General features: G+C 39.9%; 1 protein-coding gene and 1 pseudogene across 1 annotated transcript; both read right to left on the minus strand.

The window, feature by feature from the left end:
- Positions 1 to 91001: 91001 nt before the first annotated feature.
- On the minus strand, positions 91002 to 427737 carry Gpc3 (glypican 3). The gene is made up of 8 exons (XM_034485703.1): positions 427116 to 427737; positions 396897 to 397058; positions 241317 to 242011; positions 209229 to 209362; positions 202574 to 202699; positions 180382 to 180502; positions 137281 to 137440; positions 91002 to 91522 (listed from the first exon to the last, which is right to left on the minus strand). The coding sequence occupies exons 1-8, from the start codon at positions 427285 to 427287 to the stop codon at positions 91353 to 91355; spliced, it is 1740 nt and encodes a 579-aa protein (XP_034341594.1). The 5' UTR covers positions 427288 to 427737; the 3' UTR covers positions 91002 to 91352.
- On the minus strand, positions 288525 to 288853 carry LOC117694227 (peptidyl-prolyl cis-trans isomerase A pseudogene; annotated as a pseudogene).
- Positions 427738 to 576716: the final 148979 nt, after the last annotated feature.

The raw sequence follows: 576716 nt of genomic DNA on the forward strand, positions 1-576716 counted from the left end.
ATCCCCAGGGAGCTATTCTGAGTACCATAATAAAACCTCTCACTATCTGGCTCCATCACAGCCTGGAAATGAATCAGCTCTTTGTCCTGTATCCATGGTGTACTGGTGACTTACCCATTAGACTCTTGGTAGACATCTCAGTGATCAGATCAACTACTGTGATATTGCAATGCTTGTTCTCGTTTCCCTTAGAACAAACTGTGAGATTTCAAAACTGTACATTGTTTATTTCTACAGTTTTCTATTTAACAATTTTGACTATGATTGCTACAGGAACTTGAAAACATGGAAAGAAAAATTGTGGACAAGAAGGGACTACTGTATTTGCATTGCAATGAGATTTTGTTTGGCTTAGTCATTCAGCCATCAGTGGGTAACACTGAACACTTCAGCTATTACAAATAATGCTGCTATGAATACGTGTACACATGCATTTGTATAAGTACCAATTTTCAGTTCTTTTGGGGTTTGACATACATTATCATGGGATGGTTCTAGGCCATTCCCCTCTAAAGCAGAAGTTTGAGTAGTCTCTCTAGAGCATGGTGAGCAGTCATGGACTCTGAATACAGAGTCTTCTGATGAAATTCTAATTTTGCCACATACCAGTTTTTTGTCCCAAATCTCCAGATCGTCTTTCAGTTTTGCACAGTCATGGCCTTCAAAAAACCTCATTTTATTAGGCAGAGAAAACATGCCTTCCCCCAAGACACAATTGACAACCTATAGCAGCCATTATGTGTTTAACAATAGACTTTTTTTTCTCTTGAGCCGAGTCTCATGTATTTCTGACTGGCCTTTAATTTGCTATGTAGTTGAGGGTGACTTTGTTTCTGATCTGCCTGTCTCCATCACCTGAGTTCTATGATTACACATATGTGCCACCACTACCAGTTTAGATAGTGCTGATGAGGATGGATCCCAGAAACCTGTGTAATACTAAGTAAACATTCTACCACCTGGGCCACATCTGTAGCCAACTTGTCAGCTGCATGCATGTTTTTTTCTGACTTACTTTCCCCCGTGCAACACAACAAAAGTCATTTTGATGATTTTTAAATTTCTGTTAGGGCATCAATAATTTCAACATCATAACCATCAGCGAATTGGTGAGAACTGAAGACAGTAGTGAAAACACAGATGTCTTATAAGTGAAAATGGCCCAGATGTTGAGGCCTTGAGTTCAGTTCCCAGCACTGCAAAGGGTAGATAAAATAAGGTTAGATTGCTGAGTTGTCAGCACTGTTCAGTTCCAGCTCGCAAAGCTCGCTCTTTCCTAAGAAGTGAAGAGTAGTTGCTTTCTGTTCTTTCCATCCCTTAGCTACTTCCCTAAACTCCAAGCGCCAGTACCAACCTTGACCTTAGCCTGTACCCAGGAAGAAACAGTCCTCTCTTTTGCCTGGCGGCCCTGTTCATCTGGTACCCGCAGTCATGCTGCACCAAGATGAACTGTGACACAGCCTCCCTTTGCATCACCATGTCCCCTCTTTGAATTCCATTGAAACATCACTTGACAATTAGGAGAACTCGCTGGACAACATGCAGCAGGGACCCATTAAAACCTCGCTTTGGTGGATATAAAAATATACTCATTTTCACAGATTTAAATACATCTCGGTTCTCTGCAAAGGGCTGTATGACAGATGGCTTCAAAGCAAGTCACATTTACAAACAGCACACAAAAATATTGTTTAGCAGATTCTCAAAGAGTTCTTCAGATCCCTCCAGAGCTAGGCTTTTTTACCAACTCTTTTGCTTGTAATTTGCGGAGGACTTCCTAACAACGTCTCTGTGTCTTTCCTGGGATTCTAGAATAGGAAAGTTCTGGAGCCATGGAGGTAGTTCAAGTGTTATTTTAGAAAATGTTCTCTAGACATGAAAATTAGCAATTCTTAACCTAACATAATCTCTAAACCAAAACTTAGGGCGTGGGAAAGAATACAGAGACTGTCATAGGCATTATGAATCAAGTGTATAGCTATTTGATTTACTTCAAGTCCTCAAGCTGGAACCCTAGCTCATGTCTGTAATCCCAGCATTTGAAAGGCAGGGTGAGAGGGCAAGAGAATTACAAGTTAAAGGCCAGTCAGAGTCATATAGTTCCAGGCTGCCCTGGGATATACAGTAAGAACCTGTCTCAAAAGCAATAGCAGGTGATGGGCTGTAGGTCAGTTAATACAGTGTTTGCCTAGCATAGATGAAGTCTTGGGTGCCTATAATCCTAACACTCTAGTAGTGGAAGCAAAAGGAATAAAATTTCAGGGTCAACCTATAGTAAGTTGTAGTCCAGCCTGGGTTACATGAGACATTATTTCCAAAAGGAAAATATAGTTCCACACAACACCACCCACAGAGAACAATAAATGATAAAAGTCATAAGTTTCTGCACAACTCCCCTAAAATTGAAATTTACAATAAAGTCACACATTGAGCATAAATCCTGAGGGAAAAAAAAAAAAAAAAAAAGTCACAGTATGGGCCTTGTCCTTCAAGAGTGTTCAGCCTTGCAAAAGACCTAAACATTAACTCACAAGGCAGGCACTGTGTGTTAAATCTAGATAGGCAGTGTGTGGTGGGGGTCACTGTGGGTAGGTCCAGACCAGAGGAGATATTTATAACACAGGGGCCTCAAAGCGGCAGATGGAGGAGTGAAGTCATACCCGAAATATAAAATGTCTTGAACCTTGCAGGTGTATCTAGTTGGAGGCACACAAGCCACGTCTGGCCATGGATGGCTATGAATACAACCAGACACAAAATAATAAACTTATAGAAAACATTATGAGCCGGGCGGTGGTGGCGCACGCCTTTAATCCCAGCACTTGGGAGGCAGAGGTAGGTGGATTTCTGAGTTCGAGGCCAGCCTGGTCTACAGAGTGAGTTCCAGGACAGCCAGGACTACACAGAGAAACCCTGTCTCGAAAAACAAACAAACAAACAAACAAAAAGAAAGAAAAAAAACCATTATGAGATGATGTTTTTTGTAATGTCAAAGGGTTGGATTCCCCTGAGAAAGAATGAGGAAAGTAGAAGCTAGGCAGAGGGAGAAGAGCAGAAGACATTACAGTTTGGAGGGAAAGTAGGAAGGAAGGAACTGGCAAATGAACCATGAGTGAACCGTTGGGTCAATAGCATAGCCCTGTGTGGTTGGAAGGAAGGATGCTTGGCACAGTGGCCAAGCCATCAGCACCCACCAGGTTCCAGAGACTGCCCTCCTTCTCTTACTGTCAGGATTCGTGGCATAGTTAACACATGGATTGACAAGGAGAGGAGAGAGCCTGGGCAGAGCCCCCTTTCTGATTCATAGCACAACTGTGGCTTGTCAGCACTCCACAAGGAGTTGGTGCATTTTCAACTCTTCCACTGAAATTTTTCTGTTTTTTCCTCCCACTCATGTTCTAGAATTTTATTTATAACACTTTTTGGCCAGCTCTTTAAAGCGTGTGTGCCTCTGTGTGTGAGAGACTGAGAAACTAAAGTACTCTATTAAGCTTGGAGCTTCTGGAAAGCAGGCCCCACATACATTCCAAGTATTATAATTACGATCCATTATGCATAAGGAGCAGCAATATAGACGCCACCCCACCCCCACCCCCGGTTCTGGTAGCACCATCTTGCATCTGCCTCCTAAGCAGAATGTGAGTCTAGCCGCAGCTTCTTGTCTGGTCCCAGGGAAGCTGCCTGATTCCAGGGCCCTGAGGCTGTCTGGACCATTAATTTAGACACTGGAAGGGACTTCAGAGTCCCCAGGCTCAGTTCTTTGCTGGCAGATAAGTCTAGCAAAAGGCACCCCATATGTCAAAGGAGAAAGAGGTCACCAGTATCTCCAAGCTGTAGAGGAATAACGGAAAGACAATTTTTTTTTTTTTTTTTGGCCACAATGAGGCCATGTTTCCTTGGGCAAGGGCTGTATTTTGGGTAGCTACCTATACCTGGACAATCACATGCCTTTTCATGGGGTGAGACTCATGGGAGGACTAGTGGTCCTTCCTGGTACAGTGCAGGACTACTACCCAGCCACAGGCTCTTCCTCTGGTCCACAGAGAGGTAAAGAGTTTAGACTGTCCTGAGGAGTAGCCTCCTGCTCAGAGATTCATTGCTACAGTGAAATTCGATGGAATTGTCCAACAAACCTGTCCTTGAGCCACTGCTCTCCCCTTTGTTCATAAGCGACCTTGGGGAAGTTACTCTTCCTAAGCATCATTTTACTTGTGTAGAAAATGGGAATAAAAATAGCTCCTTTCAGGCCAGTGAGATGGTTCAGCACTTGCCGCCAAACAAAATATACAAGAAGGAGCCGGCTGCACCCCTGTGATCCCAGCACTCAGGAGGCTGAAGCAAGAAAGATGATAAAGGGTTCAAGGCCAGCCTGAGCTGTGTACGGCCAATTAAACCAAGTCTGAGCTATAGAGCAAGACTGTCTCATAACAAACAAAGACCCACAATGAGTCTGTCTAAAGATCTAGTAATTCAAAATGGTTTAAATTCATGTCCCAACTGGGTGAACACTCTGCTCTAGGAAGATGGGGTGGAAGTGCAAAGCTTACAAGATCTGACATGTACGTGTTCTTGTTTGTTCTGAGTCCCCTTCAGATTTATTTTCATCAACCTGCACAAGAGCTCCAAGTTGGACAGAGAAGTCTAGCAGTTTTCACTACTGCCTGCTTAAATGGAAAAATGCCTTTTAGTTGGGACGATGGATGTTGCTAAACTAAAACCATAGAGTCTTAATTGTTGTCATTTGCTTTGAAAGACATCTTTTCTGCTGGAAGAGCTTATCTCAAATAGTAAAGCGAACCTTCAAGGAAAAATGGCAGACATAGAGCCCTATGGAACCACTGTGATAAGTATTGCTTCTGTTGCAATTACAGAGCAGGAGGCAAAAGGAAGCTTTGGGGCCTGGCCATGTGACTCAATTGGCTGAGTAGTTGCCTATCATGCTTATAAAGCCTGGGTTCAGTCCTTAGCTCCATACAAAACAAGCTTACGGGTGTCTGCTTATATTTTCAGCTTGGAAGCAGGAGGAAATTCAAGACAAGTGCAAGGGTTGGGGAGGGAGAGAGGGAGAGAGAGGAGAGAAGAGAAGGGAAGGAAGGGAAGGGAAGGAAGGGAAGGGGAGGAGAAGAGAGGAGAGGAGGGGGAGGGGAAGGGAGGGGAGGGAAGGGGAAGGAACAGAAAGGAAAGGAAAGGAAAGGAAAGGAAAGGAAAGGAAAGGAAAGGAAAGGAAAAAGAGATTAAGAAAGAGGAGGCTTTACCATTTTTTTTATCCTGGTTCACATAGCTGTACTAGTCTAAGAGGAGAGATACTTTGCCTCCAAAGCCTATTCATTCAGCTCAGGAGCGTGTGGAAATTTCTCCCATTGGAAGCCACTCCAATGCTGGTGTTTGTCAACCTGATCCTTGAGCCTGAGGCCCTCTAGGGAAAGAACAGGAGGCCAGGGACTCTAAAGTCTGTTGTAATTCCTCCAAGCCAAAAGTTAATGAGGCAGCAGAGAGGCCCTTCCTCCAGACACACAAAAGCAGGATTCTCCCCTCTAGGAACTTAGAATCTTTGCCTGACTCTCATCCCCTCCCTATCACACCCACTCATATGTTTTTTTGTTTTGTTTTGTTTTGTTTTGTTTTGTTTTGTTTTGTTTTGTTTTTGAGTATCCTTGAGTCTTTTCTTAAGAGAATTGCCTGGCTGTCTCTAATTAGGCCTGTAAACTTACTGGAGACAAGGGCCCCTGGCCCTTTATTCCTTTTGTTTCCCTCTCCCTCTCGGCTGCCACAAGAGCCAAGAGCCAAGAGCCTACTTAGCCAAGGCAAGGTCTCTATAGAAGTTACTGACTATCTGACCTTGGGGACTTGGTCAACATCTGAATTTGTGTTAAGTGGCATTCACTGATGGCTGTTCCTGGCTGGCTGGCTGGCTGGCTCACAGAGTAAAAGAGACCACAATGTCTAAGTATGCCAAGGGCAGTTTGAGTAGGGAGAGGCAAGCTGTGAGCAGATGGGGGTGGGGGAGGTGCACGGGAGGGGGGGGGTGTTCTGTCACCGCCCTCCATAGATTGGATGTAATTACCTCTCCAGCATGTGCCCAGATTACCTTCTGTGAAATTGAGTCTTTGACAGCAAACTGCCTGTTCAAAGTGACAGGAGCCAAAGGAGTAGGGGGGTGAGGCGGATAAGGCTATATTTTGAAAAGCCTGACCTTTTCAGATACAATTTAATATGGAAAACATCTTTTGGATGCTCCACCGCCACCACAGCAAAGACACGAACTCTATGGGGGGTTTTAGATCACACTTCTGCAAGCTTAGGGATTGCTTTCCCACATTAGCTAAAGCACAGCATCCTGGCAATCCAGGGTAGGCTTTAAAAATATAGATTACATTTATTTGTGTGTGCGTGGGGAACAGGGCTTCTTGTATGCCACAGCACTTGTCTGGAAGCCAGAGAAAAACTAGTGGGAGTCTGGTTTTCTCCTTCCATCTTGTGGGTCCCAGGAATCAAACTGGGGTCATAGGCCTGCCACCAAGCATCTTTAATGGACAAGCTATATCACCAGTCCCAAGGCGAGCTTTTTTGATCTGCCGGAAGCAGAGGAAAGCACACTTGGAGTCTGAGGCCACCCTAGTGGAACTTCTGCAAGCCTTAGGGGTTGTCCTATCCCTAGGCAGCATCAATATCCTCCACACATAGAACCATAGGAAGGAAAGGCACATAAATCACATGATAGCAAGAATGCTTCTAAATCCGACTTGGAAGATAATATTCCTCAGGCCTGCTGGGCAAGAGGGAGCAGATTTGTTCCACTTGGTTCTTTTTAAAATCTCTTTATTATATTTATTTCTTTTGCATGTGGGCAGGAACTGTGTATGTATATACCCTGGTGCACAGGTGGAGGTCAGAGGACAATTCATGGGAATCCCCCCCCATGTGTGTTCATGTGTGTCTCAGGGCTAAAACTCAGGTTCTCAGTCTTGGTGACAAGTGTATTTACTTACAGAGCCATCTTGCTGTTCTCCACCCCCATTCCCACCCCACCCCCACAATTGGTGCTTAAAAGTGTCACTGAGAGAAGTTACAAGAACACAGATTTTAACTCTGGCTAAGGAAGAGCTCTTTGACCTGCTGGAGAAGCTGCTGTTAAAATGTAAATAGGCTGCCTGCTAAGGGAATCAGTTCAGCCAGCAGAAAAGTGCTTACATCTCGGGAGCAGTCCTCTTAGCCACACATCCTGCTTCCTTGCTCAAATCTGCAAAATCCAAAGCTCTAAATGCCCATGATTCAACGTGACTGCCTGTGAGATCCTGTTGGAATAAAGGGGGAGGAGGCTGTCAGCTTGCTTGGTTTTGACTACGTCTCATTATATAGCCCTGGCTGGCCTGGAACTCCTTAGGTAGTAGACCTGGCTAAATGCTGGGATTACAGATGTGAGTCACCACCTCAAGCTGGATTTCTCGTTTCCCCTTGAAAGCAATGTGAAGGCCTCAGAGTTGGGTCTCCGGAGTAAGAGAGTGAGTAAGAGTGTCAGCACTTTCTGCAGTGCCTTGGGATGCTCTTGCTTTGACCCTGGAGGAGTCATTCCAGGTGTCAACCTTCCCTTCTCCTGTAGGGCTGTTTTGTGTCAGGCAGGTCCAGCAACCCACCTGTTTTGCTACTCTGCAGAAGAAGTCCATTCCTCTGCCCCAAGGGAGAACAGCCACTGAGCAAGCTTGGCAAGGAAATACAAAATGTATGAACCCCTAAACCATTTTTCACTCATTTACCAGTCCCCTAAAGGTACTCTATGAGTAAAAGACATGAAATTAGCATTCTTGACCTTTGCCCCCCACAAATCACCATTCCCCTGAAAGAGTGACTAGTCACAAGGCAGATTTTAGCCATTCCTGCCTCATAGAAATAGAGACAGATTTAGAGGCATCTTGCATTCCACCCCAGCTTGAAATGTGTTTGGCCTTCTAATGTGCGTTTCTCACAGAGAAAACATTCAATCCAGTACCCTGCTTTCAATAATGCTTCATGTTGTCTGGGAGGGGTGACCTGTTGACAATCACCAAAGCAAAATTTCACAAACCTGTGTGCTTAAAGCGGTGACTCAGGAGATACTTGTCAAGATTGGGATGGGAGAGGTAACTCAGTTGTTAGAGTGCTTGTGCAGTATGCACAAAGCTCTACACCACGACCAAAGCATCTCTTATAAGCACAACATTTAATTGAGGCTGGCTTACAAGTTCAGAGGTTCATTGTCATCAAGGTGGGAGCATGGCAGCATCCAGGCAGGCATGGTGCAGGAGGAATTGAGAGTTCTACATCTTCATCTGAAGGCTGCTAGCAGAATACTGACTTCCAGGCAGCTAGGATGAAGGTCTTAAAGCCCACACCCACAGTGACACACCTACTCCAACAGGGCCACACCTTCTAATAGTGCCACTTCCTGGGCCGAGCATATACAAACCATCACAATGCCCAACACTATATTAACTGGCCTTGGGAGCACATGCCAGCCATCACAGCCATCTTAGCACTGGGGAGGTGGGAGATGGAGGCAAGAGGATGAGGGGTTCAAATTCATCCTTAGCTACCTCGAGTTCAAGGCCAGCCTAGGCTACAGGAGATTCTGTCTCAAAAAAAAAAAAAAAAAAAAAAAAAAAAAAAAAAAAAAAGATGTCAGGATTCCAACAGAAATCTCAGATCCAGTGTCTAGTAAACTGTGTGGCAAGTGCCCAAAGCCCTGGGTTCTGTACACAGTACTGGAAAAATAAAACTGTTCACTCAGGTGCTATAACTTCACTGGGTAGAACAGGTATTTATAGGCGAAGAAAATGAACCCTACAGTCTCCATCTGACCATCATGAACCAGAGTGTACCAAAGTCATGAAACAGCCTCTTGGGCTGTTGTAAGGCATACCATGTTAGGTCAAGAAAGGCTTCACTCCAAAACCTCCTTTGGCTCCCTTGCTGCCTGGTCACTAAGGTGCAGACATTTGGCTGTCCAGGAAGCTTGGGGGCTGAGATGCCTTCCTCTTCTACCTCTAGATCTTCCTATGGAGCTATAGAAACAGATGATTTCTTTGGTAAATCAATAATTCTGATCGTCCTGAGTGTTGCCTATGTTCAATTGCAGAAACATATTGTGATCCTAAGATTCATTTGCTTGTTGTTTTAATTTTTGTTGTTTGGAGACAGGATTTTGCCATGCATCCCAGGCTGGTCTTGAACTCACTGTGCACACTCAAATCAATCCTCGTGCCCTAGTCTCCCAAGTGCTAAAATTTCAGGCTGGACCGGACCTAGTTTCAAAGATTTCTCAGGTTTCCTTCTTTTAAGGTCCCTCTTCCTCTTCTCTCTCTACTCTTCTCCTTTAAAATTAGAGTACCTGTTGTTGGCAAGATGAATCCATGGGTAAAGGATGTTTACTGCCAAGCTTGATGGTCAGAATTCAAGCCACAAGACCCACATGGTAGAAAGAGACAATTCATACCCGAAAGTTGTCTTCTGATCTCTCTTCTGACTGTGGTGCTTCCACCAAAAAAAAAAAAAAAAAAAAAAAAGAATGCAATTTTTTAAAAATTCAGGAGGAAACACTTGACAGATGTGTGCTTTCATTTGTACCCCAATATTTGGGAGACTGAGGAAGGACGAATTTATTCAAGGCTACTTTGGACTATAGTGTAAGAGTCTATGTCAGAGAGATGGAGATGGAGCGGTAGAGACGGAGGACAGGAGAGACAGAAACAAAGACAGAGAGATACATGGAGAGAGGGAAAGAGAAATAAAGACGGATGGACTCAGGAAATTATAACAAAAGAGAAAAAACACAGGAATATTCTAATACTGGTCATAACCTACCTTTTCTCTCTCTTTTTAAAACTAAACTTGTCACCTGGGTCCCATGCTTCTTCTCTTGCTGGCTCAGGACTCATGCCCTTAGATAGCAGCAGAATTCAACTCATCACTGAGCTTACTGAAAGCCATGTTCCAGGGCTGAGCCCTTTGAAGGAAAGCTGTGGGACAGCTATAGCAATATACCTACTCTGCTCTTTGTCCTATAATATAGATAAGCTCAAAATGACTAGTCAAAAATGACACTGAGATGCTGAAGATATATGTCACAGGCAGAGTGCTACTAGTCTAGCATGCACAAGGCCTGGGCTCTATTCCCAACGTAGGAAAACAAAACAAAAAGATGAGATCCGGTGTAGAATTGACCATCTTGTGAATGTGAAGCACAGAGGGAATGTCTGAGGGCGATAACATCACCATTTGTTGATGGGCTTGCTAGGTGTTGCTTATTTGTGTAGGGGTCTTCCTTTATGTTATCTCACGTGCTCCTAACAGCCTCCAGAGATAAATGGTGTGTATGGTAATGTTCAAACAGAGGCAGACCAAAAAGAGATGCGTAGGCATCTGTCCAGGCATGTTCTCCATGGCTCCTGTGCCCATCACTTCAGCACCAGTGCCCTCTGGGCTTCACCATAGAATGCACACTGCCTAACACCTAACACTACCCCATAGGGAAAAAGAAGATGCCAGTAGATGCTTCAGGCTTCTGTGCTCTGGTCTGTTGCCATGGGAAGGGCTTGAGCTGCTATACACATCTGATTGGTGTTTTATCTGACTCTTCCTGTGTTTTCCCCCTCCCCCAACACACACACATTCCCAGGAACACACAAAGTCTATAGAGGGCATGGCTGCCCCTTTGACTTACCCCTCCCATCCAGGCTGGAACTATTTTCCTAGGATCCAACCCTCCCCGGAAGCAAGAATCTATGTGCTAATGTGTTAATCCTCCTATTCAAAAGGTCGTTACTTCCCTACTGTGGGGACCAGCAGTAGTCTATAACCCGCCCCTTACAGTATTTCTGTCCTGGGGTGAGCCTTGTTCCAGCCTAATTATAGCACAAAGAGGAGTTTAGACCCACTCAGGCAGTTGTTTAAATTTACCGGGAGCAATGGGGGCTGGGGATTTCGAAGGTAGAATGTAGGTTCCAACTTCCAAATGACTGAAGACCCTGTGGTGGCCTGGGATTTTAGAGAAGCCAGGAAGACATACAGCTGAGTCCTGCACACATGCTTTAGCCAAAAGGATCACCCAGTGAACAGCGGGGGTGGGAGGAGGCTCAAGAATTTGTCCCTCCTGCTGGGCCAGGGTTCCTTTGTTGTGGGAGCCTTTCCTAATGGTGTCAGACAGGCTGGGTTCAGGATTTCCACTGGAGCGTTCTGAAAGCAAAGAAAGAAAGGCATGGGGACACAACCATGACAATGGTTGCAGGTAGAGAGGACAGGTCTGAACTCCAGGTGTTCTCTTAGCTAAGGGATGGGATTCTGGCTCCCACTTAGCTGAGCCATTAAAACAGGGAGACAGTAAGGCTTCACACCCTGTCCCTTTTGCCTTACCATCTTGGGAATTGTGGCATGGCAGCAGCCAGGGGAGAACTGTGCCCTGGCCCATGGATTCTGTGGAGGAACAAAAGGAACTTGGCCTGGGGACCAAGAGTCACGTTCTCATGTAACTCAGGCTGGCTTTGAAGTCATTATTGCTTTGAAACTACTGATCCTGCTGCCTCAAACTCCATGCCACCACAACAAGTTTCTGTAAAGCTGAGACTGAGCACAGAGCTTCTGTGCTTGCTAGGTAAGCACTCAATCAACTCATTTCAGTCTCCAGCCTGGCCTTGTATTTTATGGGTGCTCTGAATATGTTGCACAAACTCATCTCTAGTGAACCTTCAAGTATCTGTATTCCAGAATTTACCTCTCGAGAAGTTTCTGAAGGGAAAGAAAGGGTGGGGTATGACAGGAAACACAAAGAGGACCATTGCTCAGCCATTCTGAAGCAGTCTGTGAAACCACAGATAACCAGCTCCAAGGGGGCCTGAGCTTGTCTACTGTTCCCTTGTGAAAATGTTCTGACTGCTAAAAGACTCAAGAGCCTACTGGGGAAACAGAAAAGACTAGGGAAAACACAGAATAACCAACCAGTGTTTACAGCCTTGAGATTTGGGATGTTCCCTGGTTCTATAGCTCAGAAATGAGCAGGACCTAGTCCCCGTGATCAAGGAATTCACATCATAGACATGGCATGTCTTTTTATATAGACAACTGATTTCTGTAGTTTTTCACTGCTGAGAATGAAACCCAGGACCTCAAACATGGCTGTAATTCCAGAACCTGGGAGGCAGAGGCAGGAAGATCACTGTAAATTTAAGGCTCGTCTGTAACACATGATGATCTCCAAGTCAGCATGAGCTTCTTAAGACTGAGAACTCCACAGAGAAACCCTGTCTTGAAAAACAAAAAAAAAAAAAAAAAAAAAAAAAAAAAGACTGAGAACTCAGCTCAAGACAAAGCAAAAGAGGATGGCTGTGGTTACTCACCTTGTAATAGCAGCACTCTGAGAAAGCTAAGACAGGATCATTGTGCCTATGAAACCATCCTGGAGTGCTGAATAAGTTCAGATCAGCCTGAGCTAGCCTAAGAACTTACCTTAAAAGCACTACCTCCAAAGAAAAAAAAAGAAAGAGAGAGAGAGGGAAAAAAAAGATGAACAGACATTGAGAAGCAGAGAAGGAATGAGAGAAGAACAGATTGATCCAAGAAGAGTCACAGAGCCATACCGTAGTGGTCCATGATGTTCAGTGGGAGTAGCGTGGAATGTGGGGTTCCAAGTCCAGTTTCAATAAACTGCATTCTAGCATTTCGAAGGTGGAGGCAAGGAGGACTAGAGATGTAATGTCATCCTTGGCTACATAGCAAGTTCGAGTCTGCCTTGGGTTACATAAGGCTCTAGCAGTGCCCATGTACCAACAGATGTCCCCATACTCATGCACATACAGTGTTAATGGAACTCAGTAGTTAGTAAAGAAAAAAAAGAGGACATACATAAAGTTTGGAGGAGGTGTGTTGGAGAAGGGAGCCAGGAATAAGAGGGAAAAGTATAGGATTGTTCTCATCAAAATATATCGTATAGATATAAAAAGTAAAAACAAATGGCACAAAAAGAATTAAAGGTCTTTAAAACTCAAAAGAAAGAAAGAAGAAAGAAAGAAGGAAAGAAAGAAAGAAACAAAGAAAGAAAGAAAGAAAGGAAAAAAGTTTGATTCTAGAATATTGGCTGTGTGTGTGACTATAAGTTAGACATTACCTAATATAATGAGTGTTACTGAAGATACGAAATAAATGCTTAAACATATAATGGTTTCTAATGACAACTAATTTGCATACCTCCCTGGGAAATGATATGAATTTAGGCAGAAATTGGTTCTAACAAGATTAAAGTGTGGTATATATTTATTATCACCCTGGGTATAAAACTGGACCCTGCAAACATTAGGCAAGTTACTCTCCAATTGAGTTACACTCCTCAGAACTGACATGGTATTTAGATTTAGCTGGATCCTGAGACAAGGCAAGAAGGCAACTTGAGCCAGTTTCTCCTATAGCCTTAGGCACATACCTTATCTTATGACAGAAAAGAAAACTGGAGAAGAGGAGGAGGAGGAAGAGGAGGAAGAGGAAGGAGAAAAGACAAATGAAAACAGAACAAACAAAAACAGTGTTTCCAAAGCTGACAAGAGAATAAGGCTGTGCTGGAAATGTTACTATGAAGCCCTACTGTTTCAATGGTTTTGAAGTATACTTTTTTTTCTGTCTTTACATTTTTCCCTGGTCTGTTTTCAGGGGAATTTACTTCTCTTCTCCCTTATGATTTCTAGAACATTTCAAAAGTCTTCACATGAAAATATAAGAGTTATGACTTTTGGGTAGCACATTAGGAGTTGGGACAGCAGAAGGTTTCAGACTTTCAACATATTGAGTCTGGTCTGTCTTGGAGTTGCCTACAGTAGACAGATTCCTTTGTGCTGGGAAACATTCGGAAGGTCAATATTCTTTTCTGATTTTTTTTTCCTCTTAAGAAAAGAGTTCATTCTCACACTCAAAAGTGGGGATATTAGATATCATCCAGATAATACGTTCAATGGTCGGGCAGACTTCAGTTTCAAACATAAAGCTCCGGGGCAAACAGCTTTTATGTATTCAGTTACATGGTCTTTATTTCACAGATAATGTTTTTCAACAAATGCTTCTCAGCCTTGGAGGAAATACAGAAGTGAACACTCAATTGAACTAAAAATCATAATCAAGCTAATAACAAGAAATCCCCAAGTGCAAACAATCCCACGAGGCATCGCTCTGGGCTTGCCAATCAACCAGAATGCTCTCAGAAAGGCAAACTCTAGAATAGGTTAAGGAAAGGCCTCCTGCCAAAGATAGGAGGTTGGTGGCCAGGCAAAGTCGGAAAAGCAGCCAGCTGGGCAATCAGAGGACTTCCCTTCAAGGTCTGCCCTCTCTCTGATGAGCTCTACAACGAGGTGTAATCACTTCCTGTCTCTGGTTTTCAGCTTCCTCAAATTCAAAAGAAAGGTCTAGGCCTTGACCTAGAGGAAAGGGCACAGGAACGGATGGCTGAGTTGAGCAAAGATGCAGCTCTGCCTTTTGCTTCTCTCACTGACCAGCTTCTAAGGGTGGCTAGTTGTTTTCTGAGCCTCAGTTTTTTCCTCTGTAATGGTAATAGTACTCTGTCAACGGTAATAATACTTTTCTGTTTGAGCCACCTGAAGATGAAAAGGGAGACTGCTTTTAAAGTGTCTGGCACATACTAGGTAACACTCAGGAACCTTGCTTTTCTTCCCAGCTTCTTTACCAGTCCTATAGCACAAGGGACCCAATCCAGTTCTTTCTGTTGGAAATCCAGTCCACACTTTAGAAGAAGCCCCCAGTCCCCAATCACTGCAACACACACACACACACACACACACACACACACACACACACACACACACACACCTGAATCACCTCTTTGAGTTTTCTAAATTGCCACTAAAATCTGAGAAGTATTTGGCCAATTCACCATCTTAGAAAAAGCCTATCCACTGCGTCTTTCTTCCCTGATACTGTTTAATCTTCTCTTCCCCCCAAAGCAGCGCTGAAGCAAAGGGGAAAGGAATGCCATTTCTTTTGCTTGCAGACATTAACAGGACACTACCCTGGAGGCAGAGCTCCCTTTAACCTCCCATTTCCTTCCCTCCAGGTGTTCCATAGCAGGCCTGAGATGTCACTAGGGCCTCCTGTGGCCAAGGTCCAAGAAGAGCACAGACTGCATCCATCTTCCAGTCTCTGGCTTGAGGGACTAGTCTATTCAATAACAGACCCTGAAAAACAGAACAACAGCAAAGACTCTCCTTGGGGGAATCTGGATGGTTTGACTAACACAACAGTTGAGGGCCACTGCTTTATGGCCCAAAGGAAAGGAATTCCTTATTTAGAACACCTTGCTTCCCCGATGGGTGTTTCTAAAAGAAACATACATAAAACACACACACAGACACACAATCTGTAAGATATATATTCCATATATCTGTAACATTTATTCCATATATAAGACTATAAATCAAGACTATAGCCACATTACAGAAACTTTGAAAAGCAGGGGGGAAAAAAAGAAAAAACCCTATTCACTCATAATTACAGCTCTCTGACAGTAGTGGTAATTTGCTGTTTTTAGACATTTCCCAATATATAGGGGTGTGGGCACGTGCACTCACCCAAACCCATACCTTGCTTTCCACAATTATAAGCTTTTCTATGTGTAGACTTCATAGTAATTATTCTAGTAGCTGCACATCGTACCTAGTGAACTCAGCATCACTGGTTTAACTAAAAATATCCTCATTTTTAGTGGTCAATGATTCTCTGTTAAAAACTAAAACCACAATGATTATGCACAAGTATAAAGTCTTCTCACTAATATTCCTTGCTATTTCTTTGAAGTAATTTCCTAGACATTGACCAATAAGTCTAAATGGTAGTACAGATGTTTATGGTCCAAGAAATGCAGACTACATTTTGAAAAACAAGCAGATCCTACTAGAAGAGGAAAGGGAGTAGAAGACGATCCTACTTAAGAGTTTGGGGGAGAAACAAGGTCTTACACGAACCCCAGTTTGGTGAAAATATCTTTCTACACAGGTTAATATCTTCTTATAAATAGCCATGTATGTTTTGTATGTTTTTAGAATTTAACGTGTGTATCATCTTTTCTTATGGTATCACAGGATGAGACTGAGGGTCTCACATATGCCAAACACACACTTTGCCACTGATCTATACCCTCAGCCCAATTTTGTTTTGAGATGAGAGTCTGGCTATGTTGTTTAGGCTAGCCTTGGGTTCTTGGATTCTCCAGATCCTGCCATTTCAGCTTCCTAAAAAGCTAAAGTTACAACTGTGTTCAATCACGGTGTTCATTGGTTTACAGAATAAGTAGCAGCCATCCCACCTTACCCCTCATCCATGATCTGGATCACTATATTTTTCTTGTTATTGTTGTCTTATTAATTTATTTACTTACTTACCTACTTATTTTTTGAGACAGGGTCTCATTATGTAGCCCTGGAAATCACTCTGCAGACCAGGATCACATCCAACTCAGAGATCCACCTGCCTCTGCCTCCAGAATGCTGAGATTAACCTGTTATTTTCTTAAGCCTCTTGAATTGGTGGGATTTGAAGAAAGAAATTAAGCTTGGTGAATGTAGCTGGGCGTTCTGGTCCCAGAAGGACATTAAAGGAGGAATGGCAACAGACAGGAAGCAAAGGCAAAGAGAAAGGTCAGAATAAGCTATGACATGGGAGAAAGGCTAAATGGTTGATAATGTGTGTTAGTATTCTGTCTAAACTCCATCCCACAGTTTCCTGGCAACAGCCAGGTAGGGGCCCACTATAAAAGGGGCTGCTTGCCCCCTCCTCCCTCTCTTGATCTCTTAATCTCTTGCCTTCTTGCTCCTGCTTGGTCCTCTTGCCCCTTTCCCATTCCCTCCCCCCACCCATCTCCTCGTGGTCATGGCCGGCCTCTACTTCTCTATTCTCTTCCTCTCTCTGCCTTTCTCTGCCTCTGCTACCCTCTTAACTCCCCTCCCCATGCCCCGAATAAACTCTATTCTGCATTATACTGTCTTGTGGCTGGTCCCTCAAGGGGAGGGGATTCCTTGGCATGGGCCTGCAAAACATCCCCTTCCCCCATACTTCACCTCACATCCATAGAACATATCTCTTATCTCTCTCTCTTTTTTTTTTTATAAACACATCAATGTGGTCCAAGTTTCAGATGTGAGAGATATGTAGAAGTAGCTATTTGGACAAACTGAAAGCAAAGAAACTGGGATTTACACATGAAGTTAGCATCAAGGATTTGGTTAAGATATTAAAGAATAGTTTTGATTTGTTAAAGAAATAATCCGAGGCAGTTGTGATGCAAACTCCTGTAATGGCAGAGAGCTGCTGGAGAATTGTAAGTTTGGGCCTATCCTGGGTAACATAATAATATCTTGTTTGAAAACAAAGTAAACAAAGAACAAGTTGGTTTCAGGTACTAGAGTGTGGAGTGAGGAGCAGGCTGCTGCCTCTCTCCTGTACATGCTGAAGATGGCAACAGGACCTTTTGCATACTAAACACATGCTCCAGCCACTGCTCAGTTACTGCCTTTCATTTATTGAATACCTACCTTGCTTGTGCCCCACACTTCTTGGAAACCATCCAATGATTTCCCACAATAATCCATGATGAGAAAAAAATTGTTTCATTATACCCATTTTACAGACTTGGAAAACAAAGATAGGAGATGTTTCATGTGGTACCCTGGGTCTCTTTGTATTACAAATGGTAGAAGTGAGGATTTGTAACCCAGCTTTCATACTTCAAACCTAGGACCATCCAGATCAAGAATAGAATTTGGGTGAAGAAAGAGAAGTAATGTTTAATCAGACCATGCCATTCTAGATTCAGGCCTGGGAAGAGAAAGACCAGAGAGACCAGGAGTGAACATGTCTACATAGGACTGGGTGCCAGGTGTCTACTAGGACCTCAGCTTCAGCCTGAATGGGATGTCCTTGAGGGTTGCTGAGCAAGGCAATAAAGATTATGATTTAATTTACATATATCCTCTTCCCCATATACATGGTATTAAACTTTAGGCTTGCTGGTAAGCCTTCTACTCCTGAATTATAGTACCGATTTATAGACTTTATATATGTAAAGTACACACTTTGTAGTCTAGACTGGATTTAATCTTTTGAGTTCTGGGATTACAGGTGTATGCCACTATGCCCACCAATATTCTGATTTCAAGATCTTCAGCAATGTCTTAAAGCTTTGCTATTGCCTCATTCTATATGATAACTTGTGTGTGTGTGAGTGTGTTGGAGATGAATCCCAGGGTCCTCCACATGCCAAGCATGTGTTCTACCACTGAGCTACCCGTGAGCCTCCCGCTCCTCCCAGGACCAACATATTGATTGGAGGTTGTGAGGATTTTGTTTAGTTAAACAAGCTGTACTCTGCCTTAGGTCTATGGGAAGATATCATTTGTGCTCAATTTCAAACGCCTCCCGTCTCTCAATTAGAGAGGATTTCAGAGTGCTGAGAGATGGCTTATCTATTAAGAGCATTGATTGTTCTTGATGGAGGACCCAGGTTCAGTTCCTAGTATCCACATGGTAGCTCACAACTGTCTGGAGCCTCAGTTTCAGGAGATCTGTTAGGCTTTTCTGGTCACCCCATGCACCAGGCATACATGTAGTACACATGCATACATGACGAGAAATTAATATGATAAATATTTTTAAAAGGTTTTTTTTTTTAAGTGTGAAATTCAAGCCATTCCTGGTACAGCTGCAATCTCAGCACTTGGGAAAGTAGAAACAGGAGAATGAGGAGTTCAAGACTATCCTCTGCTCTGTGGGACTTAGAGGGTTTACAAGACACAAAACTAGAATGCCTCGTTGTTTCTCTTTTTAAAATGGCTTGAGTTTTAAATATAGACAGTATTCAACTGGTGACCAGTTCAAATGTGGCCCAATATTCTGCATACAGTTGTTGGAGTTCCAAAAAAAAATCCAATATGAAGGGCTCTGAAGCAGCCTAAGTTTCTCTCTGATCTTCTTCTGGTCTGACTCCCCCTGCTCCTCTTCTTCTGCTCCCAAGGCAGGCCATATAAACTAGAATTCCTCTTCCCCAAGGCAGAACATAGCAACAGGACCTCTTTCCCCTAAAGCCAGCCATAAAACTTGAAAATATGACTCTGGACTTCCCCTGTCTTTTTGTTTTCAACGGAGCTAGTCATAAAGAACTACCCTAAGTTATCTTGTCTGATAGTAGATCAGAAGACCCACCCGCCCCCCACCCCATTACCGGAAGGAGCTATTCCCAGAAGGAATGCTGCAGAGAGAACAACAACAAAAAAAAATATCTGGAAAGGCTGTGCTGGGTCTCTCCCTCCCTTTACTCTATTAGCATTTGGTTCTAAGCTTTTTGTCCAATCCCATTTCTATAAGACTGTTGATGGTTCATAAAACCCAAGTATAAAAGTGGATAGTTCACATAAAACTATGATCAAATCAATCTGCTATGCTTTTTCCTTGTTAATCTGTCTTTTGTTATTAGGGATGTCTGCTTTATGATAGGCAGGAAGAGGGATTACTCCCTTTTCCTCTCCTACATAGTCTTTGAAAGCACTGTTCTACAATTGTATCATTGGCATCACGGAGGGCTGGTCATGGGATCAGGAAAATGTCTCAGTTTGGCTGTTTTGAGACCTGATGTCTAGAACCTTCACACTCAGCACCCAGAAAGCAAGCGATTATTTTGAGTAAATCAACAGTATTGTTATCTAGCTAATTATTATGTATGTACACATACTTAAGCACTTGTAATAGCTAATTATGTGTATGTGTGTACATATGCACACACACAAATATCTAAGGAACTAACTATTCCAAAACATTACCATGGATATGTTATGTCCATAGGCAGTTGCATTAGAACAACAACAAAAAGAACCACAAAATTAAGACAAGGTCTCATTATGTCATCCAAACTGGCCTTAAATCTTCAACCATCCTAACTCGACCTTTAACCACTGTCACTATACACTTATGCCACCATGCCTGGCTCTTGTGCCTTTAGGATATTTCACTGTACCTTCCTGGGCTTTCCAAAATGTTTACATTAACAAGAAAGATTCTTTCAATATTTAGAAAAAATAGTCACTTATTAAAATGCATTGTATCTAGTACGTTCATTTGACCAATCACCTAATATGAAGTCAATGAGTTCCTAAGAAAAAAAATGTGCTAGGCTGGAGGTAGGCACTGGATGCGGAGGTAGTTTGAAAGGGAAGGGGGCTCTGGTTTAGTGAGTAATTAGTATTTTCTAGGCATATTTTGGATGTTAGCTTGTTTATCTTCAACAATTCTGGAGGTGTGTTTTATTACTATGGTAACACAGATGAGGAAACCGAGGTTCATAGAGCTCACATGACCCGGCTAAGCCCAGTTATTTAGTCGAAACAATGGGCCTAGAAGGCAAGATTGTCTACTTACTCAAGAGTCTGTGCTCATTAATCACATGCCATTTTTCTCTCCTTATATGTACAGTTTGAGTCCTGGCCTTTTAACCCTATGGTCTCCCAGGGAAGATAGCAGGAATGCAAACACAGACAGTCTAGAGTTTATGGATGCTTATCACAGACATAGGTCCTTCTGGCATCCCAGCTGGGAACTCCACCCTTTGAGAGTTTTTAGAAGGCAGGGCTGCAAGAAACCTGCTTTTAGCCCCACTAGACAGGCTCAGAGGTAAGCCTGCAATTACCATTGCTGTTTCAACTCCTTGGATTGCAAATGGAGGATTCATTCCCTTTTGCCTTTCACAAATGCTTCTCAGACTTTAATTCCTATACTAATCACCTGGGGAGCTTATTAAAATGCAGATTCTCAAAAGTGTGCTGTGGAGGAGGGGCTGAGTTACTGCTTTCCAACAAGTTCCCAAGTGATGCAGAAGTTGCCGGTTGGAGAACTGAGAACCAGGCACTAAGGAGCTAATGGCGTTATCCTACATCCAAATCTCAGCAGACTTCTCTCCAGCCCCAAGCTTGTGCAGAGCTGCCTTTGACTTCCCTGAGGGCTCAAGGAAGAGCCCTGTACTGCACAAGTTAGGAAAGCCAGTCACCCCATGAAAGGGCATGGGATTGTCTAAACCCCATCCCCAGGAATCTGCTCTGGATCATTCTAGCCTCTGCGTGGGCGAGGGGCACTTTTCCTGTGGTTATCCATGCAGCCTTCACCATGGGAATTGGGAAAGCTCTTCTTGGGAGGTTGGGTATTTCAGATGTGGTACCTAGATGCTGCTGGGCCAGCCTGCTGTTATGTGACAAATGGGTGGGAAGGATGCCCAGAGAATATTTTAAACTGTTCTTTATATGTACAATAAGTTGAGGTTTGTTTCACATAAAGCCAGATACAGGTTTCATTTTTCAATTCCTTTTTTTTTTTCACGCTGAGGGAGAGAGAACTCAGGGCCTAACAGATGAGTATCACTCTCGTCTTGTTCCTCATTTTTTTGTAATTATATAAACACTTAAGGATTTTGTTGTTGTCTCTTATTTGGGGGCAAGGCATCATGTAGACATGGTTGGTCTGAAACTAGCTATGTAGCTGAGGATGACCTTGAACTTCTTCTTCTTCTTCTTTTTTTTTTTTTTTTTGTTTGTTTTTTGTTTTTTTTTTTGTTTTTTTTTTTTTGAGACAGGGTTTCTCTGTGTAGCCCTGGCTGTCCTGAAACTCACTCTGTAGACCAGGCTGGCCTCGAACTCAGAAATCCACCTGCCTCTGCCTCCCAAATGCTGGGACTAAAGGCGTGCGGACCGCCCGGCGACCTTGAACTTTTGATCCTCTGGTCTTCTCTTCCAGAATGTTGAGATTAGGTGTCTATCATAGCACTTTGATTATAGTTTATGCTGTACTGGGACTAATGTTTCCTGCAAGTCAGGCAACCAATCTACCAATTGAGCTATATTCCCAGCCCCTTATGAGAGAAACATGTAACATAAGAAATGACTAAAAGGAAGGAGGAGGGGTCCGAAGGGAATGATATGAGGAAGGGGAGATAGGTTCAAAAGTACATTAGATTCTTGCATGAAAATGGCCTTATGGGACCCAATTTAGTCATAAAAATTGCAAAAAGCATAAAAATAACATCTTAGTACCCTGGTGTTTTAGGGTTTTCATTGTTATGAAGGATGGCATGACTAAGGCAATTCTTATAAAGAAGAACATTTATTGGGGCTGGTTTACAGTTTCAGAGATTCAGTCCATTATCATCATGGTGGGAATCATCTATGGTTCTGAGAGTTCTGCATCTTGATCAAACTGCAGACTGCAGTCAGGAGAGACTGTCTCATGGGCCGCTAGGAGGAGGGTTTTAAAGCCCAACACCACAGTGATACACTTTCTCCAACAAGGCCACACCTCTTAATAGTGCTACTCCCTGGGCCAATCATACTCAAACCACCATACATGGTACAAGTAATTTTTCATCTTCACATTCTTCTTCTTTACTGCCCACACATGTCTTCCTTCTTCTGTTAGGTTTTCATTAACTTCTTGAGCAGACAAATGTTCTCTCTGTCCTCCCAAAACATGGGCTTGCAAGACTGTCTTCCACATAGTCTTACTTCTTGAGTGGGTGGGGCCACAGCTTCACCTCTGTAACTCCTTTAACCAGCACATCTGCTACCTAGGAAATCCTCAAAATGTTTTCTCAAATCAATTAGTATGTGTATGTTCACAGTCATACCATGAGAAACATGTAAGATTGTAATTTGTTTCTGCTACTGAGCAGCAGAGAGAACATGTCTCTTATTTTTCATATAATATTTTTTCAATGGCTTTCTAATGTTCTGTTTCATTCATGGAAACTGATTTTCATAATTGTTTCCCTCTTTTCTCCAATGGTTGTTTTCAACCTCAAAGTTCTCAGAGTAACTAACACTGAATGGAATGCCTCAGTACAGAGAGCTTCCAATTATTTTTTCAGTGAATAAAATTTACAAGAGTAGTTTATTTCTTCATGAAGTGCTGCTTTTCAAGAAGGCTAAAGCATGGCTGGTCAGGGTAGCAATGCATCTTTAATCCCAGCGCTTGGGAGGCAGAAACAGGTGGATCTACTTGAGTCTGAAGACAGCCTGGTCTACATAGAAAGTTCCAGGACAGCGATGGCTACTAGTGACTCACTCTGTTGCAATAAAACAAAGAGGAGGAGGAAGAGGAAGAAGAGGGGGAGGAGAAATGAGAAGGAAGAAGAGGAGGAGGAAGAAGAGGAGAAAGAGGAGGAAGAAAGCCTTTTACTGTGATATGTGCCTATAATCTGATCAGGACGAATATTAGTTCAAAGCTGGCTTGAACTATAGAGCAAGACACTATGTCAAAAAGAAAATAAACTAATTTATACCAATACTGTACAAACTCAGCATTGTGGCTTCAATTCATTTTTGTAAGTAGCTGAAAGTTTGCTAAGTGGTAACATGTTGGAGGCTGAAGGCTCAAGCCTTAGTAACACAGAAGAGATTATTCTTGTGGCTAGTGAGCTGGCTCAGCCAGTGAAGGTAAGGTACTTCCCTTATGACCTGAGTTCACTCCTAGAATCTACTTCTCCTAGCAGTCCTACAGAGAAGTGGGAGGCAGAGACAGAAGAATTGCCTAGAATCTGTCAAACTAGCTAGTCTGGAGTACACACTGTGGCAGAAACAACAAGATAGACCCTTTCTCACAAACAGGTGGAAGGAGAAAGCATTCATATTTTTAAAACTTTTTATTCATTTTCTTATGACTTTCATGTCACGCACCCCAATCCCACTTATCTCCCTATACCTTTGTCCCTTCATATCTGTCCTCCATCCTCACAAGCTCCCCCACAAAATAAAATAAAATAAAATAAAATAAAATAATATTTAGACAAACAAACAAAAACATATCTAGAAGCTGCAGTGTGTCACAATGTGTCACACAGTATACCCTTTTTTCCACCCTGCACCTCGCCTGGGCAGCACCATAGAACTGACCCTGATACCATGAATATGGGAGAGCCTGCCCTGCCTCTCATCTGTTGTGAAGTGACATGATTGCAGGAGAGATGCCCCTCTACCATACCCCTTGCCACCTGCTGGCAAGAGAGCTACCCTCCTGCCCTGCCCTGGATAACATTTATATTTTTAAGAAAGGGCTTCATTCCATAGACTATGCTGGCCTGCAAATCTTGAAACCACAGAGATCTGTCTGCTTTTGCCCTAAGAGTTCTGGGATTAAATATGGACGCCACCACATCTGGCATTTATTTGTTTGTTTGTTTGTTTTGTTTTTTGGAGACATGGTTTCTCTGTATAGCCCTGGCTGTCCTGGAACTCACTCTGCAGACCAGGCTGGCCTCGGACTCAGAAATCCACCTGTCTCTGCCTCCCAAGTGCTGGGATTAAAGGCGTGTGCCACCACTGTCCAGCTCACATCTGTTTTTTAAATTTTTCTTTCTTTTCTTTTTTTTTTTTTTCTTGCTATTGCTGCCACTGTTGTTGTTTTAAAAACAGTCTTTCTCTATGTAGCCTTGGCTGTCCTGGAACTTCCTCTGTAGACCAGGCTGGCTTCAAATTCAGAGATCCACCAGCCTCTTCCTCCTGAGTGCTGGGATTAAATGTGTGTCAACCACTCCCCTGCTAAAGGTTTTTTAAAAAGAAAATTATTCTTCTATCAACTTTCAATAATTATTTTATCATCCTTCTATTTCTTTCATTCAGAATGTAATGAAATGTAATAACCATATTGAGATCTATTTTAATCCACACTTTAAAACCTTGGTGTAGTTGAGGCTTCTTTAAAACCTTGGTGTAGTTGAGTGTCAGGGGACGCCTTGGTGTAGTTGAGGCTTCTTTAAAACCTTGGTGTAGTTGAGTGTCAGGGGATGCTTGTGTACTCATTCCATATGGACAAATGCAAGAACATTTGGTATTTAGTAGGAACTGGCCTCAGGAGAAAAGCAGACATCCCAACTCAGATAAGACATCTTGAGGTATGGCCTCCCTCAGGTGCGTATGAAAGGATCAATCTGTGCAAGCTCAAAGACTGTACTGGTTAAAGCCCCCATTTATTTACAGAGACGAAGGGGAGACTTTAGCCTTGTCTTCTATAATAGGAATTTGTTCATGGCTTTACTGACACTGGGTGATTTCTGAATAGTAATACATCGTTTTGTTCTCTAAGTCCTTGAAGCCAACATTTTATATCTAGATAGCTGATTTAAAAAATCCTTTCTGATCACTGATTTTATATTTGGAAGTTCTCAGAGGAACTAGTTATGAGTAGGAACCCATTTCCATTCTCTCTTCCTCTATCATTTTCTCTTCCCCCCCCCTCTCTCTCTCTCTCTCTCTCTCTCTCTCTATATATATATATATATATATATATATATATATATATATATATGTTATATATATATAACGTATGTATGTATGTATGTATGTATAGAAGTTGAACCTAGGTCCTTTTACATACAACACTCTTCAAGGATAATTTTACTGATTACAAAATTCTGGGTTAGCGATATCTCTTTCCTCATCCACTCCTCCTCTTATTTTTCCTTATTTTCTTTTCAGTTTCTCCTTTTTCCTCTTCCTCCTTGTCTTAATAAGGCTTGTATTGCTGTGATAAACACCACGACCAAAGTAATTTGAGGAAGGAAGAGTTTATTTGGCTTACATTTGTTGTCCCCCATGAAGGGAAAGCAGGAACTCAAGGCAAGAAACTGAAGCAGAAGCCGTGAAAGAACACTACTTAAGTGACTTGCTTAGCCTGCATTCTCATACCAGCTAGGACTACTTGTCCAGGGGTGGTACTACTCTCAGTGGACTACGCCCTCCCACATTAATCATTAATCAAGAAAATAACTTCCAAGACTTGACTACAGGCAATCTGATGGAGGCATTTTCTCAACTGAGGTTCCTTCTTCACAGATAACTCTAGAATGTATTGATTGACAAAAACAAACAAAGAAACCAACCAACCAACAACAACACATAAGCATACTCTCTTCTCTCTTCTCTAATACCACTTTCTTCTTTGGGGAATGGGGCAGTGTTCCATGCATCCCAGGCTATGGTGGTTTGAATATGCCTGACTCGGGGAGTGGCACTATTAGGTGTGGTGGCCCTGTTAAAGTAGGTGAGCTACTGTGGGCTTTAAAACCCTAGTCCTAGCTGCCTGGAAGCCAGTATTCTGCTAGCAGCCTTCAGATGAAAATGTTGAACTCTCAGCTCCCCCTATACCATGCCTGCCTGGATGCTGCCATGTTCCCGACATGATGATAATGGACTGAACTTCTGAACCTGTAAGCCAGCCCCAGCTAAATGTTGTTCCTTTAAGAGGTACCTTGGTCATGGTGTCTGTTCACAGCAGTAAAACCATAACTAAGACACAGACTGATTTATTGCTAGGTATGTAGCTGAAAGTGACCTTTCTCTTTCTGATCCTCCTGCCTCCACCTCCCAAGTGCTAGTTCACCCTTTAATGCTAGCACTTGGGAGGCAGAGGCAGCCAGATCTCTATGTTCAAGGCCAGCCAGGTCTACAAAGCAAGTTCGAGGACAGCCAGGTCTATACAGAAACACCCTGTTTCTAAAAACAAAAGAAAGCAAAAACAAGTGTTGAGGTTACAGGTGTGTATCACCATACCTGGTTTATATGGTTTATATGAAGTGCTGGGGCGGGAACCCAGGACTTTGTGCATGCTAGGCTGGCACTCTGCCCACTGAGCTGCATTCCTAGATCCCTGAATCTTTTTGCTTCAGTACTTTAAAACTGCTGTTCTTTAGAGGTTTTTTTTTTTTGCCTCGGTGGTTTCTGATTTTAAATATTATTTCCCTACACGTAATATTTTGTTTATCTGACACAATCAATTCATTCATTCTTTCTTCCTCTCTCTCTCTTTCTCTCTCTCTCTCTCTCTTCCCCCCCCCCACTGCTGATTATAGAATCTATGGCATCCCACATGCTAGATAGTGCTCTACTACTGAGTTATATTCTCAGAACAAAACTGTTTTCTTTTTAAAATTTATCTTTTACTTATTCACTTTACATCCCACTCACTGCTCACCTCTCAGTCACCCTCTCCCACAATTCTTCCCCTTTCCTCCCTCCCCTTCTCCTCTGAGCAGATGGGGGGGCCCCCTGGGTATCCACCTGCCCTCTGGTACTTTAAGCAAGATTAACTTTTTTACATTTGCTTTTCATCTGCATGACTAAAATGTATCTTTGTATTTGTTGTGTTTGTGGTTCCTAAAATTTTAAAAGTTTGGATATTGCATAATATTTTCTTAGCATTTTTGCATCTTTTAGGACAATTACCTATTTATTGGATCTTTTAATATTGCCTACAGAAACTTGAAGGCCCACTCATTTTGGTTTTGAAACTCTTCTCTTTTGAATCCAAAATTTTTTTTTCAGTTCTAATTGGCATATGTAACTTGTAGTATAAAGATGAGCAACTCTATGGGCACTGGGAGCTAAATCCAGCCGAAGGTAATTTTTAACAGTTTTCAACCCCTGCTTCCATTTTCTTGAAAACAAGAATATATATAAGACTATATATATGTAGCACTTTTTCTTTATTCATTAATCTGTTGAGGGACACCTAGGCCAATTTTTTATAACTTGCCTATTATGAATAGAGCTACAAGAAATAGAGATGTGCAAGTATCTCTGTAGTCTGTTGGTATAGAGACCTTTGGGTATACGTCCAGGATGATACAGCCGAATCCTATGGCAATTCTGGTTTTAGCTTTTTGGAAAACCTCTATATTGATTTCTATGGTGTCTGAGATAATTCACCTTACCAGTAATAGTATGTAAGGGTATCCATTTCTCCACATCCTGTCCAGGATTTGTTGTTACTTGTTATCTTAAGGACAGTCATTAGTCATTCTGACTGAGTGAGATAGAATCTCAATTTTGTTTGAATTGTATTTACCTGGTGGCTAAAGATGTTAAAAGACTAAAAAGTTTTCATTTTTCTGTCTTTATATTTACCAATTGCTTTAATTTTTTGCATTCTGCCAAGTCTTCTCAGTGTCCCTTTCATGTTTTCTCTCTCCATAAATATATGATGTATGTAATATAATATATATAATTAATAATATATTATATTATTATATATTATAATATATATAATAATATAATATGTAATATAATATATATAATTAAGTCTGTTTGTTTGATATTTTATAGTTCTGACTTTTCTTTTTACCATTCATTAAAAGCATATTTTTCTTTTTAAATTAATTTTATTGGATATTTTATTTACATATCAGTATTATCCCCTTTCCCCATTCTCCTTACCCAGAAACCCCCATCCCATTCCCCCATCCTCCTATGATGGGGATGTGTCTATGATCCTATGAGGATGTGCCTCCATTCACACACCCTCCCACTCCCACATCCCCGCCTTCAAATTCCCCCACACTGGGACATCCAGCCTTCAAGGGACCAAGGACTTTAACCAACCAGAGCTTCCAGGGTTTAAACCACCAGGCTGGGAGCAGGGAGAAACCCATGGCTCCAGCTGTATCTGTAGGGGAGGATGGCCTTGTGGGGGAGCATATTCTTTTTTATCTTACTGATCATAGCTTTATTAATGCCTTTAAGTATCTTATTTGTCTTTTTTGGCAATTCTTTTATCTGGGCTATGTCAAGGTTCAAGTGGATTGCTATCTTTTCGCTTTAAAGGGGTAGGTCACATGCCCTTACCTCCTTAAAAAGTTACATAACTTTGTATTAAAGGTTTGCCATATAAATTGGTGGCTTGTGGAGACTCTGGATTATGCTATTATTCCTCCAAAAGTGTTGGTTGTTGTTATTTTTTAAGTAAGCTTAATCTTAGACTAGAGATTTTGCTTCACTTATGGAGGTCATAAACTAAAGTATCAGTTCGTATCTTCAAGCTTTAAGGTAACTGGAACGTACTGTGGGCACACATGATGTGTCATTCATGATTCATGACACAGATTAGGGACAGGGTATGTGGCTTCCTTGATCTGCCTTTCTCTTTTCTAGATTCCCTCAGTATTGTTTCAATACCTGCAATTCTGACATCTTTTTCTTCAGGATAGAAGAATGGCAGGCTTCCTATTAGAATTTTAGGTTTCTTCTTGTAGTTGGCTTTACTTATATTAAAAAGGGGGCTGGGGAAAACTGACTCCTCACTTTCTAGTTTCAAACTTGACTTGTTCCTTTCCTTTCATGTTCTGGAAGCTCCGGTTTCTTTCATTTATTTCTGCCTTTGTGTAGTTTTCCTAGAATTTCTAGTTGTTATCTTAATGGAAGGGAATCTATAAACAATTTCTTATTCCATACTGAAAATGGAAACTCATTTCTATGTAATATTATTTATTTATTAATTAATTAATTAATTAATTACTGTGTGCAGTGTATACGTGCCACATTTCGAGAATAGGGGTCAAAGGACAAATTTGGGAGCTCTGCTCTCTCCTTATACCTTTACTTGAGTTCCAGGAATTGAATTCAGACTTTTATCTGTTGAAGTTTTGTGAGGGCATGTCAAGGTTTTTAATAAAAAAGAGATTCAAGGGATTTACTTCCTATATACTCATATACAAGTTTATGTAATAAAGAACACAAATCTACCTATAATTGTATTTCATTTTTCTTTTCCTTCCTTTTTTTTTTCTTTTCAAGACGGGATCTCTGTATCCTAACCTAGCCTGGAACTTTCTATGTGACTAAGGACCTTACACTTGTAGTCTCCTCCCTTTATCTCTATGCTGGAATTACAGGCATGAATTCCTTTGCTTGGTTTATGAGTTGCTAGGAATAAACCCAGAGCTTCCAATACGATAGGCAAGCACTACCACTGAGCTACAGCCCTAGCCCTGAGAAATACATTTAGCACAGATTTTCCAAACTAGAAGAAGTCTTTGGTTTGTGTTTGTTTGTAACCAGAGCTTGATTACCCAGGACCCACACAAAAAGCCAAGTATGTTAGTGCATGGCTACAACCCCAGTACTGGGGGAGCCGGAAAGGCTAGATCTGGATTCTTTGTTGGGCATCCAGTCTAGCTGAAGTGATGCATCCCAGGGTCTGGGAGAGACTCTGTCTCAAAAAACAAGGCAGAGAAGTGACTGAGAAAAGACAAGACATTTTGATGCCGGCACAGATAAACAACTCCATGATCACTGTTCAATACAGAGTAAACCAAGCTAGCTTCCAATCCACTAGTTCAGAGTAACCTTGAACTTAACATCCTCCTACCTCAGCCTCTAAAATGCTGGCGTTAAAGGCACAAGCCACTACATCCATCACGGGAGACTTTAAATATATATTTATTGTTATCACCATCATCATCACCACCACCATCATCATCATCTTGTGTTTATGAGGTATTTCTGCCAGAATGCATGTGTGTGCTATAGGCATGCATTGCTCTTGGTGACCAGAAGAGGACATCGTATTCACTGGAACTGGCGTTACACTTTGTGAGTTGTCATGTGGGTGCCAGGGATGGCACTCTGCTCCTCTGGAAGAAGTCAGTGGTCTTAACTGCCGAGTCATTGCTCTAGCCTCCCCCACCCCCAACAGAAGGAATCTCAAAAGTTGAAAGGATGATTGATATTGTTCCAAGTACAGGTTTTATAGGACTTTAACGAGGTATAATAAGACAGTGATGGATTCTCACATCTGAACACACCAATGCAACTATTATTCAGATCAAGAAACAGAACATAACAGGCTCAGGCTGTATCTCAATTGACAGAGCATTTATTATTGACAGAGCATCATTTGCCTAGTGTGTTCTATCCTGGGTTCTATCTCTAGCACTAAAAACTGGATGTGGCAGCACACATCTATAATCCCAGCATCTAAATAGGAAGTGGAAGCAGAAGGATCAGAAGTTCAAGGTCATCCTTGCTGCATTAAGGACTAGGACTTGCATGAAATGCACGAGACCATCTCTTAAAATCTACAGAATCAACTAACCTGGACCTCTAACTCTCACAATGGTAGCTTACTTCCAATAGCATGTTTGAAGCCCTGAGTTCCATCCCCAGCACTACTGAGTAAATAAATACATCAACGGATACACAATGGCAAGTGAAAGAACAAGACATCCCTAAATTGACACATTGTAGTGATGTCTCAGAAGAGGGGAAAACTTGACAAAGTTCACATGTTGTTTTTTTGTTTGTTTGTTTGTTTGTTTGTTTTTTGTTGTTGTTTTTTTTTTTTTGGTAAGGACACTAGGAAAGCAACCTTTTAGGTTGAGGGCAAGCATATGTGCAGCTAGCTGTCGATTTTCAAACTGGTAGGCCTTGTGTTAGTTATGGTGTCCAACGTGAAGTACAGATGACTAGAGAGAACCAAACAACCACAAAGCAGTACGACTGTGACTGTGGTTAGCTCTGAGTAACCCAGAACTCCTAATGGGAGGGAGAACCAGGCTGAAACAACCAACAGCTGAAGCAGCCTAACCAAGAGCTCACCTGGGACTCCACACCTTAAGGCACCTACTGCAAGTTGAGCTCCCTGAACTTTGCCATTTTGATAAAAGGGAAAGCACCTTTCAGCAGAGGATAAGAGGACATTTCCATGTGTTAGAACATGAAATGAGAGGAAGAGGAAATGAGGTCACTTCCTGTATGATGTTCTCCAGCAAAGATGTTTTTATGTATCTTTCTAGAGTTATCTTTTATTTTGGATTCTCCTAGTTGACTTCTCTTATCTTGCTTTAAGCTCCAGGGATCTGCCTACATCCCATTTGCCTAGGCTGGTGGCAAGCATGCTATGGGACATCCATGAACATCTTGATTAGTGTCTGGGGACTGTTTGAACTTTTGAAATGAATTCTGTTACTTTTTGTCCCCACTTTCAGCTTTCAGTGTTTGCTAGCTGTGGGCTTCCTCTAGCTGTCCCTCTCAGCACAGCATGACGGTCTCACATTTTATATATTTAATTTTACATAAACTTTCATTTTAAATTCTTGAGTTTTTGAGACAAGGTCTCTCTATGTAGCCCTAGCTATCTTATAACTCCCCCTGTAGACCCGGCTGGCCCCGAACTTGTAGAGATCCACCTGCCTCTGTCTCCTGAGTTAGGATTAAAAATATGCCACTGTGATTAGCTTAAATTTAAATTTTGTTTATTATTATTGTGTATATGTGAGCATCAACATGTGCACAAGCCTCTCAGGAGTGTCAGGAGATCTTAATTATGGCGCCAGGCTTACTCAACAAGGATGTCTATTTGCTTAACCATGTTGACAGTCCTATTTATTTATTTTTGAGACAATGTCTCAAGTAGCCTGGGTAGAGTTCAAATTTCACATGTAGCTGTGATGACCTTGAATGATCTTGCTGCTCTACCTCCCAAGTACAGGGATTGCCTGCATGCCCAACCATGTTCAGTTTTCTTTTCTTTTCTTTTTTTTTCTTTTGGTTTTTCGAGACAGGGTTTCTCTGAATAGCCCTGGCTGTCCTGGAACTCACTCTGTAGACCAGGCTGGCCTCGAACTCAGAAATCCGCCTGCCTCTGCCTTTCAAGTGCTGGGATTAAAGGCATGTGCCACCACTGCCAAGCCCATGTTCAGTTTTCATGGTGCTGGACATCCAGTGTGTAAGGGCATTGTGCATGCTAGGCATGCACTATAGAAACTATGTCCCCAGCCCTTAGTTTTTATTTTATTTTATTTTGGGGGTGGGGCAATCTGTCATGTAACTCCAGGTGGATTCCCACTTGCAATGTAGCCACAGATGACCTTGTACTCCCGAACCCCACCTCCTGAGTGCTGGGATTACAGACATGTATGTCATCATGCACAGCCAGTGGCAAAGTGAATGTGCTTTATAAATCATAGCCTGCGCTTGAGAAATATGCCGATGTGCATCACCTTTCCAATTAGATGGGAAAGCAGGGGAGGTTGGGAGCCAATGGAGCCTCCAGTGAAGATCTCATTACAGTGTAAAATCTTGGATGTTAACCAAAAACTGTCCATCAATGTTCAACTCCAGCAATTACAGCTTCCGCATGGGAACGTTACTCTATCTAGGCCTACATTTCATCTGGGGAGAGCAAGCTGACGGCTGTGAGTCAGGATGCAGGTGCGTTGGAGACGTTAAGTAGTTAATTTTTGATCAAATGTCTGGGGCCCTTGCCGTGAAAGCTGTTTTCAGAAGAGCCCGTTGTTGTCGGCTATTGTCTTCTTTAGACATTCCTTCTGCTCACCCGCTTGCTCTCACACAAGTTGCAGGGAAGAAAGATATGCGACCTAGCATGGTAATCCACTCCTGCAAATGCCCAGGGAACCAGTGAGAATTGGGAAAGCAACTTTCAAAGGAACCCTGCTGAAGGATCCAGGACCTCCCAGCACCAATTATTTGAAGAAATTCGAAGCAAATTAGCACTCTGACTAATTAAAAAAATAAAGGGGAGAGGTAAGTCAGTGAAAATGACCCATCAACTTGATAAATAGTTCACATGTTTGCAGAATGCCTCCAGTGTTAATTGAGGACTGGATGACTCAATACTCCAGAAGCCAAAAAATCCAGGTCTATGAAACAGCAAAGAGAAGGTGCCCTGAAGCCTATGGTTTTTCACATCTGCAAGCCGTCTCTAGGCCAGCCCCTTCCAACACCAGATGTTTATGCTCCACTTCCTGACCTCCCTTCCAAATGGCAGTTCTTGGAGTCCCACGGAAGGCCTTCACAGGGTGTTTGTTATTTGTGTGGAATACTGTGGATTTGATTGTGTGTGTGTGTGTGTGTGTGTGTGTGTGCCTGAAATGACTTCCTGACAGAATTGTTTCCCCAAATGACAATATTTCGCTAAGAAACAGTTTGAAAACAAGGACCAGAATGTGAACATGGCCTTCAGTGTTTTGCACAGATGAGACCCCAGCAGGAATAGTCAGGGGTAAAGGTAAGTTCTTAGGGACCATAGATGATTTGCACTTGAAGATAAGGCAGATTTTAGAGGCCCTGGGGAGAAGCAAGCCCCAGAGCATTCATCCTTCCCTAGGGTGGAAACCACACCAAGGGTAATGAGAGAAACAGACGACAGTGTTGAGCCTAGCAGCTCAAAAGATTGAGCAAACCCAGAATTCGGTCATTTGCAAAGTGGCTGGAGGAATGGCATTTTTGCGGGCAGAGCAGTCCCCTGTAGGCGATGACATGTCAGTAATAAAGTGCCTGTCACTCTCATTTGCTCCAGGCTTTTTTGGTTCAGGATGCCACAAAGAAGAAACTTCTTGACTTAAGGGGATAAGCAGAAAAAATGAGTAGACTGAAAGGCATGATGGAAGGTTTTCAGCCCCCCCTGACGGAACAGCAGCTCTGTCTGCTGCGGAAGTGCTGTGAGCAGAGGAGGTGCTATCACACACCTCACATCCTGTCCCATGAGGCCTTCTCTTCTAGGATCCTGGTGGCTTAGCCCTCTAGTCCTAGCTCCTCAAGAAGCTGAGGCAGGAGGATTAGAAACTTAGGCGGCCCTGCCTGAGTAACAGAGTGAATTCAAGACCCACCCAGACAATTTAAGACCCTAGCTCAGAAGAAAAAGCTAAAAACGGTTGGGAATGTAACTTAGAGATAAAGCCAGTGTGTGAAAAGCTGTAGGCTCAATACTGGGTACTGCAAATAAATGAAAAATGTGAAAAGTCCTCCTGCAGACAGAGGAGGTGATTTAGTGGGTGGGTAGAGTGCTTGCTAAGCAAACATTAGGTCTGGAGTTCGGATCCCCAGTGTACATATAAAGGGGCTTTGGCAGATGGGAGAATTCCTGGAGATTAATGAATTGATTTGGCAAAACTAGTTGGCCACTGAGCTCCAGGTTCAGTGAGATATCATGTCAAAAAGAAAGAGGGGAAAGAGGGGAAAGAGGGGAAAGAGGGGAAAGAAGAGAGAGAGAGAGAGAGAGAGAGAGAGAGAGAGAGAGAGAGAGAGAGAGAGAGAGAGATTCGGGCCAGTGCAGTGAAAACTGAAATAGCTCAGCAGATAAAATCACTTGTTGAATGAGCCTGATGTCCTGAGTTTAATCCCCAGAGCCCTTGATGGAAGGAGAAAACTGACTCCTGAACAACTGTGCTCTGATCAGCACATGGGACTGTGACACATGTGTGGCTGCATTCACACACACCATTCATAAGCAATAACAGTAATAATACTTTTTAAACTAAAGAGGAAGTGATAGAGGAAGACATCTTAGACTCACCTCTTAGCTTCCACATGTATATTTGAGTGCATGCATGAATGTATACACAAACATATATTACACACCACACACACACACACACACACACACACACACACACACACACACACGGGAAGAGCTCTCCTCTTAGGTCTCCTCTATTACTAAGGTGCTATATTTTGTATGTGTATTTGTTTATTTGCTTGCTTATTTATTTGAGGCAGGGTTTCAAATTTAATAAGTAGCTGAGGATTAAATTATTCCTGATGCTACTGCCTTCACCTCTCTTCTGAGTGCCAAGACTTTAGGTATGTGTCCCCTTGCCCAATTTTATGTGACGCTAAGAATTAAGCCCAGGGCTCATGCATGCTAGGCAAACACTCTACCAACTGATTGGCATCCCCAGTCCTACCAAAGAACTCTGTGTCGTTAAGTAAAGAAACCGTTGGAAGCAAGATGATAGTGGTGCATTTTAATCCCAACAGAGGCAAGAGGATCTCTTAGAGTTCAAGGCCAGCATGGTCTACACAGCAAGTTCCAGGATAGCCAAGGCTACACAGGCTACCCTGTGTTGAAAAACCAAAACCAAATCCAAAACAAAACAAAAAAAGTTCCCCCTTGGAGCTATTGTAAATTTTGACTGCTCCTCTTGGGTTCTTCCTGGGAAAGTGGTTTGGTGGTGGTGGTGGTGGTGGGTGAAAGGCAGCATGACCAAAGCCTATAGGAACCCTCACAGCATGGTTGCTTCTTCTATTTGTACTCAGAGAGGCTTCTGGAAAAAGAAGCAACAGAGCTTAGCACTGAGTAGAAGTAGAATTGTGGGAGATGAGTGTGTTGTGGGTGATTTCCAAGGTTCATGCTGGGAAGAACAGCAGCCTGACTGCTGGAGCCTGGGGGACAAGCTGGGCCTGGGTGGGGCTGGTGACAAGCCAAGTTCTATTTCAGATAGTGTTTTCTATGGATATTCATCTTTGCTGGGCTGAGGCTCCAAAGAGGGTCTTGTTTAGAGAAGTGGGCAGCAGTACAGGAGAAGGTATATTTTATAGTGACATGGCTAAAAATACTGCCTTCTCTCTTTGCTTTTTCACAGCTGCAGATTCCCAGCCCCCGATCCTCACTGGGAGAAATAATAAAATACATGTGTTTATAATAAAATTCATATTTCCCTCTTCCTGTGATGTCTCCCAGTTGTAGGTTCCCATCCGCTTGCTGTTTTACCTATCATTTAACAAATGTATTTTAAGAAAAGTAATCTTTTCCACTGACATGTCCTATAAACGTCACATCCTCAGCTTTGGTTCTCATTGAGAAGCAGAGATGCATGTTTTGAATATTTCTGAAAATGCCTTTCACTCCATTCCCAGGCAAAGATTTTCAAATGCTTCATCTGTGACAATATATACAGACCAGGCAGGATACAGTGCCATGAGTCACTTAAGACTGACTGTTGAAGACAAGAGGAGAGTTTGGGTTCTGGGAAAATAAGCTACAGTAGGTGGCTGAATCCTAGTCTCACTTCTATGAATCATCACTCAGGTGTTCTCAGTGCAAAGCATTCTGGGAAGTCAAAGCTTGGGCCTGGACCAGCCAGATAGCTCAGTGGGTTAAAGCATTAGCTGCATAAACCTGACAACCTGTGTTTGATTTCAAGAACACACCGATTCTACAATATTGCTTTCTAACCTCTATAGGTATGTGCCCACACATATCACACACACTCATGCAGGTATGCATGCACACACATGTACACAAGCATGCACATTTTAAAAAGCATGCACATTAGTTATAATAAAATAAATATAAAAAAGTCTTGGATCCTCCACTGAAGGAGCCTCTCATTGAAGGCAATGAGTGGGGCTGTGAAAGGCAAGGACCTTTGGCACATTTTCTGTGCTAAGGGCAGAGAAAAGTATTCCATCTTCTAGGGACATATCCACTAGCATTTAGACGATAGCATCTTCTCTTTGTTCTCCTATGGGATGTAGTAAAGTGTCTATAGTACACTTGGTATGGCATCTGGCTAATAGTAGAGCAAGAAATGTTCTACTCTTAGAGCAAGAAGAAATATGTCAAGGCCCCTGCCAACTCAGCTGGATGTCCATGAGGGATCTGAGTTGGTGACTAGGAAAGAAAAACAGAAGTGGTGTGGTATGAGTCTGAAGAGTACTGAGGGAGCCAACGCTGAGAGAGCAAACCAAACTCAAGAGAATTTTGACATGGGTAATTATAAAAAAAATCAAAGACCCCAATTTTTTTAAACAAATATAATCATTCAAGTTTTTTTTTAAAATGTAATCAAGTTTCAGTTGATATTTTGTTATTAATTATTGTAAACAGTTATTAAGATGTCTCCAGAACAAAAATGTTTACTCCTCATTTTAGTTTTAGGATATTCTTGAAAAAAAAAACTGCTTAATTAAACAAATTATAGCTATCTTTTTCATTTATTTATTTTGAGGTTCATATCTGACATCGATGGGGACAAATGTACTAGTGTAATGAGCGTAACCAAGTACCCAGGCTGAGGCAGCTGTGCGGCAGCAGGTCCTGAGAGTTTATAGGCCTATTCTCTTTCAAACCTGTCCCTTGGCCCATCTGTGGACTTAATTCTTAATGGACAGAGCTAGGCTTCCTCCTCTGGTTGCTCTCTCCCAGGCTAGACTTCCTCAGATCCTAGCTCCCTGTGCAACTTGGGCCAACTTTGGGTCCCTTTCCTTTTCCCTGTAGGAATCCCTAAGCAATTAGCAGCAGAGACGAGAAGCAGGCTGGGTGCCTCTGCTGGGTGGAGGGTGGTCACCCCAGAGCTTTCAGGGTCACTGTCTATTGGCATCAGCTTCAGAAACAATTTACAGGAATAAAGTGCTAGGGACATGGTGATTAGAGTGTTCTTTGAACCAACATGTACAATTAACATTATCTTTGGAGGTCACATTTCTCATGTTTGCAGAAAGGATTTTTTCCCTGTGATGCTGTAGCAACATGTAGAAGTCAAGTCAAATAGTGTGTGTAAATACTGGAGGCTTTCTTGGACGTTTGCCTGATTCTTCCTTTCTGATCCTCTGTTTTCTATCACGGTGCTTTGAGGTCCCAGATGGCACCGCCTGTTTTTAGTTCTTCCTGATGCCGAGTCCCTTGGTTTTTCCACACCCAGAAATATCCAAACAGCATAGGCTCATAATTTTCCAGCAGCCCAGTTTGGTGCCTATGGGTTGAAGAAAGGTCTGCTGTTTTCTAGATAGCCTCACAAACACCCTTGCCATGTACCCAGCAACCCATCAGAGACAAAGTCAAAGTTGAGTATCCTGGTGCACGTGGAGATGCTCTAGCTGTTGACCAGGATGACTTTTCTTTTGTCCTTGCCAACTAATACTATTCCTGGTGTTTGGTCTTCAAGAACAGGCATTCATATACATGGACACACTTGTAGGAAGCATTGACTTATTTATTTTCTCATCAACTTCTTCTGACATAATTGCATAGAAACATTATGGAGCTTTGGAAATCTTTTTATGAGTCACAGAAGTTAACTTTCTCTTTATTAAAAAAAAAAAAAAAAAAAAAACTAAGCCAAATGCCTGTTCTTTGAACTTGAGTTGCTTTTCTGTGACTCTCAAAAACCTGAACCTGGGTGTCTTTAGTTACATTGTTTAGCCTCTGAACCAAGGAGAAGCACATATCTCAGCCTGGACCTCTCCCACTGCAAAACCCAACCTCTTTCTTCGATGTCCACATTGTCTAGGTAGACCCAAAGGGGTGCTCCAGGCATCCATAAGCCCCTGCAACAAATTGGCCACTTGGGGTTTTATAAAACCAGTAGGAACAGTGTGGTGGCTCATTTCTGTAATGTCAGAGCTCAGGTGGCTGAGGATGAGCGGTTCAAGGTCAGCTTTGGCTACATAGTGAAACCCTGATTCAAAAACAAAACCAAGCAAAGCCAAAACAGAGATCCTGGGTAGGGAGGAGGTGATGATGTTTTCTAACATTCTAAAAATAAGATTAGGCCCAGAACAAGTAAAACAGCATTAAACTGAAGATACATGTAAGGAAGCCCAGCCAAGTTTCAGGTTTCCTGCAATCGCTGCTTCTTCTATAGAATACTAATACTAATAAACGTATTTAAGGCAGGACGAGTGTAGCAGGAGGAGTGTAGTGTAGGTGGTAGATATGCATGTGTATGAGCGTATGTGTGTGTGAGTGTACACGAGAGGGAGGGGAGAGTGTTCATGAGTGGAGAGGCCAGGTGAATGCTCTGGGTTTCTGGAAGCTGAGTTTCTGGTAGATGTGAGTGTCTGATATGGGTGTTAGAAACCAAACCCAGAGCCTCTGCTAGAGCGGTGTAAATGCTCTTAAGCTCTGAGCCATCTTTCCAGTCCCTTAGTTGTATTTTCAAAAAAAAAAAACCTAAATTATAGATGCTTTCAGCTACTTTTTGGGGTGACTTCTCTTTACAGAAGTCCTATGCATGGACTGAATCTGTCAATTAGGCAATCCATTATCCAGTGAATGTTTTGTGATTATGTTTATCTTGAAAAGTAACTGGAAGTAAGGAATATTTTTGAGGGTATTTGTCATCATTTTAATAATCTTCATCTCTTTGGAACAATGGTCAAGAGTTCTCTTAACAAGCTTGCATTTGATTTCATTGCTGCTAAAAATAAGAAGAGCTCTGTTACCAAAGCTGGGATACAGAAAACTGTTAATCAAGGGACATGTTTGAGGAGATGAAACTTTACGGTACATTGAGTTGGGATGCTGAGATATAGTGGGGGAAGAGGGAAAACACAAGACAACGTGTGTACATAAGGCACTGACTAGAGTGAAGCCCAGTGAACCTTCCTCAGGGTCCCAGCCAATCATGGTAGGAGGACGAGCTTGAGATTGCGTAGAAATCATTTCCCAGATGTGAAAAGGATGAGACCACAGTGTGGAATAAGGTCAAGGATGCAGAGGTACTCATGTACCTCAGCAAACACAAGTATCCAACCCAGATGACCTAGAGAGCTTAGATCAAGTAGCAGGTATATCTCTGAGTTTGCTAGACTTCTTGACACGACAGAGACCATATACAGAAAGGGAAGCGACGAGTACACGTGGATGTGAGTATCTATGTGTTGGGATAGGAATGAATGTGAGTGAACAAAGCTGGGACAGGAACAGAGAGCAGCTGGTTTACTGGGAGTCCTGAGCCAAATGTTAGGATACATGTTTCCTCAAAACAAAAACAAACAAAACAACAACAACAACAACAACACACACACACACACAAAAGCATAAACTGAAAGCATGTAACTAATTGTAATTAACTCTAACTCTTTTTGTCCAGAGCACTAGATGGTCTAGAACTTGAGTGAAAAACAGGTTACAAAATACCTCCTAGCTATAGGGAATGGTGCTGACTTATCTAATCCATTCTTAGGGCATATGACTCCTAGGTTCACACATTTGTTTTGTTTTGTTTTGTTTTGAAGTCTAAGTCTCACGAAGACAAGGCTGGTCTGATTCACTATATACTCGAGGATGACTGAACTTCTTCTGATCCTCTTACCTCCATCCCCCAACTCCCTCCCTGAGTGCTGGGATATCATAAATGTTTTATTTTTTAATTAAAAAAACTTTTTGAGACAGAGAGACAGAGACAGGAAGGGAGGGAGGGAGGGAGGGAGGGAGGGAGGGAGAGAGAAAACCATATTTGTAGGTCAGAGGACAACTTGTGGAAGTCAGCTCTCATTTGATGACACTTTTGCAGATAATTCTGTGTTGTGTAACAGATTCCTCTGAGAGTGAAACATTCCATTCTGCAGAGAACCTCCTGAAACAGGAAGCTGAACAATACAAAACAGCCTCAGGAATTCCCTGAAACTGATCAGATTCCCCACATCTGCAGGCCAGACTAAAGAAGCCTCACAACCTAAGTTTCAAAGAAGACTGCGATCAGACCAGCTCAGCTGGATGAGTTCATTTTGCCATTAGCAGCACAGTGTGAGGGACACATTTTCTTCCTTGTTTTGCCATTAACTCTCATCTTTGCTAGTGTAGATGCTATGGCATCTCCCAGTTTGGGTTTCTATTTCCCTAATGACTCATTGTCTTAGTCAGGATTTTTATTCCTGCACAAAACATCATGACCAAGAAGCAAGTTGGGAAGGAAAGGGTTTATTCAGTTTACACTTCCACACTGCTGTTCATCACCAAAGGAAGTCAGGACCGGAACTCAAGCAGGTCAGGAAGCAGGAGCTGTTGCAGAGGCCATGGAGGGGTGCTGCTTACTGGCTTGCTTCCCCTGGCTTGCTCAGCTTGCTTTCTTATAGGACCCAAGACCACTAGCCCACGGATGGCACCAAGGGCACAATGGGCTGGGCCCTCCACCCTTGATCACTAATTAAGGAAATGCCTTACAGCTGGATCTCATGGAGGCATTTCCTCCATGAGAGGGAGGCTCCTCTCTCTGTGATAACTCCAGCTTGTGTCAAGTTGTCACACAAAGCCAGCCAGTACACTCACGGTGTTGAGCATCTTTTCATGTAGTTGTTCCGGTCTTCTGCAAGACCAGCAAGCATTCTTAAGTGCTGAGCCATTGCTCCAGCCTCCACTTTGACTCTTTTTTTTTTTTTTTTTTTTTAAAAAAAAGGATCACAAACCCTGCCTGTTTTAGTTGGGCAGTTTATCTTCTTGCTGAACTTCAGAAGCTCTTTGTCTATACTGGATATTGAATTCTCATTAGATATGTAACTGTGTTGTTTTCTGCAGTCTCCAGGGCTGAACTCAGAGCTTTGGTAGGCTTGACAAGTACTATAACATTGAACTATACTTCAGTTCTCAAATATAGGACCTAGAAATATTTTCTCTCATCTGTTGAGTTTTCTTTCATTCTCTAAGAAACGTATTTTACTTTCTGTGGATGGGTGTTTTGCCTGCATGTGTGCCTGGTGCCTGCAGAAGCCAGAGATGGAGTTAGATCCTTTGGAATGGGAATTATGGATGTTTATGAACCCTGATGTGGATGGTTCCAATTCAACTCTGATCCTCTGGAGGGGTGACCAGTGTGTCTAACCACTGAGCAATCTCTCCAACCACTTCTTTCATTCTCTTGACAGTAATCTACTGATACAGAAACATTTGCAAATTGTAATATATCTATCCTTTTTTTTTGCTGCCTCTGTTTTTGGCTTAAAATTTTAAAGAAACTATTGCCAAATTCAAGGTTATGCAAGCTTCCTCTAAGAGCAAAAATACCCTACTAGTGTTTGCTTTTTGTTTTGCTTTGTTTTTGTTCTTTGAAACAAGGTTTCTCTGTGTAGCCCTGGCTGTCCTGAAACTTGCTCTGTAGACCAGGCTGTGCTCGAACTCAGAGATCCATCTGCCTCTGCTTCCTGAGTGCTGGGATTAAAGGTGTGCACCATCACTGCCCCTCTCTAAGTGTTTACGTTTCATTTTTACTTACATTTTTTTTTTTAAACACATGGTCTAGCAGGAGCTAGTCTCAGACTTACAGTTTAACCAAAGGTGACCTTGAACTCTGATCCTCCCACTTCTACTTCTGAAATCCTGGAATTACAGGTGTGCACTACCATGCTTACTTTATGCATTGCTCTGAATGGAACCCAGGGCTCTGTGTGTGCTAGGAAAGCACTGTACCAACTATGCTATCTAATAGTTTCACATATGGCATTTGGAGTTTGTATCCACTTGAGTTCTTTTTTGTATTTGATATGTAAGATTGATGCAACAACAAGAACAACAACAGATATTTGTGTGTATACATATATATACATATATACAGGTATTTTCAATACATACATATATGTATGTATATATGTATATACACACACATACATACATATATATGTATGTGTGTATACATATATACATATATACAAGTATTTTCAATATATATATATGTGAATGACATAGGAGTAACTAGGAAAGCTAGACTGCTGTTCTCTTTCTCATTAAGTCTCAGAGAGAACAGAAACTAAGTGGCTGCTGGAATCTTCAGCATGGGGACCCTCAGACAGGCTTATCGGCTGGTTCCGCATCCATGAGTCAGTGCTGATTGCCTTTTCGTCTTCTGTCACTTGGAGTTTGTTAGGCATTTTCTTCTCTGTCTCACCTTAGCTCAATTGTTCACTTCTGATTTAGAGAAAGACAAGAAGTCTACATGGATAGTCCCATCAAAACAGCATAAAATGGAGCAAAGATGACCCCTGCCACACAAATACAGATTTTCCTACCAGAAGGAGTTCCTGGGAAGTTTAAAACAAAGAGATTGATTAAAGCCACCAATTTTCCTTTCAACCTAAATTCAGCAAACTATGCCCGGTAAGTCAAAACTATCTAGTGACCGGTTTTTGAGCACCTGGGAGCTAAGAATGCTTTCCCACACTTTTAAAGGATTTCTTCTTCTATTTTGAGATGATATACTGATAAGCTGTTCAGGCTGCTTTCAAATTCCTAGCTCAAGGGATCCTCTGGAGCAGTTGCAGCTACAGGGAGGTGCCACTATGCCTGGCTTCTAAAGGATTTGAAAATAAAATGGTACAACCTATCTATAAAAGCATATGTTTGATAAGAAGTTTTATCAAGTATTTGAAAAACACAATTCAACAACAAAATACCCGACTTGAGCCAGAGAGCTATCGATTGGTTGAGTGCTTGCCTGATATGCTCCAAGCCCCAGGTTTGATCCTCAGTGCAACATAAAAACTAGGTTTGGTGGTGCACACCTATAATTCCAAGAAGATCAGAAGTTCAAGGTCATCCTCATTTGTATGATGAGCTGACACCAATCTGGGATACATGAGACCTTGTTTCAAACCAACCAATCAACAAACAAACAAAAAGAAAATCAAATAAAAACATTTTATGATTTTATCTATATGAAATGAACACAATTAGCAAACATAAGGCGGGAGATGATAAGAAATGTTTGATAATTGCCAATGTCTACAGGTTTATTTGGTGTGTGTGGTGACATAAGAATAGCTGTACAGCAAAGTAAATACACAAACCAGTGAAATATACACTTTGAATGGGTGGATTGTATGATATGCAAATTATAGCATAATGAGATTTTTTTTTTTAATGAGAAGAAGTTTGTTTGGGCCAATGAGATGGCTCAGTGGATAAAAGTGCCTGCCACCAAGCCTGACTACTTGAGTTCAGTCTCCAGGACCTGCATGGTAGAGAGAACTGAGTCTCTCTGGTTGTCCTGTGACCTCCACATGAGGACCAAGCACTGTGTCACACATTCATGCACATACACTAAATAAATAAATAATGTAGTATAATTATTTTGAAAGATAAGAAGAAAAGTAAATATGCTGGAGAGAGCATTTGTGCTCTGATTACCCATATTATTTCATATCTGGCCACTTATAACTCTGTTTCCAAGACCAATGGGAAGGGTCAGAGGCCAAGTGTGGAGTCCTGTGTCTATGCCCTCGGTTCCCCAAGTCATTCTTTAACCACAGCCTAAGCAGAAATGGGGAACCATTTTGTTCCCTAGAGGGTTTGGAGATGACCAAAGGTTTCTGATTCCAAGAGACAAACTTTTTGGGACATTGGAAGATTTGAGCAACTTTCTCTTCCTAGAAGATATTTCCAGTGGTTGCTAACTGCCTGCTACTTGGAATGTAACAGCACAATTTATTTTCTTCACTAAAGCCAGTTCTTCTAACACCCGGCAACATTTACAAATTGCTTTGGGAGGAGAAATCCTTAGAAAGTGCACTAAGTAAGACTCTGTATCCCTCATCATAAAACATTTAAAGTAAATTTAAAGCACGGATTTGGACAGAAACTGAAGGCTGTTTCATCTTGCTCCTTCAGGATTAAAGGTGCAGCATGAGCCTCTCAGAAAAATGACCTTCACTTGCTCTAGGGAATGTTAGTGAGTGGGCCTTTTCTTGTCTGGGGCTCTATTCTTTATCCTGTGTTAGATGCTTCTGGAGCCCTGCCTTTTCCCAGGCCAAACTAATCTGTAGTCTCTTCTGGCACTTGTGGGTGTGGGATGTTGACTGGAGATGTAACTTAGGGTTCACATGTGCTAGGCAAGGACTCTACCACTGACCTACACCCCCAGCCTTTCTAATTTTTTATTTTCAGACAGAGAATTGCCAGTTTGCTCAGACTTGCAATCCTCCTGCCCCAAACTCTAAAGTTGCCGGAGTTAAAGTATGGGGCTACCACCCCAACCTTGTATAACATTCTTCTATCAGTGGATAGGGTAGGACCCTGAAAGCAGAGTCTGAAGTGTCCCTACCAGGGCTTCTTCAGCTTGACTTCTCTCATGTAATTGCTCTCTACTGGGACTTACAGTGGGAACCCGGATCTACTATCCACATTTGGCCATTTTTTTTTTCTAGTTCCTGCCCCTCCCCTTTTTTGTACCAGCTCCAACCTATTCTACATCCTCATTTTGGCTTTGCCTGAAAGGTCTAGATCCTGGGTCAGTCCCCTATTATGTTTACTGGAGAACCCCACACCATTCTCACTTCTATTTCCCCTGCTAATTTCTCACCCTGGGGCCACTCTAGGTTGGTAATGGTAAACAAGGATCCAACAAGGCTTTAATCAAAGCTTGGCAGAGCTTTGGGTCAACTTCTTTTTTTAAAAAAGGTTTATCCCATTACAGATGGTTGTGAGTCACCATGTGGTTGCTGGGAATTGAACTCAGGACCTCTGGAAGAGCAGTCAGTGCTCTTAACCACTGAGCCATCTCTCCAGCTCCCACTTTGGGTCAACTTCAATGTAATGAGACCACAACTGTGTGAGTCTCTTTTCTTTCTTACCTTCTCCTCTTTATCTTGTAAAGGTACTGCAGAAAAACCAGTCAATTCCTACTTTGAATATTTTGATAGGTCTAAAATGGTTTTTGTAATATACATAATAAATGGGTTTCATCACATTTTCCTACATTGAACTTGGCTCATAACACCTTTCCCCATTACCCATTTATCCTTCCTCTCAGTGACTCCCTTTGCTCACCAAACGGTCCTCCTGCTTTTATATACATGTATGTACACATATTTAAATTCTGATTCTGCATATCACAGAAAACATGAGGTTTTTTTTTCTTTCCTGTTGCCCTGATATTTCTCTGTCTACACTATCTTAGTTTGTTTTTCTATTGCTGTAATGAAACACTGGCCAAAAGCAAGTTTGGAAGGGAAGGGCTTGTTTGGTTTACATGTCCACATCAAGTCCATTACTAAGAGAATTCAGGGCAGAAACTCAAGGCAGGAACCTGGAGACAAGAACTGAAGCAGAGACCCTGGTGGATTTCTGTTTATTAGCTTGCTACCCCTGTCCACAGGGGACACTGTGGACACTCAATCCTACCACATCAATCATTAATCAAGAAAATGCCTACAGGTCAGACTTTATTGTGTAGAGTTTAATCTCAGTATTCGAGCACACAGAGGCAGAGGAAGGTGGATCTTAGTGAGTTTCAAGTCAGTCATGGTGACCTTGTCTCAAGAGTTGGAGATGGGGAGAGGCTGGACAGATTGCTAAGTAGTTAACAAGTACATGTTGCTTTTGCAAGTGACACAGTGTCAGTCCCCAGTACTTACATGATGGCTCATATCCATGCATAACTTCAATTACAGGTTGTCGGACTCCTTCTTCTGACCTCTGAGGACACCAGGCATTCATGTATCACACATACATACAAGCAGGAAAAGCTCCCATACACATAAAATTAAATGAATGCATCTACTTTTGTTTTAAAGAAACAAAATGTATGTATTCATTTAATTTTTTCCTTCTATGGGGAAACAAGAAGGAAAGAAAAGAGACAAGTGCCATCATAGTTCTGTTAGTCTGAAGTCATCCAAAACTTGACAAGTGCAGGGACTTGAGTCCTTGTTTCTCATCATTAAGAAAGCCAGTGTTCAGGTGGGGCTCTAGGGTGAGAATTTAGTAGGAGATATAAATGAAGACAGTGTGGGAATTCTCCAGTAAATAGACCAGGGGACTGACCCAGGATCTAGACCTTCTAAGCCATAGTCCCATCTGATGGAGGCAAGTTCTCAAGTGAAGTTTCCTCTTCTCAGGTGGCCCTAATTTGTCTCAAGGGCACAAAAGCTAACTAGTACACCACTCTTTAGACTTCTTCCTCCTGCCTCTTCTTCACATAGTTCAACTTCTACTTTCATGTCTACATACATATTTTAAAAAATCTAGATTCTATATATGAGAGAAAACAGGGTACTTGTCTGAGTCTATCTTATTGTGCTCTACCTGATAGTATCCAGTTGCATTTATTTTCCTGCAAGTGTGATTTCATTTTTCTTTATGGATGAATAAAATCCCATCATACATATGTACCATGTTTTCATTAGTTATCACCAGTTGATGGAAATCTAGACTGAGTATAGATAGAGTCTTTTTAGGTATACAGCAAGGAGTAGTACAGCTGGATCATATAGGAGTTTTATTTTTTTTTATTTAAAAATTTTCCATTTTATTTTTTTAGATTTATTTATTTTGGTACTTTATATGTATGAGTGTTTTGTTGCATATATGGATGCATACCACCCTAGTATCTGGTGCCCTCAGAAGTCAGAAGAGGGCATCAGATTCAGATGCCCTGGGTTTAGCGTTACAGAAGGTTGTGAATTACCATGTGAGTACTGGGAATTGAACCTAGCTCAATGCTCTTAACCACTGAGCCACTCTCTAGCCTTCTGTTTTCATTTTTCTTTTTGTTTTATGTTTATGGAGTGTTGTGCTGTATGTGTTTCTATCCCTGATATGCATTCAGTGTCTACAGATGCCAGAAGAGAGAATCAGATCCCAAGGGACTGGAGATGGTTATGAGCCACCAAATGGATACTGGAACTTTAGTCTGGGTCACCTGGAAATATAGCCAGTGTTTTAAACTACTGTGGCATCTCTTTAGTCACTGTTTTTAGTTTTTAAAGAAAGCTCCACACTTAAACTGTACAAGTGTAACACTCCCACCCACAGAGAATAAAGGTTCCCCTTTCTCATCCTCACCAGCATTCCTTGATAACCATTTTGACTGGGATGAGATGGAATCTCAATGTAGATTTTCCATGTCCCTAGTGAATACAGATGTTATACATTTACATATATTTATTGGCTAGTTGTATTTCTTCTTTTGAGGACTGCACAGCTCAGTTGCCTAATCATTGAAAGCTTGGTGGGGCATCTATTTATGCTTTGCAGTTCTTTATATATTGTAGATATTGGTTGGCCCTTTGTCCAATGTACAGTTGACACAGACTTCCATTCTGTAGACTGTATCTTCACCATGTTAATTTCTTGCTTTACTGTATAATTTTTTTAAATTTTATGATGACTCATTTGTCAACTTTTGCTGGTATATCCAAAGCTATTGTATTTTTCAGAAAGCCCTTGCTTATGCCTGTTTTTTCAAAAAAATATTTTTTTTATTTTGACATTATGTGTATAGAGATGTACCCACAGAGGACAGAGAAGAGAATCTGATCCCCTGGAACTGGAATTAGAGGTGATTGTGAGCCTGCCATGTGGGTGCTGGGAATCAAACCCAGGTACTCAGGAAGAGCCGCCAGTGCTCTTAACCTCTTTCCATCTCTCCAGCCTCAGTTATGTCTGAATCTTGACATGATATTTGTATGTTTTTTCTGCAGTAATTTAAATTGTGCAAGCCTTACAGTTAAAGTGTTTGACCTATTTTGAATTGATTTTTGAGCATGATGAAAGATACTGATCTAGTTTCATTTTTCTGTATCTGAATATCCAGTATTCCCAGCAACATTTGTTGAAGAGGCTGCAACTTTAATTATGTTTATTTTTGACACCTTTTTTTGTGAGTTTCTTTATTTTACTCGATTGGTATGCGCATACATGTTTGTGTAGGTACCATACTAATTTAAAAATTACAGTGTGTGTGTGTGTGTGTGTGTGTGTGTGTGTGTGTGTGTGTGTCTGTGTGTATGTAAGTCAGAGTACAATTTGTGGGAGCTCATTCCATTCTCTCTATTCACCACATTGTTCCTGGGGACCAAACTAAGGTGGCCATGCTTGGCAGTAGGTATCTTTACCTGCTGAGCCATCTTACTAGCCCTGTGCTATTTTTTTCTTTTTGAGACAAAGGATAGGGTCTCATTACTTAGCCCTAGCTACCCTCTAACTCAGGGATTTACCTGCTTCATTATTCTGAGTGCTTTGGGATTCAAAGTATATGCCACCAAACCTTGCTTTTCTTCTCTCTCTCTCTCTCTCTCTCTCTCTCTCTCTCTCTCTCTCTCTCTGTATAATTTTGAGATCAGGTACTATAACATGTCTAGCTTTCTTCTTTCTCCTTGAGATTGCTTTAGTTATCCAGGATCTTTCATAATTCCATATGAGTTGTACTTTTTCTCTAGCTCTCTAAGAATATTAGAATTTTGATAGGTGTGGTTATTTATTCATTTAAATTAAACCACAGTGAGGTTTCCTTTACTTACTGTTGTGTGTAGGCTAGGGGGGTATTTACCATGGCAAGTGTGAAGTTTGGACAGCTCTGTAGAATTCCTTTTTTCTGATACCCTTGCATGGGCTCTGGGGTTTAATCCGAGGTTGAGTCAAAATGTCTTTACAAACCTGGACACCTTGTTAGTCTCTTACCATTTTTTAAAGTTATGTGCGTGTGTGTATGTCTGTTTGTGGGTATGTGCCAGAAGAAGCCAAAAGTCTTGGATTCTTCTGGAGCTGGAGTTACAGGTGGGTGTAAATGCTAAGAATCAAACTTGCATTCTCTGCAAGAGCAGTATAGGTTGTTAAACATGGAATAATCTCTAGTCCCCTGTTTTTCTTTATCTATCTATCTATCTATCTATCTATCTATCTATCTATCTATCTATTCATTTATCTAATTTTGTGTGTGTGTGTGTGTGTGCCAGTGTGTATGTGTTTTGTAGACCTGACTGTAGACCAGATTAGTCTCAAGCTCAGAGATCTGCCTGCCTCTGTCACCTCCCAAAGTGGAGTGCTAAGATCAAAGGCCTGCACCACCATGCCTGATTCCTGTTTTATTTTTTTTAACGTGATAATACTTGAACCCATTCCTAGGAGACTATGTAAGAATGCAGGTCCATGTTGAGGTGAGGACAGCTGCCTTCCTCAGATAACAAATCCCTGGTACTCTTGGAAATGTGGCGATTCAGGCAAACTGTGCCTGAAACACCCCAAACCACATTAGAAAGCCACAGACATCAGACTGGAAATCTTCATGCTGTAACTCGCTGTCACATTTTCCAGCCCAGTTTTGAGGCTGGGAAACACGGAGACAGTTGAACTATTTGTTTGGAGATTCTTCAGTGAAGTTGACGAGCGTCTCTCTTTCCAGGAGTACTTAGAGATGCCAAGAAACTTCATGGATCATTTTTGCTGCTCTTGATTTGCTCTCGGGTCATTGTTGGCCTGCATCCCAGTCCTCTGGTAGCCAATTTGCTCATTCCAGCAATCATTTCTTTGCAGGAGTTTGCTTCTAACCTTTCAACGTGTGTCCCAAATATTTAGTGATGGACTCAATCCAGTAGAATGCTTTTTTTTCCCCTGAAACTCATTTAAATCACTTAGGATAAATGAAAACTATAAGCTGAATAAACATCACATTTGCCTCAGGCCCAGTTCTTCCTGGCTAGAGATTCCTTGATCTAGCAGTTCCTAAGGCCCCCTTCCATTCTGCCTCTCACCTTCCTGACTCATCCAAGGGTACTTGGGCTTTAATGATCCATCTGGTCCCATGGAGCATGCCAGTCAACAGAGCTCCTTGATCAGTGAAAGTAAGCTTTCTCTATGTTCTTGTTTCCTTAAGGTTTATTATGAGGGTGATGGCTGCCATTGATGACCTGGTCCTGTAGTCTGACTTAGAAGTGAGGTTGTGGAAAACTCAGTTTCCCTCTGGAGGGAAGTAGAGCTGAACACTGGCACAGGGCAGAGCTGCATCAGGCACCATCCCTCTGTTTATTGCTTGCTATTTTGAGAGTGTCTTCCCATGGAAATGTCGCATGGCTTCAGTGCTAGAAGGAGCAGGAGATGAGTGCCACATGGAAATGTTTATTTTGATTATGTTCATAAAGTATGCTGTTCTTCCAAGACTCTTAGGTGTTGTCTGCTCATGAAAGCTGTAGTCTATGGAGACTAGATTATCTGACTCACTCAAGGCCCAACAAAGAGGAGGAAGGAAACTGTTTGGTCTCATATTTTGTCCATGCTCTAGGGGAGCATGTATGTAATTGATGCGTTGAAATGTCCCTAGTAAAACCCTATTGACTTAATGGTTAGTAATGTTGAGGCTTGGAGAAAGCTAACAGAAGAGTCTTTTTGACAGAGACAAAATATATGGTTTCTAAGTGCTATACTTATCCACTGCTTCTAAGAGGGGATGCGTACATCTAGGATTTGCAGATGAATGAATGTGCAGCAGCCTTAGAGGAAGGACTGGGAATCGTGGGTAATAAGCAAAGTGTTCAGAATGTCCCCCCTGCTCCCCTGTGCGCCCCCCGCCCCCCCCCCCCCCCGCTGCCTCTAGGAAAAATAGAAAGCATATTAAGAACAGGAAGAAACCATTTAGCCTAACTTTTCCATCTTTGCGGGATTTACTTTAATCACATCTTTCAGCTCTTTCGCCATCCCCAACACTTCCTGACTTCTCCTTGAATGGATCTAGGTGTCTCTGTCCAGAGCCTGTGCAGTTCTCACGCCGGGACTGGCTCCGAGGCCCAGTCTCCAATAAGCTATTCCATATGGTTGGGGCTCTTTGTTCTCGCAGTACTAGGTTTTTACAACTTCCCATTGACTTGAAGTTACTGATTTTCTTCCCCCCCACCCCCCCCCCCCGGCCCCATCGGGCTCTTTAGAGATTTGCACCTCCTGCTAAGACACAAATTATTTTCTCAGTTGTATCATGTCTTTTCCTAATTTTTCAAATCTTTAATAAGGAGCTTTCTCATGTAAGGAGGACCAGCTGGACAAATACAGAAATGAATAACCTATGTGGAATCTCAACTCTCCAGGCAAATTCTCAGAGACTGTCTTATGCAGCGTGCTCAGAATGAACAAAATCTCATGGCTTTTACTATAATGATTCAAAGGAGCACGGGTCTGAATATTTCCAGCCTTCTTTTTATCTCTTCACCCAGTGTAGACTTCAGACCTATCCTTCTAACTGAAGCTACCAGAGGAAAGGACATGGTTCAGGGATGTGACCTGTGGAAGCTTTCCTGGGGTGGTAATTGGAATGAAGTAGAGATGGCTTCCCTCCCTCCTTCATCAGAACAGGTAGCAGCATGTGGAAGCTGCCCCATCTCCATTTGTTGGATGTTAGTGCTTTAAATAACTTGAGTGTTGCTTTTGAAAGCAACCAGTGCTAAAAATATAGAAAACCTAATAGTTGCATTCACATTTGCACCAGACTAATGCACCTAGAAAATGGCCTGGGATACAACAGTGGTTTTATGGCCACATATTAGAATCGCCTGGGGGAGCTTTTAAAACCTCCTAGTTCCCAGTCTTTATCCCTAGGGAATCTGCTTTCACTGCCCTAGGAGATTTTAACAGCTCCCCAGGCGACTCTAATGTGTAGCCAAGGTTAAGAGCACTGGCGAGGACTGAAGAACACGACCCTTGGGTTACTCAAACCTAGGTTCAAATCTTTGCTTGGTCTCTTAATAACCGTGGAATTTCTTGAGCCTTGGTTTCATTGTTCATAAACCATGGCTAGCCATACTAACTCTAATGGAGGAATGAGCTAATGTATATAAAATTTAATGCCTGGCATACAAGCCGTTCAACATATGCATGCTATCTTAAATTATAAAGCCCCAGCAGTTTATAGAAACAATCCTCACTTAAATTTTTGTCCAGCTCAGAATACATAAGCTGGAAAGAGAAAAATAAATTTTCTTGGGTTTTCAAGAAAGGGTTTCTCCATGTATCCCTGGCTATCCTAGAACTGACTCTATAAACCAGGCTGGCCTTGAACTCATAGAAACCCACCTGCCTCTGCTTCCCCAAATGGTGGGATCAAAGGTATATGCCACCGCCCCCTTGCTGAGGAAATTTCATCTTAAAAGCTCCCAAGGAAGATCATTTAACTCAAAGTTCAACATGTATAAGTAGGCAGTTTGGGTCTGAAAGAGTTTGAAGAAGTTTGAGTTTGGTCATTAGAACACATATTGAGTTATAAACAAAGCAGTCTGCCTAATTTACAAATGCTCAGATGAGGAAGACAGGGTTTGATTGCAGTTCCCTTCAGAGAAACCTCAGGGAGCTTGAGCTAACCACAAATTCAATGAGGGTGACAGCACTCTGCAACTGCTAAAACATTCCAAGGAAGGAAAAGGAACTCTTGATGCCCTGGTGCTGCTGGGAGCAGACCCTTCCTGAGGCTCTCAGTTATCTCTGGGCATCTGCCAGAGAGGCTTTGATGAATGCAAAGGAGGGAGACAGCAAAGACAACTAGAGAGTATTCCACACAGAGATCTGAGGAGCAAAAAATTGGGTTTTGGAGTATTGTATGTGTGTATGTATGTATGTATGTATGTATGCATGTGTGTATGCATTTATTTATTTATTTATTTATTTATTTATTTATTATCTACTTGTTTAATGTAGAGACAGTCTCTCACTGTTTTACCCAAGCTGACTTTAAACTCCTGGGAGCCATTTGCCTGTTTAGGGCTTGTATTAGTTACTTCAAGGTCACGGTGACCAAATACTTGACAGAAACAAGGAAGACCTTGTTTCAGTTCATAGTTTCTGAGGATTCAGTCCATGATTACTTGAATGTCCCATCAAAGCAGTGGGAGTGGGGAGGCTAGAGGACATCTGTTCATGACCAGTCCTACGGGAAGCAGAAAGCAACAGGAAGTAACCAAGGATATGATATTGTACCCTTCAAAGACCTACCTGAAGTGTTCTACTTTCTACAGCTAGCCCCCATGTTCCCAAGTTTCCAGAACCTCCTAAAATAGCTTCACCAGCTAGAGACCAAGCATCTAAACCACACGTCTGTTAGAGGTATTTCAGAATCAAACCATAACAGCTTCTGAGTAGCTGGCGTGCAGGTAGACAGTGCACCTGGAAAGGTAACTATGGCAATTCTAACAAACCGAGTCTGAAAGGAACTGGCTCCATTTCTTAATGTGATGTAATGTTCACGAAGGTGTATGTACTTGCATGCATATTTTTCAGGTCAGAGGTCAATATCAGGCGTTTTCCTGTGTTGCTCTCTATCTTAATTTAAAAAAAAAAAAAGAAAAAAGTTTTGTTCTAAAACTGAAAGCTCATGGCAAATCTGCCGCTGACTGCCTCTGGCATCGCTGAGACCAATAAAAACTATGCCACAGCTATGTGGAAGGACCCTCTTACTCTTAAATGGAATGGCCAGGACCCAGTTCTCATATGGGGCCGAGGATTGATATGCCTGTTTGATACCACAGAAGGCACAGCTAAATGGATGCCAAAAAGATAAATGAACTAAATAGATACCCCCACAAAACCAGGCCCAATTATAAATAAGATGAATAACAATTGACATCCAAGGAAGAGAAATCTCCCTGAGAATTGCCTTCTTTTTCTTTTCCAGGTAAAAATGAATCACCTGTGATGTCTGCTGTTAGGAGTTCTAATCCTGATGCTGGCCTCCGGACTTATACTACACAGACCTTCCATGGGCCTTTGACAAGGACATCAAACAGCTAGAGACTGACATCACTAATCTGAAGAAATCCCTCATTTCGCTGTCTGGAGTGATGTCCAAAAATTCCAAAGGACTTTATTTGACTTGATTTACTCTTTTACAATAGAAAAGACTGTGTACAGCTCTAGACTGTGTACAGCCCTTAAAGAAGAATGTTGTTTTTACATAGACAAAACAAGGATGATTAAAGAGAGCATAAAAAAGGTCAGAGAAGGTCTTGAGAAAAGACAGACAGAAAAAGAGAAAGATGAGAGCTGGTACAAGAATTGGTTTTCAACTCTCCATGGTTGTCAACCCTACTTCCTTCCATCTTGGAACCATTAATTGGGTTATTTTTGCTTATTTATTTTGGTCCCTGGGCCTTAAATAGGCTGACTAACTTTGTGAAACAACAGATAGATAATCTGATAGCAAAATCTATTCAGATACATTGTCATAAGTTAGCTATGAAGGACCACGAGACTCAAGGGGAGGTTGTTACTCTATCCAGGGTGTTCCCAAGTCCCATCTCCATCCAACCTAAAAGAGAGGACTTCAGCGCCTAGACCAAGCAGAGAGGGGCCATCCAGAACCCCCTCTGACTGGCGACCTGAATTCTTGCTTAAGCTGCTAGGGAATATAAATAAAAATTAAAAATATGTTTCTGGGTTCCCTGAGGGACAAGCCTGACTGCATAGGGGTTGATGTCAAAAGTATCCCCTCTCCAGAAAAAAGACATCGGGATGGGTATGGCCCTCATGCCTCAATGGACAACAACAGGAGGACTAGCACCATTACAAGGTCCCCTTCTATTTTTGGAGGTCAGGCCTCTATCCCCGCCTTGGCAAGATTAGAATCACCACAACCCTTCTATAATTAGAGAAGGGAGGAGATGTCAGGGGCAGCCCTGCTTATACACTGAAGACCTAAAATCAGCCATAAGCCTAAAATCAGCAATAGGCCTGACATACATGCCTGCTAACACAAAGTCTTGGGTCTTGGTGGAAAAACATTGAAATGGATGGCTATAAGCTATTGTAAACAGGCAGCTTTGGTGGAAATCTACCAGCCTGAGTAGTCATAGATCTTATAAATAGGCAGCCTTGGCAGATAGTACCAACTTAGATAAGGACAAGTGAATCATAGGCAGAGTCATACTGACCTGACCCCTGAACCTTCACCCAGCTGATACCCTGTTCTGGAAGGTATCTGTACTCCCCCTGAACACCTATGCTCCTGTGTCATCCCCTTCCCCACATCCTGCATTTTTGTGTTCATAACCCCTGTGTGAGAAAGTAAAAATTATGACTTGATAATTTAAAAAAACAAAACAAAACAAAAAAGTTTTAAAATTTCTAGGAGACACATACATGATTCAGCATTTATTGCTCTTGCTGAGGACCTGGCTTCAGTTCCCAGCACCCACATGCTGATTGACAGCTATCTGTAATTGCAGTTCCAGAGAATCTAAGAGCCTTTTCTGGATTCCTTGACAATGCAACACATGGCATACATACCTATATGCAGGCAAAGCACATGAAAATAAGTAAATCTTGAAAAAGCATTTTTAGGGTGTGTGTGTGTGTGTGTGTGTGTGTGTGTATGTCTATGCATGTGGGGGCATTGTTCCCTGGTGTTCATGTAGAGATCAGATGAAAACTTGGTGGAGTTGTTTTTCTCCTTCCATCATGGGGGTCCCAGGGATTGATTTCAGGTTGTCAGGCATGACAGCAGGTACCTTTAGTCACTCAGTCATTTCATCAGCCCCTCCTCCTTAAATTTTGAGACAGAGTCCCTAACTGAACCTCATCAATTTAGTAAGACTAGCAAATGAACTTCAGGAATTTAGGGATCCACATGTACCCATGTCCCTTGTAACAGTGGGGTTACAGATGTGCCCCACTGTGCTGGATATTTTTTACATGGGTGTTTGGGCTGAGTGCTCCCATCCTCATGATTGCCCCCATGATTATCCCATGATTGCTTTACCAACTATGCCATTTTCCTGGTCTGACCTTGTTCTTCTCTCCTTGTTTATATGAGTAATCCTTGACCTCAGAAAGCCTCAGCCCTTGACCAGCTGTACGATCATAGACAAGTCACTTGTTCTCTCTGGGCTTAAAGCAAAATACCATTGGGCTAATCTGTATCTAAGAGGTCTGAGGGCTTACTAAGCAAATACTGCAGATTTATTATGTATTAGTCTCTATGCTAGACTTAAAATTGGGTAGTTCTGACAGTTATTTCAGTCCTTTCTAAGGGCACTTTCTTTTTTTCAGGTGACCTTTTGGATCACTGGTCTTGAAGTTCAGGTATAGGAACAGAACTACAAGAAGCCCCAAGGGTTCTTAGGCTAGGACAATGGAGATGAAGGAAACTTTCATATATGGTTTGATGAGGCTGAGTGAGAATTAAATCCAGATTTATCACTGAAGAACATACATTTTCTTAGAAGAGGGGTTTTAAAGAAATTTCCCTTTAAGTAGCTTTTTTTTTTTTTTTGTATCAGCTTGGTGGATCAAAAGTATTTTCTCCATGTGTGTTTGGATATATGTAGAGGCAGACTTCTGGAACCTCAGGATGGTGTCTAATTATATCCAGCCTTGGCCAAGTTAAGTCAGAGGGTTTTCAGTCAGCAGGAGGGGACAGATTAGGCTGGGACATTCAGTAAGTTGTTAAGTATTTTGAGAACAAACACTTTTATAGCCATCAAGTTGGGCAGCCCTGACAAAAAGGCAAATCTGAGGTTGGTCTATATTTCTTGCTCAGTCTGGGGTTGGCATAGTGAGCCATATGGCAACTTATGGTGAAGGAAACATATCCCATGTCACCTCTCTTTCTCCAGGACCTCTGTAATATTCTGGTATCTTCCTTGATTCTTGAGTCTGGGGTGAGCATGGTCATTTGCTTTCAGGAGCTATACTGTACAATTCAAGGCTGTAGTTCCTTCTTTAGCTTAGAGATACTTTTATATGACTTCATGGTCTTGCCCATTTACCTGAACATGGGACTGAAGGCCCTGGTTCTCATTATCCTCTGACCCTCAACTACCTAGACTGACTCAGGGATAGTCACTGAAGAATAATATCTGGGGCTTTCTTCTTACCTCCCCAACTCCAAACACATCCTATAACTTGAGGTCCAAGTGAATGTTGACTGGATGTGGCAGAGAGTCTGGAATGTGGGCTACTTGTGATAGGACATTGTTATATAACATCTTTCTCCAAGATTGAAGCATCTCATCCTTCAGGAAGCTCCTTAAGTAGGAAATTAAACAACTCGAAAAGATCTTCAGGAAGTCCCTGAAACTGACCACATTCACTAGGCCCCTCCCTGCCAGAGTAAACAATAAAAGCTGAGAGTCCCTTTCAGACAGTTGGAGTTGAGCTACAAAGGAAGACTCTCAGACAAGCTAAGCTGAAAAAAAAAAATCCAAGATGCAAAGAAGACTCTGTGAGACCAGACCAGCTGCCTGGAAGAAGCAGAAACCAACTTAGCATATTGGAAGAGGTTTAGATCAATTGATACAAGTGGAAAGGACTCTGTCCAACCTGTTGAGCTGCCTGCAGGCTGTGCAATGTGTTCCAGTCCTAGGTAGGCTTTGGTGACGCAGCTGTCTTTGAGTCAGTTCTGCTCCTGTATGTAACCCCTCACCCACATTCCTAAAAGCACCAATAAAACTCAGTGGTTCACCAAGTTGGACTTCAGTGGTGTCTGTACTATGTACTGTCCTGGACTCCCTATCTGGGGTGAGTAGACAGGTGTGTTGTGTCTCCATTTTGTATTTATTTATTTATTTATTTATTTATTTATTTATTTTGCTTTCTCCTATTCTCCCTTTGCTGGCTAATTCTTGTCTCTCTCCCCCTTCCATTTCTCAGTCATCTTCCATTTTTACTTTTCTATTGAAGCTGTGCTAGTCTCTGAACCTTTAATCCTAGGTTCTTCCATGTTCTTCCTCTCTTACACAATGATCAGAAGGAATGAAGCATATTGATTGCTTCAAGTGTTAAAGTGTGTTTTTAAATGCTCTGGTGTGGTTTTCAATCTGGACCCAAGCAGAGTTCTGTCACTTTTCCTTTCTTAAGCAGCAGTTACTGCTAATAGAATCCACTTCTTATCGTTGTGCATGACCTACACAGGGCACTTGTTTTGTGGGTCAGTGACCCCATAGGGGAGGTTCCCTGCCCTTGACTGTGGCATCTGACCCACTTGGTTAGCACAGTCTACAAGCAAGGCTTTGCTAAAAATAGAGAGCCTGGGTGAGGGCATCTAAGTCTTTCTTAGGGCTTGCTTGATGAGTCTGAAGAGAGAAGGGAGTGGTTCACTTTCTATATAAAGCACTGACCTTACATTTCTGCCTAGAGTTTTTATCTAAGAGAGAAACTCTTGTGTAACATTGTAGCAATCTGACCCTGGCTAAATTCATGAGACCTGTTGGGAAGAATATTTGGACTTGGTGAAAAACTCACATGGGTCTCACTAGGATCTTCTCACACTGGCTGAACTTGGAGCAGTGAATGTGCCCCAGGGCAAGCAATGGTGGCAAGCTGGATTGCAAGGACTTACTACACAGTTTTGAGTGTCCACAGGCTGGAGACCTGCATCCTCCAGGACCTGCCCCATCTAATCCATCCCTGCTTTACTGACAGAGACTTCAAAGCTCAGCATATTTTCAGTGGAATTTCAATTCTAGATTTGTAAATGTCTGCTACATTTACAAATATTACCTTAGCATCTACAGGGAATCCATTAGCTCACCAGTCAGATGACTGAACACTACTGTAGCAGATGAAGACTCTAAAGGGAGGAGGAGGAGTGTGGGTTTTCTACCATACCAAGAGTTTGTGTTCTACAGGATCTGCTCAAGTGATCAGATCCTCAAATGATACAGTTAAGAACATTGGATTGGAGAGATGGATGGTTCAGTGGTTAAGGTTAAGAGCATTTGTCTCTGTTGCACAGGATCTGGGTTCAGTACCCTGCATCCACAAGTTGGCTCACAGCCATCTATTCCTCCAGTTCCAGGGATCAGGTATCCTGTAATGGCCTCTGTGGGCAACAGGCATGAACATGGTGCACATATGTACACACAGGCAAAATATTTATATACATAAAAATAAGAATAATATCTTCAAAAAATGTGCATGTGTGCCTTGGGGGGCTCACAAACCTCCACTCCTAGCTGAAGAGTTATTGAGTGTTGTTAGCTTCTTCTGGAAGAAGAGTCAGGTCTTTTAAGGGTGTGGCTACTGGTAGGTTGACCAAACTCCAACAGGTGACCACATATCCATGAATGTTTGGGCAAAACACTGAATTTTAAAAAGACAGAGAGAGAGAGAGAGAGAGACAGAGACAGACAGACAGAGACACAGAGGGAGACAGAGAGACAGACACACAACAGAGAGAGAGAGGACAGACAGAGAGAGACAGGAGAGAGAAAGAACACACAGAAGTTGGTAGCGATGTGGTATGGATGGATCTGGGAGAAATAAGGGGATGAAATTAGCATGGATTTGATCAAATACATTGTGTAAAAAGATTAATAAAAACATATTAAAGATTAATAAAAACATATTAAAATTTAAGGTCTGACTCCATGAGATGGAACTCATTCTTGACACTGCTCAGGTAGCCAAGAACTTGATACGTCATGGGCCAAAAGGAAAACCAAATACTATTGTTCTGCTAAAGGATGGTGGTGATAAAATGACTCCTATTTACATTCTGCTAAATTCAGATCTTTTCCTCAGCCATCACCAGAGAAGCTCCCTCCTGCAGTACATGAGGAGAAATACAGAGACCCACAGCCAGACAATATTAAGAGTGAGAGATTTTGGGGGCACTCAGCCCTAAATTGGAAGTCTTCATCAGATCCTTCCCCTCAGGGTTAGCAGCCATGTAGAAGAGAAGTTAAGAGTGTAAAGCCAGAGGGGAGGGAGGACACCAAGAAAACAGTGTTTTCAGGATAAAACTGAACTGAAGCATGTATGACCTCAGAATCTGTGTTAGCCAGATGGGGTACCCAGTACAGAGATGGGGAAGAAGACACTGGCTCACATTCCTAACCAAGAAGCTATCTCCAATTGACAACTGCTCACAAAGGAAAAAATTAGTTCTCTCCAAAAGAGTCTCACTGGGTATACAAACCACATTTCAGAGCAGGCCCCATGCCCAGCAGTAGATAGTCAACACAAAATGGACTCAATGCTATTTTTGTAGACTTTTTGTCTCATGTTGCTTTGTTTGGGCAACTTTTTTCTTTTACTGCCCTTATGCTTGTTTATTATGGTTTCTGATTTTGTATTTTTATGGGCTTTTGTTTTTTGCACGTGTCGTCTCTCTGTGTGTGCTTTTTATGTTTTTTTTCTTTTCTTTTTTATTATGGTTTGTTTGCCAGTTTGTTTACTTTTTAAAGATAGAAAGAGAGGGCATAGAGCCGGGGAGGAACTAGAGGACGGAACCGTGAGCTAAACATACTGTATGAATTATGTTTTCCTAAAAATTGTGCATGTCAGGCTAGGACTATTGGCTAACATGCACAAAACTCTGGGTTCCATGCCCAACACTAAACATCTTTAAATCTAGCACTGGGGATATGGAAGGAGGAGGACCAGAAGTTCAAGGTCATACTTGGCTACACAAGGAGTTTGAGGTACACATGACATTGTCTCTCAAAATAGAAAAGATTTATGTATGTCTACCATGTACATTTGACATCAAAGAATAATTAATCATCAAATATACTGTGTTATAGTTAACAATATGACATGTGCTGGGCAGTGGTGGTGCTCGCCTTTAATCCCAGCACTTGGGAGGCAGAGGCAGGCAGATCTCTGAGTTCGAGGCCAGCCTGGTCTACAGAGTGAGTTCCAGGACAGCCAGGGCTATACAGAGAAACCCTGTCTTGAAAAACCAAAAAACAAACAAGTAAAAACAATATGACATGTAAAGTATTTGGGAAGTAAAGTGAACTTGTAGGTTATTGTGCAATAACATTTAAAAAATCAGATAGATGGGGTTGAAGAAATGGCTTAGTGGTTAAGAGCACTGACTGTTCTTCCAGAGCTCCTGAGTTCAATCCTCAGAAACCACATGGTGGCTCACAACCTTCTATAATAAGAGTTGGTGCCCTCTTCTAGTGTGTCTGAAGAGAGCAACAGTCTACTCATATACATAAAATATATAAATATATCTTTTAAAAATTTGTTTTAAAAAAAGAGTCAACATTATTTTAAATAATTTTAAATGATGGTGGGACTGAGGGATGGACAAGCAGATACAAATGTAAAAGTAAGCAAATATTACCTGGAAAAACTCAGCTGCCTCTGGGTGTGTCAGACCACATAAAAAGAGCTCAGTACAAATGATTTAAAGAGAGAAAGAAAGGAAAGAAAGAAAAAGAAAGAAAGAAAGAGAGAAAGAAAGGAAGGAAGGAGGTGGGAAGAATAAATATGGCCTAGATCATGAGCTGTCTTCATCCAAGACTTTAGTATGTAGCCTATTGATACAGTCAGCAAGGACTCACTATAAGTTTGTGTGTGTGTATATGTGTGTGTGAGCACACATGTTCATATGTCTATGCATACACATATCTTTCTCTATCACTTTCCACCTTTTTTTCTTTTTCTTTTTCTTTTTTCTTTTTTTCTTTTTTTTGGCTAGGCTGGTACCTGGCAAGCCTCAGCAACCCTCCTGTCTATTTCCCTACCGGCTCCCATCCAGCACAGGGGTTACAGGCACATGTGACTATGTCCAGCTTTTTACATGGCTGCTTGGCATTCTAACTCAAGTCCTTCTGCTTGGGCAACAAATATTCTTACTCATGGAGTCATCTTAGTGTTGAGTGGATTTTAAAGATAGGTACAACATAGTGAGCTGTGCTTCTGGAAGATGTCCCTATTGTCAAAAGAAAGATTTCAGAATTAGGGGGAAGGTGGAGACAGGGACACTCTCTTAGTTTGGGTTTTACTGTGCTTAGTTTGGGATGAACAAACACTATGACCAAGGCAACTCTATAAAGGACAACGTTTAATTGGGGCTGGCTTACAGGTTCAGAGTTTCAGTCCATTATCATCAAGGTAGGAAGCAGAACAGCATCCAGGCAGGCATAGTGCTGGAAGAGCTGAGAACTCTACATCTTCATCTGAAAGAAGCCAGAGCACATAGTGTCTTCAGGCACCTAGGAGAGTCTCAAAGCCCTCTTTCTTAGTGACACACTTCCTCCTGGCAAGACCACACCTACTTCAACAAGGCCACACCTACTTCAACAAGATCACATCTCCTAATAGTGTCAGTCCCTGGCCAAGCATATTCAATCCACCACAGAGACCAATAAGGAGATTTTTGTTATAGTTTAGATGAAGGGTGGTGAGGGCATGAAACAGAGAAGACATAGCAGGCATGAATAACAGTAAAACTGAACACAGAGCCAGAGTCTCTACCTTCTCTATGTAGGTACAAGATTTCAGGTGGGTTATAGTTAGAGAAATTGAAAATATTTTATAAGTGTGCTGCACTTGATGATTCTAATACCTACAGTACTGGGCCAGAGAACAATTCAATGCTTTAAACCCTTGTAGTAAGCTTGTGGTCTCTTGGACAACATCCAAAACAGAATCCATGAGCTGTTGTGATTATTTAGAAAATTCAGAATGAGGAGTCAAAGGAGACTTGAGGGTTTGGGGCCTTCGTGACTGATTAGGTCTGGACAGGTGAAGCAGGATGAGTAGTGTCTGGGCATGTTGAGTGTGTGAGGTGCTGGGAGACACCCAAGTGGAGCCATCTGCAAGGCAAGTGGGTATATGGGCCTGGAGCCCAGGACAGATGTGGGCTGAAGATGGTGAAGATCTGGGAGTTGCCAGCTCGGAGACTGAGACGGAGCTATCAGGCAGATGAGATCACCAGTGACAGTGTACAACGAAGAACAAAAAATCCACTGAGGACAGAACTCCAAGGAAGAGCCCATCAGAGCAGTAGGCCCAGTGGAAAGAACCCACAAAGAGACTAAGGAAAAGAGGGATGGGAAGTGAGGCAAAGGAACCATAGGAGACCAAGGAAGAGAGGGTCTATTCCAAAGAAGTATAAATAGCCAACAAGCACACAAAAAGATGCTCACCATCATTAGTCATTAAAGAAATGCAAATCAAACCCACAATGAGGTATTACTTCACACCCACTAGGACGACTATAATTAAAAAGATGGGAAACAACAAGTGTTGGCTGAGATGAGGAGAAACTGGAACCTTCACACAGTTGCTTGCGGGAATGTAAAAAATGGTGTTGTCACCTTAACGAACAGCTTGGTGCTTCCTCAGTAAGTTACAGTGGATTACCAAATGACCTTGCAAGTTCTTTCTGGCATATACCCTAGAGAACTTAAACATGTCCAAACAAAAACACGTATATAGGTGGATCACTGTTCATAACAGTCAAAAGGTGGAAACAATCCAATGCCCATCCATGGATGAACAGGTAAACAACATTTTATTTGCACAATAAAATATTATTCAGTCATAAAAAGGAATGCATTGTTTACTCATGTTATGACATGGTGAGCTTTAGAGATATTACAGCTCAGTATGGCTAACTCACAAGAGCCGGAGGAAAGAGAGGCTGTGTGCTGGATTACTCTGTTTTTATGGAATATTTGGAAACATTCAAATTAATAGAGATATAAATAAGATTAGTGCTTGTCAGGTATGCATGAAGCCCTAGATTCTATGTCCAGTACCACATAACCTAGGTGTAGGGATGCATGTGTCTAATTCTAGTACTTGGGAAGCTGAGACAGGAGGATCAGGAGTTCAAGGCCACCTTTGGCTTCGCAGCAACCGCCCTATCTAAAAATAACAAAAATAAAGAAAAGAGGTAGAGAGAGGAGAGAGGTAGGGAAAGGACAGACACACACATGAAGGGGAAGAAGTAGAAAACAGAAGAGAGAGGAGAGAGAGAGAGAGAGAGAGAGAGAGAGAGAGAGAGAGAGAGAGAGAGAGAGAGGAGAGAAAATAAAAATGAGGGGTGAAAGAAATAGGAGAAGGGAGAGGAGAGAAGGGAGCATGAGGTGGGTGGGAGGATATTGAGATTGATTCAGAGGCCTGGACTTCAGAATGAAACTGTCTCAAAAACAAAACAAAAACAAAATAAAACAAAACCAAAAGAAAACAAACAAACATTAAAACCCCTCACATTAAACCAAACTATGGACCAGAGAGTTCTTACAGTAGCAGACCTTTGGTCAGAAGTTCTTCCAGTACCAGAACAACGACATGAACTCAGAATTTCCACCTATTGAGGAAGCCTTTCCACCTTGCCCATGCAATTATGATCCTTCCATTCCCCCAGATACGCCTCCTGGAGTTTTATATATGATAGGAAATTCCCATTTATCGAGTAATTACTTCCTGCCCATGCATAGCATGCTTCTTGTATTTTATCTTGTTGAATCCTCGAAACATTACGAACTATTGTATATCATGATTTGGTTTCATTGAAGAAGTGAGAAATTGAACTTTAGAAGGGCTGTAACTGTGGTGCCTCTGGCTTCCAGGACCCTGCTTCTTCTTTCCAGGACCCTGCTTCTTCCTTCCATCTTGTTTCATGCTGTACTTCCCAGGTGAGCTCTGTAAATAACCAGAAGCAATAGGCTGTCTACTGCCTTTGTGCTGCTTGCCTACTGTTGGCTGGCCTTACTAGGATAGAGGCTGCCTTAGAACTAAAAGCAATGGTCTCAGTAGAGAAATGATAAAGCTGGAGTCACTGATCATAACTGGCAACAAAGCTGTAGCATGCTGACTCTTGCTCTGTGGTCTAAGCCAAGCTTTTTTTTTTTTTCTTGGACTCCACAAAGAGAGAGAAAAACAGCACCACAGAAAGGAGAGAGAGAGAAATCCCCAACACAGTTCCAACTCTCCATAGTCTACATTCATTCTCTCCCTGTCATCTGATGCTAACATCTCCCCATTACCCAATGGGAAAATAAACAGTGTATGGCCACACCAGTTAAACTGTTTAATTACGTACATTGGGAAGAATGACATTTGTGTACATTCCCAGAAGACATGGATTAAAGTACTGCCCTTTCTCTTGGTGTGAAACTAATTTGTTTTGTATTGGAATTCTGATGGCTTCAGTTGAGCCAGGCATTTTGTTGCCCTGATGTTTATGTCTGAGACTAAAAATCAGGCTGAATGAAGTTCCATCTTAGCTTGGATTGGTTTGTATATTAGTCTTTGCTAAAACATTATCAAATGAAATACACATCTAAAAAAGTATCTCTTCCTGTTTTCGATTGTGTGTAAATTTATTTAAATGTGTATGCATGTAAAAATATCCAAAGAATAATAAAAGTGACCTTAAAGTAAGGAGATGTTTCATCAGGTAAAAGCGAAGAGACCTGAGTTTGATTCCTGGGAGCTACTGTAAAAAGCTATAGTTTCAGTATTCCTATACTGAAATGAGAAGTAGACACAGAAACTCAAAGGCCAGAGTGCCCACTGGCCTGCTGTACACTGCACAGAAGCAGAAACAAGAGAGACACTGCCTCAAAAACACAGTGGAAGAAGAGAACTGCAGTCTGACATCTACACATGTGCTCACACACATACATATATAAAATGAATAAATAAACAAATAGAAAAAGGTGACCTTTGTTGTCATAGAACAGGAAAAATCCAAACAGTGGTGGCACATGCCTTTAATCTTAGCACTTTGGAGGCAGAGGATTGCTTTGATTTGAAGGTTAGCCTGGTCTACATTGCAAGTTTCAAGCCAGCCAGGGCTACATAGAGAGATCTTGTTTCAAAAAAAAACTTAAGCAAAGGGAAAGTGAGAAAAATATCCAGAGATCAACGATGACAGTTCCCAAGACATTTCACTCATTGTTGGGTTTGGTGTTCTTTTTATAATTAAAATAAATATGGGACCAGACAAAAAGTCATGAAAGTAAATGTCAAGTAGCTCATGGTAAAAGCTTTATTAATTTATTAATCAATAAACGTCATTAATTTTTAATTAACTTCACTCTGATGTTCTTCTGGAGAAGTATGGCATCTCTCCTCTTCACAGGTATTCCCACTATGAAAGTGTATGTAATACTGTCTAGCCCTTGCCTAGTATGCATAAGCCTCTGGACTCAACCTTAGGACTGAAAAATAAAACTGGAATTCTTGACTTTCTCTCTCTCTCTCTCTCTCTCTCTCTCTCTCTCTCTCTCTCTCTCTCTTCCTCCGTGTGTGTGTGTCTCTCTTTCTATGTGTGTCTGTCTGTCCATCTGTTTATCTGTGTGTCCTTTCTCCTTTTGTCCTTATCTTCATTAGATCTGGAGTATCCTAGGCTAACCTTGAACTTGCTATGTAGCTGTGGATAACCTCGATCTTTTGATCATCCTTCCTCTCCCTTCTGAGTACTGGAATTCACGGCATTTCCCACTACACCTGGGTTTATGCAATGTTAAGAACTGAACCTGGGGCTTCATGTATGCTAGACAAGTACTCTACCAACGGAGCTGGAGCTACCTACTGCTACTGTGCATACTGCTCAATTACAAGTTTCCCAGCCCCCTGTTTCAGGAGAAGAAATGGTGACAGTCAAACATTAAGTGTCTTTGCAGTCCCAGTGAGACCTGGCCACCAAAGACAGTAATAGGTTTGGGGCTGTGGTTTTATTATATAAGAAAATCTATAAGAAGTGGAATTTAATAGACTCCCCATGGGCTGTGACATTATATCAGATATTTATTTTCAAAAGGCTCAAACTCTCAATAAAATATATTGATTTGACAAACAGAAACTTTCCTAGACAACAACATCACTAGCTGTATAAACATGCCTGGAGCTACTCATCTGCTTCTAACAGGAAGGAGGCATCTTACCTCAGCAGAGGGGAATGCGGTGAAGCTGTAACTCAACCCTCAACACTTCCTGGGCTCACTTTCTTGCCTGCTTGCTTTCCCCAGCCCCTTCAAGCTTGCAACACCCCCACTTCCCCTCCCTCCTCCCCACCCCTGCCCAAGGACACAGTGCTGGCCTAAGGTGGCTCAACATACCCACTACCTAGGCAACTGCTTTCTTCATCCACAGAGTTCTGTTGTCCCCTCTCCGACAGTGGGTCGGAGCCAAACTAGGGCCCTGTGGCCTGACTTCAGCTTCCTAGAAGAGTCTAGAAGCAGAGTGGGTTTGTGTTCTCCTATATTCCCAGCCATATCAAACCCCATTCTTTGTTTTGGCCCTGTTGTTCTTGGCTAGCCACAGCCGATTCAAGTCCACGTTCTTATTATACTGGCTCCCAGCTCTCCTGTAGTTACATTTTCTGCTACCAGACCTGTGAATCAGGGAGCTGTGAAACACGGGAGGAGCAAATGTGGTGGCATCTTGTTCAAGAAGGTGTATTTGAAAGTCTCAGGGTTCTCTTTTCCGAAGCTTCACTGACAGGTTTCAAGGTCATACATTTCCCCGGAGCAGACGTCTGCTTTAAGTGTCTGATATTGCTCAACAGACAACAGTTGTCACTCCAGGGAGCCAAGAAGTAGGAACTACGTTCCTGATGCTATTCCAGCTCTTGAGGCCTATGATGATACTTGGACGAAGCCATGAACTACGAAATAGTTTAATGTTGGACTCAAACTTCACAACATAGTTCATCAGATTTATTTGCACACACTGGCTCTACCTTGCATGATAACCAAGCATAAATGATGGGCAGTTATGGGAATGACGGCTGTTAATTAGAACTCTAAAGGCTAATGGTGAGCAAAGTTATTTTAGGGACATTTCTGTGAAGCAGGAGAGGAAGGAGATTTTTGTTAACTTACATTGTTTACTTCCAAAGGTCAGTTATTACTCAGATAATATGCCACACTCATTTTCTATCAGGATAAATTAAGCCATGGCTGCCTCTCTCTGATCTATAGTCCATGAAACCTTAAAGACCAAGCAATTCCAGTAGCCCAGGGTCCTGTCCGTCTATGGGTACCATTGATCCTAGCTGTAGATTTTCCTAGCATGTCTGCCAGAAAGTGAAGCTGCTTTTGCCTTTATTGAGGGCATTCAGAGTGGCCTCATAAGAGCTCATTTTGTTTGTCTTTATCCCATTTTTTAACTCCTTCTGGGCAGGGGTGTCCAACCTTTTGACACTGCAATATGATATTGTCACAAACAAATATATTGGGATACATTCATAGCCATTCCAGGATGCACATGGCCCTTGGGTTGAAGGTTAGATATGCCTGGGAAGAAAGAATTGAAATACAAGTATGGCTTCAGAAAATCCATCTGTGTCTTCATGCAGACCTCCCAGGGTCCTGAATTAGGCCAAGCACTGAGACTTAAGCAACCATTTCTCCAATTTGGCTGCATATAAGAATAATTTGAGTAGGAGGGTTTTTTAAAAAAACACTATTATCTGGGTTTCATCTCTAAAGATTGGTCTAATTGATTCAGCTTGCCACTTGTGTACCAGGAATTTTAAAAGCTTCTTCAAGTAAAAACAGTCAAGGTCGAGAGGGAGGGAGGCAGCGAGCGAGGGAGGGAGGAGATGAGGGAAGGAGGGAGGAAGGGAGTTTGTAGATAGTAATTTTGAGCTGAGGATGTAGCTCAGTAGCACAGTACTTCTGCCTTGCGTGAGGTCCTGGGTTCCAGCCCTAGCACTGCAGGAAACACTGAACGTTTATGCAAAGCACTTTTAGGTTAGAACTCTCTGGACCACCTGCCAAGAACGTTTCAAAGGCTTCAGTGCCGAGATTCATGTGGTTCTCTCTTGCCAGTGAGTCTTCTGGGAGGTAGCAAGCCTGTCACAAAGCTTTTCAAAATTCCTATGACTTGACATCAAGTAGCCAACTTCTTCCCTGGGCTCCACAGGCTTCTTGGGCTCTAAAGTCTCACTCTAATGAAACGGAGCTATGTGCTGGCCCTGCCATTCTTCCATTTTTGGTATGTCATAATGGAAATATACTTCACCTTAGGAGCCAGCTGCTGTCCTCTACCGGCTAAGGTTCTTGCCTGAACTTGAGAAAAATGTCTCATGTATTTGATTCTTATGACTGCTGTTAAAACAGCAGCAGCAGCAGCAGCAGCAGCAGCAGCAGCAGCAGCAGCAGCAGCAACAGCAACAGCATAAGTCTAGTGAATTAAAAAACACAGAAATTTAAACTCAGGTTTGGTGATATGTAATTCTGACGTTTGGAAAGTAGAAGCAGGTAGATCATGAGTTCAAGGATACCCTTGGCCACCTAGTGAGTTAGAGACCAGTTTGTGCTACAAGAAACCATGTCTTAAAGACAAACAAACACTCTTAGAAAGCAAACAAAGTAGAAAACAAATAATTTTATTTCCTTTCCAGTCTAGAGGCAAGAAGTCCAGAATCCACTATTACTATCCCCAAATACAGGGGTGAGCACAACTGTGTTGTCATCCGTCCTTGACTTGTGGCCACATCAGTCTTATCCCCAAAGTCACAAAGCTGTCTCTTCTATCTGTGTAACTTCTCTTTATCTATCAAAAGTCACAATGCCTCCTTTTCTATCTGTGTAACACTTCCCTTTATCTCTCTGTTATAAGGACACTTAGGATCTATCCAGATAATCCAGGATCATCTTTGTATCTCAAGACCCAAAGGTTGATCACCCCTTCAAAGATACTATTTCCATATATGGTAACAGACATCCTAGGCTCTTGGGATTACTATGTGACCATTATTCTAGGAGTCTGATGTGGAGGAATTTTAATACAGCAACATGGCTGCTCTGATCACATCCAAAGACCTAAGTCAGTGTGATCTGGCTGGAATGCAGACCGACCTTTAATCCCAAACAATGAAGGTAAAGTTTACTTTGTAGAAGAAAGCACCCATGTTTGAAAGTGATGTCTAATTAAGAGGCAGACAAAGTGGCAAATCAGAGAAAGATTTGACAGAATAGGATATGCCCAATTCTTATGAGAACAGAGAGGAAGCTACTTGTGGGGGCAGTGCAGAGACTGCAAGTAGTTTTACTGGGCCCATTATAGGCAGAAAGGTTGCAGAGAGAGCAAGCTAGACATGGGTGAAGACAGAACAAGCCAGAAGATTAGAACATATTGCCAAAGTTAATATGAGGCCAAGCAGAACATTCATAGAGGGCACGAGAGAGGCCAGATCAAATCAGTCAGCTTGGAGAGGAGTTTGAACCAGAACAGCTGACTTGAACCAATCAGCCTGAGATCAGAAAGAACTAAGAAGCATGAGCTACCTCAGCAGTAGTCTCACAGGCTGAAAACGTTCTAGGCCTAGATAAGATTGTATGGAGGCTAGAAGCTTCCAGGACTAGGCCTAGGTTACCAGACTGAGGCAGTAAACTTTGGAGACAACAATTACAACAGAAGAATAAAAGTTACTTTTACAGTCTGACTTCCACCTGCTGGGTCACAGCTATCTTTTGAGTTTGTACCTTCTGTGAATGCCTACTCAATCCCTTCCCTATCTGAGACTCACAGCCCAGAGACAGCATCTCCATAGATGCTGAGATCTGGCCTCAGCACAAGAGAAGAGACAGCAGGAACTTGGAGGTGGGTAATTAAACCGGCTTCCACCACTCAGCTGCTCATGTGAATTGCCTTCCTGGGTAAAACAAACAGGACCAGAATCGAGGCTGAATGAAGATGAGGCATAATATCTGGCACTGGTATCTGGCACTGGTACTCACTGACTTCAATGGCCCTCCTGTCCCTTTCTTCATGTCTGCCTTTCTCCACATCAGTAGATGCCTCACCAGCCACTAGAGCCTTTGCTTTTAAAAATTAATTACTTCATGTGTGTTTGTCATGGGTGCAGGTGCCTGCAGAGCTCAGAGAGGACATTGGATCCGCTAGAGCTGGAAGTACAGGAGCTTGTGAGCCTTCTATGAGCACGGGGAATTAACCTCAGGTTTTTCTTTTTACAGTTTTATTGGGATATCTTCTCTGGTTTTTTTTTTTTTTTTTTCTTTTACTTTTGTAGTTCTGGTGATAGAAACAAAGGCCATTAATTCACTAGGCAAGTACAACACCCACATCTTCACTTTAGCCATTAAAAATGCCTAACTACTACTGAGGAGGTAGCTCAGTGGGTAAGAAAGTTTGCTCTGCAGGCATGAGGCCTTGAGTGTGAACTGCCAGCAATTATGCCAAAATGAACACAACAGGCTTGGTTGCATGCCTGTAAGCCTGGCAGAGATAGACGGATTTGGAGAGTTCACTGGCCTGCCAGCCTAGCCAAAATGATGAGCTTCCCATCCAATGAGAGAGCCCGTCTCAGTGCAATAAGGTAGAGAGGAACAGAAGATGCCTGATGTCTGGCCCTTGTCTCTGTGTCACAATCATACACCATACACACATGTACACACACACCCACAGAAAACTGTTTCAGTGGTTTGGAGTACACTGCATTGTTAACATTTTTAAGTGACAGCACAATATATAGAACATAAAACTTGCTATCTTATCCATTTTTACATAGAAAATTCAGTGTCATTAATTAGAGAATGTTATAAAACCACTGTCACTACCTGTTTCTAAAGCTGTTGGGATGAAGTAATAATTCCCCATTCTCCCTCCCCACCACCTCTGGTTAACCCTTAATCTACTTTCTGGTTTTTTTAAATTAATTTGCTTATTCTTGATATTTCATAAAGTTAGAATTATACAGTATGTGTGCCTGGCTTCTTTCAACTAGTGTCTGATATCCACTATCTCCATGTGGACGACAAAGTTTTTTTTCTTTATGAATAAATGAATGTAGATTGTATGTAGATTTTGTTTATCCATTCATTTATTGGGACACGAGTTATTTCCACTTTTTGATGTGTGTGTATGTGTGTGTGTGAGAATACTAGTGCAAATGTGCCAGTGTGTGTGTGTGTGTGTGTGTGTGTGTGTCTGTATAGACCAAGTTTGATGTTAAAGTCTTCTTCAATCATTCCCCACCTTTTTGCTTTTTTCTGAGACAGGGTTTCTCTGTGTAGCCCCGGCTGTCCTCTAACTCACTCAGTAGACTAGGCTGGCCTCGAACTCAGAAATCCACCTGCCTCCGCCTCCCTAGCACTGGGACTAAAGGAGTGAATGTGCTATTATACCTGGATCCCCACCTTAGTTTGTGAGAAAGTGTTCTCATTGAAACTAGATCTCACTAATTGCCTGGCCAGCAAGTCCCCTAAATCCACCTGTCTCTGTCTTCTCAGCTCTGAGATTGTATGCATGCTTTGTCTTATCTTGCTTTTTAGCATGGGTACTAGGGATCTGAACCCAGGTAGGTCCTCTTGCATATAAAGATAGCATTTTCACCCTCTGAGCCACCTCTTCAGCACACGGTTATTGTGTTATAGTCCTATAATTATCATTGGTGTGCAAATACAACAGCATCTGAGTCCCTGTTTTCAGTTCTTTGGGGATATGTAGCCAGAGTTGAATTGACAGGTCATATGATACCTCTGTATTTACCATTCAAAAAAAAAAAAAAAAAGGCTAGGCTATTTTCCAAGCAGCTGTGCAGTTTCACACGCTCACCAGCAATGGAAAAGAATTATGATTTCTCTACTCTCTTACAATCACGTAGTATTTTCTGGTATTTTTGTTACAGCTGTCTGCGTGGGTGTGAAATGGCACTTCATTGTGGTTTTGATTTACATCTCCCAAATGATGATAGAGAACAACTTTGCACATGTATTTTATTTTCATTTTTTGAGACAAATTTGTACTCTGTAGCTCAAGTGATTGATTCCTGAGTCTCTGACCCTCCTACCTTAGTTTCATGAATAACTGGGATTGACTGTATGCACTGCCATACTTGGGTTCTTATTCCCTGTTTGTTTGTTTGTTTGTTTGTTAAGTGGGGCTTGAACCCAGGACCTCTTTTTGCATTAGGCAATTTCTCTACCTTGAAGACACGTCCTTAGCTCCTTCTTTTCCCATTTTAATTGGTTGACTATTTTGTTATTGAATTGTAAAGATTTTTAATGATAGATTCAAGTCTCTTATATGATTTTAAATGTATTTTTCCCCACCCACTGAGTCATCTTTTCCTTAATACCACTTTAAAACATTATTTTTAAGAAATTTAAATGTATGCATACATGTTTATCTTTTGGGACTATATGCCATGCGTGTGAAGGAGCTCAAAGACGGCAGAAGTGGGTGTTGGAATCCCTGTAGCTTGTGAATTGCCTGACAAGGGTTAGGAGGACAAAATTCAGATCCTCTGGTAGAGCAATAAGCACTTTTAATCACTGAGCCATCTCTCCACCCCTAATGCTTGCTACTTTTTGAAGCACAAATATCTACTTGTATCTTGTTGCTTGTGGGTTTGATGTTATGTCTAAGTAAACATGGTCAAAAATAATGCCATAAAATTTTTATGGCATTTAAGAATTTTTATATGTGTGGCTCTCACATTTTAGTGTTTGATCTACTGAGTTAATTTTTGTGTAGTATGGGAGATGGGGAGGGGTTGGGTCCAAAGTCTTTTTATGTCAATACCCACTTGTCTCTGCATCCTTTGCAAGAGACTACTTTTCTCCCCTTGAATCATTTGGGTCTTTCATCAAAAACCAATTGGCTATTGATACACAGGCTCAGCTTTAGGCTCTCTATTTCATTTCATTGATCTGTTTCTCAATTTGATCCCATTGTCCTCCTATCTTGAATCTGCTGCTGTTTTGGTGTATGTTTTGAAACAGATCCTGGTGATTTCTCACAGCTGGCTCTTCTTCTTCAGTATTGTTTGAGTGATTGTGTATTCTTTGTGTCAGGCAATTGCTAGTTCCCATAAATTGTAGAGTCATGATAGCAATTTCTGCAAAAACCAAACCAAACATCATCAAAAGCCGAGATTTTGATGGACATTTGCGAAGTTTGATATCCTTCCCGTCTTGGGATTTTTCAATGGCTGTAGGCTGGGTTGGCTTTTACATGACTACCAGGAATGTAAGGGTGGCCAAATCATTCAATTACTTGTGTGTGTTTTGTATTAGTCCTGGACTACACTGTCTACTTCAATGCCACTGTCCATGTGTGGTAAATGAATACTTCAAGTATGGCTGGTCCAAATATGACATGATCAATTCATTAACTGACAGGCCTGATTCAAGTATTTAGTACAAAAATTCTACCTAGAAAATGTTCAATTAATGTTACTATTCATTACAAATTAACAAACAAACAAACAAACAAACAAACAGGGAGTAAGAACCCAAGTATGGCAGTGCCTCTAATCAATCCCAGTTACTCATTGAAATAACATTTTAGATATGTTTATATTAAATATGTTTTTCAAATGTATTTTCACTTCTCCCTCTTTGTTCTCTTCCTCCTCCCCTTTCTCCTTTTCCTATTATTTTTTGAGACAGGATTATACTATACAGTCCAGCCTGGCCTTAAAATTATTGCAATCTTCCTGCCAATGCCTCCCAAGTGCTGTGAATAAAGGCGTGCTCAACCATACCTGGCACTGTTTTTTTTTTTTTTAAGTGGTTACTAGAACATTTAAAACACTCTCTGACACGTACCATATTTCTATTGGCCAATACTAGCCTAGGGACATTTTTTTTTTGAGGGGATAAGAGAGATACTTTATTTTGGATCTAAATTTGAGTGGCCATACATTTAGATTATACCAGGTTCAATTGTTCCAACATGGAAGCAGTTTTATGGAGACTTTATGGTAACAGAACAAAGAAGTCACAAGTCAAGGTATTAATATAGAGGTAGGTTACAGTCAAGTGGAGGAATCTCAACTACAGGCCACTGATGGTAGCTAGTAATATTTTCAGCCCTTTGATAGTTGGAGAATCAGTTTTTGTTAATACATTCCAAAAATGTTTGCCTGTTTATGGGATGGTAGGTCTGACACAGAGGCAGACAAAGGATGGGGACCAACCCTTAGGGGTCAGGGTTGCCCAGGATACATAGCAATTAGCCTCTGGGTCTGTGGTATGCCAAACTCTCTACAGTTGTAATCAGCATCCCCAGACTTAGCTTCTTTGTAGGAATTCTTGTTCACAGGTGCCTTTTGATATCATCCCTTTGGCTTTTTTTCCAGTAATTAATTAATTTACATCCCAATCACAGTGTACCCTCCCTCTTCTCCTCCTAGTGCCACCCTCTCACTTAACCTCCCCCACCCCTCCCTTTCTCCTGAGAAATGGGGAGACTTTCTATGGATATCACCCTGCCTTGGCATATAAAGTTGCAGTAGGACTAGGGGCATCTTCTTCTATTGTGGCTAGACTAGGCAACCCAAGTAGAGGAAAGGCGTACAAAGTCAGGAGGCAGAGTTAAAGACAGCCCCTGCTCCTGCTGTAGGGGTCCCTCAAGAAGAATAAGCTACACGTCTGTTACATTTGTGTACAGGGCCTAGGTGCATTCCATGGATGCTCTTTGGTTGGTGGTTCAATCTTTTCGAGCCCCTATGAGTCCAGTTAGCTGATTCTGTAGGTTTTCTTGTGGTGTCCTTGACCTCTCTGGCTCCTTCAAGCCTTCCTCCCCCAACTCTTCCACAAGATTCCCCTGAGTTCCACCACCTACTGTTTGGCTGTGGTTCCCTGCATCTGTTTCCATCAGCTGCCTCTTAGATGACAGTTATGCTAGGCTCCTGTCTGCAAGTATAGCAGAGTATTATGAATAGGGCCAGGGTGTGCTTTCTCATGGCAAAGATGTTAAGATGGACCAGTCATTGGTTGGTCATTCTTTCAATTTCTGTTCCATCTTTATCCCTGCAACATCTTGTAGGCAGGACACATTTTGAGTTGAAGGTTTTGTGGCTGGGTTGATGTCTCCATCCCTCCATTGGAAGTCTTGCCTCATTATAGGAGGTGGCAGTTTTCAGGTTCTATTCCGAATAGTCTTAGCTAGGATCACCCTCATAGATTCCTGGGAGTTTCCATTGTTCTAGGTTTCTAGCTCATCTAAGAGATCCCTTCCACAGATAGTTTAGGGGATTTTAAGATAGAATTAACCTAGAAACAATATGACATGAGATTTAGGATGTTCACAGAGTTCCCTGAACATCTAGAAAATCTTGTATACATGTTATCTCTTGCAGCATAACAAATTACTGCCACATATAGCAGCCTTTGAAACTATTTATTATCACGTGCTTCCTTTAGGGAGTAATCTGGGTGTGGCTTAACTAGTGCCTCAGGTTTCAGGTCTTTTCAGGGCTATAATTAAATATTGACAAAGTCTGTATTTATATCTTGGTTTGACTGAAGACGAATCTGTTCTAGTATTCACTCATTATCTGTTGACAAACCTCATTCCTTGATAGCTAACGAACAAAGGCATTACTATTTTGCCATACAGATCTTTGTACAGAGTGGTACACAATATGGCATCTCAGAGATGTGAAAGCAAAAGACAGCAAAGAAGATGAAAGAATGTCTTTCTAAAAATTATGTGTAAATATATGTATGAAAGCCACATGTATACATTTCAGCTAATTTCAGCACATGTGATGCAAAACACTTTATAAAAGCAAGCCATCAGATCTATACTACATTCAAGGGGAATGGATTATGCAAAAGGAGAAATACCAAAATACCATTACGAGTAGTCAAAGATGCTTCATCTTACAGAGTATTTGTGATTGTTTTGTTTGAAACAGAGCTTAGACTTGTAGCCCAGGAAGGCTTGGGACTTGCTATGTAGCTGAGGCTGGCCTTGAACCCACAATGATCCTTTTCTTAGTGGCATTAGTGCTGATTATTAGTGGCTACACTTTGTTTCTACAGAGTGCTAAGCTCTCATCTGAGTTTCAAAGATTTCTATGCACAGTTCTGAGAGAGAGAGAGAGAGAGTCATTTGGAGGGGCTGGAGAGATGGCTTAGTACTCAGCCGACTGCTCTGCTCTGCTCTCGCATAAGACTCCTGGGTTCAACTCCCAGCACCCACAGAGAAGTTCTAAAACATCTGTAACTCCAATTTTAAGGGATCCAAAATTCTCTTCTGACCTCCAAGAGCAACAGGCACAGGAATAGTACACATGTGTACATACAAGCCGAAATGTATACACATAAAATAAATAAATCTTTTTTAAAAAAAAAAACTGACTTGGAAGGAATTAAAATAGAAGTTTTGCCTAGGGAAGATATTTTCATGCAAAATCTCAATGCTAAGCACAATATATAGCCATTTGTAGTGAGTTTAAAAGGTAAGGAACTCTGAGTTCGAGGCCAGCCTGGTCTACAGAGTGAGTTCCAAGACAGCCAAGGCTATACAGAAAAACCTTGTCTCGAAAAACAAACAAACAAACAAACAAACAAAAAAACCTAAAAAAAAAGGTAGGGAATGTGTTTTATAGAGAATAAAATGTCAAATATATACATAAGTGAGATACATAATTTTTATTACAATTTGTATAGTTTTCTACCAGGTCCATTTCTTTTACCACCACAAATAACCTGTTAGAGAGGATTTTTTTTTTGGTGACTAGATTTGAGATGGAGATAAGATTGCTCCAATTCATATGGTCTTACAGGTTCTGGGGCCTCCTCTGCAGGATCTCAGTGTTGTTCTAAAATCCATGTACACCGAGGCCCCAGGTTTGGTCAAGATTCCTAAAAATCTTTTTTGAATTTTTTCCATTCCATATATTTTGATCCTCTTTCTCCCCTTCCCCAATTCTTCCCACTTCTTCCCAATTAAACTTTGTCTTCTTTTTCTATCTTGCTCTCAAAAAAAAAAAAAAAAAAAAAACGAAAGAAACAAAAACACCAGGAACACACACACACACACACACACACACACACACACACACACTGCCTCCCAAAGCCAAAAAACAAAAGTCAAAACAAACAAACAAACAAACAAACAAACAAACTAGATCAAGGTTTTGTGTCCCAATCATACAACACTACTGAAGCTACAGTCTGAAACGAATTAATTCCTACTATAGGGAGTGAGTTAGTTTCTCCTCACTTGTACTAACTAGATCCTACTTGTGTCAACCTTTTTTCTGCCGGGAGCCACGCCCAGGAAATTACCTGCTGTTTTAGAAAGTCTAGTCAGTACAAGGTTAAGAAAGGACATTCACAGGTCACAGGTCTCAGGTCCCAGGAACCTAAAGAACGTCTGGCATTTCCTTGGAGCAGATTATGACAGTGGGATGGTCTAGGGTGATAAGATTATGACAGTGGGAAGGTCTTAGACAGTAAGGATTCCATAGTAAGATAGCCCTAAACAATGACCCTCACCCAAACTTCCCGGTTTGCTGTATCTTTATAACCTGCCCCCAAAATTAAAGTTTCAGAGCTTGATCAGAACCCAGACTTGCTCTCATTCTTTGTGTCTCTTGTCCTTTCATTCGTTCGCCCCCTTCCCTAAGGTCTCGTCGAATCCCCGCAGGCCGGGGCATTTTTCCTGTTTCTGAGAACTAAGTGTGAACCTTTCCTAGAGGGAAGGGATTCTTTTTTCCCTCTCAGAGAAGGCTTTTGTCCAGGACTCAGCTGATGGGGATAGATAACACTGTTTTATTCTACTATGAAAGCAGAAGGGAAAAGCACACTATGTTGTGCCAAACATGCTGCTGTTCTTGGAAAATGGTCCGTGAAGTTAGCAGCTCAGCTCTGCTTCCTTATAATTACGGGCTAAGCAGACATGTCAGAGGCAGGGCTCCAGATAAGTGCAGGGCTACGTTAGCTTCCGGGGGAAGGGACAGTAAGCCGTGCATGAATGACTGCAGAAGTTCACATAAACTGAGCAAATGTGTTTCCTCCTCCTTATGGCCCTTTAAATGAATCTCATTTCTCTCCAGAAAACACATGTGGTGTTTTTTTTTGTTTTTTGTTTTTTTTTTGACTTATTAGAAATGCCTGCCCAATGGACTCACCATTAAGTTCACTAGAATCTATCTTCCTATCATCTTCCAGGCAATTTAAAGATTCTCACAAAGGAATTTATTGACAAAATACTTGTCAGAAGGACTGGCGATAAGAGGACTTAGCGATAAGAACCCAGGGATTCTGAATGGGAAAAGATCTAAATTCTGGCCTTTCAGATGTCTATCTTGTTTCTGAGTCCTCCTATGAACTGGAAGCCAAGGGCGTTCTAGCCGGAGGCTTCTGGATCATTCCAACACTCCTCATTTGCCCTGAGGTCTTTCCTACCCTGTCATCTGAAGAGTCGGAGGTCGGAGCTACTTGACCTCAAGGGCCTACCTGCTCTGACTCTGCATAATTTTTTTTTTTTTTTTTTTTTTTTTTTTTTTTTTTTGGATGCAGCTTGCAGAGTAGGACATGCCAAGAGGGAAAGCCAACATCCTGGCCTTGGACTGACTGCTGCAGGAAGCTCTGGTCAGTCTCCCACTGGATCCTAAGCATTAACTTTGGGCACCTTCCCCGTCCCTGACATTGCTAACCCTAAATCTTACAACTGTCCCACTCAAGGCCGACACCTTGATTAATAATAGTGGGCCAGGGTTAGGCTGGAATCAGCACAGGTCAAGAGGCTACACCCGGCCATTAATCTCATTTCCCTTGGAAACTCAGCTCCCAGGAGCCAGCATGCTCTTTCATCAGTGAGCTGGTCCTTTTTTCCACTTTCTTTCCCAAATCTCAGTTGTAAGAATGTCGAGTGGTTTTGGAATGATTACAGATAAAAACCTGCCAGAAGATCTGTGGAGAAGCCCTAAGCATGGCAGCTTCTGCAGAACTCTCATGGCAGAAGCATGTGGAAGGCACGTGAAACTGCTGGTGGCTGCTTGCCGAATTCTGAAGCCCACCGTTTCATGTGGACTCATAGGAACCTTTATGCAGCCATGAGTGGCACTGACTCTAACTCTGAAACTAGGGAAGGTGGGGCAGCTGCTCTCATCAGCCCTTTTTGAGTTGTAGGCTGAGGGAGGAGCTTGCCCAGCCTACACCACGACCTGGGTTCAATCCCCAGCACTGGCCGAGATGGTGCTCACCTGTAATCCTAGGACTCGGGAATTGGAAGCAGGAGGGTCCAGAGATCATGGTCAACCTATTGGATAAAATCAAGCGTAGAAATTCAACATTATTCTCAGCGACATAGTGCAGGCACACAACAGTGTGTCTGACAAAACAACAGATACAACACAAATGAATTGAAGGCCTTGAGCAAAATGGGAGCCTCGGAAGGCTGCTAGGTCTAACTGAGTCTCCTTGTTGGGTCATTTCCCCTAGGATACTTGAAAGGGCTTGAGCCAAATCTTGGTAATAGTCCCTATGCAGGTTACTCACACTGTCAGCACACAGCAGGCCTCTGGAGGCCCTCAATCCTTCCCCCAACTCCTCCATAAAAGTCCCCAAGCCCTATCCACTGTTTGGCTGTCAGGTGTCTGTGTCTGAGTCAGCTGCCAGGTGGAGCCTTCTCAGAGGACAGTTATGCTAGGCTCCTGTCTGCAAACATAACAGAGTATCAGTAATAGTGTCAGGGATTAGTGCTTACCGATGGGATGGATCTCTACTTAGGCTGGGTTTTGGTTGGCTATTCCGTCAGTCTCTCCCCCACCCCCTGTCCCTGCATTTCGTGTAAACAGGAAAAATTTGGGGTCCAAAGTTTTGTGGGTGGGTTGATGTCCTTATCCCTTTATTGGGGTTTCCGCCTGGCTACAGAAGGTGGCCTCTTCGGGTTCCATGTGCCCACTACTGTGAGTCTCAGCTAAGATCACACCCATAGACTCCTGGGAGTTTCTCCATTCCAGGTCTCTGGAACGTCCTAGAGATGCCCCAGCATCCACCCCTGCAAGATGCAGATTTCCATTCATTCACCTTGCCCCCTGGCTCTCTCTCTTGTCTCTCAATCTAGAAGATGTGCAGCTTGGTCTTCCTGTGGTCTTCCAAACAACTGGAACAGGGGCTATCCCAAAAGGTGTTGCCTGTATATGGGATATGGTCTTCAAGCTGGGGTGCCTTGTCTGGCCTCAGTGAAAGAGGATGTGCCTAACACCACAGAGACTTGATGTTGATGTGTCAGGGTCCTGTGATTTCCAAGGGGGCCTCCACCCTCTCAGAGGAGAAGGGGGAAGAGACTGTGTGAGGGGGGACCAGACAACAATAGGGATGTAAAGTGAATAAATAGATAGATAGATAGATAGATAGATAGATAGATAGATAAATAAATAAATAGCAAGTCTCCGCAAACTAAAGATTTCACGAGGATTAATTGAGTGGAGGGGCCTGGCTCACTCTTGGAGAACATGAGTCTCCTTTTCCTTAGATCTTTGTCTGGCTCAGGCTTTGGTTGTTGTGGTCAACACTTGGGAATCCTAAACTTTCTTCACATTTTGGCCGCATATAACATGACTTCTTATTAGACACTGTTCATTCTGCTCCTGGTGTCCTGCTGGACTGTAACTGATACTCAGCCCTGAATTGTTGATGACATTGTGATGAGCACATGGACTCTGAAAAGCCTAGATTCTGACTAGATTATAAAGTCAGTTGACAGCTGATTTCAATTGGTTTTGAATCTCTCTCTCTTCTCTCTCCTCTCTCTTCTCTCTCCTCTCTCTCTCTCTCTCTCTCTCTCTCTCTCTCTCTCTCTCTCTCTCGGTTTTTCGAGACAGGGTTTCTCTGTGTAGCCCTGGCTGTCCTGGAACTCACTCTGTAGACCAGGCTGTCCTCAAACTCAGAAATCTGCCTGCCTCTGCCTCCCGAGTGCTGGGGTTAAAGGCGTGCACCACCACCGCCCGGTTTTGAATATCTCTATGGATGACTGTAACGGATGGCCCTCTTACTAGCCTTGCCTCATGCACTAGACAAAGGATGGAACAAAAGTGCTTACTAAAGGAGATGTTGGAAGGAATCCAAGATAACTGCTTGAGCCCCAAATACAGAAGATGGGACACTGAGTTCCTATTGTCGTAGAATCAGATCACTTGTGAGGCTTTCTAAAGGCCACTTCAGGAAAGATGAATCAAGAGCTGAGGGAAGACAGTCTCAAAACAAGTTTCTGCATGGGTCAGGTAGACTCTTGGCCTTGGCCACTTGTGAGTTTTCTGTAATGTTCCCTTCAAAAGAAACACTGATTCTTAGCACCAAATGTAACTAGAGTGCTCACTTTTCAGCACCTGCTTTAGTATCATCCTTTTGAAGATGACTTCCTGTCCTCTGATGCTTTTTCCTGTGACTGTGATTGTATTTGCATTGGGCTGCACTGGCCGTCTTGGTGTATAGATGCAAAAGTCTATGATACTGCTTGCTGGAGACAATTTGAGCACTTCCCACTTATCTGACATAACTCTGGACATGCATATCATATCGGTACTCCCTTCATAAACATCTTATTTGTGATGCGGGCTGTAAGAGTGCTAAGGACTGTGAATGGTCCCAGGTCAAATGACCTCACTGACGATTAGCCTAAAGAATATTTTCTAATTTGAAATTCTTGACACTCCCGAAGCATCTCTGATCACTGAAGTGGTCTTGTGAAGGCTCGAGAGCAGAACCCACCTACTGAAGCCTTCCTGTAAGGGACAAAACTTGACTTGTATTCATCATACATCTTCAGAGTAAAAGCAAAAGGCATCATCAATCATGTAAAGTGTGAAACCCAAGTCACACTTCTACTCATATGATGGGAGCATAAAACTGAAGTAACCGGGCTGGCAAGATGGCTCACTGGGTGAAAGCCCTTGCTGTGCAAATCTAACCATCTAAATTTGTTCTTTGAGACCCACAGTGAAGGGAGAGCACCAAGTCCTTATAGTTGCTCCCTGACTTCTGTATGAATTCCATGTCACAAGTGTGTGCGCACACACACACTCACACAACAAAGAAACAAAACTAATTTGTATCAAGAGATCAGATGACACTGTAACTAAATTCAAGTAGCCCCTCTCTCTCTCTCTCTCTCTCCCCTCTCCCCCCTCTCTCCCCCCTCTCCTTCTCTTCCCCCCTCTCTCCCCCTCTCTCTCCCTCTCTCTCTCTCTCACACACACTTTCATTTTGTCTTGCTATACCTTTATTGTATAGGCTAAAGAAAAGTCTACTGCCCCTCAATTGTGGAATCAAGAAGTACCAATCAGTTTCAACGATACATGCAAAAAAAAAAAAATAAATAAACCTTTTCATTTAATATCCTGGCTAAGACAAAAAGTGTGGGCAACAACTTCATCTCAAGTGCCAAGCCAAGACGATGAGATGACAATGGGCCTGGAAGAATTTTCAGAAACAAAACATGTCCTGCCTTCTGCATGAAGTGATCCATCCACCAAGGACAGTTTGCCTCGGGGACCAGATGCAGGCTAGTGGTCTCTAAGCCTTCCCTGATAGGTTACCTCATTCCACAGTGGGAGCTTGCACTGCCTCCTGGAAGGTTCAGGGTAGGTCCATGTCTAGACTGATTACAAAAGCACCAACAAAACAAAACAAATACCTAACATCTTACCGAAGAGGCAGGAAAGCAAACAGTGCAGGGGTGGAGAACAATGCTTCTGTTGTGACAAGGCGTCTTTGGGAGGAGGATAAAATTCCCTCACCCCAGGTTCTAATTTGGAAGGGCAACATTAAATGTCTTTAAGCAGGCCCTGGCTTGAATGCATTCATTTGGAAAGGCAATGTGTTTTGTTAGATAAGGGATTTTTTTTTTTCTAAAACTGCCACTAGGATCAAAATGAAGATCAGCATTAGCAACTCTGTCTGCCTGGGTGCAGGTTTCAAGGAAGCCGGCCTTTACCCTAGCTGGAGCATGGAGCCCTTTGTTATTTCTGCTAGTACGAAGTGATGGGATGTGTACTGTGACTACCAAGGCTCTGACTTAGTCAGCCCTGACTTTGCACTCACCTTGCTGTGTGACCTTAAGCAAGTCTCTCAACCTCTCTTAGCTTCACTTTCCACATCTGGGAAAGGAGAGCATAGGCATTGGAAACCCGTCTTTCTGAGTCAAGACTGCTAAACAACTAGAACAAACATGACATCTGACTTCTTGTGGTACTGAAAACTGGGGATTCTCACCCCAAAGGAAAGCAGCAACCATCCTGCCTGAAGTAGTTCTTAAACAATGTTGTTATAGAGGCTACACAGGTTGCTCAATGGCTAAGAGCACTTGCTATTCTTGCAGAAGATACAGGTTCAATCCTCAGCACACACATGGTGGCTCACAACCATCTGTAACTCCAGTTCCAGGGTATTTGACACTTTTCTGGTCTCTGAGGACATCACACACGCACATGGTGAACATACGTACATACAGGCAAAGCATTTATACAAATAAAGTAAAAATCATTAATAAAAATATGGTTATAGGGGCTGACAACATAGCTCAGTTGATAGAGCACATGCCCAGTATACACAGAGCCCTGGGGTTCGTCCCCAGCACCATATTAGCTGGGTGTTGTGGTGCAGGCCTGTAATCCCATCACTTGGGAGGTGGAGGCAGGAGAATGGAGAACTGAAGGTCACCCTCAACTATACATAGAGTTCAAGGCCAGCCTGAGTTATGTGACACCTGTCTCACAAAGAAAAGGTAACAAAAGAAAACAAACCACCAAAAAAACAAAACAACAGCAAAATAATAATAATAATAATAATAATAATAATAATAATAATAATAATAATAATAATTTTCCCTCAACCAAACATTTGTTACAAAATAAAGCTGCCACTAAAATTCTGACTCAGTGGATACCTAGGTGGGAAGAAGGTCAGGCAGCAGGAAGTGTTCACTTTCGCATCAGCTCACGAGTTTCTTGAGGACCTTCTATGTCACAAGCCCTGGAGATGAAATGTTTTCTCCTGAAACCTTCTTTTCTGTCTCATCCTCTCTCTCTTCATCCCTTTTCCTTTTGATTATTTTTTAAACTATATTTTCCAATTTACTTATTCTGTGTGAGGAGGAAGGGGAGGAGCTTATGTCCCAGAATGCATCCTTCCCAATCATGCTCCCTGGGCTCGCCAACAACACCCTTTTGAATGAGGAAGGCCTCCAGCTGCTTCTGCTGTTGCTAGGTGACTTGTAGTTCCTTGAGCTTCTGAAGGGCCATCCAGTACAATTTTCTTTCCAGCTTCTCTTTCTGTGAAAGTCTCTATCCTAGGCAGTGTCAAGGTAAATGGTGAGTGTAGATGCATTGGTTACCTCTGGATAGGCAATGTGAGCTGCACTAAGCTGGTGGTGATGATATTTGTAGACAGGTACCACAGGATAGGGCTGGTAATGGGTTGTACTTTCTCATGGCCAGACCTGTGGCTATGGTAAGTCTGAAGAGTCTGTACCACTGATGCCTGAGTAGAACTGTTGCTGACACAAGAGCCTGGAACCACAACATTTTTTTTTTGTTCTGTTTTGGAGTGACAGGGTTTGAACCCAGAGCCTTAATGCATGTTAGCTAAGTACTCTCCCTCTAAATACCCTATATCTCTCAGGAAATTGACTTTGTTTTATGGCTTTTTGAGGCAGGGTCTTATGATGTTATGTGGGTAGGCCTCCATGTCCTGATCCCTCAGCCTTTCCACTTAGATTGCTGAGATTATAGGCGCATGCTGTCATTCCTGGTCATATTATGGTTTTACAATTTTTTCTTACATTTTATTTTATGTACAGAGAGAGAGAGAGAGAGAGAGAGAGAGAGAGAGAGAGAGAGAGAAGAGGACAACCTTCTTTCCATCTTTCCATAATGTGCATCCTGTAGATTAAACTCAGATCAGATCATCAGGCTTGGCAAGCAGCACTTTTCAGCATCACATATTGTTTTAAACATCTCTTTATGCTTTAGGGTCTACACAAGGCTCACTGTTTCTCATTGCTGCATAATACTTCAGTGCACACTCTAACTGTGCCTTATCCTAGGAAGGCACCTGGGGACTGGCTTTGCCTCATCCTAACCAGGAATGCAGCCATGAACTACCTTGTGTATAGTTTTCTACAAACTTGTGATATACTGTTTTGTCTAACTTCCCCCCCTCTACAAAGGGCATTTTCTCCACTTTCTTCACATTCCTTTACTTTGCAATCTGTACAACTTCTGTGCTTTCTTTGACATTTTCTTTGGGGATTTCTCATTGCATGTACTGCAGTCTTTTCTCCTTTGCATATCACAGTCCTATGACATAAGGTGTTTGTTTAGATTTTGTTGCAATTCCCTATTTGAATCAGACAGTGGAGGGGAAATCTGAAGAAGGCGAGGATTAGATCTGTCATGATCTCACATAGTATGTGATATGACATATGCACAAAGCATTACTCAAAGTATGTGAATACTGGCTGGATCCATCAGACACTTATTTGGTAGCAACTTCATGCCAACCTTTTGCTCTATTAAAAAATAAAATTACATTTATTTCTTTATTGTATGAAGGGCATGCATGCCATCATGTGCAAATAGAGAGCACATGGTGACTGTCAGGAGTCGTTCCTGGAGCTGGAATTCACTGTCAGGCTTGGCGGCAGGCCCCTTTACGCACTAAGCCACCTGGATGACCTCTGCTCTATTTTCAATGTATATCTTTCAAAGTTTCCATATACATGTGAATAAAAAGTAGTAAGACTATTTTATTGGCCCTTTGGCAAACCAAGCAGATTAGCTCCATTCTAACTGCTTTTAGAGAGCAGCGCCCCCCCCCCCCACCAAGGGACTCATTATGCCAAGGAGAGTGTCCTCACATTTTTTGGAACTTTTCTTTGAGGGGAAAAAAAAAACCCTTTCCTAATCCACATAATATTCTTTGAGTCTTCTGGGCGGGGGAAGGGGTTGTTTCTTGAAGGCAGTTTGATTTTTGGAAACAGCTAAAAGCCACTTGGCAGCAAAGCTAGTGAATGAGGTGTGTGATCAAGCTCAAAACTATGACTGTTGGCTCCAAGCAAGGTGTGAGCTTCAAGAAACAAGACTGATTTGCTTGTGTGGCACAGAAAGCATCTCAGCAGGGCTTCCAAAGGAAGACTTCCAAACATGTTGAGGCCTTGGCAAGAAAAGAATTTCTCTACTACTACTAATTACCAACATCACTATTAACTCTACCCCGCCCCAACCCCCCCCCCCATGCACGGCAAGGTGGGGGGGGGACAGGGATACTGTCTGATATTGATATATCATGTAGAGAAAATAAAATATTTAAACTTTCGTTTTTGAAAACCAGTGGTGGTTCTGAAACAGTGGTGCATACCTCCTCTCAGCACTGGGGAGGCAGAAGCAGGTGGATCTCTGTGAGTTCAAGTCTAGCCTTGTCTGCACAGAGACCAATTCTCTCTCAAAAAACAAGTAAGCAAGCAAGGAAACAAACAAGAAAAAGAGACAAGTCTGAGATCGAAAGACTTCGTTGGTAGCCATTTCTCAAAGCTATCTTGGTAGTTTAGGTAGTTTAGTTAATCACAAGATAATTTGTCCAGCATTGTATGAGGGACTAGGGAAATAGTTCAGTTGCTATAATGCCTGCCTAGTATGTATGAGGTCCAGCATCACACAAAATAGGCTTGCACATGCCTGTAACTCCCAGAACTCTGAGGTGGGGTGGCAGGAGAATTAGAAGTTTAAGATCATCCTCTACTATACACTGAGTTCTTGGATAAAATCATCCTCCATCCTCTATTACATAGTGAGTTCTAGGCTAGCTACCTAAAGGTGATCCTGTCTTAAAACCAAAGTTCATGGTTGCAAAGGAAGCCTCTGCATTCTTAGGTCCTGAGCCTCTGTGGAAGCATAATGTTGTCTTCTACACTGCTTAGTCTGTACCTGCACCACAGGTACAGCAATGCACCTAACAGTCCAATAGAACTACTGGTTTTTAAAAAGACATGCTTAGAAAAGCAAAGAACAGAAATGAAGTGTAGCAATTATTGTTGAAGGACGATTGTGAAAAGCCATTACATTATCCTTAATTTTGTGTTGTTCTTTATGGAAGAGCCAGATCAATGGGCTGACCTAATATGAAGGAAGATTTAGACTCCACTAGTAAGGACTGGGTCACATTATGAGTTGTATGTAAATATAATCTCGTGTTTGAATATACATCTGTAGAGAAAAAAGGGAAAGTGATTGAACAATCAGTTAACAATAGGGGCTGGGGTGGTCCTCGGTGGTAGAACACTTACATTTGTGCAAGGTACCGGGTTCATCTCCAGACCGCTCCTCCCTAATTAATGGTGTACACCAATGGCTGTGTCACTCAGCTTTCCATTATTATAGCAAAATATCTCAGGTAATTAATGTTCATAGTGCCTTGTTATGGAAATGGAAAATTTAATTTGCCTGACTCTCAAGGTGGAGACATTAAAACCACCTTTTTCTGCTTGCAGGAACAAAATGTTCTCTCACAGCTACCGATTTATTATTGTTACTACTACTGCTGCTGCTGCTATTTCTATTACAAGAACTACTTTGCCAGATTAAGTAAAGCTTTATTTTTTTTTCAGTGACAGGGACAGTTTTTCCATGCTAACTGGGTTTAAGCTCTTCTTCTGATCTGTTGTTCCTAGTGAATCAGGCTGCAAATCTAAGGAGTGAACATTCTCAGTCTTTGGTTTTCGAAAATCCAGGACCAAAGGTTCTCACAAACCTCATGCAAATTTAGAAGCAAGAACAGCTACATTTTCCAACGATCTTCAAAACAAAGTTAGTTTCTTGTTGTTTGTATCTCACCAGCCATTGTGAATCATGCAAGTTATGTCAGAAAATAAGACTAGCAACAACAAGAAGACAAAAAAAACAAAAAAAAAAACAAAAAAACAAACAAACAAAAAAAAAAACCTAGAACTTGTTTAGAAAAAGACAAGCCCCCGCATTTCCAACTTGCATTTGCAGGCATTTCTGAAAGGGACAAAGACAAGTGGATATTGGAAAGTTATGCTCTGCAGGAGTCCAACAGAAGAGTGTTGGGGACAACAGGAGTGAGGACTTAGATGGGATGCTAAACTGTGATAAATTGTACCTTCTGCTTCCCCTGGTGACCTTCTACTATGGGACTGAAGCTGGAGCTCCTGCAGGGAACTATTTCCCAGAATCAGAGAACTGCCCATCCTCTTCCCTGCACCTCACCCTGGCTCTCTGTATTGACATTACCTGGCAGGACAGCCGCGTACAGAGCATTACATACACGATAAAAAGAAATGGCAAATTGGTTATTCCCGGAGCTCTCTGGCAGCAGGAAGGCAATCAAAGTAAAATAGTAAGTGCCATGAGTGCTTGAGATGTTGTCTGTGGACAAAAATGGAGTGGCGTCAGAGTGCTGGGCCTACGATTCATGGAAGGACACTGGTAGAGCTGGAACTAGTGCTGGTACCTCAGCTTTGTGAAGGGCTCTTGCCCATGCCACCGTCTCTAGTATCTGGTGCCTTATGAGTTACTCAGTAGGTTCACAAAATCAAGCTTTATGTAAGTGCCTGTTGAACAAGCCAACTGAGGCTGAGACTTAGAGATGTTTCTGGTAAATCATAAGCTTACTGATGACAACTTTTACAACCCAATGCAGGGCATCTGTCAGCCCTGTCGTGCTATGGTCTTCGAAGAGAGACATGTCAGAGAATAAGCCTAAGACAGCAGGAGAGAGCTGACAGAGTTCTTTCTTTGTTTTCCTTCGGCCCAACTCTCTAGCTTATAAAAAAGGAGACTATTGATTTTATGACTTGTAAATAACCTTGACGGAATCTTTTCTACTTGAAATGTGTGTGTATGTACACATCTATATGTATACTGATGGACATACGTGTGCTGGTGCATGTGAAGGCCAGAGGTAAACTTTGGGCTCCTTTAGTTTTCTACCTTGCTTTTTGGAGACAATATCTCTCACTGGTCTGGAGCTCATTGAATACGTTAGGCTGGCTGGCTAGCAAACCCAGGGTTTCTCCTGTCTCTGCTTCTACAAAGCTGGGATTAGAGACACATGCCACCAGGCTTTGCTCTCTTCATGTGGGCTCTGGGGTTTGAGCTCAAGTCCTCATGCTTTTAAGGCAAGCATGTTAGCAATGGAGGCATCTCTTCAGTTCAAAAGGGAAATTTGTAAAGAGAGGTCACTGTGGAACTCCTTTGTGCCACCTTTGGTCTCATACACAAGACAATCCAACCTGAGGATTCTCAGTGAAAGAGACTGGGCGTGTGCTATACCTTGAGAATAGGCAGTTTAATCAGGATGTGAAGCCAGTGTTGGTACTTTTCAGAAGGTATAGGTAAAGAATTACTTGTGCAGTCTTTTTGGATCATAATGGGATTATACTGAATAGAAAGCCAGATGAGGGGGCAAAATTTGGATGAAAGGAGAAGTATATGACATACACACACACACACACACACACACACACACACAAAAGGACCAACACCATTTATTTGAATGTTTATTTATTTTTTTTGTCAAAGAAATCCATGCAGAGAAAGAGAAAAGAGGGAAACATGACAACCATGTTCCGGCAGTCAAATGTAAGAAAATAATTTGGCACAACTTGAAGGCTTTTTTTTTCCTTTGCAAAAAGACAATCTATCCTACCACTAAAATTTACCATCCTCATAAAGATACCATTTGATTTTCGAAAACATAACACACGGTTAGTCTCCTACTTAATGGCGGTGGGAGGAGGCATAAAAGATAAAAAAAAAAAAAAAAAAAGGTGGCTTCCTTTATGTAGGAGGACCACGAGGTGCTGCAGAGCAACACAGGCACTGGGACACTGGCAAGTCAGTGCACCAGGAAAAAAAAGCATGCCACATAGATGGCCACACTGATGAGGATTTTCAGTGGGGACGGCATGTTCCCCACGCTGTGAGAGGTGGTGATCTCGTTGTCCTTCTGATTTCCATGCTGCTTGTTGCCTGGAGCATCATCCACATCCAGATCATATGCCAGTTCTGTCAAAAGAGAAAGAGGATTTGAGTTGCAGGATTTCTCTACCCCATGAGGTCTATACCATTCACAGCTTCTGGCCTGTCTGGACTGGTGAGGAGCTCCCGGTTTGATTTTTCTTTTGTTTGGGAAGCCAGGGGTCCCGGAAGTGGGAAGGAGAGGATGTGTTTGGGGAGAATGTGGGCTGGTAGGAGATGACCAGAAGTACTACTTTGTGGAGCACAGCAACTGGGAGTGAGTCAGTCAGCACTTCCCTCTCTGCTCCGCCAACACAACAGGATGTTTGCTGGCCCCTTGCAACATCTCCCGGGCAGATATGTGCCCTTGAATTGAAGGTCAGTTTCATCAGAACTTACATCAAAATGTGCTATTTGGTGAACTAATCCGTCCTTGTGTGTTGGGGAAGGGAGGGAGGGAGACTGGTGAGTATGAATTGTACTTTTCCTTAACCCCTTACAGTGGACTGGATAGTCTTATCCCCGGGACGTTGTTTAGTTAATGTTGAAGGACAGGGTAATTTGCTGTTGAAAGCTGTTTTAATTTTTCCAAGTACTTCCTCTTTTATACAGTTTCCTCTCCCACAAAAATCAATAAAACCACACCAAAAAGTCACATCTATCAGTGAAAGTGTGTCCAACCTTTTGGCACCGTGATACAGCACTGTCACCTACGATGTTCACATTTGAGAATTACTGAATCAAGTTATTCTCCTCCTCCAGAAAAAGCTACCCCAAACTCTCCTAACGTTTTAAGTACGTTTATGAATTTGTGTTGGGGAACATTCTTAGCTATCTTTGGGTGTATGAGGCTTCTGGTCGGACATGCCTGAAATCATAGGATAGACTCTGATGCCAAGTGAGTTAAGGCTAAGGAGAGGCTAATGGGTAAAATCTTGCATTCTTTGCCTGTTATGTATGAGATGTGTACATGATTCTGAAACAAAACCAAACAAAAAAAAAATACCAAACAAAAAAATCCACAAAAAAAAAAAAAAACCACTAACAAAATGTCCTTGATTTGCTCTGAAACAAAAGTCCCCTAGAAAGCAAATCTAAGCAGATTGAGGTTTCTATGTGAAATTCAAGATCACCAGTCCAGGGGTCAGTTTCTTGCAAATTTGCATTTTCAGATCCAATCCACCCTTCACCCCTTTTCACGACTCCATGGCTACTGTTTCTATTTCAGTATCTTGTGAAGGTGATGTAAGTGACTCACAACCAACCAACTGTCCCATTGCCAGGGAGCTAGGAGGAAATGGCTGGGATTTTACCCAATGAAGGCAAGGAGAGGAAGGAAGAGTTCCTATTACAGGTCATGAAAATACTCAGTAAGTCTCAGGAAGCAAGTGTGGGAACTCAACTGGTCCAGAATACACTCGGAGCAGGGTCCAAGACCAGGCAGCTCCGAGGCTGGCATGGGTTAGTACAGGAAGCAAAGTCAAGGAGATTAAAGTCAGGGGGTCTGATTTCATAGGCTGTGATCCCACCTTCCAAAATAGATATTGTATTCTATACAGCTACCAGGGATAATGTGCCTCACCTGAAGAAACAAGACATTTTACCACAAGGCTTCCTTAATTTGCATACATTTGGTCACCAGTGTAGATCAAGTTTTTTTTTCTGTGCTTTGGCTTACTAATTGTATTTCTCAATGGGCAACAATTCCACATCATCTGCCTTTTAGTGTGATGGGTATTGATATTTTTTTCTATTAATTTGAATAGTATATATTGGACCATCTGCTTATATTAACTAAAACCAAGTATTTTTTGATCTCGCAATTTATTATAATTCTCTATCACTGTGTCCCAAAGAGATGCTGATGGAGCTTTTAATATATATAAATCTGATTCTATTTTACTCATCTAAAATTGAAGCAAGTTGCTTTTGCCTGAGTTCTGATAGTAATTCAAATCTTGTTTTCCAGGGAACTCTGTTACTTAGGAAAAGTAATTTAGCAGGCTGTAATCCAGATCCCCTCAGTACATACAGACAGACAAAATAAAAGGGGAAAAGAACAAAGAGCAACACTCTACTTGGAGATCAGACCTCTTTCTCTGAAAAGTGAACTATGTGCGGTGCACAAGAAGGCCAGGGTCAGCTGTCAGTCGGCAAGGATAGCACAGGCTTAAGGCGTGATCAGATTTCACTAAAGCAGAGAGCACACATGGCAGATCTGTTGAAAGCCAAGCCGTGGGTCCCACGGCAGCTTCTCCACTTAAGCAAAGAGGGGGTATTTTTAGGGTTGACCCGAATGAGAAGGCTCTCCGCATTGCTTTCACATTCCTTTTCTGGATGATACTCTTGCCGAACATCAAGATGAAACAATATCTATTAACGTTCCCACTTCATTCCGGGTCTATTAACTCTGCTCTTCAAATAATCCGCTAACACTAGACAGTCTTGATGACTGTAGCAGCTACAGCAGGTGTAGCTTCTGCTCAACCCAGGAGCTTCTAATCCTTTTAAATACAAGTCGTACTTTACATTTATTTATTTATTTATTTATTTATTTATTTATTTATTTATTGTGTGTATGTGTTTGTGTGTGCGCTGTGCAAGGGTAGATGTATAGAAAAATATCAGAAAGCAACTCTCAGGAGTAGCTTCTTTTCTTCCACGTGGATTCTGAGGGCCTGAACTCAGGCTTGTGCAGCAAGTGTGTCCTCAGCCCTCCGAACGTTTTATTTGGATCTTATATATGGACATGGTAATAGGGACCTCTAAGTAAGCTACTGAACGCCCATATATACCAGGCAATGTGTTGTTTGCCCCATTTACTTCAATGTTTCCCACCACCTTATGAAGTAGGTATTGCAATTCCTATTTTAGGAATGAGGAAGCTCGAGTTCGGGGTAATGATTTTGGTCTGTATTTCCATGGCAACCAATAGCTGTACTATCTGAATCCAGCATCTGACTGTACACCTCTTAGGAAGCCATGCTGCTTCTTTTTTTATTTTTTTTTTAAAGTTTTTATTAGATGTATTCATTTTGTTTTATGTTTTAGGTATGAATGTTTTGTCTGTGTGTATACATGTGTACCACACGAATGCTTGGTGCCTACGGAGGTTAGATGAGGCGATTAGATCTCCTGAAACTGAAGATATGGATGGTTGTGAACTGCTATGTGGGTGTTGGAAAATGAATCAAAGTTCTCTACAAGAGCAAGAGCTTCAGACCCACCATACTGCTTCTTGAAAAATTCTGTATCCCAAATATGTTGCAGGACTAAGGAATAATACATTCTCATTCAAAAACAAAAACCTCACTTGTTGACTATATATCATCACAAAAGGGAACTTCCAAAGCATGACAAAAAGGCATTGTTTCTACATCAAGCTCACCATGTGTTCAATTAAGAAACCTTGTTAAATTTTATCGAATAGTGCAGGGAGTTCTTGATTTGGGGAGCTGACGTGGAAATTAACACTTCTGTTCCCAAGAAATGAGTAATAATGGCTATGGCCATTAGATCCCAGGCACACAACTAAGGCCATCAAATGGCCTCTAGGAACATCCTTATCTAAATTATGGCTAGAGATTGTGTGAGGCTCTCCAGTCAGCAGGAAAAGATGCCTATCATCACTCAGTTCCTCAGTGCCATGCCTGAGGTGTAAACTGACAGGAAGCCCAGCAAAGGCACACTCTGTCCTAGGGCCACCACCACAAGGATTAGAGCTGAAAGAGGGATCTGAGAACAGTAAGAAAGTATTATGGGAGACAGAGAAAATAGGATCTTGGTCAAAGATAAATAGGGACATTCCTGGATACGGGAAACAGAATTCAATTTCATTTAACAGACAATGCTATCTTATGTACGGTGTCTGCAGGAGTAAGCAGAAGAATGAGGGATGATTTAGCTACTTCTTCAAGGAATCCCATACTGCAGCAAGGGCACCACACCCATAGATAAACCAGATAGACATTCCTCAGATCATGAAGAGGGTTCTTACGAAGACAGTAGCAAATTACCAAGGAGAGCGATAAAAAGCCTAAAGGGAAGAATCTAGGGAGATTTCTTAAAACAACTTGGCTATCTCCTTTAGGAGATGTGTGATGACCACAGCAGGGTTTAAGAACTGAGATTGGAGGCAGTGGATTTTCAGTAAGAGCAAGGAACCTCTAAGAGTGCACACTCTCCAGAAGTGTGTTTGGGTGTTTGTTTGTGTGTGTGTGGGGGGGGGGGGGCACGCGCACATACGTGCACACTCTCGCATCTGATGGGAGGTTGTAGTGGTGAAAGGTAAGGCAAGAAGGACAAATTGGGGCCAAACCATGTGGCCTAGGAATGCTACAACACTTGTGAAGGTAGCAGGAGTTTCTAAGGCGGAACCTGTACAATCTGATCTCTGTGCTTAAAAATATCCCAGTTATCAGTGTAACGCACAGCCCTAATCCAGAAGGACTCAGATATCTTGTCCAGAAGAAACAAGAAGCCTGTGGGAACAGGAGCTGGGCATCAGTTGAGTAGCACGTATTTTTTTTTAAAGCCTACAAAAAGCTCAATCTATACCAATTGAAACAGTTTGGTTTTACTATAAACCAGACATATTATGAGAAACACCACAAACTATTTTATTTGAAATCACTCATATTTTTCAGTGACTTTTTTCAGCCTATATTTTCAACATGTTAGGTCTATGTTTTAAAAGGGTCATAAACTGTTTTTTTTTTTTTTTTATCGTGGAGTGGTTTCTTCTCTGAGAACCTTCTGGGCCAGCAAGGAGATTTTTTTCCCCCCAGCTTCATCTAAAAATCTGTTTCTATTTGTAATCAGTTTAACTATGCCCAGGGGGTAGACCCAACTATCTGTACTAATTACACACTCAGCCTGGACTTTCATTTTGCCTCTGTGCCCTTTGTGTTGTAGATTAGATGATCCATTTAAATAACAGTCAGTCATTAGGGGCTGCCTATTGTTTTTGTTGGAAGCCTTTCTACACTGGGCAAAGCTCTGAAAGGAAAGTCCCATTCCTGGTTATTGAAAAATCTCCTCCTGGAATCCCCAAGGAATCTTTACTATCCCCTGGAGTCTGGAACTTCAGATTCAAGGCCTTCCCATTTCACCTCTGACAAGTCATTTCCTACTTAAAGCTTCAGTTGCCCTATATGTCAAATCACGGTGCTGAACTGATGACCTGTACATTTCCTTCCAGTTTTTTTTTTCTTGTTTCAAGGCTCTTGGGACCTGGAAAAGGAGAATAGTCTGCTGCAGGCTGGAATCATTCCTTTACTTGTAAGAGTGAAGGCGGCCTCTTAACAGAGCCTCCCCATAGCAACAGGGTCAATCAGTTGTTTGTTTCACAGCGGATATTTCTTTAGCAATTATCAGCCACGGAAGCTCTTACCTCTTGCACTTCCTAGTCTTGGATGAGAGACCCTGGCAATAAACAAATCTATGATGCACTGTTCTGGTTTTGTTTAACAACCATGGTATAACAACCCCCACTAAAGCCACTGCCCACAAAGCTTTGGGGGAAAAGATACTGGATCTGAGGAAGGGTTCCTCAAGCAGGCCTGCACTGGCAGTGGAGGGGAAGGATTTGGTGGCCAAGAAGATCAGTCTTGGGACTCTTTCAACAAGGAAATGCTCATCCTCTGAGGAAATGGGCATTAAGAAGTTGCTATGGGAACGTCACTTACACTGACAGTACAGGGCAGGTCTGGTTGCCCTCAAAATGGCACGGGAGGGAGTAGGGATGGAAAGATGTATCAGTGATAATGAGCACTAGTTGTTTGTCCAAAAGACCCAGGTTCAATTCGCAGCACCCACATGGCAGCTCACAACTGTCTGTAACTCCATTTCCAGGGGATCTGACACCTTCACACCAATGCACATAAAATAAAATAAATTATTTTTAGAAATGGAAAGGGAGGAGGCTAGGGAGGAGGCCGTGTTAAAATGCTGGTCTCAAACATACAAGGCCTTGGGTTCAACCTCTAGCCCAGTGTAAACTGGGTGTGGTGGCCAATGCACGGAATCTCAGCATTTGGGAGGTGGAAGCAGAAAGATCAGAAGTTCAAGGTCGTCTTTGGCTGAAGACCCTGTCTTAAAGATAAAAATGGCAGGGAAGAGGATGCTACTGCTAAGCCAAGCATGGGGGTTTCTTCCTTGCCAAGCCTGTTCCAGCAGATGGCTTCAATCTGGCCCTAATATAGCAACAGAACAACACTGCCATCCATCCCTGTGTTTTCCATTTGCTGTGTACAGTTAAGACATGAGTATGTGAAACCTCAGGACATTGCCTGGCATACCCCAGAGGATAAAACTGGGGGCAATCTCCAAGGAAACGGCACTCATTGCAACACTGCTCACTTTTCTGCCCATTCACATGGGCATCCTGGGGCTCTGCCATTGGTTTCTGATTCCCAAACAGATCTTGGTTTCCTTGTCTTCTGAACCACAACAAAAGCCCCCTTCCTGCCACAGTAACTCCACCTCCTTTATGAACTTTCAGGAGTGAAATGAGTACTTGGGACTTGAAAGCAGAAGCAAGTGGCTCTGGAAGTGAAGCCAGGCTCTCTGGAGGTCTGCATTTTCTTCTTCAGATGTGGGTAAACAGGCATACTTCAGGCCTTTGGTTTGTAATTCTTCTAACGGGACCTTGTTGAGAACAGGCACATTTCATAGGGTATCTTATTGACAAATAACTAAGCTGTCTATTTTGCCTACTTGATAACTGATGATAAAACCTGGCAGTGATCTCATGGCCTCCCTGGGAATAGGGTTAGGCAGTTAAGTCTCCACGTCATGTTCTATTGCTAATCCCAGTCTGCAAACATCCTCAGCTACAACAATGGGGTATTGAGAGAATACAGTAGATTGTCCCCATTCAAGGAGGCATCTCATCATAGGCCTGGTTTTCAAGCTGGAGTATGATACTTTCAGGTTACACTGAATAGAGCTATGGGCATAAAAGCCATGGCTTACTTCCCGAGAATGTAGTAGACTAAAAGTACACTGCTTCATAGTAAAACATTCAAGGTGGGGGTTGGAGAGATGGCTCAGTGGTTAAGAACACTTGTTGCTCTTGCAGAGGACCTGGGTTTGGTTCCCAGTACCTAAATGACAGCTAACGACACACTCTAACACTGGTTCCAGGGTGAATCTGATACCCTCTTAAGGCTTCTTTGGGCTTTTATATGTACATTATAAACCTACATACATTGAGACAGGAATACAAGGTGGAAAGGTCTTAAAGGCACTGTTAGGTGACCCAGATCACTTGCTACCATATGACATTCTGACTCTCATTCCAAAGGTGAATCAATACATTCTCTTCTATGACTTCCTTGTCAGGAGACAACACCATTGGCTCTCAACTATGGCTCAGGCTATTTTGGTTCCTAATATAAAATTATTGCCAGGAATTTGAAACACCAACTGTGCTTTATTATTGTTTGGCAATTAAAAAAATCACTTAATCTTTTAGAAAAGAGCAAATGGTTTTGTTATATAACCTGTTATAACATGGGCCATTATTGTACTTCTTTGCGTGTGTCGTGAATCAAGTCATATCCCAAAAGGAGAATAGCTCGATCCTGGATACCTGGAGAGTAAAGGCAGATGCTGACCATCCCCAGCAGTCTCAGAAGCACTGTCACCACCTTCCTTCCTCAGGAGTAGTATTACTACACTCTTGTCAATGGGTGTTCCTTCCCCAAGACTGCCTAAAGCCCCAGAAGAGTCAGTTCATCAAAGCCTTTACTTCGACAGGACAACTTACTTTATTTTCAAGGAAGTGATGGGACCAAGAGACAGGGGAAGATGAGAGGCCTTTACAGTTATTGTTTCTATTACTGTTATCACCATTTATTATTATCACCGTCTCAGAAGAAAATGTTTGTAACGATCCTTTTAGTTCTTTTTGTTGTGTGTGTGTGTGCGCGCGTGTGCATGTGTGTGCCTGCTTGTCTCTCTGTGCACCATGTGCAACAAAATAAAGCTAGAGAGATGACTCAGTGGTTAAGAGCACATGCCCCTCTTCCAGGGACTCCGGTTCAGTTCCTAGCACCAGTATCAAGTAGCTTGCAAGCACTAGTGACTGCAGCTCCATGGGGATTTGACTCCTATGATCTCCACAGTCAAGTGCACACCCCCCAATAGTTCAAAATAAAAAAAAGTAACAGTTATATGTATGAGAATATAACTTTATCTTTATAAGATGTCTAGTACAGATAGCTGTATGGAGACAGGAAATAAATGATGACTGAAGACTGGGAATTCAGAGGAGAAGAGGTTATGTGTAGAAATAATGCTGACTACTGGGCAGCAATGGGAATATAGGGAATGCTTTTTGTATTGTGCCTTTAAATGGTTAAAATGGCAAGTCTGAGTTGCCTATATTTGTTACAATTTTGAAAAACATATATTAGTCAGGAGGCTCAGCTGGCAGAGTACTTGCCTAGCAGGCAACAATACCTAGCCGCTAATACCCAGTACCACATAACTAGGTAGGTGCATGCCTGTAATCTCAGCATTTGGATGAAGGCAGGAAGATGGAAGATCAGGAGTTCAAGTACATTCTTAACTATAATTTGAGTTCAAGGAGCTGGCTACGTGAGGCCCTATCTACAACCAAATAATAAGTGACCTTATACTAGAAAGCAAAGAGATAATGGTATTTGGGATACAGACTCTCTAATCCCCAGTGCAACGGTGTGTTGCTAGTCTAGTATCTTACCATGTGCAGGGCTGTAAATGAACCCAACTTCAAGTCACCCACACTAAATAGCCCTTCTGCAGTGTTTTAAAACTCAGGCCAAGTTTTGCACAACAATAAAAATGACAGGGTCTTTAGCAGTATCATAAAACTCCTCAACAGGGAATAGGGAAGAGGGCTTTAAAGGGGGGAAGGGCTTACACATTTTAATTGGAAGCTAATTTTAATGAGCAAGTTTATACAATCTCAAGAAACTTGCACTTGCTGTTTTTTGAAACTCACACAAATGATGCTAAGCTTAAATTATATTTTGAAAAAAAAACAATAAACACAAGGAGACTCTCCTCATAAATTTAAAAATTAATGGTTCAGATCCACGAAGCTCTGATTGTAACATCAGTTGTGGACATGACACAGCCACAGAGGCATGCATCTCTGGGCTTGAAGAATGTAGAAAACACAAAATGTCACTTATTGCAGCCAAATCCAATGAGGACTCATGGGAATAAAGAAGTGTGCATGTACTTCCTTAGAGTCAACTATATTAGAAGTCTATCAAATACACGAGGGCTTTGTTTTGATGGGAAAGCTCTTGTCAGCTTCCCCTTTTCCCTTTTTGAGTACTGGAGGATCTGTGGGGTAGGGTTGGGGAGGGAGTACCCAAGGATCGATATGCTTGCCCAACAGTAAGAGAAAAGCCTTGCACTTCAGCCAGGGAGGCAAAAGAAAGTCTCTAAAAACACTCAGAGATGGTTGTGGGAGCATCAGACTGGAAATCCACAGCAGGCAGGTGTCCTCAAAAAGGAAAGCTGAAAACCTTCTCTAGGTTGTTCCATCTGAGTTTTGTTTATTAAATGCTCAGCAATTGTAAAATCCCTCCCTTATCATCCATAGGTTGTGGGGAACTGAGTCTATCTTTTCTCTCAGTTTACTTGAATGCACACACTGGCATCTTGGCTCACCCTCTTTGCATTCCACATATAGATCTGGACTTTCAGACAGTCCTCATTCCTACTCACACAGGCACCTCTCCCCTGTAAGTCTGGATGCTGACTGCTTCTCCTCTGCTTCAGCCCAGACTCTTGACCTTGTCCTTGATGGCTCAGTAGTATAAGATACCTGTTTCTCTCCAATGCCCTTCCCCTTTTTTTCTTTTTGGTCCAGGAAAGAATGTTATATTTTGTGACAGCTAGAAATAAGACAGCATTCTATTCCTAAAAACACATGTGGGAACACATTTCTCCCTGCCTAACAATTCTTTGATGGCTCACTACTGCATATGGGAGAGTCCTAAGTCCTTAGCAGCTTCTCTGGCTCATGTTTCCTTGCTTTGTAACTGGAAAACTGCCTATGTATTTTTTCCAGGCATTATATACTGTAGTCCCTAGCAATGTTGAAAATGCCAAGGACTTGAAGCCTTTTCAAGTTGTTTCCTTAGATTAGGATGATGTCTGTCTGTTCTCCCTCCCCTTTCTTCCCAGCTCTTGGGAGCTGCATCTTTTTTCCCTGCCCCCATTCCATCTCTTCTACCCACAATTATATCTTCCAAGCTTTAACATACACATAACATGACAAATCTTCTAGGAAGTCTACTCTTCTCGCTTCGGCCCAAATCAATAGCTTCTCTGTAGTAAGAACTGAATTGGACTTCTATTATAGCACAAACTTCCATTTGTGTCATAGTAAACTTAGTCATTTCCAGGGTCTCCTTCTCAACTAAGTTGACTTTGGTAAAGTAAGAAATGATTTTTATTGTGCTCATAGCTTCCACACAGGATTTGATTCATATAGAACTTAAACACATGTTTGTTGCCTGGATGAGGAAATGCCCAAATGGATAGCCATCTCAAGCCTATTGGGAGTATTAGTCAAGGAGCAACCCTCCTTGCAAGGTATCCATCCTCCAGGGACTGATGTTTCTAATTTCCTCAAGGGAAAGAGTCACCACTGACCCATGCTGAAGACAAGACAAATGCAGAGCCAATGGAGGAAAGCTCAGGAAGCAAATGGCAGAATTCAAAGCATGGCCCTTAGATTCCTAGGCATCACTAAGCAGTAGCCAGTTTATATGACCCAGAGCATCAGTTTACTGTGCTCAGTGTGGGTGGAATCCACAAAGATTATTTTTGTATTTGCTTTTGTTGCCTGGAACTTGATGCCATGCTATTCGAGCAGCTGACACATGCCAGCATTGTGTGTGACATGCCGAGCCGGAAACAGGTTTTCTAGTGAGTAGGTTCCATTCATGTCTCATTTGCAACCTTGATGACTGTGTTCCCATACCTCTGGCTTCTGTCCCTGCCTCTCAATCTACCCACCCCTGGGCCACACTCCACCCTTCTCCCTACCATTGATTGATTCCCAAGTGTAGAAGCTGCTGTGACTAAAATCTCAATGCCTGTCTCTGGAACATCAAAGCATAGCCTTGCTAATGAAGTCCTCTGCTTAGCTGTGATCAAACAAAGCAACAGGACTTCAATCCTCTCAATACCACCTGCCAGCATCCCTTTCTCTTTGCAGAGGTCCATGGGATGAGTGCCAGTAAAATACGATTGCATGCTGGCACAAGAAGGAGTGCAATACCTTAACCTGGAAGTTCTGTATTTTCATCCCCCCTTTTCATTTCTCAATTCACTTCTTTTTCTCTTTCCATTGCTCTCTAAACAACTTTCTGTAATCCAATTGCTTTTATCTATTTGGTCCATCATAGCTTTCTCTACCAAACATCTCTTTCTCTCTCTCTCTCTCTCTCTCTCTCTCTCTCTCTCTCTCTCTCTCTCTCTCTCTCTCTCTCTCCTCCACAGGGTTCTTTTAACATATCCTTGGGCAAAAGCAAGGTTGGAATTATGGGATAGATTTTGATTTCTAAAAATTTTTGAGACAGAATCCCAGTCTGTAGCTCAGGACCATCTCTGAACTTGCTTTGATTCACCTGCCTCATTTCCTGACTGCTGGGGCTATCGTACCCAGGTATGGCTTTCAGAGAAACAGAAGTTATCTTTTGTTTGTGTTCCCTCACCCCCTTGAGTACCGAGGATTGAACCTAGGACCTGAAGAATGCTATGTTAGAGTTCTACCACTAAGCTACACCCCCGGTTCTTGGATCCGAATAATAAACATGCTTTTTGTGTTCTTCCCCACTTGATGCAAATGTCTAAGCCAGGTTTTGTTTCTTCTGGAAGAGGTTCCAATATTTCCTTCCTTCCTCTTCCATCAGCATTTCCACTGTATTATTGTTTACTCCTCAAACACAATTTGTGCCTCTTACTTTGATTTTCCTCTTTTGCCTCCCTAGGTCCACAGACCTATGTCTGTGACATCACTTCACCCAAACCACCTACCTCTCTCCTCTCTGGATTAGATTCTTCTTACCCTATTCCCATTCCCTTTTAGTTACTGCTGGTTTATGATCTTGTCTTTCTCTGAAGAAAGAGGAAAACAATTTGGACTTAAAAGAGATTAAGACCTTTCTAATCATTATTGCAGTCTGAAAACTGGGCCATAAAGGAACTGAGAACTTTTTGACAACTAGAACAATCTGAAAGGTATGTAGGTTTCCCCTAGGTGGTCAGATCTCAGGAGATAGAACAATCTACTCAAGACTTGTTTACACTGAATCTCCCAGAAAAACAACTTGTATTTCCCAGGTGGTAGACAGCTCAACTTGTGGGAAGTTATCCATCCCTCTGGAGAAAAAGAAGAGGTATTAGATGGAGAAAAGCCCTTTTGAGGACCATGCTTAAGACCTAAGCTTCAAGGACCCAATGGAAAGGCAGACAAACTGAGGAGGAAAAAGGCAGATGATATGCGTATCAATAGTGCCGTGGGCATTTAGAACAAAGGTGATTGCAAAGTGAGGTTGGAAAGGGAAAAGGGTACCCAGTGGCCTGGACCCACAGCTTTCACAAGAGAGAAAGGAGAATTCTCTAGAGTGACAGCTCACTGAGGAGAAGTATTAAAAAACAGCAGGAAGATAGTACAGCAATATTAAAAGAAAATGCAGTTGGCAAGAAATGAACACGGATTAAATATGACCATTGAAAGCCCTGTTTCTTTATAAGCCAAAAGGAAGACATATTTTCCATTATAATTTTACCTAGTACAGAACACATCAAAGTGTCCATCAACAAGACAAATACATCCCGTGATTGGTTAATTAGAATTAAGAAGGAGAATGGCTGCGGGCAAAGCACCATGCTATAAGTACCATAAAATGGGTGATGATGGTGATGATGATGGTGGTGGTGGTCATCTGAGTGACAATCTCAGTTGTTGCAGGGCCAATAAAGAATCCGTGTTAAAGCACATTAAAACAGGATGTAAAGAGGACATGCATTTGAAAGGAAGTAAGAGGGAGTGTATGGAAGGGTTTGGAGAGAGGACAGCAGCAAGGGGCAAAACGTTGTAATTGCAATAAAAAAATACAGTCACCAACAACCAAACCAGCTAAAAGTTGGGGCTTTGTAGCCGTGCCCCTCTAAAATTCTAGAAGTATATGGTGAAAAATAAATAAAGATAAACACAGCAGTCAATGTGCAAGTATCCATAGGAGGATGTGCTATAGGGTGGTTATATTCACCACTTGGGGAAAAAGCAATTCAAATGCACCAGCTTCATCTTGACATTGCAATGGTAGGTAATCAAAGTATGGCACCAGGAACCTCATATACTCCCATGACTCTCATTCATAACGTTTTCCCCACACTAAGAAGAGATCATACTAGAAAGTACTCCTTAGAAACATGAGTTTTCTCAAACTAAAGTTCAATGTATTCTCTTTTTTTTTCTGGGTTACATTATGCACACTTTTAAAGTAAAAATTTCATACCATAAAACTCATCCATTTGAAATAAATCTCAAATGTTCCATGGGTTTCAGTGGGTCCACTGAGGTGTGCAATTGTAGAACACCTTCATCTGCCCAGGAAATCCCTCATACCAGTTACACTTAATCCTTCCATGGATTCTCTTTAATTTTTCATCTTGAGCCCTTTGCAGCATTCAATACTGTTGGCCACTGCCTGCTTTGAAACTTGCCGTGGCCCCTGTTTCCTGACACTGCTTCTGCCCTGTTCCTCTCCTGTGTCTCTGATCATTCTACAGGACTCCCTTCTCTCTTCTGCTCTGTTCTGAGGGGGAGAAGTCTATCTTCTACTACCTTTGCCCATCTTCCTGGATATGCTCGCCGGTTATATCTCTAACAGAGGATTTCCACATCTGGGTTTAGCTCAGACATCTTTCTGGAATTTTTTAAGGTCACTGTCTGTTCCCGGCTCAATGTTTGTCAGGCAGTTCAACCCTGACATATCTCAAGTGGAAGGAGGAGTTGCCCCTCCCCTAAGTGCTCCCCTTTCAGTGAATGTCTTTAGTCATCACCAGGTAGCCCGAGCCAGACATCTACCTCTCTCCCTTTTCCTCTTCCACATTGAATTAATCACAGCACACCCTCTAAGTGCTGTTTGTTCTTGATATGTGGGAAATCCTTCCCTTTCAATTGCTATTGTTTGTTACTATAGCAGTCTATCATTTTCTCTATCTCCAAACCACTGGAGTCCTGTTTTGATTGTTACCTACCCACTACTCACTCATCATGTAGATTCTCTCTCTCTCTCTCTCTCTCTCTCTCTCTCTCTCTCTCTCTCTCTCTCTCTCTCTCTCTCTCACAGGGTTTTATGGAGTCCACACTGGTCTTGAATTATCTGTGTAGCCCCGAGGATGATCTTAACCTTTAGAATTTGTATTTTAACTTTATGTATGTTGGTGTTTTATCTGCCTGTATGTCCATGGACCACGTGTATGTTCCTGGTACCCTTAGCGCCTAGAATAGATTTGATTCTCTGTAAAGGCGGTTATGACTCGCCTTCTGAGGACTGGGAATTAAACCTGGGTCCTCTGCAAGAGCAGCAAGTGTTCTTAATCATTGACCCATCTCTCTATCCCCAACCTTGAGGTCTTGATTCTCTTTCCTCCACGTAGTAAGCACTGGGATTATAATTGTCTTCCACCATGCCCAAGTTTGCTACAGATGGAACCTAGGGCTTTGCTACTGTTAAGCAAGTACTCTATCAACTAAGCTATACCATTAGCCCATGGATAGATATTATTTTATTATGCTGGGTTGCATAAGGCAATTCTTATGCAAATACATAATGTACTTTGATTCTGTCCCACATATCCCACTACCTTCCCCTTTCCTGACCCTTCTTACCCTTTTAGTATCTTGTGTTCCTATAGATAGTTTCACTTCTAATTCTATGAAAACACACTTTTCTAAAAAAAAAAAAAAAAAAAGAAATAGAATACAAATGAATGGGTGTCTTTATGATATGTTCATGTATGTTTTGATTGATTGTTCCATGTCACCCCACCCCATTTTCTGCACTCCCTTCCTGCTCATACCTTCCATCTCCAGTCTTCCCCTTTCAGGCCACAAGTATTCTATTCCTCTCCCCAGTTTCCCTCTCCTCAACCTTTTGCTAGTATTATGACTTACACTCACTCGCACAGACCTCACACATACTGAAGTTATAGGTTAGGGTCCATGTATGAGAGAAACTGAGAGATTTATCTTTCTGAGCCTGGGTTTCCTCACTTAACACAACGCTTTCCAGTCCTAAATATCTTCCTGAAGTTTTCATAATTCACTCTTTTTCATGACTGAATGCATGTACCACATTTTTACCCATTCATCTATCCATAGCATCTGTGTTTGTTCTCTTTGCTGTTGTGAACCCAGCACCAGTAAACATGGATGTGCAATATCTATGGTAGGCTATTGATCCCTTAGGGCACATGTCTAGAAAGACTATAGCTGGGTCATAGGGTAGTTCTCTCTTTAGCTCTTCATTTTTATTTTAATTTTTCTATGTGTGTGATGGATGTGTCTCTGTGTGTGTATATGCATTTATGTTCATATGTGAGAATTCAGGCTTACACATGCTATGATGCAAATATGATAGCGAAACAACAATCTTGAAATCAGATTTTGCTTCCTATTTTTTTTTTTTTTTTTTTTTTTTTTTTTTTGCTACTGTACATGTCAGGCTAGCTGGCCTGCCAGGTTCTTGGGACTCTCCTATCTCCATCTCCCATCTCTTCAGAGGAACACTGGGATTGCAGATACACACTACCTAGTCTGACTTTACATGGGTTCTGGGGACTCCCATTCTCGAGTTTGTGTAGCAAGGGCTTTACCCACAGACTCAACTTCTCAGTCTTATTTTTAAAATTTTCTTTCTGTTTTTTTTTGGGGGGGGGCTCAACATGGTATTTTCATGAATATATTCTTGAGATTAAAGATTCAAACAATACCAACATACATGTTATCTAAACACACAAATGCATATGCACACACATACTTTCCATCTCACTATTTCCTCCGACAACTTCTCAGTGACGATTGCTGGTGAATGAGTTTTATGTGCAAGCATGGACACAGATTCTAACATCTTATAAATCTTTGTTATTAATATTTTCAGAATGACCTCATTCTTTTGAACCACTGCAAGAAATTCCATACAGTGAACATAATAATGAGACATTCCCACGGCTAGGCATTTGGGTTGTTTCTGATTTCTCCTTTATAAAAATTGCTTCAGTGAATATCCTTTGATATATGCCTTTGCCATGTGATTTATGTCCACGAAGTCTATTTCATTGTAGCATGTAGGAATAACAGCCAAATATGGTCAAGTTGCAGGACAACAGAGCAGAAGGCAGTACAGACTGATTGAAGAAAGGAATTTTGAAAGGAGGGTTAATGTCTTTTTTATTCCTAAAAAAGATAACGTAGAGTATGATATCAAGGGAATATTACAATGTTAAGGAATTGTGGTGGAATTCACCTTATAATAAGATTACCATAATGTAGGAGACATTTTAAAAGTATCTGGAGTCAGACATAGTGGTGTACATCTATAATTTCGTCTTCTTGGTAGGTTAGACATGAATGAAAGTTTTCACTTTGAGTGTAGCCTAGGCAATACAGTAAGATCTTTTTCCCTCTCAAAGAACCAAATAAAAACAAACAAACAAACAAAAATACTCCTGTAACCATTCATTTAAAAACATGCAATTTCTAGAAATGAAAAATTTGGCTGTACAGAATTGTTGTGGAAGACAAACTGGGAGTCATGGTCACCCATTACTGAATATGGCTGGACTACAGAGTGCTTTCATTAAGCATGCCAGCATGTCTCTAGGCTAATTATATTCGTTAGTAAATCAAATCCTAGCATGCAAACTATCTGTATGGCCATTGGTTGGATCCACATACAATATCTTTTTTATCTTCACAATTTTAAGATGTTGAAAATACTTGGTAGAGAAGAGCATTTAATTCATTAACATAGTAGAAAATGTGTCTTCTGAGGAAGTGCTAAAGAAAATATATTTGTCTAGTGACCTCTGATTTTCTTTCCAAGTGGTGACATTGTGGTCCTGAGACCTTTAGGGAATTTTTGGTGATGAGGATTTAAGACTGGTATTCATTTTGTTGCTCAGCCTGAAAACCCACAACTGCACAAACAGCAAGCAATGTGTAAGGGGAAAACTGAAATGAGCACGCTGTAATTAGGTATGCGACGCCACCAGAAAAAGCAATTTGCCAAAGGGATTACCATGATTAAAGATGCAGGCCCCTTAAATAAAGATTGTTCTCTTCAATTGATTTGTCCCAATCGGCTCTCTCTAGGTCATGGAGAATTCCAGTCTTAGTGCAATGTCTGGTTGTCTTTTTTAATTTCTCCACCAAGAGATTAGAGGAAGTAAATGGAGCCTCTCTAGTCGCTATAATTTCCTCACAAATGCAAGAAGTATTAACAGAGGGCTACAGAGACAGATTACAGTTTAGGTCACCCAGGGGAGAAATCTGAAGCTCCCATTTGACTAACAACAAGGTAAGTAATCCTCAAGTTTTTTTCCTTACTATTAAGACTATTAAGACTATTTCTATTTAGCCTTTTTTTGGTTTTGTTTTGTTTTATCTTTCTCGTGCCCCAGGCAGGCAGGCAGGCAACAAGAAGGTACAGAGCCCTCAAAACACACAGGTAGAATTCTTCACCTACCAATCTTTCTCAGCTTGCTTCTTTACCTTACTGCTTTTTCTCCCTCCCTGCACAATTTCTCCCCCTAAACCCATTTCCAACTCTTGCTTCTTCTTTTTCTCAGAGAGAATAGTGACAGGAAGAGATGGAGTGCAGATGAAATTCCTGATACCATTAGCTGAGTCCATACAAACATGTTTACATGTGTGATCATTAACCATGTCTTGAAATGAATAAACAGGGGAGTATAGCAGCCATAGATGAACAGAAGGGTGTATTTTAAGTATTTTTAATTAATTCATTAAACATTTCCTGAGAGGTGGGAACACTTATCGATGTACTAGGAACCAGACAGACAGGCCTTGAGGACACTGGATAAGTTATGGAGTCTATTCAAGGAGTTCTCTTTGTAACAGGAGGCAGAGATGCATACAGTTGATTATTATTATTATTATTATTATTATTATTAGTAGTAGTAGTAGTAGTAGTAGTAGTAGTACCTTGAGCCAGAATCTCTGGCTATGTAGCCCAGGCTGCCCCTGAGCAGGTGTGAGATGAGGCAGCAGTGAGCAGGAACACTTTTCATTTGCTGGGCATAGTGCCAGGTGCCATGGCAGAAGAAAATTCAGTCTTGGCCTCCTGGAATTCTCTCTTATGAGGCAGATGATTTGAGTCCCAAAATAACTTGTCCTCTGAGTTAGAATGTGCTAAGTGCCACAAGGGAGGCTTTAGCAAAGAGCCCTGGGGATCTGAGTGGGAGCAGAGCATGCAGAGGGTCTAAGAAGACACCCTGGGGAGACTAGCCAGTTATCCTTACTGCTCTGCTTGTAAGAATTCATCTCACTTCTCAAGTAACAATGGCACAGGATTTGGAAATATTTGTAAACCTTAACAAGCATATGGTTCATTTTTTTTGGTACTAGTGTTTTGAGACACTGTCTCTGGATATGTGCTCCAGGCTGTACTGATCCTCCTGCCTCAACTTCCCCAGCATTGGGACTAGCAAGTATTCACCACCATACCCAGCAAGATGTTACTTATATGGTCTAACTGAGTATTTCCTGCGAAACATTCTTGTCCCTGAGGCCATTCATATTCTCACATGCTCCTCTCCCGTCTTTGACATCCACCTTCTTTTCCCATTTCCCTCTGTTTTTATACTTTTGGGTTAATAAAGCATTCAGACAAAGCTCTTGTGCTTTGGTCTTCATCACTGCCTGACTAAAAACAAAGCTAAGTCACCAACCTTGGGCTGGATGTGCAGAAGGCCTGGGTTGCCAGGGTGCCGTGGCATCCAAGGCTTTTGCTATCACTGCACTTGGGACTACTTCCAAGGTCTGCTTGGCTTGTGTCTGGTGTTTGGTATATCCGACTACAAGCACAGTAGGGTACAGCTGTTCTTCAGATGAAACCTTAAACCCTTTCAAACACTCGGCCACCATCCTGCTTTCTTCGCCTAAGAATCTCTGAAGATTACCCTTTGTACATTTGGCCAGCACGCACAAAGATGGTTAGCTGAGAGATTTTGCTGTTAGTTTTCTATCCGTTTCCTTGAATACTTTATAAAATGAAGATCAAATATGCTCCCATTATTAAAAATATCCAATCACTCTACATTATGAGCATACAGGAAAACATCACAATGTATCCTGTAAACACATGCATTATCTGTTAATTAAAGATAAAATGAAAAGAAAACCTTGGAAGGTTTTCTTTGCCTTTCCCAATTGTTGAAAGGAACACAATTAAGAAGCCAGACAGAAATCATCAAAGGGGTCAGAAGCAAAGAGCTGACGGAGTGACAAATCTTGCTTGTCTTATAGTCTCATTCCTGGTTAGAGAAAGAAAAGTGAAGACTGACTGCTTGGATTGCTTTCTAAAGGGTTTCTGACTAAGATGTCCTTGTGCTGGTTACCAGGCCCCTTGATCACGTGTCTTTAAACACCAGCTCACCTTATCAGAGAGATGGTGCAGCAGAGGTGATGGGCTGTTTTCAAGGACGAGCCCCCCATCCCCTCCCCATTAAAGAGAGACTATCAGCTTGAATTACTGAAATTAGCAATGTCACTATTCAAAACCTTGCCAATTTAGAATTTCTTAATGGCTTCAGGAGAGGGAGTCTTTATACATCTTACATTCTCTCTTCATTCTTACCTAAATTCCTTCTCCTGGATGTTGTGAATGGCCTGTTTTGTAGCCAACACAAACTTTGTCCTGGTAAAATAATGTAAGGAACTCAGAGTGAAAAGAGATTAGCTGTTCCTGGCTCCTGTTATTTTAAAGCAGAAATAACTTTGGCTTCTACTGATTGATAGACAAAGCTTGAAATGCAAAGCATGCTCAAGTCTAGATTCAGCATGAAAAGGACCTTAAAGTATGCCCAAGTGCAAGTAATGGACTTATTAAAGGGAAGAAAAGAGGCACTTTTCACACACTGCCAAGCTCTTCAGTCCTGTCATATCAGTAATCTTGCTTAAGAATTTCATCCTATTTACTTTGCATCTCCCTTTAAATATCCTCAGGACTCATAGGGCTTCCAATATTGAGGCTCTTAAGACATTAATTTCTTTATGTTAATTATGAGTGATAAAACTTGGAGCACTTGCGGTGATTTCAATAGGAATTAAAAACCAGCTCTGTAGTTTTCATTGAACCTCTGCTAACTTATCAGGGCAGATATGTTAGAGTCCAAGGTTCCAGTATCGTCTTTGGGCCATTGTTGGCACAGTGCCAAAACAATTGCATTCCCCCCCTCCCCCTGAGGACATTAGTTTATATTTGATGACAAAAGCATGAACTGTACCATTTGGATGATTATGAAAATATTTATTAAATCAAAATGACATGGAAGGATTTCAAGTCACAGCACATGAAGCACACAGTTCTAAAACATGTGGATGCATACACATAGAGGCTTTCTGTTTCAACTTTAAGAGGAATAAAAAGATGAAAACAGTGCCTTCAAAATGTTTGAGGATCTTGGAATATTTATGTGGAATATAAAAGGCGAAGGAGTCACGAGTATTTTTCCAAGCAATGTTAAAATAAGGAGGCAGACTGGCCTCATTCTCCTTAGAGTTACTAAGTTCTCCTACGTTTCCTGATGAGTTTTGCTAAGATTAAGAATGAAAACCTGGGGCGGTATATGCCTGTAACCCCAGTATGAAGTAAATGTACTTAACAATATCAGGAGTTCAAGGCCAACCTCAGCTACACAAGGAATTTTGAGGACAGCCTGGGCCTCATTAGATATGCATTATAATAATATTATTATAAGATAAATAAAGCAAAACATCATTATCCTTGCATACATGAAGCCCTTGTTTCATTCCCAGGGCCTAAAGAAAAAGGAACAAAAAAACAAAGAATGAATTAATAAATATTCATGTCTCACTCTCCAATCTTTGTTGTACTTTTACTCTGGCACAGTGAGGCAGGTAGAATTAGACATGGGCAGGTCCATGGTGACAAAATGCTAATCTGTTTGTATGGGGTTACTTAGAACTAGGATTTCACAGAACTACCAATAGGAATCTGAGAGAACAGAGACAACTAGAAAGATTGCATCTCCCATGTCATCTACTACCTATGTGACCACAGCCTTTCAAATTCCATCCAAGGATTATAGAGGGGATGGATTGAGATACTATCTGTATCCCAGTTCATGGACCAAACAGAAGGAAATGTTCATGAATAAGAAGAAAGTTAAAGTCTAATTGAAATATGCTGCTGTTTCAGGAGAGGGTTTAGGGGAGAATTATGCGGAGTTCAGTTCAGGTATATTTAAAATTTGTGTAATAATTGAAACTGGGTCATAACTCTACTTTTGGGACAAAGAAGCAAGCTAAGTAATGTTATGTCTACTACAAGACAGAAAGGAGGGTGTCCTGTTGAATTCAACTTTCCTCTGTGTGTGTGTGTGCGCGCGCACATACTAGATAGAGGTCAATGCTAACTAAGTATCTTCTTTTACTATCTTCTCTCTTTCATTTTTTTCGCTTGAGATAAGGTTCCATGATCTAGCTCTGACTATGCTGGAACCAGCTATGCAGAATAGGCTGACCTTGAACTCTGATAGATCTGCCTGCCTCTGTCTCCTTAGTGCTGGGATTAAAGCTATATGTTACCATCCATACCAAGGATCCACCTTATTTTGACACAATCTGTTACTGAATTGCACTAGCACTGCTATTTCTAGCCTGACTGGCTGAGCAAAAATCTTTGTCTCCAAGTACACATCTGGTCTCCATGCACATACAACTCATTGAGCTATCTCTTCAGACTCTCCCCTTTGTTTTTTAAAAAAAGAAAACCAATCCAACTGTCTTGCATCTAGACAGTTATATTGAGTTAGAATTCAGCATAGCTATGTTAGCATTTAAAAATGTTAAAGTAATCAGAAGCGCAATTCTGCTCAAAATAGCCAATAAAAGAGCTGGTTATAGGTACTAGCTAAATCTGATGTCATGGAATACTTGTTAAGTTACAACAACTATGTTAAAATGCCAAATCCTAGATTTTTAAGATGGAAATCAAATTATTATAACCCTGTTACTGATGTACATAATGAAATTTTGAAATAAGAAAGTTCAAGTACTGGCTTTTTTCTTTTGAGACAGGTCAGGCTACTTGGTTATTTTCTGACAAGATTGTTCCAGCTTTTAATCAGCTCTCCATATGAAGGACCACACTCCCATGGATTAAGGACTTAATCCAGCACAATGCTACTTTGCATTTTTAGTCCTGGAAGTGGTTGGGCTCTAACCAGGGCCTCCTTTCCTACCCCAAAGCTTAATGCAGGGAGAGAATATGCTAGAGAGGTTAGGACCACTCCAACTTACAAAGTTACATTTCAAATTGTTATAAAGTTGAAAGGGGTCCAATTCTCAAATCTGTGATTCAGGCTAGCTCAGGAGTGAATTGCCACTGTCAGTTTGGGCTGGGTCTATTTAGTACCTAGAACTCCGACATCAACCAAAAAACGTTAAAAAGGAAAAGTAGATCCACAGGGGTGACAGGAATCTGACTCCACAAAGAAATGTGATGGTCTTTTTTGTATTTATTTTTTAATTTTTATCTTCTTATTTTGATTATATGAATATGGTGTGTATCTGTGTAGGTATATGCCCATGGAGACTGGAGGTATCACATCTCCCTGAAACTGGAATTAATTATAGGCAGTTGTGAGGCACCTTACATGATTGCTGGACATCAAACTCAGATCCTCTGCAAGAGCAATATGTGTTTTCAACCTCTGAGTCACATTTCTAGCCTTCTCTTGTTACATTCATAGGGAGTACATTGTAAAGTAGGGGACTGAGGATAGAGATGTTGACTGAGCTTGCCTACCATACAAAAGCCATTGGGTATGCACACCTATAATCCTAGTACTAAAGTAGGTAGAGGCAAGAGAGTCAAGAAGTTAAGGTCATTCTTGGCTACATAGTAAGTCAAAGGCCAGCCTGGGGTTTATTAAATCCTATTTTTATAAACCAATTTTGAAGAAGGACAAGGTAGCTTTTATTCACTGTTATTGTCATTTCTATTGTAGTTTCTCGTTGCCTTCTAAAGAGAGATTTGATGGCTTTGTGATGCTTTATAGCTGACTAAGATAATTGTACTGGTTTAGCACTACTAAGTACCTGATTCTCTCAATATGTTGCTTTCCCATATCAAATGCAGGCTGAGCCTCATTTCTGCAGGGCCAAGTGTTTGGTTTAAGAGCCAGTTGGTGCTTATGAGCAAGTCAGAGACTCTGGTTCCTTCCTGGTGAGTCAGTATACACCTTAGGAGTATGAGACACACCAGAGTGGGTGGTATTGTGGTAGAATCCTAGACTTGGAGCCAAATAAATGTAGCTGCAAGTACTACACACTCAGTATTGACTTGGATATTCATGTCGTTTTTATGGACCATAGTTTCTTTACCTATGAGTTGAGATTGCTGTGAGGACATGTGAACGTCTTTAGTATGGTTTGGGACATAATAGGAGAGATAAATGTAAAATGAAAAATGAATAGGGATGGGAGAACCACAAGGATGGCCTTCAAGGTGGATAGAACACTATGTGCTCTAATTGTGCATCCCAGGAGCTTTAATTCCCTTATAGATTGTAATCTCCCTAAAGTAACAATTTGCAAGTTCCTTTTGAGAGGATTCTGGTGGAACCAATATAAATATGCTAGTAACAGAAACCATAAGAAGAATGGAAGATGAACAATTAATAGAACCACTATAAGAATATCAGGCAGATGCTCTTCTTTCAACTGGTTCAAAGTTGCTAAGTCTTCATGCTGGTGTTTCCTTTTTAAACAAATATGTTGCTGCAGATGGTTGATTTATATTCTTTTCATTAAACTGTGGGAGTTCACATTTACAGAAGGTGCTAGGCAGAGATGCAGACACTGTCATGGCTTTAATATCCCTGTGTAACATAGTAAAGATTTTCAGTAATCACTGTCTCATGCTCCTCCTGCTGTCTCTTGACCCCCTCACCTAGTAATGATGTGAAAATAAATAAAGGCATATTGGGAGCAGTTACCATAACCATGCTCATAGGCAACACATGCCTCATCATTAGATACACAGAATGAAGCCCAATCACTTTGACCCTCTTGGGTTTACCTTCCTTTTACAGAGCAAGAACAGTCATATTCTAATATTGTACCTAACACAATTAGGCACAAACAAGATGCTCTGTAAATATCTACAAGTTGAGCTTAATTGACTGACTGAACTGAATCAGTTCTCTTTGATAATTTCTTCCTTCCTTGTGGCCTCCCAACTCAACAGTGATCCCTGTGTCATTAATAAGGTCACTTTCACTATGCATGCCATTTACTAGTGTGGATCTTGGGAAAGGTTGACTGTCTTCCTTTAAAAATAAACACATTGTTTATTTTTATAAACATGTTTATATATGTTTATATTTATAAACATTTCCCAAAGGATGTTTATAACCAAGAAGCCCTAGCATATTTATGTTTGTCAGTAAATGTGAACCATGAAATAATTCTAATAAGGAAACAAGAATCACTATAGTTGATTTTTGATTATAATTCATTTTTTAAGAGACAGGTTCTCATGTGACTAAAGCCTCAAACTTCTTATGTATGCAATGATGACTTTGAACTCCTGATCCTCCTGCCTCAACCTCCTGAGTTCTGGAATTATTAGTAGCACAACATCTGATTTATACAGTGGTGCTATGAAGCTCATGGCCTCATGCATGCTAGACAAGAACTCTACTAAGTACATACATATCCCATTTTTGTATGTGTACAGGTAATTTTTTACAAGAAGTCAGTCCCAGAGCTTGATTGGCCATATAGTTTTGTTTTAGTTATAGTGGAACTTTCCACAGAGACATTTTCAAATTCTGCCGGACACCCTTCCCACCACCGATATGCAATGCTGGACCATGTGTTTCTCCAGAGACTGCCATTTGTTTGGATGATGCTTTGTCTTCTAGCAAGATGGATAGACCATTTTTATGAGATGCAGGAGCCATGGGGAGATAGTGAAGGATTTAGAAATACAGATCAGGAAATACCATTGAGGGTTCTGGAGTACGTGATAAAGCAGGAATGAAGCCCTGGGTTTCATACCCAGCACTTCATAAACCAGCCATGGTGTCTCATACTTGTAATTCCAGAATTCAGGAGGTGGATAAAAGGATCAGAGAGAGAATACATCAGACCCAATTGATATGTTAGTACTCTATAATGGACTCGGCACTAAGGGCTTATTTTGGCTTTTTATATTTCATTTTGTGTTATGTTTCCTAGGAATGTTAGGAGCTATACCCATAAGGTCTGACTAACATGACTGCCTAAACATGAGATGAACAAGGACAATAATAAATATGCTAAAGTAGATGGCATGGGGGAAGGACCACAAGGCTTCAATCTTACACAGAAAACTACAGGCAACTAAGGAATGCTGAAAGTAGGAGAAATAGTCTTTCTCAGGGAAGATCACAGTAACTGGTTAGCCAATACCAAATTGTTGGTCATAAAAACATATGAACAAATAACATTATCTAGACTGAGCCAAGTATACATGCATTTTACACACACACACACACACACACACACACACACACACACACTTTCCTCTAGTGAAGGTTTGCTCATTAGTAATGCACTCTAATTTATTCAAATATTTATTGTACTAGGCATCATTATAGTGCTAAATTTCCCAGGTGAATCCTACCTTGTCCCAATCCTAGTGTAATTGTAGATGAGAAAGATGTATATTTAAGTATATCACATTGCCACACACAGAGAGATTGTCTCATCTCTCTAGTCACCTATTATAGTGTTTACAAAAAACAGAAGCAGCAGTGCATATTAACTATCCCAAGCAATTAACAATTATGGCTAACTTTCCAAGGATAACCAATCTTATTCCAATGAATAACAACTTCCAAATCATGATAGTACAGCAGAATTGGTTGTTTTGTCTGCAAAGGACCATATAGTTAATCATATAATTCTTGGCAGATAAGACAATGGTCTAAGGCACACCTCTTGTTACTTTTCTTTTTAAATTTGTGTTCTTTGTTTTGTGAGTTTATCCTTATCTCCTGAAAATGTGGCTGAATTCTTTTTGACAATGTCTTCACCACTGAATGGCCTTTACCTCTCTCCCTCTACTTTCTCTTACGCATCGTGTCAATTTTGATTTCCTTTAAAACCAGAAATATTATAAGAATGTTTTCATTTTAGTCCCAGGTGTGGGGTATGGGGCTGCTTTGGATTGTCTACAACATCTGATTATGATTTGCCTCATGCTCTGGCAGGGGTGTGATTTTACCAGTGGCAGATAGTTTCTGCAATTGTGTGACTTGGAATTCTGGAGACTTTTCAGAAGGTATATAAATGTTAGGGCTCTAAAAGGTGGGGTTGATTGGTAGTTGGTTGTTGTTCGCAGTCTGTTAAGTAGTTGTGCACCAAGAAGAAACCAGAAGAAGAACTTAGACATGCTGATATAGAAGATCAAACTTGCCTCAAGGAACTTGGTATCCCTAATCATTAGGAAGTAATCTAACCATAATGTCACCCCCTCACTGAGCCCTGACTTTATTCAGCTATATCTTACCTTCCCTCTCTATCATTTTTCTCTCTTTTATCTAGTGTTTAGGGTTGAAAGGGTAGAAGAAAGGGGGTGGAGAAAGGTGGAACAAAGAAACCTACAAAGTAGCCAAAGACCAGCTTACACCTAGGATTTAAAAAAAAAAAAACAAATACAAAAATGTTGTTTAATTTAAAGTCAATGTAGATCTGGAATTGCAGGTGGGCTGCCATGCCCACTTGTCATTTTATGTGTGCTCTGGGGATCTTAACTCTGGTCCAGGCTTCTGTGGCCAGTGCTTTAATCAGTGAGCCATCTTTCCAACCCTAAATCCACTTTGTTCTCATTACCTTCTACAGGAATTTGAACTGAAGTAAAGATACAACTTGACTTAAAATTGCCTTAAAGCACCACTCCATGGCTTTTTGTTTTCTTCTAACCAGAAAGGCCATCTATTTTTGTGAGCAAAACTAACAGTTGGCAATTAAATGTTGCATTTTAAATCTCTCCGTGCTGAATGGATGTTGGTATCTATTTTATGGTTAAATGTGAGACACATGTGGTAATAAACACCTATCCATGTAGTGTCCCTGTAGATATAAACAGCAAGCTCTTAAGAGCAATTTCCATATTGCATAATGAGTATCAGCAGATGGAATTCATTTCTAGATTATACAAATTTTGGTTACGCTAGAAACATCAGCCTTAACACATTTGTATTGGAAAAGAACATTTTAAAACAGAGGTATTAACAAATCGGAGATGAAATGGGCACATCTGGAGATGACTCATTCTGAGTTGAAAAAAAATTTCCTTAAAAGCATCCATTCTCCAAACTCCCAGCAGAATCAGGGGCCTCTGACTTGGACCTTCCTCTTTTCTCAGCACGAGATTCACTGCCTTCACTACCTTGATTTACTAAGTAGAATTAGATACACAGTGTAGGTCTGAGAGCCCAGTGTTTAGTCCCATGACCAATTACTTAAAGTGATTTACCATTTCTTGCTCATTCTTGGTCATTTTTCTATTGCTATAGCCAGTATACCCAATTTTATTACTTAGAGGCAGGGTATATTTTTGTTGGATTTTAAGAGTTCTTATATAAGAACTAAAAAATATTATAGAAAATATAGTTCTCCTGTGTCTGAATCTTAAACCTACCTACTGTGAAAGTCTGTGATTTTATTGTATAGCTTTATAAACTTACACATATGTGTATGGCATAAGTATCATGAGAATTTTGAAGCACAAAAAAGGATCAGATATTTCTTTCTTTTTGTCTTTAAACCAATATCTTGGTTGACCATAATATTTTTATTTCTTTGATGTGTATTTGCATTACCTTATAAATCTACAAGTGAGAATGCTTTCTCTGACAAAAGGGAATACCGAATGCCATTTAAAATAGGAAATTAATACCAGAACTTATTTTTGAGGCACAGCTGGGTTTTTTTTAAATGCCATGAATGATACCAATAGAGAATTTAAGCTTTATAGTTGACTTTAGCAAGCTGCTCACACTCAACCACAGTGCTTTGTACATTTGAGCTTAGCTACTTTGCTCAGTGTTCTGTTATTTTATAGAAGTAGTATGTCACCGAGAAGCCTAGCAACACTAGCTTTTTAGAACAAAACAAAACAACAAAAACAGTGTATTGAGTCCCTATGATTTCAGTGGCAAGCTAACAAACTGCCATGCTCTGATATTTAAACATTCCTATCTTTTGTGCTAGCTTATACCAGTGATCTGTACTAAGGCACGTGGCAGTAGGTTTGAGAATGGTAGGCTATTTCTGTTAAGATAGAAAATGAGACATCATGCAGATAGTTAAGTGCTTCCTATGTGGTTCTAAAAGGCTGGGGGCATTGTAATGGCGAGGAGAGGACGTTCTGTAGGTCTACCGTCAATTCACATGCTCTTTCCCAAAAGCCACAGAAAAGGATTATGGAAGAAAGTTTGTTTTTAAATATGAAGTTGATATTAGAAAAAAATCACTTTAAACTTTTATATTAATCTTGCCAAAAGATGGGTTAGTATAAAGTAATTCATACATTCTTGTTAAATTCGTGTAGAATTTTCTCTAGAACAGACTGGATGGCTATAAAACAGCCACAATAAATGTAAAAACATAATCATCACACAAAGTGTATTGTCTACGGAGCTTGGTAGCAACACACAGCTACAATTTTAGTTACTTGGGGAAGTTGAGGCTAATGGACCCTAAATTAGGGTCCAGACCAGAAAACTTAGTGAGATTCTATTTCAAGATAAAGTTTAGAAAGGGTTAGGGATGTAGCTTCGTGGTAGTATGTTTGCCTAGCATGCTCAAGGCCCTGGGTTTAATCCTCAGTACTGAAAAGTAAAGAACAGCAACAACCAACACAAGGGATTCCACCAATCACCATGGGAGAAAGAAATTAGGAATCCGTAACAGAAGGCTGTTTGGATTCTTCGTCAAATTCACCAACATCTGAGAATTACCCAGCACAATCCCAAGTCAAAGAAGAATCCAGAGAGAGGATAATGGGAAATATTTTGAGAGAATTATTTTGAGAGAAACTAAAATGAAGGTACAACATAGGGAAAGCGGTGCTTTGAGGGAAGCTTAAGAGTTATAGTCAGCTACTTCGATCATGAAGATTTCACAGCCGTAAATTAATCTTCCACCTGGCTTAAAGGTGGGAAAACCCAGGTAGGTCAGCCCTTACCACAACCTCCAGGCTCAAGCAATAGAGCATAAAAGTTTGCTCTCTCCTGACTGTGGCATCTCACTCTTGCAAGGGCTTGCCACTGCAATCCCAACATAGCCCAGCTAGTTAAAAAGACCAGATGTGAAGCTAAAATGAAAATACAGCATTTCAACTAGCTACTGGAACATCCAGGTCCTTAAAGCAATTGGTCTCCTGTAATATTCAAATGACCAAGAGAAAGTGTTTTGGAAAATATGAAGTTGTTTTACAAATGGAACAAGCATAAATATTTATATACACAGACGCACATAGCACAGTTATTGAAATGAGAAAAGATTAATCGTTGGAAAAAACAACAGATCTTCATGTGATGTATTTTTTAAATTCAATACCCTTCCTAACCTTGCCCTTTTCATTTGTTTCTCGGGGCAGACTTGTTTTCATTATAACTTTGGTAACACGGGCTGTTGGGAAGCTAGCCAGGCCTCAACCTCTATTCCTTTTTCTTTTCAGAATAGGACATGTATTTTATATCTGAAGCTTCATTTGGAAGCCATTTAGGTCATCATTTGCATAGGCTTGTTTTAATTCTAGTCCTACTGGTGTTTGTCTTTGGAAGTAGAACAGATGTTGATGGTAGGGTGGATTCATGCACATTGAAACAGCCCTTTTCCAAGAACTGTAAATCCTCTGGTTTCTAAAACATTAGAGATGAACTGATAAACTCTTTCATGGGTACCTGGTGACCTAGTTGGCTCCATCCATATTAATTTAAATGATGCAATGATGGCTTTTAGTTTCTTGTTCTTTAAAATGTTCCCATTTGTGTCCTTGATTGTGTTTGTTTTTCAATATGCTACACTTCTTTGCATAGTTTCAGCTGTGAAACAGAAATAATAATAGCATCTACTCTATAGCCATGTTGAGAGAGTAAAATGATCTGATTTACATAAAGTGCTTAAAATCATGCAGTAAGTATTCCGAGATGGGAGCTACTGGGCTGTCAAGATGGCTCATTGTGTAAAAGTGCTTGCCACCAAGCCTGATGACTTTAGTTCAATCCCCTAGAAAAGCAGTTCTCAACCTCTGGGTTGCCACCCTTTTTAAACTTCTATCTCTGAAAATATTTACATTACAACTTACAACAGTAGCAAAATTACAGTAGTGAAGTAGCAACAAAACAATGTTATGGTTGGGGTCACCACGAGGAACTATATTATAGGGTCCCAGCATTAGGAAAGGTGAGAACCACTGGGCTAGACCTAGATAGAGGAAGGAGAGAGAATTGACTTCTGCAAATTGTCTTCTGAACTCTACATGTCTACATTCTCTCTCTCATACACACACATACTCTGCCTCTTTCTGTCTCTCTCTCACACACATACACAATGAATGAATGAATGTATTAAAAATTCTAAAATACTGTGGCCTATTATTGTTATGCTTAACCCAGCATCATCTTCTTCATGTTCTGTTTGCTGACTAGCTTTGACATCTGCTCATCTTCCAAAGTAGGACCACAGATTTTTTCCTTGCCTATTCTTTCTTCACTATTTTGTCACATCTGAATAAGGAGGCCCTGTTGGTACTTCCTACTTCTGCATCTTCATCTCCTCCCCCAGAGTAGGCTTTCCAATGTGGAATCCTGGTTGCTGTTCTTTTCTTATCACTTGTATTCTCTCACCACCTTTTCATCATCCAGGCACAGACACAGACGAGTGTGTGCGCACACGCGCACGCACGCACGCGCGCGCACACACACACACACACACACACACAACTTTTTCACCAGCAAACCACAGTAGCACATCCAGTCTCTTGATGCTCTTCCCCTGCAATGTTATATTGTTCCTCTGTAGTGTTATATTACAAAGGATTAGAAGACCCCATTTGATCTCAGTGGGTGCTATGACTTGTTATCAGTGTCTTCCATGGACAGGGATAGGAAGGAGCTAATAGGTAGATAACATACCCACTGCAAGTGTATAGGGTCTGCCAATGGATCAAGGCCAAATTCACTGACAGACCCAGCATGGCCCTTATGATACACTCTCTTACAACTCTTTCAGCCTTATTCCTAGCTTCCTCTGCTCCAGCTATACCACAGAAAAAACCCAAACTCTTGCTTATCTCCATGCCTTTACTTATACTTGCCTGCCAGCTTTCTCCCCATTTCACCTAATTCCATATGTTGTTTCAAACTCATCTTAGTTTCTGACCGTTACAGTATGGGTTTGTAGACTTTCCTTTGTGTTTATATAACACCCTGTGCATGCTACAATAAGTATTTGAACAGCAGTTCAGTCTAAATTTCTGGCTAGGTGTATATGCCCTTTCTGTTGCCTTCTTTTCTTCCCTCAGTCCCAACCATATGAAACCAGCAGGTATTGTGCCCATTCATTTTTTTTGCATGGTCAGGGCCATATAACGGACGCTAATTGAGCACTAATTATGAGCTAGGCCCTGGGAGTTACTTGACCTCAAGCTGTCAGGAAGAATATTAACAAAGCACTCTGCCTAGGGTGAAGCTTCCCAGGAGGGAGAGGTGCCTCTGAAGTGAATTTAAAAGACGCAGAAGGGGAAATAATTATGGTCTAAGAGATCAGCCTGTGCAGAATATTAACAGTCACTTCTTATTGAAACCTATCAAAGAAAAGGCACTGGACTAAGTGCTTTATGTGTGTTACAGAGGACTTTACAAAGTCCCAGACAGGCTTGAATGACTAAAATGACATTTTGTGAGAACTGAACTATAGGGAAGAGTAGGAGTTTTTGTGAATAGCTGGACTATAGGGCGGGGTAGGGGTTAATGGGCGCCTGGGCTGGAGACAGTTGGAACCAGATGAGGAAGGATAGGTTAATGTTTTTTGGCTTCACTATTACTCATTCCTTCCTGGAATCTAGGGACAGCAAGGACCATCTTTTCCACTCTTAGCTGGATACTGAGAAGATTCTAGCCTCTCTTTGAGGGAAGGCATACCAACTTTCACTCCTTAACTAAACCTGATTTCAAACTCCCTTTTTAGCAATTTGAGGCTAAATTATGGCTTCTGTAATTAGGCTTAGAAAGGGCTAGAATACAATCTGCATGACTCCATAGATACTGCCTAAATCATCTTCATTGTCTGTTTTCCCACAGTCTATCTTTCTTGCTCCAGCTGTCATTCCAGATGAAGTGATGTGTGGGGGAGAAGTAAAGACAGAACAGAAAGAAAATAATAGAGATAAAATCATGTCTCTATAGTCTAAAAATCTCTGACTCAGAAAGTAGTGTCTCAGATGTAGACTAAGAATGATCCCGAACTTGTAAGTCACAAAATCCCTGTGCTTCTTTTTATTATGGATTTAATCTTGCAGCGGTGTGTCTCAGACAGGTTCAGAAATAGGCAGAAACAGGGCATGGCCATTTTTAACATGCAGCTGCATGCATGTGTGGGAAACAGCCAGTTATCTGACCACATTGGGAAGAATCTCATTTCTTAGTTTTCTTAGTTGGTGGGGTACGTGAGTGTAAGTATTGGTGGGGTACGTGAGTGTGAGCAATGCATCGCCTCCCTGCACAAACAAGTAAGAAATGTTGAACAGAAGAGTGGGAGTGTATTCCAAATTTAACTTTCTTTCCAACCTCTACCCATATGGTTGATGGTTTTAAAAAAAAATGATCACCAAGCCAACAAAGTGTAATCTGATATTAGGAGTTCCAGTCTCTGTGAAACCAGAGCTACTAGCAGCACACAGGATTCATTTGTCCTAATGCCCTCTGATAGAGAGGCTAAACTCTCCAAGTGGTCCTTGCCTCTATGCCTCTGTGAGCTGACCTATCAAGACTCTAGTCCAGATTGGGGATGGAACTGATGAGATTTCTATTGGTTAAGTGAGACTTCAGAAGGAGCCTGTCAAACTCAATAAGGAACAAAGAGCTTTGGGAAAGAAGAAGTTTATGGATCTGGTTAGCAGTCTCAGAGCTAAGGAAGTTTCCAAGCCTAGGATTCCTAATAGTCAAAGTGACTAAAAATGAGAAGCTCTTTCATTTATTAGCATAATTTTGAAAGACAGGAACTTCTCTCCATGGTGGAAAGAGCTACTGCTGTAAGCTAAGAGGCCTGAAGGATGAAAGAAGGATGAAGCAGAGAAAATAAATCTTTCCAATGCACCTCCTCACTGCAGTGGTATGCTAGTAAATATTTAACAACTGGCTCTCAAAACAAGAAGTATGCATGTCCTTTTAATTTTAGGTTTTATTGGAATAAAGGATGTGCAGCACATGATTTATAGATAAAATATATGATACTATATGATAATAAATTTCATATAAGGAATGGTTTTTTACAGAATGCTTTCATTGATCTCTCCTTCCTCCAGAAGTTTGCATCTATAAAGTACATTGCAACTGATTAACAAATACAATTTCTACAGGAATATGAGCTGCTATACTGGTTTACATTAAGGAAACTCTCAGAAGTGAAGAAACAAAGTATCAGTGGGACCTTAGTACATCAGTGACCAGAGTGAGATATTTACTGTTAGATAATAGTTTTCAAATTTTAGGAGAACAGTCCCTCAGATAGTGTGCATGTGATGGCTACACCTAGAACACAATTAGAAGTTACACCATTCACATGTCCCCTGTCACTCTCTTAAGTCTAAATTCTAGGTATCAACACAACAATAACTCAAGCCCTGAATTACTGTGTTTGCTGACTTCTAAAGGTGTGACTACTTCCATCATGGGTACCATCAAGCTACAAATGTGCTGGCACTTGATGCAGACTGGAGAAAGCATACAGTATTTCTGCCTCACAGATTCAATGAACACAGTTAGACAATGGGACAGTGTAATTAAGCATAGGATGATTTTGGAGAATCGCCCTTCTTTGAATAGAATTTATTTTATTACAAATTTATAATGTTTGCTCTCTATTAATAATAGTTAATATCTAATAACTGGCTCACAGAAATTCTGAAAATGTAACAATTGGCTTTTATGATACATGCCACGCAACTCAAGTAGACCCCTGCCCTCATCTGATTCAGACTGGTTTTGAGTAGAACCCACCAAGGTAAGGAGAGATGCCAATCGGACATACACACAGGACGAGCTACTTTTCCCTGCTCAAAGTGCACTCTGCTACTCTGCTCTTTATTGCTGATCTGGAAGAAGATAACAGAAACTGAAAGTCAGCACTTAAAACTTTTATAGCATCTCGACAGATACTTTGGTCTGCTGAATCTCTTAATTAAAAATTGTGGTTTATCTTTGGTGGGCCTCTTTGTTATTTCCTTTTTCTAGTAATGTATCTTTATTATATTCTACAAAAGTATTGGTCCATGATTGCTTGGGTAGAGGAAGTTCTGGATCATGGATTACTTGAGACACACTACTGTATTCTCTGTGAACAAAAGCAGATTGGAGAGGGCAGCGTAGGAAATGAGCGTCAACCAGATAACCTAGATCTTAATAATTTAGCCATTTAGGCTAATTGCTTGATGCTGGGGCAGACGGGGGCTCTATTCCAAGTCTGTCTTCTAACACAATGGCAGGAAGGCCACAAGAGTGCAGATAATCAGGAAGAAATAAGACCTATTGTCTAATAGAAGAAAGACAACTCCAAAGGCTGTGAGTGACAGAGGATGATGAAAGGATTCTCTGGTAAAATCTGTGCCATTCTTAAGGAGCCATTTGCTTAGAAAAATAGTTACAGAAAATTGTAATTGGTGACATGTGCTCCAATACAAATAACCAGAGATTCTGCTCTCTATTCTTCCTTCCTTCTTCTAGGCTGAAAAGCTATTTTGTTCTACCGTCATTTTCTTTTGCTCTACTTACATACAACCATGCCACATCAGAGCTTTTCAATGTCTTGGAAATGGAGGTTTGCTAGAAGTATGAATCCACACTTACTTTATGCCCATTAGACTAGTCTTTCAAATATATTTTGTTTAAATGAATACTACCCACACGCCCTTATAGTAAGGAGCTGATTGTTTCCTACTGCAAGTCATTCATTCCACTGAGGAATTGCCAAAAGGGTAGGAAAGTTCATCCTTTCATCAGTCAAAGTATGACTCCTTATAAATCCCATGCAATGGCTTCCAGTTCTACTCTCATCTTCTATGTGTCTGACCACTAGACCAGAGACGATGTCCACATTTCCCCAACCCTCATCTTGTGTAGACCGAACACTGATCCTTAATTCTAATATCTCCCCATTGACACTGATTAAATTCTTCCTTGTACTTCCCTCCCTTCTCTTGATGCTTTTTGGTCACAGATGCTCACTTAGTGCCTGTCCTGACTTGCCTACTTGACTGAATCCCTACACCTTTCGAGAGTAGAGCAGGGATCTCTTATCCCAGTCCTTACAGGTCCAGCTATGGGAAGCTAGAGGAGCCCTGGAAGGAGGAAGTTCATAAGACAGTGAGAGTGGGGATACTTTGATACCCTGCAAAATATGGGTTGAAAGCAAGCAGGTGTGAAAACTAAATATTGCACACAGGATTTGGGATGTGGCTCAGTGGCAAGGTGCTTACTTAGCAAGCATGAAGTCCTCAGGACTGTAAAAAAAAATCATACTAGCACTGCACATGAATAATTAAAATATCTATCTATTTACTTTGTGATACTGGGGATAAAACCCAGGGCTTCCCACATGGTAGGTAAGCATTCTAACAGCGAGCTTTCTGCCTCTATCCTGAAATGTTTATTGAACACTTATTAAATAACATCTACTAAACAGGTATGTATGTGTATGTGGGCGTGGGGGTGGTGAGCTCGGTGACTGACAGCTGAGTCCTTAGGGTAAAAATGGGGGCAGAGGACCCCGCATAAACAGACTTTCCTAATTTGTAGCTCATTGATGGACCTGATCAGCAATATAATTACTAAGTAAATAAAAGTAGAGTAGACGCTTGCCTCCAAATTCTGGTGTCTGGGAAAGTCTGTGAGCAAAAGAAAAATCTCATTAGCACCTTCAGGATAAAAAATGTAGATATAGGATGAAAAAGACATGCTTGAAACTCTCCCAGGAGCTCATGGGTACTTGGGCAAATCACTTTACTCGGAAAGGCATCCTGAAGGTGCTAATGAGATTTCCCCCTGCTCTCACACACAGGCTGCCTGCAGATACTCGTATTTGTAGGGCAACCTCCACTCTGTTTTTATGTACTTGGTAATTATATCACTGCTTAAGTCCACCCACAAGTTACAAATGAAGAGAGTCTATGCTAGCACTCCCGTTCTTACCTTAAAGGCTTAAAATCATCCATGTACATTAGGATTTTTTAAAAATAAAAATCAGTATGTTTAGAAATTATCAGAACTATGAATTAAAAAAAAAAAAAAAACTGAACATGGTGTAAGCCCAGCCCTTGAGAGGCTGAGACATGGAGGACTATCATAGGTTTGAGGTGAGTCTAGGCTACAGTATATAACTGTGTCTCAAAACAAAACAAGACAACAATGACCACGACAACAACAAATCAACCAAAAATCTCCATAAAATTAGAAAAAAATCTAAATTGAGAAAAATTCAAAGATCATGTTGTCAGATCTCTATAATTTTTCAGGGAAATTTCCAACAGCAGCATTAATTTAAGTAGAAACCCGCATCTTTCTCTGATATCTTCTCCAGCAGGCAAGAGCATCCCATTTGATGGCACTCCAACTCATTGTCCCAGACCCCTTGAGGATATTAGCACATAGGAATCTCTTCCCTTCTGCTTGCCAGCACAGATAGAAGCTTTGACATTGCCACTTTCTGCCTCGTTCTTCCTCTATTTATCTACAAGCTGAGGACTGTCCCTGGCTGTCCCCTTCCTTTCTATCTATATTTACAAAGTTTAGTTGAGGCTGGCACTGAATTGGTCAGCATTGTTCGCCCCCTCCCCCAAGAGGAAACTGATTGCACCCTAGGTAGCCAGATTCATAATTAATATTTTAGTTGAAATATGATTACAAAATGTAATAATCTTAAGTTGTTCATATTAACCATAATATTATTAAATAATTATCCTTGATGCTGGGATGTAGTGGCACACATCTTTAATCTTAGCACCCAGGAGGCAGAGGCAGGCAGATTTCTGAGTTCAAGGCCAGCCTGGTCTACAGAGTTCCAAGACAGCCAGGGCTACACAGAGAAACCCTGTTTCAAAAACCCAAACCAACCAACCAACCAAACCAAACCAAAACCACAAAAAGCAACCAACCAACCAAACAAAATCCCCACAATTTCCCTGGATATTAAGGTATCATACCCCAAGGGTCCTATGGCAAGGTATCACAAGGTAGAGACCAAAATCAAATGTCAGAATAATCTCATCCCAAATAACAAACTCCTGAAAACACACACACAAAAAACTGTGGTAACGTTATAAAAAGATTTCTACTTTTCTTCTTCTCATCTATCACCAGCTTACCTTTGGTAACACCCTAACACTAAGACATTTGGAAGGCTCCTTTCTTGGTATATGTCTCAATTGGCAGGTAATATCACTGCTAAAGCTAACATCTAAGTCCTTCCTTATAAGCTGGAGAAGCTGCACAAAGCTCTTAGGGAGAGTTGAAATTGGTTGTCTTGTCAATTTATTAGCAAGAAGCACCTGGTCTGTGTGTGGGAAGAGTGTTATTATAGTGAGCTTTGCTTCCTTCAGCTTCCCCAAGGTATTAACTCCCTAAAAGCAAAGACCTAGACATGAAAGCAGGCAGCTTGTAGCAATGAACAAGGTATAATGGAAAGCATCAAGGGTTCTTTCTTGACCCTCCCCAACCAGCTGTCCACCCTTGCCCTTACTGCCCTACTCTCAAAGAAAACAAACCAGAACTAGCTGTGATTCTTTTAAGATGTAGGTACCTACTATTGTTTCGACTCTGTGGTTATTTGCACAACTCAGCAGACATAGTTGTCATTGTTCAAATACTTTCTTACTTTAGACCACCCTGGGTTAAAAACAATTTGAAGAGTAATTGAATGCCCCCTTTTGAGGAATGGAGAAGAGAATATAAGTATAATATTACTGGACAGAACATTTGTATTTTTTTAATTTTAGTTGAAGGCTTTTGCAAATAAAAAAATTATTTAGAACCCAATGGTACTAAATGATAGTCATATTAGTTAATATGGGCATACTGCTTTATATATATTTTTTTTTTGTTTGTTTTTTTGAGACAGGGTTTCTCTGTGTAGTCCTGGCTGTCCTGGAACTAACTCTGTAGACCAGACTCAGAAATCTGCCTGCCTCTGCCTCCCAAGTGCTGGGATTAAAGGCATGTGCCACCACTGCCCGGCCTGCTTTATAATTTTAAAAATATGTTTCTATCCACCATCACATGTGGCTCAGCAACTAGTGAGCTGGGCAGGCATGTTATCAGAACTTTCACAAATGCTGATAACATGCCTGAAGATTTTTTGGAGCTAAGGGACGCTGTCTAAAAGTTACCACATTGGGAATTAGCAGGTCCAGTTTCCTTGATTCTGTGGACTAAATGATGTTTTTAATGTTGGAAGCTTCAATGCCCTGTGTATTGAGAATGTCCCCATACTCATTAGATAGGATCCACTTCCTATTAGATAGATTGGCTCCTTTTGCATTGAAGCCGTGTATTCAAAGGGACTGATATCTTAATAAATACAAGATCTTGTCTGAGAGTTCCAAACATGGATTACTTAGCAAGAACCAACCTGTAACTTAAGTGTCAAAGCTCCGTATGGTATGTTTTCAAAGAGTACAAAGGAATGAAAACTAGGTTGCTCAAACTGCAGAATCCATTTTGGGAAACTACTGCAGTTTATGACTGAATTTGTTGCCAGCTGGTCAATGTAGATAGATACAATATTCTATCTACATTGTATTTTGAGCTTCTAATGTGTTTTGAGCTCAGCACTGGACTCAACATGCCGCCCATGAAAACAACAACCCAGGCTGTTCATTCATCCAAAAGCTCTCTGTCTGCAGATGTCGCCTGGGATAAAAGGCCTATCATAAAGTTCTTTCCCTGGTTTTATCCCTTTCACAAGTCCAACCCATTAATGAATTTCTTAATACTCAGTGCTTACCAGTTCACATTTGTGAGGATTTGACTTGACAGTTTAGAAGAATACATCATTGAAATGTCCATCCCTTTATTATGCCACAAGCTTGTTGGTTGTACTTGTTCATTAAGAAAAAAAAAAGCATGGAAAAGAGGCCAAGTATGATGGCAGATACCTGTAATCTTATCGTTTGGGAAGTAGATATAGAAAAATCAGAAATTCAAGGTGATTCTAGGCTACATAGTAAGTTGAAGACCAACCAGAGGTACATGAGACCTTATCTCAAGAAAAAAAAATAGAAGTTAAAAAAAAAGCAAGTGGCTTTAAAATAGTCCCTAATCAATATTTATTTAAAGTTGTCACTTTACCTTTCAAGCATAAACTAATTGTAGAGAAAGAATATTTGCTATGGAGCTATTGGTTCTATGGTTGAGGAATCCTATAGCCACTTCTACAAGACTACTAGGAGGAGGTGAGCTAACGAGATCAGCTCACTACCTAACCCGGACAGGGAAAAATGCTAAAAGGGACCTGCAGTGGCCTAGGTTTCATCTTCAAAGTCATCTAGCTAATGAACAAAGAACAGGTTTCATTTGCAGTCCCCACATGAATATCCGAGAGACCGGAAGTTTTCCAGAGCAAGTTTTTTTTTTTTTTTTTAGAAGAAATATCTGTGGACATGAAATACTGCAGTGGTTTTAATACTGGTTAAAGCTTTGAAGTCAAGTTGAATAGGAAGAGGTCGGTATATATAGCTGCCAGCTAGTTGCTTGATTTTAATGATCTATCATCTGTTTTGAATAAACAAACAAGAAGCCAGTTCTTTATTTTCAGACAAATTTTCATGTGGCCCAGCCTGGTCTCAAACTTGCTGTATAGCCTGTATAGTAGAAGGTAACCTTAAAATTCTGATCATGTCTCCACCTCCCAAGTGATAGGATGCTTTGAATTTATTACTATAGTTGGTTTCTAAGACAGTGCTGGTTTACATCCATTGGCTCTTTGAGATCCTATCAGCATCCACAGAAACAGACAAACAAACAAACAAAAAAACCCCAGCACCCTTCATAGCAGGCATCTGGTTTTAAGTGTTGGAGTACTGAGGACTGAGCTCTATGTTCTACATGTATCTTTTGTTTTAAGATATACAATGCTCTATAATAAGACCTAATGTTACCCCCATTCTCAGATGTGGAAGCAGGAGAGGAGCGAGGAAGTACACGAGTGGTGTGATTTGAAAACTCATGTGCCCTCCAAACTCAATTCCCCATACAGCAGTACTGTGGTAGTGGTAGTGGTGTTAGCAGGTGATAAGGATGTGTGAGCTCCGCTTCCATGCAGCAGAGTAGTCCCTTACAACAGGACTGGTAGCGGGGGAGAATGCTAAACTTGCTCATTTTTGCCCTTCCATCTCTTCTACAAGGTGAGGAATCAGCATTTGCATCTTCCACCATCTAAGAAGGCATCAAGAAGGATTCTGGCAGATGCCAGATGATGATGCTTTGATGTTAGACTGCCAGAACTGTGAGAAATTAATTGCTGTTCTTTAAAAACCACCCAGTCTAAAGTATTTGTTAACAGCAGCATAAATAGACTAAGACACTCATCAAGAGGAAAACATACTACACTTGGTAAGCCATAGGTCAAGATGTAACTGGGTGAGATACTGCTTTACAGCCATCTCACCAAAAAAAAAAAAAAAAAAAAAAAAAAAAAAAAAAAAAATTAAGGCAACAATCAGAAAAGAGTAGAAACCCTGAAAATTGCTATTTTTAATGTAGAAATAAGAATTGCAGTGCATTGGGCTTGGTAGTCCATGTCTACAATCCCAGCTGAAGCAGGAAAATTTGGGGGCAGTTCAAGGCTACCCTGGGGTATATACTGTAAAACTCTTTCTCAACCCCCCTAAACCAAATAAACCATCAAAACATCAATCACAAGTCCATTCCCGAACAAAATAAAATCTGTAAAACACTGAAGAAAAAAGTTGGAATAAAAGAAGGAAAGGATGGAGGCAGGAGCTTTAAAAAAATAAGCATTTAACAAAATTTAGGATGAGTTTTAAAAGTGAATATACCCCAGAAAGCTTGGACACATATAAAATCTTCTTAGTAATATCCTGTTATCCAAGTGTGCTGATGGCTAGGTGCAGGTAATTCTTTGTAAGAAGGCTGAGTTTCCTGATTGAAAATGTCAGAGTGGTTAGAATAGGGGCAATATATCACAGAAGAGAACAGAGAACCTGCTAGTTAGATGGAAACGCATAAAAAGGTATCCCCCAAAGACTCCTGTAAGTGTCTTGGCAGGAACCACAGCCAAAGAAATGATCACAGACTGTTGGCAGTAGACAAGTCTGTAAGAATTGTTTAGGCATTGTCTTTATGTTACAGCTGTAGAAATTGACTCCTAAACAGTGAAAGGGACTTTCATTAGGACACATGGGAATTAGAAACACAGCTCAAGAATAGAACTGTATTACATGCAGTATATCAAAAGAAAGGAAGAAGCTAGCCAGGAAATCCAGCCAATAGGATCACTCACTGGTTATGATGTAAAAGGTCTGTTCAGGGACAAAAGGAAGATGCAAGAGAAGTGAACAGACTCTAAGCCATGCTCTTTATTCCCAAATTGCCTTCTGGAGGAGGCAATTTGCAGTACACTAAATGAAATGGTAAATGCACATCATGTTCCAAGTCAAGTTGACTAAATAAATGGATGAAGATGAATCACCAGGACTACATGGCATCCACCCAGATTTTCAGCAAAATTATATAACAGCTAACCAATGTGTATAGCCTGTTGTTCCAAATAGCTATTGTGCCTTGAGCGTGACAGATTGGCAGTGAGTTTCTTCTCCACGAGAAGTGTTTTAAAGGAGACCCAAGGAACCACAAGCTGGTAGAATCACTGATCACGGTAGGCACATGGACTACTTTAGAAGCAGGGCATCATTTTCCCTGTAAATTCAGTTAACTACCTTCAGCATAGTATTTTATTGTTTACAAAGCTCTTAAGCTTAGCCATGCCTTATAAACTTACTAGAGTTCTTCAAGAGGATCAATGTGCATGTAAACAATGGGAAACCAAGGATACAATATTGCCAAGCACTGCCTACAAAAGTTAGGTCACCTTGGAATTATAGAACATTTTTTTTAAAGTGGCTAGAGACAAGGCTTCCAGGCAGAAAACCTTGAGTTCAAATGAGCAGTTCTGTGAGCTCAGAACAAATGCTGGGACTGGTTAATATTTTGGTGAGTCATCTGGAAAATTTGTATAATGTATATGGTCACAAGAGTTGCTAGACACAGGTTAGGGGCTTAGGACCCAAAGTGCTTCAGGTTTTGATGTTTGTTTGTTTGTTTTAGATTATAGGATATTTTTGTAGTCTTTACTGGTTGGACATCTCTAATCTAAATATTTGACACCATTTGAGCATCATGTTGACTCTCAGAAGGTTTGAATTTTATAATGTTTTGGATATGGGGCTTTTAGACAAAGTATGTTTAATATGTAGCATAATACATAACTCATTTCCATGTTTACACTGAGGAGCAAAGAAAACATTTGAGTAGGTTGTCTGACAGTAGTAGTCTCTAAAACCAGACTGCCTGGTTATCAGTCCTGAATCTGTCCTCATGGAACCAGAAAATCACTTTAGAGTATATCTTGAAAGCATTGGTAGAGCTTATTTCAATAATTCAGATAACTATTTTCCATATATCCATTGGTTTTAAAAAATTTTAGGAGGGAAGCTAACACTTATGGAGCACCTAGTGGTCCATGTTGTCAACTGTTCCCTTGATATGTTCCTGCAATAGAGCCATGAAGTTAGGGTATGATCCCCATTTGATGAATAAAGAGTTGGAGTATTAGAAAGGAAGTGATAAAACTTAAGGATTTTTTTTCCTAAGTCATACTAACATGTAGGAAGAAGTAAAATATAAGCTTGCTCTATAGCAAAACAACTTTCTTGTCCCTGAATCTTATGTGAAATGAACTGTGGGGGTCAGGTATGATTTAAGAAGGAATAAAAGAGGCTTATCTTTATAGACATAAACATAGACACTGGTATGAAGATAGAAAGCAGCACAGAATGTTTATGGGGTTCATGGGGCACAAATACAGCTTTTAAAGCCGAAGTAAAGGGTGTATATGTGGCTAATGGTAGAAAATATTGCCAGAAGGTTAGCTAGGGCTAGACTACAAGTCTCTCAGAATTCGGCGGAGGATCAGAGCTTTATCTTCAAAGCAATGGGGAAAGGATGAAGGCAGCTGAGCTAGGGAGAGTATAAGATGCTTCAGAAAGATTAACATGTCATCTGTGCATGATGAATTGTTGGGATCCTCTGCCTGGGTCTGTAATTCTTTGTTTGCTAATTTGTTCACCTAAGGCTCACAATACTCCTGCCTTAGCCTGGAATCCTGTAGGACATTTAGAATTTGGTTGCAATATTCTATGCAGGAGGGTGGGAGGAGGGAATGAGAGGAAGCAGTGATAGAAACAGAAAAGGTAACAAAGAAAGAATCAACATGGATTCAGTGAGCAACTGCATATGAGGAACAAGGAAGAAAAAATAACCAAAGATATAAAATTGGGGATAATGGTGAGAAAGTCAGATATAAAACATTAGTGATCCAATGGAGGTGTGGCCTGGTAACTTAGGAGAACAGTTGATACTGAGAGTGATTTTATGTCATCTTTACAGTAGGAAAACAAAAGAAGAAGAAGAAGGAGGAGGAGGAGAAGGAGAAGGAGAAGGAGAAGAAGAAACTTAAATGTCTATAGAAGGAAAAAGGATAAATAATACAAGTGTGTGTGTGTGTGTGTGTGTGTGTGTGTATGTGTGTGTTATACATGACTGCACTAGGGGTGTTGGAGGCATGAGGATCAGCAATTCAAGGTCACTTTCAGGTATGTATTAAGTTTGGGGTTATCCTAGGATGTTGACTCAAAAAAAAAATACAATCCAAGAAATGGAGGAGGAAGAAACCATGCCACCATACCCTACCCATGAAAGGAGCTTGAGAACATTATATTAAGAGAATCAGAGAAGGGCATTCAGTGTACAATTCTACTTTATATGAATTATGAAGCAGTGAAACTCAGGAGCCCCAAAGGAAAATACCGTTTTCCAGGGCTGGGGAGTGTCTGGGGAAAATGAAGAGGTGCTGCTTTAGGCATGCAAGATGGAAAATGGACATCTGCTCCTGACCAAATTGGACCTAATTAATGATGCTTACAGTACACATAAAATTTTGTTAAGAGGCAAGATTTCAATGAAATAGAATTGATTCCAAGAAAACATTAAAGAGGGAGAGTAGATGCAATGTGTGTGTTCTCTCTAGAGAAGAGGGAAGAAGAAGAGGCTTAAAATGAGACCTCTGGCTGGCAACCAGCTTTTAGGGCCGGATGAGAATAGATAGCAGTTAGTTAAGGGAATGAGGCTATGGGAGAAACAGGAGGCGAGGGATGATAGAGTTTCAGACAGAAGCTATGTGCTGAGGAGGAAAAGTCTTCGTAGTGAAAGTCCATTTCTCCCATGTAGAGAGATCTCAGTCCTTCTTTGAGCCCAGTTTTTTTTTTTTTTTTTTTTTTTTTTTGGAAGAATTTATAATGGAAGAAAGCTTGTCAACATGAAAGGACTTAGAAACTCTGAGACACAACAAATAGGAGATTCGTTGTTGTTGCATCTCCATATTGACTCCAGCATCCCTGGTATTTCTCTTTTCTATTGCTATTGTTTTATCTAGCAATACAGTGATATGTTATAACTGTACCAGACTGCTTTGAGAAAAGAGAATAGACATGTTGTTTGAAGGAGAGGCCAGCACATAGCTCTTCCTTTTAAAGTTATTTCATTGTTGGTGTGCTTCCTTTTTTGTGGTTTTGGGGGTTAAACCTAGTACCTCACACAGGAGATGCAAGTACTGCACCCCACCACAACCCCAAGATTCACTGTAGGTTCGCACAAGATTCCCAAGGCAGCATTTCTTTGTATAACCAAGAAGGCCTAAGGACAGCTCCAATGGGAAAACAGAACACACTGATCAGCTGAATTCACTTTTAGACAATGCCTTTCTGGTCTACCCAGGGTCAGAAATGGAGGCTTCGGGTGGGAACCTTCCTGAAAGCTTCACCTTTTGAGAGTATCAACTTTCCTAAAAGAGTTCATGGCATTGTGTGCTGCAGGGATTTTAGCAGTGGTCTAGAAAGCAATTGAGTTTTTAGGCTCTGAGAGCATCAGCATTTTGAGCCAATTACCTGCAAGGAAGCGCAGTTGGTTCTTCATTTTCATCATCCCGTCACCAGAGCTTCCGATGCACTCATCTTCATCATCACCGCAATCTCCACTTTCAAGTCCTTCCTCATCCAGGCTTTTATCCAGAACTTTACCCTTGGGCACAGACATGGTTCTCAGGAGCTGAAAGAGAATAATAGGTCTGTAGAAACTTTCCTTCATTTTTTTCTGGTAGGGTTAGAAGAATGTGTTACCACAAAGTATACATCTTTTAACAACTGTTTTCAACGGACTGTACATAGTAGCATATACTAGTAGCATCAGCTATGAGGGAGGTTGAAGCAGAAAAATTGCATGGATCCAGAGTTTAACATCAGTTTGTGTAACATAGCAAGATTCCATTTAAAAAAATCATCTTCAAATTTAACTATATGTAAAATGTTTATACATGTTAGAGCATGGAGGAAAGTCTCTGGGCATGCCTGTGAAGGATTTTCTAGATTAGGTTAGTAGAGGTAGAAAGATCTATGCTAACTGTGGACACCACCATCCCATGGTTGGAGTCTCAGACTGTATCAAAAGGAGAGAGCAAGCTGAGAACTCCCATTTGTGCTTTGGGACTGTGGATACAGTGTGTCCAGCTGCCTCATGCTCTTGCCAATTCTTAGTCTTCTCTTGAAAGCTAGGGTTTTATCATTAGCAATAAATATGAGTAGTTATTTTCCTCCTGCTGACAGTCTCTCTTTGTTCCTTTTCAAGACAATGATGTCTAGAGTTCCTTGAAATGTACACTGGTGTGCAGTGGAAGCATACTTTGTGTACCTTCCATTTCATAACCCAAACTATTATGAAATTCAAAAACACAAATGATGAAAGGGGGCTAAATTTAGTTCCCATCACTAATCTTTCAAGAGTGTTTCCTTGAGATGTGCACTGGCATATAGCTGAAGCATAAATACTTTGTGTACTTTCAGTTTATACCCAAAACTATTAAGTAATTGCAATTAAGGGTTGCGGCTTAATAAATTCAGTAATTTCCACAACTTCATAGGTGACTGCCGCTTATTTTCCTGCAAACATACGTAATGATGATTATGGTGACAACTGCATTTCAGTGTCACTGCTTTTATTTATACAATGGTGCCAACAGTCTCCCTAGTCAGTGCTTTGGCAAATATCAACACAGTAAAACCAACAAATAAATTTTTAGTATTGTTGTGAAAGTAGTTTCTATCTTGTGGCCCTCTGGAGTTCAGGTACTTCTGGAATCCATAGACCATTCTTTGAGAATGGTGAGTCTATGCTATAACAAACATCACTATAAAACTTCAGATCCATCCTTAACCATTATTTCATATGGGAAAATTGCTTTTGACATAAGCATTTCATGTTAATTTTCAAGAATGCATCCTTTGTGTATAACACGGACTGTTTGCATTAGAAATTTTTACATGAGGAGATTTTGTGGTTAGGTATATATTAGTGAACTTGCTATTTTTTAAGCACATCTCACATTTGAGCTTTTTATTAATACCTTCAGTAAACATTAACTGAGAACATACTATGAGCTGTTGTTCATTTCTGTCTATTGAAAGGCTGCCAGGTTTTCAAGCCAAGTTCAAGTGCCATGTCCTTAATAAAGCCTTCTTGGCACATGATCATTTTAATTCTCCTCCTCTGTCTCCCACAAGTGTTGCTTTTATCTCTACCCCCTAAATAGCAGTTTCTATATGTAATCTGGCATTACTTATGTATATTTATGATTTTCTCCACTACCAGACTGGAGCTGCTAGGGTCTTTATCTTATGTGTTTTTGAACCTCGCAGCACTTAAGGAACTATCTAGCATATAGTTGACACTCAGTAAATGTGTTATTGAATGGAAGCAAATGAAGTAGCATGGTAGACCTTTAAAGTTACTTCCATAACCAAATAGAAAAGGAAACGAACCTCAAAGCCAGGGTTAATTGTAGAAGAGCTTAGAAATGGATAGCAAAACCCCCTTTATAAAAACTACTTTTATTTTATGTATATACATGTGTATATGTGTGCCACGTGCATGTTTGGTGCCTGCAGAGACCAGTAGATGGTTTCTGATATCCTAGAATTGGAGTTATAGTAGTTGTGAGCCATTGTGTTGGTGTCGAGAACTGGATCTGGATCCTCTGAAAGAGTAACAAGCACTCTTACCAAATGAGCCATTTCTCCAGCCCAGCTGAAAGTCTTTTGGATGACCCTGGTAGCTTATTTTGAGAGATCATTTCGACCTTTCATAAATGTTTCCAGTATTACTGGATAGCTCTGTTAAAATAAGGTGAGACTTGAAAAAAAAAAAAAGGCCTTAAAATTTTGCCAAGGAGGTAGCACTTTAGGTCTTAAATTATGTTCATTTTGGAGAGAAATCCAGCCTGGAAAGGAGACTGTGGCAGGTTTCCTAGTAATTTCACTTGGACAGCAACTGAGGAGTCTAGTCCTCACACACCAACAAAACAAATTCAAACCAGGAAAACTATTGTTTTTGAAGAGAATGAAGAAGGAGGTTGAAAGAAAGACAATGGGTCCGAAGAAGAATTGCCCATGAATGGATATGAATTTAATGCAGCTTTGATTTTAGCTCAGAAATCCAATCAGCTAATTCCATTTCATAATATGGTCCTTTTGTTCTCTCACTATTTACAGTGTCTTTCAGACTTAACATTTACTTTATAAAAAAGAAGATTGGGAGAGACCGGTACAAAAGCACAGGGCTTAGTGTTGTCGATGAACTGTTTGTCATTTGCAAAGGATAGTATCCTATCAGCTTTTAAAAATAAGCCCTTGGCTCGGAATAAGTGATTACCAATGTCACATATTATTAAAACACAAATCTGACTGTTTCATCCACTGTCCATACAGCTAGGCTCTAGACCTGAAGCATCTGCCACACATGGATTCACATATGCCGAGTGGAAAAGACCATTCACAACCCAGCATTGTTTATAGCTGCTACCCTCTGTTTGAACTACTGTTACAGTTGGTTAAGCATATTGTAAATATATATTTATGCATTGGATTTGACAAAAAGTCTTGCTATGTATCCCAGATTTGGCCTCAAATTTGGGATTCTCCTACCTCGATCTCTAGAATGCTAAGACTATAGGCATATGCCACCATATCTAAGCCTTGATTTTATTTTAGAATCTTTTTTAATGTGTAAAGCACCATGCTCTGTTTCTCATCTATCTTTTTTCTTTGTCTTCTAAGACATAATCTTACAACTTAGCCCAGGTTGGCCTTGATCTCATACATAATCTTTTTGCTGCCATGTATCACACTACTGGCAGGGTTTGAATCTTAAATACCACCCCCACCATGTTCATATAGTAAAGGTTTAGTCTCCAGAAAAAATGGACTTATTGGGTGAGGACAGAACCTTAAGGAAGGAGGCGGAGCCTAGTGGGAAGAAGTTAGGTCATTGGGCCTTTGAAGAGGACACCGGGTTCTAAGCCTGTTTGGAACCTCCTTCCTGGCTTCCGAGAAGTGGGTGAGGCAGCCCCTCTACAATGTACTCATTACCTTGCTGTTCTGCTTCTCCATGGGCACAAAAGCAATTGCCCATGGACTTTCAGAATTGTGAAACCATGAGTGGAAAAATACCCCTTTGTCCTTACTAGTTAACCAGCTCAAGGATTTTGTCATAGTAACAGAAAGCTGATTAATACAATATATATATGGAAAAGTAAAAGGAAAGAGAAACAAGGGGCAAGTCCTTTGTGTGTAAAACTCTACATCGTTTGTGGCATTTTTCAATACCACATTTAATTTAAATTTAAAGTATTGTGGTATTTAAAGTAAGGCTTTAAATTGATGACTTTCACGTAGTAAATCTTGAATTTTAAATCATGCATACTTGGGTTGCAATCCTGGTTTTCCCAGCAATTAAACATTATATTTTCAGATAAGCTGCTTAATTTCCCCAAAACAAAATTTGAGAAATAGTGTTTATCTCATGGAAGTTTTATAGTATTTGAACTGTGGTAAAAACACACAACAATTCAGGAATTTATCAAAATTTCCTTATCTGTTTTTCAGCATTGAATGTTTGCATTATGGCTACGTCTGACTTTCCACACATAGTTATTCTCATTGAGTGTATTAATATCCCTTTACATTTCTTATCATCTCTTTTAGTAGGCTTGCTAGGTTAAAGAGTATGTACTCAGAGTCCATAGACACCCTTGGGAGTAAAAATAAAATTTCTATAAATGTCATCTAAGATACTAGCTGGAAATGAGGCTCCCTGGGCTGGGGATGTAGCTCAGTGGTAAGTTCCAGAAAGTTTGGCAGGTGTGAGGCTCTAAGCTAGATTCATAACATCTTAAAGAGAAAACACATCTGCATTTCTAAATACACCTGTCTTCCAGAATCTTGATGTGAGTGAAGCCCAGATGAGGTGCTTTTGTTGTTTGGTTTTTTTTTTTTTTGGGGGGGGGGTCATGTTTTAGAATGTTCCCTGGCTGGTCTCACATTTAAGAGTTCAAAGATATCCTCCTGCCTCAGCTTCCTAAGTAACTGAGATTTAAAATTAAGGTTTATGTCAACTCTAATAAAGGTTTCTCAGTATTATTCTGCATCTTAGAAACTCTTGAGCTGGCTTTGGACTTGAATTGTGCTGGGAAGATGTACATGATTATGCTTGTTGGAATCCTTGTCATTACTCTTTAAACCAGCTTATGAAAAGAGTAGAACACAATGACATTTTTCTTTTCCCTGAAGTATGGCCATCATGACCCTTTGCCCTCATAGTTAATAAAAAAAATCCCCTTCTGAGGAGAATGAAAAGCCTCTTCTACAAAGGTGACTGACTTCATTTGATTAGAAAAGCAAACATTGAAAAGTAAGCATAGAAACAGGTACTCAGGTTCATGCAATAAAAGGAAACACAACCCTGACATAAGTATATAAGAAAATTAGTAACATGGTACAGGAAATAAAGGCTTTTTAGAATATATCAATTTCATATTCTTAAATACATATCCACAAAGGGTCACTGCATCATGGGACAACACAATTTGGTCAACGTTCTTTTCATGCCTGGTTGACAAGAGAACAAAGATCAGAATAATATACTTCTTGTTCTTATGGGGATCAAGTATGCTGCAATGAGGCCCATGGGAGAAACCCCTCTTGATCTGTCTATATGGTACAGACAATGTGCCTCTTGTTACTGTCCTGATTGCAAGAGCAAGAGTCTTATCAGCCTCTCACACTGGCCTGGGACTGAGCACATGTTCTCTCACATAGTCACAAAGTCCTTTGGAATGCTTTCCTCCAATTTGTGTGGCAGGAAAGACTGCCATACCCATTTTCTTCATCAAGGGAACACTCTGAGCCTCAGAAAGTATATAAGACTAAGTTACTGGGTGATTAATAAGGATCTTAGTTAAAAAAAAAAAAGACATCATTTAGTCCTTAAGTCCTAAGCTCTCTAAGAAAAGTACTAGTTAGGTAAAGACATCTGAGAGGTTCAGTTTCCCCCTTTCAATTCGGTTGCCTTGGTTTCTGGTAACTTCCTACTCCATGGCATTTTCTTAGAGGCTAGGTGTGAACTATATAACTTGATGGGAAAGACTTTTACTATTGGGTGGGAAAGTAAAGAAAGGGCAATAAAACTAGGTGTGGTGGTGCACGCCTTAATTCCAGCACCCCAGCAGAGAGGCAATTGGATCTCTGTGAGTGAGAGGCTTGCATGGTCCACTTAGGGAATTGCTGGGGGAGCCGAGGCTGCATAGTGAGACCCCTGTTACAAAAGTAAAACAAAACAAAATCAAGAAGGGGTAATAAGGCTATGCTCTTAATAACACTGAACGCCTGTGTCTTGCTTTCTATCTTCTGTGTCTTACATAACCAAACCATCTCATCATGAATGGGTTTGTTTTGATAAGTTTTGGACAGCCGGTCAGAATGGGATCAATAATGCCATGCCTGTTGCTACACAGCTCAGAGTTTTCTTGACTCTAAGCTCGTTAACATTTACAAAATAATAATGGATAAGTAATAAAATAGATATTGTAAATATGGGGTTTGGTACATAGTTTGGGTATTTAGCTGATGTCTCTGGCTGCTTACAGACTCTCTTCTAGGCAATTTTTCTTTGGGTGGGGAATCCAGGTTACATTTTAAAGCTGTTAAGCTAGGCTCACAAAAACTGATTTGGAATTGTTTGGGTGCTTAGCTTTATACAACCTGCAAGGAATGTTTTGGGGGCATGGCCCTCCACGTCCACAGTAATGTAAACACATGCTTTACTGTTTGTATTTGAGTAGCATAAGCTAATGGGAAACAAATGTGGTAACTCCAGTGAATCTTGGACTTTTTGGAATGCCAGTACGATTTATGCATTGTGTACATCCACAAGGCCTCACATGTGACCCCCGCTTTGCATGCACGCTTTCTTTGAACAAATGCACCAAGCCACGGCCACAAGTAATTGGAAACAATTGGAAACTCTGCACTTTTGAGATGAAGCCAGAACCTCAAATGCACAAGGTTGGAATTAATGGCTATATATGTTCTTTGCCCACCGTGGAGGCCATGCTGCACAGCAATTAAGAGTGTGAGCTTTGGAGTATGACCAGCATGGATTTAAATGTCTACCCAGCCAATATACTACCTGTGGGATGCTGTATAAGTTGCTTACCCTTACTGAGCTTCAACTTTCTTACCTGTAAAAATGGGGGCTAATATTATTAAGTCTATAAAAAATAAAGGTACCAGCATTTACATTTTAGATTTCTGTGGATGTTCCTCTCACAGAATTTTCTACAATATATAATTTGCAACTATACATTTCCCAGTTGCATCTGTAATAGACTAAAGAAGTGATGCAGTCTACCTTGATTACCTGTGGCTAGCATGGCATTTGTCACAAAGGAAGGTATTATTCAATAAATGTTCATTACGTGGATGAATGGACATAGAAAAAATACATACATCGTGCTTAGTGTATTTCCTGACAAGGTACTAAGTTCTCTAACATGTGAACTCTGCTGTTCAGGATAATGATAATGATCTCAAGGAAGAAGAAAAAGCTGAGGGAGAAGGGCCAGCAGCCCCCATCACACCAAGAGAGGTGAAGGGCTTGTTGAATATGCCTTGTCAGTAAGGTCAAGTTAAGTGCTTTGACCACACAACAAGGTACCAGAAATTCATCGGGGTCTGATGTTTTCAAATGTGAAAAAACCCATATGAATGTTCACAGTAAGGCAAGGAAAGGTCTGTGCACCAAGGAAGTGCTCAAGGATGTTTAGTTGAGGGAGTAGTAGGGGGACTGCTTGCTAGAGGCTGTGCTTCCATAGGTGCCCCTCACTGAAACTCTCTTCCATCTTCCACACCCATCTCTCAGGCTTCATATCTACTCTCTCTGCCACTTCTAGCTTCCATGGGTCTCAGTGCATCTTGGTAAGGAAACGCTGAAATGTATGAAGAGAAGTCTCTTCACTGAATAAATGTCTAGATAGTAAGACAAACTGGAATGTGAGAGACAAGCTGAGGATGGAATCTATGGAATTCAAACCATTTGAGAGGACAGCTCTCTAGAAAATTTCCAGTAATGTTATCGATACAGGTTGAGTTTGCCTTAATTGAAATGTTTGGGACTAGGGGCTTTTGGATGTGTACAAATACATGAAGAGGTATCCTAAGGATGGGACCCAAGTCTAAATAGAGAATCCATTTCCCTGCCATATTTACTTTATATACACAGCCCAAACAGAGTTTTTACTACTCTGTGCATGAAATACTGTATCATGCTACAAAGTTTTGTACTCCGTGGCTTCAGGTTGGCACTCAAATTGTTTTGGATTTTGGAGCATTTGGGTTTTAAATGACCAGATTAAGGGTTTTTCAGTTGGTATCTTAAAACTGTACAGCCCTTTAGTCTTTCTTAGAGAGGAGGCATACCATGGGAGCTAAAGGCTTATACTCTGGAGTCAGAAAACTTGGCTCCAAATCTGGACACTATTGCCCACCAGCCTTAGGACTGTAAACAAATTATTTGACTTCTTTAAGCTTTATGTTTCTTATCTCTGAGATAGGCATGGTAATACCTCTACTTGTCTCTTACGCTGCATATGCTATGGAAATTGAATAAAGCTCTCAGCTTGGTATGTGACACACAGTTCACACAATAATATATTGCAGTTTTATATTAAATACTACATATTTATAAAGAACAGAATGAATGCTTAATTGTTTTAGGTATAGGCTACAATTCAGTTATAGCCTAAGTACAACTAATTACGGGGAACAATAATCACTTACTGTTACCTATTTTGTGATTACTACTAGCATTATTTTAATAATTAAAACCACTTCCTTATCTGTCTTCTTAGTCGATCCTCTGCAGAACCCCAAGAGGCAACAGTAGAGGCATCACTAATTTTATTTTATAAAAGCAGTATGATGAACTAAGAAGAGATATTAGGCAACATGTCTGTTTTTAACCTAAATGCTTGTAAAACGGCTGGACATGGTGGCGCTTACCCATAATCCCAGTATTCAAGAGGCTGAGTCAGAAGAATTACAAGTTTGAGGCCAGCCTGGTACAGATAGTGAGATTCTGTCTCTGAATACAAAATAAAAACTTTATGAAAGGGTATTTACAGTAAGATTTAGCTAGGGTTTGGAACAGTGCCAAAAGGAGGGACTTAATACTCTAGCCTTAACTTGTAATAAACACAGGATCTGGACAATAATAGAAAGGAATGGATAAACTAATGGAAGAAGAACTGTATGCACTGAACTTTATGTTTCCCAGCCTCTATCTCTTCCTGCTATGCTTGCCCTGGTATACTAACAGCTCATTCCCGGAAAGGACTTGGATGCAGAGCCTAAACAGCTAGACCAGATGCATAGATGGGGTGAGTGACTAAGGGCCACCATTCACTTTATTGGGTGACACTAAGAGGCAGATCCCATATTTATCTCCACATTCTGGATCCTTTATCTCTGGCAAAGTGAAGTAAAGTCGAAGAGTAGAGGAGACAATTGATATTCTTAAATAAACGAGACCACTAATGCAAGAGGATATGGTAACCTAAATGGTTCCATGAGGCACCCATAGACAACCAGGGAGCCTCTTCCAATACACAGTCAAATACTTTTCTGTTAGGTTAGTCTGCCCGTCAGATGAGCTGTGAAACCCCCTCAAGGGTCTCCAGCTTTACTTGAATAAGCCTCTGTTTTAGAAACTAAAGGACCAAAGAGTTACAGTTATAAGAAAAGTTACACCAAAATGCTCATCCCACTGCAAGCCTAGGGATGTAACAGAAAGGCAGGCCAGCAAGTCAAGCTTTCCTCTGGAGGCCACTAACCCAGGGCATCTTTTTCACTAAAGATTACAAGCATGCTTGTCCCTGTGTCAGTTTTAAACCACTGTGAAATGCTATAAGGGTGAAATATCATTTTATTTTTTTTTTCTGAAAGGCAAACCAGCTTCAAAGGCCTCTGTGAACCCTCATGCCACTGCTTGCTTTGTGAAAGGATTGTCCCATTGAGATGAGGGCCATCAACAGGAGGCAAAGGGTCCTGTGGTGAGAGTGTACCAAGATATTACATATTTCCCCAGGGAACTAAAGGTACACAGACATGATCTGAGCATTTCCTACTGTCTGAGGGCATAAATGTGATCCATTCCAAATAGACAGCCTGTGGTTATACTTTTGGGAATTGAGAATTCTTGCCTCTAAAAATAGCCTCTATGTATGAACCACAGCAGCCATGTCATCAGGCATTGGGTTTGAAGAGTCAACCTCAGTGGCTGAGGGGGATGATGCTTCACTACTCTTTCTGTGGTCCTCTGGTCCACTGAGAGTTAACAAGATGTCTCTAGTTTCCCTATCAAAGATTCTTCCTTCTTTGGAAGAGCAAGTCAAAATCAGGCCATATATATATATATATATATTAGTAAAAACTAGTTTTTCTCCCTGGCATGCCATCTGAAAAATATAAATTCTGATAATTAAGGTAGCACTATAGCATTTTGAAGAATAATAAATGACTCAGGGCATCTGGTATAAGTAAATGAGCTGAGAAGGATGAAAAACTGTACTGAAACTGTACTGAGTTTTTAGTTTCCTTGGAAGTGAGAGAATTTCAGACATTTCTCTTTCTAACTTTGAGCTTATGGAGTCCTTGGACATGAGCTCTCACATGAAGCGGGGAATAGGAGCAGAAGCATTACAATATTCGCATTTCATCATATATATTTACAGGCTGAAAGAGAAGAAACCAAGACTAGTGTCCTTCTGTCTTTCAGGCTTCCATAAGTAAAAGCTAACTTAGAGATTTGGATAATTGTTTTTAAATAGAAAAGACAGTGCTTTGCTTGTTAAACGTAGCATTAAAGATGCTGAAATGGCTGCCTTTTCAGAATTTACCACCACAGTTCCATAAGACTTTGGTCCTAGAAGAACACTTAAGCACTGGACTCTTTAGTGTACCCCTGGCATGCTTAGTTGGGTTCAGTAGCTACCAAATGATTGACTACTGCCTTATGGCATCATTTTTTTTTTCTTTCTCTATTTTAATGGGTTTGAATGGCAAGGTCAACCAGGGGATGAAGGAATGTGAAATGGAACTCCTGGCATTTTTCAATAGAGAAGGAATTTGAACTCTGCTTTTGGTAACTACTTAGGATACCCCCTTTCAAAACTAGCAGCTGAACTTAGGGTTCTGTGCATGTACTCCAACACTGAACTATACCAATAGCCCTTGCTTAGAACACTTTAAAAGTATATTATGAGCAATACACTTCAAATAAAGCCTAACCAGTAAGACACTGAATGAATCAGTATCTTGTTGGAATCCTCTACTAAACAGTCTTTTAGCAAAATCCAGTCACTTTGCATCTATTATGTATTGATATTGGCAGACATTATACCAATTTCAGTCTAGTAAATTCCATATATACTTACACAGAATTTTAAAGCAGTGATACTTTCTGCCTGGTGATTTTAAGCCTAAGAAATATTTTTGACTTAACTTTGCCCAAACCAACCTTTGCAAAACTATGTTACCACTTGCCTAAACCAACCTTCACATTCACCTTTCACTTAGTAAACTAAAAACTGGTTCATATTTTGGCTTTGGGGTTAATTTTACTTCCCTGAAGTATGGATAAGATTGATGTCTATTACAATATTTATTCATCCTTTTTGGACAGTAACTCTTATCATTTCTTATTATTATTTAATTCTAAACCACATCAACCATTTCTCCTGATGGATCTGCCTATGAATCCATTCCAGAGACAGGCCCTTTGATTTTCCCCAAAAGCTTATTAGAATTTAACTGCAAGCTCTGGGAAGAGCACTATGTAGCTAAGTCTAGCCAATGTATACTTGGAATTGGGGAGAGCTAGATCTTATGCTGTTTAGCTAGGTATATGTTGGTGAAAATGCTAGTAAATTCATTGTTTTGTTGGCACTCTCTGGTGGCTATGGGATGCACATTTTGCTTGTTTCTGAGACTTAAGTACTTGGCTGGGTATCTTATCTGGACTCTTTCCCTATCCCTCAAAATGATTTGGGGATGATGGTGGTGATAGAATGGCAGGAATAAGAGAATGCAAGTGTGGGAGAGGAAAAGGAAAACTTACATAACAAATTACAGCCAACTTACATCTATAGCTCCACCTTTCTTTTTTTCCCTTCATTGAGCTCAATATGGAAGAATGTCTTGACCAGTTCTGACATGGGTTTCTCCACCATACTCTGAGATTCCTGGCAGTCACACTCAATTAATGTCTTTCCTCCTTCCCTTTCCCATAACATTTAACCTTATAATGGGTAACATAAACACATTCCAAACATTGTGCACACTTAATGGTTCTGGGTAGAATGATAATTTTTTTGTCTTTGAAGACATAAATTGAATGCCCTAGTTAGGTGCAACAGGGTGAAAAACAGCATATTCGCCTCTCAGAGGATGACACTTAGTGTGGACAAAAGGATTTATTAGATATTTTGAACACACAGAAGTGCTCAGTATTATATGCAACCAACACCTTACTAAGGGGATAAGCAAAGAATGTTGACTTAGAAAAGGATTTGGGTGATTACACAGTCCAGGTCCAATCCCCTGATTTTACAGATGAGGACGGCAAGTCATTACGGGCAACAGATATAGCATGTTCCAACCATACGGTTGGCTTCTTAGACTTAGATACTATGAGGAACGATAGATGTCTGCTGTATCCTTGGAGATAGTATGGGAAATCCAATTCAGTGAAAAAGAGGCAAAGGGACTTGAGAGCTACAAAAATAAGTTTAAATATGCTAAGAGAAGAAGGAAGTTCGCCTTCTTAAACTCTGCCAAACAGGGCAACATCACCAGCAAAGGGGTTGGAGACAAGGTGCCTAGGCATGGCAAAGGCAATGCTACATACAGCCTGTCATTAAGAAATATATGGTTCCCCAGAAGGTTCTGTCTAGTACATGTGGAAATGCAGTGGACTAAAACTAGGTCAAATGCAGACTTTTTTTTTGATAACCACTGATCAGATTCAAGGTGATCTGGGACTTGGAGAAGGGAAATTGTGTATGTGTATGACTGTATTTAATTATATACAGGCATAAAATTCGCAAGAACAAAGACAAATACATATAAAAAAGAAATTCTTTTCTGTGTTTGTCTTTTCTAAGACGACACACAAATCCAACATGGTGTACAAAGAGGACTTGTGATTTTTATACTTGTCATTAACTCCTATATCCTTCCAAAGTCTTCATTTTTATCCATTATTCATTTTATCCATTCCTAATGAGCTAGCTAAGTCAATCTGCCAAAATATCTAGCCATTTCCTTTTCTCCCTCCTATTTGTCTTTTCAAACACTTCAGTAAGTCTTAATTATAATGAATCCTTGCATGTGTCTTTAATCGAATACAATTATACTTTATTTCCTACTTTCCTTACTCTATTTAAGGACTTACTTTTACATCTCAGATGGCTGCTATTTAACATTTTTGTTTCTGAAAAGAGGCAGTGATGCACATACTGTAAGCATTGGTAAAATTGTCTGTAATGACTCCACCAGTTCAAACCGCATTCTAAGATAATCATCTGAAGCGACCTTACAGAGACATGCATATATCTTCCCCAACACCAGGGAGAGAATGGCCAGAAATTCATAAGCATAAATATTCATGCCTACACAGATCCCTTGATTAGTGGTAAGTACTAAATTTTGTAACATGTAATGTCAAACCTGAGGGCCACAAGAGTTTAGAGAAGGCAACTGTTACTAACCACGTCCTTCACTACCCTGATACATATCCCTGCCTCACCCTTCCCTAGCCCTACATCTGTTTCTTTTTCCTAAGCATACAAGCCAGGAATAAAATTTCGTTTCCATTAATTCAACTGGGAAAACTCTTCCTTCGCTTGAAGCATTTAGGTATTAGCATTTTTATATGGGTCAAACCTGTATATTTAGAAACATTACCTTACTTTTAGAGAACCACACCTAAACACTGCATGGCTCTGTGAAATTTCCCTTCCCAACTCTATGGGAAAGAGTTATACATGTCCATTATTTCTCATGTCTCTGTTTCACTACCTCCTTGTAATTCATAGAACATGTGTATAACTTTGGCTAGCTGACTGGGAAATAGCAAAGAAACAATACTTACAACTGGACATGGTTAGTCTCTTCTCTAGAGGACCCAGTTTTTCCCAGCGGTTCCTTGAATATTCAGTCTGTCAAAGCACTTGTGTAACTGTGATGCAATGTTCATGCACCAGATCCGCCACTCTGCCAAAGCCTATCTTTAAATTCTCTCAAGATCTTGTTCATGGCTAAAGTTTTCAAGAACTAGCCTCTGCATTCACCGAATAGTGATCATACCAGCTGCCTTACATAGCCTGTCACAAAGAAATAATGTGGTATGATACATGGGAACACAACAGACAGCAGTCAGTGCTAGATTTCTTTGTTGATAGTGATTAATCTTGAGGCCTTAAATATGGCTCTTCTCTGATAAACTATGCCCTTAATGCCTGCCTTTGTTGGGAGAGTGGCTCACTGAAGAGATGGAAGGGAATACAGAGGAAGAGATGCCTTGGCGTGGGTGAAACATCTCTGGATGTCCATGTATTTATTTCACATTGACAGTTGTCTATTCTGCTTTTCAACATTAATTCAAATTCCCTAAGTGATAAGTAAAAAAAAAAATATTTATTTCTATAAAAATGGGAGAAGAAGGAACAATTCCCATCTTTTTCTATGGAGCCAGCATACTAAAACCAAACATTATGAAAAAAAAAAAAAAAAAGCACAGAAGATCAATGTTTTATGAATACAGATACAAAAATCTTCTAAAAATTTTTAGATTTATTAATTTTATGTGTATACTTTTTTGCCTGCATATATACATATGTGTATCATGTATGTGCCTGGTGCCAGGGAGGTCAGAGAAGAACATCAGATCCTCTGGAACTGAGAGTTGTTGAGTTGTGAACGACCATGTGGGTGCTAGCAATTGAACCTAGGTCTCTGGAAGAGTAGCAAGTCCTCATAACCAATAAACCATCACTTTAGCTCTAAGAGTAAAAGTGTTTTAATGATGATCAGATTTGCTCTTTTATTTGTTGTTGTTAGTTTTTGTAAGCTCTCCATATAAAGGCCTAACTATCCTAAAATAATTACACTTTACCTCTGTCAGTGTTTGTATTCAGGAACCAGTAGCGTTGTTTACTGGGTTAGTGGTTTCTTCCAGGTTAACTATCAAAACCAGGACAGTGTGATGTAACAGTCCATGTCCCAAGAACCTCCGAAGAGAACTATGAAATGAGACACTAGTTCGGTTCAGGTCTTTCACTGTAACTGGTTGATTGCTAACGGATTTGAAGCTAGTAAATGATATGTAGCCTTAACTGTATGCATAGCGATATATTAATCAGCCAGGAGATAGCAAGACTGCAGAGACTTCTTTATTCTCAGGCACCATGCATTTTATTTCCATTCTACTCTAGACAACCTTTCCTACCAAGCCAGCTATTTTCTGGTTTTCATTTAGCTCCACAGTGTTTATATCACTTACAAATAGGATATATCATGCACAGTAAAGCCAGATAAGTCCTAATAAAAATTCCTTTCAGGATCTGCTGTAGTACCCATGCAAATCAAAACTACCAAGTAATTTCAGTGGATACATCATGTGGCCTAATTGTTATATGTTTGCACATAAAACAAACTGTTAGACTACAGTTTACTGTACATGCTTACACGCTGTGAGACTGATTTATTTCAGGTTTTAAGTTTCACACTCAGCTTGCAAATTGTATTACCTATGAGAAATCATATTCTGGCATTCAAATAAAACCCCTGTTATTTGCTGGTCCAATAAACTATAAACAAATTTGACCTAGAGTCACAAATACATCCAGCTCCTGCCTATCAAATTCTAATGAGGTATCGCAGGATGCCAGAAAGAGCCCCAGATAAACAGTCATGTATTCTCAGCTTTGTCAGTCTTTGCATCTTGGTGGGATTCTTTAAAAAAAAAAAAAAAAAAAAAAAAAAAAAAAACCTTCTCTGGGCCTTTGTTTTCCCTAATGTCCAGAAAGGAAGCTGGGTCACGTGAACCCTAAGTCCTTTTTTTCAGCTCTGACGGTATTGTTGAGAGTCCTCAGAAGAGGAAAGGGGAAATAATTTTGGAATGATTTTGTTCGTTTGTTTGTTTGAGAGAGTGTTTCTCCATGTATGTCTGGCTGGCCTAGAACTCACTGTGTAGATCAGACTGGCTTCAGCCTCACAGAGATCTGTGTACTTCTACCTCCCCAGTGTTGGGATAAAAGTCGTGTGCTACCACTGCAAGGCTGGGTGATTATTCCCTCCCCTCCCCGCCCCATGTTGGAAGAAATTCAGAATTATTGGAGGCTTTATTTGGGGGAGGGACAATGTCAGGAAATCAGATTCTAATTTTAGGTTTGACACAGTAAGGCATAACTGCTAATCAAATGTTACTAAAATGCTTACAAGTTCCAGGTCTGGAAAAGCCATTTGAAGCCCTTAGAAAAACAATGGAGAATGTCAGCTGTTTTTCACCTGCTCATGGAGGAAATTCTTGGATTTTAACCATGTCATTGTCCTTTAACTCAACTACAGCATATATAAACCTACAAGCAACCACCCGTTTTGAATTACATATGAAAACATCCAACCCAAGACTCCCCCCCTTTTCTTTGACCTGAATTCTCTCTATCCAAGTTTTTTTTTGCACAGCATTAATGTTTATCCATGGAAATGCTCTCTTTCTCCGTATTAGAAGGACTAGATGGCTTAAGGAAACCAAGCAGCTCTGGGATCACATATAGAGTGATGATGGGTCTCTCCTATGTATAACTACTAAATCTAATGGCCTACTCTCAGCATTGTCAAATACCAGGCTGACCTTGCAAGCAGGCAGAAGAGTTTGGCTGTTGGCAAGCATAGATCCAAGAGATGGTATGTGGCCGGATGCCCTAAACCTTAGGCATTTGCAAGGATTAACATTCTATCTTTAGACACACATTTCTTTTGCATAAGCATTAATTAGTGCAGGTATCTCTTTGAAATAAAATGTCTAGTAGAGGGATAGGACCTTAAATCACCAGCAGTTTATACAGTAACATTTTGTAAAACACACTCATTAATACATTGTGCAAGTTGATCCATGGATATACAAGTTGAGAAAATGTCCTATACTATGTGCCTTCTTACAAAGGCACAGTGTACATTATGGTAAGGTTTTCTATAAATGAATTGCATTTGGCTTAGAGTACTGTTTTGTTATTTCAAAATATGGAATGTATTTAGAAGTTATTTGCGCTACATTGCGTGTAATAAAAAATTTATTATCTTTTAAAAATATGTTACACTTAAATTTATTTGTGTTTGGGAGGGGCATGTGCTATGGTACATGGGTAATAAAGTTTAGAGGACAACTTTTAGAAATTAATTCTCTACTTCCACCATGTGGGTACCAGGGATTGAACTTCCGTTGTCAGGCTTGAAGACAAGTGTCAAAACTGTCTTAACTATCTTAACTGTATACTTCAGTAGTGTTAATTATCTTCACAATGTTATACAACCAATCTCAAGAACTTTTTCATCTTGTAATCGCACCTCTATAGATGAAATGACAACCCATTATTTTCTTCTCTCAAAAATCCTGTAAGGCACCATTCTCCTTTGTGTTTTTAAGGGTTTAACCATTCTAGATGCAAGTAGAGTAATGAAGTCGTTGACATTTGGTGATGGACTTACTGTGATGCCTTCAAGATTCACCCATGTTGTTGTAGCAACATGAAACAACCATCTTTTTATGTTGAGTTTTCAACATTGTGCTCATCCATCTGCTGATAAAAACCTTGCTCCTATCTTAGCTACGGGGAATGATGCTCTTATGTGCACGGATGTGCAAATATCCCTAGCTTTTGATTATTTTTGATTAATAACCAGAAGCATGATTCCTAGATCATATCATAATGCCATTGTTAACACTATGAGGAACAACTGTCAGACTGGTTTTCATAACGGTTGTATCATTTTACATTCCTACCAATGGTGGACAAAATTTAAACTTCCCCCTTCCCTCATTAACACTAAGACTTTATATTTTGTGTATGCAGTTTGTTGTTGTTGTTGTTTTGTTTTAGTAGCCATTATAAGGGGTATGAGGCCCTCTTCCATGGTGGATTTCTGATTAACAATATATATATATATATATATATATATATATATATATATATATTTTTAGCATTTCTTCCTTAGGCTCTCTGGAGGAATAATTTCAAAAGTCACAGGAATAAAAAGTCCATGGATGATATTTAATACATAGCTCTGGGGCAAATGGATGACTATAAGTACATTTTCTGTATAGAAGAGTTTTTGTTTAGCTCGTGAACTAATAGATGTACTATTTTGGAGCTGGAAAGATTGATCTGCAGGTGAAGGGACAGTTGCTCAGTATCCAGAGATCGCTTCTGTCTCACAATTCTTATTGATTCTTTATTTGATTTAGTTGGTGCTTCGAATCTCACTGTTTTGTTTTGGGTGGTTCGGTACTGCAATAGTTTAAGAGTTTTAAGGGGAAGGCAACAATGCCTCAATTTCTTTTGTATGTTGTAGGAATAAAGGCCATAGTTGCCAACCCTAACCAAAACATCTAATCTAATGGAATATGTCACTGTGTATGTGTGCATGTGTCTGTTGGACTGAGTATGTAAGGTAATCCGGAAGTTTCACAGACATTAAATATTGAAACATACATTTCTAATGATTTATAAAGTTACTATGACAAAATGTTTAATATGTGCCTCTGAATGACACAAAACTGTTATTTCCTTGCCTACTCCGTCAGATAAAATTTCCTTAAAACATTAGGGGCAACTAAATTCAATACATTTTAAATATATTAATATTTTTATTTATATATTCAATTTTAATAATATTTTGACCCACAACTTAGCACATTGTCAATTGAACATTGTTTTGTTGGCTTAAGTAAACTGTTTTCTTCCTAAAATAATCTCCATTCAGAATATGCCACCTCATCTATTGGATTTCCTTTTCTCAGCAGATGTTCTGAGTCTGTATTGTTTCCAGATTACAATCAGGTTGTCTATAATACAGAGATTCAGACATCTGGGCCAAGGGAAAATGGGCCAATTCATTTTAATCAGGTTAGGGAGGAAATGCTTCCTGAAAGCTTGCCTTAAAGACATTCCCACTTTATATCCTAAAGGTGCTGTTTTGGGCTTTGCTGGAATTCTAAAGCACATTTAAAAATGTGCCTTCAAGTGTGACCACTTGCCACAACATTAGAAAGAATAGGAGATTAGAAGGCCTAGTATCAAGACTAAGTATAAGGGGACAATGTTTAGATTACATCCCCAGCACTGAAATTAAGAAAAAAAAAGACTCAGGTGCACTACTTTATCACTTGATTGATTCCCTTTGTGTGCAGTATCCAATCATAGCTTCAAGTGTAAAAAGCAGACAATGGAATATGTACCTCATGGAACACCTTGGAAGAGTCAATAAGATAACACATACAAAAGTACCTTGTAATATCTCACCCCAAGTAGTGTAGTCAGCCTTGCCCCACCTAAATGATTAACAGTGTCTCTAAACACAATGGATATTGTTACAGTGCTCTAGTTCAAGACAAAGCAAAATAAAACAAACAAATACCTAAACAAATGAACATTTCCCCCAAACAAATACAAAAAAACCAAAAGCTGATGAGTTTCTGATGACAGAAGGGAGGGCAAGGTACATTCACATTCTTTGATTTCTATTTCTTATGTAAACTATAAGATAGCCATAAGAATTATTTGAATGGGCATTCCATCCAAGAATACACAAATAAGTGGCCAACTGTCTATGAGGAGATTCTTAACATCATCACTCACCAGGATATGGGAATTAAAATCATAATGAGTTACTGATAAAAGCAGCTAGAAAGTCTAATCAATGAGTGACAACAGTAAATATCAAAAAGCATATGTACACACTGGAATGTCATATATTGCTGGTAGAAAAACAAGATGGTACAATCACTTTGGAAAATACTTAAGGAGTTTCTCAAGAAATTAAGTGCATATTTATTATATGCCCCCCCCCGTCATTATATTCCTACGGAATCTACCCAAAAGAATCAAAAACATCTGTCTATACAAAGGTTTGAATGTGAATGTTCTTAGTAGCATTATTCACACAAGTCCAAACTGGGAACTAATTCAAATGTCCATCAATTGGTGACTGAATAAACAAAATGTAGTATAGCTATAAAAAGAGTACTATTTAGTAATTTAAAAAACCAACAAAGAGCCGGGCGGTGGTGGCGCACGCCTTTAATCCCAGCACTTGGGAGGCAGAGACAGGCGGATTTCTGAGTTCGAGGCCAGCCTGGTCTACAGAGTGAGTTCCAGGACAGCCAGGGCTACAGGGCTATACAGAGAAACCCTGTCTCGAAAAACCAAAAAAAAAAAAAAAAAAAAAAAAAAAAACCAACAAAGGACAGATACATGTTTCAATATAGGTCAATATTCAAAACATTGTGCTGAGTGAAAGAAGCTAAAAACACCCCCCACCCCCCCACACACATATCTTGTATAAGTTCATTTATATGAAATGCTCAGAAGGGGCAAATGTACAGGGACAGAAAGTAGTGGCTGCCAAAGACTGAGGTGGGAACAGAGAATGTCTGAAAATAGGTTGAACAAGGTGAACTCCTTAGGGTGCTAGAACAAAATGGAGTGGGCTAGTAATTGTCCAACTGTGTAGAATTTAGTTAAACTCTTTAGATTGTACACTTATTATGGGTGAATTTATAAAATGTAAGTTATACTACAATCAAGTAATTAAAATATCTTTGCCAAAAGGGAGAGCTTATGCTAGTCAATGTGACAAGTGAAGAGCTCAAGCTTGGATTAAAATACCAGTCCCTGAAGTCCAAATCAGTAGGAAGGTAGCTCTCTTTTAGCCAGTGATGTCTTCTTTCCTGCTCCAGCACCCAACCACCTGTAATTATCCCATTAGCCTGGAGACACATTAGCTACGTGAAGCTCAAGTTGACACTTTTAAATAAGACTCAATTACTACTCTTATGAAATCTTGTTTCCATCTCTCTTCCATTTCCTAATGCTTGTGTTATTTCCCCTTGTCCTCAAGAAAACATGCTTACATGTTTTATTTTTTCCTCTAATAGTATGTTTCAGCTTTTTTCCCCTCTTGCCTAATTCTACCCCATGGATTCCACAGACAATATTTAATAACAATGTATCTGGGCCAAAGAGATAGCTCAGCAGGTAACGTTTCTTTTCATTAATGTGACAACCTGAGTTTCATCTCTTGGACCCACGTGGTGGAAGGAGAGACCTGGCTCCCACAAGTTATCCTCTGACCTCCACAGGTATGCCATGGCACATACAAATGTACAACACACACACACACACACAATTTAAAAGAAGCACAATGTATCTGTAGTGAAACAGTCCTCATTTGATGAGTAAATGACTTGCTTGAGTAATTTCCAGTATTTTACTGGAATAAAATATTATTATTTATCTAAAAAGACAGAAGTAAAAATAGAGCACCTTTTTGAGTTATCACATGGTGTCTGGAGGTGCCTGGGACAGATCGAAATGTAGACAGCCTAAAATACGTAGAGAACAATGCAATTATATGACAAGGTAAGACAATGTGTATTTAAAAAGGATTCCAAGTTTTAGAAAGAGAGAGACTCCTGGTCTTTCCAGAATCCCCAAGAATTCTAGCTTCTCAGTGTTTATACACAGCTACCCTTCATTCATCAAACCACCAACGGCACACCACTCTTCAGTTTCACTGTGCTCTAGAGTAAAAGCAACTGGAGTCAACTGACCTGGCTCCAGACCCCTTTGTTTCTTGCACTTGCTAGAGTGAGACCTTAGGCATATCCAGGAACTGAACTAATTCCTAGTTTTCTACATTATGGCATCAAGCTAAGTTATGCCTACACCTCCCAGAGTTGGGCAAATGAAATGCATTTGAATGTTTGGAAGCTGCAAAGTCGCACATAAAGAGTCTCCCTTCCAGCAGACTCTAGAAATCCTTACACGGTGTTCTGAAATTACAAGTCACCTTTCAGAATTACTACCAAAAATCCGTTCTGTTCTCATTTTCCTATCTCTAATTGGCCTTGTTGATTCCTTGACACACCTGGCCTTGCATATGACTACTGTTTACTCTGCTGCACACATTAACAGTTATTCTGAACAGTGTTTGAATCTGTTTCATACATTTCTACTTCCTGGCTTACAAAAAAAAAAAATAAATGCTGTCAACTCAACCTTTCTATAGCTTGCTACTCCCAAAGGCTTTCCCCATGTATTCCTGCTGGGTACAACCTGATTGCTGTTTTATAGCACATAGCAAGACAACAGTTAAGACAGGATCCAAGACAAGAATATTGCATGCAGCTGAAAGGACAAGGGAAGCCAGTGTCAACAGATGCAATTACCAGATGTGAACTTTGGCCAAGAAGGTCAGAGCAAACACTCTTTTTTAAGAAGTGTTTCAGGATCTTCAATGCCCCAAAGTCATTGCAATCTTGGCATCACATCTTACTAGAAGAAATGCAATCCTCTAGGGCTCCGACCATGTGCTGTAGTATGGATCCAGTTTTACTGTGGGGGTCAGGTACAGCATGTGGCTTCCCTAGTAGATCTCCCTGCTATTCAAAAAGCAGGCTTTCTGGAAAACTTATTTCACATAGGAGCTTGCCATTATTTGAGGGCGATTTAAACGAATGTTAGCTGAAGTGGATATGTACACAAGCCACAATTTAACACTTGCTTCCACTGAGGCTGCCTTGGCCTTCCCCTTAACACAGTGGGAAGAGTGATTATTTTCCAGTCCCACAGAGACGTGGAATGAGCCAATTGTTCCTATTCTGTCCTCACTTTGACACTTATTTCCTTTCCAATCCAGGGCAGGTGCACTGGTCCTTGTGTTTCACGGTGATGAAAATGAACTGGGAAGAAGGATGCTTTAAAAAGCAGCAGATGCCTTCCTCAACCAAATTCAAAGGGAGAACTAGAGCTTCTCTTCTAGTCCTCTCACCCAATTCCCTTCCAAGACCACCTCTGGGATTTGCATAATGTTATCCAGAAGGGAACTCAATTGGGGGAAACACTGAGTTACTCAATGATGATCATTTACATCTATGACAAAAATAATGGCATGTAAGCACCTGGTATTTAAAATGAGCCACTGCTAAACACTTTAATTGAATCTCTTTTCCAAGCAGCAGAAACTGTCAATTATCTTTGTATGTTCATCCATGATGAGAAAGCTTGTGTCCCTTGAACCCCACAAACTGGTAAGAAAAACTTGCCTTTCTCACACCCTACAAAGGTAAAGAAGGAGCAGGGGTGGGGGCAGGGGGGTGGGGCAGTGGCACATGCCTTTAATCCAAGCACTCAGGAGGCAGACTGCAGGCAGATCTCTGAGTTCCAGGCCAGCCTGGTCTATAGAGCAGGTTCTAGGACAGCCAGGGCTACACCAAGACAACTTGCCTCACAAAACAAAGAAGCAAACAAAACAAAAACAAGAAAGTAAAGAAGAACTGTGGCTTGCCTGTTTATTTCATTCTGCATCACTAGGTGTTGCATTCAAAAAACCGAAGAGATATTATGTTCACAACAAAACAAGAACAAACCACTTACCTAGATTTTTTATGATCAGTTACATTTCTTATTCTCCAGACTAAAGATGAATTGTCTGTCAATCCTATCTGCTCTATCAGCTGTCTCCTTAGCCAGTTACTTGGTATTGATACATGAAGTATGATTCTGGTTTATAGCAGGTTTTGTTTAGGAAGGCTGTGACATTTGAAGAGGATGGGGTGCCAAGGTTCCAGTTTGGCCAGAAAAGTGATTTACCAATATGGACCTTGTGCTCTCCTGGACCCACCCCTTGGTTTGTACTCATGTATACTGCAATATACTACTTAGGTCATTCTGTTTTCTAAAGTGTATGGATGCCTTGCCTCTAATTGAATTGTGCAACTCCAAAGAGATTATTTCTAATACTATTCTCCAAATACTCTGGCCAAATTCCTCTTCAATAAAGCTTCTATGTCTGGACTTGATCCTTGTGCTCTTAACTCAAAGGTCTGATTAACTTCTGGTATGCTTGTTCTTACTGTCCCATAAGATTTCCCATGTACCTTCTCTCATCAATGTTCTCCAAATAAGCCATACCATTTCACACCTGTGCACTTCATCCTGGCTGTTCTCTTAGCCTTGTGTGATCTTCCCTGTTGACAAACTTTATTCTTGTGGAATAATCTCAAATATCATTTCCTCCACACATTCTTTCCTGATTCACGGAGCTGAATCCAATTGTTTTATCTGTGCTCTCACTACACTTTCTTTAGAAGGATTTGTCTTCAAATCTCAATGACCTTCTGCCTAGTATTGTGTTTGTTTGTGTCCCTCTGTTACCCCATATGAAGTCCAAGGGCTTTTAAGGGTGGAACTGTGTTTGACTCATGTTTGTGCTTTTTCAGATTCCCAGGACCTAACAGAGTACCTGGCACTCACTGGCCGAACAAACAATAAACATTTCGAGATGGAGTTCAAATATTATGTGTTGATTTATTGAACTGTCTGTATGTGTTCTAGCTGTTAATCAAGGAGCCTGGCATAGACCACAAACTCAATACAGAATGCACAACATCTGTGCCGGAATAACTCCAAACATTTTTTTTAATGTCAAAGTTTTGGAGATTGGTTTGAATTCTTTTGCTTGCATGGAACCTTTGTAGGTCTAGCAGTTAGCAAGAAAATGAACTCCAAATCACTGACTTACCTCCAAGAACTTTAGCCACAGAACATGTTGCAGACCATTAAGAAAGAGCTTCTGTTTAGGCAGTTAATGCCTAAAGCAGAAAGTTCTTTCTGCTTATACTTTCAGTAGACAGACTAACTGGCCCCATTCTAAACATCATCAGAGTGCCTGCCTTTCTGAGCGTTCCAGCAATAGGAATTTCTATCACAATGCAATCAGACAACCTCCTACCATCCCAGTCTACCACAAGCCAGATTTAGTGTTTCCCTGCCAGATGCCAGAAACTCCAGAAGAATTACCTGAAATCCTTTTCCAGAAAAACATGGGAAAGTACCTTGGAAGACTGAGACAATGTTTCTCCTGTCAGACATCATAAATGCATCCCCAGGTACAAGATGTTGATTCGTGGTTGGTGTGTGTGTGTGCGTGTGTGTGTGTGTGTGTGTGTGTGTGTGTGTGTGTGTTTGCATTTTTCTGAGTCCTACGCATCTTGGAATGTATGCCATAGATATTCCAACGTGCAAGTTATTATCATGACTAACAGAGACAAAGTTACCTGCTGCTACATTCCAGGTATGTTGATGTATTTCTCTGTCTAATCTGCTTCCCTCCAGCTGTCTTATGTGAGGGAAATGGGGATTTTCTCCCCCTCTCTCCCTGTGTTTTCTCTAACAACTGTGATGTCAAATGCAATTATTTGCAGAGGAATCTGCTATATGCATGGATGAAAGGGACACATGCAAATCCTCAACGAGAAAGGGAAATACCAGCTCTCTGGAACTATGTCCCCAAAGCCCGCTGCTCTGGCAGCGGCTGCTGAAGGCCCCCTGTGCAGATATTAACAAGCTGAACACAATATGACTTTAGGAATGCAAAAGAAAAAAAAAACTGTTTAACATTTGAAAAATCTCCTCCTCAATCTGAGGTCAAGTCAGCTAATAAAAAGCTTCAAAAACTTCTTTTTTTTTAAAAAAAAAAAAAAAAAAAAGCATGAATAAGCCCCAGATGTTCCCGTTCTCAGCTGAACTTTCCACCAAGTTATTTCATACCCTCTATTTTTCACAAGTGCAGCTATTTCGACCTCTTGTGCTGGCCTATCTCTTTCCAAAGAAAATTGCCTCCAGCCAAATTCCTTCTCCCACCCACAGTAACTAATTGTCCATACTGTTATTCATCTCCTTTTCTGAGGAAGAATTAAATTGGCAAGACCCTTTAGTACAAGGGTGGGGACCTTTTTTTTCAAGGGCCACTGACCCACAGAGGGAAAAAAATCAATTGGGGCCACACACAAGTAAAAAGCTGCTGGACTCAGTTTAGTTTGTTTGTTTTGTGGAAGAAAAAAAAAGTGTCGTCTATTTTAGGGTGGAAAAAAAAAAAGAAGAGGGGAAGCAGAACTCCATTCAAAAGACAGAAGAAATAATAATAATGAAAAAAGATTCCAGGTCTCTGCTATCCCCCTTTTAGGAATGTGTTTAAAGGAAAAGGAGTGTGACACAGAAAGAACTTGAGAACTCTATAACAAAGAGAGAATGGAGAAAAAGAGCCCCAGAACTAGTGAAAGATGAACAGTGGGATATACACAGGAAGACATGGTAAGCCTCCATGTTCATGTGTTAGTTGCCTTAACCGCTTGTCTTCAACCTGGAGTTCCCTGTGCTGTGCCCATTAGAATATAAGTTATCACTGCCCTTTGAAATCCTTATTAACTTTCTCACAGTTTAGGTCCTTTCTACACTGAGAAGCAGCTGCCTTGCTTTCATTTGCTTTGATTTTCAAACTTCAAAGCCATCTCTTTTCTTTCTTTCTTTTTTTTAAATAAAGGTTATTTTCTTCAGACCGTCTGAAGGTTTTCCACGTGTGTAAAGACTGTGTAAAGAACGACTAACGTCCCTGACAGTTGCAAAGGTGTCAGATGGCCTTATCTTTAGCCTTTGAGAGATTAGCACTCTCTTATTCCTTACAGCTTGTACATTATGCGAATGAAAGCATTATTTCAGTGATTTGAAGCTCCCGCCCCCACTTACTTTACATCCTAAGTTTGGATAATAGTGTATTAGACAATAAAAGGCGGAGAGCACATACATATCTGTAAGGAAGGCAGCATCCAACAAGCATAGCTCTTTGGTGGCTCCTTTGCCCTTGGACACTGAACTTCTGAATGCTTACTAGTAGCCCACTGACGAAGATGCTACTTTCAGGCTGCTGTACTAACTTGAGAGCTGTGCATATATGCTACTGTACCTTGGACCCAGAATATTCTGCCTTCTATACTGCTGTCTGAACAATCATAGAACAACAACAGAATAGGGCAATGTCAAGAGAAGGGGAAATAAAAGAATGAGGGAGGTAAACTAGGGTGACCCACGGAATGACAGACCATTAGCCTATGGAGTCTGAGCTGACTGTTGAAGGGGGAAATAGGACTAGAACTACAGGCTGGCATGGTGGTGCATGCTTGTGTTGGAAACAAGGACTGGTCTTGGTGTGGCACAAAGGACTACGGAAACAAAGGAAAAGTAGCTCTGCAAGGCATTTTTTGTTTGTTTGTTTTCTGAGAAAAGAGTGTAACAGAACCCAAACCAGGCTACCAAACAAGCTTGGCCAAAATGGATTCTGTCTTATTCCTGACATAGGTGATTGCTGTGTCTCATCTCATTGGTTGGGATGTCAGCTTCACAATCTGACATTTGCTAACCAGTATAGAGGAGAAGGAGAGATGCAGGAAACATAAGCTTTTGCTGGGCTAACTACCTTTGATAGAAAACCAAAATAAAACAAGGCTGTTCCTCATACCTGGAATCCTAGCTACAGGAAGGTAGGCAGTTCAAGACTTGCCTCAGTTACACAGTGACTCTGGGGCCAGCTGGGGGCAATTTAGAGAAGGCCTGCCTCAAGATAAAAATTTTGAATGAATTGGGACTCTAACTCCATAGAACAGTGATGTCTAGAGTGTGTCTAGCCTGATCAAGACCTTGACTTTGTTCTCCAGTATCCCTCCCACTACAGAAGTTCACACAAATGGTTATGAGTATCACCACCACAAGCATAGGCTCTGAACACTAGAACTAAGAAGTTACACCTTTTCAAGTGATCATCCTGTCTCAGCCTCCCAAATTCCAAGATTACAACTGGGTACCACCATACCTGGCTATCATCACCTTTTATACTTAGCAATATGTGTAATGGATATCTTTCTAAGGATAATAATGTTTTTGGAAAAAAAATTGATGGTTGTCTCTTACTCTATGGTACAGGAGCAGTGTGGCTCACATCATAAGTATCTATTTGATGGATTGTTTAATTACTTTTACAGCTTTTTGTTTGTGTGGGGTTTTTGGTGTATTTTTTCACTATTCACCAACAATGATAGTGACATATCCTTATCCATCTTTGTGGATTGTAATGGACTGTCTTAGGGAGAAATGACTGTAAATGGAGCTGCTAGGTGCAGGCTACTTCAAATGACTTCTTAGGCAATGGCATTATTCTAATGATTCTTATTACCTCTTATTCCATGGATTTCAGAGTTAAAAGATAGAATATTTAATTCAACATTAACTTTTGAACCATTTATAATCTGAATATTAATTTTCTCATCTGTAAAAGAGAACAATAATATGTTAATGATAGCTAGATCATGGGATAGATGTAAATGTGGTACTGGAAATATTTAACCACAGTGGTGCATATTTTTATTAACATCTATATATTGTTAAGATTTCATAAGCAGCTACAAGCATGGTGGTGCAGATCCAGAATTCTAGCACTTGAGAGGCAGAAACACGGGAAATGCTATGAGTTTAAGACCAGCTTGAGCTATTTAGCAATCTCCATTACAATTTCCATAATAATAAGAATTAAAGAGCAGCGTTAGTCACCTAGATGTCCCTGCTTCAAAGAAGGCTGCCCAGTAGCATCCATAGCAATACTTCGGGTTCTTAGATTTAATTCTACTGCTGTTTCAAGTTAGGTTATGTGTATGGTGGAGAGCAGGGGTTCTCAATCCAGTGCATATCTGGCTGTCACATACTTAGATGATATTTGACCCCCTAAAGTTCTTAAGCACAGAACATTCACCTGGTGATGATTTGTCATTGTCTGCTATGCTGGGGAGCAAAGCTGATCATGTTCTTTTCTTCTTCCTCGTTGGGCCCTCTATAAATACACCCAGAGTGTGTGGGTCTGAATTGAACACTCTGGCGAGACACCAACTTTCTCAGGAAGAAAGAGATCAGTTGCATTATAACACAACTTGCAATTCCTTTCCAAACTTCTGGTGCTTTTTCTTTGGAAAAAAAATAAAAACTGCTGCTGTTCATCATTGCTAGCCAAAAGCATTTATAGATTATGGATTCTTTTATTGAAAATGAAGCATTCAACAAGCAAGGTATGCTTTCTTAGAGGTTGTGAGGCATAAACCAATTGTACAGCCGGCACATAGTACATACTATTTGCTTCTGACAGTTGCCATACTTTAGGTTATTTATTTTATTTATTATTTTCTATTAAATGTAGAGTCATAAGACACACATACACACAAAAACTTTAACTTAGCCTGGGCATGGTGATACATGTCTTTAATCCTAGCATTCAGAAAATCAAGGCACGTAGATCTCTAGGTCTAAGGCTAGCCAGATCTTCAAAAACGAGTTCCAGGCTAGCCAGTTTACCCTGTTTCAAAAGAACATTTTAACTTGCATAAAAAAAAATTTCTAAATTATTTAAAAGATGGAAGTAGGTGGATACGAGACAAACAAAACAAAACACACATACACAAAACAAAAAATAAAAAAATAAAAAAAAAATGGAGGAGCTGTGGAAAAGCACTGCCTTTTAGCTAGAGAAGGTAGGAATCAAGGAAATGTAAGGCTTTTAAGTCTTTTTTGTACTAGAGAAAGAAGTCACACACACACTGTTGCATCAACAAAAGAAAATATATAAAGCAAACTAGGAATAGAAATCAGGTTGGCATTTATCGTGCTAAAAGTAAACAAAAAAGTAAACAAAGGGGGAAAGGGGAAGAAAAAAGAACTATAGGTTGCTAGAAGCCAAAGGGGGTGGGGACTGACTTAGGGGTTTTTCTAGTCTTGTGCCCAACATGGAACTCTTGGTGAAAAAAGGCAGGCCTCCATGAGCATAAATGGCACAGGGACATAACAGCATCTCAAAAAGACAGTGTTCCAGAGAATAACCTTAAAGAACTTGGTGACTGGCTACGAAGGTTAGAGTACAGAGCTAGTGACATATACAGAGAAATGGTGATTTGATGTGAGTGGGACACAGTAGGTCCCAGATTGCAGGAATAATTAGAGGACAAACTGCCCTTCTTTGTGGATTGTATACCCTGTAGCAAGTATGACAAATCTGTGCAATAAGGGAAGGCGTGCCCACGATTTTTTTTACTTGCAGATAGGAATGCTTCTCAATTTCTACCTACCTACACATGAGTCACCACAGGACTTCAGGACCCAAGATGACCAGAGTCTTAGCAATCAAAGGGTGCATGAAGTTCTGTTTCATCTCAGCCGTTCAAGCCTCAATAAGCTAAGCTTGGAGCCAAGAAAATTAAACTGCCTATTACTCAGGCTTTGACAGACCAAGTAGGTTGCTTGGTATCATATTTGAAAGTGATAGAACAGGCGAGAGAAGAAGGCGTAGGACATGGCTTGATGTCTCTGTCAAAAATAAGAACCAACATGCATTCTCCAAGTGAGAGTCAGAACAGGGAGAGGGGCGAGAAGACTGTGGGTTTTCCCAGTTCTTACTGAGTTAAAGAGATTCTGAACAAATAGAACAAGGAACTCACATGGAGGACTGTTCTAGAATATTTCTCAAGAAAGTGAAAAAAAGGAGTACTCTAGGTGACTTTATTATTGTTGTTGCCAATTGAGACAGTCTGTGCAGCCCAAGGCTGGTCTTGAACTTCCTGTGTAACCAAGAATGAACTTGAACTTTGAATCCTCCTGCTTCTGTCTCCCAAGTGCTGGGATTATAAAACATGTAGCATCACACCTGACTTTCTACACAGACTTTGGAAAGACCTAGAATATTCTATATATCAACATTAAAGGCGAACCCCCAGTGTAAACAGTTCTTCATTTTTAATGGCAAAAAGGATTCTCTGTGTGCTTGGTTCTGCTCTGAACATTTCTTCCCCCAAATGTATTATTTTCTCCATGTGCAAAATATTTCACCTTGTCTCAATAGCCCTATTTTTTTTTTTACTGCATCAACTCTAATTCCAAATAATCCCAAGTGTTATTAGCCCCCATCAGGCCAAAATTATATAATCTAACTCAAAGATAGATGAGATTAAATATAGGAGTCATCCTCATCATAGAGCAAGATCCCCTTCTACCTGTGTACTTATAAAAGCAGATAATGTGCTCCATTTTCAGAATGTGATGGCAGGGTAGGTGTTAGACGTTCTGTCCAATCAGGGAAATAGGTGGGTCAAAACTGGAACAGAATAATTCACTTATTCATACAAATATGTGTCACCCTACTATGTGCCAAGCTGCTTTAGGAGCACACACACAGCCCAGTGCTGAGTAGTAGGACAAATCTCTACCCTTATAGAAAGACTGTAATGCAGCTCCTGTGCTACCCATCCTAAATGCTTTGTTGGTTTTCTTAGCACTGGATCTGATCAGCAGGGCACAAGTGTGTGCTGAGGCAGAGAGAAGAAAGAGCATGAGTGTTTCATGAAAAGTCAGGTCGATTTGCTATCTGCACATGCTTGAATAAAACAACAGGCAAGGTGCTGTATACCATTCTAGGGAAACAGAGCGAACTACAAGTAGCTGCTATAATTAGAAAAAACGCAGGAGTTTTTTTTTTTTTTTTTTTTTTTTTCAAATAAGGAAATTTGTTCTAAAAAGGTATGGAGAAGGCAAACAGTCACTGCTTCCCTCTGGTTCCCCACGCCTCTTTGTGAGGCTGTCACGAAACACAGTAGTCTCTCCAACACATCTAAGCTTCCACAGTGGCAGCTGAAGAAAAACACGATAATCTCTCTCGATCTTTCTCACAGTTTCGGTAATTTTTGAGACTTCAGTGAATGGATGACACTCAACATTCAACATCCAAGGAGCCACTTTTAATTGGGATATTGACTAAAAAAAACGTGTAACAAATTGATTAAAGAGTAATAGTTAACACATTCATCAGGGAATCTAAATACCTCATTGTGAGAACTTCTTAAGGTTCAGTGAGGGATAAATCTTTACAGGTACTAGGGTTTTCTTTTAACTTTGTGCTCTGGGACCTGGAGCAGCTACTGGTCTGGTTTGAGTGGGTTATGACATATACTACATTCTTCTGAGACCCAAAGCACTGCCTATTCCAATCCTTATGTCCTGGCTAACAGGTAAAGTGACAGGGCCAAATTTAGAGACAAAGCAGCTCTCATTCCCTAGGCTATTGCATCAGGCAGTGGAGAGTAGGGTTTAATAAAATTTAATGGCAGGCTTCACTTCCTTTCCATAGAAACTCTTGCAAGATTAGCAAGCTACACTCAGGAGTGGACATTATGAAACCCTGTCCATATCCCTCTCATGTTCCCATCCCTTCAGTGACTGTCACTACCAAAAGAGTAAAACCCCCGGATTCCTTCTTATGCTATCTTATAGCCCCCAGGGTTTTCGAAGCACCTTCTCAATCTCATCTTTCACTCCCAGCCTCCTCTGCTACTCCAGCTTGTGGCCTCAGCTCTCTAGCCACATGTCTTACTGAAGCACTGTCATGTCTTTGAGCCACTGCTCATACCACATTCCTCTGCTGGGAAGATCCTTCCTTGCAATCATTATCTGCCAAAATTCTCCTTGTCTTTCAAAGCCTGGTTTAAAGGCTACTGATTTTTGAAGTCCTGTCTAATTCTCTCAGGAGGAATGAATCTTTCCCTTGTCTGGGCTAGCAGGACCTTATTTATGCTCCTTTTATAACACTAATACGAGGCTAGGATATTAGGCATAAGTATGTCTCATCATCTACCATGAAAGAGATCACGCTCAAGTGGTATCCATGGGTACTTGCCCATAGTGCTGGGCATATAGTTGCTCAACATTGGATGAATGGATCCAAATGGTGATGATATACCTACGTGAGATGGTAGATGTGTATGTAGAGTAGATTCTGTATATCCTTATCAATGTACATTCATAGCCAATCAAACAGCACCACATAAAACACAGATGCCTAATACATAAAATAACTCCTAATGTGACAGCATGTATGTATAACCACACTTTACTAGATGCTCTGCCTTACAGGCTTTATTTTGAAAGGCTGTCAAAAAAAAATGATTACAGCTTAAGTGACTTCTAAGAACGACAGGGAAGAACAGAGTTCATGCACCCAAGGAGAAGTTCATTTCTGTGTTGATTCTCAACCTCTTACAGTGATAACCTGTAGCTTCAGCAATTTGCACTGGAAGTTATCTGATGGCAAGTATTGATTAACCAATTTTTCAAACAATAGTCCAGAAACCAACACAAATAAAAAGATATCAGCAGTAAGATTACCGCTTCCTGCTTCTGGCCTGGGCATCTTTCAGCTCTCCACCTCCTTCAAGAATCCATACACAGCAATAATGAACTGCCTTTAGCTTGGATTAGGCTTTTGTATTAGCTCATTAATGAGTCTGGATTCCTTCCCCATTTTCCATGGTATCCCAGGCAGAGACAAAGACTCAGGCAGCAGGGGGCAGCTTTCCTTTTGCCTGATAACAAGTGCTCACTAGTCTCTGTCTGTAGTTAACAAATTCCGTAGGTCTTTGAAGGTAGAGCCCACAGAATAGGTCCGGCCTGCTCTAAGCTCTGCAATGCAAAACAGAGCTTCTCTGCAATTCAAATAGAGCTCAGGAATTCGGGCCTTAAGCAGTGTTCCTGGCATCTCTGACATCACCCCAACAGCTGAGAGTGATGGTGTCTTAAGGAAAGCTCAGTAGCCCCAAGCCTTGTAAATTCTTTCTGCTCTGCTGCCATGTGAAATGCACACACACAAATACATTCTATGCTTTTCCAAATCATTCTAAATACCTCCTGGAAGACATCTGCTAATAAGGATCCCATAGCAGCCACATTTTAAATATAGGAACCTCTCACCATCTTCAACCAGAGAACAAAATGCAAAAGGAATGCAGATTAACTTGCCATGAACTTTATAGCTCTGAAGTCTATTTGATACTACTGTTCCATGAAAGGCCCTGGTAGGATGAAGATCAAAATGAGACTTCTGGATCCTGTGCTAATATCCCTAAGCTGCACTCAGAGGGTAGCTTGCCTATTAATAGAGTATCTAATTTAGGGCAGAGTTCAAATTTGGGGGAAATCTAAAGAACTTGATTTAAACGCGTGCATGCGCACGCGCGCGCGCGCGCGCGCACGCACACACGCACACACATGAATGCAGATACCACATATATTTCATCTATCAGCTTCATTTTCTCTTCAAGCACTTTGAGCCAAACTAAATTTTCAACAGTTAAAAAAAATCTGTTGAAGTCTGGCTAGATAAAATTTTTCCAAAAATCTTTAGAATTTAGATTATTGTGTTTAGAATTTTAAGATCACAGAAACATTCCAAACTAGAAAAGACACAGTTCCTCCAATCCTGCACAAATAGCTGAGTGGTGATTCTTGACTTTCCCTTTGCTAACACTTCATACTATAATAATATGAAAGGAGACAGTAGCTGTAATTTATATGTTGTACATTGCATTTCATCTTTATACCGAGCATTTAAGACAGATGATAGTATACCCATTTCCCAGGTATTAGGAAACTGGAATAATGGCAAATTAAAGAAATTCATCCAAGGACATGACTGGCAGCTGAGCACAGATCAATTTGACTTCAAATACACTAGGCAAATACACTAGTGTTGTGGTTTATGTCTTCCCATTGTAATTCTTATCCTGTACCAACAAGGTTTTGCAATAATGACAGGTACTACTGTAATAAAAACTTATTTTTTTCCTTTTCTCTTTTGTTCTTTCTTCCTCTGCCTCCTCTTCCTCCTCCTCCTCCCTTCCTTTCTTTTGTGGTGGTCACAAGGGTTGTGGGTGGGCCTGAGAGGACTGGGAAGTGAATTTGACTAGAGTGTACATTGTGAAATTTCCAAATAATTAATAAAAATAGTATCTTAATAAAAAATAAAAATAAAATGCCTTAACATTAAAACAACAACAACAACAACAAACCCAAACCCTCAGGTAGAGCAGTGAAACGTACAGTCTCTAAACAGTCCTTTTAAACTTTTAAATAGAGCGAAGAAAATTTTCCTAGTCTCTGCCATGTTTTTCCCATTCCAATGTACTTATGCGTATGTATACTTCTTCCCTGCCAATGCTGTTCACACCGTCTACAGTACTTGCTAAGGGATTGCTCACACATTACCTTTTCCACATTATCACCAAAACCAATGATGATGATGTCTACAAAGTTAGCTTCCCTGTCACTTGTACACTTGTGTTTGGGAATCTCCTTTGAATATTGTACATTTATCTTTGGAACTTTTCAACTCTCTAGCTTTCTCTTGTCATTCAGCCTGTGAAGATAGATAGATATATTTGGATCCCAATGACAATATCAATAATAGTTAATACTACCTTCCTGCATGCTATGACTGAATATTAATGACATAGCTTGCTTTTCTGTCTTCACTTAGCTCATTTGTTAAAAAAAAAAAATGGGTCATGTCAATCAAAGGTAAGTTCAAAGCAAAGCAGCGAAGACCTCTCCAGGCTGACATCAGTTTGCTAAGAAAATTTTCTTTAGGCCTAAAATTAATTAGCTCTACATTGACTAAGGCAGGTCATCTCTTTACCAACATTTCTTGTCACTTGATGAAAAAGAACTCACAGTTATTTCTCTCTAAAACCATGTCTTTGCCAGACCTACTGACCAGCAACACATATTCAATCACATAGCTGTAAGAGGAAATGTCTTGATTTTCTGTGAGAGAGCCCACAGTGGCTTCTAGTTCATAATTATTATAAAGAACTGACGCTATCCAAGAGACTGACCTAGGACTTTGCTAAGATGTGATGTTAGGTTCTCTAGCTTGTGATTTACACAATCCAATTTCTGCCTCTTAAAGTTAAGGACAGAACATTATATTGGATTCCAGATTTGTGGCTCTTCCTCTATTTGTTGTGCTAGAATAAAGTATATTGACAGTGCTAGCATGATAATTGCTTTAAGACTCCTCAGTGCCCTAGGATGTAATTGACCTGAACTTAAGCATCATTTTCATGATATAACACAAAATATCTATTTTAGATTTATTTTTTTTAATCTCATCACAGACTCATCTATACTGCATAATGTTTGGGGAACAACTGAAAAAAATATGGGTTACAAGAAGGTGTCCAGATAAACTTATTAGGGAGAAAAAGAGACTATACATTAAAACTCTTAAAAAATACCAACTGAAATCCAGTGCATTAAATGATGGGAAGATAATTTTCATCTTGAATATTAGATGGGAGTCTAGTAGAAAAACTCCACTTTTCAGTTGCTATGCAAAAATCACTGGTTGCTGCCTAAGGAGATCCTATAATTAGAGATACAAGGTTGACTTTATTAAGACTTTATTTCCACTAAGTACCAACAGTGAGCTCATATAGAATATGGCCCCATGTCTGGTCATGTGTAAAATGGATTTAAAAGGCAAGGATCAGACTCAAGTAACCATGGGGAAGACCCCATCTTAAAAAAAATAAAAGCAAGACAAACAACTGTAGGTGTGCTGGACTGTGGCCAGATATTTTGTTGGGACAACTAACATGTGACTTTCTCCAGGGATGAGACTATGAAAAAAATTGTTCTAGACAAGATCGCTCAGTACTCTCTATTTCCATTGGATTTTGTCAGAATTCTAATGACATGGGCAAGGAAATCTTGGAAGTGTTGGTCATCAGCTTTGAACATGGGATTTCACTTATCATTTCTAAAAGGAATAACATTACCACCAAGCCAAGCATATTCTCTTGTCTGATCTCCATTTTTACCACCAGTTAAGCACGTGCACTGATTTCCTTGTGTTGTAGATATTCTGTATATTGAGGTAGTGTTCACATTGGATTAAATGTTCAAGAGTTTTAAGAGCAGCCTGAGATTTTTATTGTTTTATTCAGAAGACCAATATCTATCTAAGAAGTTTACAACTAGAATTTCTTGGTTGAAATAAGAATGAGAGACTCCCACATTCACCATGAAACAGAATCTGAATGCACTGTCCTAAAATAACTGAGTTATTTGGCATTTAAATCTACTGACTAATATAATGTTAACTTTGTCATCCTTAGAAGGGGGAGGAAAATCTTGAATTGTTAATGTATCCTGGAAGATAGAGGAATTGAGATCCAGGGCATGCCAGTATAAAGATGACTGATTCTGGATGTAGAACAGAGTCAGTCTCTGGGAGAGGGCCCAATGCCTGCGCAATAGGTTCTCCTGGGTCTGCCTGCTTTGGGTTCAGTGATCCCTCCCCACAGAGACCACCTCCACTCAGTGTATTAACTATTCAACAGGGTTAATGAGTGAGGTGGTGGGTAATGAGGTGTACTTGTTATGAACAAACCTAGTTAATAATGTCCACAAGAGATAAATAATTAGCAAGCTCATGCTTCATGTCACAAAGCTTTTTGTTTCAAAGATGAACTGCTGAAGAATGACCTCCTGCCATGACCTGAAGTACATACTGTACAAGAAAACATGCTTGTCTATGTACATTTATATTTGCATTCAAAAAGACTTTGGGGGCAAACCAGAGTATACACACACAAACTACAATGACAAAAATGATAATAAATAAAATAAGTTAAAATCTATAGAAAATCGAATACAGTAAAATATAGTAATGAAGAAAAACTGTATCTCCCTCTGTTGTTGGTTCAAGGTTATCATGATAGTGCTCCCAAAACCATGCTGCTCACCATTCCTGACTTATCTTCCAGTTTTGAATAGTTCAATTAATATGCAAGGACTAAAATACATGACCCACTTTAAATACATTTAATGCTGTATATCCTAAATATAGCAAGTAGTTCCTTTTCAAGAAATTTAATCTAAAATATTTGAGAATTCTCTTTGGTGCAATGTTATTAAACTGTAAATAGTAATTAAGATATTAAAAACACATGCTCCCCAAAGCCACCAGACATTGTAATTATATTTCAAGCTATTAAACAGAAAGACAAAAGATTTTTAAATGATAAATGTGCTTTGGAATGTATCAGCTAATTCCTGTTACTTTGAGAAATAATGTTTTGCTCCACAGAGTCTAGCAGCTGATATTTAATGACTAATTTACACCGTCCTTTTGTGACTGAGAAGTCTCTTCATTGGCTTTTGCAGATACCCTGTCCCTCTCACACTAACCCAGTCTGGTTCTATATGGAAACAGAAGTTACTATTGTTCTGTAACACCATTTGTAAGTAAAGACTTATCCTAGACATTGGGATATATATCCTGGATATTGGGATTTGAGGAAAGCCTTTTATTTAAATTTGATTTTCAGAAAGCTTCTTATAAAAAATGAGCCTAGAATTTATGTTTAAGACTAGCTTTTCTAGAAAGCACTGGGTCAGGTCTTTGTTTTTTAGCTATTGTCAGTTTTTATGAGAAGACTATGAAAACATTACTTTATGTGTTTCTATCATAACTAAGAGCCAACTCAAAGATTTGGAAAAACTGCATGCTAAGGAATGTACCTTCTCTGTTACTCAACAACTTTACAACTTAACTTATTAAATATTTAACATTCTATTTAGACAACAAGTGTCTTCATTGTACCAGAGTCTATCCAGCATCTTAAAAATAGTTTGCCACTATTTCCAGAGAGAGATAGAATTAGAGGTATTTCACTGTCTGTTGTACATTGAATTTTTTTTCCTTTGGCCTATTATTTAGGGATTTGAGATGATACCTCACAGATTCACCCATGCTACAAAGCACCTTTATTTGTTCATCATATAACGTGGCAGGCGGTTTTCTAATGATTGTTCCAATTGGGATTCTGGAAAACATGCTTTGTCTTTCTTTGTTGAAGACTTTAAAGCCTTAGACTATAGAAATGTGTATATTTGGCCCTTGAAAATGGTTAATCCACAAAGTAGGGGGCTTGAGATATTTGTACTCCTATCCATGTTTTATATATGGATCCCATTAGCACCTTGTTGTTAGTCTTCTCTTCATTAGGTAAGTAGGTAAGTAGAAGGGAAGCTAAGAACAAAGCCAGTAGCCTTGGAGTTTGGGTCTCATTAGAGCATTCTAGTTTCTTCTTCTGGTAAATGCAAGTAACGGAGTCTATCCTGCTTTCCTCTCAGAGCATCAGTGTATCTAATGTACATAAGAGTGCATCCACAAACTGATCTGTGCTGTGCAAATGTATGGATGAATTATCATTTAGATAGAGTTACATGGTTAGCATAATTCAATGATAGGTCAAATATCTGGCCCTGGGGAAGGGATACATAGTAGGAGCGATAAATGCCAATTTTTTTTAACCACTTAATGTTTTATAGCTTGATGAAAAGAAGGCAGAAAAACAGAAGAACTGGATAGGGGGAAGGGCAAGTTGAAGTTCCATCTGCCTGTGCTGGAAGGCTGGTGGGAAGGGAACAACCTCTGAAAGGATGAGAGGTTACAAAGTGGAAAGGGGTGACCTGGGAACAGGGTGTTTTATAAAGAGTGCCGAGTAGAGAATAAAGTCACAAGACTTGTTCACAAGAGGGTGCTGGGTTAAAGCCTGACCTTGAGTCACAAATCACAGAATCACACAGCTGGAAGGAATCTTAAGAGAGGCCATCTCGTCTAACCCCCCCCCCCTCGCCATTCAGCAGGACATTGCAGCCATCCTAAACAGATGAGACTTTATCCTACTTTGAATGAGAAATTCTTGACACCAAATGGGCAGGTATTGACTGCTCTGGCCACAACTCAATTACAACAGGCAGGAAAACAATTTCTGGAATTTCATTTGAGCCTTTATTGAAATGGGCAACACAATAAATTACTAGTTTTTCCTTGAGGACAATAACTTCTGTGGTAGTTTTGGTCCAGCAAAATTAGCTGTAATTTATAAATTCACTTAAACAGAGAAAATGCTACTGACAAACTAACTAAGTTAGAGGATCAGTTGCCCACAGCGTCATATGGGTACAAAGGTATTATGAATATTCTTGGTATTTGTGGAGTCTTCTCTCCACATAGGAGTCTGGAGCAGAAACAAAAGTTGGTTTAAAAAAATATGGTCTAGTAAATTCCAGAACTAATACTGAGAACCAAGAAAGGGTTCAATTCCTCCCCTAACAAAAACCAATAAATCTTCACATAAATTAGAAACTGGAAAAGAAATAAAAAAGACCTCATTTTCAATCGTGGGAATCTTACACATGAACTGTGTGGCTTATGAGGAAGAGGGAATATATTACACACCTGTGCCCCTTCTCAGGAAATGGGCCCAGGACTGACCCTGAACCCATCCCCTCAAGGTTACACTATGGGACTGTCAATGTAGAAATAATGTTACTTTATTCTCTTAGTGGGGATAGTATTTCCAGTACTATCAACAGAAACTGTAATCTGAAAGGAGGCAGCTGAGAATGTCAGTGGAAGAAAAGTTGAGTTATTTTGGGAGATGCTCGTAAATACACTAATTCAACAGGATGGACACACAAGCCCAGATAGGAAGATATCTCTGCATTTATAGACAGAAAGGATGGAAAGTAACATTACCTGAATTCTCCATTCACATGCAAACATAGGCAAGTTAACTTGATTCTACCTCCCTACTGCCAAAAGTTTAGGCCAATTTAGTCAGGCATTCACTGGATCCAGATGTTTGGCAGTATATAAGAAACAACATCTGGATAATTGAATTTTCAACTATACTCACTAGATGCTTGGCAGCATGCCTGCACCACCACTAATGGCTCCTTGCCTCAGTTTCTCTAGCTATAAAGAGGGGATAAACATTTATCACTTGGTGAGGATGATAAAATCTTTAAGGGTAATGAGTTCTTGAAAAGAATGCTTCTATGAGAGTATTATATCTCAGACAATTCCAGGTTGGATGCCCCCCCAAAACATCTAGTCTTGAGAACATGCAGTGACTGAAATAATGTTACGTGCTATAGAAAGCGAATACATTATCAGTGTTAACATCTTTATCATCAAAATCAAAACTCTGTTCTTTTGTCATTTCCCCAAATAATCTCACTTTCACACTGAATAGTGGCCAAAATGTGAGTTTTAACTTAGGGTTGAAAAGATGTGCGTTGTTCATGTAAAGCAACACAAGTGAGAATAAAAGAAAGTCAGTGTGGATGTTTGGAGCCAAAGCAATGGTAGCAGGTAAAACTGGTCCATCAATGACAATCAGTTGTTCAATGGTATTAGTATAGAAATGGAAAATGTGCACATACTAAGTTATGAGTGGAGGGAGAAGAAAGGAATGCGGATGGTGAATTCACCCTCTCTTTGTTTACCTCTCCCTCTCCATGGATTAGTTTGTGCTTTTGTGGCTGAAAGTTAGATGAAAGAAAAAAATATAAGAGAGAACACGAGCAAAGTAACAAAGGAACCCGCAGTCACACAAAACTCAGGGGCCAATGTACTGAAGCTCCCTTTCAAAGGTAAGTCCTGCCTACTGGGAGAAGCCTAAACAGCAGCTCTATAACTACCACTGAATAAAGGCCTGGCATGCAAACACAATTACATTTATGCATATGTATATTCATGAATGTTATATTATGTACACACATGTGCTTTAGCTAGTCTTAGAGCACTACTGATGGGAGAATGAAAGCACTGATTTGCCTAAGGTTATATATTAAAAAATACATTATAATATATACATATTTATATATTTATAAATATTGCATGTATATTTATGTACATATTTATGTATGCATATTTAATTTATACATACAAATACATATGCATGTACATATAATATATACATATATAGTAAAATACATAATTAAATTCAGACCCAATGTTGATGCAAACTCTGTAACTCTAGCTGAAGCCTTTACAAAAGGGCTTCCTGTAAATATCTTTGGTGATAACTAGATCATATTGAAGCCTATATCTTTTCAACTTTTCCCCTTTTCAGGTGGATTCTGTCCATAGGTCTTCGTCTGAAATTCTTTTATGGCTGCCCCTCTCTACCTATCTTTACTTATTCCTCCCTTACACATGGTTTATAGCAGCTGTTAACATTTGTCCCTCCCAAGGCTCTTCCCCGTAGCCTAGCTCACCCTATGTTTCTGCCAGGTCACCCTAAACTATTGAGTAGCAATTCTCTACATGCTTACGAGCTTTATCGTATATCACACTTTATCTTTCTTGAGGTGTTTATGCTTGAGTTCCCTTCCAGGGAGGCTGTTAAAACAGAGTATTACATTTCTTTTCAATCTCAGAAATCCCTAAGACCCAGGAGAACACATACCAGGTATACCTTAAAGTCTGCTAGCATCTATACTCAGGATTAGAGGCACAGTGATGGGCTCCGAAGTTTTCGCCTCACTAGTGCAGGATTCTGAGTAGACTCGCCCAGACACATTTAGTTGGGGTCATTATAAATAGTCTGAAGACCAATTCTGCCTTAACTTCTAGGTGAAGTGGTCACACTGTCTTTGTCTTGGTACCCTCTGAGACACATCTGGGAAGAATCACACTGCTGTGGCCATGTGCTTAGCAGCAGTAATAAGCATTTATTAAGTGCTCACTGAGCTCAGAGGGCTTGAGGAGACACTGTAGGAGTTCCTCCAAGTGTGCTTTTAGAATGCTCAGGATGCATTCTGATGAAATACGCTACCATCAGAAAGCCCTTGCAAACACTTTTCTCAGAATGCCAAAAATTCACTAGTGTTCACACAGAAGATAAAATCAGGCCCGTGCCTTCACAGAAACTTCTGTCTGTGCACAAACATTTTACTCTCATTAAATTCTTCCCAAGCTACAAATAGTAGCCCAGTACCTGGGCCCTCCCATTCATGAAGCATGGCATGGCACAGAAACACTGTCACTGTGGCATATGGTAACCTTTCTGGTGGCTTTAAAAAAAAATATGTGGCCACAAAGCAATCACAAGCAGATGGTACAACTCACTTCTATTTGTGTCTTGTTGTAAAACTCCTGACAAGAGGGGGAAAATATGTGTATAGGTCAAGAAAATGAGAGGAGTGAGTCAGAATTTGGCAAAGGGGCTATGAAACTGGGCCTCTGAGATCTTGCTGGTGGTAGTGAAAACTGATACATTCTCATTGGAAAGCAATTTGGAGACAGCCATTGAAATATTCACATTCCCTTAACGCAACAGCACAGTACTGTAAGAAAATAATGTATGATCAAGAGACAGTGCTACGGATAAAGAGACAGCTCAATGGTGGAATGAAACTGGACTCAATTAGGGTGTCTATCAATCATGATGAACAGACAACAGAATGTTGCACGGCCACAGCAAGTGATTAATGGGAGGATGAGAATGTGCTGTCAGTATAGTATGGTTTCAAAAATTGATTTTATGAAGCCAGACATTGTGGCTATACCATTATGATTTCTCTCTTACTGCAATATCATAATAATTAAAAATGGAGTGAAAGATGTCAATTTTAGCGGGTAAAACCATTGAAGAAAATGAATAATTGCTGCTTCCCCACCTGCCTAAATATCAGTTTCAGCAATGAAAATCATCTGCCTCATATTGATCTCTTTTGCATTTCCACTTTTGTTGGCTATGACACTTACCTGGTTAATGTGCTTCAGTTTGTCAATGATCTGGCTAACCACCGGCTCGGGGCCCTTCATCTTCAGCTCATGGAGGTTAAACTGATTCTTCATCCCATTCCTTGCTGCCTTCTGGCTGTATCTATAGAGAGGAAGGGAAAGAGAAAGTTTATCAATGAGAGTTCCAATCAAACAGACTGAGTCCATTGGGTACCAACAGTGCAACTGACTATAAATTCTCTCCTGCCTTATAGAACATGAGCTAGCCGACTAGGAAGCACTGTACTAGGGGACATTCAAGGTCACGGTCAGTGAAAAACACCATTAAGGACTAGCTCTGCATGTGCTTCCTACTCATTTGAAGGAGAAAGAACTTCCCATACTCTCTCCCTGTGCCTTCCTGTCATACTCCTCCTCTCACAATTTCCTGTGGACCCCACAGGAACTGTTTTTCTGTTCAGGGAGCTGTTTCAACCAGATGCGGCATACATTATGCCTGCTAGCTTGCCTCCATGTTCTTCCTTGGAAGAGAAAGTCACAGCTCAGGAGAGGCTTGTTGACTTTGTTATGTGTGGGGAATCATAAGCTTTTGCTTTTGAGCTGGAGGATATATTAAGGTCTCTATGGATGTTTCCATCAGGATGAACAGGGCGAAGATTTATAATCCAAGGCTTTCATCCCCAGTGTCAGGCTTTTCTGGCTTCAACTGGAACAGTGATTCCCACTTGATTGACCATTTTTCTGTACCCAGGGTTCCAGATCTTAATTTTAACGCAAATTGGAATCCTGTCATATATCCTGATTTGCATCATTTTCTGTCCTAATATCTATACATACTCCATTTCAGAACATACTGAACTGCTTTGTTCTTATTGTTCTGCATGAATATATCATAATTTATTTGTCCAATCTATTTCCGATAAACATCTAAATTATTTGTAAAACCTTTGATAATATAAACAATGCTGCAAAGAATAGCCTCATGTGCTGATTTAATGTCATTATACTTTTTGTATAGCACTTTACAGTACTGAGTTTATTCCTGCCCAGAGAGAGAGAGAGAGAGAGAGAGAGAGAGAGAGAGAGAGAGAGAGAGAGAAGAGAATCCATCATATGGTCAGCTCCTAGAAGCTTTGCAGTTTCCTGGCACCGAATGAAAAGGCAACCACTGAATTGTCAGATCGCGGAGCCAACTGGTCTTTATCAAACAGTATACTCAGTATTAGCCACCCGGTTTATGTGCACAGAGTGCTGTGCAAATGTGGTTCCTCCCTGATGATACCAATTCCGACTTCTTTCTTTACTCCTGCTATTGCCTAAGGAAGAGACCCTATGCACAAATGAAGAGGAAGGACTAATTTAGAAATGAACCACAGGAATGCGTTCTTAAGATACCTCCTTGGACTAGTCCCTATCAAAGCTCGTCAAGCACATTTATGTCCCTTCCTACACAACAAGCATTTTCCTGAAGCTCATTATCCTCACCAGGATTGTAGAAAGACATGCCAGCTTAGCAACTTGGTCCTGGACTCCCCATCTAAAACTGTTATGAATGTTAAAGCTAATTACTCTCATAGCTGATTCCTTGGTGACTCTAGTGTATGTTCTCTGCCACTCAAAAAAAAAAATTACCCTTTAGTTCTCGTTTCTCATCTCTCATTTTCTAGTCATGAATTAGAACTAAACATGGCCAGCTCAACACTGCTCCACGATCCCAAGGTGACTCAGTTTTTTTAAAAAAGGGCAGCACATCTAAAAGCTCTCTCTACTTTTTTTTTTTTTTTTTGATAGTTGAAATAGCATTCACTGTTGCACTGTATCATGTGCTATTTAAATCCTCAAAGAGCTCTAGTAAATTAAGCATGGTTTCTGGTTACAGAAGTGTTGGGAAGGGCTGGCTTGTGGTTTAGACATAAAACTCTCCTTTATCTCACTTATGTCACAGAGCACTAGTCAAATGTACTCATCCAACTGATGCGCGTTGTTGCCAAAATTTAGTGACGCTATTTAAATACTATGTTCTCATACCATCCTGTAGATACTCAGCGCACTCGCCTACCTCACATCTTTTCTTGTATCTTACCTCTCTATCCTTTCTTTCTACCTTAGCTTGGAAAAAAGAAACACTGAACCAGATTTTAAAAGCAATGACTGTCATAATGGAACATGAGGCAGACATTAAAAGAGCATAGTAGATCTTTATGCACTGATAGAGAAGAAAGGCCAAGATACATTGAAACAGATTAAAAACCATACAAGTTGAGATTGTCCAGTGTGGTTCTTTATTTGTGATAAAAATGAGTTTGTATAGACATTGTGTTAGGCCTTTCCCACCTGTCTACAGCTTCCCCTTTTATCGAATCATTGCTAGGCAAATAACAATAGTGATAGTCTGAAAACATTAAGTGAAAAACTACAAAAATAATTAATTCATAAGTTTCAAATTGAATATTGTTCTAAGTAGTGTAATAAAACCTATACCATGTCGTTCATTCATGCCTAGGATATGTTATCTCTGTGTTTAACATGTCTACTTGTATATACTACCCCACTCACTTTTAGACACTTAGAAGCTGCCTAAATTATCAGATTGACTTCAGACAGAGGGAGAGATCACAAAACTTTTATTATAGTACGCATATAGTATAGAATTGTTTTATGATACTATTATTAATCTTTTGCCATGTCTAATTTCTAAACTAAACTTTATAATAATAGTTGTCTATGTTCAGGAGACAACAGTACAGGTATCCTTTGGTATGCAAGTATGATTAGTTCCAGAATCCCCCTTTATATAAAAATCACACTTTATATGTATATAACCTACACAATCCTCTCATATAGTTTAAATCATCTCAATGTTATTTATTATACTTACTGTAATACAAATAATTATTATATTATTTAGGAAGTAATGGCAAGAAAAGCATCCATATATGTTCAATATATTCAGCACAATACATCTACCCCATATTTATTTAACCTCTCCAGAGTCTCATTATATAGCCTTGGTTGGCCTGGAACTCACTGAGTAAACCAGTGTGGTCTTGAACTCACAGAAATCTGCCTGCCTTTGCACCTGGAGTGCTGGGATTAAAGGTGTGCACTACCACAGTCATCTCCGTTTTTGTTTTTGGGTTTTTTGTTTTTTGTTTTCAGTGCTGGGCCTCCCACATACTAGGCAAGTGTTCTACTACTGACCAACACTTCCTTTTTTTCTCTTATCCTGTCAAAGATCCAACTCAGGACTTTCAGCCTGCTAAGCACGAGGTCTACCACAGACCTACATGGCCAATCTTTTCCTACTTGTGTTTCCAAATTGTGTTTGGTCGAATCCTTGGACATAGAGAGGTGACTATCTATGTGGGATTCAGTACTATCATTCTTTTAAGGAACCAACCAGGGCTCTTGGGATCCATCCTTTACAAAAGGAGAATACCTGTACTCTCATGTTATATAACTGTTCGAATATGTACAGAAAACAAGAAACTAGTGGTAGCTGTTACTTCTGATAAGTGACAATAAGTGGATGCTGGGTAAGACTTTATGTGTTTATAACTTTATTTCTCTTCTGTATTTTATACCATGGGTATTTGTTTCTCTGTGTGGTAGTGACAACTGAACCTAGGGCCTTGCCCACACTAGAGAAGTTCCTTTGTATTGTGGTACATCTTCAGTCCCCTACGGTGAGCTTTCTAAACCTTTATAACTATTTGATTTTTTTTAAATAAATGAAATTGTACATCACAGTTAACTTCAATTTTTCCAGCCTTTGCAAGGCATGATTGACAAAATTTGAATGTATTTATCATGCACAATGTGATGTTCAGATACGTGTCTATCTAGGGAAATGATTCCCAAAAGCCAATTGTTTACTCTATCCATTACTTCACTCCATCATCCCTTTTGCTGTAATAACTTAAAAAATGCTTTGTTTACTTAAGCACATGTGCCTCCCTGCAAAGGGACACAGATGGTGTGTTCTCAGGGTATTTATTTCACGGGACATGTGTACTATGAGTGTCAAGCCCAAAGGGAATCAGTTAGGGATGTCTCTGGAGTTTCCAGTTAATGGATTCATTCAGCGTTTCATGTCCATGGGTTCCCTCAGTGCTGAGGATGCGTGCAGTTCATGATAGTGTTTGAATAGGGCTGAGCTATCATAGATTCAATTCATCTGATCCACACACTTCGAAGGGGATGCCAGGGACAGGAGCACTCATTAGCCTCGGGAGATTTTAACGGTGGGTTATCTGGTTAGCAATACTTATCTGCGACGTGATTAATTGTCCTCTTCTTCCCAGAAGTTTTAACATGCCTTTGGCAATAGAAGAATAGAAATGCCCACCTCCGCCGAAACGGAATGCTTTTTTAGTTGTATATATTTAGCATGATGTTTGAGGTGTTACCTTTAAGCACTGCGTGCAGTATCTCCATCCACCACCCCCCCCCCCGTCTTGTTTGGATCTATTCAGCACAAAAATGACTGCCGAGATACTAAGAAAACCCTATTTGTGCAGTGAAAAGGAGAACGGTTTTCCCTTTCAGGCAGATTGGTTAAGGCCTGGAGGGGGGGAAGGGGGGAGGAAACCTGTGTAAAAAGCCTTAAAGAGAAAAGGAACCTAATTAAAACAGGACATCTGGGCATGCTTGTCCTGGGACAGTTGAAGCAAAGAGAGCACTTGTAAAAGAGGAATAGAGTCAAACAAGCGTAAAATGGGCGAGCTTTTCTTCCTAAATCTGCACTGGCTGAGGCAATCAGCGGATGCAAAAAGAGAATGCTGGAGATGGAAGCGCCTTCACAGACAAGCGGGTCCAACCCCGTCTCCATGTATATGAAGAAACAGACTCAGCAAGGGACTTTTCAAACAGCGAAAACTACAAGTTTCATACTCAGAATAAAACTCTTTTCGTTAAAGGTCTCTCAAACATATCCTGTGCATTCCTAACCCTGCTGGTTCTGATTTAGGGCAAGGCGGTTGCTGGAGACTTCACTTTCCTTCTTGCCCTAGGCATTAGAATGGTGGTAAGGGTTAGTGAGCAAGTCTCAGAAGGACTAACTCCTGGCTAAAAGGATTTGATTTCACAAAAGTTTACATTCAATTGCTGCCTGATTATGGCAGGGAAAAAAAAAAAAAAAAAAAAAAAAAAAAAAAAAAAAAAAAAAAAAAAGCTATAGATCATACATGCTTGGAGCGCCATCTTATGGAGACACTGTGGCATGACAATAAATGGTCTTTCATCCTTGGAAAATATTCTGGCCACAAGCACTGGGGGAAAATGGGCTAATTTAAAGAGAACAAATAGCTTCAAAAACAAACTAGAACACAAAGTAGCAAAAAAAAAACCATCTTATTAAGAGGCTCTAAGAGAAAACTGTTTTCTGTTGGAGATGCAGCCTTAATTTGCATAAACACACAGAAATAAAAGTAAAGATGAAATTAGCTGAGATTTTAAATGTGTTCAATAAAGAAAGTGATAATTTTTCCTACTGATTTGTGGACATGTCTTTGTTTGTTTATGTTGGGTTGTAGTGTTTACCCCTGGCTGCCCTGGGACTTGCAATATGAACATCAAGCTGGTCCTAAACTGATTATAAGCGTGGACCATTAATCCCAGATTTCTATGGATATAGTCAAAGAGAAATGTTTCATCTGTTTCTTTTTTTTTCTACCTGCAGCACGACAGTTACACACAACTTCAGGGCAAATTTTCAATGCTAACAGCACACTTATCCACGATATTCCAAGAAATACCTGTGTTTTCACACAATTGCCTTTCAGAAATTATAGAGATTTTAGTAGCAAGAAAGAAAATGTTAGCGAAGAAATCAGAAGAATGCAAAGCCATTCACATCTCTTTTTAGAAGACATTAGCGTGGTAGGGGAGTAAGTGAGTGTCAATACATTTCTATCTGTGTTTTAAGCCTCACTTGAGAAAGGGCTAAAAGACTACTCTTGGAATAGCAATGACTTAAATCTAGAGATGCAGTGAATCTTTTCTAGCTGGTGAAGAAAATGTGAACGTTGATATTATCCATCAGAGTCTGGGGCTGGGGGAAGCAGTTGGTCCAGCAGAGGGAGGACAATAGACAATGCCTGGGATAGCATCACCTGTACCTCAGCCTAACAATCAAAGGATCCAGGAAGAGAGGAGAGACAAAAAGAAACCCACCTCCCATGTGCTGGGATTACAAGCAAGCACTATACCAGTTGAACTACATCCCTTCCCCTATATAACACATTTACAGAAAGGCCAAGTTATGTGGTAGAAAGAGAATTGGGCTTATACACAAAGATACAGATTCAAATATTGGTTTGAGCTAGGCTTGGGGATATAGGCCTGAAATCTTTGATACTCTGAAGGCTGAGGCGGGAAGACTGTAAGTTCAAAGCCTGTCTGAATTTCTGAGTGAATTAAAGATCAGTCTGGGCAGTTTAGTGATACCAGGTCTCATAAATGATAAAAAGAGGGCTGGTAAAGCACTTGCCTATCATGTGTGGTTCAGTCCCCAAATAAAAATAAAACTGGCTTCTCTTCAAACACGTAAGGAATAACGCCAGTAGCACGTTTTGGGGAACTAGTTGATAAGACAAATGCTTTTGAGTTGAGATTACATAGGCTATGTGCTTCCAACTGTGCCTAGAACACAGAGCGTTCTATAGGAGAACTCTTGTTATGTGAAAGTACAAAATACAGTGCTGCACAGAACGTAGGCCTTCAACAAACACTGCTTGCAAAGAACTTCCTGAGAGTGCCCAAATGAACCTTGAGAACAATGGTTAGGAGAAGCTTCAAGTTCCTCACACCCACCATGAGAGAGAAATGCAAGGCTTCAGTTGTCTTCAGTCTGGTTCTATGTAAAGAGTAAGTTAAGGCTGAGGTGGGAATATTATCGGGCCAGAAATTAGGATCAAGATAAAAGAACACTTAAAGTTTTCTTTCTTTGTCTTTGCTCTTGAACTCTGATGGCTAAGCGAGAGGCACCGAATACTCACACCTAGCTGCGGAGGACTCTCCAGCAGAGAGACCTTCACAAAGCTTCCAAAGGGACAGTGCCTATCAAGGAAGACCCTGTTGGCCCAGGACTTCAAGTGCTTCATACTTCATCGTGTTGTTTTGAATGCCAAAATGAATTGTCAGAGGTCTAGAGCAAATGGCAGACTGACTCCACACCAATGGGAACTGCAGAGAGATCCCTTAAAAGATAAACATTCCTGTTACCGATTGGCTGGAAGTGTCTTTTCCCTTAGCTTTAGTTACTAGCAGGCCTCAAAACCTTTCACCTGCAGGGTTATCGCCCCTCCACCCCCACTCTCCCACCCCCGCCCCAGGTCTTGGGCTAGAGGAAACAGGACTGCTAAAGGTGTTAGCTTAGCTGACTCACCTGGCAAGCCCCAGGCTTTGGAATTTGCCTTGTTCTTCAAAGCTATTCTCTCATGCTCTTGGAGTGAGCCCCAGGTGTTCAGGCACGACTTCCTCCTGCCTAGCAATGTTTCATATTTCCCTGGGCTATCTGACCTGAACTCTGGCCCATTTCCCTCCTTTGTATTCACCTCTGTGTCTACAGCCTTATTCGTTTCCTGGCAGAACCTGGCCCTTATTCGTTCGGGCCTCACTAGATGTCTGTGGGACTGATGCGAGGTGGAGGGCCTCCCCCACAAAGCTCACTTTATAGGGTGGAAACTTACTCTTGCCTAGTTCTAATTATTCAGTCTTGTTGTGTCTGGGTTCATTGATGGGAAGGCCTGCCTTACACTGACTAGTCTTCTGGTCTCCCTGCCTGTCTCTTCCACCTATCAAGTCACCCTACTTTAGGGATCAGTTGTTGTCTTCATGGAAGACTTACTTTTCTATGCCCTACTAAAATGTTACCATTCAAGTGGCTTGACACATACCACTTGGTTCAGCTAGCCAGAGATAAGGCATCTCGCAGCTCACAGCCTGCTCCTTCCAGCCTCCAGTCCATCCCTTCAGACTAGTCACTGGGCTTCCAAACCTGCTAGCAATATGCATTTGTATCACAACCTCTTTTTGAATGGCTGTTTGAATTCATGATGTTCTATAGCTGTGAACCAAATCTGATACACCTCTTCTGGGACTTCCGCTGTCAACATGTGATGTAGGGTGCACCTCTACTTATTACAAGTGGAACATCTTTTGTCTAAAATGCTCAGGACTGGAAGTGTTTGGATTCCCCCCGAAACCCTCAACTTGGGGATACATAATGAGATATCCTGTACATGAGACTCACATATAAACATAAAATTTCTTCTCATTTCTTATATTCTTAATCTACATAATTCAAACCACCTAGGGGCATGGAATATTTGTAATGTACCTACATTTTGACTGCGACCTATCCCATGAGGTCAGCTGTAGAATTTTTCCAATTCTGACATTCTATCAACCCTCAGGAAGTGCCTGATCCTGAGGCAGTAGGGACTTTGGAATTTTAGTGTTCACATTGTGAACTACTGACAAAGCCTTCTATATTGTAGCATCTAGTGGACTGGAATAGTGTGCCTCTTACGGTGGGGAAGGAGCTAGCAATGATGGTAAGGAAGGTCAGTGTGAATCTGGGCTCAGAACACTGAAGGGTATCACACACTGTGGACTACTCCTTCACTGTCTTCTCTTAATATTGGTTTCTCAATTCCTGAACTGAGGTTCAGAAGCAGTAGGAAGAAAGAACACTCAGTGAGTCTTCATCTGGTGGAAGAGCGGCAACGTGGAGCACAGATAGAGGTGACAACTAGTCTAGACAAAGAGCTTGTCACCACCAGAGGCTCCAGATCAGACTAGCACCACCCTTAACAGGCTTGGGCCCGGCGCTGGCACCTTCTAGTCACCAACCATCAACTAGAGCCAAGAAATAACAGAGGAAAAAGGGGTGTGAGCTCCAGCGTGAACCAGGTCCACCCTGTCTGCCCAAGTTGCTCAGATGTCCCCAGCTGTTTGCACCTGCTCTGCCACGAGAACAAGCCATCCATTGTGTGAAGCTGTAGGCGTGGTGGTATTACGCAAACAATAACTAAATGACTCTCCCAAGTGAGCCTAAAGCAGATGGGAGTCCAGGAAAACTTTAGTAAGCCAAATAAAAGTGACCATAAAGCACTTGATAAAATATAAACTACCGCATAAATACTTAATAAAAGCGCACAGCAATTCACACAAGGACAACTGGGTCAAGCTTTCTAGCCTAGAGGTTCTTAGAAAGAGTGGAAATTGTCTTCCTCCCTCTGGCTGCTAGGCCACTTTGTATTCCTCTGCTCTTACCTGCCCTTCAGGCCTTGGCACCTCTCTAGATAGAGCTCTCTGGTCACTGATCTATCTCTGTGGCTAGAGGGGGTCTAATTTTCATTCTGGGTAGTTGTGTCAAGTATTATTCAGAGCAACAGCGATTGAATTCCATTTCTTTTGTTCAGAAGCCCCGGCAGAGCTGTGTGGTGCTCTAAGGGATCCGTTTTCTTTAAGATTTAATTACTCGTATCCCACCCCCAAACTCTCCAGGATCAAGAACCTGAAAATGACTGGCAACATCTCAGACAGCTGGCCTGCCTGCTCCCCTGTTAGCTGCTGGAAGACTGAAATGAAGAACTCACCGGGATCCTAATGAGAGTGATTATACCTTGGGGACTCTGTTTAGATACTCTCTCTGCCGACTATCTGGGAAGCCATCAAGGACAGAAGTGGAAATTCAAAGTCACTCAGGTGGCTGCATAGCATTCTTCCTTTCAAATACCCAGTTACGCCCTAAATCTCCCCCATAGATCAGTCTAGGCCCCATGTCATGAAACAAAGGAACAAAGAGATAAAGAAAAGGAAGTTACCTGTCTAGAAGAGATTGAAGGAAGAGCTAGCCTCAGAAGCAAGCAAAGGGCGCCCTCTAGCTAGGCACTGGAGTAGCTGTAGGGCAAAGAGCTCTCACTTTTACAAGGAAAGGAAAAAAGAACATGACTGGAGAGATTAGAAAGGCCTTATGCTCTTGTTTGGACCTGAGGGTGGGGTGAGGAGTAAAGAAAGGACTAGATTTAGCTGCACATGCAGGTGCACTCATTCCAAGTATGGTGGACCAGCAACGAAAGCAAACTTAGGTTAGAGATTCAATCAAGAACAAGAAGAAGGCATACAAGTTTTGAACCTCAAAGAAAGAGCCAAGCTTCTTCCAGCCAGAGCAGTATAGTGGATGAAGGCATGGACTGGCTTGGTTGGCTTCGAATTTCATCTACTTTATTAGTGCAGTGACCTCTGGTAATATGTACTTAGTTTTATTAGTAAAAATGGGAAGATGAGGGGAAATGGTACAGCCCACCACAAAGGCTGTTGTGAGGACGAACATCCCCAAAGTACTTAGCACACAGGACCTGACAGACAGCGAGCATGCTAGTAAAGTTAGCTATTATTATGCTTAGTGATGTCTACTGGGTGAGTCCTGATTTGTGAAGTGTCAAACTTGGAAAGGATGTAGGAATAAAGATAGCAGAGCTTGGGAATCCTTCAGGCACGAGAAGGTCAGAGGAGTTAAAAGAGGAGAAAGGTCGATAAACCAACAAAATGAGGAAGCAAAATCCCCATTGGAATGACATCTTTTTTTCCATATTTAGTAGATGTCAGAGGCATAGAGGCTTAAAGGTAACCGGCCATTGGCAATTTGCCCAAAACTGAGAGGATTTGTGGGATCTGGAAACTTCCATGTAAAACCTGGAAAATCCCAGGTGAACTAGAGTAGCAAACTTACCACTGTTGGCTCCAGAGACATTTGTTGCTCAGGGTGAATTATTTTGTCTTGAGACAGGGTCTCATATAGCCCAGGGTAACCCAAGCTTGCTGTGTAGACAAGGATGACCTTCCTCGTTCTACCTCCCCAGTGCCAAAAATACATCTGTGTTGCCATACTCAATTTGTGCAGTGCTGAGGATCAAATTCACTCCCCAAATTCTTTCATTATTTTTATATTTTAATAACCAAAGCACAGTGCATTTGTTACTGGGTGCTATCCACTGGCACTAAGAAAAGCTGAGCTATCTATCAGTATCCATGGATATGGATTTTTTAAAATGGGGAAATTCTTTGCATCTAGGAAGGAAGAAGAAGAATATCTTAAATAAATGGGCTTCTAGGGGCATGATAATCAGTCTGAAACTGATGTTCTTTAGCAGGACTGTAACATAACAATAGCCTCATTATCAATGATTCTCATTTCTTTATTCCATTACCTCATACATGCTTCAAGTTCAGCCCCCCAGCACTATTATTACATATGTTTGAAAGTAATACAGGCACTCCTTCTTTGAAATGATGTCACTTAGACTTTTTGTTCTTTTCAACTGATACCTCCATTCTCTCTGAGGAGCTCCCAATCCAGGGCCAATTGCTTTATTCCAGACCACGGGCTGACTTATTTAAAAATAGAAGCTGTGGGGCCAAGTAGATTTGCTTAAAGAAAAAAGAAATCTTAGAGATATGCACAGAGAGAGCTGCTCAGGAGGCTGCTCAAGGAATGTGTGCTTGCAAAGAGAATCCAGTAATGCTCTGCTCGTCGTCTATTGTGCAGCCCCATTTATTCAGGGCAGTGTTCTCCCTGTATCTGACTCACTCTTCCACATTAAAATCTAGTATATGAAAGGTGCTTTCAACTTCCAATTCCATTTCCTGTGCATGTTCTTATCTCGGGCTCACTACAACCCCTTAAGAGGTTAAAGAGAAAGTTCAAGTGACCTGCCCAAGATATGCAGTGTCCCCAATCGGATGCTAGGTCTAGTCCTCAAGCCTGCTCCTCACAAAAGTCTCTGTGTTGCTTCTCCCTTTGAACTGAGTGGGTCAAGAGTCTATACGAGGTACAATGGAACATCGATATATACGAACAGAATTCATAATCCTCATCTTTAAGTAGATAGTGAGAAATTCGACAGAGACAGGTAAAGGATCTCTGGGCAGAGCAACTGGGAATGTGCTAAAAGAAGCGTGGGATGGTGGGACACTAAAGGCATGGAGCAGGAGGATTCAGAGTTCTCAGAGTAGGTGACGTTGAGTTCAGGATAAATACGGGTGAGCCAGCCCTACAGCTTTGAAATTCTAAGCCCTTCTAAGACAGTCCTTGTCTTGGTTTTCCACAATAGGTTTTGGAAATTAGCTCTTTAGTATGAATATTTGTTGGTATCAGGCTCCAAACCCAGTGATGTCACATCTAGGCGACCCCCCACATCGTTGCCAAGGCAACAGCCGCACACTCCCAGAATCCACCCGTCTACCTCACCTTTACCTGGGAGATATTACGTCACCGCCCATATAAAACAGGCAGGACCCCCCTGACTCGCTCTCTTATCTCTTCCACCTTCCTCTCCCCACCTTTGCCCTATCCCCTGAATAAACCTCCTCCCCCTTGGAACCGCGTGGTCTGGAGTGGTCTGTTCTGAGCTGCGGTCGGACTTTTTCTTAAAACTAGCAATATTTACAGAGCATAACCAGGTATATGCCCCCCCCCAACTCCAAGCTTTATCTCAAATGGGAGCACATTAGTCTGGTTCCTGTGAGCAGGAACCAGTCTAAACTTTGTTCCCAGAATAGCACCTAGAAGCAAGGAAAGAGATGATGAAGTGCTCCAAACAAGAAGAGAGCTGAGCGTAGAGCCTGGATGGCAGAGTGTTTGCTTAGTATGCAGGAAGCCCTTTGCGTACTCCCCAGCACAGCATAAACAAATTGCTGTGGCATACATGCTGTAATCCTAGCACACTGGAAGCAGAGGCAGGAGGACCATACTTTCAGTGTCATCCTCAGCTACGTAGTATGTTAGAGGCTAGCCTGGGCTATGCAAGACCCTGCTTCAAAACAAAACTAAGAAAAGAAGAGTTCATTTGTTATTATTATTTTTTAAAGCTCCATCTCACCACGTGGCTCACTGAGATCAGAGGGCAAACAGTAGGAGGCTCCTCTGACTCCTGAGCTACAAATGAAAATGCATTTCCCTTCACACAGAAATGAAATGACACTATAAAGGAGACAAACCCAAGGAGTGAAGCCAGCCTTGTGTAAAAGAATAAAGTTCACTGGCTTGAAAAATTGGGAAGTCACACCTGACGTTAATGATCTGTCTTTTCCCACAAAGGTTCAGTGTAAGGTGACAGGAAGAAGTTCAGAGTGTTAAGCAATTGCTTTGAACTGCTAACTAACCCTATACTGGTTTCTAAACTGACTAGAAACCAGTCAAGCCCAGGGAATTTCATGCTTTGCAGAAGAGATAAGATAAAAAAGAGTAGAAGTAGGTCATGCTGCTCCTGAGAAATGGGTCATTAAGGGGAGCTACTGTATCCAGGCCTAGTAAATATCTACAAGGGATGTTTTTATAGATGTGTTTGCTTTTTTTCTGTGCTGAGGATGGAATCCAGGCTCCTCCACATGCTAGACAAATGCTTGTTGTGTCCCTGAGCCACCCCCTGGAACCACAAGATGTCATGACTAACTGCTTTGACAGCAACAATAGCTACCATTTTTTGATCACCCATTTAAACAGTCTTGCTTGTATATTTACCCATTTAAACAGTCTTGGGTGTATATTTATAGCAATAAAAATAATCAGATAAATCATTTTCTCTCAAAGAAACCACTAAAGGTTTGTACCCTGAGGCAAAATGTGGGGACAGTAAGAGTAAAGAATGGGTTGCTGTCAGCCCTTTCCACTACAACACCAGAACCACAATGACAGCCATCGCTCTGATCAAGTAGGATCTAATGGTATGCCCATGCTAGGTGGTTCCTAGTAAATGGTTTCCTTAAAATACCTCTCTGTGCTTTGCTCTCCCAGTCCAAACACTCCATCTTCTTTGATGCTCAGGGGCTGACTACCAGAAGTAACCCTGCTGAGTCAAAGTAATTAGAAAAGTATTTCGGAGGCATTGCTATTTGGGAAGGTCAGAAGTATTCTAATGAGGTGATAAAGGAAACTGACTATCTGCCTTAACAGGAAAGGTGAGAAGACTTATCTAGCACCCAACATTGAATCAGTTCTCTACCTAATTTACAGGCTCTCTGAGGGGTGAATTTTAATTTGTGTATTAGCTACCAGAATGTATATGGTCCCAGACATGCTATGTTCATTCATGATACTGGTAACATTAAAACCATTCTAAGAATTCTTCTTTGGAAAGCCCATCTAAAGCTAGTGTTCGAAAATGCAAACACCCCATTATTTCATCTTCTCACACCAAGTGGACTCCAAAAGGTACAAGTCTGCTTGTCAGTGATTCCCACTCTATAGTTTGGTTTCCCAAAACTTATAAGCATTAAAAAAAAAAACCACCCAAATCCAGTTTACCTTTCTAGGAAGAAGATGGCCCATCAACATCCTTCTTACTGACATTTACATGGTCCTCTCTAACATGCTATATATGTTAAGGATGGTGCCAAGGCTCCAGAAGAAACCTTTGAACTGGGAGTAGGTATCAGCATCCCATCTTTCAAATAAGTTGGCAGAATTTGGTGTTAAATACCCTACCACAGCATAGAGTTCATGTTCGAATGGACATTGAGAACTCTAGCTGGATCATTCTAAAGATTGTCCTTTCCTCAGAACACCATCCTTACCTTGGTCATGTTTCCTAACATCTCAGGTTCTTATTACTAGAACCCTCAGCATGCACCAGTGACAATCAGCTGCCTGAGATTCAACAGTCTTCCCACTGCAGGGACTGACTACTCATAACCCTGTAGGTATCTTTCAAAAAAAAAAAAAAAAACGATGATGTAAAAATAATATTGGATGTGGGAACATCAATGAAATCAGTCCATAACCTACAAAGTTCCTACTTTGCCCTTTGAAGGAGGCAAAGACCCTTGACAGACATAGGAACTCACATATGCCACCTTAATAATTCCTCTAAAAGTAGTCATTTCCCTGTATGGCTCCACTGCTTCACCTTTCCAGGTGCAGTGACAGTAAGAGAAGACTTTTCTTCTTCTTCTTTTTTTGTTTTGTTTTTGGTTTTTGGTTTTTTGAGACAGGGTTTCTCTGTGTAGCCCTGGCTATCCTGGAACTCACTCTGTAGACCAGGCTGGCCTCGAACTCAGAAATCCACCTGCCTCTGCCTCCCAAGTGCTGGAATTAAAGGTGTATGCCACCACTGCCCAGCGACTCTTCCAATATTGATGAAGAAGTGATATTTATTTGTTGAGGACACATATACAATGGGGACCTACTGAGAAGACCCTCAAATGCTCTCTGTATACCAAAATGATCTGAGTCCATGGAATGCTGGCATTGTGTATTACAAGGACAAATATACTCTGCAGAAAATAATAAGCCATCCAACTTTCAATAGGTGGTCTGCAGGCTCATCTATAGCCTGCATGAGAATGTCTCCTCCTAACATTTAAGACATGAGAACCAACCACATGCAGCCCATTCTGAATGAGGCACACTGTATTAAGCTATCAGTCAACAGGATAAACCATTTTTTTCTCTTCAATTTTGCAGCTAAATCTACTGTATGTGGCACTATAAAATAATCTTAAGGGATAAATGTTACTATATTGTCATGGAGTGGGTCCTGATAAATAACTGTCACTAAGGACAATTTTTAAGATAAATCTATGATGAAAAATATAGCAATCTAATCCCCTAGATGGATCATTACAGATGGGTACACTCCAGACATATCTGTCTTGTTCTACCATGATTTTTTTTTAATCCTTAGCAACCATCAATAATATTTCATGCCATAGTGAATTAAGTAATTTTCTGTGTAATGCATTCGTCTTTTGAAGCTTTTTCACAAACAGTATTGACTTAGCTCTCTAGGATGAAGTCAAACATGTAAACTGCTACACTAGCTAACAGCTGGATCCATTCATGCTTTCATTCTAGGATCTACACAGTAGTTCATGAAGTTGGAATGAATGGAGTGTCTTGATTTTGCTTCCTGGAGAACTGATGAATGAAATCCAAGGATGTTTCAGAGAGACTAAGAATTGTGGACAGAGCTAGCAATAAAGCAAATAAAAATGCCATGTTTGCTCTCCTACCCCCTATCCATCCATTCGTAAACAGAAGAACAAGAAGAAAATGATGACGTATCAACAAGAAGACAGAGCCAGAGAGTTAAAAGGTAAACCTCCATTTCTAGGCCTTAAAGCATGTTGGGCTACTGGGTAAGTATCAGCTACAGTGTGCTCTTAGGGAGCTCTTGGAGTTTTCTTAGGGTGCTACTGAGGGAGATCTGAACCAAATGGCTTAAAGACCCAACTCAACCCACTGAATGCCATTTCTATCTTCCAAGAGTTTAGTTTTCTCTTGTCCTTCCTTCCTCTTGCCTCTATATTCTGCCCTATAGATTTGCTTCACTATTGTCCTTTTTTGGGGGTACATGGAATAAAACTCAGGTTCTCACACATGCTAGGCAGTTGCTTGCTCTTCGAGTTATTTTCAGCCCAGGGTTCCCACACTGCTGCTTCATTGGCAGTCCTAGATTTAAAACAGCATGCACACTGCTTTGGGTCCTTTGGACAAAAGCCACACTATAAACCTAAAAATACATGCCCAAACGTCAAAAAATAAACAGTCTATTTTAAAACAAGAGCATGGGAGCTATGTATAGTATCTGCTCCCTTCTATTGGCCTGTTCTCATGCAGCTGGAATGAGAAGAACATGTGTGTGTGTGTGTGTGTGTGTGTGTGTGTGTGTGTGTGAGAGAGAGAGAGAGAGAGAGAGAGAGACAGACAGACAGACAGACAGACAGACAGACAGAGACAGAACATGCACATACTATGGCATGAGGTCTTTTCTTAATTCCTTTGATGATTGCTTGCTATATAAACCAATGAGAGACTAGTTGACAGTGGTAGAAGTCTATTCCCACACCAAAGTCCTCAAAAGAGACCGTTCTTAAAATAACAGCAGTATAAAAACAGGATCAAGTATGTTTCCCAGTCTTTCCTAAATCATGGGAGAAAATAAGCTATTTTATTAACCTATTTTTGAGAAGTATTTTGCAGTACTTGTCAGGAACTGGGTGGTAAAGTTTCTCCCATTCATTCCTACTTGCTGATGATATGCCACAGTAATCTAGCAGAGAAGAAAATAAAAGGTCAGGGTTTGGGAGATGGCTCAGTGGGTAAGTGTTCTTGCTCCTCAAGCAGAAAAAAGTATCAGAATTAGAATCCAGCACCCATGTAAAAGGCTAAGCATGGCTGTACATGTCTGTAACCTCCAGCATTGGAAAAGAGACAAGTGGATCATAGGAGCTCACTGGCCAGCCAGCTTGAGTGAAATGGTGATTTCCTGATTCAGCAAGAGTCCCTGTCTTAAGGCAATAAGGCAGAAAGCGATAGAGGAAGAGAACTAACCTCTACTGGCCTCCTCATGCTTGTGCGTGGTTGTGTTCAACTACATGTTCATGTGCACACAACACACACACAGACACACACATACACACACACACACACACATGCAGGCACAAAACTTCAAAACTTGAAATGTCTCCTTATTACATTTTAAAACACCCATAAGGTTCTGAGACAAGAACACAAGTCTTTGAGAACTAAAGGAGTTGTTTTGCATATCCCCACTTCTGTCTTTCCAATTCTCAGAGAAATCTTGGCAAGGCATCAGAAACACGAGAAGGTTTGGCTGATCGCTGGGAATCAGAAAGAGAATTCACAGTGCATGTGTGTATATAATTTCTCAGTTGAAATGCAAAGTAAGATTGCAAAACATGGAGAAGAGGCGCCTTTACTGTAATTAGCTCTCTGTAGATCTCAAGGAGAATGTTCTGTAATGCAGGATGCCCCAAGTGAGAGTCCAAGCCATTCCAGGCGCAAGATGAATAGAGATTTCCCATAACCAGAAGTTAACAAACTGTCAGCCGGAAAAGATAACACCTCATTCCTGGAACTGACATCTGGTCTGAGGTCCATCCAGCCCAGCTATGTCACAAAGGAGCAACAGGAGCATCTAGGGCAGAGTCAAAGTGAGCTAAGGCATCATCCACATGTTAAAATTCAAGTGGTTGTCTCCACACTGTTGGTCATCCTCAATGTTTCTAGGAGGAATGCTCACTAGGAAAGAGGCAAACTGATTTTACACCCAGGGCTGAGAAGAGACTTGGGAGAATAACTACAACAAAACATGGACATGACATTGGGCAATGAGGAGGTTAACATTTCGGCTGTATGAGTATGGGCATACATGTGAGTTCAGAGAACTACTTTTAGGAGTTGGTTCTCCACTTCCACTGTGGCCTCTCAAGTTGTAAGGTATGAACAGCAAGTGTTTTGACCCACTGAGCCACCTTGTTGGCCCCTGCTACAAGACATTAAAGATCGATGTAATTAAACAGTGAAATTAGACTCACATGGGACCAAGTCTCCAGAAAAAAATGAGGATGTCAGCCAATTACTCAGACAGGCTGACTGGACAATATGGTGTTTTGAACGCATACTCACTAAGGCATTTGCTCTTCTGTTACATATTTTCAAGGACAGTGGAGTTGAACCCAGGAATTACCTATTGCTAATCCCAGAGTTAATTTGGTGGGGTTGTTCATTTTTCATTTAGTCATAGTGACTCCCTAATTGGAATTCTGTCGCACAAAGGCAAAAGCTGGAAGAATTCTGCCTTCTTCAATTCTAGGTGGCTCCATTGGGCCAAGGTTGTTAATTTGAAGACATCTCAGTTTAATCCTGAAATATGCTATCTAAAGCTAAAATGGGGAGGTGAGAAGAACAGATGATAGGTGTAAGTGGCCCTCATTGAGACAGGGTCTAGAGAAATATTCCTTCAGTTGATTGCATTCAAGAGATTAAATCAGGAAGGAATTAAAATTGCCCTTATTTGCAGAGAAAACGGCTCCTTTAATTCTTTAGAAGGGGAGTGGTGGGCGTGCCTGGACAGTAGGAACAGTGACTCCCCAGAAGACAGAACTAGTGCTCAGGTTTCCAGCATCTCTATTTTCCCTTTGAACAAGTCTCATTCTCTGTCAGGACTTTTAATTTTCACGAATTTTCTTGTCTAAAAGTAAAATCTTTTTTGAGGAATATAAACAGAATCTATAAAGATAGCAGTGACACTATGAAGTGGAGACTACACTGAAGACTAAATTAAATAAGAAACTCTGTAAAAGGTATTTTCACTGCAGATGAGACATGAGTGTAAAGCTAATCTTTACAGATGACATAAATAGAGGGCACATGTGTCTTCGGGCTAAAGAACTTTTTATCATTAAGTGTACATTGCTGAGGAATTTTTTTAAAAATTGAGTTCTGCACTATTCCCTAGTCTCATCATCACATTAGGTCACTAATACAAGTACAGGTTAATTATCACCCGAGGTTACTAACCAAAGAAGACTTGTTTCCTGGTTGATATTAGACTTATTCCGTCTGCAAATATGTTATTTCTTCTCTCCCTTTTAAAAAATCTTTTGTTCCTAGATAGTCTGACCCTAAAGCTATGACAAAAAATACTTCAGATGTAAAAATAATTTAGAGTAACTCTTCTCCATATCTTCATGTTTATTTTATTCTAATACATTAAAACATTAAAAGAAAAAAAACTCAATAAAAATTCTTCAACTAACAAGAGCTTGGTATTTTAACTCAGTGGTAAAATGTTTGCCTAACATACATGAGGCTCTGGTTCCTATACCCTGGATTGCAATTGTTTTCAGTTGACAGACTTCTTAAAATGGGCAGGTGGGGTGGCCTATGCCCATTTAATTTCAGCATTCAGAGGGAGAAGCGGCATGATTTCTGTGAAGTCTTGCACAGTCTGATCTACATAATGAGTGCCAGGTAACTAGCACTATACAAAACAAACCAACCCTACAAAAGTGTGCTTGGCTAGTTTTCACACTCATTCTATCCAGCACTCACAACAACAACAACAACAACAACAAAAAAGATAAAAGCAACAGAGAAGCTAATGAAACATGTACATTAGCAAAAACTACGAAACTTTCTTTTCTTCCTGATTCCTCCATAAGTATCTACCATCTATGAAAGTAGTTAATATGAGCAGAACACAATAAAGTATTCTCATTATTTAAACACCTTGCCCTGGAAAATACTGTTTTGAATAAACTCAAACTAAATTATTTCCTTGAAGCATTAGAAGACATATCTGATGCAGTTATATGCACTTTAAAAATTATAATAATGAAGAAAGCATTACTGGGGCTTGGTATGTAGGAGGTGCTCACATATTAGAGTAAAATGAATAAATTAGCACATTACTACATATATTGCAAACTAAAATGTCTGTTTTAATATGGGACCATTGTTATTAGCATATGTCACTTCAACTCACTCTGTAGACCAGGCTAGCCTCAAACTCAGAAATCCGGCTGCCTCTGCCTCCCAAGTGCTGGGATTAAAGGCGTGCGCCACCACCGCCCAGCCTATATTTTCTCTGTGTGTTAAAGTATAAGCTTTTTATAAAGCCAATACGAACTGTCTTTTACCTGTATCCCTAGCATCTAGCTTTGTACCTAACATGTACTATCTCTGTAACTCATGCAGGTGTTGAGCTTTCTGTCTCAAATTCCAGAGTATTTAGGATCATAGGCTTGTTGTACCAGAACAGATTAACATATAAATATTAATGTCTGTCTGTCTGTCTGTCTGTCTGTCTGCCTGCCTGCCTGCCTGCCTACCTACCTACCTACATATTTACCTACCTACCTACCTACCTACCTACCTACCTACCTACCTACCTATAAAACTTAAAGAAGAGGAGGCTGCAGAGATAACTCAGTGGTTAAAAGAACTTGCAGCACCCACATGGCAATTCACAACTTTCTGTAACTCCACTTCCAGGAGATCTGACTCCCACTTCTGTCCTCTGCGGGCACCAGAAACATATATGGCACACAGATATACACACAGGCAAAACATTCATGCACATAAAATAAAAATTAGTAAATCTCAGTCAACAGGTAAAATAATCAAAGAAGTTAAAAATTGGGAGGAATTGAACTTAGAAGGAGATAGCAAAGGAGAAGGAAGAGGGGAATGATATATGAAGTTTTAAAAAATTATATAATAAACAAAGCCAAAGAAAATTATAAATATTGAGCGTATGAAGGACTGAACAAAGAAAGAAAGAAAACCACACAGAGACAGTGGGTCTCAACTTTCCTAATGTAGTGACCCTTTAATGCAATTCTTCATGTGACCCTCAGTCACAAAATTATTTCATTGTTACTTCATAACTGTAACTTTCCTACTGGTAAGAATCTTAATGTAAATATCTGATATGTAGCAATATCGGATATGCAGCCCCCAAAGGGGTCATGACCCACAGGTTGAGAACTGCTGGTCTAGGGAGATTAAATTGTCTTCCATAAGTTAAGCAACTAGTCAGAGAAAAGGCCGAGATTTCCATTTCAAGTCTCTTTTATACTCTCCTCTTTGCTATGTTTACAAAACTTGCACATCTTTAAAAGCAAATTGTAGGTTCCTAAGCATTTTACCATGTAGACTTCACTCTGTCATTCCAAGTTAGTACTCTGTGCATGGCAAAATGGAGATGAAGAACCATTAACCTGCGAGAATAAAACTCCATAAGGACAGGACTGCTCAGCTGTTTTGTTCAATTCAGATGCCTGGCACTTAACAAGGTGTTCAATATTTGCTGAATAAATGAATATATTCTTTTTTGGTCAGTGATGAGCAAATTCTTTATGAACATTGATATGACAGTTACTATAGAGTATACTGAAAGTCCTCAAGTGAGCAAACATTTCAGCAAATGGTATTCCTAGTTCCCCTCCTTTTCTTCTTTTCTTCATCCTCAACATTCATTCCATAGGATTGTTGCAAAGAGAGTTAATACAAATTACTTAGCATGGTGTTTAATGCACAGTTAGCTCCCAATAATTGAGAGCAGTCAGCATGAATATGATTGTTTCATATAGAAGGAATAATGGTCCACCTAGTGACAAGATGAAAATAACCAAAGATGGAAAAAAAAGTTCATCATATGCTTTATAATTTGTCAAATATCCCTGAATATGTAGTTCTGCATGGGCTTCAAAACTAGCAAATTCTCTGAGAGCTACAAGTTATATGTAACATTTGAACCATCATAAATAAATGCTTACAGGTATGTTTTGTGGAGAATTTCCTATGATGTTAATGAAGGAAGGAAATTTAATTGATCTTCAGATATGATTAGTTGTCCAATGTTGCTATTTATAACTAACTTTCACAAAAGATTACCTCTCCACAAGTTCTTGTCCATTCCAGCACAGGGTGTCATTTTCGGCCACAGGGCTATGGCTGCAGATGTAGCCTGGCAAAGCACTATAGAAGCTGATGAAAGACTTCAACTTCTGAATCAGTTCCCTGAAAGGAAAACAAAACATCTGTGCATCAGAGGCAAGTAAGCACAGTATGAGAAAAGTTTAATTTCCTTATCAGCATGACAGAAAAGCTCTGCCAGGCTGATTAGAGCAATAAATGATTTTTAAAGACATTCTCGGCTACAAGGCCACAATTTAGCTTTTTAAAAAAAATCAATAAAATGATAGTAGGGGTGGGGGAAGGTTACCTTCCACAGAAGATGCTGTTCCTATCAGGAGGATAATTTAATTTCAACATCCATTTTCTCACAGGTACAGCAGCTTCCTTTTTTTTTCATTCAGAATGCTGTTACCTACATTCCCAAAGGTGCTGATTACAAGGCACACCAGAGCACTACATATCTTTTGGTTTCTGAGCGTAATTGAGTACATTGATTGTAATTTACAATGCTATTACCCTAGAGATGGCCCCTTTCCATAAAGACTCTGGCTAATGGCTGCAAATCCAAATGGTAGGGCGCTCAGAATACTATAAGCTCTATGAAATTCTCCTGATTATATAGTCAGAGAAACTCCCATCTGCTAAGAGGAGGAAGGTCGCTTTGTTCTTTTGTCTGTATATTGTTTTTTCCGGTGAGGCAGAGCAAAGGGGAAAAGGCTGTAGTAGTATATATTATTATTTATTTGCTTCCATTTCTATGTTGTTGATGATAATAAAAGTGAGTCCAAGAAAGCACATATAATATGCAAAAGTATAGAAGCATACAGATTTAAATTATAGCAAGACTTTTTGTCTATTATTTTGTTTCAGTTGTACATGTATATACAACATAAGTCATCAGATTGTATACATGAATATAATTATGAAACATATTTAAATATTTTCATAATAGATGTATAGTCATAAGCAAAAAAATTTAAAAAGTCAAAGCAATGGCCTGTGATAGAAAGCAACAATATTCTTTACATCCACGTCTGATCAGGGAATTTTTTGGCAGAAGAGCAATTCAAGTCTCTACAGGCAAAGAACAGAGTGTTCAGATGCACGGGCCTTTGGAGGATCCACAGGTGTTACTTCCATTGGAAGAGTACTGGAAGTCATGAGCCCAGCACTGTTCTTAGATCCAGCTGAAATTGGAAGACTTTGTGGAAATGATCTTCAAGTTCATGCTATTTTGTATTTACCACAAAACTATTATTCCATCCGATGTACGTGTGTGTGACAGGAAGAGATAGTTTTCAGTACATGTCTACAAAAGCTTAGGGTCACAGGAAAGTCAGGGTGATGGACACAACAGAAGAGCTTATTGGGACATACAGAATGTATGTATTCTTGCTTCCTGGTGTGCACACGCTCACCTCCCAGCCTATACCTGATATCTCAGCACTGTCAATCTCCAAAAAGAAGAGGTTGAATACAGAGCTCTGAAAAGAAAAGTCAACATTACAGTTTCTCAAGAGGAGAAAGATGGGTTCAATTAATGGCTAATAGGAGAGATGTTCTGTTTTACAAGGTAATAATCCAGTTCCCGAGAGTGGAAACTCAAAGACTAAAGGCTGAGAAATTCCCCCTACTCCATGAAGAAATGCAATGTGGGTACTAGTCTAGGTAAAATGATGGCCTTCTTTCCTTTAGGCTTCTTCCTACCTCTACACACAATCTTACGAACATGGAACAAGGCGATAAAAATGGAACCCATGACAAAGCCTTCCAATTTGATATCCTTAGAAATTAAAAACAAAGGGAACCTGAATTTTCCCCTGCTTTTCAACCTTTGAAGCTTTCTTACCTGCTCATAAAGACAACTGACAAGTGGAGAAAGATCCAGATGAAGTTCTACCTAATGTCAAAGGGACAAGGGCCTGCAATAAACCTAAGATACATACATACATATATAAACCCTAAGATGGTTTCTTCGGAAACTGCAAAGAATGTGGATACTAGAACACAGTTGGGGCAAGCATCACATTCTAGAACTGAGGGAGAGGTTTTGAAGCTTGAAGTAACTCAGAGAAACAACAGCCATCTTGCTTCATATACCAGTTATTACCTCCTTCAATGAGGATGAATGTATGAGAATGGGCTTTTAAAACCTCTTTGGAATAGTTACTGTTAACTTAGAACACCATTCCACTCAGCAACCATGCTACCATTGTGACTGGGTTCTCAGAACAGTCCCTCCAAATGCTCTCTGAGTAGTAGCTCAGAGCGTGGGTTTTGGTGTGTCTCACCCAGCTGAGTTTTAAATGCTAGCTTGCTTTCACTTATGCAGAAATGTAACCTTACGTAGATTCTAAACTTGCCTGAGCTTTGATTTTCTTTGTCATAAAATGAAGGTAACGATAGCATCTATGTCACAAGGTTGCTGTGATGATTCAATGGGCAATGAATGCGAGTTGATTACCTTGTTAACTCCCACTACCACAGTACCCACACAAGTAATCAGTCATCTTCATAATGTAAGTCATGACCCATTCTCCGATAATCATGAGTCTGAAGGACAATTCTGTATTACATATGAAATAATATAGTCATGTAACTTTTAAAATTCAACTTCCAGGTAACACATTTGTACATTATGATTAAGACTTCCTATCTTTTGAGGTGCATAATCATAAGTACAAGTTAAGTCCTCTCTAAAATAAAAAGAATTTGGGGGTGGGCTCTGGAGATTGAATCAAGGGCTTTTCAAATGTTCTACAACCGAGCCACATGCCTGACTCTCTTTTGGCTTTTTGAGACAGAGTCTCAGTAAATTCTCTAGAAAGGTCTTATGTTTCTGATACCCCTGCCTTAGTAGCTGAAATTACAGGCAAAGCTTCAACTTTAGTTCCATCCATTTCTTCCTTCATCTTTTAAAATAAATTCTTTTGACTTTATTATTTTGAAAGAAACTCATGTTCACCCTGAATAATTTAGAAAATAAAAGAAAGTAGAAGGAAAAAAATCATAGACTAGTCAGAGGTACCATGTTGATTCATGTGTATACTGCCTTCTGTTTGTGGTAGGTTTATCACTAGTTTTTTTCTGGTTCTTAGGGTATACATTCTTCAGTTGATTTTGAATAGAATCAAGACACGTTTGCTTAGAGAGAAATCTCAGAATAAGGAAACAGAGGACAGGAATGTGGCTCAGTGGCAGAGCATCTACCTAGAATGTGCAAGACCCTGAAACCTGAGTTTTTTTTTTACCTAATGCCACAAATCAGCTGCTTTTAAATAATCTCTACCTTTGTGAGACAAAATGCCATATTTCCTTCAGAGAATTAAGACTGGGTCTCTAGGATAAATAGTACACTGACCAGTCCCTTAAAGCCTCAAAGGACACTGTTGGAGTATCGGATCATTACTTTGGGCAACATCTTTTGTATCACCATGGTTTCCAAGAAACACTTTGACCTTGAAAAAGGATGCAGTCATACTACTTCTGAAGGTAGAAAAAAAGACCCTGTAAACTGTGGGAGAGTCAATGAGCTTCCAAAGAACAGTGACAACAGGTAATAATGTCCTCTGACACTGTGGCAGCAGAGTGTAGCGGGAATCATTTACCTCCTACTGAGTTTGTTGTACTCACATTTCTCCTCTTCTTTGTCTTCTATCATATTTCCTCAGACTTGCTTTAGTATGAGAGCTAAGAATATTTCATTTTTATGTTTTCTTAAATGAAGCTTTACAGCATCTTCACGCATATAATTTTAAATGACAATATATTGACTATTTTTATTTTTCCTTTTTAAAGAAAGCCACTTGAAACTAGGTGGCATGTTAATTTTCTCAGATTTTTGTCTTTGTGTTGGTACTTCATGACAGATAACAGAAGAATCTCTACTTATGAACTAAAGCCGGAGCCTGTTCGGCTGAGATTGGAGAAATAATTTGACTTGAAAGGAATGTTCTTTGATTCCAATCTATGAATATGACATGTCATTGACATAGAAAGGATACAGCTTATGGCTCTCACTTGGGACAACCCCAACATTTGCTTATTGCAGTCAGCTTAAGAAAAGGTCTCTTCATAGAAGTCTTCATTTAGTGTGTGAAATGTGGAACTAACGGATGGGGTTTCTTTGCAGGCCTGAGCCATGTGAAAGTATTGGAACTCGGTGCATGTGACTTTCCAAAGGGGCATCCATCATTACAGAGAGGGCATCCCCAATTTCAGATGTGGAGGAGAGGGCTGCCTTCACTTTCTCACATTGATCTCCTTGGGCAGGCATCAAAGCAGTGCTAATTGGAAACCACTGCAAGTTAAACAGAGCCTTTCATCCCTGACTACAGAGCCTGAACTTCCCCCTTCTCTGTAAGGTTTCTTTCTTCTTTCTTTCTTTTTTTTTTTTAAGATTTGTTTTATTTATATGAGTACACTGCCTTCAGTGTACTGCAGTGTGCTGCCTTCATGCATACCAAAAGAGGGCATCAGATCCCATCACAGATGGTTGTGAGCTACCATGTAGTTGTTAGGTATTGAACTCAGGACCTCTGGAAGAGCAGTCAGTGCTCTTAACCACTGAGCCATCTCTCCAGTCCGGTTCCTTTTTTTCCTAGTGTAAACTAATAGGATGTCATTGTTCCCTTTTGAATTTGAAAAGATAGAAAAGTACAAAAACCAACTAACTCAAATTTGAATGGTGTGAGATCATACTTAATTCTAATGGAGGGAGACTTTTCCATTTTTCAAACTACATCTTTCTGTTGTTACAGACACTACCATCCTTCTCTTTCCATTCACTTTGCTGGAAATACCGTTTCAGTCCTTTATCAGTTGAATAACTACTTATCTCTTCAGCTGCATTTAAAAGCTTCCTGATCCAAGTAACCATTTTTGATCCTCCCAGAAACACTGGGATCCATCCTTCCATCTATGACACTGCTACTGTCTTGTAGGTAGCTCTGTCAGGTGACTCAAATGCAATATAAGATATTATTCATTTGTATGTCTGTCTCCTTGTCTGGAAAGAGGGGGGGTCCTGTATTCATCATAACCTAAGTCTTACACTATGCTGAACACATAGATATGGTTGAAAACTTTTTATTATAAAGTCTTGTATGGGGGTAGGATAATGTCTACCAGACGGGAAACTCATTTACTGACTCATTCAATATATATTTTATTGCTTCCAGCAGAGGCTGGAAGATACCCCTGAACTTACAAGGCTGCCTAGCAAAGACAAACGTGTAAGGCAGTGGTCTGAGAGGAGGTAGGAATTAGCCTCAAGTTTGGATCATGGAAAGATCATCTTCTACGTTTTTTTTTTTTTTTTCTGTGTAGCTTACTAGTGGTACCTAATCAATTACCCCTTCAGACTAAGTCAGATGGGAGTTACAGGAAGCAGGAGGCTCCAATATTTAGAGGGAACTCCACAAGGTTAGAGGGACTGTAACTTTATTACAGATTGGCAGTTGGGCCAGAAGCTTGGTGTATAGGTGCTTGGTGGACTATTCGATGACCAATTCTGGATTTGAAAAGTAAAAGGGATTACTCATGGGTTCTACCAAACAGTATCTGGGCTATGCATAGGACCAGGTATGCAGTATCACAAGTGAAGTGATGGAGAAATTAAAAAGAGCAAAAGAGGGAGAGACTGAAAACCTAAATGTACTGAAAATACCAGTGGTGGGAAGAGCTGGGATTAGCATATTGCTTCTGTTTTGATGCATTATGAGTGCATGGTATTCTACCTTATGTGTTCTAAACTTCACAGCAGATATTTTCAACATGTATTCCTTAAGAATACTTGAATCCTATACACAGACCACCAGTCGAGTATAAAATTGCCTTTAAACAGAGCTAAGCTATTTCTAAGACTAGCTGTGTGCCGCAAAGTACCCAGTTGGGGGCAGACAAAACAAACAGATGATTTCTGAATACTTCCAAAGGAATCATGTGTTTCTTTGTGTGCCGTTGCTTTAATAAAGCAAAGGTCTTTTCGATTTATAGTCAGACCCTCTAGATAGCTTGCTTGCAACCTCCACACATTGAGTAATACTACAACAGCGTTCTCTTCCAGTTGTTCTGTTTGGAACGCCTGATAGATCTTGGGCATAGGTGCTGAAGCTGACAGATGCACACATCCATTTTTCTTGAGAGTATGAAATGCTGAACTGATCATAGTAAGCGATGTATACGGGTACTAGCATTCTTCCAAAAGAAACCCTTCCAATAACATTCACCCCAGAGAATCCTGCCATTAATTCAAATCTATAGCCTTTATATTTTCCCTATCATTTCATTTATTTGGAAGTTGCCTTCAGGTTCAAAAATAGCTCTAAACAAAACATTGCATCTAAGTGTCCAGGGGTGGGGGACCTCCTATAAATAAATAAGGGGTCCTAATTAGGGAGGTTCATCCTGCCTTGTGTTGCCCAACTAGATACTTATACCTGGAAAATTTACACTTAAATATGCCTTAGTTACCAGTAACAGTTTTCTTTAACAGAGACAAATTCCAGATCTTAATTAAGCACTCTACTCAGAAGAACTAACATGTATGTAAGAAACTTCATTGATTTTTTTGGGCCTAAAAATCCAATGGCTAATTGTATGCTGAAATGGAGGGGAAAAATTCTCTCACCTTCTTCGGCTGGATAAGGTTTCCTCATGTTCGACATGGGCGACTTTTAATACCTTCTTGTCAATGAACAGATCTTCAGGGTAATAAGCAGATCTATATTGGCGTTGCTGGGAGTGGGCACACAACTTGCCAATCTGAAAGAGAGAGAGAGAGAGAGATGTAATATAATAGTACAATGATTCCATGAATATGATGGCAGAAACCGATTTGGAAATGTATTACAATTTCCTCCCTCAATTTCCCTTCAAAGAGAACAAAGTCATTAATAGAGCCAAATCACAAAATAAGGTTTTAAGGCCAAGAATCAGAAGTAGAAGGGAAGGCACTCAGTGGATGAGGAATAGTGAAGCCATTCTGAGTGCGGTCTACTCAGATGCTGAAGGGAAAACACAGACCTCACTCTGCTGATACCTTTTGATGGCGCTTGTTGTTTGTATGTATGTAGAAGTTCACAAAAAGCAATTTAGAAAATTGAGACAATCTGAAATGGAAGATGGAATGGTTTTTAAGGTGGCACTAAGTAGCCTCTTGATAGAAGAGCAGCCTTGTGGACACAGAGTGTGCCCAGTTCTTACAGGTGAGTCCTTACTAGACTCAAGTTAAAGTGTTTGAAAACTGTCAGTATACTTGCTCATGGGGATTTCCTACAAAGGCATGAGGGAAGAAAGCACATCAACCAACCCATAGGCAGTGTCATCAGCTATGAGTTGTGTATCAATGAAACAACTGCAGGATTTTATTAAAAGAGTACAGGCACTTAAGAAAGCCAGATTCCCTCTTTCCTCTCTACTACTTATTCAGCCATTCAAAAACATTGTGCCTTCACACACTTTAGAATTGACTTTATATTCTTCTAGGCAAATTAAATGAATTAAAGGAATTTCCTATTACTATATCAGGCCCCAAACATCACTCTATCACTAAACCACTGATTCTGTGTAATCATCTGGCTTCTGGATATTTCAGGATGGCCCAATAGCATCTACTGGATTATCTATGTGTGCAAAGAGGCATACATGCCGTTTAGTTTGTACAGCTTTGGCAGAATTTCCCACACAAATTCTTGAGTTAGAAAACATATTAAATGAGCAGCAGAATTACTTCCATTTATGTTCAAGCTGGCTCTCCTCAATCATTTATTCTAACATAGAGAACAAAATGAAGATCCTGAAAAGTACTGACTTTGGAATGCAAGATATTGACATCTTGGCTTGTGCCTATGCCATGCTATTTGACCTGGGCTATATTCCAACTCTATGTGTAGAATCTGTAGTCTCTGAACTCATTCTACCTGGAGCAGTCTGATAGGGTGCTTTGGGTTAGGGGCTGCCTAGTTGTACTTAGGACTCAAGTTCTGTTCATTTTCAAAGCATATACTGCAGGCACAAATAACTGGCAGATTGTACATTGTAACTTTATGTCTATAGGCAAATACATGTTTATTACTATTTTTAAACTGCAAGTAAATGTTAGATAATAAATCCTTATTTTTGTTTTTTTTTTTAAGTGTCTATATGTTATGACATGAGCATAGATCAATGTGATGGTCTATTTTACCAGGTTCAAAATATCATCACATTTAGGTGCACGGGCCATGTTCTCTTTAAGTATATGTGTCCCACATACAACACCCAAATGAAAACCTATTACATTATGCTGTCTAGTTGAAAAACATAGCTGTAACCGGGCGGTGGTGGCGCACGCCTTTAATCCCAGCACTTGGGAGGCAGAGGCAGGCGGATTTCTGAGTTCGAGGCCAGCCTGGTCTACAGAGGGAGTTCCAGGACAGCCAGGGCTACACAGAGAAACCCTGTCTCGAAAAACCAGAAAAAAAAAAAAAGAAAGAAAAACATAGCAGTAAAATGATCCTCCCTAAGAAAAATTGATCCCTTGTATCATCAAATTCTTTCTGGACCAGAACATGACTTAAAAGTACCTGTTCCCACCCATGACTCTACCCTACTAGCAAGTAGAGCAGATGGAGCAAAAGTAGGAAGTTTAAGCACAAAGAATAAAGTATCCAGTCAGTAGTCTGATCTTTCTTCCCAAGTTCCCAATGTGGCATTATCAACAAGACTTCCCAAGGCATTGTGCTGGGTAAAAGACAAATGACAGAGTCTTGCTAATACCTTTAGCACCTATCTAAGATATACCATACCTTATCAGGCGTGCTGTATTTTGTTCCACCAATCTACCATGAAGCCAATTCTTCTCTCACTCAAAGCCTTTACTGGAGATGGCTCACTCCCACTTAGGGTCCCCTAAACCTGTCTTTTACCTCTACACTCAAATTTGGTAGCAAGTATCTTGAGCTTACTGAGAGAATGGACACTAACAGAAATCCTAACTTGCAGAGATGTGGCATTCCCACAGAAGATGGTCTTTCAGTTTCTCACTCTACAGCTATGCTCATGAAAAAAGCCAGGCTCTCAAGTGGTGTTTTAGAAATCAATAGCCTGCCTAGGAGTTTTAAACTCTTAAAGAAGGAATGCAATCTAATTTCTATTCCCCGAGTAATATACCTCGCCACTTTGGAGAATGTAAATTTATTGGCTAGGTGGGTGTTTTTGTTTTTCCTGAACCATGATTCCTAATGGTGCTTTTATTTCTGTGCTAGAATCTACCAAAATGCAACAATCCTTTCAAGAGTTACAAGGCCTAACAAGTAAGAAGGTATTCCCTATGACTGCATGCCAGGCAGCAAGTCATTCTGGTTATCTTAGTACCATTTCTCTACAAAAGTCTAAAAAGTACTGTCTTGATGTACATGTGTACATGAGTTTATAGCTTAAGGAGAGATGCTCAGGGAAAGTGTTCTAGGTTTTATGACCTGTTTCACCAGAAAAGTAGGTGTGAATGACTTCCCTGTTTTTGTTATTTTCCTAAGTGATAAATTTCGTCATTACAAATGGATGTTTTTAATGGTTTGTCGTTGTGTTATATGTGTGTGTGTGTGTGTGTGTGTGTGTGTGTGTGTGCACTCATGAGCACATGGGTGCTGGTAATCATGGAGGTCAGAAGAGGGTGTTTGATCCTCTGAGGCTGGAGTTTCAGGAGGTTATGAACCACCCAGTGTAGGTGTTTTGAACAGAAAGCTCAGAATGTGCTCTTAATTGCTGAGACATCTGTCCAACCCTTTATCATTATGAAAAGATTTAAATCCAGGCAAAATAATTGACTTTGTGTAATTTCATATTTGCGCCATTTAATTGATATGTCAAGAAATGTAAATATTCCCTTGGTGAAAATCTATGAAATATCCATTCTTCTGTGCTGCTGCTCTCCTCATTGGCTGTTGTCTCTTGGAAGATCTTCAGACTTAGTCTTTTTTTCTGGGTGGTCAAGCAGAGGAAGACAGCAAATATTGTAACCTTCCCAACAATAATAAAAATTCACATATAACCGTGCATCTATCTCCATTCTTTCTGGTGAGTTCTATTAACAACCCTCTGAGGTGTTCAAAGCACATATTATCAATCCTTTTGTTTGTTTGTTTGTTTTGAAAATAAGGAAAGACATGCACAAATGTTGAAAGCCTAAAGCAAAGTCACAGTTCTAGCAATGGGCAGAACTGGGATTCTGACACTGGTTTTTCCTACTTCGAAACATATTTTATTTTCCATGGACTGCTCTGTGCCCTAAGTTCTCATAAAGGACATAGGTTCAGGGGAATCCCAGTATTGGGTTTGGCCAAGATCTGACATCTTGTGAAAACATTATCCACAATCTGAGAAGAGTGCCAATTTAAAAAAAAAGTAAAAAGCACACTGCAACGAAAAGGTACAGTTATTTAAGTTAAACAGAAAATGGGCATCCAATTTTAATGTAGCTCTCAGGCAGGGTTTCTAATAGTAGCTAATAGCGGGATGATTTAAAACCTCTTTGGCTTGCCAGGTAAGAGTCAATTAGCAGCCATAGGAAAGCATCTGGTGTCAAGTTCCATTGAAGAGGCAGCTCCCAAGAAGGCTCCATCCAATATATCCCTGGACCCTTGCTCTTGAAGAAATCAGATTCTTGAGTCAGCCAAAAAAATCTTTTGTAAATTTCTATCATTTAACTCACTCTAGTCTGATATCTGGCCTAGGTGTATCCTGTAGATTTATCCCAAATGGAGAGTCCCAGATCCCCCGTGATTAAAAAAAAAAAGTCAGCAGACTCAAGCTTTAACTGTGATAGTCTAAAATACAAAATTGGAAGTAAGGATGCTGTTATGACATGGATATATATTTCGCTGGCTCCCTCTTCTCTTTGTTGAGGCAGGATATACATGAATATTTATTTGTGTAGTGAAGTTGTTTACATGTGACACGGCACATATGTGGAGTTTTAAGAACAAGTTGTGGGAGCTATTTCTCCCCCTTTGTCTAGTGGTTTCTTGAGCTGCAACTCAGGTTATGGGGGTTGGTGAGGCAAACACCCTTACCACTGAGCCATCTTGCTGGCTCTGAATCCACTTGGTTTTATTTTAATGGGTTGCACAAGCCTATTTTTTTCTAAGTACAGTCTCTCACTCTTCACTAATCCTAAGGAACCTGTAGATTTCATTTCTTAAAAAAAAATGAAGTGGGAGCTGGAGAGGTGGCTCAATCATTAAAGTGTCAGTGTTGGCAAGAATGGGGACCTGAGTCTGGATGCCTAATATCTACATGAAATCTGTGTGCAGCTCTGGATCCCCAGAGTACTAAAGCATATCCTTGAAGCTCGTTGGCTAGTCAGCCTAACTGAATTGATGGAGCAGTACATTCACCAAGAGATCCTGTCTCAAAAAATCAAACTGACAAGCTATTAAGGGAGACATCTGCCATTGACTTCTGTTCTACCTTGGACTGAAAATATGCAATGTAAGATGTATATGTGTATGTGTTATCTAAATGTATGTGTTCTAACTTAGATAATAAATTATAAAAGAAGAAAAGAAAGGATGTGAGAGAAGAGGGAAAAGACGAAGAAGGAAAAAATAAGCAAAGATCAAAAATTTATGGGTGACTGAATGGCACTAAAAGAGCCATGGACATATTCCCTTGCCCTTGGAAACCTGACAGTTTGCCAGGGGATGAAGGCTGTACTTCTAGACTCAGTGTTCAGAGCAACTCCATTTTTAGGAGCTGTCCCTGAGGCCACCATGACTCTTTAGCCTCTGGAGGTATCTGCAGTTATAATGACTTACAGAATAGCTTTTCTGTTGGTGCCCATCTGATAAATGGTCCCAATGAATATTTTCTGAGAACTGTTGCTAAATATTCATTATAACTTTAGTCTTTGCTTATTGGCTCACTCATTAGAAGCCAAAAGAACTCAAAATGAATTTTCCTATAGGATAATGCATGTTAAATATGAACAGGGCTCTTATGAAATACATTGAACAAATATTGCCCATGAAATTTGTTTGGAGGTATCTTGGACCAAGGATGAGAATTCTAAAAGTTTGCAGTTAAAATACTGAGCTTTCTTCTCATAAACTATATGTCCTGTTGTTGCTGTACACTTTTGTTTAATTAAATCTTAAAATATTTCAAACAAAATATACATTGAAATGATCAACTTTTAAATAGTAGGAATCGTACCCATTTAACAATTCTGCAGGTATAATAAAAATGCTAATGTATGTTAATGTTTATTCTGTGGTTAATGTTTTGTCTTGTTAATTTCCCCAGGGCTTTTATTACTGATTTAAATCTGCCACACCGCTCAACTGATTGCACTGCTTCTGCAAACTGAATGGAAGTAGCTCAAATGAATCCTGATGAACAGAAATGAACAAACATTTGGCTAAGCAAACCATTCTTATTATATGTGGGTAATTGTTACATACGTTTTTATACAATGAGGTAGGCATAACAGGCATTTTCCTATTCATTTTCTGTACAGAAACTATGCATATGAGCATTAAATTAATTTATAACCTTGTACTTGAGGAAGCACATCATTATTAATTAACTATTGATTGATCTGGATATAGAGCAGAAAGAATAATGAACAGACCATGGTGACAATGGGTTTTTTTTCCTCCTACCCCACAGACATTTTACTGTGACTCATTATTAATTGCCAGGCCATTAAAGTAAAAGCTCTCTAATAATTTGCAGTGTATTAGGAATTGCGCTATTTTAAGAAATCAGGTGGCATTAGCTGAACATTTTATATAAGTCATCTCTTGAAATTGGAATCTAAGGGAGAAAAAAGAACTAAAAGTCCTAAGGACCAGTTTGCCTTTAATTGAGGCACATCACCATATTAGAGTGAGAAGGACAGTTTGAAATCAGGACACCTGGGGTTTTAGTCACAGCTCATCCTCTGACCATTTCAAAACATCAGACAAGGCATTTAATTTCCTTGCATCTCTTAGCTTCAGCATCTTTAAAATGGAGACAAAAGCAATGCCTGCCAAGACTGGCTGCAAGACAAGGATGAATTAAGTAAAACAATGGTCCAAAGGGTAATGCCACTCCTATCTTGACTCTTATTGTGTACGTTGAGCCTACTTACCTTTGGCAGCCTGCCTCAGTGTGTCACAGTCCTGGCTTGGATGGTCAAGTACATCCATAGCTATTACTAATTCCATTCAGAGGTGTTCTTACAGTCATATACTATATCTTGGTGTGTTGTTGTGTCTTTTTAAAATAGCTTCCAGTGTATTTCTTAATCATTAATATAAATATAAATTGCTCAGCAATCTTAGTCACATAGAAGTCTATTCAATAGACTTAGGGCATGGTCTAAGATGAGCAACGAGACCCATAACCATTGATTCTCAAAGTTGTGGTCTTCAAACAAGTAGCATTGTAGTTTTAACGGACTTGCATGAAATGCAAATTTGGGGGGCCCAAACTCAGGTACACATTATTGTAAACCCCGGGAGTGAGGCTTGGCCGTCTGTATGTTTTTTTTTTTTTTAAGAAGATTTATTTAGTTTATGTATAAGTACACTGTTGCTGTCTTCTGATATGCCAGAAGAGGGCATTGGATCCCATTACAGATGGTTATGAGCCACCATGTGGTTGCTGGGTATTGAACTCAGGACCTCTGGAAGAGCAGTCAATGCTCTTAACCACTGAGCCATCTCTCCAGCCCCCATCTGTATGTTCTATGTTGGCTTTCAATTCATAATTCTCCTGTGCTAGCCTCACAAGCACTAGCATTACAGGTGTGTCCCACTATGTCTGGCTGTTTGAAGTCTATAACCTCCAGTTCAGCTCATCTGTGTGGAAGTACATCCTTCAGTAGTTTTCTTTCTTTTTTTTTTTTAAATTTTATTTTATTGGTCTTTTTGGCTGCATATGTATGTATATATGTCTGTGTGAAGGAACTGGAGCTGCAGACAGTTGTGAGCTGCCATGTGGGTGCTGGGAATTGAACCAGGGTCCTTTGGAAGAACAGCCAATGCTCTTAACCACTGAGCCGTCTCTCCAGCCCCCTTCAGTAGTTTTCAATTCTCAATAATACTTTGATTTTAGAAAATTATCTGTAACACATTACTATAGAGGTTCATGCCTTTAATCTCAGCACTCAGGATGCAGAAGCAGGTATATTTCTCTGATTTCCAATGAGCTTGGCCTACATAGAAAGTTGTAGGCCAGCCATGGTTACATATTGAGTTCAAAAAAAGTTGCCATAGAAAAGAGGAATATATTGATTACAAGTGTAATTAAACAAAGTTTATGGGGGTGGGTGATATAACTCCACTGTAGACCACTATTCTAGCATGAATAACTAGGTTTGATCATTAGAATATAGGGGATGCTCAGAGGGGAGGCAAAGGCTGTCTCCCCCTTGATCTTACAGGTATAAATAATTCATTGGTTTTGCTTATGAGACAGAAAGAACATATATTTAGATGGCTAGGGAGGAGGGGAAGGACCTAGGAAGAGTCATAGGAGGTGAAAGAATATGATCAATTGTATCAAATTCTCAAAGAATAAATAAACACAAGTAATTTAAGTTATTATGTTTCCTATAAGAAAACGTTTCAGAATAGTATTACCTTCCATGCTAAGTTAGAGGTAGCTTGAATTCAATCATTCTCAGTTTAAAGAAAACAGAATTTAATATTTAAAATAAATATTATGAGTTCTCTAAAAGTCAAAACTGTTCATTACAACTTTTCAAAGGAGAACTGTAAAAGTCAATGAAATATCTGAGATGATAACTCACTGTGTTATATTTGCCAGAACAGTGTACACAACAGGGGAAAAAACTAATAAAGCTCTGTAGGGTTTACACTGCTCCATGCCAGCTCGGGGAAAAGTCAGTAGTTGGAGTCTTGCCACTTTTGAAGGACAGAGAGAGAGACTAAAGTCTGAACTGCAAATGAAGTGAATATATTCTCTACAGAGCATACTTTCACCCTGCAAATGAATGAACCTGCCAATGTGGGCTGGGGTTACTATCTTGTTCATACTTATTTGTTTGCAGCAGTAATTGGTCACCCAAGGTCTATTAGGTGAAAGCTTCGTGTGTGTGTGTTGGGGTGGGGAGGATAGGGTATTTAGTAGAATCGAAGTATCCAAAGCGTTGAAACAGGTTTAAATTCAGTGTTCCCTCAAATGATTCTGCAATGATAGTGTGTGAGCTCTGGGGTGGGGAATGGGTAAAACAATGGCACTGTTAGCATGTGTGAAGGCAGTAACACTAAACTGCAAGCCACTATAGTTTTACTGCCAAGCACTCACCCTTTAAAAAAAAAATAGCCAGTTTCACTTAAGAATACTCTTGAAGAGGCAGTAAAACTCAATTGACCCTTGACTATATGTCTTTTTGAATACTACATCTATTAATGGAATGGGATGTATACGCAACGTACTCCCATCGCATACTGAGGTATGATAGTCAACTGGAGGCAAAGTACATGTACCATTGAATTATTATATAAACTAAAGATTCATGTCATAGAACTCTGTTTTTTTCCTTAGAAGGCTGGCACACAAACTGTCTTCCAACTTGAATATTGGCAGGCATTTTCTCAGAACTGAACGTGAAAGCCCATCCCTTTAAGGAAAGCACTTGAAAGTGTTTCCAGCCAATGAGCCCATGCACGCAAAAGCCGCACGCTATAGCCAGATCCATAGGAGAAAGTGTAGACAGCTGGGAAAGTTCACCATATAAATTAATATAGAAAACAAACTGGTAGCAAAAAGGAGACAGTTAAAAGTGAAAGAAAGAAATAAGGTGTAAAGCACTTAGAAAAACAGTTCACAAAATGAGACCCACAAATTCTATTTTGTCAGTAAGTATATCAATGGCACGTGCATTGAATGTGCCAATCAAAGGTAGAGGTGAATCATTTAAATACAAAACAACATGATATGTCTCTTCTTTTATAAAGAGATAATTTCGATTGAAAATAAAAAGATGGAAAAGACACAAGCATTAACAACTGTAAGCAAACAGCAGCTGGAATAGCTGTGGTAATATAAGATAAAATCATCTTCAAGACAGACAAAAATTATTCAGAGAGACAACAAAAGATTAAAGTGCCAACACTCCCAAAAGATAACGCAAGTGCATATGTACTGGAACTAAGTTATGTGAAGGAAAATTTAAATTTTAAGGGAGGAAGAGACAATTCAACAGTCATATTTAGTTTTCAATCCTCTCCTTCAATAGTGGATAGAGTAACCAAGCAGAAAAGCAACAAGGAAATAGAAGACTTGAAGAACAACATTCTCATAAGATCACATGGACATCTAGCGCATACTCAATACAACAAAAGCTACTATCGAGTGCATGTGAGACATTCTTTAAATACTTTTTATATGTGTATAGGTGTGTTGTCTGCACCCATGTCTGCACATTGCACACGTGTTTAGTGCTCAAGAAGACCAGCAGAGGACATTGGATTCCCTGGACTCTGGTTACACATGATTGTGAGCCTCTAAGTAGGTGCTGCAAGTTGAATCTACAGCTACTGCAGGTAACTGTTCTCTTCCTGGTACCATCAACCAAGTCTCTCTGCTCCATCATGCTCACCTCATGCACTGAAAGGACCTGAAACTTCTGAAATTATTAGTAAAACCAAACAACTCTTCCTGTTAGGTTGTTCTCTTAAGATTTAGTTACTGTGACAAAAAGCTAACCAACACATACTATATATAACAGTTAACTCAAAGTCAATATCAACTTATGTTTAATTATTAAAAATTTCTACAGAACTGTGGGAGGACACATAGATCTAATTTTTTTTGTGGTCTTAAATCTGGCACTATTTTCTTAGCAATGGCAACTAAGGGGAGGAGGGTGGAGGACAGATCAAGTGGATCGTATGCAAATTGAAGACTTTTATGCTTCAAATTGTTCAATCAAGAAAATGAAAAGACAACCTACAATCATAATTTAAAATCATTTATCTGATAAGGGTCTACTGTTCTGATTATATAGAAAGCCTTTGTAATCCAACAGTGAAATAATAATAATAGCAATAATACACACATGGCCACAGTCTGATGAACCCCTTCACTGTTGGTCTCTTACCTTGGGACAAATAATGTGCCTGTGCTTCATTTTTATATCTTTTTTGCCCTTCATGCACTTATTCAAATGATGCACAATTTAGACTGATTTGAAAGTTTCTAGATATCCACGGCATATAAAAATAGAGCAGAGTAACGTCCAATATTGCATACAACCTTAACAAGTAACATCTCTGCCTTCCCAGACTATAAGGACATCACCACATCGTCCAGGTTGTCAGGATCAGCCAACTTTCAATTTTATTTTCTTCACTGTGATTAAATTCTTACTGGCCAAAGGAATACTAAATGATGATTTAAGAGGGAAAATGTTAAAACACACCTTAGATCGTTTTCATAATCCTTTTGTATGGAAATAATAAGAACCCACTGTATTCAACCACATGCTATTCCTAAAATTGTATGAATGGCAGTGCATGAGTGTTCTGATTGTGACTTCAGCAAAACTGATTAGCCACCGTCCATCTAAATGAAGACATCCTTGCTGACCAATACCTTGGGTCTTTGCTGATTGCCCTCCACAGCAGATAGACCTTCACTGATTGGTTTTAGCCAAAGTTATAATCAGAACCTCTTCTGAGATAAATTCTGAAAAGAACATGATTGAAAAGAGTGCAAAAATCAGGTGAATTGAGAAGCATTGTGACCTCAGAACGGAAATAGCTCACAGAGACTCATCTCATGCAGATCCCTCTGTGTCATCTTGGGGATGTCCCTCTGTGGCAGCAGCACTGGACGTCACTATCATCTCAGCTCTGCTTCTCTACACGTGCTGTTTTCACTCTCCAATTTCTTCTTCTTCAGAGCTCCTTAAATATCAGGCCTGATTCCTCATACCCAAGACTTACTTTTCTCTTTGCCTAGTCTATTAATGAGGGGATACCATCATGAAATCTTGTCATTTTCCCCCAAGTATTTGCACAGCTTCAGCTCTACTGCATGCATTTTCAGGTGGGGACAGAGGACCTATGTTCTTCAGTAGTGTAACTACTGGCAAGGCACACATATGTGTTCCTGTAAACTAACACCCACGTATGTTTATGTATCCTATAAACAACCTTCTTGAAACTCATGGGTTCACATACACACAAAAGCACATGGAGGTAGAAGGGGGACTAGTTGAGAAGAAAAAAAAGGAGTTAACAGAAGTAGGAAGAGAACAAGATATGAGAATAGGGACAGTGAACATGATCAAAATATATTATGTGTATGTATGAAAACATCATAGTGGAACCTGTCATTTTATATAGTTGATATAAGTTAACAGAACAGAATATAAAAAGTGGGGATTGTTTCATTTTTAATTTCTAGTGAAGAATGATGACGCCTTTGTCTGAAATATATCTTACAAGTCCCAATCCTGAACAAAGTCAATTATTATTCTTTTTGTGTACAGAACTAAGAGCATAGCTATAGTGTGAGAATACATTCTTTTGGGCTGCTCCCAGTTCTTTAGGCCTCAGTTATGTCAGCCATACAGCAAAGAGGATTGGATTAAATGATCACTTCCAATTGCAGAATCTTAAAATTCTATGGACCTCAGAGCAAAACTATAAAAGACTGGGAAGTAATTTCAAGCTGCCTTTTCCCATCATCCTGCCATTTTTGTCTCTGGAGATATTTCAGCAGCCATAATAAAAGGTGTAACAACGGCACAGTGACTTGGTTCTCTGTGCTATAGGCTTAGAAAGGCTTCATAATTGAACATTTGGACATGAGAAACAGTATTGTAAAATAAGTAACTTGGAGCCTATGCCTGGGGGTGGTGGTGAGAGGCACCATCAGAGCAGTTGGGCCGCAATGTATTTAGGAGAACTTATCATCTCAGGAAGCTGGGTGAAATGTGAAATCAAGCCATACAGTCTTCTATTGATTTCGAATGATGGCCAGAATATTGCAGCTAGAAATAGTGTCCGTGTGGCTACTTGCACAAATCATCTAGTCTCTTACAAGAGAATTTTCTTAGCAAGTTGCTTCCTGAGGAAAGGTACTTTAAATAAAAAAGAAAATCCTTTCTATAGCATCATGTAGGGGTTGCTTGCATCAAACAAGTGCCCTTGGTTAGGAAAGGTTGGTAGGCACAGTTAGCATGGTTTCATGGGCTATATGGCATTGCCAAGTCCAGTTTGGGTTAGGGATCCATGAAACCCACTGCTCCAATTGAATAATCAGATTACTTCATTTTAGAGTCAATTTATAGGGAATGAGAGCAAGGCTTCAAAGACATAGGTTTGGAGGAGGACAAGTGTGACAAAGAAATGAATTACTGTGAACATGCCTGAAGGAGAGAGGGAGGAAAAGTGATGCTTGGCTACACATAGCTGGTGTTAATATTCTTCCAGCTTTTCCAAGGAGTTAGTCTCCAGTCTTTTATCACCAGGAAGAGAAAGAAAATGAGATTCTCACCCTTTACAGAAAGGGCACCGGTACTACTGTTGGTAATGCTGCCACAGAGAACAAACAACCCACACACCAGAAGTCACAAGGAAAAAGACGAGATGATGATTAGCCTCCTTTGTATTGACTTTTCTTTAACAACTTTTGATTAACTGACAAACCAACACAGCTCTCTTGCTAGAATCCTGAAATCACACACATCTGGCGCCAAAAGAGGGGGATGAAGGCCAGACACATGAGTGCTCTGTCCATTCAGTTTTATTAAAAACTCATTGCATGGTGCTAAGAAATATAATAAAAGTTTGCTTTTTCTAATAAAGGCGATCTCTTCATTCTCTGTCTTCTTATCTAGGTTTCACTAATAAATAAAACGGTATCTGACTCACGTCTTGCCACCCAGCTGGAGCTAATAACATACATGAATCAGAGAATGGATGGTTTTGATTTGAACATTGCCAGCACGGTAACAAAAGAACACAGTAGCATTCGGGTTATTACTGCTCTGCAAAAGGACACTGGGTAGGGGCCCCTTAGGACAATGTTTCAAATATCAACTCCAGGCTAGGGAATGCAAATTAAAGAGTCATCATAAACATTCAAAAAGCAAGTAATTCAATAATGATCATAAAGACATACAAAGAAGAGGAAATGTCTGCAAGGAATTAGTATTCAGTCATCTAGATCATGCCATAAAAATATCCATCATACAAATGTTGAGAAGGCAAATCAGGTTGTTGATAAGAGTTCTCTGGAGTGGTTTTTTTCCCCCCGTATTACTGCCTAGTCATTCACTTTCCTAACTTACTCATCTACCTGATATACACTCGCCAATCTCTCCATCCTCTATTGTATAGATGATCTTCCTCTTAGCAGGCTGCCTCATGCCTGTCATCTATCTACCTTCCTACTTTTGATTCTCTGTGCTCAAACACAGCTTCTCTCTCCCACTCTTTTACCTCCACGTTTATAGATCTTTCTGCTTGCTTCCACCTATCATATATCCAAAGAAGATACTTTCTACCTGGGTGGGCTTGTACATTACCACTGTGCTAGGTACCCATGTGTTCTCCTTGTCAGAAACTCCCTCCAGACTTAGCTTCCTCATCTCCTGATCTTTGTATTTATTGCCTTCATAGATAACATATATACTTGTGGAGTTTTCTCCTAGGTTACATACTTGGAAATGTGGAAAGACAGTAAGGCGTCTAACTTAAGCTCCAGAAAGATTGCTGTATGGTCTTACTCCTCCAACTTCTTGTTAAAGGGAAAGAACTACTTTATTCCTCCAATTCTCTTTCTCTGCATCTCATCCAGAAAAGTGGTAGAAAACCAGCTTTGCTTTATGAAGCTAAGGTGAGGGTTACATGAAAGAACACAGACAAAATTGCTAGGAATGAAGCCTCCTAGAAGAGACACTCATATAAGCAACCATTGTTTTTCATGTTCTCTTCTCTTTACTACATCCTATCCTGTAACTTACTAAAATCATTAGGGCACTTCTTAACTAGCTCTCTCTTCCAACTATTTGATGTTGTGGCTGTCATTCATAATTCCTCTACTCAATACACACTTCTCTCATTTCCTTGTTGGTGAAACAATGGGATTCCACTAAGGATTTCTAATGGTCTTGAAAGGAATGTTGTAACCAACAGCCTGGGTTCCAGTGGTTCCCAGGCAACCCAGTGTTGAAAGTATTACTTCCTCTCCGAAACAGTATGTTTTATAACATTTCTTAAGGGCATTTCAATTTGTACTTATTTGTTTTCTGATCAGAGGGCAATGCATAACAAATAGTTAAAGAAAAAACATTTGCCATTTCAATGAAAATCTCTACAAAGCAATACTTATTACTACAGTCTAGTGAAGCCTTGGCCTTTAGATTAAAAACATGAAAGTGACATATGGTGCCTTCCCATCCCCAGAGAAGCACGCCTTCTAGGTCCTATTTATTGGCTTCTGAAAGTTTTATTGAGTTTCCACTTTGATTCCTGCGAACTATCCTAAAGGCAAGGGAAAAGTGTGAGGTTGCCTCCAGTTCTTCCCACACGCAAACAGTGGCCCATGGGGCAATATAGATCCTTTGGCATCATTTCCTGGACAAACAAACATCTGTTGCTAGAGACAAACCACTTGGCAGCAGCTTTTCTCATCCAATGAAATAGGAATCATCTGTTTTCAATCGTGCATTTTTCTTGCGGGACAGAGATGGTGAGGAAGAGAGAGAGGAAGAAACAAGGTATGAAAGGGAAGGAGGAGGAAGAGAAAAAGAGGAGGACTAGAAGGGGCTATTTAAATAGGAAACATAATTATCTTCCAGGATATACTACCCTCAAATGTACACCAGAACCCATTATATGAATCTCTGCTATAGACAATGAGTGAGTTCATTCAAAACCATTCCCAGAGCAGGGCATGTGGCATTTGTCTAGGAAGCATAAGGTCCCGAGTTTGCCTCTTAGCACCCTCTGCACACCTTTCTTGCCCCACTCAGAAAGTTTGTCCAAATATATTCCAACTACATTAAAGCCTATGAGACAGTCTAATAATCTCTTTGGATTAACATCTTTCTTAGCAGTGTTTATCAGAAACAAGGATTGGCTATAGCTTGGATCTTAGAACTATGAATGCACCTCGAGACATTAAGCACATTTTACTGTGGAAGCTAGCAATTAGCTATTTGTAGGCAATTTATGCTTAACTAGAACCTGAGCCTTGAAGGGCAATACATTGAAAAGCTCCACATTAGCTTTTCAACAGGGGTCTCATGAGAGCTTTTAAAGAAAACAATACTCATAAAACTCAATTAGGAAAATTATTAATGATGTTAAGGTCTCTTAATGAGTTCTATACTCCACTAATAGCGATCTAAAAGCAGTGATACATTTTTATAGAATTGGTTTCATTAGAACCAGGTTTCACTTTTGTCTTGATTTTCTATAACTAGTCTAGGTCCTACCAAACATTCAAATTCCTGTTCCTTAAACTCCCTCTATAAGTAGGAGGCAGGCAGATCCAGTGTGACTTGCCTGATCTTTCCAGCCATGCTGAGTCTTGCTTGCTGCCATAGTCACTGGAGAAAAGGCAGCATTTTTTTTTTTAAAAAGCCTTTCTTTCCAGAGTCCATATAAGGCTCCAGGACCTGAGTGGCTTAAGATATCTGTCTGGGCTATTGAATGAGCCCTGAATCACAGAAAGAAAAAAAAAAAAAAAAACCCTTCTTCCGGTATTATTCCCCAGTTTCTAGTCAAGCCCTAAGCCTTTGTTATCCTTCAATACCAGCAATGTGTTTCTTAGAAACCCTTTGCTTGTCATCGCAGTGGTTACAAGATTTTTCATTCATGGACAGCTCCCCTAGGACACCTTTTCTGACCTTCTCAAGTGTAGCTGGATAATGCCCATTGCTCTCCATGTTGCTACCATGTTGTGCATTGGCTGATCTCTCTTTTGTCACTGTATCCCTCACTAGATTAGGAAGTCTTTCTGAGAGCAGGTGTTGACTGCTTCTATTTGTCTATCCAAAATACTTGATACAGAATATATCAAAATACTCACTGAATATCTGTGTGAAATTGTGACCTTGATAACATTGGCTTATCTACTTAGCCAAATATTTGCCACTAGAGAAAACCCCTTATCAAATGAAATCTGTTCTTTGAAAGAAACTAGGTAACAAAAGAACGTCCATTCACATTGTCAAACACTTAAGAAAACTACTTAAATGTTCATTTCTATCTATATTTTAAGTGTTCATTTAATTAACACTGACACTTTGAAAGTGTCTCCGAAATAATCATGATCATTAGTGTCAGCCTGACAAAGGTATGAAGAAAGTTTCTGTAACTTCACCCAAACTGCTTTCACAAGATTGTCTAGAAATAAATAGCTCACTGTGAAACTTATGCCTTTCTTTATATATTAATCAATGATGCAGTGGAACTCTAACAAGGTTAAAAGTGTTCTCTGATTTCCATTATAAAGATAAGTTCAATCAAGCAGCCTACCAGCGTACCAATGCAGGTCATTCAATAATTCAATTGTACTAATGACTATGGCATGCATGCAAACAAGAGAATGAAACAGGTTGAGACACCAAACCAGGGAAAATGCTTTCTAAAAAATAACAACAGTGATTTGCATCATGCATTTTCAAAAGCCCTTGCAGCATGCATTGCAAATGAAATGGAATCTATTTCTCACGACCCAACAGATAGTTTTTGTTCTTGCTTATCCATTACATGTAAATTACACCTGCTGACCTTTAATTGACTGTAACTGAAACACATTTTGAGCAACAATTTTTCATTGATATGCTTAGATGTGTGCAAGAGTCGGAAGAGGAAGAGAGCAGACTAACAGTTTCTATTCACCACCGCTATCACAAATAGTACTGCCACATCTCTGAGTTGTCTTTGTCTCAATTGCATATTTATACTTGATTCCATCCTCATCAAAAATTCCTCAGGCAACTTGTGAATACACAGATGGAAAACTATCTTGGCATGGAATTTCTTCCTCTGCCTATTTTATTTCTGTTCTTCACAGAAAAATACTCATAATGCCCAATGTGCTGAAATCTATAGTAATGATGTGTCTATTGTGATCTCTAGGAATTCTACAATCAGAACACAAAACAAATCAGGAAGTAACTTCAGATGCCAGCTAGAATATTTTAGGTAGAAGAAGACAGAATCATTGAAAGAGATGGGTAATACAACACAAACAATGCTGGACTGATGGGCAGAAGCCAGAGGTTTTTGCCTTGGTTTGCCTTTAACTGATACATCTTTAGCAAACACCTTCCTTCTGATCATATGCTTCAGTTTCCTCATCTTAAAAAGTGAAGACAAGGTTAGATCTTTCCAAAATCATTCTCTGATTTAAATGTAAGAGGAAAAAGATGACTTGAAGAAAAAGAAGAAAAGACATACTTTAATCTTTTATAGCAGTTACAGGACACAGGTAAGAAAAAAAGAAAGACCAAGAGAATGTAATAGGCTGCAGGAGCAGAAAGGGAGAAGTGGAGTTGAAAGAGAAAAACAGAAACAAAGGTTCCAGGCCAAGGTCAGTATTTCCCTCCAGAGCTCCTAGGAAAAGACCATTGAGGCATCTCTGACAGAAAAGAACCTGAGCTTACAAAAATGCCATGAGACTGACTGGAAGAACCAAGTTCTAGGTTCTGTGATCAGTGTCTTATTTTATGAACACCTGTATATATTTCAGGCTGGATTATTATTTATATTTAGACACTTAAGTATTTCACAATTCCCTGTAAGTTGACTTGTCATTTGTCCAAATAGCCAAGCATTACAAAGCAAATATCTTGAAGTATTTATGAATCTTTCCTTTGATCCCAGAACTCAGATGCTACATAGGTAACTACTCTGTGGTTGTTTTTTCTGTCTTTACAACAGGAACATAAAATTTTGGACTCACTTTGCTTAGTTCCCCATGTTTTAGCTCCCACTTACCTAGACTATTGGCTTGTTTCCCACCATTCACCAATTAAATCTCCTTACTCTGGTTTGAAAAGATAAAACAAGGAAATGTCTTTCCTGTCTGTGTTAAGCCTTCCTGGCTGCTGGACTGATAGATTTGTTTTCTTTTTATCCACTAGCTGCTTTCATTTGGCAGAGTAAAGCTCCCAAATACACATCCTCACTTACAGCCTCTTGAAATTTGCATTTTATCTTGAGCATTACATTTAATGAGTCTTTCTTTTTCCCTCTTGCACTATCTCTTCAAAGTTCAAGATGAAGAACCAGGAGAATTGGCTATGTTGGGTTCGGGTGGTGATTCTGGCTGTTTCTTGGCACTGGGAGGTCTAACTGCTGTAGCAAAAGATGTTTATGAAGAATAAAAGAGGAAATAGGGCCATAATAGAGCTTCAGGTAAACATGCAGCATCCAGGGACCCAGACAAGAATCTCTGAAACAAACACTAGACCAAGAATCTAATCACTTAATCTGGGCAGGAGGTAAGGTGTCTTCTGTAGTCTGTATGACAGGCTCATGAAATTATCAAATGGGAAGCCGAATCCATAGTCACCATGAAAGTCAGGCAATAACAAGTGAGAATGTAATTTAGAAATGGATAAAGGAGCAAGAGTAACACAGAGAGTCAGAGATATCAACTGGTACATGTGGGCTGCTCCAAATAGAGACGACATGGAATTGAGGAGAAAAATGCAAAAGTTAGATAAAAGAACAAATGACAATTCTTTAAACTGTAAAGACAAGTTATATTTAGGCATACACACACATATATACACATATATACACATATATGCATATATATATACATGTATACAATAATTATTGAAAAATAGACCATCAAGTTGAAAGAGAGCGGGGGGGGGGGGTGGAGTATGGGAGAGTTTGAAGAGAAGAAATGGAAGGAGGAAATGATGCAATGTATTATAATCTCAAAAATAAAAGGAATTTTAACAAATGAAGGCAAGGCTAATGAATTTTCTCATGACAAGAAACATTTAGTCATCCTTATGATGACTCCAATAAAAAAATTAATAAAGGAAAATATCAGGGAACATATGCAGATGACTGCACTGGCCTCACTGTCTTCAAGCATCCAAAAGGAATGAAAAAATAAGCTGCTTCAATGTATCCAAGGGGCAGGGTGTGATCTGCTAGTTAATCTTTCTTTTCATCAGAGAATAGAACTGTAACCCAAATCCCAAGAGTCAGAAAGGTAATAGAAGGGGAAAAGAATGTGTAAGCAGAGTAGATATGAACATAAGAGACATTTTAGCCATAGAATAAAAGCTTAGCATTTAAACCAAGAGGATATCAATAAATTATTGCAGAGATATATAATAGACATCTACTCATTTTTATACCAACCTAAGTTTAATCATCATTTAGCAGTGGTACCCAGTAAAAAGCAATTTAGCATTATAATGCATAAATAACACTCCCAAAACAAAGGAGCCATAAACACAGCTTGAATCCTCCTCCTATTTCTAAAGATTTCAACACTGAGCCACAGCAAAAGAAGATGAATGTTAAACAACAGACTAAGAGACCAACAAACAATCCCTACCAGGGATCCAGATACAGTTTGCTGCTCTTTTCTCATGAGTCCTCTGGGAAGGCCTATGTGAGCATCCAGCAAATTTGTAGATGGTCCAGTTGGTCTGCTAGGTTGGGAATTGATGTTAACATTTGGGAAAACATGGTTGACCTTCTTGGTAGGAAAAGTTCTATAACTACGGAGGCTAAAGATAATTGTTTTAAAGACACATCAAACTCTAAATGTAGCAAGTAGTGAGAATTTAAGTCTTTAGGAAACATGTGGAGAACCTGGTCAAGCATCTTCATCTGAAAGAGCAATACTAACATTAGGAAAAGAATCCAGAAATTTTTCTGCAGGCTAATTGGTTTATCATCCTCAAACAGATTCTTGATATTTGTATTGCTACCTTCCAGCAAAGGAACTTTTTCTTTGGAACTCAGTAAATATGGTACTGCTGCTACTATGGAGATCCAAAAGATGAACAGCACACCATGAGAAGGAAGACCTAGAGAGAAAAGACTACTTTGCTTCACAGTAGGTACAGTGAATCATATTACATTTAAGATTTTTTCCCCATTGCCTTTAAGTGTTAGGCATTGTTGTCAGTGTTTTTATTCTCAATGTATATATGAAACAAAGCTTATGGAGATTAAACATGTTCAGGGATGCAAAGAATTCTCACTGTAACTCCTGAAGCTCAAGCTATTTCTTCCAAGTCATATATACTTTTCTTACTCTATTCCATGCAAGCACAAGTGCATTCCTTCATCAGGTATAGCCTCATTTTGCTGTGCAGAAAGCTTTGCTTTGTAAAACCCTCATCCTACATGCAACTATGGACTAGGAATGGAACTGGTGTCTCCTGTGGATAAGCCCCCATACGGGGTGTCCAATGGAGACTGGTCAACCTTGAAACCATATATACACAAACAACAAAGATGGATGTGATGTGTGTGTGTGTGTGTGTGTGTGTGTGTGTGTGTGTGTTTGTGTGTAACAAATAAGAGGCTATCAACTTGAGAGTAGGGAGGACTTTGACAGAGGGTAACTGGGAAGGAGAAAATGGAGGGGGAAAATGATGTAATTCTATTTCAGAAATCAATTTTTAAAAATGAAGCTTTGTTGTAATTTCTCATTCCTGGTATCTCACACAGTCTCTGGCCAATAATAACCAGAGCTGTGACAGTTCTGAATGGGGCCTTTCAGAATAGAGCACTTTGAGTCACACATTAATTTTTTTAATCAGAGCATTACAGATTCAGGAGAAATGGTGAGGGAGGAAATAGACTTTCAAGCTTGATAAACACAGATATGTGAGGGACGGTTCCCTCCAGTGTGTTCTTTTGCCCTCTGACATCCAAGGAAGGTTGACATCCTTTTCAGAGGAGTGGGCTACCTAACATGGATTCTATAGCTCCTGTCAGGATTGATTGTATCAATCTGTAACAATTATTACTTTATTTTTAATCAGTTGAGGGCCTTAGTTTAGGCTCATAATATTTTGTTTAAAGTATATTATGTCTAGAAAACTTGTAAAGACTGCTCAAAGATTATTTTAAAAAATGCTCATAACTAAAAAGAAGTCGGTTAGGAGGTCATTATAGTCAAGACACCCATTCATTTTGCATTAAAGATTTGTTCAGGGGAATGAACAGTTGAAACACGCAGAACTCCACTTAATAGGGAACTCCTTGCACGTTTGGCAAAAGATAATTTCAAGGTTTAGTGCAGAATAAGAAAGCCACAGAGCATCATATTTCACCATGGATATTTGAACTGAAAGGGAGAAAACATAGCTGCTATATAGCTTTAATGCATTAAGGAAAAAAAAAACACAAGAACAGGTTCTGTTTTAAAAAGGTAAATTAAATAGGCAACAATCCTGGGGGACGCCTGAGCTCTAAGCAGACTTTGAAAAATCTAATTAGGAATAATTAATACAAGAATGAGGAAGAGAAGTGAGGCCCTTTGGAAGTTCCCATGTAGCTCTCAAGGCTATATGTAGAAAACAGGATGAATAATAACTGAGAATGTTGGCAAGAAGGAAAGACCCTGAGCAATTTCTGGCTTCCCTTCCTTCCTTGTTTCCGCTAACTGAGTCAGTACCTAGCCCTAACCATATATTTTAAAACTGGTTCTTGCCAGAGGTGAGGGATGTACCATGGGGACCCCTGCTCTACATAGCAGCTAAAGCAGCTGTACAGCTAGCATCTACTTCCAAGTCTCTTTACCTCTGTTCTTTTACCAAGAAAATGGCAATCACCATAATCCTCTTCTTCTCTGATTATCATAAACCAAAAGAGGCCATCCATGGATGGAGCTTAGATCTCCATAAGGCACACAGCAAGTTCTAGCAACTCCTCCTCAATCCTCCTGCCTTGTTCACATTCTTCTTCCTTATACACCCTCAGAAATAGAAACCGAGAAGTTGCTTTTTAAAAGACCATTAGCCCATGGCAGTACAAGGCTGAGATCCTATGTAAAAATTCTGATTTCTGATCTGACATTTCTCATAGCAGGAGAGTTCATAAGGTACAGCATACCACTCAGCTGATTTGCCATACAACTGGATGACATTGGCTGAGGGCCACCTTACTTCCTTTTTTAGAAGAATTTTCTGGCAAAAAAAAAAAAAAGAGAGGAATTTCTCAAAGGGAGGTAGATTGTTTCTCAATAGAACAAATGTACTAGTATACTAGCAGAAGCAGAAATAGCATCCCTGTGATGCTTGAACTATGATCAAATATCATCACTTTAAACACAGAACAGGGACTGAGTGAATGAGATGCAGAGTGCTATATAATCCTAAAAGAGGGTGAGAAGAAATGGGCTCCGACTAGGGCTTGGCTAGAGGTATGGGGCGAGCAGTGTGAATAAAAGGGTTTACGTCCTTTCTCAAAGATCACACGGCGACCTCTTTCAGAAACACTGTGCTCCTGGGATCTGACCGCTCCTAATTTCCTGGGAGAATAATAAGAGAAATTCACATCTAGAGCTGAGAAATGTATATATGTTGACAAGCTGATTTCTGCACCAAATCAAAGTCCCTTTCAGCTCTGCTACATGAGATTTGATGATAAATATAATTCATAGCACAGGATTGAGTTGAAAAAGAACGCCCTATATATTAACTGTGAAAGAAAAGCAAGAGGAACTTTAAGAATCATACATACATAATATATATGTATGTATATTTCCTTTTGAAAAAAAAGATAGCACATTAACTTCAAGCAATGCTGGGGCTGCATATTTTATGGGGTTTATTTGTACTACACATCTTTGATAGCTCTATTTGTAGCTGAAAATACAAACATACTGATTACAATCATTCTTTCCTACATTTAGAACAAAATTAATTATCTGCAAAAAAGCAGAAAGGCTTAGCTAGACTGTGAGTCAGTAAATGATAATAGCGGGCACCCAAATATAATGACTCCGTCTCCTATTTTATCTGGTTCAGGCATTCTGAGTGGAATGAATAGGCAAACTTAATTCGCTTTCTGCATATTCTTCAGAAAGGATCTGAATTGAGTAATATGGAGCAGTATTGCCTCTTTCTTTGCCCTACCCCAGACCCCACAGAAAGCAGGAAAACAGCATTGTGGGGTCATGCACATCCCAAAGGGACATTTTTGAAAGGATATGATGAAATCTGTACGCGCAGAAACAAAACTCACTTGTTTTACCCAGTGACAGCCACCCATACAACACAGAAAGAAATAGAAAACAGCGAGGCCCACTGTAGTGCACAGAGCCCAGCACTCACCCAGGCTGGGCTGCTGAGAACGGGGAGGTTTCACTGGATCTCAGAAAGGCTGCAGCACACTGGATGATACTTGTGCACACTCACCTCCTGTTGGCCCTGTCATTTTTTGTTTTTAACCGAAGCAACCATTGCAATTGCTCACTCCTGTAAGGAAACGACCATTCTATTGTCCTACCTGTTTAAAATCAGCTTCTGTGATGGCCAGAATTGTTTTGTTTTCCAATTTTGAGGGTTGGAAGGGGGCATGGTATGAGGCTTGGTTTTTGAAGAAGAGAGCCAAGCTAGAAAGATCTTTGCCTGAATACCTGAGCAAGATAGCAAAATGCATAGGTCTAAGAGGTTAATGGGCCAAGGTACTTTGTGCAGTGGGTGGGGGGCATCCTTAGTGAATGACTGGCACTACATTTGCCAAGACAGACTTTAACTCCAGGCAAAGGAAAAGGCATAGCAGAGGAACCACACTGTGAATTCTGAGGCTTTTCAGCTTTTGTAATGAATAAATATCCAGAGGCTATTCTGCCTTCATAAAGTAAAGGCTGCTTCCACCATGTTCTGACTCCCTGAGCAGCCAACATTCGAAATAGGCATTTTGTACTCACTCACTGTCGCCCTGGGAGCACATGGGTCCTTATAATGTTGGGCCATGGGGTTATCTTTCTTAACTTGTGCCCTCTTGGGCAAATGGCCTTGACTTACCTAACCTTTCTGAATATCCTTTGGAAACAAATCTATTCTCCCAGTCACTATCAGCAGACATGGATAAGTGTCAGCTAACTACCCTGTGGTTATCACATCTGCCACCTTTTAAGTGCAATAAAAGAGATAACTTCCCCAGCCTGTGTAGCAATAGAAACCTTATAACTTTGTATCCTCAGAAAGCAGGAAAGGAAAAGATAGCTGCTGGGAGAGAGAGAGAGAGAGAGAGAGAGAGAGAGAGAGAGAGAGAGAGAGAGAAGGAAGACCAAAGCAATAGAGTTTTACTGCTAACGAGAAGCAACAATATTAAGTGTTCCTTTGGTGGGGTTTTGTGTTCTCTGAATGACTGACAACACTGTCACTGTTTTTGGTCTTTGTGTGTACCTTTGGCTTCGCTCCAACAGGCGGCACATAAGCCACCTTATGGCTAACCAGACAAAGCTGAACCAATTGTTCTCTAGTTTCTAACTCCTTGGTTTGATCCTCCAAAGGCATTGAGAGGGTCTTGCCATGATCCAAAGGTAACAACTTGTAAGAAGATTCTTTATAGATAGTGTGTGCTTCTACATGCCCTACAAATGGTAACAGTGACCACTATTTGCAGCAAACTCTTCTGAGTATCATGATGCAGTGTCTGTATAGCTTGGATGCTATAGTGTCTCCACTCAGAGAAAGTGAGCGTGGCCAGTGGGGAGAAATAAGTTTCCCAGGTTCAATGTTGAGAATCTAGCCATTAGAACAACAGATCAGTTTTGGTTGGTTTTATTCTTGTAGTGCTAAGGATTCATTTGCTTTCTCTAGGCTGAGAATGGTCTCTAGTAATGCACCACATTGTGTTTGCAGGAGTTATCCAGCCCTCTTTGCCTTGCCCCATGGGAACTGAGGCTAGGGAATCGGATACAAATGCTGATCCTCTGGTTACTGCCATTGCCGTAAGAAATTAATAGTTCTAACTCATGCCTTTAACTGGCTTCCATAAAATGGCAGTAGACCAACGTATTATCTTGCAACTGAGGAGAAATCCCAGACTTTCCACAGTTCTTGAGGGCATATTCTCATCTTATCAGTTCATTGATCATAGAAATGAAGTTTAGAAAATGTATTCCTAAAGACAGAACAAAAGAGCAACTCGTCATCGCGCTGTCCCTCACCTAGGTAAAGGACAACAACGCTAGATTTGCAAAAATCCCATCTTAGCTCCTAAAATAACCTACAAGCCACATGCAAAAATCAGAAGGAAACATTCAAAAGCTTTCTACATATAAGTAGCTTTGGAAATTTCCTATGAAATTAACACTCAGTGGTGTTAGTTCTTCCTTTGTAGTCTTTCCATAATTAGGTCGTCTATGTTTAATAATTGCCTTTCTCAGGCTGAGGCAGTAGGACCAGTGCCAGCTTGTGCTAGGAGTGAATCCTAGCACAAAACAGAACAAACCACCACCTTTGCCCAATGGCAATCACTAACACTATTTTGTGAATTGTACAAAAGGATGACAAAATATAAATTTTGTGTCATGTCAGAAATGGACTTCCCTTGAATAATACTGTTTATTGCAGTTTCAGATGCTGGCCTACAGACGCTAATGAGGTACTGAGATAGTTGCTGGATTTATCACTTCTGAATGCCTTCAGAACAGAGGGCAGCTTTTATGAATTCAGAGAAGGTATCTCTGTCTGAGACTAAAAAATGAATGGTGCAGTGATAGCATACAAGGAGAGAAGCTAGGACAAACTGACATCTGAGAAATGGCCTCAGCCTTCAAAGGCAGAGACGAAAGGTAAAGCTAATCTTGGAAATTCTGATGGACTTATAGTCACTCACACAGACAGGAAAATGCACGAATTTGATAGAGTGAATTATTATTGCGGCTCAAAAGAAGAATCTGCCTCAAAGCTTCCTACCATCCATGAATAAATACTGACTGTATTGCTTCTTCAAACATTCTAGCCAAAGAAATGGGTGTACTTAGATACCAGCATAGGTTAGGCTCTTAGTTAGGCCAAGTTACTACCTAAGGAAATTCCAAAGTAGACATCTGAATATAATTCGATATTCAGAATAAATGCCAGATACCCTGAAAACTGTCTGTTAGGGCTGGCTGGAGATGTAGCTCTGTGTTAGAACACATGCCCTGAGTTCCATCACTGCCAAAACCAAGATGGCTACCTGTTGTTCCAGTGGGCGGGGACTCAACACTGCAACTGGAACTTAGTAGATTTTGCACCATTGACAACACTAACAGACAGAGCCTACACAAATATTCTCTTAGAAAATATTCTGTGACTTTAAGTGTTGGGAATATGAAAAAAGAAAAAAAAAAACCAAAACAACCTTATGTCTTTTAGTTCTTCATTGGGAAATAGTAGAGCAAGAGTCTCCAAAGAGAGAGAACGAATTCAAAAACTGATTGTGCAGCTGGAAAAACAGTAGGGAGTAATACAGGATATTAAATAATATAATAAAAAACCAATTTAGGCTGCGTTTGGGGAATGAAGATTCTAGTGAATAGAGAATGGAAGTGTTTGAGAGAGCAATATAGAGTCATGGTAACAAGCAAGAACTTTGGAGTCAGACAGAACCAGCACTGAATCTTGAGTTCTGAGACCTGCTGGCTTAGTGACCCCTAAATGGAGCAAAAGAATCTTTCATGCTCAGCTTCCCTATCCTCTCGATGGTGCTCAGTGCCCACCACACTGCTGTCACAATGAAATGTGTAATAGACATTTTCAGAATCTCTTCCAGGGAGTGCTAATGTGAGTCCCAATGACAAAAGAAAGAGAGAAACGGTGGTGATAGAAAGGGCTGCAATTTTGTACAACTTTCAGTGAAACAGCATAAGGCAAGGTAATAAAATTGTGGGCCAGGAAACCCTAACACAGGGGCATGCTAAGGAGAATCAATAAAGTACACCAGCAAATATGGAAAAAGAAAAGTACCTATAGCCAAGCAAGAGTACAAGGGCATGAATTTGGAGGAGAGCAGGGAGGGGGTGTATGGGAGGAAAAGGGCAGGGAGAAATTAACAGCAACAAATGAGTATATGAGCAATTACACTGTGGACAAAAAGACAGTCAATGAGATTAGCTCCAGAAAGTTTTGGCAACTTTTCTGAGAGAGGACTAAGTACCTGCCATGTAAGAAATGAATGAGTTGTATGTGAAATGCACATAATCTACATGTAGCTATATACGGTAATGACAATCAAAGTGATATTGAGGCAAAACAATAGAATTTTCAAAACATGTTTTACAGGGGCTGTGAATGGTAGAGTGTCTGCCTAACATGTACACAAAGCTGGGCTCCATCCTCTGCATTGGGAAAAAAAGAAGCCATGGTATTCAGCAATGCTGAAAGTAAATGCATTCTAAGCTGTGCATATTTATATTTGCTTCAAGGTATAAAATGTGGAATTCAATAACACGCTGATCAATTTTCACAGTGAGAGTTTTTTCACCCAGCTACTATCAAAGGCTCAATACTCACTTGGGGGCAAGATGTGCATCCTTGCTTCCAAATCCATTTGAAGATCAGAATGGATCTATTATTAGTAATGCCTTTTGGAGGGAACTTTTCAGTATAGACATTTATATCCTCCACTTTTTTCCCCCTTGCTCTCTTACATAAGCATACAGATATCTTTTACTCATTTATTGGCCTTTTCAATTCAACCTATTTACACTAAAATAACTGGTCAATCATACTAAGATAAGTGTATGGAGCTGGGGTTATGACTCAGTGATAGAACACTTTCCTGGCACATGTGATTCTTGGAGTTTATTCACCAGTAATAAAAGAAAAAAAGTATAAATGGGCTGGAGAAAAAGCTCAGAGGTTAAGGGTACTTGCTGCTCTTTGAGAGGACTTTAGTTCTCTGATCCCAGCACCAACATAATCAGTTAACTCCAGCTGCAGGGGATCCCATGCCTCTAGCTTCCAAGGGTACCTGCATTCACATGCAAATACATGCACATGAACACACATATGCATCATTTCAAATAGTGAAAACAAATCTTCAAAAAGTATAAGGAAAAGTCATTATTCACTGGGCACTTAGCACTTTGGGCTGGGGCTTAGTGAGTACTTGCATTTTCTAAATCTAACAATTCATTTAGCATCTAACATAGCAGCCCCATTTTAGAGAGATAATATTATTCTACCTCTGCCCAAACTAGCTTACAGTATCTGGGCTATTAACTTCTCAACTTCTCAATCTCCTTTTATCTTTCAAAGAAGATAGACAGATGTTCCTAAGGGAACATTGGGATCAAGTAAGACACTACTGAAATGGCAAGTTCTCTTGCCTCTTCATAGAGTTGTGTTATCAGAATCTCTGGGCTTGGTGTCCAGCAATGTTAATCAAGTTCTCCCATTGACTAGGAGATGAGTCAATTTTGGGAGCCAAACATTTGCTACACTGAGAAGTTCTGTGAGTAATAAGAGCCCAATATTTGCACACATGCCTTCACCTGGTAGTTTACAGGATTGAGAACCATCCTTGGAGAAACTAAAACACCAGAAATCTATACTTTTAGAAGTCTAAGTGTTACACCTATGTAGAAGGCCAAATCCACCTTCAGGATGTGAAATGGATTATAGCAACCAGCCCCAACACAACTGGACAACATCCCTGTGTGGATACCTCATCCCATGACTTATATAGCTAGTCAAGAAAGCTGCCCCACCCCCACAACTCAGGAATGGCATGATGTGAAAGAGAGATCTCAGTACAACTGACCCTAGGCACAGCTTTACTGTGGTGCATTCCTGTCTCGTTAACACAAAGGAAGTGAGGGTGCTCCAACAGAATCTTGTTAACACTTAATTTTAAACTAGCTGTTGACTTGAGGGATTCTGTCTGTGGGTTTGTCAGCATGAACAGAGTGCTTCAGTCGGTCAAGCCCACAGTTCTCCTCACCATAATAAACAGCCCTGCCTGCTTGGAACCTGTACAGAGTGTGGGCTGGAACACACTCAGCCAGTGATTCCCTAATCCCCACCAGGTGATGCAGACAACTTAGTCTTGGTGATCATATAACAGCAATGAGGCAGCATACATATGCTATCTGGCTTAGTTCAAGCATTCCCAGGGGATGGCAGACTTCACGCTCTCATAACTAGATGGAAGCTGGGAGCAATCAGGCCCTTAATGGACAAAACAGAAAGGGACTGCATCACTGAGCACCTCCTGACTGCCGAGGCCTTTCCTCCTAAACAATAATGACACAAAATGTACTCCCCTACTGTATATTAGGTATGTGTGTGAGCACACGCTTACATGTACACACACCTAAAACGTAGCAGGTCTGAAAGCCTGAAATAACTATGCAATTTATGTCTTTGCAAAATCCTAATGGTACTTTTAGAGTGAAAGTCTGGAAGGATCTACTGGGGAACAGAGTGATATGGCAGAAAAGATATTAGATTGCAGCAGAAGAATACCTTAGATTCTGCTTCTGGTTCTATTCTTAGCTAAAAATAACTTTGGGGCTGCCTCGCGAGACTTTATTTCTCCATTTTCAAATGGGATTAGACTAGCTTAACTTTCACACTGCCTTTGTAACATTCATATCACAGCAAAATGTTCATTATGGTGGAATTTATTCAGTTGCAGGTCCATCTACCAGGGAAACTGTGGTATGACAAGACTTAGGAACTGTCTTGGGGGGTCCCGGATGCCTAGCACCTGATGAAGTTCCTGCATAGAGCAGATGTTGATAAATGTTCACTCAACAAACATGCATGCCTAGAACTCATCAAAACAGTGTGCATAGTTTTATTCCTTAATTTTTTCTTCTGTTTTGTTTTTCTTCTCTTTTTGTTTGTTGTTGGAGACTGGGTCTTAGGTTAGTCCAGGCAGTCTATTCAAACTCCCAATCCTCATGCCCTAGTCCTTAAGGACTGGGGCTATGGGCATGTGTCATTGGCACACTCTAAACTTTATCTTTTTGTTTTTAAAAGTATTAGGGGAGGAATTTCCACTATGCTATGCTCAAAAAAAAATGTGCACGGATAATCTTTAAATACTCATGCATCTTGCTATTAGTCTTATTTTCCTCTTACTGTAGATATTCTCACACCCTGATGCCCTTGGTTGGAGTGGGACTCACAGTGGACCCTCGATCAATGCTAGTGAATGAACATATGAATGCACTTACTTTCCATTTTTCTAGTTCTGAGCAATTTACTTTTGCATAAGGCCCCAGAATATGGCCTCAAATTATAAAGCAGTCAAGGGAATAATTAGCCATCGAAGAAAACCATCGTTAGATGGGGCATTTCTGTTCATTTTACTATAAAATATTTTCTCAGCAAATGGGTTTTAAATGGCCAACAGTGTGAATGGGGCAATTAGAGCAGCTCTATAAGTAGCTATGCTGAGGGTTGTATCATTTCTGTCCTCCCTCCTAGTTTAATTCACCAAATAAACCAATTACCCCTATCACTTTGTACTTCTTGAGTTTAAAGACAAGGCTAACTAGCCCATTCTGCTGTCTACGTTCTGGTTAAGTAATAGCTCGGAGTACACAGCAATGTACTGGAGGGAAGCAAACAACAGGAGTCAACAAGGCCAGCAAGGCCTGGGTTTGAATCACAGCTCCTCCAATAGAACAGTTTTGGAGATCTTGGAAAGTACTTACAGTCTCTAAGCTTTATCCCTCCTGTGTGCAATGGGTATACTACTAAGATATACAATATATATATATACCTCTGTGTGTATGCATATATATATATATATGTGTGTGTGTGTGTGTGTGTGTGTGTGTGTGTGTGTGTTTGTGTATCACCAACAGAGCATCTGAGATGCAGGCAGGAGCTCAACAATAGTAGTCTATTGTACTGTTCTGGGACATCCTCCTATAGAACTGGAAGCAGATGAGAAGCATTGTCTTAAAAGAACATAGCTGGAAGTTCTTGGCTGTATGTTCTGCTCTACATCAGAAGTGGCTTTCTCTTGTGGTTCTGTGACAGAATCTTTTTGAAGCCAAGCAAGCTGCTATTGTCCTTGCAAAACTGCCCTTCTCCCGTTACAAATCCCATCAGTTGTAGACTGGTATAGCTAAGGCTGCAAACATGAATGGGGAACACAGATGCTTTTCTTATGTCCTCTTGTGGATTTAGTTAGTAAACATTGACCCTCTTCTCTGTAAATGATAATTTGCATTTACTTCAAAATGGCAATGTGATGTGATGAAGATACAGAGTGAAGTCAGAATAGAAGGTGATGATAACTAAATTAAAAATTCAGTTCCCGAATCCTGCCTCTTCCACTAACTATGGAACTGGATCTCCCTATGCAATATACAATTCACTAAGCTTCAGTTTCCTTGTATATAAGAGAGAGGAAATATTCCCATAAGATTCATGATAATAACAATAACAGCTAACATTTAATAAAGATTTAGCATATACCACACAGATGCTATGTGTCTGAATAAAAGCTATTCTTTTTCCATGAATTCAAAAGACGAAACTCATAAAGATAAAATTAGTTCCCAATACTCGACAGCAAGGAAGTATGTGGAGCTAGAATAGAAAGTCTGGTATAACAACTTTATAACCTGCAGTTTTAACATGCTGTCTATTTGGGAGAATTCATTCAGCCCATCTGTGTTCTCGCTTGCTTGTTGTTTTTGCTTTCTCATTTTTTCTATCAGTATCTGTTGCTGGAGAGGTCACCCCACCCACCACCATAATGAAAGACAACTCCTTCGAAACCTGAAGACTGTTACTTACAGTGGTGGTCAGCTTGCCTCCGTTCTTTTGCACATACTGGATGGAATCATGGATGGTAGAAAAGAGTCCGAGCAGAACATTCTCCATGTCATAGATTCTGTACATGCCGTTCACGAGCTCTTCAAGAGACAGAATGTACTCTCTCCAGTACTTGTCGATCTCCACCACACCTGCCATACAGCCTTGCATGACCACGTTGCAATAACCACCGCAAGGCTTAACCATCATCAGTCCCTGGCAGTAAGAGCAGTACCACATTCGGGTGAGCATACGGCCACAGTCCTTACTAAACTTGAGGTGGTCGGTAGTGTTGATTACTTCAATTCCAAGATTCAGGGCTTGAAGGAAGATTCTAGTGACTTGCAGTGACTTGGAAACCTGGGTCATAATAAGCTTGGGGAAACTGCCAAATACTTTCAGGTCACGTCTTGCTCCTCGGAGGCACTCGTTGATGTCTAATACTGACTCAGGCAGGCCTGGATTCATCATCTGGGTATAGATGACTGGAAAGAGGCTGTCGAACAATTCATTGACCATATCATCCACGTTGATATCAGAACCCAAGATGTAGAGAGACACATCTGTGAAAAATTCACCGACAAACTCAAAAGCTTGTGGAGTCAGGCTGGGGTAGTTATTCTTGAACATGGCGTTGGTGTAGTTCTTGGCATGGCGAACAACGATTTCAAAGGCCTCTGTAAAATAAGAGAAAAAGAAATGCCCAAGAATTAAAACATGAAATCCAGGGTATAAATGAATTTGATATGTCCCTGTTGCTTTGGTGATTAAGATCCATTTGCCTTAAATAATTGACTCAACATTCATTCCTGGTATTACTTATATTTCTATTGTTGTTTGCACCCATAGACCAATTTCCCTTTTTGAATGTAAAGTCTAAACCTTGATGTGCACATAAATTCTTAAACATACAAATTGTATTTCAAATGACAACTGCCAGGATTCAGTTAACATTTCGGCCTTTCATGAAAATATTGATTAAAAATTGGCTAAATGAGAAATTATTTCTTTTTCTTTCATCGATTCACTCAGTTAAAAGATTGTATTTTAAGGACATTTCATTTTTAGACAGAGATAAATATTTCACAACAAACCATGTACTATACAATCTCATATAACATCTCGAGCCTGTTCAAACCCAGAGGAGAAGCAAGTTATTAGCCAAGAACAAAAGATACCGAAAATTTAATTATTTTGGGTAGACTTTCTCCAAATAACTTTAAAGGGAGTTATTTGACAAACTGCCGGACCTGGGAAAGGTATTTTATCCACTGAATGGGTAATGGGTATCTGGCTGGAAAGAACAATCCATACACTTATCTATACATTTGATATTGATAGTAACTGCAAGCTGAACATCTGGGAGGATAAATGCTAAGCTCCTCTGGTAAGTTCCTTCCACACGGCTTGGAAGCCTCCTCCAGTCTACAGAGACCACAAATTCAAAATCACATCTGCTGCTTCAGGCCCTTGGCATAAAGCCCAATTAGTGTCACTGCTTTGAGGGGGGAATAAAAGTAGTAATGTGCCATTCCATTTTCCCCAAATCAAAATATTCTAGATACACATTATCGCAAATAACTGGAGTGTCACATTTATATGTGAAAAAAATCATAATGAAATTTTTTTTTAAAAAATGAAAAAGTTTAAAAACGAACAAAACTAGTCAAGTTTCCTGATATTTTATCTTAGTACTTGTAGTTCCTTCCAAAATGCAAGGGTCCATGACAGATGTACTCTAAATGACGCCAATTCATGAGCCTTGAAAATTCAAATGATTCCTACCTCCAGACTACTAGAGAGACTGTATTCCTTGGGATCACTTAGCCCAACATTTCAGTCATCTGTGGCAGAAGTGAGCTCTAGACTGAACCACTGCCATCTGCCCTAGATCCCTCACAAGGTAGCGCTCATTCCTTAGCTTCTTCCCTGGAGCTCACCACATGCCCAGCACTGTTGGAGAGCTGCCAGTGTAATTCTAAAGAGTTTCCAAGGCCACTAGAGACCAAAAATGAATTTAAATTAGAACTTAGCCATCAACAGAGGTTTTTGAGAATCTGTGGACTGGCTATTAGTCTGAGGACAGTTTTTGTACTGAGAGGTACTAACTAGTGCTTGTTGATCCCTTCCATTTTGTTGAAGCAAGTTTTCCCTTTCTGCCAATCACTTCATGCTCACTTGTTTGTTCAGAAGAGTAAATGATTCTGAGGAACTTTATAACAATCTTCCTAGCTACACTTATTACTTTCCTCTCCCATCCTCGAATCTGTCTATATGTTGAATGTGGTCATCCAGCCCAATGCAAAGGGCCAGTCACTCAACTGTTTAAAACCATCAGAAAATTTGATATTCTAGATTATTTACTCATTTTTAACTTTAGGTAGAAATACAGCATTGCATATCAGGCTTGCTAGGTGCTCTGGGCACAGAAGCTAGATGGAGGTCGCTGTCAAGCCATTCTTGTCTCAGAAATATTTACAAGTAGCCAAACACACTGGCTCACTTTTATAAACCAAACATTTGGGAAACAGAGGCTGAAGAACTGCTCCAAGTGCAAGGCCAGTGTGATCCACACAGGGAATCCCAGATTAGCCAGAGTTACACATCGAGACCTTATCTGAAAAGGAAACATTTATAGGCGATGTAGAAGACTACAAGTCACATAAAAGAACATTTCATGGTGACTTTTTACAGCAAACTTCTGAATTTGGTATTATCAACCCTGATTTAATAGATAATGAAACTGAGTCTCAGTAGAATGGACATACTTCCCCAAAGTCACACAGCTGCAAAGTAGACATATTCAATTCCAACCAGTGTCTCTAAGTGATGGGTACACCCTAGCTGTCCTCAAACTTAGAGTCTACAACACATTCTCAAAAATCTTTGTAGAGAGTTAAGTTCTATTTTAAACTCATCATTTTCCCATAGACCTTCTCATCACTGAATGAAAATGTACCAGAAGAAATTGAAACCCAAAGACCAATAAGGCGAGCAGCACTTTCACCTTTGCCTTGGGGCAGCATGAAGTAAGAGATGGGAGAAGGTTGCTTTGCAGACAGGTTATCCCTATAGACCTCAATCATCCAGGCCACTCTGAAATGAATTCTCTGTGAAGTGAAGTTTACCTAAATTGTGGTACACTCATTCTCTAATATACAAGATACAAGGCAGGAAAAACCCACAGACTCTCCGGCCAATAACATTTTTTTTTTTTTTTTTTGGTAAAAGTTCTATTGCTAGCACTGCAGGATCAATAGAAAAAGAAAATTACAGAAGATCATGAACTTTTCTACAGAAACAACAACAACACATATTGCAGAGGGAAAAGGCTGGGGTCCATATTGAACATCCAGCTCTCATGTGCTGTCTACAGCAATGTCTGCATGTCACAACAAACTTAGCACAGCTCTGGATTTTGTCCAATTCTCTCGCTTCTGTATCACATGGCAGCAGACCAAAATACAAAGTCTCAGTAAAGGTTTCACAGGGCCTCATAGGAGGCAACACTAAGTGAAAACTGATTCTTGGCCTTCTTCAGTCTCTTAAAGGTTCAAGAAATAAAGTCAAGCGTAGGAAAAAATGCAAGGAAGTGTAAGTCCATTGACAACATAGTCTAATAATCACGTATACCTAGGCTACAGATGATTTCCGTCTTTCTCTTTCCTTGGATGAAGTTATGTCCACTCAATAGTAGAGCAAATCTAGTGGAATCAAAGATATCTTGAAGAATTTGTCCCCAAAACATCCACTGACTTTATAATCTACAGACAGAAATAAATAGATTTAATAAACTGGGATAATATGCCCAGCTAAGAAAAGCTTCCATTTTCCTTTTGTCATTGCATTTTTTATTGACTTAGTGTGCATACATACGTATGTGTGTGCATGCTTGTGGCATGCTTGTGGAGGTCAGAGGACAAGTAATGGAACTCAATTTTCACATTCCACCATGTGAGTTCTGAGAATCAACATCAAACTCAAGTTGTTAGGCTTGAAATTGGCTTAGGCATCTCACCAGTCCAATCCCTAGATTTCTAAATGTTCTCATCAGCATCCTGATCACTACAGATGCTAGAGTTGTCAGTGTTCATCTTAACATTTAATGCTCAATGACAGACAATGTTCTCCAGATATATTTCGATGGGGGAAGGGTAGAGACTCTGTTTACATGGTTCAAGAACCTCTTTTACTTACACAAACCCCCAAGATATATAGTCTATCATGGCAGCAGAATGGCTACACTTAGTATATGGAGTTGATGTTCCTGCATTCAGACCTACACTAAAAGAAACGGGCTTTGATTTGCCTTCTTGGTAGTCAGCTGAGTATATATTTTTTAAGGAGAATATACTTAGGGTTGAAAGACAAGAAAAATAAATGAACCATGGGATCCGTTTTAAGGTCTGTAGAATAAGCAATTGTTGCAGAAAGCAATTCTTTTTTTTTTTTTTTTTCAAAGCAGTTTTCCCAGCACTGCAAGGATGGTCACGACTTTATGAGTTTTTTTTTTTTTTTTAATGTTACAAGGATGAATATTTCATAATGGCTTGGATTGAAAACAAGTACAGGTGCTTGGATGGAAAAAGAAAACTAATCTCTCCCTGGCACCTGCAAGATACATGTCATAATCCATGGTAAACATACTTATAGCTACCCTCTAAGTAACTATGACATAACCACATGTGTTTGGTTTTATTTTACTGGGGAGGAAACTGAGGCTCAGAGCTGATATGGTCCACACAGGAATATTTCTAGTCCAAGGCCTCAATATAAAAGCAGAGCCATTTAGTCTTGAGTAATTGCTAGAGGCTGAATTTGCGTTAGTTTTTGAGGTAAAAGTTCTCAGAGGATTAGGAGGCAGCTCAGTTGGTCAAGGGCTTGCCTTGAAAGCATACGAATCTGAGTTCAAGTACCAGAACCTATGTAAAAAATGTGGGCATAATGGTGGGCATAATATCTCCTATTGCTAGGGAGGTAGAGTCAGGAAGATCCCTGGGACTCGATGGCTAGGCTGTCTTGATTACTTGGTGAGCTCCAGACCAAAGAGAGACCCAGGCTTCAAAGAAGCAACAAAGAAACAAACAAAAATACGAGAAACAAGCAGAGAAACAAAAAACCCACAAAAGTGACATGGATAATGCCTGAGCAATGACTCCCAAGGTTGAGTTCTGCTTCTACATTCACACATGCACACACACACACACACACACACACACACACACACACACACAAGTTACAAACGCCTGAGGTGTCAGACTGGGTTAAATTCAAAGTACCATTAAATGAATGAGTGAATGAATAAATAAATGAATATATAAATAAAATTCAACAGTAATAAAACCAATAACCTTCTTGGAAAATAGGCAAAATAGCTGAACAGATGCTTCCTCAACAAAGAGTCACAGATTCCAAACAAAGGTTCTCCATACTGTACATCTTTAGAAAATTAAAAATTAAAGTCATTATGAGATGCTACTATGCAGGCAGGAGAATGGTTAAAAGCCATACAATTGACGGTACCAAATACTGTAAGGGTGTAGACAACAGATAGTTGGCTATCTAGTGGGAATACAAGACGTTACAACTGTAGATGACAGATAGATAGTTTCTTATAGAAACAAAACATTTTTTATCATGTTATCCAAAGATTGTGTTTTATTTACTGCATACTTGATTTTTCTTTCAAATTTAAAACTATTTGAAATGAAGTCTATTAATTTTTGAAAGCACTACAACTTTGGAACTCAGTCTTTGACGGAAGTAGCGATGAAAATCACTGAACACAGTTAAGTCACTCCCTCTTTTTTCTTTCAATCTGCTTTGACATTTTGTTCCTGAAAAAGGGAGTTTTAGCATACAATAGATGCCATATGACATCAAAGTAATTTTACTTGGAACACCCACTGCAAAAAGTTAATGGACCAAAACACCCAAACAGGTAACACATTTCAGTTATTTTTGAATAGAAAATGATTTTTTTTTTTTTTTTTGGAAAACCAGCCACAGAGAAACAGAAAGTTTACATTGCAAGTAAGGCTTTTTAATTTTTTAAAATAGTTCATAAAGAAGACACTAAATATGACAGTTCAGTTTCGATTATATTTTCCTGGTGCTTTACAATTCACATTAATTTAACCAGAACTAACGAAGCTTAAGAATAAGTTGCTATTAAATATATCAGTCATTTATGTGTGCAGCTTATAAACACACATAATCTCTGGTTTTATCTTTTCATACAGCAGGGTTCTAAATATAAGGGAGATCAAGAAATATTTGAAAGAAAGAATGAAAGAAATATATTTTTCATGGGTTATTACATGTATCATTAGAGATCAGTGAAAGATTAGGTACATAGACAAAAACAGATGGATAATGATGGATGAGTGGATGGATAGATGACTGGATAGACAAATAGATGGAAGAATGGATGGAGTATGAATAGATAGTAGGTAAATAGATATTAGATAGATAGATAGATAGACTGATGAATTTCCTCCAAAGGCTATTATAGACTAGAGAAGAAAATTAAAATGATTTATTGCAAGGTTCCTCAGAAGCAAGAAGTGAAAATCTGTACTAGAAAATTTATGAGCCTGCAACAGTTGACCACACTTTTGCCCCATTAGTCCAATTAGTTCTTATCATTTACTGTCCATTAGTTTTCCTGAACAACTAGTTTGCTTTCACCTTCTGGACTCTGTGAGTCATGTAACTCATAATTTTTCCCTCCTCACATTTATGACTTGAAAGCTTATAGCTAAATTTATAGCCTCCCTCTATCAAGCATAATAAACTTCGTGTCATGTGTTTTGTGTCATAACCTTACTCCATCTTTCCTACCTGTATTTTCTACTGGCTTGAGGTGCCTGGTATTTTAGTTAAAGTGCACGTCATAGTTATTATGGACATTCTTAAAGAGCCTTTAAAATTAACAAACAAGTTGGTGAATACGGGCATGGAGAAGGACAGACAAAACATTGTTGCAATCATACAGTCTCATGTCTGCAGTGGCAATTACAGAAGTGCTCCCACTTATAAATGGGTGGTGCCTTTCCAGGAACTCATTAGCAGATGCTGCCCTCCCAAGCAGCTGTCAGAGTCCTCTCTTTTACACTCCTTTCCCCCCACACCTTAAGAACTGGAGTTAAATATACCTAACTTTTAAATGGGATAGGGTTTAGTATGAACACCTTCAACAGGGCTACTAATGTGCGTGTTTGTATGGGATAAGACATCCCTGGGAAACCAGACAGAACAGTATAAGCATGACAGTCACTAAAAGAGGCAAAAAAGTCATCTTCGCAGAACTTTCAGTTCATTCTTTAAAACAGGAAGTTGAATGCTATCCAAAGAAGTAAAGATTAGTTTCTTCAAGAATTCACATAGTAAATAGTGAAGACCTGCTCACTGACTCTAAGGAAAAAGCCCTTCTCCAGAAACTATGGCAGGGCACATGGATTACTGAATACAACTAAATATCTTATGTTTTAACTGGACCAAAAATCCATTATGTCATATTCTAGTTCTGGTTTTTGTCTCCTCAACTTCTGAAGATTTTGCTCTATGATCCATTATCATGATTCATGAACCACAGCTTAAGAGTTTCTTTCTTTAAGTACTTGCTAATCTAAGCTTAGAAAAATAAAAGTATGCCTTTGGGGGAAGAAGATACTTAGTGAAAGGTTCTGTTCCATTAAGAGGGTATAGTGTCATTTAAAGGTTGGCATGAAAGCATTCTGGTAGTGGCTTTAGCTAATGAGAATCTGTTTCTGCTCAATGTAACTTAAATTATTGGCATAAAGAACAAACTACCTAGAGGATCTTCTGTGATGTTAGATTAATTGGCATGTATGTTTTGCACTGTTTTCTTCTTTAATTGCTTAGATATTGAACTACCATTCTAAGGAAGGTCAATTGTCAATGGTTTATGCAACTCTTGATTGTTCTTTTAAACAAAATTCTGTTTTCTTTTATGTATATAGGTAGTTTGCCTGCACGTATGTTTGTGCACTCCATTTGTGTCTGCTTCCCACAGATGCCAGAAAAGGCTATCAGACCTACTGGGACTGAAGTTATACACAGTTGCGAACTGCCACGTGGGCTCTGGGAATAAAATCCAGGTCCTCTGGGTTAAAAGCAACAATTGCTCTGAACCACTGAGCCGTCTCTCTGCCCATCCCCAACCCTTGTTCTTGAAGAGAATTTTGTCCGTAACTTGCTTGTAAGGATTTCTATAGAAATTTGCATTTCCACAGGTACTTTACAGCCAAAGCTTTAGTAACACCAAAGCAAGAGACTGTTCTTCTCTACAGGTAATGGAACAAACAGACCCCTCTTTAGTCCCATCAGTAACCAGAAGTACAAAATCTGAGTTGCCTTATAAAGCTACACATGCATAAGCTTCTGAAGGAATAATTCACTCATTAATTCGACAGGTATCTCACTGAGCCATCCATATAACGATATTCTATTCAGTTTTTTACAGAGAGCTACGAGACTTGTTTATTCTCTTATGTAAGAAGAGACTGATTTGTGATATGTGACCCCAAAACCTAAAATTTATTGAGACCCTTTTTGCTCCTCCTGTCTCTCAAGGTATATGACCAATCTAAACTCCAACTCTCTTAAAAGGCACCTAAATGACCACAGGCCCCTGTCATTTTGTGATGTTAGCAATGTTAAACATATGCTCAAAAAAAAAAAAGAAAGAACATTTATGAGCTATTTTAGTTGTCTCTTTAGATGGACTACATTATTGGTATAAATATATGTTTCATTTAATACTTACTGAATGCATACTATCTGTTAGTCTGTGGGTAGAGTACAAGACTGCATGGTCCCTAAAGGCTTGTAATAGTCAGCTGTGATAAAATAATACATGGCTTCTCTCTATTGAAAAGCACAAAACTCTGTGTATATATGAAAAGAGTACTTTGTTCTCGGAATCTTTCAAAGCTTAAATATACACAGTATATATAAGTTACTAAGTCACCGTGACATATCTGTAAAATACCTCAGATCACTTCAGATGTTGGAAATTGGTACTCTGTTTTAATTTTCTCCCGCCTTCTCTATTGCTGAAAGTGAGTATGTATGTGTGTGTGCACTGGTGCATACATGTAGTCAAGGGAAACATTATTATCTGAATTTCACACATGAGCTAGCTGAAATTAAGACTGGATTAAAGCCATACAGCTTTGTGGTTCATGGTAGCAAAAATGAACACAGGCCTCTTGGCTATGTGTATAATGCTGGTACATTATGTCCATCTCCCTCAAGGATAAAGATTCCATGCCACTTGAAGGTAAGCTTCAGCAATAATAAATAAGGAACCAGCAACCTTGGATCCATATAGCAATACTCTACTGTGGCACAATATTCACTTACTGTGTCAATGTTGCAAGCATTTGATGTGAATTAATTTATGTCATTATCAAAACTTCCTTATGAGGAGAGTTTACTGCTGTCTCCTTTCTAAGGGAAGAAAACTGAGACATGGAGAAGCTGAATTAAGTAGAAGGGCTGAGATGTGAATTCATGCAGTCTTGAACCCATAGATTACCCAGAAAACCACTACGCATTACTGCCTCAATAGATATATGAGAGTGCTTGCCACTCAGACAGACATAAGGACCTGAGGTCAGATTCTCTAGGACTCACATGAAGCCAGAAGTGGTAGCACATATTTGTAATTACAGTGCTCTCACAGAAAGAGGGAAGGCAGGAACAGGAGAATCCCCAGAAACTCATGAGCCAACTCACCTAGAGTATGCAACAGCAAACAACAAAGAGACTTTTTACCTCAAATGAGGTAGAAAGAGACAGCTAACATGTATAATTGTTCTCTGACCTCCACAATACGTCATAGCATGCTTATCTGCTCTCTCCCAACACAGATAAAAGAAGATGAATCTATTTGTCACAGACTGTGTACATTTCTTTTTTTCTTTTCTGTTTGTTGAACTCTAAATAAGTTTAATGCTTCAGTTGCTTGGCTGCACTGAATCTACTGAATAGATAAGAAAATAATTCCACGACATGGGTAAAATGTGAGAAGTACAGCAAAGGCTGACCAGTTCCAACTACTTATAATACAATCATTTCTTCAGGAATGTACTGCCTGTCATGCCGTATACTTACAATCAAATGGAAATTAGAATAAAATCAGCAAAAAAAAAAAAAAAGGGATTATTGGTGCAAGCATGGAAATCTCAGAGCCCTGTTATAGCCATAAAATTATGGTATTTAATTGAAAATCTAGTCTTTGTTAAAAAGAAAAAACGTTGGGTCTTCTCTCAAATTACAGTTCCTTAAGGGACTACTGGGAGAATGGCCAGAATCAAGATAGGTTTTGAATACTCAGTCTCTAGGAGGATAGAGCATGAGACTTAAGCACAATGAAGACTGGGGTATTTGTGAGTCTTGGAGGAGTTCTAGAGCCTGTTCTGATGAGCTCACATGAGAGAGAGCTACTCAGATGCATTTGCCTGAGTCATATAGTAATCAGTACTTCTTTATACCAAACCAATGGAGGCTGTGCTACTACCTGAGTTATTGGCTGTAGTAATTATCAGAGGCTTTAGCAACTAAGAAGCATAAGAAGCAAGTGTAAAGATATTAGTTAGAACCAGGCAAAATGGTTCATGCCTATAATCCCAACACTTAGGTGTTAAGGCAGGAAAACTAGGAGTTTGAGACCAGCCTCAATAAGTCTGGTGAGTTGAAGGCCAGCCTGGAATGCATAAGAGTCTGTCTTAAAAAAAAAAAAAAAACAAGGAAATGAGTTAGAAAAATATCTTTTATTAAACATCCAATTTCATTTGTTTTTAAAATTAATAAAAGTTCTTAAGACATCAAGATATAACCCAAAGGTCACAGCCTTATGAAATAAATGTCATGTGCCTTGCCTCTAGGAACACATCATCTTCCTCACAAAGCAATGGCTAAAGCTCAGGAGAGCACACACCTACTACTGCCTCTGATTTGCAAGATGATAGACAAAGACAATTTTTTATTCCATTTGTCACCAAACTTCTGATAAACTTCAAGTCATTATTTGCATAAGACCAGAGACTATGATTTCAGAACTGTCTCTGACAAGCCTCAAAACTGAGCTCAGCAAATCTTCCCCATAGCAAGATGTTTTTCTTTTTCCCCGAAATTCCACCCCAGTAGTTCCATTAGCTCATCTGGTTTTAACTCATTAGCGTGACAGTTCCTATTCCTTATAGTTCTGTACAGACAGAGGACTCTCTACTATGGGCCAGTGGGGCAGGGGGTGGGGTCTGTTGTGTACTCTCATCTGCAGGACATAGGACATTTGTTCCTAGAAATGTTGCATGACTAGTATACATTTGCATTCCTAGGAAACAAACAAATGCAACAGAGTGAGCAATCAAGCTGGCATTTTGGGATAACTCGTTTCTGAGAATTTTATCTCATTTGCGAGCTATTTCTGGTGATGCCTAAAGCCTTAACAATTGCTGTAGAACAAAGTTTAGGTGGTCTTAAGCCTCATAATTCCGTTTGTTTGGTGCTAAAATATGTGCCAATGACTTCCTTATTCAGGATTGGTGAGATTAGGTGAGGTTCTGCCCAGATCACAATGGCACATGTACTTTTCACTTTGTTGAGGAATACTTGACATATGTAAAGCAGATGCTTGTAACTTAATTTCCTCCCTCCTCACTACCTGATTCTTCACCCCCATAAACACAATTTAATATTTAAATCTAAAGGGAATAGGGAAAGGGATTAAATCAGGGAAAAATAGTTCAATCTGGAAAGATGGACAAGGAAAATTTTACATTTATCTGTGGGAAAGGAGATCCAATGATTGTTAATGCCAGCACCATTTCCGTGTGTTTTCAGTGCATTGACATCTTCTGGGTTCAAAGGCAATAGCTCCCAAATTACTGAAAGGCCTGGGCACTGTTTTAAAATAATGCTTCGAGTGAGCTGATGTCTAAAGTGGCTTTCTGCCAAAAGGACCTTTGCCATAGTGCTGCATTCAAGGGGGCTTATTTTAAATGGGCATTTAAAAAATGGCCCATTGCTGTAATTTGGCAATATGCCTGGAAAAGGGTGATTTTGAGATTGGGTGTTTTAAACAGAATCGCTAAAATACAGCTACAGTTGCTTTCCCAAATGAAGTTTTCTGTTCCCATTGCTTAGCAAGTTCCTTAACCATGCCTGGGGGCGGGGGTCACTTTACAGACTTGGGGGTGGGGCTTCCTTGATTCCAGCATAAAAGAAGACACAATTGACCGTTACCTCTTCAACAGAGAGCACCAGGCCAGACCCAAGCTACCTCTTCAAAATCATGGGATCTGGGCAGTAGAGCTGACATCATTGATAATTCTGTCTTGATTGAAAAAAGAAAGCAATCCCTTTAATAGGTTATTGTTCAAGTCAGAGACTAAGAGATGAACTGAAATTCAAATTCATCATTTCAAAAAAAAAAATCACCCTATGGATGTCAATAAAACCAGCACCTCTTAGCCCAGAGTAGCCCAAACCAGAGTTCGCGTTACATTATTTTTTATTCTTTCTTGGGATACAAATCATCTGAGCACAGAAGGCAATAAGAAATAGCAGTGCTGTAGTGTTCTAATTCACCCTGACACCAATGTTTCATTGGAATATGGATGTAAATGATGTTCAAATCATCCTTGTAATGGGGCAATAATTACTTTGTCTGCCCTGGATCTTTGAACTTTTGCAGATGGTTCAGAGATTTCACGATAAAGCAAGGTATTGATGCTCGTATGCTAACAAATTCTAACAGACTTCTCTTCCACATATCCCTTTGTTTTCTCTGTATTGACCTTGCTCTCCTTCCCCTGAATGCCAGATAGAAGGCACTGAATGTTTCATATACAAAAATAAAGAAATAAAGTTTACCTGTCATTTCTCAATGCTTGTTAAAGTACAATATTTTTTTTTAAGCCAAGGGGTTATGTGGGTCAGCTTACACACTGGCTACTAAACTTGCTTCAAAAAACGATTGGGCGAGGTGACAATGTTTATTTGTTTGAACATAGGTAAGTGAGTATTGATGCCAAAACAAAGACTGCTGCATGAAGTCAGTCCATACAAACATCAAGAAAGACCGGGTGCTGGCAAGCAATCATTTCCTTATTGTTCTCCCCAACATAGCTGGACTTACATTTCTTTCTTTTGTGTTTGTTTTGCTTTTGTTTGTGAAGACAGGGTTTCTCTGTGTATCCCTGGCTGTCCTGGAACTCACTCTGTAGACCAGGCTGGCCTCGAACTCAGAAATCCACCTGCCTCTGCCTCCCAAGTGCTGGGATTAAAGGTGTGCGCCACCACCGCCCGGCTGGACTCATATTTCTTAATTACTTTGTTTGGGCCAACAGTATTATCCCTCATACACACTATGTGCCTTTTTTCCTCATAACCATCCAATAAGGTGGTTATGGAGATTCCCACCCTCCCCCAACACACACATTTTATGGACAGAAAAATAGAGGTGCAGGAAGCAAAATGAAACTGCCCAAACTGTCACAAATCCTAAGTGGTACAGAGCTGGAAATCAATATGAGCCACCCAGCATCCTTTGCTAACATTCAATATGAGAGCCCAGACATTCTCCTTGATGAAAGAGAGAAAGTACTGCCAACTGGCATACTCATTATTAATGAAATACCAAATAATAGAAAGAGAGTATAGGATGTATATTTTTATTAAGTACAAGGCTCTGGGGGTGGGGGATGGCTTAGTTGGAAAACGTGCTTGCCACACAAGCATGAGGACATGAGTTCAATCCTAGACCTCATGTAAAAATTCATATAGTGTGGCATACATTAGCAATCTCACTGCTAGTGAAGTAGACAGAGGGGAGCCTTAGGCCTCATTGGCCAGCCAGCCTAGCCTCATCAGTGAGCTGCATATCCCAGGCTAAAAACATGAATCAGATGTCTCCTGAGGAATGACACCTGAGGTTTATGTCTGGGCTCTATACACATACATACACACATGCACCCCTCCACAGACAAACATGCACAGCCTCTGGCACACAGTGTGTCGGAGTTAGTAATAAGAGCATAGTCTGAGTTTCTCACAAATGAGTGCAGGACCAGAGCACCCATGTAAAACCCATACCCTCTGACTAGTCTTCCTCTCTCAACTATCAAAAGAAAACAAAATAACAACAACAAAAAATAAAATCCCCCAACAAGAAGAAGAAAAACAAAATTTGCAGTATAAAAGATTATAACAAAGCTAAAGACTTTTATACAATGACCAAGACATTACATAATTGTGCACGAACAATTCACTATGGGAGGCGTTGCCAGTGCTGACAGCATCATTTTCAAAAGTGCTACCTTGGAAACAGAATCATAATCCATTAACAGAGCACCTCTAGACATCTAGAAGAAGCATAAGTATATCTTCTGCTAACTCCAAACATTAGGATGTATTCATTTACAAGTGAAAAATTTAAAAGTTGAAGGAAAGATTCATGGCCAGAGATATTTTTTAAAGTGTTACCCATAGAAAGGATAAGACCAAAGTTAATGGAAAGGAAAAAGCTTCTCAGAAGAGAAAAAAAATTGGTGTGCATGGCAAGTGTCAACGAGTGAGTACAAGGAACAATGGTAAAAGACATCTTTTCTGTCACATCAAAGAGGCCTTTTGCATCCACAGTACATTTAGTACTGAATTTAGAATTACAGTTGTGGAATTATTAGTAGCTTATCTACCACTCTAAATACGCCATTAACACACATACTGTGTCTTCCTTTTGTGTGTGTGTGTGTGTGTGTGTGTGTGTGTGTGTGTGTGTGTGAAAACTGGGGTAATATGGTAAGCAAAATTCATTGTCATTTCTGAGGAAAAGTTACTCAAAAAAAAAAAAAAATTCTTGTCAGACCAGAGTAGCAACCAAATGGTTGGCGCCCCCTCCCGGCCTTCTGAGCAATGACACAAAACATTCCACAAATCCTAGTCCTTCACAGAACTCTTCTCATGCATGTGTGGTCCATCCCTATGATGCATGGAACTCCCAGGAGCCCTGTTGTTAGCATTAATGATCATTAACTGTACTTGGGGTATTTCAACTGGTGTAGCAAAATATAACTACAAAGGATGTGGGAAATCATTAAGAAAAAAGCTTCTCCATTATATGCAGCCAATGGCGCCCAATCCTCTTCACTTCTATTCATTATTCCTTGTTAACAATTCATCTCTGAGTTTTTGGGACTGGATATCTCAAGATTTTTCATGTCTACCTCCATCTCCTAATCTCTGTGTCCACATTGTCTGGCTGTTGTGCCTCTCCAAGAGGGTTGCTTCCTTCTTAAGCCTTTTCTATTGATAGCCCAAAGGCCAGGAAAATACTAAAGTCTGGTGTACCCTCAACACCCTGTGACTTAGGAGACAATCACATTCCAATCACAATCCAGCATGGATTCTTATTCTCTCACAGCAATGAGCATACTAAAAAATTAGTGTGGGACCTGTGGGACTTATCAGTGGGAAAAAGCAATTATAGCTCAAAGTCCAACCTTTCAGAACACACATGAAGTTGGAAGGAGAGAACTGAACTCACAGGAGTGTCCACTGATCTTCATACACTCACTAAGGCATGTGTCATCCCACATACATCATACCCACACAAGACACCTGTGCACTAATAACATATTTTTAAATTGGTGCAGAAGAGGGACATAGTATTAAACTGACTCCTAATATCTTATACCCATAAATTCATTGTACAAATTCTCAAAAAACTAACAAAAACTAAAACAGACAATCTTATTTTCCTGCTTTCACTTCTCCATACATCTTTTGCTCACTGTATTGGTTTCCTTCTTTCTTTCTTGAATTCTAAGCCATAAGTAAATTTACAAACCTAGGAGTGTTGTTGCTCCTACATATTGATGACCATAGCAACATGATTGCCTAAGCTACCACCACTACTTGATGAGTCTTCTTAATGGAGACTATAGAGGGTGAACCAAAGGACAAAGCAGAATAGGAAAGAAAGAATGACAAAGGGGCTAATACGTAGACCTTGGCCTGGGAGACCAAGGTGGGTGGAGTTGACCCATAAGTTGCCATCCAAATAGAGTCTCATAAAGCTGTTTTTAAATTACAGGCAAATTTTGGGAAATTAAATTAGTAATGGACTCACCTAGTGACTGACATTCATTGAAAGATAAATAGATTATTAGCTATTATAAGCAGCTAAGAATAACAAGTATTCTCTCGCCTAGCAAGATGAATATACAGTATATTCCAGTTTAGCATAATCTCTATGATAAAAAAAGAAGAAGAAAAAGGTCACTTTAAACATATCACAACATCTAAGAGATGCTAAACCAGGAAGACTATTTAGTTTGTCTACCTGACCTTCTATTGCCTAAGTATCTCTTGAGAATTTGGTTTCAATATAGTAAGAGTAAAGGTTCTGTGAATGATTAGACAAATACCAGGTCGTATAAGACGTTACAAAGGCACTGGTTATCGAAGACACCAGATATGATATCAAAATCTTTGCATGAGGGTTTAGCCATGTTCAAATGTCATAAGGCTCAGAAAACTTGGTTTGGCAGTTACTTGCAAACCCATAATTTCTTAAAGCCTAGGCACCTATGATGTGTCTAAGCATTCAATTTAATAAAAAGGAAAACTGGTACTAGAAAATGAAAGCTACTTTGGCCTGTACTTCTTATTTACTCTCATAGGACGTTTATAGCAAATTATACACACTGATGCTTAATGATCACCTATACTTACAAATCCACCTCCTGGGCTACATCATATTTCACTGAGAGCAGGGGCTATGTGTCTCTTTCACCTTAACTCCAGGGTCAAGATATGTCATGGGTATTCAGGAGGTTCTTGGCCATATTAGCTAAATTAAAGGAATAAGGAATAAGCAAAGAGATGAAAAGTCAAAGGATGCTAGATATCATGAATTATTCATATTGGATACCATTAATTTCTAAGAATAAAACTTGTAGTTGATCCATGATATCAAGCAAGCAGTTTCCATGATATCAAGCTTGTTTCTATGATATCAAGCAAGCACTCTGCTTGTCTGTTATTCCTTCTAAAAATCAAGGATAGTTCTTATTATGTTGCAACCCAGCCAAATTTGAAGACCATAAAATACCTTACACAACTGCAGAGGACTTGGAAATTCACAATTCGTTCTGCATTGACTTTTCTAACTCCTAGAAATACAGTCGAGAATTATGGCTGGTATTTTTGAAAAAAAAAATATGCTCATTATCAAAGGCCATCACCAGGAATTTAGTAACATTATCCCATTAAAGCATCAAAAGATAACTGTAAGGCAGGAGAAGTGTTTACTGATGATGAAACAATTGTTAAGCAGGCCAAGTATCTTACCTAAAGCTGTTAGGTTATTTGCTAACTCAATTCATTTGCACCACAGTGAATTGTTTTTAAGAATGTACTCATACGTAGTTAGCTAAATTCACACAGACTTTGGTATTTTTTTTTTCCTGCACAGAGACAGATTTATAGTAAAGAGCACAGACTCTGGAACATATTTCAAATTGTGGCTCTACTATGTGTTAAATAGGTGACCTTGGCTCTTAACTACTCTGCTGTTTGGTGTGTCTACCTGTAAAACTGGGTCAAATATTGTCCATAGCTCTTAGAGGTTTGATCTGATGGTTACATTTGTGAACACATACATACATACATACATGCATACATCGTATCCATATATACAACATTGCTTGGCATCTAACAAGCATTTCATCAATGTTAATTAACTGTTACTACTAACATTATTTCACGTACACATTTCCATGTGATGTGATGTCTCATTTTGTTAATATATCACACACTGCTTACCCAATTTCAGTTTGCATGGTTTTCACTAAGTTTGTGGGAGTTGGAAATTCACTGAAAAATATAGAGTGGTTTGTACCTATCAATTTTGCTGTTCAATGTCTTTCTTCCCTGTCCCACCATATCCACGTCCAATTTTCCCCCAGGCCGTTTCTACAATCATTGCCAGACACTCAGCACCTCATAATTTTTTTAAATGGGGCCCAACTAGGGCCATGGGGAACTAATAAAGCCCCTACCAAAAGGGAGTAATGTGGTGTTAGATCACAATACACCTAGCAATGTCTTACACATGGTGTCTCTCTATAAATGCCATATGGGTGGATGAAATAAAATGGCTATGGAGACCATATGGAAGAGGAGGCTGGGGCCAGGCTGGGCAGGAACTTAGATGCGGTGCTAGGGAATTCAGCCTTGATCTCATAAGCTGTGACGAGCCACTAAATTTTTCTAATCTTAAAAAGGTGGGACTGGAGAGAATGTTATTTGGAGGTTAGAACTTATTTATAGCTTTCTACCTATTCAACAGCACAGTTCATTTCTCTTTAACCTTAAGAAATATTTTTAATAATATTTGATTTTTTAAGCTGTCCCAGCCATAACTATTTCCCAGCAACTCTTTTATTATTTGTCCCTCTCACAGGGAAGCTTGTTTAAGAATATAATACTTGTTTTGTGCTTTATTTTATTTTAACAACATTTCCTTACTTTTCAGAAAACCTGGGTAAATCTCTTTCTGTCTTTCTGACTTATAGCATTTAATAGAGAAATTTTATACTCTACATATTTACCTTTGCCCAGAGATAGGTAGTTGCTGGTGGCCTTGGAAACGTGGTCTTGAGCTGATTTTGAGTTTAAGCTAGTTAGTCTCACATTAATTGCCAAAGCTAGCCACTTGCTTTCACAAGGCTGGCCCTACAGTCTCAGGGCAGCTACTGATCAGAATTCTAGTCCCTTAAAAATGAAGCGGGTCTGCTGTTTTCTTTCTAGTAGAAGATGAATCAGCAATGTTACCACCTGGATCAACCTCTGCACAGTCTACCTATGCAATTGTCAGCTTACAGGCAAAGAGAGCAACAGACCCGAGTACCTCAATTAAAAACTTTCAAAAGCAAAGCTCCAAATGAGTTCAGGTTTTGTATGATCATAGCAGAGTCATATTGAGTAGCAGAGAACTTTTCCATTGTGGCTTCTCCCAAATATTAACTTTCCTTTTCTCATCATCTCAAGCTCCGTGGAATTGCCTAGCACTCACTGACTTGTTGAAAAAGATTTCAAAGACAATGCTTTTGCCACAGATGGACTAGGCTGAAGAAGTGGAAATGTGATGAAATACGGCTGGTAGGCAAGTTGGTAGTTGAGGGCATTGGACAAGATCAGTGAAAGAGCCAAAGCTATTTCTTTCTAGGAGAGGATGGATGGGCGACATTACCCCTTAGCTAAACCACATTAGCTTTCACTGCTGTGCTCAGTGACTTCTGTTCTATACTAAGGGCTAGCCACAATTCTTATTCTGATAGAACTCCTTGTCTTTATTTTGAGATGAGATCTCACTAAGTTACTCAGTCTGCCTTGATCTTCATTGTGCCTTCAACAGTTTGTTTTTGTGTGTGTGTGTGTGTGTGTGTGTGTGTGTGTGTGTGTGTTTCCAGACAGCTTCATTTTTGTCAGCATTTCTGAGAAAACACATTCATAAGTCTTTTTGGGTCACAAGGACCAGCATTTGCAACGACCTCCGTTAATCATGCAAACCTCAATTACTCATTGGAGAATCCATTCACAAACTACCAAGTGCCCCATGAAGAGACACCTCTAAATACTAATAAGACAGAGCTACATACTGAACATTCCAGCAATTCTCTATCTCCTTTGTGGGCGATAAAGCACTACCCCTAATCCCCTGGTCTAGCACCACACCCATTCCATAGCTAATGGCATAGCCTCCAATTTCACATTGTCTCTGAGGGGCTGGGATCATCACTGTGACCATTCCTGCTGCTATTACTACTGCTACATTCCAAGTCTGCAGAGTATAATAAAGAAGTGCCTATATGAGAAGCATTTCTTAGGGAAATGGAAATCAGATATTATCATTTATTGTAGAGAGCGAAAAACAGAATGAAGACCCAGCTAAGTGAGTCAGTAACCTGGTGAGAGTGGAGTGTGTGTGTGTGTGTGTGTGTGTGTGTGTACATGTGCATTGCATTGCATTGCTTGGGATTACACCTTGAGTTTTAAGCATGCTACACAGTCTTTTGTTGAATTACACCTCTAGCACTTTCTTAATAATTTTACTTTTAGATAGGTCTTGCTATATCTCCTAAGCTGTCTTGAATCAACTTGCATTGTGCCTGCTTCAGGGCTTCCAGTAGCTGGGATTACAGGCATGCACCCCACACCTGGCCCCTGTTTTAACTCAACAGACACATTTGTCCTCTCAGTATGTCTCTTCAAATTTACTAATCCACATGTCTGCCCCTCCCTCCCCCTTTCCTTCTCTCATGCTTTTCATTTCCTGCATTTCCTCTTCCTTATCCCCTCCTAGGACCTTACCATAAAACAAGTCAGGACCAGACTCTGTGAAGTTTCGGGTTATATATGACTGGCTGATGGATTGCACATGTCTGTTCAAACTCTAACACAAATGAAATTTGGATCTCCCCCTCCCCATCAGATTACTTATACCTCTGCACCCCTTGTCACTGCCACGGACAAAGAGAAACAAAATGACTGTGGAATTTAGACTGGAGAGCTATCATGCACCTTTCTCTGTTTAACTCTCATGGTTGGAGACAGAGATATGCCACAAGTTTGGGTACCATGTATATACATACGGATAGACTGCTAAAACATTTCATCTGCGCAGCAAGGATCCAGAGGAACAGATGCAAGTTTGCCATGTATCTAAGGGTCATAGGGAGAAGGTGACCAAAAAGGTTTGTGTGAATCTAATGGAAATCGGCTTCAAAAACACCCCCTCCAAAGCCTAAAAAGTCGTCCAGAGTTCTGGTGTCCTAGGACTCGATATAGTTGAAAAAACCCAAGGGGGAAAAACCCAAATAACCCCAGTTCTAGAAGTACTGGAAGCACAGGTATAGGCCTTAGGTGTAACCTCTGTTTCCCAATATGAACTCTCAGCTAGCATTTCTAGAAGTTATTTAATAGCTGCTGCTGTTCACAACAATGCAAGCAGCTCTTCAGGAAGCTTCAAGCAGTTCTGTGCCCAGGAATAATTTGCCAAGCTCTTTGGGGAGGGTTCTTTAAAATGGCATGGAAAGTACATCTTACAGTTAGAAAGACAAGCCCAGCATGTGTCAGTGATTCTTGGGGGAAAGATGTTGCTTTCAAGTTCTTATCAGCAAAGTGAAAGTAAAACAGATGACAGGACACAGTGTCCGAGCATTCCGTTGCCTTGCTTTTCCTTTGAACTTCTCTGTGCTGGCTGCAGCTCAGTAGAAGGCCCACCAAACATGGAAGCATGTTGTTTTCTATCTTGCACAAGCCCCCTCTGTGGGGAGAGGGTGAAGCTATCATTGTCCAACATGCTCCAGAGTGAAGGAGATTTCTGGAGGGCCCTTCAAGGAAGAGATGCTGAATTGCTTTGTCTTCCTCTAGCCTTCATTTGGATGCATCCTCAGAGGCAAATATGGACCAACACATATCTCAACGATAAAGACTTTAATCTGAGAGGAGTCACACCATTGCTCTCCTCTGCTACCACGCATAATCGTGAGCTGATTGGAAGCTATTGCACTCCGTCCTTAGGGGGGAAAAAAAGCAAGTCTTATAAACACCTTCCTGGCTGCTGTTTTAAGGGGAGAAAACCTGGTATTGGTTTGTATGACACTGAGCCATGTTAGAGCTTTAGGACGCATTAACCAGCATCTCAAGTCAGAGCAGACTGGATTCATTAATGGAACTGGAGCGCCCTTCGCAACATCAGAGCAAGTTTTTTAGTAACGAGAAACCCTACATCCTCCACTTAGTCGAGCTGGAAAATTAATGTAGTGTGCTTCTGAAGAAACACATAATGAACATGATGAATTTTCATCATCCTGCTGGAAAGTGATTCTTTATGCTCTTATTCCAAATTTACAGCAAGTAAATTTAACGTTCCAAAGCTGCCGAGCCTTTTTAAGACCTCGCTATCAATTTGTGGGGTGCTTTAACTGATCCTGACCTGGAATTGATTAGTGCCTTCTGAAAAACGCACGTGTAGCAAATTGCTGTACTTCAAGATAAATCAACTTGTTCGAGGGAAGTTACACTTCTAACTAGTCACATTTCTCATAAGGCAAAAAACAGCCTTTCCCTTACCATCCTGCCGAGAAGGAGAAAATCCCGAACTGGCTCTCACACTTTTTAGAGGAAACTTGTAATCAGGGAGTAGAAAATTTGCGCTGGAAGCTAAGAGCCTATACTGACCAGCTCCTGGGCAGAGCTGATTTCAAAGCTCTGTTCTTTAGTCAAGGGTCATAGGCCATGAATGGCATCCCAGAGCACTGTGAACCCCCAAGGATATGGATACTTTAAGCAGACATTCCATTTCCAGGAGCTTTCTCCCTTAACAGCAGACTCTTCATAAGGCACAGACATTAAGGAAATTGCTAGAAAAGGAGGTGGAAGGGGAAGGGGATAGGGCACTCAATCATCATGTTCTTTAAAAGTTGAAATATAATATACTATAAATGTTAGTTCTTTAAAGTAACACACACACACACAGAGAGAGAGAGAGAGAGAGAGAGAGAGAGAGAGAGAGAGAGAGAGAGAGAGAATCACCACTATTAGATTCCAGAACATATTCAGCACCTCCAAAAGAAATTCTGTACACATTAGTGGTCACTTTGCATTTCCTGCATACCCTCCTCCAGCCCTAGGCAACTATTACTCTATTTCTCTATGGGTTTGTCTGTTATGGAAAACTACTTTTTTTTTTTTTTTTTTTTTTTTTTGCATAAGGGCTTTGCTTCTGATTTTGTTTTGGAGTATCCACTGGCTTCTTCCCTGTAAGAAACAAGTCAGTAGGAAATTTTGAGGGGATTGCACTTAAAATGCAGATCTCTAAAGTATGGAGACTTACTTGGGATGGGCAACCTTCCGTTAGGGGGCTTAACTTGATTTCATGCCAGACCTGGGTCTCGATTTCTCTTTTGGCTGGGGTCCGAGCCTCTGTCCATCAAAGACAGAGCTGATCTGAGTTTTTTCATAAACTCAGTTCCAGTCCTTTTCTGAGAAGCTCTATAGCCCTGTATGCTCTTGACCTAGGCAAAAACAGGGTCCCAAGTCTCAGCTCCACAACTTTTTAGGGACAGAGGGATATGTGACTACCAAGTTCTGTTGCCTCTCTGAGCCTCTTCTTCCTAATTTTCTGTGAATGCAAAATCATACTATTTATTTCATGGGAATTTAAAAAATTATTTTATCTTTTGAGATTGTACAATAATTATATTCAACTCTCCCCTCACTCTCCTCTCTCCAAAATCTCCCACATACCTTTCCTTGCTCTCTTTCAAATTCGTGGGTTCTTTTTTCCTTCATTTCATAAGATCTTTTTTGAGAGAACCAAATGAGAGGAGACAGACAGATATATTATCAGGTGCTAGAGGATCTCAGTGAATGGGTCTTTGGTGCTAGGGGCTAGTTTTCACATTACTCATGTCTTACTGACACATAGGCTTACCTCAACAAAAGGCAAGATGAGGCTCTGAATATAAGGTGATGCCCCTGAAGGATAGCCATGTCGTAAGATGACACGATGTCGGATCAAGTGAGTAAACACTAGCTCCAGATTAATGTCTTGACAGGCACAGTAAGTTGACATTCTCAGGAAATTAAAATTCCTACATGTTTTTCCCCTGCAAAGGCTACTACAGTCCATGAGACTCAATGTTTTACTGTGGTTTTATGGCAGTCAGTGTCTCCAGCTGTAGACTAATACCCATGCCTACACAGTATAATATGAAATCAATAAATCGATAAGACCCTTGGTTTACAAAACTTAACAGTAAATCATCAGGGACAAAAAAAAATCTATAAAAGATACACGTCTTTAATCAAAAAGCTACTTTCAACATAGTCTTGTCCAAAATAAAGAACACATATTTCATACAGGATGTGTGAAAACACAGACACGGTTTTTAAGCACAACCAACCATCCCTCTTCACTAAGAAAATCTCCAAGTCAAGAGCCTTATGACCACTACATAGGCATTGTGGTAAGTGAACCAAACCAAAGGGTGGACAACAGGTCTCCTCCTGCAGTGGATATTTAACTCCTCCTTGTGACTGATGCACAACCCTTCCTTGTTCTTTCCTGGACTTGTTTGGTGTGGCTTTGTTTTGGTTTTGTTTTTTCTAGACAGGGTTACTCTGTGTCGTCTTTGCTGTGCTGGAACTCACTCTGTAGACCAGGCTGGCCTCCAACTCATGAGATCTGCCTGCCTCTGCCACCCAAGTGCTGGGATTAAAGGCACATAATCTTTTTATGACACAAAGATATCAGAGTCTTCTTTTCCATAAGATTTTGATACCCAAGCTCTTAGATAGAACTGGACAGGTCCTGCAAAATGAACCCTGTTGCTCTCATCGCCTTCCATACTTGCTGGCACATAACTTCTTTGAGTACATAAAGATCTTCCAGAGATGTCCCTCTGCTTTGACTTATTATAACTTGTTTGGTTACAAGAAAACAAACTGCTTCCAGGGTCATCAGAAAACATGGGCTAATTCTATGAGCTGTAAACTGAAAGCAAATTTTCTGATTCAATGTCTGCTAGGATTTCAACTGACTACCTCAATGGTCAGTCGCCCAACAGATATGCTCTTAAACCTCTCCTAGGGTTATTGCAGGAAAACGGTGAGACAAATGAAAAATAATTTTAAAGAGCTGGTGAGATGGCTTAGTGGTCAAGGATGCTTGCTGCCAAGCCTGACAACCTGAGTTTGACCCCTGTGGATCAATCTCCAGCAGGTTGTTTTCTGGTCTCTACATGTGTACTATTGTAGGTTCAACACACACACACACATACACCTCAAAAAAAATTTAAATGCCTTTTAAAATGCTGTGCAAACATAAGATATTATCATTTTAAATAATCAGAAATGGATCATTTCGTTCTTCTTCAGCTTTAGTAAATGAGAGCAGAGAGTACTTAATAGAAGAATTGCCAAAGTGGTAAAATTCTCAGTCAGCTAAAAACTTGGGGAATGCCTGTTGAATACTGGTTTTTTAAAGCTCCCCAAGGCTAATTTCCAAAACAGTGCTGATCCAAGGCATGCAACAAAATGAGGTCAGTGAGTGCAGATCCCCTGTCCCTGCCCCCCTACCCAGGGCTCAGAAAAAGGTAGAGTGAACCCAATAAATAAGGACTGAATGCCAAGGAAGAAGTGTAATCCAGTCCTCCCAAACAAACAAACAAACACCTCACTCCAGACTCTATTGCTAATTTACCAAGTAAGAACAGAAAGAAGGGGGGCGGGGGGGGGAAGAAAAGGAGAGAAAGAATGAGAACGAATTTGAAAGCCATGAAGGGGAGGAAAAGCAGAGACCCTGGTGATCAGGAGGCGCCAAAGGTAAAGAAAGAAAGAACTTCTTCCCTTGTCAACCATATGGAGCAGGCTCTTTAAAAAAAAAAAAGAAGAAGAGGCAATTGTTTTCTCAGGAGATTGATGATACCCAAAGAGGCTCTAGTAAAAACTGACCTAAGGATTATACTCATCATATTTTATTGTCTCCTGTGATGTCCTCTAAATTGGTTGAGACATTGAAGAATGTGAGGTTGTAGTATATAAATTTATATTTATCTCTATAGTCTCAAACATGTTGATTAAAAAAACCCTAGATATAACTCATATTTATGCATGACAGTGGATTATATAATGGTGAAATTAAGCCTTAAAAGGTGAATGGGAGAGATTCTCCTAGCTAGTCTTTGAACTGCTATGCAAAAAGGAAGCATGAAGAAAAGGCTATTTTCTTCTGAAGAAAAGTCCTAAGAACACTATAGACAGCCTCATGCAAAGAACAAAAGTTGGTAAGTAAAAGCTGAGAGGGGCAAAAGCATGGCGAAGTGTGGATGGAATGGGTTCTCAACAAAGGGCATGTCTGTTTTAAGTGACGAGTCCTCTATGTGCATGAGGGCTCCAGTTTATTAGTGTGTTGACCTTGTCTCTGAATTAGATGACCTTAGAGCATCATCATGGTCATTTGGTGAATAAAAGAGACCATCCCTCCATAGAGTTCTCCTGGCTTGGATCCTTTCAATGCAAACCAAGATAGTTTCTGTTCAACCACAAAAATGAAGTCCAGGAAGACACTGGGGGCATCATCATCCTGCTGCAGCTAACAAGATGGGTGAGCAGTAAGTGTTCAGATGCTGCAACTTCTCTGGAAACTCGAAGGCATATAGCCATTGTATCCCCTCTCCCCCAACACACACAACCAGATAGGCCCAGACAGCAGAGTATCCAATAACATATTTAAACAAGAAAATTCCTCATAAGGGTGACTGCTAACTTCTATGTATAAGATGCTTTTCAGACACATAATTCACTATTAAGATCATCAACAGGAGGGAAGTCATTTGTGTTTGTGTCATGGTTGAGCTATTGGCCTTATATACAGAAGCAGCTGAGTAGTGATTTAGGCTGTTGTTCTACCTAAATCCATATCCGAAGTAAGAATATTGGCTTTGGAATCAGGAAACATGTATTCTAATCTGATGCTCACCATGAAAGGGCTGGCAGACGTCAGGCCTTTCTGTTTCCCTAGCCTCACTTCTCAAAAACACATGGAAATTATTTTTTCTCATTATTCCATCACTACCACACGACATCTCTCTTGAGCTCCAATTTTCTTCAGAGCCTTCCCATAAACTTAAGACTGCCATTATTGTTACTTTCTGACTTGGTGTCTTCTGAAACAGGCCTCCTGATTGTCCCCATCCCCCATCCTGTATAATTTGGGAATTTTTGTCATTCTTTTTTCATTGTCATATACTTCATGTTAGGGCACTGTGTATTTAGCATAGACTACTTAAAAAATCATGAAATAAAATGTGTATAGTAAATTACATAGTAGATGCTCAATAAATGTGTGTGAAATGAGACAAGGAAAGTAATATGATATTAAGATTAAAGTCATTCTCAGCATTCAAAGTCTAAACACTGTGCCATTCACATCTCAGGAGCTTTGTGTTAAGGCTCTGGCATCCAAAGAGGCTGGGACCAGAAAGCCAATGCAAGCATTTTTCTCCAGGAGTTCCTAGAATGCAGAACTCCAGCCTTTGACAACTCCCTGAGTGGGACACCAGAGGGCAGTATACCCACACTTACTGCTTTCATCCAGTAGAGGGCCAGAGATAGGGGAATCCAAGTTCTGGATAAAGGGCAGTACTAGGGTGTCAAATTGGCATGTCAGGACCAGTGCCTAACTGCCCCCTGATGTGAAGAGCTGCACACTACAGGACAAAGGGTTCAGTAAAGACTTCATTCAAAATTTGTAACATGGAAATCAAATGTGAACAACAGACCCTAAAACCATCTGTTCTTGGCAAAGCCAGGACGGACGCCATGGCCAGCTGCCAGAATGGTCCTGGATTGTTCTATACACACTAGGGGAGGGAGAGAGCTATGTTTCTTTCCAACAAAAGACCATTATGCAAAGAACTTCCAAATGCATTTTTCCTTTTGATGTATTCTCTTTAACTAGAGTAATGTAATAAAATGATAATGATAATCTTTTGGTTTGTGATTAGCTTGAGTTAAAACAAACACACCAGGAGACACACACACACACACACACACACACACACACCTCCTTCCATCAAAGTAAGCTGACATTACAAGCTGATTGCCTCTCCAAGAAATTTTTCATTATGACTTAGTAAAATGCATTTTAATTAAACACTGCACATATTATAAGTTGGTGAGGTATTTAAAAAGAGCATAATTAAATAAAAAATTTAACACCTTGTTACATATTAAAGGTCCAAACACACGAAAATGTATCAAGGAAAAGCTATTACAGTTAACATATATGAGCATATGTTTAAAATTTCTATTAAGAAATTTAAGGGCTTAATGAATATCTAAAAGTATTCAGTATGTGAACTTCTGTTATGATGGCATATTCCATTACCCTCAAATTTCTAGCTAGGATGATGGAATAAAATACATTTAACAATGCCCTTCTGTGGAATAAAAAAGTTTTAAGGCTTTTAGTAAATATATTCCAACCCTTATAACCAAACAGATTTTTTTCTTCAATTTTTTTCTAAGTCACCACATTCAAAAATATCCCAACTCTGAACCCTGGGTGATATCCTTTTATGAACTCCATTCTAGCACACAACCCCTCAGGCCACCACTGCCCGGCTGCTCACAACACAAATAGCTTATATATTTGTGTATAAAACCAACAATGTCTAGTGCCGGTACCAGATCACTGCCTTGGACCTCTGAGAGGTTTTTTGTACGGTATTCCTTCTGTAAACCTTCAGAGCTTCACTGTAAGCTTGTGATGAATTAAAGTGTTCATTTGGAACGAGATAAGCGTAGCAGGCTTGTCCTAGCAAGTTCCTGTTAATAAAGTTGAGAGTGTTTAAACCCTCAGGAGGTGAAAAGAAAGAGGTGGTCCATCTTGAGCTGTCGTGGCTGATCATTTTCAGCTGCCCCCTGATAACCCTTTTAGCATCACTTAAATGAAGCTAATGCAAGAGCTTTCTCCTCTATCTGCCCATGAGACATCAGAATGAAAGAAAAAATAAACAGTTCTAAACTTAACAGAGAAAAAACCATACCCTCCACAGAGCACTGGAAAAAGCTAAGACTCCTAAGCACTTCTTTCTTTCTTTGAACAAGACATTGCGGAAAGCTGGGCCCCATTTAAGGCTTTTGTTCTCAGTTGCCCTGGATTCCCTTCACCTGGGCAGAGTGGTCACCAGCAAGCAACGTTTGGTGTCTGCTCCTTTTTAAACTTGTCTTTTCTACAGAGCTTTTTAGTTTTTAATCAAGAGAACAGGAAATAAGCTGAAAGCAATAAAACACACACCAGAGCAGGGTCTGTGAATTCCAGAGTAAAAACGTAAGTGCCTGAGAATGTCCCTAAGCACAAAGGAGGCCTCCTCAGTTGGGTAAGTTGCTATGTAGAAATCTGAGGACTTGACAGCTAAATAGAGCTTAGAAGAAATACACAAAGTCTCCACCAGGATCAGGCACCCCCTTAGTCTGGAAGGCCCATATGGAGGGAGAAGTTATGAAACTTTTTATCTTTGCCTTCTCCAAGTGGAATGGCTTCTGTAGCTGTCTCCCATTCTTTTCCCTCCTCCAGTTCTCACTCTTTGACAGAGCAGAAGAAACGTCTGTGAATGGTGTTGTAAAACTACCTCCCATTATGACCTCAGGAATCCCAGAGCCAAAATTTATCTAGATCTTGACAGAATCCTGGTTGTAAATATTCTCCCCCTTAACCCCTGTCCACCAAACTAGGTTGGCTTCTTAGTGGCTGAATATGCTATTGGCTTCTCAAGTAAAAGAACAGATCTGACAAGGTAGGCACAGTGGTTTTTGGATTGGTTCCTCCAGGACTCTATCTGGGCAAATCACTATATATTGAAAATACCCATTTATCCATCTGGTCTTCCTCTAGCCTGTGGACACCTATCTTTGTGTCTTGGTATTTACCTCACAGCCCTGACACTTAAGAGGACATTTAATAAACATGTGGTTGAATGATTCAAACCCTGTATCAATATTCAGTAAAATGGTGGCTTCGGGTGAAAAGCATCTGCTATGTGGATCATGGAGAGTTTAAGAAAGAAAGAAAAAAACTTGGTAGCTACAAAACACATGGAGAACACAACCAGAAAACAACTGATATAATCAAAAGAAGCAAGGAACATTAAAGCCATTATATTGCTCAGGAACAGTGTCCTTTGGAAAAACTATTCTTTATCTGTTTGTCAGGGAGCATGCCCTCCCCTTGTGGTAATTCACATAAAGTGGTCATAGCCATGAAAAACTACAAAGGCCCAGAGTCTGCTTATGGTTTGCCAGGATTAGATATTAAATAAATGGATAAGGGTCACACATGGTCCGAATTCCAAATTCATGTTGCAATGCCTGGTCAAGGTGGGGTGAGACAAAAGAAAATTTCCAACCTCTATTCTGAATAGCATGGCTTAGACCCAATAAGATAGATTGTTACAAAAACCCATCCAGCAAAGTGCCATTTTTCATTCAGAACTTCCAAAAGAAAGAAAAAGTACCGCTAAAACAAGTTTACTGTATTGCATGTGTATCTAAATACTTATGGACTTAAAATATGTTTTTAAAAGGTTATATTACAAGTACTATAAATTACATTGAGACTTTTGCAAAGCACATTATGTACTGGAAGACTACTCTATCTCCCTGGAAGGCTACAATATGAAAGACAGCAGCCCAGCCCGTTCAGAAGTGCCTCCAAGTAAACAATCAACAACTGTTATCAATATAACACATGGACTCCAGTACATTCCACAAAGCAAAAGTCCTGGGCAGTGACTACAGCCATGTTTCACAGTTTACTGTTTCCGTAATTTAGATTCCCCTTTAAAAACATTAAACACTGCATGAGTAATTTTCAACACACCACAATGGAAATTTATTCCTGTGTGCTGCAGGGTAAGTTTCAGTTTAGCCTCTACAATTAAAAGGACCACGTGTTTTTTGTTTATTTGTTTGTTTAGCCCTATTGCATGATAAGGCAAAAAAAAAAAATGTGTACAAAGTGAACTGGGCTACCAAGTTAGACTTGGGATTTCAAAACTACCAGGAATGGTGTGAGCTAACAGGAGACAGACTATTTTAAAATAAAGAAAACTAACTAGGTACTAACTGGGTACATGTGCATTGTACCCAGGCAGGGGCGCGGGGGAAGAGACAACATGTGTAGCTTGGAGCCGATATGTGGAGGCCAGAGAACAACTTTATGAAATCAGTTTTCTTCTTCCACATTTACATTGTTTCTGGGCACTGAGCTCAGCTCATCAGAGCTTGTACCCCCTGAACCATCTTCTCTGCCTGGTGTATTTTATCTCAATCAAAAGAGAAATGACTTTAAAGGCAGCCTTTTCTAAATTGGAAATATTCTTTTTTTCCTATGTGTCAGTTTACTACTTATTGAGATGAGGTTCAGTACCCACTGCCATGATAATTTAGGGGACTTGTTGCTCAAATAAGAATTCTAGAGGACCCATTGTTTCAAAATAACCCATGACTGCGTGGTGCAGTATACAAACTATCAGTTATAACTTGTTTCTTTTTATTTCCTTATTTCTTAAGTCTTTATAAAAGTATATATTTATGTTGAACATATTCCAACATATCCACTGTTATCCCTTGTCTCTGGTCCCCTTCATGTATGCCTCTATACAGTTTTGCTTCTGCTTATACACACACACAATTTTATCCAGCAAGTGACAGAAAAATATGATATTTCTCTTTTTTACTCTCATGCAATAAACTAAATATGACTGTCTATTTTCCTGAGAATGATATAACTTTATTCTTCTTTATGGTTACAGAAACAGCTGTTGTGTAGATACACATTTTTCTTATCCATTTATCTGTTGTTGGACACATACAGAACATTTTTCTTTAGTGTTCTGTAAATCGTAACACCTTTCAATTTTGTCTTCACCTAAGCTAGCAAAACTTCATCACCTACTATTTTCTTGAGTGACTACAAATGAGATGCCTCATAGATCCCCTTGGGAAACTCAGCCAGATCTCATGGTAACCTTGGAAACTGGAGAAGCTGCTGGACAGCATATTACTCAGGATCAAGTCTCTTGGGGCTTCGAGTTTTGCTCTGACACTTTATCCAGCTACAACATTTGTGTCGGTGGCAGTAAGCTTGGGTTTTTATGATTTCTATGTCCTAGTCAGTTATGGCAATCCATCCAATCTTGACATTCTATCGTGTTTCACAGAGTCTTTGTCTCAGTTTCCTGGACAGAAATCTGGGTTCTGTGAACTCCCTTGACGCAGGTTAGTAGGGGCCTTCCTCTCAGCCTTGGATTAGGAATTCAAGTTCTTAACTCTAGCCAGATGTCCTCAGCCACAAACAGATATTCTCACTGGATCATTGTCTACCTCCTCAGCCAGACTTTGAGTTCATGACTTCAGATCTTATTACAGTTGTCCCCCAGTATTGGTGGAAAAGAGTTTGTTCCAGGCCTCCTGTGGACACCCAACTCTTTCATATAAAATGTGATGTCACTTTTCTAGAACCAATAATATGTAACAATAATCTTTGTTCCATACATCTCATTACTCATTATAATTTTTGGTGCATTCGTGTCTATCTATGTTAATGGAAGTCACAGCACAACTTGTGAAAGTTGGTTTTCTTCTTCTATCATATAGGTCCTGGGGATTGAACTTAGGCTATCAGTCTTTGAGACATGTACATTTACCCATGTAAATGTATGTGCTTCTTTACCTTTAGTTGTACTGTTCTGTGTTCTAAAATACACAGAACATGTGTCTTAATGCTGGCCAGAAAGGAAGGAATTGCATTCTTCCCATAGCTACCAACAAGACTACTAGGTGTTGCACACATGAATTTGAATAGGTTTAACATGTTGATTTTAGAAAGCCTGGCCCATTCTTTTAACTCATTTATTTACTTTGGTAAAGGAATGCAGAAATCATCAGACTACTTTTGATTTGTGAATGGAATGGTACATAAGAACGGGCTTGGTAACCAGCACAGTTCAAATGTCACCAATGTTTCTATAATATCACAAACACCTTACTTTTTTAATCTGCCTTCAAATTCATTCCTCTGAACATCACCTGCCATGCTAGTTTTGCCTGCTATCCTCTTTTAGAAGGTAATTGGTACTTGAAAGGAAAATCCATTAAGTACTCTAAACTTGGGCAGGGATGAATTTTATCTAAGGCTTCCTTCTCTAGAACACAGCTGGAGTGGCACATAGAGAATGAAAAGGTAGAATAAAGCTATACTGCCTAGTTTTATGTCAACTTGACACAAACTGGAGTCATTTAGAAAGAGTAAAACTCACTTGAAAAAAAATGTTCCCACAAAATAGACCTGTGGGTGAGCAATGGTTGTGGGAGGGCCCAGCCTATTGTGAGTGATATCACCCCTGGGCTGCTGATCCTGGGTTCTATAAGAAAGCAGGCTGAACACGACATTAATTAAAAGTAATACAGTAAGTAGCACTCTTCCATGGCCTCTGCATCAGCTCCTGCTTTCAGGTTACTGCCCTACATGAGTTCCGTTTTGACTTCCTTTAGTGATGAACAGCAATGTGAAAAGCCAAGGAAATCCTTTATTTGACAACTTACATTTTGGTCATGGTGTTTTATTACATCATCATAGAAAACATAAGACAAAAGGGCAGTGGAAATTTTGTTTTAGGTTAAGGTGATCCTTGTTAAAGCAGTATGGGACAAAACCAGGCTATACCTCATAATTTCTCAGGCCCAGTGCAAAAGAAAATGTAGGCTCTTCTTCAAAAAAATATGAAGAATTTTGAGGTAGCAAGTGTCCAATATTTGAAAGCAAGTTTTGGACCCCTCTTTAATAAATAGTGCAGGCCCTCACGGAAGAACACAGATTACTCATTCTGACGAGTGCTAAATCAGGTGGTGGTAGCACACCACTTCAATCCCAGCATTCTAGAGACAGAGGCAGGCATATCTTTATGAGTTAGAGGCCAGCCTGGTCTACAGAGTGAGTGCCAGGGCAGTCAGGGCTACACAGAGAAACCCTGTCTCAAAACAATAACAACAAACAAACAAACAAACCTCCTGAAACTAGTCCTAGGCAGAAAATTTGAAGTTGAATATAAGACAAAGTCATCTTCACTACTGATAAAACTTCAGTTTAATTATCTCCTTTCCTTTCAAGTTTCTTGTCCCCTTCCTCTTTCTTCCCATAGACTACTATTATGATCCATTCTTACAGGATTGAGACCACCATCTCTCACAAATGTTTTCTGTAGAAAGGGATTTTACACATCTTGAACTACTCTGGAGCCCCAAAGATCAAAAATCTGAAACTATGGAAAGAAAGGCCAAATTTTCTGTTGGTTTCTTATCTAACCGGCCATGCATAAGAAGTGGATCTCTCATGTGCCTGGTGCCCTAATGAATTAGTATGTCAACACAAAGAAACACAAGGTAATTATGTAGCGAAATCCCTGGTTTCTAGTTGGTGAGATAGGAACCACCAAAGCTGGTAGCACTGTTGTGAGCAGAGACAGCCAAGTGAGCTACACGTTCTTTGGAGTGTGGTATTACTAATTTCTTTGGGCATCTCAAAGATTATGTACCGTGAAGAGTAGGAGGAAGGAAGGAAGGAAGGAAGGAAGGAAGGAAGGAAGGAAGGAAGGAAGGAAGATCCAAATAGACTGCATTTAGATGAAGTAATAATTATGCTGTTAATTGTTCTAAAAATATTTTGCCTTCATCTAAAGTCATTCAGCATCTAAACATTCCCCAGCAATAGGGAGCTTTACAAAGTGTTCTACAGGAATATCTGTTTCTTCAACACTAGGAACAGGCAATGTTTTGTTAATTTTAGACTAGCTTTTTAGATACTAGAGATTATAAACCAGATATTAGAGTTTCTGTGGAATTAAGAAGCCCAAGCTTCCCTTTAAATCTGACTTCTTTGAGGGTTTTATAAAAATCAAGCATGCACAACGTAAAAATATGGTTATTTTGATGTCAGGAGACAGTTTATGAATACTGTCAATCTAGCATATTTTGGCTCATTTTGTGATGAAATCTCTTTTGTTGAACACTGAAAGAAAGAAAATAGAAAAGATTGTGTAAATGGTTTTGCAGATTGTAAAGCAGTCTGCAGGTTCAAAAATCAAAAGTAGGAAGTTTCCTAAGAGCATTCTGGAAACATTTCCTGGAAAAGATGTATTAGACCATTGTGCGGTAAGTGGGTCCAGTTTGATAGGAAACTGGCCAGCAGAATGCTTGGAACAGCCATTAAGTTAAAGAGCATTCCATGGTCTGAAAAGGACTCCCAAATCAAAATTTTCTCTTGTGATGGGAAATATAAAATGAACATTTAATGACAGAGGTAGGCAGGCACTTTGCTTAAGCAAATTGAATTAGTCACAAATAGGCCAACCTGTGATGTAGCCACACCTGCTTTCATTTGAAATCTACTCATGTAGAACCAGCTTCCTCAGCAGCCCACTAATTGAAAAAAAACAAGAATCCCTTCAGCAAAGGAACTAGAAAAACAAAGCACTAGTAACCAAAGGTCAGGAGGAAAGGCAGAGTTGATCATGGAATTTTGAAACTTTCTTGAAAGACTTCACACACAAAATGTGGTAACAAAGTTCACAAAGTAGGTGGGTTTATTCAAAGGAGAATGTTAGGGTAAAGGCACCAGCTGGAAAATCCTAATGGGTCTGTTCAATCCCCAGAACACACATAAAAGGCCAGATGCTAGCACCCGAATCTGTAATCCCAGCACTCCTAGGGAGGTGGGGCCAGAAGGACCATGAAGAAGCTCATGCACTAGCTAGCCTGGGATACACGGTGCAAAAGCAAACACAAGAGAGATCCCCTGCCCCTGCAACATGGAAAGGCTAAAATGGAATTCTTCTTTGCTCATGTACTGTGGCACGTGTGCACCTACAGGCACCAAGTGCAGGCTGGGAAGGGGTAGGGGATGGAGGAGGCAGAGAAGAAGAGAGAAGAGAGAAATGAGAGAGAGTTAGAAGAAATGTGTTTGCTACCAAGAACTTTACAATTGAACCAACCGCAGAAATTGGGTAGGTAGATCTAATGTAATCAGCCCAACTGGTTGCATTTTTGGTTGTGTTTTTTATTTTTAAATTCATGTTCAGCTGAGAGGACTTTAAGCAATGACACTGTTGCTTTCCTCCTTTTTACTCCAGTAAACAGAAGTTCCCAGGGCATGCTAGCACTATGTTTATACATGTATCTCTTTACTGGGGAACCTAGTAAGGCCATTTAAGGAATAATGTAATTGTTAAAAAAAAATGTACAGGAAAACTAACTGAACAACAACAGAACCCATTTCTGCCTCCTCCTTTAGGGAAAGAAATAGCAAGTGGGGTTTAGAGGGTTTGTTTTTTAATAAACTGCCAGCAAAATGGGTATTATCCTTTACAAATGTCAATTGTTGCAAACCAACAAAATCTATATCATCTCTTGAAACCTTCATTTCAAGGGATTTTAATTAGAAGGTCAAGAGCACTAATATACAACATAACATGTACTAGCGCACTGTGGTTAAACAAAGAACACTTAAAGATACATTTTGTCAAGGCTGTAAAGATTCTTTATACCTCAGGCACTCAAATGAACTTCACTAATAGGTCTCTTAAGCTTTTGGGTTTTTTTTATGTGTTGTCTCCATGAAGTCTGCATTCTAAGTTTAATTGCACATGAATGAATTAATTATCTAGATGTGTGTGTGTGTGTGTGTGTGTGTGTGTGTAAAGATAGTGAAAATGTGACAGAGAAACAAAAAAAAAATGGGTCTGAGGAGGGAAACAAAAACTTTACTGATTTCTCCCAGTGTACTTTTGGCCAATCTCAAGAGACTTATAAACAATCATAGCTCTGAAGTCTTAAAGCACTTCAACATGAGTGTTAATACAAATAGAGCATGCAGATGAATAACTAGTGTATTTAAGGTCTGAGCATGAACAACATTTCATGAGACAATGCACGCTAATCTTAAGAACAGCACATTTCTAGGGAAAGATGCTCTATATTATTTACAGAAAAGTCAAGGTCCTTTCATTTACATACACCCTCACACCAGGACAACATAATATATTGAGCCGACTCTGTGACTACCTGCCAACAAGCTTGAATGAACTATGTGGTTGGAAAGCCTGTACATATACAGTCTCTGATCTGTCCCTATTCCTATGCTTTAGTCACCACTGTCCTTTCTATACTAAATTTAGGGTTCAGCTGAAAATGCAAATACAATTCACATGCATTGTCAAGGATCCTGAGTTTTTGGAGTATGGAATAGCCAATTCTCTTACTATCATTCAACTGGACTACATGGCTAGCCCAAAATATACCCCCCAAAAGGCCCCTTCTCCTCCCAAAGGATAAGTGAAGAAAATGCTTCCCTTTCTCTGTCTCAAATGAGTAATGGATCTGATTCAGAACGCCTGGAGTGTTATAGGTTTATCCTCAGATCTGTATATAACCCTTACAGTAAAATATTCAAAAGTTGACCTCAAATATGGCTTAGCACTGGTACCTCATTCAGGTTCCTAAAACAAGAACTACCATTTATTAATATTACTACCCAAAGGTAAAATTTTTCTCAAAGTTTAGATACAACTTTCCTTGTCTGTAAAGTCATATTTCATGAAATCAAACATTTTCCAGTGAGGAGATATTAAAATTGCTAAGTATATTCTATTTGGGTAAAACTAAAATTAAAAAGATGAAAAATTCTTTATATGATATTGGAAAATGTGCAATAATCATGCATTCTTGTGTGGGGGCTAAATTTACACATACACAACACACACACACACACACACACACACACACACTGCTCCCTTTTCTATTTTTCTATTCTATAAATAGATAAGCCAAAGCAAAGACCACAATGGAAATGAATGGCTCCATTACTCCTGAAGTTTTCATAAATATTTCCTTTAAAATATATCTTTAAACTTGCTTTGTTTTGGAAACTACTCTCTTTTGAAAGGACAGGAGAAGAATCTTTCACATTTTATGATCCCCTTTGGAGGCAACAAAGCAACAGCCAAGTGCTGAGTTGATGGATGAGCCAATGAACTAACCTGGCTGCAAATCGGAACAGCCTGGGGAGCTTGTTAAATAAAGGGGGCTGGCCCCATCCCAGATGTGCTGAATCAGAACTTCCACAGGCAAGACCAAGGAACCTGTATTCTTAAATAGTCTCAAAACATCTGCATTGGCTCATCTCATCCACAGGTATCATTTCTGCTCTCTTTTGGGGATTCTGAAATCTCTTTCTGGCTCTGCCCTTTCTCTTGCATTCCAGACTATTCTTATGGTCATCTCAGGGATGTCTCAACTGCACCCAAACTAGTGAATTCATCTATTTTCTTCTCCAAAATGTTTCATTTTTTAAAGTCTGGTTTCAAATTGTCCCTTGCAATTCTATAAACTAGAGTGACAAGCACTCCCAATTGTCTATGTCTCAATCTTCCTTTAAAAATATTTTAAAACTGACTAAAACTTTTATAAAGTTTACCACTCTGGACTTCCGACTTTTTCAGACTGTCTATTTTATAGAACATTGCGCTCTTTTCTGTTTACAGAAACCTAGTAGGTACATTGTATAGTCTCATAAGCGTGTATAGACAAATGTATATGTGTATATATATATATATATATATATATATATATATATATATATACAAATGTATACACAGAGAGAGGAGGAAGAGAGAGAATATCTGCATTAGGTACTACAATAATGTCAATGAGACTTGGTCCTGACTAACATATCAATGGAGATGAGTTCTTTCATCACCTTTGTAGACTAGAGTGCACTGAAGCAGGTATATCTGGGTCAAAACTGGCCCTGGAATTGTGGTGAGCATAAAAGCAAAGATTTTAAGCCGAAGCCTTTAATTATGTTGATGTTTTATTTGGTGTTGCAAATCAAAGAGAAATATAAAGAGGATAAAAAATTTAAAACACAGAAGGTTATGGGAGTGTCACAAAGTGGGCCGTTTTATAGGGATTCAACTTAGTCTATTCCCTAAGCCTTCTTACCTCTCATCTCCATCACATACAATGCAGAGAATAAAAGTGAGTGTTCTGTCCTAGAATTCTGCCTCCCAAAATACCCTGGGAAGACAAATGAACAGGTAAAAGAGAACAGAAGCAGTCTAGGGCTTGGGAACCATAAAATACAAGCTAATTTATAGGGTAAAGATACAAGACTGCTTCTATCATTGAATTTGGCCACTAGTAACATCCTGCCTCCTCTGCCTCACAATACACAATTTCTTGTATTCAATTAGAACTTTAGAATCATGACAGAATTGGAAAAACCCTAAGTTTGTAAATCATCAGATCTGAGCTGGAATGTAAAGAACTTTACGTAAGCTGCCTCACTAGTGCTGAAAATGGAAAAAATAGCAACTAAAACCAGCCCCATCATCTACTCCTTCACAGCACTGATGGCTGGTCCAAGCTTCAGCCCTGATTCTGGTGGATCTGTTAAAGGAGGGCAAGAATTGGAAAGAGAGCATGGAAGGTCAGTGGGTAGATTTGGAGGGAGAAAAAAAAAGGAAGGAGCAAATGATGTGATTATGTTATAATCTCAAAACTAAAGACTCTAAAGAGTGTGAATATATATATATATATATATATATATACACACACACAAAAGAGGAGGAATTTACAAAGAAACATGGTAAAAAGTGACCTATGGACTAAGACAGACTGAGAAAGAGCCAAACAAACAAACAAACAAACAGAGGTGAGCAGAGACCTTGAGTAATACATTCTGATAGTAAGACTGGGAGACTGACATGTGTCATAGCCTGGCATTTGCTTGTGACTGTTACATTCTGTAGTTTCTAACAAAATCTGCAATCTGTGCAAGGACATCTAGAAAGAAAAGATGAAAATATCAGATGAGAGAGAGAGACAGAGACATAGAGAGAATTGAATAGTATTGAGCAATAGTACTAACTCTTAGAGTTGTTGAGGAGTTAGTGAAAAGCCCCATATTAGAGCACATAGCAGGACCTATATAGTGGTTGTAGTTATCCTTATCATCATTTTGATTAGCGTCATCATTGTATAGCTTTCTGGGGAACCATGTTGTATTTTGATTTTAAACTCTATTTCCCAGAAGTATTAGGTAGAATTATATCGAATGGTCATTTTTGTCCATTAGAAGTCGAAAAGCAGCTATTTTATGTAGAGTAGCTTAATGTTTTAAGAGGTAAGTCCTGTGGAAAGAGTATGCTGTGCTTAATACTTAGTTAGATGTAGCAATGCCACAATTTGGTCCACTTGAGTAGAAGGAGGGTAAAACGGGCTCCATGTGGTGCAAGACTGGATGTGCCAGCACTCAATGCACATGAATACAGCACTTATGGTAGTCTAAGCTGTAGGGAACAAGAAGAAAGTGTGGAGAATTTTCTGTCGTGCTCTCATTTTTGCTACAGTGGCACCACAGAGAACTGGAACAATGAGAATTCTTCTCTGCCTTTGCAACTAGACAAACATGGAGAGTCACTCTGCTCGCTGGTTGAACTAAGCCAAAGGGGTAAGATCCCACAAAAAAATTACAATTGTATCTTTCAGTTACAAATTTTGGGGCCCAAATTTACAGAAGAGATAGGACTGAGGGAATAGAATGGTCACAAAGGTGCTGCTCCTTTGAAGAGCTTCTCAGAGTCTGCCATCAAGATAAACCAGAAAGTCATATGTGGCTCAAGCTTGAAGAAACTCCTGGTCTTCATTTATTCCTCTCACCAGTGCTCTTCTTTATTTATCATTTAATTGGACTGATTTGTACAATGTGGAAATATGTGACTGGCTGGAAATGTAATCACTTATTTTGATAAAATTCTGGGGTCTGCTTTTTAGGAAAGCAAACATAAGTGTGGAGCGGAGTAATATATATATATATATATATATATATATATATATATATAATTTCTTTAAAATACATTTCAGATTTTATCCCCTCACCCCATTTCCCCCACCACCCAGGAACCCCCTATCCCGTCCCCCTCCTGCCTCCACAAGGGTGTGCCCCCACCTACTCCCTCACCCCTCTCCCCACCCTTGAATTCCTCCCCGCTATGTGTTCAGCCTTCATGGGACCAGGGATCTCCTCTCCCACCCATGCCCAACAAGGCCTTCCTCCCCTAAGTATACAGCTGAAGTCATGGGTGCCTCTCTTTGTGCTCTCAGGCTGGTGATTTAGACCCCGGGGAGCTCTGGTTGGTTGGCACTGTTGCTCTCCTCTTGGGGCCACCAACCCTTTCAGCTCCTTCAGTCCTCTAACTTCCTCCATTGGGAACCCTTGATGAGATCAATAGGTTGCTTCGAGCATCTGCCTCTGGATATGTCAGACTCGGAGCAGAGTAATCTTATTGCATGTTCCTAGTTTCAACAATCCAAGGGAAAGAAAAACGAGTTGAATTTTTTTCCTGTGATTTTTTTTTGTTTGACATAATTGTATGGGTCTCAAGAAAGAAGATTATATATGACATCATGCCCCAAAAGCATAAATTTGAACACACCTGATAGCTGATACACGGTAAATTTGCCAAACTGGACCAGGGCCACTTAAGTGCTCTTACAACCAACTCCGCAATAGAACAGACTAGCAAAAGGACAGAGACAATGAATAGGCATCAGCGACATATATTGAGTATTTACTCCATACCAAGACACTGGGCTGAAGTCTTGGAAAGATAGAATCAAGTGGTGAAGATAATCTCCCATTTTTTCCTACTGTCATGAGTCTCAGAGTCTGGTCCCTAGACTAGCACCACTGGTACCACCTAGGAGCTTGCTTGAAATGTGACTTGCTGGGATCTACCCCAGGCCTACTGAATTCGAAAATCTAAGAAAGTGTCTAGAAATATGAGTTTTAACAAGTCCTCAAGGGGATTCTGAAACAAGATCAAGTTAAAGAATTCCAGTGCACTGTCATCTCCAGCTTGCTGCCTGGCCTTCTAGCATTTCCATTCGTGTGAATTAATGTACCAGCAATTAGGAGGCAGCTCTATTAAGAATCCCAGTCAAGTACTGAAGACTAAGGAATTATAATGGCCCTGCCAGGACCTGGCATCAGAATCACCATGCATCCATGAAAAGACCCTGACACTGGGGAGAGACCATATCTGCAAAACACAATCGTTAAGCCAGGGCCCAAATGTTTGTTTCTGACAAGAAATGTAAAGAGTCTAATGAAAACCATGCCTGCAAGACAAGGAGAAATTTAAAACACTCTGCCCTTCTTTCTTAGTCTCAAATGACAGTTTGATATTTTTCAAAGAAATTCATACGTGTTGGGGAAAGAAAATGGATGGGAGGAGATTGTCCAATCCCCAAATACAAATCAAAGCTTACAGTGCTTCAGAAATAGAAAAATGACTCAAAAGACTTTGGGATATAAAGAAATTGTATATAAGAACACTGAGGCCAGTAGGGAAATATATGTGGTCCTTTTTTTTTTTTTTTTTTTTGCTATAATATCAGAAAGGGAAAAAAACTCAGAACAGCTGATACTCGGAAGCAGTAGAGTATAATGGAGAAAGACTGTGGCTTTGCAGCCAGACAAAATCTCCTTTCAACTCTTGCTTTTACCACTTATTGCATAGTAGACATATGAAAGATTGCTTAAGTATTATAGAACCAGAAAACAAGCAAATAGCTACTGAAACTCGCACAAATTTATAATCAATCACCTACAGTCTTCGCTGTATACCTAAACATACCTCCCACCCCTACAAAACTGCACGGCAAAGGATACAGAATTCAAACAAAATGAAGAAGATACTTGTTGGTTTCAGCACTGCCAAATATAAATGCATGTCTTGTATACAGTTGAAGAGATGTTTTAATTGAATTAGTTCGTCATTTTTTTTTCTTTTTTAGCGTTCTAAGATTAGGGGTATAACTCAGTAGGAGATGAGTTAAGAACATGCACAGAAACCCAGGTTCCACTCACAGTAGCATATCAAACTTTACCTTTCAAATTATCTTTTTCTATTCACTTGTATATAACAAGTTAAACAGAACGAGAAACAGAAGATTTTGACGAAAAGAAAACAGAATAAAAATCCTGCAAACATATAAGAGCTAGGCAAGGAAATGAATCAAAATAAGGAACAAGTAATAAAGTATCAACAATACTAAGTGTGGAAGAGGAGTATGAATGAGGTCTACCGAAAGAAATGACTCAGGAATAAAGGACTAACCCAAGCGTTTCACAACTGTATATGCATACCCCTGTCAACAAACTTTCTAAAAAACTTCACTTATAATAGTTAGCTATCCAGTGTTCCTTTTCAGTCTTTTGTCAAAACCTGTAACTAAGAAGGCAAAGAGCTGAATTTCCTAGACGTCTAGTAGTTGATTTAGAGAAGAGATGAAATAACAAGGAAACCAACTCACTGTGTGGGAAATACCAACTGGGAAGAAGGGTAAGAGAGGGAGGCAGTGATAACCATCTACAGACATCCTCATCCCCAACCAATTGAATTGTGGTGAGGTGAAACTTGCAAAGTTCAGTTGAGCCCATGATGCAGTTCCTACTAAGGAAAAGCCTGGTGCTAACACTCCCGACTGCAGAACATCTCCCCACTCAGCGCCATTAGACAAATGAAAGGAAGAACTCCTATCACTTCAGGAAATCAATGGTGCTATCTAGCAATGCTATCTAGTCAATAAATGATTATTGAACTATACATAAAAGGGAAGTAAGATATTGATCTTAGCGTTAAGGGCCTTGTATCAATCACACCCACATTTCCATTAGGATTTGATAATATTCTTTTTCTATAAATCATTGTTTTCCCATGTCTTCAAACTCATCAGTTATGTTTTCTGTTATTTCTGCTATGTAACGAAGTGTTTTGCAACAGATTGTATTGTTGCAGCCTATTCTCTTCATATGGATCTGGTGCAGGAGCAGAGATGACTAAGCATGTACAGGGCAACAGCAATGGGAGACAGTGAACATGACATTTACAAAGTGATTTCCAGTCTCTGGCCCATTTTCTTTGTCTATAGTCTGTTCCATTTCAAAATTTAAGGCAGGTAACAACTGAGAGTTTCACTCATTCTCACCTATTACCCAGAGGTGTAAGCCAATGTTCATTATCTCAGGAGATAACCTTACCTTGTTGATTATCAGGTAAATCACGCAAGTACAGCTTGTCAGAAAAGTATGTCTCAAAAAACAATGCAAGATTTCCTTTCTCCCAATTAAAAAAAAAAGCATTATGTTTGAAATTTCAATGATCTGAATGTTTCTACAGTGTTTTTTTGGTTTCACTTTTGTGGGTGTGTCATTCCTCCTAAACTACAGAAAGACAGAGGAGAGGAATATGATTTTCTGGTCTGGCATCAACTAGTACTACCGTACATTATTAGTTGTAAAGCAGTGATTGGCAGGATAAAGGGGATAGTGAATCTCATTACCTGAAAGTTCCATATCCAGAAACTACTCATCAGGATGGGGAAAAAAACCTAAAAAAGTGGGTGACTTTGTGCTTGATGTTTCTCTGTAATGCTCAGTGGTGAAGCACAGTGTGTAGTCTGAGGATAAGTGGGCTGTAAGACAGAGGCCTAGGTCAGCACCAGGCAGTGCTGGTATGTTCTTAGCTTCATCTACTATGGATAGACTAGATGATCTTAGTGGCCTTTAATACCAGACATACTAGAATCTTTGTGAATAGGGTGAATGCAGACCAGTATCCTAAAGGCCCAGTTCATACCTTTTAGAACAAGAAATTTGCTCATTATTTTTAGCACTTCCTTCTTTCTCAAAATTGCCCTGGTTTGGACAATAAGTTATATTGTCAATCTCTCTGTGAGTCATCAAAAAATGGGAGCTTTGTACTTTGTAGGCAGCTCTAGCTAATTAGGTGTCTCTGGATGACATACTTTAAGCTACAGAGCTTCATTTCTGGAGGGAGAAAGGAAAAGAGGAAGCAAATAAGGGAAGGAAGGGAGAAAGCAGCACGATCAAAAGAAACGGGATTGAGAAAAGAAGAAAAAAGGTGAAGTCCATGGTTCCTCTCAAAATATATGCAGACTGAAATACTCAGTTTCTTTTCCTTATTTTCTGCTTAGCACAGCATAACTACACAGGAAACACTCCTGAGCAATTTAGCTCCTATGATATGATTTGCATATCTAGAACTGGTTATATTATATTCTGCTTAAGAGGAGACTCACCTTAGTTTTAGCATCAAACAATTTACATGCAGTGTAGATCACTTATCTTAAACTAAGAGAAGTTCACATTGGAAAAACTAGTCATATGATCAAAAAAATTGTTCATATAGGCCAAAATCTGCCCTCAGGTATCCACAAAAGACTCCAATGGGGTAATCACACAGATTAGGTAGTGAGTTTAAACTTGTCTTGAGCATTTTTGGGGGCTTAGGTTATCATTTTTATTTTGAAGCTACTTAAAAAAAATGTAGACAAGTATACAGGTTTCTTTATAATAAATTAAAACTTACAGAAGTTTGTTACTTAAACATAAATAAGAAAAGGATATTTTGCTAAAATAATGGTGAAAGATTTCAACCTTCCTCTTCTAGACTTTAAAATCCTTACAAGATATTGTGATGACCCCAAACCACATTTAAATTAATGACATAGTCCAGGATCTGAAGAAACATTCATATTACTTGGATAAAATCTTGCTAGAAATTTATTGAACTCTAGATACAGCATTTCCATCTTTTCAAGCCAAAGAAAGATACGAACATAACAGATCAAAATGTTTAGCTACTCTGATGACAGATTCATGTTTTCTCAAAATCATTTACCATTCTAGCTAGAAGGACTGACTTTGTTCACTCCAACGCCATCTGGGAAAAAATATGCTGCTAATATTTAAATTCAAATGAGTTTGGATCTCATTGTAGTTGACTCAGGCTATGTATACAGATGTGTGTGGAAATCAGTGGGCATGACTTGCATAAGCCTTATGAAAAACGTGGGCAATGGGCACAGACAGGGAAGAGGTTGCAGGACAAGTAACGAGATGGAGAGACCTCAGTTCAGATCTCCCTGGCTTGACATTGCACTGATCCTGTTGTCTGGGGTTAGCCCCATGTTTCTTCAACAGATCATCTTGCTTTCTTTCTCATACAAGGACTTGTATAGCCTAGGCTGGCCATGAACTTGCTTATATACCTGAGGATGACCTTGACTTTTTCATCCAATTGCCTAGACCTTTTAAGTTCTGGGATTATAGCTATGTGGATCAATGACTGATTTTATGAGCTCTTCGGGACAGAATCTAGGGCTTCATGCACACTAGGCAAGCACTCTACTGACTGACCTCCATGTCCAGCCCAATAGACCATGCCTCTTGCAGCTGGACTCCTGCTCTTGGCTGTGTGCCCACTTGGCAATGTGGTCTCTAGCCTCTAAACTCTTCTCCCATTAGCTATATAACTAAATCTACTGCCTTTGAATAGGTAAGACTCAGTGGTCTTAAAACTGTCATATATAAAAGTCTCAAAAAAAAATTTTTTTTAAACAAGCCTTCTGTGGGAAACCAAAGAAGAAAGACATCCAAGGAAATCAACAAAGAGCAACCTCGTTCCCCATGAGTTTCACTGTGTTAGCAAGGTCAAGGTTTTAGGGTCTAGGAATCATGCACTGACAACTGGGGAAGCAATCTTTTCCAGTGCCCAATACTCTAGGACTTTAGAAATTTACCTCCCTCTTCAAGTTACTGTATGATCATCAAAGACATCTGGTTGAAAATATCCCCAGCTATGAGCTATGACCTGCGCTCCTCTGAGGTTTAGTAAGGGAAGTCCTCTGAGAATGAATGTATGTTAAACATTTTACCTAAGAAATGCTCCTTCAGATAATTCACTTGTCAGCCTAAATGGCAGGCTAGCCCCATGGCCCAAATCTATTTAACTCTAAGAATTTCCCATTCTAGATACAAGCATTTTGGACTCTTATATCAAGTCTATAAAAAAGTGCTTTGAATACCTTCTGATCTGGTAGCTGCTTAGCAATGCCTCTGTTATGGCAAAGATTGTCCAAGAAACAAGATCTCTCCCAGTTCCTTGTTGAAAATGAATAACCACCTCTTACTTTTAAAATTGATCACCATTACGATAACACTGGGTATGGCAAAGATCAATAGACCTAATTACCCTGTCCCATATACTCTGAGGACAAATCTCTGGGGAGCATATTACTGGTGGGAAAACTATATGCAGCATTAAATATTAATGACACAGTCAGGTTTCTAAAAGAATAAATAGGTAAAGCCAGAAAATTTAAAAAAAAAAAAAAAAACAAACTTTGATTCTCTGGCTAACAAAACAAAACCAGCTTGCCTGTAAATGTCAGTATCTCATCAATAATTTTTTTCTTATTGAGTTTTTATTCATAATCATAAATTTAACTTTGCCATCCAGGTAGACTTGAAGAGAAATGAGGAAAATATGGAACCCAAAGAACTTCAGTGAGAGCAGAGATTACAGGGTATTATGAGCAGATGGGGTGGGAGCGCTCTCCTGAGCTACAGAAGGAATGGTTTGACGGGTAGATTGCCCTCAAGTCAAAAGAAATTAGAGTTGTCCACAGTCGGAAATGGCGATCTTCTTGCTGGTCTTGCCATTCCTGGACCCAAAATGTTCCATGGCTTCCACAATGCTCATGCCTTCTTTCACCTTCCCAAAGACCACATGCTTGCTATCCAGTCATTCAGTTTTGGCAGTGCAGATAAAAAACTGGGAACCATTTGTGTTTGGTCCAGCTTTTGCCATGGACAAGATGCCAGGACCTGTACGCTTCAGGATGAAGTTCTCATCCTCAAATTTCTCTCTGTAGATGGACTTGCTACCACTGTCATTATAGCCTGTGAAGTCACCACACTGGAACATGAATCCTGAAATAATTCTGTGAAAGGAGGAACCCTTATAGCCAAATCCTTTCTCTCCAGTGCTCAGAGCATGAAAGTTTTCTGCCGTCTCTGGAACTTTGTCTGCAAGCAGCTCAAAGGAGACACAGCCCAAGGACTCCTCATCAGCTGTGATGTCAAAGTACAGTACATGGTGGGGTTGAGCATGGCTGCAGCAAGCAGCAAAAAGCAATAGCGGTGTCTGCTTCATCAATAATTCTGATGCAGAATAAAAGAAGTGTTATATAGAACCCTCCAATATTATAGAATACCATGTGATGTTCTCAGTGAGTTTGGGTTATGAGAGTTTAAGGATAGTCCCACCAGAAGACAGCTCTCTGATTAAAATTTTGACAGGTGCAACAGTGTTGTTTTTTTTTTAATCCTACTTTACCTACCTAAATGTCCTGCCAGTGCTAATTGCAGTATAATGCCCACCTTAACTGAGCATTTGTGGTGGTGCTGATTGACCAGCATCAAGAGGCTGTTCCACAGTGCAAAAGCTTCTCAGAGTTTGATGGTCTGTGGTACATAAAAGTGGCCCCTGAGCTCCAGGAGGTGACTTGGTCATTAAAGTATGTAAAGGAACCTAATATGCCCCCATGGAAAGGAATAGAAAAAAGAAACATCTGCAGAATGGTATTGTGTGTGCTGTTGGGCCAAATATCGAGGGACAAAGGATGGAGAACAGACAGCTGTATTTTAGGGGACATTTTCAGATGTAGAGGTCACTGGAGAAATATGTCAGTTGGTGTGGTTGAGTTACCTCATGCTAAGTGAAACCGGATCAAATTTTTGGCTGGTTACCCAGGACACTGCAGGATACCTCTACTATAATGTGATCTCCGACTCTCATCCTCCTTCAGCAAAGGGAGTATTTGTTTATGCACTCTTCCCTTTTCTCTGGAGCGTGCATACTTTGCAGGAATCCTTGTCAGAAACAATTCCCCACCCTGGAATGAAATCTGCTGATTTGGTTTCTTAAAACTCAGCCTTGTCTGCTCAGGAGGAGAGACAAAAAGTTTCGATTAAGGACAGGACATAAGCCTTGTTTGAGATACTATGTACTGTCAAAATGCAAGCAAGCCAGGGCAAAGGCAGATAGCAAAGTTGAGTGATACTTTCATCAGAGTTTTCGAGTCTTAAGAGGTCAGCACTGGAAAAGGATCTGAGAGTTCATCAAGGCTGACTTGCCGGTTTAACAACATATTTCAGAGAATGAGCTATACAAGGTACTGAGAAGAAGGGAATGGTATTTCCTAAGTCTCTCAGCTTGACAAGGTTTTCAAAGAAGACAGGTTTTTAATAGCACATCTTCTGAACCAAAGTTTTACAGTTCTATAAACCAGCCAATTGTATGGTTACCACAAACTCTTATGAGTACAATAATATATTATTTATTTTGCAATGGTGACTTGATTGAATAGAAGACTACAACATAATATGCCAAGAACAATAGATAAGCAACTTCACATTTTGCAATAGACCATGCCAGATACTGCATAAGACACTATTGAGCATTAGAGACAATGAGTAAAAAACAAACAAACAAAACTAGGAAATGGTAAGATCCATTGTGACTATAACCACTAAGGAAATATAGGCACTGGAGCTTGAAGGAAGGCAGAAGAAACTGAGCGAGGCTATCTGAGAGGTGATCACATAAGGAAAAATTGCAGACAAGGGACTGAAGCATGCCCCGAGATGCCATCTAAGAGATAGGGACTCAAGACATTTCTCTTGCTAGGAGCTGAGTAAAACTAAAAACAGTACGGTCCAGTGTTGGGAAAGCCTGAAAGTTCAAAAAGAAGATTTTATGTTCTGTAAGGTATGTATTAGAAAGCCATTTTCTGTTCTTGAGAAGAAAATGATAGCTGTGGCCCAAAAGCTTACAATGGGCTGGTACTGTGCTAAGTAAGCTCCTTATATGTGTTATCTCACTCCATTTTCCCAAGAAGCCTTTGAGGTAGAACTCTGTATGCCCAAATGGGGGAAAAGAAGGATCAGAGACATCCATCAGCTTCACTAGGATGACGCACATACCCCAAAAGACATCAAAGTTATAATTGAGGTATGGGTTATTCTCTTGCCTACAAACACTATGTTCTTAAATACTCTGCTGAATGTGCCAAAGGTAATCTTTCAGACTTGACTTTGGCAATTTTATAAAACAAAGATGGCTAGAAATCAAGGACCAAACAAGAACAATCTCAAAAATCACAGACCAGGTAAAGAGGTCTTAAGGGAAGGACATAGGACTAGAGAAAGGGGAGATCTTAGAGATAATAGTGACATGCTAGAGGTAGGACAGACAAGAATGGATACCCTGGAGAAGAATAAAAGGTTGTTTGGGTGTTGAAAAGATCCAGCAATTTACACAGAGATAATATGAAGGAAGGAGGAAAGTTAAGGTTTTTTGTTGTTGTTTTATTAATGTTGTCATCATGAAGTTAGTGGGAAATGCCCAATGGAAAGTTTAAGCTATGAGCCTAAAGATACACTACACTTTGCTTTGGCTACGCATCCTTATAAAAACCCAAGAACCTACTGTCTAGAAAATGAACACACCTGAATAGATGATACTTCAGAGAGTCACTGGCTCTTTAACACCTACCAACAGAATCTCTGATATAGTGTCAGCAATAAATAATAGAAGAGTGCACATCAGAGAATTGTGTTCTTAGGAGGCATCTCAAGAAGTCTGCTTGTACTGTTGTCTGTTAATTCCTCTCAGCTATTTCTAAATAAAATATGGAAAACACCCTAACAATAAACTCAAAGTCATGAATGTGCTATAATCCCTTAACTCATAGGCTAACCGTCCCAAGTCAGTTAAAAAATTTAAAGGACTGGGTCTAAGCCTAATGTGTTATACAGGAACAATGCCCATGAGAGTATCAATATTCATCTCACTTTTATATCAATAAGAAGTTCATACCAATGAAAACCTTAAATTTGAAATCAAAGTAAATTTTGTACCATTTAAGAAATTAAATAGCTGAGAGGAGTTAACAGACAACAGTCCAGGTTACCCTACATGGATAGTTGGTTTTCAACACGTCAGAAGTCCATAGAATTGACGCTACAAATATTTATATATTAATGTTCATTTTGATTTGAGACCTGTCTGCTCCTGACAGCTTCCTGTCGTGGATTCTAAGAAGAAATTGAGCATCTTTGGAGTTACTCCTGTTGTGGTGAGACAGCCACTAGACAAGAATTGCCTCTTTCATCTACAGACAAATTACTGTCCAGAAAAGGACAAACTTGCAGAATAGTCGACTGATTATATCTGCCTAGACAGAGTAATCAGCCCTTAATAATTCTGCAGCACGAAGGTCTGTCAGATGATTCTGGGCCAGAAGGCTGAAGATTTGATGCTCCAACATTCTGTAGTATAGGGACTTTCCAGGTGTTCATCGGTATCTATAAATTGGCTAAGTTTTAGAAGCTATGCTTAGTGCTTCCCACAATTTTAGTTAACTCAATCATTCTGGATTTCTGACGGAGTTGAATACCTATAGTCTCATAGACAATCCTGGCTATTTATTTTGAGAGAAAAGATCTGAGTGGATGGTTTTCAGCTGACATTCACTCTAAAACCAAGAAAAAAGCCAGGTTCAAAACTAAGTGTCTTAGTTAGGAGAGATGACAGAGGTTCTGGTTAGTCAACAAAATGATAGACTGGGTATTAGGATTATCTTGTACCTCACTGGTACAAATAGGAATAATTATGCTCTAATTGTATCTTGAGAGAAAAGTTTTATTTTAACAGGAAGGGTGATATGTAGGAGGAGCTAAGGGGGAAGGAGTACAGAGAGGAAGAGAAGGAGTATGGAGAGGAGAAAAAGGAGAGGAGAAGCTAGGTGATGAGAGAGAGAAAGAGAGATAGAGAGGGTGGGGCATGGAGGCAGATGTTCACGTGTCTCCACCAGTCAAAGATAGTATATATATCTAGGTTGGGTATTGGGTTACACTTCTGATTGAGCATTACCAAACTTATAAAGCCTTTGATTAACATTTTTAAAAAATGTATAAAAGCAAAAAGGAAAAGGGGGCATGGGATAGGGGTTGTCTAGGGAGGGGAAATGGGGAAAGATGATGGCATCTGAAATGTAAATAAAATAAATAAATAAATAAATAAATAAATAAATAAAGCCTCCTTGGCTTCCAGAGTCATACAGCTCCCCTTTCTTTATTTTTAACTTGACATTTCATTTACTTCTTTCTTTTGAGACAGGGACTTACTATACAATCCCAGCCTAGCCCTGAACTTGCAATCCTCCTGACTCAGCCACTCAGTAGCTGTGAATGCAGGCATTCACAACCACACCCATGAATTTTCCATTTCTTCTGATGGCTCTGTTGTCACTCTGCAGCAAACTGGATGTTGGACAAGAATCTGGAATATTCCTGACTTTATCCACCCTCTGGAGATGCAGTTGATTAGCTTTTAAAGAGATTTTTATGATGTTCCAATGAAACAACATAGTATTTTTTAAACTTTGTACTATGTATTTTTTCAGTTATACCTGCCTACAGAAGACAATGATCAAAACAATTATTAAATTGAAGTAAAAAATAAGTAATATGTAAATAAGAAATAAGTAAATCCTAGGTTTTAAATTTCAGGCTGTTCAGAGTGATATACTAAAATTTTTCACCATCCAGTTCTGTCCCACCCAGGAGATGAATATGTTAGGTGTCCATGTTGTATATGCTACCTTCTAGTTACTCACTTATTAGCATCATCAGTTATCAGGACCAACTGTTGCTGGCGCTCTACTAACCCTTGTTTTACTTTAAAATGGCCTTAAAGCATGAGAGTGGTGATGCTGACAATTTGGGTATACTACAGAGAAGCTACAAAGTGCTTATTATATGTGAAAAGGTGAAAGTTCTCTAATAAGGAAGGAGGAAAAATGATTTGCTGAACTTGTTAAGACCTATAGCAATCTAAGATATTTTTGAGACCAATCATATTCACATACCTTTCATTATACTTCTAGATTTGTTGCAGTTCATCGGTACTGTGCCTAATTAACATATTATATTTGATTATATGTATGTATATGCATTAGGTACTTTTCTTGAAAGACTAGAAGGTCACATTGCAGCCATGGACAGAAAGTGGAGAAAGAGATTCTGGGTCTCAGCCCACCACCTCTTTCTATTCTTTCACTCTGGGACCCTGGCTCATTGAATGGTGTCACTCACACATATTCCAACAAGTTCACAATGGAGCTTTCAAGTGGAAATCTCTGAGTCCTGGCTTTTCTCAGAAGCTAATTCTCTGCTAATCAGGTCACATTTAGAACAACTACTGAGGCAAGAACTTCATGCAAGGGGGCTTTAAATGAAACAGCATTCTCTTATCAGTCCCCAGCCTGGTCTCTCCCAGTAGGACTTAAAATGCTTCTCAACATACAAATAAGTGTCACGCTCTTGTATTTGCAAAGGAACAAATGAAGTCTCTTGAAAACCTGGCAGGGTTTCTTCACGTTCCCAGGAACACAGATCTTTCAGTTTTCCAAACCACATCTGGCTACTTTTAGAGATGGATTAAGGGAAAATAAAGCTCTCCTGATTGACTTGAAGAATGCAGGGTCAGAACTATCTGTGTTATCTATTAGATGTCAGCATGATGCCTAGGCAGGGATATGTTTATTTTTCACCCAGAAACTGGGTATATCAGTAAAAAGTGTGCATGAGGAAGAGGGAGGAGGTGGAGCATATTTGAAACATTTCTGTAAATAAACAACTCAGTGGGTATGATGCATAATTCTGAAAATTTGCATCTGTAAATTTGCATTTCAGATTTCACCGAAATTATAATGCAAGATCTGTGGCTTTTCATTGCTGCTTCCTCTCCTTCTGTGACCATCCCCAATCCCAGCCATGATTCACTAAATATTTTCCCCACTGGAAATTATAAAATGATATCCTAGCTCATTGTTTCATTTTCTATTGAGCTTCATTGGGTTTTCAGACATTTACACTGTCAGCTCTCCTTCCCTTACTGTAAAATCTTTTTTATTGACAATTCAATCATGTCAAGTTTGGAACAGGAGAGGCACTGATTTGATCAGCTATCATTGGATTTACAATATATAAATGACAGCACCATATCTGGCCCTCGTCTAAAGCAGCTGCCTTTTATCGATTTATATTCCACTAGCAAGGAAGAAAAATTGCAGCACAATGTAGTGGTATGGTCCAAGATCAATACCAATTTTTTTCTTAATGACACAAAGGCCATGATAAGGACAGCATAAGTCAAAGCCAGACAGATCAAATTTGTCCGATATCCCTTTCAATTACGGAAGAACATGCACAGGGATGTATAACATTAAAGCAAAGGAGAATATTATTCCAAGTGGTTTAAAATTACAACCTCTAACAAGACTGCATAACATCCTCCCTGTGCAATGCAGTTGAAATGAGCTGAGAATGGAGGCCCACCCACTCCAACACTTCAGTCTAAAATCAGCTGGCTGTTTCCAGCGTTAGTCTAATTACAGGTGAGGGCACCAACTGGGTTGTAAGTAAAACAACGTGAAGTTAAATTACCCCAACAACAAATGTCCTAGTTTCCTTAAGTACCGACATTATAAAAAGTTTAAAAGACTGAAATATATGTACTGTTCCAATAATAAAGTGTGAATTACAGGAAAGTAAACCACAAATTAATTAACTTAAACATCTTGACAAATCTAATAGAGGAAGTGTACCTGCATTCTAGGCAAGTTGTAAAGTTATCGCTACTTCTCTATGACAATGAAAATAGTCCCACTCTTCAGAGGAATCTGGGAAGGTTCCCGACTTCAGAAGAGAAAAAAAAAAAAAAAAAAAAAAAAGGAAAATGAGTGGGGCTTTTATTTCCCAATTTCAGAAGAAAAAAAAAAAAAAAGGAAACTGACACAAGACTTTTCTGGTGTCTCTGTGTCAACGCCCCCCCTCTCTCTGTGTGTGTGTGTCTGTCTGTATGTATGTCTGTATGTCCTGCAACCATGGCTTAGGGAGTCAGGATGTCTCTTTAAAAAAACTTTCCTAGGCTGCTTGCATATCTGTCTGATAGTCTCTACTCTTACACTGGTCTCATCCTCAACATAACACAAACATGTCAGGCACTTTAAATGACAGCAGTGTTATTTCACCTTAGAGTACAATCTCAATACAGATTAGGTCAATTATAGATAAGCTGAGGTGTTGAAGAGAAGCATAGTGAAATCTTGGCAGAGCTTTTGTTGAGATAAGTTGTGAACGGAATTCAAATAGCTCATCAGTGGCAGAATAGAGAGCATAGAAGTTCCTTCCAACCCTGAACATCTGGATTTCCAAGTAACGGATCAAATGTTCTATTTAAAAAGAAAAAAAAAAAAAAAAAACAGAACAGAAAGATCTTTGGAGTCAAGCCAACTTGAGTTCTAGATTTCATTCTGCCACATACTAACCGTGTGATTGATTTGGATCTGTATGTGTAACTTGCAGGCATAGTGATGCCTACTCCAATATTGGACGTCTACTTTCAAGATTTTTAAAACTGAGATTTTAATGAGTTTAAGCAAGTTTTCTCTTGGTTAACTTCAAACCATAATCTATATAATTTCAACACCTTCTTAGCACCATGTTACTCTAAGCATAGCCGTGAAGCACTTTTTGAAAGAACTTTTTTTTGTCCTTGAGTTTATCAGTCAGCTTTATGTCACTGGAATGATGTTTCTCTCATCTCCATCTCTAAAAAGTACGATCAATTCCCAACACTATCACTCTGTGTGTATCTTTAGCAGAAATTATGCATATAAATCTGGTTGGGGCAATAATCATACCCACAGAAGAACGGTTGAATCTCATCAGTGATGTGAGCAACCAATGACAGCTAAGAAGCCTAGTCAGAAAATGCTTAGAAATAAAAAAAAATGGATTATAACGAAACTCTTTCTTTTGCATAAGTAATATATGCTAATACAATTTTAAGAAATTAAAAGAGGACAGAAAGCAAGTGTGGAAACATTACTTGTTCAAGTTATGTTTGTTATCAATGTCACCATGAAAACACATTTAACTGAAGAAAAAGTGTAATAACCCAAGGACAACATGGAAATTTTACTGAAAATGCTGAAGGCAACCTCAGACACATCTTACAAACTCAATCCTGCCTTTATTTTCTAGTAGCACTGCTAATGCATTCTCGTTTTGTAAATTAGTGCAATATTTTGCAATCACTACATCAGATGGTGCAGTAACAGAAACAATTCAACGTCACATGAAAGGATCTGAAAGTACCCACTTAGACTTTGAGGGGCCTTAAAACTTAGGTTGAGAAATATTTGCAAGACTGGAGAAGTTTGTAAGACCATAGAAGTGCATCAGGATCCCTCAGTTAGGATATCAGGATGCCAAAGAAGAAATGAGGGAAATATACAACACATAGACAAAGCTTTGAGAGCCGAAGCAAAGCAAGAAACAGGAGTCAATGCAGGTGACCTTAGCTGAGATGCTTAACAGTGGCGACATGGAACATGAAGAGGCCATCTCTTGTAGCCAAGCAGGGTTCCCAGGGGAGGAACAAGGACATCAATCCACCCACAAAACATTCCGCCCGAAATTTGTCCTGTCTAAAAGAAATGCAGGGACAAAAAAGGAGAAGAGACTGAAGGAATAACTAATGAATAACTGGACCAACTTGAGACCCATCTCATGGGCAAGCCCCAATCACTGACACAATTAGATACTCTCCATTATGCTTACAGAAAGGAGCCTAGCATAACTGTCCTCTGAGGGGTTCTACCCAGCAGCTGACACAAACAGATAAACAGCCAAGCATTGGAGGGTGGTTGGGGACCTTTATGGAAGAGTTGGGGGAAAGACTGAATCAGGGGATAGGAAACCCACAGGAAGACCAACAGGGTCAATTAACATGTACCCCTGGGAACTCTCAGAGATTGAGCCACCAGCCAAAGAGCACACAGGAGCTGGATCTAGGCCTCCCCTTTCATATGAAGCATAGGGCTACATGTCCTGCTTCAGTGGAAGAGGATATACCTAATCCTGTAGAGACTTGACACACCAGGGGACAAGGGGGAGGAGGAAGAATTCTGTAAGGGGTTTACTGGAAGGGAAGGCAGTGTTTGGGATACAAATTAATTAATTAACTACTTAATTATTTTATAAGCAACTGGGGTTGTGTTTTGGGATTTAACAAATGCAAATCCATAGAAAAATATTTATTTGGAGACTTTGGTTGAATCTTCTACTCTCATATATACTTTTTCTCCCAGAAACAATATACTATCTCTCCTCAGTGATGAACAAAGAAGGTAATGATGTATGTTTGACACAAGCTCTTGAAACTACAGGGAAGTCTGAAAACTGTGGGGTGAAAAAGATACAGAAGCAAGGAGCTGGTGAGTGGGAGACAGCTCAGGAATGTGATTAGGTACTCTGGAACTAGTCTCAAGCTGACCGTATCCAAGGTGTGACTGAGAAAATGCATGCTGCAGACAGTCCAATGGGCAGCTTATAGTAGGAGCTCAACACATTTTGGTTTTTTTACTATTTTCATTTTATGTGCATGGGTATTTTTGCCTGCAAGTATGTCTCTGCACATATGTTCCTGGTCATGGTAGAGGCTAGAAAAGGGTGTCAGATCCCATAGGACTACAGTTAGAGATACTTGTAAGCAATCATGTAGGTGCCAGGAATGGATCACAGGTCCTCTGAAAAAGCAGGCTGAGACCTTAACTAATGAGGCATCTTTCTAGACTTTGTGATACAGTACTTAGACTGTATCACAAGAAGGGCTGTGCTTAAACTTCAAAGAATGTTAACTTTCAAATATATTATATAAAATGATGTCTATAGACATTTACCTGTATGTCAACATTTTGAACATATTTTTTCCTACACACATAATAATTGAGAAAATGACAGTAAGTTAATGGTTAAGGTAAACTTCTAACCGGATGATTTTGGAAATATAAATGAACCATAATTGGATTACAAAGGTCACTAGCTAGCAACATGTGTATTGCATTAACAAGCTTTTAAATTCTATTGGAATGAACAAATAATTTTGGTTAATATTATAGCCAATTATTAACACTTCAAATTTCTATATAATTCTGGCACATCTTTAACTGGACTTTAAGTAAAGAGCAACAGTGTCACAATATTTACACAGTCAATTATAATTGTCACTTGGAAAGATTAGCACCTGGAAACTTCAGTCCAAATTGTACTGGAATGGATAACTGTCTTATCTGTCTCTTTAAACATTTATTCCCATTTGTCTCTAATTAGATATAGGATAGAGGTGTCTTGAGTATAATATTCAGAAGACCTGGTTCGATGACTTACTGCATAGCAACATCTCTGATCATAAATATCATAAATATAATGCCTATTTTTATAAATAAAATACCTATAAATAACCCAATATTTAGGATATGATTCCAAATGACTCGGCTGCATGAACAAGTCATTTGAACAAGGAGAGATCTGAACTCTTATGAACAAATGGATTCAACACTTCCCAACACTCAGAGGGACCCTGCGATGGAGACAATAGCAGATAGCGTTCTTTTTAAGGAAGCTACTGCAATTCTCCATCAAACAAGAGCAAATAATCATAAAAGGAATAGAAATATAGGCTGTCTAAACAAAGAAACTGAAGCTATAAATAGGGACACAATGCAATCTCAGTAGTGGATTGACAGTGTCATCATAAACTCGCGCAGTCTCACTAGATTGCTTCCTGCCACATCACTTTTGCCTAAACCCAGAATAGATAATGATAACTCAGGCACACCAATGTGCTGAACAAACACAAAAAAGGAGTAGTACAAAATATCTCCTTGGGGAAAAAAAAAGACTAGATGTTACAGAGAACCATGCTTAATTATTGGTTTTTGTTTTTTTTTTTTTTTTTTTAAGTAAAATTGACCGTAAAAATAATTAGGTGGTACTGTCTAAATCTAGTGAGCTCTTCAAGGTCTAAATTCATTTTTGGAGGGAAAAAAGAGCCAGATATATTTTCTTTGAAAGAAAATGGATCTTGTGGATTTTTGTTTATTTAGGATATATTTGGATTATGTCTTTGATGTGTTCAAAGTAGTCCTAAAATGAAGGGGTGCTTTCACGAAGTAGGTGGTGAATGATAGTGATTAGAGGTTAAAAGATTTATAATGGTAAGAACATACATAAATGTCGCATTAAACAATCCTGGACATGCTCAATAACTAGTGCCATTTCATGGTAACATACCACAGCCAGCTGTATGCTGTAAGGTCCATCATTTGAAAACTAAACTACCTCTTTCTCCTTAAAAGACATGAGTTAGGCAGGGATTTGAAAGCAAGAGTGTAGAAATACATTAGTGATTAGGAAAGGGGCAAGAGGATCTGATTAAAGTCAACACTATTACACACTGGCGATTCCTTCAACAAACACATATTGAGAACTTGCCAAGTGCCAGACACTGTGTTAAGTACAAAAGATTTATATATGGCTACCACTCTGCCGCCAGGGGCTGAAACTGGGGAAATTCCAGGGGCCTTATGTGGCTGGAATTCACAATGTGTATAAGAAGGGATGGGAGCCATCTAAACAGAAGCCAAAGGAGAATAACTGATTGAGAACTGAAGAACATTGTATTCCATAACAATGTGTTGTACATTTTGTTTCATGTGTAAACACAGACAATCCATGATTTGTGTAGAAAAAAATCTAAATATAAAATAACAGAAGACATACTAACATTGCTCCCACCAAAGCTGTATGTGTCTGTCCACCTAGGTCTTTGCGCCTTGATAAGCAGCTAGATATAATATATATATATATATATATATATATATATATATATATATATATATATATGGATAAATGGATATATATATATATATATAAATACATGCATAGACAGATGAAAAATAGGACAGATAAACATGTATCAGGCAATCATAATATACCTATATCACATGCATAGTTACTCATGCAATTAAACTTTTTAGTAACTGCATAGTATTCTTCCTCTTATTGCTGTTTTATAATTTAATCAATTCTTATTAATGGCTATTTGCTAGTACAAAACTAATAGAAGTTAACATATATATACGCAAAAATATATTATGATATGTAATTATATATTATGATATATAATTATATATATACACACATAAACATACACACACACACAAAACTTGTGTGAGTTAATTCTTGACAAGCAATTGTATTTGTGTTCCTATAACAGCTGTTTTCCAGAGACATGGTAAATGCAAATTGTACCAGGGGAGGCAGATAAATAAATCATATGGTACATTAAAAAGAACAACATAGATTTGGGGCTTGTGAGATATATGATCAGGTAAAGGGCCTACATGGTGGAAAGAAAAAGTTGACTAATGCAATTTGTCCTCTGATCTCTCTCTACAAGTGCCATGACACATTCATAACCACATCCACACAAACACACAAAACAAGCAAAATGAATTTATGGTTGGTGTGTCCTAATAAAAATCGTCACTCAGAAAGTGCGAAGAGTCAGCAAATTATTTAGTCAGCAGAAGTTTATTGAATGCCTACTCAGAAAATATGGAGGGTTGGGTTTGTTGCTTGGTGATGGAGAATTTGCCTTAGAGGTTCAATACCTTGGGCTCCATCTCTAGTACTGCATCAAACAGCAGCAGCAGCAGCAACAACAACAACAATAACAACAGTTCAGACTCTAGGTCCTAGAGTTACTAAACCAAGGTTTTCATAATATGATTACCATGCAAACCATACCCTTTGGTGATTACCTTTCAGGCATCTGACATTCAAGAAATAATCAAGTGGAAAATGTAGTTAGATTATCAGCCACATTTTCAAGCGCTAGTCTATATCAAATCATCAGAAACATAAGTGAGACCACATAATCACAGCCTCGAAGGAAATGTCGAACCTGAATTATAGTTTAATATCACACTCTAGCCCTTAATGTATAAGGTCAAGACAAGAATTATCTATTTCAGTAGGTCTGGTGTTCCTTTACAAAGCTGTAGTTAAAGATGTCTGCTATAACCTATTATCCCTCATGCAAGGAACATATAATAAATTTCAGGATAAAATTTGTCTGGGAGAAAAGCATACATATTTTCTTCAGCAACAATAAAAGCTATGTAGGCCAGTGTAATTTCCTGTTTACTTTTGCTGCTAGGAAACAGACTTGGATGGACTTGTCTAGACACTAAATGGCAGATGCCCTGTCTACTCCCTTTCGTTGGTCTTCTTGCTTCTTACATTTTAAAGGCCCTATATTTTACACTGTTGAATTAAGCATTCCTTTGAATTTATATGAAATGAAATAATCTTAAACAAATTTGGCAATATAAGCAGTTTTGTTGCAATTACCTACCTGTACGAAAAATTACCTGTCAATATCTGAGAGGGGTGCTTTGAGATTTGACAGGTATAGTTGATCATTTTGATTAGAAAGCCATTAAATACTCTCCATGTGATTAATTCTTTTCCATATGCCATTCCAATTTGTTTCCATGGCAGATAAAGTTACAGCAGCTTACAGTATCTGTAGGTCTTCATCATTAATTCATACCTTTAATGAAGTCTCATAAACTTCTAGTGGAAAATGGGTAATAACAACAGAATCCAAGGCCTCAGCAGTAGACAACTGCTGCTCTTCCACAAGCCATAGGCTTTATCCCATTTAGGATCTCCTATATCTGATTTTATTTTGGTATCAGGTCCAAGCTTGCCTCAAATTTGTAATCCCTCTACCTCAGCCAGCAGAGGCACTGATATTGCAGGAGCGAAATAGCAGACCCCGCTATGGACTATTCTTTTTGTATGCTGAAACCCATAAGGAGGGAAATGAGTTCATCTGAACCTCCTGTGGGACTGCTCTTCTCTTCTCTTCTCTCTGCCTCTGCTGTGAAAAGTACAATTGCTTGAAACTCTCCAATGGCTCTCCATTAGATTCAGGATAAACTCCAACTGCTACGGTATGATACACATTCTACTTATTTTTAAAAGATGGAATTTCTCTCTTTATTTCTGGCTGTCCTGGAACTTGCTCTGTAGACCAGGCTGATCACAAACTCAGAGGTCTGCCTGCCTCTGCCTCCCAACGTCTGGGATTGAAAGTGTGTACCACCACCACCACCATTGTACATTATTAACTAAAAGGCATCTTATCAAAAAATATGATCCAAATTTTATTTTATGCACATATAAAATTAAATATGCACAAAAGTAATAACAGTATTAAAAATCACTCCTTTAAAATATCTATTCCTTTCTTTTCTCCCAAATAAATATGCTACCTCTGTTATGAAGAAAACAAAATGAGTCACCATTTCAAAAAGTTCAAATACTTACATATTCTGGAATTTAGAGATAAAAGAGGCATGTCAGGGCTATCGGAGATGGAGAAGACATGTGACTGCTACAGAGTCTCACAGCCAGCCAATGAGTACATGTAGGGTGTCATCTGGCCCAAGTTTCTCCTGCTCCTGCTACCTCTGTGAGAAGAATAGTAATACCCTTCTAGCTAGCACCTCAGACAGCTCTGAGATCTTGGCTTACTTCCATGGCCACAGGATTATTTGTAACTTAAAAAAAAAAAAACATGAAATGTAATCTGGCAATAACAACCCTGCTAGATTAGATTTCTAAATCAGACAAGAGATAAGAAAGTGAAAGTGCTTTTAGCACAAAATCATTTTTAAAGAAATATCATTTTGGACTTTCCTGACTGAGACATAACAGTACAACTTTAATGGGTTTTGTTAATTTCAGATTGCACACTTTAGTTACTTTAAAATACCATTTGTTGCTATACGAGGAAAATATGGCATAAAGACAGAGGTCTTTTGGCTAGCCTCCTGGCCCCTTGGTCCAAAATCTTACTAAAGGCTATGTCAGAAGATGGATTTTTGCACAGGGACTAGGAGCTGGCCCAAATTTCCAAATTCCACATCTCTCCTTCCAAAACAATGGTCTTTCCCTTCAATGATTTAAGGCTCTGATTTGGAACTGCATAAATCTTAAGTCAAATGAGAGTTTTTGTTTAGTTTGGCTTGATTTGTTTAGTTTGGTTTGATTTGTTAAGGCAATATGCTCATATGATAATTTTTGGACACCTGGGAATCCCATCATGGCACATGATGTTAACAAACAATACTCCCTACTTCTCCTTAGCAAGGAGTCAGTACGGAGCATACGCTTTTGCTTTTGGAGAAATGAAATCGATTCAGGACCAAACTCTTGCAGAAAAGAGTGATAGCAAAGATGGTAACAGCTCCTCTGTCCTGTTTGTAAGTCCTAAGGATGACTCAGACCATCAGTTCTTCAGACATGACCCTGGCCCTAGTCTGGGTTGGCAAACAATTCTCCATTTAACTAGCGTTATCTTATAAACAAAAAGGACTGAATGCCTTAGTTCCAGGATAGGTTTTTTCAAGAACATGTGTATTATGTATCACTATGAGCCTTGGATGAGAGGCATAGGACCTTACTCAAAGTAAATGACAAATGTGAGCACAGGCTTGGAAGATAGGGGTCACTACTACTCAGTATACTGTCATGTCCCTGGAGTTGGAGGCTGATGTACTTACTGCTGATAATAAAAGATTTCACTTCTGACACAGGGAATACCTCTAAATTGTTACCCCTGGTTGTAATGATATGGTCTGACCCTTTTCATATCATTTTGAACATTTTGATGGCTAGCAGGTTCAGAGAACAAGGACAAAATTGCTGATGTTTTTGCTACTGCTACTATCCTCATAAATGTTCCTTCATCTCCTCTCCAAGAGTTTTTTGTGCCTCTTTCCAGCATTCAAGAAACTGTCTCAAGCTGTTTCTGGCTTACAAACAAGGTTAAAAAATCCCAGACCCTTCACATTTCTTGACAATCTGCACTTCCTGACTTTCCTACAAAATAACATGGAAGGAATCAGAAAGGAAAGAGCCTTTTGCATAAAGGTTGGAAGATTGCTATTGCAGTAATAATCATTGTTATATAACAACTGCACGTGTTTGACGATTATTATTCAATGTGTTAGTGGCAACTAGGGCCTCCAGGTCACGTACCCTCATCCTTGACTGACTTAGGGTGACAGTGATCAAAGAACAGATTTAGACTTAACCCAATGTGTCGTTGAGGGCAGGTTTAGACAGAACCTCAATTGTCTACAAAGGCAGGTTTAAACATAAACTAAACTACTTTGTAAAGAATTCCTTGGATAAATCCTAATGTCTATGTCACATCTCAGGTCTATACCTGGGAGACCTTTGATTTAACTATCAGAGTAAATAACAACAACTTAAAAAAACTTTTCATTCAATTTTCATGGTATTGCTGTTAGAGCAAAACAATATCCAGAATACCTAACTCATAGTTGAAGTTTTCTGGCATTTTTACATTTGCCTCAGCTCATTCCGAAGCACATGCTATGCCAATGTATTCTTTTAGTGCAATTACACAGAAGAGATACGGTGCACCATTGGAAGCCTTTATTCAGAGATGGCCATGGTCCAAAAACTAACTGCAAAAGATGTTACTTCCACTCCAAAAAACAAACAGTGATTCTCAAATGCCTACAGAAAGCTGAGTGGCTTTTTAGAACTACTAGATTATGGCTTTTCTGTTTTTAAAAATTCAGTAATTACATCTTAGCTAGGGGAGGCAACATTATTCAAAACTATGTCATTTTAACAACCTCTCCCCTAAATCCTAAAAAGTAATTCTGCTTTTCACTTATACATATTGTTATTTCTGCAACTAATATGACTCCTAATTTATTTTCTGTTGAAGCAACAGCTTATTCTAAGAAATCTTCATTTCTAGTTTTAAAGCTGAAAAGGGGGAGAGCAATACACCCATCTTCACCTCCATGTCTTGCAAATAACTTAAGGTCCCCCACTGTCTTTGCTTCAAAGGCTCCCAAAAGCATTTTGTGGAAACAGATGTGATGTGAGCCTCATACCGAGTACTTGAATCTTCTTGCTCCCTGAACACATTAACTTGACATTTGGAAATATTGTGTTTGAAAGTTATTATCACATACACATTTCTTAAATATTTCTGATAAAGAAAAGATCTGCAGGGTGTCAATTAAAATAATAGTTTAATTAATTTTTACATACAGAGGATGCTTGCGTCTCTCGACCTCATTATACACACTCTTGGTGGTTAGCCAAATTTATTTTTCCAACATGGATTCTGAAACTCACTCTATTTATGAAGGCCACACCATTCTTCTTCCTCCTGGCCTAACTGAAATACAGGTTTCATTACAGGGAAAACAGTGTTACTGGACCTACTCCTGTGGCAACATTCCCCCACATCTACCATGATTTGCAAATAATGCAGCAGAAACCTTTATACTTGGTTCTCTTTAATGCCCTGAGTAGTAGGAGGTAGTAGAAACAGCTTTAGCAGGCTCATGTGGCAAACTTGCTGACCTGGTGCTAAGGAAACAAGATGTCAGCCTGCAGCTGATCCAGTTCCTACACACAGTGGTGAAAGAGCATCTTTGCTGGACCAAGTTGTAACAGAAAAAAAAAAGAAAAAGAAACAGGTGATGAGAATACACTAGTGTGTGATCGCTGTCAAGTCTCTTCAGAGCCATCTCTTTCCCGTATACACATACAAAGCCATTGCCATCAGAATCAACACCATCTGCTTCTCCCATTCTGGGACTTGTGCTTGGAAGGCTGTGCTATACAAACAGACCAACCGAAAAGGAAATCACACTTTTAGAACCCAATAATCTACTATTTCCCTTACTAACTGACCCCTGAAGCATTTTTGGTGCCCCCTTGTGGAAACAATTGTACTGTCTCCAAAAGGCCCCAGACCATTCTCAGAAGTTCAAATAAGATTTATTTTCTTGCACTTTTAATATTTATTTTTTGAGATTATAATGCAATTACATCATTTTCCCTTACCCATTTTCCCTCCAAATCCACTCATATACCCGTTCTTGGTCTCTTTCAAAATCATAACCTCTTTTGGTGCATATATACTCCTAAATACATACATATATCCTGCTCAGTCTGTATAATGTTATTTGCATGTATGTTTTAGGGGATGACCATTTGATACTGGAATTTGGTGTGCTATTCCCTGGGGAAGACTACTTCTCCCATTCTCAACTTGATTCTGATTACTATTTCACAATATATACATGTATCAAGTCAATCAACATGCTCTATACCTTAAACATACATCACTTCCCAAATATACCTTAACGAAGCTAAATTTTGAAAATCTAGTTAAAAGACTCAAAGGGGTGTTGAAATGAAGGTGAAGGAATCATCAACACTTAGAGGTACTTCTCAAGCACAGATCCATAGCTGCCCTTTGTTCTCCCAAAGCAAAAGCTGATACAATTTACGATCTCTCCCAACAGCCATGTGTTTCTACTGGCTAATGATGATTAGAAATGTGGCTCAGCACTCATAACTCTCTGCAGTAAAAGAGAAGAGAAACAATGAATTGGGTATTAAGAGACCTAAATTCTAATCCCAGCCCTGTCACAAACTTGCTAGATGATGTTCAGAGAGCCTCTTAGCTGCTTGAGTCCAGATTTCCTTATCATTGGTGATAATGGCTTTTGTAGACACTTCACGGAGCTGTTGAGAGTTTCAAATTAGAAAAACCGAAGGAATAGCAGAAATTATAGACTCCTATATCTAGCGTACATATATGTGTAGGCTGCTGACATGAGCTTTAGCAAGCCTTCTGAACTAATGGTTCTAGGCAGTGTCATTTGTGGTGGCCATTAAGGTAAGGGAGAAGAGGAGTGAGGGGTAGGGATGGGTTACAAAAGTGTCTTGACTCCGATGTCAGTCTCAACCAATATCCAAGTGTTATTCACTGTTTAATCATAGAACCCTCCTTTTCTCCTCTCTAAAATTGGCATTGAAATTAGTCTCACCTGTCCTATGGGGCTGCAGTGAAGGTTAGTAAAGATAATGCATACAGATCTCTCAGTATGGGATCTTGCACACAGAAAACTTCGTAGATGCTAACTACCGTCATCACCACAGACACTGCCACCAGCTCCAACATTGCCACCAGCAGTAGCCTTCTCTCTTTTCCTGTCCTTCAACAATAGAACGTTTGGTGTAAGCCTCTAAGAACCAGGGTACTAGAAGCACAGTGTGGGTCAAAGCAAAAAGCTAGGGCTCTGTTGGGATCGCAGTAAAAGTTGTTTCCAAAACAATGCCCCATTGGTAGAGTATCAAGATATGTCTTTCTTTCCATCTTTATGACACCCAAGACTATGAGCCTCTTTAGGCAGCATTGCATATGAAGACCTCAAAGAATACTTGGCAATTTTCAGACATCCCTCTCTGTTTATAAGTGTCCCACATGACCCACAAATATTTTCTCAATGTAAATTATATACATGTTGATTATTTTTTTGCCCCATCTAATCCTACTGTACTACCTTGTACTTTTAAAAATTGTAACAAAATTATTTTATAGTTTATTATTTTTGCTAGTTTGACATTCCATTTCCCTGAGAACTAATAATGCTTAAAAATGGATTTTTTTTTCAAACATCCCCAAATCAAACCTGTGTTAGACATCAGGCTACTCAGATTAGAAGCTGTTCCTATTCTTGGTGGGAACACAGGCAAGTAAGGGAGCCTATCACTCATCCATACAGGGAGTGATCAGTTATGGTTATATCCTCAAACATGATTAGTTATAGTATCTGACAACTATTCATTCTATCTACCTTAAGATTTTTATATCTATCTGTTTTGGCAATGACTTTGGAGATAGGAGTGTATAATGAAAGAAGTTTAAGCTGGTGTTGCATACTTGAGGTCTTAGTGCTAAGGACTCAGGAGCTCTCCAAGTAAATAGTGTACATAGTGAGAATGGAACAAAACTATAAGAAAATGGCACACTGAAGAAAGAGATCAATGGAAGTGATGGTCAAAATAGAGGCAATGAGACAAGCAGAGACCAGATCCAAGTATGCATAAGAAATTTCTACATGGAAGTCAGTAAGACATAAAAGTAGTAGTTACTGTTATTGTTACTGTTCTTATATTTAGTACTTGGAAAGAGTTTTCTTCATTTACATAGATGATGTGATAGCCAGTCTCCAAAGATGGTCTCCAATGATGCACTCCTCCTGGTATTCATGTTCCTGTGTGGTCCCTTCCACAATGATTCTACAATGAATCAGGCTTGGCCAGTGAGACCAATAAAATACAACAGAATGATTATGTGTGATTTCTCGCTTAAGTCAAAAAAAAGGCAATTTCACTTTGTTTTGGATTGTTTGGTTTTTGAAAAGCCAACTGGGGTTGGGTAGGAATATTCTAGCTGAACTGCAGAGGACACACAGACAAAAAAGAGATTCCCACATATAGTCACCACCAACTTGTTGGCCATGTGAGAGAACCAAATGTAAGCAGATCTACCAGCACCAACTTACACCTATGTACAATCTCACGACAGAATCACACAACCTAGGCATTTACAAAGTCTAGAGAAACCATAAGATAATACATTATTATTGCTGTTTATGTGTGGAGGTAATTTACCAGGCAGCAATAGACAACAAGTGGTTCTCTCACATAAATTAAATACTTAAAACAGTAACAACCAGAAGTCTTTGGTGGCAACTCTTCATTTCATACTGTGAAAAAATTTCTCCTACAAAACCACTACACTTTCCCCTGTATCCTTCACATCATGGAATATCTCCATAATGCACTTCCTTGGCTCATGGGACCTTTTACCTGGTGAAGCTTGAGATACTACCAAATCTCCCAGAAGACAAGTGTACTAAGAAAGCTAAAAAAAAAAAAAAAAAAAAAAAAAAAAAAAAAAAAAAAAAAAAAAAAATCCATATTTTTCTGGAAGAGATAAAATATGGCTGACAAAATAGACCTTTAAGGAAAGTCACCCTAATTGTGACAATTTGAGTCTAAAGAAACTAACTTTTACATATGAAATAAGTTCTGGAGTTTAATATACATTAAGATGAAAATAATTACTAATACTATGTCACAAAATAAAAATGCGGCAGGAAAGTATTTTAAGAACTCCTTTCCTGAGATGAGACTATGTAGTCTGTGAGGTAATGGCTTCTTAGCTTCATTGTGGTTAACATCTCACAGTATATGTGTAGAACAATTTGCCACACTATCTAATAGAACACGTATACTTTTTATTTCAAATATACTTCAATAAACTTATTTCAAATATACGTCAATAAATGGGTTCTGGAAAAAAAGAACCCATGATTGGATCTTCCCTAGTGAGGTTGGTTGTATTTATTCTCCATGAAAACACCAGGAAGCAGTCACTAGCCATACAAATCTGGAGAAACGTTTGTAAATGGCATCTAGACAAATGTGTGGCTGGATATGACTCTTTGTGAAACTTAATCTGACAAATATATTTTGCTCAAAACAAACAAAACCCCCCAAAAATGAAGAGGAAGAAAGAAAGCAAAATGTAATTTATTCTTACAATTCAAAGAGAAGCAAATACATTTCACAAACCTCTGTTTCTCCTCAGCTTCTCTGACCCTCATGTTTATGGAAAGTGACAAAAAGATATGGATGGTCGAGTTACCAGAGCAACAGCATACAGGGAACAGTCCAGGTTTCAAATATGTGGTCTCATTTTTAGACCATATTCCTCTACCATGTTTAGTTCAAAAATCTGTAGATAAGAGAAAGTCATTGTGTGGCACTGTTGCTGGAAGGACTTTTTAAATTGACTAATGTGGAGCCAAGGCCTGAGGGGTTCACTTCACAAAGCAAGAGGCTGTAGGTAACAGTAGAAGGAGCAGAAATACAAAGTCCCTTTTTATATTCCTGTCACATCCTTCCTGGGGTTGGGCAGGATGCTGCCTTCCAGGTTTGGATAAATGATTTTGCTTATATATGCTAATTTGAAATAGATAAGGTGCCAGTCCAGAGGAGCAAAAGCTAAGACTTAATAATCTATATCAGATGAACGGAACCCAGGTCTGGAAGGAGCTGAAAACCAGGACAAAGGAACCAAATGGGCAAAATGAGGGAAGAGAACTTATAGGTGCAAACTCCTTTGAGTCCTAATGATTCAATATAGTGAGAATTGGTCATTGAGCAACAGTGTGTCACACAATGGGCAGAAAGTGGGGATTCAGATGAACTTTTCTTTATGAAATATGAGAAACACTTAAGATACCTTCAGCCTTGTCCAAAAATAATAGACCTACAAGGACAAAGATCGCTTCTGAGACACCCAGGAAGGAAAAGAAGATGTCAGGCGAAGGTCCATGGCTTTAAGCAGCCAACCAAAAATGCTTAAGATCTTGTGCTTCTTCAGGATTTTCTCTTCAACTGAAAAATGTCATCCTTCCTAGAGTTCAAGAGACCATACAGAAGTAACCTGAGAAGAACTCATATATAGTTGTTAATGTTCATTAAAATAAAATTGAAACAGTGCATTAAGCAAGAAGAATCATATCAAGTGTATCTGGCAAATAAGCTCAAAGAATGCTGTACAATTAGCTTTCATTTCCCATTATCTGCTGACTACAAACTTTCTAGGTCCTTCCTTCCTCATTGTTTTAATGAGATCCTTGTAAATTCACTTCTCAACTGTACAAATAAAACATCAAGAAGTACATTTCCCTTTCACCCTCCAAGAAACCATTTGACTTGAGGTTACTCCACAACACTCCCTCCTTCAAAATGTGAAGGAGTAGAGATTTGTATAATCAGGATCCAAAAGTCTTGGCATGGTGGGAAAAGTACATATGTGCAAGTCTGCATGGGCTATAGTTTTGATGAAGGGATTTTGGATTTCCAGAGGAATTACTGTACATGCGGTAGTAAGAATTAACTGAACAAAATGTGGCCCAGCAAGAATTTTTGTTTCACATGCAAATTACTATTTGAAATTAGTACACCAGGAGCTAGGTCTTAAGGGTTTCCAAAGTTTATTCTCTTAAGTGGTTTAAAAGCTCCCTCAGGCGATCTTGTTTACAAATTAACAGAATTTCGAATTAATGAGGTCCAACTGCTTTCTTTTTAAAGAACTTCAAATACCAGCTAACTCTGACACATATGGAAATAATCCCCCTTTCACCCCAGTGATCTGCTGGACCTTCAAACCAGAACTTTCCTTCGAGAGATTCGTTTTCCAGTGAAGTCAATGATGAATACTCTAATATTCACGTCCTTTATACATGACAGGGCGAAGGAAAGTACATATTTGTTTTCTCCACTACTCTTTCACATTTGTCTCCAAAGGGATGGTTTGGTTTCACAGTCATCATAAATTTATTATACTGAACTTCTGACCCAGTCAAGATGAGAACCAGAGCAATATCCAACATAAAAAGACAGAATTCACTCAGTGGTGCAAAGCTGCCTTCTTTCTGAAAGCCTAAAAAAAACAAAAATAGCTCCTTTGCCTTCTTTTTAAAGTCTCCTTCTAACTTCCATAAGACTATTTTGTTTTTATACTTTACCCAGCACTAATGGATACACAGTGCTGTTGTGCCTATGAGTTACATAGCAAGCATTCACTATCACTAGCTTTGAACTCATACAAAACTTCGTTGCTGTACCAGTTTCACCCATAAAGCTTACTCAGAATCTTTGATTGCCCAATTTGCTCCTTTGGAGAATGAATAGACACTAACGTTATCTGAGATTGATTCGTGGAATGCCATTTATTTTGAAACCTCTGGTATGTGATCCCTTCCAGCCACATAGAAAAGATAAGGCCAACATATTAAATTTAAGTGTAATTAAAGAATAAAATGATATGCACCCATATGTTTATACTGGCATGTGTGTGTGTGTGTGTGTGTGTGTGTGTTTGTTTGTGTGTGTGTGTATTATATAGTTGACAGAAATAAGGCATGGAAACATCCTAAAACGGTTTAAGATAAAATCATATAATTACATATGATAGCATATACAGGCCAATTATCTACAGTTTGCAAGGTGTTCTAAGATATATTTTTCTTTCTCTCACCAATGAATCTACTTTATTCTTTTACTTTAAAGTGGACATAGATATTATTTCTATAATCCTTTAAAAATTAATTCCTGTTGACTATTTTTTTCACCATCATTCATGAATTCAATTATTCATCTTATCACATGTATTATGGACTTTATGCACTGTTAATTTCAGGTGCCACTGTACATGTACAGATAAATAAAGAAGCCACGCTGCCTCTGTCATAGTCTTATAAATGGACAGAGTTGCACTAAATTGGAATGATTTGAGGGGACATTCCCATTGTTTATTTCCCATAGCAGATCTTAGTTCAGGCCTTTCAAATTTGAAAGACGTTGTACATCACTGCTAAGCATGGGTACATATTTGAAAACAGGGAGGACTTTCAGAAGTGATGTTCAAAAATAAGAAACAATCATGTACTAAACAAGAAAGAGCTAATCCTCTCGCTTTTACCCATCCATTGAGAAAAAGCACAATGTAGAATCTGACTTGTTGAACAGGAAGCAGAATTAAGACTAATACTGGGAGCTTCTTTTTTGGTGCATGCTTCTATGAATGTACAAAAGAAGTTGCCTGTGAGAAAGGGCATTTGTATTAAGAAATATTATTCTGAAAAGACAGAAACAATGGCTACTTGCAGAGTCATGAATCTGCCTGCTTTTTTGGAAAAGGAAGAAAACCAGTGCTGCCACTTCAATGAAGCAGCAGTGGTGGTGGAAAGAGCAAAGGAAAACACTTTGATACTTCATATAAGAGTTCAATCAGTTTTAATCAAAAACAAAGGTGGGAAGAGATGATGCCAAGAATTCTACGAAAACATTCATGGTGGCCAAGAATTCAGAATTAGTTCATATTCGAATCTAGATCAAAGTCTAATGGCACCATCACTGACTCTGTGCTTGCATGCAGGGAAATATATGGCCCAGGCTTGAGAGAAGAGGCTTGAGCCAGCTTTGTGGTGGGCAAGGAAGAAACACAGCAAGATTTTATTATCTTTTTAGAAGTCCATCTGGGAGCTGGAGAGATAGGAGAGTGGTTAACAGTACTAGCTGCTCTTCCAGAGGACCTGAGTTCAATTCACAGCACCTATATGGCAGTTCACAACTCTGTAACTTCAGTTCAAGGGGATCCAACACCCTTTTCTGGCCTCCTAGGGTCCCAGACACCCACATGGTGCACATGCACACAGGCAGGCAAAACACACATACAAAATAAAGTAAAAAAGTAAAACAAAATAAAAAATAATTCTATTTCATCTCTACTTCCTAAAAGAATCTATTTCCATCCGTGGAACATGCAGATAGAAAAAAGTAATGGACTAGAAGACAAACTAGGAGATACATAATCTTCATAGTCTAACTGAAGCGGTCATACTAAAGATACTCTGTAGAACTATCAGCTTAGATCATCTCTCCGCAGAAAGCTGTAAGCAGTTGAAAACAGGCAAGAAAGCTAAGGTTCCCAATGATACTACCCTTTTTTTTCCATGAAAGTTGTTAAAAGTGTAAAGTTCCAAAGATTACATCCCTTTGTGGTATATAGTCCCTGAAAGACTATAGACCAGCAAGTTACATGTTACTGTTGTGAAGGAAAGGGGGGAGATACCTGGCATTGTTTTGTGTAGTAGCTGATACACTAAATAGATGCAAGAGGGTGAGAGACAGGGAGAGAATGTATACGGAATTAAAAAAAATAAAAGTAACATAAAGGGAACTTTTGAAGGCAAGAAAACAATGGAGGTATTTTTAATATATTTTACACATATCTGACCACCATCTCTGCCAAAACAGAACAAAGTGAAATGTTATTTATAAAAAGTAGAGTAAATATAATATCTTTTTCTATAATCTTCTTGCAAAATATTTGAGCAGATTACTATGGATAATTAACGATGCTTTAAAATACAACACAACCGTGTTGTACCATAATAAACTAGGCTATACAATAGACTCCATGACTCTATAAGGCTAAGATAATTTTTTGATCCATTACAATAAGAACTCTAACATGCAAATGTAAATTTCAGAGAGACCACAGAAACACATTAATCCTGATCTGTCCAAATAAAACAGTAATGTTTATAATTTATCACCATATCAGTATTCAACTGAAAGAGGTAAATATTTTTATTTCATCAGTCTTTTTTTAAATGTAAGCTCCCCTTCATCCATGTTCAAATTTTTTCCATCTGGCAAAAAAAAAGTAACAGAAAAATCTCATTTCCTGTGCCTTGCCTGCCTGATCCCTGCTGGAGACAAGGCCCACTTAAATGTTACCTGATCCCCTGGACCAATACTCCTTCACCTGATCTCTCTCCCCCTACTCACATCCACTCCTAACAGCAGAGGGCTGGGGTTGCTTCTGTCACTCCATTTGACATGTTCAACCATGCATTACTACTGGGCTGAGCCTTCCACCCACCAGACAAGAAGTCCCTTGAGGGTGGAAGGCATGGGGTGGGGGGGCTCATTCTGGATTTCTATGAGTGAGGAAAGTGAGTACTACGGTTAAATGAAGTAAACTTCCGTCATCTTCTACTGTTAAAGATGCCACTCAAAATTTACTTCATTTGCTGCTTTTTTTAAAATTTCAAGTCTGGATTACTATGCAAACTATTTTTAATTTTTAATTTTATTTTATGTGCACTGATATTTTTGCCTTTATGTGCCTGGTTCCCACCGAAGCCAGAAGGATGCTACTGGAGCTGGAGTTGTAGATGGTTGTGGGAATCTGACTCAGTTCCTCTGGAGGAGCAGCCAGTGCTCTTAGCAGTTGAGCCATCTCTCTAGCCTGGGCAAAATATCATAGACCATGAGATAATAACCTTCTCTTCAAGCCCTGAAATAATAACTTTAAACCCCAATACTAAAACTCTGTTCACAAGATATGCTCATCATTACTGTTATTTTTTAAATAAACATAGCAGAACTCTTTCTTACAATTTGGAGATGAAAAAGAAAAGTTCAAACTTTACAGTTCAAACCCAGCAAATTCACAGGATTCTCATTAGCTTCTCCACAGTAACTTGTAAAATGATTTGAAGAGCAAAGGTCCAAAAGTTCACACAATTATCAGAACCTCCAAAGCCTGAGGAGTATGGGAAGAAATCACTGCTGTCAGATGGTCCAGGGGTCAGGGATCAATAGTTAATATCACTCTACAAAACAGGGCAGCAGTATTTGCTTGGTAATCCTTCTTACAAGAGCTGACAGCCTCAGTCACACCTTCTCAAATCAGTACAAAGGTGTCTACAGCGCTGGGCTCAGAATCTTGTGAGTTCTATTAGATGATAACCACAGTGCAAATTCAAGTCTACACACAAGACGTGTGCACTCCTCATTAGAGACAGCCCCTCATCATGGAGTCCCAAAGTTACACCATGGCCACAGATAATTTTTACCAACCCCAATGTTCTCTTTCCTTAGGCAGAATGTGTAATTGGGAGTGAAACAAAAATTCTATTCAACATTGAACATGTACCTTCATTTATCTAAATAAGCAACTCCAAAATGACTCCTTAAAGGGTCTACTTCTCATTTCTATTCAGCCATTCTCTAGGAAGATCTTTGCCTGTGTGCATATTCATTTAAGATGAACTCTTCTCAAATGTGTGCTCTCCTATCCTAAAGCCTTGGAAAGGAACACCAGTCCAACAAGGATGCCATTGGAATTTTCCTTGAATTGAGCATTAAAGTTAGCATATTACTTAGCTCTCAATTTACTAGACCACCATTACACCCTTCTGGCATACCAGTCAGTATCTTCTGCTTCTCTTGCCCATCTCTTAGTACACTAGTCGTGACAGTATACTATGAGTAGCATACAATCAATCTTGTCCTCTCTATTTTAAGCCTGTTCTTTCTAATCTCTTTAAACTAGGCTCCCATCTTTTCTAATAATTTCACATTATTACCCTACAGTCTTTCTTCCCGATTCAGTCATTTCCAATGACATACGTTCTTCACTGTTGTTTCTCTCTCCCTGTACACCGCTTCATCCTTATTTGCATGCAAATCCATGATGAAATCAGCTATTCATTTTTCTATTCTGCTTACAGCCTTATAGGCTGGCATGATTCTTTGTTGTTTCTACTGTAATCCAAGTCAGAGTACTTTTCAGCAAATTTCAATGTCTTGCATCTCCCTAAGACTTCTAAATTGCTCATATCAATTGGGCTTAAAAGCATAGCTAGGAAGGAATTCAAACATTAAGAACTTTATGACCATGAAAGCGACATATTTAAACATTGGTACAGACTACTGAGAAGAAAGAAAAAAACCACAAAGTATCTATCTTTAAATTTCTTTTTAAATGGAATCCAAAAGTCATTGCTCATGTAAGATTTAGGTGTTGAGGGGCCTAAGTAGAGGATGAATCAAATGGCTTATTCATATCCCTTTCAGGTCTTATAACCTACAATATACTCAACCTAATTACATTTCTCAAATTTTGCTAAGAAAGCTTTTGAATCTTATAGGATGATGATACACTACATTAAGACAAAACCGAGTCATGATATTCTACTAAATGACCCAATATTTCATTCAATTCAAGCTCTCTTGAGAGTAGATGGGATTTGTAACTTAATAAGGCCTTCAAAGGGTAGAAGGTTGAGACAGACCCATCTTCCTGTGTTCCCTTAAAGCTGGTGCCAGACTGCCTCGAGAAAGGAGGACAGAAATAATTATGCACCCTTCATTGGGTCTGGAACATTGTTTTGTCAGCTAGGTGCAATCAATTGCTATGGATATTAACCTTAATTTTGGAACACATTACCTAAAAATGGGATTTTTGAAGATCTAAGCTAGATTTCTTCCTTCTTTGAGAACGAAGTGCATCCTTAAGTATTTAAATCCTGGAAAGCACCAAATCACTTCTAATGAGCTGCCATTTGCTTTTGAAAGAATACAAAATGTCAGCTTTGCCATCAGAGAAATAAACAGCAATCACAGGACTCACAGGAAGTTCGAGAGGGGCAAAAATATGTGACTGTGTAGGCAAGTCAAGTTTCAAGCAATGGTTTCAAGTTTTAACTCTAGGGATTGTTTTCTCGCATGAAGAGACTTGGGGATCTATTTTAGTAACTTACCATTGACCCTCACAAAAGCTCTATCTCCTTATCCATTTAACAAACATATATTAAAGCTTTCAACATGTCAAGCATTAGGCTAAGGGCTATGGGGTATGCAGAAATTATTAAGATAGGGGTCCAGTTGTCAGGGAACTTATGATTTATTTAGCGGCTGTGGCACTGAGCCCAGTGCTATATTAAAACGTATTAGCAAGGCAATCTTTGTTCTGTCACAACTGGAGCCATAAGTCCTAAACATGTATATGTGCTTTTGACTAGAAGCTGTGCATTCAGTAGGTGTTGAAAGCCACACGTCAAAAGACAAGTGTTTTATTTTCTTTTTTAAAGGTTCAACACCATTAGCAAAGAAAGGAAAGTTCAAGCAATGAAGTGGCATCATTCTCCTAGCAAACTGGTAAAGATAGCAACAGATAAAATGAAAGGGCAATGAACGTGTGATGACACGTGTCCACTGATACACTGCTAGTAGAAACATTAAATGAACTCAATAGCATCCGTAATAAATTGCAGAACATGCACAAGAGTTAACTGCTATACGAACATTTAAAATAATGATTGTAGGTATGAATAATGATGTGACAAGGTACTTTTGATAAACAATGAAAGTAAATTAGCAAAGCATCAAGCTATGTATGCATCATGATAACATTATAAAAGATTATGTTTTCCTTTGGAATTCCACAAGAAATTTAAGACTAACAGACAATGTGCCAATTTATCAACAATAAATATAATAATGTTGGACTGATTATAGGTAATTTTAGTGCTCCCTTCATGCATTTTTAAGATTTCTGTATTTGTGTGTGTACATGCCATGCCTATGTGTGAATGCAATAGGCAATTTGCATGAGTCTATTGTCTGTTTCTGCCATATGGGGTTAAGAGATTGAACTCAAAATTCAGGAGGCTTAGTGAAAACATGTTTACATTTGAACCATCTTCATAGCCTTTAAGATTTAAAAAAAAACTGTGTCTGTCTGTCTGTCTGTCTCCGTTAATCACTGTGTGGGTTAGTAAACGTAAACATAGTTACCCATAGGGGCCAGAATAGGGTGACTGTCTAGTGTTGGAGTTACAGGTTTTTGAGCTCTTGTGAGTTGCCTGACTTGGGAGTTGTGAACCTCATTCAGGAACTTGTTCACTATCCCGCCTCCCCCCATACATCTTTAAGATGTTGAATTCTCTGCAATACAGTTCTATAACTTCCAACTTTTCAAAAAGATTAAAATGCATAAAAGAAAGAAAAAAAATACAACCTAACAGGTTAATAGCAATTTTCCTCAATAGTGACAAGATGGTGGGAGTGTTATTTTCTTTATATTCATCATATTTGGAATTTTTTTCTCCAGTGAATGTGCAGTAACTTGACACAAATGAAAGGTAGAAGTCAATTATGAGAAACTGGCCTGCCAGGTGAACTAGTGAAGTGCAACATGGACAGGCATGCATTCTTTCAATTAGCTAGTTCTGCTGACACTGAGCCTTGAAATACTTTTAGTCAGGCTGACTCTCCATGGATTTTACTTTGGAGCAGGTCATTTGTGTGTGCTTTAGAGAATCAATAATGCCTCTGTGCTTCTGAGGGATACTGTGAAAGCAAGTGCGCCAGCGTTGGGAGTGTGCTTTGAACCTGGGGAAGACAGACAGCAAGCAGCAATGGCCAGTTTAATTCTACACTGGGTAATAATTCTGTTTAGATTGCCCTCAGCAATGTCTCCTACTCTCCTTTCTTCAGAAATCATCTCTTAAACAGTGGCCCTCAAAACTTTATCTACTCCTTTTATTATGTAGAATACTTCTGTCCTCTAAATTCCTCTCCCTCTGGCCCATTCTTCTTGCCCTCCCCCCTGGTTCCTCTCTTTCTTGCTATCTCGCTTTTACAACAGATATTTTTCAGAACGAGTTAAATTGATTATGAATGAATCATGTACTTCATTAACCAGTTTCTCTTAAATCAATACAAATTTGCTTAATTAACTTGGATGCACAGTTTATAGAACTCTTTTAAATTTATCATTCTTTGGTTCCTGCTACACAGAACTATCTATATAGATTTCACCTGAACATAGATATCAAATGTAAATGTAATCCCCCTTTTTATTCAAAAGGTCAGCTTGTAAAGTTATTAGCTCTAGAGACCCAACTTAAGAGCTGAGAGAACTAGGTTCTTCCAATCTTGACCTCATCCATTCACCCACAGTGGGATCATGGGTGAGTCACATTTCTGTTCTGGGAATGTTTCTTCACCTTTAAGATAAAAGGAACAGAGACTGGATTATCTCAATGTCGCAGATGATGGATACAAAGGTTATCTCAATATGTTGGAATTTGGGAAGCACCAAATGAGCTGTACAAATGAGCTATCTATGTAAAAATGAGCTATCTATCCACCCATTCACATGATCCTTACCTATACAAGCATCAGGCACAAACCAGGAGCTCAGGGTATGACAACATAATTGGAGTGACACAGTACAGCAGAAGAATCCACATCCCAAGACAGCATGTACAGTCTACTGAGCCTTTTGGCAATTATTCCTGAACAATAAAGCTGTCAGGCCTCATTTTTAAAAGTACTTATAGATAAAGGGATAAAAGAGAGGATGGGGAGCTAGTCTTGTTATAAGGGTCAGTTCACAGAGCTGGAGTGATATGTTAATCTGCCAGACAATGTTCTGAGATAGCCTGGTAAATGGAAGATCAGATTGTTATCAGAATGAATGGATATCTAGGTATAAGAGAGCCAGTCATATGTACAGCATAATAACTGGAAGAGCAGGTAATTCAGGGAGAGAAATTATTGAGGGGATGCCTTATCAAGATCTCAAATAACTTCCTATCACTAATCTTCACTTGACCCATCCTAGCTAATACCCAAATTGGGTTGCTTTGACACAATCTCTTACAATTATATATGGACTTCGTCTCCTTTCCTGTCTCCCACCCTTTCCCTTCCTCTCCTTCCTTCTCACAGCCTCTTCTAGTACCAGAGCCCAGAGCCCAGAGCCCAGAGCCCAGAGCCCAGAGCCCAGAACCAAATTAATTTCTAATTGCTGTCCACACCTGTGCACCTGTCTTACCTGCTTCACTGCTCCCATCATGCTGAACACTAATGTAGTTTCTCCTTGAATTTGGGGTTGGAACTAAATCCATTCCTAGATGAGGAAAAACTAAAGATTTCAGCCAGCTATCTTAATGGAAAGGACGTAAGTTTGAAAGCTGGAAAAAAGCATAGTTCTCTTATGATGTTAGGGATGGGGGTACTATTTCTAAGACAGATTCAATTTTAACAGTTTGTCCTGGGAAACATTTCATAGGAAATAAGGGTCCTTGAGTCTAGTAAGCTTAACTACATCTCCTTTGAAGATTAGAAGTACACATCTGATAACTAGGGCTATATTTGACCCACTATTTAAAAAAAAAAAAGAAGGACCTTGCTCAGAGGCCCCATTTTCTATTCCAGGGAACCTGCCTTACAATGCAGGCCCTTGGGGGAGAGATTCCGGGAGCATAGTAATTCTGGGACTAAAAGTAGTTATCTCCCATCTTTCTGGGAATTCGCTCAGTAGGCCCAGGTGTGCTCTTGGGTGAAAGAAATCTATTGTCAAGGAATTTTATTCTGTCAGGGACCCCAGGGCCCAGTTCTGGTGTGTGTGTGTGTGTGTGTGTGTGTGTGTGTGTGTGTATGCACGTGCTGGGGGTTGGGGTCTAAAGAGAAAACAAAAATTTCTGCTTGTTTCACATGACATGAATTACTTCGGCAAACAGGGTCTGGGGCTTGAGAGAGAAGAGCTAGCACATGTCTCTACAAGCCTCAGGTTCCAGACAGAGAAATTTGTAAAAGAGATTTATAGACACCTTCTCTACCATCACCTATACTAATGGCAAGATTTCTATTTCAACTAAGAGTATGGGAACATGCCTGTAATCTTCAGTACTATGAAGGCTGAGACATGAAAATTATAACTTTAAGGCCAGCTAGGGTTATATAGATTATGTCTCAAAAACAAAGAAAACTAATTTGCAAGGCACACCTGGAAGTGTCTCATTAGGTCCTTGGCAATTCTGTGAATTAAGAGAGAGAAAGTATACATGCATATAGAATACCAAGTGTGGATGACTCACTGAGTCTTTCATCCATATTAGTCTAGCAAATAGCTGAAATACTCTGAACATCTCAATGAGGGGGCTGTGATTATTCCTCTTTCTCTTGATTGGGTGAGGTGCTGGAGAATCAGACAGCCCAATTCCTCTCTACAAAATATTCGCCAACTATTGAGAAGTCAGCAACTAAGAGACACTCAAAGGACATTGAAAAACTGGTAAAAATTTCAAACCATGATTAAGTACTAGCACTTAATTAACTATTTCTCTCTTCTAAATCCTTTGAACATTTTCTATTATTTAATCCAAACAGCGTTGCTATGAAGAAAGTTCTATCATTAGTCCCACTCTGAAAATGTACAAAGTTAGTCTCCTAGAGAGGACCTGACTATTACAAAGTGAACTAAAAATTTTTTTAAAAAAAAGATGTCATTTGTGAGTGTGTGTGGCTGTGTGTGTGTTGTACACAAATGACTATAGGTACACACAGAACCTGGAGGTATCAAATCCCTTAGAAATGGAGTTTAAAATGGTTGCGAACCACCTGACATGGGTATTGGAATTCAAACTTGGGTCCTCTTGAAGAGCAGCAAGTGCTTTTAACCACTACGGATCAATCTCTACTATTATTAAATCTTTTTTTTTTTCCAAAATACTCTTTAGGATATTCATTTGAACTAAATTGGATAAGAGTCTTATTTCTACAGGTACCAAGCTACCAAGGCCTAATGTTCTAGCCACAGATGGTATAAAAGACAACTCTTCATCTGGTCTGGTTCCCATTAACTTGTTCCTGTTGGGGTTGTTGGGCTCTGAGGACCAGACAAAGGAGCTATGGCTGGGAGCGCCAAATTTAAGTCACAGGGATGAAACCAACTTAGACATAGCTATAATTGGAATTATAGTCACAACAAGATGAACAGTCTCAAACCTTGTCTAGTTGGCGTTTGGGGGTGTATCTTTAAATGTGGAATGGATCATAGATGATACTAAACATATTTAGAGACACTTAAATAAGAAGCTGCAATATTTGAGAAGCTCAAGTTCATACAAAACTTTTCAGCCTTTTAAATAAAACTCAAGGGAATAGGAGATTTTATTTCCTTCTTATTAAGTACAGTCTTGGTATTTGAGGAAGGCATTTCTGCTGCCCCTCATTAATTGAAGAGTTTTGCTTACTTTTCTACCTTTGGAGAATAGAGCACCTATTTAATAGGTCACCTCTGACTTCCAATCTCATTAGTACATGCCACAAATCATTTTATAAAGCTGTTCTGACTGCAGGAATGGGCTGGAAAAAAACTCAGTTGGTAAAGGCTTCGCTGAGTAACTGTGAAGACCTGAGTTCATGTCTCTAGATTGCATGTAAAAAGCAGGTGTGGGTGACATGTGACTGTGATATCAGTGCTGGGACCCACAGAAAGATCCCTGGGGCTTGCTGTCCAGACAGGCTAGCTGAGCAGTTCAAAGTTTAGTGAGAGTTCCTGTCTCAAAAAAGGAAAATAAGGTGGACAATGATTCAACTTCTGGCCTCCATACACACACACATATACACACACATAGACAAAGACAGACAGATTGACTGAATGAATAAAATGGCAGAGGAGAAAGGAGAGAGACAGAGGGAGAAAGCTAGGGGGAAAGGAAGAGAATATTGTTCTTTGATGTCATTTGATTGACATTTGGTTCATGGTCAGAACTATGGACCATACAACAAAGACAAAACAAGACACCTTATGGTAAGGCTCCATGTTGTAAATTATGGCTATTCGATAGTCATACATTTTTTAAAAGGTTCATGACTACATTCCTCTTGAAATAGAAGTTATCTGACTGTGTGTTAGGTTCCAAATACGGTTATATCTTGCACAAGTCTTAATGCCTTTCACATGAACTGTTCTACGAATGTGCCAAGCAAATTCTTCATGATTATACCTCAGCACACCCTTAAGTACCCCAAATGTCACCTGGGTGTTTTGGGTTTCATTACAGACATGCTTTAGTTCACACAGTCTCTTGGCATTGAACTAGGAGAGTACATAAATGGCCACTCACTTATTAGTGGTCATTTTCTCATGTTGATTTTAAAACCACTCAGCATTTTCATTGTTTACAATGCATTAATGAAAACAATAAGCAAAGCTGAGTCAATAGTAATTGTTCTCATGTATAAAATGACAGCTACTCAATTATTTTTTGATAAGCCCCCGGACAGAACAAATGGAACATCTGTCCAATAATTTCTTGTCAATACTAGTCATAAATCTGGGTCTCAGTACTCTGACTAATGCTCTAAGGGGAAAAAAACATTTTCTTTAAGCATAGTAACGGAAGAATTTTTGACAAACGATGTCATTTCTCTCTAAACAAGAACAAGGATTTTGATAATCTTCAAAGTTTCTTCTTTGCTCCACTGGGCAACAGGAGCATGTTAAAACTGTTGTTTCTGGCAGATAGGAAATAAATGGATGCAAACATCTTCTATTCAGGAACAGCCTTTGCAAACAGAGAAGAGAGGCACAAGTGGTGAGAACTAAAGAGGGCTGAGAAGGCCACAGAAGTAACAAAGGCTATAATTTATGTTGCATTCCTTTGTACTAAAGGCATTATGCAACACACACACAGACATAGACACACAACACACACACACACACACACACACACACACTTCCACATACCCCTAGTTAACAGGAAAGCATTTTACTCCTAGGGAGACACTGTTGAATACTGGCAGGCTGCCCTTCCCACGGAAAGTGACTGTATGAATAGGAGTAAACGAGTAACTTAGGTAGATGAAACGAAGGGTAGAGCAACAGGCCTCAAATCTTGACTACATTATTATCTAGAAAGAGTACAACAGGATGAGAACATGGAAAAGAGAAAGCCAGAATGCTAAAAGGTGGTGTGTGTGTGTGTGTGTGTGTGTGCGCGCGCGCGCGTGAAATCAGGGCAATATTTTAAAGGTGAAAGATAATGGGCCCCTTAGGAGGAGAGAGGAGATACAGGGGAAGGTTAAAGGCCATGAAACCCAAATTGTATTCACTTCATGGTTTAGACTCAAACCATTCCTGATCTCATTTCACAGGGATTGACTTCGAAAAAATTTCCCATAATAGAATTAGGAAAGTAGGCTATTATTTGGTATGTGTTCCTGGAAGGCTCACATTAACCAACAGTAGCTCCCGGGAATTTATACCAAATTTGTTCTCCAGCTGTTGGCATACCATGATGGTGGGTACACTCAAGCAGCTGCAATTCACATTGCCTTGCATTTCCACCTGGCCCCATCACTGCTCCGGCCTCGCCTTAATCTCTTTCAATATGTAATGCTCACATCAGCAGCAGCCTTCTACCCAGAGCTCAAGCGTAACTGAAAAATTGGCTGTTTCCTGATTTTTTTCTCCTCCTAGGAAGTACAATTCTAAACTTTCATTGAAATTTTATGGGAAAGTATGTTACATTTACTCACATTCAATCTGGTTCTCTTGTTACTGAAAGCATTTATTCCTAATGCAAGGGAGGCTCTTATTAAAATTCAAGGGCGATACACAGTTCTTTTGTGATGCCGTGTGTTTTCTGTTTTGTTTTTGCCTTTTTGGTTGTCTTGAAACAGGATCCCACTCTGTAGCCCAGGCTGGCCCCAAACTCAAAGAAATCCTCTTGTGTGAGCCTTCCAAATTCTGAGAATATAGGTGTGAGCCTCCATACCTGGCAAAACCCACTCTTGAACTACAAATGAAGTAGAATTAAATGAAAAGGGTTACTTTGGTTCTTCTTTTGTTCTGAAACTCTTTCCTTACATTTAAATAGTTTCTGGAAAGTCACTTGGCACTTATACTTGTGAAAACTTCCGAATTGTGAAAATTATGTCTCTGTCCTTCCTGAACAGAATGGATACAATCTAAGGTTTCTCCTAGACATGCATGCTTAAAATATGGTATTGCTTTGTAGGGGTTTTAAAAAAAAAAACAACTAAATATGACCAGTTATTGGTCTATTCATAAGTTCTCTTCATTCAATAAAATCCAATTACAGTTATCCGTGGGATGTCTTTTTATTTATATCCCCCATAAAAATAAAAAAAAAAACTATATTAATGTCCTTTCCCTCTATATGTTTCAAATTCAATCCTATCATGGCAACTATAATTTCTCAAGGAGTTAACATGACATTATGTAAGTTTTTAATTCAAATGTAGTAGCCATTATTCTTACTTTTTATGTATCAGACACAAAACAATGTAATTAACAAACACAACTGAAATGGTATTTTGAAAAATAAATTACTTTTATAATTTTTTTCATAAATAGATGCATATAGATATTGGAAAGTCACGAGCAAACCCCTTCCATAAGGAACCTACTCCATAATTATTAACAAATAAACAGGAAAAGAAATGCACTCAGAGAAAATCAGTTCAGATTCCAGTTGTTGCAAAAAAAAAAATCTATAGGAAGTTTGCTTATACAACAAGGTCCAGGCTGATGCAAATCGGTTGATTCTGTGGTCTCATAAAATGGAGTTCCTTTCCATCTCTTCTTACATGGAGTAACTGGTAAACAACTAAGCTGATAGTTACAAAAGACATGCAGCCCGAAAGTAATTAAGCCTTAGCACCATTTTGGCATTTCATCTTCATCACAATTATAGAGGATCAGAAAATTCACAGCAGTGTATACCAACAAGGCCAACCAGGCCACTTCACAAGGGTAAGCCCACTGGGCCTCGCTGGTTTTAGTAGACAATGCTATAGGGAAATTTTAGACCCACTTAAGCAGCTGTGTCAAGTAACTATTAATTGCCACTTTTTACTTTTAAGCAATAGAAAGGTATTGAAAGTAATATGGAATAAAGACAATGTAAATATGAGAGGTTGAAAGAAAAAAAGATGCTACCCATAGTATTTTTCAGAAATAATCATCTGAAGCTATTTCTCTACCTTCCACTGTTTGAGCAATAAAGAGAGAAAGAAAATGATACTTAAATCAAGAGAAACCAAAGAAAAATGACTTCATCTTTCAGTAACCAATATAAATACCTTATATATGTAAATGTGAGCTTCAACCGTGCTTCCATATGCAAATTGTAAATATGGAACAGCTTCCCTTTTAGTCCCCAGTTGAGCATTAGGTGGCAATTTATTTAGGGGAGTCTCAGTAAATGCAAGTCTTAATCTTAATCTCTGTGTTTATGGGAAGTGGTCCCCTTCCCTTACTTCAGCAGTTACCTGTGGCAGCTATTGATGCCCAGGAGCAATGCCCTGACCCTGGCAGTGCATAATTCCATGTTAAGTATTTAATTTTGAAAGTGAAAAATGAGGGCCACTCTCCTCATAACACTTTCTTTTATGATTGCCTTAGCTCTTTGAAATTTATTATTTTTACTAAAAGCACCCTGAAGATAATTGAAATAGATTTTCCAGATCCATGTCTAGGTTATCTTAACCTCCAGCAACCTACTCATTCACAATATTTTTAGCAAATGAAAGAACCAGCCCTTTACTTTCTAAAAAAAAAACCCAGTAATAACAACAACCATCAACCTACTCTTCCATTAGCACTAAAAAAAAAAAAAAAAAAAAATCATTTTCAAAGAACAAATGTGCTATTTTAGAACTATGGCACCAAAACTTCTCTGGTCAATCTTCAGTGCTAGAAAAGAAAATAGGTAAATAAGACTAGGAAGTCAGCCTCTGGGGATGAACCTACTAAGAAAATGAACAACAATTCCAGTACTTAGTTCCCGAATATGACCATTTACTCTAGGATTCCCTTGAGGCTTGCAATGGCTGAGTAGCTCTGAAAAAAGAGTTTTGTTACTGTCAGTGTCAGGCTCAGCAATGAGTCTTCACCGAGCCAGATATTGAATTATTGGGTTCCTGGGCCTAGGGAATAAATGATTGAAAAAAATTGATAATAGTTTTCAGAACAAAGAGAATATTAGTTAAAACTATCCTGTGGAGAAATGCAAAGACAGAGGAACGAGTCACCCTCTAGCAAAGAGTCAAAGTCTTTGTTGTCTCCCTAGAAGAGCAATGGCTGGAGGATATGCTCCCAATTTAAAATACCCCCAGTTTCCCCCAAATAATAGCATACAAAATATAGTTTTGACAACAATAGAGAAAATATTGTAAGCTGCCTACACTTGCTGTCTGTGCAGTTATTTACTGGAATAGATGCCACAGCACAAAGCACACTTCCCTCAAGAAGTTCCCCGTCTAAGTGGGAAGACTAGGTATGTTTACAGAAGCTTGGTTATGGGATATGGTCCAAGAATTATGCCATTTGGCAATTCTGTTGTAAGAACATCATGAAATCTATGGCCATGATGCCATTAGGCAATGTAATCATATGTGTGGTCCATTATTAACCAAAACACTTATGTAGAACACGACTGTAACTACTAAACTACAAGATAACAACAAGAAGAGATACAAGATACTAAAGACTGGAGCCCTTTAAGGGGATACAGACAGAATAGAGCAAGATAAAGTGAGTACCAGCAGGAGGAAAGAAAGACTTTGGGAGAAGGTGCCTTTTGAAAAGGCTATTCTGTCCAGAGACTTTGCCAGAGTCATTCAAATTGACCCTCTCACCCTCAATAGGCCCTAGGTGCTGGCTTTCTCCAGCCCCCCACACCCCTCCCCACCTCTGCTAACAACACTTACTCTTTGACTCGGGCTTTCTCTTGGACTGCTGCCAAGCAGAACACAGCTATAGAGTTTCCATCCTCCCCATCTGTATCTACTTAAGCCCAGAAATCTTTTTGAGGTTTTGTAAAGGGTTTTACAGCTAATAACTAAAGGGGGATAGACAAGGTTTAATAACACACACACACACACACACACACACACACACACACACACACACAAAAGAAAAGAAACCTAAAAAAAACTCTGGAAATAGTTACCTCAGAAACCCAGTGGTATGGAGGTGAATGTTGATTTTCCTAGTAACTTTCACTAAGCTGAAGTTTTCTACTAGCATCAACTACCACCTACCTTTTTGTCCCTGCTGTCCTTGCTTCCCCACCCCCAACCCCCACCCTGCACATATCCTGAAGAGGAATGGTAGGAAGCTGTGTGCACCTGGAGGCAAATATGACAACCATGTATAGCTCAGAAAGTATAGGCTACATGTAATATTTTCTTGTGCTGTCACACAAGTAGCCATCTTACTTATGAAGATGCATGGTGTGTAGGAAGAGCAAAGGCAGAGTTCTGGAAAGATCACCTTGCAAAATCAACCTCATTTTTAAAAAAAATTAGCAGATGCCACAAGTCTAAATACATAGGAAGTGCACACAGAATCTAGACCTAACAAAGGTTTTCATGTATTTTTTCACTTGGGGTCTGCACTAAGTCATACCTGTTAGAGTTCAGTGAGCACAAACAACTGGTAGCACAGTGAGACAGAGTATTGACAAACTCCATGACAACACAAACACATTTCAAGTGGGAAGGGGCACAGCTTACTTTGTAAAAAGCACAGAAGAGAAACGTGCACTTTCGAAGGGGTGGCCAGGGGGTGTCACATATTCTTCCTTCTTTGTTCTGAGTCCCGGGCAACTAATCAGCACTTTATGTCCCATATGTCTCCAATGAATCTCACACATGGCGATCCAACTCTGACTTTGCAATAATGATGGACTAATCATCACTCGAACAATAAGGGGTGGAGGGAACACTGCTTGAAGCCACATGTACAAGGATAATTCATTCCTTGCAAAGGGAATGAATGGTGAGAAAATGTATCAGTTAAGCAATCACTTTTCTTATTCCAATATTGATCCTCCCCCTTGGCAACTCCTCTCTGTGATTTTTCTACGCCACATTTTCATAACTATTGTCCCTACTACCAGTCAAGCGATATTAGAGGAAGTCATGAATTTTTGCCATTTTGGTAGAGTAAACCAGTCAAACAGCTTAACTTAACCCAAGTCCTGGCTGATACTTCACAAAGTCTTTATTCATTCTTTGCCACTTTATTTGCTTATTTATGCTTTCCCTCACTTTAAATTCTTCTTAAATATCCCACGTCCCAAACACAATACTGACATCCCCAACCTTAGCAAAAGTTATTTCTCTGATAAGATGGAAGATTTTAAGCATGTATTTCCTGGGATTCCATTCCTGTCTCTTGACCAAATCTCCCCTACTGACTGTGTCTGGCTCTCATACTCTCCCTTTCATTCTCAAATGTATGACCAAAAGTCAGCGCTCACTTCCTTACCTTCAATCTTGTGGCTTTCACACTCATTACAATAATGGAAGTTGGTTCTCAAATGCCACCAATGGCTTCAAAAATGCCCACTTCTGACCTCTATTCTTGATCATCTCTCTGTAAAACTCTGTGAACGTCTACACTGCTTCTTCTTGTATACCTTTACTGTTAATTTTAATCCTCTGACCATTCCTCTAATGGAGTCCTCCTCATCCCCTAAAAACTCCTACTTGGCAACCTTTTCTATTTCCAATGATGATTTCAATGATGCCTAAGATGGACAACTTCTGGATTTCTTTTGTAAGCCTCAACCTTACTCCAGAGCTCTGCATCTATATTTCTGACTCTTTCTTGGGTGGGTCAAACTCAATACATGACAAAGGTGAGATTCATCATCTTCCCTCCTATGGTGGCCACTCAACAATTCTTACTGCTTCAGTTGATTTGCCTATTTCTACTCATGGCATTACTATATATATATCTTCCAAAGAATTATTAATCTAAAAATCCAAGACATCTCGCTTGTCCTGACACTTCCAGTCTCCAAGCCCTATTGATTCACGTCATGACCACCATTTTCTTACACACATATCCAGCCTTCTTTTAACACTAATCTATCCAACAGCCCAAGTTGTACTAGTCTCACTGTCAACATTCTTTCTCTGCCAATGATACCAATAAGATATTAATAAACACAGCCAAAGCATAGTACCCCAAAAGAATTTCTCTTTGGAAATGCAAAGGCTTTGATTTAAAAAAAAAATGTCAGGCAAGAGTAATGAATAGTGGGTCAGTGTTTAAGATCACTTCTGCTCTTGCAAAGGTCCTGAGTTCAGTTCCCAGGACCCCAATCAGGTGACCTCTAACTCCTGATCCAGAGGATCTACAGCCGCCTGCTGGTACCTCCAAGGTATTTTCCCTTAAACAGACTTCAAATCTCTTTAATGCCTAAGGAATGTGAAGATAACAGACTACTTTATACATTAATGTCTCAAAGCATATCATACATTTTCCTCATTTTACAAAACCTGACGATAAGAAAAAGCACAGCTTCCTATTTCCAGTACCTATAAACTTTACATTTTTTTGGTGAGACTTGGATGTTTTCCTTCACTATATAAATGCCAAGGGACTATAAAGGGGGGCAAATGTCGCTTCTTTCAGAAAACAAAATGAGTTTTATGTTTTCCTGCTTGATGGCCTTTTGGGGCATCTTGATGTCCCCCTAAATCATTGAAGATTATTTAAAGTCATGCTTATCTTTATAAATATAATTTGTGTCCTTTTGATCATAAACTATTAGTGCAGCAATAATGTTAAAGTGGAGATAAGGGAGAAAGTAAGTGAAATATTGGAATGATTGCCTCTTCCACCCAACCATCTTTTCTTCAGTCCTATATGATTTTGTCTTTGGCGAGGTGGGAACACGGGATGAATGGAGATCCAGATGACAAGAAAAGAAGAATACAAGTGTTGTTTTAAAATATTACCAATTTAAGTGAAGCCTGAATAATCCAACTGAACATTTATCAACTGGCTTCTTTTTTATCCATTTCCTTTATTTTCACTGTATGGGTTTAAGAGCTCCTGATACCACTGATTTCTATAGCATCATGCAGGAATAGTATTAAAGCTAGAATAAACATGCCTTGGTAAAACTACCAAGATATAGGACATTTATTACTATATTGCTTAACTTAATGTCCTCCATCACAAATGTTTAATAATGGCTGCCTCCCTCACTTAGTGACAACTGCCAAGATGGCTAACATATTGAAAAGGTACCCACAGAGAGAGCTGAAATGTCTTCCCTTTCCTGTATACTTCCTGGTACAAACTATTTTCTTGAAATAAGATCTACACCATACCTAATAAACAGTGAATTTGCTAAGAAGTTTTTATACCCTCATAAAATATCCCTAGTGCAAGTCATCTAACTGGCAGGAACTGTACAGGTAACAGACAGCTGAAACCCCGACCACATATTTTTCTAAACTTTACTTAATGGCTCTTGGAAGGCTGCCATCTCAGAGGTTTACTACAAAAGTACAATGCAACACTAATGAACTAAAAACGGTGCCAAGCATAAACGTGAGCCCTTGACATGCTTCTGCCACTGAACAAATCCCACATACAATGCTGTAGGCTCCCAGACAGGTCAGCCAACAAAAAGTGTAGGCGGTACTATGTGAGTTTCAATAGGTGTAACCTCCCCCCTGAAGTCCTAAAGAATGTTGCAAAGCTGTAAACTACCCATAAAGAATTGAAACAAAGTACACCGGGCCAGCAACATAAGTGAATAGCTTTATCCTCCTGAATTCAAACACACTATGCTGAGACCCCAAATGACAAGACAGAATGCAGCTTGGGAAAGTTTTTATCATCAAGAGAGTTGGGGTGAGAGCCTGCTATTTGGGGGCAGGTGATAAAGCTAGGTACTCTAATCTGAACAGAGGAAGACTGGGGAAGGGTGTTATCAGTTTGTCAAACAAAAATGAATACTGACTAGGTAAACAGAGTTCACCGAATCCTAAAACAGTCGAGAGATAAGGAAGATTTTGAAACTAAACAAAGGTAAGCTTAAAGATGAGCTAGAAACAGATAAAAGTGGGTAGTGGTATGGGAAGCTGATTCAAATACATGGAAATAAATCACATGGAACCATAGCACAAATCCCAACACTCAGAACGGGGACTGAAACTTCCAGGCCAGACTAACCCACATAGTGAAGCTGACGATGTCCTGGGCTATATGATGAAGCTTGTTTCAAACATACAAAAATTTTGATATTTCTCAAATAAGAAATGATAATGGTCTAAAATAGTTTTCCCCAAGCAGGAGCAGATTCCTAGAAAGCTCAGTTGATTCAGGTCTATGGATGAGACCATAATAAGAGTACCCAAAGTTTATGGAGATCTACTTTGTACCAAAACACAACATTTTCATTCTTCCAATTCTGGAGCTTCAGTCGAGCAAGACTGTTCTCAACTGCTTTCTTGGGAATAATTTTACAATACTCATTCCATATCCCTTGGGTTACCTGATTCACCCCAATATACTGAAATCATAGTTTAAGAAAGCATGATACATTCTATTTCTTTACCCCATATAAACTATTTGTTCTCATTCTTGGTGGGACTTCCTGATTGATTTGACTGAGCATATTTAGTTGTACAAAATAATAAGATTATTTTGACATTCATATCTATAATGTATTTACAGAATATTCACCAATAACTTTTGAGCATTGAATATTATATCATTGATTTGCTTTAATATCTTTACTTCTCGAAATATTACAACGATTTGTTCATGTCAACAAACTCTAATCCTTCCACTTTATGCCAATAGTTCTTTCTCTAACAGTTCTATATACTAGCATCAGACTTTTCTTCTTTAAGTCCTCTGAATATAGTCCTTTCTATATTTGTGAACAGCAAACTAAAAGGAAATAGCTGCGAACCATAGAATAAAATATGTCTGTTAGACACATCAGTAGCACTTAGAATAATGCCGTGTAAGTAATAGGTTGGACAACAGGCATGTTTTTACTCTCTACCCAGCATGAAGCAGGCTGGAGGAGTCAGGACAGCCTCTCAGCAGCACAAGTCAGACCTTTACATTATGACTTCATTATTTAGTTTGAAAATGGTTTTCAAAAGCGGACTTACCCATAGTCAAATATAAGTATAAACGGACCATTCAAGTCACATATAAATAACTTATTCTCCATCTGCCATTTGCAACCACCCAGACTTCTGGTTAACTGCCAATGCAGTCAAAACATCACAAAATGCACCTAGGAGATTTGAAGAGTAAAATTCTAGAGCATTGCTTAAAAAGAAAAAAAAAAACTGGGCCATTTTTGGACAAGCATGTCTATGGTAAAAGGACTGGTACATAAGATCATTTGATCAATGAATTTTACTTCCTAATGCCCCCAAATGCATACTCTTAGCATTTCACTAAAAACTAGTGTTTTTGAAACCACACAGCTGGTCAGCTTGATCCAATGAGATCTTAGCTGCTCTGGCAAAATTTTCTAACTCCAGCCTCTCATTTCCAGCTGAGCTCATTGGGTGGCCCAGATGATGATATACACAGAGACTAAAGGGAGGATGTTTAAGGCAGGACACTCTGAAGGATTGTTTTACAATGCCACATGTTGTACAGATTAGCTCGAGATTTTGCTCCTTGGGTGTTGCTCTCAATTAGAGACCTACTTCAAATTTATTCATACTCAGTAAGTTTTCAGCATACAGACCTCAAAATACAGCTGGAAAATGAAGAGAATTTCGTCATCTGCCTTCTTTTTCAACTCTTTCTCCCCATACTATTTCCTTTATGCAATCTTTGATTCTAGCCCAGATGGATTTTGGCACTTAACAACCTTATTTTTCTTGCCTCAAGAATTTGCCAGGCTACTATTTCTGGACACAATGGGTGTCCTTGTTTTGTATCTGTGTGTGTGTGTGTGTGTGTGTGTGTGTGTGTGTGCGCGCGCGCACGCGCGCGTGTGTGTGTGTGTGTTTGTATGTTCATGTGTGTGATAGAAACTGAACACCAGTCTCATATGTGTCCACAGTATATTCAAGCACTAAATTTTGTATCATTTCATGAATAGCACACATACAGAGAACCTCTATCACCCAAACTATAAAGTCCATCCAAAAATTGGATCTCATATCAAACACACACACACACACACACACACACACACACTACCTAGGAGAATGCTTGACACTTTGTAGATCCTCAAAAATACTTGTGGGTTGAATGAATCCATCATTCAATTTCTAGCTCAAGATACTTAGAAGAACCCTCAAAAATTTAATTTCAGGGGATACACTTATTCAAAATATAGTTCCTGCTATCTGAAAACACTGAAAAAATAAGAATCTGTACTATTATCCTCTTTGAATTCAATATAAGCACCTTGATTAAAAAAATTGTCATTTTCTAAAACACTGAAGAACTACCACATTCAGAAACATTATTAAGCTATTTAGATCTTTATTACTAATGGCATTGAGATTTACCATCTACTCCAAAGGTTGTTCAATCAACACAAAACAATTGAAGTGAGAAACATTAATACCACATTTTAGGCAATTACTGTAACATGATCATAATTCCTAGACATCCTTAATCTTTTGTCAAACACAACAGAATTCATATTACATAGACTCCTATTTCATTAAGATAATGTGATTTGAAATAGTAATGGCAAGAACCAAAAACAGAATAGAGATCCTGTTAACACTTAAAGGCCTATTTTCCCCAAAGGCATATCAGGATACAATAAGAAGACTTCAGGCAATGCACTTCTAACCCCAGAAGCAATAGTACCTATTAAACACTTACAGGGGCTCCCTGGGTAAAGTGATACTAAAGAAAACAGACTCAAATAAGATTAAATGTTATCTTGGTTTTCAGAATGTGGATGTTTTAGTTCCAATTTGCCTGCTATCTACTTAGGATTCCAGAGCAAAACAGTGTTATCCCATTGATTATATAAGTCAAAGAGCAAAAGGCTCGAGTCCAGATATGGTTCCTTATTGACCTGAAAGTTTTGAAAAGACTCTCCTAGCTTCTCTAAAAATTGAGTATGTGGGATGAAAAAAAAATATGAAGACTGCTAATGTAGTTTGTCTGTTGGCAATATTGCCTTGTTTTGTTTTGGAACATGAGATTTATTTTGCAGTTTTTTTGTTTTATTAACCTTTCTATATTTCCTTTGGTTGTACCTCATTTAACAAACGTATCTTTAATTACTGCATCACATCTCATTTTGGAGCCCTGAAATACACATGCCCTTTTCTTCCACATCCAAGTGTCCACAAAAGTTTCAGGACTTTATAGGTGTTAAAGGGTCACTTACAACAGTTTGAGACCACATTTAATCCTGACAGGGTAATCTTCTCAATGTCTTAATGCTTAACTGGAAAGACTATTATTTAATAAAGAATAATACTATAAACCAGCTTTTGGTGACTAAAACTCAATAGAAAAATCACTTTAGGCTATCATTTCTCGGTTAAACATAACTTTTTATAGTGGATATTTTAAGTGAAAGTCAGAAAATATATTGACAATATAAAAGAATGCCTTTGGGAAGTGAGTCCTCACTGTCTATCAGATTCTATATATTAGAAGATAATAATAATTATCAAAAGTGAATTTATTTTAAAGTCATGGTTACATTATTTTTGCATCACAAAAGGCCAGCTAAATCAATAAATATCTATCATTGTTTCTTCCTTCACTATATGGTAGAGGAAAAAGACTGTAGAACACTCCCAAAGAATCCAAAGACAAGGAGTACCATCTACCATGTGAGTCTTGAATCTGTCCACCTGAGCACTGCATCTACAAACCAGGAATAATAACAGCTAAATGTGCCCACAATGTAATAGAGAACTAACTAAAGCAAAATGACTAATTCTATATACCTACATTGGATGAGATTTGTACAGATGAAGATTTTTTAAAATATTCAATGAATTACTACTATGTTCATAATAGACAATGGGAAAGCATTATAATAATATAAAACAATGCAAAGTATGACATTTTGCACACACACACAGAGAGAGAGAGAGAGAGAGAGAGAGAGAGAGAGAGAGAGAGACAGACAAAAGACTGGAAGCAAACAAACTAACAACCATCAAAACATCGTTATCCTTGGATAGAATTATAAAAATAATTTATACTCAAATTTTATTATAAATTTTATTATAAAGCTCAAATTTTGTTAAAAAGCTGCTGAATGGAGATTATACTCAGAAAATAAATGATTTTTTTTTTTTTTACTAATTTCAGTTAGAAAATTATATATTTGCTAAAGTAAAGTCTACAATAAAAGGACCAAGGAATTTCTTCTTATTATTGTTAGAGTTGTTCAAGTTCTTATTGCCAGGAGACTTAAATAACTCGGCTGTGGAGGACAGACCAGAAATAAGACGTTTCTAAAGAGAATTATGCTGAGAAAATTAAATTCCTGTCATCTTGATGGACAATGTGAACTGGAAGGTATACATGTCATGTTTTATTCCTTTTTACAAGCATTTTTGTATCTAATAGCATGGATCAGAGTCTGCCATAAAAACCCCCATTTATTTTAGCTGGGCAACATCTTGGTTGTAAATGGTGAGAAAGAATAGATACTTCCTCTTCAGTGAGAGACCCAGCTGCCACACCTACCCACATGACCATTACACTCAAAAAGAGCCAAGACAAAAACCACAAAGTTGTTGTCAAGTCAAAGAAACTTTTTTTAAAAATATGAAAAAAAATAGATGTAGGGAATTTCTCTCTTATCATGGACATGAATCCAGTACCATAAAGAAAAAGAAAAAAAATCTATAAACTCCTGGAGAACAGGGCAAAATCTAGAACGCTAAATCAAATTATGCTGATGAAAATCCAGAGATACTGGGATATATAAGTAAAATGTAGAAAATAGAAACACAAAAGCCAGAGTTGCAAGGTTGAGCATGAGAGTCATACTATAAGCCCAGTATTTAGGATATGGAAGCAGGAGATCTGAAAGTTAGGGCCAGCTTCGGCTACATAGCAAGTGCAAGACCCAGCTCAAGCTACAAGAGATTGTATAAATATGTGTATATGTACGCATTATGTTTTACAAAAGACCTTATATGTTATTTTACACATTAAAAAAGAGTGTGTTTTAAAATGTGTTCACCCAACCACTCTGGTTTTGTAGGACTAAATCAGCCTCATCAGGAAAGGTTTAGAGTACACCCAGAGAGAGATTTGTTTAAAGAAAAGAAGTATCAAGAAATCAAATATTTGCATAGGGTTAAGATCTTTGCCTCCCAAATTAGATCCTCTCCATTCTAAGAGATAAGGAAATTCATCCCATTCACAGCCTTTAATGTTTCATCCTATGGATAGAAGCAAAGCTTTTATGGTACAGTTTGATGATACCTGACATTTTGAGGATGTGAATTTTATTTCTGTCGATGTAAATGTAAATTACAAAGTTAGTGGTATTGGGAAGTTTAGCAGTCAAATGCTCAGTTGAGCAAGTTGATGAATGGGAAAACAACTTCAGGGAAGATATCTGCAGCATTTCCTACCCAGAAGGAATGTTAGCTTTATTAGAATCTTCATTAATTGTGACTCAACTCTTCCTATCTTGTTTCCCTTCAAGACTCTCATTCTTTTCTATTTTTCATACTTTATGCCATCTAAAGGACAAAAGAGCCCAAGCATGTCTGTTTATGGGGATTTTTCTACTTTATTTCCTAAGTCTGAATATAATGAAAAGGAAAAAAGTCTCCTAAGAAAGACAAAAGTCTAATGACATTTCTGCCCCCAATGTTTATGATCTTGTATCTGCGAAAGAGGGTAAATACAACTCTTATCAGCACAGACGCTTACTTTGAGATAAATGGTAATCTGACCCTGGTGTGATAGAAAAGCAGGTCTGTTCTTCCCAGAGAAACAAGGTATCCTGACAGAGAGCAACAGGGAATGCCCTCCTCATATTTACTAGCTACCCTTAACTCATTTTTACTTGCTCAACTTCAAAAAACATCACTTGAACTTTCAACCACTTACCACTATAAATTCAACAGAAAATAGTATGGTTGGAAAGGACTCCAGCCACTTTCTCAGAGATGAGAAACCTGTCTTGACAAGTCACCAAAAACAATGGGTCCCATATCCCCTCCCACCCTTCCATGGTAAAGACTGACTACTAAAAGCACCATACTGCTTCCACATCAAACAGCTTAGAACAATCTTGCAAGCCCATTCCACAATGATGTCCTTGCTGCCTTGCCTACTTGCTCAGCTTTGGTAACTCAGTTTGCTGTTTAATAAAGTGTGGTAGGGAGAATCACTTAATGTCCCATTGTGATTGTTTCTCTAAATCTTGTGAATGTGATCTAGCCAAAGGTCTGAAACAAAGCCAGAAATACACTGCAAATAACCACAAGGTGGAACAAGAATGTGTTGCAACTTTCCTAGTGAGCAGTGTTCACAACTTTCATTGTGAGAAATGCTGACATGACGTTATTTAAAGCCAGGGAGATAGTAGTCTTTCAAGCATCATCTCAAATTAGGATGCTTCTTTTCAGATTTTTTTAAAGTCACGTTTGCTTTTGAGCTCAGTGTATATTGACATGGTATATAAGTCCATGCTTTAAACATGCACAGCTATTTAGGAAAATCCTTCAAAATTACTTGTTTACAGAAGTAACATGTTTTTTCTTAAGTCATTAACCAATTTGCAATCATTTGAGAACCTCTGTGCCCTGAGATTTTTCATGAAAGGCACGTTTGTTAATCCTTTGGTCATGCTGCAATTCAATAGCAACAGCGGAATCAAGCCTTAAGCCCCTCCAAATTCTAAAATACCTTCCTGATTCCCTCACAGTATTGCAAAGGACTCTCCATGCTCTCATGGGGTTCATCCACAACCCCCACCAGTATTATGTGCACATGCACCATTTGTTGCTGACACTCATCTAGTGACATAGACAGACGTGCTCCACTAACAGATGTATTTCCAGAGACAAGAGATCTAGCCTATGTATGTATACATTTTGGAAGGAAATGGGGTATTTGCGGGTGGGAAAAGACAGCAAATGGATTTTATTCCATTAAATTAAAATTAATACAGATAGTATTGTATTTTCAAACTTAAATCATTTCCATTACATTTAATTTACCTAATTGTTAATAAATTAGCAAATGCACTTAGCAACCAAATCACCTACTAATTAGATACTAATGAAAACTACTTAGTTGTTTGTTTTCATGTTGATCGTCATGTATGTTTTACCAAAATGAACTATGCACGACCAGCTCCTGGCTAATGAATTGCTACTTTTTTTTTAATATCTTCCTCTGTTTTCAAGATCCTAACGAGATTAAGAAAAGAACCAAATCTTTTATTTTCTCTCTTCAGAGTCCCAGGTAGTATTTGCTGCAAATTATTAAGCACAACAGAATAGTTCTGTCAAAGAGTGAGATTACTCAGTTCCAAAACAACAAACATACACATACAAAACTAAGACTGTATAAACTGTATATGCCCACTGCTTGCTGATGTGCAAAACCAACTTTCCCTCAAGTTGGTTGCTGAGGCTTCTAAAGATTCACCAGCTTTCAATGCAGAGTTGTGAAATCGAGGCTGGAAAATCTGGAGACACTTTACAAAGGTCTTCACAGGATGCCAAATGCTCCCCTCTGTCCCTCCTCCCCCTTTCATTTCTTTAAGGCAGAGTGCTGTAGCCAGAGGCAGGCCTTCTTCCTGTGGAATGTATGGCCAATTATGTGTGAGTCCTTAAAGCACTCTGGGCTCCTTTAGTCTGGGGGCCAGGGCTTCAAATGAGTGTCTCCCCCTCCTCCACAATCATTCCAGTGATAACAATCTGGCAATCCATTCTCTTTCCTCCTATAAACACAACCCAATGACCTACTTCCTTTTGTAACTGGTGCCAGACCTTAAGTTGATTTCATCTGCCACCTTTCTCTAATCTCTAGCTTGACCTGGGTAAAAATGGCTTAAATCGGGTCCTTGACTAAAATTGTTTCTAGGTGCTGTTATATAAAAGTCTTTAATTTTTTTAATCATGTCTTTCTTATTTATTTATTTGTGGGTGCACGCACATGCACACATTCATGGGAGCAAGTGTACCATGCTTACTGAACTACAGGACAACTTGGAAGAATGGATGCCAAGTACTGAACTCAGGTTTTAGGCTTGGTAGAAAGCAGCTTTGCCCACTAAGACATCTCACCTGCTGCAAAACAGACTTCAGAGTCTAAAATTTAGACAGTGCTCGTATAAGCCCGGAAGACACTGAACTATAGAAAGCACTTATTGGACGCACCATCAGCTGTTCCCTCAGAAGAAAAGATAAATGATTTGGCTTGAATTCCATGGAAATAGCCACAAGATATTTTCTAAAGCATTGTATCTCAGGTGCCAACTGAATTAAGAATTTTCCCCTATGGTATCAATCAGTGCTTACTGGGAACTTGAAAAGTACCCTAGCAAGTGTGTCCCTAATCACAGAAAGACTCACAAATTCTCAGCCTGCCAAGAATTTATATCATAGATTTGGATTAACTCCTAATGTGATTCTCAGCAAGTTCTGCAAAGAGAAAGGGACCGATGAAGATGGGAGGGTCAAAATGAGAAAATGTCCTTCTGAGAGGCAGGCGATGTGATGGAGGAAGGCGTATTCTTATTGTCTGAGACACTCACTAATAACCTGACTTAATCATCAAGGCACTTCACAAATCCATTGGTGGGAACATACAAGTAGGCAAGTTGAACGAAGCATGGAAGTCTCTGCTGTAAGGCCTCAGATGCTATCTATATGATGGCATCTTTAGCTTTTTGTGCTAGTGTCTGCTAAGACATTCCAAAGGGTATCACAGAATGATATTCATAGGATATTAAATCTGACAGGAAAGTGAACAAGTGAATGAAGACAGCTAAACAGAGCCCAAGATAATGTGCCTTTAGACCTGAGACAATCCCTCCATAATCAGTCGGTTAGCCTCGTCGACTCTTCAACACATGTGTAAGGGGTTTGTTTTGTTTTCTTGTTCTGGAACCATCAGTTCACAGTTCTGAGCTTTGCCCCTTCAGAAATGTATACTCTAAATTCAGAAATGCGGGTAAGTGCAGATGCCTATATGTATCTAAAGCCTTTCTCTAACAATTCAACAAACTAAGTCCTGCAAAAGGCTAACGATGTCTTTATTGTGACTGTGCCTTTGTCCTAGACCTCTCAATACTTACAGATTCTTCTTGTATTGTTTTCCAATACAATTATCTCACAAGGTTATGAAAGAAGTTACTAAGAAACACCACTAATCAAGAATCAGCAAAAAGCCCCTGCTATAGAGTTTTCCTCCACTTTCTGCTAGTGTATACAGAATGCAACTTACTACAGCCAGATCAAAACTCTATATGTTGTCTAGCAAGCATCTACTTAAATAAAGTTCTTACACAATGGCCCTTTTTTACCACCCTAACATCAAGTGAAATTTTACTAAAGGTGTTTATTCCAAAGCTAGAATGTAACATTCACCTAAAAGCCTGGTCAGGGTCCAACATAAATCACGGTGCATGCTAACCCAAAGCCCTAGCAGAGATACACTCTTTGTTGACTGTGTCAAAAAGAAAAAAAAAGGTATGAATTACATGCTCAACATTTGCTCACACTTAAAATAAGATACTCTTTGGCATTTAGTCTACTTCGAGCACATGATCCTACATTAGTAGTGTAGTATACGAGGACTGTATCTGTTACCAAACATTTTGGGTAACAACATGTCTCCTTTCTCTATCAGGATGGCATTCCTACCATGGCATTAAATTTTCCATTATTTAAAACACTGTCCTTTGACCTAATTTCAAAATCTATTACTTGCCAAAACATTCAATTTTATATCACATATCAAGTTTCTGATGATTGCTGTAATATTTAATCAAGGGCAACAGTTTACTGTACAGCACAGGGTTATGTCGCATTCATGACAAGTAGATAGACTTCTTTCAGTCAGTAGACCATCCATGTTTAACAAGGTTGCCAAAACATTATTTGGATTTCCCTTTGAATTTCCATTATTTGGATCGCCATATATCAAGAATACAGAACAATCAAAATATAGTGAAATCCTTTTTAGAAACTAAACACTTTTGCTTTTACCCAGAATGCAAAAAAAATTCTGAAAACAAGTTTTCAAGCTGTCAACAGATCAGAAGCAGCAAGGCAGAAGGAGGGTGGCATGTTATTAATACAATGTTAGTATTCTGACAAGAATTCTAGAAAAAGTCACAAAAACCTTATAATTTACAATCAGAATCTTCTCAGTTCTAGATGTTATAAAAGGCCAATGGCCAGGAAGCAAAAAAAAAAAAAAAGAACAAATCTGAAACAAGAAGGTTTCTATGGTTGCTGAACACAGGCTGTATTTACCTTCCAGTTTTGTTTAGTTGTTGAAATTAACTATTCTCTGATACTTATATTGCTTTCAATAAGTACTCTACCAGTATTTCATTACACTTCTGTATCTCCAAATCCTGCATTCAAAGTTTTAGTTTTATCAATTTTAACAATTCAATGTAGACAAAAAATTTAAAAAGGCAATTCAAAATGAGAAACTATGCCCCCCACACACACTGCACTGTGTATTGTTTTAATCTGTGCACCTATGCTGTGAAATACCTATTTCCATATCCGTTTTAACAGTAAGAAAATTGAGGGTCACAGAGTCTTAATCTCATCAGAGATTAGAATTCGCCCTTCTCCAATGGCAGGTAGCTATTGACACTTGTAATTGTAGGTATTTGTGAGGTACACATGTGATGCTATGATACACATATAGAATGTGAAGTAATTTACTTGACCTAATTAGCATATCCACTCTTTAAAATACTTGTTATTGATTTCTCCAATCTAGCTAAAATACTACCCTTTCACCTCGTCCCAAATCCTTCTCAGCCTCCCACGCCCACCATTTTCCATCTTGATTCTTTATGTTCAATTGTTTTAGATTCCAAACATAAGGGAGCGCACAGGATGCTTGCCTGTCTCTACCTAGTTTATTCCACTTAGCCTAATCACTAGATTCATCCATTTTATCACAATGACATAGTCGTTCCCCTTTTAAATGCTGAATGGAACCACATTCATTCATGGATATATAACTTCTGAATAATGCCAAATGAAAATGAGTGTGCCTTTTTATAAACCCACTTTCTTAAGTTATTTAACCTTATGTGAGTCAATGGGAGCATAAAATGGTCCTAATTTAGTTTCCATAGGAATTCCACCCTTTTCTTCATAATGCCTGTTTAATTTACATTCCTACTAACAAGGAATGAGACTTCCCTTTTCGTAATATCTTCATAAATAGTTGTTAGTGTGATAATGTCCATATTAACTGTTGAGCTGATACCTAATTTGTTTTCCTTTTTGTCTTTGTAAAAGTCAGTGTTGTTCATCGTCTTTCTTTCAGACATCTGTTGGCCATTTGTAGGCTTTCTTTTGAAAAATGCCTATTTGCATCCTGAGCCCACTTTCTGAAGGTTTACTTACTTTATCACTTATCAAAATGAGTTCCTGGCATACTTTGAATGTTTAACCCATTATTAAATAAGTGACTTGGAAATACTTTCTCCCATGCTAATTTCCATGCTGCTTTCTTCACTTCATTGTTTCCTTTGCTGTGCAAAATCTTTTTACCTCGCTGTCTAACACTGCTGTGCCAGCCGGACAACATCAGTATTGTTAAGATGTGGTTGACTTCTAGTAACTAAAACCATGTAAAGAAAACTTGAGGCTAAGGGTGGCTGAGCCTCAGTCTTAGCATGACTGAGGTCCTGGGCTCAATCCTAAGCACCACAAAAAATAAGCAAATAATTTTTTTAAAAACTTAAATGAAAAATTATCATAAAAACTAGACTTACAATTTTTATTGCAGTGTATTATAGTAGTTGCTTTTATTGATTATTCTCTTCCATCTCTTACTGTGTTCAATTTAAAGTTAAACATAATTGTATATTTGTGTGTGTGTGTGTGTGTGTGTGTGTGTGTGTATACAACCTGTGATTTCAGGCACCCATGAGGGATATTAGAATGTACATCCTGTGACTAATGGAGTTTGCCTGTAATTATTTTCTCCTGTTTTTAGTTTATGTGTTTGTTTAGTTTTGCTTGAGCTTTTAGGATCTAATACAAAGAACCACTGTCCAAATTCTTAACCTTAACCTCACACTGTCTCTTGTCCACAAAACGAATTCATAGTGTTCTTGAATGAACTATTCATATTCTTGTTGGGCCAAGCTGACTTCATCTTTAGATTTGCAATCAGAAGTGTTAGTTGCATGTCAACACACAAGCCAGCGTAGCTTTTTGACTGACTCCCAGTGACAGGCTTTATATGTTGGTCTTGTCCCATCAAGGCTGTTTAAACAACTGAACTGAGTCTGTACTACTGATGTGGCCTAAGGCAATATTATGTTATAAACTACACAAAATTTATTTATAATGTAAATGAACTACACATTTAAATTTCCTTCATACAACAATGCCATAGAATGTAGTAAGACTTTTTGAAAGACTTAACATCATGCTAATAATCAATGCTTAATGAGGTCCTTTTCTCCAGACTCAAGACCTTTATGTTACTGTCATCCTGTTAACCATCTCATTTTTTCCTAGCTTGAATACCTTTGTCCTCTTACAAAGGCCCATCACTATGTGAAAGTGACAATATAATTAATTTTTTCAGTAAAAGCCAAGTTGTTTGCTCTCAAGCATCCTACAGCTCAGGAAATGTCAAAATGTCAGATCATATAAGTGAGAATAAACTCTCCATTACACTTCCAGTCACTTCCTGTAGAAAAGGAATAGCTAGAGAATTCACTGTCAAGCCATAGATACACATGAACTACTGACTGAACTACAAACATGGCCTCCATGGATCTTAATGTGTTTCAAGTTAAAATATAACAGCCTATTGTTGTATATACAATCCTGTCATAGCTCCAGATATGTGTGTGTTCACAATACATAAGACCACAGTCTGTAATCAGTCCTACAGTGTAAAAAAGGAAGCTTCTTTTTGCAGCAGATGGAGATCATTATAGAAAGCTACAACTGGTCAAACCATGGAGAACAGATGAGAAGAAGGTTCAGAAAAACCAATTAAAACATCTCCAGTGCAACCCATGACCATAAAGCTCAGGGAACATTGCAGAAGAGAGCATGGAAAGATTTTGAGAGCCAGAGGACCAGGAAATCTTCTCAGAGATAGTCTATCAAACGTTAAAAAAATACATGAAGGGGAGGATGGGGTGGATCTGTGAGGAGGTGGAGGGAGGAATGAGTGGACATGAGTATGATCAAAATAGATTGCATAATTAAGAGAAGGTGTTGGAGAGATGGGTCAGTACTTAATAATACTAATTATCCTCTTGAATAGGACCTAAGTTTGCTTGCGAGCACCTAACAGCTGACAAATGACTAACAACTATCTGTAACTCCAGTTTCAGAGGATCTAATGGCATCTTCTAGCCTCTAAGACTACCAGACATGAATGTAATACACAAACACACATGCAGGCAAAATATCTGTACACATAATGTTTAAAATTTTCACTCTGTCAGTAATAAACTATGCAATAGTGGTACTATTAAACGTGGTAACTAACTTCACTAAGCATTAACGTCTTTTGGAACCATAGACATATATGTGGTCTACTGTTGATCAAAAACACTATCATGCAGCACACACACACACACACACACACACATATATACAGAAACGTATTTTAAATATGGAAGAACTTACAGTATCATTACACCTGAGGTCAGATTCTGAAGCAAGACAGAAATAACAGATGGAGTGAGATGGTGGCATCCAATTCCCCCCAAAAGTTTTAGGTGCCAAATATGTGTCAGTCACTAGGCTAGCACCACCTCAGGAACTACAAGTGGGTTCCAGAGTCAGGTTGCTCCTCTACTTTCCGGTGGGAAAATGGTAAATCCCCTTCCTTTCCCAACAGTCCTGGAAATTCCAGACACTTGCCCACAGACTCCTCATAAAGCATTAGTATGTTAGTCAATTGTGGCAAAGCAGCAAGCCAACTCAGTTTGAAGCCAACGGACCTTTGTTCAAGAAGCCAAGTGTGATCGCATGAGTCTATAATTCCAGCACTCTGGAAGCTGAGGCACATGGATTACCTGAGTTATACAGCAATTCCCTGACTCAAAAAAAAAAAAAAAAAAAAAAAAGACCTTAATTCAAACGCAAGGTCTTCCCTTTAGGAAGATGAGAGAAGAGAGTGAGATTATATGATCTGATGTGCCTTACATATAGAAACCAGCTATTCTTGGGTGAATAAATAAATACACATAGATCATTTGGGAGTGTCTCTGTGAACAAAGCCCTTCTCTGTGAGCCACATGAGGCTGAGTTCCAGCTGCAGAGGGTCTTAGTAAAAGCAAATTACAATACTTTTCAATTTCTCTTTCTGACTCCAAATAAAGCATACAGCACCATTTTGTTTTGTGGGCAGAGCCTGCAAATTACAAAACTACCAGCAAAGCCTTTGGTGTATATTCCTACTCCTGCGGGTGACCTCTTCATTTCAAACATGGAACAAACTCTTTCTCCCCCCTCCGTTTCTAGTTGTCTCTGGTATGCTGCTCCCAAGGGCGCCTCCTAAGTGGTTCAAGAAAAAGACCCATCATTGCTCAGCAGTCAGGGCAAGTCAGAGCCACAAGTCAAATACCTTCCTGAGACCTTTAACCTTGCTGAATGGGCTGGGAGAGTGATGAAAGCCATTCTGCATACCAGCAAGGTCTAATGTCACAGCTTACAACCTGTCCAAACAGGATGCTTGGATTTCTTTTTTCTTCTAGTGATCAGGGTGACTCAAAGATAGTTCTCCTATGGTGACAACCTTTCAGCTACTCCATAACAAAAATAAATAAATAAAATAGAAGGAAAGAAGGAAGGAAGGAAGGAAGGAAGGAAGGAAGGAAGGAAGGAAGGAAGGAAGGAAAAAGGTCACATTGTCAGGAGGGAGAGGTACTTAAGCTAACAGAACAAGCCAAAGAGCTGCCTGTATAAGTCCCTGGGGCCAAAGGCTCCAGATGTCCTTATGAGGAAGCATGCATACCTCAGAGAGGACTAAAACGGGTGAAGAGGCATTTAATCAGGAAAAGCTTTGCTAACAGTGTGCAAGTTAAGGTAAGTAAAAATCATGCTTGCATGACACTGGGCAGAAGAAATAAGCAACTTACATGCAACTTCATTTACTTTCCTCAGTAATGGCAAACACATTTCCCAGGCTTGAAGTCTGTCCAAAAGCCATGTTCATGTTTTTAAGCTCACAATAAACTTGTATTTCTTAAGTGTCTTTAAACTACCCTTTCTCAGTGGTTTATAAGGCCAATGTAACACCTAATTGGGAAGGAAATATCTCCACATTAAGAAAAAGAGACTGCAATTTCCCACTAGATTTACCCCATTTGCATTCTCAGTATCTTCACTTTATAAGGAAGACCTCAAAGGACTCAATCTAAAAAACGACAAAAAAACAAAAACAAAACCATTCTAAAATTAACCAGTATAGTGATATAGAGAAAGGTTTCCAACTCCTACGTTGTGGCATGCTTGTAGGGAAGAAGTTTCACTGTACAAATGAGTTAATCCCCAAGTTTATGAGGATCTGTCATGCCAAAAGATATAAAGGCACAAATATATATATATTATATATATTTATATATATAATATATATAAATATATTTATATATATATATATTTTTATATATATATTATATATATATAAGGAAGTAAGCAGCCAACTTCCCCTTCTAATTTGAAAAAACTTGAAGTTCTTTATAGTTTCTTTTTTTAATTTAAATGTTTAGTTACTAGACAAAATAATGCCCATAATAACATTTGCATACAAATACAGCATGCCTTTGTCTTCCCCCATACCTTTCTGTCTGTTGATCATCTCCTGGACATAGTCCCTATTCTTCGGTCAGGTGAGATATGTGTATGTATTTAAACTTAGATTCAACATATAAATGGAGCATGATATTTTGTCTTTTTTTAACCCCATTATCCTCTCCTTTTCTCCTTCTCTTTAGACAGCTTCCTCTTAGCTCAGAATTTCATATCAGATAGATAGATAGATGATAGATAGATGAATAGATGATAGAAAGAAAGAAAGAAAGAAAGAAAGAAAGAAAGAAAGAAAGAAAGAGATGGAAGACAGACAAAAATAGAAGTTTGCTTGTATTAGGAAACACATGAACCTGTTATCGTGAATCTCATTGATATCATGAATATAGTGATCTCCGGCTCTACTGGTTTTCCTGCAAACTCTTTTGTGACTGAATGAAACTCCAGTTCACCACATTTTCTTTATCCATTCATCTGCTGATGGACACATAGGCTGATTCTTTGGCTTTGCTCTCATAAATACTGCAGCAAGAAACATAGGTCTGTAGGTATGTCTGTGATGTGCTGACTAATTTCCTTCAGGTGTACACCAAAAGTGTTAGAGCTAGATTTTACCTTTAGATGTCATAAGAATTAATAGGCCTATCAAATGTCTTGACCTTTTGATCTTACAATTCAAGCTCTTGGGCCTCTGACCCTTGGAACCAAGGATACTTACCTCTGGAATTCGCTCAGGGGAATTCCAGTCTCTTATAAGGTATACTTTAATAGTCACAATGTGCCTCTTCTTGTCTCTTAGGAACACAGAAGAAGCTGTAAATTGTTCTGTCTCCTGTTTTTTTTCTAAAACTGTATGTAAAATTATTTCCAGATTTGATAGTCAATCTTATGCTACCTTGTATGCATGTAACTCTGAGAATGCTAACCCTGTATTGAAACCATATTGTCTCACTCTTCCATACTGGTGTGGAAGGTCTTTTCTGACATAACTGTTTGAGTGCTCTAACAAGAAGAGACTGTTAGTGGTTAGGTTGTTGTGATGTAAAATGCATTCAAAGTCCAAAGAATCAAGAGATACCAGTTACACTGAAGCCTATTTGTTTGTTTGGTTTTTTTTTTTTTTTTATGTGTTTTATTTCTGTAGTACTGGATATTGAACTCAGGGCCCTAAAAGAAAACAGGACAACTGAGTAGACAAGTGGCAGTCTCTCACACACATTCTCTCCCCTTCTCTCTGTTTCCCCCCCACCCCCAAATATGGACCCGGAAGCCTTGTGCATGTGAGGAAAGTGCTCTGCCATCTAGTTTTTCTCACTAAGGTTTTTTGTTTGTACATTTTGTGTATTGTTTTGGTTTTTTGCTGTTTGCTTCTGTTAATTTGACAGGCCAGGTACTATGTGGGGCTCACACCTCTAACCTCAGCAACGTGGAGGCTGAGGTAGGAGGATTACTCCACATTTAAGACAAGATTGTCCTACATAGTGAATTCCATACAATCTGGTCTAACAGACCACAAAAGGGGGGAAGGGACAAAACGAAAAGATGTGAAAAAGCCAAGGAGCACCTTAAAAATGCTGGTAGTTTCCAACCATCCTTACCTCCACTTCCAGGGTATTTCATACCCTTTTTGGGGCTCCATGGGCTCCAGGCACAGGCATATATACATGCAAACAAAACATTCATTAACATTAAAGAAAATAAATCTGAAAAAGGCTATCGAATTGGAATTCCTAAGTTTAAATAAATAAATAAATACTAAAAGATCCAAATTCTAACATATCAGGCTACCATAGTAGCCTCCTTGTACCAGTAGTTAGAGAAACAATGTTTTTCCATCAGATTTTGGCAGACTGACTAAACTCCTATCATGAAAGATGAGGTGGTTTCTCTAAACCTGCTCTTTCTGGTGGTGCCAGGAACCCCAAACACAAGTAGAAAAAGTACATGCTTCTCTGGAAGCCACAGATCATTTTACCCTCAAATAAACTCTGAGTCTCAAGGAGTGGCATCAGGAACCCACACATGCCATTTAAACCTCCAGGCTGCTGTGAAGGGAAGCAGGGCGTTTCCTAACCGGGAAACTGACACAGTAAATGGAAGCCTCCCATTAGTAAGCAATGAGGATTCACAAGGACAGGTGGGTCACAGAGGATACACGTTCTCTCCAAGCATTTTTAATTAACTGGTGGTTGGATTTATTGGTCAGCTCAGTAGGAAATCAGAACCTACTACTTGGGGGCTCTTTTTATAGCCTTCTGGAGTTGGGTTGCCTTAGTAGAGACACCTGGCACCATTCCTAGACGTGGTCAGATCTGTGTTTTTCCTCACTTTAAACAGCAACCAGTGAGAGCGGTCCAGGCATCTGGCAGTAATCTGATCTAATAAAGGTGCCCCTCTCCGTTCTCATTTTGGTAGGATAGCATATGTACTACCAGTTTGTGCCATCAGATCCAGCAGCAGGTCAGAGGTGAGGGAAGCGTAGTTAAAATGCAAAATAAAGCCCTGTAAAACCTTAGAAGCAAGGGGCTGTATCGATCATCAATACTTTTATAAGCTATAAACTCTGAATAAAGTCTCCGAATGAATGAGCAAAATTAGATCTTATCAGTTTTAAATTCCGAGAGTCCGAGTTTCAGCTCATTTCCCTTTCTTCCCTCCGATGAAGTCGTGTTCAGGAAAAATGAGAGCCCTTTGACATCAGAGATTTTTTTTTACAACATACACGAACAATTTCTGTATAGATGCTTGGGTGGCAAACTGTAACCCAACATCCTTTTCTTTGTAACAAAATTACTGCAGCATTCAATTGACATAATAGAGACAAGAATATTCTACTCAGCTGAGTTTTAGTCATGTAGGTACTCTAATGTGGGAGAAAAATTAAGCTCATCCTTGGGAAATCCAAGGGTAATGACTGAAACACAGTGTGATTGAGCTAATTACCGACCAGGTGTGCTTTAAGGATGTAAAATGGACAAGCAAGATTGCAGGAGGAGTTTTGGAGGACTGGTCAGACACTGACGCATCCCAGAGGGCAAAGGACATTTCTGCTGATCTGGAAACATGCTAGGCCCACCTGAATCCTCCTCAACCCTCTGAGCCCACTTAAGAATCGGGAGACTTTCTAACCAACTCAAGACCCTGGGAAGCTTCATCTCCTGAAGCCCATACCAGTCAATAAACAACTGACTGCTCCTGCCTGGTACTGACTGAGCGTTTCTTTTGTATATGTCCAGTCTTCTCAGCTTAACAAACTTTCCAAAGGCACACATATGGTTTTTTTGTATCCATCTCAATGTCTGACCTTGTTAAGTATTTTCAGATTAAGGTCATCTGCAAAAAAACAAAACAAAACAAAAAAACAAACAAACAAACAAAAAAAAAAAACCATTGTAACTGTTGAAATCCTTACCCATTGCTGTAGGGATATTTCTTCCATTTGTTTGTTTCTTTAGATGAAGTACTGTATATGAAATGTAAATTGTTTAATACTTCTGGTATATTATAATCAGCACCAGTCTCACACAGTATGGGACACAGAGTTGATTGTGTATTGACTTCATGATATCCCTAACCAATCTTGGCACAAATGGTTGAGTGGAGCCCTGCTTCTCTGTGGCCACATCTACCCTTGCCACAAAAAGGCATGGTTACTGATGACTACTTCCTCCAGGTACTCCCCATCTCCTTTCTGTGCCCTTCTTCCAGCACCACAGGAGCCTTGCATTAACAGCCACGATCAAGTAACTCAATCAATAGTATTCTTCAGTAAATCCCAGACTGCTAGACAATTAAGATGGGGCAAACAAATCTGAGCTATTCTTATAAGTAAACCCAACCACTACCTCTCTGACATCTATTTCAAGGAATGATCAATAATTAGCTGAAGGTCCTTCCAGACTCTTGGGTTGCCTGCCTGCTGTTGGAAGATCCTGATACTCTAGGTGACTTCTGAGCAATTTGACTAATAGCCTAGTGGTTATTAACTTTCATGTAATCTCAGACATAGAAGCAGAAAACACACGTGCCAATTGTCTCACGGGAATGGGCACCAACTACTCAAGCACACATACTTCTAACAGATGTTTTGTGTTAAATGAGGAGGGCACTGGGAAACTTCCATATTTTAATGCTAAATTTGCATTTAGAAGACATTAATCAAGTATTTATTGATTACCTAGCACGTAGAGAGTCCTGTGAGAAACTGAATGTGTGTTCAATAAGGAAGCACTTGGTAATAACCAGAACACAGTGTCAACTGTAGGTACTTTTTTCTTAAAAGACAGAATATCTGTGGGGCCTCCGAAAATGCCATAGAAATACCTTATAAAGATTAAACAAAAGTTACGAGGCTTCATCTTCTTTAAACACCTTTTTTGGCTTACATCTTCCTGTCAACTAAAAATCAATATCCTTTTCTGATGCTTTTCCAACACAGTGACGAGAGAAAAGCGATCCCAGAAAAGGAGCCCTTGCCTAAGACCATTTCAAACATTCTTCAAGGGCTCCTACTTACTTTGCCAAAACAGTCTCTCAGTGTGATCCCTCTACTTTATAAAAGGCTGTGGCTTCTTGGGGGTAACAGTTATTACACTTAGGAAAAACGTGCTTCTAAAAGCTCTAGGTTCAGAGATGACAAATAATAATAAATTAATATCAAAAGGCTTACCAGTTGCCTCCCAGAGGAAACTTTTGCCCAAAAAAGTATTCACTTTTGAAAGTAAGGGCTAAGGATGTAGCTCCGTTAATAGAGTGATTGTCTAACATGGGCAAAACCTTGAGGTCCAGCCATGGGACTACATAAAACAGGTACAGTGGTACATACTTAGCACTCCTAGAGGTAGAGACAGGAGGATCAGAAGTTCAAGACCATCCATGACTACATAGTGTATTTGAGGCCACCAAGGGAAAAAATGAGACCCTTTCTAAAAGGGGGGGGGGAGGAGGAGCAATATAAATTATGACTTGTGTGGTCTCTCTGTCTTTCCTGGTTAAAAACAAAATTGTGTCTTTAATAGTTCTAAAAGCTATTGACATGGGTTATCCAGAAATTGATTTGAATCAAGCCTATTTCTGCTTCTGAAATAAATCAAAAAATTAATGCAGTAACATACTATCAAAAGTCACTTAAAACACCATTCTGTAATAGATAGACACAATGGGATATAAGATTCTACCATTCGATCTAGAAATTAGCTTTAGGTCAAATAATTATAAATTCTTACCAAACATATACTAAAAAAACATACTAAAAAGATTAACAGGCACTAACCTGAGTGAAATTTTACTGAACATATAAAACTTATTCTTTATGTTGGAAATATTCTTTAGTAGAAAAATGCCTTTCATCATCAGAAGTAGAATTCACAGAGCAAAGAACGGGATACCTCCATGTTCCTAAGGGTAGCCATATGACCTAAGTCGAGTAATCTAACTTTTCTGACTCCCAAGTGAATCACTTCTTGTCTAGTACAAAACATTGTCAACCCCTACTGCTGAACCTGGCCTTTATTCCCCTGACAATGGTCTGCTTACTACAAAGGAGATCCAAGTCTCTGTCTAGTAAAACAGCTACAGAAGACCTGCATTTATAAGCAGCAAACAACTAGAAAACAAATGTCAAAACATAGGGTAAGGGTTGGGGTGGTGCACACTGTGGTGAGACCATGAAAACTGCCTAGGCTGGGGATGTACTTCAATAGTAGAGTGCGTGCTAAATGTACAAAAAGGCCTGAGTTCCATCTCTGGCACCAGAAAAATTAATAACAAGCACTGTGGCTGCATGAGCAAGAAAGACCAATAACTTGTTCCTATCCTGCCTTGAGGACAAGATCTCTAACTGGGTAGTTCCTGGATAGAAGAAAAGTACAGCTGAGACGTTTCAAATAACTCAAGGTGCATTAACAGTCTCATCAATATCCGATTTGTGGATTGTGTTACATCTGACTGGATTTCAGTTGGTATGTAATGTGAACTTAGCATCAACCCCTTTTCTCACCAATCATTTTTGTCTTTGAAATGCTTGAGTTTTGTGTTTCTTGTGTCATTTCTTCCTCTGGCCACAAACTACATGACAACCAAGTTGTCACTGTAGCATTTACATCCTGTTAAGGAAAGAATCATTCTGTGAAATGTGCTCTCCTCCTTCAGAGCACTGTACACTAACTGCTAAGGGAAAAGGAGAGCTCAAAGGACTGGGGAGTAATAAGAGAGTCCTAAAACTTTCGTCAGGGACATAGTAATGCCCTGAGGATCTGAGTGTGGGAAGATGCCAGTGCTGGCTGGAAAACAGAACTAGGATGAAAGATGGGAAGAAGCAAATTTACATCATCTTCACCCCATGGGGAACCAACTGTCATTTCAAAGGTTGCCCCCTGTACTCATCAAGCAGCAATGTGTTTAACTATAGAGACCTCTATTCTTAAACCATTTTATTTGTTAAGAAAAATCAGAGGCTAAAAAAAGAAAATAATGAAGAACCCCATTCCATACAGAAGTTTTATAAAAAAAGGAACAGAAAAAGCACATCTAGTAATATTTGCCAATATATTTTGGACATACTAAAAGAAAACCTTCATGTGATTGTGTTATTTGTGCCATAAACTATTCCATTCTGCATTAGGCTACATCTCTATCTACATTAAGATCAAAGACCCACTATTTCTTGCTGAAATAAGCTACTATTTTTAATGGAGTTACCACTAGGCAAATGATCAAGCTCTTAACATCTGCCAAACCTGTGAGACTGTAAGGTTAGCCATAGTTGAGGTGAAAAAAGCTTGTAAGTACTTGGCTTTCTTTCAAGTGATGCAGATTCCCTATTTAAGACTATTCATCCCTAGTAAGTCCCACCTACAGACAGTGTCATAGAGCACTGAATTTGTATAACTGTGAGAGTCACCAACCAACTGAAGACATCAGAAGAGAAAATGTATGTTCACCCTGTTTCCTGTGGGGGTTTTTTTGCCTTGTAGAAATGTCATTCCAAACAAGTATGAAAATGTTCATTTAGGAAACTTGAAGGTAAAAAAGGGAGGAATCTGAAAAATCCTGAAAAAAAAAAAAAACCCACATTGCTTTCCATTGTGATACAAAGACGGAATCAAATACAGGAACAAATACAGGAAAAAGACGAGAATACTTAGCACTATTAATGGCAGTGTCCATAGCAAAGATGGAAACAGAGGAGATAAAGTCCCTAAGGCAGATATATACTTTCTAGACATGGTCACACATTTTTAAAAAAAGCAAGGCCACTAGACATGAATATGCATAAAAACTTTAGTTTCTGAACATCCAGACTTTCTTCATATCATCAGAATAAAACCAAATTTGTTATGCCATTTTCCTCTGCTAGGATTCTGGTAATCATTGATGTTATTGACAAACAAAACTATTCAGTTTTCTGAAACTTGTGATGTGCTTGGGGTTTTTTTTTTTTTTGGTGGGGGAGGGGGTTGTGGGAAAGAATCAAGTCACTTAAGAACCACCAGCATTAGACAAAGATGAGATAGGCTTCACTAACATGCAATCCAAAAATTGAAATAAAGTCATCAGAGATGAAGTTTGCATCAAACATGCCTGTGGAATGTCTTCTTTTAGGAAAGATAGTCCATGAATTAAACTAAATGGTTACTGGGAAAACTATTAGTAATTTTGATGGCAGTTGAGAATTGGATTGCACTGAATGTCCAGAGTGATGGGTTCATGCAAATTACTTGTAATGGATACATTTTACAATATCGAGGGTCTGACAGCTAGAACATGGATGCATCTGTGCACTACATAAATAGCCAAACAGCCTTAATTTAGCAAGGTGATATCATATTTTCAGATCCTTCCACTACATATCAAGCAATTCACTGTTAATTCATCACAATCAATCTTTTGTTTTTCCCTCCTCCTTCCTTCCAGTAGCTAGCCACTGAATACTTTATTAAACGCCTACTAACTGCAGGGGACATTTCCATCCTCAAAAGCTGCCTGACAAGTTCATTACTGCTCTTTTCAGTGGCAGCATATTTTATTTGTGACGCTTTTTACCATACCCTTGATCAAAAATGTTCATGAAATATATTTACAGAGGCTTTGAGTTACAGCAAATAAAAATTAATTTTATTTATGTTTAGCTATAAAAGCAAATTTGCTCTGAATGTGTTTGGTATTCCTCTTTCACATTTCATAATGGCATTAGTTTCACTGGAGATACACAAGGTTGTGTTAAAGACCTGAATTAGAAAGCCAATGCCCACACTAGGTGTGGAGCCAAAAACCTGTAATCCCAGCATTCAAGAGGCTGACACAAGAGGAGCCCAAATTGTAGCTCAGTCTAAGCTACAGTTAAAGATCAATCTGAGTTATGGTGCTGTGTTTGAAAAGGAAGAAAGGGAAAGGGGGAGAAAAGAAGGAAGGGTAGGAGAAAAGAAAACATATTTAAACCTCAACAACTCTACTTGTATATGCAAGGAGGCACACTTGGAGACTGATCATTTTCAGGGGGAAATTTTAGACAACAGAAAACAACTGATGAGCTAACTACTGAAAAGCAGCCACTGGTGACTTTGTGGTAGAAGAATTTGCAGAATTTTTTCTACATATATGTCTAGATGTTTGCATTCATGCTCTTGTATCGCACAACATACAGAGCTTTATATTCTGTGGAAACTACAAAGTTTATACCATACTATCAGATGCGTATCTGACAGTTTGTATAACTACACACTCCCCTATTATTAAACACTTTTATTGTTTCCAATATTTTATTATCATAAAACACCTCTGTTCATAAGACTTTTGTTTCTTTATTCAGAATGGTATTTCTTAGGAGAAAGTCCCTAAAGAAGAATCATTGGATCAAACAATGAATAGTTTTCAAACCCTTGCTAATACACATTGCCAGATGACTGTTCCAGAAGGGTTGTGTCCATTTGACTAAATCCTTATTGGCAATGAAGTTTACACACACACACACACACACACACACACACACACACACACACACACTCTTTTCCTAATTTGTGAATAAAAATGGTGTCTCGTTTCCTTTGCATCTCTTCATGCTGGTGCCAAAAATTTCCTCTCATTTTGAAAAAAGAAATGCTCCTTTTGGAGACAAGGCTTTCCACAGAATTGTATGTCTACTATCAAATCTCATTAGACACCAAAATAAAATCCAATGAGGAGGTCAACAAAAGACGTACAAGTTTTTACGAATTCTTTTTAAAGGGCCTCATTGTGTTTGTTTCTTTATTTAATGACAAGAGACGCAGGTACAAGAGCTATTCATTGCTTTCTCCAGCTATATTCAAGGCTGCTACCCTGGGAAACTTCACTAACTCATTTGGCTCGCACTGCTGAGGACCCACTCTACTTTGTGTGATGAACTGGGCCCCATGGATATAACGTAAGTACAAAGGCTCTATTGTGTTTTAAAGCAATCCTAGCCTACTGGGGAAGGTGTAGTTGTCATGCAGAAAAACAGTATACATGCAGAAAATGGGATACATAGCAAGGGGACCTGAAACATCGAGAGAGAGAGAGAGAGAGAGAGAGAGAGAGAGAGAGAGAGAGAGAGAGAGAGGATAAAAAGATAAAAAGAAAGGCTTAAAAAATAAAAAGCTAAATATCACAAGTTCTTTCTTTCAACCATTTCTCACTTGACATGATTGACATGATTTTCAGACACATCCTGGTCACTGTTTTCTGGATACACTCAACTTTGTCAAAGTTCGTAAACTGTGGTGACTATACTCGAACATAATACTCCAGATGTGGTCTGAGTAGCACACATGCTTCTAATACAGCTTAAAATCATTTTTGCTTGAAAAAATAAGCTCCACCACATTGTTGGCTCATATTAAACTTGTGATCAACTAAATCCCCAAGAAGTTTTGACATAAACTGTTGCCAAGTCACATCTCTCATATCCTGTGCATATGCAATTTTTTTCAGTCCAAATTTCAAGACTCTACATCTATCACTGTTAAATATCATCTTGTAGGTTTTGAACTAAAGTTCCTTCAGGTTGAGATCATTTTCAATCTGGATTCTGTCATCCTGGATATGAAAATACACCACCCGGCTTTGTGTTATCTGCATTGTGAAAAGCCTGTCTTTGTGATCGTTTATGACCAACAAGCTGCTCTGTGGCAGCAAGAGCCAAACCGGGATGCCGCTTTTTGTTCCTCACAGTCGTTGTTAACAGGGTGCCTTGTTCACGGTAGGTGCTCAGTGCTAGTTAAATGACCGAATGCCTAGCCAGTGCTAAAATAACAGTCCTGTGACCCTTTCTGAAAAATATCTTCCTCCAGGTTGACATTGAATCAGTCATTCAAGCAGCTATGATTTTGCCTAATTGCTAGTTATGCACTCAAATTCCACAATCATATGCACAAGGATATTAAAGAAATCTCCTAAATGTTTTGCTAAAATCAAGGCATCCTATATTTATATTTGACATTCCAGCATGGGAGATCAAATGTAGCCATCTTGATGCACTCATGGCAAAAATAGATTACCAGGGCTGTTTTTCATCTGCCTCCTTGACACTTTGCCCTCAACTCTTACCCAAATGATAGGGGCAACTTTCATTTTCTGCTTTCTTCAATATTAGTATTCTAACTGACATTCCTGTTTGCCTTTAGAGTCTTTACATTTCAGAAGTAATTTTTTTGTTGTTTTGATTGATTTTGTTTTCTGAGACAGGGTCTTACTATGTAATCTAGGCTGACCTTGGGCTCAATAATCCACCTACTTAGGCTTCTGGCTTCAGGAGTAAATTTAAAGAATAATTTTGCCTTTAAACCTACAATGTAATAGAAAAGATCATGTCTGTCATACACAAAAAATGTGTGTTTTTAATTTGTTTGTGCTTGAAACCTTCTAAAGAGCCTACCAATACATGTCCCTCAAACTATTACATCATTACTTTTATGATCTCGGAAACAGTAGATGTATACTACTTCTCCCTAGTATTTTACAGGAAATACTAATGGGAGAACCAATGGGCATCAGCTCAAGGATTCCCAGTGAAGTCTGGATATTGGGCTATGGGACCATGTTCTTACTTGAATACCCTCCCCTATGCCATTCCTGTGTCTTAAAAGCTTAGAAACAGAAATTTCAAGAAACAAAACATTCAAGAAATAAGAAAAATTCCCAAAGAATAGGCAGATACTATACCCAAAATGATTAATAGCTTTTCAAAGACGAGCACATGTGGGAAACATGTGACTCCTGAGGCTAGTGAGCTTCACCTGCCAGATGGGGCTTGACCCAAAGCACCATTCCTCATCTCTTCTGGGAGATCCCGCCCTGACACAGCACCCAGTTCTTCCTTCATACCTGCTCCTATTTTATTCCTGGTCTATGTTTCAGACTAAGGCATGAGGTGAAGCTGACAGATAAGGTAAGATAGGGTAAGCACATTACATGCTAGTAAAAAGGGGTAGTTAGTTTTTGTTGTCTTTCATAGAAATGCCCCCCATTCAAAACTCAAGCCATTAAAAATTGCCCAGCATCAGATTAGCTGATCAAAGCATGTGTTGTAAAACGGTATATAAACACCTGTATGTTTGAATCAAAACAGTCACTAGTATGTGAATAATGAGGGCTAGCACCGACTTCTACCACCAACTGGGTTACAAACCCTGCAGAGTTCTTAGTCTATACCTATGTTCTTTCCAAGTGGAAGTTTCTTCCTAATGATCCTTAGTAACCTATGATTCTGAAACCACTTTGTACCATTATTTAACTTTTCTTGTTGGTGACTGATTTGCCTTGAAGCCTGTCTTGGGACAACAATGACATATCACATTTCCATAGCAGAGATCACACAATTCGAGCACCAAGTAAGCACTGCAATCATTTTCAATTGAATTGCTCAGCAAAGTATGAGCTAAACTAGCTGTAATTAGCCTTCTATTGAATTGCTTCCGTCTGAGGAGCACAGACCATTACAGGTAACCTTGGCTACTAGTCAGACTCTAACCAACATCAGGACCGATTCTTTGTAGGACACAAAGGCTAAGTCCCTAAATGAATCAGATGCAGGGGCCTTCAAGACCCACTGTGTCCAGTGTGAAGCTGAAGTAGTTAGTCACATCTATAGTCAGGAGTGGAAAGAGAATGCCTGCATACATGTTAGCTAGAACCAGGGGGCTTGAGCATGGTAGTTGTGGTGACTAGTCATCAACTTGTCAAATCTAGAATACCTGCATGTCATGGGCAAGTTAATGACTAAAACTTGTCACCACAATCAAATGCACAAGCCCATGGTTCTAGCCACAGCACCATAAATACACACAAAAAGAAAATTTCATGAAAGGCTAATCTGAATAAATTTCTTTTTTTGACTCAGTACTGCCAATCTGGCGAATGCAATTCATAATACTCATAATTAACAGAAAAAAATGGCATATGGAGCAAAACCTCCAAATTTCTCAATGAATCTCTACATTATTTTTGCCAAACTTCACAAGAATAGCATATAATTTAATGTTCTGTGTTACTCCCATTGACCATGATGGTATCTACAGATTTCTGTTCCATAAAAACAAAATGGTCACAGAGGTGCTAGCAGCATAAAAATAGCCCCAAGTAAAGCATTCAGTTTGGAATGTGGAGAATTCTTAATGAACTGATGTGGCCTGGTGGTTCTGTCACGGGCACTGGAAAGACATGGAGTTTCTCAGCTCTCAGATCTTTTATAGCATCAAGTTGTAAATGTTGTAGCATTATGTAAATAAGGCACACAGATGAAACACTATCCTCACCAATGGACATTTGGATTTTCCCTAGTAATCTGTTAAAGTGGTTTTCAAAGTCATCGTCTTAACATATTGATATGTGTAGATCAGCTGTAAATATGCTTTATGTCAGCTGTTACTAACACTAAATTATCAACACTCATAAGTATTTTTTTTAAATGACTGAATTGAAAGGTCTGTCTATTATAGAAATATTACCTCTAAATCATTCACATTCAAAAAATACTTTCTTATCCAACAGAGGAGAGAAGGACAGGAATATAGCTAGTATCATGAGAACACGTCAGAACCCTAGGGAAGTCCCCCTCTGGGATGGGTCTGCTTGCAGACAGAATCTGAAGAAGCTATATCCTGAGACGCATGCTTAGTCCTAGGAAGCCCATATCATGGAGAATGTGAATGCTACTAGACTTGGCAATTGTAACAGTCAAGAACTGGTCATCTGTATGCAAGCTTGGACTTGGTGTTACAGTGAATTGTGCTTAATAGATTTTGAGCAAGTTGTTCGCCTTCTTTTTCATTTCTCTTTAGGAAAGGAGTGTTATTCTGGGTTCAGCCATCAAAAGCATTGGCTGTTGTTCCAGAAGACCTGGGTTCCATTCTCAACACCCACATGATGATTCACAGCCATCCATAACTCTAGTTCCAGAGGATCTGCATAGGCATAGCATGTGGTGCACATACATACATACATGCTGGTGAAACATTCATACACATAAAATAAAAATAAATATTTAAAGATAACTTGCTGGCGGTCGGATTTTCAACTCTGTCATCCTGCAAGCAACAAAACAGTAGATACGACACCACCTTACAAGGAAAAGCAACAATGTGTTTCCAAAGGGCCAACTTATCTTTTGAATTGGCCGTGTCTCAGTTGATAGCATATACCTAACTAGACAAAATATAAATGTCTATAGCATGTCTCCTCATCTATAAAATGGGTTTATACCTGTATCTTGAAGAGTGTTTTATGCATCAGAAATGATGGGTAGGAAGAACATAATACAATGTTTGGCTCATAAAAGGTGATCCCAGTTGATTATATGCAATGAGAAATGCAGCCCTGGGGCATGGATCAGAAGAAGTCAGAACTGAAGAACTAGTTACATGGAGGGACCAGCTAGAGGCACAAGATTGAATGAAGAGTAAAAGGCCACGTGTGCACTACTGAGTGCATCCTTTAGAGAATAGTAGTCACATTTCGATGAGTGAGGCAGAGCTCTGAAGATATACTGTCACAAAGAAAGACACAAAGTCAGGGGGAGAGAGAAAGGGAAATTCATGTAGTATCAAAAAGTAGGAGAAAAGGAACAGTCAGGGTCAGAAAGAAATGAAGAAAAATAACCCCCCACTGAATTCAGCCAAAAAGTCAGTTATTGGAACCCTTCAAGGGTGCAATTTTAATACAGAGGCAGTAGGAGTCAGCTTACAAGGTGTTTCAGAATTAGTGGTAAAGAAATGAAGCCAGCAGATGTAAACCACTCACTAGAGAAGAAAAAGTCAATAACATCTGGGTCTGACAGCTGGACCTGATCCAGACACACAAGAACAGACTTTAGCCATAAAGACTTAAATGTGGGATTTTACTATGGAATTTCTGATGGCTGCAGGTAGAGAGGGGCCTCCCAAGGGAAAAAACACATTCCTCGGAAGACTAAATATGGCTTTCATAAGCTCAACAAAGAGAGGCCAAACTTGCTTGTTTCTTAAATCTCCATGGCTTCAAGATAATGCCACTCTATTCTAGGGGCTGAAGAGAAGACAAAACCAGAATGAAAAATTGAAGAGCGTACAAAGCTTGGTGGAGAGCCTGCTCGCTTCGGTGGCCTTCCTGCAGGGCTTTTGTTCTCAGTTCTCAGACTCTCCAAGAGTCTTAAAGGAGTTACCTCAATCAAGACTTCTAGGGTTAAAAACAAAAAACAAAAAAACAAAAAAACTTGCCTATTAGCTCCAACCCAATCATGTCTTCCCTCCTATCATACAAAGTCCCTATTTTCAGTGAGTAAATAAATACCACCCCCACCCCCCACCCCCAAAGCATAGAGGTTTTTCTGAACAAGCTGGTAGGGTTCACAAAGCTGATTAGGGCCTGTTTATTTGAAAGGTTCAAATAAAAGGCATTTGAATGGCCAGGAATGTTTGAGGACTATTAAGATGTGACAGGATTCACTAGGGTAAACATGTCCTGCCTCAGGCTTCTTGAAGCCTCTAATCCCTATAACAAGCAAAGTCGTAAATATAATACTAGCTACCATTTATTGAGCAAGCCTGTACCATGTGCCCCGTTACATGAATTGTCTCATTTAATCCTCACAATAGTACTATGAGGTTAGATATTATTAACCCCAGGGATCTAGGGCCTCTGGGCTAACCCCTGGCGCCAAAGGACCTCCCAGGTTTCACCAGCACAAATGCCCTCAACTCTGTCCCTCCCTCGTATTTTCTTGTCCCAGCACTGCTCTGACTGCTTAGTTCCTAACCTCTTAAGACAAATATAAAAATAAACCTCCCTGTATGTTGTGCCAAGTATATTTTATCTCACACGGGCTTTGGAAATATAACACCCAAGTTCAAATCCCCCGTATGCACAGTCTAATCTGTGTGGTCTTGGGCAAATAACCTCCTCTAATGAACAATAATACTTTCATCACAGGGTTGGCAAGTATAAGAAGGTGGTGAAGGAGCAAACGTTTTACTTTTAAAAACTGTGACCATTACATACTGGATTGGTGTCTTCCTCGCGCAAGGTTATTTTACTAGCACATATGAGTGCATATTTGCTATAAATTTTTTGGAAAACTCAGAAAAGAATAAAGAAGAAAGATAATTAACTGCTAGCCTATTATCCTAAAAGCAACAACAATAACAAAAATAGATTCAGGAACCAACACAATATATATGTAATGTATGTTTATTTTACATGATGTGTATATATATGTATATGTGTGTATCCATATATAATTTTATATCAAATTATAGGTAAAGAATACCATTTATGCCATTTTAATATCATAAAATCTTTTTTGAAAACCTAATTACTAACACCTTCATAAATTATATTTAGTAGATGTTCAGGAATTAATTGCAAAGACTACAACACTGATATACAGGAAAAAAATTACGTTTCAATCTAAATCTTCAGTGACTCCACAAGAAGGTATTGCCAATGAAAGTTCAAGGGAAAAGACTCTTGTTGTTCCCCTTAACTTAAAATATTAGCTTTTTTGGGTCATGTTTCAGGAAAGTACTACTTCATATAAAATAATAAAAATAAAAACAAAAAGCACACCACATTCCATGCATAGCTATCTAAATAATGAAACACTTATTCTAACTAACTAAACACATTGACAAGACATTTTGTGACATCAGAGGAACATTCTCAAGTTGGTAGTCTGGTTCATATTAAGATGGAATGGTAAAATATATTACTTGTACACCCTAAAAAAGGATAGTGAGTAGCCATCAAACCCATGTTGACATCTGTATAATAAAACAGGGAAATGTTCACAATATATTGTTGGGTTGTGTTAAAAAACACCACCAACAAGATATTGGCTAGGAATGTATCTCAGTGGTACAGCCTATGGATTTTATGCTCAAGACTTTAGACTCACTCAATCCCTAGTGTTCCAAAAGACAAAGGGTAGTTGTCTCTAGTCTTATCACCATTAGGAAACTATTTTCTTAGCAGTTTTCTTCAATTTTCGAAAGTTAATAGAAATCATACCTATTATTCTTAATTTTAAAAAATTGCCTGAAATTGTTCATTTGCCCACTTTCTAAATCCCAACCACAACATGTATTACCATTCCTCAGGCAGCTTGAACTTGACTAAAGCAATGACAAAGAATCCTGATGCCTGACACTACCAGTTCAGTAAAAGTCTTTAAATTGGACACTGAAGGCTACCATTTCCTTGCATTACACTTTTGCAAATTCTTTAATCTCTGTGAGCCCTGATTCTCACCTGTGTACACAGAACATCCTGGCCTATCTTAAAGCATTGTTTTGAGCTTAAATGTAGGTGAAGATACAAGGGCCTATACCTAATCCTTTTGCTGAGAAAGTCAGTTAAATCCAGGTGTGATGGCATGTATTTATAATCCAAATACACTGGAAGCAGAGGCAGAAAGACAACGGTACCTTCAAGGCCAACCTACTCTACATAGTGAGACTCTGTGTTCAAAAAATTCAGGTAAATCTGGTTCTGATACTTTCTCAGGAAAACTGGATGTACAAAGTGCTGTTTGTTTTAATTCTTCAATTCCCACTCTTTGTGACTCTTTTCCTTTGGTGTGTTTCAGTCACTCAGACTGAAATCTAAGAAAGAACATGCAAATAGGAAAGATGCCATCAAAAATGGGAATACCTGGGACAGTGAAGATAGCCAACTGTCTGAGTAACATACAGTTTGTGCAACATGTGCAAACTAGAAATACTAAGTTGTAAACTGGGTGAAAATTAATAGAGTAGATAAGCCATATGATCTCGGCCACCATGACTTAAAACAAAAGTAGAAGAGAATTTGGAGTTTACATCTCAAGTTTAAATGGTTTAGTGTTAATGCGGCCACAGTTGCCAGAGGCACACAACTGATTTAAGCTTTGGGGACGAATGCATTTACAAGTATGATTAATAGCCATGCGGGAGGGTTAAAGGAAACCCCATTGAGTTCATAACAGAAGAAAAGGCTATATGGCCAATGTTAATTATGCTCTTGTTTGCTGTTTGCATTTATGAGAACAGATCTACCCTCTACTGCACTAATGAGCACCTAAAACAAAGGATCTGTCATGTGCGTTTTATTACTGCCATTGGTTTTTCCAAAAGCAGTGTCATGTTTATCCTAGAGAAAGGGGAAAAGGATTTCCAAAGGAAACTCATAAGAACAGTACAAGGCCCCCAAGCCTTCCTTTACCTCGTTCCCCAGCCCTCTTTCAAATACTGCTGAATTAGCGTTCTACACCTCACAGCGTTCAAAAACCAACCTGAAAAACTGTGCTGGTATTTAAAAAGGAATAACCATCTGCTCTCATTACATTTAAGAAGAGCTGGAATGCCAAACCCCAAATACAGAACACAAAAACTGCCTACCCTTGCTGGCCATGGTGAAATACACCTTTAATCCCAGCAGAGTTTGAGGTCAGTCTAATCTACATAGTGAGTTCCACATTGGCCAACTTTGCATAGTGGGGCCCTGTCTCTAAAGCCTACCCTGAAGTACATTTACAAAGGTGTGGGGGGTGTGTGTGTGTGTGTCTGCGCGTGCGCGAGTGCGTGCGCACGCATGCGTGTGCGTGAAAGTAAACTTGTCAGGCAAAATCCTCACTTTTTAATGGCTGCAATTTCATTTAATGCTCAGATTTGCAACCAGGTTTGAAGATTGCTACATCTTTTCTTCAATCATATAAATGAGAATCCATCTAGAAGTCTCAAAGTACGAAGTAAGGCAATTGGTTTTATTCCTCTTTGACTATTTGAGCAGAAAGATGAGTGAATGGGCTTCAGAACTCTCTTATTTTCTTAGCAACCTTCTTGCAGGATAATATACTTTTATAATGAAATGGAAGATTATAAATTGCCAAATTGATTTTGCATCAGTGGTTAAAAAAAATTATGAGTGACTAAGTGTTCTGAGGTGACCTAGTATGTTATAGAAAATATGAAACCATAGTATACTGACAGTTTAATTGGTTTAGCAAGAGTTCATATCACTTGGCTGAAATGCATCATTGGCCTTTTTATCATTTCATCTTATTGCAGCTTTAAAAATAAAGTAGATGACAATCTAGTGCAATGTTTCCTTTACAGAATCAGGTTCCCGTCCTTGACTTTATTGCTATGCCTAGCTTTCCAAAGCAATGTTTACAAACTGTCTCTGCCTTTTAGCATGTTTTGAATAGTAGATTTATTTTCCAAGCTGATCCTTTCATGCCAGGAGATAGAGAAACAGTAGCTTACAGTCTGTGGGAAGAACCCTGAAACAGATGGCATCAAGGAGTTAAATACCAGAGTGGATGGCACCTTGACATTTATTGCCGTCTAGTGCAAAGCAGAATATATAATTTGACTCTTTTACAGCATTAGGAGGGCAATTTAAATGTGTTAGGACTTGAACTATCAAAAGATGCTGTCTCCTGTCTCCAGATGTAATTACAAGACAAGACTATTAAAGCAGTCTTACAAATACAAGAGGAACGAAGACTGTGAAGGGCAACGAAAGCGGAGCAGCAGCAGCTTGGTTTTTGTTTTTTTTTTTTTTTTTTTTTTTTTTTGTTTCTTGCTTTTGGTTTTTGTTTGCTTGTTTGTTTTGTTTTGGTTTTTTGACAACTATGTCCCTGGGGGATAACAGGAAACCAACACAATACTGTGATACTATCCGCTAGAACCACTGGTGTCAAGTGAGGTCCCTGTGTTCAAAATAGACCCAGAAGAGTGAGCCAGAAACAGAAATGTAACTCCTAGCACCAAACACTTTCTAAACCCTTTTGTCCCCAATACACTAATGCAGGTTCGGTGGGAAACTATTTACTACATGTGCAGAGTACCTGATGCTAGGTGATGGTGAATTTTATTAAATCCAGACTACATCAAGTTGATACTCTCCTAACTCCTGTGGGTAGTAATTCTATATCCTCCAGTGTTCACAGCTCCTCTCATTAGTGGTATGAAACACACACAACACACACGTATATATTCACATATACATAATTTGTCCAGATATTTTATATATTTATCTGAAATAAAGTTAAAGACTCTTAAAGCTGAGTGTGATAGCACAGCAGTAATCCCAGCACTTTTGAAACTGAGGCAGGAGGGTCTCATGTTTAATGTCATCTGGAGCTGGATAGACAAATGGATGGATGGATGAATGGATGGATATGTGGATGGAAAGAAAATATGAGAAGTAGAGAGAATGTATGCGAGAGATCTAGAAAGGTATTTTCTTTTAAAAAAAAAAAGTATCAGTAAGGTATTACATTTTTAAAAAATTGTGTACCATGCATTACCATCTTGAAGAATCATGCTGAAAAAATAGTAAAGTGAAGAGGAGAGGGAAAAATCCTCTATGTAGTCTCAAAACTGTCCTTAGACACCCTACAATGAAATGAACGACTGTTGAAAGGGACAGAATTTGGCCTCTTAATTTAAAAAATAGCTTATTTTGAAATAATTTGAGATTTACAAAAGACTTACGAAATTTGTTTTGCCAACTTCCCTTAATATGAACATTTTATATAATCATAAATATTTGTCAAATTTTTAAAATTAACATTGGTACAATACTATGAATTAAATTAGCACCTACATTTGAGTTTCTGCAGATTGGCCACTAATGTCCTCATTCTGTCTCATGCTTGGGATTCTGCATTGGATTTACTTGGTCACTGAAGCTTAACAAATATCATTTACACTCTGGGCTCACTCAAAACTCCTCAAATCTCCTCAGCTTTTCTTGTAGATTAGCAGCTCTTAGTATTAAGTGGGCATATACATAGAAAAAAATGATACCATGTTTTCGTAAGTAAAAGTATTCAGTTTTCCTGATTTTTCACAACTTCACTTATCTCAGAGGTCTCCCCGCCAATGGATTTATATTGCTTTTATCCCCTGGTCCCTAGCCTCCTGTCCCTTTCAGCTGAATCTCTGCTTCTACACCTTGAATCAAGATAGCACCAGGTAACCTGCCCAATCCTCTTAGACAAGACAAAGCCAAGCACTGAAACAAATGGGTTAGAACTTTCAGGTAGGAAGATACTATCAGCAACCCTAATCTTGCTGGAAAAGAGACAATTTGAACAAAAGAGACAATGTGCTCAGTACACGTTCTTTGAGCCTCTGAACATGGGGCTTCAGAGGAGCATTGAAAGACCCAAAAATTTCATAGAAATTTCGTTTCTACCTCAAGTCCTTCATAACTCCTAAGTCCATGAATTTCACTACTCTGTCTTTAGGGGTTTCTTGAAAGGTAATAAATGAATGATTGAGTTGAGTGATTTTAATTGTAGCTCTTGAAACTTGGGCATACCAACCTTGACTAAAATTCTGATCCTAGGCCTGACTTCATCTTCCTGTGAAATGACCTTTTAAAACCTATATACCCAGATACATTGTACCCATCTTTTATGTGCCTCAGCCATGTTGTGTTAGTAATTTTCCAGCTGCACCTACTTCATCTACTTAGGGACCACCCTGCCTCTCCTCCAGAATCTCTTACTTTTACTTTGTCTACCAGTCTGAATGGTAGTCAAACATTATGCAGTTTCAGACCCATTCCTGCGCTTCTCCAGACCTCTGAAGGTAGTTATCAGCCTTTCTCCCCAACCTGAAACACAAACCTAGCTCTATTTTTGAGCCATCCCATCTAGCTAAAGGAACCTTGGTGGTAGAGAAAGCTAAATCTGGCTGAAAAGCCTACGGTGCCTTGAGAGACTGACATTTGGAAGCAAGTAGGTCAAGGGAAATGACTTTGTCTCCTTCCTTCTTCAGAGAAGGAAGGAAGAACATCTAGTCCTGCTTCTTTTCCTCCCCCTGAATCTCTCAAGGGATATAGTTCCCAAAATAACCATAGATGATCTAGTGTGTCCCACTTATAAACTGTGTTTGTACTAGCTGTGGCCCAGCTCACAAAGGCACTCTCATGCTCTGAGGATGGATGATGGAGTCAAAAAGCAGTTACTGGGCTTTATTGCAATGTATGTTTCAGTGACTTGGACCAGTAGATGCTGCTGGAAACTGCTCTAGTCACTATAGGGGTGACCTGAGAAATTACCAGCTGTGCACAGGGAGCAGAAGTCTTTGATGACTGGTTTCCTCTTCCCTAGAGTCATTTAACAGCAGGAGGGGCTGTTCAGTGGAGGGAGCAGCTGTTTATTCTCATGACACTTCACACTACCAAAGACAGCTCTTTGATTGATGCCTCCCCCACCCCGCCTTCAGAAGATGGAGTTTGTTCTCTAGGGACAGAAATGGTTTGAGGTTAGATAGGTTTGCGATTTCCTCTTGGTCAAACACTGGATCCTTACAAGGACAAAACCTTCACTTTCCCTAGTTTGGTCTGCTCCTAGAACCTAAATGGAATGCTTACAAAAGCCCTACTGCTACCACCCTCTCACTACCTTTTCTGGGCTTATTCACTTGATCCTAAACTTGAGATAGACCATTCTATTATCCTCTATTTTAAAAGAAGGGCCTTGCATTCAGGTGGTAAGGAAGGGTACTAAGTTCAAGACCATGTTGAACTACATTAAAGTAAGTTTTCAAATAAAAATAAGGAAACAGCTTCTAAGGGGATCATTTTCTTGCTCAAGACCACAGACGGAGAACCAAGATTTGAATCCAGTCTTACCACTGAGAGGAGCACTAGAATTAACAACATACTTCAGGAAGGAACTTTACATGGGCCACCTAAAACCCTTAATTTACACACACACACACCACAGATACACACGCACATATACACCATACACAAATGCAGATACATGTATACACACACCATACACAAATGCAGATACATGCATACACACACAACACACACAGATACATGCATACACCACACACATGCACACACATCTATGACAGCAATTGTTTCTCTTTCCAACAAAGAGTAATTTAACCTACTTTCAGAAAGCACAATCATTGTAGTAAGTCTTAGCGAATCAGAGACAAGAATGAGAAAACATGTGAAAGTAAAACTCAAAACTTGCTGAAAACAGGAAGCTGGGAAGGCAGGTTAGAAGCCCTGGGGGGGGGGGGAATGGGCTAAGTGCTGCTCTCCCTTTCATAAGATGCCTCAAGGTAGAATTCAAGAGATAATCAGTTAAAACTTTTCTTATCTAAAAGCCCATCAATCTCTACCTGAAAAATAGAGGATCGAGTACCTCTCAACACTGGGAAGACAAAGAATTCTCATGTCCCTCTAACATTCCCTGAATTCTGCCATTACCCAAGTCTACTAACCCAAGATACAAAGAAGCTACACTAGAAGAATCCCTAAGATGAAGTCAGTACACGCCGGTACACTCAAGTCAGCAGGTCAAAGAAGACCACCCTGAATAGCCTGGAAACAACTGGAATCAACAGCTGGTTGAGCCAAGACTTCCCAGCCCAATGCTCGGCAGTGGCCCAAGCCTACTGTTTATTTGCAATGCAGAAGCGTATCATCCTCAAGCTGGCTCATCCAAATATGATAACATCAGCTCCCATTTCACTATGAACGAGGAACAGTCCAAATAAGCAGACACTCTAAGAGGCCTTCCTTTTACTGTCACAGGTGGATTCCGACTGACACTAACGCATGCCAGGTTTGTAGGGGAAATGAAAGAATCCCTAGATGTCTGCTCCGCCATTCTCTGCCCTGCAAATCCCTGATAGTTATTATAAAGATTTCATTTCTATTTCATTATGTGTGTGTATCTGTGTGGGAGTATGTTTGTGCATGTGAAGAGGACAGTAGACCTCCCTGGGGCTGGACTCACAGGAAGTTGTGAGCTGCCTAGTGTGGGTGCTAGGGACTGAACTCAGGTCATCTGCAACAGCAATATTTGCTCTAAAAACTCACCTTGGTGATCTGATGATTCTACATTTAGGAGCCATTGTTAGAGATATCAGTGGTATGCGTTTTTTTTTTTTTAATGAAAAATTAATTCTGTACTTTTTAGTATCACACTTAGCTGCAAAACATCCCTCTATCTATGCGTGTTAGTACAGGACTACAGTTGAAATTCCAGTCATTTTTTTTTTTTTTTAGGAAATGTTGAACACTTCTGAAGTCATTTCCTACTAGTGAGTTTATAACACAATATATTAGCCCCCAACTGCCCATTTTTAAATGGCTCTAGAAAGCAATTGCTTATCAAACTCCTCCATAATAGATTTTTTAAAAATTGTTAAAGAAACTCATCAATCTTCAGTAATCATTTAAAAATAAGTGATTCACAGAAGCTACTGGCTGCCTGTGCCCCCACTCCAAAAGCCATGACCATGAATAACTCCAATTCACATACCCCCCTACCTAACTCTGGAAGTGCTAATTACCTCCAGAGATGTTACACAGGCAGCTGAAAAGCCAGATGACCACAAGCAATTAGCCAATCAATTTGGCTTGAAATTGCCCCAACACAATTGGCAGAAAGCCACGCATGGAGTGTAGAAGTGGGCAGCCACCTATTTGAAAGGAAACAAAAGGTTTTAGCCACCCACACTACATTAATAACCTGCCATGGTGCCTGAAATTACCACCGTTCTAATCACGTGTTGGGATTTCGGTGGTGTTCAAAAGCATGTCGGCTTATTAGCACCCATTACTGCACTAAGTAGCCCTTATGTAGGAAAACTGAAGAGTAGTGTTGTAAGTAAATGAAAAAGAAAGAGTCGGCCTAAAAGGAAGAAAACTTGGGGGGGGGGTGGGAAATCCAGGAGTATGTATGGAAAGTGATGTGGAGAGTACAAAGAAGGAGAGTTAAAAAACCAAACTCATCGGGTTGCCATATTCCTTAAAGGGAAAAAATGAGGACTGTTGTGTATAATAATCTTAAGCAAGACTTCCAAATACTTCATCCAGCAGAGAATTTGGTGCTTTGTGTGCTTGTGAGAACGAAGAAGGTGATCACAGAAGATACCATACTTTTTTTTAAAGTCATTCCAGGCTAACTGCATTTCCTTTTATGATAAGAATAGCAGACTGAAAAGCAGAGGGATACGAAGACAAACTTCTGGGTTTCGAGAAGACCTAACAGGGAGATCCAATCTTCTGACGGATGACACTGTTATCTCATAATCATGGCAGGCTGAATTCATAGGTGTCCTGGAACATGTGAAGCCTATAGATCTCTGATTGGATATACTTGGATATACCTGATCCAAGGGCAAAGTGAACCATTATGTTCAAGATAGGCTTCTGTGGCCCATCAAGAATACCATTAGCTGGTTCCTCCACTGATTTATTTTAATGTTTCTGTTCAAAGGTACTAGTTAATAAGTTAATGAAACCTTAAGAAGGAAGCCTTTAAGCCATGATGCTAACAGACGTGCTCTGCTCAACATTTTCATGAACACTACTACAGCAGCTTAAAAGCTATGCTGATCCGATTTACAAATTACATGAAGCTGAAATAAACACTTAACCCATTTCTAAACTCAAGTGTTTGGGGTCCAATTTCATAAGCTCTCATATTAATAAAGTATCAAAAACCCAGAGGTGAATGGTGCTTGAATGTAAGTTCAGCACTGATAGGCACCAAGCACGAGTGGCTGGCCCACTGCCTGCCTGAATAAATAGTACAGGAAATAGGCCATAGGAGGTACCGGCCATACTGGGCTCTACACTAGGCTAGTGTAGGCATCACAATCCAGGAGAAGACACCTACCCACATGAGAGTGACCTCTCTAGTACAAGAGTCTCAGCTACCTAAGAGAACAGCAGAGTTTTAACTCTCAAACCAATTTCTTCCTCAGAATATGCTATATAGAGGAAACACACAGAGGTAGGATGCTTCTAAAAGTCCCCACCAAGTCTGAGATGTTGTAACATTAGGGAGGTGCCTTTTCCTAACTTACCTAACAGAAAATGGGCACAAAAGTAAAGCTAAACCCCTGATCTGTGAATTACCCCCCATGGTAACCAGTATTCTGGAACCTAGAGTAGGGAAGTGACAGACAATCCTGGCTTTTTCTTCCTCTGAGCTCCTTAGCCATGGGTGTCTTATTTGCATGGTTGGCTGGGGAGTTTAAATAAACTTTACTTGGGTGGCTGGGATGTTTGTCATTGAGGATGGGGGCTGCAAGCAGTCAAATGGTGATGTGTCAACTACTTATTTCCCAGCCTTCTGCAAAAACAGAATTTGGTGTTTTTCTATAGAGAGAGTGATTTATATGGATATGAACAACAACTACAACAAACGAACCTATTTTAAGAGGATTATTCGGGAGATAGAATCAGAACAAAATGTAAATCAAAGGGAAGCATTTCTTCTATAATTAAGAAAAATCTTCGCATTAATTAGGACATAAAAATAACTCAAGGAGAGATCACATCCAGAGAGTGACTACCCTAAGTTCTAAGGAATACAGCTGAATACTACCATATGAATACCCAACATAATGTACCTAACAGTGCTTGGAACACAGGAAATACTTATTAACTAGTTGCAGACTGGCCTGAGAGTAATAAGAGACATTTTTGAGACATCTAACCAAAAGCACCTCCCAAATCCAAGCATGTACTATGACAAGATAATTCTGGCAAGGTCTCCTCCTTTTGAAAGGTTAAATTATATCTTTAACCACTAAGCCATCAATGGGCACTACAGTAGCCAGATATAGTTAGTCCCCCAAAGATGTTTGGAGTTGGAAGTTTGGTTTTGTTGATCCCAAATGTGGGAGTATTAAGAGGCGATGTACATATTTTAGGAAATAGAGGATTTGTGACAAATGATTGGAAAATTATTCTCAGAAGTTACTTTTCATAGGACTGTAGGTCATTTTTACAAGAGTTGTTAAAAAAGAACAAGTTTGGCCCCATGTCAGTCTTAACTGTGGCTTTGTGCCATCTGATGTTTCTCTCTCATGTATGCTTGTGACATGATGCCATCCACTTGTCGTGATATGGATAAGAAACACTTCAGAGCTGACATCATGTTATTTGGGCTTAAAAAATCTGTAACCTAAATAAGTTTATTTGCTTTATAAAGTATCTGGTTTAAAGTATTTTATTATAGTGATATAAAAAGGCTAATGCTGGCCCTTAGATTTTTTTCTGCATCTCAGCTACTGTGAATAGTACTAAGATAACAGAACAATGCAGACATCTTTATGAGTTGATGATTTTTATCTTCACTAGTTATATGCCCAGAAGGAAGATTACTGGATCCTATAGTATTAGATAACTAATTGTGACTATCAAGTAAATAAATTGAGACACCTAGGAAATTAGTGAAGCACACTTCTTTGTAGGTCTATGGGAAGATTTCAAGATGATTGAATTGTGAAGACTCTAACCACTGGTTAATCCACTGATGGATTCAGAGTTTCTGACACTTTTCCTACAGCCTCCTGGTAATCAATAGAGGATCATGGTGGAAAAAAACCTGAGCAGCTCTATCCAAGTAATCTCTAACATGATGGTCTTAAAATATATATAATATATTATATATATACATATATTATATTATATATATGTGTGTATATTATATATATACACATATATATACACATATATATACACATATTATATATACATGTGTATATATAATATATACACATATTATATATACACGTATACATGTGTATATATAATATATTATATATTTATATATAATATATATTGTATATAAAACTATATATTATATATACATATATATTATATATATATATATATTCCACTTAGGAAAACATATTATATAAAGCATTGACTCTTCTTTCAGTTCTCATTATGGATTCCTCAGGCACAGTTTCAGTACAAATGTAATTTCAAAAGTATTTTTGAACCACTGTTGGTAGAATGTGTGGGTGTGAGCCCATGGATAAAAAGAGTTAATTATACTTGACATTGTGGAGGGACTGCTTTCAAATCTGGCACTTAAAACAAACAAAGTCAGTTAAATGAAAGCACTGAGCCACATAAGCCTACAGGCCGCATAAACATGGACAGTCTTTTCTATCAAATTCACCCATATAATGTATATATACAAAATTGTTTAGAACAGGAAAATCAGACAACACTGAATAAATAGATTGAATAAACGAAGCCCCCCAGTAAACCTCTTATAAGGTGCTCTTTGGTCATCACTGAGAAAAGAAATATTAGGTTAGTTTATAAAAATATCTCATGGGCCACAGTTTGCCTCACCAGAATAAGAACAAGACTAAAGCTAGAATCAGAGTTAAAAGGCCAGTTTTCAAATGTGACCTTTCAGGCGTGAGGTTTGCAGTAAGTGAAGTTGCCCCCTCCCCCACAGGACATTTAACAGTGACTGGTGACATTTTTTGGTATTCCTGGAATCTAGAGGGTAGATACCGGGGATTCTGCTTAACACCTTGTGATATGAAGACTGGAGCGACAAAGAAATATCCAAGCCCATGTGTCACTAATGCCTGTTTTAAGGCTACTCACTGCACTTCATTCTCTCCTCGCTTTTCCTACCTGCATGCCTCATCAGAGCGCTTAATTTTATGTAAGTGTAATCACTATGTGAACTGTAAACAGCTCTCTGAGCATGTTTAAAAACAGAATACAACTGCTACTTACTTACTTCATAATGTTGTTGAGGGAATGCACAATGTATTCCCAGATATCCCCAGATCTCCAACAGCACTTGCTACATAGCAGGCATGCATCAAATACTGTCTATTATTATTCTGAATTAATCGAATCAGAGATACTCGAAGTATTGCGAGTCAGCAAAGAGCGAAATCTACCTAAGAGTAGGTTGTCAGGGAAAGTGTCCTGGAGAAAATTATATGTCAGCTACATATTAGAACTTATTGTTAGTACAAGAAAGGTTCAAAACTAGAGGTGGGGGACATCAATTGAGAAGTGATTAAAGTCCCAGTTCAGTGTGAGCAGAAAACTCTAGTTATGAGGAAAAGAGGCCTGTCAGTAAGACTTGGTGACCACTGGCTATAGGAGACAAAGAGGCCAGGAAGGTGTTGGGACTGGTAGCACTTTAAAAAGATACTTAACTTTGCTGAACTCTCACTTTCTCTACCCATCAAATGAAGAACTTATCACCTACCTCCAGGATTAAAGAACATACAGCGGACAATAAGTAGAAACTCTCATTACTGTTCTCAATATTATTAATAGATTCTAGTGGCACTGGAAGAGGTTCCTAGATAACAATTAGCAAGAAGCTCAGTATCAAGAGATGTTTTGTTGTTCCTTCATAGAATATAAACGCTACCGTCTACCTCCTATTCAGTGATACACTTTTCCCAAACACTATGATGTTCTGGCTGGAAGATGTTCCCCTTCTGAAGATCAAGATGAGCCCACACACAGTGTCAACAGCCTGTTCCTGATGTCAGCAATGGATAGGATCGTAAACAGACTTGAAAGACAGTTCCCCCTCTTTATTCTACTCCCTGTAAACACAGCCCATACTTTCTGTCTAATGGTTGTATTGCACCTCTCTTTATTGAAATACAAAGCTCAGTGTGCACTGCTGAATGAATGAGCTTGCTGGTAAGGATGTTAGCATTTTAATTGTATCACCTCCCAAGAGAAATAAATGGTGTACAGTATCCTCATTCCGAAAAGAACACACACAGTGAGTTTCCAAATGGTGCAACTCCCTCATTCATCGGTGCTAGGCTAGAGTTTCAAGGTTGCTATTTGATTTCCTTAAGGGATAATTTATTATGCTGAGTTGACAAACATTTATACAAAGCTAATTCTGCAAGCCCCAAACCAGTCATTCCCAAAAGTCACACAGGTGAGGACAAAATAACTACCTCTGACAAAAAGACATGGAAGGAAACACCCCAAATAACAGTCGTTCCATCAAGCCAAGTAGCAGCCTAAGTTGTAGCAGAACATGCCAGCAATCAGTACTCAAATGGATATTATTAAATCTGAGAATCCTGCATTTAGTGCTGTTAAAATAACTGAGACTACTTATTTGAGCCCATTAAATAATCATAAATTTAAATCCATTTCTTCAGACTGAAATTTTTTTCATAGAATCAAATTAGAGTTGAAGGGAATTTTAGAGATCAGCTAGCCCTCTGATCATTAACCATTTGGGAGACTTATATTTTTTGAAGAACCATACTTCAACTGTATACATTTATTCTGTCTCTATCTCCCTCTGTATCTTTCCGTCTCTGCCTCTCTTTCTCTGTCTCTGTCTCTCCCCTAACCTCCTTTGTGGGGAAAAAACCATAACATATACATAACCTTTACACAGAATTTCAGGGGCTTTGAAGACTACTGTAACCCACCCTTGGACTTCAGCTTATCCTTTTAAACAAAGAAAAGTAAATGTTCAAAATGCTGTTTTGCCTAACCTCTGAGTCAGAAGATCACCTTATATTTTTAAATGCTATGTAGCAGATAGGGATGTAGGTTAGTTGGCAGAGTGCTTTCCAAGTTGTCCTATTGTATAGATGCAAAAATCTAAGGTTTGGAGAACTAAAGTCCCACAATCTTCTACAGAAAGCTGATCATGGTTTGCCCCCAAGAAAGACAGACTGAAGTGGCAGCAACATATAGAGATGAACTCAATACAGACCCTCAAATTGCTCTCCGTATCCCCCAGCCTATCTGTAGTATTTCTACTTTGCTAAGTACTAAGGAAAAGGCAAGGAAGCATGGATCTAGAGGCAAGAGGGAGGGGCAAGTACCAAGTAGATCTAGCTTAACCCACCAATTAGGAAAAGACCCCCACACTCGATAAATTCTTCAGGGACCTTGTGCTCATTCCCAGACCCAGAAAACGTTCCCAGACCTGGAAATTATGATGTATTGATTGAGGTGTAGTTTTAAGGCTTGTCTATAGGCTGAGCTCTTGTTAACTCACAGCCAATGGGGGGAGGGGCTGAAAAATCACTCACAGCTTTTGTCTCATCAGGGACAGAAGATGCTCAGCTCTTCAATTTCCAATAAATACCAGTTTCAGTTGGTACATTCTCCATATATGCAAATTGGCTTTAGCACATTCGAGGGAAATTGCCATGCTTGACTAAGCTTAAACATGAACTGATTCAGTAGGTAAACCTGAAGGGCTTCCTTCCCTTGAGCATCCCCATATTAGTCTACTGAAATGCCCTCCCTCCCTAGCAGCCATGTTACCGGGCTCAAATGAGCTCCCTCCTTAGCAGCCATGTTGCTCTGCTCAAATGCTCTCCCTCCACACTTCTCAATTTTCTAATCTGCCTTCTTTTGTGTTTTGCTGTGGTGCTAGGTATTTATCTCTTTTCATTCCTGTTGTGCTGGTAATCAGAGCCTCTGAATGGCTCAGTGGAAAAAAAAAAAAGAAAGAAAACAAAAGTGAGGCTTAGAGAGGCCACCCAACTTTCTCTCGAGTACAAAGGCACATTTCTACTACAATTTCACCGTCTGTATTAAAGATGTCTGGGCAAAGAATAACGAGCGTGCGGTGGGGGTGGCACAGAAGGAGCTGTGTAGAATAGCTATATTTAAAATGTCTTTTTCTTATCTTCTCTCCCTGACCACCCACTGCCAGCTACCCACTCCCCCTCTCCATTCTACCCCCAAAACTGCCACGGCACCTTTGAAGCAAGATAAATTACTTCCCCTTTCTGAGTTTCTGGAGCTATATATACATATCTGTTTAGCCTTTAGCTAATGACTTGCGGCACTCCTGTTTTATTTGAAAATTGTTTATTTTTCAGTTGAAAATGATTGCTTTGTTCTTGGTATTTTCATACATGAAAACAATGTATTCAGATCATAACCACCCCCCATAGTCTCTGGTAGGTTGCTCACACTACAGCGGATGGCCCGTGCACATACAGGGAACAGTAATTGGATTTAGTGGGTTATCTAGAGGAGGAGGAAGACAGAATGTGATTTCTTTTAAATTTCACTGAATCCCTTTGCAGTTTTTATGCCCCTGAAGAACAAATTCTTCTGTGGCAACATATGGAAGAGTATCATATAAAGCAAAGGTACATTCAGATCTAAAAACTGAATTGTACTTAACCTTTCAAGAACATATATTTTTCGGGAAAGTCTAACTTTTCAAGTTAGATCTAAGTAACCTGCAAAAGACCTAAATAAGAGGACCAGGCTGAAGGACAATAATGAATCCTCATATTTCTCACAACTAAATGACATCAGCACTATCTAGTGATAAGATATCTTAGCATTATCTTTTTTATCTGGTTGGTTGGTTTTGGTTTTGGTTTTTAAAGACAGGGCTTCTCTGTGTAGTCCTGACTATTCTGGGACTCACTCTATAGACCAGACTGGCCCCAAACTCAGAGATCCACCTTCTGCTTCCTGAGTGCTGGGGTTAAAGGTGAGCACCAACACTGCCAAGTATGCTACCATTATCTTATTTGAGCCTCAAAACGTGAGATTTCAGCAAAACTGGGATTCATTCCATTTTATAGATGAAGAAAATGAGGCTCGTGCAAGTGAGGTGGTTTGCTGAAGGTTAGACAGTTCTCCCGTGACAAAAACAGGACAAGAAATCAAAGGCAAAAGTTTCCCCACATGTTTAAACCCCTAGGATAAAAAATATCGCAGCTCTCTCACCTTGACTTAAAAGAGCTAACAACTTGGCTTGTGAAAAATGAAAAGCCTTAAAGGAAGGTGGAATAAAAATCTGAAAGACAATCACTGATCTTTTATCTTCTAGACTTCAAGCTGAATCAAGTTCTTCAAAGAAAACCCAATAAAGCCCAGACATTTTCATCATAACAAAATAAATAATTCAGTCAGGCTTTAGAAAACTCCTGCATTATGATTGGCTAGTTGATATATTTGTGACTTTGCCATCACTAAACTGATTACAGCTAACCTGACTGACACAGTGATGTCGGCAAAGCCTTTGACACTGGCAGTTATGAATGAAAAGTGTAAATACCGATAAATAACCCACAGCTCTTACATTTACTCCTAATGGAGAATTTAGCCCTTTCAAAAGTCAAACACCTGATAGGCTTAAAATTATAGCCTATAGTCTATCTGGCAACAAAGACACTGTTGAGATTCATCACCTTTCCTCTTGCTAGGAAGATATCAACAGAGCCTCCGGTTCTTCCAGCCAGACAGGCACGTTTGATTTTTTAAATTCCAGACTCTTTGAGCTATGAGGTGCTGTAGAAATTATCCACTCTAACACCACATTTTCTATACGGGGAAACTAAAGCCTAGAAAAATGACATTAATTGCCCAAGGTCATCCAGTGAGTCAGGATGCAGTCAGAGTGTGAGCCCTATCTTCTCAGTCCCAGTTCAATGCTCTTGTCACTGGACCACACAACGAACAATCTCCACCCAGCACGTACAAGGGTGCACTCACATACACAGCCCCACACACAGCCCTTCTGAATTATAATGGCTCTACAAAGATAATTGAAGCCATATTCTCTGTGCTGCATTTCTATTGGCCTCAGTACAAAGAGCTAAAAAGGACACATAGGTACAAAATTATACACAATTTTCAAGTTCAAGACCATTTCATGGCTACAAATTAATGTTTTATCTTAATACACCTGAAAATAAGTGATGGAAAAGAAACATGCATACTCTGGTTTATCACCAGGCTTTTCATGTCTGCAAATATATTTTCCCTCTCTCTCTCTTTCTCATGCTTTATGCACAGAGAAAAACCGTTTAACAAAACCCCTATAACCATGGTCACCTCTGAATATTAGTACTCTGGGTGAGTCTATTTTTCTTCTCAGTGCTCGGATTCGACTGTAGGAGTTCTAACACAGAGGCTTATTTACACACTGCTGGGTGATTTTTATGTTGTTTTGTATTTCTCAGAATTTGCTAGCTTCTAAAACAAAGTTTGTGATTTATGCAATAAAGTATCCTTATCGACAGGTTGAACAGACAAATAACATAAATATTATAATGAAACCATCAAACATATATCCTCTTGGTACTTTTCAGGTTTCTATAATCAACTTCAATCACCTCATGGGCAACTAAGATTATAAAACCTGCTCAATTAGAATTTCCCTGTTGAGAAACTGAAAAGCCTTTAAACTCTAATGATCATCGTGTGTGTGTGTGTGTGTGTGTGTGTGTGTGTGTGTGTGTGCCAGGTACAGTAATTATTGTCTACAGATGACATCTCAGAATTCACATTCAGCAGAAAGGATGTTAGGACTGGTGCAGTATAGCTCAGTGGTACCGAACTTGCCCTGAATTCCATCTGCTGGGGGAGGGTTGGTTTGGGGGCAGGGATTAACAATAGGATATTTTCTGTAGCTCTTTAGTCATCAGAGTTGTTAAAGAAAAGGAAGTCTAGTTAGTAGGCCATAATTTACAATTATTTTCTAAGACTAAGCACCAGCTAACAGTAACTGAGCACTTAGGATACACTAGGCACCTTTCTAAGTTTTCATTTGCCCCTCAAGACAGCCTTCAAAGTCTCCATCTTAAAGATAAGGGAATGGAAGATTAGATGGATAACATGATTGGAAACTAAGTCAATTCCTTCCAGAATCCATTATCTGCTCTTTATTATTTTTCCATACCTAAAGTAACTCAAACTCATGGCTAATAAAAGTGTTGAAGTTCTATCAGGTTTGCCTTGGTAAGCAAGCTTCTTTGCAATTAGCAGTCCCAATTAATGGGTTTGCTCAAGTCCTTCAAGGAAGTTAAACATGCCCTCCTGCAATCTTATACATACTATTAGTGTGTTTAGCAGATGCTGTCTTCATAAATGTAATGAAAGTTAACTTCAGTCCAAGTCAAATTACCACGATATCCAAATGAACAGAGCCTGAGTTAATGAGAGTTCACTCCATTAATTTTTACAAAATATTTACCTCTTGTTTGGAGTTGACTTGTGCTACCTCAGCATTTATTAACTATATATTTAATGTACAAACAGATGTTTGCACTCTTCCTATTTTCATATAAAAAGGCTTCTGGGCACCTTTTAAACTAAGACGAGAAAGCCCAAGTATGGCCAGGCTTAACTGTGAGGTATTTCAGAAGTCATCTGAGGGACACTAGGCTTTAACAATGAACCCAAACCCAGTAAGACACCAAATTCACAATGAAAGAACAAGCTCAGCCTGGCATAGGGAAGGGATACAGTCAACCAGCTTCTCAAAACAGACCTCTCTCTACGTGAAGCAAAGTGTCCTGTTCCAGAACTTGGATAACCGAATAAGCAGCTCCCCCAACCAACTTGCTAAAATCAAACAAAGGCAACTGCGCCTATTTTCTTGTAGTTTTGGTCTTCCATATATATCATAGTAGCTAGCTCAGTTCCCAGTTCAGCCACTGGTTATGTATGTAGGCTAGGTCAGGCCACCACCTCAAGCCACCCATGTCTACACCCATCCAGTGAGGAAATCAGCAACAGCACTGCCAACTATCAATTGGCAGTGCTTGCAACTGTGATTGCATGCAAAGCATATTGAAATCCCCAGGAGAGCTGTGATGTCTATAACTCATAATTGATAAGACCCTGGATTTGCTGAACTTTTCTGTTACGGCCTTCTTTATATGTCTAGTTAAATGCATACAGGACAAAAAAAAGGGGACATTTAAGGAAGCCAGTGAAGTGTTCAAAGTAGACTTCATGAGCAAGGGAATGGTAGAGTCTCCTGCTCCTCTGTCAGTGTAGGGCCTGGGTTTTAACTAGGCCATGAAACAGGGACCCTGTGTGATACAGCTAACTACTTACAGGAGTCATTTCTCCATAGGACCCTGGCAAATTCCTCTCTTTTCTAGATATCACTTTCCCCATTAAGGCACAGGCCCAAAGCAGCATAACCACTTTCCTTTCATCCCTGTCAAACTCAGCAAGTTTCTCAGGAAGCAAACGCTAGTTAAATCATTTTCATAATTCTAAAATGCCTGTAAGACAAGTCCAGGGTCTAATTATACCACTTAAATTTGTTGAAGATGTTTGGGTTTTCTTTTTTTTTATTTCAATAACTAAAGAGCCCAAGGGTTTAAAGTCCTAATAATCTAATAAACTTTGCTAAGTGAACATTGTAACAGATACGCCTGGATGGGATTTTGTAAATACCAGACGATTTCCCCTGATCTTTATCGGGGGGTGGGGGGAGGAGAAGTCTAAATCTTTGGCAGGAAGAAATTAAATGTAGTGCAAAATAATAACATCTGGCCAGATTGTATTTGTCAGGGTAGCAGCCCCTTTAGATGTCAGGCTGAAAAATATTAAAATGAACTCTGAAGGGTGTGTGCAAGATGCTTTATTATGCAATAATAAAGACTTCCATACTGCCATAGAATACTCGGGATACAATTAATTTACCCTAGTAGGGCCCTTCAGGGAACTTCTTCATGTCAATGGAATTTGAAGCCTTCTGCCAAATAAAAGTTTGGGGCTATTCTTGGGGGTATTTTATTTATTTCGCCATCACTGTCCAATTTCCTAACAGCACTTTCTATTTCTCAAAAGCTTCCAAGATCATTTGAATGACTTATGGAATCTTGTTTGTATCTTGTAGCTCCAAGAGAAACACTGTAGCTCAATGAAAAGGCCAATGACTTGGAAGGCTTGGGTCCCTTGATTGCTCTTAACCCTAGTTTCTACATCTATAAGTGTTATGAAGATTACTCATGGTACATGGTAGATTGTTAGTAAGCTTAGTTCACTTTCTTACTCCTTCAATTAAAAGACCAGCTGAGTTCAAATGTCTAATCTCATCAACTTCCCAGAGACCTGTGACGTTCACGGAGGCTTAATTTCTTCAGACATCTTCCACTTGAATCAAAATGAAAACTAAAACCATTATACTACATTTGAAATGCTGTATGTGTCATTTAAAGTTGTTCATCTCTCAACCATCTGGCAGATGTGGTTAGAATGGTTAGAAAGAATATACTCGGGCTTTCCATTAGTGATTAGTTTGATGCACAAAACACATTAATTGTTTTCTATGTACCTCTGAATTATATTTTTTTTCAGATCTGCCATTTTGATGGGGAGAATGGGTCATCTCACAATTTAAAAAATGCATTTTACTAAAAAAACAACTCTTTCCAGACAGTTTGTGCTACAAAACAATGCAAAGTCACTGATTTACCTGATAGGCAAGGCTATCTTTTTCAAATATTAACTGCTAGAAAGAGTACTGTTTTTCAAGTCCCCAAAGAATAGACATGTGGATAGAAGGCTCACCTAGTGCTCTGTGAGACAAGAATAGACACTTACCCACTAGGTTTCCTAAGTTGCCTTTGATGGGCAGAGATGTGTAGGAGTAAACACATAGAGGACATCAAACAGTGGTTTCAGGGTCTATGTGCCCAGATGAGGATGTGGAAAGGATGCTTAGATCTACACTAGGCCAAGAGACTGATGGCAAGTGATATATCACGAGCCACTAAGCTCTGATCCATCTCCCAGGGCACAGGCTGCAGTGTATTTATTTACGTACCAAAATTACTTCCTACTATGATGGCCAGAAATATGTGAGATCTGGGGAGACAAAAAGGTAACTGTTGATGTCAGTACAGTGGATATGGGCTCATTCAGACTGACAACTAACATCAGGGAAAAAAAGAACTACAATAATCTTTTCAATGACTTTTGTATTAAGATGGGTCTTAAATAGCCCAGACTTTCCTACAACTCACTGTGTAGCCCACGCTGACCTACAAATTGTGACCTTCCTTCCCAAGTGCTGGATTTCAGGCAAGTAGCACCACACCAGGATCAATTCAAGTTTTCAACAATGTTTTTTATATACATTACCTCGTTTGATCTTCAAAAGCACTGGGAGGTTGGCAGACCAGATGCTACGGTCTTCATATTTTAAAAAAAATGTTAAATTACTTACCTGTAGCTGGTAAGAAAAAGAATATGTTTTTGAATCATCCTGAAGCTAATATTGTTAAGGAAAGAACATATTGGAAAACAAAGGAAGGAACTGGTACATTCGAAAGAATTTTATATATTCACAAAGAATGAAAAATTGAATTATCAAACCAGTAAAATCAATTTATAACATATAAAATGGTTTGATATCCTGCATATATAAATAGCTTTTAAAAATCAATAGGCATGTAATAAGAAACAATGACTACCTAATTTTAAATATTGAAACAATAAAAATTACCCAGTAAAAGGAAAAATGACACACAAGTTTCCCTAATGACCAAAGAGTACTATTTTTTCATCCAAACTGAGGTTACTATAAAGTGACAAGTCACATGGTTAGGAAAATGGAGATGTATATGTTGCTAGTATAAATGAAAATATAAGTAAACTTTAAAAACTATAGAATCTCTAATATAAAATTTCCAGTTCCAGGAATTTTTCCTGAAGAAATAATTAAGGACATGAATTCATATTTAGTTAGATGTTACATGGACATTATTTTTCTTATTCATGTTAATTGAATACAAATTAAATTTCTATTATATATTATAAGATACATTATTGACATGAAAAGATGCTATTAATATACATAATATACATAAAAAGCAACATAATATATTTGTAAATCTATCTCATATAGTAATTACTGTTATATTAATTACATGTAATTTATATATTGATATATAAACATATATGCATATACATTTATGTATACACATACAGCCCTGTAACACAGACCAAAGATATATAAGAACATGCCAAAATATTACTAGTTGTTAACCTCTAACAGATAGAATCTGGGTCATTTTATTCTCCAGTTTTTTGTTCCTTTGTGGGTTTTTATTTATATAATAAAAAAGTAGTACCTGTTTGTATAATAAAAAGTAATTTTTAAAAAGTAGGCTGTTTGGTGATATGTCATCTTGACATCTTCTAAGTAAATATCCCAAGGTGATATAAATCATATAAAATGAATTAAGTTAGTCTCAGAAAAACAAGTATCTTGTGTTTTCTCTCATTATGTGTCATAGATTTTATACAGATATATAAAGTTGTGTGTGTGTGTGTGTGTGTGTGTGTGTGTGTAGAAGACAGCATGAAAGTAGAAGCAAAAGTGTATAAGCAAACAAGGGGGACTGGCTAATGGAAGGGCATAAAAGTGGAAGATAGAATGGTTTGGAGGAAATGTGCTGAAATACATAAATACATGATATTTGTGCATGGAAATGGCCATATTTAAGAGAGTGTAATACTCATTTTATAAAAATCAAGTACTTTGAATAGATTTGACTTTAATAACTTTCAAGGCATCACTGTCATAAGCAACAGTAACTATCCACTGGCTTCTGCAAATGTACCCTAAGAAATAGATATGAATACGCTCAACTAAAATTCTTGGTTTCTTAATGAATAATGATGTCTTATTTAGAGAGAGTTTGGTGATTAATTAATGGGTACTCTATAATTTTGTTCACTATCCATTTATCTGATATATCCTTTCTTCTACTTGAGTCAACCATTATCCCCTCTATATTTGGACAAATCTTATACCTAAATAAAACTCCCTTGTATTAGAATTGATCAAGGAAGTACTATTATAATGCAAACAGCTATAATATAGAATGAGAACACTTTTCTTTACCAATGACTTCTATTTATTGAGGACCAAGTACATAATAAGCAAAAAGGTAACTGTGCTTGACATAATTTGTGCTTGGTTTTCACAGTTCTAATGGGCTATAATCATTACCCCCATTTTGTGAAAAGCACTTGTATAACTAGTGAACAATGCAGAAGTGTTGGAATTTATGAGTGCTTTAACTGTAAAGGCTGCGTATCCTTAGACTCCTGCAGTCTAAGGAGAGGTAAGGTCATGTGCATGATCATGGTCCTCCAATTAGAAGGACTACTAACCTAGCTGAGAGAGAGAGAGCACACTTTAATGTAGGACAGTAACAGAAAATTTAGCATTCAACATAAAGTTACCTTGCCTAAGTGACCACACGCTCTGGGTTTCTTTTCTTCCTGGAACTAATAGTGCCTCTGTGAAAGGATGCTGAGAAGGTTGAGCAGCCTGTAAAAATTGTCTCCTTGGTCCACAAGAGACATTTAAGAAAGCTGACTTTCGTTTCTCTTATGTGGTAGAACACACAAGAGCACATTTGGATGAGCTGGCGTGTTACCAACCTCACAGATTATCATCCCTGTGGCATGGAGTTTGTTCGGAGAGATTTGGGAAGTGGGACTATGTCATGCTACTAATAAAACCCAATAGAAATCAGAGTATTTATTCCTCTTGGAAGTTAGATTGAGAGGCTATGTGAGACTCGTTCAGACCACTAGGGCACAATTTTGAAAAGTCTTAAAGAAATACATGAATACACAAACACACACACACACACACACAAACACACACAGAGAGACTCACAAATACACACATATAAACACACACATAGACACAAACACACTAGAGACGGGTAAGGAGAGAAAAAGAGAGGTACACAAAGTTTTACAAGAAGCCATCTTTAAATGAACATAAAATGCGCTAAAATACCAACCTATAACCTTATATTCATTATAGTTATATAATGAATATAAGCTTTAAATAAATATAAAGCTTTAAAAGCACTAAAAATGTATATTGCCAGATCTATGCCATTCAATCTAGTGAAAGTAGGTCATTCCATATAGAATTGCATTTACAAATGTAAATGTACAAGATAGAGTAAGAAAACAACAGCTAACATCAGTCTCATTGAAACCCAGCTAAAATGGGCCTGAGTTTGTTGAAACTGCTAGGATCTGTAACAAAGGCCAGCATAGAGCTGAGGTCCTCATACCTTTCACCTCACAGTCCTTTTTATTTAATGGCTCAGAGGGCAGAAACTTTCCCTTTGTCACAAAGTTATAGCAGAGTTGCAGGTACCCTGCTGCCTGCTTAAGCAAGCACATCCTTGGCACACCAGCCCTGTCCCCACTCTCAAGAGACAAGGATGAACGGCAGATGACAAAGTCAGCCAGCAGGTCCAGGAAGAGTAGTATCTAGGAGATGACTGATCATTTGGATTTGAGGAAAAGATGGTTTCCCTAACTCCCTCACTTGCTCTCATCTTCAGTTAAAAGCCACATCTATGGAGAGAACTCATGCTGACAATCTTCCCCTACCCCAATCAAGAATATCCAGCCACTAGTTGAAATCATTTTGTTTTCTTTTTCTTTTTTGTCCAATCCCTATGGAGTCAGATTTCCTATGAAGCGAATGAAAAGAGGGTACAAGGACCCATGTTGGCACATCTTCTTCCAGAAGAGGCACAAGATTTGGGGATTCTAAATGGTCTTCCTTGGGAAATGAGTCCCTAAAACTGTAGACACTTTTAGCTTTGGCAAATATGGATCCACTCCAACATCTTCTAAAAACTGTAGACTTTTTCATGCAGCGTTTCTCTAAGAGCACTGACTATCCATGTTAGCCATATACAAATGTCTTGCTCTGTGATATCTGAACTCTCTGAAGGTAGCTATGTAGTCATTTAGATCTTTGAATCCCTCTTGATTCTAGCCTTTTGTACATGCTAGGTACTGCTCAGCAAGTTTTCGAATAAATTGGAATAGATTTCCCTTGAAAGAACGAAAATTAGAATCGAATGACTTCCCATAACCACAAAGCAAAATACAGGGAGGCTGGCTAAAACATAGTACTTAAGGGCGTGGTCTCTCCAGCTGTCCTTCTTTGGTCTGATTCCTCTTCACCATCTATTGGCTATGCTACTTTGGACTTGTAATTTCCCTAAGCCTTCACTTCCTCAGGAGTAAAATGAAACCAACAAGCTGCCAATTTCACAGGCTTGATGGGAGGTTTCAATGAGATAAATACAAATGAAACTGGTTAGAGCAGGAAACTTCCTTCTTTTCTCACTTAGTCTCTCAGTGCCTATTTATAAAGGAAATTCCTGATGACCCTGAAACTTGCAACCATTTTCCCGCACATCTGCTTGCTTATTTTCTCTCACCCAGAAGAATCTGAGGCCAGTTGACCTGGCCCTGAGGCTGAATCTATAATCATTGCACTGCATTGCAGAAGTGGGGAGCAAAGGCAATGAAGAAGAGGAGACCCAGCTGTGTCTTTGCTAGTATTCTAGCTGAGAACTGATAGAGAATGGAACTGAAATACAACATCAGATGATGAATGATACAACTGAGCCTGGGTGAGGAACACAGGGATGCAGGGGGAAAATGGGAGAAGAGAAGGTGGGATGAGGGAGAAAGGAAGTGTAGTACCTAAGCCCTGGAAGCATCTCACAGTCCACAGGAAAAGTGTTTTAATTTCAACATTACCACTTCCAGCTTAGAGGAAAATTGTTTCTACCTCCATTCAAGTGTCAGGAGAATTGAAATCTCTCAAACATATGCTTCATTACCCCCATATCAGGTACTGCAACTCAGTGAGACAGAAAAAGGAGGAGGAGGAACATATGTTTTAAGAAAGTAAACAAAGCCCGTGGGGGGGGGGGGCAGAGTAGGGAGCAATCAAGTCTAGGCAAAGTGAGAGTCTTCCTGGAAGCTTCTAGAAGGCAGGAGGATCCTTCATTTACTTGGTGGGGCATGCTAGTGATAATTGTGGGCAGTGGTACTGAGTGTAAGAGGTGCTGCCATGAACAGGGGTTCATCTGCATAATCTTCTCACCTCATTGCTGGCCTTAGAATAGTCTCTGCTTGCACACTGGGTCATTCTTCTAAGCTCTTTTTATTAAACAGTTTTCAGCCTAATGACTGACTTCCCTAAATCAATAAGAGGGCACAGAAAAGGTTTGCAACCAGCTCCTGCACAGCTAATGCCACCACAACTTAAAAAACAAATGGAATCTAAAAGTTCTTAGACCAAAACTGACTGACTTTAAACACTCGGTTTCCAGTTGTTTTTCCAATAGCTCTAATAATTAAAACAATTGCATAAAAAAAAAAAAACCTTCGGAACCAAAATACCTCTTTGAGCTAGTGCCATAAAACAGTCCTCTAATTAGAGCCAGCACCTTCTGTGTTCTGATGAGAAATTTCTCTTTTATAATGGGATTAGCAGAGCTTTGCTGCACAAGGAGTGGGCTGATTAATAACTGACATTTTTGAGGATATATAACCTCACTCGTGGTCAGGGTTTGTGTTCCTAAAATTCTTCTATTCAATTGAATGCTATTCTATTTAACTCTAACAAATGAATTAAGTTCTGATTAAACATCAACGGAATTATTCTCTCAGGCACACTGTTTTCAACAAAGACAGGGCTGTGACAGGGTGGCCAGCAGTTAACAGTTTCAGACTCAGTGGGGCTCAGCCTTAGCAGGGCGAGTTAAGTGGGGCGGGGGGTGGGAGGAATTTTTGAAATGGAGAAAAATTGCTCAGTACTCACTTAAAACACCCAGTACATCAGAAAAAATCCCAATTAAGAAATAATTGAATCGCAAGAAAACATGTTTATCAATAGTCAAACAATTATTTAGTCACATATTAACTGTGAAGTAAGATAAATAAATAATCTGCTTAGATAACATCTTCCCTCTGCCTCAGAAAAAAATCCAGTTATTTCAAGCAGAAATGACTGGAGAAATTGCTCAGAGTTGACGGTAAAGGGTGTTCTAACCAAGGTCAGTTTGCTTTAGGGGAGCAGAAAGCAACAGAAGCAGGAAAAAACCACTGCCCTTCTCCCATCTTTTCCTACCTAGCTCCTCCATTGAAAACTGGAAGCAAATCCTCCAAGCCTGGATACCAACCAACTGGCCCTGCTTTCCTTTGCCTCCACTGTGACAGACAGTGCAGTTCAGGGGTAGCCTGGGCATCGGCAAGGTGGCTCCCTGAGGAAGGGCTTACTGTGAAAGCATGAAGACCTGCATGCAGAGCTTCAGCATCCCATAAAAGCCTGTGGTGGTAGAGAGAGTAACCTTTGCACTAGTTTGGATAGACACGGGTGGATCCCAGGACCTAGATGGCTGGCCAGTCTAGCTTGAAACTGTAAGCTCCAGGTCCGGTGACTATGAGTGTCTCAAGAAAATAAGGGAGAGGAGCTATTGAGGAAACCAGCTGTCTTCATAAAGTGTATGTGCGCGCTCGTGTGTGTGTGTGTGTGTGTGTGTGTGTGCGTGCACACACACATGCATGCATGTGTGTTAAGACATTTTCCCATAAAGTATCTCTGACTAGAATTTTAGCCCCATTTTACAGATGTGGCATAATAATCCAATCTAAATGTCTCCTAGGCCGTGAAACTATAAATGTAGATCTTGAATTAGACTGGATTTTTCTGACTCAGAATTCAGTATTCTTTTCAAAAGACCTTCTTTATCACACTTATGAGTGTACATGTGTGTACACATGCATGTGTGCAGGTCAGAAAACAACTTTCAGGAATAGGTTCTCACCTTCTAGCAAGTGTGTTCCATGGATTGAACGTAGGTCATAAGGCTTGGTGACAAGCACCCATAGCGTCTGGGTCACCTCACTGGCATGAATTCAGCATTCTTCTGGTGCTCATATGTACAAAAATTAGTTTAAGCCTTTTAAGATGTAAATATTAAGACAAGGAGAATGAACCTAATCTGACCTTCCCAGATAGCTTCACAATCACCAATATGAACACTAACTGTATTGCTTTCTAAATGATTGGGGTTGCTATAACAGGTACATCTATAACCCTTTATAAATGCCCCTAACTACCATTTTTGATGAGTTATTGAGTCCAGTTCCATGCTCTCCACTCTTACTGTTCCACGTTGCTTCATATTGTGCATATATATGTACCTCCCCATAGCACGCCTTTACACTTCCATCCAATTGTTTCTCCACTAATAGCTAGAAAGTCAGAAAAGTCAAGCTTGTAAAGGCAGTGCATTAATAAGAGTAGGCTCCAAGCAAGGACCCTGGGAGCTCTCAGATGAGCTAACTGCATAACGAGAAGCTCTGTGCCATTTTACATCATGTAGCGATGTTTGCAGCTAAACCACAGTTTTCTTGCTCTGATCAAGAGTTCAAGTTGTGGGACAGTCAACTTCCAGTAAAAGCACAGTGATGCATTCTAAAGAGCCCTTTCTCCCTCCGTCACTGGCATCTGGCACCTTAGGGAAGACCAAAATCATTCAATATTGATAAAAACCCTGGACATATGCCTAAAGATTTCCTAGTAGTGTAAGGCTCAAAGTCATAATGAAATTCCACGAATGAGAACAGAACTCTAATCATGAAGATGAGGAGGTATTAGAGATATGAAATGTCAGACTTCGATCTCATGTTTTCTTCAGGGGGGCCATAAATCCCACTGCTTCATACTTTTGTTTTGCCTGAGGGCAAGGAGAACCAAGTCATAGGATAGATAGCTTGGGAGGCACTGTGGTACCTTAGCGTTTCCGTATCTATAAACTAGAAATGATTACAGTACAGGCCCCATAGGGTTGCTAGGAATATTAAATGAGATAATTATGTAAAAGTAAGCATCATACAGTAGGCATTTACTGAACCCTCACCATTATCTTTATCCTCATTATTATAAAGTAGGGGAGAGGAAAGAGAGAAAGCAAAGGGAAAATGTACTTTCAGTGGAGTTTCTCAAAAAGAATTAATTAAGCAGAAACAAAAAACGATTGTGCTGCCCCATTTTCCTAAGCACATCTAAGTAAATTAAATTTAGGAAACGAGGCAATGCAAAGATTGAGGATAAAGAACAACTTTTTTAATGCTTCAATCATTATCAAAACAGCATTAGCATTAGAGAGCTCCAACCACTGTAGCAAAGGGCCCCAGGCTCATGTGTGAGGGCAAAGGCTTCCTGCAATCAAACACATAAAATCCAAATCGAGGCAGTAAGGACTGCTCATGGAACTGTGCACATAGCTCCAAAACGCTCTCGCTGCTGAAATATTCCCCCCCCTCCCCCAAATCAGGGCTACTGACAGAATCCTAAAGAGATTGAGAATCTAGGCCAAGATTAAGGTAAGCTTACTCCAACTGCACGTGGTGGAGAAAATAGCTCACAAAAGCTACCACATCAAATTTCACATAAACAAAGTAGTAGGGCAATTTTCTCAATAACTTTGTCTACCAGGATCCTGAGGGATGGATGTTTAGTTTTGAGCAAAAACAATTGTGCCCCTCAATCCCAATTCACGGGAATAATAAGTAGTTATGAGAAACAGGAAATAGATGCCCAGCTCTCATAGCAATTGTCTCATTCTGATGCCTTGTTTGAAGCCTTCTCTTGTCAAAATGTTTGTTACAGAAAGGATTTGTGGTCAGTGCTTCTCCAAGCATAACATAAATGCCGAGAGGTCTGTGATTGTTGTTGATTTCCTCCTGCGGGCTTTTTTTTTTTTTTTTTAAAGTGAGGCACACTAAAAATAAAAAAAAAAATTTAAAGATCAGAATGAAAAGAGATAAAGAAGGAGTAGGAATGACGGTAAGATTGCTAGCACAAGGAAGTCGGCATAATTTGCTGTCTCCATGCTCCATTCCTAGGGTTGTCCTTCTGCCTGTCCCTGGGATTCTAGAAGTAAATGTGTGTGCAAACACACTTGTACTTCTATGTACATATGTGAGAGAGACAGAAACAGAGAAAGGACATCAGTAGTAGTTGGTGTTGCCTCTGCTTTCTATTCCCTACTCATTTGGCTACTGTTCAGCTTCTATAATACAGCAGCCATATCTGGACACCAATCCAAAACATTGTCAGTACTTATTTTTGTCCCTAGTCTCGTACTGTTGCAGTCCCCTGAAAAACAATATGTAAAGTGCAAGACTGGACAGGAACAGGAATTCCAACGACAAAGATCCTCAGATGGACAGCAATACCAGCTGCTCTGAAGACTGGAATACCAGCATCATCATTCTGCCAGCCCATGTCAGCAGACAATGGTAAAAAGGGAACACGGGGGGCCTTGGTTATTCTAGGAATGAAAGAAGTCACTAGTATTCTACACTCTTTAAGTACCCCCATGCCTCCAAGACTAAGTTCCATCTGTCCACTTCAACCCAATCCTCTTGTAACATTACTTATCACCCGGCTTCCAGCCAGTATATTGACTCCAAAACCAATCTAAGAGGTACATGAATGGTGCATGTATTTTTTAAACTGGTCTGAATTATTCATTCTATCACTAAATTGTTAGTCTCAACAAATGCTTCACGGGAGCCTCACTGCATAAATAGGTTAACAAAGATTTCATGCTTTCACATTATACTTCATATAATGAACCTAACATCAATATCCCCTTGGGGCTTTTGACACAAGAAACCATTGGGAATGTATGTTTTATTAGCTAATTTGAACAACATTTTAGCTAATACTAAGGATTTCATTTTAAATACCTAAAATAAAGTATAATTGACCCACCTTATAATTCAGAGGTTAATTCTTGTCAAGGTGTCATTAATCTGAAACTTAAGAATGTCAAGTAGTCATAAGTGTTAGCTCTGACTCCAAGCCTACCTTTACAGGCAAGTAGCAGCTGATTCAGTAATCTTAGTTTAGAAGGTAAGGAAGCAGGTCAGGGAGGTAGCTCAGCTCATCAAATAAGGAGTTCCAGTACCCAGTACCCACAGAAAAAGTCAGGCATAGCAGTGTGGGCCTGTAACCCCATCAGTGGGGATGGAGAATAACCAAGGAGGATTTCTAAAGCTCATTGGCCAGCAAGCCTAGTTGAATAGGTAAGATTCGCATTAAGTGAAAGATCCTCTTTCAAAAAATAAAAGGTGGAGCGTGATAGAGGAAGATGCACAGGCATTGACCTCTGGCCTCCACACATGCACATACATGTGCACACGCCCATATGATCAAGTATATACCCATCCACCGCAAACCCCCCAAAACAACTTTAAAGATGGGATGGAAGAGAATCTCCATATCCACAAGTAATTTTCCTGGTCGCCAGAGGTAGACTAATTAGGGGATAAAATCATGAACTCTAAAAAACCAGGTAATCTAGATTCAAATCTTTCCTTCACCATTTATTTTAGGTAGGTAGCGTTGGCAAATTACCTAACCATTTTCTGGTCTTGCATCTTCATCTATAAAATGGAGGTAATAAAGACCTACCCATAGGTATATTGTGAGAATTAAATAAAATGATACATGTAAATTAAATTACTTAAAATCACGTGGTACTCTGTAAAGACTTCTTATCACTCCCATCATCTCCACTTGATCTTTAATCTGAAGGAGTCTTCCCTGTGCTTCGGTAGTTTTCCTGTGAATTACCAAGGGTGGAATTGCTTGCTGCCCATCCTTTCACAGTTCATAAAAAAGCACGGTGAGAAGGGACATTCACAAGGAGAGGAGAGGAAAGCACTCATGCACACAAACTGGAAACTGGCTGGCCAACAAAGCCAGCTTCTTCCTCTTAAATGGAAATGTCCCCAGTGGTCAGAAGGAGTTCGTGTAGGTTCCACAGATATCTGACTCACTGGAAGAAAACTGGCCTTGGAATTTATGAGAGCTGTTGTTGTTGTGGTGGTGGTGGTGGTGGTGGTGGTGGCGGTGGTGGTTGGGAGGGTTGAAAACAACTCTTAACAGACTAACAAAGAAAATTATCATGGACTTTTTCAGCAGTGATTTCTGTCTTTTATATACAGGGAAACAAAATGCCCTTGGACAATGAGTTTTAATCCTGTTTGCTTTTTCAAAGATCAAAATGAAGTTCCTTTAAAAAAAAATCTGTGTGTTTCTTATCCAGGGTCTCTCACTGGGAGGTTTTTATATCAAGCATGCATGCTAGAATGGTAATTTATAAATTATATTTAGCATTTGAAAGCTCAGTGCCCAAATAATGATGCCATTGAACAGTACATCGAAAATGATCCCCCAAACTCACCTTGGAAAACCGCAGCATTCTGAATAATTAAGAACTTGAGTTCCATACTCGCAGACTGGAGCAGTTGTTCCATGTTCAGCCGTGCTGTTAGTTGGTATTTTTCTTCCATCTTTCTTGAGCAGCATGTTGGGCCCTTGGGGAGACATACTTGCAAATCTGATCCTGAAACAAATAAGGTATTCATGTTTCAGTAAGCAGAAAATATCTCTCTCTCTCTCTCTCTCTCTCTCTCTCTCTCTCTCTCTCTCTCTCTCATTCTCTCTCATTCTCTCTCATTCTCTCTCTCCTCTCTCTCTCTCTCTCTGTCTCTCACACACACACCTAAACAGGACAAAACAACAAGTTTCTCTTTAAATACAGTAGGTCTTGATTATGTTGTTTATCTCAATTCATCCAATTGCCCTCATAGCTGATTCCTTTTGAATAACTGTCAGTTAATTGCTGAGGTCTGACTCATAAATTCTACAGAAACCAATTTATAGCAGCACCAAGTACAGGCTGTTGAACACCAACATTTAATTTGTCTTTTAAAATATCAATCTTCATTCTTCTAATTTATTTTTTTCTGATTGTTATTTACAAATATGAACACAACCCAAGACAAGTTTTTAAAATCCCAGTTATGATTCCAATCAAAGATTTGTTATCATTTTAACTAAAGATCTACAAGAGTCAACAAATATTTATTTGGTTGCTATTACAATGATTATAGAGTACACAAAACAATGTACATGAAACAATGGGCCCGCGCTCGAGAACAAACAGCCAAATAAAGACAGAAACAAATGTCAAGAGAAGATAAATACTATATAAAATATAATACAAATATGGAAAGGAATGATGGCATACAGGAATGAAGTCCTGGTACATCCTAACACACCAACGAACCCAAACCCAGTGATTCCATTTCTATTAGGCAGTACAAATGGAAACAAATCTATAGACAGAGCAGTTTAGTGGCAGCTGTATAAGGATGGGTGGTAGAACAAGAGGACATAGCAGGGAGCACAAAGATCAGTAAGGAAATGTCTTCGAGTGATGGACACCTTCATTATTTTGATTGCGGTGTACATGTCCAAACTGTCAATATGTACTTGTGAAGCCTATATTGCTTACTACATAGCAGTTACACCTCAAAGTAAGCAAGATACAGAATATGGTGACAGCAAGGACCATTCTGATTTACAACTGGGATTCCATGAAGCTTGTTTTCCAGAAGGCAACCCTGGAAGCATGATGGAGGAGGTAGGAAGAATCTGTGTCCTCCACAACATGGGCAAATATTAAGGCTTAATGACTAATAAATCCAATCTCCTTTCAATCTGCAACTCTTGCTTTTGTTTCTCTTTCTGTCTTTTTTGTGGCAAGGGGTAACAGAGGATCAAACCCTCACCTCACACACATAAGCCCATGCTCTCCTATGCAACTCCTCATTTACTTAGACTCTCTTCAGTAAGCATTTATGAAGTGCCTTCCATGTGGCTGTGAAAATGTGCATCTGGACTCTCCTACTGTGGGGAATAATTGACTAGTAGCCCAGAGGCTTCTTTCTGATTTACCACCATGTGTGCAGCGGCCACAATCCTTAGGGGTGGCTCCCCGACTTGTGAATGCACATGGCAAAGATATAAGATACTGTATTTCATAGAATTTTGCTCACAGGGGACATTAGGGTAAAGATTCCCATTTTGAAAACTTTCTTAATAACTATAAGCTACAGGTTTTCTTATGCAACCCTTCCTTTTTCCCACCTTCCTAGCAGGGACAGACCTGCACTGTGCTCTAATGACTTTTCATCATCCTTCAGCAACCTCCCTCCTTTCCTTCACAATTGTTTATCCTAATAAACCTAATGAACATCCAGTCCCATGCTAGCTCAGTTACTTGTCCAATTGGCATCTGCTCTTCCAATGACCCTATGTAAACTGCTCTCTATGTGCCGGGCACTGTACCACACATTGGAGGTACAACATTGCCCCTGCCCAGGAGGACCTCATCATCTAAATGGATTAAGAGAGATACATGCCTCATCCTAGCAAATAAACATAATAAATCAACATCAGTAGGATGATAAAATATATATGTGGACCATAACTTCTGCCCAAGTCCATAAGGATCTTAGAGAAAGTAAGGTTCAATAAATCTTAGTGACATTAAAAAGTGTTATCGGATATTTTAAGAACCTTTTTTAAAGTTTTGAAATGTAATAAAGGCAGGGAGACTAGTTAGCCCTAAGTTACCAGAAATTGTCATTTTAGTGCACCATGTTGTTTCAGAGCAATTGCAGTTGATTGTGGCCTTAATGCATGTGTCTAACTTTTCTTAATTTAAGAATGAAATTCATCATCCTGTGTCTCTCGTGCCATCACTTTTGGATCCAAGTTTTTGACTATAAGATCTCCACTTCCCTTTACCCAAGGGAACAGCTGACAAATGCCTTAAAGGAGAGATCAGATAATACGTATCAGAAAACCTAATCCAGCACCGTAATTTATACTACTGGAAGGAAAGATGATATTTAATGGCAAAATACAAGTTGGGATCTGAAGACATGGAGTTCACATTTATCTCCTATAAACGTCAATCTCATACACAAGCCTTAAACCAATTTTAAATAAAGTCTATGCTTAAAGATTTTATGATTATAGTCACAGACACATACAAAAAGAAATCACGGCTAGTTGTAACTATGTTCTTTCTACATGAAATTACAAAATATTATACTATTCTAGGAGTGGAAACTGATGCAGTCTGCTGGACCAAAAGGGAAAGAGCCCCCTTGGGGAAGAGTGGCTAATCTAAATTTAAACAATGTTGGTTGGGACACACACACATAGATGTATGTGTGGGAGAATAGAACTCTATTTAGTAAACCTTTCCATATATCAAGTCTCTGATTATTTAACAAGTTTTGATTTACTTCCTTAGGAAAGCAATGCCTATATCATGTGTGTTTAAACTCTCTGTACTTACATAAGTTCATAAAATTAATTGTCATAGACAAAGAAAGCCCTGTATTTTTCTAAATTTGCTTTAGGGATCATTTCCAGTTTTGCAGGATGACTGAGCTATTTCTATAAGGTAGCTGGCTATTAGTATTGCAACCATTTCCACTAGCATTGGTTATGGGAGGGATAAAATAATAGGGTTGAATTTTTTCTTCTATGAAGTGCTGTGTTGCTAAGATCTTATAAGGTAATGAAATGTTGTTCAATGTACCTGCAGAAGTTCAAGAATGATTCTAAGCTATGGTGACACCAGTTTTATTTGCTATTGATACGATTATCCATACGGTTATTTAGGATGGCAACACTGTATCCATTGGCCAAGTCTTGGAAACCTCATCATCTCATCCGGTTAGCTAAAACAATTTAAAAGGAATAAAACCTCAAATGAAAACTTTTCAGGAATGATACCAAATGTCATGAAGATGTAAGTATATTTATATCCAAATGTAAATATGGAGATATAGCAATATTTACATTGTTTCAATTATTACTGAGTGGTAAATCAATAAACCAGAACAATTGATCTTAGGGACCAAGAGTTGACTATAGAATCAAAGAAATAAAAACAATCATAAATGATAAGAATTCAGGATTTTCCATCAAAGGGAATAGATACCTAATGGAAAAAAATAATTTGTTGTAAATAAATTTTCTATAATCCATAGACAAGGTTCAAAAAAAACTCTCATGATAAATTCAACATAGGAGCACTACTCATGCTTAAATGAGCTAACAGTACTGAAATTTAACCACTTCAATTCTGTGAGCATTTGCAGGAAAGGAACAAAGCAAAAATGAATAGAGGAAAAAATTTAGAAGGAATCTCATCAACTAAATAAAAAAAAAATTACTCTAGGAATTGATTCCTAAATGGGATGAATACCAAGTAAATCCTAGGGCAAATGGTTAAGGAGGTACTCTGAGAGAGAATTCTGCACACTTGTAATGGCAAAAGCCAAAAGATGAATTGAAGAAATAAGATGCCACCAAAAAAAGACATATTATGGACACTGGTTTAGAGATTAAGAGCGCTAGCTGACCTTCCAGAAGCCCGGGGTTCAATTGCCAGCACCCACAAGGTGGCTCACAACAGTCTGATAACTCCAATTTCAAAGAATCCATTGCCCCCTTCTGGCTGACATGGGTACTACATGCATGTGGACAGAATATCCAAGCAAAATACTCACACACATAAAATAATTTTTAAAACAAAGAACAAAAGACTTAACAAATAAGGAAGCATTCTTTAAACACATGAGGAATGAAAGGTTAAAGGGAAACATTCCTGTTTAATAGACAGAAAACTAACTTTGAGCTAAACTTTCAAAGGATACTCACGTAACTTTTATGTAAAGAATGAAATTCACCTGGGACTGGAAAGTGCAACAAACAATACATCCTAGCATGGCAATAAGCAGAAGACTGCACTGTTCAAATAAGTCAGGAGGTCAATTTGAGGGGACTTAATAACTTTCACTGTCAAATGCTAAAGAATAATAACTAAAGTCTTTACAAGGTTACTAACTTCCATTTATTTTGAAGGATGAAAAAATACCTTCATATTATAACTCTACTCTTTTATATTATAATTTCTTAAAGAGCAGAGAGGAATTCTCATCTCCTTTGGAATGTCTCAGTGATTTCACTCAACTGATGTACATACCATTAAATTAATGAGAGTTGTAGACTGAGAAGACTAACAAGAACTATGTGTCTGCCTATATTTAAAAATCAAGGTAGTGGAGATGTCTCTGGCAGTTTTAGATCTGTATAATTATATAACTTTGATCTTAGAAAGATACCATAAAAGCAATTTCCAAGCATCTTGACTATACACAAATACATGTTTCATTTGAAGGAACGATGTAGCATATATTTCTAATTATTTTTACCTTAAGTCTTTCTTGCACATGGAATCCAGTTGGGGGCCTGACAACTAAAAACGGCTATCTGAAGCATGGCAGCTTTATCTCTTGGGGGGTTATACTCATGTATCCTCAACTTGGGCACCTTTTTCTGGCACTCCTTTCCCAGAAGCTAACCACAGATATCCCTCTGGAAGTTCTCTTTAGATGTATACATTTACATTCACATCTGATGATGTCTCCACACATGGGTACCCGTGGCTCAACCTTCCTGGCAGTCATCCCATGCTCTTCCCATTGGGCCCAGTTCTTGCTTTCTGTTGCCTCCATGTAAAGACCTGACATTTTCAGGTGCCCCAAATCTTCCTTAGCCGACTCCACCAAGGCTGTGAAGTAGCAAGAAACTCTACTCCTTTTCCATAATTAACAGCATAGAGTTGACAGTGTGTGTGACTCTCTGTGTATGTGAATGTCAGTCCTATTGGGTTTTATTCTAAGATAGGAGGCGAGCATTATTAAAAGCAGTAATAGAAGGAACAAGCAAAAGCACTTCTTGTTCCATGGGTCAAAATGGTTAGAGTCTAGTCCTTGCCATTTGCCAGCTTGCAAGCATGAGCAGCTTACTTGACCTTTATTTGCTTTTTTGCCCTTATCTGTAAATGAGATTACCAACACTCTTTGCTTTGTAGATTAAATAAGTATCTTAGCCTTCTTGTTATAGAACAAACCTCCAATAAGTGTGAATTCAAATTAAACAAATAAAAAAAAGCCTAAATTCATGTGGAGACCAGACTTTCACACCCCAAAATAACTAGAGAACAGTTAAATTGGTCCATGGTTATGTGACAAAATATGCAGTCCGTTTTCTGAAGTGAAGAAAATAATCTATAGTTTAATTGAAACAGTGGTTAGAAGGGTTTATACATGTTAATCAAAAGTCATGACATCCTGATGCAGGATCAAAGGAAACTTCCAAGAGGATGTGGGGTTTCAGTTAGAACATAGAGGATGGAAAGCATTTATTCGAGAGGTGCTAGGAGAGTAGATGGGTCAACTTGGCCAGAGACAGGCTGCAATCTAAGCTATAGTTAATCAGGTAAGAAAGGTCCTAATTTGAAGGGCCTTGAATGCAGGCCAAGACCTATGGGCCCTAACCCCAAGGCAAACAATGGATGACTACAGGTTTTCAAGACCTTTATTATGTTCTATATGTTGGTTATTTTACAAGACTACAATTTTAACTAATGACAAAAAGTTGTCAAAATCATATTAAATAGCACTGAAAAAAATAGTCATGTAGACCTTGATCCCTATGCTTCTCTAAGAGCAGATACAGCATATTCAAACAGCAACAGAAACAAAAATTGTCAGGGCTCAGTAACAATGAAAATTGAAATCTTCTCCATATATATGTGAGTATGTATGATGATTTGACACATTTCATTGTCAAGGTCTGCTTTATGAACAGTGGTTTTTTTTCCTAACAAAGGAACACTATGCTGAAAATAAAACAGCAATATTATCATGAGGTAATTTTGGACAAAGAATTTAATAATATAAAAACCTGGTTACCTCATGACTTGTAGGGAAATTAACACATATTTATTAAAATTATATATAAAATGTATCAGGCATTTTAAAAGGGTGTTTGTAACAAAGGACAAGTCAATTCACCATCCAAAAATATTAACTAATTTCCTTAGCATATAATAGTGACTTGCTATTAGAATGGCACCTTTCCCCCTAATTAATCATTATCTAAATCAAATCTTACATGCTCATTAATTTCTCACTAATCAAGCTAGGAATACAGATGAAAGAAATGGCTGCATTTGAAACCACTGGGGAAAGTGATCATTGCTGATAAAGAAATGATCTTAGGGAATCCAGCAGAAGGTTATTTATCCTGAAAGAACACGACCTTGTAGAGGGTGCACCTGGATATCAAGAGCTCAGACTTTAAATCAAAGGCTATGCCTGGGGCTGCCATAGACTCAGCTTCGATAAAAAGCAGGCCAAAATGTCGCTACTACACTGGAGTACTGGAAGTTTAAAGCAACCCTAGAGATAAGCCATTCTCTAGGCTTGAGAATTAAAGGATGAATTACCTTATCTGTACTGCCAACTGCCAACTAACTGCCTATCATGTCAAAAGTTAAATCCCCAGATCTCTCTCTCTCTCTCTCTCTCTCTCTCTCTCTCTCTCTCTCTCTCTCTCTCTGTGTGTGTGTGTGTGTGTGTGTTGCCCTAGAGTTCATAGACTATTCTAAAAATTCCTAATTAGACCTCTGATCACTCTAGATATCTTAGTTCATCTTCATCTGCTATAGCCAAATATTGTGGTAGTCAACTAATTCTGCTTTAGAATTTCACTATCTGTATATATAGCTGGAGGGGTGTGTGTGTGTGTGTGTGTGTGTGTGTGTGTGTGTGTGTGTGTGCAAGAGTGCAGTCCCCATGGTGGCCAGAAGAGGGTGTCAGATCCCCTAGACTTGGAGTAATCAGTCAGCTGTCAGGCATCAGACATGTTCTGGGAACTGAATTCTGGTCCTACACAACAGCATATTGTGCTCTCAAGGCCGAGCTCCTGCTCCCGCTTTTTAAATGTCCATGACTCGCCCCTTCCTGTTGCTACCTCATCACCTCACCTCTTTTCACTTTGAAGATGATACAACCTCCAAAGTGGACTTCCCGTGCCTGTATCTTTCTTCACCTAATTAGTCAGAGACATTTCTCCAGTCCATTTCTGGTCAAGTCATTCTATCTCTTTCAAATTCTCCAAGAAAATGGAGCAAAGGTATGGGGGATTTCAAAGTAGATGGAATGTTCGACAATCAAAGGAACCTGGCAGGACTAGAATGGAAAGGAGAGGTAAGGCAGAGTCATGTGAGTCCTATTGCACCATCACCCCTAGTTGTCTTTGGATTGGAGTCCTGTGGTATCGAATGTTCTTGTGAGCAGAAAAAGACAGACTCCAGGAGCTGGAGAGATGGCTCAGCAGTTAAAAGCATTGACTACCCTTCTAGGGGTCCTGAGTTCAATTCCCAGCAACCACATGGTGGCTCACAACCATCTGTAATGTGATCTGATGCCCTCTAATAGTGTGTCTGAAGACATCAACAATGTACTTACATATATAAAATAAATAAATCTTTTAAAAAAAGACTCGAAAAGTTTTAGACCTTTGAATTATCATGACGCACTCCATCTTTTATTGATATTTCTCACATTCTGACTCGACTCACTGTTATATTTATTTGTCTTCTCTGGACTTAAATTGATTGAGGGAAAGACCTTTCACTGACTCATCTTTTTATCTCAAGGGACTGATTGTGGTTTGGGCTTGAGGCCCTTCCCATTCACTTGGAGGTAATGCCAGAATGTCAGGAGACTTCTGTTGAAAAGAAATAGGTCAGATTCATTGATAACGCTAGGATAAATTTTACAACAGTGGAAGGACACACACACACACACATCCATAGCTATGTAAATGGTAGCAAACCCCTTAATATGATGAAAATTGCGAAGTTAGAATTGGACTGAAGAACAATGGCAGTCTCTCTGGAGTTGTATGCAGAATATTCTTTCAGTTTAGATTTCTTCCAGAGGGACTAAGCAAAGGTAATTTCACTGTCTCCCCTAGTGACTCACTAATTATTATGCTACACAGATAAGTAGCTGAGATCCTGTCTTTCAAAAGATGGATAATTTTTCCTTTTAATTTTTGAGATGCAATCTTCAAACACATGAACCAGAGTGATAGCAGAGAATTTCAATATCCTAGTCTAAACCTAAGGGCTCAATTCTTCCTTCTCTATGAAATCACAATGAGATCACACCATTGGGGAGGGGATTCTTTTACATCAAGGATTAAGTGTTATCATCTGCTCTGTTGCAAAATCAGCTGCGAGTTAGGCAAGTTGTCTTTCCAAATCTGGGCCTGATTTTACTATAAGGGTCTGGCCTTGAGAGCTGAGGTTTTGCAAGCACAGGATAGCCAGTGTTCACTAAATGCATGAGATGGGGTCCTGAGAGGACACAAAAGAAGCAGCAGACTATATTCTCCTCCATTTGAAAAGGTTTGCCAATAGTACATGGATATGGAAATAAAGCAATACCAACAAGCTGGGCTTCGCAGCACTACAGCCCACAAAGTAACAGCATGCCCTTCTATAGGTCTGAATTTCCATAAGCCATCTCTTAACAGTCAGCTTCCTTATAGAATGGCATGAAGTGTCAAAGAGAAAGACTCTGAAACCAAGCAGACAAGGCTATAACACAACAACCATTGGCCACTAAACAGCCTCTCAAGGAACCTTCATCAAGGAGCAGGTCACTTCATCTCTAACCACCCGATTCTTTATCTTTTCAATAAAGGTAGGCAACAGCTACATCTCCATGTGCTTGCAAGGACTAAATTAAACTCTTCTTTGAGATTTCCAAAATGAATGTCTCAGTACATGCCCTGCTTCCTCTTTTTGCTCACATTCATTGGCTATTATCCCTTCTGCTTCAGCTATTAAAGTTTTTTACCCACCAAGTCTCCTCCATGTACCCCTTTCATAAAATTCTTCCCTTCCCTCCGAATAAACCCTAGGAGGCATGATATCTCTGATTTGTTTCAATACACTTTGTGCCTATCTGATAGTATATTTTGCAAGCTAAGCTCTGTGGCCATTGATGTTCTTGTCTTATTCCTGCTATGAGCTGTATGAGTCCATTGGCCAGAACTGTATCTTGACCATGTCTGCATTTCTTGCCATGGTCTAGAGCAGTGGTTCTCAACCTTCCAAATGATGTGACCCTTTAATACAGTTCTTTATGTTGTGGTGACCCCCCAGCCATGAAATTATTTTTGTTGCTACTTCATAACTGTAATTTTGCTACTGTTAAGAATCATAATGTAAATATTTTTGGACAGAAGTTTGCCAAAGGGGTTGTGACTCACACAGGTTGTGAAGCAATGGAATGCAGCCTGGTCTATGGTACACTCAAATGCTGACTATTGAGCTTGTGAACACTCAATGATGGGACTCCTGTCTCTTGAGGCATTCAAACACAATTTGAATAGCCGTATCAGAGATCACTAAAGCAACTCAGTAGGTGACATTCTTGTGATCTCGCTATACTTCCACCAAGGCCATTCTCTTACTTACTAGTCACATTACACGCCTAAGTTTTCTCCATCAGAAGAGAAATAGATGTTCCATAGCTAGGTATGTTCAAACAGGTCCCTTTGTCATAAGCAAGTATGAAACCTCTTCTACAGAGAAGGTCTCATCTGCACAAACCATATTAACCACTATGTATACAGGCCAGATCTGTATTTTGAGCCTGTACCTAAAAAGGCAGTCTTTTGTTTCACAGATGTTTCTGGCTTACAAATCTCCCTGGTGCTGGTATTGCAGCAAATCACAAAGACGAGGTGGGAGCTGCAGCACGCCAAAAGTGCACCATCACCTTGATCCCGCAGATCCCGTGAAAAGGCTTTTCAGGTTGGTAATAAGCAGTAATTGCTTTCCTGTGGCTAAAGTGTTTAGGAAAGAAAATAGACTTTTCAAGGAAAAAAATCCGAAGTCATAAGACAAAAATCTATGCTGAATAACATGGTAGCCTATTGTGTTTCAAAACTCTTTTCTTTTGATCCAAAATGACTTTTTGACTCCCCATGTCCTCAGTTTAATCATGTGAAAAAAATGGGTTAACAGCAGGTACTATGCACATCCCTCTTGGGAAAACCCTGACATCTGACAACCTACTTTAAGCATTCCTTGAACAAATTCCCTTTGTGTATCAGGGTCCCATAAGATGCTGTGACTCAAGAGAGCCCAGAAAGCTCACATCTACGGATTGTTGAATGCTATCTCCTAAAAAGATACGTCTATGCCCAGCTCCTGGAACTTGTCATTGTGACCTTATTTGGAAAAAATGGGTCGGGGGGGGGTCTTCAAAGATATAATTAAGACTCTGGAGATGAGGTTATTCTGGATTATCTTGGTGGAGTCTATGTAAAGCCACATGGCAAGAGGAGGATATGTGAAGAAGAAAGCAGAGGTAGGAAGGATATAGCCACAGAAAAGAAGCCACCAGAAGCTCAAAGAGGCAAGGAGATATTCCTTCCCCAGAGTCTTTAGAAAGGCAGTGCTGCCTGATAGCCTTCCTTTGGATTTCTGATCTCCAGAACTGTCTCGGGTGGGGGGACACAGCCCATTGTTTACAGATATCAAATTGAAGGCAACATGTGGTGGCAGTCCTAGGAAACATCTCCCCTTCTACCTCACCTAAAAGCATCAGCCTAATGTTGTCTAGATGTTTCATCCTGAGGATGCTCTGCCATTTATTTCATCGAGTGCTATCTCAACGTGCAATACTCCTGTCTATGACCTTCCTGCTTGAAGACAAAGGGTTTATTTAAGAAACTTCCTCCAGAAAAAAAAAAGGGGTAGAGAGATAAAGTATATAAGGGACAGGGAAGGAGATGTATCAAACAACAACAAAAAGTAAAGATCAAGCAAAAGATGAACATGAAACATGGAGACAAACCTAATTCTTTTTAAGGTCAGTCCTAAGATAAATAATACTAAAATAACACAAATTGTCTTTTAACTTCAATACTTACATAATATAAGGATTTAAAAGCCCTGCAAAAGTGAAATAATAAAAATAACAACACTGCCTCAGTTGTTGGCCCATATTCCAGAAAGTCCAATAGGAGGTTGTTGGGACCAATCCAAATGCCTCCTTCTCAATGCTCAAAGGCATTTGTTATCTAGTGCTTAACAAATTAGACTTGTTTTGGAAATAGGGAAAAAAATCTCTTTCAAGAGATTAGCAATTAAATAATCAGAAAGGAAGCTGGGCAGTAATGAAAGCTGCCCATGAGTCTGGACCTGAGCCCAACATTGAGTTTGGATTTTTCTTCACATTCCCCCTGCCCTACCCCTTAGCATTTCTGAAGATGCTATTTAACCAGCTCGCTGGCAAATCTTTCCGATGCCCAATTGTCCTTACCGTGAAGATGCTTTCCCCAGCACTAATGGCTAACCTACATTTCAGTTTCAAGCCATTGCACCTTGTAATTACATTCTCAGCCACTGTAAATAATCTGTGGCCTCTATTATATCGTTCCTCTTTCCCTAGGATAGAGATTGTGGGAAAGGGAGTTGGTTGTCTTGTTAGTGCAGCATGCACACTGCATCTAAGCAGACAGCAACCAAAAGAAAACCAAATGCTCTCTCTAGCCCTATTCAAGAAGCACTGCTATCAATCATTTCATTTTTCTCATCTTTCAGCTTATCTGAATGACTGGATGTGCTCCAGTGCCGTGATGTTTATGCCGTCTTGGGGAATAGGTGAGTAAATGTTCCAGTGATGTTATCAGTCTTCACCATAGTGTTGTGTTAGAACTTGAGAATCTAAAGGGCTGGAATGGACATCGTTTCTACCTCCCCACACTCACCCATGGAATAGGGATCAAAATTCTCACTAATTGGTTGCCCTCGGGCATTGTACTGAAGTCCAAACCTGGTGATATCCTCTTTCTATGAAAGAGATTTAATAGAAAAGAAGGTGCTGGAGAAGGGAGTTGACAAGGAAAACATTGCAGACAGACTACAAGAAGATTGGAGATAGGGTTTTGGTAGGCTAAGCTTTAAAGCCAAAGAATATGGCTTTAAAAGACAGACAGAGAGAGAGAGAGAGAGAGAGAGAGAGAGAGAGAGAGAGAGAGAGAGAGAAACTGAATTCATTTTTGCCTGAACCAAATGTTTTTCTAAAACTGCAGAAAGTATAAGAGTCTTTTTCTTTTTTCTTTGTTGCTTTCCTTAGAAACTATGAAAACAAGATAAATTATCCAAACAGGGGACTTGAGGCTTCTCCCTTCCATTGTCATAATTTTACTGAAAAAGTAAAAAAAAAAAAAAAAAAAATCCCAATGGGAAGTTGAATCTCTTATCAAACTGTGGGTGAGTCAGAAACACAACTCTTGGGAGTCCAGATCTACTTGAATGCACTTGTCTGGATTCACAGTGTCCCTGCAGATTGCCACTGTTAGGACGTGCCTCCAGCTCTTGAGACACAGTGAGTGATCTGGCTCAAGAATATCTGCCTCATTTAATTTTAGCCTTTCTTGCAATGAAATTGAAAATAAAGGAGAAATAGTGACATGGGAAAGATGGGTCCGATTATTCCCCTCCCCCAACCATGCATATCTAAGGAGAGATGGTTTTAAGATGCTATGCAATGCTACAGTGGGCTGAGACACAGATGGAAAGAGGTTGGCACAAGCACCTAGGGAGTTCAATTGGAAGAACCACTTTCACTAAGCAGGAAAGAGATGCCTATAGCCCCAGACTACAAGAGTATATTCAGAAGGCAACATTCCAACCAGTTCAAGCCACTGGTCTTTCTATGCATGCCTCCTTTCCTTCAACAGGTATCAAGAGCTTCATCTTTCTATGCATCTCCTTTCCTTGTCAAAAGCAGGAACAATAGAGTATTTGACATTGACTCCTTAGCATCTCATACATACTCAATTTTCAAAGCTAGTTTCCTAAAAATGTTCAACCTATCATGTCAATAAAGGAAGGGATGAGATTCAGGAGTGAAAACGAACTGGGTTTAATTCATTGTGTGCCTACTTGATCAAAGACAAGTAACTAAACCTCTCTAAGCCTTGGTTTCCTCATCTGTGAAATGGAGGGAAAAGATGTACCACCTGGTTGTGAGGATTAAGTGAGATGTTGCCCATAAAAGGCTTAGCACAGTGCCTGGCTCAATAAATGTTAACGATTATTAGCACCACCCCCACCACAGGTGCCCAATAAAAACTTGCTGAATTGAAGTCACACCAGTTGGAATGACTAGCAGATGTGAGAGAGACCTGGGTCTTTTCTTTTCTTTCTTTCTTTCTTTCTTTCTTTCTTTCTTTTCTTTTCTTTCTTTCTTTTCTTTCTTTCTTTCTTTTCTTTCTTTCTTTCTTTCTTTCTTTCTTTCTTTCTTTCTTTCTTTCTTTCTTTCTTTCTTTCTTTCTTTCTAAAGTTTTCCCCACCTAGCTATGCACCAGAGGACTTTTGAGGTATTTTAGGTATGTGGCTGGTTTGGGAGCTTCTGTATTTTATTTTATCTTATTTTATTTTATCTTATTTACGTGTGTGCTGTGTGTGTGTGTGTGTGTGTGTGTGTGTGTGTGTGTGTAAAGGGCAAAGTAGGGATACTTAGGTTACACTTCAGTTATCAATCTTTTTTTTGCTCATTCGAAGCAGAAACCCAAATCTGGCAAAGTCAGGCATATGATTTTCCAAGAAATATGACAAGGCTATTAAAAACTCTAAATGAAAGTCGTGTAATGAGCATGAATCTGAATTCATTTAAATTTCCTCTAGACCTAGTATTTCCAGCAGGATTCTTATATGTTTTTTAAAGTGTGCTTTTGCAGTGTGAGGAAACCAGACCCTAAAAGATACCAGAATGTCCTCCAGTGCGGGGGTAGTAGACAACATGCAATTGTAATGAAAATTAACCCCTGAAAATGCACTAGATTTTATTGCCAAATGGATGCCTGAGGAGATTACTAGATTTTTAGGGTTTTTACTATAAAGAGAGCAACCTGCATGCCTGAAATAATTAAGAAGAAGAGACTCAATTATCTAGTAAACTGAGATTTCAAACCACCCTGCTTACCTAAATGAGAAAAGCTGCTTAGACTAAAACGTCATTACTTCTATTTAGACAAGCCTTAGCAAAGATATACAAGGAGCTAAAGAATGGGACCCACATTCTTCTCTAAGCCACAACAATGCCTGTTTATGTAAATAGGATTTTCAATAACACAATGGAATCTAAAAAAAAATGTTTTCATTATTGCCTCTGAAAAAAAATGCAAACACAGAAGATGAAAGTCAGGGGGCTTTCACTATGATGTGTAGTGAATATCCTAAAATATTTATTCTGTGTGAGTCTGAGCCTGGATTCCAAGCAGATCTCAGAAACAGGGACTTTCTCTCCTTTTTCAACAGTCAGTACAATATGAGGAGGCACAAAGACTTCTCTGATTTCATGGCAAGTTGACTTCACAGCCATTCAAAAATCCAGTTCAGAAAGAAACAAAGGCAGTAAGTAGTAGGTGTCTACTTGCCTTTCTCTGGCAGCCCCTTTTAAAATCTGAGCCTAAATTATAAATATTCTTACCTTCATCATCATCACCATCTGACAATCAAAAACTCCCACATGACCATAACAACCTCCAGGCACACACTGAAAGCTCATTAAAGAATATAGGAAGGCTATTTATAGAAGAACTAAACAAAGAAGAAAGGAACTATTAGGAAACTTAATTAGACTGTTCATGGTTTTGGCAACTATTACTATTTGTTTGAACTCAAGTGTCTGCCTGCTTCACTTGACAGGTATTGATGACTAGAGAGATACCAAATTTCTGAGGTTTTTAAACTGACCTTGTAGTTTTTCAGTTCAAGAACTCAAGTTTTGACCTAAACTCTGTACATCAGCCTTGCTGTCTCTCTTGCTCATTAGGTCAAGAACTGCTGTTAAGCAAAGGCCTGGGGAGGGGCATACGCAGTGGCCCAGAGGAATGTGCTGGAGTCCACATATAAAGCCAGCCCTGATTTGGGGTTAAGAATTTAACCTTAAAAGGCTGACAAGTCATAAATTTGCCTGAGGTTCATATATATGTGTGACTTTCACAGTTTATATTTCCTAGCCAAGACCCAGAGTCAAAACATGGTCCCTGATTAATGAATGGTACTAATTGTTCTTCCTGACTTGAGAACATTAGTCTTTATCCATAATATTTTCTTTAAAAACACACAATCTCATACCTCAAACCTTCTGGTTTAGGGGAATTTAGGGAACTGGTTAGAAAAAAAAAATAGGACAAGAGACTAATGTTATCTGTGACATGGCCATGGCGCTACCATTTCGATAGTCCTGGTTGACACGAAAGCTTGCATTCTCCTGTGTCCATCAAGCAAAGTGTAAATAAATGTCCTACAAATCTAAACATCTGAATTAAAGCAACTGTTGTTGACTCTACACACACACACACACACACACACACACACACACACACACGGGGTTGGTAAGGGAGGGAGACAAGCTACAAGTTATGAGGAGGGGGACAGGAGAAAGATTAAAATATCTTCAAGCACATTTTGTCTAACTTATCTTATTAAATATTTATACATACAGTGCATCACCTCATAACCTTGGCCAAGCTTGGAAGAGATAATAGATACAAGACACACAAAAGATCCCCATAAGTATAAAGACAAAGAAACAGTATCAAAGAGCAGTCCAATTGGAACACAATCTCAAACCTGAAGCCAGGGTTGAGACTAGAACAATGGAACCCCACAAGTGAAAAGGGGTCCCTGAAATGTGATAAGGTCATCAGGGAGAAGCAGACTGTAATTTGGTTAACCTACAAGGTAGGTGTTAGTTCTAACAGATGTTAGCAGGATTTCAAAGTGGCTCCTTTATCTTTAGAGAAAAAAAAGGCATGGGGGGGGCACACAGGTCTTAACCAGTGAGCCATCTCTCCAGCCCTGAAAGAGAGGGAGTCCTAGGAAAAAAATGCAAACCACCTTCACTGAGAATTATGATAAAGTGAGAGATAATGTCAACTATACAATAAATCATGAGCTACTCATCAAATATAAGTAACCTTGTTCTGTCTACACAAAAAGCATTTTAAATACTCATGATTCTTCGAAAGAGGGACATTTTACAGTGCTTCACCTCCAAACTAAATAAGGAACAGACTTTCATAATATCCTAAGAAAATTAAGTAACCAGGTACCCAAACCAAATATGTGGCAGAATCACTGGGCACAGGTATATGAAGAGGAGGCAGAGGACAAGAAGAGAGGGAGAGAGAAGGGAGAAAAATCAGGAGCTATAGGAAAAGGAAATGCAATTTAAAACCAAACACAGAGAAAAATACAAAACATGACACTCATCTATTTTTTTAGAAAAACAAGAAATACAAAACCACTCAATAAATATAGCAAACCATAAAACACCTTCTGTTTTAAATTATAAGCAGGTGATGGAGTATGTGAGGATGGAAGGGAAGCAGAGGAAAGGAGACAGATGAAGGAAGGCCCTTGTGATCTGGAGGTGTGTAAAGCCCCTTGTCTCCCTTAGCCATGGGGTGTTAGCTAAGTAACTTAGACTGCCAGTTAGCACTGATCTATGAAGTGTTGGTGAGATTTTCAGAAATTTTATCCCTGAGTGACAGTTGGTAGTCAGTGCTCTTAGGACCAAACTTAAAAATAAAACTGGATGATGGTTGAAGGAAGACTCTAAATGACTGGATTCCAGCGTCTGTCACCTTCAGGTTTTTTTGAATGAGGCAAACTACTTCTTCAAAGAACAAAGAAACACCAGTCTGGCGGCTTTTGAAACACTCCCCCCCCCCCAAAAAAAAAAAACCCTTTAGGTGATGTTATTAAATTTCCCCACAGCACTGAAATCTCAAAGTCAAGAAATGACTTAGATATCAGAAATTAACATTTGTAGAAAACCTTCAGAATACAGTGGGGAAAATAAACCTTTATTTCAGAAATAAACTTTGATGCTTGAAAACAAAGCAGAAAATCTGTTTCTGAAAATAGAAGGATCTGTTGGAAACACTGAGTACAGTTCTTCCATGGCTCTTTGAAACCTTTCAAGTTGTACAGTGACATATGGGAATGACCAGAAAAGATAGACCCCAGAAAGCTAGCAAAAGAAAAAAAGCCAGAAACCATTCACCCATTCTATCCCCCTAGAGAAGAAGCAAAATCATGACTGGAGATACTTGCTCCAGGCTATAGCATTGAATTAGGGCAAGGCCTAGACTAACTTTTACCACAAAGGAGGCTTTCCCCAAACTAGTCACAAAGTTATTAGCTACTCAGAGATGCTCCTGGATGCTCAGCTCTCCCCACTTCTCTCTATGGCTAGGTCATCATCTCATCCTCATGTATTCTTCAGCTTTCCTTCCTCCTTCTCTCTTTGCTTTATTCCCTCTCCTCCAATCTGTCATCCCTATCCCTCTCTCCTTCCTCCATTCTTCTTTTCCCACTCCCCCATGCATACCTTATATATAGGTCCCCAAGGCCACTTCATTGAATGAATGGGCAAAGCACAGATGTGAAAAATGACAACGATGTTAATTTATGTTTAAGATGTTAATTTATGTTTTTAACAAGTAGTGCACAGTTCTTACCCTCATCTAACTTGCACTCAGAAGCTTTTTTTTTTCAAACTTTTAACCCACATACAAATCACTGGGAGACCTTGCTGAAAATGCAGATTTTGAGCCAGTTATAGGACAGCATGGGACAAACAAGGAACAATTGCATCTCATGATGTGAAATCAGGGGGAGGGTCATGAAAAAATGGCACTGCACTGAGACATTTGAAGGTAGGTAAGACTACACTGTGCAGTGATGATGGGCAAGGAATTTATAAGATTTAGCCAACAGACAACTGTAGCATCGTCTCAGTAATGATTCAGAATCCTGCTGTCTACAAATAGAAGGCGTATATGGTATGGCAAAGAGATAAGAGCAAGAGACAGTATGTAGATTTTCAGGATTTGGCCAATTAATATGGGTATGAGAAATCAAAGATGATGCCAAGGCTTCAAGTCTTTGTGTCAAAAAGGAAAGGCATCTCCAGAAATGTAGAAGCTTATGAGGAAGTTAGTGGAGACAGGAAACAAAAATGATGGGGTGAGTAATTTTGGCTCTGTGTAAGGTGAAGCACTAAGGACTTTCTGATGGCGATATTTAGCAGACAACTGTGAGATTCTGAATTGGACAGCAAGGGAGACATCAAATTAAGAGGACATGTAGAAACCATTGAAACATGATAGTGAAGTCATGGGGAATGGGTACATCAGTAAGCAAAGACAATGGAGAAGGCACAGAGGACACATGGCAGTGAGCACCCACATCTAACAAAGGATACAATGAACAGACTGGACAAGCAATGGCAAAATCAAATAGAACACCTAGAATGTACAATATCTCAAAAGGAAAAGGAATATGACAATTCCATTCAAAACTTTCTATGTACATTATATTATTTCCCTCACAATCCAAAGGATAAGGATACAGTGGAAAGAGCATTAAAGATGGAATAAAACAAATATAGATTTCAGTCCTGGTGCAACCATTTACACAAACTGTGGGAAAGTAAACCTTTCTGGGTCTCAGTTTTTCCAACTATAAAATGGGCATGCACCACCTCCCTTTCAGGTTGGCTTTATATATTGTGATAAATTACCCAGATAGCAAGTGGCATACAGTAAGTACTGGGTAGGTGTTATTTTCTATGATAGTCCCATATGGGGGAACAGTCCAACCAACCTAAAAATGACCCACCCCCCAATCTACTAAAAACAAAGGACTTTCAAGTATGTGTTGGAAGAAAGTAGAAACTAGGCATAGTTAAGAAAACTTAGTGTTTTTTCCCCAGGGACTGGAGTTCAATTCCCAGCACCCGCATCAGGTGGCTCAGGGTGCCTGTATTTTCAGCTCCGGATGCCCTCTTGTGGTATTTAAGGGCAAGTGCATACTTAACACATGCAGACATACACTTGAACAAATTAATAACATAGCAATCTTTAAAAATAAAAGTAGAAACCCTGGTGAAGGCAACCCTATTAAACAACAGAGAAATTAAGGACACCTCACTTTTTCCTCACTTAGAAACAAAAATCTGAAGACACTTAAGAGCACTGCCTGCTCTTCCAGAGGTCCTGAGTTCAATTCCCAGCAACCACATGGTGGCTCACAGCCATCTGTAATGGGATCTGATGCCCTCTTCTGGTGTGTCTGAGGACAGCTACAGTGTACTCATATGCATAAAATAAATAACTCTTTTTTTAAAGAAAGAAAGAAGGATCACCCTGTTTTACAAGTATCCCTAGACTTTGCTTAGAACCACATGTCTCAGAGGCTAGCCTGCATGGAATCTAGTCCAGATCTCCCCAAAATAGTGTAACAGCTTTCATCTTACAGAGTAGGGGAGTCCCCACTTGGGGAAGAGCAGAATGCCTCCATATTGGAATGAATGAGGTGCTTCATCAGCACTTGCATTGTGTACACATGAGATACATGGAAACAAAGTTTTCAAATGGCAAGGTGTGGTGATACACACACACACACACACACACACACACACAATATAATATCTCCACTATCTCTCTCTCACTCTCCCCCTCTATCTCTCTTTCCCCCTCCATGTGTATGTACATTTGGGTGTTTAGTACCTTCTAGCCAGCTGTTGTTGCTTTTTTTTTTAATCACCAGATGTTAACGAAATATATTTTACAACACATCCCATGCAAAGGCCTGGAAAATGCCATCCACACCCATGGAACCACTTGAGCCTATATACTGATGTGTCCCAACTATGCTTCATCTGAACTCCACACCTTTCTGGTGAGTTCCCAGGACTTTAATTACCATCTATATACTGATAACTCCTACATATGTATCCCCAGCCTCGATTGCTCTCTATTGTGTGATTCAAATAACAACCTGAACTACCTCGCAGGGATTTTTTTCTACCTCCATGCTAAAAGTGCTCCACAAACTCAGTCTGTCCAAAATTGAGCTCATTATTTCATCTTTTAAAATATATTCTTCTAAACTGGGCATGGTGCTGCATCTCTAGTCTCAGCTCCTCAGAGAGGCTGAGACGCAAGAATTTGAGCCCAGGTGTTTAGAGACCACTGGAAAATATACCCGTAGCCTCTCCCACCTCATTATTATGTGTGGGTATATGGTATGTGGGTGTTATCGTGTGACACAGGCCATGGCTGGAAGACATGCTTTGTGCACTTGCTTCTCTCCTATCTTTCTGTGGTTTCCAGGGATTAAACTCAAGCCATCAAGCATGCCTAGTGAGAGTGAAGCCTTCTGTGTGGCAGTCAGAGGACAGCCTCATGTACCTTTTCTTCCACCTTGGTTTAAGACAGAGTACCTTCATTGTTGACAGCTCCATATGTCAAGCTAGCTGGCCCTCCAGCTACCAGGGAATCTTCTATCTTGCCATTGGAGCATTGGAATTGAATGTGCATACTATCATGCTGGCTTTACATGGGTCCTGGGGATTTGAACTCAGGTCCTCATACTCTCCAGTTCTTCCTTTTGTCATAAGTCTCTACTTCTCTCATGCCTCACACAACAGCACTATTTTTTTTAATTGTTTCAGAAATCTAGCTTGGAAAGTGCCTTTGGAGCAATGCTAGAAGTAGTCCTCCAGAACGGGCCTGAGACATAGTACGGGCTGATTGCAGTTACTTAATGAGGATTACATCTCCACCCTTGGGGAAATGATGAAACCTGATAATTAAGCAGTAGGTCTGTGATATCAGGGGCAAGCAGTACAGCAACAATTTGGGGCTAATGTAAGTAAAACACATTTTCCTAGATCTGTGGAATGCTGTATCCCTTAGTTCTTCCCACTGAGTTAGGCTCATCCTCCATGAGACATGTCCAACCTTTTGATGTTCTGACAACATGTCATCATTTACAGAGTTCATGCTCAAGATTCAAATGATCAAATTATGAAAAAAAATCTCATAATGTTTTGAGTAATTTTACAATTTTTGTGTTGAGCTGCATTCATAGCTAAACTAGGCCATAGGTGTGCATGACCCACAAACAACAGGTTGGACACACCCTGCTTTGTGTTGTAGCTGTAGTATTTGTGTATATGCAGAATACACTCGGAACACATGCACATACATGCATGTTGGAACCAGGCCCATTCCTGGAATGGAGAAGCTGCAGACACTTTATGAGTAGCTGTGTTGTGGAGACATGAGCCATATTAAAGCACAGCTTTCAAATCACAAATATAAGCTATGACTGTGAAAGTCTACCCACTGCTAAGAGTAACAACAAATTTGAGGTGAAGCAATATGTGTAATTAAGTTTGATTATCAAAATAATAATGTATAGATATAAGTGTATAATGTATACATACATATACATATTCAAATACCACCATTTAAGTAACACCACAAGAAAATCTCTGTGTCACCTCCTCTTCAATCTCCTTAAGCCAACAGGACTCCCAGAGCCAGTGTTTCAGCTCCATCATCCTTTCTTCATTCTCCTCTGCAAACCAGCTTTAGACAACCATGCATTCAGAGAAACATTCTCTAGTTACATCCCATTGCAAGCTTTCGCTGGACAGTAGTCAAGTCCTTTAGATCACATGTTGGTTAACTATGTCATAAATTGCAATAATAATAATAATAATTCTGTAGAAGTCACTGTACTCACCAGTCTAGAGGAGATCACAATTCAAATATGGCTGCTGCATTCAGTGAACAGCATGAGGTTGAGAATTCCTTATATACTTCAAAGTCATGGATGCAAAGTAAGAAGTACGGGTAAATACTCTGGGCAACAAATGCACTTGTCTAGTGGTGCACTTGTCTCTCTGTATTATCCCTGAATGCATGGACTTGCAAAACTCCATGTTGAGATGTTTGCAGTTCTCTCTGTCTGTTCTATGCTAGTTAATATTCTGATATGTACCAGAATGTGAGCTTTTAATCTCCTCCCTATGTCTGTCGTTCTAACTCTTCCTCTTCACCACTTTCCCCTCAGCTTCAATTATGCAAAGCCAGGTTTATAAAGAGCAGTAGAGACTCTCAGGATGTCATGAAACACAGTATCAATACTAAGCAGGCAGTGATGGGAGAGAGGGGACAAAACTGGAATTAAGAAAGGAACAATGCAAATTATTTTATTCTACCATATACAATTTCTCGTCCTGGAGACATATTTTGGAATACGTCCTTTTAAACACAATGTCAATCTTACTGGCATAAGTAAGAAATAGTAAACACTGAGGACGAACTTAGTTCTAATCACTTTGTTTTAGGAAGGACACCTTAATGTGTGTGCTATAAGAAAGCAGCATGGTGAGCAGCAGGTACAGTATTGCACCTCTCTAACTGATACTGGGCAGCAATATTGTCATAAACCAAAACTCAACAGCTCTATAAAGTAAAGAAAATGCATGAATGTATAGATGTGTATAACTTTACCTTTAAATTACTTAGACTTGCCTTGGAAACAAGAACAAAATACTTACCCCTCTTGTAAGATTTGGCTAGTCTACTTCTTCCAGGGAATGAAGGCCCAAGCAACTGAATTAAACCAACATTCTTTTTACTTACCTATAGGTAACATGGATTTTTTTTTTTAACCTGAAAAAGTGACTCCTTTTTTTAAAACCCAGTAAAATTAAATCAATACTTAAATACTAACTTTATTGAAACTGTATATTTCTAGTACATTCCAACTGCATTCATTTGGTCAGTAAATACATACTAGTACCTATTGTTCACACTAAGTGCAGACATAAAAATGAATACCATATAATCCCTAACCTAATGGAGGAGATACCGGGCTTGTGATAGGAATACCTGTGAAACTGTACCTCGTGGTTACTGTAACCAGGATTTCAAGTTATTTTCAAAAGGAAGACTCCAAAGGATCAATTGAAACTTTGCCCTAAACCTGTGCCACCTTCTCAGGTTATAAAAAACATGTGCTCCATTGTGGAAAGTTTAAAAAAAATAATGATTTAAGCACTCTAACCTTTGTTAAGAAATGAACAACCTTCGTCTTGCAGTGCATGGATGCATGCAACGGGTAGAACTTTCTTTTATAATGGCTTTGCCTTCCCTGTTCTCTCTTATCACCATTTTCACCTATATTTCATCTCCTTTTCTATCAATTATTTATCAATATAAGCCTATTAAGCACACTTCAAAGAGCTGAGTAGATTTCCTAATCTGGCATATAAATACAATTTCAGCTCCTAGAAGTAATTAACTGTTCAGAAAACTAGCAATGCATTGAATCCGTCATGAAGAAAAATACAAATTCTCAAATGTGGCTTTGTCCATCTCCACACAAAGAGAAGCCAATGTGAAAAATGTCTTTCTTCGTAATCACCTTGGATTTATGTTTGTTGTTGGTAGTGGTGGTGGTTTTTAAATAACAAGATTTTCTGATAATTAACATACGTGTATATAATACTTAGTTGCCCTCATTTGAAGTAAAAAAGTAAAGCTTCTTTAGTTGTATATTCAAAAAAGTCTTTGCATGGGCCCAAGGTGTTCCAAGTGGGTGCCTTACAGCTCACACACAGAATTTCAAAATGCATTTTTCTCTGCTGATATGGCCATTGTCACACTGCTTTCTAAACTGTGTTCTCTCTGCCATTATAGTTTAGGAGGTAAATTCCCAGTTACTCAATGCTGTCTAAAGCCAGGCTGGGGAACCATGGCTTGGATTTGATTTTCTGATATTCATTTCTCTTTTCTTAAAGATTTGTTTATCTATCTATTTATTTAATGTATGAGTGCTTACACACCAGAAGAGGGCATCAGATCCCATTACAGATGGTCATGAGCCACCATGTGGTTGCTGGGAATTGAACTGAGGACCTCTAGAAGAGCAGTCAGTACTCTTAACCACTGAGCTATCTCTCCAGCTCTGGTGTTCATTTCTTAATGGAGTGCTAGAGATCCTGTTTCAAGCCAGACATGATGCTATATATGGGCAAATAACTAAGGGAATTTTTGCTCATGCTAACTTCCTGTTAGACCCTAGATTACCAAATACATCAAACCCATTTACAAAGTCGGCTAGGGCTCAACAGATGTTGGCTCTTGGAACGGTCTCTTGAGTAGAGCCTCTACAGGAATTCTGATCCCAGGTTACAGAAACCCATGAGGTACTTCAACAGATCTGTGCCTATCTCTTAGCTCGACTTTCAAATATAGCAACACGAACATTAGCAAAAAGTCTAGCTGACATTAAATTTAAAAAAGGACTTGATTTAGGAGAGGTCCTTTGATTTATGTGCTATAATAATTGTTGATCTTTAACTATACTAATCCGGGCATAACAATGCTGCTGACTTCAATTTGTTCTTTGGGTATTCAATATTAATAAGCCCAACCAGTTATTAAGAGTCAGCAGATAACTGAAATAAGCCTGGATCTGTCTACAGCCAAAATATGTAAAGACTGCAAAGTTTATCTACATACCCTAAGAGTGTGCCATAGCATTGGGCTTAAGCTTTTAAAATAAGCTTGAGAAAGTATTTGAAAGTTCATATAAAATACTTAATAATCTAGAAATTCTTTTTTGTTAATTATCAATCAAATGCAGTATGGCACTGTAGCATTGTGCTCAACACTGCTCAGAGAGCTTTCCCTTTAAGAAGCTTATAATCTAAAACATACAAATAACCATATGCAGAAAAAAAGCTAGAGATCAGAGTAAAAGGAAGCATTCACAAAAATGTACAAATTCAGCACGCCAAAACTTTTCAGTTGAGCAACATGATCCCAGTGAAATTCTTTCCAAATGATGTATCGTGTGCACAAGTTATAAGTGATTATCTTCAATTTTCTTAGAAATGAGTAATAAGATCCTTCTTAAGACCCATGCTTTTGTATAGGCATCAAACACTAAAGTTGGCATGGTCGTTGATAGCTGCCATTTAAAGAGAAAACATATTTTCTGTCTTGTCTCATAGGAGACAAACCCAGGACTCTTCTCCCAGGTTGGTAATAAGCAATCTTTTCCTAGGCTACAGTTAACAGCAAACAGTGCAACTCTAAAGATGGAAGCAACAGAATGCTCAAAAATATTGCATCAAAATATTGGATACAATCTACTAGCCCGTAAGGAAAAAAAACACATTGCAAAACTGACACCATCTGTGTCATCTAGCACCCATCAAAACCTTCTTCTGTGTCTTTTTAAGATGGAGACTCTATTAAGAGACTTCTCCCTATCTCCCACTTCATCTCTTCTGTTCTTTTCCCTTGCCCAGGCTGCCTATTGTGACCATTTCAGCCAATTTCCTGGAGGTATTTTCTAGCCTCTTTCACCCTATTTAATCCTACAAGTTTCCTGGGAAGCTTGTTTACTTGTGTGCTCCCCCACTCTACTGCAAGCTCCTTGACAAAGGGGACTGCATCTTACTCCTCTCTGCACCCCCAGCACCTAAACCAGAGCCTGCCAAGGAGCCCCACCAGTCATCCGCCATCTACATCAGAATGATTGCTCCTTCTAAATACTTCTCAGTCAGGATTTGTGCACTAAATATATTCAGAGCACATCTGAAAGAATTCTCTAAACTCCTCAAAGTTAGCACACAGCAGTACAAACTTTTGAAAAGTTTTGACAAATCACCTGCTCATCCAAATGTCTAGTGCAATCTCAGAGGAGAGAAAAAAAATTCTCCCATACCTCTCAGTTCTCATTGTCTCTCCTAACATTTGGACTGCCCGTTGTTTCAAAATAATTGGGGAACCACAGCTGGCAACACAGATATAGTTGCTAGTTCTCACAGTGCACGCACACTCACGCATGCGTGCACAGGCACACACACACAAATGCACTCACATTTTAAAAGAAGCTCTTTATTTCAAGAATTGTCCTTTGTATTTTTTTTCTTTCATCAATTTCAAGCAACTCCGAGTGATCTTGGCTCTTGGAGGCTGCCTTTTACCCATAGGTGCATTTGGCCTTCTGGATCAGTTCTAGCACTTTCCAGGGCCCTCTCCAAGACAAGATCTCTCCATCTTAGGGGAGTTGCAACACTACCATGGTTTGTTTGACTTTCTCAATCCCATCCGACCCCTGCAACTCCCACCCCCACAAAAGTGCTGTATGGCATTCATAAAGTGAATTACACTTGATTTTTGTTTAGAGGAATTTTTTTTTCAGACTTCTGTAACATTCCCTTGAGACAATTGGAAACATCATTGTCTGATTACTAGCTCACTTCCCTTGCCTAAAATTGTATCCATTCTTGATTGTGCCTGTGGGTAGGTTAAGCAAAACAAAATAAACATCTAGACTTATGAGCTCATTGGCTTTTTTTTTCTGAATTTTTCTAAATTAAATAAGGGCAAAAGAGCTGCACTGAAAGTCAGTTATATGGATTTCCCTGCCAAATGCTAACTCTGTGTGCCTGGTTTCCATCTGTAGTGCTTTCCAAGTTACAAATCCTTTAAAAAAAAAAAAAAAAGTGGGGTCTGAAGAGATTCAGGGATTTGGGGAACATGCTATTTAGAATGGCTATCCAGTGCCTGTGAAGACTCGAAAAGAAATGAAACATGCGATTGGAAGGGTTTACATGAGCTTTGTAGAAGTCTGAGGTACTCCTTCAGCATCAGTGATTTATTTTTTAGGCTGGCTGATTTCAAATACCATTTAGTCTCATCCGTATTAACATAAAAAATGTACCTTATCCATGCTAACGCAATTCTGCTAATGGCCAAAGTTAGCAGTCAATCCCCAATGCACCCCCTTAACGTGAAACAGGACATTCTTGAGGATTTTTCCTGAGTGGGGACCGAATCTCATTTTATCTGGGACAAAGAAAGCATTAATGCAGTTAACACAGTGTAGCAGACAAACTGAACATGGCTAAAACTGTAGATGTGGATGAGGCAGGGGGAGTCAAGCGGTCATCGTGATGGTTCATAACTATCAAATAATTTGCAGCTCTCTTTCAATTTCTAACCAGTGAGCGACAGCAGCAAATTACACATTTATTCGCTTTGAAATTATGCACTTGCCATTGTATTCGGTCTGCCATTATCATCTCTTCTCTGAAATACTGATGAGCTCTTTCTACACATGAACATTAGGATTTTATCATATTTTCGATATCTACATCATCCATAGTAACCCTACTAAAATTCAAGACAAATGGTTTTGTTTCAGGCCTGAGAATCTGACAGCTGTACCGCCACAGTACATGGTAGCTGGATGGATATCACCATATTTGAATTTGGGACTTGTTTTCCATGTCTGCCATGTAAAGGTGCTAGGCACCACTTAATTTTTTGAAATGAATTGTGCTGGGTTTATACGGAAAAAATTAGAAAAGTGCTTCCTTGTAGAGTTTGAGAAATAATACAGGAAAAAAATCTCTATTACAAATAAGGCTCTATAAGTATGATCATCCTTAGGCTGGAAGCACGCAAGGCAGGAAACAAGCCCTAGCCAACTCTCATAGACACAGTGTGTGGGCCTTCCCAATACTTTTATACAGATGTAGCAAAGAGGCAGGCAGCCAGAGAGCTGGGGGAAGGAGAGAACCGCAAGCTAACACACGCGTGTGTGTCTCTCTCTCTCTCTCTCTCTCTCTCTCTCTCTCTCTCTCTCTCTCTCTCTCTTTCTCTCTCTCTCTCCCTTTCTCCCTCTCTCCCTCTCTCCCTCCCTCCTTCCCTCCCTCTTTCTCCCTCTCTCTCCCTCCTCCTCCTTCTTCTTCTCTCTCTCTCTCTTCTCTCTCTCTCTCTCTCTCTCTCTCTCTCTCTCTCTCTCCCTTTCTCCCTCTCTCCCTCCCTCCTTCCCTCCCTCTTTCTCCCTCTCTCTCCCTCCTCCTCCTTCTTCTTCTCTTTCTCTCTCTCTCTCTCTTCTCTCTTCTCTCTCTCTCTCTCTCTCTCTCTCTCTCTCTCTCTCTCTCTCTGTGTGTGTTCGCACACTCGCGTGCATGTGTGCACGCATGCCTGTGTAAGGGGATTGCTAATGAGTATCTAAATGAACTTTTCTCTGTTCTCCTTCTTGAAGCACCATTTTATTTCACTTCGCATCAGCCAAATACTACCCAACCCCAATCCTGGACCAATTCATCTTGTGGGGGCTCAGCCTGTAAGGACCAATTTTTATATTATCAACAAAAGCGTGTTCTCGAGCCTTAGCAATCTAATTACCATGGCACTTCCAGGGGAGAGAGATTCGCCTGTTGTTTCAGCTCTGCAAAACTGATTCATAGGTTGCCCCTTACAGCTCTTGCACACGCCCACGTGGTACGTTATTAAGACTTAACAGTGGAAGAGGTAGTTCTACCCTCCCTTAGAGCGATATCCTGCAAGGCAATATTTAACATATGCGCAAGTGTATTTCAGTCACCAAAAAAGGGTGACCAATTACCTTTGCAACTAAACAGCAGGCTCGCAAGCCTCTTTTCATCAACCTAAAGAAAAGGCTGAGGGCGCGCTGGCTGCCTAGGTAACCTCCTGCCAGTGAACGCTCCCTGGCAGCGCCCACAAGGCGCGCATACGCATTCACAACTTGGTCCAACGATCCGGCCCGCCTCCCTGACTTGTTGAGAGCCACCAGCCAAGTTGTGGCGAGGCTTGCTCCCAATGTCTCCCAAGCGCGGGATGCGCGCCTAGCTGGATGCACGAGTCTTCGAAAAGAGAGCCTGGAGGCCACAAGCGTCTCAGTGTGCAAATACGGTCGGCTGCTTTCTTCCCGGCGCACCTCTGAAAAATTAATCTTTACGAAACCCATTCTTCCTGCCCGTATTGTTTGTTAGTATAGCAACTTGTCCGGATTGGATTCTAAGGCAGGCGTTAAAAGCCCAACCGCTGGACAGTCAATCACATAAGGCCATTAATATTCATCTGTTGACAGCGGCACCCTCAGCTAAGGTTCAAATACGCCCCTACAAAATGATCTGATTGCGTAGAACAAAAGGCAGGCGCTCTGAAACTTTCCTCTGCCTAAAATCTTCTCTTCGGGGTCCAGCTTGTCAAGGCAAATGAATTTGGGAGGGGGAGGAGTTAAATCCTTTTTGGACTCGTGCTCCGCAGGCCAGAGCCGCTGATTTTTAAAGAGATTTGCCAACCTAGATAAGGGAAGCTGTTCTGAAGGAAAAGGCTCGATATTCCACGTTTTGGAGGGCCCTCCTACTCAAAAGTTTCCTTCACTGTGTCTTCACTAGCCTCTGAAGATTCAAAGATTTGTGTTCAACTTTGCCTGCACTTGGGCCCGGCCAGCCTCGGGAACCCAGAGTAGGGAACGGAAAGCATGGGGGGGGGGGGGGGGGACACCGTGGGGAGAAAGTATGGCCAGGACTGCGGGTCTAGCTAAGGTAGAACGTGCGAGTAAGGGAGATAAATTCCCGAGTCACCGGCTTCACAACGTGAAGCCGGTTTGCTAGGATCAGAGGGGAGCCAGCTCCCACCTTCCCGCCCTCCCCAAAAATGGGCGCTAGAGAGGCGATCTCTGCTGTTCCTTGCTCTGGCTTGCACATTTCCTGACAGCAGCGTGAGCCCGGGGCATGTGGACAGAGTCCACCCATACTCTGCTTCCCTCCCTCGGTAGATGGTCCAGGCCCCAGGCACAGCGACCATTCCCAGGTACCCTGCAGCAGAGAGCACGGCCGCCGCGGCCCCGCCAGGCTAGCGCGCTCTGGGAAGAGCCACCACGCGCGCCTTGGCTTTCCACGGTGCGCGGGGAATGCTCAAGGGACCCCCTACTCACCTGGCACAGGGGTTTCTGGAACCCATTTGAGTCCGGGCTGCAGTCTCTGGAAGAAAGAACGGACCTGGTGACAGGTGGCGTCTGGAGGCGGCGGGGGCTGCGCCTGTCCCAGGCAGCCCAAGCCGAGCAGCATCGCCACCAGCAAGCACGCGGTGCGCACGGTCCCGGCCATCCTGCTTCTTCGGAGAGCGAGGAAAGCACGAGAGAGTGGCAGTAAGAGCCGGAGCGGTCCCGAGACTCAGCAAGTCTAGCAGTAGCCCTGCAGAGCAAGAGACGAGTCGCTACCCAGCCGCTGCAAAAGTTTCCTCGCAGCTACCTGGGCGCTGGGCGAGGGCGGGAACAGCTTGGCGGTGCGGGGCGGCCCGGGGCGGAGCCTTGTGGGCGTGGCGAGGAGGGACGGGGCGGGGCGAGGCGAGGCGAGGCGCGCAGCCTGGAGGACAGCGTGGGGTCGAGTAGCTGCTGGCCTGCGGGATGCGGGGCGTGGCGAGAAGCTTAGCAGGGAGACTGGGTTTACCAAGGTGGCGGGCAAGCCTTGGCGGGAGAGGCGCGGGAAGAGGTTAAGGAGCGTGTGCGGTGGCTCCTAGCAATCCTGCCCTGCCACTCGCTCGCCGCTGCTCTACACTGGGCGCTCTGGCATAACTACTGCAGAGGGGCTGCAGGCTCAGGCACGCTGATTGGCTTCCCAGCAACAGTCCCCTCTGACTGGCTCTGGGAGAAGTTCCCCAGCCTCACTCCTCCTTCCTGCCTCCCTTCGGCCTACAGCCGGGAGGGCTTTTCCTTTCAGCCTTTGCAAGCTCTCCATCCTTCCTTGGAGTGGAGTGGAGGCCCGCGATTTAGATACACACACACACCCGATTCGACCCTAGGCCTTCTCCCACCCAGATATAGCTCATTCTGGCCACCAGAGCCCACACAAGGTTTCCTAAGCACAAAATCCCTCTCCTTGTTCTGTTTTCTGAGAAGGCTTCCTGGGAACTCTTTCCCAGTGCAGCTCTGGCCAAGCTCTCAAAGCCTACCCACAAATAGTCACGTTCAGGAGCAGCTGGGGACCTCTGGATTTCACAGCCTGCCTCATCTTTGTACCTAAGAGGTCTGGAAGCCCTTGTAGCTTGCTGGGTTTGATTCACTAGAACCACACAACATTAAGAGTGGTGGGGGACACTTGATCCTGATTTGTAGGTGAATCATATCATCTGCAGGATAGTCATGGGCGACCCTCATAAAGCAAAGTGTAGCTGGTGAGAGTAACTCATTCAAGAAATCATTTTACAGATTAAATTAATTGAGCCATGGATAGTCTGTTTCATTGCCTTGAGTAGAACCCTATTTGGAAGATTTCCTGAATGCCAATCCCCGTTTCTTTTACTTAATTCTCACCATTGGAAATGCATTTCTCTGAGAATCAAATGCCTCTTTGAGAAGGAAAAGCGTATGATCATTATCTATGCTCCACGGAAATGGAATCAGTCCATCGGACTGCTTCTCTTCGTGACTCCCACCCATGCGCACACGTAGATAACTTTAGCCCAGTGTCTTGTACATAGTAGGAGCTCAGTATTTCTATAATTAATGAATTTAATATCTCAGTGTAAACTAGCTTGTTATCTGATTATGTTATTTTTTTACTAGACAAAAGTATGCTTGGAGAAATAGAAAGATAAACACAGCTGGGGGTGCTGTGTCTTTCGAAAGGGAGCTATGAGGAAACAGAAAGCAATTTGAAGGTAACTGAGCAATTCATTCAAGTCTTCATTTGTTCACTCAATTACCAATATTTGACTTCTTACTATGTGCCAGACTCCATGTGATACAGACAGAAAACAGACACAAAACTCATTCTGTAGTACCTGACCTCAGAGAGTTTCGAATCTAATGGGGAACCAACAAAGTGAAATGTTAACACGTTATGTGTTAAGTGGTAAGTTCTGAGGGTTGAGCGGAGGGATCAGAGAACGTGTCCCAGAAATGCTGATGGCCTAAACTCGGACTTGAAAGCCCAGTAGGGGCTGAGGTGAGAAAAGACTGGGGGAAGGGTGCCCTGGCAAGGAAGCAGGGTGAACAAAGAGAAGAGGCCCTGGCATGGCCCATTTGGAGAGTAGGAGGTGCGAGTAATGATTTCAGGCTGAGAAGTTAAAAGAGCTAAGGCAGGAGGGAGAGGGAGCAAGGGCCAGATTGTGCAGTCTGGAAGCCTGCAGAGGAGTCTGGGGAACCACTTAAGGAAATTGTGAGCATAGGGGTGACATGATCATATTTGTCTTATTAAAAGATTTCCACAACAGTGTTTCAGAGAATGGTTTGAAGAAGGGAAAAGATTGGAAGCAAGAAGACCAGTTAAGAGGCCGTGAAACTAATACCCACAAGAAACGACGAAGGCCTGTGGCAGAGGGGTTTGGGAAGGGGAAAAATGTCCCAGAGAGTGCACAAGTCTTTTAAAAGAAACATGGTTTACTTGCACAAAACTGCTCAGTTTGAGAGATCATTAATGCTGTTGAAGTGGTTTTTGTGGGTGGGAAACAAATGGTGAGAATTTGAATTGGCCCCTCTTATATAGTATTGAAATTAAGTCTACTTAATTTATCAAGTTATGTTCATGCCCTGATTTTATATACTTGTATCTATCAGTAAACATTGTGATACTTGGGGAAAAAAAAGAATTAAAAGTACATGCAGATCTGGTGCCTATGGGAGTTGGGAGAGAAGGAGTCAAGGATGGAGGGCTTATTCACCACCACCACCCCCCTTTTTCAACAAACATTTGAGTGCTGCCTATGTATCTGGCATTCTTCTTCTACTTCATAATTTTGCCTGGGGCTAGGCCTGCGCCTGCACTGAACATTTGACAAATGACATATCCACTTTAAAAGAAACACCAATTAAGAGTCCTAATTTGGCTGGTGAGTTTGATATGTTCCACCTGTGGAGCCCTGTGACCAAAGGGCAGATTGGAAGGCAAGCATTGATTGAATTTCACGACCTCGCAGAGGAAGACATGACCTCCCATAAATTCATGATCTTCCAGAGCTCATGCAACGAACTACAAAGGCAACAGTTGTTTTCAACTACTGGGTATAGAGTACCTGGGGAAACAAAGTGGCTGTGCCTCCTTTTCAATATGTGCTTTTTATACATAGCATACTCTATATAAACTAAACCACTGCTTCCCCAATGAAGTGTGGATCCCCGGAGTCAATGCAGTTGGACCCACACACTTGGGTTTATTGTCAAAAACTTTATTTCAGTGGGTTACAAACTATACATATAATGACTGCATTCTCCTCGTGAGCTTTGTCAAGACAAAGCTAAGTACCCAGTTCAGCAAAATATGAGATAGTTTGAAGATAACATTAAAATGGTATCGGAAATATGAAGATAACAGCAAACCAAGTAGGCTTGTCTATAGGTCCCTAGGATTTGAGCTAAGTCAGAGACAGACTGGCTCTGAGGTTTGAAGAACTATATATTTCAGCCTGGAAGTTTCTGCTCTCACTCCAAGCACCTACTTCAGAGCTTTTAGCCAAGCAACAGGAAGAGTTAAAAAAAAACAACCTTGCCTAGCTGAAGAAGTGCTTCCATTTTTATAAGTGCCTCTCAAAGGCTTCTAACCTTCCCAGTCCCCCAAGTGATGACTCTCACAGTGGAATTTCAGGCACTGAAATGGGCGTTGTGGGATAGGCTTCTTTGTCAGATACACTTCTAGAAATGTCACAGGCAGCCATCTCCACTGCTTAGTCAGTGTTGAAAAAGTTTGCTCCGGATAATCTTTAGCCAGAGGCTGGGGAATGTGAATTGTGGTAAAGCACGTGATAAAAGGCACAAAGTCTTGCTCTGAAAAACAAGAAAAGGAAGAAAAACAGGAAGGAAGGAAATTGGTATACGAATGTGTAGAATCTCTTACATCATTATATTTATTATACTGCATGCTACAAAGATGGGTGATTACTAAGGTTGAGTTTCCTAGCAAAGAAAGGTAGAGCGTGCATACAGTCCCAGCCATTCTTCCCCAGACTGAGGTAGAAGCATCCACTGAGTCCGGATGTTCAGGACCGGCCAGGGAGACACAGTGAGACCTTGTCTCAAAACCAATAAACAGAAAACACGTGTGTGCGATGACAAAAATGTTATTATCACTTTTACAGAAGCAACTGTCTTGCCTCATGCAAGACAGGCTCCCTTCCTCGTGCTCCTTTTTGTCCGTGATTCCTCTGAACTCTCTAGCAAGAGAAGCAGAGAGATAATCAGTGTAGGGATACAAAAAAGGACATGCTGATTGAAAGAGTGCTCGCTTTGACAATCATGGCTCTGTGCTCTCAGACCCAGTTGAAAGTGTTTAGATAGCATGGCTGGACCCCTTTTTCTCCTTTGGACCCCAGGGGAAGGCTATCTAGCACAGCAGGCCCAGAAGAACTTTTCTTCACCTTTTGCTCCTGGACTCCAGTTTGAAAGAATTCGAGAATTCCCAGCTGTAGCCAGCAGCTATTATCTTGCTGTAGCAGGGAGGAGAGTCTGGTTCCATGGCTCCAAAAGCAGCATAAATCAAGTTTTCTGGGAGAGGGTTAAGAAAGGGTGTTCAACAGCTGCCGCCATGGGAGGAGCGCATACACAGCCATGCACACGGCCACACACACACACACACACATTATTTGTCTTGGGCCCAGTTCCTTTGCCCCCCAGGTGATGTTCTCCTTTTTCCATCCCTCTCAGGTACACAGTGTCTTTCGCTCTTAACCTCACTCTCGAACTTGCTGTCAGGAAAGAAGCTTTAAAACTCATCCTATCTCAGTCTATCTAGTTGATGGGACAGAATGGGGGCTGCCCACCCAGGGGTCTAAGTATTTCAACAGGGATCAAAGCTTTAAACCAAAGGAACAGAGCTCTAAAAACTCTGGAATTCCAGGCATCCGCCAGTGGGAAGGGAGTGTTTAAACTGAGGGGCAATGAGGCCTTTTTTGGTGCACCTGAAATCACATCATGTAGACAGTTGCTTATATGTTAGGCTGCTTGCTGCTCACAGTCAACACCTCTTGTGCCACACCTCTGAGCTAGATGGCACACAGCCACTTTGTCTCCTCTTCTCTTGCACTGTATGAGTCCTTTGTGGGGCAGAGGGAAGGGGAGGCGCCAGGCACACTGATCCCAATTCTCCCAAATGTATAAGCTATGATCAGAGGATGAATTATAGTCCTTTGGGAAAGAGTGTTCATTCATCCATCTCAGCCAGCAGTCCAGTGCAATGTAAATGGTAACTTTGTAAGTTGAAAGACTTAAAGTCATTTTGAAAATTGCATAATAATCTCAGGCAGAATTTGGCTCCTTGTATATGGAAAATTAATAGATGTGACTGAGATGCTTGCATTGTAAGTTGTGGGGGGCTAGCCTCTCTTCAGACTGGGGACTATGCTCTGCCTTTACTAAATCCACAAAGTATACTGAAATTCTTAAAAGTCAGCAACCAAGTTTTGAAAATAAAAATAGTGAATTTTTTTATTTGTGGCATCATGTTGATTACCACAAATAAAAAATATTCTATTGTGTCTTTGTTTGCATAAAGGAATATTGATCTTGACTACTAACATATTTCTTCATGCCTTTAGTTTATTGTTTTTTTTAACTAGACACATATACTTTATGTATTTCTAGCACTTTGTGTCCTCTGGGTGTGGTGTGTGTGTGTGTGTGTGTGTGTGTGTGTGTGTGTGTGTGTGTGAAACTTTGAGTGGTTTCATACTTTGGCAATTGAGAGCATGGTAGCTTTAAGTTCAAATACTAGTACTGCCCAAGGCATAGCTCTTTATGTGCTGCATGGTACTTCCAGTGTGCTTTATTTTGCTTTTAAATTACTGTGGACCAAAATTTACAATGGTTCAGGCATGTAATATATGCATCTTAATGCTTGTTTCAGAGAATTTTCAAGTAATTTCTGAGTCTTTAGTCTCTGAAGTCTGGTTCTCCAATAAACCAACTCCATTTAAAAGTTTTAACTTCTTACCACCTATGCTCCCTTCCATATCCTTTCTGAGTCCCTGCCATATATATGGGAAGATAGCAGTAGCCATCATCATAGACAGAAACAAATACTTGAAATAACCTTTCCCATCCTACTTCCAAAGTAACAATTCATGTGTCTAGTGAGATGGTTCTGCAGGTAAGAGAACTTGCCTCCAAGTCTGACTATCTAAGTTTGTTCCCTGAGACCACCATGATGGCAAGAGTGAACCAACTCTCATAAGCTATCCTCTGACCTTGATACCTGTGCCAAGGCACACAGATGCCCCCACACATAAAAGTATACGTACACGATAGATAGATAGATAGATAGATAGATAGATAGATAGATAGACAGACAGACAGACAGACAGATAGATTTTTTTTAAACAGCATATGGTAGGACAGGGCCATATTCAGTACTGTGCCCAACTGTAGTTATCATAAGCGTTATGTAACTGTGTTATGGAGACCCAGTGTGACTGTGACCTGGAGCCAAAGGGAGGTAAGAGCAGTTCCAAACAGTTCATACTCTCCCAACCAGGCCCAACTCCACTTGCTGTCAGATCCTGAGGGAAACTCTCTGCTTTCCATCTAAGTATAGCAAATGCATGCTTACTTTATATCTTCAATATAACTTGAGGACTTTAGATGAACAGAAGTTCATACAATTCTTCTTTGTGCTTCTTCCAATCCAGTGCTGCCCAAAGTGAATTCCAAGTACTTGTAATGGTCTGTGCACTCTTACTGTGACTCTATGATGACTTTAGGTACAAACGTTGAGAGTACATGGTGAGAAACTTTTGAAAATTTTATTTTGTTTTACTCTTGAGTCCAGGCTGACTTAAAACACTCAGTGTGTAGTTGAGACTGACTTCAAACTCCTGATCCTTCTACCTCAACCTCCCTAACACTGGGACTAACAACTGTGAATGAAGCACTATACCCAGATCCATGTTGAGAAATGTTGATAGTGTGTTGATAGTGCTGCTACTTCCAAGCACATGACAAGTTGGCCCCACTGGTGACTCTAATAATTGTTTGAAATGCCCTTATGTTTTGTATTACTTTTTTATTTTACCTTCTCAAACTACTTGTGCACCTCAGGTAGAAAGCAATATGGATAAAGTGATTCTTCGGGGCAGACAAGACAAAGTTGCCTGCCTCAAAGTTGCATTGCCTTAGTATGCACAGTACTTTGGCCCATGGTCATCATTTCATAAATGGTTTTTTCAATGAACCCCTCTGGTAGTTTCCTTTCCAAAAGAAGGGCACATCCCTATTTAGGGAGAGTTCTGTTGATATCACAACACAGAAAACTTTCCACCATTATAGGTAGTTTACCTGAAGATGAGTTTGTAAAAGTTCTTCCTTCTAAATTATTACATAAGAATAGTGCCCTTTGGTTCACTTTTCTTCAAGAAATTCTAAGAAGAAAGGAATACAAGTTGTATGAGATCTTACAGTAAATTATGAGCAGGGGTTGAACTCCTTTGTCTTTATATTTTATTTTTATCAATTATTTCTCCCATAATTTATATCACACTTTCTGTTATAAATGAAAGAGATACTAACCTGTGTACCAAAAAGTAACTCTTTAGAGCAAGATGAAAATAGGCAGAGGGAAGGACTCCTTCCTTGGAATGCCTTAATCTCATTCATCCTCACTGCTTGTCAGGAGCAAAGCCTGTCATTACTCATGAGATTTACACTCCATTGGATGTCCCTAGTCTTTCTCTAACTACTGTTAAACTGACAGTGAACACCAGCTGTTTTGTCAGCAGCTTTTTGTCTGGTATGGTTTTGAAGTAGTTCAGTAAGGAAGTATCCTGTTTTCCCAAATAGACCAGAGTAATCAAAGGAACAGAAGTGAGAATTGGTTTCTAACCCATGTTCTATCCCCCTAAGTAAGCATGGTAGCCTGGGACCAGGAAGTACATCTTCCTAACTGGAAATTGAAGGTTGCAGGCTACATTACATGCTTTCTAGAGTCCTTCCTACTTCCAGCCATCTGTGTTCCCATGCCTGAGAATTCCTTGAGGAGAGAATATTACACATCTGGATATGAAACAGCATATGAAACTATCTAGAGTATAGTAGGACTTCAATACATATTGTTGAATGCATGACTAGATGTAGCCCCAATAACACAAACTCAGCAATGACTCCACAGGGAATCCTCAGGAAATATTTGTCAGTGGATCCGTGTTTTTCTTAATTGAAAGACTACATAACAACATTAAAATCTCAATAATTTCCTAACGAGCAGGAGAGTAGGTTTGCTGTAAACAGTGTTGAAAGAATGGGGTTATGAACAGACAGACTTCTATTGTATTCTTTCCTACCAGAAATCTAAATCAGAGGATTTTCTTTTAATTTTTATTTTTAAATATAGCCTCACTATGTAGCTTCAGCTGGTTTCAAAGTCTTCACAAAGTCCAGGGTAGCCTAGATTTAGGCATCTTTCTGCCTCTACCTACCAGGCTAGACTTATAGGCATGCACTATCATGCCTCTTGGTCTGAAAAAGAGATTTTTAAATTAACTTATTAAAGTGTTTAAACAACTGAGACTTTGATATTTGCTCTTTAAGATTGTAAAGTACTAAAGGTAATAGATCATGTTTATTTAAAATTCACTGTGTGGAAGTATGATTATTAAAGTGTTTGGAAATGAAGATGGTAAACTCTTCAGAAGGTTCATTATTAGTTTTTCTTATTGAGAAATCTATGTCAATCCCTCCGATGGAAATATTTCACAAATGAATTGTGTGTTTCTGCGCTTCTGTAAACACTGTACATGAAATCTAATCTAACCTGTCCTTGATGCTCTGTTATATCATATTCAGTCTTTGAATGACGCTGTAAATATATGGCCTTGAGGAGACATTGAACTGGACCTATACCAAGCCTGATACACATCATGAAACTGGATTTCTCTTAAAAAAATAAACCCTATATACTGATATTTCTCTTTCTCTTTACTGTGTGATACATAATGTACAGTCTCTCTTTGCTGTTGCCTGTGTTTACTTTTACAGATTGCAGTTCTGGAATCAAAGACTAAGGTAGCTCTTCCTATGTTTTTCCTTTGCCTTCAACTTCAACATTCTATTTAATTTCAACTTGCCCTCCGGTTAACTTGCTTTAACTTATGTCGCAACACATTGATCAAAAGAAGCATGACAACGTTATGGAATGGGACTAAGTTTCAGAGTCAGAGAGTCCTGGGTCCAAATTCCAACTTTGCTGCTTGCTAGCTGGGTGACCTTGGGCAAAAAAACCTTATCTAGCTAAGCCTTAACTTTACAAAATAAGGATTAAAAAACTTTATATGTCTGTAGATAGCAGGAGTTAGTAGGGATGTGGAATTTGGAAATGTGCACCCTGCTGTTGGTGCAGCAGCTATGAAAACCAGTATGGAAGTTCTTGTAGCAACTAAAAATAGAGCTAGAGCCATCGCCCATATGTGCTTGTTTATCCAAAAGAATTCTTCAGGCCTTGTGGCATGCACTTATAATCCCAATACCTCAAAGCCTAAAGACAGAGGCTTCCATCTGAGCTGCAGCTACACACACACACACTCACCCACACACTTACTCTCAAATACACTCACAAACATGTATCCACACTATAAATTCACATATTTTAATTTTCAAAACAGCAAAAAATATAAAACCATCAGAAGCATGATTCTGCCAGGCATGGTGGTTCCTACCTGTAATAATATTAGCACTTAGGAAGCTGAGGCAGGAGGATTACCTACAAATTTAAGACAGCCTAGGGCTACAGAGTAATACCTTGTCTTTTTTAAAAGCTGGGTTCTAAGTAAGCAATGCTTTTAGTGAAAAAGTTACAGAAACAACCTAGAGTAGCATCTGCCGATGAATGTATAAAAATAATATATACACAATAAAGAAAAGAAGGAATAGAGCTGTATGTGACAACAGACATGACCTTTAAGGACAATATGCTAAGTAAAATAAAGAGAAATACAGGAGAAATAGCTCATGATTCTGCTTGAGACAGCCAAACTGGCCAAATAGACATAAAAGCAACTATGTAATTACAAAAATCTGAGAAGGAGGAGAATCAGGGTACAGTTTTAGTCAAATGAGATAAACTCTGGGGATCTGTTACACAACATCGTACATATATTCAACACTATTGTAGTGTACCCTTATGATTCTTTTAAGAGAGAAGTGCTTATAGCAAGTGTTATTACCACAATAAAGAAAACTTAACCTTGATCAATGAATGGAAGACACACAAACTCATGTAATAGCTCAAGCACAGTGCAGCACAAATGATCGAATATAGATGGCAGATTATTTGTGTCTGCTGTAAAATTCTTTCAGTTTCTTTATAAGCTGTACGAATATAATTCTTCAAGATCTTTAGGGTAGGAGTGGTGAAGGGTGGTGGGGAAGGGAACAAAACATAATAGCATGTGTTATAAATATGCCACAGTGAGATCCATTACTTATTGTTAACCTCAAAAATTGGTTTTTAAACAGTTTTACATTCTTTGACATTGAGATATTATTATATCATGTCCCCTTTCTCTTTCCCGACTCCAAATCTTCCTATGTATCACCCTTGCTTTCTTTCAAATTCATGATCTCTTTTTATTTAGTTGTTGTTTTACACACACACAAACACACATACATATCTAAATGCATAACTATAACTTATTCAGTTTTTTGTTTGTATAAATATTACTTGTTCATATATATTTTCAGGCACTGGGCAACCAATTGGTGTGCTCTTCCCTAGGGAAGACTTTGTCTCCACTCTCAGCATTCCTTAGTTATCTATGGTTCTTTGTTCAGACTTGAAAAGAAAGTTTGTTTTAAGAGACCGGAAAGATGGCTCAGCAGTTAGGACCAGAGTCCAGTTCCAAGCACCCACAGTGGGTGGTTCCTAATCTCTTGCAATTCCAATTCCAAAGGGTCCAATGTCCTCCTGTTAATCCCAGAGGTTTAATCATAAACAGGAATGAACCTAGTTTATCTTTACTCTAAGATAGCTTTTTAACCCAAGATGGAGGCAGGTTGGGCAGCACTCGCTTGTACACAAACCCACACTCACACACACACACACACACACACACACACACATCTTTTAAAAATAAAATAATCTCTTTTTAAGAAATTTCAAAGGCTTTAAAAAAGACTGAAGATAAGTAAGCAATGTCTTTGGCACATACTAGCTCTTCACATTAAGATTTAAGGCTAGTAGTTCACAAATGATGCTAGTCTTGCTATTCTCATTATCCATTTCTTACCCACAGTTATTAAGCAGTCATCAAGTAGTAAGCCTTGGTGGTACAGAGATGAGGGCTGAATTCATGTCCCCATACTCCTCAGGCATGTGTGTTTTAGCCACCAGGGTAGTCAGGAAGAATAGGGAGCTTGCATTTTTCCTTGTGAGTTGCCCCAGTGGCAATTTTAGGGAATATCTACAAGTGTTTTCAGATTTTTAAATATGAAAGAGGAGTAACTATATTCTCAGAGGATCTTCTCTAACTGTCCAGTCTGACTAGTAACTACGTCTTCCTTCAGCCTGCCTTTCAAAACAGGTCTGTGGAGGTGACCAGAGCAGACAGGCTAAGCTATGTTCAACAAGAGACCTGTCACAGGCCCAGGGATTCTCAGACATGGATTTGCCTTTCCATTTTCCAGGGTTTAACCTCTGTTGTTTGGCCTCCCCAATTACAATTACATTTCCAGCCTGTATTTTGGCTTTCCTCTCAATTCCCAGCCTTAGTAATGGCTTGTATTTCCTGGATGTAACTACAGGAGCTCAAATTCACTTCTGGAAGAAAAAAAAAGCTTCAATCTTGAGATTGCAGCCAGATTGAGTTCAGTCCTAAACTTCAGTCGTATTTGCATGTTCTCATAGCATTTCTAATTTACTGCTTTATGGAAATAACATGTCACATTCACTTTCTTTTTCTTCTGTTTAAGGCTAGGCAGTGCAGTGACTCTTCTTCACAGGAAAGAGGCCAATGATTTTCTTGAAAACTGGAAACAATGGCAGGCTCTCAGTTAATATTCTATGTGTGGAAGGATAACATTTATTCCACATATGGACGGGAAAGTTCACTTTCCCCAATGTAACTGCTCCTATGGCAAAAAAAAAGAGGTCATTTAATCACATGCAAGCATCCAGACAAGATGATAATGTAAAGCAGCATTCGGTGTGCTTGTAAACCATATGGGGCTTATCAAATGCCCTATATCACTCAAGGATGGAAAATGCTGAGCCCATTGAAGAGAAAGATCAAAGAATAAGTGATGGAATTGCCTATTGTCCTTTGGTGGGTTTGCACAGAAATGTGCAGTTCTTGACCCTGAGGTAAAGCAAGCAGAAGAGTATCTTTCTGTGAACACAATGGTAGTTAGACCTGAAGCATAACCATGATTCAGAAGCCTAGAGAGAAGATATCTGTTTCTCACCTTAGAATGTAAAAGGTGACTGATACACTTTAACACATTCACCATATCATGAGGAGAAAGAAGAAAAAAAAAAGACCACAATCCCTCCACAGCTTTTCTTTTCCTTATACTAAGAATACAGTATCTTTTTTTTTTATTCTCAACACTAATGCAAAGGCTGGCAATATAACTCAGTAGTAGAGAAATTGCCTACTGCGCATGAAGCCCTGGATTCAATTCCCACCACAACAAAAAGGGGGGAAATATATGTTAATTCATAGCACTTTTTCCTAGAAGTTACTCTTTTGCAAGAGTGTTTCTACAATAACAGCAAAAAACCACCAGACCCACGAATTAAAGTAATTGTAGTTCATAGCATGATTTGAGAAGCCAAGAGGAAACTGAGATCTGACAAAGAAAGACCATGTTTTCAAACTACCTAAATATAAGAATTAAACTATCTCCTGTTTAAGACTTCATACTCCTCAGAAAGAACTCCCTTAGAATTATTCATATTACCCTTTCCAACAGTCCAATGAGGCCGACCAGATAGGGATGGATTATTGCCCAACAATATTGATGAAAAAGCCCTTGTGACTCAGAGAAATAAAGCAATGATCCCAAGGCAACTAAGCGTGTCAGCAGTGATGACCAGACTATACCTTAAGTCTAAAATAAAAGGGAAAGAAAGAATCCCAAGCAGCCCATTTGGCAATGCTTTAAAACCTAAATGTCATAGGCAAAACCATTTCAATGTTATCCAGATGTCTTTGGAAAGCTTGAGGGAATCAATACTCACCTTAAAGAGGCAGGCAAGAAAAATGTCATGTTATGAAAAAACATGCCAATTTGAGATTTACTAGATGAGAGAGAAAAGTTGGGGACAGTATACGGATATTTCTTGTGCTATTCATGTCACTGAAAACAACCGTTGGACAGACAGAAAAGGTACAAAACAGACAGTAGAGTTTGGGACAGACACTTCAGTCACAATTTGTTGAGGGTAAAAAAAAATGGCAGACATTTTGGAAATTACCCTCCTCACAGTTTAGGTTAAAATATTTGCAGAAACCTTTCTTGATTGTTGGTGAAAAAACTTCAGTGTAAGTAGAACACGGAGGCTGCTTTCCATGTTCCGCCTTCCTCCCTACTCCTCCATCCTGTAAGGTAAAATGAAATTCAATGATAAGTCCACAAGAAGTAGCCTTTGAAAGCATCTGGCCAGCAGAATTTGACAGCTAATTATGGGGACTCCTGATGCTACAAAACTTGAAAATTCTCAAAACCTAGCAGTCATGTTTGGATAGGGAGAGTCCTTACAGGAAATTCCCAGCTGTGCTCAAGAAAGGAGGTTCTATGGGCCACAGTCCAGCCTCATGCTTGGAATTGGGGGTTACAGGTCTGACTGCAGCCCTCTTCTTCCAGCCTGAGCCCCTCAAAGGGGCACTCCCCACAGGAAGGAAAAGTCAGCCTGAGAGGGAGCTAAAGGCACTGAAGCCCAGTTGCCAGAATCCCTCTGTAGGCCACCCAAGCAGTGAAGAAATTCATGGAGAGAAAGAAAGAAAGAAAAGACCTACGGCCGTGAGCAGAGCCAGCTGGGAGGGATGTTATTACTTTATTTCTGTTTTCTTAACTATGTGTGTGTGCGTGCATGCATGCATGTGTGTATGCATGTGTGTGCAGGGTGTGTGTGTGTGTGTGTGCGCGCGCGCGCGAGCACGAGCATGCATGTGTTTTGAGAGGGAGAGAGGATTGATTGCAGAAAATGTCTGGATCCACAGCACTCAAGATGGAAACTTTTGTTGATATAATTTCTTCTAACTTTCCTACACCTTCCTTCCCCTCTACCCCATTTCCCCAGTGGCTATCAAGAGCTGTATATATCTGACCACAAAACATCCAGTCAGTTCAAGTCAAAAATGCAGCCAGCCATCTGGATTGACTCAAACTCTGTCTACACACACCAATTGGCTTGGGGGTAAAAAAATGTAATTCAGTGGAACAACTGGTTATTTTTAAAACAACGAGTTGAATTCAGACAACCATCCAATTAGTTGATTTCAAAATGCCTGTTTGGCGACATGAAAAGGGTTCTTTTCAAAGGGCCTTGTGTGTGCATAAACAACCTGAATGCTATTAAATTGATGAGCTATTTTCGAATCAAGTAGATAAGGCCAAAGCGGCTGGATTCTGTTTATAAAGGGGAAACCTGTTAGAGCAGCAGTCCATGAAGCACTCCAGAGAGTGACACCTTCTGCCATGAGGATGAAGTCTTTGAGTTGACAGGGGCATTGCCATGCCTCTCTTTTTACAGAGGAGTAACTCAGTCCTTTCTTAAAGAAACCTCTAATGTGCCTTTTTCCTGGACTTGCCATACCAACCCAAAAGCCAGAGATTCAGACTGTAACAGGCAAAAAACTATTACTAGCTATCTCCGCCTAACATTTCTTAAGGCATACAGTAGTGTTGACCTGATGCTGGCCTTTATGGGTTCCATTGGCCTAAACTGTAATGAGTTGGATCAGTGTGAACTGTACAGTAGTATCTCCCTCAGTTTACTCTTCTCACCCCCACTTCCAAAATGGAAGTGTTGTTTTCTTGAGTTACATTACTAAGGGATAATTTAAGGGAAAAATGGCCAAGAGTTTCTCCTCCTGAAGAAGATTTTATTTGTACTCCCAATGCTTTGTCATAAAAGGCATTGGACCATGTTAATCATGTAAGTTTTTTCACGTTAGGTTTAAAATATTGCCCCTGAGGTGCTGCTGACGACTCCCTTAGAAAAGGTTTTTTGGGGGTTGGGGATTTAGTTCAGTGGTTGAGAGCTTGCCTAGTAAGCACAGCACCCTGCATTTGGTCCTGAGCTCCAGAGAGAGAGAAAGAGAAAGAGAGAGAGAGAGAGAGAGAGAGAGAGAGAGAGAGAGAGAGAGAGAGAGAGAGAGAGAGAGAGAGAATGAATTTCTTTGACACAAAGAACTTCAGCAAAGGCTTCTCCTTAAAGTGAGCAGTGCCTAAATACTAACTATCCATCCCACGTGAGAAGCATTTACTAAGTGCAACTTTTGTTTCAGGGAATGTCTTTCTCAGGTGTGTCTTAATCCCAAATGCTGTGGACCTTTAATTTTATTGTACATGCCTGCGTGCATGCATTTTTCAAACACATTTTATTTTATCAGAAAGGATTCCTACAATGGAAGTATTCATGGCCATGCTACGGCTAAGTCTTTAGGTTTAAGACTAGTTAAGCTGCCCCAGGTAGAAGTGTTTGCAGAGCTCAGAACCACAGCACTGGAGTGGGAAGGGGCCCCCTTAAGCCTGTTCTTGCCTACAGGCATCCAGTGCAGAGGGATAGCCACTCTTTTCTTTAAGAGCTCAAAAGACAGAAACTCCGAAATCTAGGGTTTTTTTTATTTTCATGATTGTTTTAAAAGTGTAAACTACAAAACATATGTACAAGGGAATAATATTATAATCTAAGTTTAAGTGATTTTCTTTTTTAAACATTAGCTTTCCCAGTTTTAAAAACAAAATACTAAACAGCGAAGCCCTTTGAAAAAAAACTTTTTTAATGATCCATAAGGGACATCTGTCTAAGCAAATTCTACTAGAATTTATTGCTTTGCCTAAAAAAGGTTTTGCTTTTATCCTATGGTTCCCTGAATCCAACATAGTACCTTTTTTGCTTTTACTATGAAAGCTCAGATTCAAATTTGTGACTCTTTCTTAAAGTGTGTGTGTGTGTGTGTGTGTGTGTGTGTATGTGTGTGTGCGCGTGCACGCACGAGCATGTTTTGCTAAGGATAGAATCCAGAGCCTCAGGCTCATGTTTGTTGTATTTCCCAGCCTACATTTACATTTCATTCATATATATATATATATATATTCGTTTTTCTCACGGATTTGTTTTAACAGAAAAAAATACAAATGGCTTCACAAATTTGCATGTCCTTCTTGCACGAGGCTAATCTCCTCCTAGTCCTTGCAATGTAAGTGCATGTGCTGCGGAAAGCGAGCACTGGGGCCCACTTGCAAACAAGGAATGAGACTTCATTTCAGTCTTAGCATTTTCTTTCTTCGCTTCCCCATTCCTTAAATTACTTTGTTTAGTTGCACTTTTGTTGTTGTTGTTGTTGTTGTTGTTCCTTTGTTGTTTTAGTTGGGTGTTTGTGAGCCATTCCGTGAAATAACAGGCTTGGGTTGCAGATCTATCTTTTTCTAGCTTAATTAATCTGGCCATCAGTTTCATCATCTTTAATGTGGAGGTGGTGGCAGGAGTTTCTACCACATGTGATTGCTGTGTTAAAAGACTACACATGCCCGAGTGTGTAGGTTACATACACTTCCAAGCAGTAGTAAGCAGTATATGTCTTTTGGTTAATTGTATTTTAACTATAATATCTTCCATGATTTGGGGACTGAGAGGGGACTCTGTGTGTGTGTGTGTGTGTGTGTGTGTGTGTGTGTAATTTATTGTTAAATTTAAAACTTCAGTCTTTTTACTCCCTCCTTCTTTTGTAGAAATTGTCTTGCAAAGCAAAATTATTTTGTGTTGTTTCTGTACCAAATGCAAAAGTCATTCTCCATTACAGGGAAGCACTTCCCAGGCCAGCTAGCTTGTAAGAATCCCCAGGAGCACTTCTTGAAAATACAGTCCTCCCTACACACAACTCTTTTAAAAATATTTTTTAATTGAACTTTAAAAAAAAAAAAAGAGGCAGAAATTCAGTGTGCTGCCCAGGCTGCTTTGGAATTCCTGAGTTTTTCAGCCCTTGCCCTAGCTCAGCCTCCTGAATAGTGGGGACTCCAGGTATATGCCGCCAAGCCCAGCTCCTAAAATTATTTTATAAATGAGCAGTCTGATATTAAGTGTTTCTGGAACTGAATTTTATGCCGCATTTTCTACAGTTTTCTCCAAGAAAAATCACAGATTTCCACACGTGCTCCCTGCAGTTCCTGCGTCCCTAGCACTGGCTTTCCCTTTGTGACTTTTATGACTTTTATTCCTTTAGTCCCTGGCCTTTCACTTGTAAGTCTATTTTCTCTCTCATACCAGTGAGCCAGCGGGTCCTCCCCACCCCTCACCCCAGCATTCCTTTGGGTGAAGTACATCAGAGCTAAGCTGTCAGCCTGTTTGTGTCTTCTTGCAGCCAAAGATACATTCATATTAACAGAAAAACAGTCACTCAGTAACTGCTCCAATCCTTTCTTCACAAGGAAAAACATCTGCAGCCTTTTTAAATTTTTTACTGGCCTCCTTGATGGCTCTACAACAGTCTGAGAGAACCCCACCCACCACAAGGCTGGTGGTTGTCTTCGTAGGGTAGAGATGAGAAACCAAAAAGTGCAGAGAAAGGAGGGAGGGAGGGAGAGAGAGAGAGAGAGAGAGAGAGAGAGAGAGAATACATTTATCCACTTTCCTCTGTTTTATATGGAGCAATGCCAAATCGCTCATACTTAAACTTTCCCTTCCCCCTTTCTTTACTTCGACTCTCAGTTTTCCTTTGAATGAATGAATAAATTGTCTACCTCTTCCAAATTTTCTCAATAATCTCCCCCTGTAGCTGATTCCGGTGTTTAATCACCTTGACAGAAGAAGGAAGGGGGAGGGGTGGGCAACAGAGGAGGGGGAGGGGAAGGGGAGAGAGAGCAGGAGAGAGGGAGAGAGAGAGAGAGAGAGAGAGAGAGAGAGAGAGAGAGAGAGAGAGAGAAACCTAAGGTCCTAAAAATCTTTCCTTCTTTAATCTTAAGCCTTCTTTGGCTCCCTCCCCCTTGTTACACGTGTGTTGCTAGGACAGTGCAAGTATTTTCAAGATGCTAAGAGATCTTACCACTGAGTCATCTCATCCTTGACTTTTTAAAAAACATGAGCAAGTCTCAGCAACACTTCATTCACTTCAGTAAATATTCCCTAGAGAAAAAAATACCAGGCTTCAAGAACGTGACATCATTAAAAATAAATGTTTGCTGAATACCTACTGAGTGCATGGCACCATGTACGGCTAAGAGACATAAAGAGCTGTCTGATTTAGGTGCACATGCACACATATGTACTTTATGTGTTAAACACAGAGAAGTGGCTGTAGACTGGAAGGATTATTGGAAATGTGAGGAGCAATTGTGCTCCAAGGGCCTGGGGTGGTCACAAAAGGTAAGACTCCAAGGCCCAAAGAAAGTGTAGAGGGCCTGAGGGAATTAATGTGAACAAAGACCAGGAAACAGGAACCAAAATAGTTTTTTGGTGGGGGGGTGAACAATTAGTAGACCATTTGACGGGAGCAGACAGTTTGTGTAGACTGGCAAACGAGTAGGAGATAATAATGGAGCGGTAGACCTTAGTCTGCTTATAGAGGGCCTTGAATGCTAGGCTAATTAGTGTAGCCTTATCCTATAAGCAAGGAGTGCCACCCTCACAGATAAAAGAGAACAGGAAACCTCTGGGGCTTCTGGGTACCTTCAAGGAAAGAAGCGAGGACATTGATTACAAGAAGTTTGTGAAGTCTATGGCTGTCCTCCACAGTTATGACTTTATCCCTTTTGTGGTCTCACTGTTGTTTGAGGGTAACAGGAGAATAGCTGCACAGGCTAGACCCAAGGTGAAAGGAACACTGAGGAGGGGAAGAAGGGCTGATGGGGCTTTTTGTTGTTGTTGTTGTTTGGTTTTTTTTTTTTTTTTTTTTTTTAAGTAGAAAGAGAAGCAAATCTCTGGGCTCCCAAAAGGTAGAAGAAACATGGCATATTGGGAGCTAGCAAGCGACTGCAAATTGCCTTTCAGGGTTTAACTAAAATGCCCCCTAGAGAGTTCCCTGTCAACCTACTAGCCTGCCCAATTTCTTCAATGGCTACATCTAGTCACACATTCAACAATATGTATTGAAGTCCTACTATACTCTAGATAGTTTCATATGCTGTTTTTTCATGTTAGTTTAAAAGAGGTTACTTAAGTGAGTGTTGTTAAATGAACGCATAGGTTTGGAAAACCCGGAGAGCTCTGAGAATATTCTATATCTATAATGCTGCCTTGCTGAATCAAGATCAACTGGGTCCTGGGAAATACTTGTGTTGGTTTCTTGCATCCCCTCATCTGCAGGCACTGCCTGAGAATAGCTTTGTTTTATCTTCACACTGAGATTTCGGGGAAGAAAAACGTGTAAAAGCAAAATTTAAAAAAAAAAAAAAAGTTGTCGGGAAAGATTTGATTGCAGCCTGGTAAGATAAGCAGTTGACTTGGATAATCAGGCACTGCTTTCTGCCCTCATAATTAAAAAGGACTGCAGTATTGCTGAGCAGTTTTATCCAAGCTCCTCAGGGGGAAAAAATCCTCTACTGATCTCTCCCAGGCTGAAATTTACCCCTGTGCCCTCTGCAAGCAAAGGGGCCACCAATGTTTAGCTGATAAGGCACACAATGATTGAGAAAGACCTTATTGCTTCCTTTTGTCAACTCAGTCTGTGAAGCAAACAGACAGAAAACAGTGGTTTCTTAACTGACTTCCTTGATTACTTTGATGGTCAGTTTATACCTGCTTCCCGGTAGGTACTTGATAATGATTTGCTAAACAAAGGAATGAATGAATGCCAGACACGATTCTAGGAGCTTCTGGGAATCCCATAGCAAAGAAGTAACAGACAAAGGCGCCATCTCAGTAGATGTCACATTCCTGTGAGAAAAAAAAAAAAAACAGGACGGGCAGGGTCCGAAGTCCTGTCAGATTAAGCACTAAGCACTCGATAGGTACTCATTACAAAGTTGGAGACATGGGGTATTCTTCCACAATCAATTGCATATCTCATTTGTTTCTCAGTCTCAGTCTCATTTGTGAAATCATGCAATCATTAAAAGCAGAATTAACATGCCAGCAATTCCACTCTGTCTAGTCAAGAGAAAAAAAATCAGAAAGTGGAACAGGTATTCGTAGGTCAATGTTCAAACACCACTATTCACAAACGCCAAAATGTACAAGAAACACAACAGTCCATTGGCAGATGTGTGGAAAAGCAAACTGAAACACATACAATGCAACGTTTGCTCCGTTTTTAAGATGAAAAATATTCTGGGGCTGGCAAAGTGGCTGAACAGAAAAAGGTGCTTTGTCACTGAACCTGATGATTTGAGCTGGAGCCCCAGACCCCATGAGGTGCAGGGAGAAAACTGACTCCTACAAGTTGCTCTCTGACCTTCACACAGCTGCCATGTGAACACAGAGACACACACACAAACACACGCACAAACCCACAGGCACATCCATATTTCATGGATTCTGAAGGATAGTCTGAAATCTGCTATAGCATCAATGGACCTGGATAAAATAATGCAGTCACACAAAAAGCAAACCACTGCATGATTCCTTTTTCCTGATGTCCCTAGAGTAGTCAGATTCACAGAGTAAAATGGAGGTTACTAGTGACCAGAAAAAAAAGAAGAAAAACATGGGAGTTATAATATAATAAAGTACTTCATTTTTGTAAGATTAAAAATCAGTTGCAAACCCTTGGTGCCTGTACCTGGGAGGCAGCTGTACCCAACAGCACACCAGCAGTACAGACTGGTGCCTGGACTACTGTGTTGTCCTCTCCCAAATGCTTAGGATGAATTTGTAAATCTTGCATGGTATTTTGCTACTGTTAAACTTTTTTAAATGCTTATTACATACTCTTTTGGAAGAATTACACAAAGATGAGCAAACACAAAGCATTTGCTGAAGTTTACATTGTAGTACAGGCCCTTTATGATGTGGCCGGGCATGTCAAGGCCATAAAGACAAGAGAACACAAACATTCCACCTAGATCTGGAGAGACAACTGGCTATTGACATTCCCTAACAGAGCAAAGGTGAATGTGTTTTGGGGTGGAGGGAGAAGATAGTGGCTGTAACAGGGAACCACATATCCCAACATTTTATTTATTTATTTTTTTGAGTCATGACAGATTAGGATCTTTTTTTGCTCTTGGATATATGATGTTCTAAATTCAGACTTATTTAGGAGTATATGAGTGTTTGCCTGCATGTATTCCTACATAGCAAATGGATGTCTGCTGCCCAGGAAATTCAAGGGGGAGTCATATTCCCTAAAACTAGAGCTACAGAGGGTTTTGAGCCACCATATGGGTGCTGGGAAACAAACCCAGGTCTTTTGCAAGAGCAACAAGTGCTCTTAACCAGTGAGCCATCTCTCCAACCCCCATCTCTCCAACCCCAAGGACTAGGATTTGTCCCACTTCTATAGAAACAGATGATTGATTCAGGAAGGGGCAAGCTCCTTCTTTATCTAAGTTTCCACTTTTCTTTATGTGCTTCAAGATGAGAGAAAAAGCAGTGGAGGAGAGAAGACAGGTAAAACAACCAAGATAAACTTCTTACATCCATCCTCAAGAGAAAGAAGTAAAAGAGGTGCACACATACACCTCCCCCCCCACACACACACACAAACACATCCTTTGAGACAGAGTCTTATCACATAGTTCTGGTTGACATGGAACTTACTATGTAGACAAATGGGCCTTGAGCTTACCTCATGGTAATCCCGTCCTGCCTCTGAAGTTCTGGGTATTACAGGCATGAGCCATGGAGCCCAGCTTTAAAGACAAAGGATAATGATGGGTAAGTTCGTCTTTAGATACTAGAAGAGTATTCTATCCACCCATGAAGTTAATGCAGGGTCAAGGAAAGCCATCTAACTGCCCTCTGAAGGTGATGTCCTCCATACTTGTGGCTAGAAGGCAGGTGTGGAACAAGAGGCATGTCTCCCTTCTCTCCATTTATTTGTTTCCTAACAGACAGCTAGGTGAACTCTTTTTGCCATGCCTTACCTGTTCATTCACTTGTCAATCCCTTGGGTGGCACCTACTATATGAGATTCTGGAGAGAGATCTTTTTGTACTCTCCATAAAGAGTAATTTTCCTGCACTGAATTCTTTAAAACACACCACAAATGCATTTCTGTCTTAAAAGAGCAAACCGTTTCTAAGGATTTTAGCACATTGTTTATGAGTCAATGGATACTGCTAATAACAAATGGGTCTTATCTATTCATGAAAGCAAGTCTCTGAGGGTTTCTCTTGGGAAGCACTGTGAGCAGTTAGTGTGAGTTATGGTACACATAGACTTCAACTAATAAAAGGGCATGTTTTAAAACATTCCAGAATTCCAACCTGTCACTAATTCAGATCGGTCTGCCTGCCCCCACCCTCCATTAATCCAAGTTGATGGGAGTTTGCTGCAGTCGATTTTTAAGTGGCAAACGGTAAAGGCAAAAGGGGATACCTTCCTCCTTCCCTCCCCTTTCTCTGACATCTTTTACTGTTACGATAAATAGGTGACAATTTCTCTGGACTTATAATTTACCTTGGCCCTCACTAGGAAGTTGCATTGAAAGAAAGGCTTTCTGGTTTAGTGCCAAACAGTGTTGCTATTTTTTTTTTTTCTTAGACTAACTCCTTTAGTTTCATGAAAGTCATTATTAAGCTACTGTTAAATTTAATTTGCTTGCATTGATTTGTTGAACTTGCAGCATAAATACTCATGAATGGGATAATTCAGAAGTATCTTGTAAATGAAATCAGTATCTTAAGAAGGTGTCTGTACCCCTGGATTTTATTGCAGCATTACTCATAACAGCCAAGACACAAAAACGACTAAGTGTCCATCAACGGATAGATGGATGGATGGATGGATGGATGGATGGGTAAGAAAATGTGAAGTCTATGTAGATAATAGAGTATTATTCAGCTATAAAAAAGAAAACCCTTCCATTTGCAACAGCATAGATAAGCCTGGAGAAGATTTTGCTAAGTGAAATAAAAAGATAACTATTGCACAATCTCATTATGTATGTGATCTAAAATGGTCTAAATTAAAAAAGAAGCTAACAGAATAATAATTACCAGGAGCTGAGAGAATAAAAGTGTTCATATATGACATGAATAATTTATAGGGGTGTAATATACAGCATGGTGATTACAATTTATATTTCATTCTTTAGTTGATATGAAACTTTTCTATATTACTTTCCAAGATCATCCAACTGTCACCATATGGTCAAAAGAAATAAGTGACATGCTACATGTGGAAGGAGACCACTTAAGTGACAGCATAATTTTCTTAATTAGGTAAAGAGCACATTGGGTGTAAAGCTCTATGGAAGTTCATTACATGGGGATTCTAGTACATATGTAGCAGTCAGTGTTTCAGGATGGCAAGGTCAGATGCTACAAGTAAGTGTGTAGTTTCATGTACATACATTGATACATAGATGTACAAATACATAAACAAAATGCAAGTGATAGTTTCTCTTGCTTTTCTCATTAGAGGAGTCATCTCTTGCTGTCAAAAAGGATCATGAAAGCCTCCGGAATAAAAGACAGAACAGACATGCTGCTCAGGTCCTGACTCTCATCAATAGAGGTGTATCAAGGCAATGGTTATATTGGCTTGCCTAGATTATGGCAAAGGAGAAATAGGAAAGGACGCACAAGCAGTTTGATGCCAAGAGGAAGCTGCTTTCTTCTGAATTTTGGAGACAAATGGTTTTTACCCCCCTAATACGTGCATTGAGAAGTAAGCTTTACAGGCTTGGGAGAGAACTGAAGATATAACTGAGCTACAGAACACTTGTGTAGTAGATACAAATGGCTGGCTTCAGTCCCCAACACTGCAGAAGGAAGAAAAGTCTAGTAAGAAGTTTCCATCTGAGATGATACACATATCATAAGTAACATATATCTTTCATTGTTCAAGCAACCAAGTGTGTGTGTGTATCTGTGTGTGTATGTAAAAATTTAGTAGACATAAACAGAAACACTAACTCCAAGGCAAATTCAATGAATCTAAGATAGATGCTCTTTTTTTTTTACTAGTATATATTAATTTTAAAAACAAATGAGTTTTGTGATGACATTTTCTATTTTCTACTGTGCATGTCTTAGACATTTAGAGTCCACAAAAGAAAAAGATGTGATGTCTGCCTTTCTGAGTTTGCCTTAGTTCATCTAACAAGATGATTTCCAGTTCTGTCCATTTTTCTGTAAGGAACATAATTTCATTTGTCTTCACCCTTTTACCCACAGTGGACACCTAGGCTGTTTCCAGAATGTGGCTATTGTGACTAGTGTCACAATAAGCAATTTGATCCCCTACTTAAAAGACCTTAAGTAATCCATCAGAAAACTCTTAGATCTGACAGCCTTTCCCTGAAGACCACAAAGCAGAAGTTCAAAGCACAAGTACATACAAGTAGCAGAAGAAGTCTACAGGAAATTCAGATGCCATGATGCTGTGTCAAAGGATATGTGAGCAAATCTGAAGAGAATTGTTGCTCTGCTCAAGGGAACTTGTTTTTTACTTTACAATTGAAACATGTCATCTTAATTATGAAATATTTCCCCCTGGCTACTGTGGGTAACTCCTTAATCCAGTTTCTCTGTCCCCTGTGCATATTATCTATGCCACCCATAACAGCATTTCTCCATCAACAGCACCCTCCATTGGGTTATAAGGACCTTGAGGGTAGAGTCTAACCCATCGTTGTGTCTTCGTTACCCTTACTTAGAACCTGCACATAGTAAAGTACTCAATAACGCCTTTCCTCCCTTTGAATGGATGATATCCCATAATTCTCAGTGGCCAAAAGAGCAACGGCTAAACAAATGTCAAGCCAATTTAGAGCCCTGCAGAAGAAAGAGAACTGTAAATTCCCAGCTCCTAAATCACAGGTTGAAAGCTCGCTCCTCCCTAGCCATAGCTCCTTGATATGGCTCCTGATTAATAATCTGTTACATCCTCAAAGGGGGTCATTTCAAGGTAACCCACTGGAGCTCCCATGACCTATTGACCTTGTTATATCACTACAACGGAACTAACTTTGGGTCAAAAGATGGCAGAATACTTTGCTACAATACACATATTGTCCAGAAAACTTGGCTTCCTGGAATTTATAATAAAAATTCCAAATCCCTTGCAATAACTTTCAAACCTCACAATTCTTGCTAACACAGCATAGTCACATTCAGATTCTATGCCAGGCCTCCTGACCTTTTGTTAATTGCAAAATAAACAGATCTCCAATTTAGAAGGACCTTCTCCTTTTATGGGCTCCCTGCAGAGTAGGCACTGTGTGAATGGTATTTATTTCTACCATATTTGCTTTTGAACACTTGTTCAGAGCAGGGGGCAGGTGTCCAGGAATGGAAGGAATAAGAACTGGGACCAGAAGAGAAACACAGGTGCTCTAAGTGACTAATTTATTCTTCAGAAGACACTGGGATACTGGGATGGCATGTGCAAATTGATAGAAAAAATGTCAAGAAGCATTTCTGAGCTCTCTACTCTTGTGCTCTGCTCTATGTGGTGCATCATCCAGTAGGAAAAATAGACACATGCTGCTCCAAAAGAATGGTCCAAAGGCTAGCACAGCTCAGAGGAGACAGAACTGTTCTCCCTTGGCAACGCAAATGATTGGCTTAGGAATGAGGAAGGTAATGCTTGTCATAGGGGCACACAAATGTTGCCATTTATGCATATGCTCGATTTTGCAGATTAAAAATGTCTTTTATCTGTTTTTCTAGGGCTAATCACATTCCAGGAGGATTGATCCACAATGACTCTGAAAGATAAGTATTCTGTTAACAGTAAACTAAAATATGTTTGCTATGCATTTACTACGTGGCAAGAAATGGTCTAAGTGCTTTATGTGAATCATCTCATTTAACACTCCTAACAACATGTTAAGAAAGGTATTAAAACCACTTGCCTTTTTCAAAAGCAAGTTTATGACTTGATCAAACTAGCCAAATCTAAATACCTTCATTCTTTTCTTCCTTCCTTTTTTATTTCTATTGAGATGACTGGCCTTCAACACACTATATAGTCAAGGGTGACTTTTGAACTTCTGCTCTTTGTGCCTCTCCCTCCCAGGTTCTGGAATATACACCATCACAACTAGTTTATGGAGTGCCTGGAATACAAAACATGGCTCTATGAATGCTACAAAAGCATTCTACCAACCAAGCTGCATCCCAGGTACTTCATTGTTTTGTTTTCTTTTGAGACAGGGTCTCATGTAGTCCAGAGTGACCTCAAACTGACTATGTCGCCAAGGCTGGCCTTGAACTCCTTGATCTTCCTGCTTCTGCCTTCCAAGTGCTGGGATTACAGGCGAGCACCACCTCAACCAGCTCAAGTCAAGATTTTCTTTTCTTTATTTTTTAAAGATTTATTTATTTTATGTATATGAGTACACTGTGTATAAGAGTACACGGTTGCTATTTTCAGACACACCAGAAGAGGGCATCAGGTCCCATTACAGATGGTTGTAAGCCATCATGTGGTTGCTGGGATTTGAACTCAGGACCTCTGGAAGAGCAGTCAGTTCTCTTAACCACTGAGCCATCTCTCCAGCCCATCAAGTCAAGATTTTCATAGTAGTCCATATAATTCTAATGGCCCTGTTCTTAATGCCGCACCCAGTGCACACTACATCATTGTTTTTTATTGTAAAGTACAGCTCTTGCCAGGCATTGGTGACATACATCTTCAATCTTAACACTCATGAGGCAGAGGCAAGGCGAATTCCAGGACAGCCACAGCTACATAGAGAAACCTTGTCTGGAGAAACCAAAGCAACAAAACAAACACCAGAAAATTCCAGCTCTTAACCACTTTATTTTCCACATATGATGGAATATGGTGGAAACTGAGTTAAGTCGTAAAGATGATTTAGTGAATGCCAAAATTAGAATCAGCAACTTAATAACAATATTACACCAATGAATTTTTAAGAATCCTTAAAGTCTACTAGCCAGTTAAAATTAGACTTCTCCATCTCTGTTCAGTATATCCCAAACCTCAGGTTAACAAGTATTCTTTTTTCCTCAGAATTTCAGTGATCAAGGTAAACTCTGCATCTGAGCTTTGGTTCAGCCTTAGACACTTCCTCCCAGGCTCTATCCTGAAACCTACTAAGTGACTAGGGTCTTAGTTATCATCTTCTGAAGAATAGAACCTGTTATCCCCAGGTCCTACCCTGCTAAGGCACTGCCCCATCTATCAGAACTCCTGATGGTCCAACTTATACCACTTCACCGATGCGATTTGGTATACTGAGCAATCTTAATCTAAAGTGAGTAATTTATTCACTTCAGTAATCTTGACCTAGTACGTACCATATGCTATGCACTGTGCTACACTCATGCTGAGTAATCTGCAAAAGATTTCATACCATGAGGAAAATATAGGAACACTGCAAGAAGCAAGGCAACACTTTTGGAGGTAGTTAAGCAGAGAGTCACTATGCTCTAAGGCTTGAAAGGCAAAGGAGGGAACAGCATGAAGAGTGAGTGTAGCTTTACAAGACCTGTGGGCTTCAGTCAAGAGGCACAGCTGCTACCAATACTCAGCCTATCATTAGGCAGCCTGGAGAATAAATACTTGCATTTGACTCTCCCTCCACCCTCCCATCTTCAGCTGGTGCCAAGCACAACCAGAAGTCAGGAGGCAAGGGAGCTCATTAATACAATCCATAAAGGTCAGCCTCCAGTGTCACAGCACAGAGAAGCATGGATCTGAATATCCAGTAACACTATGCAGCAGAATTAGTCCTATCTTAGCTCTAATTTGCTTTACTCATGATTCCTTCTTCCCCTCCTCCTTAACCCATAGCACCAGAGACTCAGATTCTGTGACTCATCCAAGACTTGATAAGTAAGTGTCCCCCAAAACCTATGATAATTAATGGCACAACCAGATTACATACATGACCCCTAAACTCTGGGTTATAGTACCTCACACTCCAAGACAAAGTTACTGACTTGATAACAATGATGACAACAGTGACTACAAAGATGGCGATGAAGATGGACGCCACCGATGATGATGGTAGCTATCATGTTTGAACTCTCAGGTCACACAACAAACTGTAGTAAATGTTTTAAATGGAATGCCTCACTCTGAAAACATTGTGGTTACCACATTCATCTAATACCTGGCAGAAGACATTCTGATTTCCAGTGGACAAAAGAAAATCAAGACCAACGTCTCCTCTTTACAGATAGAAGGACATTTTTATAGATCCCATTTCCATTCCTCCTCTGTCACCCTTGAATTGCTGTGTACCAGATGCAAAGAGGATGTAGTTAACACATTCTAATTATGAGCTCTAGGACTAGAGCTGCTTTTATGGAATGCACTCCTGCTGCCACTTTGGCTTCTGTTGCAGAGGCTGCTGAGTGGGCTAAATGCTCTCCAAATGCCCAAGGGGCACCCTCAAGATCTGAACATGCAAACAGAGGAGCTTAATTATGGACCCCAGGAACCAGAATGACTCTATTTATAGCCGTAAAATCCTGAAAGGCAAAAATAGGTATTTAGGGGAAAATGTGAAACAGCACCTAAGGGTCAGAGTGGTTTCTTCAATGATTCGCTCTATCCATCTATTACACACCTGCATCAAAGTTACAGGATCTGTAAAGAATCCTCACACCTCTATTCACCAGACCTTTGTCAGAGAGCAGAATACATGCACAGTAGACACTCCTGCACCTAAGAGAAGCCACTTACCTTTGTTCACAAAGTGTTCACCCAAGAGTGTTTCATCTCCATTGGGTATTTCTATTACACTGGGACCATGCCTTAGTGAAGCTACTTCACAGCTGGATCGCTAGAACCTACATTACTGGCACACAGTAGGTGCTCAATGAAATGAACCGATGAATGAAATGAATGGAAGCCTCTGCTGCTGGAGGATTATTAATAGTCTATATTAATTCCTAAAGTTAACTTAGCTGTGAATCTCCATGGGCATCTGAAGAACACTGTCATTCCCATTATCTCCCTGTCTTAAGTTTTAATAATGTATCTGTCCCATAGCATTTCTATAATTATGCTTTAAAAAGGCTTATGCCTTTTCCTGGTATTGGTTTAATCTAAAGCAATTTGGATAAGTTGTATAAATATTATTGGATCACATTTAGAAAATGGAGAGATTTACTCAGTTGCCGTTGGAATTTCAGAGAGTCTCGGGAGGGGGAAGATAACAGATCTAAGCTTTGCTTGACACATAGTTAATGTTAACTATGTCTGTAAATGTTGACTCTGCAGTAGTGAGCTTTACATTCTTCAATGGCTGCCCCAACTCTGGGGGTGTGGGGCAACTGTTGAAATGGGAAATCTGTTTCCATTTTATTTCTACAAAGTCATTTTAAGAACTTAGTAGTCACTTACTTTGTACTTTATTAGGTCAGGAGCCTTCTTTCTAACTTGTGATGTGAGTCTAATGGCAGTCAAGTAAAGGCCAGATATAGAATAACTTTAGCCACCTCGGTTTTGTTTGTAGGAAGGACATGCCTGTTACACCAAGGATTTGCAAGCTGGTCAATTTACTGCAAGCAAGTCAAATCAAACAAGGGACCAATCTAACTTCCTAATAGATTTTCTTTCCAGACTCTTAACTGAGATTCCCCAAGGTGAGCTACTTATACTAACTAGATTTCAGTCTAGTGGGTAGAACTTGTTATTCTTCTACATTCCTTGAGGCAGAGACTATGTCTGCTTACTCGGTGCTAGTTTGGGGGTTTTTTGTTGTTTTGTTTTTGTGTGTCTAGCTCAGTGCCTGCAACATAGTAGATAGCCAATAAAAATATTGTAGGTCAATTTCAGATTCATTGGGTAGTCCAACATTACAAAAGTAGTTCAGGCATCTTCTTAAAGAAAGATGCATGGTAAGAGAAATGGGGCGGGGGGGGGGGACTAGTACTCTCCTTTGGGTCTCGGGAGTGGGCCATGTAATGGATATTTACTGAAGCAGGTACCATGTGTCAAGTACAAGGAATACAATGCAGAATTCAATATCTCTAATGTCTATGAGACCAGGCTGTACAAGAAACAGACAACAAAATCATTGCAGTGCTCTCTAATAAGTGATGTGAGAGCAGAAGTCCTGAAATCTGTGTAGGGATGCCTAATTGAGACAGAGTGTCATGGAAGGCGTCACAGAAGAGGTAAGAATGCAGTGGAGTTTTAAAGGGCAAATGGGAGTCAGCCAGACTGAAAAAAAGAGAGAGAAGGGCATTCCAAGCGTATTTTAGGCACAGACAGGTAAAACTAACATAAGGCTTTCAAGAACTTTTAGACAGTTGATACAGATATTGCTGGCATTTTAGTCTGGATAATCACTAGTTGTCAGAGCCTGTATTATTTTGTAGGACTATCCATGAATTCTACTCAGCAATTGCCAGTAGACTTTCCTCTCCAGAGGTGTGGCAATCAGAAATGTCTACAGACATGGCCAGATGTTTTCCAGAGGGGGGAAAACAGTTCCAGTTGAGAAATACTTAGAGTCAAAGGTATGTGTAAGTGAAGGGAAATGAGATTGGAAAAGCAAGCAAGGCCCAGGTTATGAAAGTCATGTGTGCCTGTGATAAGAAGTTTGGACTTTATCCAGAGGATCACCAGAAATCCTTGAAGGATTTCAAGTCAGAGGCTAATATCCTTAAATGTACGTTAGGAATTTCACAATGGCAGCGGTCAGAGTGTAAATCTGATTTGATTTCCTTTTATGGCAAGGCTAGAAACGGGGTTTTCACGTTGGATAGTCCCACACTTACCTAGAAGTGAAGGGAGCTAGTGTCAGGGCTATGGCAGCAGGAACACGGTCAAGGAGAAACGTTTGACAGGTATTGGGAAAAGTTGACCTTTGGCATTAGTGGGTTCAAAAATGTTGAGAGTAAAGAAAGCACAGGATACCCGATTTTCTAGTTTCAATAATACAATAAATTACAGGACCATTCACGGACACAGGACCACAGAAAGAAAATCAGAGTTGGGGAAGACTAGTATTTTAAGATGGACGGTGTATTTAATGATAAATCTGAGCCAATAAGGGGCTTTTCAAGTATAAATATCCAGAAAGGAATTTACTCTGCAGTAGATGTTAAGCAGAGAGTTATGGGAAAACCCTAGGGCAGATAATTCTGAAGCAGGAGGCAGGCAATAGCCTGGTACCCACTTACACTGGTTACTAACTTCCTTTATGAGCCTTCTTTCACCTTCATTCATTTAATCAACATTAAGTGCCAGTTCCTAAGACAGGAGCAAGAATTACAAAACGCCAGGCATTGCTTCCATCTTTAAGTTTCCCAGAATCAATACAGGGACATAGGCAAGTCCACATGCACTAGTAATGCAGTAAGTGCTGTAATGGACTGGGAAGAGGAAATCAGGAGAGGAGGGGCCTCTAATGGAAGGAGTGTAGAGCAGAGGAGCTGGGAAGCAGGGGAAGCTTACTGGCAGAAGGTACTAAGAGAGGGAAGACCTGAAGCAGCTGCCCACCTTGTGGGCCTCTCCTCGCTCATTTCAGGAGCACATTTCCTGTGTTTGCACAAGGCTGCACTGCCTGACTGCAGCTTCTAGCCAAGGATTGAGAACAGCAGGAACTAAGGCAAGCCTTCTGTGAGGAGATTCGGACTCTGGCCCAAGGACTTGGCCCTCGGGAACTTTTCTGAGACTGCATGACAGTCTAACCCGAAATTTCTTTCTGCTCTCCTGAGGGTCAGATTCCCAGCCTAGCCCTCTTTTGGCTTCCTCCCTGCTTTTTTTCAAACTGTTGATTCTGTACAGAATCCCATCTTGGGTTCTTATTCTCAGAGCACCCAAACAAAGATTAGTTGCTTCACTCTCGAATCAAAGAGTTCATGAGTCTGTAAAATGAGGGTATCAGTAGCTACCTCAGAACATCGAAGCAAGGATTAAATGAGGCACCACACTGAAACATTTAACTTAGTTCCAGATACCCAGTAAGAGCTCCATAGATTCTGATGGATGTGTGCAAATTGGGCATTCTGAGTGGGGTGGACAGCACACTATATTGTCACAATGGTAAGAAATGTCACAGAAAGGTGGAAGGGACAGGCAATGTCATAAGCATTTCAGGATTGCTTGAAATGAAGTGATAAACAGTGATCAGAAACGACAGGGAGGGAAGCAGTTTACAGGACTGGTCCTGTGCCTGCAAACTTTACAATGTGTCATTTGGCTTCACTTTTTTTCCTTTACCACCTCCTTTAGCCTGTGTCACTATCACTGCATCTGCTTAAACTGAAGATGCAGACAGTCACACAAGTGCCATCCACATTCTCTAATCCAAAGAGGCTGACATGCTGGGCTAGAGACAGGGTTTGTTGCTTCACAGTTCCTCCCCCTCCGGATTCTAATTTAATGCAGCCTTGAATGGGGATTACTTGGAAGGAAAAAGATCTAATCACTACTTGGCCCTTGCCCGGAAAACTCTTTCATTCATTCCAAAAACATTAACAGGGTCCATTTTCCCCCTAAGGAGAGTTAATCATTACCCCAACCTCCTGTTGTCTGCTCTTCTCTCCCCCATATCTCTACACAATAATCCAGACATGTTCATGAGAATCAAAAACACAGTAACTGCGTGGCAACGTGTGGATGTTCTGCTGGCCAAGGACTTGAATTCAACCCTAGCGCAGCCATTAAGCAGAGATGCAATCTTCAGCAAGTAGGCAACTGAGCCTCAGTTTCCTCTACTGTGTGATGGACACAATAAATCAAGGTATAGATGAGACTGCATTTTGAAAACTCCAAAACCAGACAAGATATTCAACATGTGTCATTTTATGGATATGAAACCACCTCTCTTATATCTGTGAGAATATTCTTCCCTTTTTCTAGTAGCCTCACTTATGAAATATATAAGAAATCCAATCTAGCCTCACTTATGAAATATATAAGAAATCCAATCTAGCCTCACTTATGAAATATATAAGAAATCCAATCAGTCTTATAAATATGTACAGAGAAATAGCTTTCTGATGCTTCTCTGAAGAATTTTTTCTTTAATTTTTTTTAATAATTCCCTTTTATTTTATGTGCATCAGTGTTTTGTTTGCACTTATAGCTGTGGTTAGGGTGTCAGATCCCCTGGAGTTAGAGACAGGTATGAGCTCTGTATGGTTACTGAGAGTTGAACCAGGGTCCTCTGGAAGAGCAGCCAGCGCTCTTAATCTCTGAGCCATCTCTCCAGACCCCTTAAACACAAACAAAAACATCTAGAGATGGATGAGGGAGCTGGGCCAACAAGTGAAGGTGCTTACCACTACGTCTGATTATCTGAGTTCATTCCTGAGCCACATGATAGGAGAGAAGCAACTCTCACAAGTTGTCCTCTGACCTTTCCATATGCTCTGTGGCACACAAACAATCCATGTGCACTTGAACATGTGCCTGTGTGTACACATGAACACACACACAGTACATACATAAATGGAATACCTTTTTAAAAGCTGGTAGGGCTAGAGAGCTCTTCTTCCAGAGGACCAGAGTTCGGTTCCCAGCACCCAGAGGATCTTGATCTCCTTTATTGATCTATGAGGACAACTGTGCACACAGAACATATACTCACTGACATACATACACATAAACAAAAACACAATTGAAAAAAGAAGCAGTGACAGAAAACTGGGCTTCTCCTTCAGCTTTGCAAAACTTGAGTTTCCTTTCCTATTCTTATCCTATTCTTAAATCTGTTTCGGGGGCAGGGAGAATGTGGAGGTACCTTCCCTTACCTTACTTGATTTAAGAGGTTTTTGTTTTGTTTTTAAGAAGATAGTGTCTCATATAGCTACAGTTGGCCTAGAACTTGTTATGTAGCTGAGAGTAGCCTTGAGCTTCTGATCCTCCTGCCTCTACATTCTAAATGCTGGGATTACAGGCACATGTCACCACAACTGGTTTATATGATGCTGAGATTTGAACCCAGGGATTCATGCATGTTTGACAAGTATTCTACCATCCCTAGCCAGAATCACTTTGTACTATATTATTATCTATTATCTATTTGTTTATTGTCTAGCATTCATTAATGATCATGTGTATCTGTTGCTGTTAAATTTATTGATATCCTACCAGTACTTTGCATACTACCTAGCACATGGCAGCCAATCAACAAATCCCTGGATGAATGGAGGAGTGGATGGATAAATGAATGAATCTGGATTTGTTTAGTGGCTTTCTAGCTGGGCTTTCATCCTCCTGTTCATTCCTGTGTGCATCAGACTAATGAGAAGAGGAAGGTGATGCAGGATTTGAAGAGAAGGTGAAGGCACATGAACCGCACCCACAGGAATAAACATAATAAAGTGCTTAACTATGTTAGCATCCTCTGAAAAGTGTGATGCAAACTAAGTGTGGGCAGAAGTTCCTAGTGCTTTCTTTAGAAAACTGTCCCCATACATGCTTTTCAATAAAAAGGGCTCCATGCTCAAGTAAGTTTGATTTGCTCTATATTCAGTGCACCCAAAGATGCATTTGCAGTGTACATTAGCTATTAAAGGCCATCAGACAGTAAAGAGGCTTGCTTAATTATGGAATGCCTCTGTCATAGAGTACATGCAGAAAACAAACTACAAGCTATGAAATAGTCACAATGAGAAAATTTCTTGTCAGATTGCTGGACATGTCAAATCACTCACCATGTCTGATTTTTTTTAAAAAATTATCCTTTTTTCCCATTTACTCATCACAGGCAATTTTTTAAAAAAAAATTGTTAAAACAAAATATAGTCTTAGAGAGAAAAGGATGTGAGCGTCCTACTTAAATTGAAGCTGAGTAAAAGGCTTGAGAAGCCAACTAACTGGTTTAGGCAAGAGGAGCTCAAGTAGAAAAATCAAGTAGTGATAGTAGCGTATAAAGGAAAAGGAGCCTATGAGTCATTTCTTTCAGTGGCTGCATTGCACCTTTCTCTCCCCATACCCCACTGTAATCATAACCACGCAATGACTCCTTGCTGCATGACCCTAGTGTGCAGATTCTCACATGTGTCCCATAACTGATCTTTCTCAATACAAATCCAGTCTCATTCCCTCTGTTTTAAACACTTCAAAAGTGTTCAAGGGAAAACAACAAAAACCAGTTCTAACAAGGTCTCCAAAGACCTTCAGATCAGATCATGCCCCCCTCCCCCCACGTAGATCAGTGGTTCTCAGCCTGTGGGTCACAACCCCTTTGGGTGTCAAACAACCCTGTCACAGAGGTCATATATCAGATAGTCTGCACATCAGATATTTACATTATGATTTATAACAGGAACAAAGTGTATGAAGTGGCCAAAAAAAAAATAATGTTATGGTTGGGGGCCATGACAATGAGGAACGGTATTAAGGGTCGCAGGTTGAGAACCATTGCAATAGACTTTATTGGTGATTTTCAAAGGAAACTGGCTGGCCTCTAAATCCCAGATCTACCAGTTAGTGGCTGGATAACTTTGAACGTAGGAACTTCTTTGTGCCTCAGTTTTCTTTTCAGAAAAGTGAGATACTTATAATCCTTATTTTGTAGGGTCATTTTGAAAACGAAGTTAATATGCACAGTAGTGAGAATAGTGCTCTATAAATGGTGCCTTTTAGCAGTATCTCTAATCTCAATCCTCCCTCTCCTCCTTGCCCTTCTTTTAGTTCATATGCTACGCCGTATTTCTTTTTAACTACACAATTCAATGGTGTTTAGTAAATGGAAAGAAGACATTTCATATGCCCTAACCTCGGGTAGCCACTGGTCTATTTTCTGTTTTCGTGAAATTTTCAAATGAACAAAGTCACAGTCCGTGGTGCTTTGGGTCTTACTTCCTTCACTGAGCACTGTGTATTTAAAGTTCATCCACATTGTGGTATGTATTATTTTTTTATGGCCGTATCATGTTCTCTTTTGCTGCCTGGCCTTTGTGCATGGCATCTGCTCTGTCTGTCCCAAGTCTCCTCCACCCCCACATTCACGACTTTCTCCTACTTCTGATTCAGCCCTCTAGTTCTGATGGAAGAGTAAAGTTTCCTCTCACAAGCTTTTAATGACTTACCCTCTCTCATGTCACACACACACACACACACACACACACACACACACACACTGGGGTCAGCAGCTTCCTAGGTGCTTTTTAAACATGTGTTTGTTTTTCTCCCAGACTTCCCACTGACAAACCTGGGGGCCATGTGTGTGCACTGAGCAGATCCAGTGTGGGGCCATGTGTGTGCACCGAGCAGATCCAGTGTCTAGCAGATCCAGTATATGAGTAGGGACTCAATCACTTTGTTGAATTAATGAAGTGGGAACATGAGGAGCCCAGGAAGGGAAAGTGCAGGCTTGACTGGGAGCAGACTAGGCAGCTTCAGTCTTCTCTTCGGCTCCACTTTGTAAATACTGCTTTCTTTGAGCCACATGTCCTCAAGTAAAAGGCGAGGTCTGTTTCTTCTCTGCAAAATGAACAGTTCGCCTGAGTGATCCCTGCAACCCCGTTCAGCTCTGACACTGATTGCTTGCAAGTATATGTTTAATTAGTCCTGTAATTATGGAGGCAAGCCAGGAGCATGACAAATGCATTAAAAGTACATTTCTCTCAAATTAACACAAAATGGCACCATATGAACTAGGACTTTTTCCCTTAAAACATTAACAATATGGTATTAGCTGGGGTCAAATAAACAACAAAATTAAAGTAATGCTTTACATTAGGAGGAATGAGGAGTGCAGCCTCCATCAGCTAGAAGTTTCTGAATTCTCTGTTAATCAGTTCTGTCTTGACACTTGATTGAAATATTAGCAATAAGTGCCTCTGCATTTATCAGCATTTAACGGCTTGAATTAATTTGCCTCAACTGCCCTGGTTTAGTAAGTTGGAACAGAAAACTAAAAGGCAGTACCTTATTTAGAAAAAAACAACAACAACAACAATTTCTAGCTCCGCCAGCCAGGCCTGAGCTATCTGAGTGGGCTTCCTTTTTAACAAATCTCGATGCAGATACTTCTAGACATGAGCTGCTCTCCGTCAGAGCAGCCTCAAGCAAAAGGCAAGTGGCAGGAACAAAACAGTCAAGAATTGCTGCAGCAGCCAGAGCCAGCAGCAGGGATTCAGAAAGAGTAAGCATTTCCGGAGCACAGTGGCCACTTTTCTACGCAGCATCTCACATGTTTACTACCCTTACGTGAACTGCTAAGATTATTCTCATTTTACAATAGGAAACTGAGCCACGGAGAGGTCGAGCCATCACCCAACCACATACAACTTGTGAATGGTAGGGTGGGGGTTCATAACAAAGACAGCATCTCTAGTGACTCAGAATATATGCCTTATGTTCTTTAATGATTCAGTCAGCTGTCTTTCACTCGCAGAGAATTATGAACTTCCAATGGGTTTGTTCCACAAGCAACTACCACAGTGAGTGTCATAGTCATGTTGATTCATTTATTCTTTCAAAGACAGTTTTATTGAGTATATGTTCTGTGTTAAGTCTAGACTTACAGCATAGCTTATATCTAGGTAAAGGAGACAAATTAGTAAAATACATATTTTCCTCTCTCTCTCTCTCTCTCTCTCTCTCTCTCACACACACACACACACACACACACACACACACACACACAGAGGCTGTCTTGTAGACTAGGCTTTCCTTGAATTCACAGAGATCTGCCTGCCTCTGCCTACTGAGTGCTGGGATTTAAGGCATGCATGTGCCTCCACCATGCAAGAAATGTTTTCTATGGGGAGAAAAGGCAAAAAAAAAAAAAAAAAAAAAAAAAAAAAGAGATCAGATCACACGGGGAGGGGGGGCTGGTGAGATAGCTCAGTGAGTAAAGGCACTTGCCACTATGCCTGATGGCCTAGGACTGGACCCCCATGGTAGGAGGGAACCTACTACATCAAGTTGTCCTCTGACCTCCACAAGTACCCTGTAAAGCAGCCCTCCTCCACCACCCATGCACAAATTTTTCGTGTGTGTGTGTGTGTGTGTGTGTTGTTGTTGTTGTTGTTGTTGTTGTCGTTGTTGTGCTGGGATTCAAGGTAAGTTCAACCATGCTCAGTTACATGCACAACTTTTTAAATAGAAAAAAAAATCATTTAAAATTAACATAAAAAAGAAAATGACATCAAGACTAGTACGTGAGGTTGAGGCCATAGATCGCTGGTGGAACGTGTGCTTGGCTGCGTGGGTCTCTGGGTTCCATTCCCCCGGCATGTAGTAAATTCCCTTGGAGTTGGGGGAAGCAGTGCTTTGTTAGGCAAAAGTGATCAGGGAAGATTTCTTGAAGAAGGGGCCAGGACCAAAAATGATGGAAAAGATAGTGAGATTACATGATGAGAAAGAAGGCCAACCATGAGAAAAAGCAAAAGAAGTTCGCTCCAGACAGCAGGGCTAGAAACCACAAAGGTTGGGGAGGGGTTGTCAGGAAGTGAAGGATTGTACGTGATGCCTGTCTGCACACAAAGGGCCTCTGCGAATGTACCTACACTGAGGACTGAGACTGCTGCCCCCTATTGATTTATGAGAAAGATCCAGAGAGGGAGGGAAATACGTTTTCCAGAGGGAATGCTCAGAAGCAGAGCATTGCCGAGAGAGAAGCCTGGGTTTTCCAGGCATCTGCTTCTTCTTCTCCTGGGACTCCTTTCCTTTGCAGTCGACCCTCATATTTTACCATTCCCCCTCCCCTTTCCTCCCTCTTCTTCCTCCCCACACAGCTCAGAAACTGTTTCAGCATGCAAGCCCTCTCCATCAACTCCTCCTGGGGCCATGAGACAATCTGTGCCTGTGCCTTAGGCCTCAGATCCCCAAACTTTTGAGTCTGATGAGAGAAAGGAACAGTATGGACAAAGACCACACCAACATCCCACTTTGAGTTGAAAATTCACGGGCTTGTGCTGCAGCCCTGGAAAGATTCAGGCAAACTTAGCTAAGATCACAGTCTGGGTAGTTGGATTTGCTAAACTACGACGAACAGGAAGGAAAGCGAGCCTCAGAAAAACCAAACACAAGGGAACAAGAATTCCAGGCTGCTGCTGCAGCAGACCAGCTTTGGAGGGGAGGCCCAGTTTAAAAGGCGCGCACCTTTCCGAGTACTTCTGACTCCCTACTGCCCCTCTGTGGAGAAACACTCTGGAAAATATTGTCTCCAGGGGCTTATTTTGGAGGAACATTCTAGGGCGTATTTTGTCTGCTCTTGGACTAGCTTACACTTCTCCCAATATCTAAGTAGCTCAGAAAAAGAAAGAGAAGACTTTTCACAATGGCGTGGTCTTTACCTCTGCTTATTAAAATTTAAGGCCAGTCAAACAAGCGGACATTGAGCTTGGTAGTTTTGCAAAAAGAGCAAAAACTATTACACAGGAAAGTAGGAGAAAGGAAATAATAAAGATAAAAGCAAAAGTAAATAAACCGGAGGATGTAAAAACAGTAGAATTAATAAATAAATTCAAGAACTGGTTGTTTGAAAGGACTAATAAAATAGATTAAACTCCAGAAAACCTATGTAAGAAAAACACACATAAAATTAGAAATGGGAAAGAAGATGTAGCAGCCAGTATAAACAAAAATTTTAATAGAAAGGAAATGCTGTTCACAATTGTACGCTAATAAATTTTTAAAATACTCTGCAGGGGATGCTTTATTTTACAAAATATAAAATTCACACTGCAAGTAGAAAATCTGAATAAATTAATAACCAAGGTATAAATTGGGGAACTTGTCACACAAGGTCCCTAAAACTAAGAATAAGTAATTTCAGACCTTCAAAGAAGAAGTCAGAGAAGTTTGTATCATGGAATGAACCAGGTACATCCTATGTATGTATGTATGTATGTATGTATGATACAAACATGACCATGGCTTCAAAACCTGATGAAGAAAAAACAAACAAAAATAAACCAATAAAAACCCAAAGGACAGCATCAACTAAATGATAGTTTATAGATCAAAATGTTAGCTCCTGGTCTGGACACGTTGATTGGCAGGTAAAGACACCTACTGCCATGCCTGAGGACTTAAATTCAGTCTCCAGATCCCATTTGGTGGAAGGAGAGAATTGATTCCTGAAAGTTGTCCTTTGACCTCCACATGTGGTCTACAGTTCTCCAGTTCCACAGTGACACTCTTCTGAACTCTGTAGGCAATTGTACTCATTGTATACACACACACAGAGAGAGAGAGAGAGAGAGAGAGAGAGAGAGAGAGAGAGAGAGAGAGAAACACTAGCAAATACAATTTAACAAAGTTTGAAGTCAAAGAACAAACATCACAAGAAAATAAAATAGATCCCAGAACACAACAATGCTCTGTCCTAAAGGCAATCTATTAGCATCATAGTAAGTAGAGGTTCAATGAGTGCTTTGTCACATTTATAAATCTATAACTAGGGATGCTATTCATAGGGAAGGCATAGGAACTAGACCTATTAGAAAACGACAGGGGTCTGGGATCTAATTCAGTCCACAGAGTTTCTGCCTAACATGCTAAAGCTCTGGGTTTGGTTCCCAGCACCAAAATTGTGTGCTGCCAAGCTGAGTAACCAGGAGGTAGAGGTGCAAGGATCAAAAGTCCAGGTTCATCCTTGGCTACATAGTGAACTGAAGCTAGCCTAGAAAAAAGAAAAAAAAAAAGGAAAAAGAAAATGGAATTGGAAAAGAAGGGAAACGAAAAACTACTGGAAGATGTTATCAAAAACCTCCACCTCACTGTATATGTGTTTTACACAATGGGGTTGTATTATTTTCTAACATTATTCTGAATTTAAAGTTATAGATAAAAACCACAATGATGGGGTAAAGCATGGCTAGAGTGTCCTTGGGAACCTAGTAGTTATTCCAGATTATCAGCCATCTTACCATAAAGGCAGGAAAACGAAACCAAAATGCCAGGCCTTAGGATGAACAGGACAACAGAAGATTGTCACTCTGGAAGTCTGACTGTCTGGGACTCAGTCATCTAAAGACTTGGAACTTCTTGTCTTAGGCAGTGGTAGGTTGTGAAGATAATATAGTATTCTGTGGAAACAGGACCTACAATGAGATGGGCCTCTGAAAAGCAAGCATTAGCCAAACCCGACTTCATTTTATACTGTGTTTATTTATTTGCCTTCATGCTCTACTTTTTTTTTTTTTTTTAGAAAACTCTTATTCAATGTTGCAGTCTTGCCTAATCTGTTGTAGAAGGTCCTGTGGAATGGTTGATGTATTCAGATCAAAGAAGCCCTTCCTTTACAGGCAGGAGGAAGCTCATTAAATCATCCTCCCTTATCTCCCCCTGCACTCTCTGGGCTTCTGCAAGGTTAATAGGTGCTGACAAGTAAAACCCATAGAGCATCAAAAGTATGCACTTGCCTAGTAATCAGGGTTGAATTGTACAATTAGCTCAGGAACGTAGAGATAACAATTGTCCTCCACTGGACAGTCTTAGAGGGAAAAAAACCAGCAAAAATAGCCTCTGGTCAAGGATGAATTCCAAGGGAATCAAAGTACATCACAAAATAGAATCTTGCACATGAAACAGAGAATAACAGAATAATGGTAACTATAACAACAAGAATGCTGGTTCTGGAATAGTGTCCAAATGCTGCTTGAAACAATGGTGTGGTATAGTGCTTGTGAGTGTGAATGCAACCTTGAACCTTCTAAATTTGGGTTTTGGCTCTGTCACTATCTGGGTAACTCAGTACTTTAGCTGTATTCCTTATTTATTTACCTGTAAAATGAATTACCTCACACAATTGCTGTGGCAATTAAATGACTAATATATGTGCAGCTGACATGCGATCAACCACTAGTCAGTTATTAAGGCCGGGTTCCTCGACTAGAATACCGTGGTGTCTTTTTTCTTTTCTGCATGCATGGATCTGTTTGCTTATACTGTTGTCACAGGCAGTTTCACTGCTGGTACCCTCCCCTCTTCCCTTTTTCTTTGACTCTTCCCATAGCCTCTTCAAACATCCCCTCCCTACAGAATGCCCTTTCACAAGCTGCTTTGAAGCATCTACACGTCAAGGCTCAATAGCCTTCTCCATCCCAGCACCCGTGATCGCTCACTCTTCCAAAAACTCCAGCTTTCCTAATGAAAAATAGCCAAGGCTGCAGCACAGGGTTGGTTCTATAGAGATTCTCAGATGTAAAATAACAGATGTTCTACCATGACTGTTGTTTGTAAGAAATCCAAACTGCTCAGCTTAGACCCATGCCAAAATGAATTCTTTCAGACCACTAATTAATTTTTTGGCTAAGTCCAACTTCATCAGTGACCTGTAGGCTTATAAAAATCTTCATTTACCTTACTTTGTACTGCTTTACCATCCTCATCCAGACTTCCTAATAACAACCATCACTATGTACCACTGAACTTCAAGTCTTGTCCATGAAGTCTTTTAATAGTTGTATTTTCCTTCTGAGTTGTTTAGAAGGGATTGTTTTGATACCAGGTCTAAATCTGTTCCCCTGGCTGGCCTGCAACTGGCTATAGAGGCCAGGGGAGACTTGAACGCATAAAGATCAATTTGCCTCTGTTTCCCAAGTGCTGGGGTTAGAATGTGCCACCAAATATAGCCTTCTAAAATAGTTGTATTTTAGTCCTTTGTTTTCAGCTCTCTTTTTTACTCTCTACCAAGTTCCTAAGTAGACAAATGAAGCCAATTCAAAAATATCAGTTCAAAGGCTAGGGATGACACTCAATGCATTAGCCTCATATACACAAGAACCTGCATTCAGTTCCCATCACTGTAAAAGAACAACTAAAGTCTGCAGGTTACTTTGTGCATGCTGTAATCCCAGTACTCAGTAGGCAGAGATAGAAGAACCACTGCAAGTATGAGATCTATCTTGTCCATATGGTAAGCTCTTGGCTATCTAGGGCTATATACTAGACCTTTTCTCAAAACAACAACAGCAAAGAATATCAGAAAATAAAACCAAATCATATATCTAAGTCAGTAGGAAAACATATCAAGACATTCACATTAAAAGTTTCAATAATTTTTGTTTTTAGGCATAGGGGTCAACAGTTAAGAGAAACAACTGCTCTTCCAAAGGACTAAAGTTCAATTCCTAGCATCCACAGGGCAACTTACAACCATCTGCGATTCCAGTCCCAGGGTGTTCGATGCCCTCTTCTGACTTCTGTGTGCACCAGGTATGCATGTAGTGCACATACATACATACATACATACATACAGGTAAAACTATCATACCCATAAAAATAAATTCACAAATCTTTAAAACTTAATTAAAAATCCTTACGCCAAATAGAACATTCTCAAAATTGTCTGGCTCAGTGCACACAGTATCATGAAACTTATCTTCTGAGGTCAAAGAAGAGGTCCATTCCAGGGGCCAGTGAGATTGCTCAGTGGGAAAATGAACTTGTCAAGCCTGACAATCCCCAGAGCCCACATGATAGGAGGAGAAAACCAGCTGCCACAAAGTTGTCCTCTGACTTATACACATGTGCTATGGCATGTACTCCTTCCCACCCCCACAATAAACAAATAAAAATATAAAAATAAGCATAATTTTTAAAAATAGATGAATTCTGAAAGAGAAAGACACACAGAGAGAGACAGAGAGAGAGACAGGGAGAGAGACAGAGAGAGAGACAGAGAGAGACAGAGAGAGAGACAGAGAGAGAGACAGAGAGAGCTCCATTCCTCTCATAATAAAGAGCATGGAGATGGCTGCAGTCCAGGTATAGGGTCTGCATATTTCCAGGACAGTTGTGTGTTCACTCTACATTCTGGATACTAGCCACTGGGTAGTATTACAAGTTATTCCTAGCCATTCTTGGCAAAACTACAGAATCAGATCGAAATTAAAGCTGAAAATATAGTGATTTATGGGCAAGCAATCTTCAGGCACTTCACAGTAGAATTCAATGAAGCTGAGGCACAAGAACTTCAGTTCTCAGCAAATGGGACCGTGAGCTTCAGGAATGTGGCATTTGCATCTATATTGTTCTCTTTTGTATACCCAGATATAGCAACATACCAGGAGCATTCATTATATATTTGTTGAGTGGAAAAATGATTACACCCTCAATTTATGTATGCATGTATGTATGTATGCATTTACTTTATCTATCTATCGATCTATCTATCTATCTATCTATCTATCTATCTATCTATCTATCTATCTGTGATAGGGTCTTGTGTGTCCCAGACTGGCCTTGAACCTGCTATAAAGCCTAGTATAATCTTGAACATGTGATTTTTCCTCCTCTATCACCTGAGTGCTGGGATTATACATGTAAAGCCTAATTGATGTGATGGTAAAGATGGAAGCCGGGGTTTCATGCGTGCTAGGCAAGCATTCTACCAACTAGGCCACATATTTAATCCTTACATCCTCAAGTTTACACTCTAGGATACTCTATTCTCCCATCCCAATAATTCCTATAGAAAATCTGATAAAATATTTAGTCTGTATTTTAAAAGTTTAAATCTGTAGATCTTCCTATGGGGTTGCTATCCCCTTCAGTTCCTTCAATCCTTCCCCTAGCTCCTCCATAGGGGTACCCTACCTCTGTCCAATGCTTGGCTGTATCTGCATCTGTCTCAGTCAGCTGCTGGTAGAGCCTCTCAGAGGACAGCCATGCTAGGCACCTGTCTGTAAGCACACATGGCATCAGTAATCAGGGTTTGGTGCCTGTCCATGGCATGAATCACAAGTTGGGTGGGTCACTGGATGCCCTTTCTCCCAGTCTCTGCTCAATTTTTGTCCCTGCATTTCTTTTAGGCAGGAATAATTGTGTCAAGTAGCTTGAACTCCTGGGAGCTCCAAGAGACTAAGCCACCAACGAAAGAGCATACACAGGCTGGCCCAAGGCTCCCTGGCACATGTGTAGCAGAGGACTGCCTTGTCTGGCCTCAGTGCGAGAGGATGAATCTAACCCTGTAGAGACTTAATGCCACAGGGAGGAAGGATGCTGGGGGTTGGGGGAAGAGGGAGAGGGAAGAATCTGCTCAGAAGTGAAGGGAAGTGGGAGGCAGGAAAGAATTCTATGAGGGGTGACCAGCAGGGGGGCAACATTTAGGATGTAGATAAATAAAGTAATTAAAATTTTAAAAATTAAATCTGGAGCTGGAGAGATTGCTCAATGGTTAAGAGCAAATGTTGCTCTTGTAGAGGACCTGGGTTTGATTCTGAGCACCTACGTGTCAACTTACAACTCTGTAACTCCAGTTCCAGGGGGTCATTATGGCTTCTATAGGTACTCTGAATGCTTGTGTTGTACAAGCATACATGAAGACAAACCATCCATACACATAAAATACATATATTTTTTAAAAGTTTGAATTTCAGTGAAATTTAAAAGTTAAATTTCAATAAAGTTAATTGATGCTGACTTAGTCCCATAAAATCAAAACTACCTTGTGAACAAATCCCTAGAGCAAAGAACTCAGATGTGCATGTTTTATATATATTATGTTTTATATATGATATATATCATATATATATGTACATATATATATGATATATATGTATATATATCATACACACACACACACACACACACACACACACACACACACACACATATATATATATAACACAGTAGATCCTACTGTAGCAGGCCACTCTTCAATTCAAACTTATCAAATCCAGTGAATCTCTAATCTAATCCAATTCCAAAGTTTGCTGTGACATTTGTTGTGGTTTGAACTTATCGACAGGCTTGAGGTTCCTGTCCACTCTCTGCTTCCTGGCTGCATAGACAAAGTAACTGCCAGCTTCGTGCTTCTGCACCCATACCTTCCTGCTTTACTATCCTATATCCCTTTACCTATGAACCAAAATAAACTGATTTTCATTTGAGTTGTGATTTTCCTTACAAAGCATAGCTTAATTCTTTTGACAAGGTCTTATGTAGACCAATTTGGCTTCAAAATATTTATGCAATACTTTACCAATGGGGCTACACCCTTTACCCTACTTAGTTAAATTCTTATTTGTTTCTTAGTTGAAATTTTTTGCTCCTAATTTCCCTTTCTTATATCAATGTCAAGCTTTTGATAACTGGCATTTTATAATTTGTTACAATAATTGGTAAACTGGTAGCTTTTCCTTTCTATTCCATCGAAATATCCTTTCCTGCTCCTATACATGCAGGCAATTCTGCTCTACAATCCCCACCCCCCATGTCTACCTCTCCCAAATGATAATCTTCCTCATCATGGTCCCAGAAACAATGGTTATAAGTAGCTCTAGCCTGAAATCCCTGAAACTGTGAGTCAAAAATAAATCTTTTTGTCTTTTCTGATTGTTTTCTCAGGTGTATTTTTCACAGTGATGAAAAATCTAACATAGTACACTTCTGATCGAAACAAAATGCTTAGTTCAAACTGAGTTAAACAAAGGGGATTGTTTTTTGTTTTTTTTTTTTTTTACTTTTTCATGATAGGGTTTCTCTGTGTAGCCTTGGCTATCCTGGAATTCTCTCTGTAGACCAGACTGGCCTCGAACTCAGAAATCCGCCTGCCTCTGATTTCCAAGTGCTGGGATTAAAGGTGTGTTGCTGCCACACGGTTTTAAGAAAGGGGGATTTCTGAACAATATAAATAAAGGTTCTGGATGAGGAGGGTTTAAAGCAAAGTTTAAGCAAGGCTGCAGCTCTGTTTCTCTGTAGTATGTTCAGCTCCGTCTGCCATTCATATTGGACTCATCTTCAGGCTGCCATCCCTCATTATTGTAAAACGGTTGCCAAAGCAACAAGGCTATCTATTTCCTCTTGTACATCCTAGGAAAAAAAGATCATGCTGCTTTCTATCACCATGGAAAAGAAGTCCCAGGCTTCAACTAACTGAAGTATCATTGATTCAATTTTTGTGATCACCACACGCTGAATAGGTTAAGTCTGGCAAAGAGATAGATTGTCAAGAATGGTGAACATTAATTATGGTGGATTTGAAATTAGTGATGAAAACTATTTCAAATGTCAAATAACGAATTAGAAGAGATGTTCACTGAAGGAAACAATAGTATGGGGTCAGGACTGAAGGTCAATGGAAGAGTGTTTGCTTAGCAGGTACAGGCACCATAACATTGGGGGGGGGGTGTAGAAGTAAAAGGAAGCTAGAGATATGTCTCTATCTGTAAACTGTTTGCTGCACAAGCAGGAAAATGCGAGTGTGGATCCCCAACACCCATGTTTAAACAAAACTAGCTATAGCCATGTGTGTCTGTGGTTCCAATGCTGAGGGAAAAGATATAGGGACAGGCAGATCCCTGGACCTCAGTCACCAGTCAGTCTACCTGAATTGGTGACCTCTCGTTTCAGTATGAGACACTGTATGAAAAATGGAAGGAGAAAGGTTAAAGAAGGCACTAAACATTAACCTGGCCTCCACATTATACAGGAACATGTATAATCACATAAACCACAGAAAAGAAAATTAAACCAACAGTATATATGGTAAATACATAGCTGTTAGCTTATTAACCAAATCCTCTTGATAGTTTATTATAAAGAATAACTTTTTAAAAGTTGTATGTGTTAGTATTTATTTTTATGTACATAGTATATGAAAACAATATTACATGTAATAGCAAACGCTATAGACCTGGTGAGATAGCTCAGCAGTTAAGAGCATTTGCTGTCTTCCAGAGGACTGGGTTTTGATTCCCAGCTCCCACATGTTGGCTCAGTAGTATCTATTACTCCAGTTTCAGGGACTCCAATGCTCTCTCGTGGCCTTTGTAGGTCCTGAATGCACATGGTAAATTTACATGCATGCTGGCAAAAATGGCCATACATATAAGATAAAATAAATCAAAACACATTTTTAAGGAATTATTTTATGTATGTGAGCACACTGTCTTCACCTCTTCACCTCTTCAGACACACCAGAAGAGGGCATCGGATCCCATTACAGATGGTTGTGAGCCACCATGTAGTTGCTGGCATTTGAACTCAGGACCTCTGGAAGACCAGTCAGTACTCTTAACCACTGAGCGATCTCTCTAGCCCAAATAAAACACATTTTTAAAAATAGTAAATACTGCCGGGCAGTGGTGACGCATGCCTTTAATCCCAGCACTTGGGAGGCAGAGGCAGGTGGATTTCTGAGTTAGAAGCCAGCCTGGTCTACAAAGTGAGTTCCAGGACAGCCAGGGCTACACAGAGAAACCCTGTCTCGAAAAAACAAAAAAAAAAAAATAGTAAATACTATACAAACTTAGGTGTGTAAGTACTGAGAAATAGTTTTTTAAAAGATGTTATCTATGTAAATAATATTCTGTGGATTATCATATAATAACAATAGTAATCATAAAAATATATAATGGCATGAGGACACATACAGTATACTTTACATTTTCATATAAAATGTAATATAACCCGAATACAAAACTCTGAGTACTAATCTTAGAGAAGAACACGGCAGGATGAAGACAGTCATACTTGGGGATTTAGGGGAAGTCTTTCCTTTCTAACATTGCACTGAGCTGTTTTGTAGGCTTGCATGAGGGAGAGTGCAGTGAGAGGTGGCAAGAATACACAGATAACTATAGGTTTTCAGTCAATTTCAGTCTTGAAGGCAGACATGGCATAGCCAAAGGTACTCTGGGAACAGAAGAGAAGAAGCCTTCTAGTACCTACCACATGCTTATCATTATCTAAATATTACTTTCAGAAAGAAATCAAGTTTATTTCACATTGCAAAAGAGAGTAGTGGGCATGGCAGAAACAGAAGCACTGCCTGCCCCCAGTGTTTAATTACTAAAAACAATTCATTATGAGAAATACATGTGAATAAAAAATTACAGACTGAAAAAATGGACTAAGACAGGTATGCAAAGAAATTTACAAAAATAACAAGCAGCATACATGGGATTAAATCAAATGAAAATGCAAAGTAAGATATTAGGACAGGTTCCACAGAGAGATGATAGTACTTTTAGGACTTTGGTGATAAGAGAGGGCCAGAAGAGGTGGGTGGTACCTAAGGAGACCATGTCTCAAGTGGGGCCCTACCCCTTCCAGCTGAAATACTGGGTACTGTGTATGGATTTGTGGGAGGGGGCAGGAACAGTCATTGTTTTCCATTGCATACTACCAGACCCACATGGGTTCCAAACCCATGATCACACAAATGACCCTAGTTAAACTCAGAATCACAAAGCCTGGGTGACAGGCAGGCAGATCTCTGTGAATTGGAGGTCAGCCTGGTCTACAATGCAAGTTCCAGGTCATCCAGGGCTACACAGAACAAAACATGTCTCAAAAAAAAATACCAAATACAAAGTGATTCTGATATTGTTTTCCTCATCATCCCAAGAGATCACAGAGAATGTCATCCACAGGTATGTAGTGACGACCATATCATGAAAGCGTTGAGGCTCAGTTCAATTTCAAAGATATTAAACACGAGGAAATACACATGAAGTCAGTGAAATTTGGAAGTTTAAGGAGTTAAAAATTCTATATATGATCTATAAAGAAAGGTAATTACATTTCTCTAAATCATAGTACCCAGAGTGAATGTTTTAAAGAACACAGCTTTGATTATATCAATCTACTGAACAGCTGCCATAGATCCTACCTACCTCCACCTGCAACCTCTTGAATTTGTCTTAAGGATCCTTGTCTTAGTTAATTTTTGAATGCAAAATACCATGACCAAGAAAACTTACAAAAGGAAGGATACTAATTGAGCTTATTAACAGTTTCAAAAGGTTAGAGTCCGTGATGGCAAAACAGACAGGACAGCAGGAACAGCTGAGAGCTACTAGCTTGATCCATAAGTAGGAGGCAGAGAGCCACAATGGAAATGGTGTGAGTCTTCTGAAACCTCAAAGCCTAACCCCAGTGACACATCTCTACTCCAGCAAGGCCATATCACCTAATTCTTCCCATTACCACCAACTGAGGACCAGTTATTTAAACATATGAGCACATGGGGGATATTTTCATTCAGTCCTCTGCATCCCAATTAGAGTCAACTCATCAACTGTACATTCCGTAAGGCATACACTGGATATAGCAATATGGAGACAGGCAGAAAACTGTTGTAGCTCCCTGAGGGACAAACCTGACTGCATAGGGGTTGATGTCAATAGTATCCCCTCTCCAGGAAAAAGACATCGGGATGGGTATGGCCCTCATGCCTCACTGGACAATGACAGGAGGACCAGAGCCATTACAAGGTCCCCTTTAATTACTGGAGGTCAGGCCTCTATCCCCGCCTTGGCAAGATTAGAATTGCCACGGCCCCTCTATACTTGGAGAAGGGAAGAGATGTCAGGGGCAGCCCTGCTTATACACTGAAGGCCTAAAATCAGCCATAAGCCTAAAATCAGCAATAGGCCTGACATACATGCCTGCTAACACAAAGTCTTGGGTCTCTGCGAAAAAAAACTGAAATAGATGGCTATAAGCTATTGTAAACAGGCAGCTTTTGTTGAAATCTACCAGCCTGAGTAGTCATAGACCTTGTAAATAGGCAGCCTTGGTGGATAGTACCAACTTAGATAAGGACAAGTGAATCATAGGCAGAGTCATAGTGACCTGACCCCTGAACCTTCACCCAGCTGATACCTGTTCTGAAAGATATCTGTACTCCCCCTGAACATCTATGCTCCTGTGTCATCCCCTTCCCCACATCCTGCCTTTTTGTGCTTATAACCCCTGTGTTAAAAGTAAAAATTATGACTTGATAATTAAAAAAATAAAACTGTTGTAATAAATACTTAAGTCATGTGGAAAGAAAGGGAAGAAAGTATTGTCATATATTTAATAATGTAAGTTTGAAAGGACAAAATAGATTTGAATAATAATCATGTAGAACATACAGATATGAAAAAAGCCAGGTATGATGATGGTACAGGTATGTACTGCCAGCTACTTTGAAAGCAAAGGCATCATAATTTCAAGGTATGTCTGTAATACAGAGCAAGTTCAAATTAACCTGGGCAATTCAGTGAGGTCCTATCTCAAAAGGGAGGACCATTGACGTAGTTCAGTGGCTGTGCACTTGTCTAGCATGCACCAGTTCATGACTCCCTGTGTTCAATCTACAGAGCTTTAAAAAAAAGACAGTAGGTCAAACCCATACTCCCAAATGTTAGGTTAGCTGGAGGATTATTGATAGGCATCATCTAGGATCTGAGCCTTGAAACCAGGAAAGGGCATTCATTGCCTTTATAGTAGATACTTAAAGCAATATTTCCTTGGGCATTTGAAGCTTTGGGCCAATACAAGGAATAATGTCTCAATCTGAACTCTTCAATTTGGCTGACATCTGATCGGCTGAACTTTTCTGAGAAACCAATGTCCCATGGCTGCTTGCAGATGTAGAGGCACAGCCTCTTAAGAGAAAAGCTTCTCAAATGTAGGCTCTGGAGACTCTCACAGTCAGAGATCAATCAGTGAAGTGACCATGAAAATTGTGTAGAAACACACAAACCTTGTTAATGAAGGGTACCTAGAGTGTACCACAAATCACCCACATCCTCTTTCTGCCACAATGACTTGGGAAGGAAATGAGCACAGGTTCTGGCCTACTTGGGCAATTATTAATGGCCAGATGCTCACACTTGAGAGAGGCTGCAATTGCACTGCAAAATAAAATCCCTGGCAAGAGAGAAAACTCAAGAAGCCATTTTATCATCCAAATGGGTATTTAAAAGATGTGATATTGCTTTGAGAAGGCAAGGAGAGAACTATCTGGATTTTACCAAATGCATATATTAGTGATAGCTACAAATTTTCTCAGGGTTTGTAATATGTTCCCCACATAAACATAACAGACTTATCAAATATTGCTCGAATTAATGTACCTAGCCATTTTATTTTATGAAACAGGTCAGTCTTTTTATCTTAATGTTTACACAAATGAATGAGCAATCCCATTAAAGCAATTTTATGCAATTTTTAAAGGTCACAACAATGCTTTAAAAGCATACAGCTTTTAGCTGGGTAGTGTAACTTACCTATTTGGCATACTAAACAAATAGTACATTAAATAGATTTCTTTACAACCGAGTTTAACTCAAAATTTCAAGATTATTTTGAAAAATACTCATACTTTAAAAATTCCAAGCATAGTTTATCTTCTTTAAGTTGAAAAAAAAAACCATTGTTCACAATTACACCAAATTATCATTTACGATATTATCACTGAAAAGAATCTGTTGCAGGGTTTTTTAAAAGGCTATGCAAAGCCTTAAAACTGGATAAAAACAAGAGTCAAAATTATATTAAGATAGACTCATTTTCACTTTTAAAGACTGGGATTGCATCTACAATGACTTTATATAGAGAATATTCAGCATAATACAATATTAAATATGCCGCCACCTTACCTACAGACTGATTAAAGGGCAAATTAAAGTGTCATGAAGTCATCTTGCCAACCTTCAGGCTAGTGCTTCTCACGCTGTAATGTGCATGCCAAACACCTGCGGATCTTGTTAAAATGTAGATTGTGATTCTGTGCTGCTTGGTGGAACTCGTGATTCTGCATTTCCAACAAGTTCCCAGGAGGTGCTCACACTACAGTTTGAATAGGAAAGTTTTAGGCTAAATGAAACTATATTCTGGAGGAAATTTTATCCAAACATGTCTTTTGTCTCTCCTTCTTTCATCCATACTCATAAAATATCAACCAAAATTCAAGGCATTTCCTCTGGATGGGAGTTCTCTCCCTCTGTTCACACTGCTACATATGAGGTAACTTTAGGGATGGTCACCCTATATCAAACACAGAGAAGTTAATAAGTACGTCTTAGTTGGTTGATATTTTAAAATAACAGCCCTATTAAAATATAATCCTCATACCATAAAATTCACCCTTTTAAAATATATAATTCAGTGGTTTTAGTATATTCACAGAGCTGTAAAACCATCACTACTTTCTAATTTTACAAGATATATCACTTCGACATGAAGACCAACACTCACAGCTGCTCACCTCCCATCCCCCATGACCTCTCCAGTTCTAGTAACTACCAATCTTTATTTTCCACCTCTATGGATTAGCATGTTTGCCATGTAATCTTTTGAGGTTGGCTTCTTCTTGCATCACACTAAGTGTTTAAGATTCATGTATGTTGAAGCATGCATCAAGACTTCATGCCTTCCTATAACTAAACATACTCTACTGCATGGCTATTTGATTTGTCAGTGGGTAAACATTGTGTCACTTCCATGGGGGGCACTGTGAGTCATTCTACAAAGCTTTGTTAAAATGTTTTGAAAGGGTAAACTAGTTTAGAGCTCCTGTCTGGCTACCTGGAGTGCAGTTTAGATGAGGCATCTGGCCTGTTCAGAGGCAGACACAGGCTTGATCAGACCCTTGGTCCAACCTCACATAAGAACTGGGGAACTGAGCACTGTTCTAAGAGCAAGCATTTTCCCAGTCTCCCAGCTGGATACCTTAGCTTTTGTTTCCTTTCTTTCCCTTCCTCCCTCCTTCCTTCCTTTCTTTCTTTTCTATAATTCTTTTTCTTTTTTTTTTTTTTTTGAGACAAAGTCTCAACCAACATGTAGCCCAGGTTGGCCTTGAACTTGGCATCTTCTAGCCTCTGCCTAAGTGCTAAAAGCAAGTGCCAGCATCCCCAGTTCTTTTCTTTCTTTTTTAAAAAATGTATATTGTCCTGTTTTAGTGCTTCTCTAATCTATGAAGCAGATGGGGTTGAAAAATATCATAAATATTCTTCCCAGTTGTACAAATGTACCAATGGACATCCCTCTAGAAAGAAAATTGAATGACACTGTGATCTTTCTAAATGGTCAAGGTATCAACTTGCCATAAAATATGGTGCTCATGTGGCTCTCTGGTTAGCAGGCACACATGCATAAACATTCTGTATGTATTCCACAATAGGTAGATTCTGGAAGTGTTTTTGTGGAAGGGAGGCATACAAGCTGAAGTGCTCCCAATATGCCCATTACATCACAGAAAAGCATCAAAGGCCAGCTTCTAAGATCCCCTCAAGATTACCACTTCTTTGTTTTACCCCTCATACAATGCTCTCAGCTCCCCCATAGCTCTGGGCCTATGCTGATACTGCAATGCTGTCCAGTGGTTACATTGTAAAGACAAGGTGAAGACTCCCAAAGGAGTTACCATGGAGTTAAAGGAGTTTGGGACTGGGTGTTACTTAATCAGATGAAGAGTCCTTAAAAGAGGACATGGGCTGTTCTTGAGGTGGAAAGCATATCTCTGTTAGTCTTAAAGAAGCAAATTGTTTGATCAGACCTGGGTACGAAGAGAAGAGAATAGTCATTAAGAAATGAAGCACAAAAAAGGAATTCTGCTAACAACAGGGGGAAGCTTAGAAGTAGATCTTTCTCTAGTTAGACATCTAAATGAAAATGAAGTCTCGTTAACACCGTGGAGCTAGCCTTGGTGAAGGTGAGCAGGAAATGCAACTGACCTGTGTCTGCTCTTTTGAGTAATGGAAACCATCAGGCAGTGAGTGTGTATAATTCTAATTCACTGTGTTTGTTGATCTGTGAACTATAGAAAATTAGTATGAGGGTGGTGGGCTCGGGCTTTTCATGGGCCAGGATAGGATTGAATTCCTTCTGTGAGGTTCTGAGATTGTTTGAGTACTTGTTTGCCCCCAAAATTCACATTGATATTTAATTGCCATTGTAAAAGTATGAAGAGATGGACCTTTAAGAGATGATTTGGTAACTTCCCTTGTGGTGGATTTAATGCCTTAGTATGGTTCTCAAGAACAGGTACTTCTGCTGTCCTATCCCACAGGGCATAATATTCTCTCTTTCTCTGGAGGATTCAGCACTCAAAGAACCATCTCAATGTACTGGCTCCCCCCTTCAACAGACACCAAAGCTGTAGGTGCTTTGATCTTGGACTTTCTAATCTCCACAACTGTGACCAATGTGTCTATTCTTTATATAGTTTCCATAAATTTCATATATTCTCTTATAGAAGCACAAGCAGACTGGCAGGTCACTTCCTCTCCTTTAAATAACTATGACACCTTTAAATAGAATAAGCCTTGTCTGTGAGGAAGGCAAAGATTCCTTGGTACTAGACCATCTAAACTTGCTATGTCTGGTGTCTAGGGTACTGGTCATTAGCCTACCTGTCACAAAAACTGTGAAAAGTTGCACTTGAACCTGATGGAGGAAAATGCCCAATATTCTGGTTTGCTGTTGAGATTAAGTGCAAGCCTCATCGTGGGACTTGCTCAATAGGTGAATGTTCAACTGAACTGAGCTAAGCACTTGAGAGACTTCCACATAACCCCACTTCTTTCATGCCTTTGCCCTCACTAATATTTTGGAGATTTTTCATGTATCCCAGATAAATTCAAACATGCTATATAGCAAAGGATGACTGATATTCCTGCCTCTACCCACCAGGTTCTAGAACTGCAACTGTGTACCATCATGCCCAGGTCATACAGTGCTGAGGACTGAACAAGGGGCTTTGTGCTTACAGTGCAAATACCCCACCTACTACTGAGCTACCTCCCTACCTGACTCCTCACTGATGACTACTTTTTAAGTAACAATTTATTGAGCACTTACCCTGTGCCAAATCATTTTTAGTCAGTGTATCATTTCAACCTCTTATCTGCCATATTAAAAAGTTACTATTTTTTAAATGAGCATTTTAAGGTATAATTGACATAGAATACGGTTCACATATTTAAAGTGTAAATTTGATGAGCTTTGACACATGTATGCACCCATGAAACTATTACCACAATCAAGATAATTAACATGCCTATCATCTCTGAGAGTTTCCTTGCCTCTCTTTGCCTCTCTCCTTCCTGACCATTCCCAGCCCCTCTTCCCTCCCACCCCCTCCTCAGACCACTGCTGATCTGCTTTCCATCACCATAGATTAGTGCGCATTTTCTAGAGTTTTGTATAAATGGAATCATATGGCACATACTCTTTCTTGTCTGGCTTCTTTCACTCAACCTAATTAGTTTGGGATTCATCCAAGCAGTTATATATATCAACATCCCAGCTCTTACAACAGCTTCATTGAGAGATAATTCACATAACTTTCAGTTTTCCCTTTTAAAATGCTTGATTCAGTGGTTTTGGTTTGTTCCATATTTTAAATTATGGTAAAACATACATAACATAAAGCTTGCTGTTCTAGTCCACTTCTTTTATTGATGAGTAGTATTCCACTGTATGGATCTACCACAATTTGTTTACTCAGTCAGATATGTAATGTTATAGCCACATTCATTTTAGAAATGAGGAAAAGGGACACATGGAGAAAAGTTAATTTATTTGTTTAAAATCATAGAAAAACAAACAATACTACTATACAAACTCATGCCTTTCCAATGCTGGTAACAATGCCCTTAACCATTATGTTGCACTGTTCTTCCAAACTGAAAATACCTAGCTGCACTCATAAATAATATATGATATCTCCCACATACATGAATATCCAACACGCAAACACATCGCTAATCAGTTTTTACATAGGCTAGTTTAGTCCTGGAGGTATGTCAAATTCCTTCTCAGATAACAATCTAAAAGATGTTTTCTGGAAAAGAAGAAAGAAAGAAAGAAAGAAAGAAAGAAAGAAAGAAAGAAAGAAAGAGAAAGAGAGAGAGAGAGAGAGAGGAAGGAAGGAAGGAAGGAAGGAAGAAAGAAAGAAAGAAAGAAAGAAAGAAAGAAAGAAAGAGAAGGGAAAGCAAAGGAAAAGGAAAAAGGAAAGAAAAATAAAGGAAAGGAAAGGAAATAAAGGAAAGGAAAAAGCCATTAAGGATATAAGCCACAGATCTGAGATGGTCATATAAACACAAGGCAGAGTTTCAGAATTAAGACTCGCACATTGTCCAGAGAACTGGACATTAGGCAGAACCAGCCTGGTTAGTATCTGAATAATGTGCTCTGCCCAGTCATCAAGGAAAAATATTAGGTGCTTTCCCCTGGCTTGTGAAAAAAGTGTTAATTGAATACAAACCAGAGAAAGATAAAATGTCTGCATGGTAACAGTCCAGCTGGGACAAGTAACCCAGAGTCATTTCAGCCATCATGGGGGTTGATTCATTCATCCTTAGTGCTGTCCATGAAGGAAGCATACCACAATATATTCTCTAATCTTTCCAAAAAGAAGTTTGAGAGCTAACAAACTAAACTACCTCCATAGGACATAAGGGCTACCATGGGAGAAGGCAGTGGCCGCCTCATCTCTACTTTCACTAATTCAGAAAAGGAGGAAATGAGGTGTAGAGGAAAGAGAAAGGCACTTCTTGACAATATCATAAAGCACTATAATATAAGCTGTCAAAGGAGACTGTGGAATGAAGCTCCTTCCCTGGAACTCATTAAGAACAGGAGATACCTGCTTGGAATAAATCCAGGAGCAAAGTCAGAGGAATGCTATCCAGAGACACAGGATGAAGTAAACATGGTCTGAAGCAAGCGCTAGCTACGGCCAATTAGCTGGAGCCCAGCCAGCCGCAGAAGCTAGCCATGCAAATGGTCTGTGGGGATTACTGACTCCGGCATGGCTAGATAAGACCGGAACGTGGTTCTCAGAGAACCAGACTCTCCAGCAGTCGCATAATTTCAACTTTCTTCTATAAGGATGTGGCCATGATTGGATGGCTAATATATGGAACTTGGAAACTAGAATTCATTGTACCTTAAGCTTCCAGAACCTTGGAGTTTAAAAATGTATATTAGATGTGGAAAAGGTAATTGGGACTTTGTTTGCCTTTAAACACATGGGTCGTTAAGTACAGTGTCCATCAAAATGGAAGAAGGGTGACAGAATAAACACAGGTCAAGGCAAGGCCAGATCCCTGCCTCTGAAGATCCCTTTTCCTCGTGGTTGAGAAGACTAGTGCAGTGCTAGCCACAGACACAGCTTTATAAATAGAATACTGTTGTTGCTGTTGTGTGAGACAGGGTATCTCTGTGTAGTCCTGACAGTCCTGGAACTTGCTGTATAAACCAGACTGCCCTCAAACTCACAGAGACCCACCTGTATCTGCATCTTAGGTGCTGGGGTTTAAAGGCACGGGACACCACCACCTGGCTGTGAACAGAATTTTGAACACAGGCCATCTTGGCACTCTAAAACTCAACATCAGCCTGTGAGGGGTTCTCTACTTCCATACAATTCTATAAAGAGATGTCCTCCATCCTTCCCTTCCTCTCTCAACTTACTTTTTAGGTTTTGCCTACAGAAAAAGAAGATGCATGATATACATATATGTGTATATATATATATATATATATATATATATATATATATATATATATATATCATATATAGTGAGTACAATGTTGCTGTCTTCAGACACACCAGAAGAGGCATCAGATCTCATTACAGATGGTTGTGAGCCACCATGTGTTTGCTGGGAATATGAACTCAGGACCTCTGGAAGAGCAGTTGACCTCTGGAAGAGCAGTCAGTGCTCTTACCTGCTGAGCCATCTCTCCAGCCCAGATGCATGCTTTCTTAGTTAGGGTTACTTTGCTGTGATAAAATGCCATAACCAAAAGCAACTTAGGGAGGAAAGGGTTTATTTCATCCAGATTTCCTTATAACAGTTCATCATCAGAAGCAGTAAAGGCAGAAACCTGGAGGCAGGAACTGATGCAGAGGCCATTGGAGGAGTGCTGCTTACTCCAGCCCAGAGGTGACACACAATGGGCTGAGCCCTCCTCCATCAATCACTAATTAAGAAAATGTCCTAGAGGCTTGCCTACAGCCTGGTCTTGTGGAGGTATTCTCTCAATTGAGCTTCCACCTCTCATATGACTCTAGCTTGTGCCAAGTTGATATAAAAATTAGCCAACATACATGCCCATGAAAGTCTTTTATAATAATGACTATAAAAAGCTTTATTTCTAATAGATAAAGATGGAAATGGCTAAATGTCAAGCAATAGAAAACTGGATTTAAAAAAAAAACCTATGGCATCATTCAGTGAAATACAACTCAGCAGTAAAAAAGGAATAAATATGCAATAACGTGGATGATTTAGAAATGGTACTGAGTGAATAGGAAAAAACTGCTAAGATTTGAATCATAAATAGCCAAAGTGCTCCTAAGCAAATGTGTCCTAGCTTCTGTTGCTGTGATAAAACAGTGATTAATTTGGAGAGGAAAATGTTTGTCTTATAGATTATACCCCATCACCAATGAAAGCCAAGACAGGAAGTAAAGCAGGAACCTGGAGTTAGGAACTGAACCAGAGACTATGGGAGAGTGCTGTTTACTGGCCTTTCCCCCATAACTTGATACATTGATTAAACTTGTTTTTTTTTTTTATATTAACCAGGGCTATATACCCAGGGATATCACTGAATACACTAGAATGGGTCCTCCCACATAAATCATCAGTCAAGACAATGCCCAATGATGAATTCGATGGAGGTGATTCTTCAGTTGAAGTTCATCTCTGATTTGAAACTACACTGTAGAGACAGCAGCAAACACTATCATTCTGGTGCGCACACATGCATTCACACACACACACACACACACACACACACACACACACACACACACGCCAGGCACATAACCAGAATAGAGGACCTAGAAACAAACCCATGCAGATGTTTTGAAAAGGTGACAAAACTTTACATTGATAAAAGCCTATTTAACAAATAGTGCTTGGAAAATGATATACACACACATGTCTATAAAACTATCTTGTGTACAGAAGTTAATTCAAAGACAGTGAGATGGTTCAATAGGTAAAGACAAAGCCACTAAGCTTGATGACTTGAGTTTGATCTACAGGATGGACGTGATGAAAGAAAAGGACCAATTCCCCAAAGTTGTCCTCCAACCTCCACATGTGTGCTCCAACACACAAAATAAATAAATAAATGTAATAATAAGTAAATTCAAAATGGATCAAAGACTTTAAAATGTGAAACTTAAAAGTTTAAAACTGCTAGAGGAAAACATAAGAAAGGCTTTTTTTTTTTTTTTTTTTTTTTTAAATAGGCATGGGCAAAGACTTTCTACAAAGGACTCCAGCAATCTAGGGAAAAAAAACAGCAATAACTGGTGAATGGGACTGCATTAAATTCAAAGGCTACTGCACAGCAAAGGAAACAGTTAACAAAGCAAAGACACAGTCTACAGACCAGAGGAAAATCTTTATCAGCTATTCTGCTGACAGTATTAATATTCCAGAACAAGCACTTGCACACATGCACATGCATGTGTGTACACTTTTGCTTAGCTTATTCTCTCTTTTTTTCATAAAGTCCAGGATACAATCCTAGGGGATGATGCCACCCATAGTGGGTGGGTTTCCCACCTCAATTATTTAATCAAGATACTATCCTGTAGCTGGTCTTTGGCTACTTTGTAGGTTCTTCTGTTTTCTATTCTTCTCCACCCCTTTTTCTTCCATCCTATTAACCCCCTAACACTAGATAAAAGAAAAAGAGGATAGAGGGAAAAGGAAAGAGCTGAACAAGATCAGGGTTCAAAACACACACACACACACACACACACTTAAAGTTGTGTCACCAGAAGACCATGTGATCCAGTCAATGACTAAACAAGTGAAAGAAACAGATGCCTCAGAAGAAATGCAAATGACCAATAATTACATGGGAAAATGTTCAACATTTTTAGTTACCAAGGAAATACAACTCAAAACTACATTGCGGCTGAGCATGGTGGTTTAAGCCGAAAATCCCAGCACTCAGAAGGCTGAAGAAGGACAGTTGTGAATTTGACATCTTCTTGAACTACATAGCAAGATCCTGTCTCAAAAACAAGAACAAAAGTACCGTCTGATACCTTCCGACCCCAGTCTTAAAAGATAGTATTAAGGCTACAGGGCAAAGAGGTGGCTTATCCGTTAAGAGCACTTGTTACTCGTGCAGAGGTAACAGTCCCAGGTTCAGTTCCCAGTACTCATATAATGGCTGACAACCATTTGTAACTCCAGTTCCAGGGAATTCAACACCCACTTCTGACCTCTACTTGCCTCAGACATGCACATGGCATATAAACATACACACAGGCAAACCATCATGCACATAAAATAAATAAATCTGAGAAAGATGACTGACAATAATAAATACTGGCATGTATATGGGGGTGGAGCAAAATCCTTCCTATTGACGAGCAAGAATGTAAAATAGTTTTGTGCAGTTCAGTTACTTTGGAAATCAGCCTCGAAGTTCATTGAAAGCTAAAAATAAAAAATTCAAGTTATTCAGCTATACTGCTTCTCATGACATACTTGAAGGAATCAAAGTTAGTGTTGAACAGAGATACCTGAATACCTACTATACGGCAGTATTATTTCTAATAGCCACATTATAGAATCAGCCTAGGTGCCCATCTACAAATGAACTGCTAAAACTAAGTGAGCATGTATGCACATACAATGTGGTTTTACTCAGCATAAAAAGGCCTGCAATTATGTGATTTATAGGAAAATAGAAGAAACTGGAGATGATTACACTAAACAAAATAACCTGTTTTGCATAAAGACATTTGTTTACATTTTTATTCAGTTTTAATAATTATTAACATTTTCAATATAATTTATAAATTTATTTTTAAAATTAACGTGATGGATTACTCTCAGTTGTCAACTTGATGAAATCTAGAATCATCCAGGAAACAGCTGGACTTGCCTGTGGGATAGTATAGTGAGAATCCTGGAATTTTGGGTTCTTTAAAAAACACAGAAATATAAAAATGTTTTCATTTTAATCCCAGGTGTGGGGATTAGGGCTGCTTTGGACTGTCAGCAGCAGCTACCTATGATTTGCCTCGTGCTTTAGCAGAGGTGTAGTTTTGTCAGCTGCAGATAGTTTGGATATGACATTTGGAATTCTGGGAACTGTTTCAGAGGGTATATAAATGCTAGAGCCCCACTAGGTGGATTGTTGGTTAGTTGTTGTTGGTTGCTGTTGGTTGTTTGCAAAGAAGAAAAAATATTAGATATCCTGATGGCAAAGGCTAAACTTAGTTAAGGATCTTGGTGCCCCTAATCAGCAGGAAGTAGTCTAATGATAATGTTGACCCCTTTCCAATCCCTGACCTTATTCAGTGACCTCGTTCCTTTCCTCTGCATCCTTTTTTTCTCTCTTATCTAGTGTTAGGAGATTGAAACGGTAGAAGAAAATTGGGTGAAGGGTGGAAGAAAAAAAAAACCCAGAAAGTAGCAAAAGACCACCTACAGGATAATATTTTGATTAAGTTAGTTGAGGTAGGGAAAAGCCACCCACTCTGGATGGTGTCAGTCCCTAAGATAAAATCCTGGACTTTATGAAAAAGAAACTGAGCTAAGCAAAAGTATTGCTTTCATTTCTCACTGCTTCTTGGCTGTGGTTACAAAGTGACCAATTGCCTCTAGCTCCTGTTGCTATAACTCTTCTGCCATGATAGACTATGACTTCAAACTGAAGACAAAATAACCCCCCTCTTATATTGTTTTTGCCAGGGTATTTTATCAGAGCAACAGGAAAAGTGACCAAGACAGCATACAAAGTAATAAATTTTCTTATTGCATTTTCATATATACTTTGTTTTAGTTGTTTTTCCTTCCTGGCTCCTACCCACATCTCCTTGCCCCACCCCACCTATAGCCTTCTGCTTCCAGTACTCTCCTTTCTATTTCAGTGTTTCATGTGTTGTCTTAGTCTCCATCCCTCCTTCCTTAATACCTCTCCCCACTCTCCCAGTCTTCTTTCTGGTTTCATGCACACATAAATGAATGCATATAAAAATTAGAAGCTAGGATCCACATATGAAAAAGAACACATGATACTTGCAGGAACAAATAGTGCACGTTTTCTCTCACACTTGTGAATTTAAAAAAGTAATTAAAAGGACATTTTGGGCGTAGAAGAGGAACTGTTAGAGGAGAAAAGGGAATCAAGGAAGAATGAATGGGGAGTCAACACAGTCATGAGAGGTTCATATGATCAATACATGATATGTGCATATATGAAATTGTCATGATGTAGCTCATAGTTCTGTATAATAAATATGCCTTATTATATTTTTTAAATATAATAAAAGCAATAGATGTAGACAACCAGCTATCTAAAGATATCATCCATTTTCACTCCTCACTAGGGGAATATAAATCAAAGTACTACTGAAGATATCACCTTAGAATGACTGTCATCAAAAACACAAATGATAACTGATGCAAGTGAGGATGTGGGGGATAGTGAGAACACATTATAAGGAGAAATGTAAATTAGGTCAGCCATGATGGAAGATGAAATGGATGTTCATCAAAAATGTGATAATCCGGCCAGTGAGATAAGGTAAAGGCACTTGCTGCCAAGCCTGACCATCTGAATTTAGAATCTACATGGTGGAAGTACCAACTCCTTTCTGCAAGTTCTCCTCTGACATCCATGCCCATGCTCCAGCACATGTATCATACACACACACACACACACACACACACACACACACACACACACACACACGGAAAGAGAGAGAGAAAGAGAGAGAGTGGGAAGGGAGGGAGGGACAGAAGGAGGGAGGGATGGAGGGACAAAGGTAGGGAGGGAGGGATAGAGGGTGGGAGGGACAGAGGGAGGGAGGGACAGAGGGAGGGAGGGAAGAAGAAAGTTTATTAACAGTAAAACTACCATATGGCCTAGTAATCCTAAAGATACAAAGTACACTGAAGAGATATCAGTTTTCCAATGTTCATTGTAGAATTATTTGCAATTGCCAATAAATGGTGGAAACATGACTTGCTATTAACTTATAAATGGTGTGATAGTTTGAATATGTTTGCCCCCCCCTCCATATTCTCATGTGTTTGAATGCTTCTCTCATGGAAAGTAGCACTTTTAGGAGATGTGGCCTTGTTGGAGGAAGTGTGTCACCGTGGGGGTGGGCCGTGAGGTCTTCTAGTGCTCAAGCTCTGCCCAGTGTTGGAATCAGAACCTCCTCCTAGCTGCCTGCAGAAGACAGTCTTCTTTTGGCTACCTTTGGATCAAGATGTAGAATTCTCAGCTCCTCCTGCACTCGCTCTACCTGCACACTGCCATGCTTCCCACCATGACGATAATGGACTGAACTTCTGAAAGTGTAAGCCAGCCCCAGTTAAATGTTTACCTTTATAAGAGTTGCTTTGGTCTTGGTTTATCTTCACAGCAATAAAACCCTAGCTAAGAAAAATGGACAAAGAAAATGTGGTTCATGTAAACAATAGAATACTATCTTCCCAGTAAATGGTGAGATCATCTCATTTGTGATAACGTGTATGAAACTGGAAGACACTGTTAAATGACATAAGCCAGGCACAGAAAGACAAATAGCACATAGTACCATATATGGAATCTAAAGTAGTTGGTCTCGCTGTCCTTGAGAATAGAAGAGTGGTTTCTAGAAGTTTGAGGAGACAGAAGACAGGGAAGGGACACAAAGTGCTGGTCAGTGAATATGAAGTTCAGACAGACACGAGAAAGTTCTTATTTTCCACAGCATGGTATGGTAGTAATAGATTATAATAATGTGGTATACATTTCCAACTAGCCAAAAGAAAAGACTAAATGTTTTCATAACAAAAATTTTAGCTGATAGATAGGATATTCTTGCTTTGATGTGAACATTGTATGATAGCATGTATCATGACCAGGTATGGTATTCCATAAATACATAATATTTTATGCATCAATGAAAATATTTTGAAATTTAAAAATATTTGATGCGCAAATCAGCTAAGGCTTTGAAAGAAAAACCAGTGTTCCTAGCTTCTATTTCTACCTTTTCCTGAACTCATTTTTGTTCTCTTAAATGATCCTGTGACTCAGTGCATCCAGATGTTGTTTCTGAAAGTTCCTCTTAGTCCCCAGGCTCCTGCAGGTAAATACATTTGCAGATGTGCCATAAGCTCCGCAGACATAACATATACAGAGTTTACATGTGTCCCGTATGTGAGCTGCCTGACTCAGGAAGAAAGAAGACAGAAAAGCTTTATCCCCCAGGCAGAATTGAACCAATTTTTTTCAAAGCTCAGTTTACTTCCAATGAAGACTCTCTGCCTACCATGGGACTGGAAATCATGGGATCCTCTATCTTGTATATGAATAAAGGAGAGGAAACAGTGAGTCTCTTGTTCTGTATACCCAGTTCTGTAAAGATGAGTTTAGACCCAGATGGGGTAGCATACATTGGTAATTGGACCACTTGGGGTGTAGGAGCAGGGATATCCGGAGATGAGAGTCATCCTTGCATATATAGAAGATTTAAGACCAGCCTGGACTACATGAGATCCTGTCTTAAAAAAAAATAACAAAATAAAACTTAAAAAAATTAACTTAGGGGCTGGAGAGATGGCTCATCGGTTAAGAGCACTGACTGCTCTTCCAGAGGTCCTGAGTTCAATCCCCAGCAACCACATGGTGGCTCACAACCATCTCCAGTAAGATCTGATGCCCTCTTTGGTGTGTCTGAAGACAGCCACAACGTACTCATATACATTAAGTAAATTAATAAATCTTAAAACAAAAAAAGAAAAAAATAACAGGATCATAGGAGGAAAGTGATAGGGATCTAAATAAGTGACAGAATGGAAATGGGGGACAAGAGAGTAATTCAGCATTGTTGGCATGGTATAACACTAAGTTATTTTTGAGTGTTTTCCCTGAGATTATAATTAACACTTTAATGTATAACCATGCCATATTAATTTCAACATTATAAACAAAAACCCACTCACATTATCTTTTATGTTTATCTACACAGCTGTCTTTACTAGTTCTGATTACTATCCAGTATCTTTGTATTTCAGCCTGAAGTACTCCATTTATAATATATTTCCAGGAGGGCAGGTCTGCCAGTGAAGAACTCTTTTTTGTTTTCAATCTGGCGATGTCTTAGTTTCTTCTTTTGTGAAAGATACTTGGGCTGTGTTTAGAATTCTTGATTGACAGACATTCTGTTCTGTTCCAGCACTTCGAATACATCATGCCATTTCCTTCAGACAGGTAATACATTTTCCAGGATTTCTAATGAGGAGTCAGTCTTAAGTGGATTGAAGATGACTTGTGTGCTTTAAGATTTAAGCCACTTTGTTCCTTAGAGGACTTTCAGTGCTCACACACTTGCTGCATATGTATGGTTCTCTTTACTTTTATCCAAATTAAAACTTTTTGAGGTTCTTGAATGCTCAGGTTAATGCTTTATATTAAAATTTAGAAATATTTTCTATCTTGACATATGGTATCTGCTTACAGTGATGATGATGATGATGACTACCATGATGACACAACAACGACAACAACGATTGATGATCCTGCCCCATTGGTATGGGGCTTCCATCATGACCATGTCAGTACATTTGATACTAATTTGGGAAAAGGCTACAGAGATCACTGTACTTACCCAAACAACATTTTTGTTTTTCAATAAACACATTGAGTTGCTGAAAGCTGCCAGTTAATTTCCAAAGTTCTTTTTAAATAATTCTGATACTTCTGACAGTATCAGAAGAATGTTTTTATATGGGATAAATTATTTTTATATGAGAGAAACCTTTTGGAAATTCTCAATATGCCTCAGTCTCTTTGAGATCACTACCCTACTTACCTATTTCTGTCTGTGTGGTATACATATGTATTATGTATTATCCTTGATAGCTGTTATTTATTGTTCATTGAGGTAAGGTCTCTCAATTAAATCTAGACCTCATTGATATGGGTGGTCTCACCACCCAGCTTGCACTGGGATCCATTGTCTTTGCCCTCTGAAGCTGATACCTTAGATGGGCATGCCCATAGTAATTAGTGTCCTCACAAACAAAATCTAAAAGCATTCATTCACCTCTTCCATCATGTGAGGGTGTACTAAGATGCCAACTAGAAATCAGAAAAGGCTCCCTCTCAGGATATTAAGTCTGCCTTGATCTTGAACTTCCTAGTTTCCAAAACTCTAAAAAAAAAAAAAAAAATAGTTATTTCAAAGCTACTTGGTTTATGACATTGTATTATACAAGTAGTCATAAAGGACAAATATACTGGCTTCAGAATAAATCAAATGTATCAATTCCTTGATCTTGGATTTCTACATACCAGAAATGTAGAAAAATAAAGTTCTATTGCTCAAGCTCTCCACTCTATGGCATTTTGTTGTGACAACTAGCACCTCACACAGATTAGTATCCTGAATGGGCTACTTGGACAGAAAGAAGACCTAAAAGGGAAAACCAATGGAATCCCAATAAAGAACATACAAGAATTTTTTATGTCATCCTCACAACCTTCTGAATATGTAAACCTACTCGTAAATTATTCATGATAAAAATTCATTAACTTGGATGGTTTTGTTTGATACTTTGTTTTACTTTACTCTTGGGCTTGACCCCAGGGCTTTGCACATGCCAGACAAGTATTTTACCAGTGATATCCTCAGCCCTAATTATTATTATTATTATTATTACATAATGTACTATATTGCATAAGACCCTTGTGGTGTGGGTACATAATGTGCTTCCAACATACCTCTTCAAACCCCCTCCTTTCCTTCATCACTATTTCCCCCTCTCCTTAGGCCCCCTTTGCTCCCCCAGACAGTTTTGCTTCTACTTTCATGTCAATGGTAAATATATCATTTTGTGCATGTATAAACTCTAGGCTCCACAAAGGAGAGAAAACATGCAATATGTGTCCTTGTGACAGTGACTTCATCTGTTTAATATAATTAGTTCCAGTTGCATCCGTTTTCCTGCAGACAACAAAACTTCATTTTAATGACAAGCCCTCTTTAGACATTCTCAAAATTTGTGACAGCCTTACTCTGCAATCCAGTCAGCCCTTAAACTTTCAGTCCTCCTGCCTCAGACTCCAGAGCAGCAAGGATTACAGGACCCCACCATCAGACTCCTCTGATATATATATTTTTTTAATCCAGAGAGAAAAGTGTTCTCAGAGTTCACAGGTGCAGTGCATCTGAGTCTTCAGAGGGAGGCTCTGACTTCACAGGAGGGCAAAATTCCTTCTTCACTGCCTCTGACTCCAGGCACAGAGTTGTTTAGCTTTCCTTGGGGGCTACCTTCCATCAAGGGAAGCAAAGTATGTAGCAGTCCTGGTCCACCTCCCTCTGCAGTCACTGAAACAATGTTTCTTTTGGCAATAGATTATGCTGTAAGAAAATGGAAAATATGACAGGGTTTCCAGTCCCCAATTCTGTAAAAACACGAATACAGCTGTGCTTTTTCTACCTCTCAAAAGGAGAGACAAGGACCCCGAAACTCGACACAGAGGATGGGTGAATCCCATGAAGAAGATATTGTTACTGGTAGGGAAAACCTCACAGCATATCCTCTATGTGGTGCATACCAGCTGAGATAGTATTGCTCTTTGTCTCAAAAAGACGTCTGTGGACAGGCATGGAGCCTCCATGCCTGTAAGTGAAGCATCTGGGAAGTAGAAGCGGGAAGATCAGTTGTTCAAGGCCATGCTTAGGTACATAGCAAAATCGAGGACAAGCTGGGGCCACATACTCAAAATCAAAGGGGAACAACAAAAAAGCAAAGGGGAAAAATGTCACTCTCTGTGAAGTTCTGATGTATTAACTGAGGCGAGTTTCAGGCATTCTGGAATCTCTTTCTATCAATTTTATTTGCATATAATAAGAGAAGAAAATGGAAAGAAAGGTATCAGGAGTACTATAACGTGGCTACCAGAACGACGTTCTCAAAACAGGGTACCCACTAGCAGATGATACAATGGGGCTCAGAGGGGTAGAATCCTGTGAGGAAAGAGTTAATGTGAGGCAGCTGGATTTTCACTTCTCTCATCTGCCACACCGTGGACGAACACCAGAGGTCCCCAGCGGGGCACTCTACTCTTTTGCCCTTTAGAGCAACCTCCATCTCAACAAGCAAGTCTGGGTTCTTTGATCTTTTTCTTTTATGAACCACGACATACTTTGCCCTGGAAAGCAAAACAGACAAGAGACATTGGGCACCCTGAGCCCCCTGCCTCAATAGAGGCCCCAACATTGCAGTGCTGATGAAATGAGAAAGGAATTTTACCACTCCAGAGGCACAGAGCAGCTTTGACCTGGGAAACCTGAGCTCCTGTGAGCACACCAGTAAAACTGCCTATTCATGTGTCTCTGCTGCTTCTCCTGGGGAGAAGGCTGTTCATTGTGTCTCAACAAGACTGCTACCACGCCTCTTTCTAGTCACTTTCTACTCCTCTAGGGAAGGCAAAACACTCCCCTCTCTCACCCACGGACTCCATCTGTGTATTGTGTAATTATGTATGTATTCTTGTGTGTGCATTATGTGTGTCAATGTGCACAGACATGTAGAAACCACAGGTTGATGTACTCCTCTATTATTCTCCAACTTATTTTTGTGTTAGGGTCTCTAACGGAACCTGGTGGTCACTAATTTAGGATTCTCTAGTCTCTACCTCTCCAGTGCTAGGGTAACAGACACATACCACCACCATGCCTGTCTGTATTAGTATTAGTCAAGGGTCTCTAGAGGAACAGAACTGATAAAATGAATATATTAAATTATATTTTATATAAGAATATAAATTATATTATATATAAACCTATATTAAAATAATATATATTGAAATGAGATTTATTAGAGTGGCTTCCAGGCTGTGGTTTGAGTACTTCAATAATTGCTGTTTTCTAACTGAAAGAATCTAGTACTTGTTCTGTCCAGGAGAATACATGTCTCAGTAGTCCCATTCTGATGCTGGAGTCCCAGAGGATTCCTAGAGAAATGTTGGTTTGCAATCTACATTGGAATCCTGAAAAGTAGGTTCTAATACCTGCATAGGAATGCCCCAATAATAGGACAGATGAACTGACAAGAGTAAAGGCAAGTAGGCCAGAAGCGAAGCTTCCTTCTCCCCTGACTTGAGGGGGAAATAGAAACGGGAGGGGGCAGAATTAACCACCATGCCAGCTTTTGATGTGGGTGCTTGATATTGCAACTAAGTCCTGATGCTTGCACTGCAAGCACTTTAACCACTGAGGCCTCTCCCCATCTCCTGCAAAGGCCAGTCATTTATGACCCATACATTCTTTTCTCCAGTTATAAATGAAGCCAAAGCAAGAAAGCACAGACCTTCAGTTTTATAAAACTTTGCTATCTTGATAATATAGGGGAAAGAAGATTTGGAGCATAGTCAGAGAAAAGCTTACAGAACAGTTGATCTCTTCAACACCAGTACAGAAAAGCCTCTCGGGAGAAAGGCCGACAAGGCTTTCTACTGTCCCGGTGCTTCAACTTATTTTGGGGTCTTTGGCAAACTGGCAAGGGCTTCTCAGTTAATCCTTTCAGCTTTGCCTACTTCAGCAAGTGACCATGTAAGCACAACAACATTATATATGCACATTTCTGTGGGTAAAGAAAGAGACTGATGTTCATAATCAGTGTTAGTGTGTCTGTGTAACATAAAAACAGAGAAATTGACTTTCCATTGTAGAAAGGGTAGCCTTCTTGGTTTTTTGAAAGAGGGTTGCTCTTTATAGCCCTGGCTGTCCTGGAACTAGCTCTGTAGACCAGGCTGGCTTCAAACACAGAGATCCACCTGCCTCTGCCTCCCAAGTGCTGGGATGAAAGGCATGTAACACCACCACCTATCTCAGAAAGGATAATCTGTAATTAAGAGAAAAGAGAATGCAAATCAAAACCACAGTGAATTACTGCATCATACCTATTGACATAACTGATATATATACACATATATACATATATACACATATGTATATATGTATATATATAAACATAAAAACAGAGAAATTGACTTTCCATTGTAGAAAGGGTAGCCTTCTTGGTTTTTTGAAAGAGGGTTGCTCTTTATAGCCCTGGCTGTCCTGGAACTAGCTCTGTAGACCATATATGTGTATATATGTATATATGTGTATATATGTGTATGTGTATATATATATATATGTTTGTATATATATATGTGTATATATATATATATATATATATATATATATATATATATATGGCTTGGAGATGGCCCAATCAGTACAACAAAGCCTGAGTTCAAACTACAGAACAATGCCAAGTGTGGTGATATACATTTATAATCTCACTGCTTAGTGGGGAGAGACAAGAGGCTCTTTGGAGCTCACTGGCCACCCAGTTTAGCCTAGATGATGAGCTTTGGGCCAATCAGAGATTCCCCTCCTGAAGCTGACACCCAATGATGTGCTCTGGCTTCCACACATGCACACACATGTGCATGAGCATACACACACACACACACACACACACACAAATGAACATATGCACACAGGCATAAAACCCCAAATTAAAATATTTATTGACAAGAATGTGGAGAAAGTGAGCAGCATCTATCTCTCAGCTCCCTGACATAGAGTGTCAGCTTTATGACCAGCTTTCCAGTTCCTGTGTGTGACAGGGCACATTGTCTGTGTGTGTACATGGAGGTCAGAGGTCAATCTTGGGTCCTCTATCAATGTCTGTTTCTTTGTTTGTTTGTTTGTTTGTTTGTTTGTTTAAGACAGCAACAGCATTTCTTACTGAACCCAGTGCTCCCCTGTTGGCTAGACTGGATGATCAGCAGGATTTGGGGATTGGCACTGGGATTGCAGTTGGGGAGTAGCACATCCAATTTTTTTAACCTAGATGTTGGGGATCCTAATTCAAGTCATCAGACTTGCACAGCAAGCACTTCAGCCCATAACTTGTTTACGAAGTTTTGATTGTGACCAATGCATTTTTTTTCTGTGTTAGTGCACAGTTCAGTGGCATTAATTGTAATTCCAGTATGCAACCACCATCACTATTTGCAAAACGTCTTCAGCTCTCCAGCAGAGACTGTAATCATTAAGCAAATAATGATTTCTCATTTCTCCTTCGCACCAACTCTGACACCCTTTAGTCTACTTTCTGCCTCTGCAAATTTGTGTGCTCTAGATATTTCATACAGATAGACTCATCTCTACCTTTGTGTCTGGATTATTTCACTAAGCATTATGTTTGCAAGGATCACCCATGCTGTATATAACCATGGGGTATAGCAAACCCCATTCCTCTCATGACTAAATAAATTCCATTTTATGGACAGTACACATTTTGCTACCCATTTGCCTATTGGTGGACACTTGGATTGTTTCCTTCTCTTTACTATTATGAATAATTCTTCAGTGAAGACTAGAATTCCAGTACTTATGTGAATTCCCGGTTTTAATTATTTAGGATACACATTGTCTTAATTAGGTTTCTATTGCTATGACAAAACACCATGACTAAGAACAATTTTGGGAGGAAAGGGCTTATTTGGTTTGAAAGCTATTGTCCATTATCAGAAGAAGACAAAACAGGAATCCATGGCAGGAACTTGAAGGCAGGAGCTGATGCAGAGGCCATGGAGAGGTGCTGCTTACTGCCTTGTTCTCCATGGTTTGCTCAGCCTGCTTTCTAATACAACCAAGGCCCATCTGCCCAGGAATGACATTACTCACAGTGGACTGGGCACTCCCACATCAATATTCAGTTAAGAAAAGGTTCACAAAGTCTTGCCTACAGGCAATGTGATGGAAGCATTTTTTTTCACTTTAGGTTCTATTTCCCAGGTAACTCTAGCTGTGTCAAGTTGAAAGAAAAAAAATGTAACAGCCGGGCAGTGGTGGCGCACGCCTTTAATCCCAGCACTTGGGAGGCAGAGGCAGGCAGATTTCTGAGTTCGAGGCCAACCTGGAGTGAGTTCCAGGACAGCCAATGCTATACAGAAAAACCCTGTCTCGAAAAAATCTGTTCTCCAGAACAGATACAGAGACATGGAATTGCTGAGTCAAATGCTAATGTATATTTGGTTTTCTGAAAAAAATGATTGTTCTCCATTGTGGGAAAATCATTTTTGCATTTCTCCCAGGAAAACAGAATTATAATTCCTCTAGTCATGCCAACATTTGTAAATTCCTGCCCTTTTTATTGTATGCATCCTAATGGACATGATGTGGTCTCTTACAGGATGTTTGATGTATATTTGTGATGAATAATACTGCCTATGGTTCGATATGCTCACTGGCCATTTGAATATCTTTGGAGAATGGCTATGCAAATCCTTTGTCCATTTGTAATCAAACTATTTCTCTTTAGATTTTGAGTTATGGGTATTCTTTATGTATTCTATATATTAAAACATAGGTATATAATTTGAAGACATTTTCTTCTGTGGGCTTTCCCCATGATATTATTTGTGATACAAAGCCATTTTCTTTTAATACAGTACAATCATCTATTTTTTCTTTGGTTACTCAGATTGGGTCCCTTCAATGTCTTCATAATAGTTCTTCTCCCTAGTAACATAATTTCAAGGATCGTCCCAAGCTTTCATTACTGTTTAGAAACCAACAGATGGTACCCTGTTGTCTATAGTAGATACTATGCCTACTTTCTGTTTTCTGTCTGTAGAAAGAGTAAAGCATTGTTTGAGCCCATTACCCTAGTCTTAGAAAGAGCCCAACACAGCTGTTTAAAGGGCCACTAAAAGAGGTCTATTTGAATGTTGAATAGTGATTAGGAGCAGCTGGGAAGCGGGTGGGGGATGCTTGAAGTTTGGGTAACAAGTAGCAAAATACAATTAGAAAGAGTGAGCTACGGTGACGATAGGTCACCAAAACTATTACATATTTTATGGGGTTATAAAAGAAAGGAGATTGAAGGCTCCAACATAAAGGATGGGTGAGAGGAGACCATCTAATTACTGTGATTTGATCAGTGCATGCTACATGCATATGTTACAATGTACAGAATCCCACTAATATGTACAATTAATGCATGTTAATTAAAAATTAACTATAAAATAGAAAAGACTAAAAAAGATGGCTCTAAAGACAAAGGAGTTTGAAGGCTCCAACATAAAGGACGGGTGAGAGGAGACCATCTAATTACTGTGATTTGATCAGTGCATGCTACATGCATATGTTACAATGTACAGAATCCCACTAATATGTACAATTAATGCATGTTAATTAAAAATTAACTATAAAATAGAAAAGACTAAAAAAAGATGGCTCTAAAGACAAAGGAGTTTGAGAAGAATTGAGAGGACACAGCCACAATTTCTCAGTAAAGGCTTGTATTGTAAATGTGGGCCAAGATGCAAAATTGAGAGTGTTTTCTATGTGTTATATAAGTATGTAGGTATGTAAATAAAAGAGAAAACACAGTTCTTCACATTTTTGTTCAAAAGTCAGAATACAATAATAATTGAGTGCATGCTTTTAGTATATGCATGCTAATTTTTATTTTGGTTGTGAGCCTAGCCTTTAACGGCTGAGCCATCTCTCCAGTCCAGCATGCTAATTTTTAAAAGGAATATGGGACAATATTTCATTTAATTGCACCTCAAAATAAGTGTTCTGTGTCATAAAATTTGATCTCAGATAATTATAACATTGCTGACCTAAAGGTAAATTGGCCTTAATTCATCTTGAAGCAAATCCATTAACATGGACAAACATTAACAAATACTGATATCATTCCATAATCATATGATTTATTTTGCACAGGCAAATCATCTTGGGTACACTCAAGGAGCTGTGCAACCATGGCCAATTTTAGAACATTTTAAATACCTTAAAGAATAACCCATATTTATTACCAATCACTTCTCCCCAAGTTCTCTGCCCCAGCCATAAGGAATCAACAATCTACTTCCTCTCTCATTGATCTGCTTGTTGTAGACATTTCATATAGATAAAACTGCACAGTCTTTTGCAATAGGTATGAGAATATGATTTTAATGGAGCCTATCCTTCACTTGGAAAGCATCTATAGGATTATACTCTTCTTGTGATATTTGCCTTGTATCATGTTATGACACTGCAGATTAATCACTTACAATTGAAGTTTGTGTGTAAGCTCTGGGACTGTGCAGCTAAATAGATTTTGAATGTAAACTCCAAGTATAGCAATAGAATGTTTCCACTGCTAAGCCACTGAAGTCCTCCATAGTAAGACAAGCCAGGATGCCCAGCTTTGATTTCTGACAACAGATTTATGAAGCTGGTGATGATTAAGCCCAGGAGAGTGGATGAAGTTCACTATCGACACCAGTGGGTCGGTAACATGAGAGAGTCAAAGGTTTTTCTCAAGAGGCCTGCTGAATAAGACAATTATAACCATGAGCTCTAAACAGCACAGATTTTCACAAGTTACTAAAATGTGGCCAACTTACCCATTATTTTCTCCACAATTATGCAACCGCCATCAGCAGTACCGTATATCGTCATTGATTCCACTTCCCATTGTGTTGTACTTAGAGTTTCCAACGCTTCTTTTAAAATATTTTCCTCTGTAATTTTCCATATACACTACTCGCACAAGGTAATTCTCCAGTCACTTAAAAGTTGGCATTGACTTCTCAAACAATAACTAAGCAGTATCAGTAACATCTGCCAATTCATCAAGAGCCAAGGAAAGCCATTCCATATTGCTTGCCTTGTTTTTCAAATCCAGTATGCATGTTGTTCCTAATAGTCTCAATTCTTCAGGCAACTGTTCTTGCCAACCGGCTTAATAGTCTTAACCATGATAATTTTCTCTGGACACATTTCTTCAACTACTGCCATAAAATGCAATTTAATAAAACTTACTGTTGGTAAATAGCTTTCTTAGCATAGGTAATGAACGAGCCACTTGGAAACTCACTTCGGTGCAGTCTCCATTGCTTTTGTTTGTGTTTGTGACAAAGTTCAGCTATGATGAGACTTTCTGTGTTTAATATTGGATATTTTTCTGACCACTGCTTTCATGTGCGCTGAGAATATTGTTATCAGTGATTAGTCTGGTGGTAGCAATGTGAACTGTAGTCTTTTAGCAGAGTTATATTTTTGCAAAGCAAACGTGTTTGACATCTGATTTGTGAATGTGCGCTGCCCTCCAAACACTGTCCAGCTGCAGTTGTGCCTCTGGCATTTGCAATGTATGACTCCATCACATACCAAGCTGTGAGTACTGAGGCTGGCATTCACTGCAGCAGTGAAACTATGCCACTGGAATATCACATGGCATGTATGAGCTCTGAAATGTGAACTTCACGTAATTTTCACTTATCAATAATATTCTTCAACTTTTGTCCAACTCTTTAAAAATGTGAAAAGAAGCCAGCAAGATGGCTCACTGGGAAAAAGGCACTTGGTTTCAAGCTTGATGGCCTAGGTTTGAACTCTAGATCCCACATGATGGAAGGAAACAACTCCCATAATGTCCTCTGAGCTCTATTCACACATGACACACAATAAGCAAAATTAAAATAAGGTATGAGAACATGAAAGGCATTCGTTTGAAATGCACAGGCCATATGAAATCTGGCTGTCACTCACAGGCCATAGTTTATGAAATTGTAGTCTAATGTCTTTAGAAGGGTGACATGGGCGAATTGGTGTTCTGCCTTCACCAACTTATCTCTGATATTCACAGTTGTTGAAATTACCCTAAATTAAGCCAGGCATGGTGGTGCATCCCCACATTCTGGAGGCAGAGGCAGGCAGAGCTCTGTGAGTTCGAGGCCAGCCTGGTCTATAGAGTAAGTGCCAGGATGGCCAGAGCTACAGAGTAAGACCTTGTCTTTAAAAAACAGAAAATAAAGAAAAACTGAAGAAGGAAAAATATATATTACTATTGTATTATGAGAGAGATCCCAAGTGTGTGGGGGGTTCAGAATAACTTTTGAGTGTCAGTACTTTTCTTCTACCACAGGCTTGGGCACAAGTCTCACTACCCACTGAGTACTGTCACCATCCAGATGTAACATTTCCAAGGTTTTCCAGGGGGTTTTCTGGGAAGTCAGATTTGAGAGTATGTCTTTAATTTCACATACTGATGAACAGCCAACCATGTATTGTGTGAGGGATCTGGAAAACAGTTCATTTCATTGTTGTATACTCTATGAGACAAGAAAAAACTGAACTGCTATTGGAGGGATCTTCAACAAAAAGCAGCTGTTTTTTTTTTTTTTTAAATCCCACTGTTCACCAACCACATCTTATTGAGGGATGTCCATTCTACAACCCGCTGTTCACCATGTGCCTCTGCCTGCCAAGGATGAGAAGCACTCCATGTTAGGTGGCTCTGTAGTGTTAGACACAGTAGTCTCCCCAGCCTTGAGTGGCTTCAGGGAGCATAGCTGGCTAGTTCCTCTGAGAGAAGCCAGGCATCCTTGAATCCAGACAGGATGATGGACGGAAAACCTTTGTGTTTCTGGCAGTGCTACACTGAGAGGTGACTTCTGGGTAAGAACAACTCTGCCTAAGAAAGGCACAGTGTGTATCGAACACCCAGAATACCCTTGTTTTCTCTGACTCCCTCCTGCTAGATCCAGAACAACATGCTACCTGCTGGAGATACATTACAGAGGTATCCCTGCAGCAACCCTATTGCTTTTCTATGTCTTGGATGATGCACAGAGCTATTCATCACATTACTCCGTGGAAGGAAATTGGGCTGTGGGAAACCAAAGCATCCTAGAAGTAACAAAAGAAAGTGAATGTGAACTGAAGCATGGATGCATTCACAATGCTATAGCAGGCATTATCTGCTATATTTAGCAAAGCACAGTCGCCTCTTTGGAGCTATCTGTATGCACTATCCAGACCTTCAAACTCTCTGTATTATCCACAATCATTATCTCACCTCATCTACATGCTCATTTTCTTGGGAGGAGAAAAACCTCTCCTTTATGGATTGTGGGGGATCTGACCAAGAGAGAAGTGAGAAGGCAAACAATTGGTAAGGCATGTAATTATCACATTCAAAGACAACATTCACCTCCAGCTGGCCTATTTGTGTAGGTTCTAATGCCTGAAAAGAGAATTAATTAACCTAGGCAGGACTCCAGTGCTCACATGTCCTCCTTCAAACCTATTTACAAACCTGCTTTAAAATGCTGGGTCTTTGCAAGCAGAGTTCGTTATAAATACAGCTGCAGATGGACTTCTTTGAAAATGGAAAATTCTGAGCAGGAATAACTTGACATTTGATTCTGGAGCAATAGTAAAATGTCAACATCTGCCATGAAAAGATAGAACTATAAAATAATGATTAAGAGCCCTTTTAGTTTAAAACATAGAGAGAGATTGGTTGTTTTACACACCTCTGTGCAGAATCACTTTATCTAAATTAAAAAAAAAATCCTTCCATTCCCTTAACACTGTTACACAATTGAATACTGAAATAGGTGCGCTGAGGACTTGCTGTTTTAAGGCAACACAAGAATAGTCTCATTTGGACACAGCCCGCGGTCCTCCAGCCACAGTCTCTCTCCTGTGTACCATAGCTGTACTACTTGACAAGGAGATGATTTTCTGTGTCTTATAGAAATCCCAGGTGCCATCTGAAATTGTCATCTCAGCTTACATGACAAGTCTCAGAATTGTATTTATACCGTGCTTACATTTATTTACAATTTTAAATGGCTATCTCCTGGATGGCTAACTATGCTCCTGATTCTGCTGCCTGGAGTATATGAGAGAAGTTCCACTTTCTTTTCTTTTCTAAAAGAAATGTATTAACCATCCTTTAAAAAAACATAAAAATTGCAACCTGAACCTTTCTAAGTGTGCAGTTGATCAATGTTACCCATATCCTACTATTGTGCAACCAAACTTCAAAGTCCAAAATATTTCCTCTGACGAGGCTGAAGCGCTACACTCATTAACAATTCAGTTTCTGTTGCCTAGTCACTTGCAACTACCATTCTACCTTCCTCCTCTGGGAAAGAGACTACTTTAGATACTTAGATTAGTATTTTTTTTATCTTCTCATGGCTATCTTTTTCCATTTAATATTATGTTTTCACGGTTAATTTACATTGTACCATTGTAGCAGGCATCAGCCTTCCATTCCTTTTTATGACCAAACAGTATTCCTCAAAGTAGTGCTGTGCTGTGTATTAGTTTCTTCCCAGGTTAAAGCCTTCCCTTCACTAGGGAGACTTCTTGTATCAGAATAAAAAAGGAGAACTAAAACATCAGGATGTTTTAAAAATTTTGTTTACAAAGACACGAGACAATCCTACAGGAAAGCTCATTGAGACAGTACAGTAAACAATTCAAAATAGATACCAAGAAGTTCCTAAAACTGGCCGTATTCTCTAGGCTCAAGAGCAGATAAACAGGCGGGGTATGAACCTTTTATCCCAGCACCTTTATCCCAGAGGCAGGTAGATCTCTGAGTTCAAGGCCAGCCTGGTCTACAGAGGTAAGTTCCAGGATAGCCAGGGCTGCATAGAGAAACGCTGACTGGGGAAAACCAACAACAAAAGAGTATGTAAACAGGAAAGCCTGCTGAGGGAAGACTCTCAGACAACACAAACTACAAAGAAAACTCTAAAGAAGTAGACAACCACCCAACTAGCCTAGAAGAAGCAGAGACCTGCCAAAATTAATATAATATAAATATAATGTAGACCTGCTATAATAAACAGATAAGCAGAGCTGCCTAGAAGATGCCTCCACCAACTGCTCCACATGGAAACACACTCTCCAACCTGTGGAGCTGCCTTCAGGCTGTGCAGTGAGCGCCAGGTTCCCAGCTTTGTGAGCTGTCACTCATGCTGGGGTGGGCTTTGGTGATGCAGCTGTCTCTGATCCATTTCTGCTTCTGTTAGTAACTCCTCACCCATATTCCTGTAAGTAACCCCCCAAAACTCATCGAGTTTACTAAGTCAGACTTTAGTGGTACCTGTCATGGGTTTCCTATCTAGGGTGAATAGATAAATATGTTCACATCTCCACAGGAAAAATCTGTCACACAACAAATGGCTATTGAACAATTTGTTTACCTATCCACCCATCTATGAACATTTGAGTCATTGGGGTTGGCAAATCATATTAGATAGTACTTATGTCTTAGTAATATTCCTCAACACATGACCATAGGCTTTATTTTCATTTATTAGGGGCTGCTTTCCTTTCTTAAGCAGGTCTCTTGAAGTATACTTCACACTCCATAAACCTCACCTATGTGAAGAGCTATTCAATGTTTTTCATTTATAGCAGTTTAATTGAAATATAATTAATATACTATACAATTTACTCATTTAAAGAGTAAGCAGTATTTTTAACATATTGACAGGGCTGTAAAACCATTACCAACATCCAGCTTTAGGATGGTTTAAAACCCCTTAAAAGAACTAACCATGATCCATTGGCAGGCAGTCCCAGTTCCTTCTCAATTTTTAGCCATTAGCAACCACCAGTGTGTTTTATATTCCTATACATTAGCTTATTCTTGACACTTAATATATGCAGATACATAAAAGATGTGGTCTTTGTGAGTGCTCTCTTTCCCTTATAATGTTTTCAAGGTTTGCCTATATTATAGCATGTAACCTTTCCTAGCTTTATGAACAACCTGTTACAGATGTCCATGTACACATTTTCCTTTGGACTTATGCTGTTCTATACAACTCTCTCTCTCTCTCTCTCTCTCTCTCTCTCTCTCTCTCTCTCTCTCTCTGTGTGTGTGTGTTTGAGTAAGTACATGTGTGTGGGAGCCATCCGTGTTGTTGTTTTCAGATGTGGTCTTTCATTGGCCTAGAACTCACTGAGTAGGCTAGGCTGACTACTTGGCCAGTGAGGCTGTCTCTGTTTCCTCAACACTGGGATTATAAACATGTGGCATCAAACCCAGCCTTTTATTTTAAATATTTGTTTATTTTTATTTTATGTGTATGAGTGTATACCTGCATGTGTTTGTGCGTACCTGGTACCCATGAAGGTCAGAAGAGGGCATTCGTCCCACTGGAACTGGAGTTAAGGATGCTTGTGAGCCACCACATACATGCTGGGAACCTAACCCCAGTTTCTCTGCAAGAGCAGTACGTGTCGTTAACCAATGAACCATTGCTCCATTTACACCTCACCCCAGATCTTTTTATGTGGGCACTGGGAGTTAAGTTCAGGTCCTCACGATTGTGGGATATGCACTTTACCAACTGAGTTGTCTCTTTAGATCTGGACCTATACTTTCAATTTGATTGAGTATTTTCAATATCTCTAGGAATGAGATTGCTGGATTCTATGGCAACGCAACATTCCATTTCACTCCTTAAAGAATTGCCAAAGAGAATATGCAATTTTCTATTCTAAATAGCAATGTATGCGGGCTACAACTTCTCGTGTTTTCTCATTATAACCACTCTTGTGGCTGCGAAGCAGTGTCTCATTGTATCTTGAATTTGTATTTCCCCAGTGACTCGTGATGTTGAACAATTTTCCCATGTGTTTAATGGTCATTGTAGCTTATCTTTGAAGAAATATCTATTCAAATCATTTGCCCAATTTAATTGGAATATTTGTCTTTTGTTAAGGAGCTGTAGAAATTCTTTATATATTCAGGATACTGAACCGTTATTAGATTAGTGAATTGCAGATATTTTTCCCATTCTGTGTCTTCTTGCCCTCTTGATAATACTGTTTGGACTGATTTTTTTTTTTTGAGACAGAATTTTGCTATAGAACCAAAGCTGTCATTGAATTCACTATATAACCCAGACTGGCTTTAAACTTGTAACAACCTTCCTGCTTCAGTTTTGGGCATGTTGAGAATACAAGTGTGCACCATCATTCCTGAAGTGCCAGTTTACCTTCTTATAAATAGTGGAGCTCCAGTTAAAGGAACCTAGTCAGCTGCAGTTAAGTTGTTAATTGGGTTAACATCTTAAAGTACCAGTGCAAATGGCAAGACGGTTTGGAGTCTTTATCTATGCTGACATCAGCTCATCTTATTAAAATGGTCTGTCTAGGTAGTGAGAGATGAAAAGTAAGTTAAGGACAGAATAGTTTATTTTGGCTCACAGTTCAAGATACAGTCCACCATGGACTTGAATCAGCTACTCACTTGTGTCCACAGCTGCTACTGATTTCCCCTCCTCCATTAATAGAGTCCGTGATCCCAACCAGGGACTGTTGCCACCCACAGTGGGCAGCTCTTTGAACCTTAATTGATGTAATCCAAATAATCTCCCACAGTCAAGTCCAGAGGCTCACCTCCCAAGTGATGGAAGAATCTTTCAGGTTGGCAATTAACCCTAAGGACCACAGGTTCCAATTATCAGTCCAGAGTATCTTGAGAAACAGGAGGACAAACCCAGGGAAACAAGGCACAATTCTAGATATGGAGACTAGGAAAAAATGTATAGGAAAGAGAAAGCCCAAGGAATTGAAATAATGAAACTTTTAGGACTTATTTTGTCTTTGGCTGGGGTAAGGTAGACCGCTCTGGAAGAGACTGTGTACTTGCAGAACAGTTGTCTCACTTGGGTAAGGATTAGCTTTCAAATTCAGAAGCATCAGTACATGCTGCAACATAGCTACAGAAAGTCGGGAATAAAATATTCTGAGCTGGAGAGATTGCTCAGTGGTTAAGAGCACTGACTACTCTTCCGGAGGACCCAGGTTCAATTCCTGCCACCCACATAGCAGCATACAATTGTCTGTAACTCCGGGGAATCTGTCAACCTCACACAGACATAAATAAAAATAAAACATTAAAAATGTTAGCCCCATTTTTTAAAAATGTCCTAACACTAGATGGTGACAAACAAGTCTGTGGTTCCCTTGTATAATAACACTTCGCAACCTTCATTTGTTTCCTATGTGAAAAGGCATATGACATTATTCATGGATTATAATAGCCTCTTATGGAAATCTTCTCTATTGGCTTGATTTTTGAAAACGCTCTTCTCTGGACGTTCATTATAACACCCTGTCCTTCTTAAGGTGAATAAATAAGAGTCTTTGATGTGGTCTTCATGCAGAAGTATCTCAGGCTTTCTGTAAACAGAGGAAAACATTCGCAACTTCTGACAGATACCCCTGTATTTCTCAGCAATATTCTTTTGGCCTTCCCTCACTATAGTGGTCTCAGGTGGGCCTGTGTTGAGTTTTCCTGCTGAGCCCCTGTAGTGGCTCATTCGAACAATAAGGTTCAGCAAGAACGAATAGTCTAATTATGGTGTTGGATGTGTGTATTCTGTTTTCTCTTTAGTGAGCCCTCATTTAAGTGTTCCCAGAGGTGAAACCATCCAAAATTCTTTTATTACCACTTCTCTGTATCATAATTTTTTAAAGAAGAAGGCACATTTTACCAGAGAGCTATTCACGTTTCTCTGTAACTTCCAGCTACACTCTTCATATTTTACTGTCTGTGGAAACCAAATATCAAAGGAAAGGGGGGTCAGCAAAAAGAATCAGGAGGTAAAGGCACTTGCTGCCAAAGCCTGATGATGTAAGGACACACATACACACACACACACACACACACACACACACACACACACACGCACGCGCGCGCGCACACACACACACAGAGAGAGAGAGAGAGAGAGAGAGAGAGAGAGAGAGAGAGAGGTGGGGGGAGGGAGAGAGGGAAGGACAGACAGACAGACAGAGACAGAGAAAGTCAATGAATCCAACATTTCTCTCCATTCTCTCTAACAGCCAAAAATTGTGCAATGGTTTTTCTAAACTCAGAAAACTGTTACCTGGGAAACGATGATTCTATGGAGGAAGCCCCTCTCCTCCCCTCTCTGTACTATTCCCTCAAGTAATCAATCTTTAACGTGCAATGACAAAACTGAAATATGCAAGAAACTGGCCATTGTAAGTAACTGCAGATGTTTAAAGTAACTTTCCCATTTATAAAATTGGATATTTTTAAACACATCTGAAGCACACAAAATTGTTTTGAAGAGAGTTACACATCTTCCTCACTTGAGAAGAATGACAACTCTGTAAACAATATTTAAGCATCTGCTAAAAGAAAATTCCATCGATTGTCTGCTTTGAATTTTGTTTGTAGGGAGAAGGATGAGGAGGTTAAGACACAACCTCTCTCTGCCTCCTACTGGTAACCCAAAGAAGTGACATGCATTCTCATCTCAGCCTTGACTTCAGTCCTGGAACTATATGCCATTTGTGAGCACATCTCTTTATATTTGCTTAAAAGAAAACAGCAAGCAAAGTTTTAGACCTAAGATTTTTTTATTGAGATGTAATTCACAAACCAAAATATTCACCATTTTAAAATTCCAAAACTAAAGTTTCCAAAACTAAGCAGATTGTTTAATTCCCTAATGCCACAATACTTCACCCCAAAAGAACTACCATGTGTTGGCAGGCATTCCTCCATCCTGCCCACCACTGGACACCACTAACTCACTGTTGGCCTCTACAGATTTTGTTTTTTATTTTAAATTTCTCCAGCCCTCTCCAGATTTTCTTAAGCCAGACATGACATGTAAAGGGGATCAGGCTATCTGTGGCTTTTCTGACTGTTTTTTTTTTTTTTTTTTTTTTTTGGCCTATGCATGTGTGTGCAAATGAGTGTGTGTGTGTGTGTGTGTGTGTGTGTGCGATGTTCATACATTGTGTGTGTGTGCATGCGATGTTCATGCATTTGTGTTCCTGTGAGTTGTACATGTGTATAGTATGCATCTGTGTGTCCAGCGTATGCAGGCCAGAGGTGACACCAGGTGTCTTTCTTTCTCACTCTCCATGTTTCTCATTGAAGCAGAGTCTTTTACTGAACCAGGAGCTCAAGGATTTAGCTAATCTAGCTAGTCAGCTAGCCCCAGGGGCCCATTGTCTCTGCCTCCTGAATACAGAGGTTACAGGCAGACCACCACACCTCTCCAGCACTTACATAAGTGCTTAGGATCCAAACCTGTGTCCTCAAACTTTCACAGCAAGCACTTCGCATACTGAGCCATCTCACCAGGCCCAATGGGCTTTCTTTATGAATCCTAAGTTACAGGTTGATGAATGCTGTATCGTCCACTGCATGCTGATAGAAGTAGCCCCTAGGAGTGTTGCAGGGTAGAAACCCAAGGACCACTCAGCATGACCAAAGTCTGAATTGAGAATTTGTATTAAGCCTGGAGAGAAACACTTCTCACAGAGCAGTCTCAAATGCATTTTACAAGGAGCTTTTAAAGGCAACGGACAGGAAAAACTGTATCCTGGTTGCCAGTTTCTGGGGAAAGTAAAGTAAGCAAACAGTTTAACAGAAGCTGAAAACATGTAGTTAGCTGGAACATTTCAATCCTGAGATTCTAGAACAGGGTTGGGTAGTTTCCCAGGAACTTTTCACAGTGGAGGTAGAAAAAGGAGGTCAGTTTCAGGTTAAACCAAAGATAGCTCCAGCTGAGACAAGATGGATGAATATTTGTCCTGTCACAGACAAATCTGCCTCATTGTTAATTTTCTGTTGCCATGGATGAAGCCATTCTGTTAGGCCTTCCATTGTACAATGAGCTGAAATGCCCTAAACCATGAGCCTAAATAAACTGTCCATCACTGAAGTGGTTTCTGTGTAGTATTTTGTTACTTTAAGACTCTAGCAATTCCTCAGCATGACCCAGAAGAAGGAATTTAAGAACTTTGTGAAGGAAATATGCTTGGGTCAATTTATCACAGGTGATTCACCTGCTCACTTCCTTAACCCCATGCTTTGAAATTCCCAGTGACTGTCCCTCCTAGATTGTTAAGGAGTTGAGACGAGTTGACAAGGTAAGCCCAAGTAGCTTTTCTTTTCTTTGAAAATAACAACTTTTAGGAGAATTGCCAAACTAAGAATAACATACACACACACACACACACACACACACACACACACACACACACACACACCTGTTTTACAGCCCTATAATCCAAACCAAAATAACACCTTTTCATAAAACCACCAGTTTCTTTTTTTTTTAGATTTTATTTATTTTATATATATGATGAGTACACTGTAGCTGTCTTCAGACACACCAGAAAAGGTCGTCGGATCCCATTACAGATGGTTGTGAACCACCATATTGTTGCTGGGAATTGAACTCAGGACTCAGGAAGAACTCAGGAAGAACTCAGGAAGAGCAGTCAGTGCTCTTAACCACTGAGCCATCTCTCCAGCCCCAAACCAGCAGTTTCTGTTTGCAAAAGACAATCTCCATTGGGCTTGTTGCCTGTTGACAACCTTCGTGGAAGGAGGGCCTGGGGAAGAGTTTCATCTGGGTACCCAGCCTCTCCTCTCAGCCACTTGTAAGTGATCTTCCCTAAGTGCACATTGCCTAAGGGAGGAGCTAAAGTATATAGGCTAGGAAAGATTAGAAGGATGCTCCACCAATGTGGCTGTAGAAAAGCCAACATCCATGTTTGTGAAGACTTTTGAATGCACCTTCTTTGAGTTCACCCATGATGCTGTCAGTAATCCCTCACCAATGCTCAGTAAATTCATTTGTTCCTCCAGGAGAACTTCTGTGGACTCTAACTTTGGTTCCTTATGAAGAGGTGGGTAGGTGTTCACATTTCCTCCCAAGAAAAGAATTTCAGCAACAGAGCCTTTATCCAAATTCCACTATTGGTACCATTTTGTCTCATTTGCTTTATCATTTGTATAAAATTAACTATGTGTGCACATATATGCTTTCTACTCTTTCTGAAAGTGAGTAGCATATTCCATTGTATCTTTTCTAAGAACCTGCACTTACATAGCTGTCTATAATTTAAAAATTAAATAATTTACTACTTATAGAAATGTTTAATCTGATCTTACTTCCATGTTCCAATTTTGTTAACTGACCCAGAGTATCTTTTGTAATCCTATTGTGCATGTCAGTGACAAGAACCAGTCTAGGACCAAATACAGTTACTACATTTCATTAGTCTACTTTAGTCTATCCTTTGTGGTATTGAGATTTTTGAAGAATACATCCCATTTTCCTTTTGCTTCAATAAACTGCTCCCCATTTGAAGTTTGTCTGATACTTTTCCGTGTTCAGATTTATGTTGTGCATCCCCAGCCAAACAACTCTCTAACAGATGCTGTGTCCTTTGTGCTTGGAGATACTAGTCATTTATTGGAAACTTTGTGGATGATGATGTTAATTTCAAACTTATGAACTGTTCAGATATTTTGCTCATCATCAAATTTTCCCCTTTGCTTTAACTCTGTTTGTCTTTTGTGTAGTCGATTCCTGTCTAACTCATTTTTTACTATAGTGGTTTTAAAAAATGATGGCTCTCAAGCCCCTTTGTCCTTTTTCTTTTTTTTAGAGGCCTTTTTCTTTTCTCTGTAGCCCAGACACAGCAACTCACAATCTTCCTGCCTCAGCCCCCTGAGTGTGGGCATTGTAGATGTAAGCCACCACACCCAGCCTCCTCTTTATCTCTTCAAACAGCATTACTGGCTGGTCTTCCCTAGATGGAATATTAGTATGACACATCCGAATGACAATGGAATTGCTGCTCTCAATGGAAATTCAAACAAAAGCAAGAGCTGACTGGTAGAGCACCAACAGTGCATGGAATTAATGCTTGAGTCAGCACTACCTCCATTGTCATGTCTATGAACTCTTCAGGCACAGGCCAACTAATTTACCGAAAATCTTAATCACCGGATCATCCCACATGACCTTTTTATGTCATCTATCATTCATAAAAGCATGCTGGCCAAGCCAGGGTACTAAAAAAGTAGAGGTAACCCAGGTCTAGAATATTAGTGACAAGTACCAGCTAGAATTTAGCTGCTAGGTAGATCAAGGAATAGGAAGAGGAACTTGCTACCAAGCCTGAAGACCCATATCCTGGAAAGAGAGAACCAATTCCATCAATTCCTACATACACACAAACAAACAAACACACAGACACACACACACACACACAGAGAGAGAGAGAGAGAGAGAGAGAGAGAGAGAGAGAGAGAGAGAGAGAGAGAGAGGATCACAAATTTAATAAAGAATTATGTTGTAAAAATGTTTGGCCATGGCTCAGTATGTTTAGAGCACTTATTACTCTTTCAAAGAACCCAAACTTCAGTACCCAGCATCCACACTACAGTTTACATTGTGATCTCGTTGGTCGCCAGGCACACACATGGTACACAGACATACATGTTGAGGGTAGTTTTTGCTACCCTGCTTTAAGCTCCAGGTGAACTGTGCTACCAGCCCTGCCCAGTTTCCCTTGGATCTGTGGATAGAACACACACATACACACACACACACACACACACTAATTTATTTTCAACCTGCCTTATTGGCTCGGTTGCTGGGCACTTCTAATCTTCTGTGGCTAGTGTGTCCTTCTCAATACTCTTAGTTCAGCACCTCTTAATCTGCCCTCAGCTTCAGTTGCTCAGTTACCCTTGGTCCCAGCTCAACAAACAAGATCAACCCTCAACTTAGTTGTGTCTAACCTCCTGCCTGGAGAAACGGCCAATGGTCACTCCTCCGGAGATCTTGCATAGCTGGTCACTTTTTCTTCCTCTGAAGCATGACGAAATCTCTCTTTCTCCCCTGCATCTCTTAGCCTGCTTCCAGGGACCTGGAAGTCTCACCTCTTTCCTTTGGCCTCTGACATCTTTATTGATCAATCATGAACAAGTTGGGTAATAAGACCTTAGCATCAGAATCATCGTCTACACATACATGCAGAAAAACATTCATATACAACATTCAAAAGAAAAAATTTTAAAGAAAAAAATTGTTGACAACACTAAAGTTTTGGTGAAGCAACTAAAAAGGAGACAGGCATAGTAGAGAAAGGTTGTGTATACCTGGTGATCTTCTGAAGTGAATAGAGGTGTATTTCATACTCCTTCCTATAGCAGGCTTCAATTGAAGTAAAGTGTTATATTTGACTGGCGTCCAATGGCACAGCTGAATAGTAGACTTCACACTTCTCATGTACAAGGCTCTGGGTTTGATCCCTGGCACCACACACAATAAAAATGCATTTGATTTTCCATATCTCTGGTTGCTCCTTTACTTTTACAAGATGACTCAAAAGTCTTTCATTTTTAAGAGGGCCCTGAGGAAGAGAATGGGATTCCAGCTACTCAAGCTCACAGTGAGAGTAACTCTACCTCCTGCCCCTTAAGATCCATTAAACTCAAAAGTGCTTATTAAACTCAACAGTGATCAAAACATTTATGAATGATTGGAATGTCACAGAATGTCATCCCTGGAGCTCTGGGGGAAAAAACTATATTCCCTAAAGAAAGTAAATTTTCTTCCTTAAAATCTATTCCAGTCTTGCTTCTAAATTTTGGGTCAAGATTGAATTTCTAATCGAGATCAAGAATGTCAACTGACCATGTAATCTGAACTGTCCCACATAAATTGGGTGCTCAGAACTGCACTTAATTACCTTCGTTATGCCCCCAAAGCATTTCCTGCCATAGAAACAGTAAAACCAGTGGCCTAAGTACATTTGGAAGGTCAAAGAGCAAGAATACCTACTCTTGATAGCTCCCACTGCAACCTCAGGGGACCTTCACACTTAGTTACAGTTTGCTATGTACAATATGCCTGTGACAGCCAGAGAAGAACTACTCTAGCCCGAGGGCCATCCATGAAAGACATGGAAAATGGAAAATGTTCCCAGTGGAGAGAAGGTCAAGGTTGACAATAGACTATTGCAAGTTCAGTGCTACCCTGGGCTATTGTAGCAAGACCCTATGTCAAGAAATTTTGAAAACCAGGCCTAGTCGAACAGACCTGTAATTACAGCTGCATGGGAGATTGAGGCAGGAAGACCACAAGCTCAGAGTCTGCTTAAGGTACATAAATTGAGTTCCAGGCCAGCCAGGGCAATTGAGTGAAACTCTACTTGTGGTGGTTTGGACCATGGGAAGCAGCACTATTTAGGAGGTGTGTCCTTATTAGAATAGGTGTAGCCTTGTTGGAGTGCATCACTATGGAAGTTGGACTTTGAGGTTCTGCTCCAAGATATAGGCCCCTCAACTCCTCCAGCACCATGTCTGCCTGCACACTGCCATGCTTCCCACCATGATGATAATGGACTAAACCTCTGAAACTGTAAGCCAGCCCCAATAAAATCTTTTCCATTTTATGAGTTGCCTTGTCTAATCCTGTAAAGACTTGATGCCCCATAGAAAGGGAACACCTGGTAGGGAGGGAAGGACCCTCTCAGAGGCAAAGGGAAGTGGGGGATAGGGGAAGAACTCTGGGAGAAGGGACTAACTAAGTCATTATTGAAAATTTAAAGTTGCAGTGGAGCTGACCTGGGGCATAGTTCAGGGGTGAAATGCTTACGTATCGTGTATAAGGCTGTGTGTTCAGGCCACAGCAGTATAGAAAAGTTCTTTGAAAACCTTTTTGAAAAAGTGGACTCAGGTCAAATAAATGACAAGCAGAAAATGCAGGACTCATTGAATTCCCTGTATTATCTGAACAGATGCACATCTGGCTTCTGCCCAAGTACTTCCAATGATAGGTAGGTCACTGCTTCTTGAATTAGGCCAGGCAGTAGTTGCATAGCAAACATAATTAAAAGTCTGCAGCAGATTGAACAGCATTCTGCTTCTCCTTGCTGCACCCACAGTTCCCTTTGGAACAACACAAATTGAATTCTGTATCTGATGTGTATGGCTGCCTTTAAAATTTATGAAATGTTTTCTCTTCAGATCAAATGCCTAATTCCATAAAGAATTTTGTACATGATATTATTCTGAAGATCCTCTTTTGGTGTTTGCTTTGTCATTATCTTTTCTCTTGATTCCCTGCAAAATATGTGATAGAAAAATAAAATTTCTCCAAAGCAGATCATTGTGGACAAGTAATACTCCTGATTTAATGATAAGCACCAAAAGTGATTGTTGTTGCCATTAAATGATACGAATTGTCCTATTTCTGTGTGTGTATCTGTTTATGTGTATATGGACATGTATATGCAGGTGCAAATGCATGGCATATGCATGTGTATGTGAAGTCCAGAAGTTGATGATTGGGTCTTCCTCCTGTTTTTTCCAACTGTTTTGAGACAAGCTCTCTCGATGAACCTGAAGTTCACCTAGAGTGGCTGGGCAGAAAACCCCACTGGTCTTCCTGTCTCTTCCTCTTCATTGCTGGAATTACAGGTTGTGCCTGGCTTGTCACATGAGTACAAGGGTTAGAGCTCAGATCCCCGTGTTTGTGTGGCAACCACATTACTGATGCAGTTATCTCTACATCCCTCTGTTATCTTTCTTTGATTCTCGCAACTAACCATGCCCTATTATTAGTCATGGTTTACCAGTAAACAATATGGGTACAGAGAACAAAACTTGCCTGAAGGCAAAACAAGGTCAACTGAAATCTAGCTGCCGATATGCATTTACTGGAAAGGATTTTAACAAATTCTTTTAAATTAGAAGTTGGAGTTAGGAGCCTATAGAATAACAGATTTCTTTATGGCATTTTCAGACATGTGCATCACTGTACTTTGCTCATAATCACCTTCCACTAACCTCCCTTGTATCTCCTTCCCCCTTCCTGGGTCCTTGTATCTTTACACTTGTAGTGGTAGCTTGTAAGTCTGTCCTCATCTTGGTATTTAGGAAATTAGCAGCTCACTGAAATCTGCAGCTACTGTTCAGATAAATAGCCCTTAGGCCACCTTCTGAATAGCCTTAGTCCTCATCTCTTGAAGCTAGGTACATTCATATCCATCTTCTTCCATCATGGCTTGCTGTGACTCTTCAATTTGAACTACCATCTCAGGGCCCTTTTGCCTTTGTGATAGCTAAAAATTAAGAAGTACACCTGCCCCAATAAGCCTTAAGTTTGAAAAACAGAGATAGACCTTTCGTGGTACTGCCATACAGATTTATTTATTGTGTGTGTATTTGTGTGTGTGTGTGTGTGTGTGTGTGTGTGTGTGCGCACACGCGCATATACATGGTACCCTTGTGAATCACAATAGGGTGCTAGATCACCTGGAGGTGGAGTGACAGTTGGTTGTGAGTGGCCAGGTGTGAGGGTTAGGAGCCAAACTTGGGCCTTTTGCAAGAGTAGCAAATATTCTTGATTTCTGAGTCAGTGATCCAGCCACATTTTTTTTGAGACAAGATATCATGTACTTTACACTAGCCTTGCCTCTCTATGCAGCCAAAGATGACTTTGAATTTCTGATCCTCTGGTCTCTGCCTCTACTCTCTGAGTGTTGGGATTACAGGCATCTGTCATTATGTCCAGTTTATGTGGTACCAAGGATCTAAGCCAAAAACACTCTATCAGCTAAGCTACATTCTGCACCCTTGTTCTCATTTCTATGACATTAACTATTGATCTCGGGACTATACATTCCTGTTAGTGCAATAAAAACACTGAACATGTCAGTTTATGGACATTTTGGGAAAATTTCAGTTGTTAATCTGTTACTCCATATAAATAAATCATTACATAATAGTACTGAGAGCTAATAGAGCTTAACCTGAAGATTTTGGATCTGATTTCAGGAAGCTGAAGAATAGAACCACCTACTACAATGTGGGAAGCATGAGATTTATGTAGCACTTTGGTGAGCACGCTGGGATACAGGTATTAGAAAGCCAAACTAGTTTTCAGTAATGAATGCAGTTTATTAAATCACATGATGAGATGAAAAGTGAGATGCAACAGCCTTGGCAGTTCACTGGATCAGCAATGTTATAAAGGAACCTGGTTCTTTCTATGTTTCTACTCTCTAGCTACAAAATACCTGTACCAGCTTCAAGGTTCATGTCCCCAAATAATAACATTATATGGTGAGAAGAGGTGTCATTTTGTAGGGACACTTTCATATAAAAAGTTTTCTGAGAAAGCCTTAGACTTTTCTACAAGTGTTGTGAACCAGAATTGTATTTTCTGTCTGTGGCTAGGCCAGCCATTTAACAAGAATAATGCAATTACCATGGCTTGGGGAGGGTTGGGGGTTGGGTGGGGCTGGGGAAGTGTCTCAGCTTTTTTAAGCTCCACGGTGGCTCATGTCAGTACAAATTAAAATTCTAGGGTCTGGAGGGATAGTTTAGCAGATAAGAACCACTGGCAGCTCTAACAGGGGACCTGCATTTAGTTCCCAGCATCCACATGGTGGCTCAGGTTCAAAGGGATCTGATTTCCTCTTTAGGCCTCCACAGGTGCGTGCACAATTTGAGTGCAAGCAGGCAAACACTCATAGACGTTAAATAAAATATTTTAAGTTTTCATTAGAGTTGTAGCATCATGGAAAAGAGGTAGGAGTCAGCAATCAGCAGTATCTGTAACATAACCAGATGTGTCCAGACATTTAAGCATGGGGAATGAAAAGATGACATCTAGATACAAAATTATTTAGTGTCACAGAGCTATTCAAATCCAAGCCCAACAAAAACAAAAACAAAAACAAATGATACACTACTTTACTTGATGGGCATTATCATAGATGAGAAGTGTAGGCTGATCTCAGAATTACCACAAATTCCATTCATTCAACAAACACTGCATTTAAAAGAAAAGGGAAATTCCTTTCAGAAAAATCCGAACAGAATTCAGGAAATGTACAATGAAGCACCATGATTTTGCATTCATTCCATAGAAAAGTATGCAATATACTTCGGGCTTCTTTGCGTTTATCCAGGTACACTCCACAGTGTCTTTGATGTCTTCAGTATAAAAGCACAGTGATGCCAGTTTTTAATAAGGAGTAAGAGTGATATAGTGAATATTTCATTTTGAGGAGTTGGCAAAAGATTATTTTTAAGTTTACTTCAAAGGAAAAGGACGAAATAATGAAAGATGAAAGACTGATTCATAATCTCCATGCTAGTTAATTCAGAAGACGCCGCAGTCCCATTTTTATCAGCTGCCTGAGATCCTTCGAAGATAATTGATGTAGGTCTCTGTTTTATTGCATTTGCTGCCACTCACTGCATTGTTTGCCAGATTAGAAGTGTTTGATATAAGTTTATGTACTACATACAATTTCAATGTGACATCTCGTCTTTGTTCATCTTTCACGGCCAGCTGATGGCTTCAAATTGGCTCTCCAGGAAATCTTAATTCACTATTATCTAACTGCCACATTAAAAAATAATGAGGGAAGGACTTCATCACCTGCCATTTCAAACACAGTTCTCTAAACCCCGAACACTCAGAACTAAAGCAAGATTAGGTTGGTTGAATATTAAATGACTGAGCCCAGTTCATGACAGTTTGATGAAAATGATATTTCAGATCCCATGAGTTGATTTTCATTCCCCAAAATTACAAACCCAGGAAGTATTTCTAAAACAATTCTAAGGACATCATTGCAGTTCGCAGGATCAAATGGATAAGGAACAGCATAGCAAGTCCTATAGCATATAGGAAACTAATGTTTTGGCCATCCTAGGAACTCTTGTGTTTGTCACAAATTGGAACCCATAGCAAGAGTCTAAGTGATGGCTACAGAGCTGAGAGGAAAGATGTGCAGCAGTGTGCACTGTAGGGTGTACATGCTTCAACTGGAAACAGGAGAAACTCAGTGTGCAGAAAGACATTGCTTCTGGCTTCCTCCATGACATTTGGCTTTCTTACAGTGAGGGGATAACCTACAAGAAGAGACATGTGGCCAGAGAGGTGGCCCAGTAGTCAAGAGCACTCATTGCTCTTGTAGAGGACCCTAGGATGCTCACAACTATCTGTAACTCACGTTCCAAGGGATCAGACCCTCTCTGTGCATCTTCACAGGCATCACATCCACGACACACAGTGCACACATGCACATGCAAAACACGCACACAAAGTAAAAAATAAGTAAATAAAGGAAGAGATGGCATTTGGAATTCAAAGCAGGGAGCAAAGATATCTCAGTGAACTCATGCTTGACTTCCAAAGAAGTTGCTAGGAAACTGCGTTGAGTAAAGCAAGGTTTCAGAAGCCCCATATCAGGTTACAAAGTGAGAGCTTTCATTTTGAAATTAAAACAAACTTATCAAGACTGCAGAGACTCTGGAAATGAGCAACATAGGAAAAAAAATAATACATCCAGTGTTCTTCACAATGAAATCTATCAAAAATAAAAAACACATTTTAAGAAAAAGAACTATCAGGCTGGAGAGATGGCTCAGGGGTTAAGAGCACTGACAGCTCTTCCTAGAGGTCCTGAGTTCAATTCCCAGCAACCACATGGTGGCTCACAACCATCTGTAATGGGATCTGATGCCCTCTTCTGATATATCTGAAGACAGCTACAGTGTACTCATATACATAAAAATAAATAAATCTTTTTTAAAAGGGGGACAGAAGGGGGAGGGAGAGAGAGAGAGAGAGAGAGAGAGAGAGAGAGAGAGAGAGAGAGAGAGAGAACTATCAAAAGAATTTAGCAGGCTAGGTAATGGTGGTGCACGCCTTTAATCCCAACACTCAGGAGGCAGAGGCAGGTGGATCTCTAAATTCAAGGCCAGCCTGGTCTGCAGAGCAAGTTCCCAGACAGCCAGGGTGACAAAGTGAAACTCTGTCTCAGGGGAAAAAAAATAGCAGGACCCCTTTAGTCCAGAATGCTGAACTCAAAGTTTCACAAATTCTTAATTTTTCCACAAGGGGGAAAGGAAGGTATAGATCATAAGCAATACAGGACAGCAACATCTGTAATGCATGCCAGTGACACTCAGGCAATAATTCCTTTGCCCTCAGGCTGTGTCCAGTGGAGGTAGATGCAAAATCAAGGCAAAGTCTTAGTCTCTAAGATGAGTGGTAGAGGGACACAGGCAATTAAGCCATGATGCCAGGGGGTTAGAGCGATCCATCTGCAGAGTCTGTCACTCGCTATTCTGCTCATTAACCACCAACCCCCCAAAGAAAGACAGAGACATTTATGAAATAAGTAGGAGACAGCTAAATTAGACAGAAATGCAATCCAGAGTAACTTGATCTGATATGGTTTATGCAAGAAATGAATTGCCAGGGAGAGAACTGCATCTGAAGCTGTAGAGCAACTTAGAACATAAAAATAACCAAGCATATAAAATGTCTTCGGGTCCTGCCTTAAACAAATCAAAATTTATAAGACACTTTGAGAAAACCAAATGCAACCTGTATATTTGATCCTCTTTTTCCTTATTATATGTGTATTTGAGTGATTGCCTGCATGTATGTGTACTGCATGTATGCCTGGTGTCCAGAGATGCCAGAAGAGGGTGTCTGTAACCGGAGTTACAGATGGTTGTGAGCTGCCATGTAGTGCTGAGAATCAAATCTGGGTCCTCTGCAAGACCAGCCAATGAACTTAGCCATTGGACCATCTCTCCAGTCTCTGGATAGTTAAGGACTATTTTTTAAACTTTGTAAATGGATATGGACATTGGGCATTTGTTTCAGCAACTTTGTTTTTAAAAGCTTTCATTAAAATACTTTAATAATTAAATTTAAAATAATAATGATCATTAATTACATTCTGAAGTATTTGTACTCTGACATGACGGGATGACTGGAGATGTGTTTTCTGATGATCCCATGAGGGAGAGGGAACATGCTAGCAGAGAGAAGAAACAATTATCCCTACATTGACCATTGGTAAAGCTTAGTGATGATGACAGGGGCTTCATTATGATCTTCTGTCTATCTCTATATGTATTTGAAATTATCTGTATTAAGTAAATCATTCCCAGAAGATAAAGAAGGCTTCCTAAAGGAAAATCAAAGTGAGTTTGAAAGAAGGCAAGGGCTATCTAGCTAAAACGCAGTGCCATCTTCTCATCTCAAAGAGCACTTTTCCTTTCCTTTCCTTTCCTTTCCTTTCCTTTCCTTTCCTTCCCTTCCCTTCCCTTCCCTTCCCTTCCCTTCCCTTCCCTTCCCTTCCCTTCCCTTTCTTTTTCTTTTTCTATCCTTTTATTTTATTTTCTTCTTTTCTTTTGAGATAGGGACTCTCTATACACCCCTGGCTGCCCTAGAACTCACTACATAGACCAGACTAGCCTCAAACTCACAAAGAACCACCTGCCTCTACCACGCAAGTGCTGGGATTAAAGGTGCACACCACCATTCCCAGCCAAGCCTGTCTACTTAAAGCATAGCTCTTGTTAACTTGTAGAATACCAACAAATAAATGTAGTATAAGTAAACTGTAAAATGATCATCGGCAGTGATTACAGCCAGTAAATTCAGACAACATTAAAAATAAATACACCTTAAAATCTGTCCCCGAAATTATGTAAAATAAAATACAAATGAGAAAATTACAAAATGTGTATATTTAGTTCAACCGCCTACTTTAAAAGCTAATAATAAAATGTAAACTTCTTTATTTCCTACCCAGGGCAAAAGATAACGCTGTCTGTGCTGCTCCTCTACCTACCAAGAGCTATAACCATTCATACACGTTTTCTGTTGATATTTCCTTACCTTAATAGTCTTTAGCACAAGTGCTATCTCCAATGACTACATTACTAAATTTTCCTGTCTCTGAAGTTCATATAAATGAAATTATACTACATAAGTTTTTTTACTTGCTTTTTTGAGATTCATCCATGGCTCTGTGTGTGCATATAGAACTTTTTGGATTTTGTTAGTGGTGTTCTGTTATTGTTTGGGGGGGGGGTTGTTGTTGGTTTTTTGTTTTTTTTGGTTTTTTAGGGTTTTTTTTGTTTTGTTTTTTTGTTTTTGTTTTTGGTTTTGGTTTTTTGGTTTTTTGGTTTTTTGAGACAGGGTTTCTCTGTGTAGTCCTGGCTGTCCTGGAACTCACTCTGTAGACCAGGCTGGCCTCGAACTCAGAAATCCACCTGCCTCTGCCTCCCAAGTGCTGGGATTAAAGGCATGTGCTACCACCGCCCGGTGTGTTCTGTTGTTTTAACAGACAACAGTTTATTCATCCTTTGTGCTAAGAGACATCTGGATTATGTAAAGTCTGGGGCACTTTGTTGATGTAAGTAAACCATATTCTTTTTGGTGGGAAGAACTGAAATGGTCCCACTATGTAGACCAGACTACCCTCAAACTCATGATCTTCATACTTTCCAAGTGATGGAATTATATGCACACTCCAGTATGCCTGATGATAAGTAATCTTTTGCATGTCTTTGAGGAAAATATTGGGTTCTCTAGTGTCTAAGCTTCTGAGCATGAAATTGCTAGGCAGCATTAATTTACTTGAAGCTCCAACTGATTAAATCAATTTAACAAAAGCAGACACTATAAACTATACTGTGGGTAAGGCAGATATGTTTACATACTCTATAATGTTTCTCAGCAGAACTCAGCATGGAATAAGTTGCCCCAAAAGAATTTGGTAGTGTATTTCTTGTTCCATATATTGAACAAAAAGCTTGAATGTGTGGGATTTTAATTCTTTCTTTTAAAATATACCATTTGCTGTTTCCTAAATATTCCTAAAGCTGGAGTTCTGCTTGCATCACTCCGACTACTTATTCTAGTCATGCACATGCTCTGGCATTGCCCAGGAACCTTCTAAACCTCAGCTTGGATTTCTCAGTGTAAATCAGCTGCTCATTATGTGTGCCCATGTATTAGTCCACATTCTGTTGCAGCAACAAAGCACGCAAAACTCCTCGGTCATTGGTAAGGAAAGAGGATTATGCAAAGATCAAAAAGCTCCATCCAGGTCAGCCTCTGATAAGAAACTTGATAGCCACACATCTTGCTGGATAATAGCTTGGTGAGATTGACTGTGATAGAGATGGTCTCATGACAAGACAGGAAGGTTGTTCTCTAAGATCAGCTGAGTTCTTTGGTGATCAGCACCTACAATGTCTTTCCACTATACTTTACTTCACAAAAATTCCACCGCCTCTCACATTGCACACAAACCTCTGTGCTTAACCTTAATTTCACTGGCTGCCCTTTATTATAGAGAGTGCCCATATCTCTGAATAGACTAGGTTTCTTTGGGGCTGAAAGGTTTTCTTACTCATCTCATTGTCTTAAATGCGTACTACAAAGCTTGGCCCAAAACATCTACTCAGTAAGTATTTAAAAAAAACAATAGAATGCCAAGCCCTGGTGGTGCATGACTTTAATCCCAGCACTCCCTTTGGGAGGCAGGCACAGGTATATCTCTGAGTTTGAAGCCAGCTTGGTCTACAGAGTGAGTTCCAAGACAACTAAGGCTATACAGAGAAAGCCTGTCTTGAGAAATCAAACAGAAGAAAGAAAGAAAGAAAGAAAGAAAGAAAGAAAGAAAGAAAGAAAGAAAGAGAAAGAAAGAGAGAAAGAAAGAAAATCTTGGATTGAAATCTGAAAAACATACATGCACATTTCTTGAAAGTATATTTCTAGATGGGATGCAGAGATAGTTCGTAAGTTAAGAGGACTCGGAATAGATTCCCAACACCCACATCCCGCACCCATCTGGAAATCCAGCTCCAGGAAATCTGATACCCTCTTCTGGCTCCTGTGGGCATCAGGCATGCACAGGGCTCACAGAAATGCATGTAGCCAAACATGTTTTTAAAGGTGTTACTGAAGAAACCAATAAACTGCAAAAATGTCTATAGTTTAATTAAAATTAATGATAGTTTAATTTAGAAAATAGTAATATAGATGCAAATTTCTCAACAGTTTTTAAATCATTTTATATATGATTAACATATAAAAATATTTATGAAAGAGGTAAAAATCTAGAGGGGAGGTTATAAGAGAAGATGAGGAACAGGGAGTAGTGAAGATGAGGAAAGGGTTGGATATACTAACACACTCTATTAAAAATGTCCACCTAGGGCTGGAGAGATGGCTCAGAGGTTAAAAGCACTGACTGCTCTTGCAGAGGTCCTGAGTTCAATTCCCAGCAACCACATGGTGGCTCACAACCATCTGCAATGAGATCTGATGTCCTCTTGTAGTGTGTCTGAAGACATCGACAGTATACTCACAAAAATGAAATAAATAAATCTTTTTTCAAAAAAATGTCCGCCTAAAGTGTACATGTTTAATGCATGTAACTTAAAAGAAAACTAAGGGATGTGTTTAGTATCCTTTTTGTGGATCATTGTGGATTCATCTTTCCAAACTCATGGATGCTTTAGACATATGCAAGTTTTGTATAATAAGTGTACCTTCAGAAAGCTGAAAAAAAATCTTGAACAAATTTAGATGGTTGTGTAAGATGGTAACATGAAGCAAAAATAGATGAAAGTAATGTGAACTGTTTTTTGCTTATGGGATTGTTTTTATTTGTTTGTTTTTGTTTTTGAATGGGTCAGGTTCCCACTGGCAAGCCTCAACCTAATGATCTTCCTCCCTGGTACTGGGATTACAGGTGTGCGTAAGCATACTGAGCCATTCTGAACTATATTTGCCCCTCTTTTGTAAGAGTAAAATTACTTTAAAGCAAATTCTTACTTAGAGTATAACAAATTGGGGTTTGAATGAGAAAGCCCCCCATAGACTCATATATTTGAATAATCGGTCCCCAGTTAATGGGACTGTTTGGGAAGGATTAGGGTGTGTGGCCTTGGAGGAGGTGTGTCACTGGCATAGGCTTTGAGGTTTCACACTGCCATTCCCAGTGTGTTCTATATTTTCCTGTTTGTGGTTCAAGATGATAGTTCTCAGCTGTTGCCATGCTGTGCCTATTACCTCTGTTAAACCAACAAGGACTCTAACCCTCCGGAAACATACACCTAATTAAACTCTTTCTCTTGTAAGTTGACTTGGTCACCATGTTTTATCACAGCACTAGAAAAGAAACGAATACACAAGCAAATAAAAGCAGAAGCTATATTGCATAGTAGTTAAGAGAAAAGCATGTTATCCTTCCTGAGCCTTGGTGTCTCAATCTGTAAAATGTGGGAAATCAGTGCCTTCTTGATGTTCATGTTCATCTCTCTTTCATTCTCTATATATTTATATATTACAAATCCATGTCTTTAACACACAGAGAGATAAAGTCATCATTGCATATATTTTGCATGTATCATCATATATTATTTAGTCCTACTATAGAACCTCTGAGATGATAAGATATACCACTATTGCCATTATCTTCCTTTTACAAATGGAGAACCTGAAACACTAAAAAGTTAGCCAACACCTATTTGAATTCAATGGACATAATATGAAACAGCTAAACCAGAGCCTGGCAGTCTGGCTGCTGAACTGATTGATGCTTGTGGTATACAATCTTATATCAGTGCTCAGGGTCATGTAGATGTTTGGTAATGCTTGTCTTAATCAGTTCTATTATAAACACACAGAAATTGTGTATCTTAAGCAACAAAGGATTATTTTGAATAGTTCTGGCCATTAAGAAGTCCAAGAGCAATGTGCTTGCATGTTAAGGGTCTGGTACATGAATGATGCTTTTTCATTTTGTCTTCACTTAGTGGAAGTGAGGAGGGATCTCTCTGAAGCCTTGTCTATAAAGACATCAATTGTGCCCATTACGCTTTGTCCCCATGACTTTATCTCCTTCTAAATGTCCCATGTCCTGGATATTAGACGGTGTCTTAGTCAGTGTTCTATTGCTAAGAAGTAACATCATAAACTTAGCAACTCTTAATTTAAAAAGGGGATTTAATTGGAGGTTTTTAAATTCATTATCATTTCATGGTAGGGAGCATGGTGCGATGCAGGTAGACCTGGTGCTGGAGAAGTACCAGAGAGTTCTATATGCAGATCCAAAGGCTGCAAGAAGAGAGTGACACTGGGCTTGGCTTGGGCTTTTGAAGCTCAAAGCCCACCCACAGTGACACACTTTCTACAAGACCACATCTACTCCAACAAGGCCAAATCTCCTAATGTTTTTTTAAATAGTGCCATCTCCTAACGACTAAGCATTCAAATGTATGAGCCTATGAGACCATTCTTACTCAGACCATCACATAGAAATATCCATATTCAACCTGCAACATTACTAGATGAAGCAACAAGACAGAGCACAGACAGGCAGCTAAAAGATTAGGAGAAAACTGGTAAGAATTGTCAGCTTTGTGTTTCATTTTCCTCACCACTGCTTGTAGCGACTGCTGCTTATACAACCAGGTATGAAAAAGAATATGTGTTGAAGACTCTTGGATTTTGGAAGATTTTTTTCCAAAAATTTATCCCTCAGTAATTATTATTATTATTATTATTATTATTATTATTATTATTATTATTTTGGTTTTTCGAGACGGGGTTTCTCTGTATAGCCTTGGCTGTCCTGGAACTCACTCGGTAGACCAGGCTGGCCTCAAATTCAGAAATCCACCTGCCTCTTCCCTCAGTAATTTTAAAGCCAATGATACAAAAAACAGTCCATTTTATGAAGTGTTTCTCTGCTTACATTTAAGTCAAGTACAAATATACAAACCTTTTTTTTTAAAGACAGGTCTCACTATGTAGCTCTGACTGACCTGGAACAGACTATGTAGATCAGACTGACCTTAAAGTCACCAAGTTCCATCTGTCTCTGCTTCCCAGGTGCTGGGAAGAAACTTCTACTGAGTGCTCCCAAACCAAGCTTCATGAGGCTGAAATCCCAGGCTTGCTCATCTTGGGATACCATACTAAATTACTGTGATCTAGAGAGCTGGCAAACAACAGAATTTTATTTCTCACAGATCTCAAAGCTAGAACATCCAAGATCCATTTTTTTTCTTTTTTCTAGCTCATGTAAGAGAACATCCTATGGTGGAAGGGACCAGGCCTCTCTCTGTGGGCTCCTTTTAATTTTTTTTTTAATTTTTGATTTTAAAACTTGTCTTAGCCTTTCCCATTCCGGCTTGAGCGAACCAGGCTCATGGGCCAGTGACACCCAGAAATTAAGAGGTTTTTGGAACATGGGAGGTCGCCAACAGCTGCTCCGTGGCTGTCATCATGCCACAAAATGAATATATTGAATTGCACTGCAAACGATATGGATATCGTTTGGACTACCATGAGAAAAAGAGAAAGAAAGAAGGTCGGGAGGCCCATGAACGTTCAAAGAAGGCAAAAAAAAAAAAAAAAAGATTGGCCTGAAGGCTAAGCTCTACCATAAACAGTGCCATGAGGAGAAAATACAAATGAAAAAGACTATTAAGATGCATGAAAGAGAAACACCAAGCAGAAGGATGATGAGAAGACTCCACAGGGAGCAGTGCCTGCCTATCTGCTGGACAGAGAGGGGCAGTAGTACTTTCCAACATTAAGCAGAAACGAAAAGAAAAGGCGGGAAAATGGGAGGTCCCTCTACCCAAAGTTCGTACCCAAGGAGAAACAGAAGTATTGAAAGTTATTCGAACAGGAAAAAGAAAAAAGAAGGCATGGAAGAGAATGGTACTAAAGTCTGCTCTGTTGGTGATGGTTTTACAAGAAAACCACCTAAATATGAAAGGTTCATTACGCCAATGGGTCTACGTTTCAAAAAAGCCCATGTCACACACCCTGAGCTGAACACGACTTTTTGCCTGCCTATATTCGGTGTGAAAAAGAATCCATCATCCCCATTATATACAACCCTGGGTGTGATCACCAAAGGTACAGTTATTCAAGTGAATGTGAATGAGTTGGGCTTTGTGACACAAGGAGGCAAGGTTATTTGGGGAAAGTATGCCCAAGTTACCAACAATCCTGAAAATGATGGGTGCATAAATGCAGTCTTGCTGGTTTGACAGTGACATCATACAAGTCATTCCACTCACTATGGAAGACTACATGCTGTCAGGAAAACACCATCACTGTGACCTTTCTGAACTACCAAGCAGCCTTACCCCATGTGCAGTCATCAAGAACTGTTTATTAAGGTATAAAAAAATAAAACGCTGCCCTATTTTTTAAAAAAAAACTTGTTTTAACTGGTATATAAAACCATAAAAACTGTACACATCAATAGGATGCTATTGTATAATGTTTAAATCAACAAGCATATTTATCTCATCAAATAGTTATTATTTGTATGTGGTTAAAATTTTCAAATTTCTAAGGTCTTCATTTTTCAGGGCAAGGCACTGCTATGTATTCTTTCTGTCCCCTGCCTCAGCCTCCTGTTTGGTGGGCTCTGAGACCTAAGGTACCACACCATGATCCTAACTTCTCCTTTTTAAGGCTACTGGTCCCATTCATAAAGGCTTAGCCCTTCCTTTATGATCTAAAAACAACACCACACAAAAGTCAGCATCCTAACATCATCACCTTAGTGGTTAGGATTTCAAATCATGCATTTAAAATCACAAACATGTACAATAGAGCATGCCCTGAAGAAGAGTCTGCCTGCTGCTTTACAAGTGGGATGATTATGCATGTTTTGCCAGTATCCAACTTAACCTAGAATTATAAGGTTATTTTCAGATCAAGAAAAGACATTAGAAAAGTTGGGTATGGTGAGCACACCTTTAATCCCAGTTCTTGGAAGGTAGAGACAGGATCTCTGTGAGTTCAAGGTCAGCCTGATCTACAGAGGGAGTTCCAGGACAACCAGAGCTACACAGAGAAACCCTGTCTCAAAAAACAGCAGGGTGGATTAAAGAGATGGCTCAAGGGTTAAGAGCACTGGCCAGCTGCTCCTGTGAAGACACTGTATCCTGACCCTTCCTAGAGGGACCACACTGCACTCAGAGCAGAAGACAAACCACTGTATTCAGAGCTCTAACATGCCCAGGATCATAGGATTTCAGGATCTCAGAGACAGCCTGAGTCCCAGGAACTCTTTTACCCAGGATCTCAGGATCACAGAGACAGCTGGACTCTCTGAGGAGTTCTGACCCAAGCAAGATAACAGGAGAGGCAGGCTCCAGTCAGAGACAGTGAGTGCAGGTAGCGCTAGAGATAACCAGATGGCAAAAGGCAAGCGCAAGAACATAAGCAACAGAAACCAAGGTTACCTGGCATCATCAGAGTCCAGTTCTCCCACTATAGCAAGTCCTGGATACCCTATCACACCAGAAAGGCAAGATCTTCAGATCTAAAAGCACTTCTCATGATGATGATAGAGGACTTTAAGAAGGACATGAATAACTCCCTTAAAGAAATACAGGAGAACACAAGTAAACAGGTAGAAGCCTTTAAAGAGAAACACAAAAATCCTATAAAGAATTGCAAGAAAACACAAACAAACAGGTGAAGGAATTAAACAAAACCATCCAGGATCTAAAAATGGAAATAAATACAACAAAGAAATAACAAAGGGAGACTACCCTAGAGATAGAAAACCTAGGAAAGAGATCAGGAGTCATAGATGCAAGCATCACCAACAGAATAAAAGAGATAGAAGAGAGAATCTCATGTGCAGAAGATGACATGGAAAACATTGACACAACTGTCAAAGAAAACGCAAAATGCAAAAAAAAAAAAAAAAAAAAAAATTCTAGCCCAAAATATCCAGGAAATCCAGGACACAATGAGAAGACCAAACCTAAGGATAATAGGTATAGATGAGGGTGAGGATTCCCAACTTAAGGGCCAGTAAATATCTTCAACAAAGTCGTAGACAAAAACTTCCCTAACCTAAAGAAAGAGATGTCCATAAACATACAAGAAGTCTACAGAACTCCAAGTAGACTAGAACAGAAAAGAAATTCTTCCTGTCACATAATACTTAAAACATCAAATACACAAAACAAAGAAAGAATATTAAAAACAGTAAGGGAAAAAGGTCAAGTGACATATAAAGGCAGACCTATAAGAATTACACCATACTTCTCACCAAGGACTATAAAAGCCAGAAGGTCCTGGACTGATATAATACAGACCCTAAGAGAACACAAATGCCAGCCCAGAGTATTATATCCAGCAAAACTCTCAATTACTATAAATAGAGAAACCAAGATATTTCATGAAAAAAACATATTTACACAATATCTTTCCACAAATCCAGCCCTACAAAGGATAGTAGATAGAAAACTCCAACACAAGGAAGGAAACTACAACCAAAAAAGTAATCTTCTTTCAACAAACCCAAAAGAAGATAGCCACACAAACAATTCCACCTCTAATAACAAAAATAACAGGAAGCAATAATCATTTTTCCTTAATATCTCTTAACATCAATGGACTCAATTCCCCAATAAGAAGACATAGACTAGCAGACTGGATACATAAACAGGACCCAGAATTTTACTGTGTACAGGAAATGCACCTCAGTGACAAAGACAGACACTACCTCAGAGTAAAAGGCTGGAAAACAATTTTCCAAGCAAATGGTCCCAAGAAACAAACTGGAGTAGCCATTCTAATATCTAATAAAATTGACTTCCGACCAAAAGTTATCAAAAAAGATAAGGAAGGACACTTCATACTCCTCAAAGGAAAAATCTACCAAGATGAACTCTCAATTCTGAATATCTATGCTCCAAATGCAAGGGCACCCACATTCATAAAAGAAACCTTACTAAAGCTCAAAGCAAAAATTGCACCTCACATAATAATAGTGGGAGACTTCAACACCCCACTCTCAGCAATGGACAGATCATAGAAACAGAAACTAAACAAAGACACAGTGAAATTAACAGATGTTATGAACAAATGAATTTAACAGATATCTATAGAACATTTCATCCTAAAACAAAAGAATATATCTTTTTCTCAACACTTCATGGTACCTTCTTCAAAATAGACCATATAATTGGTCACAAAATTGGCCTCAAAAGATACAAAAAGATTGAACTAATTCCTTGCATTCTATCAGATCCCTACTGACTATGGCTGGTCTTTAATAACAACAAAAACAATGGAAAGCCCACATACACATGGAAACTGAGCAAGGCTCTACTCAATGATGACTTGGTCAAGTAAGATATAAAGAAATAAATTAAAGACTTTTTAGAATTTAATGAAAATGAAGGCTCATCATACCATAACTTATGGGACACAATGAAAGCAGTACTAAGAGGAAAACGCATAGCTCTGAGTGCCTACAAAAAGAAACTGGAGAAAGGATACACTTAACAGCACACCTGTAAGCCCTAGAACAAAAAGAAGCAAATATACCCAAGAGGAGAAGATGGCAGGAAATAATCAAATTCAGGGCTGAAATCAACCAAGTAAAAACAAAAAGAACTATACAAAGTATCAACAAAACCAGGAGCTGGTTCTTTGAGAAAATCAACAAGATAGATAAGCCCTTAGACAGTAACCAGAGAACACAGAGACAGTATCCAAATTAATAATATCAGACCTGAAAAGGGAGACATGACAGAAACTGAGGAAATTCAAAAAAATCATCCTATCCTACTACAAAAGCCTATACTCAACAAAACTGGAAAATCCGGAGGAAGTGGACAATTTTCTAGACAGATACCAGGTGACAAAGTTAAATTAGGAGCAGATAAACCATCTAAATAGTCCCATAACCCCTACAGAAATAGCAGCAGTCATTAAAAGTCTCCCCACCAAAAAAAAATCCCAGGACCATAAATTCTATCAGACCTTCAAAGAAGACCTAATACCAATTCTCTTCAAACTATTCCACAAAACAGAAACAGAAGGAGCACTACCCAATTTGTTCTATGAAGCCACAATTACACTCATACTTAAACCACACAAAAACACAACAAAGAGAACTTCAGACCAATCTCCCTTATGAATATCGATGCAAAAATACTCAATAAAATTCTTGCAAACTGAATCCAAGAACACATCAAAAACAATCATCCATCATGATCAAGTAGGCTTTATCCCAGGAATGCAGGGATAGTTCAATATTCAGAAATCCATCAACGTAATCCACTATATAAACAAACTCAAAGAAAAAACACATGATCATCTCACTAGGTGTTGAGAAAGCATTTGAGAAAATTCAACACCCCTTCATGGTAAAAGTCCTGGAAAGATCAGGAATTCAAGGTCCATACCTAAACATAGTAAAGGCAAACCAGTAGCCAACATCAAACTAAATGGAGAGAAACTTGAAGCAACCCCACTAAGATCAGGGACTAGCTAGACAAGGCTGCCCACTCTCACCTTACCTATTCAATATAGTACTGGAAGTCCTAGCCAGAGAAATTAGACAACAAAAGGAAGTCAAAGGGATACAAATTGGAAAGGAAGAAGTCAAAACTTCACTATTTACAGATGATATGATACTATACTTAAGTGACCCCAAAACTTCCACCAGAGAACTACTAAACCTGATAAACAACTTCAGCAAAGTGGCTGGATAAAAAATTAATTCAAACAAATCAGTAGCCTTCCTCTACTCAAAGGATAAACAGGCTGAGAAAGAAATTAGGGAAATGACAACCTTCACAATAGTCACAAATAAAATACCTTGGTGTGAATCTAACCAAGCAAGTGACAGATCTGTATAACAAGAACTACAAGTCTCTGAAGAAAAAAAATAAAGAAGATCTCAGAAGATGGAAAGATCTTCCATGCTCATGGATTGGCAGGATTAATATAGTAAAAATGGCCATCTTGCCAAGAGCAATCTATACATTTAATGCAATCCTCATCAAAATTCCAAGTCAATTCTTCATAGAGATCGAAAGAGCAATTTGCAAATTCATTTGGAACAACAAAAATCCAGGATAGCGAGAACTATTCTCAACAATAAAAGAACTTCTGGGGGAATCACCATCCCTGACCTCAAGCTGTACTACATAGCAATAGCGATTAAAAACTGCATGGTATTGGTACAGAGACAGGCAGGAAGATCAATGGAATAGAATTGAAGACCCAGAAATGAACCCACACACTTATGATCACTTGATCTTTGACAAAGGAACTAAAACCATCCAGTGGAAAAAGGACAGCATTTTCAACAAATGGTGCTGGTTCAACTGGAGGTCACCATGTAGAAAAATACAAATCGATCCATTCTTACCTCCTTGTACAAAGCTCAAGTCCAAGTGTATAAAGGACCTTCACATGAAACCAGATACACTGAAAATAATAGTAGAGAAAGTGGGGAAGAGCCTCGAATACTTGGGCACAGGGGAAAAGTTCCTGAACAAAACACCAATGGCTTATACTCTAAGATCAAGAATGACAAGTGGGGCCAGGCGGTGGTGGCACACGCCTTTAATCCCAGCACTTGGGAGGCAGAGGCAGTCAGATTTCTGAGTTCGAGGCCAGCCTGGTCTACAGATTGAGTTCCAGGACAGCCAGGGCTATACGGAGAAACCCTGTCTCAAAAAACCAAGAAAAAAAAAAAACCCTCAGGTGATAGCAGATGCTGGCAAGGATGTGGAGAAAGAGGAACACTCCTCCATTGTTGGTGGGATTGCAACCACTCTGGAAATCAGTCTGGTGGTTCCTCAGAAAATTGGACATACCTGAAGACCCAGCTAATACCACTAATACCAGCTAAGTGGTATTATCAGCTATACCACTCCTGGGCATATACCCAGAAGATGCTCCAACATATAACAAGGTCATATGCTCCACTATGTTCATAGCAGCCTTATTTATAATAGCCAGAAGCTGGAAAGAACCCAGATGTCCTTCAACAGAGGAATGGATACAGAAAATGTGGTACATTTACACAATGGAGTATTACTCAGCTATTAAAAATAATGAATTCATGAAATTCTTAGGTAAATGGATGGAACTAGAAAATATCATATATCATCCTGAGTGAAGTAACCCAATCACAAAAGAACACACATGGTATGCATTCACTGATAAGTTGATATTAGCCCAAAAGCTCTCAATACCCAAAATACAACTCACAGACCACATGAATCTCATGAAGAAGGAAGACCAAGTGTGGGTGCTTCAGTCCTTCTTAGAAGGAGTAACAAAATACTCAAGGGAACAAATATGGAGACAAAGTGTGGAACAGAAACTGAAGGAGGGGCCATCTGGAGACCATTCCACCTGGGTATCCATCCCATGTGCAGTCACCAAAAGCAGACACTGTTGTGAATGCCAGAAAGTTCATGCTGACAGGAGCCTGATATAGCTGTCTTCTTAGAGGTCTGCCAGAGCCTGACATATTCAGAGGCAGATGCTCACAGCTAACCATTGAACTGATCAGGGGGTTCCCAATGGAGGAGTTAGAGGAAGGACTGAAGGAGCTGAAGGGGTTTGTGGCCTCATGCAGAAAGCAATAATACCAACCAACCAGCGCTCTCCAGGGTCTAAACCACCAGCCTGGAGCACATAGGGAGGGACCGATCTGTACATGAAGGGGAGGATGGCCTTGTTGGGCATAGATGGGAAAGGAGGTCCTTGGTCCCTTGAAGGCTGGATACCCCAGTGTGGGGGAATTCCAGGGTATGGAGGTGGGAGTGGGTGGGGGGGGCATATTCTCATAAGAAAGAGGAGGAGGTATGGAGTAGGGGGTTTCTGGAGGTGGGGATAAATGGAGGGAAGGGATAATATCTAAAATGAAAATAAATAAAATATACAATAAAAAAGAGCACAGGCTGTTCTTCCAAAGGTTCTGAGTTCAATCCCCAGCAACCACATAGTGGCTCACAACCAATAGGATCTGATGCCCTCTTCTGACATGCACATGTACATGCAGATAGATTACTCATATAAAGAAAATAAATCTTTTTTTTTAAAAAAAAAAAAAGGAAATACATTAGAGATAATTTGGCTAAACTCTTGTATATATGTCAGCTAAACAGAGGCAAAAGCAAAAACCACAAAAGCCTCAGTGGCTTTCTCAAAATTCTGGAGTTATGTTGATTTTAAAATTGCACATATAGTGGTCTGGGCCAGAGCACTGAGCAGATCTTGGGTGGCAGCTCTGCCCCCAATCTCTAAGAACCCAGAGGAAGCAGGGATCCCAAGCGCTCTAACTCGGGCAGTATCTTAGGTAAGCAGACAGCAAGGCCTGCCCCAAACAGGGAGTAACTGGAACCCACAAGGACCCAGGAAGTCACTCCCAGCCTGGAGCACTGGTTCTTTCCAGTCTGGGCCAGAGCACTGAGCAGATCTTGGGTGGCAGCTCTGCCCCCAATCTCTAAGAACCCAGAGGAAGTGAGGATCCCAGGTGTTCTAACTCGGGCAGTATCCTGTCTGAGCTTGAGCACTGAGCAGATTTTGGGCCCCAGCGCTTACCCCAGTAGTTACACCCACCCCACAAAGTTCTGATACAACCAAAATAATAGGAAAGACAGGCTCCAGTCAGGGACAGGGCAGGTAGCACTAAGGAGATACAGATGGCAAAAGGCAAGCACAAGAACATAAGCATCAGTAACCCAGGGTACTTGGCATCATTAGAACCTAGTTCTCCCACACAAGAAAGTCCTGAATTTCCCATATCACTAGGAAAGCAAGATTCAGATTTAAAATCACTTCTAATGATGATGATAGAGGACTTCAAGAAGGACATAAATAACAATCTCAAAGAATTTGTGGAGAACACAGGTAAACAGATAGAAGCCCTTAAAGTGGAAACACAAAAAGCCCTTAAAGAATTATAAGAGAACACAACCAAACAGGTGAAGGAATTGAACAAAACCATCCAGGACATAAAATTGGAAGTAGAAACAATCAAGAAATCACACAGGGAGACTACCCTGGAGATAGAAAACCTAGGAAAGAAATCAGGTGTCATAGACACAAGCATCACCAACAGAATACAAGAGATAGAAGAGAGAATCGCAGGTGCATAAGACATCATAGAAAATATTGACACAACTGTCAAAGAAAATGCAAAATGCAAAAAGTTCTTCACAAAACATCCAGGAAATTCAGGACACAATGAGAAAAACAAACCTAAGGATAATAGGTATAGATGAGAGTGAAGATTCCCACCTTAAGGGGCCAATAAATATCTTCAACAAAATTATAGAAGAAAACTTCCCTAATCTAAAGAACGAGATGCCCATAAACATACAAGAACCCTATAGAATGCCAAATAGACTAGACCAGAAAAGAAATACCTCCTGTCACATAATAATCAAAACACCAAGTGCACAAAACAAAGAAAGAATATTAAATGCAGTAAGAGAAAAAGGCCAAGTAACATATAAAGGCAGACCTATCAGAATTACACCAGACTTCTCACCAGATACTATAAAAGCTAGAAGATGCTGGACAGATGTCATACAGACCCTAAAAGAACACAAATGCCAGCCCAGGCTACTATACCCAGCAAAACTCTCAATTACCATAGATGGAGAAACCAAGATATTGCACGACAAAACCAAATTTACACAATATCTTTCCACAAACCCAGTATTACAAAGGATAATAGCAGGAAAGCTCCAATACAAGAAGGGAAATTACACCCTAGAAAGAGCAAGAAAGTAACCCTCTTCCAACATACCCAAAAGAAGATAGCCACACAAAGATAACTTCACCTCTAATAACAAAAATAACAGGAGACAACAATCACTGTTCCTTGATATCTCTTAACATCAATGGATGCAGTTCCCAAATTAAAAGACATAGGCTAATGGACTGGATACATAAATGGGACCCAGCATTTTGCTGCATACAGGAAACCCACCTCAGTGACAAAGACAGACTCTACCTTAGAGTAAAAGGCTGGAAAACAAATTTTCAAGCAAATGGTCCTAAGAAACAAGCTGGAGTAGCCATTCTAAAATCTCCAGCCCAAGAACACGAAAGGAGGGACTCATGGCTCCACCTGTATAGGTAGTTGAGGGTGGCCTTGCCAGGCATCAGTGGAAGTGGATGGCCTTTGTACCTGGAAGTTTGGATTCCCTAGTGTTGGGGAATTTCAAGAGCAGGGAGGCAGGAACGAGAGGATGGTGGGAGCACACCCTCATAGTAATTGGAGGGGGTAAGGGGTTAGGCATCAGTGGAAGTAGAGGGCCTTGGTGCCTGAAAGTTTGGATTCCCTAGTGTTGAGGTATTTGAGAGCAGGGAGGCGAAAATGGGAGGATGGTGAGAGCACACCTTCATAGAAACACCCAGAATTATATGGATCAGACATGATAGAGGCAGACAGCCAGAAGACTAGATTCCAGAATTCAAACAAACTTGATACTTGATACTAAAATTTGTTTTGAGAATTGTATATTGCAGAATACACAGCCTTGGTGTATCTACTCATCAGGGAAGCTGAGCACTCCTGCTCGAACCTCTGATGTCCTGGAATTCCAGCCGGATGCAGTGAAGACAGTGTTAGAGGCTTATCAATTTACTCTTCCCCCAACCCCTCTTCTAATATCTCAACATCCATAATCAGCTTGAAGAAGTTAAAGAAGAATTGGCGCCCCTATTCCCTCGGCTTGGGGACTAAGGTGGTTAATATTGGGCTGTCTTTCTAGGGAAAGTAGTGGTTTTGGTGGAACAGGGAGGATTAGCTAGTATTTATTGCATAGCCATAACTTACTGGTAGAAATATGTATAATTGTTATTAAGATGAAGTTATAATTTCTTAAATGGTACAAAATTTACTTTGATTTCAAATTTAAGGTTTTTATTGGTATGAGCTTCTTATTAATATAAAAGTGAGATGAGCCAGGCGGTGGTGGCGCATGCCTTTAATCCCAGCACTTGGGAGGCAGAGGCAGGCGGATTTCTGAGTTCAAGGCCAGCCTGGTCTATAGAGTGAGTTCCAGGACAGCCAGGGCTACACAGAGAAACCCTGTCTCGAAAAAACCAAAAAAAAAAAAAAAAAGTGAGATGAATATTGTTACTATCATAGGCATTGCGCCTGTATAACACATTTAGGAATACAAGGCTTAGACCCAGTCCTTCTTTAACTTTTTTAACTTATTTGGAATGGTTAGAGTGTGAGTTAAGGGCCTATAGCTAATTCATGGCTTTAGTTTATTGTTAGGGAGTTTTCTGTATTTTTTTTAGAAATAGCTGAGAGGCCGGGCAGTGGTGGTCCATGCCTTTAATCCTAGCACTTGGGAGGCAGAGGCAGGCGGATTTCTGAGTTCGAGGCCAGCCTGGTCTACAGAGTGAGTTCCAGGACAGCCAGGGCTACTCAAAGAAACCCTGTCTCGAAAAAAAAACAAAAAGAAGAAGAAGAAGAAGAAGAAGAAGAAGAAGAAGAAGAAGAAGAAGAAGAAGAAGAAGAAGAAGAAGAAGAAGAAGAAGAAGAAAAGAAATAGCTGAGAGGAGTTAACAGAAAACAGTCCAGATTTCCTTACATGGATAGTTGGTTTTCAAAACATCAGAAATCCACAGAATTGACGTTACAAACATTTCTGTATTAATGTTCATTTTGATTAGAGACCTGTCTCCTCCTGACAGTTTCCTGTATTGGATTCTAGGAAGAAATTCAGCATCTTTTGATTTACTCCAATCATGGTGAGACAGCCACTAGGCAAGAATTGCCTCTTGTCATCTACAGACAAATTACTGTCCAGAAAAGGACACACTTGCAGAATAGTCGACTGATTATATCTGCCAAGACCGAGTAATCAGCCCTTAATAATTCTGCATCACTAGGTCTGTCAGATGATCCTGGGCCAGAAGGCTGAAGATCGGATGCTCCAACATTCTGTAGTATAGGGACTGTCCAGGTGTTCAACAGTCTCTACAAATTGGCTATGTTTTAGAAGCTATGCTTTGTGCTTCCCATAATCTCAGTTAACTCAGTCATTCTGGATTTCTGACGGGGTTGAAGACATATAGTCTCATAACCAATCCTGGCTATTTACTTTGAGAGAAAAGATTTGAGAGAATGGTTTTCAGCTGACATTCATTCTAAAGCCAAGAAAAAAAAGCCAGGTTCAGAACTAAGTCTTTTATTTAGGAGAGATGACAGAGGTTCTGGTTAGTCAACAAAATGATGGACTGGGTATTAGGTCTATCTTGCACCTTACTGACATAAATTGGTATAGTTATGCTCTAGCTGTATTTTGAGAGAAAAATTTTATTTTAACAGGAAGGGTGATATGTAGGAGGAGCTAAGGTGGGAGGAGTACAGAGAGGAGGAGTAAGGAGAGGAGGAGGAGAAGGAGAGGAGGAGCTAGGTGATGAGAGAGAAAGAGAGAGGGGAGCCAGACATGGAGGTGGATGTTCACATGTCTCCGCCAGTCAAAGATAGTTGATATATCTAGGTTGGGTATTGGTTTACACTTCTGATTGATATTGAGCATTACCAAACTTATAAAGCCTTTGGTTGACATTAAAAAAATTGTATAAAAGCAAAAACGAGAAGGGTTATGGGATAGGGGTTTTCTAGGGAGGGGAAATGGGAAAAGGGGATGGCATCTAAAATGTAAATAAATTTAAAATAAAATAAAATTGCACATATAGCCAGGCAGTGGTGGCACACACCTTTAATCCCAGCACTTGGGAGGCAGAGGCAGGCAGATTTCTGAGTTCAAGGCTAGCCTGGTCTACAGAGTGATTTCCAGGACAGTCAGGGCTATACAGAGAAACCCTGTCTTGAAAAAAAAAAAAAAGAAAGAAAGAAAGAAAAAGAAAATTGTACATATAAGACCTAGAGAGATGGCTCAGCAGGTAAGAACAGTGGCTGCTTTATCAGAGCAGCCAGGTTCTAGTCCCAACACCTATATGGCAGCTAACAACCGTGTATAACACCAGTTTCAAAGAGATCCAAAGCCATCTTCCAGCCTCTGGGCTGTGTCGGAATTGGTGGCTGGAGCACAAGGAAGCCCTCCACGATGGCTGCAAGATGGCAGGCCCCAATAACACGAGAAGGTCCGGTTCTAAAATGGCTTTATTGACATGGCAGATCGTAGATGGTCTGGATGTGCACCTCCCACTTAGGTCATCGGAGGCTTGACTTAAATAGGGAGGAGGAAGGGTAAGGAATACATAATTGGCTACTCCCTCTGGCCTTTAGGTAACTCATTAATATGGAAATCTTTTGAGGCTGAAGCCTGTAGTCACACCCTCTACCTGTAGCCCTACATGACTGCAAGGCGAAGATAACATGGAGGTCTTAGACCAAGTGTCAGGACCCTGGGTTCTGGGGGCATGATTGAACACCTGCCATTGCCCCATTGGGGCCGGGGTTCAAGGCCTATGCCATACCAAAACCCAAGACATTCTTTCACAGCCCCAGAGGGATGGGCATCAAGCATGCACGTGATACACAGATATACACAGCAAAACTCCATACACATAAAGTAAATTGCTGATTTGGGGCGTTCATTATGTGTCAAACACTGAATTTAACAAAGAGGAAATGAATAAGAGCAAGACATAGTCTCAGACTTTGAGTTCCTCACAATGATAAGACATAAATCCAAACTGGAGTGCCTGTTAGATACTTTCTTCATTATTGTGGCCCAAGTGCCTCTTGAGAAGCAACAGAAGGGAGAAAGGGTTTATTCTTGCTCATGCCTTCAGGGTATGTAAGTCTATTATGGTGGGACAGGGATGGCATCAAGATCAGCTCCCAGCTGCGACTACAGGAATGTGAGACTGCTTACTCACTTTGGAACGCACCCAGTAGCAGAGACAACAGAAAGTAGGGCTAGAGTAGAAACTCTATAGCCATCTCCCACTGATCTGCTTCCTCCATCTAGCCTCCACATCCTGAAGAATATCCCAGCATCAACTATGGACCAAGTATTCAAATAGATTTTTAAAAACTCAGTAGAGATAATCGGACTAAACTCTTTGTATACATATGTCAGCTAAACAAAGGTAGAAAACAAACAAAAGAAAAAACAAAACCCTCAGTGGCTTTCTCTGAATTCTGGAGTTAACAATTGTTCATTTTAAAATTGCATATGTAAGACCTGGAGAGATGGCTCCAGGGTGGGTGGGCACTTTATATCCGAATCAAGAAGTAGTATGAAAATCAGGCATGGGGCTGGGCGGTGGTGGCACACACCTTTAACCCCAGCACTTGGGAGGCAGAGGCAGGCAGATTTCTGAGTTCGAGGCCAGCCTGGTCTACAGAGTAAGTTCCAGGTCAGCCAGGGCTATACAGAGAAACCCTGTCTTGAGAAAGAAAGAAAGAAAGAAAGAAAGAAAGAAAGAAAGAAAGAAAGAAAGAAAGAAAGAAAGAAAGAAAGAAAGAAAAAGAAAATCAGGCATGGTGGTGCATGCCTTTTATTCCTAGCACTTGGAATGCAGAAACAAGTGGATCACTGTGAGTTCCAGGCCAGCCAGGGCTACATAGTGACGCTCTGTCATCATTGTCATCATCTTCATCATCACCACCACCACCACCACCACCATCATAACATCAACAACAACAGCAGCAGCAACAACAACAACAACCTTGTGTGATAAGCGTATAGTCTTCCCAGAGGAGGAAACATTTGTGCTGTATATCCCATGATGAAAGAATGAGATATCAAATGTGCAGTCAAGGAGTAAGAAGTACCAGTGAAGGTGCTATGGCAGGCTTCCTAGACCACACATGCTGAGCCTGCCGACCTGTACCTTTGGTGTCTGTGCTTCAAACAGTGTGCTGCTTGCTATATTAGTCATTTTCTTCAAGGAGACCGGGAAACTCTTGGTTTCACCCTGTCAGTTTCCAGGGTAAATCCTGGCTCTAATTTTTACTAGCCAGATTTAGCAAATAAAAACATAGGGCAGTCATTAAATGGAATTCCAGGTAAACTGTCATTGTTTTCACATAAACATGTCCTAAACATATGCATGGGAAGCGGCTATACTAAAATTGTATTGTCTCTGTGGTGTTCGGATTAACCAGGCATCCTGGCAACCCTACCTGGAGGAAATGCTCACTCAGTAAGTCTTTGTAGAAGTATGAGAGATGGGAAGGATGTTCAAAAGGTAAGGAAGAAAGGACAGCCACTTCACACTTCAGGAGAGAATGAATACAATGTGGTATGGGCTTGAGAAGGGTGGTTAACTCACCAAGTCTGGAAACCACACAAAATCTAGCCACACATTAACCATTTTTGGTTATACAGATTACAGTATAAATAGCCATTTCCCCCTTTTTTTGTTAAAGTGTCTGCCCTCGTGTGGTAGGAAGAAGTATTAAGCTTTCAATTTTTATCCTGCAGTTCACAAGGGCAAAGGGCTCCCTGAAGCCAGCCATCTGGAAAGGAGGATGTGATACTAGGAGTTTGTTTGTTTTCATGGGAGACAGGAAAGGAATGAAGAAAAAGATGAATTGTTTCTTCGTGTGCGGTACCAAGGGAGTAATGTTGAAATAGGTTTTGCAAATTGTTCAAACTTTGTGCAAGCCAGCAAAATGTTTCCAAGAAATTCAGATCAGAAAATATGATAATATACTATACCTAAGTGCAGGCAGTAGATCATTTAGCTGAATAAACTATTAACTACTATTTAAATGTTCACTGTATTCGTAGTGACTTTGGAGATGAAGAAAGGCTGGATCTGAAAGAAAACCTCTTCTCATCACTAACCTTAGCAGGTACTGGGTGCTGATTCTACCATTTCCCCATCATAAACACTATCATGTTTCCGAATCTCACATGCTGCCGTCTTCTGGAGCAATCCGAAGTCTTCCAATGGGTCCCTCTTCATAAGACACAACTCACAGATCTTTTGTGTCCCCATTACCAAGCCCTTGTCCTCAACCTCACAGATAATGCTCCCAGACAGCACTGAGTGAGGCTTTAACATTTCTGGGCCCACCTCCTCCAAACTCGTCCTCTCAAATCGAACCATGACTTTCTGTTCTGTTTTCTCACTTCCCAACAGAACCTATCCCTTCAACCCACAACCAAGTTCCCAAAGCATGTGACAGCCTCCCGAGACAATTGTCCTCTCAGCCTAGACTGCCTGCTTAATCACATGAATTACTTTTGCTCTAATATCTAAGTTCCTCGGCTTTTCTATCCTTCAGCTAGGCGTGCCTCTCTCAACTCTGCCTCAGACTGACCATCTGTGTACTTCCTTTTGTGGGGGGCAAAGATAACCACAGTGAGGTAGACTAGTACCAGAGGAAGGTAAAATAGCCCCTAGCAGTTTATCTTTGGGACACTTTCCTTTGGCTATTTTACCTGCCCTGAATCAGCTACCTCTATTTTCCATTTTCTCTGTTGTTGTAAACTTTCTATGCTTTGTTTTTTATAAACTAGAGTGATGTAACAATCAGACTGTCTATTACTGTGACAAAATACTTGACATAAACAATTGCCAAAAGGAAGAATTTATTTTAGCTTATGGTTTAGAGGGTTCAGACCATAGTCTGTTGGCTCCATAATTCTGGGTCCATGATCACTCAGTACATCATGGTAATGTAAACTTTGCAACAGGGGCTATTTGCCTCACATTGGACAGGAAGCAAGACAGGAGAGAGGAAGCATGTGTCAAGATCCACTGATTCAAGTGCACGATGTTAGCGGCTACTTCCTCCAACCGGATTTCACCTCCTGCTTTTCAGTGCACCCCAACAAATCTATCATATTGCAAATTTCTCAATGCCTAATGTGTTGTCATTGAGAACCATACCACAAAATGCTCCATGCAAAATACTTGATGCGTTATTACCTGGCATATACATGGTAAAACACTCATCATGTAAACCTGTGGATGGAAATGGGGTTCTGTTGCTTCATATCATTGTGCCCATAACCATTTTATTTAATTTGTCTGAGTTTCAGTTTCCTCCTTTTGTAAAGTGAGCATAACACCAGTATCTAGCATGTATATATATATATATATAGTGCTGGACACTCAATAAGTGGACATATGTAATAGAATGGGGCTTATAAAGTATCCAATATTATTGTTGCTATTATCCTGTGAAAGGCCAAGAGTACATTAGTGGCCCACCCATCTGGGTCTCATTCCACATTTCCTTTGCATTATATTAGACACATGTATACATGCTCCTTGAGGCCAGCCAGGAAATTAGGAAGCCACCTCAGAACAATGAATGTCACCTGGTTCAGTCTCTGACAGGCTGCTTCAGGGGAAGCTCTTTGTGGAGGGATGAAAGCTTGTTCAGCAGTCTCTAGTTATGTGATCTGTTGCAGCTGGACATTGCTATGTGACACTCCCCTGAGATACAAGTGGCCTCTCCTGGACTGTCAGCATCTGGCTCTTTCTTATCTTGAAACTGTCTTTGAGGTCTTAAACAAAGATCTTCTGTTATTATTTTAATTTTTAAAGACTTTATTAGCTCTTGATAGTCTTCTCTGCTACAGCTGCCTTTTGTCCATCTCATGCGCCCCAGAAATTTTATACCTTTTTTTTCCTGGTCAACTTGCATTTCCACTTTCTTCCCAAATATGTTTTAAACTCTCTTCTTTCTGTTAGTACCTCTTACCCAGCCATTCCCCAATTTCTTCCCCACTGTATCCAAAATGACCCTGTTTCCTACTTCACAGAGAACATAGAAGCCCTCACATGAAAATGGTCATTTAATGTAAAAATCTAATAATCAACAAGCTCTGTCCTCAACTTTTCAAAAAAGATCAGCATCTAACATAGTCATTTCTTCCTGCTAAACTTCGGCTTCTAAGATGCTCCAGCTGCTGCTGGCCTTGATTCTCTGGTGTATTAAAACCTTGCCTCCAGGAGGGAGTGGGGAAGCTCATGCGACTTAGGAAGTAAACAACTCATAAGTCTCAGCAAGATCTTAGAACTAACAAGATTCATAAAGCGCCTCCCAAGGTTATGAGGGAGAGCTGCTTGGGGAGGAGAGTCTCAGTCCAGCTGCCTGGAGGAGAAGCCCAGACCTGGCAGGCTGTGTGCAGGTTGTATAAAAACTTCAGGATCACAGCTTCCATGAATCCTCACCCATGTTGGAGTGGGCTTTTTGGTAATGCAGCTGGCTTTGAGTCCATCCCTGTTCCTTTAAGTAACTTGATTCACAATCAGGGGCAAATAGATGTTGACATCTCCTCACAAAAAGTCTCACCGAACACCTCATTGAAGGCTCCTTGCTAGCTACCTATATTTAATGCTCTAGAGTCCAGAGCTCTGCCATATACATGGGTCAAATCCATATCTTCAGTCCAGACTCTCTCTTGAACTACGAACTACTTCTGTTACAAACTAGGTAGTGCCACAGCCTGGGTGGCTTAGACAATAAACATATATTTTCTCAATATTCTGGAGGTTAAGAGTCCAAAATCTAGGTGCCATGCCATTAGGGTCATATATGATAAGGCTTTTTCCTGGCATAATAGATTGCCACCTCCTGGCCATATTCTTGCAAGACTATTCATCTGTACATACATGAAAGAAAGAAGGTTTCTTGGTGTCTCCTCCTCCTTCTCCTTTTTTTACCTCTTCCTACTCTTTTCCCCTCACTCCTTTAAAAGGCAAGGTCTTGCTTTGAAGTTTAGGCTAGCCCAGAACTTGCTAAATTGTCCAAACTGGCCACAGCTGTAGGGTAAAAAGTCAGCACCACTTCTGGGTGAAAAGCCTTACCAAACCCCACCAATCCCTGAGCATGAAATCCCACCAATTCCTGGGCTTGGCTTGAAATCTCACCAATCCCCCCTGCCCCCGAAATCTCCACCTCTCAGTGGTTGTAAATAAAAACTTATTCTAAAGACTTGGCCTTTTCTCGGGTGTTTGTTTTTTAAAAAAAAACAACAACAACGCCCTTCTGATGCTTGTACCCATGACTAGTGTTTTGTCTGTCAATGGTCCCTGAAATAACAGAGTTAAGAAATCATGAACAAAAAACATCTCCCCCAGTAAACCCTATATAATCCTGCTTCCTGCTCAGTTGCCTGTCGCCTCTCCCCTGAGCAGAGACAGCCACCCTCTTGTGTCTCTCCCAATAAATCTTTTGTGTGTGAGATTTGTTGTTCAGTGTGACTCTGTGGTATTCCTTGGCTCTTGACTGCCAGGATCCTTTCCCCCTCAGAGCTATAACACTTTCAGAGCTGTAACACCTGCCCTGGGGAGACTTCTCTCCTCAGGGCTGTAACACCTACAACAGCCTCCCGAGTCTTGTCTTCTAATAAAGGAGACACTGGTTTTAGTGGCTCAAGACTGATCTTACGATCTCTTCTAACCTTAATGAGTTCCTTTAAAGGCCCTATCTTGAAATGCAGTCACACAGGTGGATAGGGCATAGGACCCTAGGACACGGGGAACTTAGGACAACATAATTAGTAGTCCATAATAGGTTTCTGATAAATACTTCAAACTTAGCATGTCCGGGAGCTGCAACGAGAGCTTAGTGGTAATGAACATGTGTGTGTCTTCTAGAAGACCCGGGTTAGCTTCCCAACACCCACATATTTGCTTACAACCATCTGTGACTCCAGTTCCAGGATATCCAATCCCTCTTCTGACCTCCATGGACACTAGGCATGCATGTGGTGCACATATATCCATAATAAGGCTGAAATAATCATACCTATAAAATATATCTCTTTTTTATATTTTGAACTCGGGCTTATGATCAAGAGATGATCCAAATGTTTGGGTTCTCAAACATGCAAATTACTCATTAGAAAAAAAAAAGACTTTAAAGAGTTGTCAATATGTTTCTAAAAGCTAAATAAATAAGGAGCCTTAACATCTAAGCCTAGTTAGTATTACAGTAGTCTGTTCTGTTCCTGATCTTCAGTCCCCACCCTTACCTCCACCCCTCCCTCAGTACTTTGTCCAATCAAAAACATCAGTAGCTTTCCTGCAACTCAGGCTTTCCCATTATCTGAACTCTGTTCTTTTCCCCCTACCACACAGCTAGTACATGAATAAATCCTGCTGGGTTTACTTTCAAAATATAGTCTTAATCTAACCATCTATACCATCTTAGGACCTCCACCACTCCCACTCTGTGTCAAACCATGGTGAACTCTTCCTTAAAGTATTACACTAGCCTCTGTGAGGGTTAATTTTGGTTGCCAACCTGGATCAATTAAGAAACACCAAGATGGGGAAGTAGCAGAGACATGACTCCATGGTTAAGAGCTAGTACTGCTTACTCTCAGTAAAGACCCAAAGTTCAGTTTTCCTGCACCTACCCTAGGTGGCTCACAGCTCTGTGGAACTCCAGTTCCATGGAGTTCTGATGCCTCTGGCATCTGAGAACACCTGCATGCATGTGGTACATGAAAAATAATGCACACACACACACATAAATAAACAAACCTTTAGAACAAAACACCAAGAAGATTGGTGAAGCACATTTCTAGGTGTGCCTATGATAGTATTTCCAAAAACAAATCTTGAAGACTTCCATCTTGTGCGCTTTCACCTAAGCGAGTATTTACCTGATTGATGCATTCATAATATGACATTTGTTACTGAGAATGACAATAGTAGTACAGAAAAATATGACATATAGATGCCAAGGCATAGTTGGAGGAAGCACGTTAATTACAGCACATCCTTCAGACCACGTCTTACCTATTCCTTTTTTTTTTTTTTTTTTGTACCCCTTACTTTCTGGTTCCTATTAGCCAGCTTGTGAAAAACAGCCTCCAGTGCACAGTTTTGCTGCCATAATGCTCTCAAGTGAACATGGCCAACTTGACTGTGGAAATTATCAAAATAAGAAATTATAAAAGGGGGGGGAGAGTCCTTCTTCCCTTGAAAGAAAAGGAGTAGTTTTGTCGAGTTCTTTTCCAACTGTGATGATAAAAATAAAAACATACAGACAATGGTTGTCAGAAAATAAGGCTGTTGCTGTAAGAAATCCTGACAATATGATTGTTATGCCTTCAGAATCAATTTATAGGAATGATTTGGCAAAGCCTGGGGAGGCGTGCTACAGAAATTCAAAGATGTTGTAAGCATAGTTTAATGGATGATTCTGATGGAAGCTCAGAAGACCAGAATGGTGATAAAAATGTAGACAGTAGAGTCAGATCTCTTGAGAATTTGTAGGGGAACAAAGACTCTATTTAGAGAATTGGAATGGAGTCCATTCATATTATGTTTTTGACAAATAACTTGTTGTCATATTTTCTGTGTCCTGAAACTTTAGGGGGGTTGAGGCTGAGTTTAAAGGTGACAGACTAATTTGGGGGGGGGGGAACTTCTAGAAAGCATACATTCTGGCTGTGGCATAGTTACTGGTGGCTGCTTTATATTAGATTTACAGTGAGAAGTGGAATCAGGAAAAAGAAAAGGTGAACATTTGAAAACAGTCTAGCCAAAAGAGGGGTTGAAAAGTTGTGAGCAAGAAGTGTGTGATTATTAAAGAGATTGGTGCCATTAAAAATAAGGTAAAGGCTCTGGAGATGGGTGAGTGGGCAGTTTGCTGTGAAATATGAACCCAAGTTTGAATCCCCAGAACCCACATGTCTGCAAGCTAGGAGCTCCTGGTGTGAGGAGAGAGAAGGAAAAGGAGAATCCCTAGAAGTTCTCATCCAGCTAGCCTGGCACATACAGTGACAAAGGGAAACAAGACATTTCTGGAAACAAGGTGGGAGACAAGGACCAAAACTCAAATTTGTCTTCTAACTTGTACACACATGACATAGCATGTGTGTATTGATACACAGTACAGACACATAGAGATAAAAATAAGATAAGAACTTTGCACAGGGACAGTGGGAAAAAATGCCTTCAGGAAATATCACCAACTAGCCAGAACATGCCCACCACAGGCTTCAAGGTATAAAACTAAAAACTTATTCTAAAGATTGGCCTTTTCTCGGGTGTCTGTCCACAATAAAGAATCCCTTCTGGTGCTTGTTCCCATGACTCTAGTGTTTTGTCTGTCAATGATCCCAGAAATAACGGAGCTAAGGGATCATGAACTCTCAAACTGTGAGCCAGAATAAATAATGTCTTCCTTAACTTCCTTCTGTCCAGAACTAGATTACAGTATTGGCAAAAGCCACTAACACAAGCCTCTATCTGGGGTCCTTGTTACCTCTGAGCATAACAACCCTCTTAAAAATATAGGCTAAGTCATATCATTCTTGAGCTAGAAAATATTTTATTTCAACATTCAATAAATACAATTTAGTTGCCATATAAAGGATTAAAGAACATAGAACTAAGACAACTTCTTTTAAGGTCTACTTCCATGGAGATTATGCTCCAGTAGTGACTTCCCTGCTCACTCAGAGCAAAAGCCCAATCCTTATTACAACAGATTTCCACTCTTCCTTATTCAATCAGTCTCTTGCCAGAAGCTTGTAAATTCCCTAAGGCCAGGAATTTGTTATTCTGTATCAAAAATACCTAATATCAAAACATATCAGGTATTTAATATTTAATTAATTCTTAATTTTTGATTATTTTTTGGTGGGTTTTTTTTTTGTTTGTTTTGTTTTTCTAGGCAGGGTTTCTCTATGTATCTCTGGCTGTCCTGGAACTCACTCTATAGACCAGGCTGGCCTCGAACTCAAAATCTGCCTGCCTCTGCCTCCCAAGTGCTGAGATTAAAGGCATGCACCACCACTGCCAGGCCAATTTTTGATTAATTAGTAGCAAATATTAAATTCAAATGAAAAAAGAAACTTCTTTATAATAAATAATATACCTTTGCATATCTTTACTTTCAAGAGCCACTCTCTTCTTATGGCAAAGAAGATAAAGCAGATACCCTTTGTGGGGCTGGAAAGATGGCTTAGTGGTTAAGAGCACTTGTTGCTCTTCCAGGGGATGCTAGTTCCAACTCCCCACAGTCATGTTAGTCAGAAAGTTCACAACTACCTGTAACTCCAACTGCTGAGCCTACGGATACCAGCAGACACAGACATAAATACTGTTTTTTTTTTTTTTTTTAGAAGATACCCTTCCTTTTGTATAGGATACAGTGTCTCTCAAACTTGAGAGTGCATTCCTTGGAAGGATTGTTAGAACACAGCATTATGGGCCTCCTGCCTCTTAGCCTCCTGAGTGTGGGGATTACCATCATACCCAGTTCCTATTTTTTAAGTTAGTATACAAAGTAATTCTATTTGCATTACAGAATTTTCATATACTTATGCCACAGTTTCTTATTTTTAATCCATTTTCCCACTGGGCTCCCTTTCCTCACTCCCCCACCCAGGAATCCTTTCTTTTGTTTTCATGTCTTACAAATTGTGTTACTCTTTTTCTGCCTCCCTCCCATTTCCTTAACGTACCTTCCTCCCTGGACACGGATCTTTGCAGGATATTGGATCAGATAGTGAACCCTGGGATTGTGTTATTTACTGAAAAATCCTGTTTCTAGTTGTGATGTGTCTCAGCCCTTAGCACCTTTCATCCCTCTGGCTGGAATATAGACACTTCTTTAGTACACATCTTTAATCCAAAACAATGAAGGTAAAGTTAGTTTGTAGAAGGAAGCACCCATGTTTAAAAGTGATGTCTAATTGAGTGACAGACAAAGTGATGAATCAGAGAAAGATTTGAAAGAATAGGATATGCCCAGCTCTCACAAGAAGAGAAAGGAAAGGGAAGCTACTTAAGAGAGCAATGGAGAGAAGGAGGTAGTTTTACTGAGAGTTATAGAAAGACAGGTTGAAGAGAGACACAGGTAAAAACCAAAACGAGCCACAGAAGGAGAATGAGCCAGAAGATTAGAACAAATTGCTAGAATTAGTTTGAGGTCAAGCAAAGCAATTCAGGAGTGGCCTTAGTGAGAAGGAAGAGTGAATCAGTCAGCTTGGAGAGGAATTTGAGCCAGAACAGCTGTGTTGACCAGCCAGCCAGAGTTCAGAAAGAACTAGGAAGGTGTAAAATTATTCAGCAGCAAGTCTCAGAGGCTGTGTGTGTGTGTGTGTGTGTGTGTGTGTGTGTGTGTTAAAAAAAAGTCTGCTAGCTCAGAGAGACAGAAAAAGTACCCAGCTGACCTTCCTACTTGACTAAAGTCCAGAATAAAAAAAAAGCCCTTTCTGCTTCTCCACACTGTCTTAAATACCTTCAACTCAAAGACTCTCCTTTCTCTTTCCTGCATTCACTTGTGTTCACCCCTGCCAACTGGTTGCCTGCTCTGCTCTTAACCCATGGTTGACTTTATTTAATCCTGTTTACAGAAATCTCTTGGGCTGGTGAGATGGCTCAGTGGCTAATAACACTGACTGTTCTTTTGGAGGTCATGAGTTCAAATCCTGGCAACCACATGGTAGCTCACAACCATCCGCAATGAGATCTGATGCCCTCTTATGGGGTATCTGAAGACAGCAACAATGTGCTTACTTATAATAAATAAATTAAAAAAAAAAAGAAATCTCTTGGATTAAATGTATATGCAAGGGCTTAGCCAAACCACAAGAACATGTTTTCCCAGTTCATAATCTTGGGGTTCACAATGTGATCAAATATCCTGCAACATAGCTCCTTTTCTATTTTCACCACACACACACACACACACACACACACACACACACACACACACACACACACTTACTTCAGTCTACAGTTCACAAAATAAAGAAATCATGTGGTATTTGTCTTTCTGGGTCTGGTTTATTTCACTAGGGCTCCAATTTCTAAGGGCTGGGACCAGAGTTCGGCAGTATATAGTATCTCACATGTATAGGGCTCTGGGTTCAATCCCAGTACTGCAAATAAGCCAGTATTTTATTTATTTATCAGTTGGTAGACTGCTTTCCTAGCATGCATGGAGCCCTGGGTTTGATCCTCAGTACCACATAAATCAGGTAAGGTTTTGAACTCAAAACCATTAAACGATATATAGAACCTTGTCTCAAAATAAAACAAAAACTAGAATAACCTCCAGTTCTATATATTTTCCTTCAATTGCTATGATTTATTTTCTTCCCTGTGACTGAATAAAATTGCATTGTGTATGTTCATTAAATTTCTTTCTCCATTTTATCTGTCGATGAACATCTAGCCTGGATCTACTTCTTAGCTATTGTGAATATATTTCATATCTTTTGCTGCACTACAATGTCTTTGGAATCTAGTCCTTTGTCTACATCTCTACAATCATTTCTCTTTTGATATTTATTTCTTTTCTTTTTATGAGTACATTGTAGCTATCTTCAGACACACCAGAAGAGGGCATCAGATCTCGTTATAGATGATTGTGAGCCACCATGTGGTTGCTGGAAATTGAACTCAGGACCTGTGGAAGAGCAATCAGTGCTCTTAACCACTGAGCCTCAATCATTTCTTTGTGTCATACAACCTTTTCCCCAACAGAGCCTTGTGAACGGTGATCTTACCATCCATTTTCCACAAGCAGGCAGAAAGTATATGAGCAAAGCAAAGTGCTCCCCTCCCCCATTCTCTGTAGAATGAAAGCCACACTTTTGTGTCAAACAAGAGTTTCCATTAACCTCAACACCCTGCTCCTCTGCTTTGCTGTTGTATTACTTGAAACTTAGGACAATAAGGATGTGGGCTGTTTTAAACAGCCAAGAATGGAAGCCTGACATGATGATCCATGCCTCTTATCCCAGCACTCTGGAGGCAAAGGCAAATGGATGTCTGAATTCCAGGCCAGCTTGGTTTACAGAGTGAGTTCCAGGATAGCCCGGGCTACACAGGGAAACCTAATCTTGAAAAACAACAACAAATTCAAAGATGCTCTTTTTTATTTTTTTGCATTTTTATTTTTATTCTTTAATCTTTTATCCTTTCCCAGTCTACCCTCTGACTGATCCACATCCCACACCTCTGCCCCTGTCTGCCCTGTCTCCAAGAGGATGTCCCTAGCCCATCCCAACCCTACCAGACCTCCAGACCTCCCCACTCCCTGGTGCCTCCAGTCTCTTGAGAGTTAGGTGCATCTTCTCTGACTGAGGTCAGACCCAGCAGTCCTCTGTTGTATATGTGTTGGGGGCCTGATATCAGTTAGTATATGGTGCCTGGTTGGTAGTCCAGTGTCTGAGAGATCCCAGGGTGGAGGATCCAGGTGAGTTGAGATTGCTGGTCTTTCTATGGGGTCTCCCTCCTCCTCAGCTTCTTCCACAGCTTCTTCCAGCTTTTCCCTAATTCAACCACAGGGGTCCCCAGCTCCAGTCCATTGGTTGGGTGTAAATATCTGCATCTGACTCTTTTTTTTTTTTGGTTTTTCGAGACAGGGTTTCTCTGTGTAGCCCTGGCTGTCCTGGAACTCACTCTGTAGACCAGGCTGGCCTCTGACTCCCAAGTGCTGGGACTAAAGGCATGCACCACCACCGCCCAGCCTGCATCTGACTCTTTCAGCTGCTTGTTGGGCCTTTTGGAGGGCAGTCATAATAGGCCCCTGTCTGTAAGCACACCATAGCATCATTAATAGTGTCAGGTCTTGGGGCCTCCCCCTGAGCTGGATCTCAATTTGGGCCTGTCACTGGATCTCCTTTCCCTCAGGCTCTTCTCCATGTTTGTCCCTGCAGTTCTTTCAGACAGGAACAATTCTGGGCCAGAGTTTTTGACTGTGGGATGGCAACCCCATCCCTCACTTGATGCCCTGTCTTTTTACTGGAGTGGACTCTACAAGTTCCCTCTCCTCACTGTAGGGCATTTCATCTAAGGTCCCTCCCTTTGAGTCCTGAGAGTCTCTCACCTCCCAGGTTTCTGGGATCTTCTAGAAGATCCCCCCACCTCCCAAGGTTGCCTGTTTTGATTCTTTCTGCTGGCCCTCAGGGCGTCTGTCCTGTTCCTCCTTTCCAATACCTGATCCTGTTCCCCTCTTTCCCTCCCTGTCCCCTCTCTCACCCAGGTCCCTCCCTCCCTCCTCCTGTGATTGCTTGTTTCTCCCTCCCAAATGGGATTAAAGCATCCTCACTTGGGCCATTCAGCTTGTTAGCCTTCTTGAGTTCTGTGGATTGTATCCTGGGAATTCTGTACTTTTTAATCTAATATCCACTTATTAGTGAGCACATACCATGCATATCCTTATTTGTGATTGCCAAAAGCTGGAAACAACCCAGATATCCCACAACTGAAGAATGGATACAGAAAATGTTAATTCACACAGTGGAATACTACTCAGCTATTAAGAATGAGGACATCATGAGTTTTGCAGGCAAATGGATGGAACTAGAAAATAACATCCTGAGTGAGGTAACTCAAAGATGAGACCATTCACGGGTTGATTTAAAGATTTGAGGTATCTGGAATTTATGCCATTTGTAGACATGGTATAATCCCAGCACTCAGGAGGTGGAAGCAGGAGAATCGGGAGTTTAAAAAGTCACATTCAGCTGCAAAGTAAGGTTGAGACTAACCTGGGCTTCATAAGACCTTACACACACACACACACACACACACACCCCACACACACACCACACACACTACTCACACTACATATAAAAACTTACATTTAGGTGAAAACTCTTTAAATGGCAGCACACACCTTTAATCATTTGGGAGGCAGAGTCAGGTGACTTCTTGTGATTTCCAAGCCAGTCTAGTCTATAGATTGTGTTCCAGGACAGCCAGGGCTGAAGAGGGAGGGAAGAAGGAGGGAGGGAGGAAGGAAGGGAGGGAGGGAAGGAGGGAGGAAGGGAGAGAGAGAGAGAGAGAGAGAGAGAGAGAGAGAGAGAGAACACTTGGGGAAGGATTTTCAGACAGGGTTTCTCTGTGTAGTCCTAGCTGTCCTGTAACTCACTCTGTAGACCAGGGCAGCCTCAAAGTCAGAGACTGTTGGACCTAAAGATCCAAAACCAGGAGACGCACTCCCCCAGAAACACTTATGGATAGGATTCACTGCAATAACATGAGGTTTATTGATGATAAGATGATAAGATGACAACCAGTATACTGGGGTTCTCCTGCATGCAGGCAAGAACCCCGAATTAAAGCTAAGAACATTTAATCCCAGCACTTGGGAGGCAGAGGCAGGCGGATTTCTGAGGCCAGCCTGGTCTACAGAGTTAGTTCCAGGACAGCCAGGGCTACACAGAGAAACCCTGTCTCAACCTCCCCCCCCCAAAAAAAAAGCTAAGGACAGCTTATATACCATTTTTACAGAATTTGCGAGGGTTATACAATTACCTCTTAAAGAATAACCACAAAGGCTAAATTTCAAACAGCTGATCCCAGGCTTGGTTTCCGTTCCCAGGCCTGGTTGCTAAGTAACTCAAATTTGCACCTTATCTTTTACAACAAACAGGGTCAGCATAAGTGCCTTCTGTTTATCCAGGTTTTACTGTGTTAAGGGCTCATAAACTTCTATCTTGGGTCTTTCTTCCTGGAATGTTTGTTTGAGTCTTTGAAATGTGTTTCTCCTGGGATGTGTCCCTGGGGGGAAGGTAATGTTTAAGTTTAAAATCGAAATCGGAGCTTCTTATTTATCTTAAGTTTCTACAAGAGATGTACTTGCCTCTGCCTCCTGAGTGTGGAGATCAAAAGTGTGGACCACCACGGCCTGGCCAGAAAGAAACTTTTTAAAGAAAAAGAATACCAAATTATAAGTACAAAATTAGATAATAAGCTCTCTGTACGATAAGGCTTTGGGAATGAGAAACCTCTAGGTGGAATATGCAATAGTACCACAGGAAATCTTTTCAGGAATACTCACTGAGCTATAGTACAGTCTCCTAAGTGCTTCTCTCTTCTGGGAACGGCCCTCATTACTTACCTGGAAACTCATTGTTTGCTAGGATTGGGCTGGCAAGAATCAGCTCAGAGAATCCTCAGAGCTTTTGTCTGTTTGTTTTGTTTGGTTGGTTGGCTGGTTGGGTTTTGGTTTTAGTTTCGGTTTTGGTTTTGGTTTTGGAGACTGGATTTCTGTGTAGTCCTGGCTGTCCTGGAACTTCTGTAGACCAACTCAGAGATCAGCCTGCCTCTGCCTGGGATTAAAGGCACGAGCTACCACCACCCATGTTTTGTTAAACATGGATTTTGTGAACTTGTTAAACACAGTCATTACTAAAGATTAAATTATGGAAACATCATATTGAGGGGGCTGGAGAGAAGATGGAAAAATGACTCACTGATTACAAGTGCTTGCTGATCTGGCTGAGACCCAAATTTAGATCCCAGCAGTTTGGCAGGGCAGCTGACAACTACTTCTAACTCCAACTGCTGGGGATCCAAAGCCCTATTCTGGCCTTCGTGGGCACTATGGCTATGTGACATTAACTTATACAAATACACACAGAGACATAGGAATAATTATACATACGAATAATTTTAAATCTTTTTATAATAAAAAGAAAGTGCATATTTCAAAAGGCATATTAAAGCACAGATAATAGTCAAGACTCATCACTTCTTTTTTTGTTTGTTTGTTTGTTTGTTTTGTTTTTCGAGACAGGGTTTCTCTGTGTAGTCCTGGCTGTCCTGGAACTCGCTCTGTAGACCAGGCTGGCCTTGAACTCAGAAATCCGCCTGCCTCTGCATCCCAAGTGCTGGGATTAAAGGCGTGCGCCACCACTGCCCGGCGACTCATCACTTCTTATTTTACTATGCTTTACTATGTCTGTGCTGCCCATGCCTATTGTGTCTGTGGGGAGAAATCTGCTGTGTATCTCTGGCCAACATTCTGTTTGATGATCTCACCTTAGTAGCTTGAAATTAGCTACCAGAATAGACAAGACTACAGAAATTGGCCATTTGACATGTCAGGACTATTTTCCTTGGGAAGCTTATTACTTGGTATTTTTTCAGCTGTCTGGCCACTCCATTGTTTAGAAATCTAGACAAGGAGTACCTAATGTGCAGGCTTCTATTGTCTACATGGTCTAACATCAGCTATTTCAGTAATTGTTTTAGTTACAGTTATATACTATGTTTTATCCTCTGGGGTATTGTGAGGTGGTGTGTGTGTGTGTGTGTGTATGTGTGTGTGTGTGTGTGTGTGTGTGTGCGCGTGTGTGTCTGTCTGTGTTTTTGGTCAAATTTAGATCTTTATGCATCCTAAGCACAGTCCATGTTTTATCTATCCTGATATCACAAACTCCTCTCACATTCTTAAGGCTCAATAAACATTAAATAAGTTCAACTTCTGTGTTTTCAGCTCCTTCCTACATCAAATGAGAAGACCTGCTCTCCCTACCACATATGGGTCTTATGAGAACAAGTGAAATACTAAACAGGAAAGGTCTTTGGGGGAAGATGTGGAAATGTCATACAAGTAAAGCGTATTATTTTCACACATTCATGGGGTTTAATGAGTTCCCAACATAAAACACCTGTTGGAACACATAATTCTAGCTTGCCTCTCTTACCTCTCTAAGATGTTCTGAGCTTTTCTGGCATGCAAGTTAGGAGACGTTAATTGTTTTAATAAAGGTAACAATAATGAATTTTTATACAAAGATGATTTTGAAACCTGATGTGGAACATCAGAAAAAGAGCAACACATTTCTATCAAGGGAAAATCCCTGATAGATAATGAAGGGCCCAGCAATTCTGATGGCTCAAAGTGTCTAGATATTTATTTTCATGTATTTAATTGGCCCCATTGTGTGTCCAAAATATTTTAAAATGTCTTTACAGACACAGATTCATCTAATTCTCATAAAACACTTCTTATCCTCATTTTACAGACAAAGCGTCTGAGTGACAGAGAAATTAAATTGTCCAAAGTCACATGCTTCACTTCACTGCAAAGTATCTCTGGACCATAACTTCATGATGCTCTCTATTCTTGAAGTCCTACAACTGGATCTTCCCCTTCTTCTCCTTCATAGATCTTTCCAATGTTACTATCACATCCTTGTCTGACTATTTTGGCTCAAATAATAGCACCCTACATTAGTGTACACATTGTCAAGTAAACCTGGTTTTCAGTTTTTAGCTGAAATTGCTTCATGACTAACCAGTATTTGGAGAAACTGAAAACCTCAAAAACAACAACAACAAACAGAAAACAACTAGAAGATCCCTTCATGGTATCACAAAGCAACAATGTTTTAGAAGGTGGATTCTTGAGGAAGAGCTTTGGATCCCCTGAGACTAATCTTATAGCCAGTTGTGAGGCACCATATGGGTGCTGGGAATTGAACCCAGGTCCTCTGGAAGGGCAGAGCCCTCTCTCCAACTCAAGGAGTTTTTGGTGATTATCATGTTATACCTTGCTTAGTTTTGACAAAATTCAAGTCAGATATTTATAACATTTAATATTAAAAAATGAAAACTAGCATGTTGACTGTTTTTGTGTCTTTGTGTGTCATGAGCTACACTCTCAGTGCTGATTCTTTCTTCCAGAAAAAAATATATGAAATCAACACAGTAAATATAGCTTAGCAGTAGAGCAGATACCACTGTGCACATGCTGCAGACATACATACAGGCAAAACAATTATATACAGAAAATAAATTTTTTAAAAAAACTTGTACTCTTAGACTTTTTCCCCCCACAAACATGTTATCCTGACTAGTTTTGTGTCAACTTGATACAAGCTGGAGTCATCAGTAAGAAGTAAACGTCAGCGGAAAAATGCCTCCATAAAATCCAGCTGCAAGCCAGCCTTGCATGACAAAAGGTTTCCTGAAGAGATGCAACACACCAGCTGTGGAACCTACAGCCAACTGAAGTGTGGATACCACTGAAGTCCAACTTGGTGTTGGACTTCACAATAAAACAGGGAGTTTTATTGGGATTACTTATAGGAATATGGGGGAGGGGTTACTTACAGGAGCAGAAATGACTCAAAGACAGCTGCATCACCAAAACCCACCCCAGCATAGACGACAGCTCACAAAGCTGGGAACCTGGAGCTCACTGCACAGCCCTGCGAGCTGCTCAAGAGGTACTAAAGTATACTCAGTTGGTCTGACCATGTTCAAGTCTGCTCAGCTGGTGCTCAGCTGGCTAGTGCTTCTGAGAGCTGAGAGTCTTCTTAGGAGCTTGGCTCTACTCTTCTGAGAGGGACTCTCAGCTTTTTTAAAATTTATTTATTTTATATTTGTAAGTACCTTGTTCTCCTCAGACACACCAGAAGAGGGCATCGGATCCTATTACAGTTGGTTGTGAGCCACCATGTGGTTGCTGGGAATTGAACTCAGGACCTCTGACAGAGCAGCCAGTGCTCTTAACCACTGAGCCATCTCTCCAGCCCGACTCTCAGCTTTTATTGCTTACTCTGACAGGGAGTGGCCTAGTGAATCTAGACAGTTCCAGGGACTTCTGAAGCTCTTTTGAGTTGTTTACCTTCCTGCTTAAAGAGCTTCCTTGAAGGATGGAATATTTCAATCTTGGAAGAAACTATTACACTTTCTTAACCAGTGATCAATGGGGGAGGTCCCAGCCCATTGTGGGTGGTGCTATCCTGGGGCTGGTGGTCCTGAATTCTATAAGAAAGCAAGCTGAGCAAGCCATGGGAAGCAAGCCAGTAAGCAGCACCTCTCCATGGCCTCTGCATCAACTCCTGCCTCCAGGTTCCTGCCCTGTTTGTTCCTACCTTTGATGATGATCTGTAATACGGAAGAGTAAAAAAATAAACCCTCTTCCCCAAATTGATTTTTGATCTTGATGTTTCACCACAAGAATAAAAAGCCTCAACTAAGACACAGTTGTATTCATGCTAGTTTATATTTACAATAGCCCTAATGTTACATTTTAAGAGCTCTGGGGCATATGAGGTGACTGAGCAGGTAAAATCACTTGCTGTCAAGCCCGACAATCTGAATTTGATCTCCAGGACATATGATACATATATACATATACATCATATACATACATATACATACATATACATATACATAAATGGTGTGTGGGTGTGTGTGTATACATATACCATATGGTATAAGGAAAAAACTGATGTATTGTCCTCTGACCTCCACAAGCATGCTATAGCATGGACATAAGTGTACATATGTACATGCACACACACACACACACACACATAAATGGATATGGTTTAAATTTATTTAAGAACTCTGTTAAAATTCAAATGACACACTTAAGTACTAAGTGCTAAATTAAAGCATAGTTGCTTTCAAGGTTTTCCACATAGAAAACAAGGATATACTTGAAATAATGAGAAGCAGTGGCTGTAACAACCACTTCCATGTCCCAAGTCAATGCTTTTGAACAGCCCCTAAAAATAGATCCTTTGTTTTGCGGCCAAAACAATTTTTTAGAAATTAGAGATGCTTAATCTTTTGTCAAATGACTCTACTAAAATCACATTTATATGTTTTAAATGCCAGTATTATACATAATAATTATAATTGCTTTGGACAACTCAGTTGAGAAACTTATTTAGACCTCCAACACATGCAGTGTTGTTTCTATAGCATTGTCCCTTTAAGAAAAAATGTACATAAATTACTCCAAACAGCAGAACAGGAATCACTGCAAAACACATACAGTTTGGTAACTTGGTCCTCTAAAACATATTGTCAGGGTAATCTAGGGCTGCAGGAAATACCTAGTTGGTGAACAAGATGAATTTCTGAGATAATTTTGAAGGACTCCCACTTTACCATGAACAGGAGCAATTAATTTTGTGATTCCCAAGGCTAACTTGCTGTTGCTTTGTCTTGTTTTAAAAATGTAACTTAAGCACTAAAGAGACAGCTCAGTGGTTAAAAGCACCGACTGCTTTTGCAGAAGACCCAGGATTGTTTCCCAGAACCCTCACTTATTATCCAAAATTATCCACCACTTACATGATGTGAAAACTTAAGAAAATCATTTCAGGTTTCTGAAATTGTATTTCTTAGCTCATAAAATGAAAATCAAAATTTGTCTTATAGATTTCTAGAAATAATGAGAGAATGCAAGTAAAATATTATTACAGTCTCTATAAAACCCAGAAATGTTCAATAAATATTAGCAGCCTGTATCGATATGATCATTAGAAATATTTATTGCGTTGCTTTTCCATCTACCTCATTCCTTCCTGAACTTAACTCTATTCGAATATCACCTCATCAGTGAAAATTTCCTGGCCCCCGTATTTGAACACAGCTACCCGCCCCACCCAGCACTGTTTCCTCTACTTCTTTATTGAACTGAATCATGATCCCTAAAAAGATGTGTTCAAGGAGCTAGACAGATGGCTCAGCAATTAGGAATGCTTACCAGTCTTGAAGTCAAGAGTTGAAACTGGTTCCCAGGACCATATCTGGTGGCTTACAACCAAGCACCCATAACTAGTACCAGGGCATCCAATACCCTCCATCCTCCTCAAGCTCCTGCACATGTATGGTACACATTCATGTAGGTGCACACACACAACATAAATAAAAAAAGTATTTTTAAAGACATGTTTAGAGTTGGAAAGATGGCTCAGTGGTTAAAAGCACTTATTCTTTCAGAGGACCCATGTTTGGTGTTTAATGAAGGGTTATGGAAGTGAAAAACACTCATAGACATAAAGTAAGATTTAAGAATCTTTTCTGAGGGCTGGAGAGATGGCTCAGTGACTAAGAGTACTGGCTGCTCTTCCAGAGGTCCTACATTCAATTCCCAGCAACCACATGGTGGCTCACAACCATCTGTAACAGGATCTGATGACCTCTTCTGATATGTCTGAAGACAGCTACAGTGTACTCATATAAATGAAATAAATAAACCTTTTAAAAAAGAGAACGTTTTTTGAGAAATTTAAAGCCATGCTCAAGTGTTCCTTTCCAGGACCTTTACAGATGTGACCTGGTTAAGGTAACACTAAACTAAGTTAAGGTAGGCCCCAAATCCCATCACTGCTATCGTTTTCGGAGGACACACACACATACATGGGGAGGGGGGTGCTAAATGAAGCAGTGTGCAGTGATGCCAAGGATTATCAGTGTCCAGCAGAAGTTGGGATTACTCACTAAGGATTGAGAGGAAGCATGATTTCCCAGGCCCCAAATTTCAGAATTTCAGCCTCTACAACTGTGAGAAAATAGTTTTCTGTTCTGGTAAGTTGCCCAGTGTGTGGTACATTGTTATGGCAATTCTAGAAAACAGACACACTGACCATCTAACAGACTTTTCAGGGACTTTATACTAACTGACTCTGGAAGTGACAGGGTGCCTGGGGGATAAAGGTCCTCGATAAGCATATTCTTAATGAATAAATGAATTCACGAATGTTTTCCACTACTCTACATTAAACACAATTTTCATGTCTTTTGTTGGGGGCAGCGTACATGTGTGTGGTACACATGCATCCATCCTGGATTCAGTTCTCTCCTACCTCTCTGTGGATTCTAGGGATTGATCTCAGGTCATAAAGCTAGCATCATCAAGCAGCAAGCTCCTTTCCTCACTGAGCCATCTGTATTTTTTAAAGACTGTTTTTGTAGGGTTGGGGATTTAGCTCAGTGGTAGAGCACTTGCCTAGCAAGTGCAAGGCCCTGGGTTCGGTCCTCGGCTCTGAAAAAAGAGACAAAATAACAAAAGACTGTTTTTGTGTTCACCTATGTCTCCCTTTTTGGTTTTTTTTTTTTAAGATTTATTTATTCACTTTATGTATATGATTATACTGTAGCTACAGCACTAGAGAAGGGCATCAGATCCCATTACAGATGGTCGTGAGCCACCATGTGGTTGCTGGGAATTGAACTCAGGACCTCTGGAAGAACAGCCAGTGTTCTTAACCACTGAGCCATCTTTCCAGCCCATCTCCCTTTTTGTTATGTTGAAAATGTCTTGTAGACATATAGTCACTTTATTTTCTTCTTAATATTTATGGTTTAATCCTTTAGAAAAAGACATGAAGAAGGGGCTGGAGAGATGGTTCAGCCGTTAAGAGCACTAGCTGTTCTTCCAGAGGACCTGAGTTTAATTTCCAGCAACCATGGTGACTCATAACCATTTATATAATAAGATCTTATGGTGTGTAGGTGTACATGCAAGCAGAATACTGTATACATGATGCATAAATGAATAAATAAATAAATATAAAAAAGACTCTTGTCAGGGCTAGAAAGATGGCTCAATGTTTAAGAGCACTGACTGCTCTTCCAGAGATCCTGAGTTCAATTCCCAGCAACCATAGTAGCTCACAATCACCTATAATGGGATCTGATGCCCACTACTTGTGTGTCTGAAGACAGCTACAGTGTATTCATATACATAAAATAAATAAATCTTTTTTTTACAAAAATATGCTAGTCTTAAAATAAACAAAGATATGAAGGCGGGAAGGTGGGGGAGGGGAATGTAAGGGGAAAGCCAGGGGAAACTGGAGTGGAGGAGCATGAAGTGGATAGGATCTAAATACATTGGATTCATGTATGAAAACACTAAAGAGTTAAACCATTATGAAAAATAGAGAAAGTAGAAAATAATAGAATGTGGAGATTCACATGCACGGCGAATCCTTCATCCATCCTGACATGTTTTCTTGTATGGGATGGTAAATTATAGTTGTTTGTTTTGTTTCATTTTTTAAAATAGCTGACCAATTATCCCAGCTAACTGACAATTTCATCTTTTCTTTACCAATTTGGAACAGCATCTTAATCGTAATCTTAATGCTTACTTCAACCACCACAAGAGGGCAGAAATCTCCCCAACACATATCACTTTTTAATTTTTTTTTTTACTTACTTATTGTATGAGTATTGTGCCTGCATATATATATATATATATATATATATATATATATATATATATATATATAATGTACATGCCTGGTGTCCACAGGGGCCTTAAGAGGGTACCAGATCTCCTGGAACTGATGTTACAGATGGTTGTACCCACCATATAGGAGCTTGGACTCAAACCTGAAAGAGCAGTTGGTGCTTTTAATCACTAGCCATCTTTTCTTTTTAAATACTACTGTATAATGGTTTTTATATACTAATACAAGTTTCACATCATAATTCATTTTTCACCAACATTTTATTTGTATTTATTGCACTTATTTATTTATGAGTATATGTGTGGGGTCGTGACACATTTAGAGGTCAGAGAACTTGCAATAGTCTTTTCTGTCTCCACCATGTCAGTCCAGGAATAGAATTCAGGTTGTCAGATCTGATAGCAAGCACCTCTATCATCTGAGCTGTATCAACACCCTGCACATCCACCCCTCCACACACACATACACACTTTTTTCATTTATATGTATGGGTGTTTTGTCTGTATGTCTGTATACTATGGGCATGCCTGCTTGGTACTTGCAGAAGACAGAATAGGACATCAGATTCCCTAGGACTCCAGTTACAGATGGCTGTCAACCACCATGTAAATGCTGGGAATCAAACCCAGGTCTTCAGGAATAACAGCCAGTGAACTTAACTAGTGAGCCATCTCTCCAGGCACCATTCTTGAGGTTTTTATTTGTTTGTTGTCAACTTGATATAAGCTAAAATCATCTGGAAAAGGGAACCTTAATTGAGAAAAAAAATGCCTCTCTCAGACTGTCTAGACTGTAGGGAATTTTCTTGATGGAGTAGGACCCAGCATGTTATGGATGGTGTCACCCCTGGGCTGGTTGTCCTTAGTTGTATAAGAAAGCAGGCTGAGGGAGGATGGCCTTCTTGGGAATAGGTGGGAGAGAAAGCCCTTGGTCCAGTGAAGGCTGGATACTCGAGTGTGGGGGAATTCCAGGGTGGGGAGGTGGGAATGGGGGGAGCACATCCTCATAGAAGCAGGAGGAGGGAGGTGGGATAGGGAGTTCCTGGGTGGGTGGGGGAATGGGGTAAGGGAATAACATCTGAAATGTAAATAAAATATCCAATAAAAATTAATTTAAAAACAGTGCAATGAACTATGTATCACTAATATTAAGCAAATGTTCTTTTAATGATCTTACAATAAAACTAAAATCTTGAGAGAAAAGAGAAAGCAGGCTGAGCAAGCTGTGAAGAGCAATCCAATAAGCAACACTCCTCCATTGCTTCTGCATCAGCTCCTGCCTTCATGTTCCTGCATGGACTTCCTTTCATAAAGGACTGTAAACTGTTATGGTTAAATAAATTCTTTCTTTCCCAGGTTGCTTTTGGATATGGTGTTCATTATCACAGCAGAAACAAGCAAACTAAAACACCTCCTCCAGTGTCCATTTTCTGCTGTATACTCTTGCAAATGACTTTTTGGAATTATAAAAAAGTTTAGAAGCTATCTTGAGATGGTGCATAGAATTTTATTAAATTTGCCCATACATTTGTTGGTAAGAGCTACCTCAGTTTGTCTTTATTTGTCCCTCCTTCTGTCACCTCCTCGTCTCCCACCTAGAAAATAGTCTCCTGGCCTCTGGCCCAGTTGTCCAAACTGGCATGTTCATTGCTGGCAGGTAGACCTTACCTATTGAACCCTAAGGACCTTCTGTCTCATTGGGACAGAATTCTGTGATCTAAGCCTAACTTACTTGTTCTCTCTCACACATATGAAATGGTCTGAATTCAACAGTTACCTTGTTTTTAATACTTGACTTTGGAGTTGAACCCAGGGTTTTTATAACACCCCCAGCTGCTCAGTGCAGTTCTTTGAGGGTATCCATCTGCTTCATTCCTTCCCTTGCTTCCTATGGAAACAACTGCCTTTAAAGCCCCTCCTTGGTCTTCTCTGCCTGTGTTTGTTCTACTTGGGGCCTATTCTCTTTGACATTGCTTTTGGGGAAGTACTTGCTGCCTAAATCACACTCCATTCCCTGCCCAAGTTTGATGCTTCCCTCCCTGCTTACAAACTAAAATTTATCAGATTGGTCCCTGATTGGTTACATGACAAACCTTTAACAAATCACTACCTAGGTCTGCTTTCTTGTAGAGTAAACCTGGACTATGACCTGGGAATAGGGATTCTTTCAGCTAATTAATAATAATTACTAGTGGGATATATGTGTATATATGTACATATATACATATATATATACATGTTTGTTGAGGCAGTTCTCTGTATAACAAACCTAGAATTTGCCTTGTAGACCAGGCTGACCTTAAATTCAGAGATCCACCTGCCTCTACCTGAATGCTGGGATTAAAGGTGGGAGCCACCCTGCTTGGCTTACCTAAAATCTTTTACCATTGTTCGGAGCCAACTCCTAGCAGAAAGCAGCTATCATCTTTGCAGCATCTTGAGCCATATACCCTGACAAGAGACTTGTTTTTCAACAGTCCACAACAGCTGAGCACACTCTGATAACATCTTGTTTATCCCACATAGCTTGTTTTGCTGTTTAGTGACCCCAGCTGAACGGCTCACATATTATGCATGCCTGCAAGACACACGTGGTATCCATGCCTAGAAGGCACGTGGCAAAGCATATAAATACCCCGGATTTCCCTTCAATAGAGGAGACTAGAGACAAGAGACTAGGTCACACACCCTGTCTTGTCTCCATTCTTCGAGTCTCTTGCCCCTCCACCTCCACTTTCTTGCTAGACCCTGACCCTTGGACCAGAGCAGCAGCTCGGGCTGGGTGGGACACAGTGGCCCCCAAGTTGGGCAGAATGGTCCACAACATACCATAGCTTCTCCACCTGTTTTGTTGTGCTTTGTTTCAAAGCTAGTGGCAATTTCTAAAGTCACCCTTCAACTTCCAAATCATTGTTTATCATAACTAATTATTTTAGTCTCTAAAAAGTCGCACTGACTTTTCAATCTAGGAAGATCCAATACCTTTGAGAGCCTTGAGACTACCTTCTAACTCAAAGGTAGTAACTCTGCTTGGTAGCTGTCCACTGAACTTGCTGCAATTCTCAGAAAATTGTTATCTATATAGGTCTGTATACATATTAATTCTTCCCATAACCAATTTAAATCTGCCCATTCACAAATGCCCTACACAAATGACATTAAGTACAAAATAATTATTTTATAGTCTAACTTTGTTTGTAGTGCTAGGGACGGAACCTAGTGCCTCTCATGTGCTAGGCAAGTGGTCTACCTCTCATGTCTTTCTTTAACAAGAATAAAACCCTAATTTTCGCAGAACAGGGGTGGCACACAGCTTTCATCCCAGCACTCAGGAGACAGGAAGACCTCGAAGTCCAAGGCCAGCCTGATTAAGAATTAGTTACAAGACAGTGAAGGCTAAGCCAGAAAAAGTTTCCAAAAATAAACTTAATTTTCCAAACTTGCAAAGGCCCTTTGATCATGATCAGCCATCATTTCAATTTCAAACAAAGGTCTTGGGACTCTTAGGTAGAGTGAGCTACCCTAGCCCCTCAAGACATGCCCAGTAAAACTGTAGTTACCTTCTGGACACTAGCCACCACCTTAAAGTACCAGTGAACTACCAATGACAATAAACATGTATTACTAAAACAGGCCCCTGGTGGTACCAATGATTATTACAAATAAGCTTTAATCCTCACTCTTAAATCATACATACTACCCTCCATCTCTTTTCATTAAGATTTCATGTCATCCCTGCAGTTAAAATCCATGCCTTGACCATTCTTCACCTCCAAGGAGGATGTAAGCCCCAAATCCCTGGTGTAGGACCAATGTTATCATTGAATTTTCCTTAATGAAATGGAAGGATAGGGAACCAGCTCAAAGCTGAAGTGTAATTTAGTAAAAAAAAAAAAAAAAAAAAAAAAAAAAAAAAAAAAAAAAAAAAAAAAAAAAAAAAATTCTTCTTACTAAATTGGTGCTATGTTGTGAGGGCTCCCCCAAAATAAAAGGCTTTCAAAATTTATAAGTTCCAAGACACAAAGAATGACACATAGTGATACCATCCCTTCTGATGAGAACTCAATGTTCATATTGGCAGAAGGTAAAAGCAACACAGGCCTATTTTTTCCGTTTGCCAAAGACAGGGTAGTGTTAACACTAACATGAAATATAATGAGAAAGTGGGGTAAAAATGTGCCTGAGTCCTTTCAACTTTATCAATTTGAAACTTAAAATAGATTACTGGGTGGGGTTTTTTTTACCCATAGTTCTTTGGGTGAGCACCATCAACACCTGAGACTGGACCCACAGGATGGAAAAGGAATAGCTCCCTTCAATTGTTCTCAAATCTTCACATGCTGCACACTAAATAAATAAATGTAACAATGCTGTAGTCCAGGAGTGGTGGAACACGCCTTTAATCTCAGCACTCCAGATGCAGAAGCAGGCAGATCTCTGTGAGTTCCAGGAAAACCTAGTTTACATAATGAGTTCCAAGCCAACCAAGTTTACATACCAAGACTCTATTTTAGAAACTCCCCTAGCATTGCTAATTTAAAGAGAGCCCATTTTTTTCAGATCTATACATCAGCTTTATTTTGCAAAATCTCAGGTCTATTTACATTCAGTTCAACCAATCAAAATGACAATTCAAATATATTTTTATATTTTAAAATATGTATCATTTTAAAAATTTCACTCGAAATGTGTCCATAGCAATGACTAGCTAAGGATTTTACAATCTTACTTTAGCCCTGATAGACTGCTGTTCACAAAGGTCCTGCGGTTTACAGATGGATACCGTGCAATTTTTCTCCTCTTACACTAATCAAAATTGCATCGTGATCCACCCGATAACAGCAAAACAGTTCATTTCATAATTACAGTCTAACATAACTTACAATGCTCAGAAACTGAAAGATGATAAAAAGCCCTCTTTTCTTCCTCAGGCCGGGACAAGTGCAATACTTTATATGTAACACAAGTAATGGCAGTAATCCCCACCTGTGGATGAATGGGCACGGATGCTGAAGATGTGCTGAAGGTGTCCATAAAGATGCAGAAAGGTACACATTACCACAATCAGTTTTGCATGGATTTGCACAGCCATATATTCACATATACGCTGAACTGCAAATCTGCAAAACTAACTGTACTGTAAGTAGCAATGTCCTTGTACTGTAGTTGCTTCAACAAGAGATTGGTTGATCCAAGAGTACTAGAAGTGCTCACATTGCAGTAGAGTAATGCAAAAACTACCTGCACTATGAGCACTTTGGCACCACTAGGATCGGAGCTTGTCCTTCTACACAACTGTACACAGTACAGTCTCGGTGAACCATTGAAAGAGCCTTTGAAGCTTGTCCCGTTCAACTCATTCCTCAAGACATGCTTTTCAAATGTGAGGTAAGAAGTAGCCTGTGCGAGAAGGGGCATTTAGGGCAGTAGATCGTAAGCTGCTTCACTAACAGCACTAGATGCACCTTAACACAAGAGACACATTACAAGGAGCAGCTCAAAACCATCTACAACCTAATGATGCAGGACTCAGTGGCCTCTGATTAAATCACCATGGTAATGTAAGAAGTGCTTGCACTGCAGTAGAACTCAAAAAAAAAAAGCTACCTGCACTGTAAGCACTTTGACATGGCCAAGGTATATTCCAGGAGTGTAACCTTGAAGTCTTCCAGGAGCTCCTCTTCGACAGATCTGCAGACTCACCTGGGTAAACAAACACACACACATACACACACACACTCACGCAGGAAACAAGTAAATGAACTGTGAGTTACTATCTCTAAAACAAGTTTGCCTTCTGTTCAGACTGCAAATGGGGTTGTGTTGCTTCAAACACAAATAATCTCAATTATTTACACAGACTTGAACATGAATAACACTGGCAATTTCAGAACCGTCTGACTCTAAAGAGTAAGAGAGGATTTTGGACTCCCTCTCCATCTAAGGGAACTTGATATTCGCATCCCAGAACATTTGCAGACCTGTAATATCCACCCTGGTTTTCTAAGAGGCAAGAGCCCAGAAAAAGATGCAAGCAAAAAAAAAAAAAAAAAAAAAAAAAAAAAGCAGGATGAGTACTGATGAGTACTGAAGTCTTCAGCTCATCCAGAGCTTTGGGGAGCCACACAGAAGGCCACTGTGTCTGATGACATGAAGCATCCCTGCCCCCAGCCCATTAACAGAAAATGAGAGAAATTTCAGAGCTGTTTTAAAAAAAAAAAAAAACAGCCTTACACTTTTCACATACCGCACAGATGGCCTAGAGATGTCACATTTTGATCTATTTCAAAGGGCTCTACTTCTGTTTAAACATTTATGAACCCATTTTCTCCATTAAAACTAAAGAACTTAGATTAGCTCTTTTGCTTCATGTTCTCTTCACAGAAAAACCCCTCTTTTATTTCCAAGTGCTTATCTTACCTAAGAAAATGCAAAGAGGAAGGAGCCACTATCTGAAGGTCCGGTCCCGGAGCTTCCCTCCCTTCCATGATGGAATAATGTTTGTGTTGGGGGGGGGGAAGTACCAATAAACTTCAGGGACACAAAACTTGAAATGTGTTAAATGAACAAGGATATTTTAAATGTTGGAATTTGTCACGCTTAGTGGCTAAGCTAGTCCTTAAAACGCTTTTAAATATTATAAATCAATAAAATTTATTAAGTAAATCTGAAATCTGCTTTCTATAGTGGGGGAATTGGCTTAGTATACAAATAAGGGTAATACGTTTCTTCTTGAACTGGGGGTTCTACACCTAAAGATTTTTGCCTCCACTAAAAATATATTCCAAACCCTGACTCAGCCTGGCAAAATAATCCCTCAGCCCTCAGAGAAAGCTCCTTCTAGTTAATACCTTTCTTTAATTAACCCATCAGCTCAACATGTACACTAGAAAGCCACTGTCCAACCTCTAAAATTGTAAAGAGAACCCAATCTTTTACCATTTCGGGATTTCCTCTGGTCTATTTCCGCATCCTCATGCTCTCAGCTGCGGATCCTATAGAAATCTAGGAACCTCCTGGGAACGCAAGGTGTGCTGCAGCCGCTCGTACCACACGCTTAGGTCCTCAAGACACCTCAACGGCCACCAAAATTAAAGAGAAAGAAACAAAGCATTATGGGAAACGGAGTTCTCCTTTCAAAGCACCAAAAAACCGCGCCAAGCCCACGCCTCTCTCCCTCCATTCTTGGGTTGGTGGGAGAGAAGCGGGGGCTGGGGATGAGTCCTTTCCCACCTCTTCCACGTGCACCCCAGCATTTGACCACCCCCAAGTTCTCCAGAAACCTGCACAGCAGCAGGGGACAAAAAGGGAGTCGTTCCTCAAGAGTTGCCTCAACTACACTCTGGTATTTGCTTTTCTCAAGTCTTGCCTGCTCCATCCCCTCCCACCTTAGTTAACTCTCTAGGATCGCCAGCCGAGGTCCGCGTCTTCTGGTCCATCCAGCCACCAGGCAGAAGAAGTGCGCAGGAGACCTGCCTGTGACCGGCCTCTGGCAGGTGGCGAGCGCGACCATCCCACTGCGGTCCTGCCGGCCAGGACCGGGGAACCGCGCGCATCTTTCCTAGCGCTCCTGGACCTCTGCGCCCGTGCTGCTGGAGGAGGGAGGGCAGCGAGGAGTCACGTGCAGGAAACGTGCCCCGGCGGCCCACGAACACCTAACCCCCAAAGTGTCCGCGCAGCTCCACTGGTGCCCATGAGCCTGTGGCAGCGGTCCGTCACCTCGAGCTGCGTCCCAAAGCTGGATCCCTGGGAAAAGCCCGCCCTTCGCCTTTAATAGCCTAGGGGGGAAAGCCCGCCCCCGCCCAGCCGGCCCGCACAGGAATTAGGAAATGGAACCCCTACCCCGCCCAGGCCAAAGCCCACCCTGCTCCAGTGACCCACGGGACCAGCTCCCTCAGCCCTGTCCTTCGGTCCCCAACACCAGAGTCCTTCCTTAATCCAAGCACCCACGGGATGCCCGTCTAAACCAGTGCCAGTCTTCCGCCCAAAAAAGGCGTACTCGTTACTACCTCGTCCGGTCCGGCTCCTGAGGCGCTTGCCCCATTCCCCTCTGGAGATAAGCGAGGAGGCCCACGCAGTTGTGGGACCCAGGTGTCCCCACAGTCCCGCGCGATCGCGCATGCGCACTACCTCGCAGCTAGATTTAGTGTCCCTAAAACCTGTACGAGAGAAGAAATTCATACCTGGCATATTCACTTTGCCCTTGTGAAAGTTTTCAGCTCTGGCGTGTGAGGCTACTGCTGAGAGGGTTTCACACTTGCTGAACGCCACCTTTGCTCATTAAGTCAGTTTCCTAACAGGTATCATGAATGGTAGTGGCCCCTGGGTGCACTCACAGATGCCAATAAAGTATGGTGCAATTATCTTACTTTCTCCCCTTTCACCGCTACTAAGACTCAATTGAGAGAGGGCTGTTTAAAAGCCAAAAACTGGAGCACATCCCACGTACAAAACTAAAATAATGATTTAGCGTCAAGATGCACACTCAATACAAATTTAAGTGTATTAGGAGGTTATGGAGCAAAATAGGATAACCATACTATACTTTCTCTGCTTTGCTGGAGGGTGCAGGTCCAAGAGAATAAATATCTGGTGAGTTAGATGATGGAGTGAGTGACCAGATAACAAAAAACCTGAAGGTACTGGGCATGCACTATTAGGAGAGGGGACACTGGAAGGCAACTAGGGATGAGCTGGGGTTCAGAAACGAAGCCAGGTCCCTTACTCCCTAATATTGGTGATTGTAGCAGTTCAAAGCTCAAAAGGGTACAAGAGCACCACGTGAGTTTCAATCTGGTACACAGTAGGGGCTCAGGCGAGCGGATTACTAAAGACTGAAAGACTCCAAAGACTTGTCTTCTGTTCCCTGGCCAGCAGTGAAACTCAACCAGAACTGCAGGCTCAGCTCGGGTCTCAGTAATGCAAAGCACCCCCATTTCTCCAATGTGTGTTACTCCTACAGGTAGGCTGCCTCCCTCACAAAAAAATGCACAGACCTTCCATTTTATATGCCAGCGAGTCTGTTTAAAGTTTAATATCCAACCAGATCTCGCTTGTGAGAGTTGCATGGACTGCAACGCAACTTTGGACCTTTAAAGGTAGCTAGCGATGGATAGGTGTGGAAAGATTTCTCAGATCCTATTTTAAGAGACATTGTATTAAAGCAGGATTTAAAAAATACTTTAATGAGCTCAAGCAAAACCTGGGGGGGGGGAGGGGAGAGTTGTGAAAGTGGCGCGAAGATATCATGTGATCCTACCCCAGGGCATCTCCTTCCCCTTCTGCCACCCCCAGGGGGCGGAGTAGGGGAGTTACATCCGCTCCTCACAAACTATTAGCATAATTAATTGTGTCCTGCAGCTGCAGTGGGAGCGTCGAGTTAATGAGTAAACACATCCCCTTAAGCATCAGAACAAGAAGACCCATTACCCTGATTTTGGAATATTTTCCCAACTAAATTTTACTACCATCAAAAATCTTAATATGTCACCCGGACTGTGTGTCTTGGTTAAGAGACACAAGAGAGCTGGGAGCGATGAAAACATCCTATGAGACAAGTACAAGTAGAAGTAGCCTGGCCAGAGTGAAATTAAGTGGGTGGTTTCAAAACCGTGGTGAGGGACTCCACTTATTTAAAAATTTCCAACAAGCTATCCTCCAAGAGTCTTCCTACCCGCCCCCCACTTTTCAACCCTCTCCCCCTCCTCCCCCTTAAAGTCAGAACAATACCCCAAATAAGGTATTTTAGGTTCTCTTTTTCCAGGATGTTTTCTTGTTCCTTTTTTTTTTTTTTTTTTTTTTTTAATGTTTGCAACATATAGAATGTCTGGATCGAGTTCCCAAGCTAGAGAAAATAATTTCTTCCATTTCAGTTATTTTCTTGTGCAGGGAAAATGGAACTAAGTACATGATAGAGATTATAGAAAACTAGGGCATTTTAATACGCAAAGTAAATTACTTTTGTCTTTTACTTTTGTAAAAAAAAAAAAAAAAAGTAACAATCATCCCAAATAACTAGAGAATCAGAAAAAGCAAAAGAAGAAAAAAACAATGCGCGCGCGAGCACACACACACACACACACACACACACACACAGAGTCAGAATAACTAACTGCTCAAAGAAAAGCATGTGATCCCTTCTTGCTTTAAAACTTGTGGTCATGCTGAGGCTAAAAGCTAAGAGCTTGTGACCTCGCAACCCTGTCCCCTCCCCCAGACCACAGCCCGGGGCTTAAGGCTCCAGGCTCCCACCAGGCTCCTGCTTGCTCTCAGTATTGTGAGACAAACAATACTCTGACATTCTGCAAAATAAAAGACCCACAGCTCCTGACATCCCCCCACCAAGTTACATCACTTGCTCCCAGCTGGATCAGTGTGTGTCTGAACACAATACATATGCATGTATATGTACACATGTACATATCCTATAGCATACACGCCCACACAAAAATCCAGATACTTTGTAAGAGAAAAGTATGGAAATTGGCCAAAGGGAGGATGAATCTGTTATCTTTTATGAGCCTAAGAATTCTGAGCACAACACTAAGTTCTTGCCAATATTTTATGTTAATTATAGACTTAAAAAATAAATACCAAAGCCAAAAACTATAGCATAATATTCTACCCCAGAGATACTTCAAGCTATTCTCTGCCTGAAAGGGAAAAGAACGTATGTTCTTCTGTAACCAACTCTAAACTTGGGTGTGCCACATACACCAGCAATGTCAAC

This window comes from Arvicanthis niloticus, chromosome X, assembly GCF_011762505.2.
Source record: "Arvicanthis niloticus isolate mArvNil1 chromosome X, mArvNil1.pat.X, whole genome shotgun sequence".
NCBI classification, from domain to species: Eukaryota; Metazoa; Chordata; class Mammalia; order Rodentia; family Muridae; genus Arvicanthis; species Arvicanthis niloticus.

Excerpts from the sequence above, each read along its gene's own strand:
- Gpc3 (XM_034485703.1), bottom strand. The coding sequence starts at position 427,287 with ATGGCCGGGACCGTGCGCACCGCGTGCTTGCTGGTGGCGATGCTGCTC. Across the intron at positions 209,363-241,316 it reads GAGGCAAGCTGACCACCACT|ATTGGCAAGTTGTGTGCCCA; the intron begins GTAAGTAACAGT and ends TCTCTCTTTCAG. Across the intron at positions 180,503-202,573 it reads GGACAAGAACTTGTGGAGAG|ATACAGCCAGAAGGCAGCAA; the intron begins GTAATCTTTTGT and ends TCCTCTCTATAG.